At 39.5% G+C, this 536,090-nt stretch overlaps 3 protein-coding genes across 17 annotated transcripts; 2 read left to right on the top strand and 1 right to left on the bottom strand.

Annotated features, from left to right (window-relative positions):
- Positions 1-136,095: 136,095 nt before the first annotated feature.
- CTBP1 (C-terminal binding protein 1) lies at positions 136,096-387,715 on the bottom strand. Of its 10 annotated transcripts, XM_037386915.1 has the most exons (11): positions 387,633-387,711; positions 329,776-329,936; positions 179,844-180,060; positions 176,289-176,443; positions 163,245-163,389; positions 159,072-159,278; positions 153,030-153,244; positions 149,022-149,152; positions 146,717-146,844; positions 143,138-143,255; positions 136,096-137,569 (listed from the first exon to the last, which is right to left on the bottom strand). In XM_037386915.1, the coding sequence occupies exons 3-11, from the start codon at positions 179,848-179,850 to the stop codon at positions 137,383-137,385; spliced, it is 1,293 nt and encodes a 430-aa protein (XP_037242812.1). In that variant the 5' UTR covers positions 179,851-180,060; positions 329,776-329,936; positions 387,633-387,711; the 3' UTR covers positions 136,096-137,382. The 10 variants fall into 10 exon arrangements, with proteins under 10 accessions (XP_037242812.1, XP_037242752.1, XP_037242769.1 ...); XM_037386855.1 differs by lacking the exon at positions 179,844-180,060 and having other exon boundaries at positions 387,633-387,715; XM_037386872.1 differs by lacking the exon at positions 179,844-180,060 and having other exon boundaries at positions 136,096-137,566; positions 387,633-387,715.
- A 519-nt stretch (positions 387,716-388,234) lies between these two features.
- MAEA (macrophage erythroblast attacher, E3 ubiquitin ligase) lies at positions 388,235-442,559 on the top strand. Of its 5 annotated transcripts, XM_037386955.1 has the most exons (11): positions 388,486-388,566; positions 390,703-390,752; positions 405,549-405,731; positions 409,253-409,456; positions 426,290-426,412; positions 427,288-427,401; positions 429,312-429,388; positions 435,799-435,907; positions 439,964-440,097; positions 440,751-440,946; positions 441,340-442,559. In XM_037386955.1, the coding sequence occupies exons 2-11, from the start codon at positions 390,738-390,740 to the stop codon at positions 441,433-441,435; spliced, it is 1,251 nt and encodes a 416-aa protein (XP_037242852.1). In that variant the 5' UTR covers positions 388,486-388,566; positions 390,703-390,737; the 3' UTR covers positions 441,436-442,559. The 5 variants fall into 5 exon arrangements, with proteins under 5 accessions (XP_037242846.1, XP_037242866.1, XP_037242838.1 ...); XM_037386949.1 differs by lacking the exons at positions 388,486-388,566; positions 390,703-390,752 and adding an exon at positions 388,235-388,423; XM_037386941.1 differs by lacking the exon at positions 390,703-390,752 and having other exon boundaries at positions 388,440-388,566.
- A 26,917-nt stretch (positions 442,560-469,476) lies between these two features.
- On the top strand, positions 469,477-527,960 carry UVSSA (UV stimulated scaffold protein A). 2 transcript variants are annotated; one of them, XM_037386842.1, is made up of 13 exons: positions 469,477-469,693; positions 469,938-470,007; positions 474,571-474,691; positions 475,862-476,293; positions 477,480-477,589; positions 478,212-478,340; positions 493,871-493,982; positions 507,931-508,108; positions 509,291-509,443; positions 514,345-514,528; positions 515,337-515,448; positions 520,568-520,751; positions 524,764-527,960. In XM_037386842.1, exons 1-13 carry the CDS (start codon positions 469,596-469,598, stop codon positions 524,855-524,857), a joined length of 1,977 nt encoding a protein of 658 aa, XP_037242739.1. In that variant the 5' UTR covers positions 469,477-469,595; the 3' UTR covers positions 524,858-527,960. The 2 variants fall into 2 exon arrangements, with proteins under 2 accessions (XP_037242739.1, XP_037242730.1); XM_037386833.1 differs by having other exon boundaries at positions 469,938-470,268.
- The last annotated feature ends 8,130 nt before the right edge of the window (positions 527,961-536,090 follow it).

Here is a 536,090-nt window from a genome sequence, read left to right as displayed (position 1 = left end):
TTTTCATGGTATTGTGCACACACGCAATGTAAAAAAAAATTATTTAATTACCATGTTACTTCATTCTATTGTTCTTCAGTAGGTTTGAGTATACAGTCTATGTAGAACCCCCTGTGGTCATTTCAGCTTGGTAGTTTTCAAGTTTACTGTGCTTGTCTAACAGACCAGTTTTAGGGTTTTGTTCCACTATTTCCAATGTGAAGAGCTTTGGGGTTTTTTTGTTGGACTTCATTTTTCTCACATCCTTTTGTTGCTAATGGAATTGTTATTTCTAACCCTCACTTGTTAATAAATTCAAAGGTTTTATATTACATCATAGAGAATAACTAAGATAGCTGTCCATGCAGAAGTTTAAGAAGAAGAGAACTGAAAACTGGTTCAGGAAAATGAGGGATAAAACTACAGCAGGATAATTAAAAGAATAAAAATTTGATCTCTTTTTGTGGAAAATATGGATTGCATCTTCCAAAAAAAATTCCAATCTTCCTATTGCATCTTTCCCTTCATTTGTAAAGTGGAACGGACCTGTACCATTAATATTAGTACTTCTTGTTTGCCATTAAATTTCCACTGGAGAAATATTTAAATACTCAATAATTCTACTCATACCACTACAAAGGCTACTTTACAAAGTGTTGACTTTCTAAGACCAATTTGATGCTTTCGTTGCCTTGTAGAAATGTCAGTCTTTTTTCTCTGTGGCAACACTGTAGAAGACCACCAAATTTTATTTCTAAAGTAGTCACTATCAAGGCCACACTTTGTTTATATTACTTCCTGCTTCATAGTCAGATTTTGTCCATTTTTCTTGTATTTTTTCCAACGGTCTTAAATATATTAAATGATATCTGTGGAGTTATTAGAGTTACATCTCTAATTCATGTGAATAATGAGGTACTGTAAAAAATGAATTGATCTTTTCTGGGAAGTCACCCATATATCACAGTCTGCACATAGCTCTAATTCAGTAAAAGATCCATTATTTGCCACCATAACACAGTATCTTCTTCCCACCCCAGTACTGGTGAGGAGTCAATGCAGATTTAAGAGTAGTAGTGGAATGAGGAGTTGTGATCCACTGACAGAGTGGGACCACATTTTGGGGCCGAGGTATATTTTTTACCTTCCCCCATGGAAATAATATAGAAAAATCAGTACAATTTTCCTATTTACATATATAACTCTATCATCACTCCTTAGCTTGGTTATAAATATGATCTAATCACACTAAGAAAAATGACAAACTTCCAGTTTAATGACAGCTGATAAAAAAAAAAAGGTTATGCCATATGCCATATGCATCCGAAAATCTTAGACATAGTAAAGACCTCAGGGACCTGCAGTATTGTATTCAGCATTCACTAGACCTCATCTAGGATGTTGTATCCAGTACTGCAGCCCCCTTTAACTTCCATACAAGAAAGGCATAAATTTGAGTCAGTTCAGTGAAGAGCCACTAGATTTTATTCAGTCTGGAGAAGGGAAGGCTTTCAAGGGAACCTGATAGTAGCCTTTCAGTGCCTATAAGGAGGTCAGCAAGATGAAGCTAGACTCTTCGCAGTGGTGAACATTGGGAGAATGAGTGACAATGGCTATAAGAAGCAAGAGAGATTCAAACTGGATATAAAAGAAAAACCTTTTCACCACCATAATGGTCAAATGGTAGAGCAGTTGGCCCAAAGTTGCAGTGCAGTCTCCCTCCTTGGAGGCTTTAAAATGAGACTAGATAAAGCCCTGAGCAACCTAATCTAATCTCAAAGCTGACCTTGCTTTGAGTAGGAGATTGGACTAGAGACCTCCTGAGCTCCCTTATAAGCTGAAATATCCTGTGTTCTTATATTATGAACAAAATTTGTTCTGATCTTATTGCAGTGCTTCAGGTAAAGCAAAAACCTTTCACCTGTCATCAAGAACAAAAATCCATAGGATCTATACACCTGGGAATGTAATTGCAAAATTAAGGTTTGTAAAAGAGAGATATAGGGTTGATTTCTATGGATAACACGAATAAATGTCTGTACCGTGCAATGGAATTCAGTGCAGAATTCCCTAAGTCAGCACCAAACACTGTCTCTCCAAAACTCAAGACACAAAAGTTAAAAGAGCATGGTGAACATGGACTTGGGAATCTATAAATTCAGAAACAGAGTCATGCAGTTATGTTTCTTTTGAGTTCTGAGGCAATCTCCATGCAGCTACCTCAGTACATTGATCAATGACAGCAGCTTCCACACAGGTATTCATCTGCTTTTGGAGGATCTCTGGATGAAACATAAATAATACTGTAGAAAACTAAATGGATGCCCACAGAGTTTATTATGGGAAACCTCCTCCCAATAAGTTATTTATACCAGGCTTTTTTTACAGTCTTTTATAAATGTTGTGAAGTCAGCCCCTTATCAAATGGATATTCTTAACTAACAATACTTCTATCATTATGCTGAAGGAATCAAATATTCAGCCATTCTCATTTAAAACATTGTAAACTGGGAGGTTATCATAGAGACATTGTGCTGCATATATCAATAATTGTTTTATAACTTGGCTATAAATATGCCCCAATGCACAGAAAGAAACTTTCAACAGAATTACCAACTCTGACAGCAGAAAAAAAAGTAGCTTTCATGACATACATATCCAAGAGCACAAAAGGTCTTAAAAGTAGTATAAAGCAGAAGAAACAAGACTATTATATGTAAGGCATTATTGTTTCTGACCACAGGTCAGTTTTTTTTGTCTACAACAAAAAACTTGCTTTTCTCCAGAAATAATGAATGAAATAAAATGTTCCATTTGCCCTTTGGTTCCCAACAAAACTCAGGGGAATGCAAACAGTAAGAACGATTATTTTCTAAATCAGTATTTTTACCAGTATTGCAGAAAGTGAATTTGTAAAAAAAATAGTTTGCTAATTTGAAATTGAAGAAAGCTGCTGTTTAAATAATGGGTTATATAATCTCTTGTAATTGTTATTGCTGTTTCAGATCCTTGCATTATTAATAATTATAAGTGCCTGAGTGTGAATTTTATTTATCAATTATTACAGTGAAAAAGTGAACTTGACAAACAGATGAGAAATTTAAGTTTTCTACATTATATTCTACATTAACTACAAATTAAGGATGAATTGATATCAATTTATATTTCAGGAAGCAGTACTGCTCATTTACTTCTTTTATTTCAAAAACTAAATCAATGTCAAGTATCATGCTAGGAAGCACTGTGTTGCTAGCAATACTTGAATAGATTTTTAATTCTGAAGCACTGGTATAAATATAAATTATCATGAACAGAAATACTCTACAATTGTGCCAATGTGAACATAATAAGAATCTGACCTATTCTTTTAAAAGATATAAAGCTCATATTGTAATTTCTTTTGTCAATAGAAAAGCCATTGCTCAGACCACATTTTAATTAACCACCCTGAATTCTGTTTGCAGATTCAATTAAGAAAAGATATTATTCTTCACTTCTTGTCCTAACCTTTTCTTCAAAGTTACAGTGCGGTTTACTGAATATATGATCAGTTATGGGTTCTGAGAAACTGTTCTAGCAGTTGTTTGGACATTTTATAATTTTGAATAAGCTACAGGATTAGGAACAAAACAAAAAAAAATCAAAAAACAACCCCCCAAAAATAAAATTGCATTAAACCATTACAGTTACCCTTAAAACTAAGGGTAAATAAGCACAGAACTGGGGAAAGAATTCAGTGATCTTCTACATTCTTCTCTTTTCCAGTCCCCATATAGTTTGCTATATGAACACTAATTTCCCTATATGATCATTATAATATGACACATTTCTGTCTCTAGAATTGCTATAATAGAAAAAGCCAGGACAATCAAAACCAGAAATTTAAAAGCATTGATTTACTCATCTAAATAATGGACTCAATAGTCTCTAATGAATCAATTTATTCCTAAATGATTTGCGAACAGTATTTATTCAATTTATTTTATAGAATCATAGAAACACTAGTTGGGAGGGACTTCTGGAGCTCTCTTGTCCAACTTCACATTCAAAGCAGGGCTGTCACCTAACTAGGTGAGGCCAGCTCTGCCTTCGTCTGCGTGAGCATGAAAAGCACCAAGGGTAGAGATTTCTACCATCTCCATGGGTAACCAGTTCCAGTGCCGCACCACACTCCTTGTGGAAAAGTTTTTCCTCCTCAGCAATCTGAACTTCTCAAGGTGCAGTCTGTGGCTGTTGTCCCTTACTACATCATCTGTTATTACCAAGCAGAGTTTTGGCTTGGCTGTCTTTGACAGGAGCATGCTTTAAGTGACTGCAAGGCTGCTTGACCTCTTCGCTAGACTAAACCAGCTCACACCCCACAGCTTCTCTTCTTATGTCATGTGCTTTAGTCTAGCTTGTCTCGATAGCCCTCTACTGGACCCTCTCCAGTCTCTCAATATCCCTCTGATTTAGGAATCTCAGAACTTAATACAGTATTCAATGTGGCCTCACCAGTGGTGAGCACAGGGCATAAGCACTTCCCGCAGTCTGTTGGCCTTGCAGCTCCTGATGCAGCCCAGTATGCATTTTGCTTGACTCACAAAGAAAGCACACTGCTTGCTCTCATTCAACTTGGCATCCACAATAATCCCCAGGTTCTTTTCAGCTATTTAACCAGTCGGTTCCCATTCTAAGTTGATGCATGGTGTTGTTTTGCACCAGGGAAAAACTATGGGCTCCTTGTTGAAGTTTTTGATGTTGGTGGCTTCCTCAAGATTATGAAGGTCTGTTTGGAGACTAGATTCATTGTTTGTCTTGTTGGCCACTGCTGATTCAGTATTGTCATCAAATTTGCCAACAGAACTCTTTCATCAAGTGCTGTTTGTTTATTTGCACACTGTAGTATGATATAAAGAGAAGTCTTTACATCTTTTCTCGTGTGGATCCTCTGCTTTTTCTGGAAGTCCTGAAATCTTTCTCTGGGACTTCTCTTTTTAACAAGACTTTGATAGTTACCAGTACTCTGTTTAACACATTTCTGTGGCATCTTCTACTTTTCATGTTCGCTATTTTGAAAACTACATCAGCATTTGCTTTCCCTGGTGTTCTAATGCAGAAGCAGATGTCTTTATCTCAATAGTGATTTTGATTCTTCTCTTGGCTAAGTAACTTTTGGCAAATTAGATTGTGTAAGCAGCTTACTACTTGTGAGTAAAATAGTCACAGACAACGCGATGCTGACAGTGAAAGAATTCTCAGAAATATCACTGCCAAAATTTGGATTACCCCAGCAACAATATCAATATTTGTCCTTTAATAATTATCACAGTGTTATAAAAACTGATATAAATACAAGCAGTCATTTCATTGCATCTGCAGGTAAGATCTGCAGATCTTTCCTGATTCTTTGCATGAGAAGCTTGCTTTACAGATGCTTACAATGGTGACAGTAGTACCTGACCTGCCTTTTTCCCCATGATAATAAAATAACATATTTCTGAAAACAGCAGTTTGTAAAATCTCCTGTGAACTGCATAGTAATTTCTGAAGGTGAGTCTGCACATGTTGCATCATAAACCTCAGATCATTAACACAGGAATCCCATATTTCACAGTATCAAATTATTTATGTACTTTCTTTGTTGAATACCTCAACAAAGTCCCATCAAATATAGCAAATCAGACAATCAGAATTATACTTATTACCAACCATTGCTCTCATACACCAATCCATTGGCATCTCAGATAGCTAGTGTAATATAACAGATATTAACGAAGTTAAGTATGGTGCAGATTTGCTCAGTGAAGGCAATGCAGATAGGATTCAGGTTACAATGCTTTTACAAAGCATGTGGCATTTAGGTTTCAGTTCATGTTCAGTAACACTCTCAATTATCCCAAAACAGGAAGGGAATATGGGTAAAAAAATGCATAGTTCTTTATGCTCAGTTTACAGAGGGATCAATGTCTTTTGTTGATAGTTTAGTCCTGTAGCTTATACATTTATTTTTCTGGATTGCACTAGGATTGCTTGAGGATATAGGACAGCAGAGAACTTGGCTGACTGTATGGTGGCCCACACATCTGTGAACTTGTAAAGTTGAACCACAGATTTTATAAATAAATGATGTCTTAGAATAGGAAATATACTTTTTTTTTTATGTGTATTATAAGATAGGTGCTTTCTTGGAAAATGGAAATGTTTGATTTTAGCATCTAGAGATAGAAAAGCAGGCAAAAATTGAGGGAAACAGAAAACAGTATTAGAGTGTGCTCTTAAATCTCTTGTACTAACCAGAGACATCTTGTCATCACTGCTTAGATTAGCTCCAGGAGTTTAAACAGCAAGCTTATTTTTCCATGGTTTCTAGTCCATTATAGTAGCTATTTGTCTTCTTCTACCAGCAGGACTGGCCAAATAAATTACACCAGGGATAATTTACTAATATTTCTGTAGTCACTTCCAAATAGGGAAGAGGGGGGGCCCCATCCCAGAACGCTTATCTATAAACATTTCCCTTTATGAGGTTTTGAAGTGACTCTGAGGAGGTCTGAACCTTGAGGTAGCACTAGCCAATCTTATCTGTAGAATGAGCATACCCCAAAACATTCAAGTAGTTACAATCTGTATGTTTTCTTAGAGCACGGACAACCCCTTAAAACAGAGAAAATGCAGATCTGAATGATGCAGATAAATAAAAGTTTTGAAAACAAATCTTTCCCCTCTTTCCTATTTCCTTTAAGAATGAGCTCCTCCTTCCAGATGATCCGGAGTCCAGCAATTTGCACTGCTTTCTTGGGTTGCAGCAACCTTCACACAGTCTCCCTCTGGGTCTCGAGGAATGTATCCTCTCCTTGACCTCTGAGGCTTGGCTGTAGAGCTGCTCCTTCGCAACAGGCAAGCCATGTGCTTTGTCAGGAGTCTTTCAGTCTGCGTGCAGGCATTGTAACCTCCTCCTTTCTCTCCCCCTGTCCACCTGACATGACTGCCACAGCCAGGAAAAGTGGAGGCAGCCTTTCTTGCGGCTGTTCTGCCACACCCTTTTGAACCTAACACAGAAGGGGAAAAAACCCCAAGCACCATCATAAAATAGAAGTTAAACCATGAACAAAAAGCTCCAGTTTGTCATCTGCCATGAAGATAAAAGCAGTAAAAATAGGCTGTCATTTAAACAGCAAAGACTTTTGCAGTTTTCAGGCTGAGGCATGCACCCTGTTCGTTATTCTACCTCAGGTAAAACCTGAGATGAGACCTGGACTCGTCAGCTCTCCTTGGGCCCTGGTCTCTGGGGAGAGAAGATGCAGGTATATGAGCCAGAATGGTTCAGTCTTATGCTCATCTTTCAGTCTGGATTACACTAGCATAGTTCAGAATGAGCATGATATGCATATACTCGTATTAGGCAATATAGAAAAGAGCAGACAGATAGATCTTACAAAATAACTAAAAAGTATCCACCTCTTTGTCTGACCTCTCCAGTCACCTCTCAAAGATGTTGTCAAATAATTGGCTGTTCTAACACTGCTACCTGTGGTCGTGACATCTGACTACCTCTAAGATAATAAAATAGAAGAGTAGTTCCAATCTGTGCAGATGACAAACAAAGCATAATATTAGAAAGTTTCTATTTCAGTAAAACACAGTGAAAGAGGTGCCTATTACTGAATGTAGGCTTTTGTAGGAACATGGCATTATTATGAGCTCACCTGTTTATCATTATCTAATAATTATTATTATCAGTTCTCACCTGAAGCAGGAACAGTATCTGGGATGTGCCACTGCTGGATGCTAGGGGGAAAAATGAACAAGAAATAGGAAGTCAACCCTTTTGGTAATATGAATGGCTCTCCCATAACCGTACCTCACCTTTTTTGTAAGACCTTCTTTTCAGCAGCATTCATTGACTCCGCCAGATTTCAAAAGCTCTATCAGTTAGGATAACCTATACAAAACCGAGGAATTCCAAACCCTGTTTTCTGCAGTTTACCAGCTTCAAGTTTGCTTAATCATGAAAGACATTACCACTGCTGGGATTCGCTGTGGCCTGTGTGTATGTCAGTCCATACCCTACTGCTCACTGATTCATCTTACCATGTGTTTTTTGTTGTCCATAAACTCAACAGATAAATTAGATTCATCATGTCTTCACAGCATTTTCTTGTAGAAAGGCTTTTTTCTCACTGAAGTTTCTTTCAGATACATTGTAAATTCTTTTTGAAGCTATCTTAAAAATCCATTCCACTCGACTATATTTTATCCATGGTAGCAAATATCTTGGTAGACACCAGGTCATTCATGTTCATGCTCAAAATGTCAAGGATTGCTATATTTTTCTATAGAGACTTTCCACATCATTAAAAATGGTTTTTCATGGAAACCCACCACGGTACTGCTGTTATGAAGCCGTTGATAGCATTTAGGACATATGTCAGGTTGTATCAGCCTTTAATGAAGCAGATTTCCAACTCCAACTTTTGTGTTATAACAGCCATTTATAAGCTACATACATTTCTGAAGAGATACAGAGCTTTTATTAAAAAGAAAAATAAAATCAACATAAACAGGTGTTTGTAAGATCCATCGACATCTTCATTTCACTTCCCACTCCCCCCATTTCTCAAGGGAAATCCAAGACAGAGCCTTCAGAAATCAGACTGGAGAACAGAACATGTCCCACCTTTTATACCCACCTGTTAGTATTCAGAAAATGGAGACATTTCTAGAGAAACTACAACAGATGTCTGTGGCAGAAGAACACAAAAATTGTATGTGCTCTCCTAAATTTTAAAGTTTTAAATTGCATCCAAGATAATAAATATATAGACAAGCAGTGTAGGAAGCCTTTTTTTTATAAATAGCCTTCTATTTCTGAGATGTTTAGAGATCCTCTTTTCTGCATAGCAGAAGAGGCAGTATGGCTAACAAATCAAAGGACCACAATTAAAAATAAATTATTCTTGTCTCCAAATCTGGAAGCCTTCACAAAGTTAAAACTAGAGTGGAAGACACATCATGGGAATAATTTCTAGGAAATGTTATAAAGGTAACAGAGGTAAATTGTGAGTATTCTCACCAGTTATAAAGGAAAACTATATATAAATATTTTCTTAGACAGGAAAATGTGGAGGGTTAGGTCTGTACCTTGTAAATTACTTGGCAAGCTATACTAATAATGTAAATGGAAATATGTTATAAGCATGGTAGTACTCATACTAAACGGACAGCTGAGGTGTTCTGCCCATCCAGTACTGAGAGAAGAGTACTATACTTTTATAAACATATTTCCTACAATTTATCTATCAGACTGGCAGACTCTGAAGAATATCACAAATCCTTTTGGCAGTAACATCTGGAAAACCTCTAGAAGTAGCTTAATCATCTAGAATGAAAAAAGGCTCTCTTGAGTCATCCCTGGAAGTGTTCAAGGCCAGGTTGGATGGAGGTTTGAGCAACCTGGTCTAGTGGAAGATGTCCCTGCCCATGCCAGGAGGCTGGAACTAGGCAATATTTGAGGTCCCTTCCAACCCAACCATTCTACAATTATATGATACATAATGTTTGGTACAAGTCACCAAGGCTATATGTTTTCACTCAGACACAAAGATAAGGAAAAGATGTGAATTAAGACATCTTTTCATTCAGGAACATGGCAAGGAAATACTAGGAACTTACTGTTGTTACCTCATAACTGAGGTCCTAGAAAATAAATAAATGCATGCATAGATACATAAAATCCAGATACAAACAAGTAATTTTTTTGTCTAAAATCCATATAGATTTTTCATGCTGTGTTACTAACCTCTGACCCTATTCAATTCATTTGGGAATTTTCAATATCTGTTGTTTATATCATGTATTTTTAACTCTGATGTAATATTTCAGGGTATGAAAAGGCTATTAGAGTAACAACGAACCTTCTTTTTTTCCAGCATTCTTTTGCTGACCTCTCTTGAGTAATGCTCATGTGTATTTATTACTTAAGTATGTCAGCATTACCAAAGCACAGGAAAAAAAAGGGAGGAAATCTAGATAGCTTAGAAAAACTTGTGCATCTGCAGTTGTCACATGGACTGTTTTGCTTCAGGGTTTTTTTCATAAATACAGTGATGAGAGTTCATTTCATATTTTGGAAAAATTAAAATATTTCTGTTAGAAATACCAGTTCATGGAGTACCTCTCATGTCTGTAATATTTCTCTGGAAAATGTAAGAATGACAAAATTAGTTCAAAACAATGACACAGCAGTTAGTGGATTTAGTAATTCCAGGAGATCTTTGAAATATTTACCCGACTGAAACCCCTAATCATATTTGTTCAAAATTTTAATATCTCTTTCACCTTATTTTAAGGAAGTATATTTAATTTCATAAATGTTTTTCATTTTACCCACATAATTAATAACACTGAAATGACATATTTCTTCTTTCATTTTCTCATCATACGGAAAATCCATGAAAATGTGAAAGCAATGGAGTGGATGGGAAATTATTGCTTTCTCTCATAAACTTGGCCAAAATACATTCACAATATTTACTGAAATAATCCCAGAACACAGCAATATTTTCAAAGTTAGACAGGTGCTAAGTATTTTGTTTTGATAAGTTGGTTAACTTCCATAAATCATGTATAACCCTTCTCAAGTCAGTTTTGACCATTTCTGTCCAGCTTCTCAGTAAGCTACTTCAAAACAATCTTACCATACTTTTCAGGGGACCAAATCTGCTTACTACTACTGACTTTTCAAGCAAGGGCATCAATATTCTCTCCCTTTGCAGAGACAAATCCAATTACTTAGACACTTCTTAGATTGTTTTGGTCCAAAGAATCACAGAATGAGCCTGCATGATCATTTTAGCTCAGATGTCACCTTCTGAAGCAAATTTCCTGACCATTCCTGTTTAATAATGCTTTCATTCATTTTATGGACTGGTTTTGGATCCCCACACAAACTGGATTTTGGAATGAAAGTGAATAGAGTGAGGTTTGGCAAGCATTCCATCCACAGCATGACTAGGACTAACCCAGCATTAAAGCCTCATGAAATGTGTTAAAGCCATATCCTTAGTACAGACTCCTTCATTTTATTAAACTGCTTATACTGGTTCTGTGCTACTTGCTAATGTGGGCACAGTTTCCAACTGGACTTTGACTTCATAGACCCTCACAAGATGCAGAACCAAATTCTAAAGTGATTTAGGCACTTAAAATCTCATTAAAATGTATAGAGGACTTAAGGATGTGATCTTCTTTGGGACTTCAGAAAATTTCATTAATTGGTTATCTGCATCTTTAAATGCCTAAGTATCTTTGGAAATCAGAACCTTGTGTTTCTGTGCTGCAGTTCCACTTCCCTAAAATAAAGATAAATAGTAATACTCAGTTCGACAGGATCTGGTGAGGATAAATGTATTAAAAATTGTGAGCTGCTCAAATCATGGAATAAGAAGGTTTAATCAATCCATAACATACATTGCTTTCATATCACAGATCAAGGTTAAACAAAGGCTAAAGCTCTGCATGCATGATTTGCAAATGCAGTTATGCTAATACCATGATGATGTTAATTAGATGATCAGCTGCATATCTGACTTTCGATAATAAGTCCTAATGTGACTTGCTAATCAATGTCAGATATGGGAATAGAATGTAGAATTTCTGACTTGTGAATCCATGCACTAATTGCTAAACCAGACTGCCTCCCTAATGTCATCCTTCATTTCAAAATGTTCTCTCTTCTGCTTGTACTCATAGCATGTATTATTAGAACAGCTTTTTGTAGATTCACAGACTGTTAAGACCAGAAGAATCCACTGTAATAATATTATCCAACTGCTAAATAACAAGGACCAAAGAATTTCTTGCTACTTCATATCGGGAAATCATTATTTTTTTCTTTTTACATAATTTAATATTATCGGTCTTGATTTTTGACTAGGCTACAGAACATTTTTTTCAAAGACATGTAATTTTAATTTCAAGATTCAAAATTATGATGAATTTGTCGCTTTCCATGAGAGGAAATGTCAATTATTAATTGCCCTCAGTGTAGTGAGATGCTCAAAACCAAGGTCAGATGCATCCTGGTTTTAAAAGTTGCATTTAATTGCCAGCTTAAATGTTTCTGACTTCTGCTTTCAGCCACAGTAATATCTTGTTATGCCTTTAACTGCTAGATTAAAGGTTCCTACATCTCAGATCATAGATTACTGTATAAAGGAGACTATGAAAGAAATTAATCACTTTAATCACATAACTTAATTCACTATGGGAAGTAGTTCAGATAACTAAGAAAATTATTTTTACTTCAAATGTTTGGGTTGTTGTTTTTTTTTAATTTAGCAATATTACAGACTATTACAAAACTTAATTTTGAAGTGAAACTGAAAGATTTGCCTGGATTCATTCTTCTTTCCAATGCACAATTCCTGTACTCTGTATCTGAAGAGCAGGGAAAGAAAGGAAAGAAACCATTTTTATTCCTGAAACCAAAGTGTGTAGTTGTCAGCTGTTTCTTTGGGTTTTGTCGACACATCAGAAAATCATCTTAGCAACTGGGATTCCCATTAATTAACTCACTGGAATAAATACAGCTGTCAAAGCAAAATAGGGTATTGTGGAATTTCCACACACAATAATTCATCACCCCTTCAACGGACAAATGTTAGAATTTAAAAAAACTGAAGAAACATACGAAGCTGACATGACAGCACGTTGAAACAAAGCTTCGTTTATATAAAAGTATTACAAGAAATAGTACCAAAATTTTATATCAGGATGATTCTTGTGTATTAAATTGCAATCAATTGAAAATATTTCTATAAAACTGAAGAATAAGAACTTAACCTGAGAAAAGACAGAAGGTATTTTTTTTTCTGAATGCATAGTACTACATATAATGTTACATGTGTGATAATATGTGCAAAATCCAAAATCTATGAAGAAAACTGTTATACCTGTATTTAATTTTATCTCTACAAAATTAAATGCTAACTGTGGCGTCCTTGCAACACAATGTGTTATTTATCATCTTATGCAAAATGTTACTGCGGGGAAGGGGAAAACAGCAAGATGTTTTTCATTTAAAAGTGCATGTTTGCTGCTGCAGCTGCAGCTTTGGCTTCATTTCAGAGTCTGATCTCTCAAAGGGCACAGAAAGGAACAGTAACAGCCACTATGGCCCCAAACTTATCACCTCCTAAGTACAAATGGAAAATTTAGTCAGGAAGAAAATTAGACTTTCTTTTCTAGTAAAAATCTTTCACTAAAGAAAAAATAAATATTAAATTTTATAGTTAAACCATTGCTAGTGAACCAAATTCTAGAAAAGAAAATAACTTTTTGGTAATTTTGAAAATGTCCAATCTCCTTTTTCTCCCTTTGTAATGTGCTTTTAAGATCAGTCTCCTTTTCACCAGGAAAGCCTGTATGATAAAGAACTATACAAGCATAAGTTCAGCTCCCACAGAGGGAAAAATCAGCCATGTAATTCTTTTGAATATGTACGTATGTATACCAAAAGATTCCACCTAGATAGCAGTAATATCCACAGTATGAATTATGGAATAATCTAAGAACATTCATTTATCACAAACCTTCAACTCCTCACCTTTGCTCTGCTCATGAATTCATTCCTCCTGGGAGGAGTGGAACAGCACCAGACAGTCAGAAATCTGCCAAAAGTGGGAGTTCTGTGAGACTGAACCAAAAGTTGATTTGCAAAGTGAAAACAACTGGCAAAAAAAAATCTATAGGGAAGTTCTGAAAAGTAAGAGGAGGGAAGAATTCTGCCTTTCTTTTCTTAAATACAAGACTCACTTCTTAGCATTTTTTCCTAATTAAAATCCATGAAATAAAATAAATTTTAAAAGCCTGGCAGAAGAAAATACTACAAACACTGTGGTAGAAGATGGAAAAGAATGAACCACAGATCAACAGCCTTAATCACAGCTCTTTAACTTTACACTGGAAAGTGCTCAGTGTTACAAGGTTAGTTTATAAATTTGAATGGAATGGAATGAAATCATATATTAAAGAATAAATGAGCAACTGGAAAATAATAAATTCTGAAGACTCTGGAAACAAAAATTCTAACCGTTTAAATAATGAAAGGTCAGTAAGTTTTATTTAGATAGAGTAAAATCACTTTTTGTCCTGTATTAATATATCTTGCAATTCCAGTGATTAACATTCTAGAGAAGGACCATCTTTGTTAGTTTTATTATGCTACAGTGTGAAAACTAGCCACATGCATCCTATTACTATTATTCCAGTACACCCTCAGCCAAAACAGAGCTCTGAATTATGCTCCTAATATTTACAAGGTTAAAAAAGAGAAGATCTGAATTATGTTCCTAATATTTACAAGGTTAAAAAAGAAAGCATACTTCAAAATTTATATCTCCTGACAAAAGAAAAAAGATTACCAATTTTAAAATGCTACCTTCTAGAAAATCCCCCAAAGGCAGACACATTTCTGTAGGAATTAAACAGAATTATTTTTTATATAATTAAATCTCTGAAACCATTGCTTACTTACCAAATTTGACCTTGGTGCTTAGTGATAACAAAAGATGTAATATCTCCTTTGTCCACCCATTATAAACACACATCAAATATTGCAGAGGGAGCATCTGGTTTTAAGAGGCACTTACTTTGGAATGACAGACTCAGACATGTAATGTACTAAAGTGATACATTTTGATTTCTATTACTGGCCTCTCACAATTATCATCAGTATCTCCATAGTGTGTTTTTCCTATTCTGCCAAACAAACCATATTTCTGTTAATTATATGACTAAATTAGTCATTCCAAACTTAATACCTCCTAAAGCCATCAGCAGATGTTCCCTTTATAATCATTGATGTCATTCTATAAATGATTGAAAAGGAGATGTTAAATGGAGTGCTATGAGTAAATGCTAACTTTGGCGTTCTTCTTGTCTAACTTTAGCTGTCTAACAGCGTAGCATCTGGCCTGCCTCAGTCAAACGGGCTGTCTCAATAGATAGTGACACTTCCAAAAGGAAATGCATCCTGGTTAAAAACACGCAGAACCCTGTCACACTCTTCACTGTCTCTAGAGACACGCTGATTATTTAGGCCGGGAAAAATCACAATATCACAAAATGCAAGCTGGTGAGACTGATGTCATCTTTTAGTTGAATATGATGATAAACTGCAGGTCAGTTTCAGTTCTTAATTTCAGCTGATCTTGTTTGATGGTTCAGTATCATCAGAAACCTGCCCAATCTTGCAGGAGAAAAGGTGTCTCTGAATAGGAAGTAATACTTTTCTCAGCCACTTCCACAAGTGTCCTCCCAGTCAAATGCAACAGCCACAAGTCAGAGGTAAGTATTAGACTGTTGATGCTTATTTTGAAGTCAAAATCAACAGTAATAAAGTTATCTCGCTTATGAGATCAATATAAGATTTTAATGCAATATTTTCAAAACACAGAGGACACGGATGGAGCAAAGAGGCATTGGGAGGAGAAGAGATCTACTTAGATATTCAGTTGCATCCTTTAAGAACACGATGTCTTTTCTATTCTATTCCTTGCTGCTCTATCAGTCTGTACCACAATTTACTACTGAATGAGTCTGCAGGAGAAAAAAAATTACTGTTTTCCCTCTAAATAGCTATCAGCATGTTCTTTCTCTATAAATCCTAGTGAGATCCCTGGTGGTGGCATAACTGTTAACAAATACAGAAAGTGATATGGAACAGCTCCATTTCCCCAGCATATTAAAACTACAGTTGTCAGCATTTAATGTCTCTGATATCCTTAACCCCCTACAAGTTGTAGAATTAGCTAAAGCTTTGCCTCCAGGTATCCCATCAGGACGCTCCAATACAGAGATTTACATTCAGTGTAACTCTCTAGGAATAAAATATCTTTTTTGACATACTTAATGCGTCATAATAACTGCAAATTTATTGTATCAAGCATTAACCACTTTCTCCTTCATACATGCCTGGAGCAAGGAAGAAACATCACTATTACCATAAGTATGCTACACTGAATGAACAAATATGCAGAAGCCTTACTGCAGACTTCAATCATTTACATTATTTTTAAATGATATAATTTTAAAATATGTTCTTTTTAGAGTCATAAATGAGAATGGAACAGATGGTTAGAGCTTAATTTAGAGAAATTTGTCTATTAAAATACGCTGCATTGCCAGTGAGTCTTCATTATAACATTAACTCATTACAAGGGAGTTGTAAATTATGGAGTAGATGAAAAGGTATTGGACCTTTAGGAAAAGTTTACAATCTTAGAGGATTCACTAGGAGAGGTAAGTGAACATAGATGAGCATTTCAGAAAAGATTTTTGAGGAAAAAATAGGAAAAGCAAGAAAGACCTGAGTGAAGATTTATAGTCCTTTCAGACTTCCCAGTGTTCCTAGACAGAAAGGATATTCACATGCACAAACAAAAGGACCTTCTTTATAGAATTTATTCATGGATTTCTTAGTTTGCACTGACTTTTAACTGTTTATCAATGTAGAAGATTACAGTTTCACATTAAAACAATAAAGACACTTTTATAAGTAACTTCTTAGAAGTATTTTGAATAAACAAATGATACATATTGGAATTCAGACTTGTATTGTCCTCTATGTTAAAAACCTATTTTAAAGTTTAGCCCAATAAGGCTATTAGTGTTTTCAGTCTACATTAGAACTAATTTTATGATCATTATCTATCTTTAGGGAAAAGGAATGAGCAACAGGGCAGCAAAAAGCACACATTGGGTATAACAATCTGGGTTAATCAAAGCTAAAGGTAATGTGAGGGACTTTAAAGAGACATAGACTACAGAAAACATGACTTTTTTCACAGAAAATTCACTGCTGGTACAGTCAAACTGACATTAAGTGAAATAAATTTTCTGGGTTTTCATATATCTTCCCCATGTCTAAGTTATTTTTTATTCCAGGAAGAAAGTCCTTGTGTTACTGTGATCAGAGTACCAAAAATTTTTAATACTTAGTGGTTGTTCAAAAAATGGTGAGTAAACATGTAGTTACAAACAAAATTATGTAGAAACTAATACTAAATCTATTATGAAGCTTGTATTGCATAACTCTACACACATACATATATTTATATAAATATATGTATATATGTATGTATATAACTTCTTACATGGAAATGCAGTGTTCCTGTCTGATTGTGGACTAGCAGCAGTAAGAGAACACTGAAAATTATTAAATATATCAAGAAGTGCAGTATCATGTAAATCCTACAAATATTTAATTGCAACAAAATGTTAGAATAATGTATTAGGGATGGTTCTGGGGTGACAAGTTCACTTCATAGAATCAAAGAATGATTTGGGTTGGAAGGGACTTCACAGATCACCTAGCTCCAACCCCCCTGCCATGGGCAGGGGCACCTTCCACTAGATCAGGTTGCTCCAAGCCCCATCCAGCCTGGCCTTGAACACTGCCAGGGATGGGGCATCCACAGCTTCTCCGAGCAACCTGTTCCTGGCTCATCACCCTCACAGTAAAGAAATTCTTCCTATTATCTAATCTAAACCTACCCTCTTTGAGTTTAAAGCCATTCCCCCTTCTCCTATCACCACATGCCCTTGTAAAAAGTCCCTCTCCAGCTTTCCTGTAGGTCCCTTTAGGTACTGGAAGGCTGCTACAAGGTCTCCCTGGAGCCTTCTCTTCTCCAGGCTGAACAACCCTAGCTCTCTCAGCCGGTCTTCATAGGGGAAGATCATTTTCATGACCCTCTTTGGTCTCACTCTAACAGGTCCATGTCCTTCTTGTGTCAGGGGCCCCAGACCTAGATGCAGTACTCTAGGTGGGATCTCACAAGAGTGGAGTAGAGGAACAGAATCACCACCTGGTGGCCACACTTCTTTTGATGCAGCCCAGGATAGTGTTGGCTTTCTGAGCTGCAAGTGCATATTGCCAGGTCAGGTTAAGCCTTTCCTCAACCAGTTTCTCCCACAACCCTCAGAAAAAGAAAAACCAGAACTCCCACCTCCTAAATGAGTTCCACAATCACAAACTCGTGGCTGATTTAGTATTATCCATCTTTCTTGTTGAAAGATACTCAAACAATGCAAGACTCACTGGGACTAACACAGATATGGCTCTGTATGTACTGGTTAGATAATTAATTTGATGTGTCATTTAAATTTGATGTGTCATGCAAATTTACTTTATCAAGCATTAACCATTTTCTCTGTCACACATGCCTGGAGCAAGGACAAAACAGAAGTTTAGGACAGCAAAGTCCTACATTCTGGTTTGCTTCCAGCACCATATAAGTATTTTTTCCAGAATTGTATAATGCCTGAGAAATATCCACAAATCCAAAGGCAATTTCTGATTGAGATATTTTAGAATTAGGTTACTGATAGAGACCTACTGTGCAATGTCTAATTTTCTAGTCTTATATGAATGTGTTTTACTTGATATAAACAAAGTATTCTGCTTTCCATAATGGCTGTATAAATGATAGCTTTACTCCATTTAGAAGCTCATACACAAATAGTAGTAGCATGAAATTGAAAAAAATCAAATAAAAATACATCCTACAAGGCTTCAAGTTTGCTTTAAAACAAAACACTAACTAAATTTCACATAATGATAGTTTCAAAAGGTAACAAAAACCTCATCTCCTGGAGTGTATAAAACTAGAAAAGGGAAGGAACAAGATAACATTGGATGATTTCCTCTTCTGAAATTACTCTGAAGCCTGCCAAATATGTATCTTCTCAAGCCTGCTCCAAAAACATGAATAAGTGTCTAACATTCCCTATAGCTTCTATCTAATTTATAAAGCATATTTTATAAATCTTAGTAGATACGTTTTATCTGTTTGTCAAATAACCAACCTGTTACTGAAGTGTAAGACATGGGTGATGACATTTGATACTACAGGAAGAGAAACCATGTGCAAAGTGTTGTATGTAGTATGGGCTTCAATTTTTAAGTAGAAATGAGCAAACAGACTAGACACAAACAAATCCCAAACACCAGAACTTGATGAAATTTAAAAAAGGTAGTTTCAGATAGTTACGAATAAAATGTCAAGTCACTCTTTGATATGCATAACTATTTTAATAAGATTATGATAAGAACTAATTTTTGAAAGTGTATAAAAAGCAAAAAAGCCAGAAATCTAGTCATATACCCTAGTGTAATCATTTTAAAGTTAGCATCATAACTCCTAGCTGGTCACCAAAAGCACCCCTTCCACCCTGATTTTTTAGAGAAGCAAACTCTGTTTCTTTTTATTCCAAATTGGGCACATAAAAGCAAGTCTCTCTCACAGCCCAATTCTGTTTCTGCCTATTGACTACGAAGGGAGCTTAAGGTAACTGGATGAAACTTCAATACCTAACTTCTGTGTTTTCAAAGTTCTGTGAAAGCAATTCCACCCTAGCTATTTGTAAAATGTGATTGTGAGTATATCTGGTATATATATATGGTATAAATACTAGCTTTAAGGCATGAGGTCCAATGCAAAGTACTCCACTCTACCAGGAAACCATTGTGCTCACCTAGTCCCATCACTGCACACACAGGGCTCTGACTTTCTGCGTGGTGATGCCTATATGTGTTTCATGCTTACCTACAAAAGAATATCTTCCACCCTAAATGTGAACTTTACTGACCTTGGCTACCAGCTATTGGATATTGTATGTAGTCTTCCTTTAGATGAAATATGCATATATATAAATATTCTGGTACCACATAAGCTTCTGCAGGTACTTAAAGACTAAATTCAAGTAACACTTTCAAGCAGTAATGGTGCAATAAACTAAAGAGTTCAAGCTGCAAGGCAGACAATAAGCTGTAGTTGTAGCTATTTTAATATTCTCCAAGATTTTAACACCTATAAAATCTTTGTATGCTATTAATACCAAAATGAAACACAGTGTTCCTTTAATAGTCTAGTCAAATATCATTTCTTCCTTCTTAAGAAAATCCTTCTAGATCAAAGATCATGTTGGATGTTTGTCAAATATCACTTGTTCAGTTTCAATCAAGTGTATTCAACAATCTTTTTGGAGCCTGTTCTTTCTCACATTAAAGATCATTTTCTAGAAGGTCGTTCTATATATATATATGGAGAAATAATTAACATAAAGACTATTAGCCTACTTCCAGAAAGAATGAAAATATTATCAATACTGGTCAATACATTTCATGAGAAATATATTCTGTGAAACAAACTTGATATCATTCTATAAAAAGATTACGTCTAGACAAAAATTTGACTGTGTTGTTTAGATGCAATTAAGCTTATTTCAGATATACATCTGTCTTTAATTAACGTCTTCAAGGCACACTGAGATCCTCAGACGAAAAAGACTAAATTTCGTAAGTGCGAAAATACGTTGACACTATCTCAAACTTTGCAGAATTCCCAGAAGAAAACTATAATCCTCTGGCAGCCCACAATATGTTATGGGATTTATTACCTTGCCCGCCATAAAATTCCTGGCAGTGTGGCTTCAGGAAAGGTTGCAAGGACAGCCTTGGTCATCCCAATACTGAAGCCAACCACTGAAAGCCCACAGGGCTATGCAGATACAGGCTACATGCCTGGATCCACGCTCTTCAAGGATCCCCTCTAGACAGGTTGGACTTAGAATCAAAAAGTAACTTCAGGATGAACAAAGAAAGGATTAGTACCAGTCCTTACCACTAAAAATAAGGATGTTGTGAATGGACATAAAACCAAAGCTATTTGTTTACCTAATATATATTCCTCCCTTAAAAACAGCACCCTATGTATTCCTGCTTTCCAAAGCTACCTATAAATCCAAACATATCCTTTCTGAAGTATGGAAATGGAAATTCCCTTCTCTAATGTTTGGCCTCCCTGGATGATTCAGCGTTGCAGGGTTATTAATTGTGGAGTGCTCAGTACCCTTTCAATGGGTATTGAAAAGGCAGGGCTTCATTTGGTTCCAGGCTTGCAAGTAACTGTAAATAAAATGCTCTGCTCTTTCCTCTAAAGAGTAACAACACTCTAAAGAGTGATAATAATACAGAACTGCACCACAAATGGTTTCTGAAAGCAATAATAGATTTTTATAAGTTTAATGGAAATTCATTTTTCTGTATCTTGCTAGTAAAAATTATGGCTCTGGATGATTAAATGAAATATGTATAAATATTCAGAAAGGTTTTATAAACTGGAAACTTTTCATCTAGCCAAAGCAGAGATTTTTTGGTTTTTGGAATAGCAAATATACAATAAGATTTACTTTCAAAATCTCTTAGAAAATCATCAGGCTAATGTCTTATAGAAATCATTTGAATGTAAGACCAGTTAAAGCACTTATTTACTCAAGTATTACTTTCCAACTGCTAAGCAATTTCAACGCTACATTTTTCTTATCAAGCTACTCCGTAGTTTATATCTTAAAACATTCAGCATACAAAATCCTTCCTTACAGAGACAGACATTAAGCTGCATAGCAACACATAACTGTAATGGATGGGTGAATATTTGTTTGGACTACAGCTAAAATTAACATCTCCACCTCAGATTTTAGTTATGAAATAATGTATGCCAGGTGTAGTGGGACCAGCAGCCCCCTTGGGCTGAGCACTAAGAGCAGCCAAGAGTCCCCATGAGGTCCCACAGGGCAGGGGTCATCCCACTGCCAGGGAGCATGGCAGGCTTGGGGGCAGTTGGGGGCATCCCCAAGCCCAGTGCATCTCCCTGGGGACCAGGACAGGCTGGGACATCAGCCCACAGGCTCATTCCAGCTCAGTAGGACCCAAAGTGGTGAGGGCAGAGCTTTGGCAGAACTTAGAACCAGCATCCTGCAGCATCACTGGAGCAGGGACTGATGGCCCTCAGTTGAGCTGAAATAGGATCCTGGGCCCATGGATGGGCATGAGTGAGGGTCCCAGGTGAGGCTGCTCAGCGCCATTAACACCTACTGGTGTCCTCAGGGTCCTGACAATGCAGATTGATTCTTAAAAATTAATAAAGTTATAGAAGAATGGAAAAAGCAAAATCCTGTTAGTAAGAGGAAGGCTTTAAGTGTTGGAAGTCACCTGAGTGGAAACTTTACTTTGTCCTTGAAAATACTTCCTGTTCTTTTTCCTAGCCAGAGTTAAAAGTTTAAGTTCTAACCACAAAACCATGAACTGAAATTTTGACCTGAGAATCAAAAGTATCATTAGCTGCACAAATCTCTCCAAATAAAGCCACCTATTCTCTGTGTACTCAAAAAACCTGGTATAGTCCATTAATGAACTGATTTACATTGAACAGGTTAATAGCATCTGCTCCAGGATTTATAAGTAATATTTCAGTCACTTGAAATGAGACTCAGCACCATTGACTGCATCCAGTGACCTGAAAATACATCTTCCCCACAGCTTTTGCTAAAGCCTTAAAGCATCAACCTACACACTTTTCATGACAATTGATGTTTCTCTGTAATGTACATCACTCTAAAATATTTTACGGTGCCTTGTATCAGCCCTGAAGAACAAAGATAATTGAGAAAGCCAACATTAAAAGTACATAAATTCTCAAAATACTTCACATCTTCAATGACTGTGCCCAATACACAACCCGTACAAATTACTGTTAGAGATTATATTAATATTAAAATTTGCTGTTACAAGCAGCATCAAATACATCAAAAAACTTTGATTTATATATTTAATATTAGAAGTAAAATTTTTGAAGATTAACGTTTTTGCTTATATTTGGAAGAAATTCATTTGAATGACATCATTTAAAAGTCTTAATTCATTCCCCAGAAGAAGAGCTGCAGTCGTACTTCACTCACCTCAATACAAAGTGTGCACAGGTAATTAACTCTTAAATTCTTCTAAAGAAAAAAAGAAATGACAATGGATTTTCCTCTTCTGCTTAAGCTATAAGAACATTACTGAGATCCTGGCAACACAACAGCATAAAAATTTGTTCAAGTGTCAGAAAATGAAATGAAACACTTCTTAGCAGGTTTTGTGCATGCAATTTAGTACTTTCATAGCTGCCCTATCTGGCCAAGACATAACTGGAAGGAAGAACCTAGGAAAGGGAATAATTTAGGTCAAGAAACATGTAAATCCCATCACTGTGAGGTGATCTGACTCATGTACATTTTTCAGGCTTTAGCAGAATATACACAAGGTCAATGTGGGTACCTAGCAGCTTCTTTTTTTGTTTGTTTAAGTGTATTCTTGTTTTCTCCCTAGGAGCAGTGACATCCCCTAGACATCTCTGGTTTGTAATAGAATTCCAACTGCCAGGTTTGTGCTGAAATGCTCAGTATTTGAGAGAGCTGAGATGTCTCTGCACCTGCCTTATGTCTGTTAGTGTGGTGGGAGTGATGACTTAGATTCATCTTTTCTGTCAGGCAGCCCTAACAAAATACAAAACCTATACAAAAGTTGGCAAGCCTCTGGAGGGAAGAGTCTTTCTTTGAGGTGTACATCATACAGAACCAGATAGAGTATCAGCCTCCTTGCTACCAGTGCTCCCTAATCCAAATTCATTGACTAGATGAGAAATAACCCACCGGTTTCTGAGTCACCAAAATTAAAGATGTGTAATTTATCAGCCTGAGTCAGAAATGCTACTGATTAGTTTCTTTGGCCAGAGTTTTCTGTGTGTACAGTCTATGGTACACAGTATTAAAGAAATGGCTGAGCAGGGAGAGCACCTCTTTGTCTTATCCTGCCTATACGCACTGGATCAGAAAATGATCCCAGGAAGGAGAAGCAGATTTCTACTTCCATGAAGACAAATGACCCCACTGAGCCTGGAGAATATTTTAGAATGAAGGTAAGGACAGATAGATGCAGGAAACCCAGAGACTGTAGTCTTGAAGACTAAGGGGAACAGGAGGATCTTCCTGCAACTATGAGCAGACCCAAACTGCTCAGAGATAATGGAAAGAAGATTTTGCCTGAAACACATAAGTGTCTGGAGTATATGGTATTTAACCCACATTATTCTAACTTTTGGACCCACTGTATTCTCCCAGAACAACTACTTATCGAGTCCCCTAAAGAGGGTGGGCAGGATAAGTAGTCCCCACTACTCATTAATCATCTGGTACATAACAATGCATCCTCACCATAGCAAAAAAAGTGGAAGCTTTTCTGGTCTCATTCTGCTTCAAATTCTTTTTCAGAAGCATCAATACAAAAGAGACAAAAATAGTACAGACTGCTTAAATTTGTATCAAAAGAAAAAGGATCCAAAACCTCTGAATATCTTGAGCTGCAAGGTACATTATTCTACACATTAACATGTAGAGTGACTGAGTGCCCAACACTCCTGAAGATACTGTGTTTCAGATGGCGAAAAAAATTGCCTTAACACACAAACAGAGTTGAAAGAGAGATGCTGGCACTAGGAATAGAGGAAACCTCTGCTTGCAAAAAGTGATAAGGATATGAGCAAAGTTAGTGAAAGAAAAATGTCATCTGTGCAAATGTAAAAGGAAGAAGAACAGGTTAGGTAGCAGCTCTTGCAAAATAAAGCTTGAGAGTTATTATAGATTACAGATCATACTAAAGTCAATAGTATACAAATGTAAAATAATAGTGAATATCATGTTAGAACACATATAGAGACATAAAAATTATCCTGATGTGCATTACCCTGTGCATCCTGATGCCACACTACTTCTAATTCCTGACATAGCTGTTTGGCCTTAGTTTGGCTCTGGATACCGAGCTGCACCGATATACTTCTAGGGACTCAGTGCCCAAACCAAAGTGTAGCTATTCCACGTGCAAATTGCCTTCTAATCAGTTACCTACAGTGGACTACATGGAACAGAGGTAGAACAATATTTTCCTTAACAGTCTTCTTCAGTTCTTGACTTGCAAGATATCTGGACTCTGCAGCTCATCAAAATATTTGTCCTGCAGATAAGACCCTACCCTTGACAGCACACTGCCATTTGCTCTTCTCACAGAATCAGTGGTTTTTCCTCTGTACCTTGCAATACTAAGAGTTCATGAATAGCATCCAGATTTACACTAACGTCACCAAAATGTTATTCACGTAAAGATCATCATAACAACAGATTCAATTCAAGTATTTCTAAACCTCTTTGCTTTGCAAGGGCTCAAGGTCAAGAAACAAACACTGAACTGCACTATAAGTCTGGGAAGAAGAGCACTGAGGGACTGAAGGTCAGCAAGTGCTTATCTCCTGTGAGACTTAATCCAAAGAGCCACAAGCCTCTCTATTCAGATTCAATTCCATCTTTCTTGAATTCTTATAATCAAGCTCAAGCCTATCTTTTTTACATCCCCAGATACAATATTCTTGCCCATTGGCAAATTTCAGACATTATCTCAGCTTTTCAGATGAAATTTTCACAGATTATTATGCTGCAAAGCATTCAACTTCCAGTGTTCATGGTCTCTCATGTGGATATTGTCCAACAGTTAATCCCTTCTTACAGCCTCTGAGGAATTGGAAATATCAATAGAATAGCCTGGAGCAGGTTCTGGAAAATGTCTCAAGTCTCTGAAAATATGGCTTACAAAACAACAAAAAACCAAACAAACTTCCCTGTCCACATCGGCTGTTCATTGTGTTGGAATAAAGATATTTATCTCTAAAAAGGGAAGTGGGGAAAAAAATTCCAACCTAATTTATGGACCACAGGCTGATGAATATCATGCAAGGACTAATGATTGAAAACCTAAATAAATGCTGCATTTACAACAGGGTTACAACTTTAGCTATTAATCCAGTCACATAAAGATTGACTTCCAGCTGCCTCCTGCAGACTAAGACTTCTTGATGTACATTCAGGCTCCCTACAGTTTCTTTTATTGACTTTTAAATACTGCTTTTTCTATGTCTTTTATCAAGTGTTTGATGAGTTATTGGGACTGCAGGTTACTGGAAAGTAGATGATTTGAACCATATTTACATTGCATATACTTAACCAACGTAATCTTTCCAACCTGATAGTTTTCAAATGGTTTCATGTCTGTGATGTTATTAGCAGGAGTCACACAGTTCTTTATGTCTTCAGAGTGTTTGGTGGTGGTATCCTAATAGTTCTTAATATAAATTACCTTTTATATCTCTCCTGCACAAAGCCAAGTGATATCCAAGACTCTTCTTAGTTCTTTTTTGAGACCCTCTTGCTGGCTGGTGCTATTCTGCTGTGGTTTTCAGACTTGCAGAAACATTATACAGTATTGATAACATTATCTCATGTTCCATTGCACTCTCCATGTTCTAGCAAGTTTGCTCTACACCATATTTCCACCATTAAGTGGCTTTTGTGAGTAATTTTTATTCTAATCTCACAGCACAGAAGTTTCAAAAGCATATCTTGTAACTATTCAGGTACACTCGGCAGTGCTTTTTTATAGCCATTTTCTAATGACTCTGAGATAAGAATCTAATTCAAATTATGCAGTTATTCCAGATGCATTTTCTGAGCATATCAGGTATCTACTATCAACAGCTTGGCCGGATAGTTTTAGCTGAGTATTCTTCCTAATTTGCCTCTGAAAATTCCATTTTCACTCGGATCAGTCTGTAGGGTAGTAGCATTTTAGGGCTGTGGTCATGATAATGATTTCTTTTTTTATATAATATATGGGTTTTGAGTGCTTGACAATTTACTTGAAAGATTTCCCACCAGTTCTATAGACAGCTGCATTGAAAACATCAGGGGTTGAAATGACGCCTTTTTTGTAGGCAGCTACATCCATCTTTATTAGATACATTAAAGGCATTCTGCATTCTTGTAGTTTTACAGACTGTGTGAGGAGCTATTTCTAGCTTCATCTTGCCTCTAGGTGTACCATTTCATTGGTTTCCTTCTCTCTTGGTTCATGGGCTTCTTACCAAGAGTCTATTTATCCACTGTCTCCTGAATGAGTTTATTGTAGATGAACAACACTTGGCCTCACTTCCCCAGTCTAATGTTGCTGTTTACTCATGTTCTTGGCATTAAATTGCACCTGGATCCATAAACCAGTGGCAATTGAATTTAGTCATTGGTCTAATAGCATACTTCCAAACATAGAAATGGAATCATTTGCATTCTTCTGGAAAGCCTCACCCTCAGTGTCTCTTAGTCTTCTAAAGTCACACTGAAGTTGTCCTTCCCTTTACTAGAAAACTTTACAGCCTTGGTGACTGTGACTTTCTTTCTTGAGACAGCATGACTTCAGAGGATAAAGTGATTCTCTTTCCTACACATATGCTTTATTGCCTACAGACAGAGCATTTTCCTTTCTGCCTTTCTGCATGTGTTTTCTGCATAATGTGCACCATGACAAATATGCCTGTATTTCAGGTCACCTGTTTCCCTTCTTGATTCTCATGGTTTGAAACCATGTATTTTGAATTTATTATCCATGTAATTATGTTGGTATTATTTTTTCTTTTGCATTGATTCATTGCCTTGACCCTCTTACTGCAGCTTACTTAACAGTGTCATGTTGTCTGGAATGACATCTCTTGTGTACTAACCTATCCCTAGTTAAGCAATTTTAATATATTCAAAGTTACATGCGGATATTGGATTTCTTAGCAATGAGAAATCCTTTTTTAACTGCTTTGTTGTGGGTGTGAAGCCAGTATTCCTCTGTACTCTTATCAGTTGCATGTTGTTAAAATGGTATGATCTTAGATCCATTTCCAATAAAGATGAAGGAGCTTACCACCACTTGAGAACATTCCTTGCAGAGATACTCGTTACCTGATGCCGTATCAACACGGTATTAGATGACTGGTCCTGCTCTGCTGCATCCACACCAGGGGTCAAATTTGAAAATTCATTGATTTGGTCATGGAGTCTAGATTTGAGAGCAGCTTTGGAGAATCCCTTTAACTGCAATATAGATGTATGTAGATACAGATGCCTGAAATTAAAGTCCTATGTAAGTATCTCTCCCAGACTTTTGGGTATTCTTCCAGGTAATGACACATTGGTGACTTATTCATAATTTCCTTAATTTTCCTGCCTCTATCCCTCATTGTCTTTGTTCAGATGCCAGTCCTGCTTCCCCATTGCTTTCACACTTGCAGAAGTAGGATTTTATCTAGAACTTCATCCTTTCCTGTGAGATGAGACATGATCACTCTTAGCTTTGTTTCCAGTGCTGATTTGTTTCCATTTACTAAATTTTCCTGTTTGCTGATGCTTTTGCTAGATTGAGCACTGTCACAGTGCTTCATTTGCTGTTTACTAGCTAGTAACATGAACATACTTAAATCCTTATAAAACTAAAAATAAGCCTGACATATGTAGGTAGCTAAATATGAGTGAGATTAATTGCATCTAACCTATCAACTGAGCTGTAAGCTTCAACAAATGCTATCAGGACCACTTTTGCACAGGCTGTTGTATATTTTTTCCGGTTCTTATAATATATTGGTCCCAAAAATATTTTTTCTCCTGTTTCTACTGTAAGTGGAAGCAATGAAAACTTACAAAACACCTGTTTACCATCACCTTCTACGTCAAAGCCTTTTGTATCCTGGGCTGCATAAAAAGAAGCATGGCCAGCAGGTCATGGGAGGGAGGTGATTCTCCTCCTCTATTCTGCTGTTATGAGACCCCCATCTGGAATATTGTCTCCACTTCTGGGATCCCCAGTATAAAACAGACATGGATCTATTAGAGTGGGTCCAGAGGAGGGCCATGAGAATAGTCAGAGGGCTGGAACAGCTCTCCTATGAAGAAAGGCTGAGACAGCTGGAATTTTTTAGTCTGGAGAAGAGAAGACTCCAGGGAGATCTTATTCCAGCCTTTCAATATATAAAGGGGCTTAAAGAAGGGAGAAAAACTTTTTACCAGGGTCTGTAATGACAGGACAGAGGGCAATGGTTTTAAACTGACAGAGAGTAGGTTTGCCTTGGATAGAAGAAAGATATATTTTTTACATTGAGGCTGATGGGACACTGGAACAGGTGAATGTTGCAGATGTCCCATCATCAGAAATATTCAAAGTCAGATTGGATGGGGCTTTGAGCAACTGTGACCTAGTGAAACATGCCCCTGCTCAAGGCAGGGGGACTGGACTAATGATCTTTGAAAGTCCCTTCCAACCCAAACCGTTCTTTGATTCTGTGATTTTCTGTTGCTGTTTGAAGAGGTTAACAACTTGTCTGATCTTCTGAATGCTTACCATTGTCTTTTACACCTCTATTCAATCCAAACAGTTCACCAGGAATGCTTTGTCATTGTTTTGGGTTTCTTTACCATAAGATGTAGATTTGTTGAAAACAAAACTTTGTTGGTAATGTACAAGTTTAATTAATTATTTTTTTTATTAGAAGACATTTCTGGGGTCCAGAATGAAATTCATAATACGTAGATGAGTTGATGTAAAATGAGTAATTTAATTTGCGATACATCCAATGAAAGCTTAGCCTGATTTCAGTTAGGGGATGATTCAGGAGCTATGTGAAGTGGACATCCTACCACCAGAACCATGGTTGCTGTAAAGTAGGATTCTCATTTCCCCTGATTGCAGCTTTTTCACATTATGTAAACAAATTTTTATCAAAGTAACAAACTGGACAAGTGCCTGACACACCTAGTTCAAGTTTCTTAACCACTGCTCTTTTAAATAAAGTGAGAAGAATGTATCTTTCCTGGACTTAGAAGTTTCTGAGTTAAATTTCTCTATTCCCAAAACAATTTCTGTAAGTTGTTTCCAATTTACCACTGCCTCTTTTTCACAGTACTACACTGTCATTTCAAATTCAAAAATAGAAGAAATTTGGAGACTGAAAAAAATTCAGGAACAGTTGAGGCAACTGTAGAGGAAACAAGTATTATGCCTAGCAGAAGCACACTAAATCCCACTGATTTCTGCATCAAAGTTATGTACATAATAAATGTTTGCTGAATGTTTTTGAACCAACATTGATTCTTCACGGATATATCAGTAGTTTATTCCTCTGTATCCTAGTCTTAAGGAAATAGAGTAACACTTCTCTATTTTCAGTTTCAGCTGCCACAGACCAAGAAGGCTGAAGCTGAGCTAGAGATTATCCAGAGGATAGTAACAATAGCAACCAGAAATCTGGTGTAGCTGTTAGTCTTATTCTTGTTCTGTTCTACATTTAACCACTCAAAAAGTAGAGACGTTAATTCCAAACATCTAAATATTCATTGTAGACATTACTAAAATTCATATGCAAATCTTGCATGGTATTTGTGACAGGGCTACAAAACTTGTGTCACAGTCTTTCTTTTTTCTTGTCTTCCCAACCAAAACAAGAATACATCTTTTTCATCCTTTTATATGCCAAAGAGGCAACATCTTGTATTATTTAAGCTTGAGCTCTCTTTTTACAAAATAATAGTTTTAGTGGGCATAGGAAAAAGTTCTTGCTGGAATTATCTTGACTACAGTTTTTTATCTAAAATATGAGGCTATAAAAGTAGGAAATACAGAGACCTTGAGGGTCCATGTAATGACACACTAGGAGGTAACACAAAGGCAAAGGATATATAGCACTACTAAGAAATGCATTAAAATGACATTTTTCTTTATACATATTTGTTATTAGTGCTTAATATTTAATGCCATAAAAAACTCTTATTAATATGTTTGGCAAGAGCCTACAAGTTTCAATGGGTATTAAAGGATAATAGGAATTCAACAATATCACAGGGTTCCTTAAATCTAACAGAATTTCTGAAAGGGGTACCTTATGTAGTCTTGGCAGCTTCATACTTAGGTCAATTTTGTTTAAACATATATACTCCAAAATGCATATTACAAATCTTTAAAAATGTGTACATTTCATATTTCTCATGATATATAATTTGTAACATTATAACAGTGTTTTAAAGAGGCTGTAATCACAACAAAAGCAGCTCAAAGTTAAACATATAATCTAATCAGGATATATAATAGAAATATTACCTGTTAAAGACTTGAGGAAGAGGGGGGAAAGGCAAGGACATGAAATATTATGTGACGTCCAACACCCAAGCAGAAGAATTGAAAGAAGAGCTATTGCTTGAATTGTTCCATTTTGCAATCATTCCATTTTGGACTACAGAAATGCTTAGAGCAGTTACCATCAGTGATTCTGGTAAGGAAAATTTAGCACCAGCAGTCTCCAATCCAACATGTCAAATTTAACATCAATTGCAAAAGGCAGCCAATTTCATAAACTACTAGAGATGCTGGAATATCTAAGTCATACCATTACCATCAGTGGGTTAAGATTACTTAAAATCTGTTTGTATTTTTATTTTTAACTCTATTCTATTTTTTACAGCAAGCAATTTTAAAATGTTTTAAAACTTTGCCTGTTTTCAAAGTTGGCTTTTATTGATCTGACACATACTAAGCTTTTAATTTCTTCTAGTGTGGCACTCCCTAAAGCCAAGTTACCACAACACTCTTGTACAGTTCTGTATTTGATACACAATATATATATTTGATACAGAATATTCAGGAGATAAAGGAAGCTGACCTACTTCTCTGCATAAGATCTTCTGAGTCTGGTCATGGTCACTACCAGTTTGGAAGAGACATCTTCCTGTGAGTAACAGTCACAGACTAATTAGCAGGCAGTAACACATAAGACCCTGTAACAATCTAGCATCCATATTTTGTCTGAAGAAAAGACACATTTTTATGAAAAAGGAGGAAAAGTTACTATAAAATAGTTCTTTCATTTCCCCTACAGGGAAAATCTTTACTGAAGTCTGAGTTTTCTGTGATTTTGTCTATTTCATCCCTTCCTCCACTCAAAAAAATATTTGAACAATATCGTTAGGCTTAAGGATGGTTTTTTCAGCATTACTGACTGGATAATAATGGAAAAAGGTTTCAGGCTGTGCTATGAATAGAATGAATCAAAGATTCCTAATATTTCAAGATGGAAAAGACTTCTTAATTCATGTGCTCCATCCTTTTGATCAAGAGACAACTTTGCAAAGTGAGGTCAGAATCTTGGATATTTTATTGAAGTGTTTAAACTGTTGTACCTTCAAAAATTTTTCTCATGACTGAAATTAAAGAACCAAAGGTCTTTTATTTAATGTTATCTCCTAAAATCTTTATTTACCCAAAAGTAAATGGGAGTCTTACTATCAAAAATGACATTTATACAATGTCAATAAATAAAAACCAGAATGCTTCTGCTACTAAGAAAAACAAGGCATTTGTTTATCTACACATTATTTTTGTTATGCAAGTGTCACATTAAAAAAACAATGCAAAAAGTTTATGAGTAAAGCATTAAAACAAAGCACAGTTTTCTTCTTAGTTTTCTTTGGTGGAACAGAAAGGGAAGGTCTCAAACCCTTGTGCTTTCGGTTCTGTTAAGCAGATGTGTTCACTCATGATCTCCCACTTCAAAGATTTTTCCTACAATATTTATTTATATAAATTTCTGAAAGTTTTCTAACTGCCTTGTATTTAGAGCTACTGCAAAATACATTTTTAAACATCATAGGAAAGAGGAGATGAATCACTTTCATTTTTGCTAGTTCCAAAATATGTCATAATGACTTTAACAGTGTGCGAATCTCTGGATTACCTCTGGCAGGGGCAGGGGTTGAAGAAGGGAAGATCCTGGGTTTTTTTCTTTGTGTTAACATCAGTGGAATCATCTGGAGTTCATCAAGTATAGGTCTGTTTCTAGTATCAGTATTTTGAAACATGCTTTATATACGGTATGAGGCTACTCAGTTGGAGCTTTTTTTTTCCCCCAGCTCAACCTCATTAACTAAATAAGATAGACTGCTAAGACCTTCATAATGTTTTCCCTGTAGCTGTCATGTCCATATGACTTGTCCATCCACAGATTCTTTCTTATGGCATCTGTCACTATTAGTAGACAACAGCATTTCAGATTTAATGAGACAGTAATCTGCAGAGGAATGAAACAATATTGTCTGGTGAAAATTGACAAAATATGTTTGCCTCATAAAGCCACTCTGTTTTTCATATACATCAGCTCATCCAAGAGAAATGCTGGTATAAAATATTTTCAGCCAAACTGTAGCCCATTGTGTACAAAATAAAAATAAACTTGTGGTGGGACATAACTAGTACCATAGTACTTGGAATCAGGATTATTAAATATTCTTCTAATCAGTTTGTCCTGTTAAAATGGTTGTGTTGGAAAAATATCACAGCTAAATGAGGGATTTTCAAGGCTTTCTTGAAATCCTGCAAATTTCACTGTACTGGAAGAAAGCAGATACTTTGCAGTGGTAGCCAGGGCCTCTCCACAGTACTGACACAGTAACATGGATCATTCTGAAGCTATGCTTCTGTCCGCATTGCACACATCTGGCCTGAATTCTGGTTTAGAGAAAACATTAAAAACAAAGCAGAATCCTTACTCTCCACCACCCCATGAGGCTCAGAAGCCTTTTCTCCGTCCCTTTCCCATCCATCAACATCCAATATTCCTGTCAGTTTCTTTCAGCACAATGCCAGGTGATGTATTGAGGAAGTGTTTTATCACCTTCTCCAATTAAAAACATGAGCAATCTGCCCCAGAAATCTTATTTGTACATGTAGGTCCTGAAGAACTTCCATTAGCTGACTATAAACTATATTAAATTTTCCTGCCTTGAACACTAAGAAAGGTGTTTGGCTGCTATCATCAGTGTCATTTTCAGCAGGTGGGACTCACAAAATAGCTGAGGTGGGAAGAGACCTTTGGAGATCACTTAGTCCAACCTCCCTAGTCAAAGTAGGATCGGCTAAAGGAGATTGCTTGGAGCCATGTCCAGTTTGATTCTGAATTTCTCCAAGTTGGAGGCTCCACAGCCTCTCTGGGCAACCTTTTCCAGTGTTCAACCACCCCCAGATTTTTTTTTTAAAAAATAATACATTCTTACATTCAAACCAGAATTTCCATTATTTTCATTTGTGCCCATTGAGTCTTTTCCTTTCACTGTGCAGCACTGAAGAATCTGGTTCTGCCTTCTTTACATAGCCTATCAGGTACATATACTTATTGATAAGATCCCCCAGTGAGCTTTCTCTTCTCCAAGATGAACAAATCCAGCTGTCCTTGAGTGTCTGATGCTCCAAGCTCTCATAATTTTTGTTTACTTTTGTTGAACTCACTCCAGTGTGTACATGTGTCTCTTTACCAGGGAGTACAGAACTGGACTCTGAACTCCAGAAGTGTCTCACCAGTGCTGAGCAAAGAGGAAGGATCACCTTTCTCAACCTGCTGGCAATGATCTTCCTAATGCAGCTCTTATGAAGGTTCCTTTCTGCAAATCTGCTTTCCAGATGGGTAGTTGTCCAGTCGCGCTTGAAACAGACAGGATCTGCCCTGGTAGTGTCATTCGTGTCCCTGTAGAGGCACAGCAGGAGATAATAATCCAAGGGCCATTCAAGCCTAGGCAGCCTCTTTAAAATGTCCCAAATCTGAACTCCCAGCAACCAGGAAAACTCCCTAGGCAGCAGGTCTGGTCATGAGATGGGGCCTCCATACCCTAAAGTGAGGAGTTGCCTACTGCTGCCACTTGCTGTCTCCTCCTGGTGCTCCTGCATAACTCAGGCTCACTGTACAGAGCTCCTAGTCCCTCATCTTAAGCCAGGGCACTGAACACATTCTGTAGTTGCACATCTGCAAATGGAGCGTAAGCTGTCCTCCTGATGCCAGAAATCATCAGCTTCTAGCCTTTGCCATCACGGGAGTCTCCATTTCCCCATCTGACGAACACAGACTCTGCCTCTCCCTCCTTTGGCGTGGTGTAGCTGGGTGTTCAGGTTATTTTCCCTGCAGGATCTCTGAGAACATCTGAGCAATCCCTTTCTCATTGTGTTTGATGCTGTGCAGTCTGCTGACCTCCTCCCTTGGTTCTTTTACCTGGGGACAGAGCTCCTCCACCAGTGCACAGCTCCTGTAGGCAAGGGGACCATATGTCCCTGCCCCAGGAAGACTGGAACTTGTGATTTCTGCCTCTTACATCTTGCTTGAGGTAAAAAGGGTCATGTCAATAACATGTCAACTTCCAGACAGATATGTCCTGCAGAATACAAATTTGCTGATTGTAACAGGATCTCCATGGTGTGGCAATTTCAATTCATGGGCTCACTCACAAGAGCAGAATGGTTATTAAACTCAGCTTACCTAACAAGCAAGACTGTCTGAACACATCATCCCCAGTCACAAGCAGGCATCCCATGATCTAGTAAAAATTGCCAATCACATTTTTTTATTTTCATTTTTTTAAAACCAGCTGCCTTGATTGCCTGCAGCCTTCCTCACAGATGTAGCTGTCACCTTCTCTGACCTCTGCTCTGTGGTCTTTCTCTGTTTATAGAGTTTAGGCACTGTGAATATGAGCATCTTCTTAGATGTTGTTTCATATAACTTTATTGCATCCATGTTCTCTTTATTTTTATGTCTCATTGATCCCTGATCACATTTCTAACCTTAGATGAAATCACATGTCTTCTTAATTTCTATTTCCCCAGGCTATCAGTTAAATAGGGCTGGAGCGAGACTTTCTTCTGTGCTTTTAATTCTGTGAAGTATTTTAAGATATGTTTTGTGAGAAGGAAAAAAACCCAGTATGTGAAATACATCTGTTCTTTATCCTTTGCACTCAGACTTGTAGTTTGAATGTAATCTTATATTTTGCTGATTATAAAACCCCATGATTTTATTAGTCATTGTAGTGCTGCTAACCTCAAATACTCAAACACTGTGAGTAAAACCCCAAAAGTCCTACGGTGAAGCTTAAAACCATGAAATCTAAAAATATATACACGAGGACATTTCATTTCCTGGGTTAAAGCCTTTAGGGCATATTGAGGTCAAATTTTCAAACTTTTTGTTCCAAACAGGAAGAATATAAATAAAACTCTTTTAGCAAAAGTTTATCTATCTCCTTCCTTTCAGGAGCATGGACAATGAGAATCATACTAGTTACAGTACCATAATAAAAGCTGGCAATAGTGCCAATTTATTGCTAGTAGGGTAAACAGTTTGGTATTTCTGCTGCATGCTGATTTTTTTTTTTTTTTTTTTTTTTTTTTTGCCAAGCCAGGATCTGCAGATAATGTTGAACCAGGCTTTATTTACTTCAACTGCGATGGACATTAAGCTTATGTTCCAGAGGTGGGGAATAAACCCACAGACAAAAATTGCTTCAGGCAGAGGAGAAATTAAAAGAAATACCCTCTGTGGTGGTAGAGATTTTTATCTATGGAGATGAGGCTCAACAGTACTATGGTTCAAAAACTGAGACTGATAAGGCTTCTGGAGAAGCAACAGGGGGTAAAAAGGACAGGGAGGAGAAAAGCTAACATGAAGTAGTGGAATGTCATTTTAGAAGGTATTACTAGTAGAAAATTTGGTCTACATTTCATTTTCCACCATCTCAAGCTCTAGCCATCATCATTTGTTAATATAACTGGATAGTCGAGTTACATACTTGGATGTTTTTGGCAGTTTTGCTGTCTCAAATACAGCTTTCACGAGCTACATGGTTTCTATGTGCTTGAATGATGACTAACCAAATGGCTGCCATCCGATCAAGGAATGGAAATGATTATGAATAGTTTTGGGGTGTATACACACACATAATAATAGCTATGTGGCTTCTGTAAGGCCGGTCTCTCTTGAGTTACAGCAAGATCGTTATTTTTATAAAGGAGGAATAGTAATTAGGTATAATTCAGCTATTGTGATTCTGAACATACAGTGATTGTTATACTCTATCTACACCCAAGCGGACAAAGTGGGTAACAAAAAATACAGGGTCTTCAGCCCAAAGGCTTGAATATTTGATGAAGATCCAGATCTGCAGAAAGCAGCCAGAAAATATGCCATCCTTCCAGATACCTTGGGATTAATCTGAGTAATAACATATCTTAATTGCAAGATATAAAATACTCTTGGACACCTTTATTCCTTTCAAATGCTACCTTGATTGAATCTGTTTCTTAGTGGGTATCCTGCCCATGCTGCTTCTTTTAAATAACATCCAGCTCAAAGAATCACCAGGTATAAAGGAAAATAGTAGCCTCTTTGAGCTAGAGCCACAAAATGATTTACAAGCTGCAATGATGAAGCATTATAAATCTACTTTTTTTGGCCAAGCCACATTCACAACCCTGTATTAGGTGACCACACTCTCAAAGTGATGCCAGGGAAGTATTATACATCTCAAAAGTAGATTCAAAACAGTGAAGTCTCTGGGGAAGGAATCATCTAGAACCAAGCAAAAAGCAATACCCAAGAACACATCCTAAATCTTGCTTTTTTTAAAAACCTGCAGAAAAGTACCCCCTGAGTCAGGGACGGTTTCCTGAACATAGGTATCTACCACCTCTCTTTCCAAAAAAATGAGCAGAATTATTTTTTTCTTTTTATGCCCAAGGGAAGAAAATTACCCCACCATTACTCCTCCCTCCACCTCACACTGTCACCCTCAGCACAAATCTGATTAGTCCCCTCAACGAGGATATGAAAGAGACAGGCTCAGATTGTTTCCTCCAAACCACAACCTCCAGCTTCTCTGGAGGGCATCTTCAGCATGAGGCAGTTACGAACCAGTTACATTCTCCATTCCTCTGCTTGAAAATGCTCTATTGCACAAGAATAAACAAGCAAATCAAGATGCATTACAACAGCATAATCAAAAAGTAAGAGTGATTCTTCGTACTTGTGTTCAGGACTGACACAGGAAGGGAACGTTGTCAGGTTCCGGTTTCAGTCCCAGTGTCAAAGCCTGCATCTGCATTTTATCCAGCGCCTGATAATGGTAAAATGTATTTATCATTTTGAATTCACATCACATTTGCCATATAAACAAAGGATCCATTCACTTTTCATTCTTAACTCATTTTCTATATCAGGAAACAGGCACAAGTATAACAATATACCACTTCCTTGAAGAAACAGCGTGGAAAAAAACATAGATTTCATCTACCTCTAACTCACTCACTTTTGCTATCAGCAAGCCAATATTTGAAAACAGGCAATAAAAATACCGATTAACAACTGACAGAATATAGCTCAGTTCCTACAAGGAAGAACCCACCCTGGCCACACATGGTTTTAAGAGATTGTTCCCTTCTTTTTTAACCATCTCTTTGTAATACAAACCAAGCAACCATACAATGTAAAATTAAGATTAAATACAATGGTTAAGAACAAGGAATTTGCAAAACACTAAAATTCAAGCACACATTTTACCAAAGTGGTTTTATCTTTTTTCTTTTAGTATACTCAAGGATATTTTCATAAATGTAACCTAGCATCTTAAAAAACCTAGAGTGTACTGTGTTTTATATCTAATTCATATTTGGAATATGAAAAAATAAATCTAAGAACAAAATACTTATTAGATTTTTTCAGACTAAATAAAATCTTGAATTAGCTGATTAAAGCTGGGAACAGACATTCTGACCTCAACATAATTAAAACACCCTGCAAGTTATATAGTGAAAGACCTGGCTCTAGGTAGTGCTTGTTAAACATGTTCTGTTCTTTCCATAAAAACATAACTTAATTTTTCTGTATATGGTTTCAATTTGTTCAACTGTCTGTATAAATTACCAGTATTACATTTCATTTTTCCTGGGGAAAATATAGTTGAATTTCATGTCAAGAGAAGTTGACTTTTTTCATTCTTTTCAGTTCTTTACCCCACCCTGCTCAGTGGAACTGCAGTTTTTCCTTTTGTATTTCCAAGTCAATGCCATCCAAATACAGACGTCTTTTTGTTGCCATTTTTATGTGTAACAGTGTCTCCTAGGAGCAGTAATAATCCTCATTGGCCCTTGCACAACCCCTAATCAAAAGGAGCAAATTATTTAGGCTTATACTTCTTGGCTCTCACCCTCTTCTTCATAACATGTCAGAATCTCTCAAAGATCAGGAGATGAGCAGGTTTTTGTTCTTTAGTCTGCCCTTAGTTCCTCACATCCTAATCTCCTCCTTCAACAGGTCGCTCAGAATTCTGGCCCTAAACCCCCCAAATTCTTGAGTAAACCCATTGGCAAGAATGAGACTCCTGAGGTGCTGAAAGTCAAATATGTGCTTAAGTGTTTTCCTGGATAGTGGCTGAAACATTCAGCACTATACGGGACTAAGATCTGAGTAATTTCATACAGGTTTTGTACCTAAGGAAAATGTCCTAATTCCTTCATGTAACAACACAAGGATCAGCAGAAGGGTCTTCTGTCTGAACCAGGAAGCTTAGGAGGAAATGCATGAAGAAGGAAATATGATCAGCATTTTCCAAAAGTTAATAACTTAAAAATTAATAAAAACAAAGCACATTGCTATATTAAGTCTAGTTAGTAATAGGTCCAAATCAGAAACTTCTCATAATTTTAAGGCATGTTGTTCTAAACTGTATAAAAAAAAAAATAATGCTAACTCCAAAGGTTTGGATAGAAATACTTATGAAGTGAGAGGCTTAGTTTGGAACTTTTCCCATGTTACACTCTTTCATTAAATAAATAAACACCTTTGATTTAAAAATTTTGTGTTAGTCAGTCCTCCAACCATTTGTTTTCACAGAACTGGATGTGATGTGTCAGCCTGTGGTCACAGGATACATTAAAGAAAAAGTGCTGAAGATACAAATGTAAAGGCCTTCGATGGCTACCCACCAGTCAGAAAAAGCCCTTCAATCTGTGTTAAAGGACTGTCACTAGCATGAAACCAGAACCTTTAAATTCAGTTCATACTGGTATCGACCATCGGTATCTTTGACTCGGTTTGCTGCTTTGTCAGAGAGGTATAGTAGCCCTGATACCCATCTCTATTCAGGATGGGATTTCAGGGTGAAATCACTATAAAAAGGGGACAGGCGGGAAAAGGAACAAGGCTTCCCATAAACAAACTTAATTACCTGAGAAATATGGCAAGGAAAACCTGGTACATGAGGGAACAGCATCTAGAGGCCTGATCCTGCCAACACGGAGGACCTGCTTTTCCACTTCCTTATGCTTTACAATGTTGTGGTTAAGTGAAGAAATCAGAAATTGCTTTACTCATGCTGGTAGCATTTTGCACTCACTTTTCACAGGGGCGAATGACGGCTCCTGATTGAATGGAGAATGAGGTATGCATTGCTGGGCTTGTGCTTCTGGTCTGAAAAACAGGACATGTTTAAAAATTTCCCCATCCCACCAAAAGGCCAGGGCAATGACTAAATATCTGTTCTCTTAATCCTTTTTGCATAGATAGGTAGGTACATGTATGACTGTGTGTGTATATATTTATGGAGAGAGAAAAGACAGATTATTTCTGACCGAGGACTTGATCTTCTGTTAAATAGAAAAATACTCCTTGACCTCAGCAGTGAAGCACCAGGATCGAACTATCACATTTAGAATATATGTTTGTTAATAAATGAAAAATAATTTTACGCACACATACACATCTGCTTTTATAATACTGTTGTTGATTTTTTTTGTAGGTGCTGGTTTTTTGTTTGACTATCTTGCCCACCAACTTCTTTGATGTCGTAGGTACTCAGAAAGAATGTAAAGCTCGGTGACATTTTCCAAGATATTTCAGAGTCCTGCTCCTAAAAAAATATTAACATGCCATAGAAAAATAAAAAAGCTTCTTCTGTGACTGACTTTGCCTTTAGTAAACATGGAACATCCATGAAAAACAGAAGAATGGTCATTTCCAGTTGGTTTAAGGAAGCTGAAGCCATGTTCACAGCAATGCATTCACAGCACATTTTGCTAGGAAAGTACAGAAATATCTACAGAAATTTTCTGAAACAACCGAGAAATTCCAGGATGGTTTCTGCCTTGTACTTTGTGTAGCCACGGTACTGAGCAGGCTGAAATGCTACTTCTTTTGTGTAGTAGTGATTCAAAGCCAGGTTGCACCATGTATGACTTCTTAAGTTTTGAAATGCCTCTTCATAATGTCTCTACAACTTGAGTCTCCGAACTGTACCTTGCTCAGCTAACCATTCTGCTATGTATTTTACAAATAATTACCTGATCTGCAGATCCTTGCAGGTGAAAGGACTGAGACATTCACATCTGTGGGGATTAAGAAGTGAATTATAGAGGAAAAAGGAGATGTTTGAGTCACGTTGAAAATTGTTGTTAGTTGACCTCTTTAAATATTTGAAAATTCTCCCCTCTCATGGCATTTTTTTTCAATACAGAAGCAATTCAAAATATATTTGCAATAGTATGATTACAAAAAGTAAATGATTAAATGATGTCTAATGGCCACTGATGAAGCAATTCTTATCTGAACTGATTTACTTCTACCAATTCAGCTCCCCAGGTACTTTTATAAAATATTGGGTTTTCTTTAACCAGCTTCTGCCTCTGCACAGTAGTTCAGAAAGAATGTGTTATTACAGCACAGGGAAACATTACGCACTAATGGAGATTCTTTACCCATGAATTAAATATAATGAGCCAATTCCACCCCTGACACAAACCCCTGAATTCTAGGATTAATTCGATCACATGTTTATTTGTTGAGGAGTCTAGGCAATAAGACAAAAAGAGGGTAATGCCAAACTTGATGCCAATAGCATATCGGTTGTACAGAATACTTTCTACAGATTGTCCACCACAGTTTACTTTTAAGAAGTCATTACCCCAGCAACTCTGCCAAGCCGACCAGAGCGCAGATTATGTGCTACAGATGCATAAATTAAAGACTAGTAAGATTTATGTCCCTGGGGTGCTATTCTTATACCTACTAAGGTTATTGACTTTGGTGACAGCATAGGAAATACTCATGCTTTTACGAGAATGTACTTTGTGTCCTAGTCACAAACTGGCCTTGTGCTGTGGTTCCAGATGGCTCCTGTTCTCTCACCATCTAACTGTCCCCTTTCAGCCAGCTGCTACAGCCCTCAGCCTAGTGCTGGACAGGAGACCTTCAGTATGCTAAATTAACCCTCTGCCAATTACTGCCATGTTTTACACAAGTTGCACCAAGAAGGCATCGGACATTTCCCGTTCGGTTTATAACTTGTCAACATACAGATCATGTACAGGACTTGGTAAACACAGAAAGCAACTGCTGTTCACATCTGATGGATAACGACTTTCCAATCTGTTGGCTGGAAATCAAGGTCAGTTTGAACAGCACTTAGCACAGCGTGCAGAGATCACAACCACCACCCACAAACTGTCCCTGCTAACTTATCAAACAGTTTATCCACATACGCAGCTGTTTCAGAAACCCACATTCACAGGACACTGCCTATACCACTCATAGCTTTCTCTGTATACAAAAGCCTACGAGTCTTAAGTCTTAAAGAAATCTAAAGGAATGAGCACTCAAGGACTGTACAGAGTTTTCACGGCTCCCAGTTACCACTGAACTGGGTAACTTGTGAAACTCCCACAGCAAGTCAACTGACAGCAGATAAAACTGTGATTGTCAAATACTGAGCAAAAGATTGCACAAATCGAGGAAAATGTCACAGAGTTCAAGCCTGCAAAACACGTTCCACTCTTGTATCCATCTAGAAAACATATACTTAATGATAAAAAAGTTCAAGAAGTACCGCTGATGACTTCCTGCACTCATAAAAATTGTTGCAAGATGGAGCAAACTGACAAGAGTTCAACGTCATTGCAGGAAGCCAGAACCATTCACTGGCTTGGAGGTTACCGTAAAGCCATAACCAAGACCCAGATGACCTGGTGGTGAAGTTTCCTTTGCTTCTTTATCTATAAATACAAAATTTTGTGAACTGTCTGCTGTGCAAAGCAGATGCACATTTTCTCTTCATCTCTTTCTTCCAAAAGCATCAGACATGCTACAAGACATTTCAATTCTGTAGCTCTGTGTGAAATACCCATCTCCCAAAAAAACAAACAGTCTGCCCGGAAGAATTTGTTTTATTTTTAAAAGATACTGTGCTATTTTTTCCTGATGAGATTAACTTGTGCAATAAAGCAAACAGGAAGATGGTGAGCAAAGGGGTCAGAAAGGTAGAAGTTGTGCATGTTTGTTTCTAGCCAATGTTGTGAAACCATTCCTCATCCCCTCCAAACTACCAGGAATCAACTCTCAACAAGTAGCACAGTGGTGCTTGTTTTGAACTGGAAAGATCTCTTTCAGATGAGCAGAGAAAGATACCAGAAGATGTAAAACTAACCAAGTCAAACAGAAATGGAGTGATATGCATCTAAGCAACCACAACCAAAGCTCTCAGCCAGTGTGCCTGAAGCTAGTGCTTGTGACAGAAGCAAAGGAATGCAAAGACAGCTTCCATGTCATGCAGGGGTTTTGAGTATACACTACAAAAATTAGGGAATGTGCAAATCTTTAGATCAATCTTACAAAACACAGGTTATATTTAGAAAGTAGGTATGCAAATCTTAAGTTCAGAACCAGGAGTCGTGAGTGAAGGAGATAAATACAAACAAAAAAAAAGGTAAAAACAATTCCCAAGGAATCACTTTACAAGAAAAAACTGAAGAAAAATAAAAATATTCCAGTGTGCAAAAGATGAGTGAGTTCAGAATAAAACTCAGTTGTTTGCATATTGTATTCCAAAAGTTCTAGCTATCTCCACCCACGTACTAATGTGCTTTCCAGGTAAAGTATATCTGCACAACAATACCTCTAATAGACTTCATGGAGCCAGATGAACTCCCTTCCCTGTCACAGGCACCACCAAAATCAGAAATCTAGATGTGTAACATATGGCCAGACACTGCATTTTTCTGCATTTTGATGCCCAGGCAGATTAAGAGAAATAAAACAGGATATTAGATATTTTGATTTTCCATTTCAGCTAAATTATATTTATTTTTAAATAAGCTCCTTGGCTTCTTTCAGAGACTAGTGTCATCAAATAAGGTAAAACAATGTTAGGAGAGCATTAACCACAACATGACCACCAGCCCCACCCCCCCTCCCCCAGAAACACACCACAGGAATGACCATTTGCTGGTCCAGCCACATTGCCTAGACTCATTGCCAGGACAAGCTGCACTATCCTGACAACTCATCTTTACACAGTAAAGCCGCCACACAGCGATTTTCCCTCACTGTAGAACTTCCACTAAATGTGCACTATTATTCACCATCAGTTACAAAAGCAGAAGTATTCCTTTGCCCTTCCAATCTTCCAAATGAGGGTTGATTATCATAATATCTCAAAAGAAAATGACCAAAATCAGAGAAGACCAATAAACTCACTGGGTTGTCTCCTTCCTAATTTATTTGGAAGCAGACAAAGATATTTGGTTATACCTGTCCTTTTAGCTGTAAGGCGGTAGGTGTGAGGGCAGCCTCAAAGCAAGGATCAAGGCCAACTTCCTCCAACACCTGTATTATTTATGTATTTACAAGCATGTTCATGATGGTTTTTTTGCATGTTTATATATTGTTAAAGTGTCCTCAGGGCCTACTGTGAAAGAACCATCTAATGCACTCAGAAATTAAATTCAGACACCTGGTATTTTTTATCTATCCTGTCTGAGCTTACACCCACAACTCCTGCTTGCCTTTGCAGGAATGCCATTGGGAAGATCAGGGAGCCCAGCTTTAATCCAGGCTGCCTACAAGGACAAGGAGTATGTCTGCAACAGCATCCTATGGTGCCCTGTGTGAGCACAGTTACACCAGGTGTCACACCCTCCACCCAACCCTTTCCAGTCCACCTGCACACTCCTCTGACAACCCTCTGCACCCCTCTGAACCCAGCTGTGGAGTAGAAACACAGCTTTAAAATCGTAGATTTAAAATTATTCCCAGGCCAAATAAACTAAGATAAAGTGTAGTTGCTATATTTACTGCCACTTTGGAAATTCCCAGTTGAATAAAGTTTTCAGCAAAGAAAAATTCAATAGGCTTGATAAATTTGAGTGATAAAATCTGGTGTGTTAAAGCATCTTTGTATGCCATACTGTTAGATTGCACTTTGTTCCTTCTCCATTTCTGGTATCCTGTAAGAAAGTGTCCAAGTCCTTTTGTAACTCTTTTCTTTTGTTCCAAAAACTGTGACTAAAAATGAGGAAAATGAGGAAAAATTTACAATTTTTCTTACTTGAAGTAAGTATGACAATGGCAATGGACGGATCAGATGGACACAAATCGAATTTCTGTGGAGCACAGCTGGAAGAGTAGGCGTCTAAATGTATAGAAACAGTGCAACAGCAGCAGTAGTTTTTTTTAAATCTCAGACATGTAATGCAAGTTCATGGCAGGCAGCTAAGGTTCATATGACCCATTAGTCTTTGAATGATTTTATTTTCCTAGGCTTTTGAAGAGCTTCAATTCAACGCTGCCTCCGCAGCTAGTTTTGGTTGTTGTTACTGGGGGCTTTTTTTCTGTAAGAGCATCCCGTCGTGAGCTCTTTGCTCTTATTATTGAAGGGTATTTTTTTGAAGATCATCTCATGGAAAAACTCCATTTAATATGTTTAAACCATTCTTGGGAAGAATCTCTTTTGCCCTGAGGACACATCACTGGAGTTAGGAAAAAGAGCTCCAGAGTTACAGCTACATCCAGAGTCCCACACACTGCATTCTCCTATGGGGTCCACATTACAGAAACCACAGAACAGCCATTCACTAGTATGTTTTTAATTATGTATATTTTTTACGTTAGTTTGTGGTTTTCTTGTAGCTTTTACTTCTGTGACATCACTTCTTCTTTTTTACATTAAAGGCCAGGGACAGAAGGGGAAGCAGACACAATCTGCCAAAAATGTTGGGAAGGATTTTTCAGATTAAGACAAAAGTTTGCAACCTTTTTTTCTATATGGTTCCTAATGATGAAACATATCACTCCACCCCCCCTTCCAGACATTTGAGTTAAGTCTCTTTGGACTGTGCATCTGTACACTTTTCAGCACAGCCAGTTCTAATAGCTTTAGACACATAAACAAACAGAATAAATGATGTGTTGTCTTTAGGACCTGATTATTTGATGACTGGAAAAAAGGGGGTTTAGGCTGTTATGTTAAATTTTACTTACAGAGTAACCCAAACCGCAAATCCTGCTTGTGAACTTTCTATTACAGCATTTTTGCTGTGCAAAGGGAAGAAAATGCAGCATAGGTGGCATACGAAGTACTTTACCAGGAGACCTGCTCTTGCACTTACCCCTCCTTTTACCTGCATTCTTGCTGACAAAGAAGTTTGTCAGACATGTTTGATTCACATGTAATAAAAGCCTGAATAGTTGCGGTTGCAAGGAAATGTTAAAAGTCTGTAAATACCAAGTGTGGTTCCCATCACGCATAAAAGAAAACAAACTGAACTCTATCTGGAAAATATCTTTCTCGCTGTGCTCAAAAAAGGAACATCATGTCACAATGATTCACTGTTACATGTTAATTTCGAGTGAAGACATGGAGCATACACAAGCGAAACTCTATTATCTCCATACCCTAGCACTGGGAAGGCGAGGGGCAGGCTGTGCTATTCAGGCTGCGCTATTCAGGCTGCGCACGGTGCCCCAGGACCCACAAAGGCCGTTTCGGTCCACACGCTGACTGCATGCCTTCCATTACACTTAGTGTGGGGCCCAGCATGTCCCCCAGCTATTTCATCATATCTGCCATAACTGAGTTCTCCGAGCCAACAAACTCCGGGTTTTTTTCCTACTCTTTGTGATACAACATGAACTTTCCTTGTTTGGTTTAAGTTCCAAGAGACAAATGATGGGGAAAACATTTCTGAAGCTCTTTCATTTGTCAATGACAAATGCAGAGATTTATATGAAGCACCAGCAAAATGGAAATATTGACTCTGCTTCTTCAGTTCAGATGAAAAGTGCTACCCAGGTGAAAAGTGTCATTATTGTTATGAATCAACTGCACACACGTCACAGGCATAACAAAGTAATGTTTACTGCTGGTAACCTTTGTAATAATCATAGTTTCCAATGAGGGCTCTAGTTAACGATCAGATTCTACCGGTGAGATTTCAAGAATTGTTAAGTAAATTTGGTGCCAGCTCAGATGGAAAATTGCTGAGAAATGGGTGCCTAACTCCCACAGGGCCTTTGAAAAAAGGCTCATCTTGCATTAATTGGAAGTCGGGAGGAAACAGAAATTCAATATAGTATCATAACAAGAGCATGAAAAAGAAAATGGCATATTGAGCAACGCTGAACGAGTTCTGTGTCACTGAAGGACATATTATTGCAGAATCTTGTTATTTACTGGCATTGTACTTTACTTCACCGCCAGGAGACAGCAGAAATTAAAAAAGATGTCTTGCAACGTCTCGGATCCTTCCTCTCCGTTCTCCAGAGCCCTTAGTGGCAAACTCCATTCAACCACAATCCTATCTCCAGCATTATTCCACATCTGTACAAAGTAAAGAGGAGAGACAGACAGATACCACAGGGGTGGGACAGCAGTACAGGCTGCTGCTTGAGTTTCTCTCTGCCTCACATCACAATATCATTGCCTATATTTTTCAGTATATACCTGGAGGGAAAACAGCTAAAGCTGTTGGCTATGAAGATGATCAGGGTGATGTTGATGAGATACATTTCAAGCAAAACAAATACTTTCCACAGCATCACCTAATATTTAGGCATCCATTGTCAGGTTGTTAAGTATCTCTTCAGCCCTAGAGGTCTTCTGTGCTCTTTAGGCCTCTGGAAGTTCATTTAATGACAGCATAAAAACCACTGATTTGCATTTGAAATGGGATTGAATATCACGTGAGTCCACATACTGACCCACACCTAGTGAGGAAAGTTTTTTTACTTCCCCATAAGCTCTATCTCTGACAACTCTTACAGCTCGATCCCTAAAACCTGTTGTGGCTATATTTCTTTTTTAAACAGTTGTTGAGCCAGCACCAGAAGCCACCACAGGAGCCACACGAGGCTTTCATCCTCTACACTTGCTCACTGCACTGCAATGAACAGGCTGAACACTGTCTTGACACTCTTAAGTCCTCCCTGGATTTCACTCTAATTAGCAGTTCCTTCTCTCCCTACTAATGGCTGTCCAAGGTCATCTGCTTCACTGTGGAAACACCAGTGAATGGGGGCACTGCTTCCTAGGGAAGATTGGAAGCTGTTCAGGGCCCACACACAGCTGGGAACTTGCCCCAACAAGAACTCCAGCAGCAACACATGTACTAAAGCAACCACATTTCCTCTAGTATATGAAGGGTTAAGTGAGAGTATTACTGCTCTGTCTAGTTTTGAACACTTAGTGGGTCAGATACCACGATGAAAGTGGTTGCCCAAATAAGCAGACACTGGAGCAGAGACTTTAATTTGACTCACTTATACTTAATAAATGGGAATAAACAAAGGCAGCCATAAGCCCATGGACAAGGGTCTGCACTCAGACTGCTTATTTCTGACTCAAAAATTCAGCTATGACTATGAGATACAGGCCTTTTATTCAACTCCAAAGAACAGTTGCACTTCTGAGAAATGTGAAGGACTGACATATAGTGAAAATAAACCCTGTAGCAGCAATTCAGAGACCACTGCAACACTTCAGATCGTTTGAACTGATTTTACTAATTTTCACAAAAAGTCTGCAATAAAATGCATCCTGAGTGCTTGTTCTGCACCCATATGTTACAAGAATAAAAACTTATCACAAAAATTATTATTCTTATGATTCAGTTTTTTCATCTTGCTGAGTTGTTTCGTGACCCTCCAAATTAAATTTGTGGTAGAACAGTGAGCTAACAAGGATTGTGCCCAGTTTATGTCAGGAAACAGCTGGCTGCAAGACAAAATACTTCATGGGAACCTTTGTAACTCCGTAGGTGCCAACCCTTACAATGATTCTTAACCTTTCTCCTTCACACAGCTCCCCAGCACATTCTAGAAAATGCTGGAGCTTTGCACCAGAAAGCTGAAAAAGCTAATGATGACCAACAGGCTTTTGAGTGGTTTTTTTTCAGTAATTCTTTCATTTCATAATCATTTATTTCCTCCTATTTTAAGTTGTTCTTGAACTTCCAGTTTTCTCCCTTAGCAGGAGCCTGTCATGGAAGTGGTCTAGTGCCAGGGAGTGTAAACAGATGATGATGTGCAGCACCTTCCTGAGACCAGCAGACTGCAACTGAAAGAGAAAATCATTAGTTACCATAGTGCCCTGATCCTAGCATTTCAATTAGAGTAAAAAGGTTCTTCCATTGCTGAAATTCAACAAACAGGTAAACATTGATTTTTTTTTGCAACAGGCTCTATCTTGTCTTAAGAAAATAAACTGGGTTAAGTTGAAGGCAGGTACTAGTCAAAGAAAATTATCCTCCCTTCCAAGTTCAGTATTAGATTTTGACCTAGGTTTTGACTTACAGGTTACAGGAAGGTGACAGAAGCGCAGTGTGATGAAAGGGTGGCAGTGCTGCAAAACTGGAGTGCTGGCTTTGCTGTGACAACTACATGATTTCTATTTTTTTTATCCCTGCAGTGATGTAACGACACCAAGCTGGAAAATGCTAAGCTTGACCTTGTTCCGAGCATATGAATTCCCAGCACTCGTGGCCTGCCACCACCTTTAAAAAGGAGAATATTACAGGCTCACAAGGAGACTACAACCATGCCGGAGACCCCAGATGGCCTCACTTAGGGAAAGGCAAGCTTTCAGCTGGAAAATAAACCCTGCCAGTATGAACCTGGAGCATCTGTGAATTACCCTACACGTAGTGAATCTGGGACCATAAAGGGACATCCCCAATATTTGCAGTATGAAGGACTCTGGAAAGATCTTTGGTGTGAGTAAGACACAATTGGTCTGTGAGAAAGAAGTGGAAAAAAACAAAGCTAAGATTTTTTTCAGTAGGAATATTGGGAGTCTCAAGATACTCAAACCACCATCTCTGTTCTATTTTAGCTGCATCTCCTGATATATATTTGACTGTAGGAAACAATTTCTAAGCACTTTTCAGAAGTTTAACTGTCTATAGATTCATACACAATATACCAATATTCTGTAATAAGGAAAGATCGGCAGCTAAATTTGAAAGACTAAATCAAGGATTTGAGATCCAACGCATGCAACAATCTGACTGGGACATTTAAAAAAAAATATGTTTATTTTGCAAATAGTTCTTATTTCTAAAGCAGAAAATTATTATAAAAGAATTAGATTAGTAACCAGGAGTCCAAATAAGCTTGTTCAGCTTATTTTACTGCTTGTGCTGATGACACTGTCTTTTGTCTTCATCCAGTAGTGGGAAGCGCTTTATCATCTTCTGGTTTGGAAAAAGACCCAAGCAGCTAATGTAAAAAAAATATATTCTCCAGTAGCTGCAGCATGATTAATTTTCCACCCCACGAGATCACTGTGAGTTTGAAAGCACCCTAGAGCTTTATTTGCTACATTATAGTCATCAAGGATCATAAAGCATCTTCTTCCTTCCGCACCACTAGCACTTCAGAGAGCCAGTATGGTTGAGTGAAATGAGCAAAGGGCTGAAAACCAGGAAATTTTTATTATAAAACTAAAACAGCTTGTGACTTGCCTTTGGCCTTGGTTAAATAATGCTGAACTCATTTCTCTGAAGCAATACAGTCCTCTACTCCAGCTAAAGAAATCATAGACTATAGCCCATAAGACACTCAGACCTTGGCATCTGCAGTATAAAATGGGGATAATAATACCAATGTTTTTTGATCAGGCACCTTGGGATTTACTGGTGAAGAGCAGTAGGTAACAGCAAAACATTTTAATTAAGGCCTGTAAATCATTTCAAAAGAGAAATTACTCATGATATTTGTTCCGCATCATTCCCCCCGGATAAGCACAGGGAGGAAATCCTGCACGTTACATCTCCCTGTTACTACACAAAAAGTTGACATGGGGACTTCTCCCTTTTCCACATCATTACTACAGTCTAATCTCAGCAGTAGTGAATGAAAAATCTGGGATTCAGGTTGCCCCTCCAACAGCCTACAGCAGGAACCCTCCATACCTTTGGAGGTATGGTGGTGCCTTAGGGGTATGGTGGGACTTAGAGGTACCTAAACCCCCCAAAACAGTAACAGACATGATTACTGCAGAAGTGTATAAGCTTACCCAAAAGCAGTTCAAGTCTTCCATCAGTCTGCAATTCTTCATCTTCTAAGGGGTAAAGGCAGCTAGCCAAATGGAAACATGCCCTGAGACAGAGAGGGACAGACTGACGCAGGGCAGACAGGACCATGCATGTTACCTTTTCTGTTGCCGCCAATAAGCCAGAGAAAAAGGGTACGTGTCCGGATTGCATCGCGATGATGGTAGCCTTCTTAAGTGGCCTCCAAGGATGATCCTTAGAGAAACAGTTCCTACTGGGGAATGTGTAGAAGGAACATCAGGGAGATCAATGTACAACTTTCATAGGTATTTAGAGAGCTGCATGGTTAGGAGCAGGACAGCAGATTTACCGCCACCACCACTGTGGACAACCACACAGAAGCCGTCAGAACTACTCACAGAAGCAAAAATTAGACAAGACTTTTCAATATCAACATCCCAGTATTGACCGAGTCAGTTCTGCCCGCAGTTGTGCTAGAAAGAAACAAATATATTCAGGACATGACCTTCACTACTTTTAAGAAAATGTGTTTCCCCTTAGGACCTTCGGGTTCTGTGCCCATAAATTAATTACACTTTAGACATTCTGTCATGTGACACTTTGAAAAAAATTGTACAAATAATTATCTTCATGGTTTTTAGGGTGGTTTTGTTTAAATAATAATAATAAAAAGCATGTCATCTGAAGCTAAGGTTCATCTGCATCACTTTAAAAAGCCATTATACTGAATTTTTCCCCATTTATTTTTATTCACGTAATTTTTCCTATCCTATCCTTCCAGTTCCTTGTTTCTCCACATGAATCTTCTAGATGCCAGCAGAGATCTGTTTGGCTGCGTGACTTTCAGTCAATGCAAAACAAAAAACAGCAGTGTATGGAACGTAAAAGACAATTTTAGCAGTGAAAATTTCTGAGGTATATTTTCACCAGTGTAGTTTTATATAAAAAATATTTAATTGGGTTAAATGTAGCATTAATCTTTATTTCTCATATTGGATGCATCTTGCTGATGGCTTCTGGTGATGTAGCTCCCTGCTCTACAAAGTCGTCCCCTCAATTTACTTTTTGTTCACTTTGTTCGGTTTCTGAGCTGAAGAATTTAACACCTGGTACCACTTTCCTCTTGCTTTCTGTTGTTCTCTGGAGGATATCAATGCAAGCCACAATCCGTGAGTGTTTATGTTCGGTGTCACTCTGGCATTGCCAGCTGAAGAGAGCATTGCACCATTTGAATAGATTAATTTTCTGGAGATGGACCCTGCTACTACTCTCCTTTCCATCTGGACAGAATAACCAGGTTGTCTCACCCCAGCCAACAGGGATTTTAATCCTCAAGCCCTCAATCTTCCATAAATCTGTCTGCAGAGAGCCACTGCTAGAAATTCTTTGTCGTTTATGTCATATCTTGTAAAATCTGTTGAGCCTACTTCGAGTGTGTGTCTGTTTTGACTTTTCCTGAAGAACAGTCTCTCTCTGGAGAGAAAGTCTGAACCATAGCATTTATCTTTCTGTGCATTCAGATAAGCAGTTGTGAAAGTCTCTTTCTCATGAGGATATTTTCCAGTGAGTCAGCCTGGCTTTCTCTGGATTGACAAATTCTGACAGCAAAGTATTAATACTATCTTGTAATATTAGTCAACTGGACTCCAGTCGAGAGCTGAATAAAAAGACAGACCTCCATCCTGAAGCCGATTCCCAGGCAAGGCTCCCATTGAAGAAAAACAGGACCTTCTCCTGAGTAATCATGGGGGACTAAGAAAAGCAGACAGGATTTCAGATGTCTTTGAGTGCGTAGGAACTGACAGCTGGGCCCACAACATTTCTCCGTAAAATAACCTGAAAACTTATTTGTGTTTGAAATATATGACAAGACACAGCACAAATGTACTCTTTCTAATAATCCTGAGCAGTTGAAAATCAATAATGCATTCTGCTTCATAATCAAAGGCAGTTTACAACAAAAAGAGTTGGCAAAAAAAATTCCAAAACATCCTTTTCCTGATTTTTATCATTGCAGCACAACACGGATAAATGAAACAGCTGAGCTAAAAGCTATAAAAGCAGCATTTCCTTCAGACTAAAAATTGAAGAGGAAAAAACAAGAAATGATGTTAATTGCTACTCCCCATTCATGCTGGATCTTTACCAGGTCCATGCTAATGTCTTCTTGTTCTAAATCATTTCTGTATTTCCTGTCAAACTTCTTCCTTTCTGAGAACTTTTAGCATCTCGTTGTCATATGAACTTCTTCATTTCAGATTCAGTTCTGCTATTTAAATAGGAAAATATATTGTGGGATTATTCAAAAAAAGTAATTCTTAGAACCACAAAATCTCCATTAAATATTACAGCCTGTCTTTCTCACTAGAAGAACTGGAGCACCATTAAAGAGAATCAACAAATGGATTCTTCACATCCTCCAAAAGCAAGTTTACTCTTCTCAAAAGAAGGGGGGTGGGGGGGTGGGGTGGGGGGGTGGTAGAAAACAAAGAGAAAGAAAGAAGGAAAAAAGAGAGAAAATTAGCAAACCTGGCTGGAACAATCTAGTCACACCTGAGCTCATTTCTTTTGAGTCCACCTAAAAAATAGTCACATCAATTACACTGCCTTTTTATTTGGCATTGCTGCTGTAAGAGAATTATGCTTTCAGGTCCCGAGAGTGAGAACTGAAGTTCAAATACTCACCAGCCAGCGAAAACAGGTAGACTGCTCCAATGATTAGCTGCAAGAAGCATACCTCAGTGGCAGGACGTCAGGGGAACATGCCAGGGGAAAGGGCCACCCAGTGCCTGCTGCCATCCAGAAGCACCTTTCTGCCAGCTTCAGAGGGGCGCAGAGCAGATTCCAAATCCACGGTATGGATCAGCAGGCAGTCGTTATGTACTGTCCTGGAAAAACATTGAGAAAATTATTCCGAAAGCAAATGGATGGTTCAGCAGAGGGTTACAACAGCACAGAAGGGGCACTGGATTTCAGAGATTCCCAGCCAGAAGTATGATATGGAAGTGATCTTTCCTTTGCACAGTTACCAACCAACACTCACATCTATTTCATGTACTCGTGCATCCCCTTTGCCTCCTGCTCACGGACACCTCCCAGTCTTGTCATGTTTAACCTCACAGCATTCTACATATATTTTCTTCGGGCAACTGAGGCAGAGATTAAAGGTTGCAGGGGGAAGGCAGGGGAAGAACTGTTCAGTACCAAAGCATTATTATTGGGCCTTCAGAAGTGCCTATATGCATGAGAAAGTCAAGGAGCTGGGTGCAGAGGTGCTTTTAAATGCTCCCTGCATGCCTGTAACATCATGAAGTGCTTAACACAATCCCAAAATGGAGCTCAGAATTATTTCTTCTGCTTGGTGCAGAGAGTCAGAGCAAGAAATCATAAGTCTCGTACTGGCAGTGACCATCAGTTTCTTTCTTTCTTTCCTTTTTTCTCTCTCTCAATGACCTTAAAATAACATAGATAATCCAAGGAAAACAGAACCATATCTTTTGCTGGAAGAAGAGCAAAAGAATGGAAATTGAGTCAGTATGTTCTGTAACAACTCACAGTTGAGATTCATGGAAGTTGAAATCAGACAAATTCAGACCAAAAATAAAGTTATGCCGTTTTTTTCTTCCCCAGCAGTGAAGATGATTAATCACTGGCACAGCTTAAAGATGTCTGCAAGATTTTCCATCACTAGCAACTTATAAATCAGCCCTAGATGGCTTTAAAAAGAAATGTTCAAGTTCAAGTAGAAATTAATTCAGGGAAGACCTATGACCTCTGCTACATGGGATCAGATGGTCACAGTAGTCTCTTTCAGCTTTACAATCTATTAATTAGATCTTTCTATTCCCTTCTCTGGGATCACCCTTGCAATTCCACTCCTCAGCATCAGAGGTAATTATTTCTTGAGTTCCTGTAGATTTTTCTTCTCGGGCACCTAGACAGGAGGCAGGTCTATTAAAAATACCATTCACCCCTGCAAAGCTCATTTAGCTGCTACCATTTCTCATGCACAAAACACCTGCTCATCAGATGGCAGCGCAATGTCTGGAAGAAAAGCCCAAATCCTAGAGCAGCAAGGCACGTCCTGGAAAATCCTGGTAGGTATTGGGGCATCAACCACATTGTGACAATGACAACCAAACGTGGCTGTAGCCCATTCTCAAGCTCAAATACATCTTCCACCTATAAATCCGAGAACTATGTATGGTTTGAACTTCGAAGTGCTCTTGAGACAACCAGCCTGGGCATGGATGGTAATTTATTAATAGAGCCTACACAGGTTGGTCCCTAGCCAATGCATCAGTAGGTATATGAAGTTTAACTCTTCATAAGCCCAGTATGGTTATTTTCAAGACGTGCTATAAGCAACCCAACACTAACATGCATAAGAAACACTTCAGCCCAGTACGCTTGAATGTGACCCCCTGTTCTTCCCTTAAAGACAGAACTTTTGCATGATTCTCACTGGCTGTCCCCAGTGATCACAAATCTATTTGCTTGGGGGGGTTGCAAGAGGCTAGCTAAGAGCTGACTGTCATTAGCAAATAAGTTTTCCTTCCAATCAAGTTTTAATGGCTTGAGAATATTTACCTTCTGTTTTTTTTTCCTCAAGATGCAGTATTTTAATCTGCAAATACCAGCACTCAACATTTGTAGCCACTCCATAAAAAGTATACAAGAGACACCTTTCCCATTTGGGTACCCCCAAGTACCCCATTCTTTCTAGAGTGCCTCTACATTTCGTTACAGACATAACTAAGGGGTAGTACAGAAACACTCAAGCCAGCTCTAAACTAATGTCTTCAGACTCTGTTGGTACCCTAGGGCAACAGCATGGACTTGAGCTCTCACAGAATTTTTCGGCACATACCTGTAAAGTAAGAGCACATTCATCACCACTCAGCACACACCAAGATAAGACTAAACTGATAATTTTACATACATTACTCAGTCTCTGACACAGGCAAATGGTTTAAATGATGCGGGGGGTTGGTGAATAGGTTATTTAAAGATGCAGCAGCAATTGCTAGCTTTATCCTTATGTACATTTATATCCTTGTAGTGTTATACTTATTTAGAGGGATAATTTTTATAAATGAAGACCTAACAATACACTTTTTCTTATGACCTCAAAAATGCGCTTTTTTACAGTAAGAGAGATTTTACTGGGGACTCAAACCTACAGCAGGTCATAAGGCCAGAAAGTAAATTAAAATCTTCTCCCTGTATGACAAATATTAACCACAATATTCTACATAATATTACTGTGCTCCTGTTGGTTGCTTGGTTTTGAAGGAGATGCTAAGTGCTGCCAGGTCAAAATGCCTCCATCAGGGCAAGATTCATCACACTTAACTGTATGTATCCACAGTGGGAACACCTATATCAAAGCCAGTCACCTTCCATTTCTTTTATGTCACTAAACAATTTTAAGACTGGGTTCTGCCTTAATTTAGATGTCTACTGTAGGGTGAGATGAATCATGATGTAGAAGTGCCCATTTCTCCCCACTGGCTATAAAAACACCTCTACAACTGGCTTAGCTGTAGACATCTGCACTGCAAACCTTTCCTGTTGGTCAGCCTGTGTGGCTGCGGTCTCCAGCAATTGTCATCTTAATAGGTTTAGAGGACATGTGCCAAAATATCATTATGGAATAGCATTAATAAAATTATGTAGGCAGCTAGTGTCAGTCACACAGCAGATGCTTAAGTGCTGCAAAAATGCCGACTTTCTGAAGGATGTAGTCGTAAGTGACCTAGAAAATACTGAAGCTATTTTTAATGCAGATATCTATTTCCATGCATTGAAGTATGACAAGCACTGGCTTAAATGCTGAGCTTGGAAGAGCAACCAAACCTACAGTAGAACTGCAAAGAACTCCCAAACACAGTTGTCATGTTCACAGAGATGTGGATTGCACACTGGGTACATTTATGGAAAACAAGTCAATTTTAGAACTTGGACTAAATTGAGATTATAGAAGAGATATCACCATTCCTGTCAATTTCTATAATTGATTTATCCATTGATTACTAAACTATCAATTACTGAGAAAATTAGGAATCCAAAAAACTTCAAAGACTTGCCTTTGAATTTTTATGCCATATGAATATCTTTGAAAAGTTTCCTTGGAGTGTCTATTTAGTCACTGAAACTGCTGCTTTTGCACAGGTAGGAAACCAAAGACTTTCATTTAGTGCTGTTTTTACTGGGTAATTATCTTTTTGCCATGTTTCCTGAGCTTGTATCTATCTACTTCAATATAACAGTCTACCATGACAAACTCTTTTCCCAGCTTATAAAATGACCATTTTCGAAGTTGATAGCAGCTGTTTTGTAGCTGTCATACCACATAATATGGGTAAGGTCACTCCCTGTAGCAAATTTGCAAGCTAAATTACAGAATTTGATCCTGTGCCAAACTCTAAAAGCAGAGATACCATATTATGGTGAACTGTGGTATCCAGAGTTTAATGTATTTCTTATTAAAATCAATGGAAAGTTTATTTCAATGAGGGTTGGATTGAGTCCTAATGACATGTCGACAAATGCTTCCCGTATGCCAGTTCCAGTGTTAGAGCTGCCATTGATTAGATATCCTTATAATGTACTCCTCAGTCCTGTGGCCAGTGAAACAATTAATTTCTATTGTCAACATTAAATTTAATTAAAACTAATTTTACTATTGAACGCCAGATAATTCACTCTGATATTTAATTAGACAACAGCCTCACTTCCTTTTCTACCAGCACAATTTTCCACATGTTGTCAGAGTGTAAAAATACTGGTAGAATTTTATACCAACTGCACAACGAGTGTCTGTCAAATTGCTTTCAGACACAGCAAGGCTGTAGCAATCCTGATTACAGTTCTCTTGATTCAAGAAAAAGATACATTGCCTTTTTCTATACCATATTTCTTCCCTTGCCAATAATAGTAGAGGTTCTTTAAAATCTTGGACTGGACTGCAGGTACATAGTTATATTTCATGACCACTTGAAAATGTGAATCTGGATTCGCTTCTTACCAAAAGAAGCATGACTCTTCCTGTGGGTTTTTCTGTAAGACAGATGAAGACCTCAAAGAAATAAACATAGGAAATAATAAGGAAAATCAAGGATTCTAGATCATAATGAATCTCTGTTTGATGTTACTGTGGAAAAAGGGCCACCTAATAGCTGGACCTCATATTGGGCTGAAACTTTCTAAGAAGATATTTTTGTATATAGTCCCATGTATTGATCTGTGTGTGCATGCCTGCGTGTATGTCTGTGCTTCCCAGTCTTTTTTCTTACAGCTGCCTTTTGATGATTGATCTTCTTTTCCCCAATGAAACATTGTTCTCTCTTTTTCATTTTTGTCTTTCTGCATTTAATTTGTCTACTGAGTTGGGGGCCACTGCTGGCTGAGGATCTATCCTTCTTGTAACTGAGACACAGCTATTTCTGTTCCTTAGCCACTGCTGTGCCAGAGGATTTATTTGTGTGTGGCTATTTGTTTCTGGGCATTGAATTAGAGTGCTAAAGGAGTGGTTTGGGAGGTAAGGAATGGTGGGAACGGCTTTGTGTCAGCTCGGCTGAGCCCCAGAGCCTGGTTTTCAAAGTCTTCCTTTTACCTAACTCTCAGATTTGCCAAAGCTAGCTGTTGATGACATGAGACACCACTATTTTAGGAGATATCCTTGCTCTGCCCAGCTCGTAGTAATCTCTCAGGCACTTCCTCATGTGTGCCTGCCTCAGCTGTACACCGAGCAATAGTGAAGGTGTCCTCCACAAAATTTCATTCAAATGGTGTGAACAACAACATTGTGAAAAGGCAACAATCAACAGAATTATGGGCATTTACACCAGGCGAGGATCTGCCCCATGTTGCTTCCAAGTGTATGACAAAGAATTATGTTTGTTGACAATACAGTATGTGCACATGGAAATGGATAGGTTTTCATGAAAAGAATAAAAAGTAAGGCTACAAATTAAGACAATTTAATTTGAAAAGGAATTGGAATAATTTCAAAAGCAGCTGCTCAGGACTTTAAAATTATTTTGCCATCCATACTCTCCAGAGGAAATAAGGTGTAAATTCAACTACCATAAGGAACTGCAAGGTGAGCCCAGCAAGAATAAATCTTGTGAGGTTTGTAATGAATAATAAGATATTCAAATTAATCAGCAATTTTCACTTTGGCACAATAATCAAACATCAGATACACACAGCACCTGAGTGGCAGTCCCACTGAAAAAAAAACATAAATAACACCTTAATAAACTAAAGACCATGATGCAGACTATATTCAGTAGAGAATTTAAATTCTTTGGCACTCTTGGTAAATGAAACTAGAGTGTTGCTCCAAGTGTTTAATAAAGCCAGTTAGTACGCTCAAGTGTAAAATCTAAAACCTCCTTGTAGTTTTAAATCTTGTCTAGTTGGAAAATGAACAGTATGATCTAGCAACCCATCTCCTTCCTAGGGACAACGATCTGACATCACTAATGTCAGTGCGCTTCACAGTATATACATTTTGTTTCACAAAGAAATGAATATTTAGCTATTTTTCTGATGGTATTATCAACAGCATTGCAAGTATATCAAGTGAGCTGGAGTGAAGAATGACTGTAAGATAAGGCATGCATAGCATAAACTAAATTAAACAAAGAGAAAAGATTACATATGGTTCTAAGTAATGTTCTTCTTCTTAATCCTCAAATAGAGTCACTAAATTACACTTCCAGATTTAGTTATGATATTTACAAATGACTTAACTGTACATTTAAAGAAAGGGAAACTGGCTACAAATGGGGGCAAGCTCATCATTTAAGGTCACAGTGGTGCCAGCACAGAGTAAATGCTTATTACTGGGGTATTTTTGGTCATGGGGAATTCTCTTTCCCTAAGAACAAATCCCAGAGAAGCATATTTTTATTACATGTTCCAAATCCGGCATTCAGACTTTATGTAAATATACAAGACAGAGGACCTTTCTTTTTAAAATGCTAGGAACTAGAGGCATAGCTGAGATTTGCTGAAGAATATTTTCTTTTAAATCATTTCTATGAGCAACCCAAAACCTGAAATATATAAAAAAAAATATGAAAGCAGAATGAACAGGAAAGTATTGTATGAAAAACACAACATCATGCTGGAGGCTACATAAAATCACTTCTCTCTTCCTCCCCTAAACATAGCACCTCTAAGTATAAAAACAAAAAAAGTTCAATATAAGGTTACGAGTTTTGTTTCTTTATAACTGAAAACAGAAGGTGCATTTTTTTAAGATTGTATCATTCTTAAGTTCCATTGCCCAGTTGCTCTCAGAAATGCTCTCTCATCTCTTGATATCCATTGTCCTTAATTTTTTTTTTTCTCTAGAGCACCTTTCATCTAACATCTGTCTTCTTTTGCTTGGTAGAGAACCACAGTGCAGACTTTGGATAAGTGTAAAGAAACAGAGTCCCAAAAAAAATCAGATGTAGTACTGTGATTTACAGAAAATTAAACCGAGTTAATTTTGGCAGGAGCTAAATAGAGGCTATGTCGTACAGTGAACTGAGCTGGGCAACACTCATAATGACTTTGGAGAGCAGCTAGAGTCCGGAGGGCTCAGGTTAGCTTAATACAGGTTTTATTTCAGCAAGAATTTGGTGGGTAAGGAAAGCAAAACAGCAGCAGCAACTGTTGCTGAAAGCATAGGACTCTGCCGGTAAGAACTACAATGATTTGAAGCCACTCAGTTTTCGGGGGTCTCTCACTACCACATAGGCTTTGCCAAAGAGGCACTAGCTATCACCCACCGCAGGAAATTACACTCTTATATTTATATACTTAGAAAGATACACCATTACATTGTGGTACCTGAAATCAGCCCCAAAGAGATCCTTGCAGTTTAGTGGGAGATCGCCTAGATGTCAGCAAGGACAGAAGTTCCTGAAGGCTATATTCTTATAAATAATTTTATTTGCATTTATTACTCCCACAGGAAAAAAATAAATGTGTATTGTGCTTCTGAGATTCCTTTCCAATGATTCTTATTATCAGACAGCTTAAAGATTAAAAAGTTTCATCCCAGTGAAACAGCAGTGAAACACATGATGATAAAGTTGGAAACATCCCATAGAGAACCCAGAAACCAGTCTCCTCCCCTAACTGTCATTTAGGATTTCCCCTGGCACCCAACTGTGCAAGCTGAGAGCAAAATTCAGCAAAAGTTCACTTCCTGAGCATTACTGTTCAGGATCATCCTCCAAAACTAACTCGGTAAGCTGAGCCTGCCTTGCCTGTCTCAGAAACTCCACTCCGAACCATCTCCCTCCTCCATTTCCAAGAGGAAAAAGCTGTCTCCTCACCCTTTTTAATCTTTTTTATTCAGAATTCCACCACCACCATCCCGTTTCTTTTTTATGTGTTAATATTTCTATCAAGTATGGTTGTGATGATGCCCCCAGTCTCCCTTTCTGCATTCAGTGGGATGAGTCCAAACACAAACTCCAGCCACGCCAAGCGCAACTCACTGCTTTGCACATCTTTTGGAGGTCATAGTCTTATGTTCTGAGACTTAATCCTTCTAGAATGCATAGAAACTTCTGATAATTACATTTTTTAAAAGCCATAACAATTCAAAAGTCACATAACATGAGTATTCATCACTGTCTTTCACTTGCTTCTAGGTCTCCAGTGGAAGCGATGCATGACAGATTAATCACAGAGATCTGCCATTTGGGGAGCTTTGTCTAAAAGCTTTTCACATCTCTCTCTCCAGGTTGGGTTAGCGCTGGCTGCTCACACCTTGCCCAGATCTCAAGGTTGTCATTTCTTGCCTCCCACCACTATTTTTGCTTCCAGAGCAAGGTATGTGGTGTCCCAGCTGCCGCACCACAGAGTCTGTGGGTCTCTGGGAGCAGAAGATTTTTCTTGTCAGGCCAGCAAATAAAGTTTTGTAGCTAGTATGCAAGAACTCTACTTTAATGCCCCAAATGCAATAACCAGAAGCTTTTTTCCTTCTGTTCTATAGAAGGCATTGTCCTTGTTCAGCTAATTACAACCTAATGAAATCATAAATGCACGGAGGATAAGCCTCCCTGGATGTTTAGACTGACCTTAAGATCACCTTCAAGTCCAGACTTGCCTACTAGCTATTAACCAGCCCCACAGCATGCTGCCCAGGTGACCTCTCCAGCCATACCAGCAGCTCGGCATGCAGAGGAGCCATGTCCACCCTCCTCCAGCCATCCCTTTCTGCATTGCATCTGCATCTGGAGCATCGGCTGCCCCACAGAACAAGATTCCCTGTTCTTCACTTTGAAGACTTCCTTTCCCTTCTCTACCACCCACAAAAAGAGGAGAGACACAGTGTTATTTAGCAATCACTGGAAGAGGAAAGGACACGTTTTACAGCTGTATTCAAGAAACAAGAAGCTTATTCCATGGGTTACACAACACATAAGGAGATGGAAGGGTAGCTTGTGTTTCAGACCAGTCAAGGATACCAAATCAGTACTTCAATCTCAAATTCTTTTTTCTGAAACGTAAGCAAGATAAAAAGTTATAATAAAGGGTTCTATTCCCCAAAACTACTGTTTTAAAAAGAAGATTAAGAGGTCTGGGCTTCTCCTTAGCTAACTGTATTTTCCTATGTATTGAAAAAGTGAGTCACTAAACAAGCTATGCCAACCAAACACTGAGGTGTTTCTGGGATTGCATCATTTCTATGAAGAAGCTTGCAGTCCCAAAGCAGGCCAGAGAAAATCAGAAAGGCCAGTCTCCAGGCCTGCATGCATGCTTCATTTTTTGGTGGCTTTGTTGAGGAGGGAATTTCTCGGTGCATGACCTCCTGGCTCCCACACAGCAGCAATTCGTTTAGCTCATTGCATTACAGAGTGAAGTGAGTCAAACGCTTGAGGTCTTACCCAAAGGTACTGCATGACCTTGGGCAATTCCCTTCAAGACTACTTGAAGTACTGATATTAAACAGCAATGTCCACATTTAGTAAAATAAGTAAGATGCTTTTACACTAGCAGCTGGCGGGCATCCTCACCTTCCAACGAAAACCTGAAGACCTTTTTAATGAACTGTGCTGGAGCCACAAGCCCAATTCTGCTTCCAAAAAAAAAATAGAAAGCATGCCTTGTTAGATGCCAATATAACCTTTCAAGTGCCCAAATTCAGAATCATGAGGTTTCTTTCCTTGGTACTTCTGTTTTGCCATTTAAAATGGTGAGATTCCATTTAGTCATCAGACACAAGTTTTGAGGTTAAATTTACTGTTTGGAAACTTTTAAAACTTTCTGCTGAAGAGCCCCACCAAGGCTTACAGGTCTGCAATAAGAACAGCTATTAAAACACATATTTTGCTTGTGATTTTCATTGTATAGTGCTTCTATGAACAGCATTCACAAGCCATAAGCAGTCACAGTCAGTCATGCAGGAAGGACAAATGGAAATTTTCAAAATGGGCTTTTAGGGTGGGGGAAGGTTCAGGAAGGGGAATTTGTATCAGTGAAAAACAGACTCTGCAGGACCTACGCATGGAAAATTACCCCACAGAGACCTTAATAATTTCAATTCAGTTATGCAAACCTCTACACACAGCTATCACATAGGGAGAAACAGCTGTCCATACCTCATATGGTCCTCATAGCATTTTCAAGTCTTTATTTTCTATTGATTACTCTAATTAGGGAAGCCACTGATCTATAGGAAATGGTTCAGCTGCATAGTTCCTTGTCTATTAGCTCCTGAAGTGCTTAGTTTCTTAAGCAGAGAAGTTACAATGTCCTACAGACTGAGAGTCACCTTTCTCTGCCCACATGCCTGCAGCTATCACTTTTTAAGGATGCTCATTGCTAAGCCAATACAAACTGAAATGAAATTACAGACTGACAGAAATAAAATAAGAAATGCAAATACATCAGTTATGAGGAAACTAGAGCAGTCAAGACCATGTCATGGACAGTTGCAATCCAGAGAGAGTTTCACTCAAAAAAATATATACTTACTGCATTTCAAACTCCTAATTTCTGTTAATTCACACTGGAAAAATTTCTAGTCCTTACATTTTGTTGTGTGTATTATGCTTGGGAGGTTTTTGGTCTCAACTTATTAGTAATACCAGAAATATGCATTAGTGGTTTACTGTGCTGTTTCTGCCCGCAAAGGAGTCAGGTCTCCACCTTTTAATAGCTCCATGTTTTTATTTTTCTTTCTCAACAAACCTCTTGCAAACTCCGACTACATGCAGTTATGAAGGAATATGAAATCTAGTGGGAAATGGTCCATTTGTTCATCCATCTTGCAGTCTCACAGTCATCTACTTCAATATGAAACTATAGATACGTTTACATTATCTCTAGCAGTTGTACATTCATGCTAAACCAAGTCTCCTTAGGGTCCCTTTATCTTAATGTGTTTAATCCTAGTATTCTGAACTGCACTGTCAACAAAACAGGTTTTTTCCAATGAGAAAACTATTAATTTACATGTGACCAAAATTAATTAATATTTCCACAGAAAATTTTTGGAACTTAGTTCCTTCTCCTTGATGTAACCTTGAGTCTGTATTCCATGATTTATATTCAGTTTGGATATAACACCCCTATAATTTCTTTCCTGTTTAGTACTTGATATATGTCCTCAAAATTAATCCCATCTTAGGAAAGCTTCTTGTCTCAGAATGTCTGCAAATAAATAACTGTATTCTTGGATAATGGAAATTGTCAGTGATTAAATTCAATTTGATAGGGTATCAGTGAAATTTCTCTGACTAGTTATCAACAGTATCTTGATTTTAGGTTTGGCTTTATCATTATATCTCCTACATTTACAGCTGCCTGTACTTTCCTTCAGCAGTTCTCCATATTTCATTTTGCAGATTGTTTTCTGCAGGCTTGTGAATATATGGGCATTTGGCAGTGATTTTATAACCTATAATCTGAACCGAGAATTATAGTGATCCCATTAGTGTTATTATAGCTTAAGAATGTGTCAGACTTTCCATTTTAAACTTTTTACTGTAAAGAATCTACAACTGGTCTTTCTTTACTGCCAAATGTTTCTGCAAAATTTTCAGTAAGAATAGCGTTATTTATTAATTTGAAATTTTTCTTAGGACTTCTGGCAGTGAGTGTGAGGAGATAGCTTCTCCTGAAACTCAAAGAAAAAAAAATATCTCTAATTTCCTGCCTCTTTACTCAGTGACCACATTTCAGCCAAAAAAAGTTAGATGGGTCTCTTTTTAAGGACCTGTAGTATTAATGCAGTAGTGGATAGAGAGATTACTCGAGAATGACTGGAATTATTTCCTTTCACTGGAAACATAACATGTTTCTTCAAGAGAGTGCCAAGATTTTTCTGCCAGAGGAACGAGAGAATGAATAAGAAAATCAGCTCTCTGCTCTGATCACACAGCCTTATTTATTTTTAAACACGTTATCATCCAAAATAAAAAAGATCTTCTCACACCTCACATCTTCTAGATGAGGGGACTGTAGATGTGAAAATCAGAGAGTGCTCTGCTACAGTTGGCGATAGGAGAAGAAATCCAAGGTGAGACTGGCCAGGAGACACACTCATGCCAGCTGCTTCCTTGACATTTCCCACTGATCTGACCAAAAGCTAGGGTCCTCGCTCTGTGGCCCATTACAACATCTCCAAATGCTGCATGCAACATGTCCTGCCTTCTCTTTTTGCCTTCAGAAACTGTACAGTTGTAATAAAATTTGGTGAATTGGTAGAGAGTGCACACAAACCCATCCCAGAAAACAGGAGACTGGGTAACTGATAGTCTCTCTCACCTCATCACTTGAGTTTTAGCTATTCTCAACTTCTAGACCATTGTTCTGCCCGACGTAGAATAACCTGATTTCCTTTACGTTTCAGCTGCCTATTCTAGCGTCTGCTCCCATGGGACCTTGGGCAAAGGGCATAACGCAGATTCTCAGGGAAGCTGGGAAGTGACAGCACCCGTAGGGAGCTGTGGGACAGGTCAGCCTGCCCTGGGTTGCTGAGCTCACCCCTGGACCCTTTGGTCCCGACTATATCCAGGCGTGGAGGATATCGGAGGTGGTCGCAAACACGAAGAGGCAAGCAGCTGCCAAAAAGCTTTGCCACGGCTCCACTATCTCCATTGACAAAGGGGAAATTGCAACAGTTGGATTGCAAGGCCTCAGCACGATGGGAATTGGTTGTGCTGTGGGAAGAAAGAGTCCTGTAGAAAAAAAGTACTGCAGGAAGAAAAAGAGATTTCCAGCTTCATTCCAGTGGTGCAGACCTTTTGGGTCTGTAAATAAGTCAGAAATCTTTTAAGAACAGTCCTATTCTGAGGCTTTCTGTGCTTTCGTTTCCAGTAATGTATGGAATTCCTACAAAATGGGATTTTGTCTCCTGATATTTGGACACATCCAGCTGTGGTCCTGCTTAGTGGGAAAGATTTTTTGCTGAGCTGGGGGTTTTGCCGATTAGTTTGCATAAAATGCTGAGGATTAGAAAAACTCAGCTCTTCTCCTACTTCACTCCTATATTTTACATAACTTTTAAGAAGGAAATAATAATCATGAAGATTATGAGATATCACATGTCAGTTTTTCCACTACGGAATATGTCCTGTTGTCAGTGTTTCCATTCACTCTCATTGACTATAGCCAAAAGCAGTGAGCATAAACACTGGACACACAGTCTCTCCTTCGGTGGATTTTCTCCAAAGCTCAATACGGCACGTCTGTTGTGAAGGCATATGGAACATCTATTGCTTTTGAACTAAAACCTGCGGTGAGAGGTTCTTCAGAAATGCAGACAGTGAAGCTGCCAGCAATGTGAATGAGAGTTGGAAGTAAAGAATGAGAAAACTTTACAACCTCTCTCCTCTGCATTCCTGGGTGATTCCTGGGCTGTCGTGTTAGATCCTCAGCATCAAAGGTGGGTGGCAGAGGTTAGAAGCAACCTGAAGCATTTGTATAAAAAAACTGGACAAGGCAAAACCCCTGTCCTAAGGGGCACTGCCCTGTAAATTGTATTGCAGGTCTGCAATCCCTCTGCTGTCATTGGACGAGCTCACGTTGCCTAAAGCTCACCCACACAGCTAAGGGCCAGCTCTGCATCCTCTCCAAGAAGCAAGCCATACTTTAGACAGGGAAGAGGACTCGGTGGGTTGGCACCACAACACACTTGTCAAAAGTTGGCTGGCCAAGAAAGCCATGGCGGATCTTGCCTGGGGTGGGTAAAGGGCTGTTCTTCAGAAGTTGTATCCACTGTACAAAGTCAGCACTGGCTCATTGGTTTCCCCATGTATTGCACTCACTGAGCAGACTTGAGAGCCCTGAACCCAGCGCACAGACCCACAGGTGGCATCGCTTTCCCTCCCTGGGTAAAAAGCTTGCTCCTGGATAAAGCCTTGTAGTCACTTGCAAAATCAACGCAAACTTGACATTGGAAACCTTCATGAATGTGACCCAAGCTACACAGAGAGAGTTCATAAGCTTTTGGGGGTAGCATATTCCATATTTCCCCTGCAGTTTATTGGCAAATTAATTCTAATGCGTTCAAATTACATCATGAAGTGTAATGTAGAAATATTTCATGAAGGATACCTTAATAGAGTGTGAAAACTTGATGAACGGTAATTCAGAGGGAACTGCTTGGCCCATCTCCTATTTACTTGCAAACATTACTGCCTTAAAAACCCCTTAAATACATTACTTGTTTTTATGGCTCAAAAACCTTTAATTTGAAGAATTTTATGACTCCCTTACAATACACATCGATTTAAAAAATGTTTTAAACTAAAATGGATCATTTACTGCCAACTGTGCTTCAGGCATATCATTGATTAGTCCAAGTGTGATAAAACAACCTTGTTTTTATTCTTACTTTAAGAGAATAATAAAACCTGCATACTTGGAAATACTGAAGCAATATCTTGGCCCAGAGCTATTTAAGTATGAATTATTCACATATAGGGGTTTTTTTGCTTTTAAATTCATGAATCCCCAGAATGGTTTTGTAAAGTGTATCAGTGAAACCATGTTTCTAATTATTAAAGGGGGAGTGGACCAGAATACATCATATATGTAAAGGGGTCATTTTTATTTGTCTTCTTTTGCAAGCCACTGTAAATCTCTTTGGAAATCAGTTATTCAATATTTGCACTGTATTTTAGCTTGTAGCCCATTGAGAGAGAACACAGATAGAGTTACTTTGTTCAAATAACTTTTGCAAAAGAACTTATTTTTACATCTTGTGACACTGGAACTACTTACATATACCCATTTAGGAATTTCACAGACAATTGACTGGAAACCCATTGCTCAGAACTGGTCTGGAGTAATCAGAGGAAATTACAGAAATAGAAAGAATGGGTTTGTATCTTCAAGAGAAGAGGGTGATAGGGTGTCTATCTGGATACTACACTGCTGTGAGTGGGATATCTTCCTTAACTGCTGAAAAATGTCATAGACAGAAATATCTTTTGTAAGTGAAAAAACCCAAAGCATTCATACTACTTTTGCAATCCTTCCATCCTCTGTAACCTAACAATGCTTTCTGCATACACCATGGTCTGAACTGAGACAGTGGAAAGAATGAGACTGAGATAATTCTTTTTCTTTTTCCATCACTGAATTTTGGTAGGACCTCAGCAAATCACTTCACCTCAGTGCACCTCCAGTCCCTACACACACATATAAGGCTTTGTTTTATTTGGAGCATAAACTCTACAGTCTAGAAAACACTTTTCTATGTATTTATGTTGTACTCAGTGTAAACCTGTACTTGGTAAATACTGAATTAATAAAAATATTTTTTTTTCTTATACAGTCACAAAAAACTATATGGGTTGGACAGCACCCTGGAAATCATCTAGCCCAAAAAAAGCAGTTCAGAGCAGGTCCAGCTAGATCAGCCTACACAGGGACTTGCTGAGTTTTGCATAGCTCCAGAGATGGAGTTTCCAAAATCCTTCTGGGTCTGTGCTTCTGAGCAATAAACCTCGTGGTGAAAACCTTTATCCTTTTATCTATCAGAATTCCTTCTGTTTCAACTTGTGTCCATTGCCACAGGACTCTGCGAAGTGTCTTGGTTTGTCCTCTGTATACTCTGGATTAGGTTGCTGGACACAGCAATAAGATCTCCCTTTGCCTTCTCTGTTGCTGCTCACACTTCATATTCTCCAGCCCCTTGACCATCCTGGGGAGGCACTCCCCACTCACTCTGGTATGTCCATACCTTTCTTGTTCATACTGGAGATCTCAAAACTACACAAAACTCCAGATCCTACATCACATGTAAGACGATGTTCTCAAGAACTTCTGATGCTTTACCTGTAGGTTTTCCACTCCTTCAAAGATATTTGTAATTAGTCCCTCAAAACTGAGTACAACTACCACAGTTGTATGAAGGATGCTGTATATACGTGGCTACCAAACTCATAGACAGAATCTCAGGAATGCACCAAGTCCTCAACAGTAAGACAGAGAAAACCAATGACTAACAGTTATGGGAAGAAGGGAAAAGCAGCAGGTAGTAAGCAATGGCTTTAAATGCTGATAGTCTCTGCTAACTTGAAAGAAACTTCTCCAAACAGTCATATCAGATAAAATGTTTATGTAGGGTGGAAACCTAAAATTAAGGACGGTTGACTCAAAAAATGAAAATCTGCTATGTCACTGACCACAAAGTGCCCCCATATACTGTGCAGTCTTACAAATTATATTTCAGACAAAAATATAACATGGAATGACATTAGCAGACTGTGTGGAGCCTCAATTGGATTTATGCTGAGATTTGCAACACTCACAGTTCTTCCTAGGACTTACAGATTTATCTAAATATTTGTCACCGAACACACCTAATTTTATAAGTCTGAAAAATACCAAGCAACACAGCACAGAGCTTGCAACTGTAAGATCTGTGAAGAAGCCAATCCCTTAACTTGGCTTCAGGGCCACATGTGGTTGTACTCTCCAGATGTATCTGCCATGCTGGGCTTAGCACATAATTAGCCTGGAGGGATTGTGCCATTTTTCACTTTTACTCCATAGCCAGGTGGGTTAGGGGACTTGCCTGAGATGGAGGAAGCCCACGTTTAAGTGAGTTAAGTTTTTTTCACTGCATGGCTCTCTTTCTAGACTAAGGCGATTGCTCTGTACATGGCTACAAGCAAATATCTGGAAGCCTGTGAAATTTTCTGTATGAGAGATAAGTGTTACAGAAGTATGAATGAACAGCAAAATGGGTCTTCAAGGTGCTGAGATAGAAGCTGTAATGTGGTTTACGTTCTCCTGTGAATCTAGTGCCACATGTTAAACTTTAAATAGGCACTGCCATCTCTAATACAGAATTGCATGTTTTGAAAAATTCCCAGCTCCTGGTTCAACTCATGAAAATCTATTAACCTCATATTCTACATGGGTATAGTCCCATCACCACGATGGGACTTCTCTGCACAGTTTGAGGCAAACCAAGCCATATGTTTGAATATTTGCACCAAGGGAGTCAAACAACAGAGATATTCTCACCTCATTGACATTTTCCTAGTTTTATTTGGCTCATGAAACATAAAAATGCTGGAATCGGAAAGTAAAAAGTATTTTAATCTGCTGGACATGATGAAAAGCAATGCCTTTGAGTAGCAGTCTGGCTAATCTGTTGGGGAGTGATTAGGCATTAATAGCAGCTTCGTATACTTAATAAAGTTTGCACAGCCAATTTGCACTTTATAAAGTGTGGCATTGTTCTGGAGTGTGGCCCTGACGTGGGCTTTATGAAGCATGCAGGAGGCAATACAGACTTTATGAAGTCCACATTGAGGACAAGTATCAAGTTAAGTAGAAAAAGCACAACCAAGCCCTGATATGTGACTTGGAAACTCATGCCCATCTGTTCCCTAAAAGTTCCCATTTCATTGATGCCATAGGATTGGACTCAAAACACAAGTCTTGAGCATATTTTACTAGTTGATTAAATTATTCAATATTCAGTTGTCCAGAATGCGAAGTAAATTCTAGTTGTATTAGAAAAATAAAATCAAAGAAACTAGAAAACAACTATGAAATACACTAGTACAAAAAATTAATCAGCATAGTTGTATGTGGTTGCTTGTATAGATCTTTCCATAATAAGCTGTACAAGCTTATAGGGAAAAAGTATGGCTAGCAGGACTGTTATTCTGTGGGTTTCTCCTGCAGACCACCTTCTTCTGACAAAAATTATAACCTACTTTTGAAAACAAGGCACTCATTATGGGACAACTGATAATTTGCAGAAGGAAGGGTTATGGAGCACAGCAGAGGAAACCTTTCTCAGGTGTAAGCCCTGATCAGTGCAATAAAAAGCCATGGATCTTCTAGGTCTTTCTCTAATTGCTAAATTTCTTTCTTTATAGTGGCACAACTTCAGCAGGACAGAGGAAGAGGAAAAGTGAGAAGGAGGAGGTGTGAAGAACCCACTTCTCAAATCAGCCAAGAGCTCTCAGTTGCTGTCAGAGGAGGTAGAAGGTAGGTCTTTGAACCCTAGACAAAGAAGGAACTGAACTTTGTTGTCTTACTTCCCAGGCAAGTTTCTTCTGACCTCAATGTTATTTCATCATTAGAAAAAATAAATTTCACCTTCTGAATGAACACAGATCTGATCACTGGATGCAAATTTATCTTCAGAAGTACTGTGTCTGTTCTTGAGACAGGCACCTTGTAAAAAGCCTACACAGGGGCAGGCATCAACCACAAACGAACTGAAATATCCAAAACTCTTGGGCAGCGTGCCTATCTTCAGGTCCTGGAGAATGGATTAAGGCACCTTAGTTTCCTGCGGCAAGGCACCCGGGAGGTGGGATCCAAGGTGCAGCCTCTCAGGGTTTGTTCTCAGCTCTCAGCTTACCATGTTGGTTGTTGCTGAGGTCACCTTGAGGCATCCAAATCCCCACGAATTCCCACTGTAAAGGGAACTGAAGCATCCAAACATGATTTCTACCAAGGACATGTGAGAAGGCCAGGTACCTAACAGTGCATTCTCATGCCTAAATATTAGACAAGTCCATACCTGCCTGATGTCTTGACCCCTTTCGGTCAGCAGGGCCTGACCATCTTGTCTTTACCCTCAGTGAGGACACTCACTGGTTCTGAATGGCTGTGCTCCAAGTTTCAAACTGGGCAAAATTCCCTTTATCCAAAATAAAACCCTGCTTAATGAAGGGCTGCAGAAAATGGCTCTTATAAAAGACACATTAATAAGTCTGGTTGTCGGCTCTTCCTCCGCACATCCTTATGATCCACTGTGCAAATTGAACTTTAAGTTTGTGACTCTCCTTCAAAACATTACAAATGCTTTTGTATCTCATTGTAAATATAATCTGTATTGAGTATGGCTTAAGAGAGAATGAAGCTTCCTTTTTTTTTTTAATTTCTCAATGCATAGGTTGCCTATGAAATATAGAAAGTAGATGTTTATTAAAAAACAGACACAAAAAATTAACAGCTCTAAACATCGTATGGAATTTTTTTTCCCTACTTACATTATCTTAACTCACTTTTGAGGACAACTGACCATTCAGATCCATATTTTGCCATATTTTGATTAATTATGGCACAAAACCTATTAGTTTACAAATTGGTTGTTTCGGAATTACAGTTTTAGTTATCTTGCATGCAATAGTTTAGCAGGTTTTAGGTTACTGCATTGTGGACACTGGAAAGGATCTTTTCCTTTTTAATTCAAAAATTATTAAAGTATGTCATTACAATGTAGGTGACACAATCCTTCCAGCTACCAAATCTATGAGCTAACATGATTGATTTTATCTAGTTTAAATCAGTATGAAATTGATTAAATGACCTGGCAAATTCTGTCATTCAGCCTGAGACAGAAAAACCCAGCGCAATGTTTCAACAGCTGCTTCATTGCTTGCCCATTACTTAACAACTAAAATACAGCAGTTCATGTATGACTGGGCAATGTACAGATACTGGTTTAGAGCATCATTATGAATCTGGTAAATAGGTTTAGACCAGGGATATGAAAACAAACTCTGTAATCTTCTGTAGCAGTATTTAAAGGGCTTATGATTGGCAGCATAACAGATTGTATTGACCAAAAGAGCCGTGGACATCTGGCTTTCTAGACCTACAGATGAAAAACCATATGTTATAAAAAAATATAGTGTGAGAGGGGAAAAAATAGTTGTAGGCTGAATACATAAGCAAGGGTCAAAGCTAACAGAAATCCAATCCTGACACCAATATTGCTCCAACAACGGGTGAATCATGTAGGGCTGTTGGGCAATGCAGAAATATTGACTTGATGACCATCAAATAGTTGAGTGGACAGCTGAGTATCTCTGCAAAGCTCAGGGATCTCTCTGCTTCACCTTCCCTGATGAGAAGAATAATTTACATTGCATTACAAATGCCTACAGTTTACCAGAAGTGTCTTGTGTTCGTACCTTCAGACGTTTCACCAAGCTTCCAACTGTGTAACTTAAAAAGTGTAACTGTTTAAAATCAAATTAGGGCCTATTACAGTTTTCAACATCAGTCCCAGTTTTTCCATGCTTACAGTTCTGGAAACAACACATCCATTCAAAATCATTGCAAGTGAGTTATGAAGAGACTGAACCGTTCACTCCTAATTTACTGTTCGATGTCCTTTTTTTCAAATGTTAATGTCAAAGTTGAGGTCATAAGCTTACCATCATTTGTCTGTGCTGTTCCCTGTTGCAGCTCACAAAAAGGCATATGAATTTTATAGCCCCATCTTACAGTGTGGGCTATTAAAACAGCAACATTTCTATTGGTTTAGGGAAAAAAGAAATTATTTCTAAATGTAAAATAGGAAATAGAGATGTTGCTTTACATAACACCAAATGCTACACAGTGGCATACCTTTCATTTTTGTCAGTGGTCGATGAAAAAGAACATATATTAAAAATTATATATGTAAATTGTGCTCAAGAAATGAGGGGTAGAGATTAGAGAACTTTACTCTTCTTGAAGTCAGTATAATACATTTCAGAGACTAAATAAACAAAAATCACACCAATTTGGCTGGAATTTTGAAAGGTGCTAACTCAGCATACTGCTGCAAGTTTCTGCTGAATTGAGCACTTTTTATTCTTTGAAACAAACATCTGTGATTCAGTGTGATAGATTTTAATATAGTTAGACAATACAACAAGATGTGTTTTAGAGGAAAACATCAGTATAAATGAATGGTTCTTGCAAGCTCTATAATACCCACTTCTAAATTATGTTGAATAATAGATTTCCCTCCAGATTACTCCTATCAGCTAAGAATAATCTTTTGTGTTACTAACTGAAGTCAACAGAACAGATAAAAGGGTCTTTTCCCCAAAAACATGATATCAACCATTTTAAACTGGAATCTTTACATAGTATACTAAATTATAGCATTTGTGTATGTCAGTGATTTAAGGTGACTTAATGCACTGAATTAAAAGATGCCAAGGCACAATACGTAGTACAGCCAAGCACACTACAAATCACAGAATCATTCAGCTCTATTGTTTGTTTTCATGGTCTCACTAGGTGAAGTTACTCAAAGCCATTCTAAAAAAGGGCAAGGTGTGTGTGGGGGTGAGAAGTAAATTCATTCTGAGACTAGGAATAGGATGTTATTCCCCAACAATTAGCAAATAGGACCCCCAAGCCAGAGCCAGCTTCAGTCTGTTTTAGGCTTTTAAGATTTTCCTAGTCAATTTAATCCCAGCCTCAGCTAGGTGTGGCCTTTTACAATTCTAGCCCCAGGTTTCATAAAGAATATTATGCAATACAGGTCTCAAATGAGACAATTGCTTTGATTTCAAGGGGCATTTTTTCATTGATTTCAAGAGTCTTTAAGCAGACCATAAAGTCATTGCTCCTTACAATCCCAGATCTAGCATCCTCAAGAAAGCCTGAAAGTTCTCTAGATACTTGTAAAAGTCCATTGCATAACATTTTATTTCATGTTCAGTAATCATTTCATCACTGGGTTCGGATGATAAAGTGGATACAGATGTTCATTAGCAACAAAAACACTCACAAACAAGGAAGCATTCCAAGAAGCTGCTAGCAACTCAGAAGTCCAAGGCTGACCATAACATGTTGCAGTGTCACAAACATCTATCTTTAGACTAAAAAGGACATCTGTTCCCTCCACCATCTACTGGAGTCCCAAGCAGATTTTCTCTTCCTACCCATACTTCAAGGGTAAGGCTATTTTATACAGGTTATATTTAAGCCTCGGTTCCCTAAGCATGCAGAAGAGTTCGCAACTCTCCAGACAGCCGGGATTTGCTCCTACAAATCTTGCCATACCAACAGTCTTCCCTACCACACCTTTTCCCAAAAATCTCCACTGGCTGAGAGGCAGAGACTCACAGCCTGGCTTTGCTGATTTTATTTCTGGCAGTAACAATAGGTAGCAAGAAAGATTCCTCCAGGGGTCTTTTCCAGAGGTATTTTCTCTCCCAGATTCCCCATGGAGGACGAAAACACAAAGAAGATCATCTGCAGGGAGCGACAGCTTCTGTTTGTCATGTCAAAAATCCCAGACTCTATCCCTGTCCTCTGGAGGGAATCATTCACACAGAGAAGATTAGCCAAAAGGATTAGCATGCAGCCGGATTATCCACACACATGGCTCAGTCAACTAATAAACCGGCACCTTGATGCGTTTTCTGCCTTTAACCTCTCAGTTACCAGACTTGTGGTACTTTAAGCATCACCATATTTTAGGAGATGTTGAATACACGATTGATGAAGGGACATTTGTGGCTCATCTGGCATGTCTGAGTCATTTCTCATCAGCCACAAGATGTCAGTGTTGCTGAATGTTATTATTCTTACCTGCACAGAAGCATCTACAGATGTTGCTGAGGCTGGCTGTCCACACTGGGCTTTATTCAGTAAGCTTAGCAAAAAACCCGAGAAATAACACACGATCGAGGGCAATAAAAGCGACACACACTTTGGTGTTAACCATAATAAGTAAAATTTAAACTACACGGTTATCACTGTCACCTTTTCCTAACATGCAAGTCCTTGTGTCTTTTCACAAGTCCCAGCTCATGCAACACTTGAGCTTGGTAGATGGTTCCTGCACAGCAACATGACTCGGAAAGGGGCAACCAGAGCTGTTTCATCACGAAGAAGTTAGTGCATCCCACCAGGAATGAAGCTGTCCAGGAGCTCCGACTCCACCAACTCTCACTAAATATGTTATCTGAAATCAAAGGGCATGCTAATAGCTATCTCCCCGTTTTACTCCCGATATGTACTTCCACACCCTTCTGGCTTCAGCAGCAAACTCTGCCCACCTGGCTCCATCACAGAGATCTTTCTGTGCCCAGGCTCGTTTCCTCTCTGTACGAGCACGCGCTTTTGGAAGGCCAAACTACAAATCAGTTTAGTGGGCTATCTGGTTTTTAAAACACCATTTCCTCTTCCCAAGCCTTCCCAAAAGGCCAAGGTCAGGCAGAAAGGGAACTTTTGAACCTATATTGTTGTGGACTTAATGTATTGTGAAACTGCACCTCGGATTTCCTCTGCAGACTGACCAGCCCCTAAGTTGATTATTTTTCTGCTTCCTTCTTGGTTGCAGGAGATATGCTTCACCAAACACTGACTTGACTTCCACTTCTAAGTATAGCAGAGCATGGGTACAATTAGCATGAGAATTCCTGTTTACATTATTTGCTGCCATTCATGTTGTCTGTACTTGTTTACTTTTGAAATCGCAGGAAGCGTGACTTGGTGGGAGTAGAGACAGGACTGTTCACTGTGGAAAAAAAATAAGATTAATAGAGATAGATGAATTTAAACACCCTTGCAGTCATAAAAATACACAATGGAAACATGGTTATTTGAGTTGGGAACTTAAGTAGATGGTTTAATACATTTTATCCATCTATACATTCTTTTCAAAAATATGAATGTATCTCCCAATAGTAAATCCAGATATTTCAATTGTGGGGGACGTATTTTAGGGGGTAAAGAAGATTTTATCTAATTCTTATGACTTTTCCCCAGCTGCCTCCCCTGCCCCTCTTTCTCTCCCCAAAACACAAGCCATTCTTTGAAAAATACTGCCATAGGCAAAGCAACAAAAATAAACCTTGGAGAAAGTCTTTCCTGTTTCCAAATCTTCCCTCCACATGTGCTAAGCACCTCAACTAGGAAAATCCATTCCTAGTTTAATAAAAACCATTCTTCATAAAGACAACTTCTGACAGCTCCTCCCTGTTCCATTGAACAGTCTGGTTGTAAGGAACATAAATCCCTGTATTTACCTCCGTCCCATTTCTGCATTGTGTCGGAGGTACCGTCTTCTCTGACGGAGTCAGATTCTGTTTGCTTGACATGTTTCTGCCTCCCCTGTTAGTGACAGCCGGCACAAACGTGCCAGTATTCACAGGTCTGAGGCCGCTGGCGTGCCCGACCGTTGTGCAGAGGTGCGGGCTGGCTCCTTGCTGTGTGTACAGTGACCATTTGTCTGCACTTCTCAGCTGCCTGGAAATCTGGTAGATGAATGCCCAAAGTGGTAGAGTTGGCAGGAACACAGTGGAGAGATTCTCAGAAAAGTCTGATGGTTTCTGCTGAACTAGCTTGCCTCATTTAAAAGTTGCATTTGCAACAAAGTCATCTCAGGATGAGGATGGGGATTTGTCTTTTTTTTCCTGGGGTCCCACTCAGTTAAGGATGTTTTCACGTGAATTCTAAAATTTCCAAGCTATTTACCAAAATGATGTAGGCTTGCTGAGACTCTGCATTAAGCCCTCGGGGAGATGGATGTTAGTTTTTAATATAATTCCTGGAAAAGTTAAAGAGGTGACTGAAGCAGAGTTATTTGATCCAGCTCACACGTACATAGCAGGCTAGCTTAGCTAAACAAGGTATTGTGCTTCAAATAACTAGAGCAGTCTGAGAGGTAAAGGTTGGGACAGGACAGCATGGGAAAGGATTTCATCAGCCCAAAATTAATAAAGACAGGGATGGAAATACAAGACTTAGAAACTAGAGAGTGGAGGAGTATCTTATTTCAGGCACCCTAGTGTAAAGGTGAAACAGCCTCATTAATGTGCACTCTGGCATAAGCCAGTTCTGGCACCAGAGCTCTGCGTTAAGGGTATGCCTTTTTCACCTGCTTTTGTTTTTCCTCCCCCCCTAACAAACTTGGGATTTTGCTGGTAGGAGGTAGAGCAAGGCATAATTCTAGGGCACATATTCTTATTTTTGGCTTTTTTGAGTCAGGACTTACAGAAAGAAAACTACAGCTTTGATTTTCAATTATAAAAGGGGAAACTTCAGCTGTATTGTTTAATTCAGTTTCACATGCAATAACCTTTCAAATGGTGCTTGAAAGTCAAGTCAAATTTCAATATAAATGATATTGTCGGGTTAACATTAATGTATGAGACACTGCCCTTTATGTTTCGCTATCATCCCTTTGAATGTGTTGAACAGTAATTTTATTAGAATCATAAAAATCTTCAATTTCCTCTCTAGATTTAACCAGTGCCAAGAGCAGTAAGAGTTATGCTTCTGTCTCATTTGTAAGGTTTGCGATTATTTTAACATCTCAGTTTTTGCAGGTCTTGTGTACTTAGATCCCAGGCTTGTTACTTCTTTGCTTAGAAATACCTTCCCAGAAAGAATTGCTCAAACTATTTAGTCCTTACTTGCTTCTTCTAACAAGGACGTTAGAAGTGGAAGGATAAAAAAAAAAAAAAAGTATGGAAATATCCTGACACCAATGTGTTTCATGATTTGACTTCAGTGAGCATTCAGTGCTGTGAATTAAACAAGGGCACTGGAAAGTTATTTAAATATGTATCAGATGCTGATAAATAGTCGGGTTTTAACGTGAGAAATTTAAGCCCACAAAGTAATTTCTTGAGAAATATTCAGATGACAGAAAACAGTAGGGAGAGAAAAGATGCAATCTCAGCTTAAATTACAGCCTTTCAACACACGGCTCTGCTGCTGCAAGAAAGAAAACATGTGACCACAAGAACCACGGGGGCAAAGAGGGTGCAGGAAGGCTGCAGGAGAAGTGTCACCCTGCACCCACAGAGACCAACCTTGGTGGTCCCAGCACCCCAGCACCAATGCAGCCACCTCCCTCTGGTACAAACCACTGTGCAAAGGGATGGAAAATCAATCCCTGCCAGCTGGGAGCTGAGGATGCATCCATTTCTGTACTGGATGAACCAGCAGTGGTGGATCAGGTGTGAAGAGCCTGACTCATCCCTTCCCGCAATGCAGCAAACTTGGCCATGAGCAAGCGCTTTGTCTCCCCAGCCAAACACAACCCTTGCCCGGCACGGATGGGTGTCCAGGGGCTGTCATACACACCCCACCCACACCCACACCCCCCCCTTCCTATGCCCAGAGCTTCCCAGCCTCCCCACCCCATGAATAATCCTGTCCAGAGGTCGCTGTAGGTTTTGAGCAGCCACTTCATTCATGCTTTCCTCACCTGATTTGAAAGAGGAATCACTTGTACCGGCTGAATGCCTTTAGAAATGATAAATGCTGCACAAAGGAAAATAGATTTCCATTTTTTAATTATTCCACATTCAGACTGTGTGCAAGACGTGACTGCTTGGACAGAGGTAGCTTGTTTAACACTTCAAAATTCACAAATGGGTGGATTAACTTTAAAAAATTCTTGGTGGGTTTTTTGTCTTTTTTTTTTTTGCCTTGACATCTCTTGGAAAAAGTTTTCATCAAAAGCTGCTCTGCTGTTTCTTAAAGAAAAATAGTGTTCTGGCCTTGTGAAAAGGCAAAATGAAATATTCCAGCCCACCTCAATGCTTCTGGGGCTTGGAATATGACAGGACCATCATTTCAGGGATAGGAGAGGCATTTTGCTGCTGTTATGAATACTTCCCCAAACCTGGCCAAAACAACAGCTTCATCTTATGCAGTTTCAGTCAACTCATTAAGGTTTAAAAATGCGACTTCTAAAAACCTGCAAAGTGTAACTTCAGTCCCAGCATGCAGGCGCAGAACTGGTGTTCCTCGGGCTTCTTCTGCCAGGCTTGTGAGCTGCCCTCACAAAATGGGTTTATTAGGCATTAAGCCATAGATTTCACAAGTGTTACAGGGCAAGACTTTCATGGATGACCACTGGCAGGTCATCTTACTTTTTCAGACACCTTACTACAGACACCAGTTGTATGATGTCCACATATCTTTGCTGTGAACACATAAAGCACTATAAAACACTAAAGGCTCTGAAATAGACTATCATAATGATCTTATCCTGGTGCCTTTTTGACACAGAGGTGTCTGGCTCCATTCAGTATCTGTATGATAGCGTCTAACAATGGCTCTTTACAACGCCACTGTGAGCAGAAACATAGTAGTTGGTGGAATTGTTGAGCTCCTGTAACAATGAAAAGGACAGAAGGAAGCCTAGGATGAAACTAATAATCCCGTATTAGTCACTAAACAAAGCCAGAGGCCATACATAAGAACGGGACTAAAATACCTGTGATCACATCATTTGAGCGTTCAGCATGATGTGAAAGAATCAGTGTAAAGCTGGTATTTCAAAAAATCTTTAATTATGCTATTTTTTAACCTTAAGCATTTGATTTACCCTTTAACATTCACAGAATGTAGGATTTTTTACTCATGCATTAGCTATGCAATGCACCCTCTCTAAGTTCACAGCATTTTGATCTAAAACAGCCCAAATATTTGGAAATTATTTATTGTGTGCCCAAGGATTGACTTCTAATTATGTACTAATATTTTAATTTCTTCAGAATTTTCTTTAATGTTTTGCAAGGTAAGCAATGATTTTGTAGAACTGCATACCCTTATATTAGCTTCAGCGACATCCAGCCTTGCCCTGGGTTTATTTTTAGTGGAAAATATCCTGACACTTTACACTTTAAGCATCAGTCATGCCATGAAACTAACCTACAAGAACAATCTGGATCACCCTCCTTCTGAAGGTCACACGTATAATGTCAGTAGGACATAACACTTTGCGTCCAGAAAATGCTTAAGTGTGTTTCTGAATTAAGGCCTGTATAGCACATCAGTTATGGTTATTTGCAAGTTACATTTCAATATCCAGCTTTTCAGGCTCTGTGTTTGTGTAGTTGCAACTTTCCACCTCCCCCGCACTGATTTAAGTGATGTTATTCTTGGCTAATAGTAATTGTGAGAAAATTGAATTCCATCTGTTTTCACCAAAAGCAGAAAATAGAATGTGAGAATCAATAGAAGACTGCACTTGTTATACACATTTGTCACAATCAGTGACTTTGCTAAGGAAACATGTCCGCAGGTATGATTTGCAAAATAAATAGCAAGTCACAGCATCTGATCACCAGCTGGCTTATTTAAAAGCCAGAGCCCCTTCGACAGCTACGGATCATGAACTTTCAGACATTGCACGGCCCCTCCAGACTCGCTCAAGGGGAAAGACATCTTTCACCATACAAATGGATGGATGAGAATTTTAATACCAGTATAGAACTGGTTGTGCATTCATCATCAAAGTTTTGGTTTTACAACTGGTAGTTTCTCCATCTTAGATGATCACATTCATGCTGATTAGTCCATATCCCTTTTAATTTCAAACTTAGTTACTGTGCATCACCAGAGATTTCTATATGACTAATACCAGCATCATTTCAGGTTTTCTCCCTAGTTCATGTTGTCAGAATTGAAATCCCTGTGGCTCCCCTCGGCTGAGCTGTCTCAGTCATGGTCATGACTAAACCGCATAGAGGCAAATTCACAGCATGCTATTAAGCCCTAGCAAGCCTGTGCTTCACCTACAGGCACACCACTCATTCTTCGAATCTATATTCTAGCCACCTCGTAGGGACATAGCAGTGTCTTATCTGCCTGTTTTTATCACAACCATAAGCTGTGTGGACCATTTTGGGACTCCTTGAGCAAGAACTGCTAGATCCGTTCCCAGAGCACTGTGTGTTTAATGTGTGCTTTATCACAGTTTGCAACACCGTTGCCTAATTCTGCTACAGTCTCTGCGCAATACAGCATACTTTTGCAGATGGTGCTGTGACACAGTCAATGCCACCTCATGGTTTCCTGCTGTGTTAACAAAATCCAGTTTGGTAGTGGTAGCAAAACATCTCCTCCAGGCACCATCTCCCTACCCAAGTGGGCAACACACCCGCACAGCCTGGCCCATCCCCAGTTAAAGCACAGCTCCTGGGGTGCAGCAAGGCAGGACCCGTCCATCCACCAGACTGGTTGCTTTGTAGCTTGGAATCTCCTCTGCACCATGCAAACCTCACCTTCAGGTTGGTGGCACAAGATGAACCTGGGCTCACCTGCACCTGCTGCCACCAGAAGGAGGACCAAGGCCACCCCAGCTGTGTTAGCCAGGAGGTCTTCCCAGGAATAACAGGGCCGGGGCAGCGCCCATCCCCCTGCCCTGGGCACTGGTGGGGCCGCCCCGCGGGGCCTGGGCTCAGCGTTGGGCCCCTCACGGCCAGACAGACACTGAGGGGCTGGAGCGTGTCCAGAGCCGGGCAGGGGCTGGGGCAGGGACTGGGGCACCAGCCTGGGGGGGCGGGGGGGTCAGCCTGGAGAGAAGGGGGCTGGGGGGGACCTTATTGCTCTCTACAGCTGCCTGAAAGGAGGTTGTAGGCAGGTGGGGTCTGTCTCTTCTCCCAGATAACAAGCAACAGCACAAGAGGAAATGGCCTCAGGTTGCGCCAGGGGAGGGTTAGATTGGGTATTGGGAAACATTTCTTCACTGCAAGGGTGGTCAAGCATTGAACAGGCTGCCCAGGGAAGTAGTAGAGTTACCATCCCTGGAGATATTGAAAAGCCATGTAGGTGTGGTTCTTAGTGACATGGTTTAGTGATGGACCTGGCAGTGCTGCATTAACAGTTGGACTCAATGATCTTAAAGGTCTTTTCCAGTCTAAACAACTCTGTGATACTATGAATTTAAAAGGTCATTTGGGGGTTCTTCAGTCCTTATGAGACTTACAATCAGGTAACTAGAACAGTTTTCATGAAATGTGGACGCTCAACCTTAAAAGCTCAAGTGCCTTGAGCTTCAAAGTTAATGCCTGTTGTTTGCCAAAATGCACAGGAAAAAGGTGTGTTTGACTGCTGCACAGCAACAGTAAAAAGAAAAGTCATTAAAAAGGAGCATTGTTGGATGAATAATGCCATTATGTTAGTTAGCAATACGCCTTCATCTGGAACTCTGTTTGCCATACACGGGCTTGAATTTTAGCAGAGCGTACACGCAGTAAAACCTGGAAAGTCCAAAGTGGTTAATTACAATGTTCAGCAGCCTAAAAAGACTCCCATAGGTAGAAAGATTTAAGGCAGTATAACAGCCTTCAATTTAGAGGGAAGCAAGTAAAAGGTGACAGAACAGAGGTGTGTAACAGAAAAAACAACTTGGGAAAAATAGGGTAAATTGGGTGTTTAGTTTTTCCTAGAGGCTTCCTTATAGGTCAATGCAGTTATAACATAAAAATTCTTAAATGAGTCACAGAAATACTTTCTACAGTGCCTAACTGCTATGAAAATGTTGGAGGAAACAAGGAGTCAACAGCTTTAAAAGAGGGCAGATACTTAAATTTATATCTGCAATTATCCTAACTGAAATAAAACATATGGAGATCGATCTGTAGCAGGGTACAGAACAAAAGCCCGTTTGCTGAACTCCAAGCTCCGTATGATACAGTTTTATTGTATCAGCTGACAGTAAAGTGAAGCTCTTATGCCATAATAATAAGCCATAGTTCCATGGTACAGTGAGTGCCATATGCAAACACGTTTTCCCAAATCTTACTTTTGAAAATTCTGAGGGTTTACGAATGTCAGCAACACACACAGCAGTGTAATATTCACAGAAGTTGCAGAGAGAACTGCAGGTATTATTTCTCTCCCAGCCAATGCAGAATCTCTCCCTGCCTTTTCCAGCAGGAAATGGCCAGCTTAGGAATGGGGACAGCATGTGGCTCCAGTCAAACTGAACGTAATGGGAAATGGAAAACACTGAATGGGGCAAAAGTTCATGAGTTTGGTGCCAGTAATTGGATACCTCTAAGCTTGTTTGGGTTCTGCTGGTGATTTTGTTTTTTGGTGGTGTTTTGGGGGGGGGGGGGGTTAAGAAAAAAAAAACCACCACCCAGTGAAATAAATCTTATCTGGGAGGAAAATTAAGCTCTCTGAGGGTGAAAGCAAGAGTCAACTGAAGAGCCAAGATCTGAAGGTAAAAGCTGTGGCAGACCCATATCCTTCATTAATCAAGCAGATACAGAGAGATGTACTGTACTGACCAGCTGGTTATCTGCTTCCTGACTACAGAGGCAAGATGTTCTGACCACATGTGCCCTAGCACAGGCTGAACTCTAAACCAAACCCCACAAAAATTATAGCCAACATCTGTCTTCAGAACAACTCAACCCAGGACTTCTCAAGCTGAATGTGTGAGCCTCTACCCCCAGACGGAAAGGTAAATGTCACAGCAGGGCTGAAACAAAGCCACATCCTCTGTGTATTAGGCACAGAAGAAAGGAAACTTAATAGATACATATATATAGCTATATGCATGTACATAGATGCTGAGCAGTGAATAGTGCCCACAACATTATGAGCCCAAGAATAGTAAAGTTTGAAAGGGTCATCATCTTCTCAGATGACATTTCATTGCCTGCCAGTTACCTGTATGTAAATATTCTTCCTTTAAACAATTACCATAGATTCATATTAATGCAGGGGGGTTTAATACTATAAAAGATAGAACATTTCCACCCTTTGTTTAAAAGGCGGTGTGAGGGGTTTTTTGAAACATTCTGATTTAAAAGATTTGGTGTCTATTCTTCCTACTTGACTTTCTGAGTTTGGAATCTTGTAGGTGTACCCAGCTCTGATTTCCAGGTCACTTCTCATGACTGGAAGGAGAAGAAGCCAACCTAATTTTTGGAAACTAATGTTTTCATTAAATGAGCTGCTCGCAGGACCTGAAGTTTCAAGAATGGTCATTAAATAATGCAAGATTCATAACTAGAATAATTTCTTAACAGTACTTCATCAAGGTTATTTTAATCACCTCCATACTGTCAAACACAGCTTTCAGTGCAGCTTGCTGTAGACCCAGTCTGTGCATACAACCCCATCACCCTACCTGTTAGACTTGCTGTTATTTCCCCAAAAACACAAACAATTTCACTCACTGAAGGTCTAACAAGGCTGTGTCTTCTTTTTAATTTCTGTGCTAGCCCAAAAGAAGACAATCACAGGAAAGAAATTAATCTGTTCATCATCCCTGTCTTTCACATGTATCTTTCCATCCAGAAGAAAAAAAATCACACATGCATCTTTCCATTCAGAAGAAAAAAAACATCACACATGCATCTTTCCATTCAGAAGAAAAAACAGGTTCTCCTGCTCTGTGCAGCTAAAGCTTGATTCTTTCTTTAAGTCTAGTTTGTAGAGATATTTCTGACTGCAGGCAGGTAAGTTCCCAACATCTGCTGCAGCAAAGCTCTGATGGTCTAACTGTGAATTGTGGGGGACTGTGTCATTAGGATACTGCTGGGACTGCCCCGCCAGTGAAAAAAAAAAAAGACTTATATTGACCCAAGAAACATCCAGAGGAGCCACCATATAAATGGATGGATGGATAGATGGATGGATGGACAGATAAGTAATGAGAGACTAAAGTATACATATATAACTAAATGATGTATATATATTGATATTAAAAACACCTTGAAAAGGAAGTGTTCACAAGGTACTCTGAAACAGTTTTATTCTGGCCCAGTAAAGATGAATACTGACTTGGCACCCATGACTGCCAAGTTCCAGTCTCTCAATCTGAATACATTAAAAAGCCACACTCTAGAAATTTTAAAGGTAAAAATATTATCACCACCAAACCAGAGCAGTGGGATGGTTGATAGACCACACCACTACATTAAACAGGATCAATAAAGAAAAGTGATCCAAGAGGCTGGATACTCTTAACTATTACGGACAGGCTGTGGCATAGATAGGTGAGGGTTTGGCACTTGGCATCTTTCAAAAGCTTCATGCAACTGTAAACTGTTGTCAGTGGTGCTGCCCACCATGCCACAAGCTGAGCAGACTTTGTGTGATGTGAATCTCCTTGCACAAGAAGCCCTGCTTGCTCTGGGAAATCACCTCTCAAGAGGCAGTCTGCTCCTTCTCTCTTCTTCAGCAAATATAACAGAAACAATTCACAAAGCTAACACCAACACTAAATTTCAGATGTACATAAACAAGATATCAATAATGTTTAGCACATCTCTGAAAGTTCATGCTGCAATGTGTGGGCAAGTGTCCTGAGCAAAGCAGCTCCATCTTTGAGTAATTTGTGAAGAACAAAGCTGGTTCCAGCTCATTCTTGCAAGAGCATCTCAGCACACAGCTTAGCCACAAAACAACATTTCCTGTACTGTGCTATTTATCAACCAAGCAATCTGCAGAAATCCCTGAATTTCAAGGGAAAAATGGGGCAGATTGTTTCTTAAATGCAAGTCACTAGAAGTGGTAAATTACTTTTTTTTTTTACTACCTCTCCCTGATACATGCAGCTGAACACACAAATCACTGAGTTCACTGGAAGTCTGGAAAACCTCACAGTTCCGGAGTTAATCATTAATATTGTGGGGTTACAAGGAGGTATTTTTAAGATTGCCACAGCATGTGGGAAATTCCCATGTGCATTCCCTGCAGGTTTTCAAGAAATAGCCTTTTCTTTTTGGCTCAGATGCTTTTGTAATTGTTTACATAAATTGAATATGAAGTATCAAGGTCAGAAATTTTCCAGAAAGCCAAGGAAAACAATTTACCATTCTGTTGTATAAGAAAACACCAGAACAATCCCAGCATTAGCCAACTTCCTTTTCTTTCTCTTCCTTTATGTGGTATTAAACTATATGGCAGAAAACACTGAAACTCTGCTTACTTAAAAGAGTGTGAAATCTGTTGGATGCAGAAATCCCAAAGTGAGAGAGGCAGCAACAAGTTTAACCTCACACACTCAGAGCAAGGCTATTTCTCTTCATTTTATTTCCCAGATACCCAGCACAAGCTGCAGTATCAGCTCAGTCCCCTGCAAAAGCTCTAGAAACCTACATATTTATGTTTATGCAATTATAATTGCTTATGTTTGAACGGATCCCTATCTCCCAGTTAACATTGTCAGCGGAGAGGATAGCCAACAACAACCCTTTTTTTCCCCCCCCCCTCTCAAATTAATTCAATTCCTACCAAATCAAACTATTATCTGCTGACATTTTTTTCCAAAAATCACTTCACTTAGATGGTGATGTTTGGAGTCCCTAACCTGAAGGGATTTGGAGGCTTTTTTGACAGCCACGTAACTGTAAAAGTCATCTAGTCCTTCAGCTGCTTTGGGAAGACAAAGCTTTTTCCATCCTAAACTTACTCAACTGGGATAGAAGCCTACTATAAAACACCCTGGCCATGACCCTTAGTGGGTGTTTTGCCACCGCCAAAGGAGGTTTCAGGATCAAAGTAGCATAATACAAGCCAAAAATGCCTGTGTTTCTTCCAGGAGGAGAGAATCCTCTTGACCAGCCCCCATAATACATACAACATGAATTTTTCAGGGTTGTTTAGCTGAAGTTTGCATCATGGCTGGCTCTCCTGACCCACTCTCACGCTCAGAGGCTCACATGGAGAGTCACTTCTATAGATGTATTGCTTGAGAAGTTGCAGGGGACAGACAGTTGGAGGCTAACACAGATCAGTAAAAAGTATTTCTAAGAATTAGACATCTTTGAGAATGGTGCCACTATGTGTTTTTACCATCTTCCTTTCATGTCCTCTTCCCATTTAAAATTTAGGACTCCTTAGGGTACCGGAGATCAGCTAAGATGTTGAGGCTCCTCTAGTCTGTACTGCCTACTCAAACACCATATCGGGTCCAGGACTGGGCACTTACCAAAGACTGCTTTAACAAAGGCTCCTGAAAACCCTTGCTGTGATGAGCAAAGCACCCCTTGCAAAATAATTATCAGGAAGAGAAACTGCAGCCACTGAAATGTAGGTTTGGGCCAACATTTTCAGAAAGGGCATAGATCATTTAGTTCGAGTCCAGAAGAAAACAATATAAATGAGAGAAGGTTTAAACCCCATGCATTACGAGGAAACATTAAAAGCATAGGATTAATTTAATTTAGAAAGAAGAACACTAAGAAGAATCATAGCAGTATCCAAACAGATGGACTTGTAGCTGTAGAAGAAGGGAAGTGACCATCCCCTGTGCTCCCTGGCAGCCTGGCAAAAGGCAAAAGGTATCACACTGGCCTCAAGAGGGACAAGAGGCAACAGTATGACGCTGACCTCGAGAGGGACGTGAGCAAGGCAGTAGGAAAGATGTTTCTAATGTTAAGCAGCAATAAGCCCTGACAGAATTTCCTAGGGAGGTTGCAGGATCTCTGTCACTGGAGGTTTTTGAAAACATGTGAGGCAAACATATGCCAGGAGTAGTTAGTGTGAAGCCAATCCCACCTGGCTGGGGAGATGGACTGGGTGACCTCCCGAGAGCTCTCCCAGCCCTATTTTCAATTATTCTGTTCTTCCTCTCTTAAGATGTGCAATTGCTTGTCACAACACATTTATAAAAAGCAATTGTCTTACAAAATTCCAATAGGATACCTTGAGACAGCACATTAGAAGAAAACACTGAAACTTACCTCATTGCTTTACACAACTGCCTTGATACAACCAGTCTCCATCATCCAGTCCTGTTTTTCTTCTGGCTGTCACAGGTTGGCTCCAAGATTTTTAAAAGCACATTCAGAAACTCCGGTAAAAAGTAAGTCTCTGTCTCAATGAATAGTTAAAAAAAAAAAAAAGCAACCAACCCTCCAGATGTATTTAGAAACAGAAAACATGGGTAACTAATGCTGTAATTGATGGTAAGACATTAAGAAGGAAAGGCACACAGACTGAGGTATATCTTCCAGCCATGTACTGCACTCTAAGATAAGCAAGTATACAAATGAATTCAGCAATTTGGTTTTTATGTGCCAAAACATTGGAAAGAATATGAGTATACTGCTCATACATACTCCCCTTCCAGCACTGTCAATAATTCAGGTCCAAAAATACTGAAGTATTTAAGTTTTTAACTTGATTCCATTGGGAACCAGGTAGCCCAGCATCACTGCAGAGCCAAGCCATGATTTATACATCAAGTTAAATGTTAGCCTGAAGAGCCTTCCCAGGGTTGGCTGGCCATGGCAGGGCCCACCTAAGGACTCCAAGTGTTGTTTACCCACAGTTGTGATCATAAATGTTTTCTGAGCGTGCTTTACCTAAGAATAAACAAACCCACCTCATAGCTCAATATTTCATGCAGGCCTGGAGCACTTGGTAAAAGGTCAGAAAACCACAACAAAAACATTTCAGAATGTTTTTCATTACTTCCTCCCACCTAAAAATGTTCCCCTGTTTTTGAGGCTGTGATCTTTTCAGAAACTTGCACAGACTAAAATCTTTCTTATTCCAAGTCCACAATTATTTAACTACCACCTCCCTCCTTTTTCAAGAATTCAGCTGACAATTCAAACAGTTTATTTTTGAGTTAATAAGTTATTGTACAATGTCTACTAAAAACATCTGAGACAACCATGCTGTTGTTTAGGCTGACTGTCTGAATTATGTCCCTTTTCCTTTCATTTTTTACGGGTTTTGCTGCTTCAAAACTCCATTCAGATTTCTTGCCATTGTTTGAACACGTGTTGTGTCCTGCAGACACTGCTCTCATTTACAGGCTTTGGAAGATCAAAGAATGGTTTCTAGCCTTTGACGCTCACCATTTTAAAATCTACCTTCCAAATTACTGGAAGAGTTTTTTTCAGCATCCTGCATTGCTATGCTACCTTTATAAGCCTCACTCCCTGACACACACGAGCCCCATACCTACCTTAATCTCACCAGAGATTAAACGCAGTTGATGAAATATGATGCCCATCCCTCTGCTCTGATGCAGAAACCATCCTCCTGGAGCCCTGCAGTGCAAAGACAGCTGGGGAAAAGTAGAGTTTCTCCAGACTGTAGCACACAACATTCTCCAGCACCATCTCTATATGCCATGGTGCCTCCATAACCTCTTCATCCAGTAGAAAACTTTGAATGGTGCCACAGAGGTTTCTGAAGGAGACCTTTTTCATTTCAGGGAAATGGAGCCAAAAAGGTGAAAACATAGAAAACATAGTTCATCACACTGATTGCCCGCTCAGTGCCAACTCCAAGTGGAAGTCTCTTGTGAAGCATGGTCTCAGATGTCCTACATGATAACTGATTTTACGGTGTACTTTTTTACCTTGGTGGAACTCATCAGGGTGGGACTCTCTGTTAGGCTGAGTGGCTCATGTTTAGCCATCCACAGGTGTAATGTAGCCTGGGAAGCCATGTGTGTTTCTGCTGGTTTAAGTGGACTGCTATTTAAACTTTTTATTATTAATCACGATATCAGAATAACATTGGGAATATTTTAAACTAATGAAAGGATATGTTCTAATCATAACTCATTAACTCTAGAGTGAAAAGTGCTACTATCCAATAATCCTAATTACCAGTAATAACTTCTTTCTCCTTGGAACATAGAATTTCAATTCACTGCAAATTCAAAGCAATTTAACAATAAGACTGACAGTGGGAACAAGAGAAAAGCCACATCTATTTAGACAACATAAAGCAGCGCTTGCTTTACAACAGTGTTTTGTGACTGACTGAACAACTGGGAAAACTCGGCAGGGCTGCTTTTTGAAGGAAAAGACAGATATATGTAAATTCATTTGGGCATGACAAGCCCGTAGTGAACACAACAGCAACACAATTATCTGCCTTCAAAAGGCAATATGGAAGGCAAATTTCTTTATTCGTGCGATGCCATTAAAAAGAAATAAACAAAGTGAAAAAGGCACATGGGCTGCAGTATTACCCCACCGTGAAACTTCACTTCTAGAGAGACCTTCTGCAAGGGCAGGAGGCCCCCAGGCTCTGCTACAGAGGACACAGGCCCATGCTGCCGGGAAAAGCTCTTCTGCAGAATAATTAGACAACAAAACCAACTGTGAAAAGCTTTGGGAGTCTGAGTCCCCTGTCCTCATCCTTCACAGTAAATAAAGGGTAAGTGATTGCCTTCGTATGAAAACAACCTTCCCCTCCACGTTGCAAATGCACGTTTACCATTGCAAAGGGAATTACTGAAACCTCCAGATTCGCACAGATCTCATGGCACAGCGCTGTGGCAAGGCAAGCCTGGAGGATTACGGGAGTAATTACTCTCCACAGTAGTTTCTCTTTGTGTTGCTTTGCTCTAAGGATGCTGTACAGATTGCTCTCTTCTCAGTTGCCAGAGCAAATTACCTCCCGCAGCCTGTGAGCCATCTCCTCAGATGGTTTTGGGATACCCTGGAACAAAGCGACTCAAGGCTGAGGTCTGCTAGGAACCTGGAGACGTGCAACGAGGGGTGTGTGCAAGGCTTGACATGCATATCACAGAACAAATGCCCAAGAGTTTTCTGTATTCACAAACAGAACAGCCATAATAATAATAACATTAAAAAAAAAAAAAAAAAAAAGTGAAGAAATGCTTTACAGCTGCTTCTCAATCACAGTGAGAGGTAAGGGCTCTTCGTATCCCTGCTGATACATCAAGGTTCCCCACTTTTCCTTGCTCTCACTTTAATGCTGCACTCCACCCACCTCCCCATCTTGCTTCGACCCAAGGAGGACCAGCTCATGTTTCCTCCGAGACCACAAATATGATATTAAGCACAGCAAGCAGACTCACAGACCATTATAGAACCAGATTTTGCAATCCTTTTTGCTCCACTTCCTCCCTTGAAATTAAAGCCTCATGTGTCAGTGTCACACCACTGCAGCCAGAAGCCCTCTCTCTCCAGCCCAGTTTCCTCCACTCCGAGCCGACACCACGGCTCATTGCCATCAAGGACACCGCTCCCTACAGCATCAGATCTGAACACTGGAATGGGACGTTGCTTTTTTTCCTCCATATCCCCAGTGCTAGACAGCAGAGTGAATTCAAACCATAATACAGCAGGCTCTTCCCACAGCTTTTCCTGGGAATATGGCAGTTACTGATTTCCTCTGTTTCCTGTAAGGTTTGTTTCCTGTAATGAGTTTGAAAGCAAATATAGAAAATACAGTTGGCTGTATATTTTGTTGTAGAAAACACGGAATAGTCTCGTGCTTGAGGATGTGAGCTGAGGGGGGTTTGAGGCAGGTTTCAGCCTAAGCAATGTTAATCTTTGCAAAAAACTTAAATTACACTGTCCACAGTAGTTGGGATTAATTAGTTTTATTTTCTCAGGCTTTTCCCTTAGATTAATGGACTGCCAAGAGGCAAGAGCACAAAGGTGCTCACACCCCCTCATTTCATGGCATTTAAACATCCTTGATATTTAGTCTTCCTAGAGCCCTTCCTGCAGCCAAGGGAGACAAAAGGGCAGCGCAGAGCCCGCCACTACGAATGAGCACCCAGCGGTCCCTGGGCACTGCAGGAGAAGCTTGCATCACCTTTTGAGATGCTTGACAAGAGATTTTGCTTTTGGAACGCTAATGTTAGACAAGAGGAGAGTAAAGAGACATTTTTACTGCAGGCTTAGCCTGAGCTCCTACCCAAGTGCTTTTACTACTCTCATCCTCTCCTGTTAGACACAAAACACCTTGTACCTAGTCCTGCTGTGCTTTCAGCCCCTCCTGTCTGGCTTCCTGGGGTGAGAAGGACCCCAGGTTCTGCTGGAACATAAGCTGGAAACCAAGGCTGGGAAAAAATTGCTGTCCTAGACAACTCTCAGAATATATATATTTTTTTTATTATTTTTTTTTTTAAAGCCAAACAAACTTGTTCCACAAAGACAAAAATGTTGCAATGTGGAAAGAGCTAGCAAACCAAAACCACACAAAACTCAGGCTGGTCAGTCACAGCTTCATCTCCATGTTTTTGGTAAGTTTCAGTGAAATGCCAACCTTTAATTTCTTTTTGTTTCCAGAAGGCATGTGGCAATTTCAGAATATCAGTTTTGAAATGTCACTGTCTTTCAAACAGAGCAGCCTGTTGAAGCTTAGCCTTTCCTGCCAGCGCTTTCCATTTCAAACAATTGGCAGGTCCTGATGAAATAATATTTAGGTAAAAACACCCCAACATTTCCAACCAGTTCTGATAACCTGGCAGCACACAGTGCAGCATGGACATAAGCTACATCAGTCAAGTGCAAACGTTTCTTTGGTTCCTTCCCACAGCTTCCCAAACACATATCAAATAGCTGTTGGTCCATCCAGCCAGCTGGGAAAGCGAGCAGATGACTTTAGGGCCCTTGCACCCCTGGTGAGTTCAAATACACACACACACACTAAAATAACAAAGCTGCTTATGTTTCAATTTACTCTTTCTCAAAATATTGAGCATGCAGCAAGCTGGTGCTCAAGACGGTGGCTTGAGAGGACAAGTGAATCTTCTTTAATCATGGTTTAGATTCTTTTTTGAAAGGCAGAGGCACTGATAGATATTAATCTAGGGTATTTTAACTGTCCTTCCTTTGGGTTACAAGATTTTCTTAAAAAGAGTCAGCCTCAAAAAACAAGCATTCATAGTTGTATTCACTCTTCTGCATGCTCCACCTCACCCTTCCCCAGACCCCTCTGGCAACACTGCCCCCTCCCAGTCACTAGCGTGTAGCTGAGCATGTTTCTGCTTTGGAGGGAGAGACATCATCCCTCGCTGCTACAAAACTAAAAGCAGTTCCTGATACTAATTCAAGTTCTTGAAAGAGTGTATTATTCCCATTTGCAGCTAATTGTCAGGTTAGAGACTCATGATGGAAATTGATTCCAAAATAATACAAGAGGCACAGACGTACACAGACCTCTTCAGCAAGTCTATTTATATGGCGAAAACCCTGTCCTGCCTCCAGGCTACCAATGGGTAGGAGCTGATGTCCTGAAATCCTTCTCACAAATGTTAAGGGTGCAAGGTAACATCCCAGTCTGGGTGGCAAAAAGTTCAGAGATGTGTAAGCACCTGAGACCATCTCCCAGGGATGGATGCTCCCCCGCGCCTGTGCAGAATAGACCCGGCAGCTGGGCTTTCTGCTCTCCCACCTTCAGCTTGCATATACATGTGTGTTTATCTTCAGGCATAAAGATTTTTAAAGGGCTTTCATTGGCTTGCACTGGGAGGTAGACGGCAGGATTAATGGCTGTTCTTCAAAGCTATAAACTGCATGGTGTGTTTGCTCAGACTTTGAGCCATGAGTTACTGCTGTAATTAAATCCAGAAGGAGAGACCATAATAACATTCTGACTTGATTTCCAGTGGCAGAGCATTGATTAAGAGAGCTACATAATAAATGAGAGGCGTTTCAGAATCACACTGTTGATGTTATCTGAAATATTTTTATAATTAGAAAAGCCTAAAGAAAATTGTATATTATAATTACATGCATTATTAATCCTACTCTGTTATAATACAAATTCTTCTATGATTACAGGTTGCAGCAAGCTTTTTGTAAATTTTTGTGAGAGGTCCTGTGATTTGGTTTACAAAAACCCTTGTAAACCATGGACCATATTATTTCAAACTCATGCAAAAACAGAGAAAGTTCGAGTTGATGACCCAAAAATCCAAAAGGGAACAAACAGTTTAGGTGCAATGGTTTTGCGGTTTAAAATCTGTAGCACAATGAAAAGAACATTCATACAGCTATCTTTTATGTAGTCCTTTGCACAGGAGTCTTGAATATTTGAATGTGAAAGGAGGTAAACAGGATGATTAAAATCCAACAATTTGTAGTTCATTCAGCTCCTTTTGAGTAAAGTCACCTGACCACAGGGTTTTGCTCTTGAATAAAATTGTATTCTACCATCCTCTATGACTATTTAGTGTATTATATATCTTTTCAGCTCTCATCACTTAAATAAGAAGGCAGTTTAGCAGAAGATACACAGAAATTCTTAATTCACCGAGAAAAGTGACCACGGCATACATAAAGGTCTGTATTTCCAAAGAAAGCAGAAACTCTCCAAAGTCACATCAGTTAAGGCACTCTCTCAGTCATATTGATAACCGGTTACCCTTACAAACAGCCCCACCAGATTCAGAGGGATTGATTCCTCATTTGAGCAGCTGGTCAGCAGAGTGAGTAAGGGTTTAATCATACGGACTAAATTTCTTCAGGTCAGAAGGCCCAGGCACCACTATTCTCCGTGCCAACATTTGAGAGAGACATTTGAGGACTCATTTTTGGAGATGCCAAAAAGCATTGCAACATGGAAATTAACTGTAGATTAATAACTAAGTTGTGCTTCTCATTAACCACAGGCACAAAACCAACATGATAAATGGTAAGATGCATCGAAAGGCCTGTAAGCGCTCAAGGGTTAGCACAGCATCCCTAAGGCTCCGTGCACTCACACCAGGCAGCAGGCACACCTCATATGGTACTCGAGCTGAATCCTTTAATGCATGTTTGGGTCAACTTCAACATATCTGCTAACATCTGATTCACATTTTAACCAATCTGATGGACAAACTCCATATCCAAAAGGTAGCAAGAAAGGTTTTACCAAATAGTAAAGCCAAAGCAAAGTACCTTCATCACCCTCATGAAGATAGAGGTAACAGGAGCCACTTGTAGTGAACCACGGATGTATCCGGAGATATCAACAATGAGAATGTGAAGCTGCCAGAGCATGGACGTTGGAAATTACAAACACAAATAGGCAGTTCTCTCGTTTCTTAACTCACCACATCAGTAATCACCCAACCTCAACAAGAAGAGCCATCAAGCAGAATGGATCCCAAGATCACTGCTTCCCAGAACTGAAATCCATGTGCCAAGACCACCAACATCACAGGACCACCCAACACCAGCCTTTACCAGCCAGAACCATACAACTCCCATTTGGCTTATGGAAACAAGGCTACATTAATGCCTGGTAAAGACTATTTGGAGAATTGTTAAAAGGAGGTTCTGAACATGTTCCAGTCACTGAGTGTTGATTCTGGCAGGCACAAACTGAGTGATGCTTGGTCCCACACTGAGCTGCTGCACTGCAGTCTGGGGCTCCCTCCAGATGGTTACAGATGCCTCAGAATGGGGACCAGCTGGTTAATGTTTTCTTGCCTTGGTTACATGCAGATAAAACCATTTGCGTCATGGTTACTTCTGATGGAAAGTGGTTTTGCTTAATTCACTCTGGGCTCAATAAAAGGCGTTTTTTAGCTGGAGACAAAAGGGTTATTCTAGCTGGTTATGGAAATGTTTTGCAGGTTTGCCTGTGATTTAAATGCTTGATCCAATCTTGACTGAACTTTCTTAAGACAGATGTAAATGCCCCAAGTGGTGCTGTCACATTAAATGCGTTGGTTGTCTTGTTCACTTATTACTCGTGTTTTGCCATAACCCACACTGACTGGCAACGAGCTTTGATTTCAAGACTTCTGGAGAGATTCCAACCAAGCAAAGCATTAGTCACCATCTGAATTTTGTCTCGTGGTATTTTAAGATGTTTACCTTGAAGAACAGATTCTTCTAGCCATAATTCTTGTAGTCAAGAGATTTTCTTCTTTCATTTTTGTAATTATTAATAATTAACAGAGATGAAGAAGCAATATGAAGGACAAATCTTCTTGCTCCCTAGATGCCCAGGATTTTATCAGAACAGAGGTTCACCTAGCTGAAACAACACTGATTAGACTGAAAAACTGTACTGTATCTGATCTTACCTTGGAAGTTTTGTGGCCAGATCTCCTCCCCAGAATAGATTTGATTTTTTTCTTTATTACAAAGAAAATATTTATTTTTACTATAAAGCAAAGATCCCTTCCACCAAGGATGATCTTCCCGTTTTTCCCTCTCTTGTAAGAAGAACTTACTTTTGTCTGACCTGCCAAATCCCACTGTATCAAACCTCCCTTTGCATACAATTCCTCCATGCAAGAATTGTGAAGCACAGGAGTTCTTCATTATGCATTAACTGGAGTAACCCAAATCACCTGGCCAGATTTAAATGCCAACTGATGACCAGTTTTCTTTCTTAACTCATAGGTTTTCTTAATATTGCTATTATAAAATTATTGTTTCCTTAATACATTATTTAAAATGTTAAATATTAATATTTTCACTGTTCACCCACAAACAGATCAGCTATTTCATGCCCTAAAGTACCTCTCATTTCTCTTTGACAATGAGGTCAAGACACACAGCATCAGGGGTGCAAGATCTTTAATTCTGGTCAGATTAATCCTTTTGGTGAATCTGGATTTGCATATTTGAATCTTGAGACTTATAAAAACAGGCCAGTTATGAGCATGTATAGGTGCCACAGTAACAAACAGTTCATTTCAACAGGAAGAAATTATTTCTTTTGAAGTGTTGTCATTTACAATGATATAAAAATAAGCACAGATTACCTTACCTGTGCTGGGAAATGGTATCCTAAACCTGTGCTGGCTTTTCTGGTATCCTAAACATGGAAATGCAATATAAATTGTGTACATTTTCTTTTTCGACTAACTGCTTTCTCTGCCATAAAAGAGTCTCTGACTGCTAAAGTAAATTGATTCCATGTGCCAACACCACCACAAAATTAGTGACTCTACTAGTAGATGCACTGCCCCTTTATGGAAACCCATATCACTTACTGTTCTGAGAATAAATCTGATGGAGTGATTCAAGACCATCTTATACAGTGCACAAGCAATTATTGCTGGAACAAGAACTCATTTCATACAAAGCTGTATTTATCCTTAGTTTGAAATGACACTGCTTCAAATTATCTGAGTGACTCTACAGAGACTATGTTCAGGCAGTTAACTCATTAACATTGTAGTCTCCAGATGGGCAAAGACAGATCACACGGATTTGTATGTTTAATGAACAGCCAAATAAGGCAGCTCCTCTAAAATTTTATCTAAATATTTTCTAACATAGCTAAGAGGTCACTGATATATTTTAGTGTACTTCTTACAAAATCTATACTGCCTTTGATAACAGTTCATGGGCTGGTTTGTTTTTAAAGGTGCTGTAATACTTGCTGAGTAGAGTTGGCCACATACTTGCCAAATGATGGCAAAAACTGACATCCATGACTTTGAATAAACTTTGCTTCATGTGTTTAAACTTCAAATGTGGCTAATACCTATGGTTCATTTACATGTGGTTGTATTTCAGCTGCCGGCCTGAGTGTTCAGACCTAAATCAAGTCTGACAGACTGAGACATGACAGTATATCCCTACTTAAGAGACTGTGGAGCTCCACATAAGAAAAAGGTGAATACAGAATTTAACTGAGCCCTTTTGTAGCCATTTGCTATTAAAAAATATATATGTATATATTAAAGATAAATCAGAATAGCAATGTTAAAACACTTATAAATGCTGGAATTTTCATTCTTTGGAGGACCAGAACATGGTACAAACCTACTATCTTGAGCTTCCCAACTCCTGCATCAAGTTCTTACACCAATTAAACACTACGATGCAGGAAGGTACTGTGCCTGTAAACAGACTGTTGTATCATGCAAGGCCACCACTTGTCAAGCTGTATTCTCAGGTGATGTCCCATTGTCTTCATTTAAGCTTTTTCCCAGAGGAAAGTACACAAAATTTGGCCTGCAATTTGCTATAGTACCCTACATTGCTTCAGCAGAGGTACAACTTCTAAACACCTATAGGGCTAGAACTAGAGCAGCTTTTCACTGCAACATAGAAAGATTCACTCCTCAGAAGCCAAAGACAAGGCAAATCAAAATAACTATCCTCATTATAAACATGTGTCTTCAAACAGCTGGAACAAGTTTTCCAGGGGTGGTAAACTCTGTCTCCTCCAGCACCCTAGTGAAGACAGATATTGGTCAGAAATCAAACAGAAGTTAGGGAGAAAGGATTGATGGGGTGAGGGTCAGTGACCAGGATTGTAATTTTTAATAATTTGTTGATATGTGGTTTTGGACTGAAAATCCATGAATCTACATCTTTTCAAGTGTCATGATTTTGATTCATTCATCCTTCTCCTCTCTTTATGGCACTTGTAAGCAATTCTCAGGGCTCTTGCTTCATCCTTTTATCTCCCCTGAGAAAGTCTGCTGTTTTACAGAGAGAAATGCATGAGGTAATTTACTCATGTGTTACTAAAGCTTCTCTGCTTGTAGACCGATGCATGCTCATGTTGCCATGTTAACCGGAGTGATATGAAACATGGTCTCATTACTCATTAGAAGCTCCTGGAATAAAAAGATTACTTCAGCCACACAATACTGATTTTTTGTGATCACTGTACATCCCATCTGATTGCTTTCTGACTCCAACAGTCCTATTGTGAATGTGAAGATCAGAGAGAAAAGGAAAAGTAGTGCCTTGTTTAACTTTCAGCCTGATGCCAATGCTCTTCTTGCTGCAAGACAGAATAATCAAGGACCCAAAGTACATTAATTCTCTATTCAAACATTCCTATCAGAAATTATGTATGGCAGAGTTCCCTGAAAATCACCAGCATATGGAGAATTTCTTCAGATATTTACAGCTCCCCAGGCTCTCTCAGATAAAGACAACATATTTAGAGAAGGAAATAGCAAGTAAGAGTTAGAGTGAAAAACAGCAGCATGTTGCCTTAACGAAATGTGTACCATCCAAATGGTAGTATCTTTGATCTGTCGGAGCTAAGCCCTCCCATAATGGTGTCTGACAACTGCCCTCTCCCTGCTCACCTCAAGTGCTTAATTACACATAAGTGAATAGCAATAAACGAACCAAATTATGCAAAGCGGTACCCTCTCAGGAAGGAGGTAATGACACAGCCACAAGAATTTCTCCCAGTAAGTCACTTACATCTTTAGATTTGTGCAGAGTCATCAAAAAATAGCCCTGGAAGGAATCAAAGATGCCTTTACTTGAAGGCAGTATTGGCATATGTCATTCGTGACAGATGTTTGTTCAATCTGTTCCTGAAGACCCTACAATCATAGGAACTTCACAACCCTTCCAAGCAACCTATTCCAGTGCTTTATTACCCTTTTCCTTAGAGAGGTTTTCCTAAGGCTCAATTTAAATTTCCCTTATGTTAATTTACGAGTGTCATTGTTTGTCCTAACCATCATGAGCACAGATAACCTTCTTGTCCTCTTTGAAATGGCCTTTTATATACCTGAAGGCACCCATCAGGCCTTGCTTCAGCCTTTTGGTTATTTTGGTGCCACCACGTGACTCCAGGTCTTTCAATTTTTACTCACAGATCAGAGCTTAAAAAAAATATATATAAAAAAAAATAAGGTAAAAAACCCACAACCTTTTCCAGAAGAGGACATCGAACTCTGTCCTGTCCATCCATTCCAATCTGTCCATCCAATCCACCCTGTCGAATGAATTAAAAATTCATTGATCAAAACTGGCCACAGCGTTCCCACGCTGAGCAGAGCAGAGCGCACTTGTGTCTGAACCTGATAGTGGGATGTTCATCTCTCACAGCAGCATGCCACTGTCCCCTTGTAGCTAATTTTCTACCTGCTATAACGAAAGATACTTTTCTGGAGAACTGCTTGCCAGACAGTTGTTTCCCAGCCTCTTTGCTTAGCAAAGTGTGCCTGGCTAAGAGTACTTTGCATTTGTCCCCTGCTGAATTTAAAGCCCTGTGTTTTCAGACACTTCATTGATTTATCACACAAATAGTACCCCTTCCTCCAACATGCTTGCAGTCATTCTCAGTTTCATTACTGTTGCAAAGTTACCAAGCAAACTTTACATGTTTTTAAATTAAGCTATGTGACCTTTGTTCCTCCCCAGTCCCATCTGCAAAGGTTGTTTTGCAGTAAAGGAAATTAAAATGGTTTAACACAACCTATTTTTGACCAGCCTATGTTGACTGCTATTCATCTTCAAATTATTTTCCTTTAGACTTGTTGTTAATCTGACTGGACTATAATTCCCAAACTATTCTGGGAAAAAAAATATTTTCTCTCCTTCTCCAGTATTCTTCAAGATTATTGTAATTATCTGCAGACAGCTTTCATTCTCCATCGAGCAGCAGACTGATCTTCTCTTTGATCTTCCTCATTCTATTAATGTTTCTTACAGAATTATTTCTGGTTATCTTTGAGATCTCATTTTGTGCTTTGGCCTTTCTGGTTTTATCCCTGAATGCTTGTGCTGTTCTTTCAGATTTATTCTTAGAAATCTGACCTCTTCTTTTTTGCTGTGTTTTTTTGTCTGGTGTTAAAGAAAAACTCTTCATCATCTACCCAGCTTGGCACCTACTGAATTTCCTATGCTTGCATTTGGACAGTCTGAATTCAGTCCTTAGCTTACTCTGAAGAACTGACAACTTAATCTTCCATTAGCTTTACCTCTTAGGAGGTCTTATTTACCAAACATGAGTCTGTCTATGTCCGTTTTCTTGAAACCCACTGCTTTTATCATGATGTCTCCCACCTTCCCCTTCTGATACAGAAATCCCGAAGCAATTTAAAAAAACCTGAACAAACAACAATTTAGAAATCATCCAGTATGAATAATAGTCCCCCATTATTTAATGATAGTAAGGTTGAATATACAGAGGAACAAAATGTAGCATGTCCGTTGCCAAGTAGGAAAAAATGAGGAATCTATCAGTATGTGCTCAGGTAGTGTCAAAGCTTTGGAGGGCCTTGGAGATTGTTTCCACCCAAAATAATGAGAAATTTTCTGATCCTTGATTCAGTGAGCCATGCTCTCTCAATCATAAAGTTCTGTTCTTCTGATTACCCTCAAAAATCAAAGTAATAATCCTGATGGTGCAACCAATGCCGGAAGCACGAGCATGATGCTTTTCCTTGAGCAGTGGCACCGTATTTCAATACACTCTCACTGCCTGTTTGTATCAGCAGCTTTCAATTTCTTCTGTGGACAAAGCATAAGTTTTTAACCTTGAGCTTCTTAAGATTCATTTATGCAACAAAGCACTTCTCTGTGCCCCAACACAGAGAGGGAGCTCATCTCGATCTCTTTTGAGGAGCCATTCACAAATATGCATGTAAGATTTTAAGCACTTGCTTAAAGACAGTTTCCCCTGCCGGGCCATTTAACCCCAAACGGAATAATTTCAGAAAACATGAAATTAGTCCAAATCAGCCTTTGACTCGCAGGCATTTATCCACCACCCAGAAGTAGATATTTTAACAACTGTGATTTTGGAACAGCATCCCCCTGCACTTAAAATAACCCAGCAAGACCTCTCATTACAGGAATCAGCATTACACCAGCCCTTGCTTCTGCACTACTTAGTCCATACCAGCTTCCCTTCCTGGACCTGCTGCCAATTTTCCATGGATGGAAAGCAATAGAGGTTCATCATCTTTGCAAGGGAGTGGGACCTGTGATCTGCCTGTCAGCTAAGCACTTCTTTGTTGAGGTTCCATCTCTAAAAAGAAAAAGCCCAGGTGTATAACAACCCTCTGGCTATCCTGCATATCCCCCTTTGCCTGTGGGACTGGTCCCATCTGTGGAGGAATGAAGGGAGTGGGTTGTTTGGCATTGATGGTGTGCAGCTGTAGCTCATTCCTGCTAAGTAGTTAAATAGCCCTGAGGAGGGGAGCAGGTGGGTGTTGGATGGAGAAGAAACAGTGTGGTCTGATCTCTGGAGGAAGACAGAACAGCATGGACAGTAGAATCTGACCAATGGTAAAAGCCTTGTTGCAGCCTACTGCAACAATTGGTGCCCCCTGTGAGGCTGACTGAGTTGGACTCTGACTACAGCAACTGGTGCCCAATGTAGCTGAGGCAAGTGAGTGAACCTGCAACCCACAACAGACACTGTGAGAGGTGAGCTGTTGACAACTAATTGATATGGGTGTATTTGCAGTATTTGTTGTCCATCTTAACTCAAATTGCAACTCCCATCCACTTGCATGTAGCTATCTCAGCTCCTGATGCTGCCAGGAGAGAACCAAGAGCTCCTTTTGGCTGGTGGGGAAGGGACATACCTTTTGGAGGCTGTCAAGGACTGGCCATAGAGTGCAGCAGCTGATGCCCATGAAGGTGGTGTCAGCAGAGCTGACTGCAGCATGCAGCGTTTTCCAGCAATGCATTGCACATAGGTGGAGATGTTTCTTTGGGTGCCCCCAACACTGGGAGATAGATGCCTACTTCAGGCCTTCCCCTCATACCATAAGGCTTATGACAATTGAGAAAGAGGGGAAAATAGGGGTGTTCTGAATGCCTATAAAATAATAAACATAATTAAGTTGGGAAGAAAGTAATAGCATTAGCCTTTCTCTTCAATATGCCTAAAAACACATTAAGAGAGAATCTCTCTTTTGGCTTTTTAGTGCAGTCAGACATTTTACTCTCTGGCCTGTGGAAACAGAGGCAACAGCTGCCCTTTTGGCTGGACAGATGAGCCCCAAAACACTGTAGGCACACCAATGGCCAGTTATTTCTGGGCAGGAGTCCAGGCGCTGATCTCAGTCCCCAGCCTTCTGCAGGTCTTGGGAGCAGGCTCTGTAGGAAAGCACATACTTTTTTGTCTCTCCTTTTGGGGTGATTATCAGCAAGAGCCATTCTCATAATGCATCTTTCTCAACATTTGAAGAGGAAGCAGAATACCCTCAATGGAAAATCCCCACATCTGAAAGATCCTGAACCTGGAAGCTGGCCAGGGCTTGCTGGCCTGCAGACCAGATTGCGAGACTCAGCTTTGCAGCCAAGAATTTTTCCCCACTGGACTGAAGAAATGCAGGATTCCATTTCCAAGCAGCAGCAAGTAGAAAAAAAAGTGCATGGGGTTGAGAAGAGTCCTGGCAGCCCACAGCAGGCAAATGTAAGCTGATATTTTGCATCTATAGCCCCTGCCTGCTGTGTGGTCCAGCAGCATCGGTGCGCCTATGTACGTTTCCCAGGAAAGGGATGGTAAGAAACAGCAGATGTTGAGAAGACAACAATCCTGAGCCCTCCCAGGGCGAGCTGCCTTCACTGACCACAGGAAAATGTCATGGGAAGAAATGAGTTAAACCCCTCTTCCTCCTTCCCAGCAATGTGACCATCTCTGTCCCAGCACCTACACACTAAATGGTCTGCTCTTGAGCAAAGTCCAGGCAGGGGAGATGGCGATTACCTTGACTCAGCCATCTTTGGACAAATTGCTCATTTGAGACTTGGGTATAAATCCTAATTAACCTGAGATAGCTCAAGCCCCATCTTCTTGCTGGTGGGACTCTGTTATATCCCTGAAAAACAGCGTAAGCAGAAACTACTTGGAAGCAACTTTCCCTATCCCACGCCCTTTTCTTAATGTGCTTGTCAACAGCACAGTCCTGTGTAATGCAAGGGGATTAGGTCTTGTAGGCATCTGTTGCAGAGATCCTGTCAAATAACCACCTGTTTACAGTACCAACATCCAGCCCAGCCTGCAGGATCAGTGCACAGCCTTGGCAGGGCTGAGGGATCGCTGCTCAAGCAAAATTTCCTTCTTGTTACCACTTGCTCCTCACAGCAGCTCTCATTCCAGCTGGGGAAGGAGCATGCTGAAAAATTAATGAGGAGTTTTAAATATCTGATTAAAAGATAGGTAGACAGGGGGAGGGTAAGGGAAAAGGAAGATATGGTTTAAGGGGAGAACAGGTTTACAGATGCCTCTGGTTCTGCCACCTGGTAGGTGTAACTTCTCTCTTCAGTAAAGATAGATCCAAACATCTCTGCTTTAGAGGTGGCCATATTCCATCCTCTATTTTCACAAGAGGTCAAAACTGCTCTTACTGGCAGTCCACAATGGGCTCTGCTGCTACAGCTTCTGTTTAATATTTTCTACCACTTATTTGTGACACATTGTAGTGGTCAATACCAAGGGAAATTAGGTTTCCTTTGCTTTCCGTATCAGTGTCTCCCACAGTTTACTGGTCCAGACCAGATGTAAGTTTTCATTAGCAATTAAACCAGTTTCATCACTGCTTTAGGGGAACAAATCGATTGACCAGATTTGCAGGTACAACTTTGTGTGCCTGCAGGCTTGAATCGGTCACCGCATTGACTGTGCTCTGCTCAGAAAACTTCTCAGCCATTAAAGCTGATCATATCTTTTCCCCTCGTTGGCTGAGAAAAGCAAGGGTAATTAAAATATATATATATTAGTAGTAGTCTGAAATAAATTAATGCTACAATAATGAAATAAAATTGTATTAAAGGCAAAGTCTCATGCAGAAGGGCATGAGAACTGAGTGTTGAGAGTGCCACACCATTCCCAGCGGGCCCCCCCAGCTGGGTAGGCTCTAATCAATGACACATGCCATTTCTGCAAAAGACAGCCCAAAGGCATGCTGGGGTGAATTAGAGAGACAATTTCAACCCTATCCTGATTTTCCTGCTTTTATGAGTTTAAATTTGATCTTTAACTTTGTTTGAAAACAATTTTTGTGGTTTAATTAGATATAGTGACAATAAGTCAATAGCCAGCCTAACATTTTCTGGTCTCCAGCCTGGAAACAGTGAAGTACTGAGTCCGTGGCAGAGCTAGGAGTCTATCTACACATCTTAAAAGCCTTTCAAGCCTGCAGTTTAGCTCACTCTTCCATGTGTACCAATCTGCTAAATGTCCCTATACGTGGTAATATTTTCAGATACCACCTTCTGAAGCTTGAAATAACATATATATGTTTTTGTTCTAAACCCATGTCTAACAGTCTGTGGTTTGATAGTTTAAAGCTTCTCTTCCATTTGTCAAGCCTGCATTAATTTACAGGGGAGGCATGATTCAATCTGAACCTTGTTGATAAAACCAACTAATGGTTGGAATTTACATAGAAATAATACAGGCATCAAAAGCTATCCAGGAGTTTGAAGCATCAGAAATAATCACAGTGCATTGAATAAGAGCATATGAATAATTCAAGAGCTTCAGAATCACAGTTTTGGAATCCTGTAAGATCACTGTTCTTTTTTCCTGAATTGTAAGCTTAAAAAAAAAAAAAGGGAAAAAAAAATCACATTAAGCTTTGTACTTATATTTAGCTCATCTTAAAAAAATACTATGCCCTCAATAGCTCCTTGTGACTGATATGAAATAATGTAGGTGTGTCAGATCAAAATCAGTGCTTTTTTAAGGTAAAGTTTTCTAAAATAACTACTAACCACAAGGCAGCAAAACTTCTGATGAGAGATAAAAAATAGTTGTCAACCTTATTTTTTTTTATTTTTTTATTACTATTTTTAACAATTTTCCCTAAATATTTCTGTCCTGCTCTACCATTAACCACTGCCATTAATGTGGGACAAGGGCAGAATGCTGGGCTAGCCCAGGGCACTTTGGCTACTATAAATACCTTTCTTTCAAACCATCTCAGGCAATTCCTTCTCGAAGGCAGCCTGCTTGGGAGATGTGCCAAGATCCTTCTTGCAGTGACTGTGCCCGGGGCTCCTCACTGCCCCTGCGTTGGCTGGCACTGTCACAAGCTGCTCGGTCATGTCCTCTCCCCTGGCCCATTTGCTAAAGGCATCTGGGCATCTTTCTTGCACCTGAATTTCTGCACAGCTCTACCAGCCATCTTTATTCTCTATTGCCTCTTCCTCCATGCTTCAGCCCCCATCCTCTCAGCGCTCAGCAAGCGGCTTTAGCCCTGGCATCACCTGGAAAGGGTGACCCAGACTGGGTGAATTAGGTGCCCTTGGAGAGGGGCAGAGGGCAGGCCCAGGTTTCAGCCCCGTCTCTAAAGGTATTTATTATAAGAGATACAGCAGGAGCTTGTCTGAATGGACAATAGACAGGAAATTAACAGTTAAGACTGAAACTCTAGTCCTTCATTCCTGTGATTAAAAGAAAACAGATACCATGCTGAAAGAGAAAGACAATTTCAGCTTTCATGTAGCACTGTCCTTCAAACGGTGCTTCACATCAGGCATTATTTCTCTGCAGAATCTAGCCATTAATTTTCGTTTAAAGTAAAAAAAAAAAAAAAAGTCCATAGAAGATTATAAAAAGCTATGTATTCCCAAACAGGCAGATCATGATGGCTCGTTCTGACTATGCCATTCTGTCCCTCCACACAGATATTAAATGGCTGAGATAAATTGTGGCTTAGAGGTTTACAGAGGCATCATGCCAGCGATAGCAATGGGTTACAAACTTCCTCCTTTAGACAGCAAACACCCAATTACCAGCATCATCTTCCTTCACGCTTTGAATAGTGAAGGAGGGGCTGGCATCCATAGTTTTTCATTTCTCAGTAGATGGAGGCTGATAGGGTAATGTATGTTGCAATGGAACACATTGATAGCCAGTCGTTCTTAAACAAAATGCCACATTGTGCAACCTGTGGGGACATTGCGGTGAGCGCATGGAGCCTGCTCCATCTTTGCACCCCTGTGTAGTGTAGGCATGCATGGGTAGGCATGAGGGCACTCTGGGCGTGCTTGTGCCATGAGCAAATAAGTTTGTGATTAAAAACACATTCTTCAACACAGCACATACAATAACCTGGTCTGATCTCATAGCTGACCCTGTTTTGTGCAGAAGATTGGACTAGAGACTTCCTGAGGCCCTTTGCAACCTGAATTACCTGATAAAATGGAAGGGAATGGCTTATATCATGCACCTGAAATCAACTGGGTCTTTAACGTTTGTTCTCTCCACAGCCCAGGTAAATAGAGAGTTCAGAAAAGGTGATTATACTGAGTAATAATAATGAAATGCTAATTACTGAATGAGAAATTAAATGCTTTTTAGCAAATAGGGGGGATGCAAAAAAGTTCTGTGAGGCCATGGTGTTTCCTTTTGGCCACATGCAATAGCAGGGGTCTTTGAACAGTGACCCTGGTGAACACTCCTCTTCCAGGACAACAGAAAGGCAATGCATGCCTTAACATCTGGAGACAAGTGCCACCCTGAGGCTCTTGCCACAGCAAAGCTCATCAGCTCCTTGACCCCATTTCTTTCAGGGAAGGGTGCTGGAGGACCCAAGTCTTTACTTCCCTATGTGTTTTTTAAGCCAGACCCATTACACTAAGCAGCACATGCTGCATTCTACCATCGACCTTGCTTGGCCTGTTCTCTGCACACCCTCATGAACTTCACACCACCACCAAACTGAATTAAATGGTTGTCGCGTTGGAGGAGAGGGCTCTGTTCAGGACTTGGACAGGCTGGAGAAACAGGCTGATAGGAACCTTGTGGAGCTCAATGCAGCAAATACCAAGTCCTGCATCTGGGGTGGGATAACCCTATACAGCAATACAGCACGGGGACCAACTGGTGCTGTAAGTAAGGCTGTGGAATCTTCTTATTTGGAAATAACCAAAATTTGACTGGGCAAGGCTTGAGCAGCCTCAGCCTACTTTACATGGCCCAGCTGTAAGCAGAAGTCAGACCAGGCATCTTCCAACCAAAATAATACAGTGAATTTAACCCTTGACCTGCCTAGGAGCTCCAAGCATGGGAGAAGTCTCCTACTTGAAGTGTTATAAGCTCTTTCTTGCTGGGTGGTATTGGGCTTTTCAGCTCAAGCTTAAAAAATGTTCTTTGGAAACTTGCTAGCAATAAAACGCAAGACCACTAGCTGGAAACAATAATTAAACATAAATGATTAAAAAAAGATTGATCCCACTTGCAAGCATTTAAATATGCCAGCTGCTAAATTACAACATTGGCACAGACCTGGATGCCTGTGCCCATTTTAAACAGTGCTCGATGAGATCTGTGCAGATAGCAGGCTGCCTGTGCTGGCCCTCGTCCTGGCAGCAGATCTGCGTGCTTGAACCCTCGATAACCAGAAGAACATTGAAGCAAAACCCCTATGACTTCACAGGGACTCCAGGGTGAGAAAAGTATGCATCAGTATGGCCTGGACCGTGGGATCACAACTTAAAATGGCCTGGTATGGTTGCAGGGATTCGCAAACTCTTTTTAAAGTTTCTGTTTTGGAAAGGCACACAAAACTTAGAAAGAAGGGAATACAGAGCAAGTGGCGTCTGAAAGAGGATGGTTAGCAGGTGGGCACATCTCTAATGCTGCAGTTGTAACCTAGGCGCATCAGGCATTCATAACTATTGGAAGAAAATCCCACACTCAACTCCAGCAGCATCTATGCTACCTCTCCCAGCATAAATTAGTAACAGCCTCAGTCCCATTTTTTGCTGCCCAGCAGAAGTCTTCATTTTGTTAAGTATAAAGTATAAAGGCACAGCACTGGACCCTTCACAGGCACACATTCCCAAGAACAAACATAGGATAAAGCTGCAGGTAGAAAGGAAGCGATCACATACATATATTAGCCCCTGTGAATAGGGACCACAGATATAGGTTGATTTGACCCCTTACTCTACCGGCTCCATTTGCAGGCTGAACCATTCCAGCATAAACAAGAGCACTAGAAAGGGTATGGGGCCTCATATGAGGGGGCTCCACTTCCAGTTGGGGCTTAAGGCACGCACGGTTTAGTAGCTGAGAACGTAACATGAGATTTCTGTACACCAGCACTGCCAGCTGGAAGCAAGGGAATGACAGGCACATACATCCCATCCTTGGGAATCATCTCAGGTCCCTTTCACCATCACTTCTGCTCACAGGCGTGTACCAGGCTGTACGTCATGTGCTTCTCCTGCTTTTGTTAGTCATTTAATTTGTAGGCAAGGGATCACGTCTGTTGCTCCCTTAATTATGGAAAAGTTGCCTGTGCACAATTTCAACAAGCCCCCGTTCTGCTCTTTATCAATATTGAACATGCTGCCTGTCTTTTCAATGCTCCAGCTCGCAGTCACACAACATTTGTTCATAGCTGCAGGCTATGTCAGTGAGACTTTGATAGAGCAACAAAGGAGTTCCTCCTTCAAACAAACAGCACGAGCGAAGAGCAAATCCACCGGAGTGTTGCAAAGGCTGTCAGGATTGCAGCTGGCTGGAGCTGCACCGGCTCGTGGCTGGAAATGGCACTTTTCAACATGTAGAGTGAATATTGCTACAGCACCTGCACCTCCCCTGGGAGGTGTTGCCGTCTAACCCAGCCTTTCTACTGTGAGAGAAACAGCCTTTCTACTGTGAGAGTACTTTCTACTACCCCTGTACTTCGGGAGGCGGGGATGCTGCTCTTCTAGGCATCACATGGATACACAGGAAAAGAAAATCATCCTTGCCACCAAGGGACACACACACCAACTACCTTGAGGGCCCTGCAAGTCCTTCCCACCCTCCACAGAGAAATCAAGCTTGGATCTTGGGTGTCTAATGTAGATATGTGCAGTGCTCACTGGTGTAAATACCCGCAGGCAGCATTCACAGCCCTGCAGGACAGGGCACAAGCAGTGACAAAACACAGCCCGGGAATGAAACATCACATCTTTGTGTTTGCCAGAGGTTCCATCTGACCTTCTCCAGACCTGTGGGTGCCACCAACGGTGACCACCAAGAAGAAACCCTGAGGACACCAAGCTAGCTGGCTCCTGAGCAGCAACGGATGTAGTATCTAGGGGTACTTCTAGATCACAAGGGATGTATACTGTTCTAAGTTGTTGTAGTGTGGCACTAGGGAAGAAAGTTGTCTGCTGACCTTGTCCTTGCAGCTCTGGTATGGGCGATGTAGAAATACTGGTGTGAACGGGAGAGTTATGTCTGCCCCAAGAGCAGGCAACCTTGCTCAACAGGGTCTGCTACAGAGGCGATGGGTGGTTTTGCTTGCAAATCTTTGCCTCCTCCTCCCCATCCCTGGGAAAGCTGAGCTCTCTAGTTCTGGTTCACAGCCAGGGCAGATCTCGCTTTAGAGATTTATTTGCTGGGTGCTTGCTGGGATGCGCAGGCAGCCACACCTCCAGGCCAGGCTCTGTCCCACAGAGGTGGGGGCAGAGGCACAAAGGAGCCCAGGATAGATGTGGCTGGCCAGGTCCTGGCACTACCAGCAGAGCACGGCAGTGGGTGGCAGCATCGCGAGCAAGAAGGAAAGATGGCAAACGGAGGGGGTCGTGCCCTGGAGCCCCTGATACACACCTCACCTTCCACCTCTCTGCACAACACGCACCGTCTGGAAGCCCAACCCAGGCAGCTACAGCTGAATATGCTATCTCAGTGGTCACAGCAGAACTGAAACTCCACTTAGCCCATCTTCAATGACAATCGTGTAAAGTTCATGATAAGTTTTCTTATTTTACTTCTCTCCAATTGGAACACTTAAACCCATGAACTATGCACCAGCATCATTACGCACATCGAGAAACGCTGTGTCTGTGCCCTGAGTAACTCACCACAGAGGCAAAATCAGGCCTTTGCTGATTGCCAAATGCCGGGAAACTTTAATGAATCAGGTTTTTTATACAGAATAAATGACACCAAATCTATCACACCGTGAGAGAGAGCTTAGCTTTCATTTGTATAGCAATTAAAGCAAACATGCAAATAATATGATAATAATTGTCTGCAGTTTTTATGTGAGGGTTGAATTATTTCTGGTAGCTTCAGTGCAAGTTTTTCAATTGATTGGTGATTTCGGACCCTTCTGTTCAGAGCTGTCCAGCCTGACCTAATCTTCAAAAGGCTTCAAAGGTCAGCACTTTCTGAAATTGAAGCTTCACTGAAGTTATCCTCTTGTGCATACAGAAAATCACTACTTGCTTTTTCAAACCCCAGCTGTCCCTGCTCAGTCTCATGACCATATATGAGCAAGAATCAAGGAAATAGAAGATCTGTGGGCCACAAAAATGCTAGCAGGGTGTGACTGGTTTGCTACAGGAACAATACTAGGGTGTACAACTCAATATACAGAAGAAAAATTACACTAACCAAGACAATCCAAACAAATGTCACATCCCTGACAAGTGCTGGCACTTGAATTTTAACTTACGTCACTGGAACTTGCTGCCACGTAAACTCCAAGTGTTGGAGCCTGAACATTAGTCAGAGCAAAGGTCCATCCAGAGCCCAGCGTCTTGTGGCTTGCATGGGGAAGGAGAGGATGTAACTCTTGGCCAAACCCCCAAGCTTCTGGAAAACCAGGAGTTTAGTAACAGCTTGAGGCAGGAGGTTGCGTCTGGACCCTTGGTCTCTTTGGTTGCCACCTCCTCACAATTTGTCAAAGCCCTTTCTGAATCCACCTTTGCTTTTGCAACAGCCTGTGACAAGAAGGTCAGTGACTTCAGTTATATTCTGGGTAAAAACTACTCTAATCAGATTGTTTCATTGCGCCACCAGTTTTTGTTTTGTGTAAAACAAGATCATCACACTCAGCTGAGCAAACCCTAACCCCAGAGAGGGATCTCCTCTGAAGCTCATTCTCCCATAGCCATTACCAGCCCTCGGACCTTTTCCAGTTCTGCTTGGTGCTAATGAGACAGTGTGCCCAGATCTGCAGGAAGTGTTTAGGCTGAGACCAAAATGTGGCTTTATGCAATAGTGAAGCGAAGTTTATTTTACCTTGCCTGGAGGTGTTCAGATGCACCTGCAGACCCCTTCATATCAAGCACTTGAGGCCACAGATGAGTCTACAGATGTGAAAGCTACAGATTTATGTGGACTTTCAGAAATTATGACTCCAGGTCTCCATCGCACCTCAAAGTATAGTGCCAGGGACCAAGAGGGACACAATCCTAACATTTAAAAAGCACACTCAGCATGTCAGAGCCCATGTGCTTCCTTCCCACTGCTGGCTGTTATCTCAGTTCAGCACATCCAGTGCTGCACCTTGGGGAAAACAAGCTTGAATTATCTGTTGGTGGAGGGGCTGTCATGCACCGATGTGGCCAGAGCACATGAATGAAACCTCGGGTCCAGCAAAAACAGGCCAACAGATGATGTGTGCTTCCCTTCTGGAGCTTGAACCGAGGTCGCCTTCTGGCTTAGTTTTGAGGTTTTACAATATGACTGATCAAGTGCTTAACTCAAAGCTCCCTCCCCATGCTCTGCCTGGCTTCGGTACAAGCTAAAGCCAGAACGTGCAGTTTTAATTTATACCACTAGAATAACATGCTCAGTTGTTCCACCAGAGAAACACACGTCTCAGAATTGTCTTTTGCCAAAGTCTCCCTTTTTTTTGCAACAAGCCTGCTGGCTGATCCATCAGCCCAGAGTCCCCTTTGTCATGTGCAGCAGACCCCCAGCTCCCCTCTGGCACTGCAGCTCCAGCAGAAAAGGCCAGGGAGGGTCACCCAGGCACAGCAACAACACAGCTGCCCCCTCCTATTATCCCACCAGACACACATCCTCCCTCTACCAGGGCCGAGGGAGGAAAGGGGGAGATTCCTGCAACTCCAAAGGCTACTTGTAGGCAGTTTTCTCTTTCAGGATGCCTGGGGCTGCTAAAAAAAACTAACCATATGAGAAATGAGTCGTCAGAGCCATTTTCCACCAGACTGGGTCGGCAAGAAGCATGTACACACTAGTGCCAGCAACTTAGCCACAGCTTCAGGTCCCTGTACCCCCAGAGCTGGGGCAGGCACTGCTGATGATCCCATGGGGAAAAGACTACAGCAAGCTCTCCGCCAAGGGCTGATGTGAGCACAGCAAACTCTGTGTGTACACAGCCCCAACTCCGCAAGCACAAAAAGCACAGGTAGAATAATAAAATTGTTTAAGGGTGTAAGTAACCACATGAATATGCAGGAAGCCTATAAATTCTTTCCAGGCTGCTTTGGTGCACGCACGCTTGCAGATTTCTCACACAGGAAAGGTGAAGCAGAGAATAGATTGCTTTATAAGTTGCAGATAAGGACTTGACTGGGAAGTTTATTGATGGAAATGTGATAGGCAAGAATGAATGGCAGCACTGAAAAGATGGTCCCGCTTCCAAAGAGTGAACAGAAAAGAGTGTTTAGCTGCCTTTGTGATCCTGTGGCTTTCATTTCTTGCTGCAGTTAGAGATCACCTGGTGTCTCTCTCAGCTATGCAGAAATTGAGACTAATACAATAAGAGGCCCTTTCCCATGTGCAGTTTTCAAGTTGTGTTGCTTAGGTGATAGCTAACACTTCCAAAGGCTTGTAAATCAAGGAAGTCAGGTAATACCATGCATTCCTTTTCAGCTAGGACTTGGATCTCAATCTGCAGGGTAATTGGGCGGTTAACTTCTGGTAAGGCATTCAACTTTCACCAATGTTTGTGAAAATCAAAGTGGGGTTAGATAGGAAAAAAATATCAAGAATCTTTCTGTAGCAGGATTTTAGGAGTCTAAGTCCCAATGCTCTTCAGCTTGAAAAGGGCTCTGAAGAGCCAAAACTGATTGCCAAAAATGGAGCCACAAACCACCACCATGGGCTCTGAAGACTCACCTTCCCATTTCTACCACGGCAGCCAGGACTTTCTAACAGCCCCTCAGGATCCACATCGCAGTACCTTGAAGCTCTACGATGGCACTTCAAGCAGGACTGTGGGGCCACAGGACATCTTGTCTCTTGGTTGGTTCAGCAGTACTGGGACCTGCAGCTGTATGCTTCATTATCCTCCCCCTGCATCCAAATGCTTGTTAATGACACAAGTAAGAATCAAGCAGAACTGAACTACCCCTGGTGTTTAAACACCTTTGTTTTACACTATTTATCCATGCAGAAAAGTGTTTGAGGAGTGGGTTTCTCTTTTCCCGAGATATCTTAAGATGTTTTTTTCCACAGGAGTTCAGGTTCTCTCTAAGACCACTTAGAAGATGACCTTTCAGCACAAAAGTGTGTGTAGGAACACACGGGCAATCTTTATCTTGGCATGATGGTGAGGTTAGAGAAGGTCGCTCCCAAACCAGGTCACTGCTGCTGCACACCTGCTACCCAGCTGGAGCTGCTCTCGCTGGACACAGCGCAGCTCCGCGGTGCAGAAGGGGCCATCCCATGCACAGGGGACCACTGTGGATGATTTACAAAACCCCAGACCGCTTCTACCTCCCATTTCCCATCCACTCAGCTTCTCAATGCCTGCTTAATTCAACTAACCACTCTGAAATTTAGGCTTGGAGTTTAGCTGGATGGGAACTTGCACCATAGATGTCAATAACACAAAGGACAGATTTTAGTGTTTAGCATTTCTGGTTCAGCTTGGAAGTCCATGGAAATGCTAGAGCATTTCATTACTCCTATAAATCCCAGTGGGCAGAGAGGGCTGCAGCTGTATGAAATACTGACACCACTCTGAAATTATATATCCCTGCAGTACCGCCCCTGCTCTGCAAACTGGAGTATCAGCCCCACAGCTGAATCTTTCTAAAATGGTCATGGGATGATTCATGCGAGTTTTTTCTTCAGGAAAATAACAGATGGGGTGGGTAAATGCAGTAAAGGCCAAAAAACCCACAGCAGACACGTTTTCTATAAAGCCTTGCAAATACAGCCTAGCCCTAATAGATTGTGGCAATGCACCTGCCAATATAACACTCTTACACCATCTCTTGGGGCCTAATATAGATCATGGCTTAAAGTGTTATGTGCACTGAATGAGGTCATATGCTCTTGGGGTTCTGGTGATACTGATGACTTGAGAAAACAGAATTCATATCTCTAGATGACCCTGCAGAAAGTCATTTAGACTCATTCAGGGAGCAGCAATTCCCTGACTCACAAAGGTGCTGTAGGCTGAGCAGTTATTGTATGGTCCAGCCACCTTGGCTCCACTTCTACAGCGTAGCTGCATCTCAGACCACAAACAGGCTACATGAAGCACAGTGTGTCCCTGTGCTACCAGTACCCCTCAGGCACTTGTGCCTCTGTTGCAGAGATACTTGCTGTGCTCACCGTGTTGAAGCCTTCAGGAAGGAGCCAAGGCAGTTTTGTTTACATGATGCTATGGGATATACAGCAGCCGATGTAAGTCCTTCTCCTGACTTATCCCAGAAGTTGGAACACACTTGGGCAGCACAAAGAGACACTCTGGACCCAGGCTTCTGTCCCTGCTGTGTACAGCTCCTGCATACCAGTTCTGACCTGTACTTAAAATAGCAACTAGATACGGTCTCTGGTGTTAACAGTCATAAAAGCACTTGAGGTTAAACAGACATCACAGGGTTTTTTCCTACTTAAAGGCATCTTATTTTATCAGCAATCTGCATACTTGACTTGCTTCTATCAGAGACACTAAAAAAAACCCAGATCCCAACATCTGGAAACACCACTATCAAGAGCAGTAAAATAAGTTTAAAGTACAGGGTAAGAGCAAGGCACTATTGGCAATGCAAGAGGTGTACTGGCACTGCGTACTTACCTGATGTGAAACATAGCACTGTGCAACCCTCTGCAAACTCAACCGAGCGGTGAAGGCTGGCCTTAGACCGTAGGTAGATGAGCCAGCCCCAAGGACAGGCTGCCCAGGCTTTACCACCTTCATTAATATTTCTGATGTGGTGGCTTGGAGGAGAGAAAGTGGAACCTTTGTTTTCTATCCTGCTGGTCTTTCTGCCCCAGAAGGCGGGCCAAGAATGGGTCCTTCCTGCTAGGGCTGCTCAGTGAACCACCAGCAGGACTCTGCTCTGGGCCATGCCTCTGATCTCCAGGGCAGCCCACAAAGCCCTGAGCAGATCCAGCCTGGTGCGAGACGTGATGGACCAAGTTCCTATTCAGGGGCAGCCCAAATGTTCCCAGCCAGCCTGGATTCACCCTTAACAAATCTGTTCTTCCCAGCTGGTCGAATCTGCAAAGCAGAGCTCTGCAAGAGGTTTGCGGAGATCCTTAAAGACTGGGTTTGATGCAACTTTTATATCACTTGTAATCTCAGAATCACAGAATGGTCAGGGCTGGAAGGGACCTCTTGAGATCATCCAGTCCAACCCCTTGCCAAAGCAGGTTCACCTCAAGCAGGTAATCACAACCATCCATGCAGCAGATCACTGATGTAGTCACTGTTTGGTTTCCAACACCACTGTCAAGTTACTGTCTACTGTTTTATTGAATTAATTGCATTTACCTGCTTTTGAGATGCACCTGGGGACTGGTAGAATAAGTCCTTTATGCATAACAAATACTATGCATAATTTAAGTAGAAACCATTCAAATAAAACTTGGTGTTATTGCAAAAAAAAGCAACCCAAAAAGAGAGAAATTCTGAAAATGCCATCAACTGGAATTTACCTCTTAAGTAGATTTTCACCAAATTCAGAGGATCAATTCCATATTACTTTCTAAGGCCAGTTATAACTTCCCCACAAGTCCTGGTGTGTGATTCCAGATGGAAAAAAAATTGAGGACTCCACTGAGTGTCCGACTGTGCTTTTCGATGCCACAAAAAATCTAGAGAAAAGCCAAAGTGGATGGATTCCAAAATATTTTGAACAGGCAAACTCTTCCAATCCAGACAGCTGAGAAAGTCATTGATACATGAATAGAGCATGAATGACAACCTCAAAAACTGTTATCAACACACCTGGGAGTCTGTGACAACTTAATTAAGAGGGTAATAATTGCTTTACAAGAAAAAAAGGCAAGAAAGTGTTATGAAATTTGTAACTTTACAGACTAATTTTTGGGTAGGTAATTTAAAAGACCTGTTCAATCCTCTTGTAATTAGCTATAGCTGGGATAAATAGACAGCCATGGAGCAGAGTGTCTTCATGGCATCAGACATCAACATCTGCCCTGTAGGTGTCTCACCAACCAGGACACTCTCAGGTGCCCAGTAAGGAAGAGATGAAGGGCGGTGACATGATGTGCTTTCATCTCCATTGATCATAAAGGGACTTCCCATGGCTGGGAGCTAGAGCTACCACAAGTGTGAGCACCTTCAGATTATGGCAGGAGAAAGGTAGGTGGGAGGTAAGTGGATTCAAACACATTGCAACTGCAACCTTTGGAATACTGTTTTCATGTATTAAATTGCTTCAATATTACCTGAAGAAAGCAAGGAAGAGAAACTTGCCTTGTGGTCAACAGGATTTGCTGATTTGAGCCATTCCTTCATTTAAAAGTAGCCTCTCCATCCTGTAGGAGTATCTTGTATCTTTTTCATCTAAACTTTGACAGAAGTCTTCCCATTGGAAGGGGTGCTTCGCATCTCCAGTTGTGTCTGCTGGCCAGGGTCTTTGTGTGGACTGTGCAGCACTGGCAGATTTCTCCCAGGTGGAGGAATAACTTTGGGATATCCTGGGACTCCTGTAACGATCTTTCATCCAGGGAGGCAATCAAACTAATCAAACTAACTCAACACCCTGACAATTCAAAGGGATATAAATGAATGTGGAATCAAGTAGGGAAAAGACCTCAAGATCTCAAAGACGGATGTTCTGAGCAATGCTGAGGCGCACACATTCTCATTGCTGGGCGTCCTCTGCACAACCATACCTGGGTTCAGGTTGGAAAACTTGCTGTGGAATGCAAAACCTTACCTGCATGTAAGCAGCTGGTTGTGCTTGGAGAACATCACCCCTTCCTTGCTTCTCCCTTCCAGTGGGAAGACATAGGACTCCCTTTTTTCCCCCAAGAGCCCTGCCACAATGGAAAGCACAGACACTGACTGCTCAGGTGTTTCTGTCAGGCACTGGTTGATGAATAGCAAATCCCTTCCCCACGTCTGCCATTCACACAGCTAGCTGAGAGCTCCTGAGAGTGCCAGATTAGAGATGTAAGGAAAAAGCAGTGGGAAGGAGAGTTTCCGGGACTGTCCACATGTTGTTGGCATACCCCATTTATAACTGGCATTGATCCACAGCTAACAGGAGAGAACTACGGCACAAAAGCCTAAACAAGAGGCAGCCACCCCTGAAAGTGTTTGGATTCATTTTTAAACTGAGATTATTTTTTTATTATTATTCTGGTAGATCCAAACCAGAGTGAAGGATTTTGTTTCAATTTTACAATCAAAGCTGGAATATAATTTTTTTTTATTTCGTTATATTTTGCAGAAACTGCATTTTCCATCAAAGAAATTTTCAATTGAACATTTCTGGTTGGTTTTAAAATTGTTTTTAATGTCCCCTGTCTGTATCAGGATTGGTTTCTGGATATACTGTGTTTATTTTACTCTCTCCCTTAGAAGATATAAAATCTGCAGGCTGAAACTTCAGTAGTATTTTTGTTGAATGCTGGGACTATAGCATTCAATAAATGCTATTAAAAAAACCCTCCCTTATAGCTGCCAAAGACTAAATGGTTTAAACAAACTTTGCAAGTTCCCAGTGAATGTATCTCCAGGAGTGGATTGAGATGTCAGGAGAGAAAAAGCTACTTGCTTTTGTAATTCAAGTATTATTTTCTACTCATATAAACTTAACATAGCCCAGACAAACTAACAAAGCATTTAAACCATGCAACAGTTTAAATATTCCATTTCATAATCTAGTTGGTGTTACCTGCAACGTCTGGAAATGCAGTATTATATCTGGAAAGCCAACGTGGAATACCAAATCACCATGCCCTTCTTTTGCTCTTTTGAGGCAGTTAGGGAGGTTCAAAAAAGATCACACTCTGTAAAAACACATATTTTTTGTTCTGGTGTTTCTTATACCGTTCCACATGGTTTCAAATATGAAAACATATTATAATAAATGCATATGTAATGTCTTAGATTTGACTCTTCTAGTTGTAAAGTTGGATTATGTTGTTGGATTAAAACTTGAATATTTTCAGACAAGCCTAAGAATAACTCACCAGGCATATTTGTAGGCCAGATCTGTGTTTTCACATGATGGGACACTGATTAGACCTTGTCTTCTCACACGACCAAAACTTGAGCAAGGTCTTTCTGTCACACTGAGGTCACCAAGCGAATCAATCTCAAAGGAGGAATTACTGTGGAGGAATTTGGTACCAGCCTTGGACACTGAGGTGATACATGCTAAAAATAAAAAAAAATATTTTAAAAATAAAAAATAAAAAAAATCATAAATAAATAAATAAATTTGAAGAATTTTTACCCCCAATCATTTCAGCAATCCTGTTACAGGATACACCACCAGCTGTCTTGGCACGAATGAAAGGTCAGGAAAAAGCGTTTGGAGGGGGGAAGGTATTTCTTAAACCAACTTTGCCACCAAAGCCAGCACGCTGTGGACCAACCCCCGTCTTTACTCTCCAGGTGGTTTACAAGCACACCTTGAGCTGACCTCAGGTACCGGCTTCCAGACACTCCTGCGGAGAGCAATTCATTAGTGACCCACCGTGCAGCTGGCAGGCAGCACAGCGGGATGTGAGCTTGATTAAAGACACTGGCACACCGGGTAGATTTAGATCAGTGTTAGCGTGATAAGGCACCAACCACCACTTGCTCCCCCCAGCCACCACTGTCCCATCAAAACACGTCCCTGCTGGCACCAGGCTTCCTCACGTTCCTGTGGCTGCTGCTGCACCCAGAGTCACAGCATTACCACAAGATCGAGTCCAGCATGGTAGAAGATCACTTGTTTTCCCCACTGCCCAGTCAAGATGTTTGGGACTTTCCAAGGGACCGCATGCCATCTCGGCATGTTTACCTTTCCCCATTGCGGTTTGCATACCTTGCTGGTATCACCCCGCAGTAAATGAGGAAAACAGCTGTTCACTACACCACTCCCTGCATGCTTTTTTGTTTGACACTTTTACACCGCTAACAAGTTCGAACAGCATCCTGCAGCAGGGCTTGTGGGTGTATGATCCCACCAGGCTTGCTGCTCAGTGTGTCCATCCTGCCCATGTGCTGCTGGAGGTTTCTCTTGGAGGCCTTGGGGACTCATCACACCTCTCTGCCACGTACATTTGCTGTGCTTTGCTGCACAGGACGGGCAAGCCCAAACCCCTGCTGCTCCAAATCCAGGTTCAGCCTCAGATTGAGAGTTCTTCACCTGAAATCTCCTGGATGCCAGACCCTTGCTGGCCTGAGTCTCCTTGAACAGCACTTCCAGCAGTACCACCACATCTACAGATTGGTCAGAGTGAATTTAAATTATCTTCTTTTTTTTTTTTTTTTTTATATATAAACAAGAAGCAGTGAAATGACTGACTGCAACAACCTCAGCCTCACGCTCCACACAGACAATCTGCTGTCACGTACCAGACCCTTGCACAGAGAGGCAAGCGGGAGCAGGGCCAAGCAAGTTACCTCGGCTGCGTCCCAAGCGAGAAGGCATTTGGGGTCTGCAGCAAGAGCCCCTAGTAGTAGGGGGACGCAGTGAAGCGATTCCCCAGTGCAAGGCTCTAATCTCACAAGCAGAGCGTTGAACACACAGCATAAATCAGATTTCTGAGTGCTTCTCATCCTTTACTTTTCTCAAATCCTGCCGGAGTGGTACATAAAGCTCAAGTTACAGAGAACTAGAGCTGCTGATCCACAGCAGAAATGAGCAACGACAAGAGACTGAGCCCACTCACCCACAGCCGCCCCCCCCACCCCCCCCACCCTGTGACCGCTTGCTGTGACCCTCTGCAGAGGGCCAGGACTGGGGAAACCACAGATTTGGCGGGGGGGTGGAAAGTCCAACCCAGCTGATGTCTCGCTGTAGCGTGAAGGTGGAAGAAAGCTTTTCTCCTCCTTGTGCCATGCCTCAGCACCTCAGAAATTCGGTGTGGCTGCAGGGGGCTGTGCAGAGACTCACAGGCGAAGCTGCTACTGGAGCAAAGTCACAGCATTTTACCCTGGTGATGAACTTTTTCTCTCATTTCCATTTTCATTGAAATATCAATTTGCATTTATTAAAAAGCCCTTACCCTCCTCTCCAGAAAAAAAACAACCACCCTGATCTAAAGAAAGATTGGTTTACATAAAATCCTATTAGTTTAGCTGATTGCTTCCAAAACATTTCTGAGAAAGCCTTCCATTACCATACAAATGGTGCTGGGCCTTTTTGCAGGCTAACTGCTAGATAGTGTAATGATTTGGGCAAATATTCATCAAGACAGCTGCTGCTGCGAGCGCGGTTACGCGCCTGCTGCACACCATCGAAGAAAAGAGCAAGAAATAGTCCATCTCCTCCGTGAAGGCAAGAGCTAAACCAGCCCCTCTCCCCTCAGCCCCCCAAACATGTGGGGAGCCCATGGGTGGGGGAGCCTGCGAGGCTGTGAAAAAGGAGGAGGGAGGCAGAGGTGATGGGGGAATGTGGGGTGAGGAGAAGGAGGTTCACACGGCGTGAGCACATGTGGGGATCACGTGCCGGAGAGGAACAGCGAGGGACCGTGCCCGCCACCTTGGCTGAGAGCCGCATTCCTCCTCGGTGTCATCATTTTCTCCTCCTCGCTGGAATAACCACGAGATCCCACAAGCTTTTCCTGGCTGATGAAGCCAAGAGAGCTAACAACGCTCTAAGTTTATAGACCTCTATGTAAACAGCTCCTGGACGTGTCTGCACCAGGTCTGTCCCTGAGGAACAGCTCGCTTGGTCGCCTCTTTGGGGCTGCAGGGTCCAGGCTGGGTGATGGGACAGCGGTCCGGAGTGAGGAGATGGCCTTGGTGGCCGGGCATTGGGGTGGGCAGGAGATTCCCTGGGTTTGTAACCGGGAAACTCACCACTGAAGGTCTTGCAAACTCTGCAAAGACTTTGCCAAGTCAGGGCTTTTGAGTCACTGGATAAATATGGTCTTGTGCAGCCGTGCGGGTGCTGCCTGCCCCTTTCCTGTAAACACAGAGCGTTTCTTAAATACTCCCTGGAGGTACTTTCGTGAATCAGACAGCCATGTGAATAAGGCAAGGATCCAGATCTAAAGCACCACCAAAAATTTGGTGAAGATCCCAAATCTGGGAAAAGAGTGTGCACAGAGCTTGTATTTTTTTCACTTTAACAACAACCCTTGCAATCACCTTCAAGAGAACAAACATCTCATTAATAGCAGTCACGGGGTACAACGGGATGCTGTAACAACCGCTGCAGCTACTGTAATGCAGAAAGCCACAATCAGCCTCAACGGCCTTTAAGATGAAGAAGGGGGAGGGGGGGAGAAAAACCAGTGACAACTAAAGATGCAGCATGAGAGAGCAGTAAAAATTCAAGCATTCAGCAGCTATTCCACATAACATTTACATGTAATTTTCTCTTCTAATAAGCCGAAATGGGGAAAAAGAAAACAAAAGAGCTATGGCACCAAGGAGATTTCATCAGCCATTGCCAAAAATAAAATAAAACATCAAATCACTGGGACCTTTCATCAGTGGGGTAAGTGAAGGGAACATGGGGGTCCTTAGACTGTGTCTTGACTTATTTCCCTGCTAGCACCTGGCAATCTCACACCACCAGCTCCAGGTGAATGAGCCGAATTATCTTATCTGGGTCTGACCAGCACCGGTAACTAGTGGATCCTCACTCCTGACCTGTTTTAGGAATGCTGCATGGAAGCCAAACACACAGAGGAATTGCAAGGTACTCTTCCATCTCAAGCATTTCAGTGACCAGTACGCACCAGTGACACAACACAGGCTAGACTGTTGATGAAAGCCACCCAACATGCAGTAGAGGTATATGTTTTCAAAGAGGCACCCAGTCAATTCAGCAGCTTTGTCCCCATTCCAGTAGAACTTTCCCAAAGGCACCTCTTTGTTTGTAATTTTCTGGAGACCTAACACATCATTTGGGGGTCAAAACTGCACCAGAGCTGAGCAGTCACCCTCCTGCTTTTTTGATGGAGGTGACAAAGCACAGAGGGACCATCCAACAGAAGGGACTCCATCACATCTCGCCTTAATCCCACGGTGCAGAGGAGGCTGGAAGGACAGATGCACTGAGGGACAGCCTTCCAAAGCGGTGTGCTCATGACCAGTGCCTGCCCTTGTGTTTATGCCGTGTGAATTAATCAGTTCAGCACAGCGCTGTCAACACCAGCAGCAACTCCATGTGCGCTCGCAGCCGTGCCTGCCATGCGGGACAGCCCAATACCTATTTGCAAGTCCATTTGCAGTTCTTCTAACAACTGACCTGAGAATGTGGGACTTGGACTAACCAGCCAGGCTGAGCTCAGGGGCAAGTCTCAGACCTGATGCTGAAGCTCAGCAGATGCAGGAGGCGCTACCAAAAAAACCAGTTCCCTGTGCCTGCCCGCTCCCAGCCTGGCTGGCTGTGCAGCCGGGGTGTGGGAACAAGGAGCAGCAGACAGGCAGCAGACAAAATAACTTTCTCCTTCCCCTTCAAACACTTCAAACCCTGTCCATGATTTTCCAGCTGCAGCCTGTCCCCGATGCCATGAGAGAAGTAGAGGGGAGCCAAAAGAAAAAATAAAAAAGCCCTTTCTGAAGGCATCAGGCCAGTTGTACACTGGGAGGGAAAACCCTTGCTGATTCGAGCCCCCTTCCCATCTGCTCCGTGGAGGTGACTGGCCGAGGCAGCGGAGCATGAGATTTGATTATAATTATTGTCTTAACTCAGAGCTGAAATAGTTCCGAGCACACGGAGCTTCTGGGAATAGGCAAGCATCCAAAATAATCTTTGGACTGCAAACTCGGTGATGAAGGGATGGCATAAACCAACAGACATCGCAAAACCCTTTCGAGCCTACTTCCCATTGAGCAGAGTTGTCCCCGTCAGGCTGCAATTTCCCCTCCCGACAGCTCCCGCTTTCCTTCTGGCCTTGGCAGACACATTGTTTTTCAACAAGGAAAAAAATGTGTATAGTGAGGAACCATAAACCAGCTCAACCCAATTAAATCAGAGTCAGTGGCTGCCGGGCCGTGCTTCTCTCCACAGCCAAATCCGATCTGGTGCCTGCCATGCAAAACTGGTGATGTTATGGACTGCAGCTACACAGTTAGGACCTAAGCCCAAATCCATAAAGGTATTTAGATGCTTAAGTGGCAGTCAGACATCTAAATACCTTTGCAGAGTGACAAGGAGTTCTTGGGGCAGGAATGAGTTTTCTTGCAGAGAAGAAACCGGCTCTGTCACCACATCTGCTCCTGAGAACTCCTACACCGCTCTTTGTGCCGAGCAGCACCTGTAGCTCAAGTTGTGGGAAGCCAGATGCATGGGGGCACACCACCTTCCCTGGCCACTCCTTTTGCTCTTAAACTCCAAAAGTTGGAAGCATTTACTGCTCCCCTGCTTGTCATTAAATAAGCCCAACTTCCTGGAGGCTGTGCAAAGCTTGTAGTAGTTAGCAGCACACGGTAAATTAGAAGTAACGGGTTTGCTGGCTGGAATGGATCGTGCTGTACATCCTAGGGAAATGCCTTTGCAGCAGTCCATGTCATGAGCGGATGCTTTTTCTCTAGTTGGCGGTTCCTGGTGGTATAGCAGAACGTGGTGAGCACCGGGGGGATTTTACATGATAATTGGCCAGTGTGCACAAGGCTTAGGAGTTCGGCTGCTGGCATCAGCGAGGCAGGATTTGGTCTCTCCCCTGAGCCTGGCTAATACCCAGATACTGCAAAGGAATCTACCCAGCTTATGCTATTCCAGGTGGGCAAAGCACTGTGTAGGGTAGGAGCTCACATAAAGTCAATCCAGGGGAATTAGTATTTCTTCTGTCTATCCTGCCTAATTCTAACTCCTCTAGGAGTTATTTCACCATAGCATGTGTACAACGAGCTATGAAATTCCTATTGTGCTGACTTGGCTATGGGTATCCCTGCAAAGGAAATTCACTTAAAACACCCTTCAGAGTAATTCAGACTTGGAATGGACACGGATAATCTGCAAGCAGGTTGCATGGGTACTGCTCTGAGTTTTGAATGAAAGTCCCCCTCAGTGCTTTTATGTTAAAGGTTTATTTTTGTGACTCTCAACTAATGCATACCCATACTTACCTCTTCCAGCACGCTGCTTCTGAATCACATTTTTTCCGGTATTTGAAAGAGCAAATGGCAATAAGAAGTGTGAAACCTCTGTGGCCTTGCCAAGCATGAACCAGTCTCCCCGCTGGGAAAGGTTCTAGGAAAGCACATTTTGGACAATAGAAGCAGGCGCTGCCAATATTCAGCTCTAATCTTTTTGTCAAGTGCAACATGTTTTTGTTAATTTTCCTGCTGCATCAGACCTGTGAGCCTTGCCTGCTGTGCTTGGGCTCCTCTCGCAGCAGTCCCACGCCATGCTGATCTGCTCAACCTCTGGTTTGTTGCACACTTCCATTACTCTGAGCAGTCAGAGAAAGCCCTGCCCATTGATTATAAATGTTGAACATCTTAAAGGTATTTTATATCTGATTAAGCACTCTGTAAGTCTGTTCATGCAAGTATCAGGCTGGATTTCCTCATTCTGTAGGCATAATAAAATATTTTTTGCTCAGTTCAATAAAACCATTTGTATTCATCTTTACTGATTCCACTATTGTTTTCCCTTGCTCAGCAAGATGTATATTACAGTCTGTTTAATTGTGTGTTTGATCTTTACTACTTAACCAGATCTATTTATCATTACAATGCATCAGTACATTATAAAGCTTTCAGGCACATTTATCAACATAACAAAGCTCCCACTACAGAAGAGTCCTCCAGGGAAATAAAGCAACAACAAATACTTTAATGCAATTCACTTAACAGCACAAATATTTGTAATTACAAAAATCTTTAAGCGTTCTTCTTCCATAAATGGCATGTTTTACTTAAAATTGCTTTCATAATGTGATAGTGTCTCCTATTTATGCAGCTGATGGTTTCCTCAAATTAAAGAAAGCAAGACCAAGTTAATCACTTTCTTGTATCTTCCCTTTTGCTAATGTGGAGAGAGAACTCAAGTTCACTGATATGCTATTGAAAATTTGGTTACACCTAATAAAGTGAGAACATTTAAAAAACACTAGCGCGTGATTAATAACTGCTATAAATACATTACAGCATGAATGCAATGTTACAGATAGCTGCAAGCCATGTGTGAACTAAGTCTACAACAATCAATTAACCATTAATTGTAATGTCTGTTAATCATTGATTAACCCTTTACAAATAACAAAGACATTACCTTTGCTGTAAACTGGGACCACCAGGTTATATTCCACAGCTATTCATGTCTCTCATGTCTGTCAAAGACAAATAAGTGTTGTCTATCTGTTGTAATTCCAGCACCATTTTTATATATTTAACATGCTTGGAAAATATGTTGTCTCTTCATTAACAGGTGGGGTTTTTTGCTTTTGCCTCGTAGCAAATTATTGCAAACAGGAAGTCAGCTTTTGCAGCTGAGAACTGTCCTGTCACAAGAAAGACCTGGGGATATTTGTTTTTTCTTACCATGCAGTGAGTCATACTCAGACTATCTATGGAAACTGCCTGACCCAGGCATTGCAGCTGCAGCTCCCTGCTATGGCATGTGGAAGCAGGACCCAGTAGCCCTGGGCCTGACCTGAGCAGGCACCCAAGGGACCATGGCGGGCAGCCTAAACCAAGCTCTGGGCACCCTGTGCTTTTCGTCCAGAATTCATAGTGCCCAGCAGCACTTTTCAGACCCATGGCTACCCTTCCACCTGCAACGATGAAGTTGCCTGCCTCCAGAGAGTGGCAACAGGAGACTCACCTTCACCAGATCCACCGCACAGTAAAAAAAGCCAGAACTCCTCAAAGCCACAAGAACTAAATGAAATTATGAATACAAATATTAGACCAGGGGTCCTCAAACTACAGCCTGTGGGCCGGACACTGCCCCCCAGGGTCCTTAATCCGGCCCCCGGTATTTACAGACCCCCCCGCCCCCCCCTGCCGGGGGTTGGGGGGGGAAACCAAGCAGCCGCAGATGACGTCCTGCCACTGCATCCGCGCGCCGGCCCCCTGGTTAAAAAGTTTGAGGACCCCTGAGCTAGACTATCAGCACTAAGATTCTCAAGGCAAGTACTTGAAAATGCAAAATCCAGACTTCTGGTATTTTGTGAAACCTCATTGTGGCCATGTGAACATTATAATGCTTAAGTGACCAGTATCATGCTGTATTTTCCATAACATTATATACAGCCTTCCATTCAGAAGACCAATGCTCCATTACTAAACGACTGGGTCAAAAACCTGCTTTGCATCCACTGTTTCTGCTCAGATCTGATCTATTGCCATTATTATTGTGCCTAATTGTAACACTTTGACTTTAACATCCCGCCTGCCAGAGACACAGAGAAGCAGAGGAAATCTCATGTTTCTCACCATTCCAGAATAGGAGATTCCCACCACATTCCGAAACATGATATTTCGGATCATCGTTCTGGGGCAAAAGTAATTCTCTGCTCTTCCGAGTGAAACCTCTGCCGAGGGAGAGGGAGTGAACATGCCGCCGAAGGTTGTGGGAGGACCTAGGTGAGTGGTGGAGGACTTTCGTGTCCCAGCATCTATGAAAAAGAGGTACCACTACCCAAAAAAGACAGGCTCGGCAGGGCAGTGCGGTGTGTGGCTGCAAGCGGTGCTGTGGGGGAAAGGGACCAGGGCAGGAGAGGCTCGGATGTGTGAAAGCTGTCTGAAAGGAGCCAGCCAACAGCGCTGCCGTCACCGTACAGAAGGAACTGGAAACTTCCCTGTGAGGGCCCCTGAACACTATTGAGAAAACAACAAAAAAACAGACCGTGATGGAAATCTGTAACTTGAGACATCTCCAGTAGGCAAAAGAACAAGGACAGATTCCGCAGGGGACAAAATCTCAGGGGGTCAGAATAACCAGCAGCGTAACCTATGCCCAGCCTTTAGAAAATGCCTAGGGTCCCCTCCGCTTTTTAACGAGCCTTCATATTTGTGCCTGTAAAATACATTGGGCAGGAACTATCTTCAAATATTCATTTACATGTTTATAAACACAAGAAAGCATTTACAGAGCCTCTGCCCTGAACAGGTCCCAGGTCTTTGAGCTGCCTGTAATTGAAGAAAGGAAGCGACACTTGAACTGTGATTAACAGGTGAGCCAGGACTGATGCAGCTTCATTAAGTCTCCCCAGGCTGTTGTATACGTTAATCCTCTTCAAACTCCGGGATAAGATGGCAAACCCTGCCGCTGAAATGCTCTGGGCAGGCTCAAACTCGGAACGACCTATACGTACTTAAGAATGGGACCACTTATGGACTGTTAAAGTGAAGGTTCTCCATGTGCAGTATCTAAATATGCCATAACAACTTATGGATATAGATACAGATATATATCTATCTCATACGGTTTAATTCAGGCGCGGGGAAAGCAGCGGCCGCCGCCGTCGCGGGGCTCGCCGCCCGGCCGGGATGCGCAGAGGGTGTTTTGCCACCTAGTGGCTACTGCGGGGGGATCCTCGGTAGCCGTGTGCCCGGGGCATCCACAGTGCCGGTCGGCTCTCCAGGTCTTGGAGGAAAAATAGCAGGAGATAGTAGCAATAATAATAATAATTAAAAAAACCCCAAGCAACCACACACCCCCCCCAAAATAAAACCAACACCCCCCCCACACACACACACAACCCTAAACAACAAAACCACAAAACCCCATAAAAAAATATATACACATATATATAGGATATATAACAATCACAAACCAGATCACCTCCAGTTCTTAAATTTCGCAGAGAAATCAGTAGAAAAGCTCATGTATTCCAGCCTGGGTGCTCCAGAGCCAGGATACGGCCCTGGCTTAAAGCAGCGAGCAGCAAGGGGTTTCTAAGAAGGGAACTGGAGAAAACAACAGCTCAGCATCAGACTCTGTTCCTATTGTAAAATGCAGAAGTGCGCTTCGATCATCCGTCTCCCTGCAGCCAAAGGTTTGGCTTGGTACCACAGCAGCTGCCACTCGGCACCTCCACAGACTCAGGCTTGTCAGATGGGAAAGCACACTGTGACATTACACTCTTCCATCACATCTTCACACATTTAACTTACCACGAGGGTCAGACTGTGATTTCCATCCCCTGACATGTTCAACCAGGCAAAGGCCAACTTCCCCCCCCCGCCGCCCCCCGGAGTGAGCAGACACTGCATTTCTGAAAGTTCAGACCCCTGGAATGGGCATACAAAAAAAAAAAAAAAAAATTAAAAAATTAACATACCACAAAAAACAAAACATTGCCCTCACTCCCCAGGAATCTACCTCTCCAAAGGGATTACAGGGGCTGATGGAGCTGAGCCTATAAACAGATGCTCTGTTTAAGAGTGCTTCCAACATTTGGAGTTTTAAACCTCACAATAATAGATATTGGGAGGGAATTATCAGATGTGGATTATCAAAGTAGTTTTTCAAAAACGGCACCACAGGCTGGAAAAGTTTCACCCTTCTCTGTCTTCTGGGGATGGATTTCCAGTGGGCTGTGCGTACCTGGGGAGAGAGGGGATAAGAGGCAGTACAGAGGGGTACCTCTGCCGGGTGGCATTTCATTTCTATAGGGTGCATTTCCTAAGTAAAGAAGCCACTTTGAAACTAGAAAATTAGATTTATTGCCATGAGATGGTTACACCAGACACACTTGTACCTGCAGAGACTGTCCCTGGTTTATTTCACTGTAACCTCAGGCACCTAATTAAACTATATACATGAGGAGCTATTCCTTTTAAGCTTTCACTTAGGTCATCCAAGACAAGCAGAAGAGAGAGCTCAGGCACATGGAGCTAGATTTAAGAACAGCCACCATCTCACAGCTAGCCAACAACCTTTCCAAAGGAAAACCAGTGGTGTCTGCTCAGATCTGAACACACAGCTGCCTTTCACAAATACATCACCAACTACGGGGAGTCACTGGCAGCTCCACTGACAATTAATTGCAGACGAAAACTAAAATGCCTTGAGGATCACAGCAACATCAGAAACCTTATCCTGCTTCCAGCAATGCTGGACATCACACATGAAGAGAGTTCTCCAAATAGTGAGGTTTGTGTCCCAGAGCCTGTGTCGTTGGGAAACACAGGCACTGGAATGACACATTTTGCTCTGGGATGCATACAAAAATTCAAGTGGCATGTGTGCCACAGTCCAAGGGGCCACAATTCAATATTGCTCTTTCAACAGACTTCAGACTTCCATTCTTCTGTAAAATGGGATCAGATCTCAGACACTAGTTGCATGATGTACAACCCTGCCTTTATCCTTTGAATTTACAGAGGCTGAAAACCTCTAAAAATGAGCTTTGTGTCACGGTGGAGATTCGCCATCTCTTACCTTCTTGCAACACGACGGCTGCATCCTGTGGTTAAAATGGCTGGTCTGCAGGAGGAAAAGAAAAAAAAAAAAAAAAGACAGCTGTTCAGAATGAATTCTTGAAAACCTCCAGTTTTAGCAGTCCATTTCAAAAGACAGGCTTTCCACGTCATGCTTGGAATGGAAAGCGATGGCCTTGAAGCCAATTACAAATGGCTATAACTTAAGAGATAAAAATAAATCTACCACCGTAACTTCATAATATGATAAACACAATTCACATACATCAGGCCTTTAAAAAAAAAATAACGGGCAAGCAAACAGCAACATGACTGAAAACCCATCGCAAAAAGAAGCTGGAAGTGCCCATACCCAATTTTAATGTGAAAATTACTGATGCTGATAACATTAAATATGTTACTGGGAAACACCAAAAGCAGATTCTCTTTCCGTTGTGGTTTAAGAGTAGTAAAATACAGCGCAGACTTAACTTTACACAAGGGCTTAACCGAAATCCTACTAAACAGCAACGGAGACTTAAATGGGATTTCCTCTGATGCTTTTAGGTGTGCTGGAGAGCACGTGCCACTGCTTTGCTGCCTTCCCGGGAAGGGGAAGATGCTGTGAAGCTGACAGCTGTGGTGGAGGCAACTGGCTTGAGAATTCAATCCATTGCGTTGGATGGAACATTTTGAAAATGGCTGGAGGCATTTGGAAACACAAGTCTGAGATGTCAGCTCTGCAGGAGACCTAATTTTAGCTGTCGATTTGCTGCCCTAACTCTCAGGGTTTATCCAGGGAGGACCAGTGCCTTAAGCTCTTCCCAAACTACACAAGGACTGTTTTCACAGCGCAGATGAAGAAACATTGATGCATAATTGTCTACTTCTAATACATCAAACTTGCCATGTAAAAAAGGTTCTTGTGGCAATTTAAGTTAATAATTTTGTTCGGTTATATTACTTTAAATCTTTTGCAACCTAAACATACTCAGCTATTTAAATGCATTTTTAAAAATACTTCCTTACTTTATTTCTTGAGCAGATCATCAACGCTTCCAACCAGCAACCGCTCATCCTTTTTAGGCAGCACATGAAAGGGGGATAAATATGTAATTAAAGACTGTGCAAGTAGCAAATGTCTTCAACGGATTGGCATGCTCAGGGAATGATCCACATCGTCTTGGCAATGTCTCAAATGCCTCTAAACATCCCAAGGACATACTTTAGCCTGTTTATGGCAGCCTTGACACAGTGTCACAACACCCCCAACCACCCCCCAAAACAAATGATGTTCCTTCAAGAAAACACTCCGCTATGGCTGAGCAGAGATGTAAAGGCAAAGAAAAGTGCTGGGACTAGTTCTGAAGAGCCATAATTGGTATTCTAGAACAGAAAGTGTAGGAAGGAAACTCCAGATGAGGAACTGCATAAAGAAAACCTGTGTGACCAAGTGATCCCAAGCCCAAAAGGGGACATAAACCACAGAATATTGGACATGTGTTTAGCAAGGTAGCGTGCATGGAGGGCAGCCAAAGAGAGAGCTGAAGTGGTCTGTGTCAAGCTGGAACTCGCAGGTTACAAGTAGAACTGACCAAAGGACATTTCTTCTAAAAAAGGGAAGAATTCTAAAAGTAATGTTCCAAGCCTTCTGAACTCTAGAAGGAAACAAAGAAGAGCAGGAGGCGGATGCTGAGGGACAAACAGCCTGATACGATGTACGAGACCCAGATAAGGTCCAGACACACCATGGGTGCAGGTGGTGGGATGAAAGCAAGCACTTGCACTATCAAAGTGAGCCCACGGCCTTGAGCATCTACTCAATGTGAAGCTTTTGCTACTAATGAGGGCTACCTAGGCAAATGGGATTTAGAAGACTGAGGATTAATCAAGTTCTTCGAGCACTTGTGACTTCGCAGGAAAACAGTTTACCAAGGAAATTAAAAAGTCAATGGAGGCAAGAAGACAACAGCTGAAAGTCTCAGAGAAGATCAGAAATCCTGTAATTTCATCTGTAGAAGACAACCGTATTGGACGGTCATTCAAAAAATTCATACAGAGCCACAAAGGAAAGGGTGTAGGGTATAATGAAAGAAACTGGAAAAGAAAACGGATGAATAACACTGTTTCATCTTCCTGGAAGATGTGTCACTGACCTCAGCGCAAAGGCAAATTGGCTAAAATGTGACATGCTCACCAAATTCAAGTCAGCCTACATGACCTCATGTTCAACATGAAACAGTAACTGGAATTTAGAGACAAAGAAAGCCAAAGTAAATAAAGCAGTTTAAAAATTATAGTGACAGTTATTCCCCCATTTAAACAAACTATCAAAGGAAATAGCAAAAATACCATCACTTGACATTTTAATATAGACTAGAAATCTTTCTGAAAGATTTACTTAAGTCAAAACATGGTATCAGGATTAATGAAGAAGCACATCACATTTAACGGCTTTACTAAGCGGTCAGACAAAATGATCCAATAGAGCTCTCTGCCCTTAAAACCAAGGGCTTTATTTTTTCTTCCCGTTTCCTTTTTTTCCCCCCCCGATTTACAAAAAGTAGAAAGGTTGGAGTGAGCTGAATAAAGGAAATACTAGCAGCGCTGCCTTCTCCTTCAAGCAGAACCACCAACACTATTGAAGCGCCCACTGAGACCAAACAAGAGGAGAAGAAACCCCATCGGTCCGAGGCGAGGAGTAAGCTGGTAACAGCTACACTGCAGGAGTCACGGTCATTTGGAAAAGCCCTCATCATCTGAGGTAGAAGGCTGGGCAAGCAAATAGTAAGGCATTTTCTCAAATAAACACACTGAAGGAAAAAGCCTCGAGGCTCATTATGAAGGAAGCTGAAGTGGTTTACCCTGAATGGAAAGGGCCTCTAGCTGTTGCTTTGGTAGCAACCTTGTATGACCTTTAAACAATGTTCTCACATTTTGGATTGCAAAAACAAAGAAAAAAAATAAACCCCCAACAAAACCCCAAGCACAAAACCAAAACAAAAAGCCCCAGCCCAAGCTACAGGGAGGTCAGGGCTGACTCCCAGTAACTCCAACTGGAAACTGGTCCCAGGACCTCCCTGCTAACACAGATCTTTTCCTAACCCCCATTTATGCTTGCTTGTTGATACACCAGCGTTTCTTTAACACTTCTCCTCCCTCCTCAGCATTTGCTATTTATAGTAATTTCCCAAACTCAGCCTATGCTTTTAGCTGAACAAGTAAAGTTAATCTATTCATCTCACACGATAAGCCCAACACGCCTTCAGTCATTCTGAGATCCAGTCTTTGCTATCACTTCAGCTCCAGCTCACCCTGTTGAAAATGCATGACCAAAACTATGCATCGCATGCTTCGGGTCCCCGTGTAGCATCTCTGATCCATTCACATCCCTACCAAAAATACTGTGCCAGATGCATCTGCCACCACGCTGCTCCTTCCCACTGCTGCCCCACAGTAGCAATCAACCAGTCTCACCGTGGGAAAACATGGCTCCCTTCTCTGGCAAGTTTTTGTTTTGACTTGCAACTCCTTGACTTTGCATTTGCACAACTGGTATCTTTCTGCTTCTAACAGCCCATTCTTTGATACCATCAGATTCTTGTGCAGGCTCCAGAGCCTCCTGCGCAGCACTGGTAATGCCTACAGCCTTTGAGCCAGCAGCAGTTTCAGGATGGCTGGCCTCCTTCTTGGCCAAGACCTGCAATTCAGTTCAAAACACCAAAACACAAACCCAACACCCAAAACCAAAAACCAAAGCCTGTTTGAGGCAGGCACTTTTATTGCCTCCTTCACCTTTCAACAGTGTCTCAAGCCACCTGTGGCCCTCTGCTATCATTGCCTTCCCAAGTCCCTATTTTTCCACTAACTGCACCCTCCCTTCATCTAAACTTTATTTAGCACACCCTTTACCAAGCAGAAGAAATCTAATCATACTTCCACTACCCAACAGAAACAGTTATAAAAGATGTAAGATTAGCCTGGCATAACAGCTTTTGTTTATTACAGTACGCTTTTCCAATTACTCTTTTAATCCAAGCCTGCTTCTCCCCCTCCCCCCCCCCCCCCTCAATTCAGCTTTTCAGACCATAACCCACCGTCAGTACCTATCAGTCTTGTCACTGCATGGACAAGTTTTCCCTTCTGCTCCAACAGAAGCACAAAACTGCATTACTCTCCACTGCTCAGACCAACAGATATATTTCAAGCACTAGCAGAAAAATATCGACTATGCTATCACTGCAGTGGCAATGCCTTTTGGCACCCATTAGTGCGGTATTTCAGGCTGAAATCCTGAAAAAATGTGTGCCTGAGCAAGCATGGATGACAGAATACACAGCTGAAGGACAGCAAGCTTCCAGAACAGAGCCTGAGAAATGCATGCAATAAATACTGGCGCCTTCATTTCTAGTTCATCAATTTATTGATTCACTGGAAACAGAGCTTACTTACATAAGCCACGTCAAAACTGATGCAAGAGAAGGAAAAAGGAAAGAAAAAAACACCTCTCCGTTTTCCTCAGGAAATTTGTTTGCAAATGAGACTTGTCAGTGATTCTTTACAGCCAGATGTTAAATGTTTGTTTTACATATGTTAAAGAAGCATCCTCAGCCTGACAAAGCATCATCTTAAATAATGAATTACTGATGAAATATGAAATCCTACTTCAACTGCAGGAGAACGCGTTTGGTTTCTTGCAAGTGTCCGGGCGCAAAGCTGTTAAAGTGCCTTCGCTGGGAGAACTTGCAGCATTACGGCTACATTCTGTTTTGTTTCACGGAGGGAACAGGAATAGTTTTACCAAATGAATTGTGATGGATGGCATTTTGGCTCTAAACGTTCACGGCAAAAACCTTACACCCTTCCACAGAGACAAAATTTCACTTTATATAGTGCTCCTTGGCTACAGACCCACAAGTTTCAGTCTTTCTTGATTTGCAGCCTCCTATAACTTTCCTAACAGAAGCTGAGGCTGTTTGCTAGGCTGGCAGGAATGGGGGACAGTAACTTTTCACAGAGCCCATAAAACCAGCTCACTAACCTTAGGTGCACGGTTACTAGTTCAGATCAATAGTGAACAGACAGACAAGAGACCACCAAGGAGGTTTATATCCAGGTTCACTTTTGCCTATCCTGAATTTCCTTCTTGCAGCAGCTAAACTTTTGTCTTGTTGATTGTTTGTTTTCCACACAGTGCAGGGATGAAGGACATCTTACCCAGGAGCACAGGAAAGGCCACAACAGCTTCCAGCTGGGATCTAACCTGCCTTGAAAACACTTCTGCCTGTGCTCAAAGAAACAAACTCCTTCAATATAGCAAATACAATTACATCCTGCTGCATGCTTCCATCATCACAAAAGCAAATAAAACAATGGACACTTCTCATGTTGGACTTCGGCAAAAGACATTTATTATTATTATTATTATTGTTGTGTTGCTGTTGTACCTCCTCTGCTCTGCCCACAGTGGTGGCATTAATGCTGTTACCATATTGTAGCTGATGATGCCGGTGTACAAATCAAAAATCCATCTTAATTTCAAACTCCATTAGAAACACAGGAAAAAAGATCAACATTTACTAAATGTAAAGGGAAAAATGGTATGGAAAGAATTATTTTTTTTTTTTATTTTTCAAGCTTCCAAGACAGTATTACAAACAACAGAGAGCAAAGTAAAGCTAGAAATGAAATACTTGACAGCATCTGTTTAAAGATTACAGCTAAGAAACCTAATAAAAGTTGAATAAACAGTTACTAGAAATAAAAATTTTTACACATATGATATTTGTCTGGGATTTTTATTTCTTTAAAATAATTCATACAAATGGTTACAGTCACAAACATGATTTTAACCAAAAATATTGCTAGCCTACCACATTACCAGGAAGGAATCAATGTAGGCAATGAAATGCTGCTACTTTTCAGTAGTCTAGTGCCTTTTTCGCATACCACCAATAATATATACTTTAACTGGTGACAAAAAGCACAATGCTCGTTTATACAAAACCTTTTTTTTTTTTCCTCAAAATCTCTTTGTAAGGTTGTCTTCATTTTGAAATAAGGGAATTCATGCCAAAATCAGGAGAAACTGTATTTCTTTTGTTTACTAAATTATTCTAAAAAATAAGACAAGCAGGTAGAAAAAACAATGCACTGTGTGGCGTAGAAAGAAAAATGGGAAAAATTCATTGTCCTGAGAAGTTTGCCAACTGCCTCATTTTTGGGCATGTTTTAAAATATAAAAGAAAGGATTTTTAATCTCAAAATCGGTTTGTTGAATGCCTCCCTTATGTTTTTCCTTGTTGACAGCTAAGCAAACAAACCCTTTTTAATGTTCTAAAAACTGTACACAGACAAGTACATTCATGATATAATTAACTACTAACTTCTCTTGCTTAACAAAGAACCCATAGGACACAGAAACAGTGAATCAGTCCACTGGACAGGGACAAACTACAATTTATACGGAGGAAAAAATGTTTCCAAATCTTCTTTTTGTCTCCCACCTTTTCCTTTTATACTGTATATTGGACCAGTTTCTAAAACAATAATCGTCTCCTCCTGTAAGTTCATGGTTTTGCCTTTAATCAAAATCCAGGGTTTTGTTTTGTTTTGTTTGTTTTCCACACGCTGAAGTTGAAATCTCCGATGTTGGGAATGCTGTTTTCGTAGGCTACAATTGGTCGCTTGGGTGGTCTCTATCAGCTTCTGGTTTGACAGTTTGGCCAGGGGAAGGAGCATGGGGCGGGTGGGCTACAGCAGGGAGGCCGTGTGATAAAGACATAGGGTTGGGGACTATTCCTTCTACTGCTGCAGGTATGCCAGTGGAAGCCACACTTACAACGCCTGGGGGATACCTGCTGAGAGAAGAAAATGAGAACATACATGAACACCAAGAGATGACTGACCAGCAAGCCCACCTTGCCTCCTTCTAGAGCTACAGAGGTGCTTCTTTTGTTTTGAGACCAGTGAGAAAGACAGCTGGGTAAACTCCAGATGAGATACAATACACAGAGGCTGCTAAATAAAGCAAAAGATGCTGTGATTTACCCAAACGAGAAGTAACAGTTTGCTAGATTGTTTCTTTGGATTTCAGGTTTCATAGCATGAGTGACAGCACAGCAAAGGAAACAACCTGGAAGTATTGCTCCTCTCAAAGTATACCTCAACAAGAAGTCATTCAGGCTAGGTCTGTGCAATACATATCTGCTTCTCCATGACTTTCCCTCAAAATGACCTTTGAGGATTTTTTTTCTCTGTCATTCTTACACAAAATTTTATAATTTCATTGTTGTGGTTTAAAAAAGTATTTCTTTAAACTAATCTTGCAGTCCTTCTGATAGCTCCCCAACAGAGCAATCATACCGACACACTCTTAAGATGACAAAATCAAGCCTACTGCAGCTGATTAACTTTTTCAGCATCAAACTTGCCACTGTACTTGTCTGAAAGAGAACCGGTACTAGTCAGACAGAAGACAAGTGCTTTAGGCAGACTGCAAGAAAGAGATGCAACCACAAAAGCTAGAGGTGATTTTAAAGATTTCTTACTCTATCTGGACAAGCATCTAGGCCTAAATATTTTACAAATTCAATAAAAAAAAAATCACCCTCTGATTCAGTTTGATTTTATGATGGCTCTGATGTAATCAGGCTAAAAAGAAAAATCTTGCAGATCTACTGCTTCAATCCTGAGTTTCAGATGTAATTGATAAAACACTGGTATTTCACAGTGCTGTATATGAACAACAGCTACACAGGAACACTTTTAACAACAATATGTTTTCCTTTTTTTGGCCAGGTACCTCAATATCCATATGCAAGTTATCTCATGCTGGCCACTTAACACCGGCCCTTTGCCTCCTCTCCCCATCGTAAAGCCACACACTCATCCCTTGTTCTCTCCAGCTATATTCTGCTCACCCAAGCACCGTAGCAAGAGCGTTATGCATTTAAAAGCCGGAACACAGTTTGTGTGATTAGGCCCTTACTCACTGTGGCATTTGCTACCCTAGTATTTACTTAGAACTGAATGGGAGAAAAGGCACTTGGAGTCTTGTCAAGCTTTTTCAAATATCACATTATTCTGCCGGTGTATTCTCAGAGTGCAACACTGAAAGCGTTGAGTTCAGGGAATTTCACCCCTCATCAGTGGTATCTTTTAAAGTAATGCATGTTTGTGCTACTCATCCTAAACTCCCTCAAACTGATAGAAAATTAGGGCAGAACTTAGGCAAAACTCAGAGGAGGAAAAAAGCTGGGTGAAAGCATGTTTACTTGTTCTTCTTCCACCACAGAAACATCATGGGAACTGTTTTTTGCAAACAGTGTGTCAGAGGGGCTCAGCATGGCTATCTGACAAGGCGTGGGGATGACGAAGACACCATACACTGGCCTGGTCATCCTGGGAAAGCATCCTACAGATCAGAACACTGACTGTTGTCTGGGATAGATAACAAGCATGTGAAAGATCACAGCACCTGCAGGCCAGATAACTTCGTTCCCAATTGTATACATATTTACAGGGCTTCCTATGCTAATTCCTGCTCCAGAGAGGCTCCTTAGAATTAATTTGCAGCTGCTAATGGAATTAGTTGCTTGTTTCAGTACCTCAATTTGAATCTTATTAATCAAATTTGCTTCAATTCCTATGAAAACTGTCAGACTGGGTATTGTTTTACTTATTCAAATCGAATTTTGAAACAACTTATCTGTTACTCTAGGTGCTTCACAAAGAAGTCAGCATGACTGACACAACAAAAACTTCCATTTAAAAGCCCAACACAGCAACAGTTTCCAACACAGAATCTCTATTTTCTAACAACATGTTCCCTGAGCATCAACACAGCGGAGCCGGGAGAAATCAAGGAGGGAGCAAATTCAGTAACTGCATTTCCCTCAGGAAGAAAAATCAGAGCCTCCCCTCGTGAAAACAGACAGTGCTGAATCAGAAGCATTAACAGGTACCTTATCAGCACATTATGCTCTTTAAGTTCTCCTTTGACTCCAAATATTCTTTCTGTATATAAAAAAATTCCCTCTGGACACCAAGTTATAATAATTGGGATTCTACCCACCAGCACCTCTCCTCAGATAAAGGCTGCCTACACTGTTAGTAACACCCAAAAGTCCTACAATTCCTAAAGCTACACAATGGCAGTAGCCAAGTACAGATAATATATCCCTCTACAGAAACTCTATTTTGCTTGACAATTCCTAACCCTATTTTGCCATTCTCCTTTGATAATTTTTGTTACCTTAAAATTTAATCAGTGTTGTTCAAATTGTATCTCTGAAAGGAGGGCACATAAACGGAACAGCTTCTACACATGGGCATTTCTATCCTACATAACCTCTTAAGTTGCTATTTATTACTTTTCTATTCTTAATCAGCAAATACATTCCCTCCAGCACTTCATAAAGTTGCTCCCAATCTTCCTCCTCTGGCAGCAATAAGTTGAAATGTTTTCCAGGTAAAATGTCCACTGAATTAAATTCTTGTGAAGGCAGAAGAGAGCAATCAGTTAGTTATACCTCCTCTGCTACTTCATAGTCTTCCAACCCCTTCCCCCACGGTCTTAAATTTACAAAGAAAAATACAGTAGCCCTCTTAATTAGAACAGAAAGGCAACTTTAATTTCTATGTTAATCTCCTGTATTTTTTAAACATACAAGCACCTTGAATACACTATGTTGAGCTGTTCAAGAAACTGCTTCTGTCCAGAAAGAGCTTAAACATTTAAGTGCATGCTGTAATCTTACATTAGAGTCTGAAAATCACCAGTCAAATACCTCAACATGAAATAACTCCTGAACTGCCAACATTTAGCTATTCTCATCCAAGCACCTCTCTGGTACCTAGATACTCTCATCTTCCACCTGCTACAAGGCAGAAAAATGTATCAACATGTCTATAAATCGCACAACCCCTGTTCACTGGCTGTCAGATTTCCCTTTGCCTACAACCTGCATGCTCTGCGACACAGGAGATGGCAGGGGGTTATTATATACAGGCAGCTCAGTAACAAACACACAGTAGTAACACAAAAACAGGGCATATTATGCTGCTTCACCGAGACTACAACAAACAGTTCCTTCTCAGGAATATCGTTAATCTTTACTCATGGGATAGGTTCCATTTGCTTGACCTTTTGCGTTGATAGGGCATCTTGCATTTCACACAGTAAATTATTTTGTTTTCCACAGAATATGATGATATTCAGATGATCAAGGTTACATTCTGCTGATGAATGCTCAATGGTCTTTGCTTGTGATAATATCTGATAATTTAAAGAGTTCTGTCCTACATCAAAATACAAGTAAATGATATGTCCAGAATAAAACAGCCTCATTAGTTTTAGTTCACCGAAAGAGCTATTTGCATTTTTTAACATATAAATTATTATCCCAGGTCTTATCTTCTAATGCAATTACATGACTATGATACAGTTATTAGCACATCTGAAACACCACACTGCCTGTGAAAGACTCCAGAACTCATTTAGTTGAACATAATTTTGGACTGCAAAGAAAAGAAAAATCTGTTTCGAAGAATCAATTCAAATTCTGTACTTAATCCAGGTAGGAATTAAGTATCAGCAAACACTGCTACTGAAACCAATTTCTTCATAAAGCCTTCAAGTTCCACGTATTTTATACTGTACAAAATAATAACTGCCTTCACCCCCACACAAACACTACTCTTATCAACCCTCCAAAATGAGGCTTTTAGTATTTGTTGTATGACTCTCAACTTATCCCTCAAAATTCCCAAAATTATTTTTTATTTTGCATTTGAAAATAATTGAGAAGTCAGAATTTATTTACAATGAATTTTCGTTATGGAAAAAACTGACTGAAACAATGTCTTAAAAAGGCATTCAGTTTGGCGTTTATCCTGCTTAAATTAAATACATACGGTCTTTACCTTGTAAATCATTAACTCCCCAAACATTCCTAAGTTAAAATCCATTTCTAGCTGCGAAGCCTGCTTCTGCTGGACTTGTGACCCCCCAAATGAGAACAAACAACTGTGTTTTAATTTGGGCATGCAGCTCTGTTCTTAACTGCCATGACAGGGTTGGAGTTACCACCCCCAGCTCAGCAACACCTGCCTTCCAGCCTTTGTTGCATCCCGCTATACCCTAAGTGCTCCAAACTAAAGCCAATGAAACCACATGCTGTGTGGAGCAGAACACAGGGGCTTGAACTTCTTTTTTAGGCAAACAGAAACACCCTTCTTCTGGTATTTAGGGCGACAGTACTTTTTCCCAAAATAACATCTGGACGTGATGCGAGATACATGCATGTTCAAAGATACTCTTTTCCTTTGCTGCCCTTAGGGCTACTGATAAGGAGATTATGGCAGAGGGTGGTGATGCTCCCCCCTGCCATCCCTCCATCACCTCCCGATGAGTCTGTCAGAAGTCATTGACACATGAGAACTTTGCTTCACTTCCCAACAGTGCACAGCTGGGTTGTCACAGTGGTGTAACACACACAGAAAAATCCTCTATCTATTAAAAGTATGGGGTAGCCCTCCTAAAGAAGGACAAAGGTAAGAGAAACATACGAAGAAGGACAAAGAGGTTAAAAAAGAATAGTGAAATGACTGCACTGTCCCTCCCCTTAAGGCACTGAGGGGAAGCAGCTTGTTTGTACCTTTCTCAGCCACTTTCACCCTACTTATGAGGAAATGCCATACTGGAAGATAAAAAATTGAAGACATTTTTCGTAATTAAAATTTGTGCGAAGCTGGCTACTAGGAAAAAACCTGTTGCTAGAACAGCTGTAGGAATAAAGGGACAGAGAAAGACTCGCAGACAAAGTAACTAAGGAATGTACATATTAGATATAAAAAAATTGCCCTTTTTATTAAGATCTACTTTCACAATTGATTGAGAATACACGTATCAACTCCCTCAAATGCTTCTGCTTAAAAATTAAATGTATAATTTAGAAAACAATATTTTAATCATCTTCTCATAATCACCACAGGCAATTCCACTGTATTCAATACAGAGTTATTTGTTCTCTCATGTGTCTGGAAGCCACAAAGCCACGTAACAATAGTGTACTACTGAAAGTCCTTCTGCTACCTACTGCTGCATCATTACCTTCAGCAAAAGGAACATAAACTTCCACTGCACCCACTGGAGATGACCAGAATTGTTTTATTTGAATATTCAAAAAGATGTGAGTTGTTCAGATATTACTAACCACACAAAAAAAGGAAACATACTTACATACTGCATGACTTCATCTAGCAAAACAAAATTATTCTCCTGAATGCAACAATTACGAAAACAATACAGCTGGGGCCTAATGCAAAACCACTTCATTAATTAATAGGAAGGTCTTTTATTTATTCTTGAATGCCTATTCTGATGAATGAAGGAGGTTTTCCTTTTACACCTGCAGCATGCTTACCTGTACGCAGCACCATTAAGCTCTGGATGAACAACTCCGGGATCCATGCTGGCCCAATGTGTAGCTGCAGTCAAATGATCTTTGTTAACACAGTTTTTCAGACTGTCTGGAATACGACCTAGGATGAAGCAAGGGAGAGGAAATTAAAAAAAAATAAATGTATGCCTTATGCTCTTAATGTGTCTCTGTTAAAAATAGTTATAAATATTTGCATATTGAAATCAACACATAAAATCACACTAAGAGCTTATTTTTGATCCTAACTGTTCCCTTTTTGACTGAGACTTGGTTAATAATGGTTAAAATGCACTGTGTAATTTTTATTTCTCTGTCTCTCTCTAACTTTTGTATACAGGGTCTCAATAAAACCATAATCAACAAGATTCATGCTTTCCAAGAAGCCAAAACCTGAGTATCGAGCATGGGTGCCACTCAAAATCAGTAATGTAGCCTCCTGCTCTCTGTCTTTAATGTCACTTTCCTCCTTTTCCCTCCATGTGTAATAGCAATAAAAACACTGATTGAAGAATGTAGGGCTCTGAATGGAATTTCACCACAAACCTGAATACGACTGACATTTTTTTTCTGTCCTCCTGATCTTCCCCTTCTTCACCTCAACTGCTCTTCACATTTATTTACTATAATGTTTTAACCCTCAGCCAGCTCTTTCATTCCTACAAAAAATGAAAATACACCAGGAAACTCCCTTTTTCATTTCTTCAAAACTTCTGCTTAACCTCTGAAGTATAACTGAAGTTTTAAGACACTGATACTGGAAGATCTGTCAGCCTGATTCAGCACATACTGGACAAGCCTCTGTCTTCTGCAGAACCATCTCCAGCCCTGCAAAAAATGGCATCCACAGATACGACACACATTTTCTTCATGGCAACAGGAATATCTCCACCTATTTCAACAAGAGATCAAATGCAGCCTGTGTTTTTTCTAGCAACTGTTTAAATTTATCTTTTCTGAAGTCTAATGTTACTGTGCATTTGCACACAAAGAGGCAGAAAGAGGTAAATTTGAGTCTACCCTTAATACTGTTGGCAATAATACTGCAAAAAAACTTTCCAAAAACCTGACCGTGCTCCACCATTAAAGTGTTCAGGGTTTTTGCCTCCAGCTCCCTACTGGAAATTTGATTAAGTACTTCACTACTCTTTGCCTGCTTTTTCTATCCATCAGCCTGGCCACAACAGGGCTGTAAAAAAGCCTTTCCACAGAATTGCTTTTTGTCTAGTGGATACCATCAAGTATTTGTTACTCCATGGCTTGCACTTATGTCACTAAAACTTCCCACGTCTCCTAAGCACAAGTCAAAAGGGCTCCTTAGCTCAGCATCAAACAAGATATATGCCCCATTATGGGTGAATTCCTACCGTTCTCCTGATTAGAAATCATCTTCTAAATTTAGCTGAAATATACATCCACCTAAACTTCTGCCAAAATTGCCCACAAATTTAAACAGTATCTTTCTTTTCTGATGTTGATCCTTCTGAAGTATTTTTAAACTGCAATCATGTCTTCATCCTTGCCCCTCCCATTCTTCATTTTGCTAACTTCTGTAGGTGTGTTCTACTAGCTTCCCCTTACAAACCAGTATTTATTTATTCAAAACATCTAACATCATTTTCACTTGCCATGCTCACCCTCACATTTCTTCCATTACTGTTTTCAGTGGTCCTCCTTATTTAATATTTTGAATGTTTCCATCTTCGAAAATATATTTAAAGATATTTCATCTCTGCTTATTACTTTTATTTTATACAACACAACATCATTGACTTTCTGGTAACAGCAGACCCACTTGACATCTTTATTGTCAGATGCTAGCGATAGCTTGCATTCCTTTATTGTACACCTTTTTCCAATTAGTTTCTCCCTCTGCTTCCTCCCTCCTCCGTGCTCCCCTATGACTTTCGCATATCCAGCTTTATCCCGCCCTTCCTGTATCTTTCCTACATTTGTTTTAGTGCAATTCAATGTCATTCTCACCTCCCTAATGCTGGCCTCAGTCTGGTCTTACTACAAACCACGTGCAAACACTGAAGTGCTGACAGCTTCAACACAAATCAGTGACACAGATCGCTGATAGCACAATCACACACTTTAAGAAAATATAGGTCTGTCTTCCTAGGCACATATGTTTAGGTTGTTGCACGACACTTAACATAAAACTAGCTCGATATAGCTGACTCTTCTTCAGTTTTCAAATCTCAGCCTACTAATGCTTACTTGCACATCAATCATCCCCCAAACAGGTATCATACGCTGGTTTGTGCAATCTCTCTCAGAGCTATCTGGGAGCAGGCAATAGTTATATAAAAACTTAATGAAGGTATTGTTAGAGTTCTGCTGGAGTATAAGCACAAGGACCAATTCCAGCAAAGGCACGGTTGGAGTCTTTAGGTTACCTCTAAAACAGAGAGAAATAGTCCTGTAAAAGGCCATTCAGATCAGGAGTTTGAGGTGCCTTTAATCACCATGCAGAGGAGAATCTTCGCTCTGCGCAGGCTATAAATGAAACTAAATTGCCCAGCCTCTCTAGGCACAAGACACAGGAAAGGCTATTGCTAGCGCTTTTTGTACAGCAGAGCAATGTGTTGGCACTGAACTACTCTCAAGGTGACACAGATGGCCCTTCATGTCTGCAGAGCATTGCCTATATTGCCAAGGGGGAAACAGCAAAGTCCTACTAAAGAGAGAACATTAGTGCTTAATGAATCATTTTCCAGTATGAAAATCCTTCCTTTTATTTTAGGCTACAAGGGATTCAAACCAATGCCAAATGGCTCACCCTTCTCATTTTCTTTATTAGCAGTGCATGTTGAAGACTAACTGTTTTCTCTTATGTGAACAGTTCACAATTACATGGTAGTTATATAACAAAGAGACTGTGTCCTTTAAAATGCCAGGCTTCTTTAGCAGTGCTTTAAAGAGAGGAACATCTAAAATAAGAGTACCCTCCCAATAAAATACTGAAAACTTTGTTTTGATGTAGTGTACAAGTCGTTAGATATTAGCATTACTAGGAACAGCATGAAAGTTTAGATGCTTTATCTCTCAACATTACAGCGTTAAAGACACTGAAACTCCAGACCATCCTCTAAGACAAATTCGGAAAATAACCAAGGAGACAAAGAGAAAATAATGAAGAGAACAGAACTGCTCATGACAAGTACAAGGGGGCATCCAGGAAAACCTATGAAAGATACCAGCAATATCTGGATGACTTGCAGTCAAACCCATCAAATGGATAATATTTACATGCAATGACAAAAAGCAAACAAAAAAGAAACTGAATTTTTCAGATACAAGTACATTTCTGTTATATGGAAAAAGCACTTATTTTGCAGTGCCTGCCTTCTCCTTGCAATTGCAATGAACCTCCAAAATCATCTCCTCCAGTTCTGAGAATAGACTCAGCGGGTTATTTGCTCATTTCTGTCTCCCAAATACTAGAAGCAGTAAACAAAACCTAAGGCTGGTTCTTTCCAGCATCTTTCAAGACTGAAGAATGAAAAAGTTTGTTAAAAAGAAATATGCAGTGAAGGAGCTAGTAAGGGGAGTTAGTACCTGTGATCGCCCTTCGGATCTCTCGTGCTGCTTCCTCCCGCATCTCAATTGAGGCTTGTTCACTATACCAGGCTGCATGTGGGGTACAGATCAGGTTTGGTGCATCCTTCAAGGGGCCCTGACTAAAGCTAAATGAAGATTTAAAACAAGATCAAATGACAAAAAATACTGGGGGGGGGGGGGGGGGGGGGGGGGCGGGGAGAAGGGGGAGGAGAGAGGTTCCAATGTATTTGTACATACACAGACTAATTTCTACAACAGAAAAGAATCGCATTTTTATTCCTTCTTGGGTTTGTTTTAATTCTGTCAGTTAATTTAATACACTATTCATGGTATAAACAAGCAACAATCACCTCTCATAGACTCAAAGGGTAGAACTTGAGTATAGCAGCAACATCAGCTTCTGTCCAATGCACTTATTGCTAACTACAGCCACTGCCACTGCAGTTCTGGTGCAAAAATGCATAAAGCAAGACACAAATCAATTCAGGATGCCATTCCATTTCTCCATTTCATCACAGTTTTACTTTTACTGCATTAGCCAACAAAGCTCTGTTCTCTCAACAGTCACTGTCAACGTGACAGTCATTTAAAGAAAAAAATCTTAAAATTACTTCCAAGTAAGATGTGTGTCCATCAGCAGCCTCAACTTTTTTTTTTTTTTTTGATAATTTGGGGGGGTGTGGGGTGTTATTTTTAACTACTTTTTCTTTCCTGTTCCTTTATAGAAACTCCACAGAAAGAAGGAAATTTACAGATTGATTTTCAGAGTAAGTAACGAATCTGTGCAAAAGTGCTATCACAGATATAGAGTGAAGAACCTGAAAATAATGGAAGCTTGCTCCTCCTACTTACTTCCAGTTTTAATAAACTTACAGTCAACAACAGGAGCACAAATATTTTAAGACAAAAGCGTGCTTTCAGAGTTGGTCATAATTCATGAAATGATAGAATTCATCTGTAGTTCAATAAACATCAGAGTATCTGGCAAAACTCTTGAATACAGAGTTGCATGCTGCGATCAGATAGACATGCAGCACTGAAGCCAAAGGAAATTGTGGCTGTAATCCTGCAACTGAATCTCTGCAGATGGCATCTCCATGCAGCAAATGGGGCTTCCTATAGGTGCAATGGTCTGCTTCTACAGATCTGAGATGTGAATTGGGAAGAATGTATGTAGCTGAAAGACCCTTGAGCTGTTAAGACTCTGGCTTTGCACAGCACTACTGCACTGTAATGACTACATTTAGAGGTAAATGAATGCAGGATATGCATAAATAAAATTAAATATTTGTGATGTGGCATTGTGTCTTGGTAGATATAAAAATTCACCTAAAAGGATACTACTTTTTTTTTTTAAAGCTTCTATCTCCCCACTCCTCAAGCTGCTATGAGAGATTCTATCCTCTTGCCTGTCTTTACAACCTGCCCTCAAGTCCTGAATCTGTTCCTTTTCAAAAACTTACGTACATTGTTCCAGTTAAAATTAACATTTCTCCCTGCCCAGACTGAACCGAAAAAGGCTTGTTAGATACAAGCACTAAGCTACAGCAGTCTGTTCTCATAACTAACTCAGAAGCCGGACTCAAGAACATATCAAATAGGCTCGTTTCTGATCAGGAGAGCTGATATCTTAACACCAATGCCACTTTGGGGAGTGGTACATTTCTGCCTAAAACACTGGACTTCTCAGTGTCATTCAAAAACTAAGGCTTGTGCTACTGGCTCTGCTAAGGACAGCAGAGCTACTACTATCCTGATAAAGGGCAAGACAATATGAAACCTGCACTCCGACCACCTTCCTTAACTTTTTTTGCAACTGTTACATTTATGGCTTTCCTGCAGAGGTGACCTGGACAAAAGTATGCCTTTTCCTCCAGAAAGGTGTCATAAAGTAGTTATTCCAACTCTTTGCCTTCTGAAAGAGTCTGTTCAAGCATTGCCATTAGATGCCTCCAGAGTTGCATCAATGACAAAGGAGCACTCCCCTCAAAGCCATGACACAAAGCCACTCCCAGGGTTTCAACCCAAGTCCCTGCTATTTTTACTAAATAAACCCACTGGCTATTTTTTTTAAAGGAATCAAATGAGGGATGTCGCTTTTTTCACTTCTGACCACATACACAAGCTCCATCTACATTTGCATTAGTCCAGTGCTGCACAGATTCATGTTGCTTTACTACGGAATATTTAGCTATCAAATGAAGGGCAAACTCAATTTACTTGTTGCTGTTGATTGTATCATGCACTAAGACTTAAAAATAAGAAAGTGAACAAAATAAAAAGAAAAGAAAAGGAAAAGCACCTGAATGGTTCTGACTCATGTACATCTAAGGCTGCCCCTCGTATCCTTCCTTCCTTCAGGGCCTGTGCAAGTGCTTTTTCGTCTACTAACCCACCTCGAGCTGTGTTGACCAGGAAAGCCCCTTGTCTCATCTAGGGAAAGTTAAAAACAAGAATGATGAAATAAAAATAAATGAAATAAAATCGTTGTGGCATTATTTTTTACTCAAAAGAAGCATCCATTACAACAAAGGCTATTGAGCTGGTTTAACCTGTAACAGTTGTCTTCCCTTTCCATTGGAAAGTACCACAAAATGTGATGCTTCTAACAAAATGCTATTTCACAGCACTTAATAACCTTGTTTCTTGTAAGCAGTGTCTTTTAATAGAAGCGTTGTTTCAGATATTGTGCAGTAACATGATCAAAAGATACAACTGTGCATATGAAAGTGACAGATCATTTTATGCCTTTTTATTTCACTGTGAAATTGCATGAGACAAACTACAGCACGTTCTTAAACAAATTCATATTTTGTGGTTTTCAAGTTTCACACAAATAAAAGCCTACATGAATTTTTCACAGAAATAAATGCTTTTGGATTTTCAAACACTTTTCCCGTTAGTTGCCAAAACACAGCAGATCTGGTTTATTTATGTTACTTCAGCTTCCTCCTCCCTGTGAGATTTTTCAAATAAAGGTCTAAAGAATTCTTGTATTATTCAATTAAAAGGCATGAAAATGAATTTGGTTGAGAACGCTGTGTGCCCAGGAGAAAAGCTGTGCTGTGCATTGTGCAGATTAGCATTGTAGATGACACTGTGTACAGAGAACTACAAGAATTTACACCATAATATATCCACAACTTGAAAACAAAGTGGCGGTTCAAATAAGAGAGATGGTACTGAAAAAAAATAAATCACTACATCCTGCTTCCAGCCACCCTAATACTTCATCTTCTACCAGATGTCTCAAACACAGCTTCTGATCTCAGCAGCATTTCTGTGCATGAAGGTAAGCATATGAAGAGGAGGAATCATGGTGATGAATGATAAAAATCTCATTTTGTACTGACTCCATCTCTCACCATAAGAACAAGAAAACCCCAACATTTTGACACCAAGTCAACTACATGAAACCTACGCATCAAACTAAAGCTTATGTAAATGGATGCTCTAAAAGTCTGATTGAAAATGCCAAATTCATGAACAGCAAGGAGGTTTGGATGAAAGTCAGCTACTAATTTTTTTTTTTGTTGTTACATCAGATTATAGGAAACATTAAACAATTAACATGCAAATGCTTGCAGTAAGATTATAAGAAAAAAACCCCACCATATTTCACTGGCCAACTCACTAGGTTTAGTGTGGCCCAGTCTCTCTCCATTTGCAGACTCCTGTGCTTACAGCAGAAAATAGACATTGGTCTGTATAGCAAAACCAAAGTCCACTTACACGAGTAAAACTAAGGGATACTCCTTCCAGTTTTGTGTCATTAACTTGGGAATTCAAACAGTGAAGAAGCAAGGCCCATGATCTTGTCTAGTAAGAACAAGACATTCCTGATGGGAACCATCACTGCATCTCCATTACTTAAATCAGCTGTGAGAACTAGATCAAAACTAGCACAGAAGGGCTCACCTAGGTGACAATCACACCTGCTGCACAGACATCATATAGGCTCACAGGAGCTCATCCATCCTTCCTATGTCTGTGCTCTCGCAAATAAATAACTGAGTTTTAAGTACAGCTTGGTGTAGTTATATGTACTTTGAAGGATGTGAAAATTTTAATCAAAGTGAACCCTGCTAAAATTTTCTGTCTAATCTTAATAACCTTGCTTGAGTTTTCATTTTAGGCCTATTTACAAAACTCTAAAGACAAGCCCAAACCAAACAGAACATGGCTGCATAAATGCACTCCGGTGGGAATGAACTACATGACTCATGATAAACTATAAGGGTGGATGCAGCTGGAGATGACCCTTAACAATAGGTGGAAGCTTGAAGGAGCTTTACAGCTAGAACTGCTGACAGCTGTTGAATTCACCTACATTAACCTGCAGAGCTGCTTTAAAAATGTCTTGCATTTAAATTGCAGCATCTTTTTCTCGAATCTGTAAAACTAAAGATGACCTCAGCTTCTCTTAAGAGCACTTGATTACTGTGGGTTCAACACACACAAGCTTGGAACGTTTCTCTGAGCTGCTCTGGGATTGCAAGGCCAAGCACGATGGCTAGGCAGAATGCTGACGAATTAAAGGGAAAAGCTACTAGAAGAGAAGATTGACACCAACTTTCAAGGACATTTTAAAGTTATGCAATTTCAGATTGTAAACAAAATTCAGGGTGAAACTTCAGTGAAATGAGATGCACCATACTTCTCTGTACTTTCCTTAAAAACTGATTTTACATGAGCATGCAATACTGGTCAACAGTGGCATGCAACAATAAAAATTTTAGGCCAACTCTAACATCTGTCAGCCTAAAAAAGCTATTCTGCTCTTTTTGACTTAGAAGATCTGCTCTACAGAAACTAAGCAGCCAGAAGTGTTACAATTTCATGGTTTTCACAACAGTGGTTACAATACAGACTGCTTCATCCAAATGTTTATCTAAAGCAAGAACTATCTCCTAACATTTTAATCCTTGCTTTAATCATGAAGGGTAACAAATGGCAGCATAAATGCTTATGACATCCTTTCCAGTACAGACTTTATTATATGTATTTAATTTCAGATGGTATCACTCACTTCTCTGACTAATGCACTAAGCCCTCTCCAAAGCTCACTGCATTTATCCACCTCCACTCAAAAACTTCCTGAGATACACTGGCCCAAGTTTCAGTCTGTTATACAAGGGACCACTGCTCAGCCAGCTTTCAGACAGTCCCACTGAATTCAGCATGATTCTCTTTGGGTCTAGATGTTGGCTTGCAAAGACATCTAACCACGTAATAACCATGAAATGTACCTGAGCACACAACAAAAGATCATGTTCAAGAGCAGGGTGACAGAGCTCTGTTCTCCGAAGAGATCTGCACTTCAAACTTCTTATTTTTTTGGAGTTTTAAATCCCAGTATTTATATTGGGGTGGATCTCCAAAATCCCTAACCTCTCAAAATCAAGAAGCAATTATGTTGTCAGTTTTCTGCCACAATCCTACATGACTATGGAACCCATGCAGTGATTACTTCCTTTCTTCTGAAGTTCAAGAGCAGTAGGTGCAAACTGTTTCTTAGAAGCCAAGTAGTAATTTTACTGCAAAAGAGTGCTACTGGTATTTTTTACTAACACATACAAACACTACTATATAAAGAACAGCAAAACCAACTATAATATCTTAGAGATTCTTTCCTGCACACTATCTAGATTCTTAGATCTCAACATTCTATTTCTGGCTGTTAACCACGCTGAGGCTGGAGTCAGAAGCTAGCCATTTAAATGAAAAAGCTTACACTGAATTAGTCAATAACGGAACAGTTACTAAACCTAGATTTTGAAGTTATCTGAATATTATGTAAAACTTTTGGGAGAGATCAGTACTAATTGCAAGAAACATTATTTTTCCAAATAATACAATGCTGTAAATGTGATCCATCCATGAAGTGCTCTGCAAGCATCAGGGCTGAGCACAGGGGGGAGCCATTTAGTCACAATCCTTCAACTGCAGCTAAATAACTCAAACTGAGGAACAAGAGTGAAAGGCAGAATCACTACCTGAACACACACAGGTAAACGAAGCAGCTACTAGAAGACATAGAAAGGGTACTTTTACATAACTGTAACTTTTATTTAATCTGAGCAACGTTAAGAAGAATAAATTATTTTCACAAATGCAAAAAAGACAATAAAAGCAACAATACGTAAACTACAGCTATTTCCTAATCGGTTACAAACTTACTTATTCTCAAAGCAGCAAAAGGGAAAAAAATCTCGTTCAAATGAGAATCTGCCTGTTTACACAAATAAACGCTATACAGTGTCAGCAACCACTACCAACTGGTGTAGAGTGCACCCTCAGAGATTATTACCTGCTTTATGGTGAAGTCATTAATAAGATGATGATTGTGTTCATTCAAGTTGCAGTGCAGGGTAACACAGTCACTGTGGAACAGCAAGTCCTGCAAAGTGCTCACCCGCTGCAGTCCCAGAGCACGCTCCATGCCATCTGAGAGGTATGGGTCATAGAAAATCACACTGAAGCCAAAGGCTTTGGCACGTAGTGCTACTGCTTGCCCAACACGCCCTACAAGATAAGCAACGAGAACACATGTGAAGCAGCTGGTGTAAGTAGCCTTCTCCTTCCTATTGCAAATGCTTGTATCAAACCATACTCTCTGTACAGCAACTGGAAGAGGATTAAGAAAAAAAAGGCAGCTCCCATGCCACTTGAAATCATCCCTAAGATCAGGAAAGTTACGTCTGGGCTGTTTCACGCTGCCTTGTTCAAAACAAAGCAGGAGGTTTGCACCTTCTGCAACCGGAGATCTGAAATGCCAGAAGATGTCACGTAATCTGCAATAATCTGTGTAATACAAGGGTTCGCCTGCTGGGCCTGTTTACGGTAAAACACTACCGCCTGTAAACACACCCTGCCAAGGACTTACTCTTACCCATGTCAGACCAGCTGGATTTAATAAAAAGCTATAAAATTAATCCTAAAAAATGCATGCAATAGAAGATAATTTGTTTAATCTGAAGCTCAACTATTCTCAATGCATGGAATCTCCTTTCTGACCTAGTATTTTCTTTCATTTTCTTTCAGCATTAAAATGCCTACAAGAATCCTGTCATCTAAGGCTTTAAAAAAATTTGTATCCATCTACCTAAATGATTAATAAATACAGTCCATCATATGGCACCTAGTTAAGAAGAGTGCAGTACCATTTGGTTTTCACATTGACCTTAGCTTTTCTCTGTTCCACTTTCCTTACTGTCGTATTTCCGAGTTATGCCTGGAATTGCTCTATGGGCATGACTCCGTGGCACATATATCAGGAGGTGTGTATTTCCCTTTGACACACTACCAGTAAAATAGAAAGTAAGTGGTAAGTGAGCGCAGAGTAAGTGTATTTCGAAGAACCAGGAAGAACAGACTTTTCAGGTTAGAAGATTCTCATGTTAGAGACACTAGATTCTCATGTTAGAGTTATCACAAATGTTAAATAAAGACACTTCAAAAGCATCACTAGACCCACCATAACAATCGTTTGAGGGGGGGAAAAAAAGTCAACAAGTTTTCTTTTTCAACATCTGAGTTAGTTCAAAAAAGCATCAAATTAACACAGGGAAATCCCATTTCTTTCCAACTGTGCTTGAAGGTATTTCCCTCTGCTTTTCAGTTTTTCTTTGAATAAAGTTAAGCCGCCACAGGAAGAAAGGTTTTTTGTTGATCATTTAACATGAACACTGCAATTCCACAGTGCTTAGTAACAGATGTGCTTGGAATATTAAACAGTATGTCCATCTGATGGGGACTGTTGCTTTTATTTGGGGACACGAAGTTAAAATACTCCTCAAACTTTTCTTTCAGTACTTGCATACATGTTATTCAATTTCGAAGCTGTTTTTTATAAACTTGAATTGGGACAATTTTCTAACCCTATTATTTTCAAGCTTTGGCATGTTCACAGCTCAAGGAACCAAGTCACACAACTGTGACACTATTTTTTGTTTGTTTGTTTTTTGTTAAACGAAGCATACAGCTTTTACTCCAGCTCCATTCATTTTCACATGCAACATTCTGTCATCTGTTCTTTTTTTCACTCTTTACAACATTAATACCTGAGGGGATTCATGACAGTGAAATCTCTTACAACAGACTCTCCAGTTCAGCTGTACTTTCTATTCATTGCAACCAGGCTAATAAACCAAAGCCGCCTTCAATGCGTGCTAAGTTTCCTTCTGAATCATATGCGTGTACCTCTAGCCAGAACTGTCCTATTACAATTATTTTATGGGATAAAACTCTTCCACAATTGAAAATTCATATTTAGTCTTAGTCATTAGACAAATACATGGGTGGACTGATGTAATTTGCCAATTCCTTTCTCAACTACTGCCCAACAATACAATACAACCACAAACCTACGATGTTTTTTTTCCCCTTCCTGAAAAACTTTTATTATACACGACTCTCCTGGGCATGAGGGAGGGCTCAAAACCTACCTCAGCACATCAAGAACAACAGAACAGCATACGAAGCATCCTACCTTCAGGATAACTCTCTCAAAATCATAATACAATTGCTATGAATATTCCTAGCTGCTTCCAGGCAAGGAAAATTCTGAAGTTCAAAATATTAAATGAACTTCTTGGCCTGTAGTGTGGGAAGAATGCAGAAAATGTATGTTGTATACAACTGCAAAAAAAGCAGAAAGCCAAAAAAAGTCTATTTTATAAATTAGAGATTTACATGGAGCTCTAGCAAAGCCCATGCATCTTTTCAGTGACACCAGAAGTGTGGAGAGGCTCATTAAAAACACCTGGGTCTCCTGTTATAGTCTGACCCATCCACTCCCGGTAAGCCTCCGAGCTCCTCGGTCCGTGGGTGTCTCTGACCTTGCCCTTGCCAATGACTTCATTTGAGTGTGACAGTATAGTAGCTGCAGTTGTCAATGACGCCCATTCAGCCCTTGGGCAAAGAAAGCACATCCTATGCCAGTATTACAAAGATTTATAAAATGCCCTTGATACTGTGGAAATGTTGATGACCTGCCTGCAGACTTCCACGGAAAGAAAAAGTGCTTTCACTTAGCAGCTCCTTCCTGCCTATGCAACAGTAATGGAGAATCTGGGTAATTTTTCCTCCCTCTTGGAAAACTCTGCAATGTGCAGAGTACAATTTCGTTACATTTCCTGCTGAGCACGTAAGAGAACAAGTAGGACTGCTAAGTGCACACCATTTATTGCACAGTAATACCATCCAACTCTTAAGCCTTAATATTGTCTGATAATGCAGATCAGAACTTCGGGCCATATCTAGTCAGGACTGTGGGACTGTTGGGAGAATATAGCAGGTGAGGAAAGACAAACTGAGTGATGACATTTATTACGATGTGGAGACAGATGTATTTGGAGGAATTTCACCTCTCGAGTGAGGAAATGCATTAGCTATGAGTCATCAGCATTTGTAACTGGGAAGGAAGGGGAAGGGAGTGTGACTTCACTGCTGTAAAATCATCATTACAGCAGAACCAGGTCCAGCTATCTATTCACCCAAGTACTTACATGCTGCTGCTCATAAATACTCTCCTATAAAAAAACCCTACATGTCTAGATACAAGGTGCAAAGGTAGGTTGCTGGGTTTTTTTTTAATGTAGAGCTTACTATCCACGCTTGTGATGCATCACTTGAAATATAGGACACTGGATAGTAATAAAGATTAAAAGTGACAAAGACAGCTGTTTAATGAGGTGATATTATTTATGTAAAGCTCAAAGAATCACACACTTCATACAGACAGAAAGAAACACAGGCTCTGCCCTAAGGAGCTCAGAGGCTAACCAAACAACACAACAATGATGGATGGTACCCAACGAGCAAACGAAGGAGGCATTTTATGCTCTTGACTCTCTGCTTATCTTTACAAGCTCAATACAAGCCAAGGCTAAGAGATAGGGTTAACTTTAAAGGAAAAGCATGGAGTAATAGGATTAAGCAGGATAGACCAAGTGTCAAAACAGGAATATGCATGAGAGAAGGCAAAGAAAAGAGTGGGTGATGGAAAGAAGGCAGGTGAGTCATGAAACTTGGCTAGACCAGTGGATAAGGAAGAGAGTAGCTGAAGCTTTGGAGTCATTCCCTTGCACAGAGATATGCAAGAGCTAGGGTGTTTCTCTTTGGCAAAACAAGAGAAAAGCCCAGGAACAGATGTGATGAAGGTTCAGAGTTAGCTGTTGCAGCAGCAAAGTGATAAATTTAAGCAACCCACTGCTGAAGAGACAATTTTTAGACATGAGTAGAGGAACGTAACTGTGGTTGAGATACACGATGATCTCAGACACATTAATGAGAAACGACAGAAATAACGACACTACATAGAACTAGAGACAAGAAGGACTTAGTAACAGATGATGGGAATCGTTTTGTGTGCAGTGCATTTACTGCATAGTCTCTTAGTGGTTCATCACTTCTGACACTGACATCTCTAAACAGTAAAATAATAAACTGAGGCAAAACTACAGATGTGGGAAGACGCCACTAGTAGACAAACACAACCTAAGGGCAACAGTCTTCTGAAGGTGGTTGTAAATACACGTTTCAGTATGAAACTAGAGACAGGTAGCCTCTTGCAGTAATCTGTAACAGAAAAGAGTGCATGCCACAGCCTAAGTGCCTGAAGTGCTCGAATGTGAAGTCTAGTACAGCCCTATTTCCCTATCTTCTAAGACCACATCTTTATTTTTCGTTAATACATAGCTACATAGAAGTTTGTTAGGACAGGCTGGAATCAAAATGTTCTGCTTATTCATGTACAAGCACAAAAAAACCATGGAAGTTTTCATAACTGACTTTAAAAGTTAGTTTTCCTTGGAATTGTGATTATTCTATTGTAGGAAAAGAAATAGGAACAACAGAAGTCTGGAGAAAATGACTGGTTAATAACTGTAACTGGTGTCTACCTTTAAAATCAGATTGTACTAGCCTTTTACTATACTATGCACACAAAAGGCTTGCTTTTTGAAACTAAAACCAGAAACTAGCATTCTACGTAGCTTCACATATTTGCCATCTGATTATCCACGTTTCTTTATACTTTCCAGTCACTCACAACAGAAATAACACACACAAAATTCACTTAAGGAATCCAATAATCAATTACTTTTTTTTCTAATCTCAGTCTGGAATTTGCTCAACACAAAAAATGCAATGCCAATATGACAGGTATCTCCAGCAAATATGAACACAGCATATGAGCCAAGGCTTCAGTTTCCAATACTAGGTATGCTTTTCCATTTTTAAAACACTGCAAGTGACTGTATAATTCACGTACAGACACTGTGAGCATAATAATCGTGTGTTTAAATGAGGTACATAATTACATGGGTATAGATTTGAGAAAGCAACTTCATGACTAACTTCTTGAAAGTCATATTTTAAAGGCAATTCTCTGACTGTGAAGATGTTTTTGGTGTGTTGCATACTCATTTAAATGAGCACTACGAAACGCCAGGCTATTTTCAGCTTCCAAAAGTAAGATTTTGTGGTTTGAATTATTTGACAGCAATGTGTAACTGGAACAGTCATTTAAGTATGATGCCTTGTTGTCAAAATCATATTATTAATTCCTGTGGATGAATACCACAGCAATTACATCCACAATCTATCAGATCTTTGATAAGACAAGCACATGACTGAATAATTTTTATATAGAAACTGACTTGCTTGTTTTTCTTCTCTACTTCTGTAACAGACAGTAATTAATTCATCTCAAGCAAGCCTGTCCATCTGTTAGATGCTGAAACGTTTAGGGCCATTCCAAGAGGTAAAGTAGGTGATTTTATTAGGTCTGGAAACATTTCAAACTTTCTTGCATATATTTTTCCTCTCATTTGAGCTGAAATACCATTTCAGATGCAGCTCAACCAAATGCACAATATAACTGCTCTGCAGGCTGTTACTGCAGCAAAGGCTTTTCAGGGATGTTAAAAACAGCAAAAGGAAAAAAGCACAAACAGGGCCAAATATGACAACAGATAAGAAATACAACGTATACATGTGACACTGGGCTGAAGTAGCAGGAGCCTTGTCCTGGAAAAGGGAAGTGATGGCATCTCCTTCTCTTACCACCAGTGTGCCTGAGAGCAGGCAATATAGCAACAGAAAGATGTATGGAATTTCAAAGAACTGAGACAGTATCAGCAAAGAAGTGAGTTTTCTGAGGGAAATGATGATGTATAAGGGGAAAAGATCTGAGACATATAAACACCAGGAATTAAATGGTATTAGACAGAATGCTGGACATGGAAAAGACTGAATTAAGTGTTCCATTTTTATAGCTCAAATCTTCATAATGTTTTCAAAGCAACGGAAGGTGAGGAGTATTAAACCACCTCTCAAGCCAACATACCTAATCCAATAATGCCCAAAGTCTCCCCTCTGATCCTGGCAGCTCCAGAAGCCACTTCCCGGATCTGTTCAACACTCTGTACCCTTGTGCCTTCCCGCAAAGCCTGGTGAAGCCAGGTGGTTCGCCTGTACAGGTTCAGAATGTGGCACATGGTAGAATCTGCCGTTTCTTCTACCGAGGCAGCTGGCACGTTACACACTGCGATCCCTGCAAAGAACCGGGGGAAAAGATACCAGTTGCCAAACATTTCTTACTTTTTCCCATTTAACAGAAACTCACGAGTATGATGTTTAAATTTACAGATATTTCAACACCTGTTCTGCAGAAATACTAAGTTTCTGACTGTAATGGCAGACAGACTACTTGACATAATGGTTGATAAATATGCGCAAATATTTTTTTCTTATTTTTTATTGCTTTTTATTCTGTTTGCAAACTAAGGCAAACAGTAAACAAATAACAGAAACCACAAAAGGAAAGTACTGAAGATGTCAGCTTAGAACACAAGTCTTGGTAAGCATTTTAGATGCACACTGAGTTAGGTGTTCTGAATAGCAAAGAGAAATCTGCCCTGGTCTCAACAGTGCAGTTAATTATAATTGTTTAGATTGAACTGTGTGAGTTAGTTTTCCACCAGTGAGCAGATACCCTCCAAAAAGCTATCTATACAAGTTATAAAAAAAAATTAAATAATTTATAATGACAGAAACCCTTATAGAGCCTTCACAGGATGACTATTGGTATTTCCAATTCACGTATAGGTAATTGCAACACAGAGAGCGACAATTTGCTTCGTGTTGCACATAGGTTTGTAGATTTATGACAAACAGAATCCAAGTCCTTTCCTGGTCCCTCAAATTAAAGAGATAAACCATCTAACTGTCAATAGGGAAATATAAAATCTGCTTCTGCATAGCATGTAAAGATAATGCAAAATTAAGTCCATGTTCCCAATTGCTGAAAAGTTCCAGTTGAAAAGAGCATAACATCAAGCAGCTAAAGACCATTACAGATTTCCACAGACAATTGTGGAAGACAGATTAATTCAAGACTCAAAATACTCCTTTTTACTTCAAAAAACAGCTCAGGCAACAGGTGATTGTAATTGCATGCAAGTTAACCCATCCTGCTTTTTACCTTCCAGTACTCAATATACAGCAGTTAAGCAAATGTTCACTTGTAAGAGTTTGTCTCCCTTCTGACTTGTCTCTCTTCATTCTATTTACTACATTACCTGGTCTCTCTAATCATCAGTTCCCACAAACGTTTGTGTCTCAGTTCTGCTGACTGAGATCACAGTGTACAATGCAATTTCACAGCAGAGAAAAAAATGTGTTCTGTATCCTAAAAAACACCCTAATACTGTTTTCACTATCTAGTTGTTCGGGTTTTTACATAAATAAATATTCAATGAGTCCTCAGCAAATGCCAGTATATCTTATGAAGCAAGGAAGAAAAAAACATTTTCAATAACAGTAATATAAGTAATCTGACAAATAATAAGGTTATATCATATTTATCAATGTTCTACAGTCAAATGCCTTCATTCTGCTGCCCAGTACTTCTTTACAGCTCTCTTTTGATCAGTAAAAACCAACACCAGGAACCTGCAGAACTATTTTTCCTTCCTCTGCTGTGGACATATAGTATCTGCTGCGTCACTGCTCTTAGACTTACAAAAAGATGAAACAGCATCATTTGCTGGAGAATTAATCTTGGCATCCTGCTAACATCAATGGTAGTATGAAACTCAATTTTCTGAAGATCGAAAAAAAAATCAGTGGGGGAAAAAGTACAAAAACTGAAAAATAACATCCCTTTAAGTGCATCACATTAAACAGTTGTATTGTTTATACAAAAAAACCCCTTTTTAATGGAGCAAAAATGCAGGTTTTAGATGGTAAAACAGATTCAATATGCAAGTCTCCATATAGCTGGCATCAACAAAATAATGCTTTAAAAGAAGCTTAAAGAGTTGTATTACATACTTGGGAAGAGGAATAAGGAATAAACTCGATTTACACCTTCCTCCCTAATAGGCTTCCCTAGGAAATTTGGGGAAAAAGAAAATTTCTCTTCTAAACTGTAGGAATTTCTTTTTCCCTGTTTCCCCCCAACTTTAAAAATGGCTACTGAAAGGCAGAGACATGGTGAACCACAAAAAGCAACAAGAGAAGCAAGGATATGAAGAGACATTTCACATAGCAAAACATAGCACACACTCATCTCACATCCATTGCTTCTATGCTTCCTTCCCTTTCTCCTTTTCCCAACACTCTCAGCGATTTTGTGCATGGGTTCAATGCAGAAAACTGCAGGAGTCAACGGGCATCACCTTGACTCTCACTTCACTTGCATGCAGCTACACTCACGTGTATGTATTTTCTAGTCAACAATTAATAAAGTGGAGAAAAAGCAGATCAGATCTTAAAAGATTTTATCAACACAACATATGTTTTCATGCATTTTAAGGAACTGCTAATGTGAAAACACTTTTTAGGAAAAGCTAGTAATAACCCCCTGAGACAGCTCTATGAAAAATATCAGAAAGTTACTATGGAAGTTCAGGAATATTTCAGATTTATGGTCTAACTCTATGCTGTATTTCTAAAGTGAATCAAAGCTTTTTACAAAAGCAATTAACACTCATATTAACTGATTGAGATGCGTATGATTTGCACTAGTTCAACAAATGGAACATTTGCCTCATCAGTGGTAAGTTAGTATTTAATTCCAATCATTTCACCCTAGCTATTAAAATCTGAGATTTTACACCATAAACCCTCCAGGACTTATTAATAGGCTTTTGACAGAGTGGACAATTTTATTTCGTAAATATGGGAATGTACAAACAGGATGGATCACTGTGTAACAGTTTAACCACAACACAGGAACTGAATGATGAAGAATGTGGCCATTTAGCATTTCATAGAAGTGAGAATTTCCTAAATCTGCTGTACACCAGCTTGAAGAATTATCTGGATGCATTTAAATTATAAGCTTCGGTTGCGGTTACAATCCAGCATGAAGACTGAAAGAAATAGTCAACAAACTTGTAAAAAATCTTCCTCTTATCAGGATTCTCTGCACAAATTGGACTGCTGACTGTTCGGGCTTTTTGATCTGTACCTAGGGTTTGGCTTTTGATCTAGGATTTGGCTTTTGATCTAGGATTTTACCCCAGGCCAATCTCTACAAATATACTTCTTTTCTGGGGCTCACAGTAGATGCGCCGAACTGTGGGACTACTTACAATATGTAGGAGCACAGCTTTGCATGCTTTCAGACCTGATCTCTTCTTTATAGAAGCTCACAAAGAAGTTGTTAGCCTCTGTCTGCTGTGCAAACTACACTGCCATTAGAAACAGGTGATTATTTTACTATCATTTACTGATAAACAGACCATATTACACCACCTTCTTACATCAATGGGATTATTACTAGGACTAAGCACTGTAACATTGCAATAAACATTTCCAAGATCTTCCCAGAGCATAATGGGAAACATACTTGGTCACCTCAAATCCTTAGAAAAGGAACGAAGAAAACGTAAGACATTTATTTGAGTGGTGGTTTGACCTTTACGTTACAGGTAAGAGATGGTTTATCCTAAGGTAAGAAACGTACAAATCGGACTGCTGCTTTTTTGCAGTGGAACTATTGCACTAAGCACCATCCTTTCATAGTTCCAGTATCTGAATTTATTCTGAAGCAGCAACAACTGGTTCCTCTACGAAATCGGTATTTCTGTTTTATGGAGTGGTTTATTACTAAATCTCACGCAACATAAATAAGTCTCAGATAGTTGATAATGTTCTCATTTTTTATTCAAACAGAAGTAGTATGCCATGCTGATGGAATTATATTTCGTGATTGGATTACAGCAGTAGTAGTTAAAATATACAATTGGGGTAAAAAAGAAAGAGATGAAAAATTATGGCTTAACTCCTTGGGTTTATATTGAACAGGCGAATTGTTATCCTGTCACAAAGCTGTTAATATTATCACTTAATTAACTAATGCTAGTATCTCCATAATGATTTTTAAACACTTTGATGAGAAAATTATACAGCCTACATACAATATACAGAAAACATTAATGCAAAGATTTAGATGCTATCAGATTTCTGGAGGCAAGTATAAGATGTAAAATAATGTCTTTAATAGTCATACCTAAATCTCCAGCAGATTTGATGTCAATATTATCAAAACCGCTGCCAATTCGGACAATTATTCGAAGTGCTTTAAATTTCTCCAGGTCTTCTCGTGTTAAAGTGATAGTGTGATACATCAGTGCACCCACTGCTTCATTTAGTACCTATAAATAAAATAGAAGACATTTTTTTTCTTTCATAGGATCTCCACTTAATCCTGTATACATATTTTCAGATATAAGACTGTAAAAGCATTAAATCCAGGTCTTTTGTTTTAAAGTTATTTCTCAAAGCATATTCCAGCCTCGTTACTCTCTTTCATCTCATGTATCCATTCTAGCATTCAGAAGAACTAAGTGACCTGCATTTGTGTTCTTTTTAAGAGGGAAAACTCTCCTCATTTCACAGGAGAGGCTCTGCAATATCAAACGCTAAGTACAAGCATCACTGGATTGCATCTGCACATGCAGATGAAACACAACATGGGAGCAAGCATGTAAACAGTAAGGATTTTTATGCTTAGGCAGCTGACACTCAGTTTTGAATGCAGTCACAGAGCAGTATCTCTTCACCATACACACAGTGGTACAAGCATTCACTGCGCTATTAAGACCGCTTCATACCTGAATAGAAAACATTCAGTTATCATTGCAAAACCCTTAGACAACAGAGACTGAAATCTGCCAATTCATTCAGAAGAACAAAGTGTCTGTCCCTTAGTTTACTGATCCTGCAACTAAGCTCTCACCGATAAAAAACTGGATGTCATATAAATTGGTCTGGAATGCCAAACTAGACGTTATCCATAAAATACAGCACCAAGGACTAAGAAACCGTACCAAAGCAAAAATTTTGCAAAAGAAAAGCAAACATAAATTTAGAGGATCTGACAGATCTGAGAATCTTTCAAATTATGCTAGGGTGCACCCAACCTAATCAAGAAAGGTTAAGAAAAAGTGGTGTGGAGAAAAGACAACCAACACTTTCCTTTTTATATGCAAACTGGATTATTTCACTTGTTCAAAACCCCTGTGTTTCTACCTTCAATGTACTACCTAACTTCCTAATCATTCTACAAGACACAAAACACACACAAAAACTTCAGTATCTAAGCTAGCTGTAATGACTTCAAGAGGTTCTTATGACACACACTTCACGAAGTTCTGTAGAGGCTCTACATGTCTTATTGAATAGACTTTTGGGTCTGGTACACGTACAGATTCTGTCATCTGAGTTATTTCTGCTCATATAAGCATTTTCTAGGGTACTGCAAGATGAGTAAGAATAATCAACATAAATCATTTTAAAAAAAACTATTGCAGCAAAACACAGTCTGGCACACAGAGGATTACAACTGTTGGAACCCAAGAACTGCAGCAGCAATTTTTAAAATTAAAAATACACAAAGAAAAATTTTAGAACAAAACCAAACTCCATAAAAATGATAGCAAACCACCTCTTACTGAATACTTTATAAAATGATTTATGCTATTTCAGCAGGTGTTTCTGGATTGGTAACCCCAGTTCTAAATCAGATAAAGATCAAAATTCTTCGAGCAGAATTTGGATTTACTTTTAAGAGTAAGAACTGAAAAAAAAAAATCAGAAATTACACATCCTTAAAGAATGCAGCTACAACATAATTCAAAGAACAGCTGTAGGCTCTGATCTTATAAACCATTATACACACAAAACTCTATGATTTAAATGGTACAAACAAGTCCTTTGGAAATTACATTTAGCAGTCACCAGTAGAAAGACTGCACTCATCAGAACGTGTTTCTTTGGGTTTTTTTAACTGTATGTAACAGCTCAAACAAAACAGTTTATTGGTTTTACTTCTACAGCGACATTACAGTTGGTACAGACAAGCCAAAGCCGGTGCCTGGGGCAGTCTGCACAAGAAAACGCCCCTCTTACAACCTGAGTGCCCACCTAAAATGTCCTTAGGGTGGGGAGGTTTTTTTCATTCCATCAATTCCTAGAAGAAAACTGTTGCAAAATTTCACAGCTACAATGATATGGAAATTTCTTCAAGTTTCCGGTTTCAATCTATTCACAGCCCAGCTTCCACCCATTTGTCCTGGCACCAGTACTGGCCATTTGCTTTAACTGTACTTTCTCTCTTCGGTGCTTAGAATCCAAATATATTTATAGACAACGATCATATCCCCTCTCAGCATTCATTTGGCTGGACTTCACAAGCCTAGTCCTTCTAGTCGCATCTAGGATGATGCCCTTCTACCCCCCTGATCAAGTCTAACACTTCGCCACCATGCTCATACAAGTCTCAGCAATTCTGCAGGTGACCACAACTACAACCGCACCAGTGTGCTACTGGAAGTCTCCCTCCACATGGCGTTACACCAACACTAGCACTGTCAGCAGCAGTGGATGTACTGGAAATCTCTCCTAATGAAGTCTCATACAACATGCAACATTTCTGCATGGCCATTGTCACACTCCCAGCTGGTCCTTTGACCAACGCATAAAGCTGAATCCTTCTCTTGAAGTACACGTTTATGTCACACTCCCAAGTTTATAGCAGGACTTCTTTCTCCAAGTCATAGCACTTCTAACTTCAAGCCTCAAGGTCCTCAAGTCCTTTGTGATATCCCGGTTCTCTCCAATTAGCCACGTCCTCCAGTGTTTTATCACATGCATTTCCTCCCATCCCTCCAAGGTTGTTCTAGGCAGCTGTGACGCAGGAGAAAACATCCCCTGTGTAGTTTTCAGAACAGCAAAACCTGAAGTAGCTGAGATTACAAGGACCCACCTAAGGCTTGTATGACAGCCAGACCTTCCTCTCCCAGGCTGGAAAAGGCCCATGGTGTGCGTGTGGTTTTGTGTGTGCAGACAGAGAGCTGCCACGACTTTAAGTAGTGCGTTAAACAGGCATTAAAACACACCTGAAGTGGCTCTGAAATTTGTGTTTTAAAATCAGTGTTTCATTTGGGAAGCAGCTTTTCACTTCATAATCATGCATATTTTATTAACTCAGCCAGTCAAGAATGTAATATGGACTCTTAAGAGCACCAGTCTGGACCAATTTCACTACATTTTTGGACCCATCTAGGTTATGGTCTGGCACCAGAAGGAGATGGGTAAGTATTGGGAAGGTTAGGAATGTGTTCAATAAAAGGAAAAATATTTCTCAGCTATGGCTTAATGCTGACACTAGCCATTTCCACAGGCAGTTATTTACCCATCATATAGGATATGGAACAAACAGATACAAACGACAAATCTGTTAAAATTTCTTTGTAGTGTTTGAGCCTCTCATAGCATTACAGACCAGTTAGCAAGGAAATCCATTGCCAGCAATATAATACTCTGCAATTGTGTGTTATTTCACATGAATTTAACAATTTAACTATGTTACTTTTTGCAACAGGCCACGTGATTGAAGTATGCCAAAACTGCAGAAAATAGCAGCGGAAAACCTGAAGTTAGAAATATTCAGCACTGATTAATGTTAATGATACCACTTAAGAGAGCCAAAAAATTAATAGTGGAAGTTTCTATATTTTGGAATTATTTGTATTCTCAGTCATTACATATAATAAATGCACACTCGGAAGTTTGACAAGCTTGTCAACGAGTAAAATCAAAACTTGAACTAAATCCGAGTAGAAAATGAGACTGAAATCCAATATAAACATGAACAGTTCTGGAAAATTAAATAATCTTTAGAAAAAATAACTGTGCATAGGAGTACACTGAACACTTACAGAAGCACACCCAGCGGTGGAAGCATGAGAGAAACAGGGAGTATATGTGGGTTTTTTCATCATTTTCCATAATGAACTTGATTGATACAAGATTCACCAAATTCTAGTACAATTTTATTACAAAGATATCAACTTATGTCAATTTGAGTGAGATACCATTATTTAACAAGTTAGCTAGAAATTTCAGAGTAGCCTAGGTACGTGGCAGTCAGACAATACTCTTCCATGATCTCTTGCAAGGAAAGGTAACGGGCAAAATTTGATAGAGCACAAGCAGAGTTAGCTGTGTACCTTCAACAATCATTCCTGCCCTCATCAGCCTACTTTTGGGGAAGAAAGGATCCCAGACAAAAGTTGAAATGCAGGACAGGAGCTGGCTTCCTTCTGTTACCAAATGATTATGTAGCCCAATAATATCTACACCTTCAGACTTACTTCCAGGTGAAGCTATAGCACACTGCTTGTTGAAAGCCTTTTTCATACCCTCTTTAACGAGCTGACATCCTTTCCAACCACAACCGCTCGGACAGGTCTTTCTGCTGTTCTTCAACCTCAGAATGACTACTCTGCTTTCACAACGTGCCAGGTCTCCACAACTCTTAGAGAACAGATGACACGATAGTAGGAGACATGTCTATTTCAAAGAATTTAACAAATCTCGAGTACCAAATACTGAAGGTTTAAATCCTTTCAAGACCTCTTCCTATTTTTTCACCTTATTTCAGCACAAGACTATTTTAGCCATCATGTCAAACATGGCATAGGCACCACTGAGACACACATGCCTTGTACTATCTGGGGAATAACTTCTAGCATCTTGTGTATTTTTACAATGAAGTATATACATATTGTAACATGCTAAGAAAAGAACAGCGAGGCCTTCTCTTTGGTCATCTAAAGATGATGCTAGATTTTACTATGAGAGATTGATCTCAGAGGTTTGTGGATCAAATCTGGACCACAGAAACATAACACAGTATGTAAAATGCCAAACTATTTCAATGCAGAGACAGAACACATTTATAAATTACATACTGAATATGAAAAAAAAATCGTATTTTTTAATGAAATATTTACTAATAACACTTCTAGAAAATCATCACCAGAAAGTGCTATAGTATATTTCATCTGGTTCTAGAAACTACAGGGTATTGCGTTTCTTGGACTTGGAGTTTGATGTGTCATCTCCAAACCCCCCCTATGTTCCAGCATCAGCAGACTTGAGATATTTTGCACGTTTGGGTGGAAAAAATGTACTTTACCTAAACTGAGTAGGCCTTGCACTCTTTGACGTGCAAACTGTAGCTGCATGTCAAATTTGTAATCAACAGTCTGCCACATAGGGGAAGGCTGCAGCACACTTGTAGCTGCTCTCAAAGCCTTACTAGAACGTCACAAAGGGTTCAAGTGAAACTAATGCCGTTAAAACTAAAAAGAAACGCCAGTGTGCTCAAACGGTACTTAGGCAGTCTCCAAAACTGCTGGTCTGTGCTCCTTTTTACAAGTTCCTGTTTCTCTTTATGAGACCATCAGCTTGATGTTCAGTTCCTATGATCTATGGTACTGTCAGTAACCTACGCACTTCATGATACGCGCTCTATTCAGCCAGGAGACTGTCTAGCATAGACCCTAAATATTAATACTTAAGTTTATACTATACATAAATACAAGTAAGTATAAATATTTTATACAAACATAAACAAAACTTACTTCCAGGCTCCTGAAAACACCCTCTAAAAACCTATACATCCACACATTGTATGAACTGCATATATACACACACAAAGTATGCAAGAGCCCGTTTCTCAACTTTTTTGAAATTTACTATTGAAAAATAGATACACATACAAATACACACACAAAACTTTATAAACAGCATGCACAGCCTACAGCAAACTTCCTTTTAAAACCTATATTGAAGCAAGCCTTTCAAACCCAGGATTTACTGACAGTTATATGCAGTTTAACGACAGAAGTCACTTTGAGAATACAGACTCTGAAAACACTTCTACTAAATAAAAGGCTTTAATGAAAAAACTTTAACAGGAGTTCTGTGTATTAACTCACATGTTCTATTAATAAGGCTGAACTGTGCTCTATTTCAGTTCAAGTCTATCAGACACTACGACGAATTGAACATCTATACCAAATGATCACTGTGTCATGAAAGTCACCAATGACAATGCATCAATCCACACAACTCTGTCTCAAAAAACCTGTTAATAATCACCAGCAATTTTCAAGCCCCAATGACCCTTAGTAAAACCTAGTACTGGGAAATGAAAGAAAAAGTTACTTGATAACCAACTATGTTAGACTCTAATCTGTCTGTAGGATTGATCTATGCTGCTTCCTGGGTACAGAAGCACTTCCATTCTGGTTTTTAAAGGACATTAGTTCAGAGACGACACTGACAGCCTGCCCTTTCCTATAATGCTGCACTTGACCTGTAATATCACCACTGGCAAATCCAAAGATGTTGGCAGAAGGGCTTTGAATACAAACATTGCTTTTGTATACATGCTTACTGTGATAGTTTTATGTTTACTACTTTGTGGTATAATGAGGTATAATGAAGTTTTTAGGATTTCCTTTTGTTATTTTTTTTTCAAACTCTTTCATAAGGAGTCTGATCCAAGGCTCATTCCAGTTCAGTAAATTTATAAGGTTCTGGATCAGCTCCGAGGTGACAACTTCTTCCCTATATTCATACTGTTTAGAACAAGGAGGCTTCCTTTCAGTCCATATTCTTTGAGAATTTAATTTTGATGGAAAACTAAAATGCTGTGACTGCATCTTGAATATAAACAGCACTGATTGTACAAATGCAAGAATGCAGCTTTACTGCTAAACAAAGAAGAATCTGAAGCTGTAAAAATTATCTTAACCATTCATACAGAACAAATCAGACTCATCTGAAGAGCACCATTCTTGATTTGCTTGTATCAGTTTCAAAACATTTGCTGCATTGTGAAAGCTCTTCAGCTCTTCTTTGAAACAGTCTTACGATAAAACTGTAATGACTGAAACTGTTTCTACATTTAATTCCCATGTAAAAGTGCAATTGAAAGACTGTGAGTCCTACATGATTGAATAGGCAGTTCAGCTTTTAATTTTTTTTCTACTTAAAGTATGGAAAAGTAATATCCCTGTGAAGATGATTCTATTTTGTGCTTTTTAAACAGAAGTCAAGGGATCTGATACATCCTAACTTAACTCGATCATTTGTAAGGCTGAGCAGAGGTTTACCAGACAATTTTGCCACTTCCAACCAAGTAGCTTACTCTCTTTAATGTTCTGGTGAACTAGGTATTTCCATGAAGCCATAAATTGAGTCAAAAAACCACTCCCGGTTTTTTTCTTCTAACTGATCTGAGGCAAGATGTAGAAAACCACATAATTACAGGAAAAGAGAATGACAAAACGTACACAGCTTCACACTCACTCTTGACTTCTTTCCAGCCTATATGATTTGCTTTAAAGATCGTTCTTAACCAGCTGTGCTTCATGTCTTTCTCATTTGGGTTTGCAAGGATCACCGTATTTTCCTCTCAGCTTGATTGAGCTGTATACTACCAGATCCTGCATATTATGTTTACATTTAGCCCTTTGGAGCTAAACAGTGCATTCCATGTTACAGAATATACAGCATAATTCAGGAAGCCTAAAGAGTAAATAATTTGAACTCCAAAAACCTTGGGCAACACATAGACCTCAAGGGTGTGCTTGAGTCTGTGATGCTTTCAAAGGTACAGAAGTAGAAAGGAGGAGAAATACTGCAGAAATCAGAAGTGCTGGGTAGGCTGCCAGGGAGCTAGGTAAAGCAATAAACGTGAATGGTGTTGAAAGGAAAAGGGACTGGGGAAAAAAAGAGGGGGAGAGACAACAGAGCATGAGACAGTAAAGAAGCAAGTTGACCTGGAATAAGGATGGGAGCAAGCTAATTATTTTTATGTATTTTTGGATGAGGACCTGCATTTTTGGCAGAACCAAAACACCATGTACATTTGGAATCAGTCTCAGATGGTTACTGTGAAAACTGATTCACATATGATTAATTGTAAAATAAAAATTTTAAATATAGCGAGGAACTCTTACTGACAGAATGCAATCTCTATTAAGAAAGAAATTCAACCACCAAAATCTGAAAATAGTTTTTGCCCTAAATGATAAATTTTCCTGATAGGATCCAGTGTATCCAGTTCCCAGTTATGCCATGATACAGCTTGACAAACATAATGCTCAACTTCACATAGCCACATGCAACATCTACAATAAAACAGAACTTGGGGAGTCAAAGTACAAACATGTCTATTGCAGCCTTTCGGACTGGTTTGAAAACAAACTGCTTTTTCTATGGCAGATGGGAGGGTGGACAGGGGGGAAGAAAAATCAATAAAAACTTTACACAAGTAATTTCTGAAGAAGTGTAATAAACATCTATAACTGCAAAGTTATTTCAAAACCTTGGGTCACACTCAGTGAAGGTCAGTGTTCACTTAAGCACTGGCAGCCTGATTTTCAAGAGGATGGGAACATATCTTCACCATCCAACTTGCCTTCCAAAGAGCAACATGGGGAATGAATGCTTTGACCTGAGATGAAGCCAAGTTCTAATACATATTATGATTTACTTGTGACCTTAAACAAGTTACTTATTTTCCATACTTTAATTGCCTCAGCCATAAAAAAAGAGAATGACAAGTGAACTCTTTGGCATTAGGGAATTGCTGCAGAACTGAAACTCGGGCATTACCCAATCTGGAGAAAACTTTCTTTAATTAGCACATAGTAAGGTATAATAGTATTTGGCTAACGTCCTGCTTTTGACCCTGTATACAAATGGCATTCAAACCCTCACTTCTTTTCCTCCTTTTTGTGTGTGTGTTAAAATCTTTCAGCCTCCTTGTTCCTCTATGGAAAAATGTCTAGCTTGCACTTTGCTGGATCACAAACTACTACAAATTCCCCTTTACCACTTCATTTCCTTTGCTGTCCAGCTACCTTAAAAGACAGTATCTTAAACCATCATCCTGTCCTTGAAACATTCTCATGACCAGCAGAAATCCCTTCTTCATGTTTACTCCTCAAACCCCTGTGATACAGGCTCCCCAACTGCGCAAGCTGGGTTTATACTGGTTATTTTCCTAGCCATCCTTTTGTAGTCTTTCATTCCTTTCCTTTTCATCCATTTCCCTGTTTGTGTCTTCTTTTTTTTTTTTCATTACATTCCATCTATGCATAGCAAACAGTGTCAATCACCTCTTATATCCCATTCTGAATTTCCCCGTCTCTGGCCTGCTTCCTGCAACTTCAGACAATCTAAATGTATCTGTACCTGCTACACTATTAGATTCAGTATCTCTTCTTAAAGACAAGAAACATATGAAAGAAAAACCAAATTTCACCTTCTGCTTCCAGCAAGCTCTTCTCAACACTAAACCTTTTCCTGATTTTCAGTCATTTCTTCTTTCACAAGGGTGAACAACAGCCTTTTACAATTTAACATCCATAATCAAAATCTGTATTTTAATTAACAGCACAACATCATTTAGTATGGCCAGGAATGTGCATTCATAAATACATGAACATTTTCGATACTGCCTTAAATATACACCTTCTAATTCTAAAACTTTTCCTGAAAACAATTTTATATTTAGAAAAGCACCATTCCCAAACAATGTATTATATAAGCAGTACTAAAATACAGATATCTCTAAAGATGCGTGGAAAACAGTTATTTTTCACTGCAGATGAACAGTGAACACATTTCACATGGAAGTGAATGGTACTCAACACCGCATAGAACTGATCTCTTAGTCTATGTTAGTGTAATACAACAATATGATAATGGTTTGTGATCTGTTGCAGAAATTTATGACCTGGCAGAACAATGGTACTTTGCAAACCCCAGTGTTTTAGGACTGCATCATCCTTTGGACTACTGAGAATTTGTACTATGGCGATGTACTGGTAGCTAGTGAAAAATACAATTTTCTAGACATAATACTGAGTTCACTAAGAATTCATTATTTTGGTATAATAAGCAGCAAAGGATGCAAGCTTCAGTATAATCCACTAAATGCAACACTCTTCTGAAGATCAACAATAGATCACTTGTGTTACACATTAGTTATTTAAATGCTTTTCCAAATCTACCGTTTGAGAAACACACACTTACTTTCAGTCTGAAGATTTGTAAAGTTAATTTACTACATCCCACTGATAACAGAAAATACTGAGTGTTTCTAAGGCAAGGCATTCATGTCACACAAGAATTCCCCTGTCTCAGAAGTAAACAATGTTGATTTCAGTATGCAAAGAATAAAACTATACAGGTGGTGCAGCTGCCAATGTTACAGTGTTGATCTGAAGAGCAGACTGCTATTATCTACTAAAAAAAAAGTGCAACACATCCTCCACATGTTATTTAGTCCTTGTTAATGGAACCAGCTATTTATGAAACTTCTGACAGTGGTGTAAAACAGGAAAACAGAAAGATGAATGCAACTTTTCAACATGATTAAAAAGAAATACAGAGAAATAAGGCATTATATCACATTTTAATTCTTGATTTATATAAAGGAGCTGAGGGGAAAAAAGCTTGGGTTAAATATTTCTCCAAATTAAAAAATAAAGCATTATACTTATTGACTTCAAACCTTACAAATTAAGTGCTTTTTTTTTTTAATTAAAAAAAAAACCCAAACAAAACAGTATCCATTTCTATGCATCTCAAATTACCAGTGAAGACAGAGAAGTTTTCACTTCTTTGCATTTATTTGTTCTCATGCTAGTTACTTCTAGGTTCTCATTCACTGCCACAATATTGAATAGTCTTAGTTGTATGCACAGTAAAAACACTAGTCTTTTTCCAAAGATGTTAAAGAGAAGGCTGAAATTAACACTACGTTTTGGTAAAACCTTGCTGTTTTGAAATACAATGTAAGAACAAAATAGAAGTTCATGTTTTTATGCTATCCCATGAACCATCCACTGTAAAGATGGTCTTCTATACGACAGTATAAATGTTTTCAAAAAAGACATGAGAACAGAACTATAATATTGCCAGCTCTGAATCTAGCTTATTATTTCAAGAACCATCTAAAAAGAATAGTTTTAATTATCCTGTCAGAAACAACTAATGAACTGAGAAAAAGAGTGTTTGCAGATTACTTCCTGGTAGGAACATGTTTGTATTTTTTTTCCATTCTCCTGTTCACATTAGAAAAGGCAGCTGAACAAAACAAGGTAGTGACATTAAGCCAGTACTGATGCAGCAGAAAACAACTTTAAACATCATTCCTGACTACCGTTCTGACAACAGCCTATTCCTGTGAGGGGACGGGGGCAGAAGGGTAAGAGATGGAAACCTAAATGTCTGCAGAGATATCCGCCAAGGAACTAGCATCACAGATATCCACCAAGAAACTACATGCAGGGCTTCAGGAAAGAGGAGTCATCTCTTGTGTTTGCCTGGACAATGAGAATTAGTAGTTCTAGTCTGCTGTGTTGATACAGCATAAAACTCTTCCGTCTTTATTGTTTAAAAAAGAAAAAAACAAAAAACCAAGAAAAATCTATCACCTACCCTTGCAAATTTTGGAAGTTTTAACAATGAGAAATGTTTTTCAGAATAAAAATAGTTTCCTTAAGAAATAACAAACTAAGTATTTGGTTGATGGGTTCTCACCAGGAAGATACTAACATGAAATGGGCTACAGAAAATGAGATTTATTCACCTGGTAAGAGAAGGGAAATTAGTTTGGTATTATTTTCAAGTAGCAGACTTTGTAAAAAAGTCATCAAAGAAAAGATCAAATCTTTCATCAGATACAGAGACTTTAAAATGTTTAACAATGCTATATATTACAAGAACATGAAAAGTAAATAAACAATTAAACCAGTTATGAATTCAAAATAGTGAAAAGCATCTGAAAACCTGTCACAAACCCAAGGGCTGCTATAATTAGCGCAGGACAAGTCTAACAAGGTACCTCTAGAGAAACAAAAATACTGGTGCAACTTGGTTCAGTTGACACAACTCCTTAACACATGAATCACAGGCAGCACCACACACAGAGAAGTGGATGCAGACACCTACCTAGCCTTTAAGACTTGGATCTGTACTTGTCTATCATGGATCTTTGCTGGAGAAGAAAATCAGTTCCTGTAGAAGGACCCCCTGGTTGCCCTCCTCTGCTGTCGTATTTATAACATTTTTTGCCTCCACTGAAGCTGTAAGGCCTGGTTTCATCCTTTATCAGGTGAACGAGTATTGGGCATTTGAGGCATACTCTGCTAGCCAGAAACTTCACCAAAATTAATTCTACCTCTACAGAAGTATGGATTTGAAAAGGTTCTATTGCTGTCTAGACGGCAGCAAGGATTTGGGCAAGACTTGAGGACTTCATGCTGAAAGAAGTCTCTGGAAAGAAACATGTAGGTGTACAGGCCAGCTGGCTCCTTTGGCTGTCATCACAAAAAATGGGTATCCCTCTAAGACAGGGGTCCTCAAACTTTTTAAACCCGGGGCCGGCACGCGGATGCAGTGGCAGGACGTCATCTGCGGCTGCTTGGTTTCCCCCCCAACCCCCGGCAGGGGGGGGCAGGGGGTTCTGTAAATACCGGGGGCCGGATTGAGGACCCTGGGGGGCCGTATCCGGCCCTCAGGCTGTAGTTTGAGGACCCCTGATCTAAGACAATGAGAAAACCTTTGACAACATTAATATTCACTAGTTGTTTTACAGCTGCCAAACCACATGCAAGGGTGTGAACTTCTGAAATAACATACAGTGAGAATACATTACTAAATTCATTTTTTAAATGCATTTTGGGTTAGCATTTGCTTTGAAACTCTCCTGCAGTGTCAATTCTCAGTGCACAAGACCTTCTAACCCAATTTGCACAGTTCCTTAGCTAAACAAAGAAGTCTGAAAGTTCCTCACTCAGCCAATCTGGTACTGAGATTTGGCTTTCCAGCTTAAGGCAAAACGTTTCGAAGAAGCATTTGAAAATATCATGTAATACTGTAATTTCCCCAGAGGTAACTCTCTCCATGAATCTAATTCAGTAGGTAAGCATATGGACAACATCCAGCCAAAGATACTACACAAAAGCATGCTTCAACACAGACATTTTCATCATTGTTTCGTCATCGTGTTTCATACTTACTGGAAACGATCAGTAACTCACTCACTAAGATAATCAGCCATTAACTACAATGCAATAGTGAAACACTTTGTCATAGCTAAGAACAATACTGTATCTGTTAATAATCATTAAAATATTTGCATTTTCTAAACCATCTCAATTATACCTCTAAATATTACCTTTTCATGAATTTCTTGTGTAGACTGAGCATCACAAAATGCCACTGTGGCTACATCCTTCAGAATAGGCATTTCTACTGTACAATCCCTGCCATCCAGCAACGCTACCAAAGGGCGTGGGTGCATGGGCCCATTCATGATCGGAGGTCGAATGCCTACAAAGAAACAGAGAAGACCTGTTATTCAAGCCATGCAAATGTAATTTAAAAAAATTGGTTATAGCTAGTCTGCTTATTCTGATGGCAGAAAAATATTTCAGGGACTGAAGCTAGTAAAACAGGAACAAGTTTACAGTCAGCAATCAACAAAACACAAAAGACCTAAGAAAAAAAATGCCATAGATGTTCAGAAGGCTGAACAATAGAAGATGGATAAAACCACTAAGGGAGTGGTATACTCATTTTTTGAAGATACATCCTCACTGCTCTATTAAGAAGTGTCTGTGTGATCTTATCCAAGCTTTATGTTTTGATTAGATTCCACACCTTTGTGAGCTCTAGACAAGAGTGAGAAACATCTTGTCCAGGCTTGTAAGAGTATAGCTTATGGAATACTATAAGCAACTCAGTGAAGATTTGAGTATTCAATTTACATATATGACGATGATCTGCTGAGTCTAAAATTTAACTGAAAAAAAGCCTACAACAGCAAAATTTTGAATTTACAAAGATCCAACATCCAAGTGTACAGGCTAGCTGCTGATCTAAGTAGGTCTACTTCGGCTTAGAAGTTTTACAAAACAATTCTGTATAGCTTAGTGAAACAAACACATCATGCTTAATCCACCACTGAAAAGTCTTAAAAATACAAACAGAATGTTCCTCCCTAAATCAACATCACACTTGGAACACTGCAGACTGAAAAAGAAATACATGTTAAATATCCAAGGGAAGGAAATTCACTTCAAAGTGAAGACGTCATTTATATCCTCTTTATGGAGTCTTAAAAGTAATCCTTACAACAAGATATTTAGAGAGCATCTTTTTAACAGTATAGATGCTATAAATATACAAAAGTACTCAAGGGAATAATACTAAACCATTACATGTACACAAAAGTAGTTAAGTGTGGGTGGAAAAAAAAAAAAAGGGACTTCCTGAAGAGATAAGGAAAAGTAAAAACAAGAATGAAGTACATGGAGCTTTTTTTTTCTCTTTTAAAATAAGTAGTTTTAAAGACTGCACAGTGAAGCAGGCTAGACATTTCTTGCATGCAAATTTCAACAACGTATTTTTGGTGCAGTGTGAATTTAAAAACATTGCTTATGGCTTAATAATACAAGTTAGTCCAAAATTAATGCAAAAGACTGAGGTTCCCCAGCTACCTTCTACAAGCAATCCCTGCGTCTTAAGTCCCAGCCTGTGTCAAAAAGCAAGCCCTGAAAGACCATCATCTGCATTTTAAGTGGATAGAAAATCAGTAGAATCCCAGCTGTACAAGGTACCTGGTGAAGAAAAACAGCTGCTGGGAAAAGAGATTTCCACAAGTCAACAGAAACAGCATACTACTTCCCCACTGGGGCCAAGCTCAGGTCTGGGGCTGAAGGAGTACAGCTAAGGAGATTGTTACCCTCATAGTCCCAATTGTCCAGCCCTAACCAAGTCAGGATGATAGGCCAGCCCGACTACAATCTGGCATTTAAGTTCTTTACCTATTCAAGCAGTTTTTATACTTGAGGGAGACCGAACAACCGTCATTACATTTGGCTCCTTTCTGTTCTAGTACCAGCATCTCTCAACGACTGATGATGCCAATAACCTGACTCTGCAGTACTCTCACCATAGCAGACAGGCATTCAGGTGTGAAAAGTATTCACTGAAGTTCTCCAGGGGTACAACACCCACGAAACTATTCTCTGTTGTAAAACCACTAATTCCTAACCTCTACTGTCATAGTCTACAGTGACAGACACGCTAACAAATACTTCTGGTACACAGACTCTTCCAGTAATATCCAGCCACCAACATTAAATGAAAGCCTTTTAAATATATCTATTTTTTAATTGTGCATCTTGTTAACCTACCATTGTTACCTGTTTGAATCGGAAATGGCCACATAACCTTCGTAGTCATTTTTACTAAATAAACCACACACTAAATGTGGTTCAGGACAGAAACGCTACATGAATACACAATTCAAAACTACATAGTTTGCCAGAGAATAATTACTATCCTTTAATGGGAACTTAATTATAAACCCCCACATTACATTTACTTAGAAACACACTAAAATAAAGCATGTTACAGACTTACGCTATTTTGGAAGAAACATGAACATGTAGTAGCATTATTAAAATGCAATTATGTCTTGAAAGAAAATGTAAAAATGACATTGCAAGTCCTATTCATACTGCACAGAAACCTATGCTTATTTTGCAACTGAAATGTTATGGCCATCATCTCAATTGTTGGTCCAGCAAAGCCAAGATTTCAACGACAAGTCTGAATGTTAACTAAAATAAAAAAAGAAAACTGAACTTTGTTACTGAAGTTGCTGAAGATGAATGAGGAAAATATGGCACAGATGATTCCCTCAGTTACATATAACTAAAGCACCTCTGTCAACATAACAGTGCATATAGTCCAAACAGATAACAGAAGATGAGATGAAAAACTGTCAATTCTAAGAAATGCTTTTCTGACTAGAGCTATCTCAGAAAATTATGAAATATAGCATCACAAAACACAACCCTTTAAAATAATGATTTCTCTATATACATAAAGGTGTAGGCTGGCTGTCCCCTCACACCAGTGTATCTATCGATTTCAACCAAGTTACTTGTCCATATCGGTGCCAAGTGGCATACCAGCCAGACCAAACCCTAAAGCATAGAAACAAAAGCCAGAAAAATAACTAAAAGGATAAACCCTCCCTGAGAGAAACTCAGACTTTTAGAGTCCCCAGAACTCAAATACATCCAGTGACCTTGACCACAAAAACCCTACCAACCTTTGCTTGCCAAAATCCTTTCTGAACTTCAGCATAGACTTCCTGTTGCACAACCTTTCTGCCTAAATACCGTATCACTGAATTGCAGACAATAACTCAACACTTAAGTAAACTTACAGTAACTTAATCACAGCGGCAGCCACTATTTAAAGTTTACATTTGGAAAGTCACAGTTTCACTATGAATCAGAACCCTTTGAACAAAAAAATACTTCTTCCACTATAGATACTTTCTGCCCATTTCTTATCTAGAAATGTCATACTGCACCATGTGTTTGGCTTTGCAGCAGACCCTTCGAGTGGCAGGATAAAGCAATGTGTATTTAAGAGCAGTATTTTCCATGCCTGCATTAACAGTAAATCATGCAACTTGGTGCCAGAAAGAAATAACTGTAAACTGTTCAAAAGTGACGTTCAACACCACAAATTTGAAACTAATTAAAAAAAACATAATTTCACTTAGCTGGCTTATTTAAGTATTAGTACAGCATTTCATATAACACAGATAACATAAATTATACCATCCACCCCCACATCCTAGAACCTTCGTTACGGGAAAAGAATCTCGGTTTATCCTAACTTGAGACTTTCAGGAACCCCTACCAACCTGACATTTCTTAATCTGAGCTTGATTTCCAGGGTCATGAATTCGATTTCTCAATGCTTTACAATCTTCAGTATTCTGAGGCAAAATAGCAGCCTGTCATTCCATCCTCATTTCCATGTCTTTAATTTTTCTTGCAGCCTCCTGTAATCTTGAACCAAAGCTTTTAAACTTCTTATCCACTGCAACCTCTGTAGCCTGGATGGTGTTCAAATTTTTACTAAAAATTAAACACAAACAATACATTAAAACAACATTAAGGGTCTGACTTGTGCTCACAGAAGCCAGGAAACTCAAAGTTAAAGCTTCTCACTGCATCTGCACCCTTCCCCCTTTCACTGCTGGCTTTTCCACCACACCTGCTGTGCTGCCACCAGCCGTTAACATACCAGGGAAACCAGCGGAACCTTGAGCAGGACAGCAGGTGTATTGTAAACAGACATACCTGGAACAGTCGGCACCACTGAGGCAGCAAACGCTTTGCCTAGGTGAGCAGGGATCTGAGGATAGCCTGTGATCTCCAATACCACCCGTGCTGGAGAGCCAAGCGCTCCAGTGAGTACCAGAGATGGAGTGAGAAGCCTTAACTCTGAACTTGCTGGTTTGCTTGGGTATAAGTCAGGCCCTTAAGGTTATCTAAATGTATTTAAGACAAAAACATTTCCAACAGGTCTAATCCAGCTATTAGCCTGGGGTTCCCCTCCCACCCACCCCCAATATAGAAATAATCTGCTGGTGAAGCTTTTGCCCCAGTAACAACTACTGTGCCAGTGACTGCTGGAATTTTTCTAAAATAATACCAGGTATAAGCACGGACAGACAGAGCAGTTGTCTGTATGCAGCAGCTATTCACCGTCTGGCCAACAGAAGAGTGGCTTTTCAGGGCTGCAATTTGGACTAGCTGATCTAGTATCAAAACGTTATTATTAGTCCAGCTTCTATGGAAAAAAATCTTGGAATTTGAAAAAGCAGTTTTCAGCTGCAGAACCTGACAGGATGCCAGCCCCATGCACAAGCATTTCAACTGACTGTGGGTCTCACAAACAAGAAGATTAATGAATTTATCATCCAGCTTTATAACCAAAACAGGGGAGGTTATGAATTACTCCATACCTCGGTAGCATAGGGGACTTACAAATGATCAGACCAACCTTAGCACGTAATGTAGTTTTTTAAACTGGAAAGAAAAACCAGCTAGCTAAGTGGGCTACTTTCCTCCCCTCTCCCAAATCCTACCTGCACCTCCTGTCACTCCCAAAACAAAGGTATGTCTTTGTGTGCTAAGCTCCAAGAGGGGAGAGGTGAAGCCAGCACCATCAGGCATACTCAGAACTGGAGGGTAAGGAAACTCTCTCTGACATACTCTAGGTGTTATAATGCATTTCAAAGCCATCGTAAAACAACCTTTTATGTTACGAACAGACAGTAACAGAAATGGTCACACTGCACAAACAACAGAGATCTCAAAGTAGGCTGTCACCAGTTGCTGACATCAGGACACATACCAAAATGCAACAAGGTAAGCTATTATGATTAATGATGATTAATGATGTCATTTCCACATTTTTATGCCACTGATTAATAAAACATCATTAGGATCAGGAACGTCTCAAATAAAGCATACATGTTAAAAGTACAGGACACTGTCAGGTTTGTAGGCCCAAAATTTGACCTACCTTTCATTTTCTTAAATCTGTTTGCAAAGTCCATGTAATTCTTTAAATGTGTTTTTCTTTTTTCAAAACAAATGCTTCAATTCTTTTTTCTGAAAAATACATCAATGCCAAAAAGCACAACACTTATCAGTAACCCTATAATGACAAACCAATAGGCACATGAAATGGAGGACAGCAGCCTGGCAAAGGAGAGTTTTCATTTTCACGTTTCTGGGGATTCTTACAAGTGCAAAGATTAAATAAGCAGAAAAACTCCCTCGACAATGTCCTTTTAAAAGAATTTGTTGTATAAAACTTCCTTTATGCACTGCAAAACATCAAAGTGATTTAAGTTTTTAACAAAATGCAAGCTACTGAAAAAATCTAATCAATATTTAAAAAACAACATCCGAAAATGACAGGTTGGACATTCAACTAATTTACAATTTTGCACATGTAAAATGAGACTAATCCCCCGTGGCATTTAGTTTTACTTTATATTCTCACCTAAGCTGTAAATTCGGTCAGAGCTGTCACTTATTTAACGTAAGCTCTCAAGAAAATTTACATGTTTTTTTAGAAATAAACGCTAATATTAATTCAAGTAAAGAACAGGATGTCAAATTAAAAATACCCCACTCATAACATGAACACAGAAACTGTTATGAATTAGATTTGCCAATATGCACTATTAAAATTCCTAGAAATGCCGTATTTGAGGGTTCCTGACACATCGTGCATTTTTAAATTTTGGACTTTCTTTTGGTAGCGTCTTTCTTTTCGTGCACCATGACCTCAAGCAACATTTAGCTTCAAGGTAGAGCAGAACCCTAAAAGCAATCAAGTAGAAACAAACTTTAAAATACAATGCAGGTACACGGATCAGTAACATGGATTCAAGGGGGGGGGGGGGGGGGGGGGGGAAGAGTGCTTAGCAGCCTTAAGTATTTTGATATTCAGCATATTTAGATGCTGAATAGGCAACGCAAAAATCTCCTGATTCCACCAGAATCAGAGCCAACACCTTTTACCACCACCTTCAACATGAGGAGGATGCAATATCCCATGACTTGGGATGTGGGACTGGGGAGGGGGGGCAGATGAAAGAGTATTTTTAAATACAGAATGCCAACAAAGGGCACATACAGAAACATGAGAGCTACTGCTGGAAGTCTGAATTACTTTGCAGATTAAATTTAATTTCTTTCTTTTCCCATTTAGTATTTCTAACTATGCTTCTTCCTAAGATTTTAGGAACCTGCTGCAAGTTTTATTGAAAGTTGTAGGAACAATCCCAAATTGATTTTCAAAAGAACAAGATCTGGACTCACAATACACGTACAACAGAAAACTAAGCATAAAGCATATGTGCAGTCTCAACTGAAATCAGGCTCTATTGAAAACAGGGCTCAGAGGTTAATGCTAAGCACACTGAAACTTCACTGGAAGCACACAGCTGATACATATACTGTTGCAGTCTATGCTTTTTATTTACTCAAACTCAGTAAAAACAAGTCATCTTCCTTCTTTTCTTTTTAACTTGCAAGAGACCAAGAAAAATAAAAGTGGTTTCCGGTGCTGTGCGGAGCCAATGATGTGCAGAGCAGTCACACCCACTTATATCCTCTCGCTAATTGCAAGGATTGAAATACACCCAGCCACTCTCCAGGACATTCACAGCTCATTCCCTTACACAAAATACATAACCAACACCACTACCATGTAATTACCACCCTGGTCCACAGACTCCCATGGTACTTAGATTCATGCACACATCACATCATTATTTTCCCACCTGTGAAGAAGGAGCCTGGGTATGCAAGCAATTGCTACAGCATACAGCACAAAGGCCTCAACACAGGGAATTTTGAGACAACTGTCTTAGGACTTTCCCTTTTGGTACAACTGAAATTAAACAAGCCAATGACTTCCATTTAGAAAACCACGTATTTCCCTGCTGTTACTGGAACCAGACAGCCACCAGTCCTCATTACCATATTCACATAGCAAGTAAACTTGCCATTCTCAGATATTAGTCTGGTAACCGCAAGAATATGGGGTTCTGCTGTGTTTTTTAAACAGTGATCCCTAACCAGTCTTTGTTAAACATCCAGTAATTTTGCTGTTATTTGTCTAACATCTGTCAGTATGCATACAAAATCCTAAATGCTTGTCAGGATACAAAAAACAAAGGTCCCACAAGGCACATCTTGAAAGCCTGTGATCAGAAATAAAGTTCTGTTAAGGGGAAACGAAATCATCTGGCAACATTTTCTATTACTACACATGTACTTCAAACATCCACATGAAAACTGGAGGTATTTCACATCTGTCAAAATATTACTCAAATTACATATTCAGAGCATACTATAACGATATGCCTAATCTTAACCAATACTTTTCAAAATAAAACTGAAAACAATATGAATCACACCTATTTAATGTCAAATAAACAAGCAGTAATAGGGTAATGCATTACTGTAAAATGTTTTGTCTATCACCATTTAAAAAGCAAGCCAAATGGCAATATTCAGTAACAACTACATCAAGTACTAAAATGAGAAAGCATATCAGCAATAAAACATACACAAAAAACATTACAGGAGCGCTGTTTTCAAATAACAGATACATTAAAGCAAACTCCCAAGAAAGGCAAAACATTTTAAAGGACTGAACTTTCCCTGGATACGCAGCATTTCAGTGTCTGTCCACAGTAAATACTTCACTGTTTCAAGTATTTTTAGCTTTATTAAGTAATAAGGGAGCGATAAATAAATCAGTGATGGTGGAACTGCCCTAGCTGAGTACACTCCCATTAATCCCAGCTTCAGAGAAATCCTGGCTACGGCTGCCAACTTTTGTTACTTATCCCACCAATTTTATGGTGACTGTGAAATGCCACTGCCCATGCATGCTGTGGCAAAAGCCACAAACTACTTCAGAACATACAGGAATTGCAGTAGTGACGCTCAGGACAGTACCTACAAATTAAGAATCAAAAAACTTGAGAATTACAACAACTCCAGCAGCCACATTTGCTCGTAACTATGGACATGGATTTCCCAGTTACTGACGGGTTTATCTCTAAAATAGAGAATTGAATGCAGAAATCAAGTCTGCATCAAAGATGTTCCCACAATGCACCAAATGCTTGGTAACTATGAGGGTATATATCCACTTTCATCTCCCAGGACAGTGACCACGAAGTAGGCTGACAATGGTAACTGGGAGGGGCGCCTACCCTAACACATACCCAAGCTCTAGCTTAAAATACAACTGAACTTATAGTTCAGCCCATAAAATGTATACATTCATGGGTGTGACTTAAAAAAAAAAAAAAAAGCAAGCCAGAAAACTCCTGCTGACAGGAACTGGAAAAACAATCTGCTTCAACAATTGTAATAGGAGCGGAATGATTAACTCCCCAAGCCATTCCAGTAATAATATAGATCATGCCAAGACTTACTAAAACACTTTCCACAGAGGAAGCAGTCATGGAGATTTTGCAGACAATACTTAGGATACAGAACACAAGTCTAAAAGGTGTTGGTTAAACAGCTGCACTACCACATGAAGTACATCAGTGGCCCTTATCCTCACCCTTTTACCCATGTATTCAATATAAAGAAGCATGCAAGCATTGCTTTTTCTTTTTTAAATCACGTTATCAGAACTGGAATCTCAGCTGTGATTTTGATAAAAGCGGAACAGTCACATAACATTAATTTAAAATGTAATACCCTCAAGGAACAACTCTTGATTTGCCTGTAGAATATTATGTATTTGAGCTATGAAGGAAAAAAAGAGAAGAAAACAGTAATTTGTTTTCTCTCCTCCAGAAATGTTTCTCCTACAGCAAGTTATTTGATTCCACCAAGTAAGTTTGGCGGGTTTTTTTCTTTTGTTTTAAACCACGGCCCGAGATGTAAGTATGCTTTGGGAAAAAAATACCACTTTTCAGCATTCTCAGTACAACCGCTTTTGGAGTATTAATTTCACATTATGTTTTAAAGACAAAAGATTATTACAGAATATAATTTCTGATTGTAGCCTTTTCTAATGGCTACTCTGCTTCTTTTCTCATATTTTAGATGTCATACAGGATGCTGTCTCAGAGAAAGCAAGCAATAACCCGAGCAGAGCCAACATCAAAGGCTTCTTTTATTCTGATCCCAAACACTGAAAGTAATTTCTCTAACAGCACACCTGTACTTTGACCCAAGAACGTTAAACTATTACCTGGGGCACTCCTTATTTTCCTTATCAAAAAGTCTAAAGATAAGCAAGTGTGGGGCCTTGGATAATCAAATTAGTTTCACAAAGTTTAATTTTTTTTTTTTTTGAGATCAGCAGAACACACTCAAATGACACCAAAAATAACAGTATAGAAGTATTTTCCATACTGAACACAGACCTCTCAATTTTCTTCATAACTTCTTAACTTTTTTTATTATCACCACCATTTTGGGAAAGCCTCTAACGTGATTCACCATCTTCTCTCAGCTGAACATCACACTGCTATATGTGTCAGCAATCCTTATAGTGAAAAAATTATGACTCTCCTGTTTAGGGATGGGAAGAAGGGAGGAGAGTTAGAAACTTCCTCTAAGATATACAGCTAAGCCACTTTAAAATATGCATACAGCCCAGACTTAAGACCAGCATTAATTTAAAAGGGTCAGTTCAACACAGAATTAAAGTTTCTGGTAAACGAGGATAATAAACAACTTCTTGAATTACAGTCTGTTATGTTCTTCTGAAAATCAAAGCAACTCTGACTAACACTGAACCAGTGCAAAGGGCTCCTTAAAGCTTTTTTCTCTCTCCCCCTTTTCGGTTCCTCCCACAGCCACTGACCTCTGCTGTTCTCTGTCAATATTAAGAAAATAGTTTGTAATCATCATCAACCAGAGAACAGTTTTGTTGTAGAAATGAGAAAACGAGAAAGTCTGGAGCATAGTGAAATCAAAGTCCTGCACCTCCCATCCAGGCTCTGCAGCCGAACCAAGCTTAAATGAAGAGGATTTTCTGAAAAGATGTTCATTTTGAAGGTAAGCAAACAGGATGTATAAAAATGACAAGCTCACTGAGAACAGGCCAGTAACAACAGTCAAAGTGCCAAATAAAACAGGGAGTTTAAGGCAAAAGCTGGGTTTATAATATTATGATTAAATGTAACATGATAAAATAAAAGCGTATGATGTAAGAGAGCTGTTCTACTGAGCTTTTCTGCAAGTACAGTTTTGGGTTTCAGTTACAAAGGTTCTGGTCCCAATATCACAGTTAAAGCTGTACTGAAAAACAGAGTTAAAATTGGGAGTTATTCCCATGACTTGATGAGAGAAGCAAAATTCTTCTTCCCACACATACCACATACTAAAGGGGTTTAGAGAAGGTTTTTTGAACACTTTAAGTTGTTTCCACTGAACTGGTGAAAAGTCAGAAGTGTTTAAAAATGACCCATATTTGCATTTTTTCACTGGGCTTTCTAGTGTTTCTTTTAGTCTCTGCAATTTAACTATTTTCAGCTTGAAAAGGGTCTATTCACATATAATTATCTGCAGGCAAAGCATTTTTATGTAAGTTTTTCAGGGCACAAATAATGTTCTATCTGTAAATGGCATAAAACATTTATCAGTGCTAAAACCATCAGTTGCAAGCAAGCATTAGAAAAGAAATTCTTGATTCCATTATTAAGAGTTAAAAAAGCTTAAGGCAAAAGGCTACCCTTCATTCTTAGCACAGGGAAGATTTCTGAACAGGTTCTCTCTCCAGCCATATATTCTCAGTTTGATCAAGCACTGTATTTTGGAAAATTAATTCACTATTCCATTTCCCAGTAAATGAAGTTAAGATGTCAGTTTGTAATTTTCTTCTAGCCTTTTCCATGTATGCTTTAGCTTAAAAAAAAATAAACTTGTTACAGCTCCTGTGTCCCCCAATCTGCAGGCAGAGACATTTACAAAATCTGCCCACAGCACATATGTGCGTCACATAAATGTCATCTCCCCCTCTCACAGTGACAGCCTTAGACTTCTGCAGCATTATAGTTTGTGAAAAACGGACAGTTAGGAAAAACGGACCCCAGCAACTTCCTTTCAAAATAAAATATAGATTGACAACAGATTGAGAAGCAATTTGAATGGAAACCAGACCAATATATTAGATGCAATAAAGAATTTACAAAGTAAGAAACCTTACTCCATAGTTTTTTCTACATTTTCTGAAGTTATAAATAGGAGGGATGTCAGCAGCAGGATAAACAGCAGCGTGCTGAAAGGCAGGCAGGAGCATTCTATTTCTAAAAGCTGACAGTCACAGGAAACACTTAAATGATTTGGAATTTTATAATCCAAAGATAATCAAAGGATCACCGACTTTATGCAACTGAACTCAAAGCAGATCTTGAAAGTCATTCCATTGTTCAGAAATGGACACAGCACAGAGAAAGATACTGGAAAACAAGTACAACTCTTTCCTGCTGGCTGTAATTTCTGAAAAAATGGGAGGGAATGACAGCCTAGTGCTTGCCCAGTACAAGACAACTGCTATCAGATAATTCCCAGAAACCAAGAAAGCATTATGACTGTTTTCCAGAATATCATGGGAGAACCTGAAGCTAATCCTTGCTCTCGAGATCAAGAAACAACAGAGCAACAGGTCTTCATAACACATTATTCCCCCTATTTTCCTGGACCTAAAGCAAACCAAATCAGTGCAGGCTGATTGCTGCAAAAGTAAAAAACCACAAGTGATTACTTCTGCTCCCTGACTTTCCTTACTACCACTCTCTTTTTGCTTATTAGGTACTTGAATAGCACAACTGTTATTTCAGAGGAAATTGTAGCTTTTGAAAGTATTTTCTTCAGGTCAATCTTTTCATTCTTTCTGCCCCTCCTGGGTCAGGATTGTCATCCCAGTTACAAAAGAAAGAACTGAGAATAGCAGATGAAATCCAGAAAGTAAGTCTCTGTAGTGAAAATTCTACATCCACGAGTAGCCCAGATGAGGTTCATTTATTAGGTCTGAACTGTAAACCAGATTATGCACACAAATAGTGAATAAGCTGGTGCTGGTCAAAGAGCTAGACACTTTAGGCGGCACCTCCACCTGCATGTTCTCACATTTTTGGAAAATTAATTTATAGGCGTTATTCTTACAAAGCCTACACCACCACAATACATTGTGAAATACCACCCTTGGGGGCTTGTCTGAGCTGCTGCTCAGAAGTCAAGAATACTGACAGCATCCAAGCTTCCCACCAGCATTTTCATCTGAAAACTTATTCCTGAGTTTTGAATGCTAGCGACTACAAATATACTGCAGCACGCTGCAAATTATCAACTTCTTAACAAAATATCACTAAGACATTTTTTATTGCATTATTACCTTGCAGACAACTGTGCCTATCACAACCTATCACAAGCAACCAAATGACTTGCAAAGTGAATGGAGTTACTGAAAAATGCACAGCTAATAAAAGTTCTAGCAATTTTTCTCCTTTAAGGATATAAACATCTTCTAGTGACACTCTGACACCTGTCTGCGTTTTGAGAAATTTCTTTTCATATGTGTTCTATAGGTACTTGCCAGAATGCTTCAGTAAAATACTTACCTTAAGCAGGACTATACGTTCCTTAAAGCATGTTAACTACTGCATATAAAGATAGTTAAACTTTTATGTCCACAATATTTGAAGGACAACGCAATTAGTAGCTTAATTCTCTGGGAGGTCTGGCAAGCACCCACAGCAGAATATGGGAGAGCTTCTCAATAGAAAGGAAGCCTTTGATTTCCACAAATACTGTACCCAACCTGTGGATAAATGAATTTGAGAAAGATGCTCTCTTCCAACACGGTAGGAGGGCAGGGATCATGCAACAGCAAGTACATTTAACTTACTTGCTTTGTCCTGAATTTTGGGGGCCACCTCATCACAGAACAAAACTGGCAAGTGCTGCCTGAACTTACATTTACCATCAGTCAGAACTAATGAATCACGAGTGCTGCAGGACACCAACAACAAACAACAATTTGGTTAAGGAATTAAAAATATGTAGAAAGAAGTTTAGTTCCAGAGAGAACATGAAAGAAGAAATCAATCTAAGACAGAGAAGTTGCAATTCAGTATGAGGATTAAAGCAATTAATAGCGGGGGGGGGGGGGGGGGGGGCTGTCCCCCCAGTGTGGTTCTCACTGCTGCCCTTCCTGGCCCAGGAGTGGTTAGACACTTAGGGAAGGAGGGGGGGGGGGGGGAAGCAGTTTAGAACAGAAGGGCATCTTTTCTCCAGTTCCTAGGACAAGTACACGGAGATGATAAAAAGGTGGGACCCATTTATTTTTCACTCTTCTCTGTTAACCAATGGAGGGGAAGGGGGCAGGTGGGGAGAGGAGAAATGGTTTTATTCTGTGTGGATGATGAGACACTGTCACACAGGAAGCAGCACGGCCTAACTTCTTTTCACAGCTGTGTCACGGTTGGTGAAAATCTGATCTGTAAACTGCTGAAAGCAAAATAAAAAGCCCTCATCTTCTGTACTAAACTCTCTCAACCTCTGAGAAAATCACCTGCAAGTAACTACAAGAAGGCTCGGAACAGTTCTGGTATGCAGCAAACAACTACTTTTTCCACAGAAATTATTTAAAGAATATATTACATGTAAAAACATAGGGTTTACACCTGTAGGGTTTTGTTTGGTTTGTTTTCTGAATATTTTTTTTTAACTGTGCAGAAGTAGTGAGCCATATGGTTGCTGAGTAATACCATGAAATTCATGAAACAGGACTAGTGGCATGAACAATGTATTCCTAATCTGCAGATCTGTAGCTCTTCTACTGAAATTTGTCAAATCCTGCATAGACTTACGCTTTTTAAATTGAACTGCGCATACTTTAACTTAGGGAATACAGAAAAAGCAGTACAGCAACACAACCAAACAGGCCAGATGAACTGACTGTTTATCAAATAATTTAAATCGAGTTAGGAGCAGCATCAATTAAACGTGTTTGGTTTTGCATGCTCCCTATGAAATGGTTAGTGCAACAAAATGTTTGAAGCCTGGAACAGGATGGAGAAGTATGAGCCAAAAGTAAATTAATTCAAATCTTATTTTTATTCTGCATACCCAATCTGTGTGAAGCTCTTCAGACAATGGTCTGTAGCTATTAGAAACTGGAATGAGACTAAATCTCACCTTAAAAAAACTTGAAAGCAACTGCACCCAAAGCAGACAGTCTGCACCTGCTTGTCAGCAGGTCTTAAATTAGCTATTTAGTTATCTATACTTAAAAGAGTATGTATTCTGAGACTTTCAGATTTCTATACATGTGAACAAAGAGTAATACTGATAGTCTTCACGACGAAGATGTGTGATAGTGCTATTGTTTTTCTCTAAGCAGCAGCCACTACAGCATACCATTGTACCACACTGCTGCAGTAATTATAGAAAAGCCTACAAGTTCACTTTTGCCAGTACTGAGGTATTTCAAAAACTGCAGAGTCCACTAAAAGTCACAAAATATCAGTGAAAGTATTCCCCCGCTTTCATCAGTACTGATCAAAGAAAATCAACCTTTTCCAAGTGAATTTCAGCAAACCCCTACAAGAAAACAGGGCACTCTTCAAATAAAAATAGGAAGACTATCAACAAGAAATACATTAATAAAGAAAGAAACTGAGTGGTGTGACTTTGCATTATTGAAAACTATTACATACTTCCTGGGCTTAAACTAACATTTGGTGTTAGTCTTTCGTTTCACTGATTCTCTTGAGTTAAGAGTTACATGTCTAAAAATAATTTTCATACAAAGTACTTTCTTAATACAGTGTACATGATGCAGCAGTGTTTGGAGTTCTTTTCCTCTTCAAAAAAAGTACATTTTCCCTCTAAGACAGAAGGAAAGATAATTTATGTTGCATTGGAAAGCATGCAAGTATTAATGATGGGGAATGATGAAGCACACAAATGGCTTCCATTTTCACATTCAAAAACAAGTACCTGCAAATTAACACTAAAAGCAACTGGCCTATAAAGGAGCCACGTTTCCATGCCAACTGATCACAGAAATGCATATAATTCAACAAAAAATGAGTAACTTACAAAACAAGAAAATAAAGAAGAAAGCAGAAGTGCTGGAAATCAAGATCCTGACCATACCCAACTATTTTACAAGAATAGCAAAGAACACAACAGAAGATGCAATTTAAGATGTGAATGGTGTACAGCTAATGGCACTTCATCATTACAATACTTCTAAAAGCTGTCATTCTCTAGTCAACAAGAAAAACAGGATACAGAACACCTCTATTAAGGAGGGAACAATACAATAGTAGCAATTCTTAGGGAGGTTTCACAGTTGGTAGACATAAAAGCACAAGTTACCATTCAGTGCACATCGTCTCTTAAGATTTTATTTTTTGTCTTTATCTAAGAAGGTCTAGCTTCGTTCCTTATTGACGCTGACTTGTACTTGTGCAATCAGTCTGCAGAGCTGCTTGCAGAGTAAGGCAGTCCGCTATTTAAGTGTTAGTTGCAAAATCAAGTGCATTAGAAATGAGCAGATACATCTGCACACAAGTGGCTCACATAATGTGCACACACATATCTGACATAATTGAAATTTTGTACATGTATGAGTGACTTCACAACTGATAAAAAAATGCTACCACTTTCTGCACTACAGCAAAAAATAAGTTTTGAAGTTCATACATAAAATCATGATATACGTGGTCCACACATGTATGCACTTGCACATGGAAAAAACAAGACTTATTTTAAGCAAGGAAGCTTAGAAATATTGAATACAAAAGAATGCTACAGATCTAAACATTGCAGGTTCCAAGATACTGACATTTACATGCAATAAAATCATCAGTTTGAGTATTTGTTTCTTTAAAACCTAGAGAAATAAATAACCTCCAACTAAAAGGTCCATCAAAACTTGCGTTCTAAATGAATACAAACTGAAGAGAGGACAACAGAATTCTGTTTCTTGATATGTCTGTATTATATCAAGTAAGGAGGCAAAGCACTGTTCCTATTTAGTTCTTAAAAAGGTATTAAATCATTAGAAGTTTAAAAAGGATGAAAAATTATGGTCACAGAACTGGAAGAATCCCACCATTAACGCATTTTGGTGTATTTAAATTTTACTGGTTTTCTGCATGAACAGAGAACAGAAAGTTACAAGTGCTTGTACACATACCTACTGACTTCATACTTCCGTGAACATACAAATCATGTGACAACAGGCCTAGACACTGTATGGAAAAATGCAAAGTTTACATAAAATAACTTTTAGGTTCATTTACTAGCTTCAGTTTCTGTAGGAACCTCAGTGAAATCAGTGGATGAAAGGGAGTAATTAATTATATGGCCATGTTCCAGCTTACCCAGATAGCATGAAAGATTATGGGTTTCACCAGACTTTCTTCCTCTGTCAAATCAGAATTCACTATGAATTTAATTTTTAGATGTGACAGTTACTTGCTGCCCTTTTTAACAAGCATTGGTAATAAAACCCCATGCATTTTCTAGGAAAAGCTTTGCCATTTAAAGGCAAAAAAAAAAAAAAAAAAAAAAAAATCTGGTAGAAAAGACCTAAACTGAAAAGCTCTTGAATCACCAAGGTTATTTTTCATTGTTTATATCACAGCCACAGAAAACTGTAAACATTTAGCGTCCCTGAAGTTCTTTATGTTTCTGACTACCTTTCCCCAACTTTTACCTAAGGCTGTCCACAGCTAACTGACCCAGCATCGCTGTAGTTTTTGTAGAAGCTGAAAAATGGCGATTCATCTGGGTGAAGACGCCAGGATTTCTGCACGGTTTTTCATGTATAAACTGTTACTTTGAGACTGGCTGTACAGATACTAAAGTCCTGTCTGGGTTCCTCAAAAAAAAAATATTAAAAAAATCTACACATATGCTTAAGACACACTGAAGATTCCTAACTGATAAAACACTATAGGCAAAGTTATGTACTTCACAATAACCTTCGCAGTATGTAAACTGTTCAGCAACTCTGATAGCACAAAGATATGAATGCTGACAAGGAAAAATTTGTTTTAATAAATTTCTAAAGAACTTTATTATTATAGAAGTTACCCCTACTCAAAACAGCAGTAGCAACTGAAAGCTGTCAAGCCAGCCACAGAGCAGACAGTACCTGCACACCTGGCTCCACGCTTCCCTGAGTTTATTTCTGGTATGTTTTGGAAGGACCAGGGGTGGCAAACCTGAGTAAGATGAGAGGTCAATTCAGCTCCTTCACCTCTTCATCTATCATCAAAGAGACTCTGCTGTTCTACACACACCTGTCAACTTTTCGGAAGCTTCTGAACGTTAGTACTGTAGTCACTACATTGTTTCACCACCATGTATGAAATCAGCGTTATGAAATGCCCAGCCGCATTGATTTTTCACACAGCACTGCCTTGGGCAAGATCCTAAATGGTAACAGAGCAGAAGATTCCATGTTAATTTAAATATAAACAGGAGAACAATAATCAAATAAAAAAAAATCATTGTCAACGGCACAACAGCTGGGAGGGTTAACAGCAACAATTTCATGTTCAGTAACACATCTCCAATAGCCTTGGCCAGCACAGTCTGTTTATATAAATGGAAGAAAGAATGCTGCCCTGAACTTGCCCATTATCCCACAGAAAAGGTATTGTGGGAATGTTAACTTTCACCTGGCTGACTTCCAGATGCCGGCAGGAAAAAACACCCTTTTAAAATTTTAGCCAACTGAAGAATACTCCACATTTTTCACATTTTCCAATTATTTTAAGTTATGTATAAACTAACACAGGCCTTGAACTAAACCCATATAAAATTCACATAGTAAGATGGTAAGACTACTCTGCAAGAGAATGAGTCCAGGGGTCTAGGGTCCAAACCAAACAGCCAGTATCATATTTCAGAAACCACGACAGCTTTTTGGAAAGCCAGCGCATTTCTAGAACGGCAGAAACATTTGCAATGTCCATAAGAGCTCTTACCCGACAATGCCAACAGAACCTAAAAAAAGTGCCATCCCAATTTCAGCAACACAGCCCAATGCTGTGATGCAGACCTGGTACCACGTGACAAAGATGTTTGAAGCCTGCACTGTCACACAATTAGAATCACAGAATCATTAAGGTTGGAAAAGACCTTTGAGATCATCAAGTCCAACCGTTAACCCAGGACTGCCAAGCCCATCACTAAACCATGTCCCTAAACACCACATCGATGCATTTAAATTAACAAGAGAGAACTGCACCTTGCTATACAACTAATATCCAAATGGACCGCATGATGGAAACCACAACAGAAGAATCACAGGACAGAATCACAACACTGTTTAGGTCGAAAAGACCTTTAAGATTATCAAGTCCAACCATTAATCCAGCACTGCCAAGTCTACCACTACACCACGTCCCTAAGCGCCACATCTACAGAGATTCCACCACCTCCCTGGGCAGCCTGTTCTAGTGCTTGACCACCCTTGCAGTGAAGACATTTTTTCCCCAATACCCAACCTAAACCTCCTCTGGCGCAGCTTAAGGCCGTTTCCTCTTGTGCTGTTGCCTGTTATCTGGGAGAAGAGACCAACCCCACCTGGCTATAACCTCTGTTCAGGCCGTTGCAGAGCCACCGGGTCCCCCCCAGCCCCCTTCTCTCCAGGCTGACCCCCCCGCCCCCCCCAGGCTGGTGCCCCAGCCCCTGCCCCAGCCCCTGCCCGGCTCTGGACACGCTCCAGCCCCTCAGTGTCTGTCTGGCCGTGAGGGGCCCAACGCTGAGCCCAGGCCCCGCGGGGCGGCCCCACCAGTGCCCAGGGCAGGGGGACGGGCGCTGCCCCGGCCCTGCCGGCCACACCGTTTCGGACACCGGCCGGGACGCTGCTGGCCTCCTGGGCCACCTGGGCACGCTGGGGGCTCATGCCCAGCCGCTGCCGCCCAGCCCCCCCGGGCCCTGTCCCGCCGGGCAGTTCCCAGCCCCCTGCCCCCAGCCCGCAGCTGCCGGGGGCTGGTGTGACCCAGGGGCAGGGCCCGGCGCTCAGCCCTGGGGACCCCCACACCACCGGCCCCGGCCCCTCGGCCCGGCCTGCCCGGAGCCCCCCGCAGAGCCCCCTGCCCCCGGCACAGCCACGCTCCCCCCGGCTTGGTGCCATCTGCAAACTGGCCGCGGGTGCACTCGATCCCCTCGCCCACATCATCCATAAAGGCATTAGACAGGACTGGAGAGAGCCAAGCACAGCAACTGTGTGGACTGCAGAAGACCCCAAACCAAAATGAGCAAAAGTCCCCTTTCTGTTTTAAACAGAAGGCATTTTCCTTGCTCATTCCCATCTGGCACTTCAAGACAACTTTTAAGTAAAGACAGCTACTTGAGGTTTGTAATAGTTGTACAATGTGCAAACTCAAATTTAAAGAAATTATCCCTTACTATTTCTCTTCCCAAGTTCAACTGTTAAGTAAAAATAGCTTCCCATCATGTCTCTGCTCCAAGCCTTCCTACCTTAGCAGGAGCTGAGTACTCAGTGCTATAGCATAACATCCCCATATTTCAGTGCACTGCACATGGAGCTGCAGCCTCATCACTTACCCGTGTTTTGTTGGTCGGTTTGCACACATGCCCTGTCAAGCTAACTGGTGAAATACAACTTTCCAATTCAACTATGCAGGAGGGGTTTTTTGTTGTTTAAAGAGGAAGAGCTTTAATGGTGGAAAGTACATTTTTCATTTGAAAAAAAGTAAGCCTTTCAGTCACAGGAGAACGTTGTACAGCACTGTGTTCAGTCAAGTCATAGGCTGTGTTTTTATTAAGTGCATTTACCTTATTTCAGTACACAACTGAAAGCACACGCCTCCCAAATCACTTCCCTGTGATAAAACAAGACACGAACAGAGACACCAAGCACCTACTCAGAGCACAATTAACAAGAGAATCCTAGTCTGGTCGGTGCCATTTCCAACACATCCCAGAGTTCTTTCCCAGGTAACTTCACCATCCCTATCTGCACTGAATGCATGGTGGGACTGAGCACAGAAAAATGAAGTGAATTATCCAATTATCCCAGGTCACTCCTGCAGGTAATCACAAGCGTGAAAAGACCACCAAGATAGTCTGGACCATTCCACACTGCCACTTAGGACATCTGCTACCACTGCTGTCTCTGCTCCCCTCTCCTCCAAGTCTCCTATCAATAATTAGAACAAACTTGCCTTGGAAGTCAGCTACCCTGCCTTCATTTTACTTCAGTGCTTACCTAAGATTTTTAGAAATGAGAAACTTATAGTGTAACAACAAAAAAAACCCCAACCAACAAAAAAAACCAAAAACCAAACCCTTCAAAGATGTGATTCAGTTCTTCTGTAGGACATCCATTTCCTAACACAGATGCTTAGGTGCTTCAGTAGTTACTTTATAGAGAGTTATGAATCCCACACAAAGAAGTTTTATTTTGTACAACAGAACACGAACGCCCAATATAAAGTCACCACAAAGTACCACATTCTGATTTTGTTTTGCTGATTCCTAACTATATTAATGCAAATGTGAAATAAGTCTAGTTTACACTTACATAAAAGTTTAAATGGGCTTGCACTAGCTCAACTAACTTGATTTAAAATTCTACTTAATTAAATGTCAGCAATTTCCCAGGTATCACATGGCTTATTCATGGACTGGTTCTTTCACTATGCACTTTTGTGATCACAGAAATCTTAACAGACATGGTTATTCACTATTTGTAATAATAATAATCACTGTTTAATGTTTTTTTTTAGAGTTAGTCCTTTAAAATGAAAAGTACGTTTTACTAATTCTCTTCAAAAATCTGAGAAAGTTTGATTATTTTCAAGATACTTTTTTCCTGCACAAAAAAAATAATACTCTCCTGCCAACAGATCTTTAGGGCATTTCAACAGCTGCTGGAACTGTGTAAGCCATACTTTGAAAAATACGTAATTTCTATAAGACAGTATCCCCTTTTCTTGTGTTTCCTGGGGGTGGGGTGTTCCCCTTTGACTCCTTGAGTGTATACAAAAATATTTTCTATTTATGTATTTGTTAGCACCTTTTTTAATGTATTTTTTTGAAAAAGCCACACAGCTCAGAAAAAAATCACTAACGGTTGAGCAGGCTTGAAAACAAGTCCAGAGGGAAGATGCTAGCAAAGTTAAGAAAACAAATGCAAAATCGGAACATTTACACAGTACTTCAGGATCTAGATTACCAACTCAATACAATATACCATTTTGTACTTTATTCACAGGACTAAGAAAATAAGATTCATGATTTTGGAGAGTCCTTATAATGCCACTGCTCTCAGCTGAGTGACAAAACTTGTTCCTCAGCTGCAGGTACTGAGCCAAACCAATCTCTGGACAACATTTTAACAGAAGGGTTATCCTGTAATAACTTGAACTTAGTATGTAGGATACAGCCAGGATCCCATGGATTTGTAAACCCACTCCAATTCTCCTTGATATCAACTCAAAGCTGAGTAACTTGACATCCTGGAGGATCAAAATCTGCTAGGAAAGGAAAAGTTGTGCCTGCAGCTTACTGTTCTCCAAATTCCTACTTAAAATCTTTTTTTTATTGCTTGCTCTAAGGAGATCATTCTCGCTGCTGAATACATAATGCTAGATTTAAATTTTAGACGGCTGCAGGGTTGTCATGAGATAAATACCAACCGCATTTGTATGCCTCTGTATTTACAGTAAGGAGGAAAGTCAGCTGGATTCAAGGATTCAAAACATGCAACCTTTCAAACAAAGACATGGTAAGAGAAAGCTTTAAACAGAGGACTGCCAAATACAAACAACATACACAACCAAACCCAAAAGGCAACATATGGTGAAACCCTTTCAAAACCATACAATACTAGGGGAATTAAGTAAATTTCAAACTCCCCTGCAATACTCTCGTCATAGCTAATTTGTGACTTCCTGTACGTTCAGTACTAACAGTACAATGGAGCCTCTATTGTGAGCCTCCTCCCACAAGCTTTTAAAAAATGCAAGACATGATTTTTATCTAGACTGGCGTGGCTAAAATACATCCCGCTCTGCACAGATAAAAGGTTATTTTCTTAGATACTGCTTTTGCTTGTAAAAATAAAAAATAAAAATCTACTTTGGTTGTGCTGAGTCCAAAGTTCACAAAGGAGTAGTGCCTTGGTAGCTGAAGTGATGACCATGGATCTCAGGCATGGCAGATGCAGGAAGCCGCTTTAGTTTTAGGATAACAAGATTGTGCATTAAGAACTATCCGCAAATTCAACACAATTCAAATAGGTTTTGACAGTCTCGCAGAAGCAAAATTGACGGAAATTTGACAGAACCAAGGAATAAAGTGACTGCAGTATTAACTACAAATCTTGATTGAGGGTGAAGGTAGTAAGTCCTTCAGGTGCAAGTAACTGGTTCACAGAGGTACCAAAAACTGATACTGCATTTTTTTTCCATATTAAAAGGGTCCTGAAAGCTAATGCAACAAAACCAGAATGAACAAGACTTTCCACACCAAAACCTGGTAGCAGAAGTGAAAGACCACAATCCCGGCACAAGGCAGTCTAGGAAAGGAGAACAAGTAGCAGAGGCTGACTTTTAGCATGCAGGACAGAATTTGGCGAGGACACAAAATGAAACCTAAAATTCTGCAGTGGCTTCAGTCAGTGCCTTAACGACCTTTCTTAGTCAAGACAGTGTATTAAGATAAAGACTTAACAAGCCAGTTCCAGTCAGCATGGGAATGTACACATGCAACACTGAATTACTGAAGATCACTTCTCAGTAATGCTGATTATGTGAACGGGAAAATCAAGAGCATGAGAAAGGTTGATACACATTAATGCTGTTCACTGAAGCACTAGACATGCATTAAGATGGTTGGTAGACCACAAATGTGAAAACGCTCATTATCTGGTTGAAAATAAACAGTTTAATACATCTGGTACAACACATTAAAGAGAAAAAATATTTAAGGATCAGTTTAAGAGTTTGGAGACTGTCTTGTGGTTATCTCTGTTTTGTCCTGCATGACTATGCAAAGACTAAAGCTAGATGCTCCACAAGAGACAAACCGGCTGCAACCATTTAATGAAATCTGACTCATCTGGGAATTTTGATCAAGTGCTTCACACCACTGTTTCTGCTAAACCATACATTTTCTTTATGGGATTGAGAGTAGCATGCTGCAAATACACAAGAAGCAACGGTAATTTTGGACAGCTCACCTTACAACAGAGGGCTAATTCTGAAAATCCAAATTCAAGTAAAAGTCTCACAGAAGCCAACAGGAATTCTGCAACTACAAATTAAAGATACTGCGATCTGCACCAATGGCAAAGATATTACTGTCTGTCAGCCCCTAGCAGCACCTCTCGCTGACTGTAGGTATGACTAACAGCTGCCTGGGGCAGCACTCCCTTCCTGCAAATCCTCCTGCGGATCACCTCAATCTGACTGGAAAGCATGCATCTCAGTACAGCTTCTTTCTGGCTCATTCTCCCAACTTCTGACTCACCCAGGGGTTACAATGACATTCTGCAGAATGAAAAAATGTAAGCGTAGTAGATGATGATGAAAATAACTTGCAGTGCTGCTTCCTTCCTGGCTTTCTTCTGAGCTCTGACTTGCCACTGCGCTAGCTGAGTATGATGCAGGACAGCACACTGGCCACTGCTCTACTTGGCCAGGTACAAGACTTTATGGTGCACAGTGTATGCTCCCTGCCATAACAAAGGAACATAAACAGCAGTGCAGCAAGAAGAGCCTTGGAGAGTTGGATTTGCTATTCCTGCTGTCACCAGACAGCAGCCATAGGCTAATTCCTACTGACTGTTTGGAGGGTGGGAGAGAGGAACAATCCGCCACATGGCAGCAGCAACAACAGTCAGCTTGGCTTTCAGTCTTCAACATGAGCAAAACAAAAAGCAGGACCACTCTCTTTTGCTGCCCCTAGAACTCACCTTTCCGAACCACTGTCTACTTTACCTGTGGTTAGACGCTGCTCTGTCCCAGACAAGACGAGGGCCTACATTCCTTTTGCACAAGACCAGACACACATACATAAATGCACATAACATTGGGCTGCCCATCATGGTTTCCCAACTACAGGCATTTCTTGATTCTGAACATCATGTGTCAACTGAGCACTGAAGGTGGCAAAAGCAATGCTTGCTTTAAAAAGGCGGCGAAACAGTTACGCTCTTGTTATGTTTCGTGTGGCAGTGTGAGAATTAGTTGCAAAGCTTCCAGCATGACCCACTGGGACAGACCTCTCGGCAGTCATCACAGGGTGTGTCCATGTACGACAGCAGAAAGTGGAATCTACCAAAAAATACTGAGGCTGTTCAGGAAGACCGTTAGTGCACATCCAACAGTAAGAAATCTGGACTGCATACAGGAGTTTGGAATTGCGACTCAAGTAAGAAATGTTTCTCTGCCTCCTTTTTTCTTTTTTTTTTCCTCCTGTGAGTTGGCATCAGAGCTCCCCTAAAAAGACTAAAAAGAGAGGAGGGGTAATGTGGCGAGTACAGGCATACATACAGAGTCAGAAACCGTGAACAACTTTCACTGCAGACTTATGTAACTTTGCCGGTGGTGACACAACTCATTGAAAGTGATTTGGTGGTGGATAAGGGATATCTACTGACCTGTAAATAGAACTATTAATATGCCTTAAAATACCTCATGTAAAGCAAAATTATATAATCACATTACCTCGTGTTTTAATACTGAAGCTACAAAGGCTACAACACATGTAACAGAAATAAAAGCTTTCTATTAAAACCTCAACTTTACAGTTACTCTGAGCATCAGTCCCAGCCCTGAAGCCAGCTGTTTCTGGTTTTTGTAGAGCATTCCTTCTGCCTGACTACCCTGGCAGGTACACTGCAAGAAGTTCCTTGAAAAAAGCAGGTATCATAAAAGATGAAAATGCAGACATGAGCAATAGTCATCCAAAATAAATACCAACATGAAACATGCTATAGCATTAGCAACATTTAGTTCAAAGAAAAAAAAAAATCAAACAATGTCAATTTTCAATTATGTTGATTAGACTCAAACTGGATAATTAGTACATGGAATAATAACACAGGAAACATGATACGTTTGAGATGAAATGACAAAAATATTTCATAAAAGAGACAAGTTAATTTATAATAATCTCCCTCAAAAATTAAATTCTTGCTCTGCTATAGCAAACATAAACGTGTTATGTTTCACACATCAAAAAATAATTAACCTATTTATCTAATACATATTTTTCAGGAGACATTTCTTTTGAGTGATGTCTTTTTATTTGGAATTTAATTTTACCTTGTGAGCTTTCTGCACCTCCCCCCCCCCCCCCCCCCCTTATTATTTCATTAATTTTACTTCTGCGGCACCCACAGAGGTAAAGACCTTGGTTGGGGTGGCTGTCCCTCTGCCAGCTAAGCGAGCAGTGGTGCCAGCTCCTGCCCAGGCTCTGGTGCTCCTGGCAGGCAAAGCCTGAGGGTGCAGCTGAGGCACCCTGTGCTCCAGATACTCCCCGGCCCCAAAGTGGCCACAGATAGCAGCTACGAGGCGGCACAAATTAGATGAGCCCCGGGACTTTCTCATATTCCTTTGAGGAACCGGATAGGTCTCTGGTCAGGTCCAAAAAGAATTTGAAGTTTTTATTAATTTCAACCACCAAACCAAAGCTGAATATCAAAGGATAGGGCCTCACAAGCACCTAAAAAAGTCCAATCCAGGGACTCACAGCACCCGTTTTCACATCATAAACAACATCAGACACTTAACTCTGCTTCCCCCTCCCTGCAATACCGCCCCGTAAGGTCGTGCATCAATTTCAGCCAGCCAACACTTTGATGCTGCCAGATTCCCAAAACACTTCTGAGCACGTCAATCATTTCGGGAGATGGGCTAAGGATCACAGTGCATTGGAAAAGATCTTATCGTAATCACAGCTCAGAGAACCTAAAACGCCCACCACAAGTGGAAGCGCTGCTGCACTCCTCCAGTTCTCCCAGAGGAATAACCAGTGAGGGAGCAAAGGGTTATATTCTAGCAGGAAATGTTAATTTTAGATTTATCTGTAATGCATGTTTGCTATCTTTTTCCTGATCGATACAAAGATTAAAACGCATCATCACCTTTGCTCTCATGGCAGTAGGGTAGAAAGAGACCTAAAACCACAGCTGGGAACTTGTCTTCCCTAACTGTAAATCCATTGCTACACTGTCTGGGAGTGAGAAAGCACGTGCAGCACAGGAACTAAGGCTAAAGGGCCATGTACTACAACTTTTATCCTCACCTTAAATTTCAGGACACATATTAAAAGTGTAACTCCATCTCTACTCTCACACTAAATAAATAATTATGGGGCCAGAAGGTTAGGGAGCCTCAGACGAGGCTGCTATGTTGCTATACTGCCAACTGCTATGGGATTTGAAAGCTTGACACATGCTGGAGTGTATCACCTCATCAATGTTCCCAGCTGGCTTGGGAGACGAAAACCTAAATACTACTCCTAAAGGCAGGTCTCTAACACACAAGTAGCCAACCTCTCCAGTTAAGATCCCAAAACCATAGTTATTACAAATGCATAGTAAGTAAGGAAAGAAAATGGCAACAAGAGACCATAGGCCGAAGTAGTTGCATGGTTTCCCCTAAGTGTTACATTTCACGTAAGCAAATTAACAATCATGTTGCTTCTCCACGTCTTTACTTAAAAGATATTTAAATCTGTGCTTTTCCATACACTTACTGCTGTCCAAACTATTTTCTTGTAAAATAAGCTTGTGGGTTTGGTTTTCTTCTTCATTTTTATGGTATTCAGGTAAACAGTTACTTTGGGATAACATCAGTTTTCTCTCCAAAAGAGACTACCCAGCCTAGTCGCCGATCTGCAGTAGATGTTCTTGCTTGATAAGGAGGGATTGACTTTGTGTTTCAAAACCACGCTGCCAAGTGCACTACTGTATCTGTACGATAACGCTTCACAGTATCCAGCCCAATCCTAATCTCTTGGATCACACCTTCGGCTAAGAACTGCAACCGCTCTGTTTACATTGTAAACAAAACAATAACTCTTAGAACCTAAGAGATTAGTAAATTGAAGCATTGCACATTTTTAACAAATTTATCTTTACGATACAGAAGGACAAGTCAAGAGCTAACCAAACTGACAAACGTAACGGCACTTGTAATTTGTTTTGTCACGCTACCAGGAACTCCACAGTATGACAAAGTATCATCGCGTATGCAATATGTACGATGATCAGCTTTTTACACGTAGTATATACTGTATGATCAAAAGCTGCATGCTCCAGCTACTCCTTAACTACATATGCCAACAGTGGACTGAAAAATTCACAAAGGTGACTGTAGTAGTTTCATTTAAAAATAGTTGTTTCATTGACTAAACTTTTCTACTAAGCATGACTACCGCAATTCTCAGGATTATTACTACTTTATCTGCCAATTCAGTAATTAAATAACACATCCCTTGATGGAGAAACGCTGGATCTATGTTATTTGGGGGTGGGTGGGGGTAGTGTGTGCGATTACAGGACAGAGAAACTACCACTGACTCTGCACCAATTTATGCCTTCTATGCCATCAAACAAATGCAGCGAAACTCCCTTCACGTCCCAAGTATTATTTTACATTAACAATGACAAAAATGAGGGAACAGTTTAACTCTCTCAGTTTCTCCCATCTGTTTACAGATTGCAGCCACCCCATAAACATCTATTTCTTGTTCAGACTGGAAAACTGTGGCAGGCTGAGGGCAGAGGGTTGTTTGTTTCATTCCGGTTTGAAATAACACTTGTGAATTGCGAGTGGACAAAATATTTTGTCCCTAGCTTACCCTCAGGATGGCTGACATAATAATAAACAACCAAAAGGATATTATTTGTCAAACCTTAAGGAATTCCAATATCAAAATCTTGCTGCCTTTGGGGGTCAATAAAGAGCAACCTTATAAAATATACTAAAGTTAGCAGTTTGGGCTGCTAATTTTATGTGCCTGCTTCACCAACGCACAGCTAAAAATAGATAAAACAGATAAGAACATAGAACAAAGAGATGCACTGGACAATTATCTTTCTACTAGCATAGTCAACACTGAGCTTTTAAAACCCTTTTATTTATAAAAGGGATAGATTTTTAAAGTGTTACTCAATGGGATTTCAATCTACAACTGAAATAATTTAAATATATTTTATTTTTCTCAGTATTTTCTTGTTCCCCTCCTAGTGGGATACAATAATGAGATTTAAAATATTTTAATAAGGGCATCAGGCTACTTGCCAAGGGGCTCGAATACTAAATAAGAATATTTACATCCTCTAAGACCCAGGAGGAGGAATCAGCATGATGCACTTGAAACATGTATGTACATCACAAATATGATAGTTAATTTTAATTCACTGGGAAAAAATACACATTCACTTCAGTTTATTAGGCCTCATTATTTTCAATGAGGCTAAAGGGATGATTATCTTTAGCTGCTCCATCATGGCCTAAAAGCAAACATTCTTCCTGATAAGGACAACAATTATTAAAATATAAGGCAATGTTAAATTGTTTAATTGAAGTTACAACAGGTGAAATTTTGAAAACCACCGCTCGTAACAGTGTTTTCTACCACTGCTGTGTCCAGATTGGTACTACGACTGAAATCCTGACTTTTGAATTTATTTTTTTTTAGAGGAAAACAAAGCAGCATAACTGACTGACTCATATCTACACAGTAAATGGGTTTATTCTCTGCTTTGTAGCCTTCTTCTGGTATCATTTGCTTACAAAATGATAGTGTTTATAAACAGAATCGACATTCTGTCTCCTTATGTCTGGGGAAGAAAAAAAAAAAATCATCTTCAGATTAACATGACAATTTATGCCAAGCAGTTCTTGGAGGCATATCTGTTAACATCATGCCATGCATATTATTCATGTTACCTTAAAAACCAGCAGCAATCCATAAATGATTTGCTAGCCCATGTTTAAAAAAAAAGGGAAGAGGAAAGAAAGAAAAAGATAAATTCAGATTTACGGAGATAAGCCTTACCTCTCAGACACATAACCCGTCCGCAGATTTAGCAAAATCATTTCAAGAGCCAGGCCTTAAGCACTTTTTACAGAAATAAAACGCCGCTTTTAAACTTCCTGTTTATTGAAATATTAGCACAGCTTTTTTTCCTCCACGGCACTTTCCCAGCGTTTCTCTGCAGTTAGAAGCCAGGGCACCGCTCACCCCCGAGCGAAAGGGACCGGGCCGGGGGGCGGCGGGGGGGGGGACACGGGACACAAACCCCCCCAGATTAACATTCCGTATGCAGTTTCAGCGCCGTTTGACTTTTTTATTTTAAGGACGAATTGCACCCGCAGCCGACTTCCAGCCCCCTGCCTGCGCCTCCCCGCCTCCCCGCGTTTGATTTTTATTTCTCTTTATGTGTTTACTCACACTCCCCAGGTACCGCCCGCAGCCAGCAGGCAAAGTTGCGGCGGCGCTGCGGCCGTCAGGGCAGCCCCGCTCCCCGCGGCGGCCGGGGGTGCGCGGCGGGGCCGGCAGCAGCGGGGCCGGGCACACAAAGCGCGGCGGCGACGGGGGCCGATGGCGCACACCCCCACCCCCACCCCTCGCCCTCCTCCTCTCCCACCGCCGGTCCCCACCGCCGCGGACCAGGCCGGCGCGACGCGACGCGAGGCCGGAGCTCGTTACCTAGAGGCAAGCCCTTGTTTAGTAAGTGAGAACTTCCCATTGAAACGCTACGTCCGCGCTCGCCGCGGGGAGGAGGCCGGGGGGGCACCGCCGCTCCGCAACGGCGAGGCTGGCAATAAAAATACAAGCCGCCGCGGCATATGGCGGCTACTCCGTGGGCGCCCCTGAAGTGAGGCGCCGAGGCGCGCGCCCGCGCGCATGCCCTCCCGCGCGCCCCCGCCGCGCGCACGCGCGCCGCCCGCCGCTGCGCGGGGGTGGGGAAGTGGCCGCTGCCTCCTCTGCCGCCGCTGCCGCGGGCGGGGCTTCCGCGCCCCGGCTCGATCTCCTGGTTCGAGGCAAACGGAGAAGATCGAAAGACGGCGGGGCGGGAGCAAGCGGGCCTACAGCCTCACGCTGCCGTTCGCCGGCGTCTGGTTCGTGGGTGAGACGAGAGAGCACCGACACCTCCAACTGCTTTTGGGAGCCGGTGCTGCCACTTTATCCTTTTGGTTTGGTTAAACTTTAACAAAGTTAACACTAGCCACATTCGATGGCCTCCCTGGCATCCCAAAACACTGGCACTTCTGATGCTTCATTATTTTCTGCAATTCGCTTAAGGCTCTTCTCCCTTATAAATTAACAAGGATGGGAAAAATAACCCAAAACCAAAACCCTAGAACACTCTAGTTATACCTAGTGAGTATAAGCGAGGTTTTCTGCTTCATGCATCACCAATCCACCCTTGGAGCCCCTGGCCCAGAACTATCCCCGGTCCCACTGGGGAAGCAGCAGGGCTGGGGCCAGCACCACCATGAATGCGGATGGCTTTGGAGCCAAGTTGGCCAAATGCTGGTGGTGTTTCTCATCGGGGACATCCCTGCACATTTCCATCCAGTCCAAAGCACTGGGTGATGGGCGCCAGGCCCTCTTCAATCCTCACCCTGGGTCCCTGAATGAGAAAGCATCGCTTTATTGTCAACGGACCAGCCCTTGCTCCAGGTGAAGCGCCCCGGTAACGGGGTCCCAGCCTGCAACTCCCACACGGGGGTCCCCAAAACGAAGGCCCAGGCCTGCTCCCCTGGAAAGCCTCACAGGCTACAACAAGGGCCAGTTCTACGCTACTGTCTGGCGGCACCAAATTAATCACAACGTATAACCTATTTATGCTACTCGCACCACCCTGCATGGGGGTCAATGCCCAGAAAAGGCTGTTGGAGCCAACAGGCGCCTTTTTGGGGAAGGAAAGGCCCAGCCCCAGCGCAGGTCAGCCCCGGGTGCCAGTGCCTCCGCTGCGTGCCCTGGCCACCTACACCCACCGCCCAGCTCCACTCGCCCCTCGGCGCGGAAGGCCCGCCCCCACTGACGAGGGATGTAAGCAGAAATGTAGTATTTTGCCTCTGCGCTGCCCCAAGCGGAACCAAGACAGAGATGTGGGTCGAAAACAGGCGTCACCGCCGCCAGCTCCCAACGCGCGGCAGCCCCTCTCCCCCACTCCCTGCCTGCACCCGGGGAGACCCCCGAGAGCCCGCCATTCGCCTGCCCACCGAAACAGCGGTGGCGGCGGCGGACGAAAACCAAAGTCGGCGAGGCGCCCCCGCGGCCGGCTGGGTCAGCTGACAGCGGCCCCGCCCCGCCCCGCCCGGGTGAGGGAAGGGGGGAGGGTGGCGGCGGCCCGGAGCGCCGCCATGGGCCGGCGCTGCCGCCTTTTTCCCGGTACCGGGCGCTCTGGGTCCGGCCGTCTGAGAAAGTTTTGCGCCTCTCGCAGAGCCGCCCCCCTCCTCCTTATTCTTGGCTAGGAAGTGGAGCCGCGGCCGGGAGCGGGCAGGGCGCTCGCTTGTTCCGTCCCCTCCCCACAGGCCAGCCCGGGGAGCGCAAACCCCATCTTTTGCATTTTCCAGAAATAAAACGCTTGTTTCTGCCAGCGGTGACGCCGCAAACGGCCCCGAAGCCCGCGGTGCCCCAGCAGCACTTCGGGGGTGCCGGGGGACCCCTCGGATACCGACCGGGAGACATACACACACACACACACACACACACACAGGCGCGACAGGTTAACCGCTGATAAAATTAAGCTATTGAGGCTGCTCTGTGCCGAGCCGGGCGGCAAACCCGCCCCGGTTCCCCTCTGGCGGGGGCAAGTGGCACAGCTCGTACCGGCGGGGGGCGGGGGGATGTCGGCCCGCGCCCCCTCCGCGTCCCCGGCTCCCCCGCCCGGCTCCCGCACCTCTCACACGTTTTTTAATCGTTTTGCGGGATGACCTAAGAGTTAATTATGCTGACTGCACCGCTGAACGCCGGGACCGTGGGTGATTTTTTGATTTTTTTTTTTTGTTATTATTACAAACTAGCGCGCGGGAAGGGAGGGGGTAGACACGACGATTTTTAGAGCTTTTTCTGGATTCTGCGGGATTGGTCTGCGATAATTACAGTACCCGCGGTGATAGGTGCGTTAGAGGTAGCTACTACTAATAGTCACAGGGCAGCAAACATTGGTAATTCTCTTTGGTAAAGACATGCCTGATATTGGGCACAGATCATCTTCTCTGTGCTTGTATAGGCACAGGCTGTAGATTTTCCTGTGGTTTTGGGGGTGGGTTGGTTATTTGAGAGGGGAATATTTGAACTCAAATGTTACAAAAGGTGGTTTCAGCCTCCAAGCTGAGTGCGTTTCACAAATCCATTCCAGGCACAAATAAAGGAGTTTAGCTTATAGACACCCTTTAGCAACTTGGCTCCAGCTCCCTAATAACTTGTTTTCCCCCATCATTCTCCAGGTAGTGTCCATTTCACGGGGTTAACCAGCAGGATTGGGAGGTAACGCCCAGGACAAGTTTATGCAGCCTCTGACTTATCTTCATTTTCCTCCTGTATTCATGGAAAAGCCTTCTGTGGCTCACTACAGATGTCTCAAGACATCCCTCAAACAACATAGTTTCTCTAGATTCTCACTGTGCATCACTAGGGCAGCATCTAGCTGAGCGCCTCATGTGGGGTTTGTATAAATAAACAAATTTGGTTTTAATCACTTTAAAGTGGTTAACCACTTTATTGCCATTTATAGATGTTAGCAAATATAAAAATATATACATATCAAAGCTGTAAGAAGAAAATCATGTTGGGGGGGGGGATTGGTTGGTTGTTTTGTTGGGTTTGGTTTTTTTTTTTGCACTACTTAAGTTGCCATGTGGCAAAGTATTAGCAGGAACGAACATTAGGGGTAAAACAGGCTTAAACCGCAAGTGAAATATCTGTGAATACCAACATGGGTATGGAGTTATCTCTGGGAAAAATTAAGATAGTGGAAAATGAAAATTCAGAAAAGAAATTAAGGAATCAGTTACATTTTTTTGTAGAGAAACATAAACAGATACAGACAATGAGACCATGTCCTTGGTGGGGTTACATGACTGGGCAAATGTTTAGTTCTAAACTGGAACTGCTGCTTCGAGTAGGGAGGGGAGTGTGGTACAAAATATTATGACAAGGGGAGTGCTCTAAGTGAGGATAAGTTGGCATGATGAACAGATGGAGTATTCAATAACAGGAGGTTATTAATACTGCAGTTTGGTATTCTCTACACTACTTCATGAAGGGATTCATATGCTTGCTCTTTTTCCTTTCTGATTGTACACTGACTTAAATACACACACTGTAGGTAATGCCGGACTTGGTTCCCTCCCAGCACACACAGGCATACATCACAAATTGCTGTTTCCTGAGAAAACAACAAGGGCTGGATCCTCAGCTGATTGTAACCCAGCCAACTGTGTTCTTTTCAACAGCAGAAAGTTGACTTGCACCTGCTGAAGGAGAGAGGTTATCTGACCCTGTCTCCGCAGTCAAAAGGTCTCTCCACCCTGCTCCTTCACAGCTGCAACGAGGCACCTGCTTTACAGAATAAACTGTAAGGACTCTCTGGATGGAAAAGAAAACAAAATAACCCAAGAGGAACTGAAGTTTTCCTTCAGAACACAATGCAATGATCTTTTCTGTTTAAGAAAATCAATCTCACCTTCACCCAGAGTTCAGCCCTGCTCCCCTATATGGCTTTCTGTGACCTAGTTTTAGCCCAGACATGAGAAAATCCAGGAGCACACCAGCTGACTCCAGTCACGCCTTCTGCTGCACCCATCCGTTCCACTTCCTATGTTCTCCAGCTTGCCTCTGCATCACCAAACATTCAGTCACCCTTTGCATCTTTTAGACTGTGGCTTATACAGCTACAATATAAGTAAATCTTCCACAAAGCGTAACAACCCCCATCCTCCTATCACATTTTGGCACTCCTGTCACCACAGCTATTTTATTTTTTGAACAGTAACGTTACACAGCTGAGTGTCTTCTGTGTTTTGCACTAAGATTTATGGCATTTTTTTAAAGCCCCCAAACTGTTTCTTGGCTTAAGACTCAGCTGGAGAAGCGCATGTGCTGAAGAGTAAATACATTGTTTCAAGTGTATCTGTTAACAGCCATATGTATAATTTAAGTACAAGTTTTATTCCCCTCAGAATGTCTAATCAGAAGGGCATGACCTTGGGCTTTCACAGATTAGATACATTAGGGTATGATATCTTTAGCAGATGTGACTTTAAAGATACTGAAAGAGGAAGTTCTACTGTTGTATCGCCTAAGCAACGAGCCGAGATACATGTTGAAGGCTTTCTAAAGGGAATAATGAGGTCTGACAATATTCTTCATCTACTCAGATTGTGTACTTACGGATTTTCTTTAGTTTGTCATAGCTGTGCATGATGGTTCCTTCATGCATGTTTTTGCTTCATTATCAAACACGCATCATTCATTGTAACAGTTTTTAAAGCAGTCATTTTAAAACCTGCATTTTAATCAAAATGTAAGATTATATTTCAATGGGGTATCTTGACTTTTGTCAACAGTAAATCTTGGAGATGCTATTAGGAGATCCTAAAAGGGATTTATGGCAGAAGAAAAAAATGGTTGGATAAAGTAGGCCCAACACTTAAACTTTATGCTGAAAATAGATCTTTAAAATGTGTAATCAAAATAAGTCAATTCAATTTATTTAAAATCTGGAAAGAAAACTTGGTTTGCATTTAAATATTGCCTTAATTCCTTCGCTCAGATCCTAAAAAGCCTTTGTTTATAAAACACACACGTAGAGATCAGTCTACTTTCATTTTGCAATTGCATATTTTAATTACAGCTGCTTTTTTTTTTTTTTTTTTCATAAAACATCCTCTGTGTGAAACTTCCTGCTGTAGGAAGTTAATGCTCTTTGGCTGATGTGAAAGAAAAAGCCATTTTGGAGAAACATTTTCAGCAGGTTCTGAGGGGAAAATGGAAAAAAAGAGTAATTGACAAAAGGGAAATACTTCATCTTTAAGAAATGGTGGTCATCACAAGCATGAAATAGAATACAGGACCTTCATCTACTGTTAAAAAGAAGGTTTGCTGAAGGATCAAAGTTGTAGATTAAAGTTCCACTTAATGAACAAGAAGTTCAGCTGTGTCAAACATTCAAAGTCATTTTTTAAATGCCAAATGTGCATTGTTCCTTTCTCAAAATGGAATAGCTATACTCACTCTGTGCTGGAAATACCAGCTGTACAAAAGTGAAAAAAGCTTGCAGCGTGCTGAATACATAGAGGAATAAATTCAAACCAGTGAACACAAAAAGCCTCTCTCCTCTGATGTTATCTGTATTAAGTGACTAAGGGATTTTCTTCTTGATCTCACCCTCTTCATACAAGTGCTAAAAACACAAGAACCAGGGCGGAATTAAATCCTCTGCATTTTCTGGTTATCGTGAAATGAGAGGTATCATTTTCCATCTAGTCAGGAGGAGTTAACAGACCATTTCCAGGAAGGTCTGTGTTCTGGCTGAAGAGAAAAAGAAGATGGAGATGAACAGCAGAAGAAACCTATCGAGAACCATTAGTGGATGTCAGCCACTGTCCATCTGTTCACAGTGGAATAAATCCAGACCTGAAGGAACAACTGCAACCTGCCCCATATGGCTTGCTCCCTTCCTCGCTGGCAGGGCTTCTTTGGGGATTTGACATTGGATGAGGTAAAGGAGAAGCAGCACAATCTGTGTTCCCAGGAATGAACGGCCAATTAACAAGAAAGAACAAAAAGTGGGTTAGTAACCCAGGGGAAGGTTTTCTCCTTCTCACCTGTTTGAAATCCTGGAGCTCACTCAAACTGCAAGTTGCAGAGATACTACGCTGAGGCTCCTACTACTAATGAAGTCCTTAAAAATTTAACTTTAGCTGCTAACAAAACTGTGTGGGCCAGGGACAGCCCCTCAACAGGCGAGTGAGACCATTGATCCAGCTGTCTCCCAAGGTGTTAAAGAAGGCATTTGGAATATATTACACTAAAAAGTCCATTAAAAATTATAATGCAATATACTCTCAACATAATGAACAAGCATAACAACATTCTGCATTTACTTTTATAGAACTGGATTGTAGCAGATTACTATTGAGTAGTAATTTACTTTTCAAGTTTTAAATCAGTCTGGGCCTGGTCATGAAGGGAAGTATTATTTTTTAGATGATTAAGGGCAGCAGGCTCAGACCCATACAGAGCAGTTATGACATCTCATTGTCTCTTTAAAATTATAATGAAAACCAGATACTCTGTGATACTGCATCCTGTATTCAAAGAAAAATATATACATAATAAAGCCAACTGAAGGGATCAAAAACTCCAAGCCTATATAGATTCAATAACATGTTTAGTGGTAGTAATTTTGCAGGTAAAACAGAGAATAATTAACCATCGAGTGACCTAAGGAGAACTCTGGATTGTGGAATGTGGATGTCCTGAGTGAACTCGCTATTGTGGGTATATGTTCAGTCTTAGGACAGTCTGCTGAGACACTCAACAGATGCAGAAAATCAAATTCAGAAGCAGTGTGCAAGCAGTACTTTCACCTACATGGATTCAAGGCCAGGCTGCTGCCTCCACCACTTCCAGAGGAAAGGAGGGAGATGATTAGGCTGGAGGCTTGATCTCTGCTCTAGATCTGAAGCCATAAACAGTTCGGATTTGCCAGTGTCATTCCAAACGTGAGGTGATTATCTGTTCAGAAGTGGGATTAATTATTTTGGGCCTGGCACCATGCTAAAGCAGCAGCAGGGGCATCTCCAGGAGATGCTGTATGTTCATACCAATTTGGACTGACAGTGAGTTAGTTGTCCCTGTGCTGCAATGTAATTTGCACTCTATTATCCTCTTTAGTTCCCTGTAACACACTTGGCATCTTATTTTTTGTCAAAGCTGCAGAACGAGTAGCCAGGAAAAAAGCTATAGTTGTATCAAAAATAATTTTAAAGTTCACAAACAATTATATTTGTGCTTATAAATGTCATTCATTCACAAGTTGGCACAGAGAACATCACACTTCCTTGTGTAAAACACATAAGACTGAGGACCCCCTCAGGAAAAATAAGGAAAGGTATGAAATCAAAGCAACATCTCACCAAGTGTTTATCCTAAAGACTTTTCTCTCAAACTAACCACGAGGCTTACCAAGCAGAAAAACCAGCAAGGATACTAAAGGATGCAAAAAGCAAAACCATGTCTCTCACATGAAAATGTCCATTTGCTGTCAAGGACCTTGAGCCCAACCACACACTGGGATTATATACATTTATGACACTAAAATGAACTTTCTCGCTTTGTCAGATTTACTTGGGATGTTTATAAGTTATCAGTCTTGAATTTAATCTTCTTTCAAACTTAACACTGATTTGTACCCTGGTGAAATACTGCACTACCAACACTCAACTACTACCTAGTGCTAAGGTAAGAGAATGGTTCATTAAGGAGCAAAAAGTGACCTCTAGTGAATCATCACACCAGCTCCTGAGACACACAATGCCTCCCTGGCAGCACCCTGCCTTTCACTGGCTGATCACATCCACACACAATTAAAATCTGATAATGCTACACCATAACACCAGTCAGCAGCTGTGCACCATCGGTCAAGCACTTCAGATACCTTCAGTAACTTGCGCTTTGCATAGCAGCTGTAACAAATGACAGAAAACATTTGCACATCAAAAAAACTGAACACATTTGTTTGAACGTAGTAAAATCTGCCTACAAATAACCAGTAGAGAATTTAATGGACTATAATAAAAAATGTAAGCACTAACTGGATTTTTTAACTTGTTTTCATTTCATTTTAGAACCAGTATATCCAGAAATTTGAACACAAAATAAGAAAAACATCCTATTAAATATGTAATAATAATAACAATAATCTCAATGATCAGCCCTTTGTACTCAGAGAACACAGGAAAATTAGGGTGGAGAAAACCAGTACCAAAGAGACCGGTAGTGAAAATCAATTCCATAGTTACAGCATATGGAGCACTATACACGTGAAGCAATCCATAACAGTGAATTGTCAATGATTTTAGAGCAGTAAAAAGAAACTAGCAAGGTTTGATGCATAAAACACATACTCCATTTGCCACAGAAACACATTTCATGTTCTCTGCCTCCATGTTATCTAGCAATATACTAATATTTTTATACACTTCCTAATATGTATGTATTTTTCTAACAAACATTTTATAGGCAGTTATTTGGAGGTACACCTTTTTTTCTTTTACTGAACCAAAATAAAGACTCTTGTGCAACTTTTTTACACCCAATTCTCGAGATTTAAAACTCAATAGCTGAGAAGTAGACTGCAAGAAACCCTTATCCTTACATATGACTACAAAGATGCAATTGAAATCCTAAAGGACATCAGTTTATGTAACAACTCACACAGTGATCTGGGAGAAAAAAACCCAACCTGAAATAGATTTTTAAAGCTCCTTTTGTATTGCTGTAAAATGTCAAGAGAGAAGTGGACTGTTACCCTAGCAAAAAGACTGCCTGATCATACTACTTATATTCATATAAAACAATCTCACCACAGAAGAAAAGTCAATTCAAATAGGTGATCATCAGTATCAACAGATTTACTGCTACTTGAGTTGGTATTTATTGCCAAATACCCTGACTTACAGACTAAGGCAGCACTGTGCATTACGATAGCATGGTATTATTTAAAGATTGTTGGATAAACTTTCCAAAGGTCTTACCATGTTACTGGAAGAAAATGCTGCAGAGAGAACAAATCTCATGAAAATGTTTGCTAAAATTATTGTCTTTGGAATGGTTCAACTCCTCTACGCAGGAAAACACAAGCTGACAGAGATGTTTTGTTGAAATGTATCACCTACAAGTGTCTCTTGGGAACTCCACTACCCCACCATGACCATTACTCTCAACAGCAGAGATATTGGTGCAATTTTAAAGACAGTTACTGTTGTGACATGCAGGTGTTGGCTAGGTGACTGGGCTGCTACATCTGCAGTATTTGTGATTCATGACATTGTGGAAAGTCCACAAAAGAGTTCATCATGAGCTGTAATCATAGAATTGTTTAGGTCAAAAAGACCTTTAAGATTATCAAGTCCAACCATTAATCCAGCACTGCCAAGTCCACCACTACACCACGTCCCTAAGCGCCACATCTACAGAGCTTTTAAATACCCCCAGGGATGGTGATTCCACCACCTCCCTGGGCAGCCTGTTCTAGTGCTTGACCACCCTTGCAGTGAAGACATTTTTTCCCCAATACCCAACCTAAACCTCCTCTGGCGCAGCTTGAGGCCGTTTCCTCTTGTGCTGTTGCCTGTTATCTGGGAGAAGAGACCAACCCCACCTGGCTATAACCTCTGTTCAGGCTGTTGCAGAGCCACCGGGTCCCCCCCAGCCCCCTTCTCTCCAGGCTGACCCCCCCGCCCCCCCAGGCTGGTGCCCCAGCCCCTGCCCCAGCCCCTGCCCGGCTCTGGACACGCTCCAGCCCCTCAGTGTCTGTCTGGCCGTGAGGGGCCCAACGCTGAGCCCAGGCCCCGCGGGGCGGCCCCACCAGTGCCCAGGGCAGGGGGACGGGCGCTGCCCCGGCCCTGCCGGCCACACCGTTTCGGACACCGGCCGGGACGCTGCTGGCCTCCTGGGCCACCTGGGCACGCTGGGGGCTCATGCCCAGCTGCTGCCGCCCAGCCCCCCCGGGCCCTGTCCCGCCGGGCAGTTCCCAGCCCCCTGCCCCCAGCCCGCAGCTGCCGGGGGCTGGTGTGACCCAGGGGCAGGGCCCGGCGCTCAGCCCTGGGGACCCCCACACCACCGGCCCCGGCCCCTCGGCCCGGCCTGCCCGGAGCCCCCCGCAGAGCCCCCTGCCCCCGGCACAGCCACGCTCCCCCCGGCTTGGTGCCATCTGCAAACTGGCCGCGGGTGCACTCGATCCCCTCGCCCACATCATCCATAAAGGCATGAGACAGGACTGGCCCCGGCGCTGGGCCCTGGGGACACCCCTGTGACCGGCCACCGGCGGGAGGTAACTCCATTCCCCACCGCGCTTTGGGCTCGGCCACCCGGCCAGCTCCTAACCCAGCACAGAGCACGGCACCCAAGCCATGAGCAGCCAGTTTCTCCAGGAGATGCTGTGGGAGATGGTGTCAAAGGCTTTAGTAAGGTCCAGATAGACACCACCCATGGCCTTTCCCTCAGCTACTAGGTGGATCACCTTGTCATAGAAGATCACATTCGTCAAGCATGACCTGCCTTTCATGAGCCCGTGCTGGCTGGGCCTGATCCCCTGGCTGTCCTGCATGTGCCACACGATGGCACTCAGGCTGACCTGCTCCGTAACCTTCCCTGGCACCAAGGTCAGGCTGACAGGCCTGTAGTTCCCCTGATCTTCCTTCCTGCCCCCTTCTTGTAGATGGTGTCACCCTGGCTGAGCTCCCGTCTGCTGGGACCTCCCTGGTGAGCCAGGGCTGCTGCTAAATGATGGGCAGCTGCTCAGTGAGCAAGACAAAAGGCAATAAAATAAACAACTTTCTATGATGGTTTTGAAAGGTAAATTTCCTAAAACACGGTACTGAACAGAAGAGGATTTGGAACATTATGTCAGCTTCTGAAACCATTTCAGTTAATGCACCATGTATCTTAATCTTTTCAGTTTCTTTCATTTATTTCATCAAGACAATTATTTGGTCTCGTAACACATGCTCTCTTTTTATGAAGCAGGGTATCTGATACTGCTTTTGTGTAATGACCTATTATTTTTCCCTACACTCATGTGCCATTTGAACTATAGGGTCACAAGAAGCACAATAAACAATTACAAATCTGCAACACGGATGCAATGAAAAATTCTAAAGTTTTCATTTTTATCACATAATTCCAGGGAACATCTTAGGGCATACAAAACCTATTTTTTTCCTTGCTTCAAATTCTTATGTTGTATTTCGGCTCTATTTATTCCTTTGACCAGCAGAAGAGTCATTGGAATTAGAATAATCTTGTATTAATTTGTATTATTTTATGTATCTGAAAGAATGATCACAATACAGGCTTGTACATCACCACAGGAAGAGTAAAGTTCAGCAGACACACAGAAAAAAGGAAATACTTCCATGCAAACAGACGGGGTTCTTAATTAAAATGATTTGATACGCCTTATAAACTGTACAAGTTATATCAGAGATGATGAAGTAACCTTAGGAAAAATGTACTTTAAATTAACCAGTGGAGGCTAAAGAAAAGTGAGCTATAACAATAAGTAAATGTATATAGATAATGTATAAATAATTAATTAGCCTTTCCTGAAAGACGTGGAAACAAATGAGAATACTTTGTGTATCGTTGTACTGTGCTGATCTCCAACTAAAGTGGCTTCTGAGACCTATGACCCAGAAAGGTTAAAGTTTGTGTCTTTCCCAGAGGCTGTACCTATATGATTAACATTACAGAGAAACCCACATCAGAAAGAACTATCACAAGACAGGAATGAACAATAATTCATGTAGATAACAAATAGTCTAAGGAGAATAAAAACCCACACTACCTTGGTTCAATAAGAGTCTTTTGAATGCTTTTCCTTTTAAGCATCACAACTGTAACTTCTACTAAATACCAACTAATGAGAGGGAAGGGATGATTCTTTTTGTTTCTCAAGGTTTTACAATCACAATCATAGTTAAGTGTTCTCAGTCTATTCCTGGATCTTTCCTGACAAGAGATTTCCAATTGTGGTAAAATCTATATGTGTTTAGAGACGTAGACAGATGTCTGCGAGGCCATAGGCTGAGGTCATCAAACTCATCTCATTTGCGACCTAACCCTCATCTCTTGGCTCTCTTAAAAAAAAGGGGGAGGTGGGGATGAAGGGGGATAAAAGCACTAGAAAGGAATAGAAAGGACACAAAAAAAAATTGTTTGCTAACTTGTGGTAGTTGATTTTTAATCTAATAGCACGCGCAGATTTCAGTAACATACAGCCAGCATGATGCACATTCAGAAGATACATATTTGGTCATCTATCATTACTGCTCCTCACAGTGTATTTATTGTTCCTGGCATTACTACTGAGCAACTGTCTGTTCTTTCCTGAACATCTAACCAACCAAGTTTTCAAGAACTCATGTTTAAATCTCATTTCAAAGGCAGTTCTACTGCATTAAGTAAGTGAAATTGCCTAAATTTATACATATTTTACATATATCTTTATTTATCAATGAATGGTTCAATTCCTCCGTTCTTGAAACAGCCAAAGAAAAAAGTACCACGCTGATGCTGACATCATTTCTGCTGCTTAAGGGAAGATAAAACTGGGTCTTTCAAAGCTGCAGGCAAAATACTACAATGGATAACAAATATTCCTTGTGTATACATGATTGGAACGGCTGTCTCCGTTGGGTGCTGACTGTACATTGTGGGGCACAGAATGGGTTCAGAGAAGGTTTTTTTGTTAGAATCAGTTCATGTGTACATGCAGTATTCAAACAGTTTATTTGACAATCACTGCTACCTGCTCCCTGACCCCAGAGATGCCTTCTCGCTTAAAAAAACCACTGAACTTCCAAAACACTACAAAAACACACAATGCAAATAAATAAATACACTCATTGCACAGGTGTGTCTATTTTTTAAAAAATAACAAAGATACATTGATAGTGAATTTTCTGAATTCCTTCCCTTTGATGACTGCAGGGTAGTCTAAATTTTTACATATAATTAGCTGTTAAGATCACAGTTTCAATTCTGCTCTTAAAAAAAAGAGAAAAGGAGAAAAAGGTTTTGTACAGGAGCATTAATAGTTCCACTTGCCCTGTGGCAAATGAGGAAAATATGTCAATGTGAATTATTGTACTGTCTCCATGGATCAAGATTTCTCTTAGTGCTTTCAAAATTCCACTAACAGAAACAATTGCTAAGAGCATTTGCTACTTAGCCTGCTATGCTGGAATCAAATAAGACCCTAGGATCAACTAATGCTAAAATATTATCTTTTATATTCATTTTCTCCTCCTACATTAACTGAGGAAAGGAACAGCTAAATAATTTTAGCCGGAAAGAACAGTGTATCACTTCTCAAGAAGACATTCAAAGAATTTAAATAATCAAGATAATTACAAAATAGAATTTTGAGCAGCTTACACTACCAGAAATGTAAGAATATCACAGTATAATTTTAGTATGACTTGTTTGGGTCAGAATGAAGTACATATTCTACTTATGACACATAGAGTTACAGTGGGGAATGTAACATCTCTTCTCTACAGAAACCAAGAACACCCACACAGATGCATTAGAAAAAATAATTCTAATTTTGTGCAGTTGTGCATGTACATTCATATTCAAAGGAGCGAGCCAAATACTAATAAAGAGATTCCAAGTCCATTTTCTCCACTGGAAGGCTATTTTATGGGTATTTATTAAATTCTTTTTTTATCTCTCTTTCCTAGTACCAGATTATGGTCTCAATTAATTAATAAAGTACAACTGCAGAAATTCATGGGCCATTGGGCAGATCTAGTATGAAAATTTATTTCTAAGCTTCTTGATCTGACCAACAAGAATGAACAACTAATGAAATCCAGACACTGTGTACTTACACATTATTGATTATTTCTACCAAAGCGCAAATTATTTTCACTAGAAAATAATCATCTTGATTCTTATACGACATTCATCACCAAGATTCATAAACATCTAACAAATTCATCTAAGGCAACCATGGAGATGCAATAAATTAGAGCTTTGCAGGGTATCTGAGTTAGCACTACTGTCATTCTGGTTTAAAAAGTTAGTGCTACATAGAACTGACAAAAACAAACACACATTAAAAGGATTATGAATCAGTTAGCTTAGAACACACGTGTCAATGAAAAACACCCTCAGCAGAGATGGTTCTAATGGGTATCTGTCATCATCTTCACCAACGATGTGCCCATAGATAGAAAATCTTTGCCAAAATGACTGTGAACATCACAAAAACAATAACAACTGTCTGTAAAAAATAATAGCAACAGCGCAATCACACAGTCATTTTGGATCACAGATAAATGAAGATCACAGAAACAAAACATGCTTTAATAAAACCAAGATGGAAAGCTTTGCCGTTGGAAAAGACTACTGTCACACTGACAGGGTAGGGAACTAGAACCTTAAAAGCGATGTGCAACTCTGTGTGAGCTCCAAGAATCACACCTTGACAAGAGCAGGTAACATTTTCCTTGAAGAAATAGCTAAATTCAAGCATGGAAGGAATTTTTGCCATTGTGGATAGTATTCCTCGGATTTTAAAGAGTTTACTAGTGCTGCCAGCTCTGGTGTCCAGATTCTGTATGTTTCAAAGGGTGCAAAAAGAAAACCTCAATGCTGGAGAAAAAAGCCTGGAAGAATACAATGTATTCAGATTGCCAACAAAAAATTGAGAGATAACACGATTATGCTGTGTAGGGAGAAACACCAGACACTAAAAGACAGCCTGATCTTAAGAGGAGCACATAGTAAGAATGAACAGCTTTGAAGCTCATTCAAAATATGTATTTTCTAGCTTTTTTCTTTCTTTTTTTTTTTTTTTTTTTTTTTAAGTGGATGGTATTGATTGTACTATCAGGGGTTATGGTGGGGGTCTGCATCTCCTGAATACTTAAAAAGCCTTCCTGAAAGATCAGTCTGGTAAAACATTTGGGGCTGAACTGTATCAGGCATATATGTGATACAAAGAGGTTCAAGGTAACCTGGAAATTCCCTCCTGATCCTACACTCTGGGGAGTTACAGCTCCAAAAACTTAAAAGATGACTAATTGTTGGTCATTGCTCTGCTCCCTATAGGGATGAATAGAAAAGATGATGTGTCTTTCACCGAGCGTCATCTACTGATATAAATCTTTCCCTGCTCATGACATCCATTAACAGGAAGCAATTACTACTGAGAAGCTGAGATGAAGAGGGATGTCTTATCATAAAACAGCTAAATTCCAGGAGAGAGCTCGTGGTGATCCCACTGAGAGCACCACAGACAGAACAGATAGATTTCAACTGAACTTCAGCAGGAAGCCCCACATAGCATGTGAAACACTGAACTCAAGGACTTTTAGTACTAAAACAATAACAGGTTGGTTTTACTGCCATTAAATAACTGAAAGACTCTGGGTTTCATGCACTTGTCTACCCAAGTGCACCAAGGTGGGGACGTTTGGAGACTAGCAACAAAAAATGAAACAGATCATTGTGCCAGGTGCTAGAGGCATGGTCTGCAATGAGATGAAGCTTCTGTAGCACCTCCATCACACTACGCAGGGTATGTTGCTGGCAGAAGTGTCTGGAGTAAGAGACAATGAGATTGGCAATGTGTACTCTTAAGTACCAATGTTACTGCCACCTTGCTTGGGTTTAGCTCTGCTAGTGCTTCTTTAAGCACATTCTCTGTTGTGCACTGCAAGACTATTCTTGTATCTGACAAGTAGAACTGGATGCTGCCCATCAATATTTGGTATTTGAGCTGCTGACATCTTTCTTCATCGATGACACAGCACAGTCTTTTCCATTCAGTTTGCAAAAAAGTTGTGCAACATGGAGCTTAGAGGAATTCTGCTGGCAAGTGCTTTTGTAAGGGAACTGAGGCATCTCGTAACCGGGAAAAATTAGGATTAAGGTGCTAGCCAAAATTTGGGTAAAGTACAATCAGTTCCTGATTCTGTCACTAGCCTCCTACCATCCTCGCCATCGTAAACCACTTCCCTCCTATGTATCCAGGTTTCTCATCTTTAAAATATGTATAGTATTCGCTTATTAAACACTCATGTTTGCTGTCAGAGCAAACCCATAAAAAGTAAGAGTCACTCTCAGTATGTCTAATGAGACCAAGGACAGGTACACATCCATCTGTAGTATAGATCTTAGTTGTGTCAGCAGTATGTCATCATTCTAGTTACAAAGTGGATACATAAAGATTAGATTGTGCTACCCTATAAAGAAATAGCTTAAAATAGTCTGCTGGAAGCTGACTATCTCACCTGTAGTTTGTACTCCCCACCGATCATCTCATGCACCAGTAGGCCTCCCTGTGTTCAATTAACTGAAGTTCCTCTTGCTAGCAAAGAAATAAAATATAAATCTGCAGGCCTGTAAAATTAATTTGTTTTATTAAAACAACTGTGTTTTGGAAATATTACCCGGAGCAGCCTCACACTGAATCTATGTGCATATTTTAAGATACTTTTTGGTGTCTTCTACTAGAGCTGAACATTTTACTCTCACATGAAGAATAGAGTTGAGGAGAGAGGAGTTCTCCTTTGGCAGTTAGATAAACCTGGCAGGTCCCGATTAGGGAAAAAACCTTACTCTCATTCTAACATAGGGAGCCAACTGGGAAGCTAAACTGTAAAAATGATGATAGAATTCTGTCAGGCAAACCCTGGAAGGATCACCAAAACAGTAACGAATTAATCACCTGGAGACATGGAGTATGGAAAGGAGAAATTAAGATCAATAAAAATTGTATTCATCTGTTAACGAAACATTTCCACCACCGAAAAAACTACTGTTGTTAGATCAAGAAAAGACCGCCAGCCCTAGTCTGGTTTATACATTTATTTTTTAATGATAAGTACACCTATGTTGTATATGAGAATTAAACACAGCGGGTGTAAGACAATACTGCTTTCCTGTGAGACGGCTATCTCAGCTCCTCGCTTTTAGCAATCTGTGTAACTGTACTCCAATCACATCCGTACTCATTAATAATACATGTCAGTGCCTCCATCTGCCTGCATGCTCTTCTCATCCTTAATTTTGGCTTTATCCAGCAAAGGCGTGTGTGTGTGCTTAACTTAACGTGCACTAGGGGTGGTGCCGCAGACGTCCCACCAGTCAGATCCTCTGAATCCTGCTTAAACCAGTCTGCCACAAAGTTGACGCCTCATCACTCCCCCATAGCGCTACTATTAACTGCATAAAACACTTCTTGGGGAGAAAAAAAAAATTAATCTTTTTCTGGGACCTGAGAAGCTCAACATACACTAATCATTCCTGCATAAATTATGGCACATGAAGTAAGTGTGAACTATGTCTTGGTCTGCAGTTTCCACAATCAATTTAGCTTGAAAACAGCATTTTTCTGTTTTCCAATTTACGGGGATGACTAAGAAGTAATTTTTTTTTTCCTTTATGGACCAAGCCTTGATGTTCCTGAAATCAATGAATGTTTGCCATTCAAGTATACAAGACCCCAACATGACTGCAAGACTGAATTTTCAAGTTAAATTTGTAACTATTTACTAAGCAAAATAACAATTAACACAAGCTAATTTCTGCTTCCCAGAGCTCTGAAATAATTATGAACATGAAACAAAGATCACTGTTATTCAGAGAGTAGTTTTCAGGTGGTTAAACTGAAAGACCAGAGGGATTCAATTAAACATTTAATAACTGTAGAGGACAGTACAGGTTCAGTGTGCCAACATAAAATTCCGTTCACAGCTGTATTAAAAACTTGAAAGATTTTCAGTAAAATAAATCCATATTTTATTAACATGCTTGCTACAGCTGAAGGAATAACATATGCCATCATAAAATAAATGTTTAAATCAGTACTGTACACTTCCTTGGATATTGCCCGCCCTAAAATCAAGTATCTCTGTAACTCATTCTGATTTTTAGAAAACTACAGGTAATAAGAACAATCTTTTACCACACACGGTCTCTCAGCTGAACTCTCTCCCATTACAAACTAGCCATAGGCAAGATGGTAGGAAAACCAAACACCAGCTATAAACAGGTACTTGTGGGATGAGAAGTTGGCATCTTTGCTGACATCAGGCAGGGCAGCATGTACAAGTCTCAGAAAGCAGAAGAGGATGGGATTTGCGATGCAGTAATCCTTTCCAGGAAAGCCCTCTGAGCTCCAGAGCTTGTTGCTCCTGCAGCCGACCTGCCACTGGGATTTACTCTCTGCCCACCATCAGGTGAGGGTAGCGAAGCTGTGTGCACTTGTCGCATCTTTTTGCAAGGGCCAAGCAGAACCTGACACCTTGCTCGTATTTCATACTTTAACTGATGATGGATGCGCTAATATTAGCTAGCAAATTCCCTGGGTGTTGAAAGAGCTTCCAAGAGCGTTAATAAGTTTACTGAGGGGAATAAAATCTTCACTGGCTTTGTCCTACGCTCCTGACTCTCCTTGAGCAGAGGCGATGCTAACCTCTTCTCAGTGAAGGCCTATTACAAAACTAAATGAGTAAGGCTCAGGAATGCATACAAGTTTTGAAATCTGAAGGTACTGGTTATTGTCAAAAGCCGCAATGCAACTCTAATCATGGGGTCCCTTCATTATTACAGTCAAATGAGCAGGATCTTCTAACATGATAGATCCCTGCGATCCCCCACTTGCTGCCATCTCCAGGTAGAGCAGACCCCCTAGACATGACCTCTGAGCCCCATCATCCAACCAGAGCTTTACCCCTCTGGTTGCCCACCAGACCACAACCATCCCACAACCTCCCAACTCGAATAACACTGTGGGAGCAAGTACCGACAGCCTCGTTAAAACCCAGGGAAGAAATGGCCACTGCTCTCCCCTCATCCCCAAATGCAGCCAGGTTTTCACCAAAGTGAATCTGCTTGACCAGGCAGGATTTATCCATGCTAAATCCATGCTGACTGTTCCCAGTCACCTCCTTTGGCTTCATGTCCCCAGAAACACTTTCTCAGTCACACTACCAATGTAGTGCTAGAAATTTTTTCTTGCCCCTGACATTCAAGTCTCAACTTGTGCTTTGATTTTCCTAACACCATCCCTGCATGCCAGGGCAGTATTTCCAAATTCCTCCTTTGTAGCCTCTCCCTCCTTCCACCCATAAGATGGCCTTAGACTCCCAAGTTTACTGGAGGCTGTGTAACAACTCCACCAACCCAATTTACACATATCATTTCCTGAGCAATTTAATCTAATGGTTTGCTTCTACTTTCATTCAAAAAAGGATTTTTCCTTTTAAACAAAGCCTAACTTAAGAAGCATTGACACCTATAATGGGACTTGGATGGCAGCATGTGAGCAGCATTTAAAAGCCTACTGGGAACAAAATTACAGCTCTTAAGAACAGTGTGGCTTCTAAAATGTAATTTAACTGTTGCCTAGGCCTCTTCTTAAGTTCTTATCCATGCTGAATAACACAAATGACAAGGTGACTATTCAGAAAAAAATACCCATTTTTATTTTTTAGGTGCAATTTGGGCAATTAAAAAATCCAACCACACAGATGAAGCAATATTTCCTAGAGTCTTCTCTTCCAGCAGCCACAGAAATACCATCCTTTGGTACATTCCTGTAAATGTGATTATAGGTCCATTTATACAGATGACATTTTAGTAGTAATTGTACAAGCACAGCTAAGTAATTGTACTTGAAAATTTGATGATGGAAACAACTTTTTCTTTTGTGCATTCATCACTACTGAAAAGAGAATGCAGTGGGTTTTTTTAATAAATAATAACCTAATTTCTGGATATTCTAGGTACAAACCTTGTGATTCAAATATAGTCCAGTCTGCTAAATGTTCCAATGAAAGAAAGATAATTTAAAACTCCATCAAGTATAACTGGTGACAAAACGATTTTTGTTTTAGTAAGAAATTTGCTTGGGTTAAAATTATATTTTTTTTTAACATTTTGTCTTATTTAATGGCAGATAAACTGCCCGAGATATGAAAAATTTGGCCAGATTATCAAATATTTGTTCATAAATAATGCATAAAAATATTATTAGCCTGATGACAGTTGTTAAACTGATGGCCTCTTCATTCCTAATCACCAATTTCAGATAATTTTTTAGAAGTACGTTTCACATAAATGATTTTGATTTTCATCATGTCAAATGGCATGGACCAAATCACAGGAGTTCAGCCCAAAAGGAGGAGATTTCTGGTATAAATCACTGAATTGAGTAGGGAAATGTAGTAGGGCACTATGCCAAGGTGATGTTTGTACCTGGAATTGCTACACCTGTAAGTTGTAACAGCATTGATTTATTTAAATTTCTCTTCAGAGGAAAATGTTTGAAGGAGGACTTCGCCCCCTTGCCTTTTAGCTCAGGGTCGGGCAGGGTGTTACTGGCTGCTTTGCAAGAGAACACAGCGAGCTCGGCCGCCCTCACCATGCAACCTCGCCTGGGCTGCCCTTATCTTCACACTCCTCCTCAGTGTTTTCCATGTTGAAATCCTAATGATTTGCTCCTCTTAACTTCCATGGTTAAGGTGACCTAATTGCAAATTTTGACATCTACATGAGATGGGGGGGGGGGGGAACATCCTGCAGAAAGTAACATTTCTACATCCTACTTCTGATGCAAGAGATCTCTTGAATCCTGATATGTTACCGAGTTGACTTCATTTGTACTGATCTCCTATAGTACCAGACTGAAAGACTAATCTGAAAATTCTCCTGACAGTTTCTCAAAACATAGACAGATTTATGCTTTCTACTTATTCTGCAATGTGATCACGATTTAAAAAAAAATAAATTAAAAAAGTGTTAATTTATATAACAAATGCATGAGTTACAATCATAGACATCACAGTAACTCTGGAAAACCCACACAGATTTCCTTATCCTCACCATAATAATGAAGAAAACACCACAGTCCTCTCCTAGAAACACCTTCAAGCTTTGAAGTGTATCCTAAGGATAACAAATCTGGACTTTAACCAGAAAACGAGCAAGGTCCAGAGCTCAGGACCATGTCCTCCTGCTAAGACTTTTCTCTTCCATCCTTTGGCAGCTGCAGGTATCACTGGGGATTGCTTACACCAATCTGTTGCAAACCACAACTTCTACATTTCAAACTGAATGTCATCCAGAGAATTCAACTTCAAACTTTTCTCTCCTCCCACCTCCTGCTTTTTAAATGTAGCCTTAACTTTGTAACGTTGCTCTTGAGAAAATCGAGCAGAAAAGGCTTTCTGCATAGAAAAATGTTCCCTAGGTGTCTTGCATGCAAAACTGCACAGCTAATGGGGTTTCCTGACCCTAAACCCCTTACTGGCGCATCGCAGCCCACCGCTTAGTTCCAAGACTGATGCAGGGAGGGTCATGCAGGCCACTACCTGCACTAGTGGGATGTCTCCATCAACCCAGTTGAGAATAACCAAGTTACAAAGGGATATTTGTATGCTTCCCCACAGAAACCACACAGTGAGGCAAACCCGCATGCGTGGTAACCTGAGCATCTCTTGACCAAGTCCCAGACAGGCAAGGAGAAGCTGATGGTCCTGAAGACTCACTACATTTTGGGTTTGTATGACCATATTTTAGCCCATGTAACTGAACTTTACTCATCTCCTAGAAAATAATAACATACATTTCCATTCTTGTATTTACCATATGTACTTTTGTCATTTCTGCCTTCACTTTAACAGCACAAATATTTTGATACCAAAGGTTGCAAAGATGAACAGATTTCACGTCAACACTGACCAGTATGAAAACACTCTATCCTTAGGTCATCAGATTTACTTGAATTTTCTGTCTGGTTTTGAACAGGAGATTTCTTCCTGTGAATGGCCACTTCATGTTCAAACTAAAGAGAAGGGCAATACAGCTTTGTCATTTGATTAAAAACATCTCCAGGAAGTAAGTATTTGTTCTCTGCTGAATAACTGGCATGTTCGCAGCTTAAAAGGGATTTAAAGAGGGAGTGATCTTAGAAGGTATAACCAGGCATGTAACAATAATATATATAGTGACTTATTCTTTTTCAACAGGCACAGAACACAACACTCCCAAAAAACAGACCAAAAAAACATTGTGTTCAATATTGAATGAAGGCAACGGGGAAAGGATAGGACCTCTAAAAGCTTTGCAATTTAAGTATGAAGCAAAATAAAAAGTGCTCCTTGTGCTTCAGACATTAAATAAATATCAAACAGTAATGGCCAAATGGTACCTCTCAAATCCTCATTGGGGGAAGCAGTTTCTCCTATGGAAAAAGAAATATTGGGCTAGATGAGACACTACAGGCCACATCCAGTATCTAATGCCACACAGCAGATGAAGTTAAATAGACTACCAAAAAAAAATATATATATGAATATATTTGTGTCTGTGACATGTCAAAAAACAAACTCAGTGTTTGGGTACCAAAACACAAATTCAATGGATGCAGCTGGGCCATCTCAAGGATGTTTAAATTCATGTTTATCATTGTTGTATGAGACAGGAGCATTACATTTTAATTGTTAGCCCTTATATCCACGTCACAAAATATTTCTAATAACTGAGAGCACAAATGTAATGATTAAAATGTACTCAATCTTACTAAGTTGTCCTCTAATCAAATGCAGGGAAGTCATTCTTTTCCTAAATTATTTACTAAAGTCAATTGTAAAAGGCAATGTGCCTGAGCAATCACCACTTCAATCTTTGTTTCCTTTCTTAACTTAACCAAGGGAAAATCAAGAAGCTACACTGACAACGCATACAAAAGGAAGAAAATACTGTTTGCAAAATAAATATTACACTTCTCCTTTCTGGAATCTTATTGGGTATTAGTACCGTGTCATATGGAAAAATATAAATCAACAGACCTTCCAACACATTTTTTGCTAGCTTCTGGAAATACATCGCTTTGGTGAGCATTGTGTGTGCTGACGCAATACAAAATGTAGGTAGAAAATAAAAATGCAATTAATCTGTCAAACAATACAATTAAATATTTAAATACCTATCCAAAACATCCAGGCCCTGAATCTCTACTGGCCAAGATGTCAGTTTTTTCTGGACTTGGGAACATGAGAGGCATGCAAGGTGCTAGAATATTATTTTCATCTGCAACATGGTAACAGACTGAGTAACACTGAGTAATATTCAAATGATAAGAGTTCAGCTGGAAGCAAGCAGAGGGGGGTGTGTGGTGGTGGTGGTGGTAAGTACTGACCTAGATACGTAGAACTAAGTACCTTTTCTTAAAAGAAATAGAGGTAATTCCTCACTACACATCCTACCCAAAGGTACCAAATACTTGTGTTTCACCTAATTACGTCTTTATTGCTACTCCTACTATTTGAGTTTTTACTTCTTCTAATGGTCTACAATGGTCCGTCAATGCAAAAATTCAATAAATGATAATAAAAAGTATTTCAAGAAAAGTAGCATTGACAGCATCAGAGAGGAAATTCATTCTATTAAATAAAAAAGATGAGGGAGGGTCAACAAAAATTTTACAAAATTAGAAACAGATAGGATAAATAGCATCAACAGAATGTGAATAAATAATGTATTTTAAAATACTAATGAGAAATTAGAAATTAAATATTGAATATGAATTTGATTAAATTATTTTTAAATGGTATTTTGCATGTTATATAGAAAATAAAATATAATCACTTAAGTTTGTACATATTCCAAACAATTAACTACTTTGACACAAAGTATCTATGTGAAAAGAAACTAATTCAATAATAAAAAGATTATCAATGGTTTCCTTGCTGGAGATAAAAGTTGTAAAGGTACAAATTGTAATGAATTTTCTTTTCTTGTATCTGCAAGAGCAAGGTATGAAAACCAGAACTTGTCATACACTGCCTGGCTGCCTGCACTGTGCTCCCCAGATGGGCTGCCCCAACAGGACTGCCAAACTGATCGACTGGACCTGACCTGGGTCAGTTTTTATGAGAAGAACCAAATACTTCGGCTATCAAGACATGAAAATGGATCTGGAGTTTGAGGCTGACTGTAAAAGTACAACATAAGATCCAGAAAACTGATCCATCAAGACTTTGGTACTTACAAAGTGAAGAACGTTGTAACCCCAATACACAAATACCAAAAAGAATCAAAACCAAAAAAACCAGAAACACCAATCTTAAGATCTTGAGGGAAGAAAGAAGAAGGGAAGGGAAACAAACGTTCTGCTGCTGTGGGAACACTGCCTTGAAAATGTAGGGAGAAAAGGATCAGTGATGAAGGCATCTCTTTGCTTTAATTACCATTAAACAAGTGTTCAAGGCCAGGCTGGATGGAGCTTTGAGCAACCTGCTCTAGTGAAAGATGCCCCTGCCTATGGCAGGAGGGGTGGACTTGACAGTCTTTGAAGGTCCCTTCCAACCCAAACCATTCTGCGATTGTAAGAACAGCCACAAGCATGGCTTCTGATCCACTGTAAATGAAAGACGGCTCTGCCTAAGGCTGAGATGCCACAATAGAGAATGACCTGTAAAGTAATCAAAGAACTTTATAAAACTATTCTGGATGCATTCTGCAAACAGTGCAGTCTGTCCCCAGCACTAGTGGAAACATCAGCCTCCCTCCAAAAGCCACTTCTCTTGCCCTTGGTGCCCGGTTTTCCACACTGCCAATAGTCAGCATGACTCTGAACATAATCTTTAAAATAAAAACTTGGCAAGACAACAATATTTTCAACTGGTCACATATGAAAGTGTGTTTCTTCAGGTGCTTCATCAGCCCTTTGACACAAAGAGGGTTATTACACTTTTGCAATGTAACAGAAGCATGTTTGAAGAGGAGTGGTGGTTGTTTTTCATAGAATCATAAAATGGTTTGGGTTAGAAGGGATGTTATAGAACATCTAGTTTCAAGCCTCCTGCCATGGGCAGGGACACCTTCTACTAGACATCCTTTTTTGTAATTTATTTTTTTTTTTAATAATGGCAGAGAGCTGCAATTGTCCTTCTTTCTTTTGGGAAAAAAGAAAAAAAAAAACCAGACTGAAAATTGGCACTTTAGGTAGCGTCTGCTCCAAGTGGAATAAACAAAACCCATTTTATTTTTTTACTGAGTCAGCAGCTGCAAGAAACCAGATGACCACTGGAACAAACCCCAATATGTACTTACAAGTAACAAGCTTTCACAGGGTTTTCTTTTACTTGTGTAATTCCTACTATCACTTTACCATCTGTCTGTAACAAGGTTTTCTTCTGACCAACTGAGTAGTTAATATGCAGTGGACAGGTTGACTTATTTGAGGTGGGTGATGACAAACAACTTGGACATCCTGACAAATGAGCTAAATGTCCTGGCACTCATATCTTATTTGATTATAGGGAAAGTTACAGTAAAAAAATAAAATATTGGGACTATTCCACATTTCTCCTCTTATTTTTCCTTGTAAGAAGAGTCTCCCTTAAAAGCAGATGCTATTCTACTTTATTTATTTAATAAGAAAAATGGAAAATTTGTATGTTGAAACTGCTATAAGTGTGCACAAATACATGTACTGCATTTTCAATCACATTTCATTATTAACGTTACTCTTGAGTCATGGTGTTGATCCGTTATGTTTAGAGTGATATAACATTAGTACGTGGTTACTCCCAAACTAGCTTTATACCATTTTTCCATGGTTTTATACTAGTTTTACATCAGTTTTACATGATGCTTTTACAGCAACAGTTTCAAGATTCACAACTGTATATCTGTAAATCACGTTTTTCTCTCTGTCAATGATTCTTTAAAGAATTAGGAGAAATTTTGTACATAAAGTAATGAAACCTATTTTAGAAGTCACATTAAGGAGTTCTACTTTCAAGCCAGTATTAAGGTACAAGTAAAACTTACTTGCTTTTCATTGAGAGTATAAAATACCAAACACGACTAAAACCAACCTTCCTTTTTGTTAAATATATTGAACAGTACTAAAGAGAGTGAGTACTATACTTAGTAATGGTAAAATTCAACAGCTTCTAGAATTTCTTGCAGTGAATGCATGCAAGACTCAACTACTACCCTGCCAACAGAGAAAAAAGATACAGGTAAACTACAGACTTTGCAGTTGAAAAGACAGCAAAGGTGAACAGGCTCCAAATGAGATGCATAATTTTTCAGTTTCATAAATACATTACATCACACATGCACACAATGATGGCATGATTCCACCGTTGAGCCAAAGCTCATCCAATAAAAATGTGCACATGCACGGTTCTGGAAGGTATATATATGTACAGATTCTATATTTGAGAGAACTCGAGCTTCTGCATGTAGTGGAAGGCACTTACACTGCAATGGAACCAAAATTAACTTGGAAACCTGCATTTATTGCCGGAAAATCAATGGAGCTGAGAAACAGGGCATCTTAAAGAATTTCCAAACACTCTATTATTATCCCCGTTCTAGTAACATCTAAACGTGCCAGATGAAATCATAGCCCCATGGCGTGAACTCAGAATGAGCAAATGTCTCTCCTTAGATGAAGTAGATAAGACAAAGGGAAAAAAAGGCACAGGCAGCTGTAGTGACTTGGTTGATGTCAACAAATCAATCACTGGCCAAACCAATAGTACAATACCAGTCAGCTTCCTACCACCAGCATTGTTAGAGATTTGACTCCTCAAATTGGTTTTTAAAAACTGTGTGTCTAGACATCCCACTTGCTTGTGCATGAAACTCCTCCTCTTTCACCACCCGTGACCCTGAGAACACTTGTGCAAAAACCAAGGAGCAAAACACTTGATTTGGGCTTTTGAAAATCAATGATAAGACTATTTTTTGTTCTTCTTCAAACCTTTCCCCGCTCATCTGAAAATAAAAAGTACTTTTGTGAAAACAAACAGCAGTAACATATATTTTGCATTTCTTACCCCTAACCCTGTAATCTCCCATGGCACTGCTCACACAATAATTAACAGAGGCAACTGGATTGTCAACCACACCAGTCCAAGAGAAAAAGGTAGCAAAAAGAAATTTTAAAAGTTCTTCTGGTTCAGCTAATTTTCATTTATTTCTGGGTGAGCAGTCAGTACTAGGTAGCCCTCTTATGAAACACAGCGATTCTTTTGACCTCAGTCACATGCAGCCCAGAGCCCCAAAGATGCTGGGTCTTAACAGCATCTTTGGACCTCTACAAGGCACTTCACTGCAAAGAGCTCAAGAGAGAACACAATGCTGGTTAAGGCCCTGCTGTTCCTAATACCAGCTTGAGAAGTGGAGGACTGGAAAAGCATTGGCACAAGAAGCCAGCTGAGTTGGCTTCCAAGTGATCTCCATACAAGCACGCATCAGAAACACGCCTGCATAGCTGAGAACTATTCCAGAAATTCAAGCCTCCTCCTTCCAACTTGGTAAACCAAGAGCAGTGGTTCTCGCCTGTCATCCCAGACCTGTGCATAATTTGGAGAGGGGGAAAAGCACAAAATTAGCTGCTAAAATATAATTTACATCAACAAAAAAGAAAAATAAGAGGAAAAAATAGCCTCTATTTTATTAAACACAAATGTATCTGCAGCCTTAACAAAGCAAATAAAAAAGGATGGCAATGTATAAAGATGCACATTAAAGATTTAGGAAGTGTCTTTTATGCACAAATTGCCTGAAAATGAGACTCGAAGCATGCCAGGGCTACTGCCTACTTAGCAGCCTAACAAGAAAGAAAAGCAGAACTGCATGTTAGAAGCCTAAACCTCCTGTTTCACCTTTTGTGATTGATGAAAGCACACTTCAGCTGATGGGAAACGATAATGTCTCTGAAAAGCAGCATTAGGAAGGACTAAGTGAATCAGTCTTTCGTATAGCTGAAGAGGAAACCAGAGTATGTTACACTTCCAGCTCCAAATGAAGAAAATCTACTGACTTTGGGTATGATAAAAATATTACTATACACTGTCCCTTTTTTCATTGCCTTCAATTAATTTTTCTCTCTGTCACATCCAGATAAATGCTGGCAATCTTTACTCCTCAAGCCTATAAGCTATTTTTCTTTTTTTTATATTACAGTCTATATAATATGTGTGTGAGAAAGAGTATGATTTAAGAGTAGTGTAATACTTTAAAAATGTATTAATATATAATAACGCCTCCTATTTAATCCGAGACATTTTTAAAAATAAATATATATTAAAAATATATATATATGGGATTCTTGTCTAAAATTACTCAAACCACACAATAAATACATCACAAATCTTCTTTGTATGACAGAGTCATGAAATGACTGTCACATGCATATATAACTGTACATTTCAACCTTTTGAAGAACAGTGAAATACGTGGAAAACAAACTTACTACATAATTTTGAGAAGCTGTGGTTCTGTAAGTCTAAACAGAAAGTGTAGCAAAATACTTGTAACTAAATATATTCAAATTAAGCATCAAGCCATTAAGTACAGAAATTAAAAGTAAAGCTGTGAAGGCATCTAAGATGAAGATAAATTATTTGTTAAAAACCCAACAGCATAAAGGTATACTTCAAAATATTTTCCAGTTGTGCTTCTTGACCTGCATTTGAACACTCTGTTGCTTGTCTGCCTCAGTTCCTGGGAATCCTCCTTTCCTACAGCTGTCCAATATCTAGTCTGGTTAAAACTAGACCAATTCTTGTCCTAGGTCAGTTCAAAAACTCAGACAGCCCAGCATGCTGTCATTGGCCACAGCCAAAAATGAATGCCTCAAAAATGCATTAAGATTGGAGTATCTGTATAGTAATAATTTCCCAAATGGGCAGTAACTTGGTGCTCAGAGACCTCCAAAGCAAGAGCTGATGGCTGGGTTTTTACCGATACACTTTTACTTGCCCAAATCATTCCAGAATAGTCCAGAGCTCCATGTCACCACCAAGATGCATCTTTCCTCTACCTCATGCCCCACCACAGATCTTTGGTCACAATTTACACTCTTCTCTTCGAGGTAAAAGAAGGGCAAGAAAGCTGAGCACTCTTGGTACCCCAATGGTACCACGGAAGCAGGAGGAGAAAACGCAGCATCAATTAACTTCACTTTAAACCCAAAAAGTCACAGAGATTCTTCAAGCAGAGCACTTTTTAAGCAAGTGTCATATTTCAGTAAAAAGAAAGTATCTTGACTAGTAAGAACTGATTAGTTTTGGAAACATGTATAGTTAGGCCAGAAATAAAAAGTTGAAATGTTATCTGGGAACCAGGAGGACAGGCTGGGAGGTGTTTTAATTGCACAGATTAAGCACATATGAGGCCAAAAATATCAATTTAGAACTGATTTTTAGAAGTTGAATTATTTACCTCTTACAAGCCTCTCACTAAAGCCTGCATTTTCTTTTCATTATCACACATGTGAACAAGAGGTGAAATAATGGTGAAATTAATTGAATTTATAACAACTTTCTGGAGCAGGACTGTATGTAGATAAAAATCATATAGCCTGAAAGGCTGACTTTAATAACTTTCTACTCTAGAGCTTAAAAGAGCCACAGCACAAGACAACAATCTCTTCACCTGGCAGTAATGTGCATATAAAAAGATTAAGACAATTCTCTTCCAAAATTTCCTGGCTACACCACACTAAATACCCAAAGAGAAAGAAGGTCTGCCTAGAGATGTCTCTGTAGATTGCATAGTTGCTCGTTTGATTTACAAAGTGTTTGAAGAGGCTTAACACTTCACAACAGCTAGACGTAAGTATGGTTGAAAGGTGACTTTTTAACACTGACAGAGGTTTTTACTCCTTTTTACTTCCAGACCTGAGCCCATCCTTCATGTCAGGCTTTGCCTGCCCACCCTGCACTCACAGAGCCAAGAAGGTATCAGAGAAAGGCTGTCCACCTCCCAGGAGGATGAATACTGGATGTAAAAAGCCTAAAAACCCAGTGTTAATGTCACAGGCGGTGTTAGAGCAAGCTATTCATGTCAAAGATGATTGAAAGAGAACGGTTTAGAGACTGAGGTACTGAGACGTATTTCTTATATTTCTGAAGGATCACATCAGCGGTATCAGAAAACTTGCATATACACAGCACTGAAAAACGTTAGTTTGTCCGAGAGCGCTGGACATTAGATGCCCGCCCAAAACATAGCTTGCTGCAGCCCACTGCCCTGACTTTCCACCACCCATAGCTCCTGGTTTTGGGGGTACTAGTGGGTACCTCCCCACCTACTGCTCTTAACGTCCATGGACCAGATGTCCAAGAGCTTGTTCTGTCCATTTTTCAGTCTGTCTGGCAAATATGATCCACCTCCATGATTTCTCAAGGCAGCAAGGTCTAGATGTTCACCACTTGCTGTGTAACTCATTTATTTCATCTGGTTTATGCTGGCCTCCCATTAGATTCATTAAATTGCCCCCCTGCTTCTAGTATGGAAGGATTTGATGGAACAACACCTCTGCTCAGGAATGTATTTACTGAGACTTGTAAAGAGTCTCTATAAAAATGGCAGATTAAAAGCCAAAGTTCATATCTTAGAAATTAACGCTTTTAAGACGGGCTGTTGTACATGTGGGACTCACAAAGCTAAACACACCAAAATAACTACAGCTTGCTTTCTTTAAACAAAAAGTATCCATCTCTGGAGAATCACACAGTATTTTCTCCAAGTAAAACTGTACACTTGCACATTACACTGCAATTCAATGACAATTCAAACAATAACACATTTTTTTCTCACCAAGTGTGGGATGGATGTGCACGTACATTGCTTTTCCCCCAAGTATTTTCTGGTATACTGCAGCTTGAAATGCTCTTTTAGAAGGAACATGGCTTAGAAATTTTCATACCAGTTAGCGATGGCTAACTGTAGAAATGCATATAAATTTAACAAGAATACAACACAGTCTGCTATTTTTAAAGCTGGAATATTTTATACTGGGGGTCTTTTACCACATTAAAACACAATGAAAGCTAGACAGCTAATTACCTGAGAGGTAACAAAACTTTTAAACTACACACAGATGTTGAGCTGCACTAAAAGGACAATTATTTGCCAAAATCACTGCCAAATTAAAGTTCCTATTTGGAAACTTTCACACACTTGTGTTTGGTGCAGCTGCAGCTGTTTAATTGCACATAAATCTTGTTTTTCCCTTTCCAATTGTTATTCAAATGACATTAAAGAGCAATTACAGCAGAATGACAATAACTAGTCCGTTAAAAGTTCAAATTGTAGAATATCTGTTTTAATTTAAATTCAATAAAGTACGAGAATAGTAAAATAAATGGATTTCTCTGTATGCACATAAATGTTCTTTTCCTTTATACACGCAGATACGTATATTCAATATACGTATCTATTGTATGAGCATTGGGTGTAACTGTCAGCCCTGGATGCTGTAATTGTAAGCCTTGTGGTTGGTGCTTATCTGCAGATGGGCTCGCTGTGCGGAGACAACTGGGCGTTTTGGGGGAACAATTTATTTCACCAGTGACTTCCAGATCAAATGAGTCAAGCAGTGGCCATGGTGCCACTTGCACAGACTACACGGGCATTTAGGGCAGCTGCATCAGATATACACATTCCAAACACCTGTAGGTGGCCAGGTAAGTCCCACACAATTTTGGACGCTGGTTTTGCCAGGGTCTGACCTCAGGGGGTGTACACCTGGTACAGATGCTGAGCCCTACACATCTGATTACCAGGCATTTCATTTAGCTGACTGCACAAATCTCCACACCACAAAACTCCACAACTTTGTCATTTCAGTATTTATACAGCGCCTAAATACTCCCAATGAACCTGAGTGCCTCTTATACAAACACCCTTCTTAAAATTTGGCTGTGGAAACAGGTCTGAAAGATATAAATCAGCATGACTGAACCAAGAACGGACACCACCAAAACAGGCGCCAGTGCAGCACTCATTATTTCCCTAAGGGTTCTCCTTACCAAACTGGGCAGATAAGACAGCACTGCATATTGCAAACCTAACAGATTTACGGGATTTTCAGCTGCACACCGACATTGGAGTGAGAATTTCTAACACCGAGATGGCAATATATTCAACACGCAAAAAATTGCTGTGTATTATTCTTTAACCTTGGTAACTGGAAATGAGGTACTCGTGTATCAATGTTTAAAATTTTCATGACAAATTATGTTTTGAAAGTGCAATTTCCTATTGTATATAACTATAAAATCAAGATAAGTAAGTAGCTACATTCTTAAATTTATGAAACAAACTAACGCTTCAAAGATAAGATTTTTTTTTAGGATAACACTTATAAACCACTTATACACAAGCTGGGAGAAGATGTAACTACGTATTTCTCTACAGAGCCATCTAAAGTCAAAACTGTTATTTATAACAAAAGTATGTTAAATACTCTGAAGATAGTGTTGAAATGGGAGGCTACAGGCTTTTTAGGAAAGACAGGCAGAGGAGACGAGGAGGGGGTGTGCCCCTCTATGTCAGTGCCCAGCTGGAGAGCACGATTTGGAAGATTTTTTCCAACCTAAATGATTCTGTGATTCTAGGTAATAGTATTTCACAATATAAAAGAGCTGATGCTTGCTTTGTTCTTTGAGGGATGTGCTTATAATGAAAGAGGTGACTTGTTTTGGTTGGGACTTTTAAAAGCTTATTGGTATATTGCTCACATTTCTGGAATCTCAAAAGAGAAAGTAATTTAGGTATTAATCTTGGTTCAGTTCTTTACTTGGAGAATGCCTAGAAAGGGAGGTTTGCGCAGGAGAACATTTTCCTTGCTTTGACTCTTCCTCTGACAATCTCAAGGGCACATACAGGATTCCTAGAGTTGAGAGAAATAAGATATTCTCGTCTTTCCCCAATTCTTTTCATGCTGCCCTTCTGCATCCCCTCACAAGAAGAAACTAAATACTTTTTAGCTTTAGAAATGGAGAAGTGGTGCTTTTGAGCGATGTTATATCCTTTACTGGCTTCCCAGGGAAAATAACAATTGGTGCCCAATTTCTTCATGGTAAACTCAAGATCAGACAGTACTATAAGACATGGTTGGTTGGTATTTTGTTTTTTGGTTTTTTTTAATGAAGCTCAGGACTTGCAGGTAATTCTTGCTTTTCTGAATACCTGCTTCCATGTAGCTGTCTGCTCTGCTTGTAGGGAAGTTTGTATCTCCTGAAGGACAGTCCCTCTAAGTCCAGGTATCTGATATTTATCTGTGAACAACACAGCACAGAGTTGGCAGCCCTGATGATGAAAGATTCTGTAGTGGTTGGGAAAAAATATATCCCAATTTGGTTGGTCTAAGTGCTTACTTACTAAGGGATGGAAGGCCTTGAGCTGGTTAGTTATTAGCATTGCTAAAAATGTTGATGCCAAGTCTTGGAAATGATTCTACTTAAAATGGAACTGCTTTATGGGTGCCCATTTAAAATAGAACAACTAGAATTTATAATTAAATAACTAAATAATTAAACTGTGTATGCAAATGAAAATTTTAGGAATGATAAAACCCTCTGATTTCATTACATGAGCAGGACTGAAAATGCAAGTCAGAAATAAATATATTTTTTCCTTACTTGCAAAAAATTTGCTTTTCAAACGTCAGGTGCTTGGACAACTTCCAGAGTCAGGATGTGGACTAGATTGACCAATATTCAGCTGATAAATCTTCTGATTCCATTTTCACTGAGTCTTCAAAATTTTAATGATTGGCTATCTGCAGGCTTCAGACTAGTTCTTAGGGACTGGAATACTGCCTAACTTATGCCAAGTCTGAAAAAAATATTCTTAAAGCATTTAAATTTTAAAAATGATAATTCATCTGAATATGAGCTGGGAATGTAGACCATAGCATACTGCAGACGAGAGCTTGTAGCTGTGCTGCTGAGGGATCAATCTCCTTTAGCCACGAAGAAATAAGAAATTTCTCCTTAAGGGTTCAGCATGAGTAGTGGAGATGACTTAAGGAGTTGGGAGACTGAGACATTTGATTTGGTACATACTTGATGTGTAGTTTTCACCCATGCAGATGTGATTAATCCAGTCATTTTAATGATGCCACTTGTAAGTATTTGCATGTCAATCTCTAGGTTAGAGATTTACAGGTAAAATGGGAATGAGTTCGTATTGCTAAGGCACAGTTTTGTTTTCCAGGCAACATTACTAAAAATAGCTAATCTGCCTAGATTGAAGAGGCCAAACATTTGGGTATGCTTTTTTTTTCCTTAATTGTATAAACAGCAAATGACAAATACCACATTTTTCATAAATGTGCTGGATTACACAGGTAATGCTGCTTTACGTCTTTGCTATCTGATACAAAGTTGTCCTTCCTTCATCTTTTACAATTGGCAGTCATTTTTGCGTTTCGTGATGGGAGAAGTAAAAGGTGAAAGACTGAAAGGAGAAGTGGCCGAGTCTGACGTAAAGAAAATACAGATTTCCTTCTTTTTCAGAAAGCATAGTTTTCTAAAAAAATAGAAAAAATATTTGAAAAAAAAATTTATACAGACTTTACTTAAAATTCAATGTTAGGGTTTTTTTCTACCTAAATAACCAATTATGTATAGATGATATTTTCACTGACTAAATTACTTCTAGAAATTTTATATTTGTCAGATATTTAAATAATGTCTTTTTGGGTTTGGGTTTGGGTTCTTAGAACCTTCATAGAAGAGTGGAAAAGATCGTCCAGTTCCAATCCCCTGCCATGGGCAGACACCTTCCACCAGCCCAGGTTGCTCCAAGCCCCATCCAGCCTGGCCCTGAACACTGCCAGGGATGGGGCATCCACAGCTTCTCTGGGCAGCCTGGGCCAGTGTCTCACCACCCTCACAGTATAAAACTTCTTCCTAAGATCTAATATAAATCTACCCTCTTTCAGTTTAAAGCCATTCTCCCTTCCCCTATCACCACATGCCCTTGTAAAAAGTCCCTCTCCAGCTTTCCTGTAGGCCCCTTTAGGTACTGGAAGGCTGCTACAAGGTGTCCCTGCAGCCTTCTCTTCTCCAGGCTGACCCCCCCGCCCCCCCAGGCTGGTGCCCCAGCCCCTGCCCCAGCCCCTGCCCGGCTCTGGACACGCTCCAGCCCCTCAGTGTCTGTCTGGCCGTGAGGGGCCCAACGCTGAGCCCAGGCCCCGCGGGGCGGCCCCACCAGTGCCCAGGGCAGGGGGACGGGCGCTGCCCCGGCCCTGCCGGCCACACCGTTTCGGACACCGGCCGGGACGCTGCTGGCCTCCTGGGCCACCTGGGCACGCTGGGGGCTCATGCCCAGCCGCTGCCGCCCAGCCCCCCCGGGCCCTGTCCCGCCGGGCAGTTCCCAGCCCCCTGCCCCCAGCCCGCAGCTGCCGGGGGCTGGTGTGACCCAGGGGCAGGGCCCGGCGCTCAGCCCTGGGGACCCCCACACCACCGGCCCCGGCCCCTCGGCCCGGCCTGCCCGGAGCCCCCCGCAGAGCCCCCTGCCCCCGGCACAGCCACGCTCCCCCCGGCTTGGTGCCATCTGCAAACTGGCCGCGGGTGCACTCGATCCCCTCGCCCACATCATCCATAAAGGCATGAGACAGGACTGGCCCCGGCGCTGGGCCCTGGGGACACCCCTGTGACCGGCCACCGGCGGGAGGTAACTCCATTCCCCACCGCGCTTTGGGCTCGGCCACCCGGCCAGCTCCTAGCCCAGCACAGAGCACGGCACCCAAGCCATGAGCAGCCAGTTAAAGACCCTTTTGTGAGCACCAGCACAGACATCTTCCTTTGCTGTTTGCTCCTCTGTTTCAGAGTTTGAAGAGACACACATCACTCCCTTTCTCTCATAAATCAGAGACGCCAAATTTTATATCTCTGTACAACAAATTTATCTATACATTTAGCAGCACTGCTCCAGGGGAAAAAAATATCTAATTTTACTAATGAAGTGTGGTCATTAACAACTGTAATTTGTGAGCTAGCTCTATAACATGTCTGTGAAGATGCAAGTAGAGAAGAGACTCCACAATACGTAAAGGACTGATTTCACAGGCAGCTTAAGTTTGTCCCCCCCAAGAGGTCCAGCAACTCTCGACAGACCAGTGGCCATCAGATGTTACTGGAGGAGCACACCGGGTCAGAGATAGGATGAGAAATACTGCACTCTGTATACTTCTTTGTGCCACCAGCTAAAAAAAAAGGAACTGTTTTGAAGCATAATCCCCCAAAATAATGGTGGAAGAACTTCCTTTACTGTAAAGGAGGAAGAAATGCTGAGGTTTTACAACTGTTACTGGATCTGACTAAAAGAGGACAGCTCACTCTCTACCAGAATTAATTTTCTACTCACTTCCCTCATTTTCCCAGGGTTATCACAGAGGTGACTTCTAAATGGAAATATGCCTTACATAATGACTTACTAAATATCTCATATATCCATCGCCAGCAAAGTTATCATCTAAAGCAGAGTTATCATCTAATCTAATAAACAGGAAAGCATCACAGAGAAAATAAGGAAAATAATATGAAACCAGAAAGTATGAAAAAATATACTTTGATGAACAACTAACCAGCTCTCTGAAGTTACTTACAGGATTTACATATGAAAAGAGGATCGCACACAGTTTCAGAAGTTCATACATTGTAAGCAATGATGTTATATCCATCTCCCATAAGAACTTATTGAAGGATGGATGCATTTGCCCTGAGGTATTGAATGGGAGATAAAAGCATAGTCAAAATACAGATGGGGCTACAATGGTTACAGCTAGTGAAAATAATGCCATGTCCAGCAGACAAGTACACCCACTAGGAAGACTCAATTATACAGAGCAGCTTTCAGTACCAGGGCATGAAGGCACCACACCCTAGGAAGAGAAAGTTGATTTTATAGAGACTGTTTATTTTAAAAATTAAATAAATGGGTTTGGTGAAATGCTGGAAGGCAAACAGAATGGCCATTCAAAACCTTTGCGATCAATGAACCATTCTTCAGGCATCTGTTGCTTTAAAGTGGCAAATTTTTCTGAAATAAATGCCAGACTAACTAAGACAGGTTTGGGTAACTGATGGTTTAGACCTCCAGGATTTCTTCAGAAAATCTCAGACAACCACCAAAAAAACAACAACTGTTCTTTGTGTGCCTCCTGACATAAAAAATACACTTTCTGCTAAAAAGGCTCAGCTTACATTAGCATTTGTTTCCACTCCATTTTATCATGCTCTCTGCCACACTGTTTGGAGAATGATATAGAACATTTTTCACAAACTGTCATACACTTGCAGATCAGTGGGTTAATGTATCAGCCTTTCAGCTTTGGAAACCACAGTTCAACAGCCTGAATTACTTTGGTAATAAATGTAGTTATTGTCTTAGTTCAATACAGACTTGTGTTTGAAGAACTGTAACTAAATATTTTTATAACCTTGTGGAAAAGATAAGAGGTTGGCAATTCTCTTTTATGCCATAGATTTCCTCTGTAATCTCAAGAAAGCTAATTAAACCCAGCCTTTGAAAATAATTAGGTATCTCACACTTTTGATTTTAGTAAGTCTGGTTTAAATAAAACTACTTACTTTGATAAACTAAGCTATGATATGAAATAACTACGAATCATTTCCATAAATAGGTTCACAGCAGGTAAAACAGATTAGAGGCCAATAAAAATAAAAATAAAATGTACATCTAGCTCAGGTAAAAGCTTATTCTTTTAAGAATAGAAAAAGACATTGTTAAAAATCAGTTCTAGCTTGAAATCAGTCCTCATCTTTCAATAATAAAGCTGTGGAAAATGAAGCTTGTTAAAAATCATAATAAAAAAATCACACTGGGATACCTTACAATTAGTAAAGAGTGAGTTAGTAACCCTGTAACAGCCCTATTTAGCCATCATTTTGCTCACTGACACGTATCACCATGGATTTTAACATCAGATTCACCCATCACTATATATACCGTAAAGCACAGTAGTCAATGTAATCTTTATAAGCAGTATGTTTAAGGGATTTACAATATCTTAACATCCATCCTTCCCCAAAAGTGGATGGATTTCTAACTTAATATTGATATTTTTAAGACCTCAGAGCCCTAGGCAGGTTATATTGTTCCTGAAAAGAAAGGCAAAGCCTTCTAAAACCAAGTACACCGCAAACAAGCACACAACCAGATAATTTCCTGCTTTCAATACAACTAACGGGCATGTTAATTCTTTTACTGTAATAGGGATTATAAAAAAACCCTATTCTATTGATTTTAATGGTGCTGTCACTGTAGCAGAATAATACTTTTCCAGTATCGCTTTGCATTACTGCTTCAACCTCTGATGACAGATGAAAAGTACTGAATCTTAGCCAAAAGCTGAATACGCCATTATCTCTTCTTGCACAGCTGCACAGACATACCCTAATACAGAATGGTGCTTTCTACCATTTTGTTTAGGGCTTAATAAAAAAATATTAACAAAAAAAAAAAACCAACCCACACCATATCCTAAGGCAAAGACAACCTGAAACTTTGTTCAAAGAAGCATGAAAGCACAATTCCTTTGCAAAATGTATGACTACCTTATAATGTCACATTACCATACTTGGAGTTAGTAATGGACAGCTGAATGCCGCAACGTTGTTTGGGTTTTACTCTTCATTTGCTCCAGTCAGTTTAGCAAATTCAAGAAAAGGGACAAATAAATGCATAAAGATTTATATTAACTCCATCCAAGTTATGTTATTCAGATACTATTGAGGACAGAGGTACATAAGCCTGAAAGGGTGCTTTTGAGTCACTGATTCCGCTTTTCAACTACTATTCACACTTAGCTCATGTAAGCCCTTTTGAAGAACAGATCACACTCCACTTTGAAGCCAGCTCGGTGGCCAGACCCACCATGTCTTTCAGAGCAATCACTCATGGCCAGAAGCCTTGCCACATCAAGCCTAAAAGCAGTTACTGTCAGTTTACATCAACGTATTTCTTATGCTAATGCTGGCATTCAGGTGAAGTAACTCCTCGCATTCCCTACTTCTTTAATTTTCTGACATTCTTACAGACAGCAAACACACACGTGCCCTCTGCCCACATTTTGCTGTGCTGCCAGCCACTCTGCCTGACCACAGGATGCTCATGTCCGTGGTTTCCTCCACAGATCTTCCCTGATCGTCCCAGTATGAATTCTTCATTTGTGAATGTGATGACAAGAGTAACACGCAGGGTCTGAGATGAGAGAAAAGCCTTATGCAATGACATGATGATTTCCCTCTCTTTAGCGGAAGTTTCTTAAATGGTGCATCACACTTGACCTCTCTCATGGCTACGTTTCACTAGTGGCTTGCAGTTAACCTGCAGTCAGTAACCATAAACAGTATTTTCTCTTCCTTTGTAATTTTGAACTGTAGAATAATATGAACTGGGAAGCTTATTGTTAAAAAAACCCAACTGTTAGTAGTCTTTCAGTGCATATCCTTGCAGTTCATGGTATGAAATCTGATACAATTTGTATTTCACCCATCCTCATTATCTTCCTCCCAGATATTCTGATCATTTACTACACATTGGGAATTTCTGTCCTACTTCACATTCTCAGCATATTGCATTCAACCAATCTTCCTGCAAGATCACTAACAAAAATATTAAATAAAATTCAGAGCAACTCACACATCACTAACAATCCTCTTTCTGCTTTACTTTTCTTTACATCAAGTCTTCTGTCACACTCTCCATTCTTTAAATAATTCTCATCATCTCCAGTTTCACTAAAAATTTCCTGAAGTGATGCTTATTAAGCACTTAACTGAAGTACAGTCTGAGTAAAAGGATCAGTTACTTATTTTTAGTAAATTCAGACTATACTTTATGCCACTTCTATCTACTACATCAGAAACTATTTCCTTGAAACACTTTACAAAGGATGTAAGTGAGGTGTGACTAACAGGTTGGCAGTCCTTTTAATAAGCTTCACTTCTCTTAAAATTCTGTCTGTACACAAACTATTTTCCAATTAGTAATTGCTGTTTCTCCTTTCTCATTGCCATTAACCATCTTCTCCATCATTATTCTTTTGAGAAAGGAAAGAGGTAACTGGGGTATAACCAGTTGCATTTAACCTCAACTTCATCCATCCTTAAGGCAGTCCCACTTCTGCTTTACTGATTTTCTTTTATTAACCTCTAGCTATAATTTAAATTTTCTTTTGCAAGATGAAGTCAGCTTGACTTAACTTTTGGTTACTCTCTCTTAATCGCTACACCTCTAAGATGCCACTTTTTCTTGTCTTGCTCTTGATTTCCCTGCTCAGTCTGGTTTTGGTTTCCCTTGGAAGCTGCTCATTCCCAATACCCTTCTACAAGTTGCTTTTCATCTCTGCCAGGCCAGAACACCTCCAATTTGGTTAAGAACATAAGATACTAGTAGTGTTTATAGCTTTGACCTCCAGATATTCTACATCTCCAAATTCAAGTCCTCAAACAGCTTGGCCCAGTTGACATGACCAGGTTGCTCTTTTAAAGTTTCTGAGCTGAAAACATCACACTTTTTTTTTTTTTTTTTTAAAATTATCCTCAGGACCAGGAACAAGACAGCACGGACATGCACCCATGCCTGCATGGACAGCGAGGGTGCATCCATCCATCTCCTGCCATGCTGCTGACTGCGGTCTGGCAGGGTGGTAACCCTACTTCCAGCAGTACAAAGGCCGTAACTCCATCAACCAACTTCAGTCTTCTGCTTTCAGCCCTCTGCCCAAATATTTTCCAAAAGAGGAAACGTAGCAGAGGATGCTGTGTAAACTCAGTGTGACACAGTCAGAAGTTAATATGTGCTTCAACTATCATTTCTTCACATTGGTTTTATTGCAGATACCAATATGAGGTCTACTCCCAAAAACAACACAAAAATTGAGCACTTAAAGCACTGGCTTCTATTCCCAACACTGCTTCTATCTCACAGAGGATGCAACTAAATTAGTCTACTTTACCTGCAAAAGCAGGTAGTTATAGGTACCTGTGTGGCTCCCAATGTACTACTAAATTCCATACAAACATTATACAGTGGTATCAGAAAGACCAGAAGAAATTAAAGCATTGTGGGAGACCCTCATGTAAGTCAAGGGTATATGACCGCTATTATAAATTGCAAGGGAATGGCCATCTCATCTTACTAACGAGGAAAAAACAAGAACATTAACTTGAAGGTGGGATGTATCTTCTTACACAGCAGTATTTTGCACTGCTGTAGCACAGCTGCTTTTGTAGAGGACTGCTATGGCACTTTGCTAAGACAGCAAAAAATATTTTCCACAAAACCCACGTGTAACCTGAGTAACTGTTTTCCCTTTTTAGGTAGGGAGGGAGACTGCTGCCTCAGTATCAAATAGCGCACAGAATGAGGGGAAGCATTTCATATAAAAAAAAAAAAGCCCCCAAAATGCAAATACAAATTAACAGGACTGGAGAATGTAAAGGAGAAAGCCTGAAAAGCAAGACTGACAATTTCCCAGTCTCCAGATCATCTTTGTTAAATTCTAACTCAGCTTCCTAGAATTTGCTGTTGGTACTAAAAAGCACCAATGGCAACCCAACAGTCCTCTGCGATATTGCAGCTGGGTTTGACTAAGAGGTCTCATACCAGCTCATCAAGACTGTGAAACTTTTGGTAAGGCTGTATATCCATATATAACTGATCAGTGTCACAAAATAAATACGTTAATACTGTGACTAAAAGACAACAGTCTCATTTCAACAGTTGTTTCAATAATTTCCTTCTGTGCTGAGTACCAAGAGGATAAGAACTAAATTCACAGCCACAGACAAAAGTACGGTGTTTGTCATGGTTTATGGATGGGAAGTCCTCCACCTACCCATGTTCCACCACCTGCCTTCAGCAAATTATAGTACAAAATAGGTGTATCCACACAGAACTGCTCCCAGGTTAGTAACAATAAAATACAACCCAGTGATGTTGTCTCTGAAGCAGTTTAAGCACATAGATCATTAAACTAAGTTTGAACAACAGGCTTAAATTACATTAAAAAAACCCAACAAGCCTCCCATTCTTTACTTTTATGTTCAAGGACAGATAGCTTCCATTTCCATATGCACAAATATACATTTTTTTTAGTCACACCATTTTATCCCACTGGAAATGGTATCAATATTTCAGTTAAATAGTTTTTTTCCTTACACAACGAATAGTTGTAGAGCTGAAAAGCTATCAAGAAAACCCAAATGTTTACCACTGACCTAGTCGAACAGACTTAAAATTTAACCTTCTCCTTAGAATAAAAATTCATTTTTCCTACTAAAAAAAGTTTTCATGTTGGTGCTACTCCTCTGGCAGAGCACGCAGTGAGGATCCCCAGCTACAGGGGGCTGGGGGTGGGAAAGCTCTCCCCCTCCGCAGCCTCCCCAAGCCCCAAAGCAGCTTTACCAAGATGCCACTTTCAAGTGGTGTGACGGTTTTCCCAGAGCATGCACAAGCAGGAAAGATTCATAGCTCTGTGTAGAAGCTCACGCTGGCCTCACCGTGGCAAGTCTTCTTGCAGTGTAATTAAAAAACCCAAAACAACAAAGCCACCATGCTGAATTCATCAGCTGAGACATTCGCAGGACAGTATTTGTACTCCAAATTATCTGAAAGCCAAACTCTTCTCGAAGAAAAAACCTGAATCGGTTCTTTCCCACAGGCATTTTTATACATAAGTCAAGCTGGTCTACGCCAAAAAGTGAAGTCAGGCTGGGATATTTGGGGGTGAAATGGTCACTACGTGAGAAGTTAAAGCAAGTGATGCACAGCACTACAGGCTGGAATGGGAGCTAGATTAGACAGATGGGAAACCATGGCACTGGTCAAATACTGAGCAAAAAAACGGTTGAAGACACTTCCCCTCCCCCAGCACTGAACCAGTACATTCAGAATATTTTTATCCAACTATTTATCACGCTCTTCTGCTCCATCTGCTGGCTCCACAACAGCAGGCAATGCATGCTACACCTACTATAATCACAATACCAATAAACACTGAAGATAAAAATAAGAGTGAAAAAAATATTTATCAGGGTACCTCATGAACCTTTACTCATATGTTGTCTCTGCATTTATAGATAGATGTCTAGCTGTCTCGTCTTTTACATAAATGAGCTTATGCTAGCTTTTTGGTTCATTTCCCCCTACTACACACCGTAAGCCTAAAAACCTGTTTTGTCACCTACACATTCAAGCAACAGAAAAATCTTATTATGAATATAAATAGTTTTCAGAGTTCAAATTCCTTTATTTCTCAATGGTATAATGAAAAATAAGAAGCGGAAGGATTTTCTTACACCTTAAAATCGTGGTAAGTCTGTGTACAAATAGATTATCCATATCTAGACTTACACGGATACAGGCACTTACTTAATTAATCAAATTCTATTAAAGAAAAGGGTCTTTCCAGGGTGATTTTATTACTCCCCTAGAGGGAGCCGTACTCCAGCACAGAATCAAAAACTGGGACTGGATGGGATCTAAAGAGGTCCTTAGTCCATCTGCTACCTATAGTAACCCCAAAGTTAACCCTTCACAAAACCTCCAGATGCCACCAGCTCCTAAAGCAACTTACTCCACAGTAATACCAGCACTGAAACAAATTTGCTGAACAACTTAATCATTTCAAAGCATTAAAAACCATTCTACACAATGTCCCACATGCCGTGTTGTTTAGTGGCTGATGGTACAGCATCTCTGGGCTTGCAGCAAAGCAGAAGCACCCGATGAGGACCCTAGCGGAGCAGCCCGCAGCCCTGGGGAGCAGGGGGCCAGTGTGCCGTACCCACCTGCCACCTGGAGCACATGGCACGGGTTTAGGTAGGTTAAGATGCACAGTGGAAATGTATACGTTCTTTAAATACTATTCACTTGGGTGCGAGGGAAGAAATAAATCAATTGCTGTGCTGCTAACTTCTTAGCTCTTCGAAGTTAAAGCACATTCATAGCTAGGAAGTAGAGGATTTTTGCTTTTTACTTACACCTTGCAGTTTCATTTTTCAATTCTCAAAAGCACATACAAATCTGACTAGAAAGAAGCCTGATAAGGGTTGAAAATTCTTATATTCCTGTGATTGAGAGGCATAGGGAGAATGTTCCAGTAATGCTCAAATTTTCTTCTTTTTATAGTAAGGATAAAGAAAAATATAAGAAAAAAGACATAATTTGAAATCCATTTTTCAATAGGAACTTAATTCACATCGTAAAAGTTTTATGATATCAAGCTCAATATTATTGCAAAGTTAGTTCTCCTTGAAATTTGGGGCTTGCGGAATAAATGACTACAGGCTTGCTCTGCTCAGAAATTCCTCCCTTAGTATCTGATCCTTCACAAGAGACAAAAGCCAGATTACTCAGCACTTTGGTTTGAAATGGTGCTGCCATTCATAACATCTTTACGTTCAAATATGGCAAAAAAAATGAAGCTTCTAATTTTGTATTCAAATCGTATTAGTCGAAGCCTTTCTCAATGGCAGGGGAACGTCTCTCGCATCCTCTGATAGAGCAATTGAAATGAGGAGTTGCCAAACAATGTGTAAAGAACAGCAATGACATTTTTTGGAAAGCAAAAACAAACACTGAATATTTCAAATTACACTCTTAGATGGTTGCAAAACTCAAAGTATATGCAGACCATGTAAGTACCATGTATCTATCTATATGGCAACTGAATAGTAATGAGGGATGTAAATGTAAAGAAATCAGAACTGTGTATGTATTGTTGCTTAATGTGATCTCTAAAGAGCCAAAAATCCCTTAAATTTTATCTTTTAAAAGCTAGTGCAGAGTTAAATACTACCTGACCTTACTAAATTTTTCTTCTGCAGATTTTTTTTTTTATAATGTGCTTAATTTTACCCTTTGACAGCTCCCACATTATTCATTTTATGTCACACAAGAACACTGCAAACAGAACAATATTCCAGAGGGGTTTATTGAATAACAGTCAAACCCGAGTTGTTTAGTGAGATAACGGAGCACAGATGTGACAGCACAACAGCAGAATTTGTCTCTTTCTGCTGCCCGATGTTAAGGAACAAAATCCGCTCCATCCAGACAAGCCAATTTCTCATAGCACCTCACTGTGCAGCTACAGGTGTTTACAACACTAGATGTAAAATACATAACAAGTACTTGGGGGGGGGGGGGGAGGAATAATAAGAAGTACGGGTTTGTTTCCATCTTTAGAGTCCAGACCTCCAGTATTTCTGCACAGGCAGAGGGAGGTCAGTGAGGAAAGGATGACCGATGCCAACTTTAAAAATATATATATCAGATCTAAGAGTTAAATTCCAGTCTTCATTAAGCTGTTTCATGTCTGTCTCTTGGTTTCTCATGTGGTAAAAGAAAGCTCACAGTACTTGTTATATGTTTAGAATAATATACTATACATGCGCTGCTTGACAATTAATCAGTACTTTTATTTATGCACATCCCTAAAATACTTCTCTAGAGTTTCAGCTGATGGTATTACAGATGTCTGTCTGTGAGAAGTCAGTGAAACAGCAATTAGCCTGCAGCTTTAATGAAGAGTAATGCATACAGATTCTATATTAATTAGTGACAAGCCATTTCTACATGTAAAGGTTTTTTTCCTCTTCCCTGCAAGTATTTATGCACTCATTTAAAACCTGAGTGCAACTGTGTAATACAACCAGCTTAAAACAATAAGACTGGGCTTGCTCAGAATGCAAAACAATAAGAAATTAATTTCTGCTGTTCTGAAACCTAACACACATTTCAAGGGAAACAAAGTAAAGCCATGAAGCACGACTCTTTCTCCTGGGCTTCAGTACTAATTGCTTGTGGACTTTGCAAGGCGTTAGGAACAGCAGAAAACCACAGAGTCTTTTCTCAGTGGAAATCATGAGAAAAATACCGTTTCTTCTGACCACAACAATAAATGCTTTTAAACACACAAAGTCGTCAAAAGACTTTCTAAGCAACTCAGAAGAAATCACTTCAGACAGGATTACTACTTTATATGTATATCCAACCCCCTGCAGGCGTACTAGAGTCGTATTTGTTAATTCTGCACTAGTCTGCTTTGACTTTACCATGGGGCTTTTGAAACATTAAAAAAATGCTTGAAAACATGAAGCTTAAAGAAAACTCAAATTGCCTTATACTCTAAATATCCTATATCAGGAACCGGGGATGCTTGAAGTCCTTCCCTTTTTGTTTAGCAATGCTCAACCTGAACAATTTTTCTCCTTTTTTTCTTTAACCCACTTCCAACTGCAGAACAGCTCACTGGAGAAGACTCACCGAAACGATGGAAAATCACTCTGTGCCACAACCCTGGACCCTGCACATGATTGCACATGTACATAAAGCTGTTCTTATGAAGATGATCAAATATGGATGTGTCGCATTTAGAAAATCCAGCTCTTTAGTTATTTAAGGGAATAAGCACGGCCAATACACCCAGTGAAACTCTATTTTCCACTACAAAAGCCCAACCCTTTCTCTTCATCTCTTTAATGTCTGGACTACGGAAGAAACGTTGCCACCCGTAAAGCCAGAGTAATGAAAGAGTCAAGACTGGATATACCACTTACGTTGGCATCACCCCCTCCCTGCCCTGGCTCTCGACCCTTCCCACCCTCCAGGCACGGCTGCAGCACAGATGGTAGTTTTTAGTGCAAACAAGGTCTGAAATTCTCTCATCCCAGATACAACTCAAGTAACCCTCATCTGGAGTTGGTTTGTCCCACAAAAAATATTCATGTTCTCCTATGTTCATACAACAGCACTAATTGGCAGTCTTGAAAGACTCATCATCCACTGCCTCTACGGATGAGGCCAGCCCTGCCTTCCCTGACCAACCTCACCACGTCTAACACCTCACTCCCAAGAGCAGGCACCGGCTTCTGAAGATCTAGGTAATTTGCAGAAAATATCAGTAACACCATGGATTGACTCCTATCAAAAGCACACGAGGGTTTACGTTCTTTCTTCTCCTATAGCCCAGTCCAAATATGAATGAGAAATAAAATCAAGGATCATAATGATGATTTAAATCAGTCATTCTTGGTTTTATCTAACAACAAGTAGGCTTTTCCAACAAGGATTAGCAGTTTATTTACAAATAGACATCTTTGTTTCTTTGAATAAAACATACCTCGCAGCCTACCTTTAAAAGTATGTAGATGCATCCATCCATAAACACAGTTCATTTTTATCCATATATTCAGTGCATTTGTCCATGTGCAAAGGATGTGACCAAACAGCATTACTAGTCACACGCTTAACTAATGCATAAAGTAGCTTAAGTAAAATAAATTTCTGGAAGGTTCTTATCAGTAATTTTTTATAGAAGAGAGGAAACAATCCTGGGAAGGCAGTAAGGAAAGTTTTCTCAAGTCTGGCTGTAAAGCTGAAGGCTGTGAATGTCACCTTGCAAAATTGGCAAAAAACTTCTCCCGTATTGGTACATTCAGTGCAGGAACGCAATCACTTTTAAGAAAATGGCTTGGTATCCTTAGAAACAATGACTGTATTTTTCAAAAGTGACTGCTGCTTGGGCCTGAAAGCGATGATAATCCATCCCCTGAAAAATCAGATACTTTCATGTTCTCACACAAACGCAAAAGGTACTGAAATTTTCCAGTTGATTTTTAAAGCATTGGCCCAGAGGTACACTTTGGAGCTATGAATATACCTGAAAGTCTGTTTAATTGAGTTAATAAGTAGTCTAATTCTCAAATAATTTTAAAGCAAAATATACTTTTCTGTACTTTTCAGGATTTCCAGGTTTTCTAATGAACAGTGTTTTAACAAAGCATTTTCATACCCTAATGCTTTCTCCCTTGATTTCACTGCACATCAGAGGTCCCACCATTCCAGTCCATCTGACAATATACCTGTTGTTCCCAGGACAGCCACTGGTGTGACTAACAAGGCGGTGCTCTTCACATTAGTTAAAAATGCCACATTCTGTATATCCTGAAATGAAATAGTTTGCTCTGATTTCAGAAGAAAACCACGTAATTCAGGACATACTGCAAACAGAAATCATCATAGCATTATAAGCACCAATTTTCTCTCAAAAAACCAATGTTCTCATTCTCATCTATGTACAGAGATACCCACTTACAAAAGTTCTGTAAATTTAGAAAGTCAACAGGAAAATAAGCTTCAAAATCTATACTTTACTAGCACCCAATTGCTTTTGCCACAATAATTTGCATACAACAAAATATACTCAGACAGTCTCCATGCAAATGAGAAGTTCACCTGGGCAATGAAGCTTAAACGACACCTAAACATACACCGATGAAGCACATAGTGATTTAAACATCAGCAGCAGTGGAAGTATGGAGCTAAATTAACAGGCTTCCCTTTGAAAATTGAACTCATTACCAAACCTCAGTTAGAGAACAACTTGACTGCAGCCTACCTGACCATATCTCAACTCTTTTGTGTAAGTGTAAGCGGAATAGATAAATCCTGGTATATGTAGAATAATACCCTGATTATTTATTAGAATGTGCTTCTCCCTATACAAATGAGTTAGATCCATATTAGGTTTGTTCCCATTAGGTAAAACTAATTTATTTGGTATAAGGCAAATGGAAAAAAAACGAGACCATTTTAAAATTGCCTAAGGTCACTTCATGGGCAAAACAATGTATTTAAACTGCAGAGATGACAACATGCTTAATATGACTACACAGAAATTGCTTCCTTGATGACAATACATTAAAATCCTCATTGAATATTCATAGAATTTTTGACAAGATTGAGTGACACGTAATCCCAGCCCTAGTGAGCACTGACTTGATAGTCTCACTGTGTGAGGATGGATGCCACACCAGCCAGGTCATCTTTGTTCCTCCCAAAGCCAGGAATGGCTGCACAAACCATCCCAGTTCCCAGTTTTTAATATCATGTCAGGCTGACACAAATAGAAGGAAATCAAACATCCAAAGCTCCTCTGTGTATCGGACGCCAGGGTGAGGAAGAGCCTTTATCACAACTGTACAGCAAGGGAGTGGAAGAGCTCTAATTTCCTTATAGCAACAGAAAACTAGAGAAATAGCAAAGAAAAATCCTTCGAGTGACTTTCACTTACTAAGTTATGACCTCTGCATGATAAATAGGTAAGCAGAGTTTAAATGATGTGAAATATGTCAATTCAGAACACATTAGGATGCCATTAAGAGACAGTAGCTTAGACATTGGGAAAATATTAAGATGGATAGATCACTTAGCAACAATAGGACAAAGAAGGTTTTAATAAAGGCGATACGAGACAATGCAATACTAATACCACCAATGATCCAGAGTGCTTTTTATTTTTTTCTGTCAGATGTGTACCAATGTGATAAAAAAAAAGATTATTGTTGAGACAAACAAGGGCAGACAAGTGAAAAACATTCAAGCCAAAGCCTTGTTTATTAATCAAGTAAGAAATTTGACTGCTAAATTATGTACCAGTAATGGAATTAAATTAATATTGTATTTCAATCCCATAAAAAAAAAAACCTGTTCCATAATTTCGTAACTGCAAAAGTGATACATAACATATTCCTTATGCCATCGCTCCTGTGTCAGGCAATGTTTATGACAACTTAATCTGCTAAGATTTTCAGATGACCTAAAGCCACAGTGGCAAAGCATTTGTTTGCATCATGACAGTTCCCTGCTACCTTTATCCCGCTGGATGGTGTATCACGCCATGAAGCGATCCATGAAAGAGAAGCGACAAACTTGTGATACTGTACTACTCCTCTTTGGAGCAGCAGGATCTGACAGACGTTTACAAAAGACTATTAAATATATATAACTGCCTCACAGGGTAACTTTAAAGTGATGCACTATTGTTGGGGTTTTAAGCTTGGAAATAAATGAAATTTTAACATACTTGCAGAAATATCAGCCTGGCATGGAAGAGCGCAAGGAAGACATACGTGCATAATACTGCACATTAACAAAAAATTAAAAATAAAATTCAGATAATTAATTTTATCTTGTTATTTTCTCATAAGCCCCAGGCTGACACCTTTGCAACAGCTCCAGCCATGCAGTTATACCTGGCACACAAAAGACTCTGTTTTATTGTCATTCCAGATCAATACTGCTTACCTTTGATTTTTCTACTATTGACTGCTCACATGAGCTTCTCATCAAAACATCTTCTCTACAGCCAATATGGGAGGTGTCTGCACTAATCCAAAGATATAGGGGTGCCCAGCAATGCCCCTTAAACCTGTCACTTCTACTAAGTACACGGACAGGACACACAACAGTTCAGAGACTACTTCTGAACCTGTCTTCCCAATCTGCCGGCTCCTTTCACAGTCAGTCAGCCTGATGATGTTGAGTATGTAAGTAATGTTTGAGGATAATTCCTCCAGTGTGAACACTTTAAAACACAACAACAACAAAAAAAACCCAACCAAAAAAAACCCCAAACCCCTTTCTGCCTGGAAAATTTTAACATTCATAGCAAAAAAAAGTCATTTGTGACACAGGGGGTTTTGTGAGGCCAAGGCTCTGTGAATAGGCAATAACATCAGCAAAACAATTAGGGCAAACATTTTGGACGTGGAACTGTACAGCACGGCTGGCTGCAGCTGCAGCACCGAAGGCCGCTGCATACCCCACATGGAGTGGGGCAGCGGGGACAGAGAGAGGGCAAAGCCTCAGGGGCCACAGCCCCTCTGACAAATCCACTTCCTCATTTTCAATTATACTGTTTTAAGTAACTTTTTCAGTTAAGAAAAACATTTCTGCCAAACCCTCAGCTACAAGTGGCAGGCAGAGCCCAAATACAGCAGCTTTTTTTTTTTTTTCAAACCACTTACATGACAACTCTAAGTGCAGACACCCGATAGTACAGATAATGACAGCAACATGCTGCTCTAAGCCATGTACCTTTCACAGACAAGCTTTTGCTTTCATTTGCTACACAGTCCTCAATGCCTCACATAGCTGCAAATAAATAACACATTTTACCAAAATAGCTCTGTGATAAAGGTAAGGAAGGGACTGCTGTGCTCCTGTAGTCTGCAGAGCTCGTTCCTCTGTTGCCATCTTCCTTTTAATAATTCACCTCTTGCATCCCAGTCTCAATTCCCACAGACAGCATCCTTCTGGAGAGAGACGTATATTGCACCCCACCTGCATCGCTGAAGGTAGCAGCGGATGGGAGCAGAGGTTTTCCATCAGCCTTTGTTCCTTGTAGACTTTGGAAGCAGAAATAGGTTCATTGGTTTAGGAAAATAACAGATTTTGAACTGCAAGAGGATGTATTTTAGTCAAAAATGATAACCTCACCCACAGCACAGCACCCTGGACCACTGCTGGGACCTGCCCTGGGGCAGGCTCACCTGCAAGCAGCCCCACCACAACTCATCACTGAAATCCCGCTGAAGTCCCCATTGCTCTCAGTGGGGAGAATCCGTTTACAGGTGGGCATGGAGAGCCCCCCTTTGGGCTTGCAGCAGTTTAACTTTGATTACCTTCAGAATTTAAAATCCTCCCTGATTAAAAGAAAAAGAGCCGTTCTATTGCAGTTTTGATTTACAATACGCCAGCACAATTCTATTTGGTAGATGTAAGAAAACAGAGAAGGTCCCAGGTCCTCGAGCCACTACCACACAAGCAGTTAAGTCCTGCTGGGTATCACATAACATTAACTTTGAGATGTACACAAACAGCAATTACAAGCTTAGCTAGAAGGCTGTACCTTATTTTTGTGCAAAAGCTAGGTATTAAACAAGATACAACTTTGCAACTGTTTTGATGAAATTATTTCTTGCAGTATTTGTAAATTGGCCTCTTGGAAAAAACTGTTGTACCTAATATTGGTTCGTTTTCACTGTCCTTCATCCTGCTAGGAGCAGAAGAGGTACATACACTTAATAATATTGCCCTGCACTCCTACTGCAGAAGATGCTCTCAAGATTGTGGTTTCTTCTGCAGCATGGGATGGAGCTCCCACCACCATCATCCACCCAACCCCTCCTGCGGTGCACCCCCCGGGCCTACGGACAGAGATGCTCTGTGCACTACGAGGACAAACCGCTTCATGTGAAGCAAACACTTTGAAAACTGAGTAAAATCAGCCCAACCACTTCCTAGTTAGTTCCGCTCACCACAGATAAAATGCAACATTGCAACTGGAACTGCTTATGGGATTAAAAAGTTGCTCTCTGAACAAAAAAACCACAAAACCCCAACAAACATCCCATTTGGTTTGTTTCACAGAACTTGATAAAAAAGGATGACTGCCGGTATCTTTAGACAATTGGCCTGATTACACTTAAAAGTTCAAAACAGCTTTAGCATAGTATTTCATGGTGCTTTGAACAAAAAGCCACTTGCAATATAAGCAGACACAGAAACCTTTGCCAGGTCCTTCCTTCATTAAACTATTGTTTATGTTTCACACTTCTTACAGGCGCTTTTTTTTTTTTTTTTTTTAATTTTCATTTCCCCTTTTTTTAATGCAGACAGAACTAAAGATTAAAATGCATTCAGGAAAGAGGTGTTGAAAGTTGGAAATAAACCCAGGGAAACTCTGCAGCAGCAAAGGAAATGAAAAATTTCTAATCACAAGTACTTAAGCGAAGCCCACTGCAGCACATACTGATGGGCTCAGTTGCACAATAACAACTACTAATTTTCTTGTAATTACATCCCATGTGCATTTGTATACTCTAAATCACCTTTACAGAAGAAAGAGGATACACTGGAAAAAAAAATGTAAAAGTTTATCAATTGCATGCTTCCAAAAAGCAATATATGAAATGCAAACCCCACCGGGCAAGGGACTCTCAGACCAAGATTAACTCCATCTCATTTCACATATGCAGTGTTTTCAGCAATATTTTTTGCATTCATTAAATTTTAACACACTATATTTACTTCTAAATAAACACTAACTAGTCATGCTAATGGTTTTAGTTAATGTAGCATTAGATGCCACAAGTTTTAATCTGTTTCATTTCTCAACCTTAATTTAGCACTGGCATTCAGGTTTTTTGCATTTAATAAATACACTGTTTTACTTCATTAGCCAAGTTTGTTCTTTACACAACGTGGAAGCATATCCCCAGGAATCACCTGAAGCCAACGTTAACATCTGTGCAAAAATTTACTCTTCTTTAGAATGTAATTTAGAAATTTTCCTCAGAAAATGTTCCTTTCCCCACTCCTGAATATGCCACTGACTCCCTCCCTTCCCCAACACAGCCCAGCATCATTGGCACGGATTGACTATTGATTCAGTTGGAAGTTGCTTCTCTGGAGAAAACATTTTCATCAGTGTTAGCTTCAGTGCTTGCTCAGTAAAAGGTTTTTGATGTATGCAGTAATACATCTGATGCATAATAAGAAGTTAAAACAAGTTGGAAATTTATGTATCATCAAAAAAAAAATCAAGTATATCACTATTATATGCATAAAGTACCAAAAAAAGATGAAGTCATCAAGCCAAGAAAGCATCTAATGCCTGGCTGGTGCTTACAGAGCCGAAGTCTGTTATTTATTACTGGGTTTCATTGCAACAGCAAAGCTGTAGGTCTAAAAAGACCGATGCAACCGCAGTCATCCCACCCAGCTCCCAGAAATGGCTGGACCAGCTCACAGGGTACACATGATGTTTGTAAGCCTGAGGATCTTTCCCAAAATGGCATGTTTGGAAGAACGGTCTTGCAAAGAGAGATCCAAACTATATTTTAGAGACTTCACTTCAGAACAAGAATGTGAAAAAGAGTCTCATTTTATATCATTAAAACCACCTTTCAGCAGCAAGGGTGACAAGGCTGATGTCCCATCATGCTGCCAGCCAACTACAAGCACAAGGCACAGCCAATAGGGCTCCCCAACTCCCCCCTCCCTAGGTCAACTGAGCACTGCCTGCACAGGCTTCTGGCACAGCGTCAAGATGTCAAGAAGCTTTTTCTATCAAAAATGTCAGCAATAAAAATCACAGAAACTCAAAACATTCTTCCAAACCTCGCTCCAAAAGCACATAAAACCCCATTCATCACCCCTCACTTCACAAGCACCGATGCTGACCGACGCAAAGGCTCCAGCTATATTTAAAAAAGCCTAAAGTTACTTGATTCAGTAGCTGCACGAGCTTTATGCTATTTATCCAGCTGCAGGGCAACTGGGAGAGATTTTTTTTTAAATACCTGACTCTTTTGTAACAGCAGTTGTTAATTGCTTGGTAAAATAACATGACACAGGAGCTGATGAACTCACTGCGCATCTCTGAATTGGCCACCTCACTCGTTATCTAAAGCTTTCTCTCTGATTCTGGCCATCAAACCCATCCATAAAATAAACCGCAGATCTCGACAGATAACTCACTCGATAGTTACCTGTGACACATAAGCAATACAATTCCAGCAAGGGAGAAAGGTTGATAGCAGCCTTTACAGTCCAGCAACTGTATTATTACCAACACATTATTAAACAGCAATTATTGATTTGCCTCTTATGTTCTAGTTGGAGCCTGAAGAAGTTAATAACAGAGCACAGCTGATGGGAAAAGGGGCTGGTTTCTGGTTTGTGTTTTGCTTGGTTTTAAAAAGAATCTTAAATACTTGGTAATTCACAATTCAATGCTTCAAAACCTTTAACTTTCACTACATAGAACAGTGACTTCCCCATAACAAAACAAAACCAAAGATGGGATTTAAAAATTAAATCCCTAGAAGAAAAGTAGCATAAAGCCAAGCAAGTATGATTTCCAATGATTGCAACGTGTGAGTTACAAATGCTCCATCAGCTTTCCCTCTCTATAAAAGCTCATGGGTCCACCTCAAATAAACAGAAGCTAACCAATGAAAAAAACTCCTTCAGATAAATAGGAGATAGGACTTTTATGCATTAACTTTTCTTTCAGGATTTGCAGTCAGGCCCATTACAAGAGCAGCTCTCCAAATAAACCAGAACATCTTCACTGCAGTGTTTGACATCTGGCCAAAACTTTACACTTTCAGAAAGTTTCCCTTATTTTGGAAGGGTACACAACCTGCACAGATCCATAAAGAGCACACATGGACACCGAGGATGATTAACTTACAAGACATATGTACGGTGTCCAAAATACCCAACCCATTTCACAGATGTATAGGTGGAGTCTTTCACTTCTGAAGCTTCTCAACCATATACGCAGGAAAGAAAACTTCTGCAGATGCGATGTTTTTATGCTGGTGAGATTCAACCCCAGGTTGTTCTTACACCACTGGAACTTGCATATGCCCACTGAGGTTTCCTGAATGGTATACATATACATTATGGCTACCTCCTTCTGCAAAATCTCGTTCTCTCTCAGTTGATAAATAACATTCAGACTTTAATTGGAGAAAACTAATGCCTTGGCACAGATGACTAACAAAAAAGTTTAGCAACAAAGAAAGACAAATGACTACTTTTTGCCCCAGTTTCCTTGAGCAGAAGTAAGAAGCAATACATCTCCAAAAGAAAAAAAAAACCAGGTATTAAGCCACAAGTAATGACAATCTGCTGACCTGTGTGCATGAAATGCAGAGATGTGACATGAACCTTTCAGTCTCCACTGGCTTTGTAAGTCATGGATGGAGAAAGTGTAAGTCCTTTCACCCATTCCACAAAATTCCACCAATTTTTTCAATCGTCAGTTAAAAGCATCATTCAACACCCTTCTTTTAGCATTTTCTGAGACATCATGATCTCTGCAATTCTCTGCATCTTTCATTTAAAATTACTTTCCAAGCAGCAGAAGAAACTGAAATTAACTGAATGAATTTAAATTTATTACCAATTAAGTGTCATTTAATTCACGATTCTTTCAACTTTCTTATGAGAATTGCGAGCTGCAGGAAGGATGCATACCTGACTGATGGAGCTTGATTTACTGCTGCTGGTCCCCCAGGAAATCACATACAACTATAAATAGCTATCAGGAACCTCTTGGCCAAAAAAAAAAAAAAAAAATGTTTACAAAAATAGATTTTAAGAACAACATCTGCGTAAGAACTGAGCATGTGTTTCTAAAAAGGTAACAGCGTGCTGGTTTTTAGCAAGATAATTAAACCCCCAAAGTTAGCATCCAGGATGGTTAATCAGAGGCTCCAGCTCACACGCCAGAGTGTGGAACCTAAATGCTTATGGACACAAAAAAAGCCAGAAACAGCTAATAAACCAGATGAAATCCTGATTAACCAGACCTCAGAGGTTATAGGTGTCAAAAATGTTAATTACAGGTAAGTAAAATGCTTTTTCCTGATTTCCTGAGCCAGTCAAGGTCTTGGCTTAACCAGGAAACAACACAAGCAGATGTGTACGAACTGCAGCCCTATAAATGGAGACGGTACCCATAACCCAAGAGAAGTCTGCAGCTCAGCTCCTGCGTTTTTCACTTGCTTCCCACAGCACCATTGCCAGCGTTATACCTATATTCCCACTGTGCACTGGGAACGGCCAACAACCACCAAACACTGTCGATGCTGGAAAACCAGACACACTGGAAAACAAGAACAATTATTTCTCCCACACCAGCTGACAAATACATCGTTAATGATATTTGGCACAACTGTTTATTCCTCTGGCCTGCCTGCTTGCTTGTTTCTGGTGTGAGATATTCAGCAACTTTTATCACTACCACCCTCCTCCACCTTGCACCCAGGTATGCGCCATCCCAGTACTGAGAAACATCTGATCATCTTGAGTTAAAATTTAACTTTTAGTTTGCATTTTTTAATACCAATTTAATAAATATTAAAAACAACAAAATAGGGGGTTTACTAAACAAATTAATATAAGCAACTTCAGTGATTTGTTCCTGGCCAGCAAAAGAAAATGATATGGTCTTGACCCAAGCTCTTGAGGAGTTACCTATAATAATACATAATACAGGATAATGCCTAAATTAGCTATAACACACGGAATTGGCAAGTACTTGTTGGATTACAGGAAAATACCCAAGTACTTGTCTGAGACGACCAGTAGAAAAGATGCCAGCACCCCACAAGAAAAAAAGAATCCCAGCAGAAAAGGCTTTGCCCAGCTAACTCAGCTGCCAAGCTTCGGCAGTGGCACGCTGGTCTTGTGGCAGAGAGTGGTGTAAGGAGAGCTGGGGAAAAAACTGCTTTTCTTCATTCTTTCTGCATCCTTCTGAGGAATCTTAATTCTGTTTGCAAGGGCTGCGATGACTGAAGAGGGTGGCATATATAAAATAGATTGCTCTCCACGGATTTAAAAGGAAAGCTGTTGGTATGGGTATGAAGAATCTCATCAGGAATTAAGTCTGACAGAGAATTTCAGAAATAACAAGATAGCGTATATGAAATTCTGAAGACTCAAAAAAAGTCTTCAACAAGAAACGGATTTTTCTTCCTTTCATTTTTTAAAATGTTTTTATTTTTTCAAGCAAAGAATCCTTTCCCCTAGCCCGCCTTTATTCAAGGTACAGGAGAAGAGGTTCCACATGTGCAAATGTTAAGTTTAAAACAAGTTTTCCTAAAATATACTAAAGAATTTTACTACTGCAACTGGTCCCTTACAAAACACAAGAATATAAAAAAAGAGTTTTTCAGCATCTGGAACTGCTCCACTCGGCCCCTGGGGGTTGCTCAGATATTCTTCTGCTACTGACTCCCCACTCAGGTCTAGTATTTCAGAAGAAAAAACAATGAAGTTGGGAAAACTTGCCAATATTCAACTGTAAACCTTGCAATAAGAAGAACAGACTTTTCCTATTATCTAAGCTGTTATTCCTTTAAATTAGATGACTAATTACATGACTATACCTTTAAATTAGATGACTAGGATCAAGAGCACTTTTACTTGTAATGAAAAAAATCTCTTGAAAATGCTTCAAACTCGGGTAACTGAAAATCCCACCTTTAAAACCTGGTATCACACAGCCTTATTGTAAGTTACAAGTAACTTAATAAAAGCATTGATTAATCAAGTTTATGTTCCACATCAAGCAGCAATCAAAGCAGCAGTTTAGCTGCAGAGGACTATTTTACCTGCAATAATTCATGCTCTGGGGACAGAATAAATTCTTGTTTCCTATACTAAAATGGTGCTATATATATGTGTGTGTGTATATATATAATGGTTATATATACTCATATATTTAATTTTATATACGTGTGCACATGTTTTATATATACATATACATGTATATAAGTTCAGTATCTTTTCCTTTTTTCCATGATGCCCATTTTACATGAACAACTGACACGCTAATGTTAACAGGATACTGGTATTTATAAATCAAGAATGACATCCTTCTTTCACATATGTGTGACATGCATGAATTAGGCGGGGTATGTGTAACAGCATTGCCAGGGCCGGCAGCGGTAACTGCGGAAGCCACCCAAGAAGCCAGGTTAATGCAGAAGCAGCTCATTCAGACTGAACTCAGCACCGCCCTTGGAAGGGCTGCAGCATTTAAACTGTTTTACTTATTTACATACTCATCTATGTTATACTTAAGCTCAGTAGGTTTATGGGAGCTGCAAAATACACCCAATAAATATGACGCAGAGATACCCACCATAACTCTCCTGCGCTGGTGCCAACACCAGTTACCTAGCACCGTGTCTTCTGCTGCTCTGGGGATCCCCAGCTAACCAAGACACTGCTCTGCACCCAGACTTTCTGCGAGAGACCTTTTTACAAACAGCTCAGGCAAACTTCAGCTACATCAGGGCTTGCTTCACTATACTACGTGGGGTCCCCTTCAGCCACACGTTTTTATTACCCTACAGCTCACGCTTTCACAGCTTCAGGTTTTCGGATGGAATGGCTGGCAGAAAATTCAGACAAAACTGCAAGTAAAAACTGTTAGTTTCCCAATACTGAAGAGAAGCGTACAAAATCCAAAAACTTTGTCAAAAGACATTTTAAGTAAATTCCACACTCCCAACATTCGTAAAGTTGTAGAATAACAAACTGTAAAAAAACCACCTGTAATATGCTGGAAAGGAACATGGTTGAGAAAGTACTTGCAATGTCTCAGAGGATTATTTAAGAGTTTTAATGAAGTATTTAAGAGTCTCTTGCCTATTTGCTTAACAAAGACTACTTTTACTTAATAACGCGTAGAACAAAAAAGTATTTGGAAGTCTCCCTCTTTGAATTCAATGGCAGGAATTGGCATTGTAGAGTCACATTTCTATTACCAGCTGTTTAATTTCAAATCCTTGCATTCATAAAGTATTTACTGCCACAGCACACAAGGCATAAGTGCACATTTCCGAATATAATCCCCCATCTGATCTATAATTCATTTTTTATAAACTCCGTAAGTGCTGTAGTAATGCCATTCAACAACCTTGTTTTCAAATTGAATCAAACTATCAACTATCATCCAGAAATAGTTTTGTGATCTCCACTGCCTTGCCCTCAACAGACCGCTGCGTGAGTTCATCTGAGCTGAGATACAATGTCATGAGCTTAGGAGAAAAATGACTTAATGTGTCTTCCAGGTGCTTTCTCCATACAGAAGCCAGGATGGATGATTTCTTTCCTTGTGCGAACAGCTATATACAAGTCATACGAGATTCCCTAGACAGAAGTCAGGTCAATGAAAAGCCTTATTTGTTTCTCCATATCCATCCCCTTGATGAGTCCATCACCAGCGTCTTTACCAATATCCAGTGGCAAAGCTAACAAACTCTGGTTTCTTTTGCTGAACTGCTCTCCCAAAAGTGCTAACGGGTAACAAAGCAGAGACTAATTGAAATTTATTTTTGCCGAAGCTACTTTAACATCTATACTTTTTTCTGTGAAGAAAACAAAGCAGCCATTGGCAAACAGCTCTTGAGCAGCAGTCAGAGATGGTTAGGAATTCACATGTGTAAGAAGAAAAAATGTTTTTATGTTTTCAATGAATTATCATTTCTTAAAAAGCAACAAGCTGGAAATTAATAGTGTTAAATCAAACAGTGGCAACCAGTCAAAAATGTCTGCCAAGTCAAGGTGGTCTAAATGCCACTACCATGGTGGCAGTGCTTGTCACCCAGCCTGGTGCTCAGGTCCCCGAGGAGGGGACCGGCACCCACGTGCCAAGCAGCTCTCCCCTCACAGACCCAGCCACCAGCACAGCCATGGCATGTCCAGCTGGGATGCTGAAGCTGGCAGCTCATGCCACGTGGCGCTTGCTGAATGCCAACAGCTCGAGTGGTCTCAGAGATGCTCCCTGTGCCCATGGAAGAGCCACTCTTTTGGAGCAACGTGCAAAATTAGAAAATGAATGTTATTCTAAGTACATCCCAAAAATAAATTATTACCTACTCAACTATTAAATAATACGCCAAATAGGTCTCGCTCTTGGGAATGATAATGAGCAAAGGGAAATGTCAAGCGTAGAAGCAACAGGTGACAACTCACGCTGACCATGAGGGCTGGTGGAAAATACACTCAAAGGGATGTTCAAACAGCACATTTCTACAGTTCATCCTTATTCAGCAATTTCAGTCCACACTTAATCATACTGACGCATATGCCTAAGCACTTGTCTTAAAAAATACATTTCCTTGTGTGGTTGCTGTGCTTTTTATTAACACAACTGAAGTATCTTGTATTATGAGTCCAGTTAACAGTATCACAGCGTGCTGTACAGGCTAAAGCTTTGCAGTTTAACTCTCCAGCTGGCTTTCCTCCTGAAAATGTCCCCGATCTATACATTGCCTCATCCGCCTTGCAACTACAAGGAATTAATGGCACAAAAATGAAAACCAAGTGCCTGCAACAACTATTTTTGGTTTGCATTTAGCTGCTGCTGGTTCCTGATGCCCACGGAGAGTGACAAGTGTAACTTTAAAATCGTAAGAGAACAAACAGAAAATCTTTTCCTAGCAAGTTATCAAAAAAACACAAACACTACTGTACTTAGTTTTCTTCTGGGTGGGCCCTGGATACAAGCATAGAGAAACTGAAGAAATATCAGTTCTAAAGATACCTAACAGAACCAGAACATCATTTAATGGAAAAGAACTGGGAGAAGAAAAAGAAGAAAAATGCCTCTTGACAGTTCAGAATTTCTTTATAATAATTTGGAATTTTTGCTGTAACATATTTAAAAAAAAAACCAACCAAAAAAAACCCAACCCCAAAAAAAACACCAAACTGCTATATAACCAGGTCTGATGATGCTACTGGCCATATCTTTTGAGTAAGTCATTAGCACACATTCAGCTAATGACTGGCAGTTAGGTCTAAGACCAACAGGCACCACTGGAAGTTACCACCACCCAGAGCTGGAGGTTTTTTTTAAAAAAATCTGTTCTTCCATTCACTGACCAAAGGGTCAACTATTGCCTCAGAAACTCTATTATTAACCCCACTTCAACGGAGAGATTCTGCATCAGTAATAAAAAGCAAAGGTCCTGCCACGGCACAGTTCAGAGCGAGCACTGCAGCAAACGCAGCCCAGACCCCACGTCTCTCTTAAGGTAAGGAGATGTGTTTTCCCACCCTTGTGCATTTTTAGAATATAAAAAATATGAAATACAGTTCCATGATGTGAATATTAACATGCTTATTACTCAACCAGTTTTTTGGCAGACTTTTAGACAACTCAAATTTGTGCAGACTGCAGACAATATAGCTTTTAAACAAAAAGAAGGCACTAAATATTAAAGTGAGAGATGAATCAACTCCACACGTCACTACCCAAGTCTTGCTCCACCTGCACCAAAACCAAGGAGGTATTACCAAAAAGTACTACACATCCAACTAAAACACCAGGTTTTTAAGTGATTTCCAAATGAAATAACAACAAAAAGCATTAATTGGCTTAGCGTGACCCTCATTTTTCCTTTTGCAGGAAGTTAAAAGTTTTTGTAACTTAAGTCAACTACATTTTTTAAAAAAAAACTCCAAAGGAACTAAGTTACACTGCGCCTCCGTGATTCTCTGTTCTCAGAAGATTTAAAGCCCAGATAGGTAAAATCAAAGTTACTAAGCACATCTGCTTTGTATTAAAACTCTCATCTAATGACAGAGTCGAAACACCTCTACACCTGGAGTGGAGGTGCGGTGCAGGCAGTAAGAGGTGGCTGGCACTCCTTGGCAGCTCTACATCTACATCAGCGGCTGTATTAACCAGCGACCTGTGAAACAACAGACACAACTGGTTATGGATCCATTGCAGTTGATGTTCCACCCTTATTCATTAATTACAGTTACCACAGTCTGTATTTAGTTACCTTTTATGAGCATGAGGCTCAATGAGATGAGTAAGGCTGCTATACAATAACGCTCCATTTATGCGGATTCTATTATTATAAATCATAAAATTAAAAAACAGAGATAGTGCTTATGATTCCCAATTAATGTTTCGTAACAAATAACAGCCATTCCTTTTCAGTCTCAATCCCCATGTAGCTCATTACCAAGACCCTCACAGTCAGGCCCCCAATCCTGCGTGGGTCAATACTAGCACAGCAGTACACCAGCAGCCATTCCCGGTGACCCAAAAGGGATCTGCACCCAGATGAAAGGGCTAATTCAATGACAGCCCATGTGAACGCCAGAGAACATGCCGACAGAAGCAACCAGCTCATCCTCTGCTGAAGTGCTGCTGCCATCGTGGTCCAAGCCCAAACCTCACCCTCCTCCGTGCTGCAACCCAACGAGATCCAGAAAACTCTGGTTCTGTACTTCCCTCAGCCACAAAGCAAATAGGCAGAGATGTAAAAGATGGAGAAGTGTCGGGGAAATCCCTTTTTTTCCTTCACCTGCATCAAGTTGAATCCTTTTAAAAAATGCACTTCCCTGTATTTCACATTTAATGTTTTTAAGGTCTGCCTAAATTCAGATATTTTTTTTTTTTTGATCAAAAGTTTCACCGTTGCTTGACTTGCTTTGCTCTGTGTCTGCCATGTTACCACTACTATGCACACTCTTACTACTCCAAGTTTAAGGAAACAAAGTCCTTTTTTTTCCTAAAGTGGAAAACCAAAGAACATTTACCATATGATGGTATTGAATGCAGGGAGGAAAAAAAAGGGGAAAAAAAAAAAAAGAGGCATTGATTCCATTTTTGGGAAATTAGGCAAGAAGCACAGAGGAAAACAAGTCTTTCCCCAAAAGGCAGCAACTGGGATGTACCCAAGGTCAGGGTTACAAAACCCCAGCAAACGGTGATTGATTTTCCTTCCAGCCGGGAGGGCTGAGCAGAGCGCAGTGCCAGGCACGCCTCCATCCCCGCTGGGTGCTTCTCACCTTCCCAAGCTAAAGCCTCAGGGAACGGCAGAAGGTTTTCAGGTTAGCAATGAATGGTGCTACTGTTTGGGTTTTCATTGGTGGGAAAAGCCTTCTTCTTCTTTTTTTTTTTTTTTTTTTTTTTTTTTTTTGGTTTTCAGCTGCAAGTACCACTGGCAACTAAAAAAAAAAAAATATCTCATGACTTGACATTCTTTAAGACAGCTCTAGTTAAAAGTAAGACACTGCAACCAGTGCTATGATACAGAATATACTTGCTCGTTCAAGCACTGGGCTCAATGGGCACTTTGCAATTCCAAACTGGACTTGCAGATTATTCATAAAAAAAAACCTGTATCTGTAAAGATATTTGTAATTTTATTTTGAATTTAAAAAAAAAACAAAACACCTAGAACTGTTTTCACCCCGCGTTGTAAAGAAAGCATCCACATCTGAACCAAGTTATTTTCCACCCACGTAGCAATTCCACCTATAATAAAAGGTCACGTACTACCCCACTTTACAAACACAAAAGAAACCTCCAGCTGAATGGGGTCTCCACTGAGGGGAACAGATGGGCCAAGCGTATAACATAGCACTGCTGTATTGACTGGTGATGGAACCGAAATCGCATCGCCATGGCAACTCCTTTACTGCCTCCTCCCTCAAGACAACAAGAAATAGCTCATGAGAGGTATTTTAGGAAATCCATAAAAAGAGAAAAATTGTGTTTCTTGCGTTCCAATTATTTAAAACATACCTACAAAAGGCTCTTTCAGGAAAAGAGTGGATGGCATTTGATTCCAGAGTGAAAAATAATCTTTGCCTGTGCCGTAAAGACTTGCAATGAATACCAAGTATAGATCATCCTTCTAAAATGTTAACTGCAAACTTTACGGTGATTCCACTAAAAATACTAACACTGATTTCCTGATGTATCTGCCTGGGTTTTTCATTCTCCTAATTAGATATAGAGAGCTATCTGAAGCAAGGTCTAACAAAAACCTGCCTATTCCTTCTCTGCAAATGATCTGAACTTATCCAGAGGTTACCTGCAACGCTCATGTCATTTATTGTATCACTATTGCATTTAATCAATACAAATGCCCAGGACTGCTTTTACTTTGCAAAAATCCCTTAGAAACAGAAAGGCAATAAGACTGCACCGTAAACAAGACCAAACTCCGCAGCACAAAGGAGGGAACGGAAAGCTGGTGTGTGCCAGCAAACTCCAACTTCTTTAAAGCAGGATATCCCCAAGCTTTTAAAAAATAATAAACACCTCATTCTCAAAATACAGTTCTCTGAAGTGCCTGTTTCCTTCCAATTGAAATTAATTGGGTTTTAATTTTCAGTAGAAGATTCCATCTCTAATTTCAAACTTGTTTACAGCGATATATGTCATACAGACATCAAAACTGCGATAGACATTATTTACAAAAGGATAGATGATCTCTGAATGCAAACTGCTTATAAAATAATCCTAGTGAAATTCTTGCAGAAAGCTTAAGAAACTAATAAACATATTTGATTTTTATAGCATTACCTTCAAAACACCAGGAACATAACCCAAAGCAGTTCCAGCTGTTTCATGTATACTTGAATAATTTTGGAAACTTTCATTTCTGACGCACCCCTGAAGGGCCCCACTTACATTGTAAATGTTTTTGTTTTGGTTGGCAGAAGCCCCTGTACAATCTCTGATTTAATATCAGCTTTAAAGCAATAACAAAAATAATAATCTCACTTGCATGCCAAACCACCCATACTGCTACGGACCCCAGGGGAGGGACCGGCTGTGGGAATCCAGCTCATCAGTCCCCATCGTGTTTTCTTAACTCTCTGCAAATTTGAAGATGCCGTAACAGAGCTTTCCTCGCCCCGATCCCTGGGCAGCTGAATTCAGTCGCTTTCCATAATTAAGCAGTCCCAGCCCTAGCACAGCAGGCGGCATTCAGCTGTTGCAATTCAGGGTAAGAACAGCCAAAGTACACATGATTTCTGAAGATTAAGGATTTTCAGGGAATGGTCTCAAAGCTTCCCGAAGTTAGGTGCAGCAGGCAACAGAAACACAACGCATGTTGCCTGGCCACTCATTTTTCTCTTGTCATATTCTGAAACTTTTACCCACCACATGTAGGACGTATGTGACTTCTCCTGGTTTCTGCTTGTGTCTTTTTTCTTAAGGCATTATTGCTTTCTCCTTCAAAAAAAAGTCAGAAAATGGCAAAAGATCTCCCCGCAGCCCTCCTCTCCCGCTTGCCACTGCACAGCTCACCCTCACTCACCTTTTCTGTTTCCATTTTACAACACACACTCCATGTTAAAGCATTTCCACTCCTTTCCATGCAGAACGCCCTGGATGATGCTCCTGTAACTGACAGCTCCTGCCCAGGGAGCTGTGGATGCTGGGACCTTTGCTTTCTGCTGCTCAGAGACACCTGGCTCCACCCCCAAACTCTTGCACGCTCATCCCATTGCTCTCTCAGCTGTGTTAGTCATCCTCTGCACACCCACTGATAAACTGAGGGTTTATTCGTGGGGTTAAAAACAACCACTTTATATCTAGCTTGAACTTGTCTAGCTTATGATACCTTGAACTTTTATTTTTTCCTCTTGGAGAATCAAAGTACCTCTCTTCTGCCTCAGATAACAGGTTTCCCAAGCCTTGAAATTATTCCTCAGCATCTTCCCCAAAACTTTTCCCACCTGATGGAAGGACCCACCTGCCTCAGCCCTGCTCAGTCCCACTGCAGAAGCAATTCCCTGTGCCTGAACAGAAGCAATACCTACCTCACTTTGGCCAGAGCTCTGTAACGCAAGCTGTGGAAACTCACGCTCATCTGCCAACTCATCCTAATTCGGAGTCATTGCTTATTGAGATAACCCACCGCTGTATGACATGTACCTTTTACTTCTGCGCATCAGACTTCATCTTTCAATGTATTAAATCATAAATTAACCCCATTAAACCAGGTGATCCAGAGCCATCCGTGCCTATGACGACTCCTCTTCAGTAACTGCCATCATTGTCTCAACTACAAACATAATCAAAGATGTTTTTACAGGTTTTTTCCGTACCATGGACAAAAATGGCTATAAGGATTAAGACAAAAAATTATTCTCTACGGGACTCCAGCACGAACTCCCCATTTTTAATCCACTTAATCTTTACCATGTTCATTTTGTATCATTCTAGTTTCCTAATTAAAATGTTGCATGGCATCAAGTCAAATGTCATAGGGAAACCTACATTGTTAAATCAACACTATCATCCTCATTAAAAATAATCCTACAAAAAGACCCTGCAGTTTGATAATTTATACACTACAAATCTGTGTAGACTACTGTTAAATTTATTTTTAGTTTCAACCTGCACCATTATTTTTTTAACATGTGGCAAGCAAACAAGTAGTAGAGGCAAAAAAAAAAGTTGTAATCAGCAGAAAGTAATTCACACAACAGAGAAAAATTACTCAAAAGCTTTTGAAGCTAAATCTGAGAGTTAAACTGTGCACCACTGAAAACAGGTGTCAGAGTTGCAGCTGTAACATCATTTTAAGGGCATCTACCACAACCAGTGACTTCCTTGATGCACCATTCATGCTCCTGCAGCTAAACCAGTTGTTCCAAATAGAAGGAAGACTCCTCATCTTCAAGAAATATCTTTTGGCCTCTTTATTACCCAGATACCACCTCACTAATTAAAAAACAAAAACAAAACAAAAAAAACAGCAAGGGAGTTTGGACTTAGTGGAGGAAGAGAAAGGCACAATTATATTCACACAGCTTCAGTGACATAAAGATATCAGTACATTAGAAAACTTGTCATTATATCATACTGTGTAAATAGAAAACATAATTAATAAGGACAGGCACATTAATTTTGGTTCCTTTCAAAACCTGAAGGCACAGGGAGGAGAAGGGGGAATGACAATATTTGGCAATAGGAAGAAAAACAGTTGCGAATGAGACATTTTTCAACCCCCTTAACCAGCTCTAGTAACAACTGAGAATAAAAATAAACTTATAAACACTTCTGTGTCCTTTAGAGTGCTCAATTTAAACAGCATATTTAATCTAAGTCATATGTAACATTGTAACAGTGCTCTTTTTGCCCTCAATATGAATTAAGAATATTAAATATGTATGTGAAATGGTAGCCCATGCTGGAATGTCTCCAGAATGAAATTCTTGATACGAGGTTTTTTCCTCTCTTTTTCTTTTTTTTTTTTCCCATTTCTTTTTTTTTACTGCAAGCTGCAAAGATATTGAAAACTAGGTCAAGCTCACAAAACCCAACAAAAGTAAAGGATCTGCAATTTCTTGGATTAGTTTTTTTTTTTCAAGTATCTTCCTTTAAAATTTACCATAAAAAGATTTTCCATATCCTTCATGAAAAGGACAGACACAGATATGGATTCCTCTACCTCCCTGGAAACAAGCATACACAAAATTAAGGTAACTACTAAAGCACAGCATTCTTCCTATCCTTGGTAGGCATTACTGCCCTGAAATTACATCTACTATCAAGTCAAGTCATTCAAACTCTAGGCCCTCCAGAGACTAACCCACTGTGCAAATGATACAGAATTTTGAAGAAATTAAGAGACCAAGTATCCAGTTTTTAGGAATAAATGTGTTTAAAAATAAATGTGAGTCTCTGGTCTGACACGCGTATGACTAAAGGGACATACACAGCAACCTTAAATTGCCAGCAACTGCCTCTATTTGCATTTTATCACTTCCTAAATTCTAATAGATGCCAAAGTCAACTTCTAATTATTTTTTTCGGTCTTCCCCTCTGCTTTCTGTCCCACATGCCCCTGATGCTCCAAGAGACCCTACCCATTTTCCGCACCCAAGAGGCAAATCATCCAGCCACACACTGTTGTACAGATGATGGGACACATCTTCTGCCAGCAAGATTGAGGCACAAACCCTTCCTAGCCACTCTTCCCTCCGCCCAGCTTCACACACTGGGTAGACAATGCAGTGCTTCCCAACCATGCCATGGACCTCCCCCCTTATTAAAAGACACGTTTTTCATCTTTCTGCATAGTGTTCATCATCATTCTTGCAAAAACCTGCTTGCCATCAGATTGGCATCAGTGGCTCGCATATTCCCTGCATTACAACCTTCAGTGGAAAAGTGATTTAGCTACCTAAAAATGCATTTAACAAGTATAAATTCAAATTTCAAATTTCATCTCTCTGAAAAAATGCTACACCCAGGTAAAAAAAAAAACCAAAATCATACCGGCTGGGTTGCTGCAACGCTTGAAAAACACCAACTGCTAGAGCTGTGGAAGTGAAGAGGTGGGACGCTCGAGAGAGGGACTGACAGCACCAAGAAGATGCAAAACCTGACAAGGAGCATACCTGTAATCCCCCAAAAACTAACTCCAGCCTCTGCAGTAGATATTGTAAGGATCTCATACAACGAGGGCATGCAGCTAAGGAAATACAGTATCAGATTTATGGAGCCTGAGCAGAGCAACCTCTGTGGTGGACCTAGTTTTCAGTCAATTCTATGATAAATGAACAAAAGATGACCACTGGTTATGTTGGTAATGGGGCAAAGTAAGTATTAGTAGTGATTAATAAATAAATAAATACTGGTCTACTAAACATTCCTGAACACCCAGGAATGGCATTAGATCCACACACCACCACTGACAACCAGAGGAACAGCAACTGCCAAAGGATTAAGAAAAAAAAAAACTTTGCATAAAATCTTCTAATGACTTCAGTTGAAAAGAGCACAGGAGATCATCTGGTCCAACCCAATCATCTTCTTAAAACAGGGCTCTAAAATGCAATTAGCTTACCGCTCTTTACTGACGATTTGTGGTCAAGAAGCCCAGGCAATGCCACGAAGCTATAGTACCACTGGTGACAGACAGACGCTGCAACACAAATCACTAGAAGACCAAATCTAAGTTGTGGTCAAGGTTTATTAACAGCTAGTGATCAAAACAGCCAAGAGATGTAAAGCCATTTACAATGCTTAAATAAATCAGCATGGATTAGTGCCTCATTAGCACAGTAGGTTTTATCAACAGGATGAACCTTCCCTGAGGCACCTGCGAAGTGCTGGGGTTAGGTAGGATGAAGATAGTACGAAATTGCTGACAGACCATCAAGTGATCTAATTGGATCAAGACAAAAACAGATTTGTAAAAAGACCTAATAAATGAAATTAGGACCTGGGCAAAAAATGCTGGATTCCTCTATAGGGCTTGACATCCTCCCCCCCAAAAAAATAAACTAGTACTGTAACAAAGCTAACCGAAGAAAACGTGTATTGACTTAATGGTAGTTGTCTTGAGCTGTGTATTTCTGGTGTTAAAAAAGGTGGAATGGTACCATGGAGAGCCTGTATCCGTTCTTTTCTCTTACCTGGTCTACTAAGAGTTAAAATGAAAATCAAAATTCATTTTTCCTAAGGGAGCAGGGGATCAGCAATGCCAAAGCTGCTGGATGAGTGCAAAGGGTTAGCACTGGACCAGGTGGGAAGGAAGTCAACTGGAGTTTCCAAATTTAAACAGTAACTTCGGAAGAGTGGATCTACATCCAATAAAGTGCTCAATAAACTGGGTTCAAAGGCTCCTGTGAGATTGTTTCCACCATGAGCAGGTGGGAATTTGGTGCATCGGTCTGCTCCTGCAGCCTGATGGACCAGCAGCAGGAGACTCCTACCACCACCAGCCAAAAAGCCTTTCATATTAGGACAACCTTCTGTCAGACCCTTTTGTGACAATGACAGATAATCACGCTAAATTATGAATAAAAGAGGCAATGACTTCTTTCTGGAAAAGCACCAAAACTGAGGGGAAAAGGCTCATGAAAATATTTCTAATACATCTCTGAAAAATTATTTGTCTACAGCTTATCAGTGAACACTTCTTGCATTTGTTATCCTGACCTAATTTATATATATATGTAAAACCAATTGATATAATATAAATTTACGTAAAGCCAATATTTAATTAGAAAGACACAGAGCCAAATTAAAAGGGAACAACATGTAAGATTTAAAACACAGCTGCTATTCCCTTGCCTCTTGTAGGGGTTTTCATGACTCATGAGGGAAGTATAAAGAATTCCCCATCGTTTATTCACCAAAATATATTGCTGATAAACTGCAGCAACTTTCCAAAGCATTTTCACAACTCCTCCAGTCACTAGGAGCTTTAACTAATATCCCCTCTCACTGCGTCCCGGTTTGCTTGAAAAAAATTACATTGCAGTTACGCAAGGCTTCTTTAAGCCATGGAAACCCAGGCAAAATTTTGTTTATTGCTCTCTGAATCCCCATATAACATGACGACGTTCAGATACTTCCTCACAACCAGCCCCAATTGACAAGCCCCCTCCACTTTAGAAATATATAGGGCAAGATATCTATTGCAACGCATCCAAAGTTTCTCGACTGTTGAGCCAGTATCTGCTTCCCATAGTCCTGCTGAACATTTACGTAAGATGGCTGCTTTTAATCTTTATATATTTGCTTTAGACATGCCCTGACAACCACCTAGAAAAGTGGCATTTTCCTGATAAAATGAATCATTTGCCTTCTACCACCAAGTTGCAGATCTTTGTTACCAAAATAGAAAGGCTAGAACATGCCCTAGGAAGTCTCTTTCTCTGCTTTGAAATCATAGTGAGCAGATATACTCTATTTGAAAATCCTGTGATGAAAAAAAAAAAAAAATTATATATAAAAAATATATATAAAAAAAGGATTTCCAGAAGCATGGGCTTATAATGGGAACAACATATTGTGACGAGTGGATTGCAAGTCAAGGAAAAATACAGCATGGAATTGTACAATTCCTTTCTAAGTCAAAGTTCTGACACCATGTTCTGCTGAGAAAACATTTTTGTCCCTCAGATTTAATGATAAATTTCAAGTGACTTTTCTTGGTTGGAGGAATGGAACAGAAACAAAACCAAAACACTGTCCTGACGTGTTAGCATTAAACATCTCCTTATCTCCTTTAAGAAATAAACTTCATCTCTCTTATTGTTACATAAAGTTCTATTTTCAGCTTGAATGGGGCGTTCGGGGTGTGTGCAAAAAAGAAAATAACCACAATCATTCTCAAACAACGAATCCATTAGAGGTCTGAAAACATAGAGAAAAATTATTTTTAAGGAAGAACAGGCTTCGATTTCCAGCCCTATATTCCAGTTTCTACCTATCTTTTTTTTTTTTTTTTTTTTTTTTTTTTTAATAAAAATATCTATCTATCTCAAAGTTTCTATCTTTGTTTGGTAGTCAAGGCTAAATGGTCTCACCCTCCTCAAACTCCTCATTAACCACTTCTGTTTTTTTCAGCCTTGACCTTCCCAAGGCTATCCCTTCCTACTTCTATTTTATTTCCGACAACCCTCCCTTCCCAGAAATGAGTCCTCCTCTTCCAACATCAACTGAGGCTCAGAAGTTATGTCCTGCTTTTTCCTCTATCCATTCTGATCTGAGCAAACTCCATCATCTTCATGCTGACAGCTCAAACTCTGTGTTTCTCCAAGATGAAACTAATTTTAAATTTTGCGGAGGTACAGAATGTGCATTCAATAAGATCACAGTAGAACTATCACTTCACTCTCTATCCTCCCCTGAGACTTCAGCAGCCTCCAATTACTCCGCTCAGCAGATAATGCCATCAGGCCATTGCTTCACAGCAAAGCATCATCAGAAATTTGTCCCCCAGTCTTCCTGGGCCTTTTTGGCTAGATGTAAGTTGTGCTACTGCTACTTTGCAAATTTAAAAACCGATGAGGAACAAAATTCTTTCTTATGACCTTGAAGTCACGTACTACACGTTTTCCCAGTGGCCTCTATGAGAGCCACGTTCCCCCATCAAGCCTCTGCCAAACACTGCTACTTGGCTATTTTCTTCCCTTTCTGTTTTCATCATCTCTCTTTAAGCCCTTCCATTTCACTAGTTTTAGTGACTCAGGCACAACTCAAGATTTTTTTTCCCCATTGCACGCAAAATATGTAATTGGAGTTACTCACCTACATTTTCTGCCTACTAAGGATCCACAAGGAACCATTTACTGGCTTGCTGTATTTGCCCTCAAGCTTTTTGGTTTTTATAGACAGCATTATGTCTAAATATGTAATCTTTTTTCCTCTTAACAAAAAAACCCATGCCAATGTCTCTTCATTACAATACCACCAATCATTGTTATTAGTCTACGGCATATATGTCCATCAAGTGACAAATGCACTTCTGGGTCTTCTGCTGAAAAACCATTTGCTTTAGCATCGTTTCCTACTCCTAGCCTATTTCATCTGCAAGTTGAAATACAGAGTGACCTCTCCATATGGCACTTTCAACATATGGAAAAAAATACAGATGCACAAATGTTTTGTATAAACCAGAGAGAAACTGAAAAGCATCCTTCAGCTCCAATTTATCTCCTTTGTACTGATACCACAATTTAGAAAAATTAAAATGTTCTGAAGTTTGTCTTTGATAACTAACGTTTCTAAAGCACTTTTCAGATGTTATTTTTGAAAGAATGGACTATATAGGTCTTCAGTAGTAAGCAAGAAGGTCTTTTGTGAAGGAAAATACCAGTTACTGATGCCTATCAGACAATCAAATGTGCCCCTGTGCGGGCATGTACACTTGTTGTCCGAACAGACCTGCCGATGACTGAGCCACTGCTTTCAAAGAAATTAATTTTTGCCTTCAAAATCCTTCAGAAAGTTGGGAGGCTTTTTTAACAGTAATCCCAAAATATTCCAAAACACATCAATAAAGATATTTTGGTTAAACGGTTTGAGATATCATCACATGAGTACAGCCACAGAGTGAATTGTCTTTTTTATTTTCCATGAAAAGGACAAAGGTTCAATCCCATAACATTAGACCCATATGGAGAAGTGGCAGGATGAAGTTTACTAATATGTCCTAAAATGTGAAAACCAGACTTGATCTAAAAAAAAAAAAAAAATCCCAGCCCCTCAGACTCTTCTACCTGATCCTCTGCATTCAACAGCTTAAAGCAAGAGATGCAAGTAGCCAGCTACTCTGCACTGTTAGCACCCACAGGCAGAGTTACAGATCTAAAAGCATGAATTTACTGTTTTCCTGGAGGCAACCAAAACATCATGTTCCCAAGGTGTCGCCCTCCCGCTCTGCATCAGGGAATGGCCATCTCATACACTGCCTTTCCTCCGCAAGCACAACGTCCACACCAACAATCCACTTCCAGCAAGGGATGCAGTTCGGTGGTCTCCGAACAGCCAGCCCCGAAAGGTCCCAGCTGCACGAAGTAAATCTTTATGAGCCTCTGCTGCAGTAACCAGGACATGCTGCTCTCACCGACCAAATTCTCAAGGTGGCCAAGTTGGATGTGTCATGGGGATGTAAAAAGCTCCTGCTCAGGCATTTCCTTTTCAACAAGATAAATGCTTTTCTTGCGGTATGCTCTCCAGCTGAAAAAAAAAACCAAAAAGGCACTGGTGGTACCACAAGCAGGTGATGTCGGGGGCATAGGATCCAAGCACAGAGGCTGTTGGGATATTAATCCAATAGGCTCGACCTGATTAAGAGAAGACAGCATGCCAGAACTCAAAGAACGGTGGGGACTTCAGCAGCGTTCGAAAACATGGCACTATTCCCTGACCATGATGCAGTACAGCTGTTCCACAGTAACCTTGCTCCATCAGGAAAAGAAGAGCAAAAGCAAGTAAAATTTAAGCTTCACAGAAAGCCGATTCAAACAATGCAAGTAGTGTGTCCTTCCATCGTCTATGACAGCAATGTCACTATATGGTTTATAGCTCACTTTTTTGGAAGAAGTTCTTCTGCAGTGGCATCCTCAAGCTGTAACTTGCCGCATGTGTTACCTCCCTCTCCTTATCTTCAGATGTTAAAATTGAGTTAATCTCTCAGCAGACATGCACAGATCGCTGTCCTTGTGACATGTGCACTACATCCCACACAAGCCTCACTGATGCTACGTGACAAGCAACCGGAGGAAACAAAGCACTGCAGAATAATAAAAAGTGGAGGCACATGTGGGCCAGAAGAAATACGCCTTACTAAAAACTCAGAATCACTGCCATAAAATACTATGTCCCATTTTCTAATGTCCCTCGTCAGGGTACCTGAGTAGTTGTTTCGCCATGGTTTGGTTCAAAGGGTTGATCCACCCTTTCCCCAACTGCTCCCACAAATACATACTGTCCCATACTAAATTCGGTAAGTCTCGATGTGCCACACTTCACCATCTGCTCTATTTCCACTTTAATCCAGCTCCCACCTGGCTGGCACAGCCCAACGTCTTGTGGCAGAAGGTGGGCACGGCAACCTGGGGCTCAGCTGGGAGCTTCCCGTTGAGAAACTGCCAACAGTTCCTTGAATCCACCCTTCTTACTATGCTCTCCCATACCCACAGCAACTGTGCAACCGCTATCAATTATGCCCTTTCACCTGACCCACTTATCTTAAAATAGCAGTATCTGGGACGGGCTAAAAGCAGGGGAAAAAAGAGGAGGGAAGCTGCATGTTTTGCTTCCTGGATAACTCCTCTTAGGAAAGCCAACTCTGTTCTGATTTTCTCCACTATTTTTTCTCTTTCTTTCCTTTCTTCTTCAACTTCTCTTCTGTATCTTCCTTTTGTTTCTCTCTGCAAGAAGAGGAATTAGGTTAGGAAAAAGGAACGATGGAGAATGCTGATCTAAATTGCTTCACATCTTCAAAAATGTGGAGAGAAAATGATGGGGCGTGGGAAGGGAATGGAGCCCTGTGGGTTTTCTTTTCCAAAGATGACTTCCTTTTTCCTTCTGGCTCGTGACTGAAGGAGATATGAGAGAATAAGAACTGCTGGAGATTTTGGCAAATATTGAGAAAGGAGAAACATGCAACTACAATTATTTGAAGAATAAGAAGAAAATAGGGAAAAAAAAACCCCAAAAACCCCACAAATATAGACTATGGTCTCTTTCCAGAGGAAAAAGGCTTTATTCAGTCTCAATCAAATGTGTTTATTTTTCATATTAATTCAAGTGTGATATAAAATTCACCAGTACGTATGTCAAATACAGTAGTGCATACCAGTTTAGATGCATCAGAAAACATTCTTTCATTGTAAGAGGAAATACACATCGTTCTGTTCCCTGAAGGATGACAAGGAACCAGAAAAATGACCTTAATATAGTGAGTAACAATGTTAAAATGTTCTTGTCTACAGATTCTGAGGAACCATGATGCACTTCTTGTTTACACTGATTTTTGCAAGGGCAATATTACAGATTAAAACTGACCCTGGCATTCTGCTGCTGGAACAAGGTTAACTTCTAGTTCAGAAGAAAGGACCCTCATAATAAAAACAGGCTACACAAACACACCTGGGATCTGAAACACAGATTTTGTTCCCACAGCACATGAGCCATTTTCCAGGTACCCAAGCAGAAGGCACCACGCTAGAGCTGCCAACAGAGATGCTCATTTCTCTCTAAAATAGCTAGCAAGTCTTTCCTTGTCACCCTTGCAAAAAGCAACATGGGAATGAGAGCTGTTAACCTACTGACACTGAACCAAGTACAGAAAGTGGGTATTTATTTAAACATAAGCTGTTCTTGGGGCATCGTTTTGTGATTTTTGCCTTCTTATGCATGACCTTCAGGAAGGGACATGTTCAAAACCTCAGTCACTGTTTGTTTGCAGAGGTAATACCATTCATGCAATAAACCTAGCACAAGCACCTGATGCTTTGCCCTCACCAACCAAATGCATCAGTGAAAGCATTTTCTATTTGGTTTTAACTCATTTAAATTAGAGATACCTTTCACTGAGATAAAAGTTTTCCAGAGGAACAAGGTTTGCACTTACTGACATTTTCGGGAAGACACAAGCAATGATACAAGATAACTACCATTTCTGCCTCCTGACAGGCTTGTTGGAGTATTTTAAAACAGCTTTCTAAAATAAACCAACTTTTTTTCCTGCACAGATTTGCCATCAGGGAACCAAATTCTGTCCTTATAAGGTTACAACAAAACAAAGGTCCTGAAAAGAAGTACAAAACTGAATCCATTTTTTAACTCAAGGAACAGGGATACTAAGATGCAATGAAGTGTAAGATCAGTTTCTTCAGAATTAGCAATAGTCAGATGATTAATAAAATAATCTTCCCAATGATCACGCTCTTGTCCTCCACCCCAAATCAGTCCTTTCCATCTAGTAAGATCTTAAGCTATCAGAGCTACAAAGCTAAAGCAGAGATTTTATAGCTACAGGCAGTAATCTGGCTTTATGCACCGAAATATTTTTATACACACAGACATGGTTACTTTTACCATTAAAGAATTCAAACTTCTATGCCAAGGCAGAAATTACTTAAACAACTTGGGCTACAAGCACCGATATCAGATCTGTATTAAAACCACAATATACACAAAAAGAACGGAAAAAACCTTTGTGTTAAACATTGGAGAAAGATCTTAAGAACAATGGACTCTAGAACATTTCACAAGAATCTAAAATAATGTCTGTGCTAAGCTAACACTGAAATCTAACTATTGGAAAAGAAATCATTAGGATTAATGTTCTAGTTCTCTTCAAAGCAGGACAAAACGCAGGGGGAAAATTTTGAAAAGCCAAGGTTTTCTTTTCAATTTTATCAAATTTTGCTGTGGAACTTATTCTATTCTTTGGAGCAAATTTCTCCGAAGCTGAGCTGAACTTCACCCAAGGTGAACTGCAACACCAAACCTAAGCCATTTCCTTCAGTTTCTTTTTATAAAAAGAAAATCTTACCAAAATACAAAGAAACAAAGGATGCTGCTATGGCGGCTCATATAAGCATGTTACGTTTCTGATGTCTGCAGTATTCAAAGTCTGTGTAAGTAAACTTTAAAGGATATTGAGAGAAGAAGTTATTTTCATCCTCTTTTTCATTATCCGACACTCCAAGTTGAATCGTATAAAAGATTTAACTGTACTACATACAAAAGCAGCGGCACACCAGTGAGCACTTCATTAATTAAAAGCCAGAAAAGGAAGTTTGCTAAACGAAGCAAATGTTCTTATCACTCCTATCTATATTCATTAAAACTGACAGGAAACCAAATATCACCATCTGTCTACTTGCAATAAAGACACTAAAAACAGCTCCAGGGTAGAAGAATAATATAAAGTATAAAACTGTTTTTCAAGTTTCAGTTTTAAATGGACAGGAGAGAAACTGATGTCAGATGGGGGAGAATAAAGGATGACAAGGAGCTGGTACATGAGCCTGGAAAAAAATGACATGTTTTAGAATATGAACTGAAGCCTCTTTGAAATCTCACGAAACAAACGACAAACCCAAGTTTGCTCCCTATTTCTTATTCAGATCAATGGGTCTGCAAAAAGCCAAGTATTGCAGTGGCAGCTCGTTTGCCTAGTTTGAAATAACTGCTACCCACAACATTCGGAAAATTATATTACACTACATAAACCACAAAGTTTTAATGCTCAAGCAAGTCCCAGGAAATGCTTCTCTAGCTTTATTATGTACCAATGCATTGTCTTTATATTTACAAGAGATAATTTTTTAATGATTCTTCTATTTGGATTTTGCTTGCAAGTCAGTGACTCAGTATAAAAGTTGGGTAAGATCTGATGAAAGAAAAAGGATCACAGGGGTACTAAGTTAGCTCTGAAAAAAATACCAGGGCTCACACCAGCGGTTGCAGAGGTCAACCGAAGGTCACTGATTTAAGGTGCTTTCCAGCAGCTGTACAATTCCTACCTTCTAGTAATCGCCCTTTTTTGTACTGCAAGAGAGAAGAAAGAAAAAACAAATAGAAGGTAATAAGATATTTAATGACAGAAATGAAAATAAACTACTGCTTGCATTTTCAACAGCACAGCTCCATGTTGTTAATTCTGCACCATACCCCAGCTGCATTTTGCATAGCAATGAAAAGCACTTCCAGTTCCTCTCAATGCTGCAAAAAATATTAGCTCTATAGTCACAGTTTTTAAGACTAAATAAGGTTAAAGTAATTTAAGGCTGAGATAAACAGAAAAAGAAAATTCATTGTTAAAACTGCCACCCGACTCCCAGCCCCCTGTCGTGCCTAGGTACCGGAGCACATATGGTGCTGAGCAGATTTCTGCAATACCTACAGAAAGCGTAAATGGGGTTAGGGGAGGAGGACTTAAAAGACTAAATCGAAGGCTTATTGATTTTTATTATTATGTTCCTCCAGAATGGTAATTTTGGGTTTGGTTGGGTTTTGGTTTTTTTTTATTTTCTGTCCTAAGAAAATAATTCATACTTCTAAAAACGCTCTCATTAATATTCTATGAGAAAGCTTTTTTAGACTTGAAACAATTACAACACAGCAATTATTATTTTTCTGTTAATACTTCACAGTACAAACAGACCCATTAACAACTCAGCACAAGTATGAGAAGCGTTCATGAAACAGAAGTGTAGGACGGACTATTTCTGTTTGCTGAAAAAAACCCAACAAAATTAGAGAAGTTAAAAGTCTGAGTATAAAAAAGTTACTGATGTAAAAAGATGCCATCAGACTCCTCTTCGATGCTGAGGAAACTTCTTTTGAAAGTTGCGTCAGTCTATGAAGACATAGGAAAAGTAAAATTTTTTAAGTGAAGGTTGAAATTCAAGGGTAAATTCTCTTTTGTGTTAAATATATAACGGAGAGGCACAGCACATCCATTATCTGTCCATGCCACTGAAATCACTGGGATGTTTAGAAAGGACTTTGGAAAGCTGGTAGGCAAATGTGGAGGTATCTATCAGAAGAGAAAGTGCAAATCCGTCCATAAAAAGATTCCTCTGTGTGGTTTAAAAAGTCATCTAGACTGCAGCTGGAGAATGCTTGTTTATTCTAAGGTGGCTGCAGGAAATCTATAAACAACAAGAAGAAACACTGTTGCAATGGGGCAGAAAAAGGCAAAACATTGGCATGTTAGTTTTATAAACATTTTAATAAAAAGCTACATAGTAAATAATCTGGGATGTGCTTGTTATTTTGAAAAAAATTGTATTTTATATATATTTACACCTTATTAGAGCTCCTATCTTCCTACTGAGAGTAGAAACTGTGTAAGTTGCATTTTATGTTATTTACCAATACAAAAGTGTATAAAGACTCAGGTTCTTCAGGAGGATGGATGATCCGCGGAAAAGGTACACTTCTCCGGCAGAAAGAGCCAGCACAATTCACTCCTTTACTCCAGCCCACAGCTGCCACTGTAACAGGGTGTAAATCAAAGCACCTTCCACAGCACATACTTGAAAAAACCTGCCCCAGACCCCAGGGATCCCTTGGGATTGAGAATGCCAGGCTGGGAAAAGCCTTCTGGGGAACAGAGAAAGGATCCATTTCCTATAATCCTCTTAAAAAGGTAAATGAAGCTCAATCCTGAAATGCATGGTGTTTCTTAGTTCTTCCCACTCCTACACTGTGAGGCTGTTTCTGAATTGTTTTCCTTTGATTACAGGAAACTTTGCTCAAATATTACCTATACGCAATACTATCAATACTGTTAATTTGTGTTTATTTATATACACATATATCAAAATACCAATTTATTAATGACCACTGTATATGTTTTTTATTTTGTACCTACCCTGTCTATGAGTTAAAAAATTTCCTTTGCCTGGTCTTTACCTACAGATGAAGCTATCCTTTCTATAAGATCACCACAAAACAGCCCCTTTTTTTCCAGTTGTACCAAACCCCTTGCTCATAGGATTCCATAAACTGTTTTTAAATTCCAGATGGTTTTTGCCCTTCTGTACTCAAATGCATCATCTTCTCTTCATCCTGATACACACAATAAAACTCCAATTTGTCAAGTTTGATACTAGCTTGCAATATGACTTATTTTGGTGAGCAGATCGCTGTGACACCTCCTTATCCGCTGTACCACCTACCTCCTCATCAGTATTATCCTTAAATTCACTGTAGACAGTCAATAGCAGTTTTCCGTACACCTTTGTAAAAGCTCTTTTTTTCAGAAAAATCTACTTTTAAGAAGTGAATGCTAAAGCAACAATATCCTAGTCACAACGCCTTCATGTCTGTTATTTAAAGTACAGCACCATTACATCTGTATGCCTGTAATGTAAGGCTCATCATGCTTTTGCTCAATAGCAGTAAAAAAACTGACCCAAGAACAAGTCCACCCTAGGTGTGTACCTTTTAATCCACACAAACACAAAATAATTTATTACTATTTACATTGTTGTAAGTATTTTTGAGTTGCTGTTTAGATGGGCTTAGTAGCAATGGCTGCAGCAAGCTGGAACAGGTTTGCCATAAAGCAGAACCCAGGGCAGCACTAAAAATAAAATCTGGGTGCCTTGAAGCCTGGGAGAAGTACAGCAATGCTAAGAGGGATTCAGTGCAAACCTACAGAAGATATTTCCTACACCGACAACACTTCTTAATTCATTAATTTGAATGGAGATATATTTACAGGCAGAGAATAATCTAGAGCTTCTGCAGGTTTCTGTGATGCTCCCATCACCGCCGTTCCCCTTTCCCATGTGTTTCTTCTCTCACACTTCATTCTCCTGCCCTCTACCTTCTTGCCTTGAACCAGGCCCAGATCAACTATTTCTCCACGTCCTGGTTATGCCCCATTCTTCCCCATGTCCAAATGATGTGACACATGTGATGGCTAAAAACCCATCAGAACAAGGTCTCAGCAAGCTCAGTGTGGGAGGCCCTCACTTTTTGGGTAACAAAGCAACCTTTTTCTGCCATTTCTTTATACTGTGCAGTAATTACAGCCTCCTTTTCTCTTTTTCCCAGACCATCCCATTACTTCCCTCTATTTCATGTATTATCCATCAGGGTTTTCTTCCTCTTTTATCCTCCTATCGCTATCGTGATCTTTAAGAAAAAGCCGAGGCTGTTAAGCACCGCACATCTGTCATTTCAGCATGATGATTAGGTAGTAGATTCTGAAAATCCCGATACCACCCTAAAACTGGTAAACTAAGGAATCTCACCTTCGAGTTTATCACTTTATCACTGTTCCTGTATCCTTCCCTAGATACCTGCTGCTGATCACCATCGGAGACAGGATATTGAATTAGACAAGCTTGATCTGAATCAATACAGCTGTTCTTACAGATTTACTGCTACTAGAAGCATTTCCACCAGACCTAAGAAAATCTGCAAGAAACGAAGTTACAGACTCTTGCATTTCAGTACAAGTAGCTTTGTTGTGTGGAAGTCCCCCATTTCATCATCTATGTTCCTTAGACTACTGTACAAAGAGAGTTAATTCTGATGATGAACAGCACATACATAAACTACTTGGGTATTTTCCTCGATAATGGTAGGAAATGCTAAGCACAGGAAATTTAGCACAAAATATTTTTCACGTGCTGAGAAATATGGGTGAAAATGTTTTGAGCATGATTTTGTTAAAAGCATCAGCCTTATTAACATAAGAAAGAAAAATGGTTTGTTGGGAAGCATCCACCATTTAAGATATTCCATGTTGTTTTCCTATGTTAATTTTCCCGGAGACACCAAAAATGGTTATGTTTTGTGGTTTGGGTGGGGTGGGGGAGAAGGCTGTTGATGTTTTGGGAAAATGTACCAAAACTTGCTTTGCTTGCTTGCTCCTGATCCTCAGCTACAGCACGAAGTGGCTGCAGGAAGACCAGACTTCAAAGGCCAGCTGCAGGAGAAACCGTCATTATTTGATCCACTAAATCTAGGATTTTAAAACTTTTTTTAAAAAAAAGAAGTTTTAAAACCTTCAAAAAATTATTTTAAGGGAAATGCCAAGGTTTCCTCAACAGCAAAGTCCCAAGTCCCATCGGCCAAACCCTTCCAAGCATACACCCACTCCTGGGTTCCACATCCAAGTAAAACTCCACTTCTCACCACCAGCCTTATCTTGCCAAATGGAGATCAGGAGGAGAACACACAGAGGACCAGCATCTGACGGACTCCACCGCAGGCTCGCAGGCAGAGCACTGACAGACGTGGCAGCGCTCCCAGGAGCCGGCTCCCGCAGTTGGTTTTTATTAAGGAACGCACACACTTCTGCTCTCCAGTCAGAAATATTCAGGGGCTCTAGCACATGAAGAATAACTCAATAATCACATTTCGTTCTCTGTATAATAAAATAAACACAGTCTCTCAGATTGACTCCTTGGATTTATGTCTTTTCAAAAGAATTTAGTAATTGGAGGGGAAAAAAAAATAAAACCACAAGTAGAGTGCACGGGTTCAAAATGTGCAGTAAATACTTTTGAAAGCAATGTTCTCATCTGGGAGTATTGCAACAGATGTTTATCATGAGCTACTGCAACAGTTAATCTAACTCTGAGCCAGATTAACTCTTTGCCACTGGAAACAAGCCTTTTTTCCACAGGCAGCTTACAGAAAACAAGGGGATGTGCCAGAACTACTGACAACAAGCAGTTAACTGAAGGGGGGGGGGAGGGGGGTGCATAAAGCCCAACCAAATAAACAGTGCCTGGCCCAAAAGACTTAGATGAACAGGTGTATGTGTGGGTGGGAGTGGAGGGAACAAAAATAAAGAAAAAACATTCAAACAAAGCCTCCACTAATGTTCTGGTCACTGAAGTGGATACACACAAAACAGGGAAACAACATTTTTGAAAAATTCAGCAAATAATGGAACTTTTTTTATTTTTGGAGTGGATAGGAAATACGATTATTGATCTTGGTTGTCAAAGTGTGGTACCACTATATCATAGTAACGACTCTTAGGTTATTCTATTTAAAGATATTCTGGGTAAGAATGAAAATAGGAAGGTAGAAAACTACAATTAAAATAGGGATCATTCAAACAGCAATTCAACAGTTCAGAAACACCACAATAATTCAAAATACTAAATTTTAATGGTGTGGGTTTAATTTTTATGTAACTAGTTATAGTACCTACATATGCAAGCCAGTATTTATTCCTTAAAGGTACGAATGCAAATCACAATTTAAAGCATAGCTACTTAATGCTAAAATCACCATTTCTTAACAGATGCCAATCACATCCCGGTTTGCAACCTCTCCTGAAGGCAAGCAAAGGGCTATTAAGTCCCTGCCCAGAGCCATTCCTCTGCTTCTAATTTCACAGGCATTTAATTCCAGGAAATCCTTGAGCATATACAGGTCCCATGAAAAGAGCAAGCAGTCCACCCCCTTTCACCACCCAAAAGAGATCAAGCTGAAGAGGGAAGCGCACCCATGTTCTCAATGTGCTTGCCTGAGCATCACCTACGGCTCCCACATCCCTGGGACCACGGAGCACCGTGGGTGCACCTGGAGTTGTGTAAAACTGCTGGGAAGCAGAGCTGGTTTGGAGATTTACAGCCTTGCACAGCTTGCAGGGCTACACACTATTTCCATCTGAGGCACACACCTTCCCCTTCATGTTCCCAGCTGCAGTAACACAAGAATAAGAGTCAAAAATTCTGGAAACTTCAGTCCAAACTTCCTTCCTGACTGAAGGAAATCTCAGCCTGTTGGTTGTTCAGTTTTTTTTAAACAGAAAGAAAAACAAATGCCAACCTGTCAAGTGTAAAGACAATCTAAAGAGGTTTTGTTTATCTAATTGCTGGGCAGAACAATAAATGAATAAAAAGCTGTAGGAAGTCCTTTTGACTCCGCATTATTTACCAGTATTTCTGCTGGTAATGCAGAACAAGTTTCTTCCTTGGTAATACTTCTAATCAACAAAAGCAATGGCAAACATTATCAGTCCTTTTATATTTGATGAAGACATTGATGTTATTTATTCAAGGAAATAATTTTATAAGTATACCTTCGACTCCAAAAAGACTGGTGACCACAAAGCCAGGTGCTGGCAGTCTCCCTGCCCAGCCCTTCCATTGCTGTATCAAGGCCACTGAAAGGGCCACCCGTTAGTCTGTTGACTGAAATACAATTGTTTGCCGCTTGTTTTGGTTTTCTCCCACAGATATCAAACATCATAACTAAGAGGAAGGTTTTGTTTTCTAAATTTTTAGTATTCCAGAGAAATATACTGACATTACATTCTGCAAGTCTTGCCAAGAACATCTTTTGTGTTCACAGCTTCAGTGTTGATGATAAATTTTGAACATTAACAATACAAAGTATGATTTAAATCAAAGCCTAAATCATAAATGTAAAAGTAATTTAAACTAGTGAACTGGAAACCTTGATTTAAATAATTTCATTTTGGAAATACAGTTCTCCTAAAGAACTACTTGCGTTCAATGGTTGTTAGTTCTGAGTGGGTAAATAAACCACATGCATTTATTTAAATGATTATGAAGCCTAATATACTCTAGATCTTTTATTTTTTACATTTTATTAAGTAGACAATTTACTAGGCAATTATTTTTTTAAAACTATGATTCCCAAGCGCTCCAAAAATATTTAATAGGTCCGAAAGCACCTTTGATGATGATGATGATGATTATGATTCCCATTTTACAGAAGGATAACCCAAAGAAGAGATAATTAACCAGTTTGGACTCCTTCCTTCACCAGATTAAACTAGCTCAATCAACATGATTGATCTCCGCTGTAACAACTACCTGTTGCCCATAATTTTTCACTCTGACTAAGCAACCATAATAATTTGCAGATATCAGTAAGAACAATTAGCAGTAAAGCCTCAGGAGGCAGCCATGGTAAGGCTGGACTAAATACCTGTACAAGAATGAGGAGGTTTTGCTGGATGGTTTCACCACGATATAACACTTGGTATTATTTTTACCTCATTCTCTAAAATTCAGATGTAAAGGTAACACATGGCACAGTCTGCTGCTGTTCTTCATGGCAACACAGCCTGCTTTATGAACGGCCTCAATTATTTTGCCATGAACAATGATGGCAAAAATAGCAGTAAGCACTTAAGATTGCTTTCACGGCCAAACGAACCGTCACACCAGGCTTTCCAATTTCTAGAGTACTAATTTCTTAACACTGTGCCTCAAAATCTGCAGGATGCTGTGACAACAGCACTTACTGTGAATGTTTCAGAACAATTTTCATGTACTGAATATTGCATATCCCAATGCGCCTGCTAGGTTGAGACCTTACACATTACAGTTTCTGCCCTGAGCGACAGTGCCAGATCTGAAACACTGGTCAAGATAGGTGACGTATGAAAAGTGGAAGAAGCAGTTCATAATTATTTTTAAGGTTTCTCTGAGTCTCTTGCTATCATGCCCATTTTGCACTGGTATGAAAAGCTATTTGTGCCTCAAGTTGGTCCACAACACGAAACTGCATCTTTCTTAAACCACCTCCTGGATGCAGTTTCCTAAACCTCCTCTTCCCACCCAAGCCACCCCTTAACGAGGAAGGAAGCATCAATGTCTCTTAAGCTACTTTCTCCTCCTGTAAACTTGCCTTTGATGTAATGCTTACAAAAATTTTACCAGTTAAGTATTAATGACCAACTATGAGCTTTGCCAGGAGGGGCGAGAGGCAGCACCGAATGCTAGAGGAAAATAAAACAGTAAAAGACACCGTAGTCCATGCCAAGACAAATTTGGTGGGTGTAACCATACCAAATGACAGCTCTTCCCTTGTGCCTGAAGCCTGAGCCTCCCTTCAGAGGGTGGCCACTAACTGGCATGTAGAAGAGGAAGGTCTAGAGAAGACAACCCATTGCTTTGATGATGAACTCCACATCTTGCAAGGTCTGGCTGGATTCACCCATCTCACTCTATGTGAGCTTCAGGAAATAGAGTGCTGTTCTCTCTAAAATATGTTGTAACGGTGCGTGCTAGACCCCAGATCCCACCCCACGGGTGTACTACACGTGCCACCCTTTTTGCCTGTGCACTAGCTCAGGAATTTGGGGGACGAGGAGAGACCACAGGGAACAAGGACAGGATGAGCTAGTTACAGGTCAGGGTCCTTGTTGTGCCTAAGCAAGTCACCCTCCTGAAATGAAACCAAAAGAAGGTTTAAGTACTTAAAACCAGCTGCATCTCCTGCACAACTTTCCCAACAATATGTATCAAGTGAATCAGTTTCACTGCCCTGATGGCCACTCCACCACACATGCTCCAGTCCGTCCTGCCCTGCCACGATGCTTTAGACACGACACTGCTGGTTTGCAAAGCGAGTGGGCTCTGATGGGAATGTCAGCCCCGAAAGGCAGATGTTGTGTAAATTCATATTTCATAAACACAGCTAATTGTGACAAGAGGGCTATAAAAATCCTTGTACCGCTTAAATTATTTCTCCACTTAGAGCAACTCTACCACCAGAAGATGTTGCACATTGCACTTTATACTGAACTGGCAGTGCTGGGTGGTAACATTACAGCTCTATTAAATAACAGATATAAAAATTGCAGATCTTTAAAAATTACAAATTAATCTTCTGCCATCATTCAACACAACCACTTAAAAACAAACACACCATGCAACTGTCACTAAAAGTTTTCCCATCTAAGGCTGCGTGTGTTTAAATATGGAAACTATACTTCTGAAATAAACATAGCTGCTATCAGTGAAAAGTGCTACTACAAGTCGTGTTGCTATTAGACAGAAACTACCACCTTAGTGTCATATATCCCTCACACTTTACCAAGGAAATATCCTCTCTTCATCCAACAAAGTCACAATAACGGCAAAAAATGCAAAAACCAGCAATAAACCCACAAAACAATACCTGCTAAAACTTTGATATGTTGATTCACAGACGTAGGGAGGTAAAAGACTGTTAATCCAGAGACTGTTTTTTAATAAAGTTATGTTTTATGCATTTACTGATGCTGATCCTTCAGTAATCAATGTTTAGCAGATCCACTGTATCCATATGTATACTGCCGTCTAAATTGTTATCCAATTCATATAATTAGGAAAAAAGAAAAAACCAAACCTATTAGTTAAGTTTTAGCTTTTCTAGCCTATTTTTGCTTTTACATTTGGTTATTTAGAAAACTAGTTATTATATTTGGGGAAAAAATTTATTTACATGCATGTCCTTCAGGTAACAGTCTACACTTACTAACATTTATTAATTTAAGTGCAAGAGTAAGAAAAAACAAGGTTTTCTTCAGCTCTGTGTGGCCACAGGATCTGTACGTGGTAACAGATAAGCGATCTGGTACTGTGCAAAAGGGAAAGAAAAGACTTCATTCACTCCCTCTCACCTGTCTGGGTGAGAAAACAAGCAGGAGGTGTGGAGGGGTAATTCAGTTCTGCAGTACTCACGTCATCTTTCATATTTCTGTTCCCACCAGAAGCAGGCAATGCCTGCCAGCCTGGCTGCAGTTTATTTACACACTACTGGAAATCAGAATTTACTATTTAGACTAAAGACCCCTCAGCAGGTATCAACTAGGCACAGACATTATTTTGTCAGTTTTCTCAGGATGCTCTGAAAAAGTTTACATAAACCACAAAAACTATGCATGTCACTACGTAATGAAATCAAAATACAATAAATAAAATATACATGTGAATATTTCTACTTTTAAACAGTAGTTACTGAACTGCAGCTAACTTCATTTTAGAAGTACATATTGCTTGTATAAAAAGCATTTATGTCATAATGGAAAAAATACTTTATATATAGCTAGCTATGTTTCTCATATACTCAAGTATTCCAATCATTTGAATATTTTCATTTCACTTAAATCATTTGAATACATTATTAAATTCAATTTAAACTCCCTAGGTATCCATCATTTTAGACTATCTAAGTGATTTGAGTAGATGATCATGAAACCACAGGTATGCAGTTTTTTTCTAGGAGCTGACAAATCACCAATGGTGCAACAGGTGCTGTTTCCATTCATCGTTATTTTTTACAAAAAGAATGATGCTGGAATAGTCCCTCTCAGCGCTCAGGCTACCTGGGCACCCATGGGTACACGGGCAAGAGGCAAGGACCCACAAATCTGTGGCAGCACAGCTGCTCCGGCTGGTTCCCAACCCCAAGAGATACAGGGGCAGCTCCTGCTTGATGAGGCCTGACTGAAATTCTTCCAGCGCTCTCTGGAAAAACCTTTACAGCATCCTATGGCTTCGGGCTGGCAACAAAAATCTGAAGTTTTTAGGCCTAGCAATAGACTGGATCCATGAGCATCCTTCTGCCTTTACAACACACAGCAAGGGGTTAACAGCATCATGAGCAAACTCAGTGTAGATCACTCTGACTTCACTGACAGCACCACTGATTTTAACCCAAATTTCTATAAAAGGCACCTTAAAGGTTCTATGGCAATTTTATTCACAAGAAATATACGGGCAGCGATTTTTAATCTGCTCAGATAAGGCATTTGTATTGAAAATCTCTGCTGTTCACAGAAATGATCATGCAAATACGCTACAATTTCAAGTACTATCTCCAACTGGGGATGCCACACAGTATATTTAAATTTCTACCTCACTACTAGATGGCACAGAAAGCGCACGGCCCAATCGTAACTGCAATGCCACTCAGAGAGCATGCCACAGAGAAAAGTTGTGAAACCTGTCAAAAGATTTTTCTGTCTTAAGGCACATCTCTGTCAAGAATAACTTTTACCAGGAAAACCACCAGGAAACTCAGAACTTAAAAAGAAGGATGCAGTTTTAATATGAGATTAATTATATGGCAAAAACATAACAGAGTTGACCATAGAACGACTTGTGAAAAAGAGATGCGATTAGATACAGTGCAAAATAACACAGAGCCAAGTGTGTCCCTGGACCGCCTAACAGATTGACAAGACAAGGTAAAAACAGAGGATACTTAACTTCCTATTTGTTATTTTAAATGTAAACCGCACAAAATACGTTCGGACAAGAACACATAGCTACCAGTTTTCGGTCTGAGGGCACAGCAAGGGAAACGGGCATTTGATCAGCCCACAGAAGTCACGGGTGGGACGGCTGGAGGTCTCCCGCAGGACACAGCAGCCCCAGCCCCACTGACTTTCTGCAATTCAGGCCTCGCACACCGCAATTTTCAACGGAGCGATGCTGACCGCGCAAACTCCGCCCGCCGACGGCCGGCTGCGGCGCAGGGCCAGCCGTACCTGCGCGGCGCCAGGGCTGGCCGGGGGTGCGCAGCCCCTGGAACCCCCCGCCCGCCCCCCGTCACCCAGCGCCGGGCTCTCCCCGGCAGCGCCGGCAGCCACAGCGCCCTGCAATAAACCGGTGCCCCGGGCCCGGGCCGCGGGCGCCGCCTCCGCAGCCCCTCCCGCTGCCGCCGGCCGGGCAAACTTCTGCGGGGCGCCACCGCCACCGCGCCAGGGACCCCCGCGCCAGGCGGGGCCGGGCGCTGCCCCCCGCGGCGCAGGAGGCGGCGTCCCCCGCGGCCGCCCCGGCCCCGCTGCGCGCTGGCGCAGCCCGGGGAGCGCAGGCACCCCGCCCAGCGCGCCGCCGGAGGAGGAGAGATCATGATAAAATCGTTATTAAAAAAATAACATACTTAACAACAAATCACGCGATTCGGCCGCGGGCCGGCGGGCAGGGAGGGCCCGCCGCACCCGGGCGCGGACCCGCGCACCCACCTTGCATCCCCGCCGCCGCCTCCCCACCGGAATATGCCGCCGCCGCCGCCGCCGCTGCTGAAAATACGGGGCAGGCGGGCGCGACCAATCGGGGCGGAGAGGCGCCCGCCCGCAGCCAATGGCGGCCGCCCGCCGCCGGCCCTCCGCCAACCGCGGCGCAGCTCATTACCCGGCCGCCGGCGGGGGCGGGGAGCGGAGCGGAGCTGAGCGCAGCGCCGCCGCGGTGGGGAACGTGCCCCGGGCGCCCGGCGCCGGTCGGGACCCGGCGCCCCCAGCCGCCGCCTCCTTTTCTTTTCCCCTCTATTAATTTTTTTTTACCCTTTTTTCTTAAAAAAAAACACCCTTCCCTTTTTGTTTCCTTTTTCCCCTCTTTTTTTTTTCATTTTTTCCCCCTCTCCTCCTCCTCCCCCCCCGCCCCCCCCCCTTTTTTTTTTTTCCTCTTTCCCTCTCCTTTTTCAGGACCGGACTTTTTCTTCCATATTTTTTTCATACCCCACCCCGTACATCATACAGACCAAAAACTTCAGGACTCCCCCCTAGGAACTGGTTCTGCCAAGTGTGAAAGGATGCCTCCGCATCGCCCAGCACCCGCTGCTCCGAGCTCCGCAGCGCGGTATTTTCGAGAACCCAGAAAGGTGAGAGGTTGGAAATCCCTCCAGCCGCCTCCCGCCTCAGCCCCAGGCTCGGGAGAGCGCCTGTTCAGCCAATGGTTTTTAATCGGGCTACGCACACACTCAGCACATGAACAGGAGCAGCCCGGCGGGCGCAGAGCCCAGCCTTTAAAAATACCCAAACGAAACCAGCAGATGTTTCGGCCACACCAGCTCAGCACGCAACGCTTCACACTGTATCACCACAGCGAAATTATTAGCAAAGTAAACTTTCTTACGAAGTCCAACAAGTGTGGAAATAAATATCTGCTTTACTTAAAAAAATGTGGACTGCATAGTCTTATTTAAAAAAAAATAAATTTAAATTCACAAACATTTGTTCATAAAAATAAACTTTTCCATCAACAAAACTCATGAGCTGCTGTATATTACAGCAGAAAACTATCAACTGTAGAAGAGGGGATAAAAAACCTCAGAATTTTCTTTTGTTTTTCCAGTCTAGCATGACCCTAATAATTCCTGAGTTGGGAGTGAACTAAAAAAAGTGAGAAAATCGGCGCCTCCCGTTTCTGATGTCACACTCCTTCTGACCTTACCCCCGGCATTTAAAATCACTAAATCGTATTTGCTGAAAACTCTTGCCCAAACAGGCCACGTTATTAACACGTTCACGGTGTTTGGCTGATACGGAATAATATGTGCCGTGAAGTGATAAACCCGATACCAACGCAAGTCTTGATGATAATTTACAGGAGAAAGCTTTTCTTTTGCAGATCAAGAAAGGGCTTATTTGTAAGGTGCCCCAAGAGCCAAGAACTCTGTGGTGCTACGAACTGCTGACAGGCAACCAATAACTGTGACGAATTATACATTCATGGCATCTGCAACAATCGATAAACTGACTCACCAAATTAATAAAATATAGATCACAAAGCATACATTTTTATTAAAGAATAATTTCATGATAACCAAGTAATGTGGATGCTTCCAAGCATAAGATTAAATTACATGCTGAGCAAATCTGGCATTTTGTGATAAACTGCGAAAATAGTCTTTGCAACAGCAACTGAGGAAGAACACTGCTGACATAGTCTATAAACATGTTTTATAAAGCATAACCGAAAGTAACAAAAAAAAAAAAAAATCATTGAAGTGGTGGTTAGAGAATCCACTACCATATCCACAATAATTACTTCCTAGACTTCTCCTTGCTTTGTAATTTATTCCTTCAAATATGTTGCTGATTTTTGTTAAAAGTAATAAAAACAGATTACCTACATGGGAGAATATCTACACCAAATTAAATCCTTAACTAGTCAGACTCCAGCAGTAATAATTATTGGAGCCCACAAAGATTTCTAGCACATTTAGGATGACGGAAAATTCACTTGGATGCACAAGGCAAGTGTCTTACCTGCTAGACCAACACTGCTTATCCCATTTGTGTGCCTGCTGAATAACTTTTAAGTTTTTGCTTGAATTTAGGAATATGATGAATCCCATTGGACTTGAAGGTCTGAAGCTATACACATGGTCAAGTATTTTCCTGCACAGATATTTTCCACTACTGATAAATGCATCAGGAAGAGCATGTAACCTCATGTAAAGGTATCAGAGAAGTCATTCCTTCCCCAGGAAGGAAGACGGCGCATCTCTTATGGCAACAACTTTACTTCTGGGAAGAACGCACTTAGGCACATCCTCAGTCTCCCTTAGCCTGCTAAGGTTATTGCTATACAGCCTCAAAACATGTCATAAATGAAGAATTTAAAATACTGAGATCCTGTTTATTAACATTTACAATTACAGTTTTAAATTTAAATTTACAGTTTATATTTGTATAAAGTTTACAATTCCTGAAACTCCTTAGTACGCAGTCTCTGCAGGCTATGACATACCGACAGCATTAGAAGGCTGTCCTAAAATTAGTTTTTATCCTCTATAATGCCAGATATGTGGTGCTCTTGGGCAGTCATCCCATGATTGAAGTCTTGTCAGATCTTCCAAATATTTGTTTTATCGTAAAACATCCAGCATTTCCTGGAAGCTGGTGCTTTCATACTTGCAGTGAGTATTTTACATCCATAATGTTTAGCCACTTTCTGAACTTCCATAGATCTCCTAGCTACACACATATAGTATGAGGTCTTTCCCATCCCTTCTTTCTAGCTAATAAATAATGGAATCTTAAATCTGAAATGCTGTCATGAAACAAAAAACAAATAGAGGATAAGTAATATAAAAACAATATTTGTTTATACTAGAACCATTATGAATTGAATTCTGTTTTTAAACAAATGACATTTAATAATACATTAAACACATAAACTAGAACATATTTGAAGTTATCATTCCATCAGCTCTTTCTCATGACATTCATCTTCTCAAAGGCCATATCCACAATTCAATCTAATCATTTACAGAATGTTAAGTTAATAAACAGACATGGCTCCTCAAAAATGCCTTACTACTTAGATATGCCTCCATTCTCCCTAACTATGGCAACCTAGATCAGTTTCTGGTGGTGATTTTTTTTAAAAAAAAAAAAAACCACAAACCATAATATTTGCTAGCATATTATTAGCAACTGGAAAATTATTATCAAATGTTATTTTCTTTCAGAATGAATTATCTTTATTTGGAAAATATACCCAAATATTTCCACTAACAAACTGCCATTCATTTAAATATTTCACAAATTTTCTGCATGGTGATTGTTTCATTTACTAAGAAAATACCCACATCTCTATGAATCTTTTCAGTCACCAAAACGTGACTACAGATAGCAGGAATGCATATTTTAGAGAAGCAGCAAACAGGACCAGCTTCAGAATTACACCCACTACCCTCAAGATAAGATGAGGCGAGAGCATTTTCTCTTGCCATAAATTACCACTCCCTCCTATCTGCAATTATTTAACTTTCAAAAATAGCTGCAACGCAGACAAATTATGAGCTATAATTATGCAAATTTATCCCTGATATTAAGACTGCATACATGCATATATGTATACCTACTTAGCCTATTCTAAAATGTATCTGCATGCATAATGTTAAATATTATCATCAAATATACCAGGATTTCTTTACCTTATCACCCAGAGTGACAACGTTTCCATCCTAAATATCTGTAAGACATTCCAGTGGTCAAAAATGCCCACTACTGCTTTTTATCTGTATGGTACCAGTCATTTGTTCCTGGTACATCTTCATCTAATAAACCTTCCCCCTTTGTAGATAAGAGTGCAGAGCCCTAAGCTCACAGTAGTCAAAAGGAGCATCAGCCAGGCTCCAGGGGAAAGGGAAAAACAAAAATGATTTTTTTTTTTGGTGTGTCTGTATATCACACAGAAGCTGCACCAAGGTCAGAAGTCCATACTCTAAAAACACCTGAAAGCTGGAAGTATTAGAAATAGCGTACACAGTTAGCCTCCGCTTGGCTGCTGTTGGCTACAGGACATTTGGTCAGACGGTGCTTATGGTCTGAACCAGTTCAATGATCATTTTACAAAGTACTTCAACTTGCATCATTCTTTTCTTGGAAACTGACATTATTCAATATCCTATGTCCCTCAGTGAAAAGCAAGTTAAAATTTCGCTACTCCTGCACTACTCTTCTGACTCAAAGCAAGCACCACCCACTTTGTCAAGGGTCTTGGTAGTCCACCAACTCCCCAACAAATTAACACTTCTGCTAGATCTCCACCATGCTGCAAAGTGCTGCCTCTCAGACAGACAGCTGCATTTCTCTTGCTCATCCATCCAATTATCCAGATACTCATCTCAGGCATGGGGTAACACTGCAGATCTTTAACAGCAGCACTGCTTCAAGGGCATTGTTGGAACTCCCATAGCTTTTCCGAGCCTCTGGTCCTGCCTGTGTGGCTTTACATCCAGCCATTTCCACAACCACAGCCCGTGGGGTGAGGGAAGGGAGGTTATACGGGAGGTAGCACCATGGGGAGGGTTGGGGCAGGGGCTAGGCAATCTCTGTATTCCCAGTGACCGGAACATTTCTTTTACTTATTAATATGTCAAATTTACAGCATTCATTATGCAGTGAACATTATACAGCAATGAATTCAGATTTTGGGGTTGTTTTTATATATATGTAGATGTATTATTATTTTTAAGAATTTAATATTGTTCTTTGCACTGTTATAGGGCTTAAAAATCCTGGATTCCCAGAGATCTAGGTTCCACTCAGAAACGTCACAAAAAGATGGCAACCCAATACAGCTGTCTCTTTCCATGCTTGTTTTCAATGGTGATAGAATATATTGCTACAATCAAAAGCCTCAATACTTTCTGATCTAAGGCACAAGAAAAAATGCTATTTTTAAAGTCAAAATCTGTTATAATGATAGGGTTGGGGTTTGGGGTGGGTTTTTTTTTTTTTTTTGGAAGAGTAAACATTTATTATTTTTTTTTACTTACAGGGAAAATTCTGAATATTGTACATGCACATTCACATCATTTTGCAAAACTGTCAACACCAGATATACACTTCCTTCCTTGAACTATCTCCCTGTGTTGCAACCCTCATCTAAATTTGAAAATATTTTGGTAAACATAGCTGATGTTTCATGGGTGTAATTTTGAGACCATAAGGAATTTAAGAAAACAGTTGATACTGTACTAAAATCTAAAATAGGCTTTTAAGAATTTATCAGCTTACTCAAATCAGCAAATAATATGATAACTATACAGAAATGAGCATCTGTAGCCCACCTAGTTCCCCTTAAATTTTCCTCCCTGCAGTTTTGTTTTGGAACTTTTGAGGTCCTTTTAAAGGATATTCATACATTCTATTGTGGTAAAATATTTAATACACTAGTTAAATATATCCTTCTCTTAACACCTATATATCAAGATACTTGTATCACAATATTTATCACAATGGGTTTTTACTCCAGGAATAGATTGCCTCAAGTATAGTTGTGAACAGCCACATTTTTCGCAGATAAAGAAAATAGTTTGAATAGCATTGAGAGTGCTCCTGTTGTAACACATTTCTTAGGAGGTCTGAGAAGGATTTCCCTGGGGATGTTATAGGAGCTATGCAAAATAATTCCTTTTATGAATTGGCTCTATTATGGAAATCCCTGCATTTTTTTGCCACCCATCTCCTTGGAATGCTGCAATGGACTTAAGTGGTGCTCTGCCCACCAGGAATCCTCTTCCAGCAGCCTCAATTCATTCAGCATTTGTTGGTACTGCTTTTTTTCTTTCTGAAGCCATTTGCTTTCAGTTCTTTTAACTTTTGTTCCATACCATGTATCTTTAAGGATGAATACTCTACACTGCTCACATCTCCCTCTTACATGATAGTCTCTTCATCTCGCTCATTAAACTGTTCTGAAATTATGAACTCACACCAATAGAGCAGAAAATTCTCTTCCCTTGTTTTTATGCATATCACTGGGACTGCTAAAGCACACCCCATGATCATCCAAGTACTATTTACCTATAATGAGGATCTTGTTGCAAGTTCCTCTTTCACAAAACTCTGCTGTTACTCAGAAGATATGACCTTTGATTTTGCATTTTGAATTTGATTCCACTTCTATTAGCCCAGTTTTGAATGTCATCTCAGTTATTTCTGTACAATATCCTGACTCTCTTCTATATTTAGGATGTCTTCCAATTTTGTCATTAGCACAGCCCCTCTATTGATGCCAGGTGATCCATATTGAGCAAGTCAGGCTCAGTACTCCACTGGTGACTTCTCTTGCACACACCTTTTAGAAAAATATTATTTTGAGTAGCACCTGCCAGTGAATTTATGCAGGAAGAAATAGCTCTTCTTAGCTGAGTCTTCCAGCTGCAACCACTCTGCTTGCTTTCTGGCTCATCTTTAGGCTGAGTTAAGATATATAGCATGAAATTATGCCTACAGTTGCTTACACAAGGACCACATCTGGCCTCCACAACATCATTATTCAGCAGATGGTCGTGAGTAATATGTCCTGGCTCAAGGTCTTTAAGAATACTGGGCGCATACTGGGGAATCGGCCTCTGTGGTTGGAGCTGGACACACACACTCACGCTTTGTGGGATGCTTTCCTCCAACACCAAGGTCTCACTGACCTTCACAAGGCAGACAAAACTCAAACCTCAGCTTGTTTCTTCAATTCTGAGGCTCAGAAGCTTATAATTCTTAGTAGCAGTAAATGCTAATTTTTATGAGTCTTGAATTAATTCACAATAAGCTCCTCAGTATTCTATAAAATACACAACACTTGTAAGCGCTGAGGGCTGAGATGAAGGTGGCTTTTGGGGGGGTTGAGTTTATTGGGGTTTTTTTGGAACAAGAGATAATGTCTGAATTTCAAAACACTGTGGCGGTTTAGAAACGAAGAGTGAAGACTCCTCCAGGGAGGTGCAAGAGGCTGCTCCGTGCCACTGGCAGGCCAGAGTCTTTTAGAACCTCTAAAAAAATGGTTCTGGAAAAAAAAAAAAGTAGGTTTAACCATTTTTAGGAGCACTGCCAATACCAAGGCATCAAACCAGAGTCTTTGCCTGTACCTGTCTTCCCATCCCTACAAGGATCAAACAGTATCATTAAATCACACCGTATTGTTAAAGCGGTTCAAGACCGCCCCGGAGGCGCTGGACCAAGAGGCGCAGCTCTACAGGCAGTGATGGTGTGACAAACCCACTGCCTCTCCCAACGGGAAGATCCTCAGCTTGAAGCCAGCACGTATACGTACCTATTGCCAAAAGGATGGGATTTCTGCAGAGAGATGTCGGGTAGCTGTAGGACCTCTGCTAAGGCGTGTTCACCAAAATGCTGTATTTTAATTACACAATTACACAGAACTCAAAGCCCCAGTTCTGAAGTTTTGCAGACACAACCCTTCTTTCTGGCACAACCTACTTCGGCGGTTAAATTCTGAAGCCATGTGCAGAGCGAGAAGACTTTTCTTAAACCCTTCCAACATCAATAACACACTCCTAGTTATGAACTTCAGTTAGCTTTGTGCTCATTAAATCACAGCTGTTTCCCTTTGATGTAGTATTAGATCAGACCACTAAAAACACTCTGTGTGTGTGTATGTATACAAATACATTTTCCCCTTTGTTCTGCAAAACAAACTCTTAACAGAAAAGTGTTTATATTAAAACTAAGTAGAATTAAATGTCAATTAAGAGTTAATAATAGTCTTAAGATAACATTTCAGATCTATCATAATCCCATAATAAACTGACTGCAGAGCTGACCTTGTTTTGGTTTCAGCTATTGTTTTGACTCAGAAAGAAACTACCAGTTGATTTTAAAACCTGAATGATCTTAAACATTAACATCTCAACTGAAAATGCTCCTGGATCTTTCCTATTGCTCACAGGAGATCAACACACCTCATTTCACTTGCCTACCTGCTCATCACAGCTCTGAATACATGAGGAAGGTTTTTGGGGTTGTTTTGCCTTTTTTTTTTGAGAGTGATATATATATTAGTTAGTGCTTCTTTAACAAAAGCAGATGGACTTTGTTCCTACTCCTCTAGTCCTTCATAAGCTCTTTAGATCACAGATAACACAGAACTTATTTAGTGTATCTGGAATGAAAATCAGTTTGGATAATATAAACCTATTTTTCAATGCAAGGGATATGTTTGCTTTCAAAGCTGTCTGAAAGACAGAAAACAATCCACCAACTGAAGATATAAAACTAGGTAAAATATGCAATAATTAGCATTCTTCATTGCATTTTGCATTGAGAAAGAGTTCTTCATGCAGCCCATTTTGCAACACAAGTAAGAATAGAGCAGTTTTGATTGGTGAATCAGAAACAACAGCTTAAAATTTATTTTTAAGATTGTCTGTTCATATGTGCCTTTTCAGAAGAGTATATTAGCCTTCAGAAGCTCTAAAAATGGTTCTGCCAAAAAAATAAACAGGCTTAACCATTTTTAGAATCACTGGCAATACTAAGGCTTCAAACCAGAGTGTTTGCCTGAACTTGATGCTTCTTTCTGTGAAGGCAAGACCTCTGCAATTTGATAAAAGCAGCAACTGATACTGTAACAAAGACTGAACTCTACCACAATCCAAAGCATCCAATCTCATTTGCTAAAATCTATTGAAACACAAATACATTTCAGTTTACCAACATGCTTCAGGCCCGAGTTCATTTCTACATGAATTTACCTTTAGCTTGTAGGAGCATTTAATCACGTACCACATCACCTAAATTCTATGCACTACACAATAAGCTTTTTACTACCTTTGGAAAAGGAGATAAAGCTCAACAGCTAGCCATATTCATCTTTTTCTACCATTAATCTAATGAGAAGGTGGCAGATGAAGCTAGATTGGGGTATAAACGCTCTCTGGACTTTTATGCAGTATGTCACGCTTGGTTCAGGTCACTTGCTATAACACAAGTCTGCATCTTTATTCCTTCTCCAAAAGACAACGCTGCTAGAATCAGCTGTGTACCAAGTACCCACTATGTAATTTACAGTGCAGTAACAGTTACAGGGGCCAGAGTGACTCCCAGCGAACCCATACGTATGCTACATGGTGAACCCATATGTATTTTACATGGAGTGCGCATGGCCTATATATTGCCCCACGTCAGGCTTAAACACCTTATTTTAAAGTCATCAGCTAAAGTGCGTTTTGTACACTCTTTTGGGGCAATGGAAAAATAGGAGTGTTTTAACATAGTCCTGGCTGTAAATCCCCGCTTCTGGCACACATCTCTCCTCCTCAACCACCTGAATGAACCTATGATTGATGGATGAGGAAGAACAGCTTCCATTGTGTCTCAAAGACTTACACAGGACTTAAAACAGATTATTTGAACAAGGTTACTTTTTATTTAATCACAGAAGAAAAACTCTACTGAGTTTAAAAAAAAAAGAAAAACTGGGAGTAATTTAACAAGGTAGAAAAGATCACTAGCAGTCCTTGGCAGGAACAGCACTTAATAAGGTTGAAAAGCAACAGCCATTTAAAAAGAAACTAGTTTCATCTTGTTTGAACTAGGAACTCCCTACACAAACTAAGCAAATATTCTTATTCTTTTAATAACCCAAACACTTGAAGCCAAAGTAACAAAGCAAACAAATACGTTCAACAGTATTTTGTCACTTTGTAGCATCCCATATCTGGGGCACCCAGAAATTTCTGGGTAATACTAGGAAGTACTTTTATTGTTTTGCACCAATGAAGAAACTAGAAGAAATATTTTAGTCCCATGAGAGGGTCCATGTCACTTGCCTCAGTCTCCACACATATAAATTTCACAGGGCATACATAACTAAATGCCCTACACAGCCATTTAATCACATTAAGCGTCAAATGTTAGAATAAGAAAGCAGGAGTCATTTAAAAAAAACCAACAACCCATGTTAACAAAACAGGCACAAAATTAAAAAGGTAAAGGACTGATTAATGACAAGCAGCAAGATGATGATGTAAGAATAAAAATTAATCTTCATTGAAATTACTTCATTTTATGCAGAAAAATCTTTGCAAGCCACCATACAGTACAGAGACCTTCCAAGACTGACGTCTACAGTACCTTGATAGGAAATTCAGTCTTATCCCTTCTCTTACGTCGAGCACTGGCTAACATACTTCTTACTATAAATACTTTAAGTCTGTAAGTAATAGCAGTATTGACATCTGTGATTATAGTATGGCATTAATATATAAAAAAGGATATTTTTTTCTATTAAGAAATACTATTAATATTGTGCCTAAACAATTTCCAAATTGTGTCTACAAAGACTGGACTTAAATCTTCTTTTTTAAAAGGTGCAATGGGTACAATAACAGAAGAAAAAATTGCCATATCACAATATCTCAGATACAAAATATCATTATAACGACATGTCATTTGATTATATAAAATCAAATAAAATTGAGACACTAAAAACCATCAGAAGTTATACTATCCCCTTCATTTTCCTTGAACTATTTTTAATCAAGTTCTCATGTGACCATTGATCTTTTATTCCATTTGCTGAGCACAATATAATTTGAATCTGACATTCCCTCCCTCCACCCCCACCCCCCCCACCCCCCACCAAGAGGAAATCCCACCAAAGTGGTAAACTTGTTCTTTAACAGTAGCTGTATTTGAAAAGCCCTTTTGGTCCACTGGGCTTTTGGGGGGAGGAAAAGTAAAATCTCTTAAATTTAGAGCATTAGCAAATAAAAGCAAGAGAAATCTAAATTAAATGGCTCACTAGAGCATGTAACACTTCACAGAAATGAGATTTTACAAGGATATTGAAGAGCAGATTTTCTATATTTGAGGTCAACCAAAAGGGATGGGAGAAAAGAAAAAAAAGATATACTATGAGGCAATAGGGATGTAACATGAAAAGATTTGAGCTTTAATATACTTATTTATAAGTTATTTAAATGAATTAGCTAGGTATTGTTACAACGGAGATATCTGCTTAGAAATTTCTTTAGCGCATCTGACTAGGGGAATTAAAAAAAATGTAGAATCACTTCTCATTTGGGATGAAAAGGATCTACACACATTCATACAGCTGGTACCTTAGCAAGTGATAAGGCAAAAAAGAAAAATGTGTTTAAGCTTCCTTTATACTTTTTTTAATGTAAAAGTGGATCAACAAAACTATTTATGATAACTTCTTAAAGAAGTGTCAAAACTGACATTCAGCTTCAGAGGATATACAGGATCAGCAAGCAGCAAGATCCAAAGCAGATAGCCTAGCAGCAGAGCTCCTGCCTAGAGCTACAGGGTGTAAGGAATGGAGCCAAGAACCCCCAAGATACCAAAAACTAACCTTGCGCAACAATTTGTAACACTTCCTTCTAATCTCTGCAGTAATTACAGAGTTCAGGACCATCTAGTGCAAGCCAATGTATATTTTTTCCATTAAATGTTTTGTTTCTTTCATTTCCCCCCCCACTGATTTTAGACCATGTTACAGTTCAGCTCAAAAAAAAAGAAAAAAAAAAAGAAAAAGAGGGAGGACGGGAGAATTGTATGTCAAAAGGAGAATTAGGAATACAGAGTCTCTGTTTAAGAAAACATCTATGGTCTCAATAAAATACATAAATCGACTAACCAACTTGTTACGGCTTATTGTGATCTAGCCATGACAAAGCCATTGTCTTTGAAGGGACTGACTGTCAGCAGAGAAAAAAAAAAACTTAATGATTTAATAAAAATACTTATTTACCTAAAATGTTCTGGTCCTACTAGAGCTGAAGAGCAGAAACAGATCCACAATTGCTATTACAGAAACCCAAAAAACGCTACTGCTCAAATAGAAAAGTAGAAGTAAACAGAGATTGCTTTAAAATAGTGATATTTTGGGGTTCTCCTATTTCCTGCTCATTGATGTCTGTAGCAAGAACAGAAATGTGTGTCTGCAAGGAACTTAGGACCTCAAGCACGAAGGGAGATGAGGGTAAAAGTATAACTAACCGTGCATTCTGAAAGCCAACTTAGTCTCAATGCGTTAAGGTTTCTGACATTCAAGAAAACCAGAAACCAGAGCTACTTAAGGATGTAAAATACTACGCATGTGGAAGCATTTTTTCATTCTGTTTTCTTAAGCTTCTCAAAGTTTTATTGATTTCCTCTCGATCTGAACAGACACATTTCTTTTGATATTAGTCAACCAACGGGTATCAAAACTACATAACTGAAGGTGTTGCATATGAATGTAAAATCTGCCGTGATAGAAAGAACTATAAGGTTCATTGGCTCTTGGATTATACAAATTGCTATAGTTAAACCTTGACTGTTTTCTTCACTAATGTTAGTGGAAGCACATAACTGGCATCAGTGCAACAATGAAAGTATTGAGTGGGAATAATAAATCATAGAATCACAGAATAATTTAGGTCTGAAAAGATCTTTAAGATCATCAAGTCCAACCATTAACCCAGCACAGCCAAGTCCACAATCAACTCATGCCCCTAAGCACCACTTTTACATGTTTTTTTAATACCTCCAGGGATGGTGGCTCAACCACTTCCCTGGGCAGCCTGTTCCAGTGCTTGACAACCCTTGCAGTGAAGACATTTTTCCTAATATCCAATCTAAACCTCGCCTGGCACAACCTGAGGCCATTTTCTCTTGTCTTACTGCTTCTTACCTGGGAGAAAAGACCACCACCATCCTTGCTCCCTCTGTTCAGGCAGTTGTAAGGGAGCAATAAGGTCCCCCCCAAGGCTCCAGATCATCCATAAAGGCATTAGACAGGACTGGTCCCAGCGCTGGGCCCTGGGGACACCCGCTGTGACTGGCCACCAGCGGGAGGTAACTCCATTTCCCACTGTGCTTTGGGCTCAGCCAACCAGCCAGTTAGTTGTTCCCCAGTGAACAGCTAACATTGCTGACATCAATTTTTCCTTGAGACTAGAACAGATATCCAATTACCTAAGGAGACCACACCGTTGCGGGGGGCGGGGGCCACATAGTTGATGAGTCTATAGCGGGTCACAAAAAGTTATATCAGCCATTATGGAATATAGAATGACCAGAATTGTCACCAGCATCTATATAACCCCCCTTACATAAAGGGGAAGTTTGAAAGGTCTTGAATTTCATTACATGCATTAGGTGGCACTGAGATTAGGTCTCCTTTAAGAAAAGATTTGAAGACAACACTTCTGAGGTAAAGAAGAAATTGCTGTTAGAAAAATGGATGTACTGTCCAGTCCTGAGTAGAACCACAGTGCATTATCCTACAGAATACAGCATCTCACAGAGTCCAGAAATCTAGCCTCATTCAAAGAAGTCCAGTGTCCATTAATCAATAAATTTAAAAGTATTTTTAAGGTTTTTTTAATCTTAGTTGATACGATCTAAAAAAAAATAAATCACTTGGCATACTAACATAGAGAAACTACTCTAAGAACTGAACTGCAATCAGGCTGAAAGAATCATTAATAAAATCTTGCCTTTAGTACTGCATAAACACACATTCCCATCTACGACCTCCAAAAACCCTACAGGGCAGCTGAATCATTGAAACTTTCCCCTCTGCATTTCTGATGTGACAGGATACACAGCAGAGATACCGATGTACCCAGGGCTCTTATCCCATACAGGCTACCAAAGACAACCTGTGTCGTCTCCATTTCAGCTGAAAGTAGTTTACAGATTTATCAACTTTTATCATCTCAAATACCTTGCCAGAAGTTCTATCATCTGAAGCTCAGAAAATATGTTACACATGTCTTGAATACACAGCATATCTAACAGACCTACACGATTTACATGTATTGGCAAATTTCAGATTATTTTAAACATTAATTGGTAATTCATGAAAATGGGTTTTGTTGAAAACCATGTAGATGTGCAGTTTTGCCTTCTAATAATATTACTTCCTTTAGTCTTAAACATTATGTTTGTTATAATGCTCACAAAACAGTGGATTTGCTGTTTCTAGAAAAACATGTAACTGCATCTCCCTTCATTTCACGACAGTACGTTGTGATATACTGTCCCTGTGCAAGCGCTTGTCTACATCGAAAAAAACCCCGCGCCCTACTACAAGTTTTTAATGTAAAGGTTAAGATGCATTTGCTCTCAAGCTCATTCTATTAAACTTTTTTCCCCTGATTAATGGTTAACCGGCAATAAGTTTGCACTTTTTTAGTGATATTTATTGCACATTACAAGCATCGTGCTGAGAAGCACATATGTAATAAGGTTTATTTCTATTTTCATGCTACTCCTTGCCAAAAAAGCACGGTGAAACCCATCTGTTGTATTTCCTGGCTGAGGTCAGACAAGAAAAGGAGACTCTACACAGCACTCTATCACTGCAAACGATATTGATTAAAGCAGAGTTTGGAGATGGAATCCAAAGTGCTTACTCAGAGCAGTCATTCAGCCTCATTGATATACTCAGATGAAAATATACATCAAATAGAACACAGAAGAAATAATGACCAGGAGACATGCAGCTCTGGAATCTGGTCAGGCAGGTCCCTGAGATAAGGACCTAAGTTGAGGCTGAAGCCTCAGAGAATTGTTTCTGTACATTTGTCCACATGTACCTTCAAACATGCAAATTTTTTGTACCAATGTTTTTCATTTAGTGCCAGTTATATAAACCAAGTATCCACCTGAAATATTGAAGCATATTTGGGTTGCCTTTTTTTGTACCTTGGACAAGTGATGCAAGTGCTTTGATAGGGCATGAGGATTTTTTCACTTTCTCAAGGAAAACAGATAGTCTTTCTTTGCAGGTGGCATGCCTTTACAACGTTCTAACTGTACTAACTTCCTCATTCAAAACGTGAAAAATGTTCTTCCTATTATCTGTCAAGCAAACTGATGTAACACAACGTTACTTTAATGTGTGAAGGAGTGTAAGTAATCAGGATGTTGGTTAAATCAGTTGAGATGATGCACTGGATTCTGATAAAAGAAGAAAGGCAGGCCACTAAAATATCAGACTTCAAGGAAAACAAAAATACCTGATATACCACTTATTTTGAAGGGAAAAGGGGTAGGCAGAACACCCAAGGATGGCTGTATGTTGACTACACGGGGAAATATTTCAGAATTGGAAACATTTCTGTATTTAGGAAAGCAAGGGTATATAAAAAACCATAACTGAAACACGCAGTTGCCAACCACACACACACAAAAAAGACAGTGCTCAAAACAAAAATTAAAGTACAGAGTCACTGTAGGCAGTACCATCACAACATACAAGGTTTTAAATGAAAATATAAAGAAATTCAACTGGATAACGCCAAATTTTGAAAAATCATTTGCAGTGCGGATACAAATATTGACATGATTGCAATATTTAGGTTTCAGCATAAGCACACAACATTTTTTCCTCACCCTCCTTTGAAAATTAGGTGCACATACTGCTTTTAAGGAGTGTTGCTTTCAGAGCTCCAGAAAGTAATGTTCTCAATATTAAAAATACAGCACAGCCAAGAGCCTAAGATATGCCTGGGCTCCTTGATGCACTCCAATGCAGGAATAAGAAAGTTACCTTTATCGTGAAGGTACAGTAACACAGCCAGCCTGGTAGCTTTCAAGAATAACTGCTCTCCCATCTAAAACTTCAGATCCAAAGAAGTTCACCTGGGCCCTTCTTAAGCCCAGATCCTTCCTATCACCTAAAGAACCTAAACGAGGTACTTTACTCAAGATACAAGTTCCTTGACATGACCTGGAAGTTTCTATCACTTCCAGTCAAATGTAATCTCAAGTAAAATCCTAGTCCCTTTATAGACTACCTTTCTTCTTCCACTCATTAGCAAGCTAGCTTAACTGTGGCTCACCACATCATCGATAAATGCAGGTGCAATATTTTGAATTCAAACCAGAAATAAAAAGTTCATACAGCATATCTCCACAGAATTTGTAAAACCTCCTGTGGATTACAGTCAAAAGGTACTTCTACACCCATTGTTGCTAAACTAGTGTCTCCTCATTGAAATTGCCAGTGTTATGAATAACTGACATCAATGGCAATGAAAATAGTAATGCATTTTTGGTAAAATAGGCTTTAAATAGCATCTTGTCAAAATCCAAAATTTTGTATTACTGTTAATTATATTCCAACAACTTGAGAGATTACATTTCAATAAGCCAGAAAGTTACCCTTTAGCTGAGGATGAGGTTCTTATGTAGACATGCTTGTTTTGATTTCTTTGATTCTTATATTCAACAAAAAGTCTCCTTTTATCATGTAGATGTTTGGGGGAAGGCCAAAGCAAACAGTTATACCAGCTCCATTCCATGCATCCTCATATCTCTCTGTAGCTCTATTACTTCTTGGACTGACATTAAAGGTTCAATCAGGAATGCCACAAGTTTACCGGATATTTCTCCATTCTTCCCTTGACTTTATCAGTGCAGTAGAAAGAAAACCGCAAGTTAACACAATACTGCATTGTGCAGCCCATAGACCTATCATGCAGATTTTACATGCTTAGGAATATAAAGAATGCTTGGCACAGTTGTAATTGAGACCATCTCTGAGACTGATAAACTGTTCTAGAAATGACACATCACCCCCTTTTTCTGTAGATGCCCAGTAGTATTTGCATCACAGTCCTTATTTTAGGGTATGGTCCTCAGTTTGACGCAATTTACTGGTAATTACATTTTTTGTTTTTTTCCAGAGATAAATCTCATCCAAATGAAACCATACCTCCCTTATCTAGTACCGACATCTCTGGACTGTTTAGAAAGATTACTTTCATGAAGTACTGGATACAGTCCGAACCTGAGAAATTATTTCTATGTACTGATTCTCAAACACATTACTAAACTTCTCGAAGATGTTGAAAGTGGTTCTTGTAACTGCATTACTACAACAATAAAATCAAAATAAAAAATAAAATTAAAGTCTTTACTATTTGTTTAGTAATAGCATTTGACAACTATAGAGCACTGTAACAGTAAACTAAAATCCACTTAAATTTTTATTACTCCTGCTTCAAAAAAAGAAATAAAAGATATCACTTGTAAAATTCTTGTAAGAAGTAGTCAGAAGTTTCCTCATGTTATTGATGTAGTTTATAACTGCTGTTAGATACTTGATGTGGCAATATTTACATAAAAGGATAAAATCCCTGTCGTAATAGAACCAAATTGTTTTTAAGAACTTTTTGGATTACTGTACACTGCTAGCATATATGAAATCAGTCAGAAATGTAAGAGTGGTTTCCATTTAAAATTTCCCAAGTATGAAAGAATCTGTCCTTTACGCATGATAAAATCTAGTGACACAGCAAAATATTACTGCTGCAGTGTCCTCAAGGTATGCCCTTCGGAGAGTCCTGTGCTGCTTGCTCAGAAGTGCTGCAATAATCCATTAAGTGAAAATCATTTACATGCACAAAACTAGCTCAGCTGCTGAATCATGAAGTATATAATAATTGTGTCATAGCTTTTTAGCTTGATAATGCTATTTTCTTTCAAATTTTCTCTGTAAATATGTTTCAATTATTCCTTAATAAAGACAGTTACTTGGATAGGCAAATTATTAAATACTAAGTAGGATTATTCTATAATAGTTCGTTGGTTTTTTTTAAATCTATATAGACTTTGTACCTTGTTATAAAACTCATAATGGGTTAAGCCTCAGAGAGTGTAAGTATTATCATCATTTCACAGGTAAGGAAACAAACTACAGAGGGAAATTGCTTCCACAAGAACTCCGAGCACAGCTGGTTAAGCCTTGTTCTGATCTCTTATATCTTTAATCACACACCACACCACTTCTACAGATCTTATCATAGATTTGTTACACACATCATCCACATAGTGTGCATTACCACAGGTACCTAATACACAGAGGGCTAACTTTTTATTTTTCTTTAGTTTTAGGTATCATGCTTCTCTTCAAACACTTCAGCCATTAGACAAAAAAAGCATACTTAAAAGTGGTCTCTAAAGTTAACATTTCTTCCAATACCTATAAAATAGGTTTCTGAAGACCTGAAAAGAATTATTATTTATTGCACTACGAGACCTAATGGGTAAATATTAGCAATGCACAGCAACATGTACCTGAGATCCTAGGTGTTAATATGCTGGGTTTGGATACTGATACACTGCAAGTGGGCAGTGTTACCTTAATTTTTTACTCTAAATAATGAGGCTGGAAGCCTCAAAGAATGGGAGAGGGACCCTCCAAAGTTTGGGCAAGGAAAATAGAAGCCTTCCACAACCAAGGTGGAAGAAGACCTCGTGGATGGTTCAGACTAAAGTTCCATCTTGCTCAATAGCGTTTTTTTCCTGCTACGAGATTCAGAACACAGAAAACTGCACGACAGTAATTCATCTCCAGAACTTCTCCCTGCCACAGCAATTTGCAATTCAGGAGCTGTGTGAATCAGACATGTTTCAGCAAACCCAGTGGATTTTTCCTTTCACAAACATACCTATTCACTTCAACCTTCATGAAACCTTAGTAACCTATGATATCCTGCAGTAAGGAGTTTCATAACTTACCTGATATGTGAAGAAACACTTTCTACACCTACACACAGCAGTTTCACTTGATGCCCGCTGGTTATCACACTGAGAATGGAAACAGATATGCAAAGGTAATAGGCAAGGGGGTTTGGACACATTCGTGGGAAGCTGGAGTGCTGCTTTCTAACCTAGGGCTGAGGAGAGTATTTTAACTGCGACACTTTAATGAAAGTAGGTCAAAATCTTGCTTATTCCCAGAAAGGGATTTGATGTTCCGACTATCAATAGTGTAGAGTGCAATGCTGAGTCAGGTACTTTTTCAAGCATAGCTCATCAAGACGTCTGCAATGAAAAACGTTACTGCTCGCTACACCCACTTGCAGTTGGGTCCACATTACAGTCCACTGAGAACATCAGCAACTCCAGGCAAGTGCTGAACTGCTCCCTAAAAGCACGTGCTTTCAACTACAACAGCCCTCAGCCAGCCTCCCTGGTCTTTACAGGATGCCACACATAGTTTGGATATCAGAAGTACGCAACCTTCAAATTAAATCAGAAAACGTAAGGATGCACAACTTAATTTTGTTAAAAGTTCTCATCTCCAAACCACGCTAGCTTTTTTAATTCTTGTTTCCCTCATCTGGCTGGTAGCAAACTCTGAAACAGTCAGAACACAGACAGGCCAGTCTCAATTTAGGCTCCAGCTACAAGACCAATAATCAATAAACTGTCAGCAATTTATAATTTAATTAAAATACCATGGACATTGCTGTGTCCCTGAAACATTAAGTTAGTATATTTTCTCCTTATTTTGAGACACAGTAAAAAAACATATGAAAATGAGAACCAGAAGAAAATAAAATGGCCAAAGAAAGTACCTAAAAGGAGATTTAAGAGTTTCCGCATGACCTGATCTGGCCGACAGCTAGCCATGCTTGTGTCAATTGCTACATAAAACATTTACAGTATTTTGTGGATACCGTGGTGTAGGTACAGGTATCTTATTAAAACTCCTGTAACTCTAATAAACATGTTTTCTACTATCACTTCTCAATTGCCTAATGCTGAATTCAGTGAATGACAACCTGGTTAATCATGCAATCATTAATTTTCTTCCACTTTATTTTCAACCAGTTAAATGCTTTTAGAGAAGATGTATTGTCATGTCATTTGGGAAAAAAAAAAAAAAAAACCAAACCACACAACCAAACTGAGGCAGATTATACCTCAGCTTCACAGAGACCGAGTTCTGAAAACATCCCATCTAGCACACAGTAAGTGCTTCTATCAAATTTTCTGCCATTTCAAAAAAATATGTTAATCTTAAACATTAACGGAACATCTTCAAATGGTGATTGTATCATAAAATAACCTTACTAACTGCTGAAGCCTCAAGTCTAGATATATTTTTCTCTTAGTAGCAATTATGCTGACTCTCTACTTTCTGATAAAATCATATGATTAACTATTAAATAAACCTAGAATAAGAAAGCTCTAGCTTACCATTACCTTTTGGGAAGACCAAACGAAAAACATTATAGCAAGTAAAATAAAACTAGATTGGTGTCTCTGATATGAGCTAAATATTAAAAAGCATTTGTTAACACTTTGCAGACAACATATTTAAAAACAAAAATTAGCATCACAGGTCATGACTGACAATGGAACAGGTCCAGCAGAACACTAAACCTATGCTTGAAAGTACCTGGTGCAAAGTCCTGGGTTTGGGTGCCATAAAAGACAAAATATTGACAATAATGTCAGCGTTTCTCTTGTTTCTTGAATGGTCATCAGTAGATGAACACTGCTTTTTTGGGGAAACTAACTCTCTTCTTCAAACTTATACTTTTGTATGAAAGAAGTTTTTATTGTCTCACCCCATGATCCTTTAATGCTATTAGAAGGACATCATGTATTTAAAGTGTAATTGATGAAAAGGAAATGCATGATTAATAGAAAACACAAAAAATATTATGCACGTATCAATAGGGAGAACAGCGTCATCCAGTTTTGGATGATTAGGCAAAATAGCTAGGCATTACTGCCAGTCTACAATACAGATTATAGCAGTAATGTCAAGGATATGACAATAGCTTGAACTTGCTTTTATCTATAACTTCAGCTTTTTCTCCCTCCCCCTGCTCTGTCCTTCAGAGCCAAGGAATGTCTGCACAGAATTACTTCTCTACAAGTTTCAAGTTTTCAATATGTTTAATTAAAATCTGGAAGTTTTAGCAAGTTTTTTCAAGCTAAATTGGTTTAAATCAATTTAGTCTTTCATATAGTAAAGTAGCCCAGCTAAATTAGACATGAATTTATGGACTTTCTGTAAGTCACGAACTCTGCTTCTACTGTTTTATAAAGTGTATACTTAAAAGACAATTTAAGGTTTACAAAAGCAACGGCATCTGTAAACCTGGCAACCTAAGTCAGGATCTGTCCCATTCTTCAGCTACATTTGAAAACTCCTAAAAAGACACAAAAAAGTGCACTCATACTGCAGAAGGAAGGGGGAAGTATCCAGCAGCCTTTTCAATTAACTGCTACTAACAAATCAACCTCCTATTATGCCAGATGTTAAGTATAGTTCAATTATAACATCAAATTAGTGTAAATAAGATGTTCAACAGAAAATATACCTCTATGCTCCTATAAAGAAATGCTGATGAAACTCTGATTTCCGTACTTCATGGCAGTTCTGATTTACAGAAATGTTGTAAACAGGAGATGCATTCCAGGAACCAGAGTGCCAGCTTTGATAAAACAAGCTCTGCGGTACGCAGGCATGAAAGAAAAACAGAAAGGGGAACAGGTACAAACTGCATCCAGACCAGAAAACTGCACAGGGACAAAAAAACCTGAACAGAAACAAACTCAGAGCAAATTAGAGGTTGTAGTATCTCCAAGACTAAGGAGAAAGGTGTCAGGAATACCATAACTACATATTTAAACTTTTTTTTTTTCCCCATAAAATACCTAATGTTACAAATATATACAAATATAGATAAAAAATATTAGGTTGCATTTTCAAGTGATCTTTACTGTGCATGCATACTCACATATTCTTCAAAACTCCTTAAAGTAACTGTAAAGTTACTACAAACAAGTACTCTAAAATTGGCTCGTCTGTGCTAACTGGGTTCAATTATCACAGTTATTAGTACAAACTTTTCCTGTTAAATCAAGCATTCATAAGTGACTTGTATAGAATGAGGCTAAAGAAAGTACTTTTCCTTCTATGAACTCCGTCTTCCTACCTGAAAATCTTCTGTCAAATTTTATCAACACAGAAGCATAAACTTGCCTGTAAAACATTTAAAAGCAGTTTTAGAATTGCATACAATATAAAGCTTTTACCTGGAACAATCCAACAATCTTTGTTTAGGAAATATGTTTTCCAATTAGATGACTCCAGTTAGACTTACTATGAGGGTGGTGAGACACTGGCACAGGCTGCCCAGAGAAGCTGTAGATGCCCCATCCCTGGCAGTGTTGAAGGCCAGGCTGGATGGGGCTTGGTCTAGTGGAAGGGTTGGAACCAGATGGTCTTTAAGGTCCCTTCTAACCCAAGCCATTCTATGATTCCATCATGTCAAAGAGGTGCAAGTCAGTCATGCTTCTGGAGCACTTCATGACTCAGGGAAGATCACAGCTTGTATCCAACCAGCCTCCACCACAACCAGTGGAGCTGACATGGAAACCCCACTGGTATTCATTTTGCAAAAGAGGAATCCACAACTTAGGGGAAGGAGTGCTTTCCACATGGAACTCCAAAGTAGAGGGTGAAATATATAGCCTGTAGCATGGGTTTCCTCCAGTTAATCATGCACAAACAGAATGGGAGATGGTACAATCTACTCAATTTGACATACAAGTCTCGAGACTTGCTAGCTTTTGGAGACAAAAGCCAATGTCAGTAGAGATGGTTGGTTTAGAACACTTACTGTCTTCCCCGCTAAATCATGTCAATACCACAGTTTGCAAAAAGCTTTAAAACTTCTTCATCTAAAAGGACTATAATTGATCACTTGGTAAACAGCTAAATATTTTTAAACTGTTGTGGAAAACTATGATTTTAGGAATGTATTTGCAGGTGCTGCTATTCATAAAGGACTGATGCAATAAAAATCAAAGCAAATGAAATAGAGTTGAACATTAAAAATTTAACATTTATTGTTAATTGATTTCCAGTGGAAATCTGCTTGCATATCACTAAGCAAAATGAATGTATCACAAAGAATATTTTAAGATACATTAGAAAACAAGGAATGAAATAGAAATTATTTTATTTCCTCATTAGAAAGGATAACCTGAAAAACAAGGAAAAGGAGACTCATAACTGCAGAAAAAAGGCCACTAAAGACCACATTTGACTGCAAGACCACACTCTCCTCTTGCTTATATCACCAGATGCGCTAGTGTTATTACCTCGGTAATAACAAAGCCTTTAAGGAGTTGCTCTAAAGTTTCTTTCATCTATTCCAGGATGCAGCCATACATTTGTTGATTACTGTAATCACAAGGAACCTATAAAGTAACTACTGATTTATGGTTAATAGATAAAAGGAAGCAACTGATTAAAAAAAATTATTCATTGGATGTTTTCAGCTCTGGGATGAACTCCCTTTTGCTTTCATGCATCAACATCCTGGACAAGGGGCAAAACATCTAATCATCTGACATTTTGGGAAATTCCACAGACTAACACCCAAAAATTAAAAAGGAAAGGATTTTGGAAACTTTAAGATCTTATTAACAACCACTTCAGAATTCCAGTGAAGGATTAGGACCCAAGAAAAGTTCAAACCAAGCTAGTGTATTTCAAAAACACTGCAATATAATTTCATTAAGATACAGCTAAGAGATAAGGGAAAAATGAAGAAAACATGGGTCCAGAGGCATGATACACTGGTCTTAGAAATACTTTATCAGGGCAAGTTTCTTATGAGACTAGAGGGGAGGAGGCAGGGACAAGAATAGTCCAGGCAGGGGCCCCACCTTGAAGAAACAGTTTTAAGTCTTCATCCACAAAATTATATACACAAAACTACTGGAAACAGGGCAAAAAAACCAGCTCGAGTTTCCCTTCCTGAGTTAAGGCACTCATTACTGACCGCAGTTATCCCTTTTCTTTGTGGCTAAATGAATTGATCTTGCATTACCTGGAACACAGATAGCAGCAAACCACACAGAAAGGGTAACAAACCTCCCTTCAAAAAACTAAGCATCTGTGGACTGACAATGATCTAGAAGACAAAGTTTCCGGGTTCCCAGGCAGGCACTCTTAACTACTGAGGAGCCACCATTAAAACCAGTGCTGCTTTGCAGAAACAACTTTAAGACTCTCTGGGCTAGGGAGGGAATATGATTTGAGTTAGGTGATGGAAGGCACTTCTCTGGCCAAGGAATGTCCAGGTGGCACTTCTTGTTTCTGTGTGTAATATCTGAGAACCTTTTGGACAGATTTTCAAAGGAAACCAGGCTTATGTAATTGTGTCTGTTCATCTACCCGTTGGGCCCTCCTTAATTAAATCCTTAACTCACTAACAAATTTCAAGCAAAAGCTGCCAGTAGTCTCAAAAAGAATTAAGTTCCTGCAAGTTTTATTAAGCAGGGGGGGTGGGGGGAAGGCATCCAGATGAGAAGACAGACACAAATTAGAGGTCCTGCTTTGTGAAAGGCTGTAGTAGCACATTAGCAGCCATCCCTTCCATGACACCAGCCGGTCCCCAGACATGTCCTGACTTGCCAGCACACAGGCATCTCAGACCCAGCCACCTGTTGTCTTGTGAGAGCTGCTGGGACAGGAGGCACAGCGCATGAATTTCTCCAATAAAGCACCATCGTGCCTGCTATCTTTCTGCAAAATGGGGTCCAGCTGATTGATGCGTGTTGTATGTGATCACAGAAGGCCTGCTTGCTGTGCATGTGCCTCCAAAAGGGCTAATTCTGTTAGAGGATCCTGCCTTGTCCTAAGCGCAAATTGCACACTAAACTGCTCAAATCTGCCAGAGGAAAGAAAATGAGGATGATCTTAAGTTGTGTAAGGTACTTAAATTTCATCCGTAAAGTACAAAGGGATTTCAAGATGCTGATGATTTCAGATGGGCATTGAAGTAGTGAGACACCTACCTTCCGCGTAACTCCTGACTTCGGGTGTCTGTATCCCCTGCAGATCCAGACTGAGGCATGTTGCTAGGCTGCCAACAACTGCCAGGCAACAAATCACAGCGTGCAGATTGAAGTCACGCTCACCATGCAACATATTGACCATGTTTTATTGTTAAGAAATCAATAATCTGCGTTGCCATAATCAAACGTAAGATACGGTCATATTTTTCCCGGGGGAAAAAAAAATAAGAATAAGACAAACTGTAAATCATTCTTATTGCCCTTCCAAAGTAAAATGTATATACCCATTCTTCAACCTGTTATAAAATCAAATTAATTTCAATATTAATGAACAAAGGCACTCACGTTGCACAAGATGTAATTAAGATTCCTACTACTTCTTTCTGAGCTACTTCTATTCGTTGCCCCACCAAATTATTAAAACAAAGCAGTTACTATGGTAACTAATTCATTCTCTGCATTATTATATTGTTTCTAAACATCAGCATCTAGTCATTCTGACTTACATGCCCTAAATTCCAGCTTGAAATTCTAAACTTTTGTCTTGTTTGTCAGAAAAGGCCTTTACAATCTATGCATTCATGCAGATAAGGATAGCCACAGTGCAGCTGCTTTTGTTTATTGCAAGAAGTAGTAACTGTTACTAAATTCTTTGAGTTTGATAAATTGATGTGCCTGCATGCAAGCGCAGAGCAGCACTCAGGGAACAAGAATGGGAGTTTGTGGAGTGCTACACAAAGAGGCAAACATGACCATCTGCAGGTTAGATAAACTAACAACAACAACAACAAAACATGGCTGGCAGATGTTGCGGAAACTAAGCAACACCTGCCTAAGTCATATCAGATACCCAGAAAAAAACCACATGGGTATGACTGATGCAATCTTCAAGAAAGAAAGGAACAGCCGGAAACAAGACACAGTGATAAAATTGCCTGGGAAAAAGTTATATTAGCATTTATTAAAACTATTGCTTCAAATGTACACTCCTTGACAAAAAAAGACATTTATCAAGTGTTTAATTAACACTTAAATTATTTTTAATTACCTATTAACAGGAGTCATAGTCTAATTGTATTGGAGTGTCATGTAACACATGAGGAAACTTTCTGAAAAATACAAGTAGGATCAAAAGAATAAAGACTCTTTCCTCTTCATCTTTTGCTGTCCTGCTACCATTGCCTGTAATTTTTACTGGGTTTTTTGGTGTGTCTCCATTTAATTGGCAAAATTAGATGTTTGAATATTTAGTGGATAGGATGATACTTTGAAAAATAAGCATCAGGAAAAGGAAACATCAGTAATTTTGAGCAGCTAATTTCTGGTTTAAAAAAAAAAACCAAACACATCTACTCAAAGTCATAAGCAATTTAAATTTAATCTTCAAAGGAATGGAAGAAAGAAGGAACCTTCTTTCTTAAGCACCTGAGCAAGGTCACAAACCACTGCAGAGTTCTGGATCTACAGCGGTACCAATGGACACGCTTTTACCTGCTGCAAATTCCAGTTAGCATTTCACAGTTAGCAAAGCCTTGGTTTTTAAAGGGATTCCAAGAGTACTACAACAGCCCGCTGTTATTTATATCACAGTAACTCTGAAAGTCTCCCACTGACTGTTTTCTGTCAAAGGAAAATAAAAGGCACAAAGGCAGAGAAGCAACTTTTGTTTCCTAACCTACTATCTGACTTCAGAAGAGCTAAAAGATAAAACAGGTTTCTTGACTCCAAATGGCCTGTCCATCAGATCATGATGACTTTTCTGAGGAGGAGAGATCTCTCTGCAAGATACTTTTCCCCGGCAAAGCCTCCACGCAATTCCTCCTGTTTAAGGAGAGGCACCCTTCAAGTTCAGTACTGACCTCGTGGAACAAGGACACAAGGACGGAGCAGCAGATGCCTTCAGCACTGGAAGGCTGTCTCCTCTTTTATTTTCTTGTTTCCACTTGCATAATCACGCTCCCATCCTGACTGCGCTAAGGGAGGAAACAAAATAAAATCCTTTTTTGCATCTCGGGCTGCACTTCCCTAAGGATGGGAACTGCTGCTATGAAAGCTGAACATGTCTGCTTTAATTAGATGACTACTTAAATTTTTCAGTATGTTTACCTAGACACTTAATCTTCGTACACTTCGGTTTTCCAGAGCACAGTTTAAAGCAATGTATAAATTTAGGGCTTCCAGAGCATCTTCCCTGACCCCAGGCAGAAATAAGTATATATTACCACCAAGTACTTAAACTTCTAAAGCTTTTAAAGGTTTTGCCAGGTACTCATCTGCACTGTATAAAAGCTAAATATCTAGTCTGAAAAGTTTTTTAAGTTCTCTGAAGATTATTCAGGAATTAGTGATGAGGTGTGGTTAAGTACTGGATTCTGATTCAAATATATATGATAATACAAATACAATGATTAACACCCTGTAAACCCAGTGTCAGGCTATATTGTTTACTGTATTTAACACTGTCTTTGACACTAACATTAAATAAAACTCTTCTGACTTCATTATTATAGCAGTCAGAAGTAGTATACTGGATATATCACAGCTGAATGTAGTGGCTGTCACAAGCAAGCAGTGTATTTTACTTCAAAATATCAATGAAAATGTATATACAGATAAAGTATATAATGCTGGAAACCACAAAAATCACAGCTTCTCTTTAAAACATTTGAAACTTACATCAGTGGCCTGAAGATTTCAGCAAAATTTAAAAATCTCATTGAGTCTTTCCTCTGTAGGGCTTTGCCCCCACCACCCCCCAGTTTTCTTGTTAAAATAATGCTTTTAATTAGCAGCTACTGTTCAGCATCATTTAGGGCAAAATGGGCTTTTAAGCTCATTTTCTTTTTATACAGTTTGCATTGTTAGTAGTGATACCTCTGGAACATTGTAGTAGCTTAAGTGCATGCAAATTCAAAAGCTGTTTAGGTAGCTCATAATGAAGATTCAAATTGCAAAAGCAGGTTTCTGCAGCAATTCAAAAGAAAGCCAAAACCACCTTGCACCATAAATACTGAATAAAATATTAAGGATAAAAACAAAACCCAAGCATAAGCATGTGCATAAGCATTTCAACTATAACTGTAATGAGATAAAGAATGGTTTTGCATTGGGGTAAACATACCTCAAATACACAGATAACTTTCACTAATGTGCGGGAAGTGACAAATGATCTTGTTGTGACAATTCACAGTAGTATTGTTTTCATTTTATTATTTCAAAGTCAACTTATCTTAGTCCTTAGAATAACCTCCCTGTTCTTTGAAGACAAGTCTTATATAACAGATTCAATATTTTACCTAATTCTTTATATTTCAAGCTCATACAAATATTTTCAAAGTACTTACAGGCAATACAAAAATAGTGTTAACTTGTTAAAACACCCTTGTACATCACACAAGAACTCACGCATTTTTATTTTAAGATACTTGTATCTTCAGGTAACTTTGTTTACTTCTAGGCTTTTCTGCTGGGGTTATTCATAGAAAACTCTGCTTGCTTAAACAGTTTCATTAGTTACAGTTGAAAGATTTGATGGCTGTTCCTCCAGAAAGGTTTTGGTATCTTTTACTACCTGGTTCCTAATTTATTTTATACTGGATTGCTAGGGAGAAAAGGAGTTTTCTCCAGGTCAAAATCCTTATTTATTTGCTGAAGGCACACTTCAGGTTAGAAAATCACATTTTTGTGAAGGTTAATTGTTACTTTATGAAGGAGCAACATTCACTTACGAAACAACAAATGATAAAATATTAGGAATCTTTTAGCTCCCTCTGCTGCCCTAATCCTTCAATAAGCCTTCTAAAGTCTGTCAAAAAGACACCAAGCAACTAGGCAGCCCATTAATCTCCTTTATAAAAAGACTTGGTATATTTAGCATGTCAAGCATTAAGATCAGCACGCAAAAAGAAAAGTCTATAAAGTACTAGGTGATTTACAATTGTCTGCATGTTTTATTATTTCCTTTCTTCCTTTGAGATCTGCAACAAGTGAGACAACCATGGATATTTTCAAATTTGGATGTCAGTTAACTGATAGCTTATTTTCCAAACAACTGGACATCTGCAATTCCCCTTTACATAAGAAAGAGATAAGTGTACTCACTGCCTGGAAACGTTTATTCCTCCTTTCTTTTATTTACACATCAACTTACATAGTACATACCGAGACAGTAAAAATTTCTTTTTAAATTCAGGGGAAACCCAAACATTGCCAAAGTAGGCCATCTCCCTCATTAATATGCAGAAAACTTGTCTAACTGCCTAATTTCACAACTGCAATGGGTCAAATCACAGTTTAAGCAAGCCAGATAGACCCCATCAGTGGTCATGAAATAACACTTGGTATTTGTCAGTTTGGTACTTTCCACTTGTTAAGAAGCCAAGCTCTCTATTACATGCACAAGCAGGTGGGGGGAAGAATCAGAAATGTATTTTTTAAACTAAGTCACTCTGCATTTCAAGATTTCTTCATACATTTGGAAAGAAGAAAACCAAATTCAATTCATAGCTGCATTCCTCCTGGAACCATCAGTGTAATACATCAGCTGTGAACTGGGGATTCATCTTATTAAATCACATGCGATGTAGCACCACAAGCAGAAAAAAGAAGTTTTAAAAAAACACAGATGTTTTCTTACAGGCAAAGAAATCCTAGACCATATTATTGAAAAGAAACTATTCTTTTTTCTTTTTTTTTCCTTTTGCATTTTTACTGTCCTTCAAAGAGCATAACACTTGGGTATTTGCCAGTATTCAGACCTTCCCAAAGAAAGGCTGCCCTTCATAAAAGCAAAAGATGAGAGATTTTATCTGAAATTTTAGAAATTCATCCCATTAATATGCACTTTTCCAATTTATGATCTTGACCGACTCTTCTTAGGTAATAAAGCAGCACTGTTAAAATAGCTAAAATACAATTCAAGGTTTTTTCTGAGCACTTTTAAAAAGAAAGAGGCAACCTGTGCATAAATAACAACCTTAAGATGTATACCAGTGCTGCATAAAAAGGAAAAAAAACTTGAAATGATTGTCGAGAAGCTCTAAGGTGTGCCAAGAAGCTTTTTGCTTCCTCAAAACCAGAACTAGAAAAACATAAGATCTGTCTGGAGGCATACAGGGTCTTCAGAGACTTCTTATACTTGCATACACTAGTCTTTGCTATAAATACCACATATGAGGTGCTCTGGAAAGAAATTTCTGCTTTCAAGCAATCATCAAACTGGAAAAGTCACTCTCACAATTTCGTAGTTACATTTCCAGTATTGTGCTGTAGTTCAATCCCTAATACCTGTGTAAACAAGCAAGAAGAACTGTAAGAGGAAACACCCTTTTCCTCCTCCCAGTTTCACCAATGTCCCTAAGCTCTCCCCTTTAAATAGTTTTCTACATCTTGGCAACCCACTAAAAGCAGTGGCTGACTGAGCACTATATATTATACGATGTAATGTATTTAGAGAAAATTCACTGTGTTCATCGAGCCCGATTACAGATGATTCAAACAAAGTAAAATTTTCTTTGGACTGCAGCCACCTTCTGTTGCCTTCCTAGTTCATTTATTAGCTCCCAGCAAATTCGACAGAGGTCAGAAACCCCCAAGGTAACTTCCAAGCTATGGTCAGTAAAACATACACACATCTAATTAAAGATTCCTAGAATATAAGCAAATACACAGCATTGTTTACAGTTTTGTTACAATATAAAGTACAATAATACCTTAATTAGAGATAACAACTTTTCAAAATGCCAAAAACATTTAGAATTTTTCAAATTACCCACAAAATGAACACGTTTTATTTTTGCACTGTGACACTTCCAACTGTTCTGCCAAATGTATACTATTATAATTACGCTTTGCAATCACCAGCATCAGTAGAGAGGGGGACAAAGAACAATATAATCAGTAACTAATTAATGTTTCACATGCCTTGATACTATTTATCTTCAAGGGGAAAATGCTAAATGTTATTTTATAAATTTGTGAAGTGAATTTAATGTCAGCATCTCAGAGTGCCTAGAATCATGCCTTTATGCCTACAGCTACTGGTGGAAGTTAGAAATCAGCATTTAATATCTGGCTTCTTCAACGGACAGTCTTCAATGGGAAACCTCTGAAATGTGCACGAAAACATAACTGCAAGCTTTAGGATTAGCAGCAAATACTGTTTCATATTATAGAAATCACTGAAGGGAATCATAGGTACCTCAGACAAAATTACTTACTCAGCTACATTAAAAGACAACTAATTGCTCCCAAAGTAATAGAATCTGGATTTTTTTCTGCATTGAGTATCAACTGAAATTTAGTACTACTACTACCGCACTATTGTTAACTCACAAGGTAATAGTAAATCCAATGATGCCTGTTCAATTTGTTGCTTAATTTGCATGATTAGTTACTATAAGGAAGTGTGCAAACTACCTGAAGCCACAGGAAAGCAGTTCAACTCAAATAATATTGTACATGCAGTTATCTAACTTACAAGGGCATTTGTGGTAATCCATTAAACACAGAAAAAGCTGTGTGCAGCCTGCTCACAGGCTCCCAACACAAGCATCTTGTGAATCAGGCCCATACCACTAATTTTTCAGAAACTGAATTTCAACTCATTATCATCCCCTCCTCAAACAGGAATACAAACAGTAACAAAATGCTGTATGTGACCACCACACCACCAGTGTCTCTTTATGGATATAACAACGTATTAATGTCTGCCCATCACAAGTTTTTATGTTAAACAATTTATGAAAAAACATTTAGTTAGTAATAGTAAATCACTGTATCCTGTTTTTAAGTGGAACATGCAATAAAAGGAAACTTATCTTAAAAATAATTCTTTTGTGAGGGAAAAGGTTAAGAGAAGCTATACACAAACTGATGAACAAAAAAGCTGACTGAGAAGATAAACCACCTTTAATAGCTATACAGCTCAATACACTTCCTGAGCTTTGTAAAACATTACGCATAGTTCAAAAATATGAAATACTTAGGTTGTGTTATGGAAGGCACATATATCACAGAACAACTCTGTACATTTATATTCAAACCTGAACAGGACCATATGTAAGGAAAAGCCTTTTCAAAACAAACCACTCCCCTAATTTTTATCCAGCTTGACACAGTTGCAGCGAGAGTGATTTAAAAATATCAGCCAGAGTTGTGTTTACAAACCTCAAAGAACATTTGAGCATACAGACACTCAAAGAGCAGAATACAGCTTGGACACTAAAGAGCCAAATTAGATTTCTGTAACCATAAAATTTCAAGCGTTTTTCCATATCCATTGTTTCACCGCCTCTCCTCTTGATCATCTTCTGTCTGGTCTTCCCACTATATTTTTCCAACATGGCCATTTGTCTAGCATATCGAAAATAGGATTAGGAAGCAGAGGTGACTAAAAAAACTTTTCTCCTACATTATTTTTCAACTGGATCAATTCCCTATACTGCATGGCTGCACAGATTTTACCATATGATGCAGTGAATTGTGCAGGGCTGGGAAAAATAAGCCAGACAAAAGGCGTTGACTAAACAGCATCACCAGATGTGAACACGGAGCCTGGGGGAAGCTATTTTAAACCATCACAGTGGCTAATGGTCTGTCACCTCTCTCCCCAGCAACATTCCTTGCCACATCATCACAGACTGTTTTCTTCTTAAGTTGTCCTGTTGATCAATATAACAAACCCCAAAGGAGGCTGCAGTTCCACAAAGTGGGTTGAGCAGATCTAACTGCTGGCTGCCATCAAAAGGGACAGGTTTCTCCGTCCTCCTCACAATTTGCCAATTTGGGTGACTAACACAGGCAAAAAAAAAAAAAAAAAAAAAAAAGGCAGCTAACATTCTGCATTTTTTATTGAGGCATCAGATCCAGAGACCCAAAGATGAGGACCTGAGACTGGCAGCACTCCACCAGGAGGGCTCCTAGGACATTTCCATCTGATCTGACTGCAGTGCCGCCCAAAAAGAGGGGCAGCCTTCCCAAATTCCCCATCCTCGGCTGCCAGATCCCCATTTCTCTGAGCTGGAATTAGTCTCCAGTGAGCCAACCAAACTGACCACTTGGCCAACCAGTCTAGGTGGGACACAATATCAGTTTGGACCTGACAATCATGAGCAGGCTTGGCTGGTTTTAGAAGAGACTAACAAGGAGATTAATCATCTAAACCAAATGTGGAACTGCACCCTTTGATGCTTTGAAGAAATGCCTTTCTCTGGCTATGTCAGGGTAAGTGGTCCCAGCACCCCTCGTTGATCCTTTCCAACTGCCTCCCTTTAATGCAACTGCTTTGTCAGCTGAACGGTGACCTGGACTGAGGAATTTACCTAAATGGAAAATATTCCAACAAAATGTTTATTTATAGTATGAGTCATCTTCTTAATCTAGCTCGTTATATGGTTACACTCATATTGGCACAAAGAAAGGGGAAAACACAAGGACAGAAATCAGCTGCCAGGGACTGCTTACACCAACACAGCTGCTAGGAAAAAAAAGTCTCAAGACCAATGCATGGAAGAGCAAATGTTACAGCTGCAGTTCACTGCTTCAGTATTAGGCATGCTGTAGAGACCATGTGCCCAGGAGTCTGTACACTTTCTCCCAACACATCAAAATGGGTTAGTAAAGAAATTAACTATTCCCTTGCCTTTTAAGGAGAAGCTAACATTCCAATATAAAAATTAATTTAGCCCAAGTAATGCAAGTATACTCTTAAAAATAGAGTTCCCTATTCCCTCAAACTGCTTTCACACCAACCCTAAAAGCAAATCAACAAAGAATACCTGGAACATACAACTTGGTCATTTGTGTCTTAAGGTAAAATGACTAACCAAACTGATTACAGTCCTTTCACTACAATTCAGACTATTTTTACTAATAATCATTAAAGTTTGGGGGTCTTTGGGACTTTTTTTGTGTTTTCTTTTAATTTGATTTTCTACTGCCTTCCTAGGACTAGATACAGGCTGTTAAATCAATCTATATTAAGTAAGCCTGTAGAGAAAGACCCTTGAGAACACTATGTGGTCATCTTATCCTTTCACTATTATTATTTTATATAAAACCACAATCTTTCACAGTGTTTGGGTAGAGTGTTATAAAATGCAACGATGAAAGCAAACTTAACTGTAGAACAGTATGGAGTTCACATACTAATTGCTTTTATCTGTCTAGGTCTCTTTTCACCCCAAAAAAGCCTTTGTGCAGAGTTAATATCAACTCAACAGGAACTGCAACTGAACTAAAATACACTGAATGACCAAAAGAGAAGAGTTCCAGTCTTCAGAAATATTAGCAATCCATGAAATTAACAAAGTTAACATTACAAATTGAAATGTCTAACCTTCAAATATGCGATCCAGACGTTGCCGCTTCACTTTGTGTTTGTCCATTAGAGACATAAGAGTGGAAGCTCAAAGAACGTCTCCACACAGCTTGGTGATGGTCTTCTCAAGCCAGCCACAAATCAGAAATGCTTACTGTCTTTTATAAACTTACTTTCACCTGTGAACAGAAAGATAAACTTCTTAAACTTTAAAAATATGGAAAATTTTTTCACCTCTTTCCAGAAAAATGATCTATAAATAATTCAGATAATTAAAGACATGAAGTTCTTAAATCCTATTAGGTAGGTGATATTTCACAACAAACTGCCTTCTAAAAACGTTGAGATGCAAAGCACACAGCACAGCTCAAACAAGCCAGTATAAGAAATGCTCCAGGACAGCTTGTTTTCTTTTGACTTTCAAATACTCTTTTCACCCTTTCACTAAACACATCACCAGCTGAAGAAGGTATCTCAGGCAGGCACAGGTACAGGATTTCCATAGAACAACAGAAATGCGTCCACCCCGAATGAAACTGGAAAGCCACACTTCCGCATCATAACATTCACAGCAAGAGACAAAACCTCTTTTCATTCTTAACTTTTAAGCTTTCTATGATAAATAAACCAGAGTTTGATACCTGAAAGTTGAAGGAAACTATTCAAGGAGCACAAACCGGAGGAAATGCATCACGGTGACAACACAGAATGCCAACATCTATATCAACCAAATGGCATTTAAAGCAGGTTTATGCATGACTAGGCAAGCTCTTTGGCAGCAAATACCACTAAGCACTTTTCAGATACCATGTAGCTGGGCAAGACAGCGTAAGGGTATTGCAACAAGCAGTCTGCATTTTAAGCCAAACCACTGAGAAGCAGGAAGGGGGGATGGGGAAAGAGAAGAAAAAATCCCCCAACAATAATCTAATCGTAGTGGTAAAAATGCACAAAAGCAAGTGGATGGGGTAAAACTAAGAGTACAGATCGTCTAAAAAAGCAGAATCAGAGCACCGCTGCCTTTAAATATCTCAGTAGACTTTAAGAAAGAAACTCAGAGAATGCTGTATTACAAGCACAGCGCACATGAAAACAAGCCAAATAATCCACTTCCCTGTTCCTTTTTATTCCTGCCCAACAGCTTTCAACATCAGCGGAGAGCATTAAATGTCCTTACAAGTGACTGAACCTGGAAATCTGCTTGTATCTTTTTAGAGGCTAAACTTTTCTACAACCATAAGCAAATTGCATCAACATATTATGAAGATTCATGCACTCCAGGTGAAATGATAAAAATATTTCTAATATTAAGAACTGCATATTTGCATTAAAATAGGTATCTTTACCATCACTACCCTGCTTGGCACATTTGGACTTTTATCAAAGTTCCTTTCTTTGTGTTAATTTTCATTTAAAAATGGAGTGAATGTGCAACACTCATCATGCTTTTAACACTTTATTCAGCCTTATCCTGTGCGTCACTTTCCCTCCATACTTTTTATCCTCAAATTCAAGATTCTTCTCCTGTTTTCCATGTCTGTTCCCAGCTGAATATAACCTCCGATCATGAATAGGAAAAAAAAAATTGATGAAGAATGCAGAAGCCCAGTATTTTCTCTTTAAAAAAACAAAAAGAATGTTACCATTTTAGAAATTTTCTATTACTTTTTCCAACATTATTTATATAATACAACATTCTTCAGTGTTGAATATGGCTCTAAGATTGCACAAGCATTGCATCAAACCTAATGTGCATTTTAAAACCTTAGAAACCAGCTATATAGCCACCTGCCTTTGCTTAAGCCAACACCCCAAACTTGTGTAGAGGATGAGTCCTAAACCAGTCTTTAATTCCCTTATCACTTCTGGTTTATAATCTACTCCCTTCAGTTATCACATAGAAAGATCTAGAGGATAAGAAAAACTACAGTACAATGAACATTTTAAATACCAGTCATGGTTTAAATTTTTATAGCTTATTTAATTTCCCATGTTGTAGAAACATATATGCCTGCTAGCATCCTTGTGCTGCTTTGTTTATTCATTCAGCAAAAGATTTTTCCAGTGTAGTCATTCTACGTACAAAGCTGGATGACAGCTGTAAAAAACCAAACATCTGTAACTATTGACCTACCACTGAAAGTGTCACCAGATGTTTTCTATCTGTCTACAGTAGCTTCAAAGTGTACCAGATAAATCAAGTAGTTTTCTTTTAAACATTGTCATAAATTTCAAAATAAAACATTTTTGAGCAAAAAATTAAATTAACATGTTAGCACAGTTCTAAATTTAACCCCCATACAGTTTTATTATACTTCATATTCTAACACAAAGAGAAGATGATGATATGGGAAGTATTTCCCAGCAAAACAAAAGCCTTATAATTATGGGAGCATTAGTTACTGCAATTACTAAACCACAACATGAATAATTGTATTTGAGAAATTCACTAAAAATACAAGCACACTGCCTAATGAATTAAAAATCAGAACACAAAATACCAAATGGTATTTAAGATCAGACTTCTGTAGTTCAATACTTATGATAAAGTGAGAATCCAAGTGATTTAAGAATACATACTGCTTATCATGTATGTCAAGTATTAGCTACAAAGCCATCCGAGATACACTCAATGTAAACAACTCTTTTAAGCAGTATAAATTTTAGATGAAAATATACACTGCTGAAAACCATTAGATTTTTTTCCTCAGTTAAGCAGATGATTCCAGTGTTTAAAAATATTTTTAAAGAAACTGCCTCTGTGTATTGCAATCTGAGGCATTTAGCTCTTTCTTGAGAAAGGAAGACCTTCACACTTCCTGAGACTTCAAGATAAAAGGAAAAGGGAATCAGGAATCTCCAACATTTTTACAGGAGTGTGAGAAAATCCTACAGGCTAAAACAGGAATGATAAGTAAAATAAATCAACTCTGATTTCAGTTTTCAAAACAGGTAACAATGGTAATGGAGTAAAGGATAAACATCAGCTGCAAGGGAGAAGATTTGAAGGAAGGCCCATTCAAAACCTACAATCTTCTCTCCAGAGAGAGAGAGGAGGAAAAGGAAGCAGACTGAGAAATTAATTCTTTTTAACGAGGCAAACCAGTAGATTATACACATGCTTGTAGGTTGAGACAAACCTTAAATTATTAGGGAAGAACTCCCCTCAAACCCAAAAGGTTGCAACATGCAGTGCAGAACCATTTCCTTTGCATCAGTCTAACAGGAGAAGTTTGTGTGGACCAGATGATGTTTCCACTGAATCTGAACAGGTGGGGAAAGCCCACCAGAAAAACTGTGAAGCGTATCATGCATCACCTCAGATTAGTTAGCCCACTAGCAAAAAGATTCAAACTATAAACTCTGAGCACAGACTTTTACCTATACAGCTAGGAACAGCAAAAGAAAAGGCTGATTTCTACCTTTGCCTCGCTGTCAGGCAAATAAAATCAAATGACGACCCAAATCAAATGATGAAGCATAAGAAAATCAAAACAGAAATGAAATTCACAGAACAAACTGCTAGATCACTAATACATCGAGAATAAGGTCATGAGGTTTCATGTTACCCTTGGGAATCTCAACCTTCATTTAATTTACTCATTCTAATATATGCTCTTTGGTCTGAAACTATACTGAGTTACTGAAATATTTTTTTCTTTCTACCATCAACTTTCAAAAAGTATAATATAAAGCTACCATAAGAAAAATTATAAGTTTATATTCCATATTCTATTGCCATCAGGTTTTGAGGACTTCAAAAATTAGATTTCCAAGAAAATCCAGACTAATACTTTGCTTCTCTTTCCCTCCCACCCAAATAGATAAGATTTGTATTTTCCATGACACCTCACAAGCGTTGAAATGGCCATTCTGCTCAGCCCTGGCAGAAGTAAGTAATTATAATGAAAATGTTGTTTTCCTTGTTATAAACATTTTAATTATCCTAAATAATTACATATTTTGCAGTAACTTTGTTTCAGATGGTAAACAGATTATCTAGTCCAATTCCCCTGCCATGGGCAGGGACACCTTCCACTAGCCCAGGTTGCTCCAAGCCCCACCCAGTTGGGCCTTGGACACTGCCAGCGACAAGCCATCCACAGCTTCTCTGGGCAGCCTGTTCCAGTGTCTCACCACCCTCATCATGAAAAATTTCTTTCTTATGTTCAAGTCAACCATACCTAAGATTTCATGGTAAAACAGCCAGAGTCATTGATGAGTTGGATGGGGTGCTCAAGGCAACTGGGGCTGCTCACCAGGCAGAAGGATGCCTTCTGCAATGACTACTGTTGCAACCATATGATCACCAATGTAAATACCTTACCTCACATTTGTTTACCTGAACAGGCGAGAAACAAAAGAGTTTGGGGTTTTTTTGTCTCTCTTCCCTTCTCCCATTGATGTTTGAATACCTCTTCAGCGAAATGACCACAAGGACTGACAGGATGCATGCCAGTTTCATGGCTGGATGTCAGATATTCCTAGCATCTGAGATATTCTGTGCCACAACTGGTCCCCCAGCTTGTGCAGCTAACAGACCAGCACCAGACTACAATTTTAAACCATACACTCTAGAATAACGGACTTTGCTCTTCCCAAAGCATGACATAGGAAGCTTTTCTGCAAATGTAACTCAATGCACAACCCAGAAATAAGAATTACTCGCTCTACAACAATTATTGATGTTCCCTAAAAGTTAAGTTTCAGATTTTTCCCTTTTTTAGGAAAAGGGCGGGCTACAACCTATACTGAACACAACTTAGACCACAAGAAAGCTATTACTGAGAAATGCAAATTTATGTGAATTTCAAAGTATTTCTGAGGTACAAAACAAAGTATCTTGTGTTTAGCAAAAGAGAGGATAGTATCAAGTTGATAAACAGCAGAAAGCAAAATGACATGTAAAAATGCTAAGTCAGAGAAATCATCTTAGTGTTCAAATAAAAGCAACAATACATTAACATAGCAAAAAGTCAACTTACTGAAGCAATGGCAAAAGACGGGCTCTAATTCCGAGAAAGGGAAAAAGAAACCTGATTATGTAGAAGAAACAGTGTACTTGAAAAAGGTCTACAACTTATACTTGAACATTTCTAATGTCAGCAGCAGCATTGGTTCTGTATAAAATAAAAATTTTGGATCAGAGGACAGGTGGTTCATAATGGAAATTAGGTGATAGTTACATCTCGCTGAAGTTAGTGTACTACACCTAAACATAGAATATAAATTTAAGATTAATATCTGAGTATTTTTTTTTCTTTTTAAAGTCTGAACGGATTGTTCAACAGTACTTCTCATTAGGACTTTGAAAAATGCCCGATTAAAAATACAGAGGAACCTCAAATAGGAGGATGAGAAAAAGAGAATAAAGACTTTTGTTTGCATGTTTCTTCAAAATGCAGCAATAATAAGTCTGCTACAACAACACCAGAACATTCTATTCTAAAATTTTGCAGGACTGCATTTGTTCTTACATTTTATTTCATGCTGCTCTCCTTTTCTGAAGATACTGTGAATTATACTTAAAACTTCTGCATTATAAAACCATCACATCATCTTCACCATACTCAAAATGACTCTTGCAAAGTTTTAAATTACATTTAAAAATAAGTGTGGCCCAAAGAGCAGAACAAAAAGATTAATTGCCAGAAGAAAAAGTATTAGGTCAGATTTTCTGTGCAGAAGTTGAAGTTATTCCATCTTGTATTACAAAAGCTAATACTGAATTAAAAAGAAAATATATAATTGTATTTGCCTGTCAGACAATTTATCTTGCCATTAAGCGTGGTTAAGCCACTTTGCCTTACCATTAGATGTCAGTACAGTCTAAGAGAAACTGTACAGGGAGCTTCAAGATCAATAAATTAATCACAAAAGTGAAGTAATTACTGAATTAGACGCCAAAAAGAATCTTAAATACTGTTCAAAAAAAGGACTAAACCCCAAGCATTATAATGGCATTACCTAAATCTAAGATGCATCTATCTCAAAAAAGATGGGAGAACTCTAAAAAGAGCTAGGACAGGCAATAAGTACGGTCCAAGGCATAGAACAGCTTGCTGAAAAAGGGCAAAAAGAAATGCACTGGTACTCCCCAGCCTGAAGACAACACGACTGTGGGGAATACAACAAATACATATAAAATATGCACCATGTCTCAATTCAACATCTAGGTAGCACACAGTGAAATAGTAACCCAGCATATTAGAAACAATAGAAAGCTTTGTCACGGAGTATGTAATTAAACTGTAAAATCTGGTGTCACAGGTCTTGTGGATGCCAAAACTTTAAGTGGTTCTTAAAAGGAATTAGACAAGTTTATGGAAAACCCATCAGTGGTCACTGACAATAATGGCCACAATGCAAACCCAGGTCAGAAATCCATAAGCTGGTAAATACCAAAGGCAAGAAAAATGTCACGGCATGCTTGCTTTGTTCCCATATACAGCAACCGCTGCACTACTGTTACACTGACCAAATGTCTGTTTACCTCAGCATCCAACAGTTGCAATGAAATGAGATGCCTCATGAAGAGCGGGAGCACAGCAAAGCTGATACTTTCCTTAAGCGTCTGCTATTGTCCACTCCTGGAGACAGGACAGGACGGATGCGCCTGAAGTCCCTTCCAACACACAGGCACACCTCACATTCTTAGGAAACTACATCTTAGGATATACTACAACACATACTGACCCAGCCATGCAGGAGGTGAGGTCCACAGCTCTCAGGGATGCACAAAAACCATCCTAACACAAAATAAAACTGAAACGACTTAGTACCATTATGCCTAAAAGATACTGCTGCAATCAGGTTTGACAGTCTCTCCAATATAGATCTTAAGAGACTACTAGAAAATCATCCTAAGTAAAAACTGCTAGTGCCATAGACTTCACCACAGCACACAGTAAGCTCTTCTAGCAACAAGTGTCCTTTATTATGGCTGGTTTTGCTTAATTGTAAGCTTAGCTTAGAATTCCAGTCATCAGATTCTCTTAAAGCTTTGCCTGGCAGATGGAAGAACTTTATGTTCTTTACACAGGTACCTCTTAGGCATCCCCTGATCTACCTGCAGAAGAGACCAAGCTCCTTGACACCCCTAGAACATCATGTTTCTGCTCCTAAATTGTGTCAGACTTTTGCATCCATAAATTCAGCAGCAAGTCACTGAAGTACTGGTCTGCAAGTGCTAGAACAAGACAAAGCCTTGCAGGAGCAGTTATATCAATGTCCAAGGCAGAAGAACCTCTACTGCTCTCTCTCACAGTCCTCAGATACATTCTGGGACTGTACCAAAGATGAAAAGACTTTACACTTGCTTCAGCAGTTTATTCGTCACCACTGCAAAGTCACTTCTTTTTAGGATGGCGTTCTCTGCCCTGTGAGTACAGCCAACAGTCTCTCATTCTGTATTTATGATCTAAAATTTGAACACAGTCTGATAGAGTACAGCTTATCAATGCAAGCTTGATTGCTCTGCAGCATTTCCATCTTTTTTTTTATTCATATCAGCAGTTTTTACTATATTATCAGTGAAGGGTTTTTTCCCCTGTTGATAAAAATGTTCAAAATAAGGCCGAGAATGCCCCTTATCAGCATGTGATTAGAAACAAAGCATACAGGTTTTTGACCTACTGTTCACTATTTTTTAATATTGTGAAAAAATATTTTGTACTATTCAATGTTTTTAATCAAATTACTTTAGTACCAAGTAAAAGATCTTCCAAAATGTAATGCAGTAATTTGATCATCATAAACACTTATTTTTATGGCACAAGATTATAAAAATGACGTTTTTGACAGGGAACATGGAGAAAACAGTAGAAGTTGCAATAGTAATTCTGTCATTATAAGCTTTTTATGAGATATTTGTCTTTACCATAAGGGTTTTTTTCCCAAGGCTTTTTTTTTTCCTTAGTAGCATTCTCTCTCCATTATACATCTGTCCACAAGCCAAAAATTACTCACTACTGAAAATGTATTACTGCAGATGTGTACAACTACAGACAGATGGGAAGCATCTCTGCTAACTCAGATTTCTAGGTCACGAATAAAGCTTTGCTCAGAAGCTCAAACTATGATTAGAAAATTATTAATGGCTACCTACCTGACACACCTCCATTTTAAGTAAAATTAAAAATAAATCCTTTCTGTCAGAAAACACTGGCTCACTGAGCAACATTACTGCTATGCTTCTCAAACAGTATTTCTAAAAACTTCATTTCAGGTATTCAGCACAAGCTTCTTCAGAAAGACTGGCATGGTGACAAGCCTCAGTCTTACCCATGAACAGGTTTAAAGGAAATGAAAATGAAGAGACTGGTGTGGTCTTTCTGAGATTATGAATCTGATTCACTCACATGTTGAATGCCCAGCTTTGCCTCTTCCTCTCAGACGTGAGACACACAACCCAGTGGGTGCGTTCCATATTTGATCCACCATCAGTTTGGTTTGTAAAGCAACACACACATACAGAGTACAGAGATACTGCGGTACCTACTGTTTCACAAAGCACTTTAAAACTCCCAAATGAAAAGCATTTAAAAATTACAAATAAGTGGGTTGTTAGATCAGTGTCGAAGTAATCACTTCCGTATTTTTTGAAGTCTGAAATGAAAGAAAATTAAATTGAACGAAGGTCTATCTCCACTCAACTTTTTCTGAAAAGGCTGAACAGCTGAAAGCCTCCCTCCCTCTTGGAGAGTTGGATATAAGAGACAGTAACTGTGTAAATGAATGAAACCAAATCTGAGGAATTTTGAGAATCAACAGTAGTGAAACTGAACTGCCCCTACAGAAAATAATTCAAAACACAAGGTTTTCATCATTTGAATCAGAAACTCAAGATTAATAATATGTATTTAATATATTAATGCACCTGAGAGAGCATAACAGGATGCAAAATATTAGTCATCACTCATGACAATAGAAAAGGCTAATGCCTCCGTTAATGAATTCTCTAGGAAAGGAAACAATTACTGGTACATTTCATGAATCTCCATTGCTAGCAAGGATTCAAATCAGCAGGGAGAAAAGATTACTTTTAACCTTTTATTGATTTATTGACGCTTTTTTTTTTTCTCTAAGACAGACACAAACCCACATTAAAATGCCAGGCACATGGACTGTGTGTGTACTCCACATGTGAAACTAGCTCGCCTGTCACAGATCTCCTACTGTTGGAAGTATCCCATGGATGTCCAAAAAACCGTGCTCTACAGATTAAAACTACTGATTTAATATATCCTTGTTCAGTGGAAAAGGAAGGGTGCGGAAAAAAGAAAGAAGCTATATGCTGAAAATGAGTAAGAAATCAAGTCTGAAGACATTTAGACTAGAAAGTTAGTAAAGGCTGATTAAGTTTAGAAAATGAACTGTGGGACCTGCATTAGTTTTACCTCTGCCCCAAAAAGCCTAGTATGTTGTATATGAGCACACATGCAACTGTAAGAAAGCATGTTAAGTACTGGGAAAACATTTTTTGAGATTGTATACTTTCCACTTGAACAGTAAACTCAGATATTTAAATGTTATGATTGCACCTCATTTCTTCAAAATCACTTTTATACTTAATTATTTCAGTGAAATAACTTTATTCCTAGGGCAAATAAGATTCTTGGCCACATTTTTAGTTTCCCATATTAGTACCCTGTGGCAGCAATGTACCACCAGCAGTATCAGTAGTAACTTTTTCATGCAAAAAGCTAGTATCTCATATTTTCAAGATGTGCAGTACTACAGCCCTAGGTTGGAAACACCTGACATCCTTCATGTAAGGCATTTTTAAGACAAGTATAAATTCATCTTGTAATACTTCATGTTAATTAGAATACACACTATAGAGCTTAAGAATGGAATTTTAACTGTTTAACCAATTAACTACTGCGGATATTATAATTTTTCCTCAATTACTAGAAGAAGAAAGAAAAAAAGAAAAAAGACACTTGGACTGATTAAACTTCCAGAAATTGTTTCCATTTATGCTCTGGTCAAAGACAGAAAATATCAAGGATAAAGTTTTGCTGCTATAGCTCCTACTCTTCAGATTATGGCAACTCATTCCAGTCAGAATAAAAGATATCTGGTCTGGGTATTCATCTATTGCTTACTTAGGTGTCCTGGTAAAACTACATTTTTTAGTAGCACATAAATTACAAATGTATTTTTAAAAATTTGTACATAGACATATATAAATTACATGTGTTTGGGTGGGGTTTTTTTTAGTGCTGTAAAAATGCTGGACCATTGCTTTCTCCCAGTTTAATGAGAAGACAACTTCCACCACCTAAAAATAGTAAACCAGTAAGTATCAAGTGCATTTACTCCGCATTTCCAGACATCAATGTTAAAAAGATACTTAAAAATAATCAAGTGTAACATAGATCCTGGCAACATGATTTCCCTCCTTACTAAGCAATCAAAACTTGGAAATAAGGTAATATAAAACAAGAGAGCAAACAAGTGACAATTTCCATTAACTTTAGAAGTATTACCCTTTGTGTTTTTATTAAAGCCATCTCTGTCAAGCTTTGCACTTTACCTACAGTACTATAAACTACAGAATGTTTTAGGTTGGACGGGATCTTTAAAGACCATCTCATCCAAAACCCCATTGTGGGCAGGGACACCTTCCACCACATCGGATCACTCAAAGCCCCATCCAGCCTGGCCTTGATGCTTCCAATGATGGGGCATCCATGGCTGCAGAACCACACCACAGTGTTAAATTTTACATATCAAAACCAGTTTGCAAGTGCTGTAAACTGAAGCTATAAAGAACACAACTATTAGAATACCTACTTGGCAAACCAGAAAAATACTACTGAACCCTACAAAAAATACCTAAAAGTGTAACTACCAGATTATTTTCCACTGTGCCTCCTTCACCCTTGGTCTCCTGGAAACAGCTATCTAGCCTTCAAGGCATCACTGACTGTCTTCCTGCAACCAACTTTCATACTTGACTAAAGAAATTGTTTAATTGGTAATTCTTTCCCCCTCGCTTTGGTGTCAATCGACATTTCCTGACATGACATTTCATTAAGAAATTGCCAGCCAACTACACTCCCATCTCACTCACAGTAGTACGGAGCATTTTCACACCTTGCTAAATTCTGTAAGCAATCTCCATCGCAATTACAGGAATTGCTTATGTAGAAGATTAATGCTGGTGACTAGGATACAGTTAACACATTTAAGTGTGGGGAAACAAAGAATTGAAAGTACAATTAGTCTCTGACTGACAATTGCGTATGATATAATATATTGTAAGCAACACTAGCATATGCTACACATTTTCCAAACTGATTGTTTTGTCTCTATCCAGCATACAAGCTCATCTGCTCTTTCTTTTATTCAGAAGCTGGAAGGCAGAGTCGAAAACTAGAGTCATTACAGACTGCTTCACTATGGAGTTCTGCAAAATTCACTTTTCAGACTTAAATACAGGAGGTATAGTTTTTAAACTGGATTTTGCCCTCTTCTATTTACACTGTGGTGAGATGTAGTCTCTCTCAAGAGAAAGGACCTTAAAAATCTCAGAATTGTGTTCTTTATCTCTACATTCAAAAGTCACATTCAAGAGCTCTCCAATGTCACAGAGCAGCAGCTTGCTTGGTTTTCAAGATGCACTTCAATGTAAAACTATTCTGAAATTTGCAAGAGGGGACCAACTGGCAATTTTATTTTCATGCACTGAAATCATTAGGTAAGAGTTCGAAATCTTAGAAAGCTTCTTCATGCTCATGTCAGGATGCAATATCCCCTACATTATGTATGCCAAAAACCCTGGCATAATAAGTCCGTCCAAATGCAACAAGCTATTTTGTTTTATTCCAAAAAGGTTTTAGTGCAACTACATTCATCATCGTATCTCAGCATCTTTCTGCAATATAACTAGTGCAACTATAAATTTTCACAGTTTATCTCTCTCATATCTGGGAAGAGATCTGTACATGCAGCCTGCTATATTTAGTTTCCTTATTTGAACATATATGTTGTTTTGTATCTTGTTACAGAAGAAAGATCAAGCAAGAAGTGCACTTGGCAGCAGGTCTGGAAAGTGATAAGACCATAATAGTCTTTAATGGAAATTCATTTCAGTCCTACGCTACACTAGCAAATAAAATTTCCAGCCCATATCAACTTGAAGGTTAACTCTTCTTGATTAATTAGAATGCTCCTGTTACTGAAGAGGGCAGGTTTTATCTAAAAGTTTTAAACTATCTGAAGTGCATAACATTTTACATCTTGAAGATAAGGCCAAAGCTGTGAATATAATATTCTCTCAAAAAACTAAGTAGAGACTTAAAAAAAAAAATATGTAAAAAGACTGAAAGCTAGACATGGACAAAGTAGTTTGCATTTCTCAAGAAATGTGTTCCTTAATTCTGGATGAAAGTTGAAGATATGAGACAAGAAAAGCAGCATTGCACATTACATCCAGCACCCAAGCCACAAGTTCACATCCTCAAACCTTTTAACCAGTCATCAGGCAGATGACTACAACTGAAATAAGAATTATTCCTCATAGGACTCCTGGGGGAATAGGTGTGGTGGTGGCACACTGTGTCTGTCACTATATACTGAATATGCTTTATCAAGAAACTCTTGAACCATTTTAGTGTATTGATCTTCTGTCAGACAGAAGCATGACAATCCTCGCCTATGAGACTGCCACACTATCACCAAGAGTGAGGAACATCTGCCCACCACCCATCAGCAGGTCCCTCAGTAGTGCCCTGTGCGGCTTTCCAAGGCACATTCTGCCATCCTGTTGACTTTTAAAAAGGGTTATACAAAAATTTACATAAATTAGATGAACTTCCTATTGATTTCTGCTTGACTATGAGCTCCTCCAGTAATGTCAAACGTATGATAGTTAGCTGGAATCAGAGTACCTGGGGAAAAAAGCAGAGTTTTGCAGTACTGCATCCAGGCGGAAAAAGAGATTTCTTCCATGAAAGACTCACTGTGCTACTTTTGATTGTCAGCAGTCCAAGTTGTTCATAGCTCTTCCGCAGGCCAACTACGCCAAAAATAGTACTCATAAAGGGTACTCATCAGAAGATCTGCAGGAGTCACACTGTGCAAAAAAACTGGTTTTGGAATCTGCTTTTCATAGCTGGGAAACCCTAGCGTTTCACATTCTCCTTATTTTTGGAGCTCCACAATACTTGCTGTCCTCTCTTCTCCTCACTACAACTTCCTCACCTCCTCCTCCAGATGACTCCTGAACTCTCCATCGACTATCGCTTACTCCTGCTTGCTCCTTTGTGGTTTTCAGGCACACTGCTAGGAAAACAAAGCTCCTAAGCCCAGCAGACTGCCTGGATCATCAACTCAGTTCTCTGTAAGGAGACATAAGAATGGAATGAAACTCTGGTTCCCCTTTTAAATATGGGAACCTGTATGGAAGTGATTCAGAACTGGTTACCATTTGCCTCTTCTCCCTCACTTTCATAGCATTAGTATCTCCACTAAAACACTCAAAACTGTTTCAAGGCTTAATATTAGAACCTAAATAGCCAGATGATATTGTCCTGTCTTTAGAAAACAAAGCAGACAAAAAACAAAAGCAGCTTTTCTAAGTAGCAAAATCAAAACAATCTTCAGAAGAGACAATCCCAATCCTCCTTCCAAAAGAAATACTAGGAGATGCTAGTATTACACTTCCATTAAGAAACAAAATAATTTAATTACTATGCAGGCTGGAGAGGAATTGTAATACTCTACAGGAAGTAGGAAAAAAATTACTTTCAAACTCTGAGAATATATTCTACATTGTGTGCTGACCCATTCTATGTGGGAAAGAATATCTGCTATCCCTTTACAGAGATCTCCAGGTTGCCTAACCCCAACTTCCATGAACTGTCACTTGAGCCAAAATAATATGAGCAACTCAAATACACAAGAGGTCAACAGCCACCAGACCAAACGCAAAGAGCATTGTAACAGGAATCCATGGCTGAAAGAAGGTTGTGGCAACCTTACTAAACTGTATCTGAAGTATGGTTAAAACTGCAGTGATGCCAAAAAAATCCTGTAAGAGATCTTATGACTCAAGAAAACAACTTTAAATAGAACAAAACCATCAGAATAGAAGCTTAGTCCTCAAAGCTCTTTGCTGAAATATTCTGGTTTTACCTATTAAAAGCAAGAAGTAGTGAAATAACTTCAATAAATTCTACAGAGTCAAGAATAGCAATACCACCAAAATTTGAATTTTTTCATCTCTTTTCAAAGACACCCCGTACATTAAGAGCTGTTTCATTATTAAAGCAACAGTAGACAGATTGCCTCACTAACTTTATCATCGTAACGAAGTATACATAACTGTAAGCAACAAACAAAAGTTTTATAAATATATGCAGCTACAACTTTATTTTTCAGTCGAGCTGCTGAAAACTGACACACTTCCGTCTTTGCCTCCCCAAAAGTAAGAAAGTAAGGAATAAATGATGTCTTTTTCTATGACTCAACTGGATTTAGTTTGCAAAATTGTTGAGGACTATTTCAGCATATCTATGCAAATTTTATGAAATAATTTCAAACAATAACACGATTCTCACCACTGATATTGTTAAGCTTCTTATTTCCAATCCATTTTCAGTATGCTCACACACCTCTGACACCTTTTATTCACATGATCGCAACTTTATCTGTATTTTAATCAATATTTTTCACTGAGTGAGACAACAAAGAAGTAGCCAACAAAGTAAGTCTTTGTTTTCAAAACCCTCTTAAAACAAATAGGCTTAAACCAAAAGCAGTGGTCTGCAGCATGACCATCGGATTTTCATATGTAAAGAACCAAGAATGCAGAGTACATCTTACGGTCTCATGATAAACACTGACCTTCCATTTTCATTTATTGTACATAAAGGAATTTTGAACCAGGTAAAACTATATTAAACTCAGTTGAGGTAAGAAATCTATGGAAAAACATGCAAACTGGGGCACTAATTTCTATCAAGGATAGATAAATGCTAACCTTGCTTTGACTACTGGTATTATTTCTCCAGTATTTCAAAGACTGCCCACAAAAGATAAAGACCCTGCAATCTTTTCCTGATTATTTTCAATATAATTGAAGAATAGCTTTCCCAATGCATAATTAGATTTGAAAACATAAATGTCTCTTGCTTGAATGAATAACATCAGGAGCTCAACACTCCAAGACAAGTGTATTTGCAATTATATTACAGTTCAAAAACAAATGAAAAACTGTCCTCTGAAAAATCAAGTCTTAAAATAGACCAAAAGTACATGTGCTTTTGTTTTATCTGACAGGGTTGCATATCTGGATTGAGTTTGTTAGCTTCTCTGTGTCAAGATCTAGACAAAAATCATCTGTATAGAGGGAGTAAAATGTCAAATTCTGAATTATCTGACAATTCTACAACAGATGGCCTAAAATATTAGTGATTCAGTTGCTGCTGGCATCGGGTCAGTTCTTTACTTGTTAATTAAGGACCTTAATTTTGAACTATTATTTTGCTATAAAATGCCCATCAGGCAAAAAGTTACAAAACGTATGTCTAAAGATTTTAAAGCTTGTTCTTCATTTATGGAAGAATTTCTATTCTGGCTAATCAATAAAATTCCAGGTTGAAAAAAACCCACTCCACTCCCACTTGTTCTAATAAGATCCAGATCTTACCTTTAGTAAATGTTGGCAGTATGCAAGTCTAGAAATGCCCAGCCCTATCCATTTCACCTCACATGCTGGTATATTTTATACTTTAAGATGCTCAGCCTCTTTTTCCAGAGGGCACACTGTGGGTTTGGAAAGCAAGTCAGAGGAAAGGTGACAAGAGGCAGCATCTTCTGCTTTACAGAAGACATATCCAGAGTCAGTCTTTCTCTACCACAGACTGGAGCTTGTTGGGGGTTCTCTCATTTGTATTGCAAACCTGATTTTGTCCTCCTTCAGATAGGGCCCAACTCCCTGCGTGCCAGCACTGGATCTCCGTATTTCCTCTTCCCTCTTGCAGCAGCAAAAAGAACATCTGATCTTCTCTTTACTCCAAGTCCATCACAAATTGCCCCAATCTGCCCAGAGCAGCTCTAGGCCACCTTGAGAAAAGTCCCTGGTGCACTCTCTCACATGCTGACTTGGGAACTGTCCCAACATGAAGTTGAAGGATTGCCACGCCACAGACTTCAAAAATAAGTAACACTTAAATGGGCTATACACGAACACATTATTGCACTGGAATCAACTAAGGAAAAATTAAATGCTTGAAAGAGTTAAAATTCACTGCACTTGATCATTAAATCCAAGATCATCCTAAACTATATCCAAGGTAACTGACGAAAATCAAATGTGAAATAGTTGCTACACACAAAAAAGTATCCCTCTCAAACCACGTCCTCAGTATTTTCTTCCCATTGCTATGTCCTCAGTGTGGAAACACGTTCCCCCAGATCACTTCCTCTCAACTAGTCTACATCTGCACTGGTGATGAGAACATTTCACCATCACTTACTGCTGGGAGCAATTCCTCAAGCAACTTGAAGCTAAAGTTTGCTCCCTCCAGAAGCACCAGTTTGTTATCTGATGCTTTGAAATCTATATGTAAGAACCCATAAGGGCTAGCAAATACATGATTGGGTATTTATAAACTCTACAAATATTAACATATTTTAGAAAGCAAAAAGAAGCGTACCACTACAACTTTCACTTTCCATTAGATATGCATTGCCTGAGAAAAACCCAACTAGGCAGTAATCAACATGGATAATACATCTTTAAATGTAACATATAATTATATTTTAATAGAAAGAAATGAAATTTGACAGAAGTATGGGATTTTCAACTACTACTATGCAATGATAGATTTAACAATAGCCAGAAGATGCATTTGAAGGAAATTGAAATTTTAAGCTTGGAAATCTATCAATTTGTATAATTTTCTTACTTTACAAAAACTAATGACACAACCACCACCCTGAAACGCTGTGGACTACTGCTTTACTTTTAAATATCAGGGATATCTTTGACTTCTGTATAAGGCAAACACAGCAGCCCTAGACCTCTTAAACTAAGCCTCAACAAGTATTTCACTTCATTTAGAAGTTACATTTATTAGCAGCTTAAATAAAACATTCTTATAAATACAGCAATCAACTTTTTAAAATGTGCCCTTTTAAAATAAATCCTTGACACATTTCATTTTGATTTCTGCCTATGTACAAGCAGTTGTCTAATGTTAAAATATAAACTATCTATGCACATGCAGCAGTTATGTTGGTCAGACTTGGTAATGGATAAAATTGTTGTTTCTTTGACTTTTGTTTGACAGAAGATGCCATGTGTAACAGCTGTTTGCCCCGGTTCCTTAAGGTGTAGTGGTGCACAGCAGAAACACAACAGCAAAGCACCTGCCACTGTTCTGAAAGCAAATGACTCACTCTATTCTAGTTCTCAATTTTCTATTGCTTATTAAAGATAGCAAATTTGATAACATAGAAATAAGCAACAGAAAATTAAGAATCTATAGAACAACCCATCATTCTGAAAACAAATGGGTGCCTATAGATCCAGCATGCAATTTTTGATCACAAGAGTTAGGATACTTTTCACTGCATATCCCAAGGACTGAAACAGCTATGGCATAAATTAATAATAGTGAGTCCATAAAGGTTGAATTGATACTGACATCTTGGATATTATTGCTGTAAATGAAAGATTAATGGACAAAGGCACAAGATCCCAAAAGTCATCCAAGATATTTAATTATTAGGAAGCAACCAATAATCATATTAATTAGCACTGTTAAAAAATCCCATAGAGCAGTAAATGATTTCAAAGGAAATTTTGGCTATGACAATGACAAGTTAAGTAATAACTTACACCGGTGCCAGCACAGAATAAATGATTTAATGATCTCCACAGAAAGTTTTATTTTACTGAGATCAATATCTGACCCCTATTATACACTAAAAGCCATGCCTGAAACCAATTATAAGAACTATTGTTGGGTATCTCAATTACAAAGAAACTTCCTTCTCGATTGTCATTCCATCAAAATTAAATAGATTAACATTAAACTAAATGCATCTTTTCAGCATCTCAAGAGCAACAGCAACTATCAATATTTTAACATTTTCTTTAAAAAATTAACTCTTTGGTACTCAGCTTCCTGTATGATTAAAAAAACAAAGCATTTTGCAGCAGTATTTATTTCTATACGCAACATACTATCATCATAGCTAAGTGAACGTCCATAGCAATAATTATTTAATACTGCACGAGAAAGCTAAATAAAATTGTGAACTTAAGATTTTAGATTATTAAAAGTGTATTTTCAAAAAGTAATCCCTTTCAAACTAGACTTCTGTCAAATGTAACACTATCCAAAAAAAAAAAAAAAAGAAAAAAGGGGAGTTGTGAGGAAGTAAAACTTTCCAAACTAACACTATATAGCTAGTCTTTACATTTACGTAGTATTTTTAGAAGTAATACTCTTTGTACTTAAGTTTTGCAGAAACAGAAGTTAGCGGAAGATAATGGAAGGATGGAATAGTAATTATCACTTTAACTGTAAAAAAATTATGCCCACATGACAAAATTTATCATTTATAACAATTAGTAACTTCTTTAAATCCTATTTTCCAATAAAACTGGATAAGACTCATAAAGGTAACATACACAAAGATGATATACGTTTCATTGCATCATAAAATACTCCTACTCCAACTCTGCACGCTGCCTTTGGTCCTGCTTGTGCACAAATACTGTTTATGGATGATACCAGGCAATAATAAGGGTAATCGTCACATGTCAATCAAACATCACTTAAAAACGCAGTTAAATTGACAAGTATGACCTGAATGATGGAATACTCTATTAAAAACTGAGAAATAGTGGAAATAAGGCTCTCTATTAACTCACCTTACCTTATGTTTGCCATGACCTAAAAGCAGGCTGAAGATCCTTATTACTGATTAGCAGTTAACATGTTAATCTAAAATAACCTACTTTTATATTTATTTATATAGGTCCATAAAGGGACCAAATCTTCAAATATCTTAATTAGAAATTTCCTACCAGGTTTACACAATAGGTACTTTTACAAAACTTACTGGTTATTTAAATCCAGAGACATTCTAATTTTGACCAGTTGATTCATACACTGATTCAAACATATCATTGTTTCTAGATTTATACCTGCTACTCAAAGATGGGACAGTAACGAAAGTATCTAAAAACAAAAGCAAAGAACCTATATGCCTGCTTTTCATGTGAATATTCAATTTTTATTACTTACAGTATTGCCTTCCTTCTATGAGCAATTCCCCTAAAAGCTTAATTTTTCAACCAAATTTCTTTTCAGGAACAGAAATAAAGCTTCCAGATATGTATCATAGAATCACAGAATTAAAGAATGGCTTGGGTTGGAAGTGACCTTAAAATCATTTAGTTCCAACCCCCCTGCCATGGGCAGGGACACCTTCCACCAGCCCAGGTTGCTCCAAGCCCCATCCAGCCTGGCCCTGAACACTGCCAGGGATGGGGCACCCACAGCTGCTCTGGGCAGCCTGGGCCAGTGTCTCACCACCCTCACAGTAAACAACTTCTTCCTAAGATCTAATATAAAACTATCCTCTTTCAGTTCAAAGCCACCTTCTCCTACCACTACATGCCCTTGTAAGAAGTCCCTCTCCAGCTTTCCTGTAGACTGCAACAGAAAAAAAATTATTGATCTCTGGTACTAGGCAGTGTAGTTAGAAGCTAGACATTAACCTTTAAACACACCTGGACAACTATTAGGGAAATATGTGAACATCTGAGGTACCGCATACCTTAATAGACAGACTTAAATAATGAATACAGAATTAATTGGTAATTTCTCAAGTTTCATCGCAAAATTGAAATTTTAACCAAAGGCAAACTCATGATGAATTTCAGAAAAAGACTTTCCTACAGTAAGAGCATTAATTGGTTCCAAATTTTTTAAATGGACAAAAGATAAGAATAAAACATCTGTATAAAGAAACTGCAACTGTAAAACTCCTATGTTATTAGAAGAAACGTGCAGCAATTAATCTAGACAGTTCTCACTCTACTGCTACTTTATGATTATGAAGTTAAAAAATGGGATCATTAAATAGTGAAGTTAAAGATTAATTTCTCAGAAGTTTCTACAGCTGAACGTGGATGTCTATAGATTAACTACAGGGACAAGAAACCTAGACACTACAAGGATGAGAAATTTAGACCACCTGTATTATATCAAGTATTAGTTTGTGCATTATGTCTGGCTTTCCATCAAACTCTGGCCCTTATGAAACCCTTTTTATTTAAAGCTTTAAAGACTACAGCTGTTCGCATTGCTGGTTTTAGAAATCACTACCCAAAACCTTCTTTAAAATATACCTGAAAAGACTCAGCAAAAATGTTACTTCTAAAAAAAGCTGACATGTAAAGTCATCTTTCAACATTCAGAAGATTAAAACAGGAAAAGAAAATAATCAGGATAAGCACAACTGGTTTAGAAAGAAATCAGGAAGAAACTAATAAATATGGGAAAATTATTTAAACAATTAATAATTTAAGGAATTAAAGGGGATACTGAATATTGGTTATTACTAAATATTGGAATATAAAGCATAGAAAGCTTTTTCTCCTCTGAAAATATTTGCTTAAAAGAAGGAACTGTATATTGGATTTGAACTTATCCTACCTGCTGCTCACTCTGAAAGTTAAATTAGAATGAACAATTCAAGACTTCAAAATAACTGGGAACAACCAGTTACAAAATTACAATAAGAAAATGCTTTTATTTCATTCATCTGCTCCAACTTTTTTACTAAGTAAAACAAAGTTCATACAAAGGTCCGTTGTTCTAAAACCAGCAAGAAAATACATCATATAGAATCTAAATAAGTACACATATCAGAAAACAAAAGGATTTTCTGTAGCTACAAACTAGCAGCCACCCCTCCTCCACACACACTATTTTTTATTTTAATTCTCAAAAATGTAACAACAGGTGTACAAGAAAGCATCTCTCATGGTTTTAAGACCAAAATTAAGCTTGGCAATGAATGTATCTGAAGCAGTCTTATTACAATTCTTACAGTAAAAATTATACCGAACAGAAGCAGAGAAGCTTTATTGTTCTGAGGTTGCACCCGAGATAACCAGGGAGGAGGTGTGAGAATTAATTGGCAGATAAGCATAAGGTGAAATTGCTCAAAAACCCTGCCCTAAGACACATTCTTCTTTCCAACAAAACAGAATGAAGTTTTTAGCTATTAAACAATTGCCTATTTATTGCTACAGGTAAGCAAAAGGACTGCTGGTTGACCAGAAATTGCAGGACTCCTATTGCAGAGCCCAGACTAATGTAACTCAGTATAATCTACAATTTGCTTAGACAGCATCTAGAATTAAGCTGACTATACCCTCGTCATTTTGGCAAACACCAGGAAAACTCTGGATGTAAAAAATTACATTTAAGTAATTTGCTTTTACATCATAAAATAACCTATGGAGTTTTGTATACCCAAAGTGAACTATTAATTCAGATCTGCTCTGTCTTCCAAAGAGGCATGGACCAGTTTCAGAATTCTTCATTTTTTGACATTGTGACAACATTCATATGGCCTTCATATCTCAAATACATTTGCACAGCTCCAACTACAGTTTAACCAAGGTCCTTTAGGCTAATCCTCTGGGAATGTCTCCATGACATTCAGAAGTCTATTGTCATGGACCACCTTTTAGTTCAGAGCAGACACTGATAATCCCAAGATCTACCAAGGGAAGCTTTTTACACCTTTAAAGAGGTTGCACCATTTTTTCCAAAAAAATTATATGAAAGCTATCTTAATTGTTCTTAGATGTTTGAACAATCAGGACATTAGAGACAGTACGGGCAGACCTGTATGACAACATCTTATGTGTGTTGACCCATTTATTACTGATAAGACAACAAATATGGTTTAATATAGCTTTTCTGTGTATAAAATGCAATAGTATGGTGCATGAACATTACACGTAGAAAATAAAGTCTGCAGGCAGTGGAATCATTATTGCTAGACTAGTAGAGACCTAGAGCCTATATGTAAGACCATTGAAAGAAGGTTCATTAGAAAACTGGGACAATCAGAAAACTGAAAAATATTCTTAACAGAAGAGAGAAAAAAAAAAGCAGCTCAATCTGTCTAACTAATCAAAGGGAAGGTTATGATTTGGCTTGTTCAGAGTCAACTTGTTCAGAGTTTTTCTAAGTATTTATGACAGATTTCCTTCCAGCATCTGCCGTCTCAACAATACGCACACCTTACATACCCACATCACATTCCTTGCAAGAGGTTAATTAAAAGGCAAGATCTGCCCGTTTCTAAAACTGTAATACATAGAAGTCTAAGACACATTCATATGCTTTTAGGAAATAAGAGCTTTAATAAAAATATTCAAGTAATACAACTTCTTAGAAAATTTTTGTAACATCTACTGCCAAAAAATTAAGGAATTGCTTAATGCCAGCTATGCTAGAGCCTTGCCAAAGGACAGTTCAAGCAAGTGAGGCAGCTGAGGTCTCCACAGGACTAAACAAAGCCAAATTCAAAGAAAGCGAGGGGGTGGAATTAAAAAATAGTGTACACCTTAATACAGACCTCCTTGGAAACCAGTCAAGGAACAGAGATGCTTTAGGAATAAGTAGGAAAGCCACAGATAGGCAATGCAGCCCTTTCTGTGCAAAGCATATAGGCTTGAGAGGATGGAGCTTTGCTAGGCAATGGGGAAGAAGCTCTGTTGAGAGCTCAAGGGTGAAGATCAGAGGAAAGGCAAAGAAAGTGGATGTCATGATGCTATTCTGCATACAGCAAACTTCCTGTGGCCATGCTGAAACAATCATCTTCAGTCCACTGAACGCAGTGATGCCTTGCCTCCCCAAAAATACCCTGCCATAATGCTGCTGAACAGCAGCCTCAAAGTCAAGGTGCAAAAGTCAACAAGTCACTGGGAAAACTGCAGATTTCTCCAGAAAAACTACAAAGACTTATTTTGTTGGGATCCAAAATTGTAACCAATGAAAATCAAGTATTCCCCCCTTTGGAAAATAAAAACCCCAAAACCAAACCGCAAACCTCAAATTACTTGCACTGCTTCTAGTTTTCAGTATTGAAATCTACATGAAACCTCACAAAGTAAAATCTCAGAAGAAAACCAACTTTACTCATTTATGAAATATCACCACTTTGAGAGCAACTTCCCTCCTTTTTCTACCAGCAATGAGGCGGACTTTCACTCTAGTATGCCTCGTATAACAGATTTTTCAGGTGATCTCACATTTATTATACAAGCTTAAAATAGAGCACCATACCTAACAAAATTACATATAAGTGATTCTGCCTGTATGCCTCTGATTTAGAAGAATTTACAGTCAAATTACGATCCAACTGTTTTAAAGTTTTTAATCTGGAAAAGTAAAAATCAAAAAAGTCGTGAGTACAGGCACCTCAGGACTCCCTAGTTTTATATCATCCAGTAAAAAGAGCTCTGAGGAATGTGAAAGCTACTCTTCCTCTAAATCTCTGATACTTTAATGTCTCTTCCTAACCCATTTACTCCAGTTTGACAGCAACAAGCTGAAGATGATACCTTTTCCCAGCTCTTGAGTCAGATGCTAAAGTACCTAAAGAGACTAAGACAAATGAAAATAAAATTAAGTCCCTTTATGAAGGCCTAAGATGTCAAATATGTAATAAAAAATACAAGCATTTTATCAGTGCCTATCTACTAGGATTGATATAAGCTCATTTGAACACAGCAAAGCCAAATGAAGTTTCTACTTTCTTTTAAAGAAAGTATGCTACTCACATAAGAGTAGCAAAGATATTTTATTCAGATGTAACTATCTCTAGAGAGATATTTCAAATATTTTTTTAAGATGGTGATACTTTGAACTTCATATGCCTATATATGACACATTAAAAAACCTTTAAAGAAATATTTATATTAAAATATTAGTCTGATAATACTCACACTGCCGACAAGGGAAATTGAATCTTCAAGTCATGAAAATACTTGGAGGCCACCAGTTTAAAATCTCAGTTTGCTACTTCTGCAATTATTAGAACTTTGCTCTCACAGTAGAAATTCTCTCAGTGTACAAAAAAAAAAGTGAGGAAAGCAGTAAAAAAAGGCTCTTACTGTTCAATATCGATTCTCTTACAGTTGTTCCAAAGGACACTGTTTCTTTTTGAAGATAAAATACGTACTCTCTTCTCTTCTAGTGACAGCCATACTAACTCAGCTGTCTTCTATTGACAAACGTGTCATAGACTTGTGCCTTCTAGAGCAGTTTTTTTTCAGAAAAGACCTCAGAAATGTACTTGAAATATTTTTAGTGGTTTTTTTCCTCCCTTTCAGAAAAAAGTTAACCACATTTCATTTTTACCTTTTGTTATATCTTCCTTCCCATCCGTTCTGTCCCTCTCAGCTACAAACAACTGAAAGCATCAGTTGTAACACTGAAACACTAAAATGGTATTTTCTTCATTACTTCCCACCATAAACAACGGTGTAATAATGCTGAATATTGTTCACAACTGCATTGTGCTCCAGAAATCTCTGTGGTACTTCCCTTTTTGGCAAACTAAACTATCTCCACATGGACAGATGCATTTTTCTTAATAAAAAAAAAAATAAAATCCCAGTTATAACAGTTACTGATTCAAGTATTTATAGCACATATTTATCTTGTCCTCCTTGTCCAAATATAATTTATATTTGCTATGTGCTGCAAGAAAACAAAGCATTGCAAGGCTAATCTAAAACTAAGGCCTTTAAGAGCGATTTCTAACTTCTGTGTCCTGTTCAATCAACTCCAATTAAATTGCTTTGTGAGGATGGATTACTCCTGTGAGGAAATAATGCAGATAATAGGTTATTACACTTTTGGGGGGTAATTGAGGTATTCATGTATTCAGGAAAATTATAGATCAGTACAATTAAGAGGCCCACAAAAAAACTGATTATAGCCACATATAATTGATAAAAAACTTAATGGATTAACAGTACCCATTTCAAACAAACACAATTTTTGATGCATGAGCACAAAAAGCTCAGTTCTGGAGTCACGGAGTTCTATATACACACCTAATAATCTACTACCAATTTTAAGATAGAACTAATTTAATCCACATGCTCCTGTTACAAGCATCAATTTTGTAAGTGGTTTTTAGAATAATTCCAAATATTTTTCTCTCTGTCACAACACACTAAATCGTTAGATTCAAGAGAAAAAAGTTACCAAAGACATTCCAGACACCCTCTGCATCCAGAAATTCCACCCAAGATGACTTTAGACTTGCTCTTATTGTACAACCCGGAGACGTGAAAGACCTGCTAAGTCATCTTAATAGAGAACTTGTCCCTAGGGTGTCTTCTGCAAGCGATTCATTTCATTGACTGTGATAGTAAAAGGGTCATAAGCAGAAGCAACAAATATGCAATACAGCACTGAATGTACATTCTGGATTTATTAGAGAAAATGGAAAGTATTGCAGCACCAAAACCTAATTCAGCATTAAATACAGCATAAAACACAACAAATACCTCTCTATACTCACTTTATTATATATTTTAGGAATATTAAGTCACAGTGGATTAAGCTATTTTACTTTCTGCATAGGGCTTTGGAGATGATACACGAGAGCTACACCTTACTTCTCCATTTTAAAATGTTCTTATTTATATGTCATATGCAGTTTATCACATATTTAATTTAAATACCTCTTAAACAACTTAATCCACACACTATCTGTTCTCAACCCATCATATGCTTTTGCACTGCATGAGATGTGCAGTACTTCCAGTATCTACATTGTTTTCCTGTATACATACCTAAAAATATACAAGCCTGTGAAAGACAGCAGTCAGTACACATCATTGCAACATGTAGTAGCAACATGTAATAACATGACATTTGTAGAAAGCATAAGATTCAGTTTTCAGTGTGAAGAACAAAGATGGATGTTGAAATATGTTTTGTAAGTTGATAGGACAAACACAACCCTAGAACATTCAGTCCATGGCAAGAGAGAAAAAAAAATAAATTGCAAAATAAGGTGTTCAATGCTGACAAAGTCAGTAGAACTTAGGCCCAAAATAACCTGACATCTATTAGGAAAATTGAGTCAAAACCCAAGCTTAGTAGTACTACACTTTCTTTGTAAAGAATGCACCTCAATCTTCTACAGATAAACTCTATTTGTTAAAAAAAAAAAAATATCAGAAACTCAAACACTGTGATGGACAAATGGAGCCATCTTTAAATGTAACTGTAGAACCAAACGCAACTGTGGAAACATGGTATATGAAAGGTCACCAAGAAGGAAACGTGCAAATCCTAACGTGTGTTCGTCTGAAACCTCTTCAGAGTTTTCTGAGTAAAATGAACAAGAACTTTTAATGTCTGTTTAAGCACTGGCTTTTCCCATATTCAATAGTTGACAAAAGGCTCAGGATTCACAAATTTAATTTCTAGCAGCAAATAAGCAGAATGAATACAAGCACAATTTTACCATGCTGCATCATCACACAGGGTCAGATGATACAAACTGAAAAAAAAGAAAAAACAACCAAAACTTAAGCTGCTCTGGGACTGTTGTACCTTTTTTTTGTCTTCTCAAAGATACTAGATTATATCATGACAAAGTAGTGCAGCTTTATTGAGTTTAAAATAGCAGGCAAAGATTAATGCAGTACAACAGCTTTTATGAACTTAGACTTAGCAGTAGCGTAAAGGCTGGAACTGGAAATTCAAGAGACATATATAACCACAAGGACACCCATGCATCCGCTACAGTGCCCAGGAGTTTTTCACACTTTCATTTGTTGGTGGTGGTTTTTTGGTGTGTGTGTTTTGGGGTTTTTTTATACTAGATGTGCTTTTAGATAAACTTCAGCATTTTATATGGTTCAAAGAAATAGACTTACTCCATTCAGTTTATTTAATTTTTCTGTGCTGATTTTGAAGCACAGCCATAACCATATCTAGCCAGTGCTTCAGCACTGAACATGTGAATTATAAAAAACTTTAGATCCTTGCTTGTGATTTAGCTTTTTGCTGATGGCATTTTTATAAGATAGGCACAACAGTCAAATCATGCAGAAAAAAGCAGAGGTTTTAAAAAAAATTATAAAACCGCAAATCAGTAAACTTTAAATCAGTGACACCTCACCTTCTATCCTGTAAGACAAAAAAAGTCACTAAAATAAGATAAAACATGCAAATGCCCCCAAAAGGTAAGTGTCTGCCTATGACACACCAAAAAAAATACAAACTTTCTTCCCCATAACTATGTTGGAAATACCATGCCAATTACTTTTGTTAGCTATTGCTACATTTCATTCTTGAAAAGCATTCATAAACTAATCAAAACGCCTCAACTGGGAAAATGTAGCTGTTTATCAGAACATTAACACTAGGTTCCTATACATCTTAGTCAATTGATTTGATTCTTTACCAGCTATACCGATAAAAAAAATAAACTATTTTATGAACATCCTGCAGTTTCTCTGACAGCAGCTGATACTGTACACATTTCGCTAGAGGCAAATTCTGTTCTTTCTCTTTTCATGTAATTCCTGCTTTCCTCTAATTTCCAAGGTTGCTTTAGCAGGAATAAGACAATGGGCAGCCAAGCCAGACAGCACTGTCATTTAAGTTTTACAATGTTTTACCACACAGTAATATGTATTTTATACATCCAAATCTCCTTTCATGAAATCATGAGAATGCATATTTTGAGTCAATTCTTTGGTTTGTTGTGGGTTTTTTCAGGGAAAACTTTTACAAACCATCACAAGCAACAATAGTATAGTACTAACATGCAGGTTTCCGCATAAGATTTTGACTTAATATATGAATTCTGATAATTTCACTCAGTTTACTTTGTATAAGCATTTTGCTTTATTTAAAAAAAACAAAAAACAAAAAACAAAAAATAAATATGTTCCAGGTGATTTTTCTAAATTCCTCTAAAAATCCAAGCAAAAACCTGCTTCATTGTACTGAAGGAGAACTGGTGCAGAAAGGGATTTAGTATTGCAGAGATCATACATACACGTACTGATTATTTTAGCATTTACTAATATGACAATCATCTCACAAAGTATAAAAAGACAGAAGCACAAAAAAGAAGTTATTTATGTACAGTCAACATGGATTCACCAAGGACAAATCACACTTGACCAACCCAAATGCCCTTCCGTGGCAAAAGACTGAGGTTTGGACTAAGCACCACATCTCACAGCAGTCTCATCTGGAAGCATGAGTGTAAAGTGGGAAAGCATGAGCTACATCAAGGGATTGGATCATTTTTAAACTGGCTGCACCACTAAGCCCAAAGAGATAAAATCAGTGGCTTGACTGGTGCCATGTAACAAGCCAAGCAATCCCAGGAGTTATTACTGTTTGATATCTTTATCAGTAAACTAGTTGGAGGAAGAGACGTAATGTACCTGCAGCAAATACAGTGACAATATCAAGCTTAGAAAGGGGGAGACTGATACACCATATGGTACAGAGTCAACTCAAAGGAACCCTGATAAACTACAGGACTAGGCCAACAGAAGGGTAGAAATAAGTAGAAATTTGCACACCTGAGCCAAAATGACCCCACAAATCAGTACAGACTGGGAACAGACCACAGCCTTGACGAAAAGGCCCTGCAGATTCCTATTGTGGGTGCAGGATGAATGTGAGTCAGCCTGGGGAACAACACCTATCATGGAGCCAAACTCTTCTCAGCAGACGTAAGAACAAGGGTCAAAAGAAAAGTTGCAGCTTGGGAGGTTCAAACTGGCCTCAGACTTCTTCCCCAGTGAGTAGGCAGCGCAGCAGTGGAATAAATTGTCCACAGAGAGATGGTAGAAGCTGTACCCCGCAGGTCTCCAAAATGAGGTAGATCAAGCCAGAGCTGGCATGACCTCATGCTGTCAACAGCTCTGCTTTGATGGGGAAGTTGGATGAGATACGTTACAGAGGTCCCTTACACACCACAGGTTTCTGATTCCAATCAACAAGAATCATTTGCAAGAATTTTTCCATGTGTTAAAAAGACATTTTCCTTCAGCAAAGTTTTCTGTATTATCCAAGAGAAGTCTATTTTCACATGAAATTTATCTACTGTAAGACACTTTCTCATGCAAGTACAATCAACATCTGCTAAACCTAGACTTGTTAACTGTTTCAAGTACTGTTACTGAGAAAAATGCCTCAAGATTTCAACTGTAAAGTAACTGGTACAGTACCATCTCCCTCTATCTAAAGCAATATTGCTGTTGGGTGAAAGGAATGTCTATGGTAGTTGCTAAGTCCAAGAAAGAGAAGGAACTGAAAATTTGCCTCCTTATCTTACCCCTAAGTTTCTGTCTGTGAGAAATGTTCAGCATTAATTGAAAGGTTGACCTTAGATCAATAATTTACTGGCTTGTGGCACAGCAAAATACCTGTCTCTTGAGGACAAACCTTGGCTGCAGGGTTTTTCTTTTATTTTAGTTGAATTATTAGTATGTATCTGTGTGGTAGGAAAGACAAAATTAAGTCTTGGTCACAGTAAACACCATCAACATCAGGTTTGTGACTTAGGCTTGTAACATTGCAGTTTATTGTAGATATGGGCTCTCCAGGTGCTCACATTTAAGCTAGGTTTAAAAACTACTGATTCACAGGACAGTCAGGGTTGGAAGGCACCTCTGGAGATCATCTACTCCAACCTCCCTACTAAAGCACGTTCTCCTAGAGCAAGTTGCAGAGTCATGTCCAGGCAGGTTATGAATGTCCCCAGAGAGGGACACTCCACAGGCTCTCTGGGCAACCTGTTCCAGCGCTCTGTCACCATCAAAGGAAAGACATTTTTCCTCATATTCAGATGAAGCTTCCTATGTTGCAGTTTGTGCCTGTTGCCCCTTGTCCTGTTGCTGGGCAGCACTAAAAAGAGCCTGGCCCCATCCTCTTGACACTTGCCCTTAAGGTATTTGTAGACATTGATAAGATCCCCTCTCAGTCTTCTCCAGGCTAAACAGCCCCAGCTCCCTCAGCCCTTCCTCATCAGGGAGATGCTCCAGTCCCCTCCCTGTCTGTCTTGAACTGAGGAGCCCAGAACTGGACACAGCACTTCAGTTGTGGCCTCACTGGGGCAAGGTAGAGGGGGAGGATAATCTCCTTGCACCTGCTGGCCATGGTCCTCCTAACGCACCCCAGGGTCCTCCTGGCTTTCTTGGCCACCAGGGCACACTGCTGGCTCATGGGCAACTTGTTATCCACCAGGACTCCCAGGTCCTTCTCCACAGAGCTGCCCTCCAGCAGGTCAGCCCCAGCCTGCACTGGTGCACAAGGACCTGACACTGGCCTTTGCTGAACTCCATGAGGTTCCTCTCTGCCCAGCTCTCCAGCCTGTCCAAGCCTCGCTGAATGGCAGCGCAGCCTCCAGGGAATCAGCCGCTCCTCCCAGTTCTGTATCACCAGCCAACTTGCTGAGGGTGCCTCAGCCCCTTCATCCAGGTCACTGACAGATAAGTTGAACAGGACTGGACCCAGTACTGACCCTGGGAACACCGCTCGCTACAGCCTCCAGCCAGACTCTGCGCCGCTGATCACAGCCCTGTGAGCTCTGCCTTTCAGCCAGTTCTCAATCCACCTCACTGTCCTCACCTGACCCACACTGCCTGAGCTTACCTGGGAGGGTGTTATGGGTGACAGAGTCAAAAGCCTTACTGAGTTCAAGGCAGACAACATCCGCCACTCTCCCCTCCATCCACTCAGCCAGTCATTCCACCATAGAAGGCTATCAGGTTGGTCAGGCATGATTTCAAAGGTTTATAACTCATATGTACCTGAAATTCTAGTCCAGCTTGTTACTAACAGACATTATTTCATTGTGTGGATTTTTCTCTGCCCTGAAAAAATACACATGACCTTCCCTTCTTATGGCTTCAAGCACGCTACTATAAAATTTACTTAGCTTACCTTTTGAATATTTCATCCCTTTTCTCCATGCCACCACTTTCCCATTAGGTTGAACTACTAGCCTGCACTCTGAAGATTTCTGTAGCACACCCCAATCACAATTACTGCCTTTCACTCAGTAAGAAGGAATTAACTTATGTTTTCCCAAACCTATGAAGCCAGACTCCACCAACACACCTGTGGCATTTTCAAACAAGCACCTCTGAACTTTCTGCTGTGAGATGTCTCCCTCACACTTCGGAAAAGCTCCCATACAAACATCAACAAATTCACTTAGCTATGGTGGTTCACAACCTTTTACCAAGCCAAACAAAATCTAGAGTACCTCAATACCTGAGCACCTAATAGGCATCCTCAGAGATAAACTGTAAAACCAGATGCCCCACAAGAAGAAGTAGAGGAAAAATTTAGCACCTTCTTAAATGCAGCGTCCCAAAACACTTTACTTCAGCTGAAGAAGAATTAAACCCCCCTCTCTCACCTACCAAAAGTGTTCTGGGCAAAGCAAGACTAGAATAGGGTATCTTCCACCCATCTGGTCACATCTGAGGCATGGCACAGGTAGGAATTCAAAGCTGAAATAGGTGGGAGAAAAAGTATAAGAGACTATTCTGTAAGAAAAAGGACACACAGCTGAGACAAGAGACCTCAGAATTAGTTATGTGCTTTTGAAATAATTTCAACATTTTGTATAAAGCACTCAGGATATTAAATAAGTAAATTTGTCAGTTCAACTTTCGAAGCAGGTTATTCAAGATGATTATACTGTTAAAGGTAAGGAGGCAGTGTTCATTTTCCAACTTCATGGCATACAGACAATTACTGTAAAGCCAGCATTCCTAGTGCCTTATTCTCAGGCTACAGAAACATTTCTCATGCAAGTATCCCACTAAACCAGTAAACAAATACATGTTGCCACCTGCTAGAAATAGGAAGCAACTGTTCACAGCACACTGTAGAAAGAGTAGCACAAATCTCTGCACCATGTGTAGTAGCTGTAAACTACTTGTCTAACTTGGCAAAGGGAACATTAGAGAAACTTTACAAGTCTTTGCACTTGTTTATGATGAGACATTAATTTATAACATTCCTGATTAGATCCATGGAAATACTTTTGATCTATAAATAAAACTCCCTGTTGAAGTGCATGAAGCTAATTCAAAGTAAGACATTCTTTTTCTGGAATGTGAGCAGCTGTGCAGAAAATAATTGGGATTGCTAGTCAAGGACTGCTATTTCAAAGTATGCCACATGTAAACATGTTTTCTGTCACTCTATTCTACTATTTTCTATTGTACTTCTATTTACACTATGATATTGTGTATCTTTGATATCTCTCTGATATCATTAGGGAAGCGTTAAAGCCAGAGAACCTTGTTTCTCTCAGCAAGAGAGCCACACCAGTGTCCCATCCCAAATGCTCTGTCTGTTATCAAAGCAAGGATCAGAGCACAAAGCAATACATTTTAATCTTACAGAAAACTATTACAGAATAATCATCATATGACTATAAAGAGTTTGAAAAAGCAAATTCTTAAATGTGCCCAATTGAGACCCTTGAAGCACTTCTATTTTCTCTCTCAGCAAATCTTTGGATGTACTTTATACCTAGTTTATAATCTCACTTTAATTTTCGTTTCATTCCTGAAACACTGCCATCTGTTACGCCTGAATTGCTGGATCAATCTCTCTGTTACGCTATCAATAAAAAAAAAAACCTTCTGTTTTTGTACAAGTTTCAGACATGAATTACGATCTTTCCAGCGAATAAAGTAACAATTGAGTTTAACCTCTTAGCATGATCAAACATACTCCAAGTGTTCAGATATCTTGGCTGGGAAAACACAGATTTGTCTTCAGAAGGTTTTTGAAAAAATCAGCATTTGTTTCCTCTGGCTGCAATCTTCTCTTTATTACTATGTCTCTTGGTAGTCTCCAGTTACAGTAGTAGTTACACACAGCAGCAAGTCAAGAGCTCAAATTAATTTTTCATTACACTTAATGTTTGCATTAGGAAATATGTTTAATCAATTCTAAGTAGGAAATTACAATTTTTAAACTATTTATTGATAGACATACACAGTTTGTCCAAAATAGTCCAGATGCAGTTTGGCCAAAAAAGTAGTGGGTTAGGATTACTTTTCAATGAAGCAGCTGGACTGGTAGCTTCCTGAAAACTTCTTCTCCAGAGAACATAACAGACAGAAGTTGACAAAACATCTGGTAAGCTGCAATAGCTCTGAGTATCACTGCCTTTCAGATTACTGGAAATCCAAGGCATGACACTCACACACCAGACACCAGTCATGAGACGAACACATCCCAGGCAGTTATTACAACTATGATCTTTCCTCAGTGCAAGTAACCCCAGAACATATCACGCAGAAGCACTGGGTTTCAGTGCATGGAAATCCAAAAAATCACAGTTAGGGAAGAGGAAACGAGGGCTAAAAGAATGAGATGGTGCACTAAAGCTGAGTGTGGTTTTACTCTCTCCTACTTGGTTTCAAATTTTATCATCAAGTACAAAATCTTGCAATAACTTCTTAAACTAATTTTTGTAAGCAACCAAGATATGACTCCCTGTAATGAAACTATTTGAAATTACTTTACCACTGGTTATAGCATAATCTTTTAGTTATTTTAATTCTAGTTTTATAGTGTTTCATTTTTTGTAAACTGTCATATTTAGCAACTATCTATTAAGGAGATAAGTGATTAAGGTGATTGAAGAATCAATAAAGACAAAACATTCAACCAAAGAACCAGCAGTATTTTGCATAGCTTATATTAAAGTGCACATTAAACTTACTATCAAAAATAACATTGTTCATACATGTATCCCAAATTCTGTTTTTAAGGCTTGTCCTTAGTGTGTCTTTTCAATTATGTTTTATTGCACAGAAAACTTACTTGACACAATTAAATTGGATTAAATTAACATGATTAAGGGTGCAAAATCAGGCATGCCAAAGTTAGGAAACCCTAAAATCAGAAAGTAACATGCTTTGCATTTTTCTAAGTGCAAAGAAACATTATGAGAGAGATCCTGCCTTATTCAGCAAGAATTTGTTTATCGTACACTATTCAAGTCCTGCTCTGAAGAAAGAAATTCCTAGCATGCTTTTCTTTGGCACTTTCCACTGCAATACCTGAATACTCCTACATCTATTTATTTACATAAGATGTGTATGGTGAAGGACGAGTATTTTTCAATCTGCAAAATAAGGAAACTAAGGCACAAGAAGACTAAGATCAAAGGTATTAAATGACTTCAAATAGCCAATATGAGATTCCTAAACCTGATTTCTCAAAGGACACAGTATTGAGCAGCAATTCAAAGTCAAATACTCAAGCCCTATGTTAATGTATACTGTACCATTCCAAAGGTGTGGTCAGTCACCTAGTAAGTCAACCTAATAGCTCACCACTGCTAAAAGAAGGTAATCTTCATTTCTCTCTCTTCCACTCTTCCAGACAAGAGATTTCACTCTTTGCTAACCTGTACAACTTGGCATTTGACTGTTCAGCAAATCAATACATCCCAGAGAACAAAAATAGAACTAAGATAACCACAAAAAATTATTAGCTTCTGCTGACTTAGTGACCTAAAGAGTTTGTCAAGGAGTCTGGCAAGCAGAAGTTCTGATGCAAAGGAAGAAAAGTGATACAGCCACAGGACAGGGAATGCGATTTCCCCTCCTGGAGGCAATCATCTGTTGGGTCAGGTCACACATCGCACCCAGCTGAGTGGCTGCTTCACAATTCAGACTGCAGTGGCTCAAGAACAGACTGCCAAAGCTGGCAACAGCCCCAGGAAAAAACAGCAGTCACAAACCTTTCTAGCATTGCATCAGGAAAAGGAAGAAAAATCCATCTCATTTCCCCAGGAAACAGATTTTCTGATTTTAACTCTAATACCCACTATTGCTGTATTCCTAAGGAACAAATCTATCCGTAAGGACCTACTTCTTGGAAAACTGTACACATCCCAGTTTTTGCAACACAAGGGAAACCAGCTCATAAGCAATAACTCCTTTTACCATAGTTTTGCACTGATGCTTCTACATACCAGGCTACTGGACTTCCACAAATAGGCTGCACAGAAATCAAGCACAAACAAGAAATGACACCTCCCACACACTGAATAAGGCAGAAATCCTGTTGACAACAGACTATATAGATAAATAATAAAAGATGTCATTATAGTGAACAACAGATCCAATTTATTTTATCAGAATTCTAACATTTACCAAGTTCTGAGGGTTTTACTTTGGAAACTTGGAAACTTATTTAAATACTTACTATGCACTTGTCAAGTCCTACAGCACGCTTTTTTTAAAATGAAGGAATAAAAATTCTGTCACATGGAATATTACTGATAGCGAAAAGTTTCATATTTGCCATAGTAGCTATGCCACATAGACAGTGACAGCCTTGAACTGAGACTACAAAACAAACAGATATAAATTGTCTCTGGGCAACAAGACCAGGCCTTAGGGCTTCACTCCATAAATACTCCCAGCTATGCTGATGCAACTGTTCACAGGAATGCATGGGAACACAACACTGAAATCTTGATGGTTTTTTTAATTTAAAAAAAACATCACCACCAACCAAAAAAACCAAAATAACCACCTTTTAAGCACAGTTTACTTCATTAACAGAGTTTTTACAGCTGAAAGGAATTAAGACTTCAGTGAAAGATAAGGAAGGAAGGAACATCAAATTGTATTTTCACATATGAAACATCAGAAGTGTTTCATTAATCCTGCCACCATGTATTTCATCTCCCCTGGTCTCAATTCAATACATGACTTTCTCATTGGGAATGGAAAGGGTTAAGAAACTGAAAGATTCAATAGTCCAAACATAATTGTTATTTTCCACTCCTTTGTTCTTATTTTGAGCGCAATGTTATTTTAATAAACTACAGGTTCATAGCCTGAACCTCTTTACTGACTTTTTGAAGTTTGTATTTGCATGCAATGTTTTTTCTCCAGTTTTTGATCAAAATACTTGTGCTCAGGGCAAACTCCAATAAACTAATAACCAGTTACAATTCCAAAAGCAATCATCCCACATTTCTCACAAGCATTGGAAAAATTGTACAATTCTCCTCCTTTTTCAACCATTCCTCATTTGCAGATACACTTCACTCTCCTTACCCCCTTCTGACACGTAGAAACAATTTCTCCACGGAATTCTTGAAAATATTCTTGAGATATTTCTAATTCCACATGCCTTTTGATTTTAAAGGAAACTTAAAAATTGGCATTATTTTTTAATTTTTGATTTTTTTTATTTGCAGCATCCCACACTACAATAAAATTAACACTTGACTAATACATTCATGATGGATTTGTTAGTCACAGACTGCTTGTTCCAACAATATTATGTATGATAATGACCAAGTTACAAAATTTCTTTTTAAATCAAATTGAGGCCTTTTCATTTTCATTTACATGGTTTTTAACATCAAAAACCCTGATAGGGCTATATTACAAACAAAAGATGTTTGTTTGAAGTACTGAAAAGAATTCTAGTCTGCTGTTTTCATCCCTTTTTCCAACCTTTGATATGGTAAATCAGATCAGCCCCTATGCTGATATGTGGCAATCAATAAACAGTATTCAAGCCTGTACAATTTTTGGCAGTTTATTGTCAATTTTACTGGCTGTAATTAAAATAACAAGCCATCAAACAGTCATCTAAGTATTGTAAATACTGAAACATACAACTTGTTAGCCAGCTTTTTACAGATCTAAGCATCCACATGCTTTTCATATACTTTAGGTACTTCCAGAAAGCAGCAAAGATATCACAGTTTCACAAGTTGGTTTTCATTCCTAATTGTGCTGAGTTGACTCTACCCATCTGTCTCACTAGTCACCAATGAAAGATCAATTCTCATTCTTCAGGGCTCCTATAATTCTATTTCCCAGAAGATTAAAAAAAGCATGAAAACATTTGACAGACATTTTAGAACACTTGAGTTTTATTTTCTGAATTCCTTTTTAGCAAAAAAATGTATAATCCTCATATGGAAGTGTTACCATTCTAAATATTTCAGAGCAAAAGAAAAAAAAAAGCAATTCTTTTAAATTCCTCCTTTCCTCTCCTCTTTAAAAACAACTAGTTCTTAAGGCTTCTTAGTGTCAAATACTTAAATACTACAAATGCTGAAACTACAAAAGGTTCTGGTATACTATTTAAAGTACTCTTCATTATTAAAAAAAATGAAAATATATTTATTAAAATATATGTTTAAACTTGAATTTAAAGCACTTGGGAATTAGACAAATTTTAATCACAGAAAGGAAAACTTTTAATAAACATTTCTGAGACTCAGCATACTTGGTCCTGCAATTTCCCTGTAGCGATGTACCCACTGAGAATGAAAAACAAGGAATGTAAATTTATGAGTAATTCTAGTAATACAATGAGATACTCATTATTTTAAATTACAACATGCAAGAACATTTACAAAACAGTCTGCAAATTCTCTTTTCCAGCTTCTCCAGAATAGGAGTGAAACAATATAAGCTATAATTTAAGATTTACTTACTACATATATATATTGGTTCGTTTTCAATATACTAAAGAGGTTCAGCTGCAACATAAAAAGTAACAAAAAAGACAAAGTGAACAAACTAATACCATCTACATATTATTTTGGTTATTTTATATCAATTCTTTCTACAGAAATCATTCTGAGTGCCTAGCATGATTTATTGGGGGTCAAGCCACTTCAAAAGTAGCACAAGAATTTCTGCATATCATTTTTTGTGTATTAGTTACCTATTTTGTTTTCTAGTTGATGTTAATGAACAACACAAATTTACTACTACAACACAGCGCCATTGTCTGGAACAAGCCAGAAAGGAATGCAAAACAGTGTAGTGGACTTAATGGGAACTCAATTTTCAAGCAACAGTACCACTTAGATTGATCTAGAGAATAGTCTGTATTAATGAGTGAGATCAACAGGACACACTAGCCCTCAACAGAATACAAGATTAAACAAAAACCAGATTCATTTCTGAATTGTAACAGACTGCTAAGAAAACAGACATGATTCTATGGGAAGATACCAGATATTTTACTGATTCGTCTTTAAAATTTCTTGGGTAAGTAGTTCCACCTGTTTGGATATCTAGAAACATGCTTTCTTCTATGGAAATTTCAAAGCAAAAGGGAGAAGAAAAGAGATCTTGGAAGCTCTAGTAGCCTCTGTGGGCATAAATCAGTTTTAATTTAGGAACAACCAACAAATCCCAGTCCCTGCCATGCTAACATAGCACATTCCACATAGCCTTGCCTTCGATTTCAGAACCACATGAAGTACTGCCATGTTTCCATGGGCTATTTCGGCAACAAAAAGCAGACAGCTCTTCAAATCATCCAAAAGGAAGTTTTCAAGAATTTGACCCCAAGAAAACAGACAAAAAGAATGAGGCTTGAGAGTACAAAACAATTTTCATTCCTATGGTAAAACTTAAGAAATTTGTTTTCAATGGCTGATTGGTAGCTGCTGGGAAACAGTCTTATTAAACCTTTGGATTAACGAAGAGTTCAAATTGCATAGTCTTTCCACATCAAAAGTTTGATTATTTTTTTAATAACAAGTGAACGCATTTCCATCCAGACACTTTTAAAGCAAATCTGCTTTAAAAAAAAAAAAGACAAAAAAGGTCCTTTGAGTACAAATTTGTAGTAGATAAAACCTTAAGTAAAAAAAAAAAAACAAAACACAGTCATTACTGGGTGCCTGCTTTAATTAAAAGTTCATTTGACCAATTTCATAAGACTATTTTTGCGGGTGGGCCTCTCAAGGTCCAGCTTAATTAGATCTCACTAAACACTCAGGCCATGAAGAACAAAAGAAAAATTACTGTTTATTCAGCATAACTTTGAATCACCTGTCCAGACACACCATGAGATTAACAATAATCAGCCCTAAAATTGTAGACAGAATTGTCCTTACGGACAAACCAATAAATCTAATAATCAAATTTTGGGGCATAGCTTTCAAGTGAAACAGTAAATACAGTCATTCTCCTCAAGAGTCTCACTTTGTTTACTAAATGAGACTAAAACTATGCTGGGAGGACACTACGATTTTCTCATTACATCTCTCATCTTTGGGGGGGGATGGGAGGGCAGAATTGCCCAAAAAAATAAAAAACCAAGTGACTCTCAAACGTTTCCAAAAGTGCACACCATGAAAGAGTGCAAACAGTGAGAATGGAACCTAGTCCATGCACCTGAATTCCCACCCACCTCTATGGAGATTCAGCCATCTAAACAGTGCACGCAGCCCAACAAGAAGGTATGCAAATGCTGAGCTTTCATTGCGTAAGTAGTAATTGCACAATTACATAACAGTAGGTCAACAGCTTTGGAAATCAAGAAGAAAATTCTTCAAAAACTCTACTTTCAGAGAAAACAACTTCATTCATGTGGAAGCATGAACATAATGAACTCCCAAATGCTTTAGCAATATAGTCACGAATAAACACGAGGGCTGAATAAGCATTTACACAAATGCACTTAGGGAGTTCATAAAATACCAGGCCACACCAGATTAAAAAACCCACAGGATGAAAACACTCCAGAGCTGCATCTCATATCTTTAAAGCCAAATTGCAGAATAGGAAAAGCTGGCATGCTAAAGAGAGATTTTTCAAAAGCGACAAAAAACGAAAAACAGATCACACCAACACATTGACTGGCACTCCTAAACAGCTGCATACTAATGTCCTTGCATACATTAGAAAGTATTAAAGAACACTTTTAAATGAACAGTGAACTGGAATCTTAGCAAACTAACTGATAGCATTTAGTACTTACAGCTTCATCCTGGAAACTAGTTAAACATGAGAGTTATTGCTGACAGTTAACTGCCCAAGAATACATGTGCCAAACCAACAACGTTGACTTGAAGTGATAGCCCTTTCACTAAAAACCACAATTTAAACGTGAGAGCTACTGAAACTTTTCATGGTTGTCCCATTCTATTCTTAGGTTCATAGAAAAAGAAACTGGAAGAGAGCTCAAAAGGTCATCTGGCCCGCTCCTTTCCCAAGCCCGGATCATCTATACTTCTCTCATTCCTGACAGAAGTTGTCTATACTAGAGCTTAAAGTCTCAGATAACAGAGACTGTGTAGGATTTCCAGGCAGCTGATCCCACAGTTTCTGTATCATTATGCTTAAAAAAAATCTGTTGGTTTGATTTTAATAAAGTTCAACCTGCCTGACTCTCTCTTGCTGTGATCTAAGTTCCTTATTTCTTGTACTCTCCACCATGACTCCACAAAAACTTCTTGCACACCTGAAAGTTGTTACATCTACCCTTAGTAACCTTCTCTTCAGATTACATTCTAATTAGTCCTTTTATTCCACCTTCCAAGTCAGGTTTTCCAAGACTTAGGTCTACAAGACAACTTAATACAACTTAATTTAAAATTTACTAAAATTTAACAGTTTTATATCTTGCTATTTGCAATTAAATCCAGAGTATAACGGAGTACCATGAAACAAAAAATAAAATCTTGAAGCAATTCCAGAACAACGCCACACCAAACAAACATTTAGAAAACCTGAATGTGAGAGATTAAAGGATTTATTTCATCTCAATACTTTAGCCAAACCTCAACGTTATCACAGACAAACTAATAATTACAATTTTATCAGGAACTTTTACTGATAAAATCATGAGCAAAGTGACAAGCCAGACGTTTTTATCATACAGCTATCACACTGGCAAGCACCCTCTTTCATTGCTCATCCTCCCTTATCCTGAAGTACTCATATTGGTGAAAAACAAATAACTATGAAGAGTTTGTCAGAAGTGACCAGCCACTTACACTGCTTCAGTTCCACAATTCACATCTGGTGTGGAGCTCACACATTCCTATCACTAGCTGTATTAGTCTATGTCACTTCACAGAAATACATTTCTTCAATTAAAGATTAATTCCCTTAATTTTGTCATAGCATTAAACATGCTATATTACAAAAACACCTGACCCAAATAAAAACTGAAAGCAGCTGTTATTTTTTAAGATAGTTCTTCCAGTAATCCATCATACAGAAATGGAAAAGCTACAAAGCTTCTTTAAAGAAAAAGTGAAAACTTTTTTGTAGCTAATTTCCAAACTTTAGGTCATCAAAACTGAAATTCAGTCCCTAAATAAAAGGTGTAATTATTGCCTGTTCTAGCAGAGAAACAGACTTTATGTCAGCCAGACTTTTATTAAAAACAACTTGCTTTAAAACCTCAGTTATTTTCTCACCAATATTCAGCTCTATATTTTTGGACACTAACAGACAATACCAGAAGGCAAAGTACACAAGTTATTCCTGGTTGTTTAAAAAAACGCACAATAATCTAGTAAAATTAAACTGAGAAAAAACATAAAGGAATCCTAAAAGCATTATCTTAATTTCGTCCTAGTAATCACTTGGCTGTACCATGACTTACAACGTAACATTTCTAGATCACTGAGATTACTCCCTACCAATTCCAATGGAAGTACACGGAAGAAATAATGTTCAGCTTTAAGAGGACTGAGCCATTACAGTACTGGTGATGTTAACAATGTTTTATATTGCTTGGTAGTGTTTTACTGTGCTGTAAAGCTGACTAATATGTAAGACTGAGGTGGCAGTTATTGCCTTAATTTTCAGGTCTATGTCATCTTTTTAGTTCATCAACTATAACCCAAATCCTTTAAAACCGTACAGAAATACACAGAAAGCTAGAAGCACCATATAAATGTGACTATCAAGTTAACCTATGACTTGATCCACATCAGATACAATAGTTTTATATGATAAATTGAACCTACAACAACAACAAAAAAAAACTTATGTTCTTTAAATCACACATTTTCTTACTGCTATCTTGAAGTACGAAGTATGGAGATTTATATCTCAAAAGCATCCACGGTTTCAGCCAGGATCATTCCTGAGTATCAGGGTCCTGCTTTAACACTAACTTTTGGAACATCTGAGGGTTCATCTGATTTTTTTCAGTGACCAAAGAAGAATCTAAGGATCTCCAGCATCAATTCTTCACTAAAGCATTGCTCCCCACAGAGGCATACATCTGTCTACAGTGCATGTCCACACTCCATCATCTTCCTAAATTTGATCTGGAGTTAGAACTAAATGTAATGATTGTTTCAGTGTTATAAAATCAAGCATGTATCTCATCCTCCAAAGCTAGGTGGGGAAGGGAACAAATTCCCTGTCTCCTCCTGTTTCAGAGTTCACTCAAACAGGGCAAAAAGTTTTGTTCCTTAATTTGAATATCACAGCATAATCCTTAACATAACTCATATAGATGCAATGGCTCACAATGAAGATTGTCTACATTTGAAATACGGAGAATTGAAAACCAACAGCATCCCCTTTTTGGGTTTGGTTGGGGTGGTTTTTTTGCTTTTACATGCATAGTATATTGTGGGGTTAAAGTTGGCTAAGTTCAGTCTTCTTTCTATCTGCTTCCCCCCCACAAATTAAGAATATTTTTTTTTAATGTTTGAGTCAACACCATATTTTTTTCTTTAGCGCATAACTGAGATGTCTGTCATAACATCTCATATTAAGCACAACAGCGTCCAAAATGCTTTATTACATTATTGATCTTATAACACATACAGCTCCAATCTATATCATAAAGTCTTCCTTTATAAGCCTGTGTTTAGAAAGCAAAAATAAGCAAATACAAATGATTAGTAGTTTATTTTAAATGTTCTTGCAATAGTAAATCCCCAGTCAAAAAGAACAGTAAAAGGGCATCATACCTAGTTTGACAATCAGCAGCCACAAATGAAGGAGGAGCACACTCCATCCTGCTCAATAATCTAAGCAACTCTATCATACTGTCCCCACGTAAGGGACTTCCAAATATCAAAGAACTAGCAGGAACTAAAGAAAAGTAATGCAACAAATGAACAGGGAATACTTCCCACTGGGGAGGACAAGTTGCACCAACTTTCACTATTTGAATGCATAATTGTATTTCCAGGCTCAGACAGTGAATTTTCTGCTCTGCTTAAATTAAAAAAAGCAAGCAATCCATCTACACACCACATGGAAGGGAGAAGATGAAGACTGTAAAGTGCAGAGCTTTAGCACTAAAGGCAGTTCATGAAAAGATGCCAGATGTTTTCTCTAGAGAAGAGGAAAGATAGTACAGATCATTAGGTGACGACACAACTTGCTACAGGCCACTTTTGGCTCTGAAGGAGCAGAAAAATCCATGGAAACGTTCTTCTCTAAGCCCCTATGGGGTACACAGACATTGACAAGGCTGAGCCTTCTTTCTTATAGTATGACAGAAAGGTAGATATTTTCTACCTTTCTACTCTACAGCCTACCATCATCTTATCTTTTAGTCCATCAGAGCGCCCATGAAAGTCAGCCTCTCACTACCAATCAGCTCAGCATATCCACTGCACATTTACGGTACTTCCAAAGCAAGCATCACTACAGTCCATCTGCACCATGTGCCAGGCTTGCAGAGAACTTTCTGTTAATTGTCAGTTACTTAACTACTGCTTGTGTGAATCCATTTTCTGTTTCCCATTTCATACTTTGACAGACTCATCAGTGATACACTTTTTTTTTTTCAGATTAACATAGCATCCAACAGAACAGAAAACCGGTTTATAACTAGGTCTCGTAAGGCACTACAACCAGGCTAAATATATATTCTGGATAGATTAATCTCACACAGGATTTAGCACACATTTCTGAAAACCAAAAACTCTCAAGACCCATTTTGGACTGTATCAGGATATCTGAAAACTCAAGCAGTAGAAGTTTCGGGCCTGTCAATTCAAATTCCAGATTCTTGTTGGATCTGAGTTTTACATTTGGCAATATGACAAAAGTTATGTGCATCAACACTTTTAAAGTTTCTATTTATTGCTTTCTCCAGCTCGCTGATTCCAAGATGCGTGTTGATGGATGCATAACAGGCAGTTCCTGTTAAGTTTTTATTTTCCCACACAAGAACTGTAGCAGGTTTTCCACCTGATGCTTACTTAGCATAACCTTCCTAATTAGTCAAAAGTCAATGCTGAAGAGGGAAACCTTCATCATAAAGTCTGCTTTGGGACATGAAAATGACAATTGCTGTGGCATGTTTGTCTTTGACAATGTGAGATATTTTTGGTTGAATGTAATATTATTTTGGTAGCAAGACTAAAGAGGGACAGGATGTTTGTTTATTCTGCTAACACGCTGCACCCATAAAATTTAAAGGATACACCACATCTGACAACAAAATATTGCTGGGAACCACCTTCTTTGATATATCACTTATTTGTTAAAACCCCATATATTACTCATTTTGTATATATACCAGTTTCACTACTTGTATTGGCTTTATGAAAGTATATTCTTCCTTAAAAGTACCAGCACACACATAATAAAAGACAATTTCTTCGTTACTGTAGAGTGATAGTTGATGTGCCAATATTTTATTTCATTTAAAGTTTAAACTGAATTTAGTTTTAATTTAATCTGAAGTTAACTGTCCTATGCAGAAGTATGTATCCATGTGTCGAACAACTAACAAAAATGGAATGCTGAATGATAATCTAGTGCCTTATCTTTCTCTTTTTATGAGACCTGTTTTTATTGTCAGTCTTGACATCAGTGTGAACACATTGATGTGACTTAGGCTGCAAACTGTGCAAAACTTTCACAGCAGTGAAACTAAATAATGCAGCCATTAGTATAAAGAGAAATGGAATATTTTGACAAGTAGCTAGTCATAACACTATTTCTAAATTAAAATTTTACTGCAATCCCAAGCTGATGAAATACATAGCATTTTTGTTATCAAAGTGCACAAAGTCTAAGCCAGAACTGTACAATTACCTCTTAAAAATCATATTAAAATAATCTGGTCTTTATAATACCTATTGTTTACATCATGCCTTTTATTTCAAGGTACTAAAGAACATGCAAAGACTGCTAATAGAAAAAAAGCTAATTTATGAGAAACACACATCACCAGATAGGTTTCCTACTGTAGGCTAACTTCTCAAGATGATAGGACAAATTAATATCTGCACTGCATATTTTTAGCCCCTTTTAGCAGTTAATAAGCTGCTTTGGATGTTTTTATTGCATATTCAATGGTTACTATTTGCAATGATAGTGACTGTCATTTTTAATTAGCATTGGGTAACAGCCTACTAACATAAAAGACTTTCTATACTTACAATAAATAATCATTGCCTCACTAAAAGCCTTCATAGCAACTTTAGGTACCTATTGGCTTCATGGAGTTCAACACATACACACAGTAACTCCTTCCAGAAGTAAACAAACTTGATTACTGCCAATTAAGACCAATTTTATACCAATTATTAATTTAGGAAAGAATACTGGAACTACAGCAGGCATACTCTTAGAAATTAATGCTTACACCTCTAAAAAAGCCCCCTGTGAATCCATTAAAAAAGATGGTATGTGGTAACATATTTTAGTAATTAAATTTTAAAGCCAAATGGTGAAATTAAGACAACACCTTTCAGGATACAAAGATATGTCAGTCTGAACTTTACAGTTAAGACTACACAAAAGCCCTCACTTTTTGTAACACTAAGATATTAAATGTATCATAAAGGAGACGTGCTCTAACGTCAAGGAGTTTAAAAATTGACATGGGATATGAAACAAGTTACAGTTACATATCCAGATCATTTCTTCAGAAGCATTAATTTCTAATCATGATATCATCAGAATTCAGAGTAAACCATGTTATGGAAACGGCTGTCACTCAGAGAAGTGGCTTCCTGAAAATGACACCAGTCCAACTGTACATAGCATGGTGCTCTGCACACTTGAGCCTTTACCTTTCAACAGTCAGAATGTCATTGCCTCTTGTCAAAACACTAGGAAAGATTTTGGATTTTATCCCCATCATTATAATCTGAGGATCTCCAGCTGACAATACTCCAATTCATCAATATTATGAAGATGGAAAAATTACTACAAAATCAAAGCACTGGGACAGAAAACAGCTGCCAAAGTTGCTTGAAACAAAAGATAACAAACACACTGAGGAACTTTCAAGACTGTAATCGAACTTTGTGCTAGAAATTAGCATTTTATCCTATATACCTCTACACATAAAAAACACCCACTTACATCTTCTCAGGCTTGCTAACATTCCCTTTCTCACAAGGTAGATCTGGACAAGCACGATCTATGAAGTACCTCAAGACTAGATTGTGCCTTTTCTTACCTGATTCAGACATTACTCCATCTAAAAACATATCTACAAACATAGGAGCAGAAAATCTTACTGGCATTTCTTGGAAACTTGTGACTAGCAGACAAAGCTATCACCAATGAGCTCTAAATCAGAAAAAAAATAACATTTAGATATATATATACACACAGACACATTTAGAACACACTAATGCAAGGCAAAACACTATCAACCAACTATAGACACTGAAAAAAATGAGGAAGAGGTAAAGATGGCATCACAGAACACAACAGCTTAAAATCAAATGCAAGCATCCAAAAGCTAGAATGACATTAAAGAATGCTAAAAATATGCACCACAGAAAACTACGTACTACTAATTTTGCTGTACAAGGCTAATTAGAGATCTGAAACTATCTATTCTTACAACTTGTGCACTCTACTGCTAATTTAATGTCCTCTATAGGTTTAGACTGCTTTCCCCCAGTCACAGGAGGAGTAGGCAATCTTTTCTGTACAAGTTTTTAGCACTTCCACACGTTAAGTCCTCCCTTAACTGGGCAAGCTGAGATGCTCAAGTTAAAAGCAATAGGAGCTAGATTTAATTAAGTCTTACTCAAAATAAGCATCAACAAGGTCCCAAAACCTTGATACACAATCAGGATGCAAGTATGTTTATTTTGATACAGTCCTATCAGGATCAGAAAAGTTAAATTTTTTATTGCCTCTGTGGGTATGAATACATTACCATGTTTTTGATATCTTCACCAGTATAACAGTGTAGGGCTCAAAGTAATACAGTATATCTTAAATAGATTAAAGGATTTTATCTGCTTAACTTTTATGGTGTAATCACTCTACCAAAATCTTCACTTTCTCCAAGCTGACTTCCCAGGGGGTAAAAGTGGGCAAAATCAATTTCCTATCCCACAGTTCTTGAGTAGATGGGGAAATGGCAATTCTTTTCTCCACAGAATCTTTCCCAGATACTTTGACCCTAAAAGTAAACAGCATTTTCTTTAATTTCTGTGCCAGCATTTCAGGAAACACATCGACCTGTGCACAACAACTAAGCTAACAAATCTCTTCGACCATGTCTTGCAGTCTGAACTCTGCTGGTCACCTTCTCTCTCTACTCACACTGAAGGACATCATGGACTTTCTTTTTTGTATCTCTTTGTTCCAGAGGGCCTGAGGTGTGATATACCAACTGCATTAGATCAAATTTGCACCACTTACATGGAAAAGTCAGAATTACTATGGCACTGATATCACTCAATGCAGAAATGGAAGGTGAATGACTGAATGTCCAAAACAAAGATTCTATGCTTGAAAGTACTTAAAATAATATATTCTTTAAACATCAACTTCTATCTCTATTTGTCTGTCACAGGGCAGCATAAATGAAGTACCAAAAAAGAAGGCGGCATACCCACACATTTTAAAATTTAAGAGGAGACAGAAGAAAATGTCATGCCACACTCTTTCTGGAGGCCTATCAGCAAGAAAAGCAGGGAAATGAAAGGTAGAAAAAAAGAGCATGCAAAAGCTTTCAAACTGTCATTATTTCCTTGCTAAATACTCCAATTTGCACAGGCGTTGCCAGTTTACACACTTCTCACTGGCTGACTGTCCTCTACAAAACTCAAACACAGTTATCTGAGAAAGGTAGAGAAATACATTAACAACACAGTATAAGTTACAATGATTTCCACAGACACCCCACCTAATCTCTACTGTTCTAACGGGAAACTGTCATGTAGTTGACGCTCTAAGATTTACCAAGCTAACAAATGACATAATTTACTAGATAGAGCATGCACTCTATTTCTCAAAGCTAGAATCCTTCTCCACATACATGCACTAACTGAGAAATATAAGCAGAAGCTGTTTGTATAAAAAAAACCCCACTTTTATTTATCCTATTATTTATGTGCTAAGACACATTCCAGACATTATGTAGACAGAAAATAGCTTTGTAAAAGCAAATTTTAGAAACTAAGCTATATTGACTTGTTCTCCAGATGAAGAAAAATATTCCTGTCAAATGGAAAACTGTTGGCAAAATTTGTTTTTAGGATTCTAAAGTTCTTTTTTGAATAAAATCTCATTCTTTGAACAACAAAATAAAAGTATATTTTTAAAAGTTTCACGTCATTTCAACTATATCCAAGAATAAAAAACAGCAAATGGTCATTTTCAGTAAACAAAGTACTGAAAGGTACAAGTAGATAACTGAAGCAGGTAACACAGGAAGGAAACTGGAAATTTAAGATGCCATTTGATCTTGAAACGATGATTTCTTGATTTTTACTATCAAATTTAATATTTAACTGCTCCTCTCTGGCAATTGATTAAACTGAACTGTCCTTGGCAAGTCACAAATGATAAGCCCTATTGTGAACTGCGATTAATACCCTGTACAGTCTGACAGTCCACTCTAATTCTTTCTCAACTTTGTTTCACACTTGATTTTCAGCATTAAGTTACCCTTATACCCTACATTGCACCTGAAACCAATTTACATAGCTTCATACAATGTGTAAATGGAGCGAGAAACATCTCTCAAAGACCTTAGAACACTTCAGACTTCACATTGCGTTGGAGAATTTCCATGACCATGCACAAAAAGAACAAGATTAATACTGTAAACTTTAATCCTGAAAACCTTTATTCACTTCAGTAGACCCAGTGACTTAAGTGAAATTATTCAGCTGTCTGAGATTAAGCACAAACATAACTGTTTGCACTGGAATTCTCAATCTTGCATTTCTTGATTTTGCAATCTACAAATTTATTCACGAAGGTCAGTGATTCTTTGATACTAATGTAATAAGCCTCATTGGGGAAATGGAGGGTTCTTCTTTATTTTTCAACATCCTAAAATGCTGCTAAAACTACACTTCTGGCTGAATCCCAACAGAACAGTTGAATAAATCAATGAAGGCCCAACTTTTGTCTGAAATTTTAAAACAGAGACTGAGAATCTGTTAATACTCAATATCAAGGTACTAACCAGTCAGCTGATACTCAGCTACCTAAAAAACACCTAAATTAGCAACAACAGTCTTGAAATGCCTTATCAGTGCTACCCCGAACTTTTTTTTCTGGAAACATTTTATTACCAAATCACTAGTGGTTTAATTTTTTTAATGTTTATGACTTTTGATGCAAATATGTGAGTATCCACCATCCATTGTCATGTCTGCTGCTGTAAGACAAAATATTGCTTCTCTCAAAATTTCATTAGTAGATACTGAAGTAGTTTAAAAAGGAATTACCATTATACCCCTTCTGTAGATGGAAAACAGAAAGCTGAATTGACTTGCCCTAATCCAATAGCAAAGCAAGGAAAACACTATTTGCTCCGATTCCACTATTCCTATCCATTATGTTGCACAGCATCCTGTGCCTGAAATATCAGGTATATCGCTCTTAAATATAGCATATCCTAATAAAGGAGGATGATAAAACAATTTCAAAATACATTGAACAATGAAATGAATTGACATGCATCAATAGCTATATCTGAATTTTGCTCTAGCTTATGGAAGCTTTCTGCTTCAATCTAAAATAGCAATCTTTATATACATAAAAATTTTCATCTGAAATAATAATCCATTATTAATGCAATAACAATGTACCATTCCATACAACTCCAGCAACAGGAAAAAAGCAAAACATTGTCCACTAACAGCAGCAATGGAATTCCCTTTCTTCCCCTTCCTCCCTATTTGGACAGAACACAGCTAGTGGGGTTTTTTAGTACTTTTCAAGACGTGAAAATTTAAAACCAAAAATCAGTAACTTTTGAGTTGATAATTTCTATTGTGAAAACAATTTGTAATGATGATGAGATACATTGCTGTTGGGTCTATTATCTATAAAATAATAAATGATATTTATAATTTTGCCTGAAGTCCAGAAGCGTCTATTCCATTCAACAGGTTCAACCCATATTGTTGTACCTTGTGGTGAATGCAGTCTCCTGATCAGGTATCTGATAACACACTCTTAGAACACTTAAGAAATTGTGGGATTAAGACATACAAAAAAAGCTAAAAGTGTTTCCTAGCAAATCTATAAACACCTTAAAACTTTTAACCCCAAGTGTCTAGACTATGCTGAACTACTGGTTCCCCTGTGGACTTCCCGTAAAACAAGTGGTTTTCAAGTACTATGTTGGGCAGGGGGAAAGGGAGAGAGAGGGGAAACTCAAAACTTTTAATTATTTTATTAAAGATTTTTCTAATACATTGCCAAAAGCCCGGTATGTTTTAACCTCCATTACTAGAAAGCTGAACATAGCGCGCATCCCCAAGATGTCTCTGGACTGTCACAGTGAATGCACTTTTCCTTATTATAGGGAAATGGTCCCTTTATACTGGCAATTAAACCTGACCTCTCCCTTTTCTGTTTCCTAAGTATTCCAAATAGCTAATCACTAATTAGTATCTCTGGTGGTTCTCTCAGAACATATGACTTCTATGTGCAAGCATGACAATCCTTCCCATATCCCTCTGAGCTGATCAGCATAATCTGAAGTTCTTCCTGGAAAAGCTCAGGGTAATGCTGAACCCTCTCAACTCAAGGAAAATCAGAAGCACGTTCAAAGTCTCTCTGGCTGCAGTTCAAACTCCCCCAATATTTACCAGCTAGAACACTAAGCTCTGATTGTATTTTCCACTTCATATGACCACCATTTTTAAGGTTTAAAAAAAATTTCCTAAATACATAGCATATGTATGCTTAAAAATAGGAATGCCATGCAATCCAAATGAATCAATATCACTTAATTCTGTAAGAACCTAAAATGAGTTAATTCAGAATATCAGACTTTGCCTGATTTTATGCTGTCACTTGGTAATGTAAAAATATTCTGGTTTTGTTTCATTGGAGTAGGAGGATTATTTTAATATGGAAAGGATTTATTTCATTCCTGTATGTATGAGCTACTGTTGATATTCCCAACCAGAAAGATTCCTTTCTAGAATTATCATCAATATATATTAAAAGAGAGGGTTTACTTCTACCCTGCCTCTGTTCTAAAAGCCTCCTCAGTGTTAAATCCCAGACCAAGGCTACAGGTCTCCTACTCAAAATTTCTCTTTAGATTTTCTAATCCTTTTCCCCTTAATCTCCATTATACAAAAAGAAATCCACACATGCACGGTCTGTGAGAAGCTAAGTAACTTTACCTCTCACCATAGTTACCACATCTGATTTAACCACTGGCTCCGGACATTGAATCATTGTCCTTTTATGATTTCAGATTTTATTTGTGTGTGTCTCAATACACTCAACAAGCATAAAAATCCTAAAACCAGAGCGATTTTAATATCATTAGTAGACAATTAAATTTCAATTTACGTGACTGTAAGATACCATACCATCCGCCTCTGCTATTTCTATACAGTGTGTTGTTTTCCAGGATCTCAGAAGCCAAAATGCTTAAATGTGTTACTATGACTGTTACTGTAAAGATTTTCTATCTAATTCAGTTCTTTTAATGATTCAGGAACAATTTTGCATTCAGATTTTCATTAGTGTGCTCAACTGTTCTATTAGACTTTTTTGTTTCTCATGGTAACCGATTTTATTTGACTTAACAGAAGCTGTTCAAATATTTAGAGGCACTCCGAGATGGCAGGAGTTTATCTAGGAGCATACATGTTGTGTCACAGATATTCTTTTCCTTGCCTTACTCGCGCCCCCCCCCCCTTTTTTTTTTTTTTTGTTCAAAAACAGTAGCAAACAAATGAGATCTCGACCAGCCACATTGTGCCGGGAACGTGCTCACTTCATCTGTTTATGTTAATATTCAAGTTACAATGGGCACATTTCGAAATTACAAGCTCGGCAGTTAAAACAGATGCTTCTTACGTTCCTTCATATGCACTGTATCCCTTTGCCAGTATCGTCAGGCGCAACGCAAGAACTAAAGTATAAACATCTGCAACACCTCTCTGTTTTGTTAACATTCTTTCACACGTTTTCTTGCTAACTCCAAAAAGGCTCAACGGTGCTAAAAAAAAAAAAAAACAACCCACAGTGAAATTGGAAACATCTGCGAGATAGCTACGGAAAACGGAATGAAACATGCATAAACAAAAACATGGCGAAAGTGGCCTGGGGTTGTTACACTGTCAGATCATTTTTCCAAGCCCAACATCAAGGCTTTTGTTACAACCAAAGCGGTCATTTGCATGGAGAACCAACAGGGTTTCTTCTTCTTCAGCGTTTCCCCGATCGTAACACACACTCGCTCTCCCCGATACACACAGAGGCAAACCTCTCCTCTCGCAAACAAACAACACGGCTAAACGCACACATATTCGCAACTACGGAATCTACAGATCGCCGACAACGCTCCGCATACTGAATAGTTTGCTACTAAGACGTAATTTAGGTATAAAAATAACAGACAAACCTTTGGAGCGCTGCCCCAGCCGGAGTTCCTCTCCCTCTGCTCTGCTGTTACTGACAAGATCAGGCTGAGATTAACAAGTCCATGCTACTCTGACAACCTTACTCCGCTGGCTTTTGCACACACGCCATGGGCTTTAAATAATATCAAACTTTCAGAAAGTTAAAAATGAAATTAATTAAAGGAACGTAAAGCACAATGGCAGGAAAGCAGAAAACACTGCCTTGGACAATTATTGCAGCAGCATGCAGGGCACTGCTCTGTAGTTAAGGCTGTGTCAGCACTTTCTTTCTAAACCCCCCCCCCCCCCCCCCCCCATTTTTCAGGGGGCTGTAACTCAAAAAGGAACAAAAAATATTGCTCATGGCTAAAATATTGCTCACAGGTAAGCCCCCTCCCCTCTGCATATTAAAACATCCATTTAGACCATTCAGAAAGTTACAGGAGGCTGTGTACTTTATCACCATGTCCCACATGCCATTTTTTATGCAAATGAAAGTCTTCTTTTTTTGAATGAGATTTCACAAGAATTTTATCTACACAGTGAATTTTTGCCCCCCTTCTTTTTTTCATAAAGCAAATTATTACTTTGACACCTGAAAACCGGTTTGCGTAAACATGGAATAATTTCTAAATAACTTCTACACGCATGCATTGCCTGGAAGGTGCCAGATTCGTAACAGAGATATTAAATTGTCTGCTCACACAGCTGATTCAGCACAGACAACGGACTCTACAGAGGGTCTCAACTCTAATCCATTATGGTAACTTTGTAACCTCAGTCGCTGAGTGCATCTGCATTTTCCCCTGATAAGGAAAGTGTTCTTACAATCATGCTAAAATAAGGAAACAAAGCCTCTGATCTGCAATTACTACTTCACAACAATGTTCTAAACTGTGGCACATCAGGGCAATCTCTCCTGCTGTTGTTAATCGCTGGGTTTTGTTTGTGGCAGCTTTTTTTGTTTGTTGCGTTTTCACACTCTTGGTAATTTCCTCTCAGATACAGAAATAAAGCCAACTTCTCCAGCCTATTTACATAAGCCAGATGCACTAATACACTTTTCGGTTATATGCTTAAAGTTACAATATGAAAAAACCACAACTATACAGTCATATTATTACTTTCTTTTAAAGCAAAAATATGCATTTCATGTAAAAAATGTGCAATGGCCTAAGTCTGCTGGGTGCGAAAACCAAAGCATTAAGTTTTGACCCTTTTGACTGATAGGGGCCAGCAAAAACAACAGGCAGCTCATTTGATCCTTACAAAACTCAGTATATCAACACTTGTTCAACAAAAGGTGTCCCTCTGCCCTCTACGAATTTCTGACAGTACTGTTGCATACGTATTACACAAAATCAAGTAGCGTCCATTAAAATGGAGCAATTCATTAAAAATGCTCCATTGCTGTGAATAACTTGGTAAAGCAACCATGTCCCCAGTAGTAACTGTCTCATCCTTGTTACCTTCTAAAAGTCTTAATACTTACTGAACACCTATCTTAAGGTATCTGATATTAGTACAGGTCATCTCACATTTCTGTCTTACAAAGACAGCTGCCTGGCATATTTTGAAGACAAGCTGCTTTCATATTAACACCTTATTCTGTCAACACTGTGCACAGTAGTTTTTAAAAAAAAACCAAAATTTATCTCGCTATTCAGAAGAAAAAAGTAATGTAGATTAAAGGTATGGTCCTAAATACTTCACAAACATCACAACTCACCAGAAGACTGTAGCAAAGGCTTCTACTTCTCCATTTTAAGACGGACAGTACAATCACCACCCATTTACTCAGAGGAAGAGTGGGGCAACCTGTGCTCCCACCTGATCCAACACAGGACTATATCACTGCCTCAGGCCAGTCTCATCTGCTAAAGTGAGAAAACGATGGTGATATACATTCACTTCTGCCACCCTAGCACAGAAGTTATAATGTGCACAAAGAGGAAAGAAAAGCAAGTGTAGTAAAATCTCAATACACTGCAGTTTTCTTCAGCACACAGAAGCAGAGCACTATGGTTGCTGCTTTGCTCCACCAAATAACATCCAGAGTATTTATGTTTCTGAAAGATACATAATCTGCATGCAATGCTTCATGGTATACGGATATTTTTTTTCTAATCATTGACCTGGAGCAAAGCGGAAGACTATTTAAATGCTTTTAAGACACTGTCAAATGAGTAGGGTCCTCCTAAAGGTCTGGAGTATTCTGTATGCACTGCCTGATTTTAACTAATTGCTAATTCACATTAATAAGACACTAAACAAGGACTAACTATTAGATTATGATTGAACAGGACAATGCCAAGAAATACAAAATGGAAGCTGATTTTTATTCTTCATTTTACAGCACTAGGGGACAAGGAAAAATAAACAAGATATGATACACAAACCTTCTTAGTAGTTCCAAATGTGTATTTCCTATTTAAGACTAAAGCAGTTGAATTTATACAAACTGTAAAAGCAAAGTTGTATTGGTAATTAAAATAAATATAACTAAATTAAGCCTCGGCTTTGTATAGTAGGTTAAACCAAAGACCAGAGGACATTAACCTTATATTAAAGAATATAGTACAACCTCTGTATATGAATACCCAGACCCAGGAATAACAATAACAATAAAAATTTTGTTAAATTCAGCAGGAAACTACAGATTTTTACCAGTTCAAAAGATCATTAGCTTCATTCTTATCTCCACATTGATCACTGCAACATTTATATTATAAATCAATGGCTGCAACCTGAAGTTGAAAACATGCCAGAAGTACACATAGGTTGTATCAATATTTGCACATGGAGCCTAGAACATAAATTAGTTGACACTCAACACTTGGAGCTTCCTCTCTGAAGTTGCAATATTTAAAGGTTAAAGATTAGACATGCTCCCTCTTGTGTTAAACTAAGAATACACGGAATACATGCTGTTTTCTCTGACATGATGGTTGCTTGGCCATCTGTTCCATTAAGCAAACCCTTTAACTTTGGCTACTAATGTCTGACAAACCTTCACCAATACTCCAGTTTAAAGACAGATACAGTCTGAGCACATAACCTGCATCCATAGAATATTTGTGCTACATTAGCTACTGTATCATCAGAGAGGACCATTAAGAGGTTACATATTAAAAAAAATAACTTGCAAATAAGTGTTTCAGACAAATACATATGTGACTTAGTAAATTACATGGCCAGTCACACTTCTTCAGTCCCTATAGGCGTCACAGACCTAAAGAGTTAAAGTGTGCCCACTTCAAGCTGTTCAGTAGCATCAATGATAGGGAATATTGAACAGCAAATTTCCTTCTAAATATAAGCTCACAGAATATTTAACACAGAAACAACAGGGAGAATTTATAATGCCACATAATTATGGTTGTAAATACAGCAACAACTAAGCTAGGTTTTCAGTCCTCCACTTGACAAGCTCAGGTGAACCATTCCCTGCACAGGCCTTAATGGAGCCAAAATCCTCCTTACACAAATCCTCTTGCAGAATCCAGCCCCAAGATCATGTCTAGACATGAATGTTAATCCCAGGTGTAACAAACACAAATGTTTTTTACTAATATACTTCTTAAACAAAGGCTTTGCAAATTACATTTAGGCACATGTCTGCTGATTATGGTCAGTACCAGACTGAATGCCAGGGCAGCTGAGAGTAAACACAAGTAAAATAGTTTGCAGTACAAAGCTGAAGATAATCTAACAGTCAGTTACATCACTTTGTAAGTCTTCTTTACCACCATCCTTCTGTGGTGGATAGATGCTCTCAGTTGCAAGGGGGCCTAGGCACATTGGAAAGAAACAACATTACTGAATTTTCTAAAGACAGACACTTATTAAATATGATTTGCTCTTTCAAACCATGAAAGTTAAACATGCTTCCTGGCAATACCTGTGTTTATTTTTCTACAGTCTTTTGCAGACAGAAATAATATAACCACAAAGTTTAGAAAAGATAGCAAAAACCACCACGATTATTAATGGGTATGTATTTTGGGGTCTCTTTCAAGCCTCAAACCACCACAGCACACTACCTGAAATACACCTGCTGATGGTAGCAAGCAACTGCATCAAGAAACAGAACTTTTGCCACCGACTTCAACAAGAAAAGAAAGTTTGTATCGCTGCGTGTACAGCTCCCGATAGGCACGTTTACACTTTCTCACTGTCTACTGCAGACCTAACAGCTTCAATGTCTGACAAAGTCTCTTCCGTCTCACTCACTAAGGTGCTCAAATCAGTGAGGAGCTTCATGTAGGGTAAGAGGGTACATGTTATGGCTGAATCGCAACACACTGTCCTCTACATATTATCCGGAAAGTAGCCTACTTATTATCAAGAAAGTAGCTTTTATGTCAACAGGCAGAAGATTAATACTCCAGGAGCGTCTTTATTCTCTCAGACACACAAGCAGAGGCAGTCTGCAGGACCAGTCCCTTTTTTCTGTATGGAAACGTTCACGTATGCTCAGCAGGGATTTACTGCTCATTTAAACCAGTGCTTTCACCTTAGGGCCCACCAGCTCCCGCAGACCACTCTCAGGGACCGAACAGAGGTCAGCGAGACAAGCAAGCCCTCCGAGACAGGTCTACAGCTGCCTCGAGATACAGCTGAGAGCCCGCAAACACACCCAACAAGGAAAGAAAAGGGGAGAATCCCCAGAGCTGTATAACCGCTGCTGCGGACTTGCAGCGCACGGCGGTGCAGGGGGCGGTCAGGCGGCGGGGGGCGGTAGCAGCTCCCTCCCACCGCGGCCGGGGCTTCACGGCTCCCCCCGTGTGAGAGAGCTGCAGGGCTGCGCCGCCCGCGCCCGCCCGCCCAGGGGAGGGGGGCGCCGGGCCGGCGGGAGAGCTGCGGGGCTGCCGGGCACGCTCCTCGGCTCCTCCCCACCCCCCTCCCCCGCGGGGAAGGCAAGACCGGCCCGGCTGCGAGGGAACTGCTCCCGCCCCGCGCCTCGCCTCACCAGAGAAACTTAGCACCGGCCCGCCCGGGAGCGGGGATCCGCCGCGGCCTCCCCGCCGTGGCTCGGGGCCGCCCCGCCTCCGCCCCTCAGCGGTGAGGGCAGGCAGCTTCGCGGCGGGCTGGGGAAGGGGAACGGCACCGGGCGCCTCTGCCTGCCCCGGCTAACGGAGAGCGGCAGCGAAGCACGGGAGGACGGCCCAGCGCGGGGAGAGGGAGCTGAGGGGAAGGGGACTCACGCTGTCTCCGCTATTTAAACCTCTTCCCGCCGCCTCCGCCTCACTGACTCTCACTCACTCTCTCCTCCCCACGGAACTTACTAGGGGCGGTCCCCACCCCGGCCAATATACACACCGCCACACGCCGGGCCGCCGCCGGGGCCCCGCCCGTTCTCCCCACAGGCGCCACCCATTCGCTCAACTCTCTGCCCGTCAGCAGGGCGGCGCGACGGCGTTGGCTAGGGACCTGCCCGTCAAAGCGCGCTCCGCACCGCGTCCTCCGGGCTCCGCCCCCCGCCCCGCCCCTCCTCTTCCCGGACACCTCAGGGGGTGTTACAACGGCCGTTTTAAGTCACCATCAAAATTTACTTTTAGGTTCCGCCTACTGAGCGCTAGAGGAGGTTCTGATTGGACGATGGGAAAGCCTTCTCTATCGCGACTGGGTGGCTGGATGTCCATAAACCCCCCAAAACCCGCCCAGCTCAATGCCGTAGTTCCATTTGATTTGTCCGCGCCTCCAGGCAGCCCCGCCCATTTCCACCGCGCTGCCCAATCAGGCGCTGCTTCTCAAGCTCTAAGGCGGTATCAACGCGCACAAACGGAACGTTCGAAAGGGCGGCCTTCATTGGTTGGCGCTGGTTGCCCAGCTGTTGCTCTTCCGCCACCACCGTCCCGTGGAGCGTACCACGCCGCCGCGGTGGTGGGGGGCTAGGGGTTGGGCCGCGATCAGCAGCGAGAGCCGTTGGTTCGGCCCGTCTCCATTAGAGATGGGGCGGAGGAAGGCCTTTATTGCCCGTCATGCCGCGCGCGCTGTAGGTAGCTCCCTCCGGTCCGGGCTGGGGGAGGGCGGGGGAGGAGGAGGGAGGAGGTTGGTGCCTAATCCAAGATGGCGGTGCAGGAATCAGCTGCTCAGCTCTCAATGACTTTGAAGGTGCAGGAGTATCCCACTCTCAAGGTGGGTGCTGAGCCTTTCCCTTCATCCCCCGACACGGAGGAGAGGGGTAAAGCCGCTAGTGTCCCGCCGGGGCAGCGCCGAGGGGTAGATGAGGGCTTGGGCCGCCGGGTGCCCCGGCCCCCCTTCCTGCCTGCTCCCCGCTTCAGGAGCCCCCAGGGCCCGTGGGGCGGCGGGGGGGCGCTTCCCACCACGCAGCTTCCCGCCCGTCCCCGTTCTCCTCCGCTTGACGCCTCGGCTGCTGCCGCTACGGCTTCTCCCCTCCCCCTCCGCCGAGGCTGAGGGACGTGCCTGGAATATGCCGCCCTCCCCGGGTGCCTCCGTGCCCCGTGGTGAAGGGTTGGCCCCCGGGCTGCGCTGGGGACACAAAAAGGGTCGCTGGGAGCTGGAGGACTCGGCCGGGGGGGGGGGGAGGGGTTAGGTCCTGGTGGCAGGGCGAAGATGTGGTGGCGGGGGGAGGCGAGGGGGGGAGAGGGCTGGGACCGAGGCAGGCAGGGGGAGAGGGCTCGGGGCGTGCGGATGGTGGCTCGGGAAGACCCCAGGGGCGCTTCACATGCTCGTCCCGGCTGATGAGCTGGCCCTGCGTGGCGTTGTTAGGAGATGCGTTAAAGGGGAGGGAGGGGAGGTGGTAGTAGAACATGGTTCCCTGGCTGCTTGGTGTGTGTCCCCCTCCCAAGGTGGAGATAAGCTTAAGATATAAAAAAGGGACAAACGTACTGGAAAAGGCTGGAGGCCTGCAGGGGCGAGTAAGCAAAATACTTACGGTTTGGTAAAAGCACGGAGTGGCGGTGAAGGTTCTGGGTCTAGCTGAAGGGTGGTAGTTTCCCAAGACTGCATAGTTGCTCTTAGGCTTTAACTAGGTATTGTAAAGCAAATGAAGGACTGGGTGCTGAGCGTTAAGGTCGTCGCCTCTGAGAACTGTTGAACTGGAAGGATGATGCTCATAGGAATCAATGGAAACCTTTGTTTGAAGTCTTGCGTTGTGTATTTACAGTAGGTCTGCCACATACATGGCGATAACTGTGGAAGGGAGCTGAGAGAAAAGAATCGTTATCGCAAAATACTGATTTAAACATCTCTCCTGTCAGTGTGTCAACATTTTTTCATCTGTAGAAGATGTTTATGCAAAGTAAACTTTGTGCTGAGATCATGCTGCGCTTTCACACACCAAGTACTGTATGCTCTTTGCAGTGTTTGTTTTGCAGGCCGCATAGCCATGTTCTTATGCGTGTCCTCCACTCTCCTAGCTTCATCCTACTTAGGTCCAGGAAGCAGAAGGATGAGGTGCTGATTTCCATTTTACATATGAGGGCTTCTTTCTGCTATCCTGAACCATTTTAAAGCTGACAGCATCAGGCATAAATTTTAAGATAGCTGTAAAAAGTGCTCTAGCACTTTCCACAGCCAGAACAATGTGAAGGCATTTAAAGTTAAGAAGATGATTTTTAGACTGCATTTTAGATGTATTCCAGTTGTTATCACAGCTTAGGTTGTTACTTTTCTGAAAAATTACTGGCAGTGAGGATCAGTGCGTTTTTGTTTTGCTGCTTATGTCTTAAGATGGATTGTCAAGGTGCCAACCATTTAAAAGGTAGAGAATATTTTGGACTAATTCTTTTATTTCCACAAACATTCTTTTTCCCTGAAAAACCTTAACAAAAATATACATAAGAGAATGGAATGTTGTTTGTAAAGCTGAGAAGCTAAATAGTAAGAGGGTGAGACACCCTTGCACTGAAACTCTTTAATTTCCTAGCAAAGATGATGTTTATTGATTCTTCCCAGCACCTGTTAAACTTCTGGATTGTTCTGTAATCTTTTAATAGCATTTTTCATTGTTGAAAAAACCTGCCAGAACAGTGCTCAAATCTTTTGAATGTATCCTCTTAAATGTCCTTAACTGTGAGTCATAGCTCAGAACTTTTTAGTGGTGCAAGTGAAAAAGCAGCTGGGAGAAGTGAACACTAAAGCTAAAGTCTACTGAAGTAAGTTGATAGGAAATCCAGTTTTGTTCCTTAGGAGGCAGATGCCTACAAGTTTCTGTGGGACTGAACCTCTGTGAATTTTTATTTCCAGTTTATTCAAACACTGTGTGAAATGAATGCATATTATTTTTTTAAATTTTGTTCACCCACACAGTAGCTCAGACATTTCTCTTGGAGCTCTGAACACTGATGGCTTTCCCTCATGTGAGTAAAATATAAAAGATTGTAGACTCATATTTATGTCCTTCCTGTTTCCTCCCTCTAGCTTCCTCATGCCAACATCACTAGATAATAGTTGTGTAATAGCTCTGCATTACAGTATGTTCCAACAGTGCCTTTCATGTGAAAGAGTGCTTAAAACTGCAAAGGGAAATCCCTTTTCCATAGCTAAATTGTGGTTGCTGCAGGAGTGGAAGTGCTTCAGCTGTTCTTCAACAGTTCAGCTCAGGGGAAGTAAATAGACTTATTCAGCTAAATCTAGGGAAGCTGGTTAGGTGTACAAAATAATACTTGAATATTCCCCCTACTCTGGTCCCTCCTTAAGGACAAGAAGGTTGCCAGCTATTCTTTCGACAAAGTGCTGTGGAATCTTTTTTGTGTTTTGTTTTTTTTAAAAAAAAAAAAACAACCTACTGATAGAGATTTATAGTAGTCTCATCTGAACATGTAACATGAAAGTTGTCAGTTTAAAAACAAATGAATGCAAACATTGTTGCCATAGTTCTTTGCTGAAACACTAATAAACAAGTGGTGACAGGGAGCTGGATAATTCATCTCTATCTTTAGAAGTGTGAATAATTAAATTGAACTAGCAAACTGATTGGAGTAAGACTCCAGAAGTGGAAGATGGAAGACCTGAAAGCAGGGATCATCGCTTGTCAAAATATTCTTTTCTTGGCTGTTCATTGTCAAACAGTTTAGGGTTAGCTGGACTGCAGCTGCCTCAAAAAAAATAGCTGATGAAAAGGAGAACTGTAGAAACACAGAATACTTGAGCACTTTCTCAGAGCTGCTGTTTGGCTTTTTTGTTGGCAGCTGTGGCAGGGGAAAATACTGGCAGCAGATTTAATAAGATACTCATTTTTCATGGAAATACCATGTTTACCTGATAAAAAGGAGAACAGATAGGAGAGTGGGATTATATGGAGTGTAGATTGTTTCTATCCTGAGTCTACAGAATCACAGAATAGCTGAGGTTCGAAAGAACCTCTGGAGGCAGTCTAGTCCCATATCCTCCCCTCAAAGCAGGGTCAACTAGAGCAGGTTGCTCGGGGCCACGTCCAGGCAGTTATTGATTATCTCCAAGATGGAGACTCCAGCCTCTCTAGGCAAATCTATTCCAGTGTTTGACTGCCTTATGGTATTTAAAAAAAACATCTTTTTCTAGATGGAATTTTCTGTATTTCACTTTCTGCCCATTTCCTGTTGTCCTTTTACTGCGCACTGCTGAGCGTAGTCTGGTTCCCATCTTTTTTACTCCACCCATCAGGTGTTTATATACATTGATAAGACTTCCCCTGAGCCTCCTCTTCATAAGGTTGAACAGTCTCATCTCTCAGCCTCTCTTCATATGTCAGATGCTCCAGTTTGTTAGTCATCTCTGTGGCCTTTGGCCATACTCACTCCACTATGTCCGTGTTTCTCTTGTACTGAAAGCCTAGAACTGGGCACAGCACTTTGGGTAAGTCTAACTCATGCGGAGTAGAGGGGAAGGATTACCTTCCCTGACCTACTGGCAATGTTTTTCCTAACACAGCCCAGTGTGATCTTGGCCACCTTTGCTGCAAGGGTGTGTTGCTGTCTCTCATGGGCAACTTGTCCACCAGGACCCCTCCCCACTTTTGTTCTGCAAAGCTGCTTTCCAGGCTGTTGCTGTCCAGCATGTACTGGTGGCTGTTCTTTCCCAAGTGTAAGACTTGGCATTTCCCTTTGTTGAACTTCATGAGTTTCTTGTCTGCCCATTTCTCCAGCATGCTGAGGTCTCTAATGGTGACACAACAATCTGGCATATTAACAACTCCTTCCAGTATCATTGCAGACTTTGGAGATGCACTCTGACCAGTGATCTGTATCACTAATGAAGAGGTCAAACAGTTCAGATTAATTTCTTTTCCCAGTGAAGCAGAAAAAGTGCAAGATTAATTTTCTTGTGTAATTGGTTGCACTACTTGATTTGTTTCCCTCCTGATAATAAGCTTCACTGTAAGTTGTTGTTCTTGAACATAGCTTTGTACCTTTGATATCATGAGCCACAGAGTGCTTTTAATGAAACTTTGAACATATAGCAGCAAAAATTGCTCAGTGAAAGTGGTTCAGGAAGATTTTGAGGAGGGGAGAGACAGAACCTATAACACCTAATGCACTATCAGTACATCAGTGTACAAAAAACAAGGGCACTTCTAGATCCTTACTTGATTTATAAAGTGCTTTTTAAGCAGAAGGTTGTCACGATAAGCTAAACATGGATATTGGTAACAATCAGCTCTGTACTAACTCAGTATGAACACTTGGATCTCACACTAAATCAGTTTTTGAACTGGGTGCTCTGACTCACTGGATGTCCATACTGAGCATGTGTGTTGCTGAATAATGCACTTCCTGTTTCGACACATCATGTGTGCATGTCAGCAAACAAGCGTGACATCTTTTGTACTGCTGCTGTTCTTCTGCACTGGACTCTACAGGCTGCTGTGTTTTACATAAAATCTGATACTCTGACACTTTAGGAGAAGTTTGACATTGGAAAGCAGCTGAAGTAGGAGTTGGCTCCTGTGGGAATTGGTTTCTTTTCCACTGCTGCCCAGTCACTATAGGACACATTCTAAAGTGATTAATGAAAGAAGAAGACCTATTAAAAGGCAGTAAGTAACAGTGTGGCCATGAGTTAGAGATGCTGCTTGATTATTAGTGCTCCATTGTCCCTGCAGGAAAATACTTCAAGAAAAATGCTCTCACGCATTTTACAGAAGACCTCCTGTTAGTGTCTTGGTATCTTCAAAATGAATACTTATCTGATGTTGTGATTCACAGTTGCAGCATACTTGCTTTTTAGTGTTTTCACACAACAGTGCCCTGTGATCTTCTGAGTTTGGTTTGTGTATGTTTTTTGGTATAGAAATGAGATGTCTGTATGGTAGCTAATATGTTGGGGTCTTTGACTGTTGACATAAAGCATGAGTATCTGAAATCTTTGATTCTTTACGTAGTGAATGTTTTTCAAGAGCTGGGAAACAGGGGTAAAGATGAGCTTCAAACATTTGCTAGGTAGCATGATAGGAAAATGTTTCACGAGTTAGTGTGGTAAGAGTGGAGGTCTTACTGGATGTTACAGATCACCCGCTGTCAGTTTTTCTTCTCTAAACTTCTTCCCATGGTCTTTCAGTTCAATAGTTCTTATATTAATCGGCATAATAGTATACCTTTTGGGCCCACAGATTTAGGAAAGAACTGGTTGGCAGATTGGTATTTGCTATAAGGGCATGCTGGCAAAATCCATCAGTCCTTGTAAACTTAAGAAACTGCTTTCATCGTACCTGTGGTCTCCAAGAGCTTACAGCCTGGAGATTTGCTAACCCAGAATGTGGAATATGCTATACTACTTGATTACTTACAATACCTTAACAAAATATTACTTGATTTGAAAAATCAACAGGGTATCTTCATTTTGGTAGCCAGTAATTTAGCTGCTTCACAACCTACTTTGGTTTCATCTTAGCTTTTTTTTTTTGTGCTCTGTGCATTACTTTGAGTTGTAAACTAGTGGGAACTAAAGTAAAACAGATAATATAGTGAGTAGAATTTCAGTCATTCATGTATTTTATATAGGTCTGCTGAATTAATAATCCTTAATTAATTTGTCTTGGGAGAAGTGCTGTCACTTCAGCTGGAATAAGTTATTTTGGGAGTAATCTGATTGGAAGTGGAATCTCTAGCCTAAAGTCTCTAGCCAGTATTTTGGTGTCTAAATTGTGCAAACACACAGGAGGATGATGACCTCTTTCATTTAAAGAGGTGATGCTGTGATTAAAATGAACAAATATTTGGAGAAGAAGGATCAAAAGAAATGAAGGGACTCACTCAGGACACAAACCTGCTGTGTGACCTTAGCTTAGCAACTTGACTGCTGCTTTGGTCAGGGAGAAATGCTAAGGTGTTTGTTAATACTCAGATATTTCTACCAAAAGGAGAAAAGTGAAGAAATCTCATTTGAGACATGAGTCCAAGATGGCAGCTATAAACAAGTGCATTGAAAATAAGTGGTCTCTGATGTCCCTAGTGTGGCTCTAGACAGGACTCTAAAATGGCTGTCAATTTGCTTATGTAAGGATGCAAGACAGTTTTATGTAACTGTAAAATGGCTTTGTAAACTACTTTATTTTGTTGTTGGAAGCCTTGTTCAGAGGTTCATAATGTATTCAGCAGTAAGTTCCTAGCAGTTTGTGTAAAAGGATAATATTTTGAAGAATTGTAATTGCTTCTGTTGAGTAAGTATGCATGTGGCAGATGGATAGTCCAAGAATTCTTAGTGCTAATTTGCTCCTGTATAACTAGCAGCTTTGAACGTTATAATGCTATTTTCTTTCTAGACACAGCTGATCTAGAATATGCAGTACTGTCTTCCTGAGTTGTAAAACTGACCTGTTTTTAACTAAGGAAAGCTACTGGGCTTTGTGTCAGATTTTTTAAAAAAAAAAAAACACACAATAGTCTCAAGGGCTTTGATTTTTTTTTTTAAATCCAGTTGATCTGCCACTGCATTTAGGCTTACGAAATTATTTTGTCTGTTTTGATCTGTATCTCTTCAAGACTGCTTACACCTAATTAAACCTAAATCTATCCATTATTTTAAGGCTCTCATTCCTGAAATATGCTACTTCCTGTTTCTTAACTTTCTTTTCCTTTTCTGATTTTGCCTAGAACAAGCAAAAATATTACTATTTCAAGGGATTGATAGGAGCTACACATCAGAAGAATTCATTCTTCTTTATATATATAATTTACATTTTGGATGATTTTAGTAACAAATAATGATGCTGACTCAGTTCTGAAATAATCCAAGAGTTAAAGGAAGAAATTAAATATATAAAAATACAGAATTTCAGTAATTCTGCATGGAAATGCTTAATCTGTGGTTTGAGGGAAAACTTGCACTAGTTTATTGTACCCTGCCTCATTTTTCAAATGGTGTCCTGTGTAATAAATGTCCTCTACTTTTCTGTTTTGTGGAAGGTGAGTGTGGTGATCTAAGTTTGTGTCAAGGAAACAATTTAAAGCCTAAAGGTGTTTATTGCTGGGTTTACCTTTTCTCTTAAAACATTATTAAAACTATTTAGGAAATCTTAGTCTGTCTTCCTTATTCCCATACCTCCTTTTTCCTCTTTCATAGAGTAGAGCTAAGTTGTCTTTGGTTCTATTTTTTTGAAAGGCAGTTTCATCACTGCACTTCTCACTTTCTTTTCCCTATCCATTTGTGGCTAGGCTTAATTTCATATAAGGGCACAACATACGGCATTTGAAAAAAATTATTTGTACCTCAGTCTCCAACTGAATTATCCCAGAGACCTGTAAATTCATACAAATCTCAGTGCTTTTCAGGTCTTCTAAGCTAACTCAGTTGAGGAGAGGAAGTACATCATTTTTCTGACCCTTGAAAGGAGAACATAGTTCTGTAATGGTTTCCTCCACCTAATCTGGTAGGACTCTTACTATTTTTCTTGAAACTTTTTTTTCTTCCCACTAGTTATCTGACCTCATGTATGCAAAAAGATTCTTTAAAATCCATTTCAAATTCCTTCCTGCCCATGATCCAGTTAATTTGGAAAGACGTAAAAAATGTATAGGTATTTGTGTTTAAAAAAAATAATAATTCACGCTTTATGTGGCAAGGAATTCCTTTCAGCTGGGAAACTGTAAAGTTAAAGAAGGATGATTCCCATTGACAGTAATGAAGTCAGGATACATAGTTAAAACTTCCCTGCCTATGAGTTGGTACTGCTGTCAGGTTAGACCTTGCTAACTGCTTTCTCCCAAACACAGGAGGAAAACAGATGTTCTTTTACAGAACTGCAAACCTATGTAAAAGATGCTTTTTTCTGTTCTCTATATTGTTTTCTGTGAAAATGAGTTTTTAGAAAATAAACCTTAGAAAATTCCTGTGAACAGGAGTCTGGGGAGTGGTCTTACTTTCACCACCAAAGAATTTTTCCTTCAAGCATGATGACTTTGAAGTATCGCTTTTGCTCTATAATTTCCAACAACCAAATGATAGCTATGCAAACTGGTTTTTGCTTTCTCTTTCTTTCTGCTTCATCTGAACTAGTTTGCTCTATGCAGTCACTGTGGGGTAGAAAGTCTTTTTGATTGATGTTGTGGTCTGACTGTTTAGGGTTTAGTTTCTTTTTTTTATTATTTGGAACTCTTTAGGCTTGAATCTGCATAAGTGCAGAAGGAAATCTAGCTGATACAGGATGTGACCAGGTCAGTTTGAGACCTGGTGTGCTAAAGGTCTAGTGTAAGGTTAAAGACATGTGGGAGAATAAAGGCTTACATTTTTCACAGAACTTTAATTATGAAAGAAACATGTGCAATTCAGTCATTCAGAAATTTTGGTATTACGGTGTACCAGTTAGAAAACATGTGGGCAGCATCAAGATAGTCTTCAAAGTTTCACACAGTAGCCATTACATTTTGGCCTAACGTTGTACACCTCTGAAGGAGCAGAAATGCAGTATGTAACAGTTCTTATAAATAAACTCATTTGGCTTAAGGAAGATCAATCTTTGGTGTACAGTTCTCCCCTTTATTCTCTGGAAGTTCTCTGATAAATGCTGAAGTAGTCTGAGGATTTTTTTGGGATGACTGTAGAAGAAAGAGTAAGTAGAAGGCTTTGTTTCAGTGCTTCTACTTTGGTAAAATTTTAGTGAGATTCTTAATACCTGTAATTGATTCTTCCCTTTCAACCAATGGTTTATTGATGCAGAAATACTATTCTGACTAATCAAGAATGGAATAATGTGCATCAGTTAATGTGACTTTAAAAAATGAAAGTCGTGCCATGCAAAGATATGGACTTCTATGTTAAAAAAAAAAGACATGGTACGGTGGTGGGTTTGGTTGATTGTTTGTATTACTATGTGATTTTTTTAAGATATCCCTTATCAGGAGCTTTTGAAAGAAAAAAGACAGAAGTCCTTATGCAGATAGGAAACTGTGCAAGATAAGAAACCAACATCAAGATGTAGTAACCAGCCTGTATAATGGAAGAGTCCTAGTATTGGCGTTCTGCTGGTGTCTCTGCCAGTACTGCTGATATTCAGCTGTTGGAACAGCATGGAAGAGAGCGAGTGCTGAGATGATCCGGTTTCATTGATGATACTGAAATAGTCAAGGTATTACAGATACAACCCAAGTGTGAAGCATCGGAGAAGAATGAGAGACCGAATGGGTATTAAAATAGGTGAAATTCAATATAGATAAGTGTAATGTGATACAGTTCTTGGGTACGGTGGAAAGAAAAAACAATCCCAGTCTTATACACATAACACCTGAGTCGGAAATGATTATCATTGCTCAGTGGGATCTTGGGGAGTGAATGTTTTCTGGGAATGATCAGGTTAATGTTGACAAACCTAGGACAAAACAGTTGGGAAAGGGGAGAATGGAGAACCTCATTACATAGCAATGGAAAGTCATGGTTTCTTCTTCCCACAAGTAATATGAGTTACTCTCATTTTGTCCCTTCCTTCATCCTGAAAAAGTATGTAGTAGAACTGGAAAATGTCTACAGAAGGGCAAGAGTGATTAGAGCTACAGAATGGCTGTCTTCAAAGAATGCTTTAGAAGGAGCCTCTTCAATCTCAAGAGACATAGGAGAGAGTGTATGTTGCCTTTTTTTTTTTCCAAAACAAGAACAAAAAGGGTTTTGAATTAGGCTAGCAGTTGACAAGTCAAAACCAAGGAGTATTTCCTCACAGAGGGCATGAGACTGTGAAATGTAATATATATTACAATAACTAGCAGAGTTCATGGATGAGAAACACCCTGTTACGTTTCTACAGTAAAACTCCCACCTCTGGTTCAGGAAGCCCAAAGAGACTGTTTGGGATTATAACTTTATGTTCTGGCATTTTTTCAATTGCCATATGCTTTCTAGATATTTTCAGAGAGAGGATAGTGATAGAGGAGAGGCTTTTGGTCTTACTGGTATGGCCATTCGTACCTTCATGTGGAGATGAATTTGGTGTCTATAGTAGCACTGGGGATCTATTATCCAGTCTCTTTCTAGATGAATTCATAAAAGGACCTCTGCAGACGGTGTAGTTCAGGCTTCTCCTTCAATCTGGACTAACTTCAGAGCTAGTTTTAGTTGCTCAGGGTCCTGCCTAGTTCTGAAACTTTCCAACGGTGGAGATTGCCCCACCTTTTTCAGCTGCTGTTGCAGGGCTTATCAACTATACTGCCTAAAATATTTTTTTCCTTGTGTCCAGCTGGAATGTTACTTGGTAACTGTCAACTCTACCTCCTTCCTTTTTTGCTCTAACTCTGAGAAAGTGGCTAGCTCTTATCTGTGACTGTCACCTTTAGGTAGTAGAAGACTTCTATCAGATTGTGCTGCTTCCAACTCCCCACAGCCTTCTCTTCTGCAAGCAAAACAAGCCTGCCCTTCTCAGCCTCTTAGGATTTTGTATCCTCCAACCAGTGAACCACTGTGGTGGCAGCCTTCTGTACTCTTTCCAGTTTGTCAACATCTTTTCTTTGGCAGGGGCAGGGAAGTAACCTGAAAACCAGACTCAGTATTCCAGATGAGCTTGCGTGAGTGCTGAGCATGAAGAACAATCACAACTCTCAACCCAATGCCTTTAATCTTCCTAATGCAGCCTGGTCTGTGGTTAACTTTCATTGCCACAAGAGCGTGTTGATTCACATCCAACCTGCTGTCCCTCAGAACCTCTACATCTATTTCTGTAGAAGTGGTCCTAGCCAGTTTTTCCACAGCCTGTGCTAATGGATGAGGTGGGTTTGTGCCAGGTGCAGGGCTCTGGTTTTTGCCTTGATTGCTAATCACAAAGTTCTTGGTGTGTTTCTCCAGCTTGTCATTTCTTGTGAATGGCAGCTTTGCCGCCCAGCATTATCAAGCACTCCACCAATTTATTGTCCTCTGAGCTTTCTGATTGTGTTCTGTTCCATAGTGCAGATGGTTGAAGATACGTATGTTGGAGCTGGTAATGTTCCTCAGGAGTCAAGCAGAGCCTGTAATTGGCCACCCCGTAGCTTTTGAACCACTGACCATTATTCTTTGAGCCTGGCTGTCCAGTCAGTCCCTAACCTGTGTTGTATTACAGCCACTCAGTCACCATCCATGAAAGACTGCCAGTGTATGCTGGTCACTCAGAGGGAGTGGTTTCATCACTGAAAGCAGTGTTGTCAATGGTGAATCTGGGCTGGCTGTTCCCAGTTACCTTTATGAACTTGGAAATTGCTTCTAGATGAATCTTTCTTTTAATAACTTTTCAAAGCTCTGAGATAAGGCAGATCAGCCTGTAGTTCCCATGATCTTCCAGGTTTTCTTTTTGGAAGAGGCAAGGAACTTGCCTGTTTCAGTCATTGAGAACTTCCATTGTTCACTGACATTTCTGAGATAGCAGCTTGACAGTGTCATTGGTGAGCGAGCGAGCTCCCATCTGGTCCCATGTACTTGTATATTTTCAGCTTGCTTTAGACTTCCTGTGCAAATAGTACCTCTCTTCCCAGACTCAGTTGTTCATACACGTTCAGGAAGGCTTAGGAGAAGACCTTAACGGTAAAGACGAAGCTGGCATTTAGAACTAAGACTTTCTCTTGTCCTTTGTTGCTGTGTCACAAACTCAATTTTGTAGATGCTTTTCTTCATCTTCCTGCCTATAAAGTCCTTCTTCATCTTCACTGCTCATCTGCCTATAAAGTCCTTGTAATTACAGTTGCTTATTAGTTTGAACTCTAGTTGAATAAAGTGGGTGTATTATGTTGGCCATGATGGTAACAAGTGCTGGATTTCTAGCTGAGACTCAGAATGCTTTTTCTCCATCATGGCTGGAAAACTGTAACACCTCTGCAATGATGATCTAGCCACAATTCATATTTCATTTGTTATTTCTTACTTTCTCCCAAGCAGAGCACCCTTCGGCAGCATACGTCTTCACTTTGTTTGAAAACCCTAGGTTCTTAATGAGTGACTGTGTCTGTCACTGAAGCTGAGTGTGTGACTTGCCACATTCTTGAGATGCCATCAAGGTGCTAAAACCAGTGTAAGAAGTCCAGTCTGTTGTTTGATTCCCACCAGCATAAATACTGTTGAGGTAGCGGAGCTTTTTAAGCTATAATTAACTTCTGTGAGGGGAAAATGATTTGCATTCTGTTCTCCCTTTCTGTATTGTTAAAGGCTATAGATGGTATGTTCTCATGGCATGTTTTTTAAAGACAATTTTCTGTGTCTGTAAAAGAAAGAAAAAGCCTGGGCTGAGGTAAGAGTACTTGTCAGCAGTCTGTTTCTATATATTTGATTTATGAGTGGAGTACTAAGTGTGTGCATGTAGATAAATCTTGAAAATGTTAGGAAAAATAAAGAATTTTATTAAAATGTTGATATTGAATGTAAAAACAAAAGTAGATACGCATTGTAGGATGCAGTAGAGGGTTCGCTGTTTAACTTGATACTACTTCAATGTCTTTATTCTTTTACAGACTGATAACACTTCAGAAGTAATACAGTTTGCTAACAATCAGGATACAATATAGGCAAGCATTTATTATTTGCTGGTTTTTTTCTAGATTTGGTATGTATTCAGAAAAATGAAAAGTATATCAATAAATCAATGCCTTATTGAAAAACTTAATTTGATGGAAATATTTAGTACTATCATTATTAAATTCACTATTTAAGGGTGTTTCAAGTTAAATTTGATGTGGTTTATTAAAATAAATATTACCTACAGTTGCACAATTTGAACAGTTTTAGCCATTTCATGATTTTAGAACTAGTCAGACTTCTCGTGATACCTTATTTACATTCATGCGATGGAAGAGGACGGTGTTTGGTTTTGAAGGGCAGATAGTTAACGTCACAGTTGAGTTCCTAAGTGTAAGCTTAAAAAGTGCCTCTGACATTCTTAGCTCTGCTGTTCTCCACTCAAGTGAATAAACAAGGTAAAGCTCTCATGGCAGTCCTTCCTCCTTTTCCACCAGGTCAAGCTTTTAGACCCAGAAGGATCCTCTCATAAGTCTTACGTCCAGACCTAGAGGTTGTTGGAGCATGTTCTGGGACAGTACATCAGTTTTCTGGCTTTGTAAAACCAGAGCAAAGTAACTTCTGAAATGAAGAAAATATGTGGACTGGGCTATTCAGTTGTCTCTACCTCTCTGTTAGCACTTAGCACCTGGAAATGGTTATGCTCCATTTGTTTGCCTGGAGGCTTCTGCAGACTTTCCTTCACAGTAGCAAAATTTTGATCTTGGAAAAACTTGCATTACTGTAATTTTACTTCTTGTGTTAGGCTGTTCTAGCTTAAGTCAAATTCCTTTTCTTTAGGTTTGTTTGAGGTGCTTTAGTACATGCTTAGGTTGAATAATGTGTCTGCAGCTGTGGAAGTTGAACAAAAGAAGCAGAATCTATTTAGTGACACTGGATTTAAATGTGCTGCCCACTAATATTTTACATTTCTCCTTTGTGTATCCTCTTGTATGTTGATGGTGTGAGCCAACTGAAGTGTTGTTTTCCAAGCTCTGAGTAGGACAAGTTGGTATTGTGCTTTTACAGAACACATTCTGGTTGGTTCTTGCTGCTTTATTTCAATTGTTTTCTATGTTTAGTAGTGGTTATCCTTTTTTTCATTAAGGTAACACTTCCCTAGGCTGACTTCTATAGGTCACTCTTGTCCTTAAAGAATAACTGTGTAATCTGGTCTTGGTCACAGAATGGTACTGGCAGTAAAAATTGACAGTCTCTGATAGGCTTGTGGCAGCTAATAATATGTATAAATATTGCAGCTGCCTTTTGGTCCAAAAAGTTTGGTATTCACTGTTTTATAACTAGAATTACATTTTCCAGAGCATTGTTTTGTTATGTTCTCCTTCCATTTACTTTCATTATTGGATTGAAAAAAAACAACTTATTGATACAGTGTCTGTAACTTTTGAAGAGTTCTGCAGTAAAGCAAACCAGTGCTAGGAAACAGTCTCTTTTGAGCATAGGAGCTCTACTAATAACAAAAGAATGAGCAGATCAGGATGCAGAGTCTAGATAAGATACTTGCTCAGTAAGGAGCATGGCAATTGCAATTTCTACATTTTGGCATTTGTAGAATCCAGTAAAGTAAGGTGTAAAAGCTGTACCTGGGTAGAGTTTACAAATATTCTCTAAAAATTGCTGGTTCTATAGTAAGAAACAAGCAAATTATGGGGAAAAAAACCCAAACAAACAAACAAAAAAAAAAAACCAAAAGGAAGAAACCTAACAAAACAAAAAAGCCACCCCAAACCTGTTAAAGACTATTTGCAGAGTTTCGGTTGTGCAAATAACTTCATTTGTCTTTAAAGTTATTTCCCTTGTTATGGTACACTCAAATTATGTTTACTGATGTATTTATTTGCATTTACTTTCAGAGCATATAGTGAAACATTTCAAGTCATAGCCTCTTCAACACAAGATATTCAAATTTTTGGGGGGGTAGGAAAAAAAGATAAGATTCAAAAACTTGTTGCACCTAGTCACATTATAAATTACATACCATGATGCCAGCTGAAGTGGAAAGTCCAATTGTTCTAAATGTCATATGAACACAGACTATGCCAGAAATTTGCACGCTTAAGAGACAGGGCAAGGGAAATGGGAACTCTTATTGCTTTTGTGTGCAGATAAGAAACAAAGGAAAAGGGATATTAAAGCTGATTTTTTTTTTCAAACTGACTAGATGTGTGTCAAGTTCAACTGACTGCTCAAAATTTAACGAAAACACTTTGTAGTCAAACAGATACTTAGATGAGTAGTAGCTTCTAAAAATTGATTGATGTAGCTTTTCAGTGTCCTGTAGAAAGCTGATTAGCAAAGTACTTGCACAAATTCAGTAGATGCAAGTAACTGAAGGAAGCCTGTTTTTCAATGAATAGTTAAAAAAATGCAGGGGGCAAAAGAAGTTGTCTTAATGCTGCCTGGCATCAAGTCTTAGTCAGAAACAAGTTTCCATGCTCAAAAGCATGAGATCTCAAAATAATGGCCCTCCAAAACACCTCTCTGTGGAGCTTTAAAACATTTAATCGCTTTTTGTGGAAATGGAGAAGGGAAATAAGAGCTAAAGATGGAAAAAAAGATTTTTACATAGACAATTAAGTAGGCATTGAAGGCTATTAATTGTGATGGTTTATGTAGTTTGAGTTTTGGAGGGGGTGATGCTGAGATTTTTAGGGGAATATGTATAAGGAAAACAGTTGTTTTAGCTTGATACTTCTGTGGTAAAGGCTTGTTCCATCATTTGCTTAGGTCTTGGTTTGAGATCATTAAGTAGATCAGTTTTTCTGAGAAGAGAAGCTCTTTGATGTCTTACCAGGAGTATCCTTCTACTACAAATAAGAACAACCTGTTGTGGGTTACACAAAGTCTTGGAAAGCAAGTGCTTTGGCTCATCATACTTACTCTGAACCTAAACTGTTTCTCAGTGCATCTCTTGTTGTGAACTGCAACAGTTATGCAGTCACTTCTCTCCTGATAAAAGTCAAAAGGAGAGTGGGTGCTGGGGGTGCTTCCTTGTGTGCAGATGATTAGAAGGAAGAAAATGGAAGCAAAGTTGATATAATTGATTAGAAGTGATACACTTGAAAGATTTGTAATTAAACATATGTGATATGTACCAAACAGAACACTGATTTGCGTTTCTGATTGCTAGCTAAATTATGCCTTTGATTAATGGAAAAGCAGTCAAGATTATCATAACTACTTGAAAGAACTTGTCATGGAGTTTTTCAAGATGAAAAGATATGGATGGATGAAGTGTACAGTACTGGAATCTTTTTAGTTTTAAAATTCCTGTTTCCATGAAGGAATAGAACTTCCAGTCTAAATTGCTTATGCTGTCACTGTAGTGGAAGCAATATGGTGAGAGTAGCTTAACAATAACTAAGTTTTCCCAAAGTCATTCAGTACCCTAAAATTTGACCAGGCTGTGGACTACTCATGTATGTCCTTAATGGCAGTCAGTAGCAGTGTTGATATGGCTGCCCCATAAAGTTGTGGGACAAGTAGGATAGGAGACCTCCAAGACTCATTAGCCTCTAAGCTAAGGAATGGAGCGGTACAGGAATTTAACAAACTTAGTCATACAGTGTAGGCTTTCTTTCACTAAAAAAAAAACCAAACTTACATGGAGTTTCTCTTGGCATTTGTTATAGTCCTACTGGAATTAGTAGTAAAAAGTGGTCCTTCCTGGGCAGAAGTAGGCAGGAGACTTATTGGATTTCCTGAATAATCACTGGTGCACTAAACAGAAAATTCCCAGTAGGTAATATGCATTATACGTGCTTTCTCAAAGGTGACTTTCTCTTCTTTCATGAACTCCTGAAGGAAAGAAATGTAAAGTTAAGCTGTATTCTGAAGGGCAGTATCTTAGCTGTAGTTAACTGGTAGCTGTTCTGTTTTACATACACACGTCTGCTGTCTGTTCTCCCTGAACTGTTTCCATCAGTGCCTGCTACAGTCAGAGCAGGATAGGTGAAAATGGTATCAGAAAAGAATCTACCAGCTTTTATTTCTGGTTGCTGGGTTTTTTTCATAAGTTTTGAAGTGTTATCTCCTTGCTGAGAGGGCTTAAATAAGGGCTTTGAAACGAGAACTCAAGTTCAATTAATGACCTCTAGTGTCCTGGAACCTAGGTGGTCTTCTGACTGCATCAGATAAAATCATCAGGCTTTTTAAACTCGAGAAGACCTGACTTTTTTTACTGTAGAAAGTCTAATGACTTGGTATTTCTCATTTAGGTGCCATATGAAACACTGAACAAACGGTTTCGAGCTGCACAGAAAAACATTGATAGAGAGACTAGCCACGTTACAATGGTTGTGGCAGAGCTGGAGAAGACGCTGAGCAGTTGTCCTGCTGTGGATTCTGTTGTTAGTCTCCTGGATGGAGTAGTTGAAAAACTCAGTGTACTGAAACGAAAGGTAAGTGATATTCTACTTTGATGGCTTTGTCTTTACAAACTTAACAGGAGTAGTTTTCTGCAATGCTCTTGGCTTGGATTTTTTTTCCAAGATACAGGTATTACTGGCACTGTAGTCAAAGGCCTTAGAATGCCCAGAAGAACACCAAAACATACTGTGTCTTGCTTCACTGCACTTATGAAACATGACTTGGTGTTCCATGACTAAGTGTAACAAATCTCTGTTGAGAGGCAAAATTATTATATATAGTCCTGAAGAGATATTTCTCTACACACAAAGAGAACAGAAATTGAATTTATTTGTATCAGTTCCTGCTTGTCTGATGGAAAGATTTGTGCAGTTGCATTAATTGATCATTTAAGAACAAAACAGGTAGAAGATGAGTCTGAAAAATGTTTAAACCCCAGTGGGGGGTTAGCTGTATGCAATGTCAAGGCTTCTTTGCAAAGAATGTGTGAGTTGTCCTGGATTTTATAAACACTGAATTTGCAGGTTTGAAGATCCCTAGGGAATATTGCTAAAAGCATTTTAAACAAAGTTTAGTAGGATAATGTGATTATAGCTGTTTAGCTTGAATGCTCGTATGAAATACAGCCAAGCTTTCATGCCTTCACCAGATCTTTCGAAGGAGAATGAGTCAAATACATGAACCACATAGTATAAGCCATCCTTATTTTGGATGGGAATATTACTCATCCTGAGACTCATCAGAACACTTACTTGAAAACAAATCTTGCAGAAAAATTGAAATAGTGCTGTTGCCTGGCTTTAAAGCAGTACTGTTCCAAAAATAAATAGATGAAACAAATGGTAGCAGAGTCATTTCATTAAAACTTAAATGAAATAACCAACAGATACAAATCTTGAGACTATATTAAGTGAAGCGTCGAAATACCTTGGAGGTTTGTAACATGAAAATAATACTGTCATGTATGTTGATTTGGGGTTTTCTGCTTGAACAGGTTAGCTAGGTGTTGAAAAGATGTTCTGCAAAAGACTTCATAAATCTAATTGCTGTTTTCATCTGGTTGGTGAGGCTTAGAGCTCTTGAAGGATATGTTTTCTTCACTTCTCTCTTACTTACAGAAAGAAATTGCTGCTGTTGCTGAAAGAGGTGTTGGATTTTGCTTGTAGGTGTGTAGTAATGATGTGGAGGAGTAAGTTATTTACTTGTTAAATCTTTGCTGACTGCGGGGGTGTGTCTGAAGGCATTGCTGAATGTTTTGGGTGTAAGATTCCATTTTAGTGTAATTGCTCATTTGTTTTCGACTGCCTGAAAGACTGTGGGGAATCTTATAGCAGCTCAGAAAGAACAAAAGGAGAGAAAAAAAAAATAATCCATTTAGCAGTAAAAGTCTTCCGCAATACAAAGGTCTTGTTTCTGCTCCAGACTCTCAACTCCAACTATCTTCTCTGTAATCTCTGCCCCGAGCAAAATGGTTGTTTTCTTTAGGGCCTTTGGATCCACATAGGATCTCTGTTTTCTCCTGTGTTTAGACAAGGATCTGATGAACTGCTGAGATGGCCATAATAGAATTAGATGGTTCCTTTATTTAACACCTTACTCGCTCTTAAAAAAGAGCTTTCCAGCACAGCAGGTTTCTTGGGTTCTGAAAATGATCCTGGAGAAACTAAGGCCTTTGTTTTCCCTTTTGTACCTTGTTTAATATGCTTGTTCCCTCAAGTTCTGTTAATGTACAGCAGAGCAAGTCCAGATAGGCTTTTGCTTCAGAGGGTTTTGGAAAGTAATCTGTAGCCTTTCTGAATGCTTTAGAGGGATTAAAAAAACAGCAAGAGATGTGTAAGTCCAGATAAAAAAACATGTAAGGAGAGCCCTTTGGAATAAGAAAGGGCCTCAACCTTTGTGCTTGGCTGCCGTGAATTCTCCTAGTTCTATTCAGAATAATAATTCTTGAGGTTGCCTTCACATCTGATAACACTGCACACATCTAACAAGTAAAAGTAAGATTTGGCTCGAGTTAGTTTGCTTGCTCAGTACGAAAAGGCTGTTTATAACTTAAACAAAATACTGATCTCCAAACCATATGCTAAAAAACAAAGCTACATTCAGTAATAGAAGTAACTCGGTATTCAGTAATAAAAATAACTCCTGTGATAGATGTTTACATGAATTTTAGTAAAATACTATTTTGTATAGAAACTGGGGGTTTAGATACTTGAATTTAGTATCAAGGGCCAGACCAGAGTCAAGCTTAATTGGGGTGAATGCTTAATAGGTTTTTCTTGGACACATTTTCATTAATTTCACTTTGCTTTTTAAATACTGATTCTTCCAGAAGTAGTCTGTAAATCAACGTGCATGGTAAAAGTGAATGGAACCAACCTGTGCTTCCAGAGGTGAAGCTGTTACCCAAGTATGATACTGTAGCCTGAATATCTTGGGTACTGGGAAGGCAGCAGTGCCAGCACGGAGTGCAAAGTAGGCTACTAGAAGCCAGCCACGTTGTTTGGTCTGTGCTTGGTGGGCAAACCTGCATGGCCTTCCCTGTTGCTATAGCTGAGCAGTTGTTCAAACACAAGCCAGTGAGTTCAGAGCCACCACGAGTGAGGCAACCCAACCTGAAACTGCATCACTAGTAATATATCGCGGATGATGGAGGCTTAGTACCTTTCCAGTCTTCTGGTTTGCTTTTACTTTAGCAAGCATATAAAAGTACAGCGAGCTTTCTTGTATTCTGTAGCCTGGCATAACCCATAATTGTCACATGCTGTATACTGAGTCAGCTACCTTTGGGTTACAATATATATATCTAATAAAATAGCCTGGTAAAATTTGCAGCATAACTAATCAGCTGTATAACTAAGGTTGAAGGAAAGTAAGTATGACCAGAATGTTTGTTTTTTAATTAAGAAAAAAGCTGTAGAGATATTCATGGGGCATGTAAATACATTGGTTTAAGAAGTCGTCATTCTGCAACTGATAATTTTTGAAAAACTACTCTTAAAATCCTTGAGTTAAAGGTGTCAAGAAGCCAAATATTTTATGTAATTTTCATTATTATATGCCTGATTAAAATGACTCCATTGTATTAGAAGTAATGTGGGTTCACTCTGCATCACTCCGCAGTAGAACTAATCCAGTAGGACAGCTGCTTCAGGAGGAAGCTATGCATAGGTTAGAGGTGGAAATTCATGATTTTCGACTGTTTGGACAAGATGACTGCAAACCTTCTCAAAGCTCTTTGCAGACTATTACAGCAGTTGCTGCTGTAGTTGATAAGTTGTTGATTTTGGACTAACTGCACGTTGGGCAGAAAAAATGCATATACTCATAATGTCAAATCAGTCAAAACTTCTTTGTATGTAAGAATATCTCAGAACTGGACCAGCCATGCTGAAGTGTACGTGCTGCCATAGGAAATGTCTAAATAAAAGAGATGCTATTTGGAGTAAATATACAAAGTTAAGAATGCTTACAAACAATTCTTACTGTATTTTGCTTCAAAAGCAAATTGAAAATCTATGGCTTTTACTTGTTGCTGTTAATTTTTACTTTTTAGGCAGTTGAGTCAATCCAGGCTGAAGATGAAAGTGCAAAACTCTGCAAACGTAGGATTGAACACCTGAAAGAACATAGTAGTGACCAGCCAGCTGCTGCAAACATGTGGAAGAAGAAACGTATGGATCGTATGATGGTGGAACATCTTTTACGCTGTGGCTACTACAATACAGCTGTAAAACTAGCGAGACAAAGTGGTATTGAGGTTAGTAGCAATGTGCACTAACTTATAAAACAGTAGTAAAGAGGAAGTTGGCAAATAAGAACAAGCTTATTTAGCCCTGTAGCAGCTATTTTTATGTATTAGTATGCCTTTATTACTAATCTTTATCTGCTAATCTTTTTAGGCCTGAGGTTTGTTCTCCTTACTTAGCATAAATTGTATTTTAATGTATTAAATAAGTAAAAATTGAAGGCATAACTTTTAGTCACAAATTAAATGCTTTTAGATAAACACCTTGCCCTATTAAATTTAGAATAATTCTGAAATGTCATACAGAATTTATTGCTAGAGGCTTTTAGGCTGCTGATTAAGCAGTTGGTGGAGCTTCCCTCTGTCTAGCCACACTTGGATTATATGTGTGACCAGACTGAGGAGAACAGCATATGCTGATTGCAGGAACAACTGTTGTTGTATTATCCTACTCTTTAATGCGTTGAGAGGAAATCTGGTTTATACTTTGGAAAATAAATCTTGATACAGTTTGGGGTTTTTATTAGCCAGTATAATCTTGCATGGTCCATAGAAACTTTTGTCTTATTTTGTCATTTACAATTCTGTGGTTGTTACTTTCCTTTTCACTGGTTATCTAGTTGGTTTTGCTTCCATAGCTTGTGAAGTGCTTGGAGTTTGTGCACCCTGGTGTAGCTGCTTTATGCAGAACAATGAATCCACGCTCTTGGAATTCAGAGGAAGAAATTTTTGTTACAGGGGTCAAGTTACAGCATATGTACCTGTTTGCCTTGTACAATGAGCGTATCTGTCATGTGTCTCTGTTACCTCTTGGCTGCTTTACCAGTCTGATCCTGTTCAACCAGCAGTGATTTCAGTAAATACCAAAAAGGAAACAGCAAACAGAGGTTGAATTGAAGGGAGAGGGGAAGTGGGTTACAGACTTTTGATAGGAAATAGTCCTGAAGAGGCTGCTGTGCCTCACTAAAGATAGCCCATGCATGTGAATAAAAACAAAAAGACAATTGTTCTGGGATAATTGCTGCTGAATGGTCAGCAGCTCTTCTACTTCTGGTAGACATCTCCCTCTGTTTTGAGCACAGCTCATCTCCTGCTGAATCATCATGTTAATGTACCTGCCAGGTCTGCTGAAAGACCTACTAGGTCTTTGCTTTCATAGCAAGTTCTATTATGCCTGATTGATTAATGCTCAGCTTTGGTTTAGACATGAGCATGGAAGTCTGTCATGATACACTGCAACACCGTGTGGTACAAAGCGTTGCACTTGTGAAGCCTTAAAGCTTTTCATTCTATTTGCCACACAGAAACTTTTGTCATTAAAAAAAGTTTTAAATAACCTTATTTAACTTTTGCCTTCAAGCCTAAGTATTTTTATTTGCATAATATCAAAGTACTTTGAATAACACAACTTATGGCCTCAGTGCATTCAACATGTGCAACTATTTCTTCTAGTTTGCTTAAATTATGCATTTTATTCAACATTAAAGTTTACATTTTGACTAAAGGAGGATAGACTTCCCTCAATCTCACCTTTGTACTCAGTCTTCTTCTACTGTATGGTGATACTCATTGTGAACAGCTTTTACAACAGTAAGATACTGAGACTTGATCGTCATGCAGAATTTGTGGTTTTGCTGGTTTAATAAATAACTTCTGGGTTTGTTACTTTTTTGCTGTAGGATATGAGCATTGAAATGTTCTCTGATGCTTAATAATGTAACTTTGCTGCAGAAATTACAAAATATCATGGTGTTCTTCCCTTACCCAAAGTAATCTTTGTTTACTGTAGTCTCAACTGTAACATTGATAAATACCTCTACCACTGCAGGGTTCAGAAAGCACACTGCTGTGGCCACGTCTGTTGCCTGATATATATATGACAATATTGTTACCATTGGGGGTAGGCACTATTACCCTAAGTAGGAACCTGAAAAAAACATGGGGTTTTTGCTCAACTTCTGTACCAGTGGGAGGTGAGGCTGGTGAACAAGTTGAGCATGACCCAGCAATGTGCTCTTGTGGCAAAGAATCAACAGTGCTGTAGGTTGCATTGGGATGAGCATCACCAGGAGCAGAAGGGTGGTGATCCCAGCTCCTTTGCTCAACAGTGGTTAGACCCATCTGAAGTGCTGTATTGAGTTCTGGGCTCCCCAGCAGACAAACTGTGCTGTGGAGTCTCCCTGCACTTGGAGGTATTCAAACCCAGATTGAACTGGGAGAGGTCCTAAGTAACCTGTTGTAGATGACTGCTTTCAGCAAGGGCACTACACAACCTCCAGAGGTCCAAATGTCGACTGTTCTGTGGTTCTGTTTCTATGATTGCAGGCCAAATGGCTAAAAGTGCCCTCTGATGCTGTTTGAAAGGGCTGAGGGAAACTGCTCTTTCAGCTGTAGCTTGTGGATCCTAGGTTAAGCATCTTTCAGTAGCTGTTAGACCAGTCTTGGGAGCAAGTCTCAACCTGCTTGTTTTAAGTTCCTTGCGTGGCTTCTGAATACCAAGAGACCTGCAGTGCTGCTAAGATACTTCATGGGTGGAAACAGTTTAGAAAGCTTCCAGTTTCAGTGACCAAAAGCAAACCCTTAAATCATTCATATCTTTGCCAGTAATACACAGCAGACAGTTTGCTCAAAGATCCAACTAGACACCATAGTGTCCAATTCTAATAGTTATTGATGGGCTGTGACAAATTCTAGTCTGCTTTCTAAATTAACTACCCTCATAGAAATTATATTCTTGCGAATTCTTGTCATGGAAGATTAGCACTTAAAAGCCATGGTTATAAACTAGGAAACAAACAGCTATGAAAAATGCTGGATGTGAAAAAATTATAGGGAAATTTTAATACCTGGGTTATGAACTAGCTCAAGTTAGGGATGTGGCATGTATAAAACAATGTTACATGGCAATATAAGAAATAAACTACAAACATGTAATGGGTGATATGTCTTTAAAGAAGAGCAATACTGCTTGAGAAAGGAAACCAAAATGTGAGTAATATTAAAATAAGAGCTGATAGTCAAGGACAGAAATTTCACGTTTGTGCTAAAGTAAATATGGGGTGGAGGGGATTCTATTGCGGACTTTTTTGCTTGATATTTTCTGACTTCCTAATGATATGAAAGTTTGTGTTGAAGATACGAACACGACGTTAAGTTTTTGTTACTGCATACAGAAGAAGCTCATCAATATTAGCTTGTTAAACTGCATAATGTTCTGAGACCTTGGAGTGCAACACTACTGATAACACACACTTTTGTTTCATCTGCAGGTTCATATATTCAGCTAGCTGGCAGGGTTGTCTGTTAACTTAAACTTAACGATTCCATCTTCTGCTACATTAAGTGCTATCTCATTTCTGTGCCATTAATTGATAGGCATATCTAGTTTTGGAAATGTGGTGTTCCAGTAGGAAGCTGGTTGCTGTTTGTAGATAAGTTCTATAATTAGGTATGTAGTGCTTTGTTTGCTGTTCCTAGGGGTGGTTGTTTTTTTAAATTGCATACTTTTTATAGCCCCTCTTTTAATAGGTTAGGAAGAAAAAAAAATTGCAAAGTGTCCTTATGTTCTTTGCTTAATTATGTAATAGCCATAGTGATTTTTGCCTATATGATTGAAAACAAACCCAGATTCTGAAGCTGCCGGTCTCTTATCATATGCTGTCAATCTGCTTTCTGTCTTTGCTTAATTTATTTTAGTAAAAGAATATATGTTCTTGGCTCAATGCTCATACTGTACAAAAGTTATACAATTGGCAATGTTTTTTCCTGTGAAAAATAGCATGAATTTAAGTGAAGTGTCTGTGTGTGAGGATAGGGAGCAAATAATTTAGACATCTATAAACCAGAGGGACAGAAGAACTACTGCACCTCAGGGGAGGGTGGGCAGTGGCACTGTAAGGCTGAAGTTACAAGAGAATGCTTGAGTTAAAATAACTCATTTAAATAGCTTAAAACTAGCTACCTAGACCTTGCATTGTGGATTATGCATGCCAATCAGAGTTTTGCAAATTAGTGTTCTTAGATCAGTAATTAATTAGGTGCATCATCCTTCAATGATACTTAACTAGCCATTTGCATTAATACCACAGCGTGCTTTTTGCTTTTGAGAATTGGCGGGGGCGGGGGGGGGGGGGTATTCTTTTGACTTCATAAGTTTTATTTAGATGTATGGTGGTTGTGAATATTGACCTGTTTTAGAAGGGCTTCTTGACACTTTGGGCAGTATTAAAGCAATTGACAGCAGTCTTCAAAACAGAACAGTTTTCTTGAAGTGGGAGTTCAGATATTTATGTTTTGTCAATGGTTTCCTTCCTGAGTAGAACTTTATAAATCTGTGGTAATGGCTATTCCCTGGAGAATATCAAAACAGGGTAGATACTGCAAAGCCATCCTGAAAATATATCATGTTCTTTCAAACTGGTATAGCAAATATATTTTTAAAAAATTAATTTTGATTAATATAAATGAAAACAATAGTGGTTCACTGAAAAAGCTGATTATCCTTAGTTCTCCGCTCTCCAGTTTGGTTCAGTTCTGCTGCTGCATAAACACAGCTTCAGCTTTCATAATTTGGCAACAATTTTGAATGGATTAACCCGAGTATTTGGAAAAATACCTACAACAAATTCAGGTATGTTCAATTGGGTTAATTTTGTTACAGGAAGTTACGAAACCATATTTGATGTCCTTTGGAATACAAAAATTTGGAATTCTCAAAGTCGGGCTTAATCCCTTCTTTGTAGTATTCTATGTCATTGTTCATTTTTTCAACCCCAGAACTAAAGGTTCTTGCCTTGCTTTATGAAAGTTCCTCGATGTTGAATTGATTACTTTGGCTGAGACCTCAGTAGAATACTGTTCAATGATTTCTGCATCTGTTTTGGGGCAAAATCTTACTGAAGCTACCACTTCGGAAGTCATCCTTTCCCTGACAATGCTCCTGCTTGATGACTTTCTTAAAAAATGGCAGATGTAAAATGACCTGCATGTTTGAGCATCACAAACAGGAACAGTATTAAGCCTTAACTCCAAGTGAATGGTATTAAGGTATTAAGCCATAACTCAAAGTGAATGAAAAATGCTCTCCAGGAGTACTATTCTACAAAATGTGATAGGCTTAGGTTTGCTTAGGTCTCTCCAAAGCCTAGTTCTTGGTTGTTGACAGAGGAGGGCAGATGGTATTGAACCCATAGCTGCTTGATTTTTAAGGAAAGTTCCATATTTATAGAAGCTGATTGTCTTTGCCCGTCCCACTGGGTGGGAAGTTTCGTATGACTGTGTAGCTGGTGTCCTTGCTCTGAGGAATATGCAGGATAAAGGCATTCTGTGGTCAGTGAACATGTGTAGCTGGAGGCAGATGTGCACATCAGGAGGAATGTGCAGGTAAGACATTGCTTCTGTGTTTCTGAAGACTGATCTGTGCTCCGCTGAGTCTTTTTAACACTGCTAGAGCTGTGTTCTGCTTTGAATGGACGATCACCATAGCAGACTGATAGCAGCATGTATACATGGAAGAAATCAGCATGTGCTTTGTTTGATACAGCACTGTTTTACCAGTCTGCTATCCAAAAGCCTGTAATGACTATTCAGATTTAACTGATATGGCTAGGTGAAGTAGGAGTGAAAACTTAAATCTAGAGTAAAACTTAAAAATCTAGGAGACTTTAAAAATACTAAAGACTGAAATTTAAATCTGGAGTTAAATTTAAAGGACTCATGACATATAAGCTACATAATAAAGTTCTAAAGCATTGGGTCAGTAAACTTTATACTTGAGCAGGATGGATGTCAGTAACATGTGATTGCTTCAGTAAGAAATTCATGTGAATGTTTAGAAAAACATAAGTTTGAGTTGAAGGAAGCCGTATGATCTTAAAAGCTGAATAAGTACTTCTCTTAACAATCATACCAGTGTACCCTTAGAAGTCTTCCTTGTTAAGACATGCAGTCCAAGAATGGCTTGTAGGCAAACACATAAGTATGTATTAAATTAATTCATCCAAACAAGTTTATATTCATAATGTTTCAATTTTAAAGTAATATTCAGCATAATGTTTAAATGTGTTCTTTGCTTCACTGTCACATAGAAAGTGGACAAGCTGACTTTCTAAATATGAGCTGAATGGCAAAAGGTGTCTTTTGTCTGGAGCTATTTGTCAGTCTCCTATGACTTGCTGTTCCCACACTAGCAATGTTCGAGAACTACGTATGAAGGAGCTCCTGAACTGGCATGACTTATTTAAAGGTGCCAGGATGTTAACTTGAGGTGCGTAGAGTTACTTTAGAGTACTAGGCTGTAGACAAGCAACTCGGACTCCTTTAACAGTGTTTTGGCTGTTCCTAGTGTAGGCATGGCAACTTTTGCTAGATTGGTATAATGAATGCCTGGGTGTGTTCATCTGAATTCCTAAGTGCTGTAATTCCTGAACAGCCTTACATCTGCAGTTTCTCTGGCATCTTTGGGCATTAGAATTATGTAAATGTGAAATAGTCAAGATCAATGCAGAATAACAAACTTTCTCATTACGAATCATTTGACACTTGAAATGCCAACAATCTAAAACTTGTCTTATTTTTTCACTTCTTTTAGACAAAATGGGTTGCCTGTAGTGTATCATAACAGAGTTAATTTATGACTAAATACTTAGTCTGGAAAGCTAGTGTCGTGTTAAGAAGGGGGGCTTCCTTGAACCCTTTATATTTGATCAGCCTGTCGGTTTCCCAAGAAAGACGAGAACCAGCCTGTCTGCTACCAGCATTTTGGGAGCCCACTGTATTGGAGGGTGATTAGACCAACCTATTTGCCGCTGGGTTAAATCACTTAAAACAGCTACTCAAATATCTCCACAAACTTATACAAAATGTACTTCAGCTGAAGATTTTTATTATACAAAATACATATTTGTGACAGTAAGGTTTGAAGATTGCTGGTTATAATATACTGACTGCAAAACAAGTTTAAAACAACACTTAATAACAGTTAGCATGAGTTAGTCATAAAGTTCTTGCCCAATAGGCATCCCTGTGGGGGAGAAGACGGGTTCAGCCTGTCAACTGATCCCAGAAGTTACGATGGACTCTTCCCTAACATCTCCCCTCGTTTGTATACTTTTATACTTTATAATACATTGCATACTCCATTATCATACACAGGATGGGTTACAAGTTTCTCATTTCCAGTGTAAATTAGTACACACGCTCAGATAGCGCTGCTGAAGTTTTTCACTAACTACACATGCTCTCCAAGCAGCGGTTTTCCCTTTTTTTTTTCTCTTTTTTTTTTGGGGGGGGGGGCGGGGGGGGGGGTCTCTGTCTTTGAACTGGAGGTTGTGGGCTCCCACTATCACAATTACCTACTTTCAACCAGCTTTCTGTCGATTGCAACACTTTATCAACTTGTCTGCTCTTGCAGCCAGAACATCCTCAGGTGGGGACTTCTTTCTGCATAACTTAAGACAATGTTCTTCTTGCCATCCATTGTTTCCCGTCCTTCCCAAGGCTGACTCCCTCAATTAAAGTCCCTTCATAACAGCTGGAGAGAAACACTGAGTCAATTTGTAGTAATTTGGGAGTCTAGACAACAATTCACTATCTTTGAACTTATTCCAGTCCAGGACTAGTCCATTTTCTTTATATTTAGGTGGAGTTTGAATGACTCTAGTCATACATATTGCTGTTACTAACTGGTAACACATGGCCAGTGAGGTGCAGTAGTACCTTGGAGGCAGGTAACTTTGAGATGGAGGTGTGCGTTAGTATTACACTGAGATTATTGCATCTGAGGAAAGTAGTTTTGCCACAATGGTCAGCTCAGCAGTAGACATCTTATATATCCTTCATGTGACAAATACTATACAGCTTATCAGCTGTGTGGTGCCATCAAGTTCCCATTCCTGTGGGGAGTACAACAGATCCTGGCTGTGGGGTCTCCATTCCACCCTCTGTTACTCCCATCAGCAGGTGCTGAGCTGGCAGGGTGTGTTGACGAGGGAGCTGTGGTAAAGTAGGTTCTGTGCATGCCAACCACCCTGAAAGCGATAGCTGTATTTTACCCTAAAAAGTTTTCTGTAACGCTATGCTTCTGTTAGGTCCCAGTTTTCTCCAATTCCTCCCCTGCCCCCAAAGTACTTTTCCCACAGCTAGTGATTCAAAAAAGATTTTTGAATTGAAAATTATCTGAAGGGAGAATGGTGTTGTCACCCTAGATACCTAGATATAGAAAAGGTTTGGTTTCAGTTATGCCTCTCAGATTTTGCCTACTGTAAATCCTTCCTGCCAGACGTTCCTTCAAAGTGTGAATGTTACTTTGCATTTAACATTTTCTCTTACTAAGTAACAGGAGTTAACTTTTTGTCGAAGAATGCGTGTAGCTGCTAAGACAGACTGATCCTGCTTGGACTAAAGCTGCAGGGCTCACGCTGAACTGGCAAAGGATTAGTTGTTGTTACTAGAAGAGGTTATGACAGAAAATGGCCATGGTGGAGCGGAGACTAGAGGCTTTTCTTTTTCTGCCCAATGATGCATCTTAAGCTCTAGAGGCTGTCACACTGCTCTAGCATAGTCATTTATTGCTGTACTTAGCATGGTATAATGTACTGCTGGATAAGGTGCAGCTATTTGCTGAGCTACAAAAACTGCTGAGGCAGGAGTAGAGGATGCATTCGGAAAACAGCTTGCTAATAACCAACTTAAGTGCTAGCTGCAACTGCTCTACCAAAATGGCTTATGTGCATGAGCAAAAGTAGGAGGATGAAGCATATCTTTTTATTTGGTTTCGGAGCAGTCAGTACCAGAATATATACATAAAGTTTCAGTGACCACACCTTAGGAAAGCTGTTAGAAAAACTGGAGGAGAAGATGACTGGGTGGGTGCTTTTGCTGAGTATGAGAGCAAAAGTCATATACCAAAGAACTTCATTATCCTTAGGGAGGAAACAGTCTGCAGAATCAAAGCGAGAAAAATTAGTTTCATATCAGACAAAATGGTTCTAGTGATTAAATCATGTTATAACAGTTGCCAAAAGAAATACCAGTATCTTCTAATGTTAGACAAAATGTTCTGACAGATAATCAGTCAATGTAAGTTACTGGGGGGCTTTTAAAAAAACAAGCTAAAATTAAAAGGTCTGTGCTACACAGAGGTCACAGAAGATACTCTTATGTGAAAGCTCAACTTTGTACACCGTGGGATGCTGTGTTTATTTGTAGACAAAAACTTTTCTGGCTCTTCTGTTGATGAATCTGTGGTTTGGCTGTCTGTCTCAGCTTTTTTCTAGCAACTAGCTCTGCAGCTGGCTTTTGAGTAGGACATTCTGTCAATTACTTTGTTTATTTTCTGTAATCCTGTTAATGTGTGTAGCATTGTAACACTTAATAGTAGCTTAATGAACTTCAGACAACATCATGAGCAGAGAGTAAGGAAGCCTTTTAATGTTAATTTGTCTCATTTTAACTGATTTTCAGTAACTGATGTTGCTCTATTGTCACCACCTATGCCACTGTTTTCCTAATAATTTATTTCCCTTTGATCTCAATGCAATTTATACATAGTCTGCATTGACTTTGAAGAAACCGTTGTCACCAGCAGCCTTTTGTTCCTGCCCATATATTAGGGGCAAAAGAATTGTGTGGTGGTCTCAATTCATGTTACTGCCACCAAAGCCTGTTGCACTGTCAGACTCATCACCTGCACCTCGTTGTTTCCTTCTGCACATGTTTTCAAGTAGGCAGTTTTACTGTGGTGCGTTCCAGCCTTCCTGCTCCTGCCAACTGATGTGTGTTTTGCTGTTTCCCCACTGCAGAAATACACTCACATCTTTCTTCGTCCCCAGTTAGTTCTGTTGTCTACCTTGTAGCTCCTGGTGTCTGCCTTCTTCCAGAGTTGTGTAACAATAATTATGGCATTTAGATGATCCCTGGATTTGCTCTGTATTATTCAGAGGAAATTTTAACAAATTAATATATTAATATAGAAGAGTAATTTGACCTTTTTGTTTGTAACTATTTATTACTGCATTTCTGTTTTACTCTATAGAACTAAATTACATTGAAGGTTATGTTGGAAGTTGAGGGTATGTAGTTCAGTATGCGAGTAGTCATTGAAAGCTTAACACAACTCTAAAACAACTTCTAAAAAGCTAAGTGATTACTGTATTTCATAAACAAGTAGTTCAAATGCTTACTGTACTACTGAATGCTAAAGTGCATCAGCAAAGCCTTTTTTAATATTAAGGTAGAGCTCTTATGCATGTAACATGTATAGATAGATAGTCTTATTAAAACTGTCACTGGTACATACCCTTGGCAATGAGCCACTGGTAGCCTGAGGCATCCTGGCCTGTTTTCAATTTCATTTTGATGCTAGTAAGCAATTAAAAATAAACAATTCGCATGTTCAAAAAATACATAAACAGCATCTTAGGCTATTTGTTGTATAAAATAAGTGATTCATAGTATCATATTTTGACCTTTTTTCCACCAAGGAAGCTTTCTTTACAAAATGCTGTATTTTCCACCTGAATCAAATCTTTATCTTAAGCCTAACTTTTTGATGAATTATCTTGTTTTGAGAAGAGCTCATGGGGGATTTGAAGTTATCAAGTATTGCGTGTTTTGGTACTTGCTTCTGTTTGGGTTTGAACCTTGATAAATGTTCATGTTTTATATGTGAAATATTCTAGGCTTTATTTTGATGCGTAAATGTTAATGTGAATTATAAGGGATTTTATTATGCATTCCTCCTGACAGCTTTCCAGACTTGTGGCTGGAGATGTCATAAAAGTACTTGAACTCACATACTGAGTGGAGACAATTTGAGAGGAATGACTTGACCCAACTGCTCCAAATTTTAAAATGTTACATAAATTAAACCCCTCACATGAACTACATAAATTTCGAGCAAAAGCTATATTGTTACTAGAGAAATTATGTTTTTGTTATTTTTAAGTCATTTTTCATGGTTTGGGTTGGAAGGGAAGTTTAAAGACCATCTAATTCCAACCCCCCCTGCCATGGGCAGGGACACCTTACATGAGACCGGGTTGCTCCAAGCCCCATCCAGCCTGGCCTTGAACCTGAACACTTCCAGGGATGGGGCATCCCCAGCTTCTCTGGGCAACCTGGGCCAGCATCTCGCTGTATTTTTGACGTAGGATCAAATGCCAAGTTGCTGGTTTGTTGTATCTGATACGGAAATGTGTGAGCAGTTTTCTTGGTAAATTGAGAGCCACACAGCTAAATCTGAAACTGTATATTGAAGAGTTTGCTTTTTATATTTAGGAATTAACTAATCAAAACAGTGGTTTATATATTAGAGACAAAATAATTACTGACTCTGAACTTCACTACAAAGTTTTTAAAAACTTTCACCTGCTGTGACAGACACTCTGCCTCTCATATTAATCTGCATATTGCATTTAGTTATGACCATGCAACTAATGAACGGTTGTAAGTTAAGTAAAAAATTTTGGTTTACTTGAGGTATAGTTACAATGCAAAGATGTTCCCCTTTAAAAGTTAGGTGAAAGCTTCTGCTTACATGCTGATGTCCAAATAGAAAGAGCTTATTAAGGGCATCGTGGGGCACTTTTAAATTGCCATGTGCAAAGAGGTCACTTCTAGTATGTGACTAAGACAAAAGTCTTGGGTGGAGTTACTGTTGGTGAACTTTGATATCTTACATTGACTACTGAGGTGCAGTCAGTTTGTAGTGAAGTGAATAGTTTGCTTGAGGTCCTCTGAAATAAGAGAATTCTGTGCAAATTCTTGAGCATATTACCAGTAGTTGCTCAAGTTCCACCAGAGAAGGCAGGCAAACAAGTCTGATAGTCATTCACTGTTTATAGCTAGACTTTGGTTTTTTGGGTTTGCTTAGCTCCTGTAAATGTGCGGAACTATTACTGGGGTTTTTTTCCCGTTCACTACTGATTTCTCTTAATTGTGCAGGACCTTAAAGTTACAAACTTTGTCTGGCTTTAAATTAAAGGTAGTTCACACTTTGATATATGGTTGCCAGTTTCTCAGTTGGTTCACAGCTTTAAAATAGACATAGCTGTGTTTAATTTCAAATTCATGTGAAGCTAAACTACCTATCAGTTAAAACCAAATTACCCTACCACCTTCGTATGCACAGCTGTTTTTCATATAACCTTCACTGTATTTTTGTGAACCACTCTTTCTTCCTTTTTGTTGCACAGCCATGTGAATTCATGAACTTCTGGGCAAGTCTTCATTTTCCTGAGTTTTGGTGTCTAAAACTAGCGTTTAAAGTAGTGACCATTTTCAGTACAAAGCAGGTATTCCATGGCTTCTAGAATTCATGAGCCTGGCTTCCTGCAGGTTTGTCCTGTAGCTGATGTAAGCTTTATTCTGAGTGTCCCCTCTGTGGAGAAAAAATTCAGATCTTTCCAGTGTTAACTCCAGTGAGGGCAGGTGTTAGAGTCTCCTGAAAACAAGATGCTGCTAAGGAGAGCAACCTGGCATGGGGTGGGATCACCTGAGAATTTGGCCCCCGACAACTCCTCACACTGACCAGAGAGTCTAAAAGCTGTTCGGAGGGGATGTGCATGTACATGCTTGAGATGTTCTCATTAAGAACCCTTCTTGGAAAATGGAGCTGCCATACAGGGATACAGCTTTTATGTTGGCCAGGAGTATGTATGTAGTAATAGTCATCTTAAAAGAATCCTTATTCTTCATAATATTTTATACCTTAATAATGGGAGTTCTGTGCAGATTCATAGGGTTGGTAACCTCCCTCCCTGGAGGCACTTGCAGCTTAAAAAGAAGCAGTGATATTTTAAAAGCTATATATATGTAAATCGGGCAGAGCACAGGGTGATGGATAGATGTATTCTTTGTTTAGTCTCTCTGATTCCACTTCAGTGTCCCCAGCCTTCATGTGCGCTTTTCTCTAATTGTAAATGTTTTTCTCTAAAGTTTTCACCGTTGTAATGGAATTACATAGTCTTTTTATGATAAAGTTCATCCCGTGCTTAAATAGTTAACTTTCTGGTATCTGGTTAGTGACTGTTGAATAGAAGGGAGGATTAGTTCACTTGTTAGTTCACTTTAGTCCCATAGTTTTTGAAGCAGAAGTTATAAACCTTGCCTTGTACTAGAAGGAAGAAGAATGCTTATGTTGTGTTCTCCCTCTTTAGTGTTCAGATAATTGTCAGTAATACTTAGAGTTCTCCTTGAACCATTTGAAACCTTTTCAGTACAATTGTAGAAGCCTAACTAAATGAAGGCTTGATGTTAACCAGTCTTCCTACCCAACATCAGGTATTCTGCATTTGTAAGCAAGTTGAGGCAGGGTAATCTAGGCAAAATCATTATGGTTACACACGGGAGGCTGGAAGGTCTGTGATGAGTTACGGTTTGATAACAACACTGAAATAATCTGTGCAGTGCAGGGTTCTCCTATGCTTCTGCAGTACTGGAAGTAAAATGTCAATTGCTTTTTACAATGTGAAAACTGAAATTGTGAAATGAAGGAAGACTTTACAGTGTTGCAAAAGATGGTAATTAAAGACTTTAGAATTGCTTTTTAATTTATGTACAAAGAAAACATTTACCATGATGCCCAATGCTGTGTCAGCTGGAGGGGAGGGTGTAAGGCAACAGATTTCTTGCTTCAGCTTTTTTCCATCTGCAAAACTGGTGGCAATATTTCTGTCAAATTGTGTGTTCACATTTCCTTGATTTTATATACAAACAAATTATGTAAGAGGGGCTCTTTGTAGCAGTATATTAAATCTTAATGCTGTTTTGGGAACCAAGAATGACAATGGTTCTGTACAACCTACTGCCTATGCAACTCTGAATTGCAGAATACCTTCAGAAAACTGTTCAGGATCAGGGTATTAATGGGGATTTTTCTGACTGGAACATGAGATACTTAAAACTGCTAATGCTGTTAACTGGTTTCCGTCCATGTAAGATGTGGCAGACAAGTAGTACTCAAGTACTGGCCTGTGTAGAAGAGCTGTGCTGGTTTTGGTTAAGCCAAATAATCCTCTGATACTCCATTTTTCTATTTCCTTAGTCCTAGCTAATGAAATACGCCATCAAGAGTAGGCACTGCTAAAAAAGGAAAATAAGAAAGCATGATTAGATTAAGAAAAAAAAAATCACCAAAAAAACCCCACAGACTTGGGTGACATGAGCACTACTTGTTTTTTTAAAGGTTTATTGCCTGATTGTTGTGTTATTTTTCTTTTAACCAATCTGCATGATTAAGCCTTCTAACTACTTTTTATCAAATGCAAAAGCTGTTTCTCTCCCTACGAATGGATTTCTTAATGCTCTTTTTATATTGTTCCCTAACTTTCTATCTAGTCAATGGAGAAGAAAATCCTATTGATTGGTGCAATTTAAATGTGATTGTTAGTTCTGAAAGAAACTCTTTTAACTGAAAACGTTCTCCTCTGTTTTCTGGATACCTACTGTCTATTTAACAGAGATGGCTGCCAAGCTTTGACTTCTTTTGGCAACTGCAAATCTGATTAGCATTTCTGTACCAAACAGAACCTTTCTTCTTTAAATTTTCAGAAGGAATGTAGGAATTCTCTTCTTATTTGAGATAATTGTCTGCCTCAGCAACGACTGCGATCTTTTTGCTCATAGTTGAGGGTTGCTGTACTAACACCTGACCGATAAATGCTTATAGTTGGAATTGTCTTACTAGCTTATTGACTTAAATGCCACTCTTATGCTTTTTTTTTGTGTGTGTGATGAAGCTTAAACTATGAAAAGCTAAAAAATTAGATTGAACCAGTGGTTTGTTTCTGCCTAGCATATCCAGTCTTTTATTTTTTTTTTATGTAGGAGAAAATGCTTTTGTTTTAGTTTGGTGTGAAAGCAAATGCTGTTTGTTAAGAGGACATATAGCTCAAATAAGCTTGAGGAGACCTATGAAGATACTATTTTTAACACAGATTGGATGGTCTTTCTATTCAGCAGCTGTATGGAAAAATATGCAAGCAAGATAATGACTATGGCTTTATTATATGTCAAATCACTTACACAGATGAGTTACATGGGCAGCAGGTATTTATATGGTCACCTTATCACACACAGGGGAATAATGCACTTCTTTTTTTTCCACTTGAGTATATCATCAGATGAACTTCAGGCTGCCAAAAAGGATTGCTCTCATGTTTTTATTAACAACAAAAAAATTGTTCTTGTGGAATAAGTTGACATTCTTTCAGTCTGTTTGCCAACACATTGATTAAATAGATTATTTTTTTATCCTTAAGGGAATGGGAGGACTCGGTGAAAGTCGAATCTTAGTTTTGTATTCTTTTGGTGGTATCATGGTTTTGTTGCTGTGATCTTACGATCTGTAAAATACAGTTACATGTCAACTGCTACCACTGTGTCAACTCACATTCAAGTCATAAGAGAAATCTTTAGTAAAGCTGAAGCTCGTGCTGCACTTCAGAAATACATGTGGCCTCTTCACATTTCTGTGAGTAGCCGTTCTGACAAACCTAACATGATCTGGTCCACTTCTCAGTATTGGACTACTTGTATTTATAAGGAAAAATTGGCAGTTGACATGCAAGATGGGAATGTGATATGCCTGATGCTGCTATTTTTTTTAGCTTTGTCTCCTGGAAGGTATGAAGTCTAAGACTAAGTATATTCAGCTGTTCTAACAGCAGGAAATGCCATCTGAGAGTGGTTTTGTTCACTAGAGCTACTGTAACATTTGTGATATTCAGCATTTCGGTTATATAACTTTCAGCATTTTGCTGTGAAGTCTACATAAAAATGAACTTCCTCAAAATTAGAGTGCATACTAAACAAATATTGTAGTATTGGATTTCTATTTGTGTATTGAATTATGGTTTCCCACAGCATATTTTCTTCAGCAAAGTATGAACTGTTGTAGTATGGCACATTTATGCACAGCTCTGAAATTACTTCTGGTGGTGCCAACTCGGAATGGATTCAGTTTCATATCATTTGGGAACATCTACCTAAGTCTTTTTCCAGTGGAAATATATTGGGGGAAAACAATTTTTTGATACCCTACTAGATCTTGGATTGTATTCAGTTGTGTTTGTCTTGACTGGTATGAATGTGTAAAGCTGCTAGTAATTACAAAGTAGCACAGCCATCTTACAGGCTTGCTCTGGGCAGATTTGGTACCAGATTGCCACTTTTTCTTCAAAAACATCTGCTTCTGATAGGCACTTGAGGAATCTCATGGCTCCACCCCTTGCCTAACTGTTTTTTAATGTAGATACTTTGTTTTATCACATCAGTGTTGGATGTAAACGGAATTCTTGTAAGCAGTTGAAGGTCTGGAGCTTTCTACATTAAGCCAGTGAGAGAAAATATATTGGACACTTCAGACCATTGTAGGACTTGGCTCAAAACTGAGTTACAGATGGCTATGTAAAGTAGGTTTAGATACTCTTTTACATAGTTCTTCCTCATTTCAGCAAATGTTATATTGTCATGATCCTGTTGACATAGTAGGCCAAGCTTTGAGGAAGCCAAATACTCCTTGGCTTGTATGAAGTGCACAAAGTGATTGTGGGATCTGGTTACTTTCTGTGCAGAGGTCCTAGGTTTGATCTTCACTCCTTTTTTTTCTAGTTATGTTGTGTAAATCATCTCAGAAAAATACTGTCACTATCAGAATATCTTAGTGCATGGAAAGGCAGTCTTTAGAATATACTGTAATCTCTTTTTGCAAAGTACTATCCTAAAAAATGAGAGGTCTCAAGAATGAAGTCTTTACCTCTGTATTCCAGTTCTGTTGAAGAGTGGGTTGCTGTGTGAAGTATCAGTACAATTTAACAAGACCTGCTTTCCTTTTTGTTTTTGAAGGACTTGGTAAATATTGAAATGTTTTTGACTGCTAAAGAAGTGGAAGAGTCATTGGAACGACAAGAGACTATGACTTGCTTGGCTTGGTGTCATGATAACAAATCCAGGCTCAGGAAAATGAAGGTATAAAGATGTAACATGTTCATGTTTTGCTTAAATTGCTTCCTCAGTGTTTTCTTGGATATTTGATGTGGTTAATTTGGCTTAAATTACAGTTCTTGAATGAGGACTTGTAAGGACAGTAAGTACAAAACTCTTCTTTTAAGAAGGCATAGGTAGTTGGAACTGAACTAGCTCATGCAAATGGCAAACCTGAAACTGGGTGATAGGTCATCTTATGGATGCAAGTGTTGTCTCAACAAATTGTACTCAAATATAATAATAATAATATTCAGTAGCTTGGAGTGTGATTTACAAATGTCTAAATGCAAAACTATGTAGCGTCTTGGTATATGTGAACTTATATCTGTAACTCTCTGTATCCTGAGAATCTAACTCAGTTTTATAGGAAGGTATCTTGAGAGATTAATTGGTATACCTATGTCCTCACATTTAACACTGAGAGGAATTTCAGAAATTTTTGTCGTGGTATTTTTTAAGTGTTGTATATAAGAAAATAAAACATGAGTCAAGAACTAACTTTCTGTGAGAAACTACTGTTGAAATGTTTTTTTTAAAGTAAAAGCAGAGTCTAATCAAGTAATAAACACAGTAAGTCTTTCTCTAGCCATTGAGTACCATGACCTGAACATGCTGTATACTTGTTCCTATGCAGTTAGCTGGTTTAAACTTCCTTGTCTCTTAAATTCTGCATTTCAAAACGCGCTGTAATCTTTTATAGGGCTTGCAGAAATCTGTTTTTAACTGATATTAACCAAAATCCCTGCCTCCCTCAAAGGTGTTTGTGTCTTATTTTTTTTAAGCTAAGCGCTTTCTTTAACCAAAAATGTTTGAGTGCACTTAATGATAAGCAAAGAGTGACGTTCTCTGTCACTCAGGGCCGCCAAAATGAGAATGAACCGAAGATGGGACGCATAACTAAATCGGCCAGTGATTACTCTAAAGAAAATGATGATCTTGTTATGGAAACCATTAAAGGAAAACCAGAATTGGTATGTAAACACTATTGCATAATTATACTGCTAAAAAATCCCCCTTGTGTAATCTTAACATGTTAAGTAATATAAGAAATAAAATATGAACGTCTTTTCATCACCAACTTTCAACAAAGAATAAATAAGGAAAATCTTCCCCATCCCTCTTTTTGGAAAACAACAATGAAAATCTTATTTCTGCAAGCCCTAATTTCTTTTTTTAAAAAAAAAAAAAAAAAAACAACAAAACCAAAACAAAACACCCAAACAGAAAATAAAGCTAAGGCTTTGAGAGATCAGAGTTGGAAGAAGAGAAATCACTATGCTTCTTTTTGAAACAAATAAACATCTCTTCTGTTTCTGTTTGTGTAGCTACTCATCGGTGCTAGTGTTCTAAAATCCCAGCCACCACCCTAATGCAAGCCTAATGTAAAAATTAGACTGTATGGTGGCCTGGGAAAGCACACAGTCCTGTAGTCTTCACAGATGTGAGCTCCTGTAAATAGCTGCTGCAGAGTTGCTTGAAGCTTACATTGTTCAAATGTGTGGATCATCTGATTGTCTAGGACTCTTCCAGTTACGCTTGTCTGCAGAACTCATGCAGCCATGGGCTTGCATCTTACTTGAAGATTCATTAAAAACAAATCACAAACTCCAAAGATTGTTTTGGGATGTGGGTTTTTCACCAGTGAAACATTTATATGAAATACTAAGCCCTAGGGTTTAGTATCTTTAACGATTAAAAAGCTTGATCAATTTTTTAGGAGGAACAAACTTAGCTGAAATTCTAAAGGGGGGGAGGGGTGGGTGGTGTCTGTAGATTTGAATAACAGGGTGTTTTAAAATAAGCCTATTTGAACAATTCAGAAAAAGCAGAAAAGAAATTTTTATTTTTTGCTACAGTTGTTGCAATGTGTGCATTAGTCACCTCAGGCAGTTAACTGATAGAAATATGGAGTTGTTCAAATTCCTATTGAAGTCACTGAGGAATTTTGATATTACTGTGCGGATGGACAATAAACAAAAGGCAACTATTCATTAGAAGCATGGGGGAAGGAAAAAAAAATTTGCCAAATGGAGCAGGGTAACTGAAGGAATCCAGTTCTTACCAAGATTCAGATGGCTTTGGATTTTTATTGTTTCTTTAAGGTAATAAAAGAGTTGACTGTGTCCCTATAAAGAAGCATAGTGACTCATTCTTTTATGGGGGGAGAATCTTTTTCCTTTTAATTCCACATATTCAAAGTTTTTTTATAGATTTTGTGAACTGGTGATGGAATTTGATTTAAAGGGACACTGTCAACTTCATTAGGCTTCAAATTTTACCTTTTTCCAAAAACAGGTAAATGCCACTTGGTTTTCTTGTTTGAGACTTGTTTCCAGCATGGCTTTTAGATGTTTGACAAGAAGAGCGGGATAGAAGTTTGAAGAAAGGGAGGGAGGGGAGGGGTTTGCAGCAACTTAAACTCTGTGCTGGTTTTTGTTAATAATGGGGACTTTCAAAATCATGTTCAAAGATCTCTTTCTTCCTTGCAGTCTTCTGGGTAGACCTCTCTTGTCTAAGTTACCACATAGTCCCAAACTTCTGTTGAATTTACAACTTTAAATTGTAAGAAAGTAAAAAGAAACCTGTTACTCTCACTTGCATCTCAGGTAACAATGCTTTCAGTCAGGGAAAAGTTCATCCCCGCTAAATACTGACATTTTGCAGAAGGCAAGAGGAGGTGGTTTTTGTTTGCTTTTAGGGAATTCTGTGCTGATGTCTTGTCCGTAGAGTCAGCATTTCAACTTTTTTTGCATGAATGCCTAAAAGCAAGCAAACAAGGTTGCATGTTATTAACACTTTTTTGTTGTGCACATGTGTACTTAACATACTGGGCAGTGCAGTTTTGGCACCATCTAAGACCCTGTCTTGTCTTTAATCTCAGAGCTGTCTGGAGTTCAGCCTAAGGATTCAGGAGTTCATTGAACTCATTCGACAGAACAAGAGACTGGATGCTGTGAGGTATGAAATTAGAGTGCTTACCAAACAATTTTCATAACATGATATTATGCTTCATTAGAAACATGTGACTATTATTGCAACACCCAGAAGTCCCACTACTGTAAAGGCTCTTACTAGTGTTGTGATCAGTGTTTGGATTTAAGCTGGGGTTTAATCTTTTTTAAAAGACAAGGTATCATTCCATGGATGTATCTTTGCATCTCTTCAAAAACCTAATGTTGTCGCTGAAACTCCACACCTTACTCTTCAAATTTAAGGTTTAGAAAATTAATGTGTTTCATAAAACAATTGTTTTTTTCTCGTGGCATACAATGTTATGAGCTTATTTACCCTTAACTAATTTTCAAGAGGTACAGCTAGCTTCTCATAGGAACTCATTGCAGTTTTAATCACAAAAAATACTAAAAGGTTAATGCTTCAATTTTGACTGAATTCTCTTCTGCTTTACTGCCTTTGTTAAGCTTCTTGTTCTACAAGTTATGCTTTAGGCTAGGTTCACCCTTTGTTTCGAATGCATAGTTTGGAATTCTGTATTGTTGCATATATGAGATGAACAAGCTTATTATGTTACCCCACACTCCCTTCCCCTGCCCCAAAATGAGGAAGCCAACTTAATATCCATTTTCACATCTTTCCAACTAGTTCACTGGGGCCTGCTTTGAGAAGAAAGTAAAACTGCCCACAGTGATGTGAATCAGTAACAGAATTGGTCAGCCCTAATGACTACCTGACTTCAGCTACAAGACAGTCTTTCTGGCAGTACTTATGGTATTGGCACATGAAGCAATTTATGCATTTGAGTGAGTGGTCCTGATTTAAGGTGTTGGAATAATGTTCCAGAATAACATAGGAAACTAATTCTGCTGAAATGAGTGGAATTTTGATACTGGGACTATAAAACGTGTTGATAAGCAGTGATCTTGCCAGCCCTGCAAAGTGTCGTGCAGGTGGCAGCGCTACTGGAGCTTACACATGGACAAGGGGGAGAGGAACTCAGGGCAGGTGCTGTTTTATAAGTATTTAAACCTAGGGAGAGATGACAAGTTTTATGGCCAGACTTGGAGCTTTGCCTCATACATTCATTCTGGTGATAACGCTGTTGCCATTTAAGTTCTGACAAGTTTTATGTTAAGGAAGTTGCAAGTCTACCTACCTTTAAAACCATACTAGGTATTGCAGAAATTGAATCCAGTGGGAGGCTTTTATTTGTGGCAGAGCTGCTTTTTGGTCAGAGGAGCACAGAACTATAGAAAACATACTAAGTATTATAACATAAGCACAGACTGAAAACATTTGAGTGCGTTCCCAAGTTTTAGATATAGAAATTCTTCTGTAGGGCAAACCATGTAACCTTTCTTGAATAGAACAGGTGAGACTTAGTTTAAAAACAAGAACAAGAAGAAAGTAGTATAAGTATGTGGAGAGGCCAGTCTAATACTAACAGCACCCTCAAAATTACTTACCTGAAGTTTTAGGGTTATTTCCAGCTGTTCTTTCTAATTTCATTCAAATGTGTTGCTTGCTTTGAGCTAGCTCATATCATTCCTATTTTGCCCTACTTATACCTGAATCATCTTTGTTTTGGTCCCAGCCAAATGTTCAGCCTGAAACTGCAGCTAATTTTAATGCTAATAATTAAAGAAAACAAAACACCTACATACTAGCATTTAGATATGTGCACTTACCCTTTGATAGAGTTCTCAAATCCGAAGGAATTGTCAGGTACTTACGAAAAGGATGAAAGACACTAAACTACATTATCTGTTATCTGAAGTCCATGGTACTCTTTATATCCAGCGAATACTGTGCCTTTGTGCCTTTAGCTTTATCCTCCATTGAGTTTGCTGCTTTGCCAAATGTGCAGTCATGCATCTTAGCAATGAGTAGTCCATGCCCTAAAAACTATTTTCTTTGAGCTGCAGCTTCCTTATGCGGCTTGGAAACCAGAGGGCAGGCATAGAGCTGAAATAAGGAGGTAGGCTGAGAACTGGGACAAAGCAGATAAAGTCATTCTGTATTTTATTGTTGTCACTGGGTATTTGTTTCCCTCTGATCCTTTTTCTACATCAGAACTGGTAAAAGTTGCAAGTTGTCAACCCTCAAGAAGACCCAGCACTCTTGATGTGGAATAACTCATACTGTCATAGCCTCTGAGGTTTAAAACTTGCAGCTTCTGTCTGCATTGCAAATAGGCATCCATATTGACTTTTGTTAGGGGTGAAGCATGCATATTCCATACAGCTATTAAAATTCAGAGTTGACGTATATTTTATACGCAATTATAATTTGCCTGTCATAACAATGCTGCTTTAACATCATAACTTCTTGTAAAATGAAAAGGAGCTACAGAAGTCCTCCTATATCTTAATTCTCTCCTCTTTAACAGGGTGAGTTTTGATAATTCTGTGCATCCAGAGTTCAGCATATCAATGCTTTCCTTAAATAACGTGGTTTAAATGTTAGTTTTTACCATTTCGTTCCACTTTGCTTCAAAATAAATATGTAATGAATAAGGGAATATATTTTTGGGAAGGTGTAGCATAATTTTCACTGCTTCTAGCAAACCGTTGCAACTGGTGTTTTTATTAGCTTGCTTCTGTTAAGTGCCTGCAGCAGGATTCTTTCAGCATTGTGTCCGTGGTGCAATAAATAGGTCAGGCATCCATTAGAAAGCAGAGAAAGAGGCTGTTTACCAAATAGTTTCCTGTACAAGTGGAACTCAGAGAACTGACATTTTGTTGAAACGCAGCTGGTGTTTAAATAAGTTTGAAAGCTTTGCTTACTGCCTGCTGAGAACCTCTGAAGTGACATACTGCTTTTAGGTTAAAATTTAGTGAGCTTTAAAATTATACATCTCACTTAATAAGTGAATTTCTGTAGCTTTTTAGAATGAGTACAAATGAACCGTTCTCTAAGGCAGCTTATCAGAGTAGTCTTGAAAGTGCAAGTTTCGGGAATGTATGAAAACTGTTTCTTGAATATGAAGAGTAAATATCTTAAGCTTAAGTACATCGCAGTGTTTTGCCTAGTATCATTAGCCTTTACCACAGTCTTTTCAGGTTTGTTTTTTTTTAAAGCTCATACCTATTACAGTAACAATGAATGACTGATGATGCTAATTTCACACTTTTGGGGCTCTCATTATTTTCATTCTGGGAAATCTGACAGCATTCTGACAGTGACACAAGACACTTTACTCTTGTGGGGTGCCAGAGATAAATAGAGTTCTTGGCTAAAACCTTAACTAAACACCCTGTGCAATTCTTATGCTTGGGATATAATGGACAAAATGAGTAAATAAAAATAACTGATGTGCAAAGTTAGGAGAAAGCGGGCACAGTATTCATTTTAGTAAACTTCTCTCCTACAAGGGTGAATAAACACAGTTCTGTGGGTTTTTTTTTATTGTGGGGTGGGGGTGGGGTGGAACAGGTACATAAAAAAAAGAACTTTTGAGCACTGAATATAAATTTTGCTGGTAGTCATAATGGTCTCCAAGATAAAGGCATTCAGGCGTTGGTCAGACTGAGCAGAAATAAGTCCTTGCGTGATAACACCTTATGGCTGTGTTCAGTTATTGCTACTTCCTGATAAATGTTTAGTCTTGTATTCAGGCACATGTAGATAAGCACATACATAGTATACAGTTTATATACATTAACAACTTAATGTACCCTTAGCAGACAGTAAACTGTAAATCTTCAAGTCTTCTTAAATATCCTTCCATTCGTGGATTTGTCAAGTGCAGTATGTCTGCTGTACCTGCATGGGCTAGAGGAACAGCTACTTCAAGCAAAAGACTTTGTCCCCACAGAGTTTACAGAATCATTCTGGCATTTGAAAAACAAAATTTTCTACTTATTACTTTGATTTGTCACAAGAACTTAGTGGTTTCAGTGATGGTCCAATGGTCATAATTGTAAAAAATTTTAGCCCCCTTCTCTAGTTATATTGACAAGTGTGTGCTAATGGTGGTAAAAACATTGTAAATAAGCATTGTAAGGTTCATAGATAGCTCCAAGACCATAACATTGGCACAAAGAGGTGGAAGTAGCTGAATGAAAAGGGAGGGGGTGAATAATGGCATGAGGGCAAATAAGGTGTTATTTAAATGTTGTGCATTTATGAGTACTCACATAGTACTGTTTCTTGCTTCCCAATCTAAACAAGACTTCAGAGTGCTATGAATTACTGAATATGCTTCTCTTTTAAAGGGTATCTTGCTTCATTTTAATTTGTTTGCTCTGAGGATGATGTTTAGACATTAATTAGCCTGGCAGGCTTTGTGCAAAAACTTCATTGATTTCTTAAGGGGCACAGGTGGAAGGGATGCCAGGAGATGGAAGACAAACAGAAGATCACTTTAGAAAACCTAATTCCTTCTGGCAGCACCCAAACCAAGAAAACCTAATTCCTTCTGGCTGCACCCAAACCAGCCATCACATCCCAGCATGTTCAGTACTTTGCAAATGATAAAGTGTTGGATTGCTGAGCACTTCTTTGAATGGCTAGCACACACACAGGGACTATATATTACATATGCACAGAACAAAGCGTTAACTCTGTTTTTTCTTGAACGCATACAGTAAGTGTGGCCAGTATTTACCCTGAGCTGCAACAGGCCTTGCTGTAAGCAAGGGGGATGTATTGTTGAAATGCTGTTTGTAAAAGCAAACTGTCAGGGCATGATGGGAATAGGACCACGGTGCTAGTGAGGCTGGCAGAAATCTGAAGTACCAGTTCTGTTTTAACATCACAGGACACAAGTGGACAATGATAGTTCTTAAGAGGAATTTTGTTTTCCTCTTCTTCCTACATGCGTACATAGTAATTTAGCTTAACTGGTAGGTCTGAATTTTTTTGCTTTGACTAAGTTTTCTTTTAAATAGCTATCACTTTTGACTGCACCTCTGCAGTAGTACTTCAGTTTTCTTTCAGTATGTCCAAGCTGCCTAGTCTCTTTTCTCAGGCCATGGGGTTTGTACTTCTGCTTTCAGAACAGTAATTACCTGGGGAATAATATTTACATTTCTGAATTGCTCACCCGAAATAGGAAGTTGGGTGGAAACAGTCTGTCCCACATAACTTCCATTGCTTCCTGGTTTGGGTGGGAGAGGAAGTAGGAGTACTGAAGCACTGCTAAAGAGACTGTTCTCATGTATTGATGACCTAAGTGTAATTACTAGGACACAGAATTGGGGGTGGGGGGGGTAAAACACCCTATCTAGATTTTTTTTCCTCTGGATTCAACCCATGAAATGGGCAATTGGAAAATACTGTGTATTCCTGAAAGTAACTTCTAACTGTAAATAGATTTTCAACAAGAGTTTTTAAAATTTAAAAAGAGCAAACACCAAGTCATCTCTGAAATACTCTGGTATCTTCCCCATAATACAAACTGTGGAGAAAATACAGCATAGGGAAGACTTTTCTACACTGAAGCAATGCCAGAAATTCAATATGGTGCTGATTCCGTACTCAGTCTACTATGCAACATCTGTGCACCACAAAATGGGAGCTTTTAGCAGAAATGCTGAACTAATCATCCAGCTTAGGCTGGAGGGTTTTCCAGCACACTTAAGCTCCACTTGAAAATTGATGGTCTTAGGAAGGCTGTATAGGGGAGGCTTTCATACAATGATGTGAAGCAATTGAATATCATTATAATCTGATCATAATTCTTTGATTTCTTAGTACTAATTTCCTGAAAAATAATGAAGTTTGTGGTTTTGTTTTTAATAAACTTCTGTTAATTCTGTCACTTCTTTGAAATATCCAAGTTTTCAGCCTGTGTGTATCTCTTAAAATCAGTATATGTTGAAGTACAAAAACTTGTACTGAAATTCTACTTAATTTTATTTCCCTAGCAAAAAAACCCTGCTCTTAAGGTGTTTTCTACTTAATTACCCTGCAATTTCTTGTAGTCTGCACAGACAGTGATACTGCCTTCTAGCCTATACAAAAAAAGTAATTCTCTCAAATATCAGTATAAACAAGGTAGATATTTGAACACCTTGGTTTGGAATAGCTGATTACCAGACTGCGTTTATCTCACTTGTGAGCGTATGCCAAAAGAGTAAGTGCGATACATTGAATGTGCATAAGCAGAGACGTTTCTTCTAATAATCATGGATCTGTCATTCTAGATGTAGGTGAGGTAAGAATTCATGCTTCTGTAGGAAGTTCTGGGGTCTAAGAAATTTAAGTGTAAACCTGCTAGTTCTTAAGGTTGTTCTTACATTCACATTTGCAGGGTGTATTTTTTTAAGCCCTTTAAATGTGTTACCTTTTGGAGTTAATGTTTTGAGAACAGGATATAGAGGGGTTTTTCAGAAAGCTTACATAATTATGTAAATTTACTTGATTTAGAAACAAGGCTATCTAATAAAGGTATGAATTCTATATTTCAGACATGCAAGAAAGCATTTCAGTCAGGCTGAGGGAAGCCAGCTGGACGAGGTTCGACAAGTGATGGGAATGTTGGCCTTTCCTTCAGATACTCATATCTCCCCCTATAAGGTAATGTTCTGCTTGAAATTCAGTGGTACAGTAGAACAATAAAATAACATGTTGAAGTTCTTTTTCCTTGCAGGAAAATGCACTGATAATCTGAATATGAAATGTTTTTCTGATCTTACTTTATAACATCCTCCTTTATAATAGTCCTTAATTTTAATAACCAGTCCTTGCCTCCATGTTAATCCAGGTAGTATTTGTATTGTTGTAGTTAGATCTTAATTATAACAGATCCACACTGAGCTAGGCTTACTAAAGATCTGTGGGACTAGAAGTCTGATAAGCAAATGCACAGCAAGAGGCAGAAGGTGGGGAGGTACAAAGGAAAATCTGAGATAGTTTTGTTCGGCATACTGGCTAAGCTGTGGCCTTAATACACTAACAGCATTTGTTAATTCTGCTTCTCAAATTGCTGTTTGTGTGGTGCTTGGGATGAAGAAAGGGAAGATTATTTGAATGATCCGAAAGCAGTGTTTTTGATGCTTAAAAATGTTTATTTGGAGTATACACATTAATGTAGATATTAGTGGTAATACCTACATCTAAACTTGAATCAAGCAAAATTCATTAGTTTTTCTACAGATTGAGTGCGTTCTGTGGTCATGTTCTAATTGCTTTTTTTTTTAAACTTGGCATTGGAAGCCAAAGGTAGACAAGAGCTGCGCTGGCAAAGCAAGACAAGAATCCTGTGAAATGCCAAGCCAGTATGTGGCAATGCCAGTATAAACATGTGTTTTTAAAACAATGAGTGATGAAATCAATGGTTTAACAAAACAAACACACAAAAACCACCAAACCAACAATCCACAGAATTAACGTGGATTTCTTTGGTAATCCTAGAGTCCTAGAAGGATCCTGGTATTTTTGAGTCCACATTTGATGGGAGTTAAGCGTAAACGATAGATGCGTTAGAAGACTATAGGTGTAAGACAGAACTTATCATCGTTCCAGTAGTTAGAAAGAAATAGGTAGGAAATAAAAATCCTGTGTTTTGTTCTAAGGGCCAGTTTGGACAGAATGTTTCAATGAGGGAGAGCAAGGGGAAAGGCTAGTGGTGTTTCATATACAAACCGACAGTTGAAACAATTTCCCTACTACATCTTATGGATCTTACTTAAAACATTCTATTTTATGGAAGTTACGGTTTTGGTCCTCTAATGATTACCTAGATCAACAGAATTATAGAGTGCACACTTGTTTGGCAGTACCTTTAATATGTTAACTAGGAGTTCTGTGCATAAATGACTTCTTAAAATTGCTTTAAGTAAAATTACTTTTAAATCTGTGAGAGTTTGTCAGATCATAATACCACTAATCAATTGATTTTCATTAATCCAAGGGAAGAAGCATCCTCTATAACCAATGAAGACAACTTTCTCCAGCTTGTTGTCCTATCTTTTGGGACTTTAAGGGAAACATATTTAATGTTCTGGCAAAATCATCTTGTTTTGTATATCCTTTGAACAAGCTTGTGTAGCTGTGGCTGGAATTATTCCAACTGGACACTTAGTAGCCTCTACTTTTTTGTCCCACCGCCTAGGCCCTTAATCATAGACTTTTCTTAATGATTAGTAATAGTTTGTTTTTATTATGGATCTGTTGTAGGCTGTGTCACATCTTCTCAAGGATTGCCTTAAGGTCAGAACAAAAGCTTCATCCTGGAACACCGGGAACATTCTGACCTTAGATGGGTCAGGTGATAGAGCAAACATATATGCAGTTGGGTGGCAGAAACAGTGCTTTTTGCATTAGTTAAGGCAAGATAAGTGTGTGTATTTATTTTTGTCCCCATCTGTATAGGTTCTCTGCCTCAGTTCTGCTTGTTGATTTGGAGCATTTTGAACTCAGACAAAGACTACTTATGTCCAGGATTCCTTCCTTTTCTGTGGATTTGCCTCTGAATCTTTTTACCTCTTCATGTGAATTCTTCTCTTTGCTGTTGTTTTCAGCTGCAGACTCACAGATGATCCAACTGTTTCTGCTGCCCAACTCCTCTCTCCCATCTTAATATTCCTGATGGATTTCAAGAGATTCCAAAAGCCATCACCTACAGTCCTCTTTTAGCTTTTGTGTAATTCTGCTTTCTAATTGCTTGTCTGAAGAACACCAGGGCTGCATTGTGAGCTGCATTTCTTCCGTCCCTCACCCAAAGATGTTCCTGGTTTAATGGGAGCTATTAAGTCTGTGTTCATGGAGACACGCAACTTCATAATCTCAGCTAAGATTTAGTACTTATACATAAACCACTTCACCATTGAAGCTGGCAGTTTCTGCTAGAGAGAAGGGATGGAGAAATAATTCTTCTCTCAGACAACTGCTGTCAAAATCCAGTTTAGCCCTTCATTGAGTGTTGGACTTCTACAAGATATTTCTCAAGTTTACCTGAAACACAGTTCTGTTAACATGTAATTTCAGGTTAACGGTGACAAACCTATTCATAAAACAGTAAAAATTACTTACTATCATCATCCAGATAAAAGTTCTCAGGCCAGTGTGATCATTTTGCCATGGGGGAGTTCCACAATACAGGCTACAAGAAAAGGTGGTGGTGGAGTCCCTCCTTCTCCAGTTCTTGATTTGGATGAGCAGGGAACTGAGGAGAAGACAAGTGGGCCAAGGTGGTACAGAGCAAAGCATAAACCCTGGTGTCTATGTCATGGTAAAATCACTGCTGAGCAATTTTGATATAATGTGTTTTGAATTCGATGCTGTTACTCAGTGTATTGTCTGTCACTGATTTTCTTTAAAAGCCTGTTTTATACACTAAACAATATACTAAAGCCACAAAATGGTTTGGGGTTGGAAGGGATGTTTAAAGACCATCTAGTTCCAACCCCCTGCCATGGGCAGGGACACTTTCCACTAGACGAGGTTGCTCCAAGCCCCATCCAGCCTGGCCTTGAACACTGCCAGGGATGGGGCATCCACAGCTGCTCTGGGCAGCCTGGGCCAGTGTCTTGCCACCTTCAACAGTGAAGAATTTCTTGCTATTATCTAATCTAAACCTACCTTCTTTCAGTTCAAAGCCATTCCCCCTTGTCATGTCTTTACATGCCCCTGTAAAAACTCCCTCTCCAGCTTTCCTTAGGCCCCCTTTAGGTATGGGAAAGCTGCTGCAAGGTCTCCCTGGATTATTTCTCTTAGTTGCCTCAAAGTGTAGCTTGCACAGTTGGTAGTATGAACTTATTTCTAAGATATGTAAACATTGCCATGTCTCTTGACCAAAATGCAGGTCATGGATGCAAAGGAGAAGGGGTGCTAGCAGAAGAGAGGATTATATCTTTGCCTGTATAGATAACAAATATATTTTCAAAGGGTCTTCACTTCTTACATGACTCTTTCTCAGCATTACTTTTAGGGTTCATATGCATTCTTGACCTGTGGGTTTAGTTCTATGGAAAAAAAAATGTTTACATACTATTCTCTGTATTTTTAGGTAATGCACAGCAGTACAATATATATTAAAGAATTTTGTCCTTAAATGCATAGCTTACCTAAGCTTTCTCGACCCTGGGGTTGTGCCAGCTCTTCAAATTAAAACCTTTTTACAAAACTCTGTAAACATTATATATTACAAAGAGGTATCAGTAGAATTAGCCTGACTTGTAAAAAGGTTTGGGGGGGGGGGGGGGGGGGGGGGGAAAAAAAAAAAAACCCGCAACATTTCTGGCTTACTGATGTTAATGGCTCAGACTATAGAGCAAACACTCAACAATACTAATGTTGCTTCACAAGTATTCTAGAAAACTAAATGCAAGGAATAGCCCTACCAGGATTTATGTACCTTAATTAGAACATTTGGTAGATGACAGAAGGAAGTTGAATATTGTTATGCCAGCTATTTTAAGTAATACTTGATTTAAGTCATATTTCTAGTAAAGTAGTGTTAAAAGATACTTTCTAAACAAGTACATTCACGCTATGCATTAGCATGTATACTTGTATTTTGTGCTGGATTCAGTCTAGTGAGTTTGCACAATGTACCACTCCCAGGCTTCCCCCCCCTGCCCGGCACAATTAGATTGAAAACAACTTATAGTTGTGTTGGTTTTCTAACAGGATCTCTTGGACCCTGCTCGATGGAGAATGCTGATCCAGCAGTTTAGATATGATAACTACAGACTACATCAGCTGGGAAACAATTCTGTTTTTACTATAACACTCCAGGCAGGCCTTTCAGCTATAAAAACACCGTATCCTTTAATGCAGATACTACTGTCGAATGCAAAACGACATTGTGGGTTTTTTATTCTGTGGATGCTTTTCAGAGAGCTCAAAGAGGATATGAGACACTTGCATACTTTTGCTCATGAGTTGTTTAAATGGAGTATGAATTGCTGTCCGTTACATGAAGGGGGGACTATAATAAATGGCATGATGTTAGAAAAATATTAAGGTGAGATCTACAGTGTGTTTGCATACTAAGCTATCTTTCCATGTGTCTTCAGTTAGTGAATATATCTGCAAAAATCGGTGAACTGGGTCAGAATTACCATTTTTTAAGCACTTGGACACAAATGTACCTTCTCTGTTTTTATGTGAATATTCAAATATATCCTGCATGTTTTGAAACTTAATTGGATTAGCTACACACTATGGTGATTAGAGGAGGACTGGTGCTACTAAAGGTTTCTACATCAGAAACTTTACCTGGAGAGGGTGCCAGATTCTTGTGGCTCACTCTTGTTCCTTGAAACAAGCACTTGATTCTTAGATGTGCACTTTAAACTTGAATTAAATGGTCTTGTATGTTCTGTAACCTAGCACTACCTTTTTTCCAATATATGTCATTAACTAATTGTTGTTGCGCTCTGCGGTGGCTGTTCCTTAACTTGCTGTTAAACAGACAGTGTTATAAAGAGGATGGGAGCTCAAAAAACCCAGACTGCCCTGTGTGTAGCAAATCCCTGAACAAGCTGGCTCAGCCTCTGCCTATGGCACATTGTGCCAACTCCCGACTAGTCTGCAAGATTTCGGGGGATGTAATGAACGAAAATAATCCTCCTATGATGTTACCAAATGGATATGTCTATGGATACAATGTGAGTGTTGAAATAAATGACTTGCTGAACTTAAAATAGCAGTGGTTGTAATAAATTTATCAAAAAAGAGCTTATAAATTCAATCAGAAAGAAGTATCTTCTGTATTATCAGAAGATAAACAATTTCTTGTAATTGCTGAAGGACTGTATATTTATGTGATTAATTGGTCTTTAAAGGAGCTACTACCTGATTTAGTAGGTGAATTTATAATGTGAAATCAAATTACGTAGGAACTGTTTCCTTCTGGAGAACAATAATGTAGAATAAGTAACTTGTGGGCAAAGATATTTTGATTTCAGATTATAATTTTCTTAAGTCTATTTACTAAATAGTTAAATAATACTTTTGAGTTATTATTGTGAATATTATCTTTTGATTTCACTCTTTTTCAGTCTCTGCTTTCTATTCGTCAAGATGACAAAGTAATTTGCCCAAGAACCAAAGAAGTCTTCAACTTCTCACAAGCTGAGAAAGTCTACATCATGTAGGTTCATAAAACACATGATGAAGTGCCGCTGGAATTTTGACACAGTGTATATTGGCATACCCTGTAAAGGGGGGGGCCTTAATGTGTGGCAAAGAAGCAAAACCTGCCACCCTGGGGATCAGACCTGTCGGTGGCATTATTGTTTCTTGCGACCAAAGATCAATGAGCAACAATAAACACTCTTTAAAAAAAAGAGAGGAATTTATGACTTAAGTTTGTACTTGAATAAAAACAAAAATAAAATTTTGATTGTTAAGGTTTTGTAATGTAAGGTCAAAAATTGGACTCTTCTCAAAAGTACTCTCATCTTCTAAAGGATAACTTTCTTCAAAGATGGACACTTGCACTGGGGGAAAAGTTACAACAGATTTGAAATTAAATCCATTTTTCTTCCCTCTTTTTCAAATTGTCCAAGACCCTTTTGTTATCAAAGATTTCAGTACTACCAATATGTTCTCCTTTAAGCTCCTCTTTGCCTTCTTTATGATCCTCTCGTGAAGTAATCCTGAACATGAATTCTGTAACTTATTTCCATGGGAAGATATTGATGTCTTTGACACGAGACTGGCTTCTCTGGAGGATCAACTAGGGACTGGTTTGAAGGAGTATGAAGTCTTTTTCCAAACCCAAATATTTTAAGGAGGTTGCATAAGTGTCAAGAGGAACCGAGAACATTTCAGGCAAAATCCAATGCTTGTTTAAATGTTCTTTTTCCAGTCTACCATAGTGTTAAAGTCCTTCTAAAGTTATTAGTTATGTGCATAGGGTTCAATATGAAATCATTAGTGCTACTGCCTTATTTCTTGCTTTGAGAATGTACTCACATGAAAATGAGCTGGTATTCTTAAGTGTTGGGCGAAGTTTCTGAAGATGCCTTGCAGGATGATTACATAATTTTAGGGTCTAAATAGTATTCATTACTGAAACTAATAGTCAATTTTAACAACTACAGAACACATCCTTATGACTTTTCAAAAGAATTAAACCATTGTAGTTTAAACAAAACCATATGTAGAGGTTTGTATTTAGCGCTTATTTTTGCATGTTGATGTTGATTAGCTAATAAAAGATTGTAAATGTAAAACATGTTAATAAAAATTGTTTTCCATTTCTTGATTATAAAAATCAGAAAGCTGCTTTGTATTTAAGTGCTAAAAAAATTAACTTTTATCAGGGTGTCTTTTAAAAGGAGTACAGCTTCCCCGTGTTGTGTTTCACTGTTCTGCAAGATTTAAAAAAAAAAAAAAGTCACCAAACAATGAAAAAAAACACCACCACAGCACAACCATAAATATTGTTAAGGCTCCCACATCAGAGCATCTCAGTCAAATAACTGGTTTTGGTTTAAACTTTCCATATGTGAACAGTACAGTCCATTCTACAATCCTGAAGCTTTTTTTCAGTTGCTTCCTAGCAGACTGCCTAATATCCTAGGGTGTTTCTTCTAGTACTGTTTTGTGGGAGATGTTAAGTGTGAGGTTTTGATGTATGACTGAGTGCTTTAAAGAATGCTAACAACTTCTGTTCATGCTCAATACTTAAAATCACAGTTCTATAAACTGATTGTATTGGCCATTCTGAAACCGTAAATACAGTGGCATTTCCAGGGAGGTGTGTCTGAAAAGGTTCCCTTTTCAGTATGCATATGTTGTTGGTGCTTCAGAACCGGTATATGTGGAACACTGAGCAGTGCCAGCTTGGCAGAGACCGGTGTTCCTGCCCTTACTGCTGGAAGAGTCTGTTTCCCTCCACATTTTTTTGAAGTAGCAGGCTTAGCAATTCCTTCGAACAAAAGCAATAAGCCAAGAGCAGGTGGAGGCAGATAACGAGAGAACTTGCAGCAGTAGCTGCTGTAATTGGCTATCAGTTAAGCAGTAACTGATTTTTTCTTTCTCATGGGGCAAGAGTTGAAGCATCATCAGCTCACAAGGAGAGAGGATGTTGCTGCTGGGGAGCAGCATTGCTGAAGCCCAAGTGGAACAACATCAGTTTTTCTTCACTGCATCATAGCGGAAGTGCAAGGATAACTTTGAGGATGGCAACCTCACTTTTTCCTACTTCACAGAATGCATAAAAGGCTAAAGCAGGGAGGAAGGGGTAGATTTCTTATCTGGCCCTGAGGAAATGTGTGGTAACTGCACAAGAATTGTAGGGCATGGAAATTGTTGCTTTTTGCTTCTGTAAGTACTAGTTAGCGCTGTGCTTTCCTCAGATTTCAGCCCTTTTTGCTTTCTGTAGTCTAAGCAGAGTGGTGGAGAAATTCACGCTCCCCAAAAAACTAGTTTGGGAAGGGAGGGGAGGAGAGCAGCTGTGCTACAACCAAAGGGCATCTGTTTATGGAAGGGGTAATTTTAGAGGGCTGCGTGCCAACATGAGGTCTGAGCCTCTGATGGTGTATTATAAAGGAAGATGTTCCAGAAGGAGGGTAGGGGAGCTTCAGCTGTTCATTAACTGTGATGGCTCACTCCCGAAATCTGCAATCCCAACAACCTATTCTGACTCTGGTGGGACCTGGTTGATACAGGCAGTTGCAGCCTCCTGGCTGACCCCAGTCGACTGCGTCCAGTACATGCACCCATAGCCTGGCTTTTGCTCGCAGGCTCGCCCTGGCATGGCGTTAGAAGCCTTCCAGCTTCACAAGGGTCAGAAACGATGGCAGGGATGGATTGTTTTGGTGCAGCTTGGAGTTCTGGTTTGCATTCCCCGACTACTTTCTTTAGCTTTGAGCTCAGAATCCCACAGAGGCATCACGTCGTAGTTCGTTATCATGGGTGGTTCAGACATCAAGCCAGGAGCGGTATGTGGCTCGTAGTAAGCTTCCTGCCCGTAAACGCTGTTTTAGTAACTGTTCTCTCACTGCATTGATTCCTGCCTGTGGGGGTGCTGAGAAGAGGACTTCACAAGTATGGTGGAGGTGGGGCAGGTTATGGAGGCTTTCCTCAGCAGTTCAGAGTTTGGGTAAAGATGTTGTTAAACCTGTCTCATTCTAGCAACATCTTGCGTAGCAGTAAGATTGTAAAACATAGGGTGGGAAAGCAGTTACACAGCCTGACTGTAACCAGATGTCAAAACTTCCAACAAGTACAGCCGTAACGTGCTCCATAGAATCCAAGCCTTTTCTGCCGGGTGTATGCATGTTACCAGCAATGCCTGTGTTTCATATCAATCAAAAAGTGGCCATCAGCTAGTTTAGATGAGATTTCTAGTCTTTTTATGGATAACCCACATCATCTAAATGCCTGGCAGTGTGCCGAGGTGGAAGTCAAAAGACAGTATTTATTTCCTGAAGGGTACAAGTTACTGCTTGTACAACGAAGGACATCTTTTTGAAATGGAAAAGGTTGATTAGTAAAGTGAAGACTATCTCTTCTCAAGATCTGGCTGGCTGGAAATGAGCAATATCATTTACCATGATGGTTTTTTTCAGTCTTGCCAAGCAATTTGACGGAATTGGACTTGAGGCTTTGGATTTTTGTTATGGTGTTCCTGTTGGAAGGCAACGGTTTGTCCCAGTTGTGGTCAGGATGGGTTTTTCTGATTTCCACAGTTACATGGAGGCTGAGAACTGCCTTTAACCTTTCCTTCTATTTGTCGTGGTGCAAACCCCTGGGCTAAACGCTGCAGATTCTCCAGTATTGCGAAAGGAGAGAGATGTACTGCTAACTTCTCCTGTTGGTAACTGTTCACAATGCTGTGGGTTTCTTCAATACCTGTTTCAGGTTGAAGCGTTCCATTACCTACAAGATGAGAAGGGTTCAAGATGCTGAGGTCAGAACATATTGTAGGTGGGAAGCAGTGAAGCTGATACCATGCTCAGGCAAAATATTTTGCAGGAAGCTTTGAAGACTGAGAGGCTGGTGTGGTTTGGGTTTTTTTTAATATAAGCCTGTCCTTTCCTCCTCATTAATAAGATTACTTCTTGGAGAAAATGATGATTTGGGAGAGGAAGCATGAGAAAATTATGTACAGCTGGTTATCTGCCAAAAGGAAGCCTTTGAATGTGCTTAATAGACCACTAATCAGAAGAAAAGTGGTGCTTTTTTTTTTTCTTTCTTCTTTCTTTTTTTTTTTTTCTCTTCGGGTAGCCTGAGCAGAGTGTGTTGGGAGACACGCCAAACACTTTTATCCAAGCATGCTTTGAGACCTGTGGCTAAACTGATCTTGTGCACTGGGTGTCTCTGTAGCACGTTACAGAGGTCACTGGATATACCAAAAGGAGTATTTAAATCTCTTCTCTCCTCGTTTTCCATGCTCCGTAATGAGGTACCAAGATTCTGCTCAGCACGTTGTTAATTCCTGCTGTGTCCTGGAGTCTGCGGCACAGTTCACACTGTCCCAGCGGCAGGCTCGCGGGCCTTCGGGCTTCCCAGTTTCAGTCCTGTACTCCTCAGGCCAGATTTTTTGGTTGTATTCTCCAGCACACTCCACCTTGAGGCTTCTTTTTTTGTTTTGTTTTGGTTTGTTGACCCAGCGGTGAAGAGTGATTCTTCTATGGTGTGACTTTCTGGCATTTGGTACAAATAATTTGCGTCTTTAAAGGCAAACCCAGGCGGTAGTGACAGCGTGCTGTGCCAGCTGCCTAGCTCCATGCCTTCTGAATCAGTGCACCAAATAAACCCTGATCAACGAGAGGGTTGATCAAGTCTGATCTTCACCTGATCCTTGAACAAATACACTGCAAGTAGTTTCTTCTGGGCACTGAATGCTGTAATAACTATTTCTTTCTATTTGATGAGGAGGGGCACCTGCAGGTTAGATATTCACCAGGACCTCCCCTGCCATTATACTTTTGCAAAGATTCAGTGTCTGGTTGGTTTTGCAATATGCACCAACCATGCTGATAGGCATTAAATTAAAACAAATTTAATTTATTCATTTATTTTAAAGAGTTGGCCCTGTTACCTAAGCTTTGAGAAATTTTCAGCAGCTCAATTTTCTCCTTGTTTTAGGAAGGGATCTAGGATGGGCAGAGGTGGACAGCAGAAGTTCTTCTTGCGTCTGTACTAATGTATCTTCTTGTAGCCATGTAGGTTCTGTAAGTAGCATGAAGTATCTGTGGCACACAGGGGAAGAAATTTACAGCCGACAAGAGGGAGCAAGAAGCTATAGCCCAGTTACTGCTGGGTGTGAGGGCTGAAGAGTTTTGGCACAACAGCTATAGAGCCCACACAAAGTAGTTCTGCATTATAGTTGCCTTTCGGGAGAAGTTCACCACGTATCTGAGCTAGTCATTGAAAAAAACTCAAGATATCTAGTCCTGATTTCAGTTTGAACTGAAGTTCTAAGACCCTGTAAACAGAAATTCTTCAACAATGAAACGAGTCCTTATCATTGCTAGCTAGCAACCAGTTAATTTCACTGAGGAGCTCAGTTTTGAATAAGATATTTCAGACTCTGACACAAAATCCTGCTATTTGCCCATGTTACAATTATCAGAGGTCTGTATTGTAAGCCAGAGGAAATCAGCTGTAGGATAATTATCACTGCAAGAACAACAATAGGAAATAGCAGAACAAAAAGAAATAGAAAAGTCTGCTGAGTGAAAAAAACTGTTTTGACTTATTAAAAATGAGAGTGAGTGTCAGTTAAGAAATGCTATCAGCCAGCTATCTTTCAAAGAGAGAAAAAAAACTGCAGAAGTTTTTAGAAGTGCAAGTAAGAAGAAAAAATCAACACGAAACTCCTGTGTGGTAGATTGATTACAGACTTGATTACAAAAGTAAACCCAGCACCTTGCTGCTTGCTCCTAATAAAGATGACCATGTTCAGCGTTGGTGGGTGGGGTGGAGGAGGTACACTGAGAAAAGCAGAAATAACAGCAACATGGAAGTGAAAAAAAGTGTGCACAAGTTGCAGAAAGCAAGCGATCGCTCTCCTGGAATTGTTACTTGTTCAGATCTAGTGGAGAGAAGCTGTTCCAGCATCCAGCCTGGGGGTGGTATCACATGAATGGAAAGCCTCTGATTTTTAAGTCACTGATTTTTAAGGAAAGGGGGGGAAAAAAAAGTCATCCTGAAGGGCAACTGTAAGTGAACGTGAAATGGAGATGTTTACTGAGGATAACTATGCCGTACCACCCTGACGACCACTGCTGTTAAGATGAATCTTCTCAAACAAAATCCTGCTGCAGTGCAGTATCACGTGATGACATTAGGTAACAACTGGAGAAGATGGGAGTTAGCCTGGGGATCTGGCTGGGGCAGATAGGATAACAGGTAATGTGAAGGGCAGGCAACTGGTGGGGCTCTGGCACTGGTTGTCATTACTGACATTCCACAATAAGCAGGAATGTGCTGGTGGGACAAAACCAGCAGCAGCCTCAGCCCAGAGGATGTGGCAATATGACGCAAGAGTTAAAACAGGTAGCCTTGAGGAGTGGACTAACCAATAAACAAGATGGTTTTACCGCTGGAATTCATTCAGCTGTTAATTAGGACCTCAATGGAAAGAGTCCTCTTTATACACCATGATTGTGGAGGGCTTTGAGCCTCCAATGTGTTGAACCTTAGAAACAGCGAGATGCAGCCCTGACATGGTGCTACCATCGGGCTGCAGGAGCAAGGGCTGCAAAGGGGTCTGGCGCTGCTTTGCTGGAAGCTGGAGTACAGTCCTGCTTGCTCATGGCCGTACGCCCTACACTGAAGCTGGAGCAAGGGAAGCGCTGAGCTGGTCAGTGGAGTGACCAGAAATCCCTTCCCAGCCCAGCTGGCTCAGGATACATTTCCTTTATTCCCAAATTAATGAAAAAAAATAAAGCTGGTTAAGTGGGGGATAACAGCCGGGGGCTTGGGACCTACATCTGTACCTACTCCTATTTCCTATCCCATAAGATTAACTTTTATGTTGCGCTTTTCTTAAGGAAATAGTTTTATCTACCCCACAGAGCAGAGGAACAGATTTTCCCAGGGAGCTCATCTGAATTCCCAGCCAGGACTTTTTCCTGACAGAGCCAGAGGGAAGAAAGAGGAGAGAACGATGATAAAGTCTATTCACTTCAGGACAAAAAGATCATTAACTAACTTAAATATTTTGTTCCCCACACATGGAGATTAAGCAGGATCATATAGACAAATTCCCCAAAAGGAAACAAACAGATAATAAAATCAGAAGACAATTTCCTTTTCCTTTGTAAAGCACAGCAAGACAAACTGCCCAGAAAAGCCAAGACCAGAGCTGTGGGAAGTTCTTCATGATGCACGTGCGTACCCCATATGGAGATGTCTCCTTTGTTTAAAGTAGCAGCTTTACGGACTCAAACCGTAGACGTAGCTTATTAAATATTGAAGCAGGTAAGGGGGGAACTGGTCTTAGGAAAGCTCAGGTCACCCTGGATGCAGTCATTAGGGAAAACATTGTGTAGAGCTCTATGTTACTTCTTGCCAGGTAGACGTCATCCTGGCACTGTGCCGTAATGCCCACCTAACTCCTCAGCGGGAACCAGGCCTGCTCGCCCAGCTCTGTCCCCTGTTGACAGAATGGCTGTGCAGGAGGGTGAAAACCCAACAGGAAGGTTTTGAACCACCATATGCTTGTTGCTGCCCCTCCTCGTTTTGGAAGACTGGGTGGTTCCTCAGTATAAGCTGTTCTGCTGAGTGCTGTAGGAGAAGAGGCTGTTTCTCCATGAAGACCGTGCCGTGATTTTCTATTTTGAACTGTGCACACTCAGGTCATCACCTTGTTCTCCTGATCGTCTGTGCGCAGGATCTCATGGCCACCAGAAATTACCTGCTCCTAATCATGGCCATAAGGAACATCAGGGTTGACTTCCACCATAGGAAATTGAGAAGAATTCAGGCCAGGTGGTGGGGCGATGTACCAGGACAGTGTCTCTTGGGGCAGCTGCTGGAGTGAGTGAAGAAGCAGCCCTGGCTCGTGCTGTCTCTCCGCCAGCTGCAGAGAGAATCCTGAGTAGTATGAGGATACGCATTATGAACGGTAACCCACAGCTCCCATCAGCTTAGTCTAGTGTAATGTTCCTATTTCAGAAGTATCACAGCCTGCTTCCCAGCTTCTCTGGAGTCAGCATAAGGCTTGAGCAGAACAGGCTTGAAGTCTATGGAGCCTGTAAATGGGTCTTGCCCTCAAAGTGTTTGCAGCTTGCCCGTCCTTTGGGTCCAGAGGTTGCCAAGAGCAGCTACACTGCTAAGCCACATGTGTGGAAACTGAGGCACAGCTAGGTCCAGGAGCAGCAGCCCTAGGATGGGATGAACACCATCAGGTCTGTGGTCTCATCTTGTTAGATGGTCAGATGTAGGTGGGAATTGTTACTGGTACAAATCTGCTGGGTTTTGACTTTTGCAGGAGAACTTTGTAAATGTTGATCTTGGATAGACACATGCCCTGATGATCCAGACTTTGGTGGTACCTGTTTACTCTGAATTTCACTTGCCAGCTTTCTAGCTTCAGTGATGCATTATCCTACTTCAAAAAACAGTGAATAAAAAGGGTACTGTTCTTATAGGAGAGTTAATTACTCGGTTTAACTACTAGGTATAGAAAACAGCACAGTAACTACAGCTGAATTGCTGTTTTGCTCCTTCGGTGAGTAACAGACCTTCTTTGACACATCTAATGTGTCTTCATTTTTAAAATAATTGGAAAGAATGTCACCTACCTTGTTAAGAGAGAAATTATCCTACCCTTGGCCAAAACACATTGCCTACATTTGGAGCCCTCCTCTGAGCAGGTAAAATTAAGAATTTCTCACTGAAGTAAGATTAGCAGTTGCCACATCCAGAAATACCTCTCTTATTCTAAACCAATTAGCAAAGGATGATGACTGGTTTCTTTGCATCAGGAAACCATAAATAACATAGGCTGCGATCTCTGTGTTTGCGGATGTGAGATGCAGATTAGATTTTGATCTGAATAAGGTATTTGCCTAAATTCTTTCCAAACCTCGTATTTCCAGGAACAGCATGAAAAGAAATCAGAGTGCTAGTACCAGTTTTGTCGTCTTGGCTGAAGAAGCCAAGAAGAACCTTTGGGCCAACAAACCTAGCACTGAACATTCAGGTCTATTTTAAAATTATTATTGCAAAATAATACCTCCATTTAGGATCTGACAAGTTTAAAATGAATCATAATTTTCATTATTTCACACCATTTAAAAAATCAAACCATCAAAATTGTTCTAGAAGCTTAGAATAAAAATTATGGCCTGATTGCATATTGGAAGCAGCAAACTAGAGCTTTGGGCTCCTCCAGAAAGTCTCACACTTGACTGAAGTGACAATAAAACATAATGTCTCTTAGAGCAACAGTTTCTTGAACGTTCTAAAACTTTGTGCAAATTCCATTAAATGCACTGCTATGGATCAATTCCGTTAAAATCCCAAAGATAAAAAATTCAGCCTCACAACACCTGCTCCAGGCAGTCCTCCCTGCTGTGGGCAGTGAGAGGGGCTACTTTTACAGTTTCCACATTATCTCTCCTTAGGTAACTGAGTCTTGAAATTGGGAATATTCTCAGAAACTTACAGTAGTTTCTTTTAACTTGAGGGCTCTTCAAAGTGCCATGTTATCCTTTTTCTTGGAAGTCTATTTGCAAAATACTCTCCCTCTGTCCTGTCTTCTCTCCAGGGTCCACTGACAACTTCGCAGCAGGAGTGGTCACGGCTCCTGCTCTGATAGTTACTTTCTAAGTCACACAGTTTTTCATGTCCTGCCACCTCTGTTTTGTGTAAAAAGTCTTCTCTGTAATGTAATGTCTTCCAAAAAAGCCAGGACTGATAGATCTCCTGTGTCCTGATTTTAGCTGTTGAGTTTCAGAACTATTTACAATCCAGAGTTGTTTGGTTAGAGCACATCTGTCAGAAAAACATCATCATGAGACAGAGAATCTGTTTCCTCACTGGTAAAATATGTGCCTGGTTTCCAGTTTGAATTCATCTTTTGTTTCTTCTGTTTTTCACTGCTGTACTCAAGATCATCTAATATGCAATACTTTTCTCTGAAGATCCTTTTATTTTATGAACAAGTTATCTCTCAGTAATCAAAATGATTTAAGTCTTTACTTATCGGCACTATTGCAACTATTTCTTTTCTGCAGTTTGTTCTTGTATACTTCCTATATATCACTGATATTTTTTTGAAGAACTTTGGAAAAATTGTGTACTTCAGTATTGGCTGTGCTATTTACACATTTTACAGAGGTAAATGTTCACTACTTACAGCTTTTCATTATTGCTCTGAAACTGTTTAACCCTGCTGTTGCCACACTATGATTCAAAATAATATAGACATATTTGAAAGAAGCTGCTCTGAAATAGCAAGAACTGCTGCTTTTCTAAGCAGTAAATCCGGAACACTGCTAAAGTATTCCTGTGCAATTCAAAGCCAGTCACCTATGATACTTTTGAAGAGATCATACAGTGTGTTTTTGCAACATATGCATTTGTTTTCCTAAACACTCCAAATAGGTTTTTATTGCACCATTGAAAACAGACTAAGCAGTGATATAAGCATATGGAAACTGTAAATAATTTGGATTACTTGTTTGTAGTAAGCAATATCATGCTGTGTTTGCACACATATAAGTGGACTTCTCGGCATTTCCATCATTTGTTCTGGAGTCACTTTAACCAGCCTGTGGTTATGGTGCCCATGGCAGCGTTTTGGCAACTCAGTTGTGATTTCAGTTCACCATCATTGGCCTTTTGAGTAAGAGCCATGTCTCTGCCAGGTGCAGTTATTTCAGTTTTAATACAATGGGAAAAAGAAGCTTTTTCACCAGGTTTTTGGTGCAGTCAAGATTTTTCATTAATTTTTTAACAAGGCCAAATATCTTCCATGCTTTTTTTATCGCCTTAAGAGTTTGGGGGTGTGTGTGGGGTGGGGTGGGGTGGGTGGGGGTGGGGTGGGGGGTGTGGGGGTGGGGGTGTGGGGGGGTGTGTGTGGGTGGGGGTGTGTGTATGTGTATATGTGTTTGATTTTGATTTTTGTTTTGTTTTTGGGGGTGGTTTTGTTTGCTTTAGGGTGGGGGGTTTTTTTGGTGGGTGTGTGTTTAGAAAAAAGGCAAAGTGTGCCACTAGAGACTTTCAATGCTTCTTTATATTTCTGAAAGTTTTTCTACATCCATTTTCCCCTACAAGCACAGGGAAAGGCACTGAGTCATTCTGTTTGGAAAATACCTCCAGTTTCAGTGCTTTCTCAGAGTGAAGTTGTCATTAAAAGTGGTTTCCTTGATGTGATACTCAGGAATGTTTTCTTAAAATAAAAGCTCTTCTTTGGCTACATTATTGCAAGACTGATCATGTTAAAGACTCTGATTGTTTAAAGACTTATTCCTGGCATGGAAGCAGTGTGGCCTTGCTCACAGAAGATGCTACAAGAGAGTATGTTGTGAGTGGAGTTCTTAAGTGACATTTTCTATATATATTATGTGTGTGTGTGTGTACAGATAAATATAACATGCCAGATTTATATTTATATGGCATATGCATCTATATATTTATGTCTGTGTGTGTAATTTCCAACTTTGATTGCCGAAAACCCCTGGCAGTTGGCTATCTTTTGGAGACAAGGAGGCTGAAGGGAGACCGTATCGTTCTTTACAACTACCTGCAAGGAGGCTGTAGCAAGGTGAGTTTCTGTGTTTTCTCCCAGATAACTAGTGATAGGACAAGAAGAAATGGCCTCAGGTTGCACCAGGGGAGGTTTAAATGGGATATTAGGAAAAATGTCTTCACTACAAGGGTGGTCAAGCATTGGAACAGGCTGCCCAGGGAAGTGGTGGAGCCACCATCCCTGGAGGTGTTTGAAAGCCTTGTAGGTGTGGTGCTTAGGGACATGGTTTAGTGGTGGCCTTGGCAATGCTGGGTTAACAGTTGGACTCAGTGATCTTAAAGGTCCTTTCCAACCTAAAAGATTCTGTGATCTTCACAGCTGACCCCTAAGATTTTGGATCTAGGACATCAAACCTATTGCTACAGCTCAATGCTGCAAGCCTGTAAATTCAAATCCTACACTTTAAAAACAAACAAACAAAGAAAAAACAAACAACAACACAAACAAACAAACAAGAAAAAAAACCCAAACAAAAACCCCAAACCCTTGCTGATAGTGAAAACTATTTGCTGCCTTGCAGAAAACGTTAAAAATGCCGAGGAGGGTTTCTGAGGCGGTGCTTTTTCTCCCGAGGAGAGAGGTCTCAACCCCAGCTCCTGCGGGGCTGGGCCGCTACCGGCTTTCCTGCATTGCCATCTGCTGGGGGCTGCGCCCAAACGCAGCCCCGGCCCCCGGCCCCGGCGGCAAGCGGCCGGGGGACACGGGGGGTGCACCTCGCAGCCCCCCTCAGCCAGCCCTGTCGCCAGCGGTCCTCCTGCGTGTGGTTTAGAAATTTAGAAATGCCGCGGGGTTCTTAGGTAGGGCAAAATAAATACAATTTGTGCGTATAATAATAGATGCATGGTGTCCCAGCCCGTGGCGGGGGGGTGGAACTAGATGATCTTTAAGGTCCTTGCAACCCCAACCGTTCTGTGATTCGATGATAATTAACTAGCCACACTTTTGCTGAAGGGCAGGGAAGTTCAGAGCTTTGTAAAGTTCATTTTTACTCTTACCTGAAAATGTAAAGTACTTTATATTTCCCATAGTTCTGTGAGTTCAGATAGATCATAGATATATATTTTCCTAAAAAAGATATACCTTTAGGTATCTTTTTTACATCAAATAAACAAGATAATTTCTAATTAAATTTAGAAAACATTTTTCCTAAACAATCAGGAAGCTGTGGCTCTCCGTGGCTGTGCCACTTTTGCAGCCATGTAGGAGTGCAAGCGACAAGGGCAATGACAGAGTATTTTCTGTGATTTAAGATGAAAGGAGGCTGTCACCCAGCTCAGACTGCTGTTGCTAGCACAGTTCTCTCTCCAATCCCCATAAATATATCTTGTCCATTTGAAATTACTGAGTGCCAGTTTTCTGCAGATTTTTTTAAACCCAACAGTTTCCTAGAATTCAAGTTATGTGACCTGGAGCAGAACTGGATGTTGGGAGCTCTGCAAGCCCATGCTGGAGGCTGTTGAAGTGGTCGCTCCAGAGGAGACTCATGTAAATTCATAGATGACAGATTCTGCCAGAAAAAAAGTCTCACCCTGGCTACCTTTTACTGATGTATTAATAACTGACCCAGTTTTTATGGAGAAATTATTAAGGAAGAAAAAAGGTTGGTCTTTCATCTACAGTCCCTCTTGGAGAGCTTGACGGTTGACCTTCACGTCAATCTGCATAGGAAGTCAAGCAAATGTTGTGTACAGTTTACTGAGGCATATTCACCAACCCTGCTTTTTCAGAATTTGGTATAATTTTAACATTATGACTCGTGCAAAGAGGAAAAGTAGCAATGATTCATTTAAGAGGCCTTTGAATGCTTGCATGAAACAAGCTGAAACACAAAACACAGGTGGCTGCATGAGTCACGCCGCTGAGCTCACACTGGGGCAGGGACGTGTTGCTGGGGGTGCTGCAGCTCAGGGGATGGAGTCAGTGCCCCAAATTCTGCACTTAGCTTTTCTAGGAGGCTATTGCAATGTCTTCTTAAAATCAACTTATTCTTTATATGTGTTGACTGTACCTACAAGTCTTGTTCCACGCTGCATTGAGGTTCAATTGCCTGAAATTTTGTGAAATACTTTGGGATGTAGTAGTGCACAATATCAAAGAATAGCTGTATGTTGGTCAGTGGGACTGGCATGATGCTCTTGCTGCAGAAACTGAGGACACACAAAGGGATCCTAGTACATAAAACGTGAATAAATATTTTCCCATTCTGCTCCCACTTACATATTGATTCATGAAAGTGGAAAACACCCCCTTAAAAGCATAAATTAATGTATGGCTCCAGACAGTTCAGAAGACTTGCTGCTGCCTTCTTATCAAGACACTTCCATCTTAGTTATACCTCAATATTTCCTTCTTTCTCAAATTGTGGTCTTTGCACTCAGGTTTTGTCCCAACTATCTTGTGACCTCCTCAAGCCAGGGACTTTCCTTCTGCCTGCAAAAGCTGACCTGTATAAAAAACCTCTTCACAAAGACAAAAAGTTCTTTTATCATAACAGTAAATGAAATCTCCTAGAAAAGCTTATTTTGATCCATGTGGCTTTCTTGGTTGCTGCTCGTAAAAGGTGATAGAAATACCAAAACGGCCTGAAGGCTGAGAACATGCTTGTTTGGGCACTCCCCTGGTGCTGAAGGAATACAGTGGATTTTGACGGATGATTGAGGACTCCCTCCTGTGAATGAGTGATTACAACATCACTGTGTGTTCAAGCTACCCGCTGCACCAACAGGCCAGAGAAATCTGAAACGGAAAACTGGTCAGATGGTGTTTGTGCAATGGCTGTATGACATATGTTGACCCACTACTTGTCTGTGTTAGATAGTGATGACAACAGTTTCACATCGGGAGTGGATTTCATCACTCCCATTTTACCTGGAGGCAGCGCTACAGCTATTAGTAGCTTCAGAGCAGTTTTCTCCTTTTCCACATCCTTGGGAAAAGAAGAAAAAACAGTTCCTCTGGGTATCTGAAGCCACAGCTCTGTGCGGTCTCTCATTTGGAGAAACCAGCTCAAGAAACCACAGTTCTATCACAGGCTCTGGCTTTCCAGGGATGGAACAGCTCAGATGTCAGGCAGAAAGGACTTCGGAAGTCTACCATCAATGAGTCAATGTGACACCCAAACCAGTCTCTGTAAGTTAAGAAACTTCTGCTAACATCATATGTTTCAAAGCAGTTCTATTTGCATACACCTGAGTGGCATTTTGGTCTCTGTATGATTTAGCATCAGAGGGTCTTCAGGCAGAATTTGGTCTGGATTTGCTCTTATTGGAAGCTTGGCATTCTTCTCTTCCTCTGCACTCTCCTTTTCTACATGCTAACAAGTTTCAAGCTCCTTCTTTTCTGAACCGTCTGATCCAAGTTCTGCCTTAAAGGCTGGTACCCCCAGACCCCCAAAGACACCTGCTTGCAGTGTAATGGGATGTGCCTTGATCTTCTGTGGGTGCACTCATATAGAAATATGAACTTTTGATGTGGATATATATTGTCTAATACAGAAAAATGCTCGTTAAATCCCAGTCAGAGTCTGCATAGATCTTTCCATGGAGGAAAAAGCAATTTACCCTCATTGATACTAGTCAAGTGTGTCAATGTTGGTGTGCAGTTTCAGGAAATGCTATAGGATCATTTGTAAAAAATTATTCTAGACAAGAGTATAAGCTACATGCAGGAAGATGCTTCTTGATTTGTGATGGCTCTCCCACAGCTATTCCTGCTTCCTCCAACTTACAAATGGTTATTTAATTAGTGATCTAGACCATACTGAGCATGTTCATTCATCTCCTATGACAGAATTATAAAACGTTACTGTAGGCTGGTGTTGTCACAGTCAATATTTCACATAATTAGAGGAGGTCGCCAAGTATCTTTGGCCTTGCATTATTGATGGTTTAATGAATAGACTGTTTCTCCTTTGAGAACCTGTTTAAGTATAGTCCTTACCCCTTATGAGGTAGTTCAGAGCTTTCAAATAACTGTCATCCTTCTGCTCGAATCAAACCGGTGGTTAAGCATCTGTTCATCTCACATAGAAGGTCAGTATTTTCTTTGCAACCCAACTGGCACAAACTCTGTGACAATTTAATATCAGTGTTTATCATGTTTCTGCATCTTCAGGCCTGAAACCAGAGTTATTTTAACTCCAATTTATTTGTAAGGAAGTTTTTTGCCCAAGTTCCAATTTGGCAGGAAAAGAAACCCTCCTTTTTAATTTCATATCATTAAGCTGAATACAGCTATCTCAAAAGTTCAATGGGGTTTCTTTCTGCCTGACATGCTCTTTTATTGCAAAGTTGGAAAAGAATCCCAGGCAAAGAGTCATCTAGTAAAGACACCAGAAAATTTAGTTTTACACAGAAGTCTGAAGCAATCCATCCTAGAGCCATCAGTCTGACCTTTTAAATTTGTGATGGAACAAATGGCTCTTCTTTACTGTAATAAGCCCCAGAACCAAATAATTGGTGTCAGCGTACAAAATTCTGGGGCTATTTTTGCCTATGTGTTTGGCCAAAGATACTGGACCAATTGGAGATGATCTCTGGATGGACCAGCTGGTCATGCCTGAAGATTCCTTGTAGGACAATATTCCCATTGCAAGTACCTCTTGCCAATGATGATAGTGTTGGGTATTCTGGAGAGATGGTGAAGGGGACAGTGTTTCTGCAACAGACTCTGCTCCTGCAAGGTGCCAAACACTGTGGAGAACTCGTAGACTGTAACTGTTGCTCCTGCTGATCTTTGAGTACAGAGGTAAGAAATGCAACTTCATGAATCAACAACCTGTCACAATCCACATAACGCAAAGCAGCAGGCTCAGGCTTTGCTGAAACCAGGTGTAAACTGATAGTAATGTTCAACCTTGAGGCTCTGAAGGGATAGCAGGTGATGCTGCGTTCTGCCTCAGCACTCCACAGTGTCCTGCACTCCCCTGTGCTGAACAGCCCAGAAAAATCGTGTCAGGGGAAAATCAATGCAGGTGCAGAGTGGTTGTGACTTTTGCACCTAAATTAATTCTTCAGTGTTATGGCTCTCTTCAGCCTTTTATCAGGTTGGTCCAGGTGAAGAGAGTATGGAAATATTTAAATGGTGGATATTTACTGTGTTCATTAAAAAGGTGAAGGGGAGGGAAACTCAGCAACTTGAGCAAACACAATTTTGTCCTTGGTTTAAAAACAGAAACAATTAAATAGCCTACCTCTCACTGGGGCTTGCCTAAGGGACTACCATGAATGAGCTACACAACTCAGCATTCATTCATCAACTGATTCTTTGCAAAACCATATGGGTCTTCACAGGGATTTCTTTAAACATTATGCACAGATATGAAACTGGTGCCTTTGTAGATGTTAAGCCTGTTGCTTGAGGCTCATTTTGAAATACTGTTTCTAGATAGTACAACAGTGCTAATTTTGCAAGCAATAAGCTAATAGAAAACAGTTGTTCAGGTACTTTCAAGCAAATGAAGAGAAATAGAAAAATAAATACTGAAAGAGTAAACTCATCTCAACTTTAAAGATGAGCTGTGGCATTCTGTGTGGCTTTCACATGGAAATCCATTTTACTCAATGGAAGGCAATAAGGAAAGGCAAAACATTATGAAAAAGTAAGATGTCATTGGTTTCACATATCAAATCAGAAAAAATAGAACCACTGCAAAATGTATGTATTCATTTTGTGAGAACTAGAGATTGGCTTTTCGCTAAGTGCTGTGCTAGACCGATAACAAGCTGCCCTCCTCGGGTCTAAAGTTCACCACGAGGAAGATATCTGACTTCATCCCTGCATGACTACCAGAGGACCCCAACAACTGAAAAGCGCAAGTGCAGAGTGCGAGTGGAGTTATTCAAATCATTTCAAGGAATATGTATATGCCTGATGCAACCACAGTGGTATAAGTAGATCATATTTGAACTTGTTTGGCGCGCCTCTGACTAGAGTCATATGCCCAGCACTGTGGTTTTTGCCCTTTGACGTTGCCTCACCATAAGATTTCCAAACCTACTTTTGGCGGGTCAGGTATTTATAATGAATTTGGGGGCTCGTCTGGGATAACTAGTTCGCCCGGTCCCAGGATCTTTGGTGACCATCAGATAGGAAGTGCGCCTCACTGATTTCAGTGAACTCTCTGACAGCATGCCTCTGACCACTGGGACTGTTGGCCGAATGCCCGGGAGAGAGAGAGAGAGGCTTTTAGAGCAAAAACGCTTGGAGCTCCCTGGGAAGTAAAACTGCGGTTGCCTGTAATTCACGTGCCCAAAGACCCGAGTAAGAAGAAGGACTGTAAGTATTACTCGGTTGGGCTGAAAATGGAGGCTTGACCACATGACTGAGTGAGACCTGATGGGGTAACCCCATTCCAGGAAGCAAGTGTGGAGTCTTTCTAACCGCAGTTCCAATATCCCGTGAGGGACTGGGCCTGTGAAGAGACAAAGCGAGTGGAAAGCCATATGAAAGACAGCCCCAGGGAAAATATGGGTCAGGGAAGTGGTAAAATGAGTCCTGGGAAAAAGGGGAGCCAGAGAATACTGAATGAAATACCCCAGACAGTCCACTGGGGTTGATGTTAGCAAATTGGGAAAGTACTGAGAGAACTAAGGATAAAGATAAAATGAAAATTATAAAATATTGTATGTTAGAGTGGACCAAGGAAGAGATTAGACCAGATCATGTGTATTGGCCGTGTTATGGGTCATTTGAGGGTTGGCTTTGTCAAGCATTAAACCTCTATGTGAATGCCCGAGAATCTCCTAATCCAGAGGAGAATGAATATGCTGCTTGCTGGAAAGGGAAAATTTAGCTGGGATCAGTGGGAGTGTTCAGAGCAAAGGAGGTAGAGGAATCACCTCGTAAATGGGACCCCCTTGAGCCCTTGCTCCCTCCATACCTGGTAGTTCCTAATGCTCCTCCAAGTGAGAACACAGGAGGGCCTGATGAAAGAGGAAGTATACTGCAACCCAACAGGACTCCCAGAACAAGATGGAGACAAACTGTTAAAGTGATAGCACCAGGCGAAGAGCCGGAAATCGGAGTTTTTCCACTTAGAGAAGTACCATTGGGAGGGGCACAGCGAGGTATTGCGTTTGTGAACACCCCTTTGACTTCTACCTTAGTGAGAAACTTTAAGAAGGAGATTAAGGGATTATTAGAGGATCCTCTGGGGCTTGCTGAACAATTTGATCAGTTTCTGGGGCCCAGTATCTACACGTGGGAAGAAATGCAGTCCATACTGAGCATTATCTTTTCCCCAGAAGAAAGGCAAATGATTAGGGTAGCAGGCGTGAGAGTCTGGGAAAGGGAAAATCAACAAGGACCATCTGGAGATCAGAAGATGCCCCTAACAAATCCCAACTGGGATCATAATAATATAGCTAACAGGAGAAATATGTCAGATTACCACAGCCTGATCATTGAAGGTATTAAGGAGGCTACTCCCCAGGGACAGAATGTTGCAAAGGCTTTCGATGGGTGACAGGATAAGGACGAAACTCCTACCAAATGGTTAACCAGGCTCCAGAAAAACATGCAACAATATTCGGGAGTGGATCCCGAGACTACAGCTGAGCAGACCCTTTTGAAAGTATACTTTGTTACCCATGCCTGGCCAGACATCCCTAGTAAGCTGGAAAAGTTAGATGGAAAAGTTAGAAGATTGGCAAGAAAAAGGACTAAATGAGCTACTAAGGGAAGCACAAAAAGTGTATATGAGATGGGATGAGGGAAAAGTTAAAGTTAAAGCAAAGATAATGATTGCCACCATGAGGAACAAGGATCTTCAGAGAAATAGAGGGATTCCCCAAAAAGGGGGGGAGGGGGGGGGGGAGGGGAGAGGAGCAGCTGCTTTTACTGTGGGAAAGAAGGACATTTTAAAAGAGAATGTCCAAAACAAAATAAAGATCTTAAGGTCTTTAAAACGACCTAGGAAGAAATTGCGGAGGGCTAGGTATGTCAGGGGCTCTTCCTCCTGGGGGAAGGATCCCACCTAGAGCCCTTGATAAATCTACAAGTAGGACCCCAGGAGGAAACATTAGAATTTGTAGTGGACATTGGAGTGGAACGAACATGTGTGTGTCAAGTACCTCTGGGGTGAGAAGTAAGCAAAGATACCATAAAAATAATCAGAGCAAAAGGGGAGGGGTTTAGAGCTCCAATAATTAGAGACATAGAAATGAAAGGGAATAACCGAAGGGGGAAAGGAGACATTTTATTTGTCCCAGGGGCAGGATGCAGTTTACTGGAGACCTAGAAGTTCAACTAGGGATAGGAGTTGTTCCTGACAAAGGAAGGATGGTGGTAAAAATTTGGAGGTTGTCAGGAGGATGAGTTGAGAATAGACCCTAGAGTGTGTGCTGGGGATGGAAACTGAGGAAGCCTGGGTATAGAACCCATCATCATTTCTATCCAGGATGAAGGGTGTCCAATAAGGGTTCGGCAATATGCCATATCACTAGAAGGACGAAAAGGGCTCCAACCAATAATTGATGCTCTGGTAAAAGAGGGCACTCTAGAACCCTGTATGTCTCCTCATAATACTCCCATCCTGCCTCTTAAGAAATCCGACAGGACATACTGGCTGATCCAGGACCTTCAAGAAGTAAATAAAAGAACCATAACTCGATATCCTGTAGTACCCAACCCATATACCCTTTTAAGCAAATTATCACCCCAACATAAGTGTTTTAGTGTAATTGATCTCAAGGATGCGTTTTAGGCTTGCCCACTGGATGAGAAGAGCAGAGATGTCTTCGCCTTTGAATGGGAAAATCCCTACAACAGACGTAGGCAACAATATAGATGGACAAAATTACCCCAGGGGTTTATTGAATCCCCGAACTTATTTGGACAAGCATTGGAGCAAGTCCTCCAGCAATTCCAAACCCATGAAGGAATGCAGCTAATACAATATGTTTGAGACTTATTAGTCTCAGGGGTGGAAGAGGGAAAAGTACGGAAAATGACCATATGATTGTTGAACTTTTTAGGACAGGAGGGACTGAGAGTATCCAAGCAGAAACTTCAGTTTGTGGAACCTAAGGTCAAATATTTAGGGCACACCATTAGTCAGGGAAGCCATAGACTGAACCCAGAAAGAATAACTGGCATACTTTCCCTGCACTACCCCCCCCTACGTCCCCCTTCCCCAAAATAAGATTGAGATAAGGAAACTTTTGGGGTTATTTGGATATTGTAGGTTGTGGACTGAGGGATACACACAGGTAGGAAGATTCTTGTATGACAAACTCATTGAGGAAAATCCTACATGGACAAAGGAAGACAAGACTAGTTTGGAACAACTAAAGACCAAATTGGCACAAGTACCTGTGTTGAGCCTCCCTTCCTTGGATAAGCCTTTCTATTTATATGTAAATGTGGAAGGTGGCATGGCACGTGGGGTACTGGCTCAGGATGGGGGAGGGATTAAAAAGCCTATGGCCTTCTTATCCAAAATGTTGGATCCCATCAGTAGAGGTTGGCTGATATGCATTCAAGCAGTAGCTGCCACCTCAGTTTTAGTAGAGGAAAGTCGAAAACTTAAATTTGGGGGAAAATTAATGGTACATATCCCACATTCTATCAGAAATATACTTAATCAAAAGGTGGGAAAATGGCTTACTGATAGTAGGATGTTAAAATATGAAGCCACCTTACTCAATCAGGAGGATTTGACATTGGTGACCAGTAATATTTTAAACCCTGCTCCATTCTTACGTGGGGAACCAAAGGAGGAGTTAATACATGACTGTATGGAACTGATTAACTATCAAACTAGAGTCTGAGAGGACTTAGCAGATTATGCACTCCCTGAGGGAGAGCAAATATACATATCTTCTCAATGTATCCAGGGAAAAAGGTTACAGGATATGCCATAGTCGATGGGAAATTGATGAGAACAATGGAAAAAGGAAAACTCCCCAGACCCTGGTCCACTCAGTGTTGTGAACTTTATGCTCTAAACCAAGCACTTAGGCTCTTGACCGAAAAAATAGGAACAATATATACTGATTCTTGTTACGCTTATGGGATGGTACACACATTTGGGAAAATTTGGGAAGAAAGAAGATTATTAAATTCAAAAGGAAAAGAGCTTGATTTTAGAAATATTAGAAGCTCTAAAGTTACCTGCCGAAATTTCAGTAGTCCACATTAAGGGACACCAAAAGCGACATACTCCTGAGATAAAGGGGAATAATCTAGCTGACCAGGAAGCTAGGGATGCTGCTGATCATGAGAATATCAAAGTGCTTGCAATAACCCATGAACCTACCCAACTCACCCAAATTCCTGGGTTCAGAGAGCAGGAAGAAAAGGAGTTGATAAAAATTGTGGGAGCAAAGGACCCCTGCGGAAAGTGGTTCCTTCCTGATGGAAGACAGATACTAAACAAAGAAATAACTTGAGATATTACAAAGGAATTACACCAACAAATTCACTGGGGAACTCAAGCCTTATGTGATCACTTTTAAAGATATTTTGGGTGTATAGGGGTTTTCATGATAGCCAGATAACTGAAGGATGTATAACCTGCCAAAAAATCAGTAAGAAGGCCATGAGGAGAACCCCAACAGGGGGAAGAAGTTTGGCATTATGTCCCTTTAAAAGTATCCAAGTAGATTTTATTGAGCTTCCCCAAGTCCAGAGGTGGAAGTATTTGTTAGTGATAGTGTGCCATTTAACCCATCGGGTGGAAGCAGTTCCAAGTGCAAGGGCCACTGCAAATGCAGTATCAAAAATTTTATTAGAACAAATAGTTAGTTCCTAGATATGGGATAATACAGTGAATTGATTCAGACAGGGGAACATACTTTACTTCCAAGATAATCTTACAAGTGACTCAGGCCTTAGGCATCAAGTGGGAACTGCACACCCCATGGCATCCTCAAAGTTCAGAACAAGTAGAGAGAATGAACCAGACATTAAACCAAGCACTTACTAAATTAACGTAACCATTATATATATGAAACACAACTATCTTGGGTGAAATGTTTACCCTTGGCTTTGCTGAGGGTCAGAACGCAGCCCAGGAATGAATTAGGGATCTCCCCTTATAAAATGACATTTGGACTTCCCTTCCTCATCTCACAGCAAGAGATGGCCAGTTATGAAGGAGGAAGTTTAGAAATTCACAAATATATTGGAAGCATATAAAAGAATCTGGAAAACTTGAGGGAAAAGAGGCTGATATCTCAATCCACACCGCTAGATTTTAAAATCCACAAAATAAATTTGGGGGACTGGGTATTGGTCAAAACTTGGAAAAAACATTCATTAACCCCTCAATGGGAGGGTCCTTTCCAGGTTCTACTGACCACTGAATTTGCAGTACAAACAAGAGAAAAAGGATGGACGCACGTTAGTCGGATAAAAGGACCGGTGGCTGCACTCAGTCACTGGATTGTGACGTCCCCACGTGGTGACACCAAAGTGACCCTCAAATGAAGGATCAATTGATGAATCAAAACAATCCGGGAAACTTACAGATTGAAGAACCCAGTGAAATAGAGTTTCAAATTTGCCACTGGTTTCAAAAAGAAGTGGGACAGCTTTCCAGGCTGCAACATTCCCCATGGCGGGGGAGGATACCTTTACAGTCGGTGGAGTCTGGATTATATGCAGTAGGAAATCAAATGTTTGCACTTGCTTGTGACTTGTATAAGGTGGATCACCCACTGTATCCTGATTTGCCAGAAGAACTAGCCCCTTTTCTGCATCCTGCTTTTATACCCTGCCTGTTACATCCAAACACGGGGCATGGACAAGATGTATCTGTATAGATTGTAGTCAGTGCTTCTAGAGGAATGAAGCTGGGTTAATTATCATTGATAATATACAACTGTGGGCTGGCTTCAGGGGCAGCGGGCTGGCTGATGTAGATAAGGTGCAGGTGTGGCTGGTTAAGAGGTTGGGCAGCCAATGAAGAGAGAGCAGCCAAGGAAGAAAGAGGACGAAGAAGCAGAGAGAAGAAGTGTGTGTGCCCTGGGTGAGAAGAGACTAGGAGAAGGCAGCAGAGGGACTGGTATGAAGAATATGTTGGTATGTGGTGGTAAAAGACCTTATTGCAGCTTGATAGTTTGGAGACTGCTGTGACAAACACTGGTATTGCCATGCTACCAAAAGAAGTCATTTCTGACCTAGGTGCTGGTGCTTTAACTACCGACTTGAATTAGAAGGGGCGGGGTGGGACCACTGTAGAATAGAGCCTCTCCTTTGCAGGTGGGAATTGCTGATTCCTCAGTTATGGGAGGTGCCTGAGGAACACTAGAATGCAGTAATAAGCAAGCGGTGTCAGCATTTTGCTCAAAAATCACAAGGACGAAACAAGTGAAAAACAGAAATTTAAGCAATCACCTTACTTGCTGCCATGAAGACACTGCATACTGGCTGTGAGAAGCAATCTCACAAGCCAGGGAAAGTGGGTGGAGGTAAGTTTCACTTCAAATTTCTAATAGTGATTCTTCTCACAAATATACTTGTGCTCAGAGAAAGTTCATGTAGTCAATGTATGCAAAATGTGTTTCTCTGTGGGAGAAGACAGCTGGTTCTTGCAACTCATACCTTTGTAAATGCTGCATGTTACAAGTCGAACCAGGCTGACACCTGTATGGTAGGGAACCAGCAATATTGAGTCGCTAAGAATTTGGGAAGATTAAGATACAAAAATGGGTTAACATGCCCAAAAGAGAAGGAATGGATATGTTTTTCCAAGGCTGGACATTGGGACATATCAGATGGAGGAGGGCTTCAAGACAAGGTAAAGAGGGAGTTAGTGCAGAACAGAATTAAGACGCTAATGAAACCTGCCCTGGTATCAAAATTTCAGCCAGGGCAATTGTATGAGAATCTCATAAAACATCTAGAGAATGTAACAGAGTTATCAAAATCTGGAAAGAACTTATTTGTAGACCTAGGAGAGTGGATAAGTCAGGAGTTGAATGTGACCAGTTGTTGGGTTTGTGGAGGGCCGTTAACAACAGAGGAGTAGCCATGGAAAGGGAGTTTCTTAGGACCTGAGATATTGTAATTCCGGAATTGTTCTAAAGTAACCAAGGCAGATAGACCAGAAGGATGGATATTAAGTGCCGAAACCATCGGGGATGAATGTGGTGAAAAGGAAAACAGTGGAAGAGTGGGTGATTCACCTTGCACAAGATATAATGTCCATAATGGAACTCATGAATGGTGGTTCCCAGATATAAGCCTATGTAGTACTGGAATAAAACAGGTGACTCATGTGAAAATAGTAATTTCACCAAATTGTATAATTGCACAGGAGAGGAAGGTCCCTATAAAGGGATACCAGAGATCTCCCAATATTGGGAAAACTTAAATAATACAGCATAGGAGTTCTGCAAGGCCCCTAAAGGATTATTTTGGATATGTGGAAAAGGGTATATTCAGGATTGCCTCCTGACTGGAAGGGTAGTTGTTTGTTGGGAATAATACGACCTGAGTTCTTTTTATACCTGATAAAAAGGGAGAAGAACTTGGAGCCCCAGTATATGATGAACTGAGACGACAAAAAAGAAATTATATAGGGGGAACTCAACGATGGGGTGAGGACAAATGGCCCCCTGAAAGGATTATACAGATCTATGGGCCAGCCACTTGGGCACAAGATGGAAGCTGGGGATATCAGACCCCTGTATATATGTTAAACCAGATTATCAGACTACAGGCTGTAGTAGAAGTAATAACTAAAAAAACTTCAGCCGCTTTAGAATTGATTGTTAGACAACAAAAACAAACCAGGGCTGCTTTGTACCAGAATAGATTGGCCCTGGATTATCTATTAGCTGAAGGAGGAGGAGTATGGGAAATTGGAATATATCAGATTGCTGTCTAAAAATTGATGATAACAGGGAGTCCAGGATATAGCCCAAGAAATAAGGAAAATAGCATGTGTCCCTGTACAGAAATGGAAATCCATGTTAGATGCGAACTGGTGGGACAATTTGATGGGAACGGCTTGGTGGAAGAAGGTGGTTTTCTTCTTGCTGTGTGCAGTTACCAGGTTGCTCTTTCTCCCTTGTCTAATACCTTGTTTTATCCAACTAATAACCAGTGTTGTGCAAGGCATGTATGTAGTAGCCACGCCTACAGATCCAAAATCAGCAATATCCGGGACTACCTCTAAGGTGATGGTATTGAGAAAAATGATTCAAGATGAGAATCTGGAGAAAGCAAAGCTCATTTATGAACAAAACAACAGACTGTATAGAATAGCTCAAGCCAAATAAACTATAAAAAAAAAAAAAATCAAAAGGGAGGGATTGTGAGAAACAAACAAGCAGAGATTGTCTTTTCGCTAAGTGCTGTGCTAGACCGATAACAAGCTGCCCTCCTCGGGTCTAAAGTTCACCACGAGGAAGATATCTGACTTCATTCCTGCATGACTACCAGAGGACCCCAACAACTGAAAAGCGCAAGTGCAGTGCGAGTGGAGTTATTTAAATCATTTCAAGGAATATGTATATGCCTGATGCAACCTCAGTGGTATAAGTAGATCATATTTGAACTTGTTTGGCGCGCCTCTGACTAGACTCACACACCCAGTGCTGCGGTTTTTGCTCTTTGACTTTGCCCCACAATAAAAGATTTCCAAACCTACTTTTGGCGGGTCAGGTATTTATAACAATTTACTGCAGTAAATTTGGTTGAAAATTAGTTCATTTCTTTTAAAATGCATTTAATGTTTTCCCCTACCACAGAAGCCAGCAGAGACAGCTGCAACACCAATTCACATATATTACTTCCAGCACATGTCTTAACTGTGGATTAACAAAAACACCTTTGAATTATATGACAACATTTTCAAATGGGAATATTTTAGATGTCTCCCTTCTTTAGGATGTTTAAAGCAGGCACCTTCAAGGGTTTGATTTCTCCCACTGGTTAACCAGCACTTTCAGAGATGGAGGTCTGCACAACATTTCTAATTCAGCACCCAAAACTGAAAGCAGGCCAGGTGCTGACATGAGCAAATTCAGGGCAGCCTCACCATCTCCAGTAACAGAACCACATTTGTGTGGCTGATGCAAAGGGAGACCAGACTACAGACAAATATTTAACCTCTCTCACCATAGGTGATCCTAAGGGCAGCAGGACACGTGCCAGGGAGATGCCTTTAGAGCACGGCTGCAAGCACAGTAAAATGCTTGGATGTTTTTCTGCATGTGGGAAAAAAGCTGGATGCTTTCCTGCATGTGGGAAAAGACAAGGGTGCACTTTGGTTAACCAACCACATTATCCGACCCCAACAAAGTATATACTATGCTTTAAGGATGGGACCCAGGTAGGTAACACCCCCTTGCTATGCTCAGTAGTTTGGCTTCTCTTCACCTTCTCTCTCTCTATATGCTGACAGGTTACTATAACATTCATCAAGTGCTCCGAGGTTCTCAAGTGGAAGGTATTGTATAAACACAGTTATACTGTAAGACTCTCCTTGAAAGTCCTGACAACAGGGCTTCATTCACAGTTGTGCTTCCTTCCAGTTTTTTATACATAAAGTACTATTTTGCTAGGGCCACACAGTAACAATACCTTCAGTTTTCCAAAGCCAACATAATTTCCAAGTGCTGCAAAGTGGAGGACCTTTCCCAAAGAGAAAAGCCATAGTTTACACCACTGGAAGCCAAACATCGCAAAGCACTGGGCAAAAAGCAGCAGTTTCAGCTAGCCGGGACTGGGCTGTGCTTGCATATTTGCTCATCCCACCATACGCTTGCATCTTCCATGACAAGAAGCTCAAATTGTATTTCACGTGGCGTACGTAGAGCCCGTGTGAGAATGGCACTCAGGCTGTCGTGAAAAAGTCTAGAGACCCTCCAGGCTCGGGAGAGCAGCCGTTACTCAAGAAAATTCACTTCCCAGAGCTGAGGGGAGCCGCGCGCCTGAGGGGAGGGTGCTGCTTCCCGCCGCCCCCGCCCCGCCGCTCGCCTTGCGCTGCCTTCCGCAGAGCGGGCGGCGGGCTGAGGGAGCCCGGAGCTCGGCTCCCCTCACAGCGCTGGGAAGCCCGGCTGAGAGGCGGGAGAGCGGGGGGCTCGGCTCCCCACGCCGAGCCTGTCACAGCCGGAGGGGCTCCGCGGGATCGTGCCTGCCACCGCCTCAGCGGCCTCCCCCTCCCCACAGCCCCGGCTGCTGCCCCCACCCCCGGCGCGCCGGGCCGGGCTGGGGCTGCGACTTGCGGTCAAAACCACCTGGTGCAGCGCCGCCCCTCAGCTCGGCCCCTGCGGGCAGCAAGGAGTTAACACACACACAGAGCCCCCCCTCAAGTGAGGCGCGGTTCCTTTAAGAGTTTCCCCCACCCGCGCTTCCGGGTGACGTGCCGCCACCGCGCGGAAGCGGGGGGCAGCGCGCCCTTAAAGAGACAGCGGCGGCGAGGGGGTGGAAGGTACCACCCGCTGAGGGGCGGGGGATGGTGCCGCTTGCCGCGGGGCGGGGGGAGCGGCCCGCGGGGCGGGGCTTCCTCTCAGGGGCGGGACAAGGGCGCCGCGGAGGCCCGGCCAGGCCCGGGCTGAGGCTTCCCACCCAGGGCTCCCGGGCCTGGGGGGCTCGGCGGGGCGGCTGTTCTCTCAGCTCGGCGTCTCGCTGCCGGCAGAGATGGACCGGCGGCTCGCCGAGCTGGTGGAAGAGCTGACCACTTCGGGGGAGCCGCGGCTGGAGCCGGGCAGGATGAAGGAGCTGAAGAAGATCTGCAGGTACGGCCGCCCCGAGCCCCCGGGGCGGGTGGGCAGGGGGGGGGCCGAGCGCCGCCGCCTCCGTCGGAGGCCCTCCTGTGGCCTGCTCGAGCTGGGCGCACCTTGCGGTCAGCGCAAAAACTGCTGGTTCAAAATTTCGACTAAATTTTTTTAAAGCTGTATGTTTTACGTGCTACGCCTCTTTTTAAATACCTCCCCCTCCTTTTTTTTTTTTTTTTTTTTTTTTCTGTTTTGTCTTCCTCAGGTCTTCAGAGGAACATATCAGCCATGCCTATCACCTGCTGGTGACGCGCCTCAACGAGGAGCATGCCGAGGTGCGCTTCTCTGCCTTCCAGATCGTGCAGGAGTTGTTTGCCCGATCCCATCAATTCCGGACGCTAATTATTTCCAACTTCCAAGAGTTCTTGGAGCTCACGGTGGGGATAGACCTTGAGCAACCTCTTCCCCCACCCAAACAGGTGGCACAGAAACTGAGGAAAGCAGCCATTAAGTCAGTGCAGGACTGGCATGAGAAATACGGAGAGGCCTACAAGCAGCTTTCTCTGGGATACCATTTCTTAAAGAACAATAAGAAGGTACCCTGCATTTTTACTTCTGTGTGTGATCTTAGGTGATAATCGCTAGATGTTTCAAGTGAGGAAACCAATAAATATAAAAGAAAAGCTGTTGGAAACGACATTGTCTTTAGGAGACATCCTGTTGAGCATGATCTTTGAAAAACCAACCCTGAACTTTTTGTGCATTTTGCAGTATTTTAAAGTTTTAAAAATCCCAGGTTTGTGTACTCAGAGCTGGGCTCAACTAGCCTTTGCTCTGGGTGCAAAAACTGTTTACTCACCAATAGGCTTTTACCCATGGAATCCTACCTGAAGCCCTGAAGTCTGGCCCCTTTTTAGAAGGGAAATAATGGTTATACCTTAAACTGAGGATAATAAGCTATTGAGTCTTTCTGTGCTAGTTTAAACTAGCCTGATTTCTGTACTGAGCTGATCTAGTTCTAGCATCCTTTTGCTGTACAGCAGAGACAGAAAGTGCAGGTGCTAGCCCCGCTCAGCTGCAGTGTTAGTGCGTCATACAAGAAGCTTCATTACAGAGAAGTTTCTTGTATGCAAACACTTGCTTTTAGATCTCCTTTCTAGGCTTCAAGTTACTGTGTTTGGGACATTCTTCTGCTTTAGTATCTCTTCTGAGGCACAGACAATGAAGTTGGGAACACAATTCTAGCGTTCACAGTCTACAGTGATCATACCAGGCTTTCAATAAATGTATTGATTCTCTTTCTCTTCAGAAAAACAAATGTTCAGCGTTCCTAACAGCAGATCAAAAAGCATTAGTGATACATGATATATTTCTGTTGTTCTGTTCTGTGCTAAGCTGTAGTGTACCCTACGTTATTTATTGTACTTAGTTCTTTTTCTATGCAAGTTTTGGCATCTGCTCATAAAAGGTGATAGTTTTTGAATTCTCCTTTGTCTTGTTCAATAACGAACGCTAAATGAAAGTGACAAGGAGATACGCAAGACTGAGAAGAGGGGACTTTAACACAATACAGTCTTACCAAACTGAACATGCAAGTGTACAGCAGTTCTGGTGAAGTTTAGCATGTCTGTCTGTGCTCCAGTGGTTAATGGCTGCTCCCCGGTTACAACTGGTAACTGATCACTTGGTATTTTTGTGATACCGAGCTACCCAGCAAGGTTGGCTGTACTATTTTCTAGAGCAGCTGAATTTGAGTACTTCAGGAAATATTAGTACCAATAGAAACAATCCTATGTTGTTTGACAACTCATGTACTTAAAGAGTTGAGGCGAGCCAGCTGACCCAAGTGGCCTTTTGCCAGGTTAATAGTTGAAGTGTGAGAAACAACCAAAAGATTTGATGAGATATTTGTACTTTCTAGTAGTAAAGTACATCTGCTGGTTCTGTATTACAAGTTTGGCACTCTAGGATAGGGCAACTTGAGAGGAGTGTTGGCTGTGTGTGTAGTTTGTGCTTGTTGGGTTTTGGGCTTTGTTGTCTTTTTTTTTATTATCACCAAAATAACATTACAAACAGTTTGTCAGAAGATGACAACTGCTGAACTTCTAGGGTGTAAACCTGGAGAGCTACCCATTGCTTTAATGTTAGTAGTTCCATATTAGTAGGTACAAAGCGTGTACCAGTGTGAACGTTTGACTTTAAGAACAAGTTATATGTTATTACATCTGAAAACAGTTCTCTTTGAACTCCTGTCTCAAAGTTTAAAAAAAGAAGAAAGAAAAAAGATTTCACATATTTCCAAATGTTTGTGTAATTTGGGAAACTGAGTCATATTGTAGTATCTTTGTCTGAAGAATGCAGAGATGGAATTATAGAGTGAACTGGAACTGGAGTGAACAGGATTTTAAACAGATCAATGTAGAGTATTACTGCTGTATTCCAGTATTTTTGCTAAAGTTACAGTAATTTCCTAGGCCTGCTGCTTACACCCTTTAAATCAAGAACAATTGTTTGCACCTCAAAACATCCAGTTCCGTAACTACAGACCAATGGTAAAAGGCTCATACAGCCTGCACCCATACAAAAGCAGAACAGCAATGCTGGTCCCAATCCATATCACCTAAATGAGGTTAGGTGTTTTCTGACCAAGTTTGTGAGTTAGTGCTGACACCAGATGGCAAATGAATCCATGCAGACATGTATAACTCAGGCCCTGAGACTCTTGACTTTGTGAGGCTTCTATGGGAGGCCAGTGTGCCCTGTTTTGGACAATTTGTGCTTTGTGCATGCTGTAGATTTGATTTGTGATAGATATCTACCTCTCCTTATCCAATGCAAACCATGATGATTTCATAAATGTAAGAAGGGCACCTGGACAAGTGCTGAGGCATGAAACAATGCAGCAGAGCAGCACATGGCTGGTCCCTTTTGGGACAGAGAAGGGGAAAGAATGGGCAAATAAATCTGCTGTAGGTATTCTGGTATGTGGCAGAAGTTGTGATTTAGGAAGCTCTAGCTATCTCTAGTTTTTTGTGCAAGTCCAGTCTGACTGCCTAGAAACAGCAGCTGTGGTTCCTGAGTTCTGAATCTTTGTTCTGTTTTTGTGGGTGATATTGCTCTTTAGGAGGATCTTTTTCTTTTGCTACTGTGCAGACAGCTGTGCGAACTTCTTAAAAAAAAAAATAAAAATAAATCGGATCCTGAAGAGCAAAGAAGCTCACTATGGTGATCTGCGTGCTGCTATAGGTTGTGAAACTAGTTCTGTGTCCTACCTTCCTTCTGCCCACCCTTTTCCCCACTAAAAAGAAAAAGCACAGTGAGTGTGGTGTGCCTCTTCCTAAAAAAAGATGGAGACTCTCCATGCCAGTTTTCTGTGAGAGGAGAAGTGTCATTTTGCTCCTAGAGGCTTTTATATAAAAAACCATTTGTCTTTAAAGTGTTTGCATAAATAATGCTTGTAAAATCCTTAACACTTATTGCATACTGTAGGGATTATTCTGCAGTCAGAGCATTTATACAGCAAGAAGTTTAACTTCAGCATGTGGTTAAGCCCAAGTCAAGCATTTGTTTTTTAACTTCCATAGCGTTTAATGGAGTTCCCTAATTGCTTAATGCAGAACAAGTATGAAAAAGTTCCTGCAACTTTGAGATAAGACTAACAAAATTCTTGATTGTGCAGAAAATATGCAAACTTCAGTTGTAGGATGCACTTGGTTTGCTTGACCCATAGGTAAGTCTGTGTACGTATTACGGGAGAGATCTAGGACTAGCTAGAAAGTGAAACTTATTTGTCCTGTGTAGAGTGATCTTAATGTTGTGAGAGCTTCTGCCTCATAAGTGAGACTGAACTTCATTGTTTTACTTGTGTGTAGCTCCAGAACATTGGTGTAGGATGTCAGTATCTCGGAACTGTTACTGTATGTTGACAAGCTTGATCATCTAGTAGTGGCAATAATGACAAGCATCCAATGGGTGCTTGTAATGCAGACATACACGGAGAGTCTGTGGACTTTATTAGCAGCAAATTACAGGCTTGCTCAGCACTCCGTGTATTCTGTATTGAAGTTACTGGACTGTATGTGGTAACAATCAAAAGGAAATACTGGTTTTTTTCTTCTTTGAAGGCGTTTCTTTATGCAATAACATAATCAAGTCTCCTTTCCTTAAAATAAAAGTGAAAAATATTTACCTTTTCAAGCCCTTCTAAGAACAAACTAAAAATAACCCTATTGCAAATATTTTAAGAAACAGCTTTTTGAATCACTCATTTATGTTTATATTTTAGTCATAAGAAGGTGAGGCTGAATGATAACCTTTCTATCAATCCCCAAATCTAACAAATGTAACTGTAAAAGTCAGTATTTGGACTTTTTAAATGACTTTGAATGTCTTCTTTTCCACTTTCCTTGCTTACAAAGTTCTTCAGTAAGTGATATGTATGCTTGTGGTAACAGTGCTTACAGATGTTCCTCAATTTCCTTTAATAATAGTGGGCCTAGTGTGATTTCATGTAATCTGAATACTTACCCTGTGTAGTCTCCTCCTGCCCATTCCCCCAGCCCTGAGTCTCAAATGCTGTGATAGAGGCCTCCCAAAGCCTAGTTTATTCCTGCAATTTAGATGTGGAAATCTAAGCGTTTTGTTTTTCTACCTTACGATTCCTTTCTGAAAGCCATTGATTCTCAGCAGCCCCTTATTAGTAGAAGTAAAAACTCTGTTCAGAATTACTGTAGTTATTGATTCTAGGAGGAGAAGAGATAAAAGGAAGTACTGCTGAGCTTCTGGCTGATCGCTGATGTTAGAGGATTTTTTCACCACAGATAAGGATCTTGGGAAATGGATTTTCTATATATTTCTTACAAGGAATGCTACACTTTTTTTCTTCACTTCCTCCTTAGGTCGATTTTCAAGATGTGCATGCCAGAACTGTGGCTGAAAGGAGGAGGGAAGAAGAGAAGCAAAAACGATTGGATAACATTTACAAAGAAAAAGCCAAAAGAGCTGAAAAAGAAATGGAAGGTAAGTTGCTTTAGTTTTCTTAGTGTTTTTTGTTGTTGTTTTGTATTGAAAGCAAGGGGTTTTAAGGTTATATAAAACAAATTCTAAGAGAACAGATATCTAAATAATAGCTGACCGCAGAGGGTGGTACATTTGTTAGAGCTTGACCCTCTGTCTTGGTCTCCCCTGACATTCTTCAGGTGAAAAGCAACAGTCCTGTGAGCTCACATAGTATGGAGAGATTAAAAAAAAAAAAAATGCTAGCAAGTAAAGGTCTGGTCTGTAATTCAGTAAAGTATGAAGCATAGCCTCAAGCAAGCATATCATAAGACTTTTTAGAGCCATGGCTTAATTTCTGTGTCATTGACTAGGTACAGACTTCTCAATACATTGCTGGCTGATGACCTTAATTGTATAGTGTATACAGTTACAGTGTTCCAGAACTATAGGGACTGGTCTGCACAGGAATCCTGGCTGCATTGTAGGATACCTATGAAAAGTATCATACTGCTGCTAAAAAGTATGTTTAACTGGAGACTGAATCCCTAAGCAATATGTACACAGCAAACATTTCTGTAACACGAAAGAACAACAGAGATAGTAAGTATATATTATGTTGCAGCTACAAAGGGTTATTTAATTACTTTGGTATACGCAATGTGTTCAATTGTGTTTGCATTTATTCTACATGCTGGAAATGTTTTCATGTGTGAGGATGGAATTTTAAAGAGATTTAACCTTCTTAAAGTCACTTACTGGTAGCATCTCTTTGAGCAATAGCATGTATTCACAGCTACACCTATAAGCAACTATAACATTCATGGCTGTAGATTGAATACCCACCAACACCGCTAAGAATATTCTCATTGAAACTTGTTCTCCTTCAAATTCCATGAAATACTCGTGTCATCTTTGTATAATGAAATTTTAGAGAGGATGGGGAAAGGAGGAACACTGGTTCTAAATTCCTTACTCAAGAAATTCTAGACTTCCTGCTTAATAAAAATATTTTCACTTTTACAAGGACAGTTTCTGTAGCAGAGAGATCTGTGTGGCTAGATTATCACTGATGACTGGATAAATGGATTACCACTTTGCCAGTCATATTTGTTTTGTAAATCTGTGTCTACTTTGGAGACATTAGCATTTTAAAGTACTTAACAATACTCTAAAATAATTGTGTCTTGATAGAAATGTCCCAAGAGATTGCTGACACACTGACAGAGATGGAAAATTCTTTCTGCCTTCTGATGCCAGATCCTTTCGACTTCACTGTGAATGATGTGGAACTGGAACCCAGCAAACAGATTTCTGCTAATGAGGATAGACCTGCATCCCCCTTGTCCTCTCAGATGGAAATTAACCAGTCCTGTTTTGAATATATGGATGATGAACAGCCATGCTGCAGCAAGGATGTTCTTTCTGTTTCTCAGTGTGTTAGAACTGATAAAAAACAGTTAGATGAGAAACAGGAGAAGCCTGAGCAAAAAGAATTAGATGGAGACACATGCTCAAAAGCTCAGTCTGGTGTCCCTGCTCTCAATGATGATGATTACGAGACTTTTGTCAGGAACCATGGGCTTATTTCACATAAGTATACTCTAGACCTTGAAATCTCCACAGGTATCTGGAAAAACTTTTCACATATAGCTACCTGGAGTCAGCCTTTGTCTGAAATGCTTTGTAGTTGTGGGTTTTTTTTCTATAACTTAAATGCTGCTGTTTCTGGACACCATTTTGATTTGGGATTCCTGGACACCACTTTGATTTATTTTGGAGTTCTGTTCTATTATTCTATATGTTCTAGTAACCATTCTGACGTTTGGGTGTCCTTGTGTGATTAGCAGATTTTATTGATTACCTTTTTAAGACTGAACTTTTGTATTAGTTGTCATAACCATATTATAGCACTGCATAGTACCTACAAGATAAACTTCCTGTGTTTAAAAAAAAAAACAAGTTTACCATATGTAACTTTCTTTCATATGCTTTGCCACTTGCCTCTTTCTTTCTGTCTATAGCTAGGGTATAAGCTGCTAATTTAAAAATCTTACAACTGAGTTTGCCTTAAACTTTATTTCTTTGCTACTGACAACTTGCAAGAAGCAGTAAGTAGTTTTGCTAGGAAGTCTTAAGGATTATGATTATAGCTTTATACTTGAATTTGCAAATGTGAGTTACCTCTAGAAAAATTAGGATGGTTTGTGTTTTGGTAGTCTGTCTCTTACATAACTGTCCTAATGGAATTTCATGTGCAAACAGCCAGTAAGGCAGGTATCTACTTCCATGCTTGCAGGCAACAGAACTGGAAATGTATCAGTGGGGCTTATGAATGACAAACAGGTGAAAAGTACCATTTTTACTTGGGTATTGGCATACTTGGCTTTGACAATCAAGTCCCTAGTGCCACTGGGGCAGAGATTGTTTTATATTGAGTATATGGAAACCATTACAAGTAAGGCCCACATCATTTGAACTTAGGACAACATGTAATGTAAATAGTAAGACTGCACTAGTCTGTGGTTTGTTTGGCAATTCCTTAGTAGTGATGGCCTAATAACTCCTCCTGTCATCACTGGACAGAAAGCTTTTTGTCTCTGATTTTTTTGAATATGTGGATAATGGTAGAATAATTAACACTGAACGACAAATATACTGATGTTTGTAACTTTCCCTGAAGAGTTCAAATATTTTAGAAAGGTTTATGTCTACTTTTTCCGCTTGTTGTCTTTAGTTCCTGAAGTAAAGATGCTATAAACATTGTGCACTAACTCTTCCCTCCTCCCCCCACCCCCCCTGTTTTGAGCAGAAGTAAAAGTGCATGAGAATGAAGATAATACTGCCATAATAAACAATGTCATGGATGCTCACAAACTTGTCAGAAATAAGTTCTTGCCTTCTGTGCAGTCCTGGATTCAGGTGGGATAGATGATTTTTTGATTATTATTTTTTTAAAAAAGATGGAGAAGCAAGGACTGGGGTACAATAAGTATTGAGGGAGATGAAAAAGGAAACTAAGGTTGAAGAAACATTGGTGCAAGCAGAAAAAATTTCTGTTTTGATAGAGATGGACAAAAGGAGGCTACAGGAGCTATGTAACTTGTTTTGCTCTTAGATTTAGGTATGCTACCTACAGTCATACCTCTTTTTTTTTTTTTTTTTTTTTTAGATGCAGTAAACCAGGGTGTATTTGCAAAGGATAAAAGTGAAACAGCTGGGTTTTGTCAGACATGTCTATATCAGAAAAACTGTGTGTCCTTTCTGTCAGTTGATACTACTGCTCAGGAGCCTTGTGAATGGAATTTGGCTTATAGAAGGACACTCTCAGGAGATGTTTATACCAGTTGTTCATCCTTTGTCTTCAGTAGTTGCTATTAGCTTTTATATTCTAGATGAGAAAATAAGTGGTTTCATTGATTGTTACTTGTAAAATAAAGGAATTTGTGACAATGTTGTTCCATTGATTATGAAAGAAAACTGAAATTTTTTTGGCTCAGATGTCTAGAAAAAAGAATAAGAATGTTGGTTTCTTGCTTTGCAGTTATTTACCAGAGCAGGAATAAATGATGATCGACTAAGATGTGCCATTGATCTCAAGAATAAATTGGAGACTGCTATGAAGAAATACAAGGAAATGAACATTTCCTTTAAAGCAAGAAAAAGAAAAGTGGTGAGTTTGTTAAAATTCTGTTTTACTAGAGGGTACCATAACTAATGCTTAGCTTGTATACGAAAAATACACTTTCTCTTAATTAATCTGGGAAAGTTGTGGGGTTTTTTTATAGAAGTTTTATTGAAAAAGATACCAACTCAGCTGGTTGTAGCTTCACTCAAGGAAGTTGCACTAAACAATTGCAGAGTATGCCAGGGGGCTGGCTATTAGACAAACTCATGAGAGGCAGCACTGTTGTTGTCTAGGCTGGAGAAGTGGTGAAGCTGAGATTCTGTTTACTCTGAAGTTTCTTCATCTGTAACACTGTAACGTCCTCAGCTTCAGTAAACATGGTATTTACTCATGTTCTTTTACGACTTTGTCTTTTACGACACTATGCTAGTGTCTCAATTCAGGAAAGTAGTGTCTCTGCTTTGGAGCACTTACTCTCTACACTAAGCATGTCATGTGATTGAGGATATTTTAAGAGAGTTAATTGTTATATAGAACTTCAAAGTGTCGAAGTATTTCACAAATATTAGCTGCCAAAGACAGTTTTTCTAAAATATGTAAAACTTGTGAATAAACAGAGGCTGAAAGATCAAATACTTTATTCAGATCCAAAAAGGAGTCTATGGCTTGTTTATGTAGCTAAAAAGCAGAGCTGCATAATACTCATTTCTGTTGGCTGTGATCAAATGAAATTACTGTATAGTTTGACATGAAAATAAGTGGTTTGGGTCAGGGTCCAGACTAGAGTCTGGCTTAAGACTGGATTGGAAGAATTTGGTAAGGACATTATACCTTGGTCTAAATTGTGGTAGCCTTGTTTAGCCATGACTGAGTGTTGTAGACTTTGCTTTCATTGTGCAAATGAAGCTGTATCAAGATTAATTTGGTTCATCATCTTAATACCTACTGATGTACCACACCAGTCAAAAATGCCAACTCTGAATGAAAAGTACTGAAAGACTGTCTTGTCAGAGGTTTTTTTTCTCCAGTGAAATATGTGCACTACCTTTATGCAACCAACTATGAAGGAATCCAGACATCTGCTGTCATTCCTGCCATTTGCTTGACAGGACTTCATTTGCTGCACCTCTGCATGGAATATTGGTTGCTATATTTCTTGCAAGATATAAAGGACATTCCAGCCTTGGTTTGTTTTTTTTTTGTGTGTGTGCATGTGTTTAAAGTGCTATTGTTACCACTTCTGGAGATTGATCAATGCTATCTATATAAGGTTTGAAAGCTAATAAATTCCATTGTTGGGGGAAGGGGGGGGGGAAGGAAAACACGTAACAGTGCTCACAAAGAATACATTCAGAATGCAGCAATGCAGACTGAAGTATGAACTTAAGCATTGAAAACAATATATAATTATTCCTAAGGGTTTTCTCCAGTGGAAAATACCCAAATTTAGTGTTACTGCTGAGTTACTTTAAATTTATAACCTGAACATGGAGAGCTTTGGATACTGTATATATTACCTTTTATTTGCCGGCCAAATGACTTTGTTGAAACATAAAAACACAGTAAAATGAGTCTGATGGAACAAAATAAACAGCATCTTAGACTGTGATTATTAAATCCCCGTCTGTCAAATATTTGCATGTCAGCATATGAAACACTACACACAAACAGCAATGCTGAATTAAAGAAGAGCTGTATTATGTATTGTTGCTTTTGTATGTACATCCTTGTGTCATTGGAGCTATAGTTCTTGCCATGCCAAAGTTTTGCTATCTTCTGTACCATTAAATCCAAGTGAAGAAGTACTGGTAGTCTGTCCTTCAAAGCGCTGGCTCAGAGCCATCCTGTCCCGACAGGATACTATTTGTTAGCACATGGAGTCAGTGAGTGCTGTACCTGCTTATGTGTAGAGATGAGCACGCTTAAAAATGAAGGGGAGCATTTAGTAAGTACAGAGAGAGAATGTAGATAAAATTGTCTGAGTGCAGAGGGTCCTGCGTAAATTGTTTGATTTGTCATTGGTCTGTGACATCTATGCATTTGGATATGATAGCAGTTTTCCTGGCAGCTAGTGACTGCAGTACGAGGCAGCTATATTGTTAGGTGGAGAACGGGAAGGTGAATTGTTTGTGTACTTACTCATTTGGGGTGTAGTTATGATCCTGCACCATGGGCAAGCCTTACATTCAGGGAGAAAGCGGTTTTATTTTCTCAGCAAATATGAAACAGAATGATAGGGGCTTGGAAACTTGGCTTGGGGACTTGGGCTTGCCCATTCTCCTCAGGCTTTCTGATTTTTCTTTGTGCTCATTTTCTATGCTTCTGTGGTCGCTAATTTCCCCCCTTTTCATCCGTTCTATCCTGTGCTTTGTTTCTGTTCCACCTGAGGCTGGGGGGAGTAAAGGCTTTACCCATTCTCAAGCTGTGATCAAGAAAGCTGATCAAGGGAAGGGTTTAGTGAGAGACAGGGAAACTGGAGATTTATTACTATGAACACTACTATCCCCTCAATTCCGTAGAGATTTAAATTGCCACTTAAGAGGGGGAAGGTCCTGGAGTTCCTTACTGTTGCCACGTGTCATTGGTACTCTTGTTTAGCTGAGCAGTTATATGTGCACATGCTGAGATGCAAATAAGTTGTATGCATTTGGAGTAATTCTTGATGCCGTGGTTCAATGTGTCTATACCAGCAATGTAGCTGGATGTGAATTACATTGAGAAGAAGTTGGTGGTTACCTGGTCTGCTTTCACAGAAGAATCATTTGGTTGCTGCAGGAAGGTGTCTGGGTTTGGCAATCCTCGCTATTACCTCCATGCTTTCAATTGTGTTTTTGCTTAATTTTCAAGATCACAGAGCACTGGTCTGCAAGGCAGCATCCTTAGGCAATCAGAGTATGTTAGAAAATTTGCACAAATTATTTCCTGTGAAGCTTTTTTGCCTTTATCTTTGCTGAAAAATGGAACAGCTCCACTGCTTTGCAAACTACGGGAGAACTTTTTGTAGGTTTATGGAACTTCTCTTTTACAAAGTCACTTGAAGGAAAGCACAACTTTATACAGTGGAACACTTTGCCTTAAAATGGTTTATAGTGACATGAGATACAACCACCTCTTTCTTTTTGCCTCCTTGATGGTGAAGAACTCAAACCACGAGAAAGCCTTAATTACAAGGAAGGCCATCATTTTTATGTAACACTTAAACCCTGCCAACACAAGTAGGCTATGGCACTATTCTGCACTTGCCTCTCGGGAGATGTGGGAGGAGAGGGAAAAGAACAACAAAGGTTATCCTTTGTCTAGAAACAAATCCCTTGCAGCAAATGTTATAACTTAATACATCCCAGCTGCTGAAACTGTGTATTCCTTCTTCCTGTTCCTGTGCCCCCAAACAGATCAGAAATCACAAAGACATTTCTTCCTGAGCAGTTATTTTTTTCAAAGGGGAGGGGGATTGGCAAAAAATGGCAGTCTTACTTGCATTGGTCAAAGGCAATGAGTTTTTGTGTGCTTATGCAAGTTGTGTTCACTGTAGTCCAGTACTTGTTTGGGATGTGAATTGGGTGTCAGTTTTCTATAGGGAATGTATTTTGAGAGTATAGACAAGAGTTTAGAAATCCATTTTTCTGTGAATCTGAGTCTTAGCTGAATCCAGGAGAAGAGGACAGAAGCTGTAAAAAGGCTTTTAGTTCACAGTACCTGGATGCTTGGACATACCTCTGTCTCTGAATGCCTGCTGAGGATAATTTCAGTGCCCAGTAGAGGGAGTACATACTGCATGCTCAACATTTTTTTGCTGTGCCACCTTTATCCAAAACCAGCCATCATTTCGGTCTGTTTCCAGGTAAACTTACTACAACAGCAATACACCAGACACTTCGAGTTAATTCTTGACTCTGTGAGTTATTATGGAAGTACAGTTGTAATTATTGGCAGAGATTGGTGTTTAAATAGAAATTCCTGTTTCCAGAGGTTTAATTCTTCTGTAGGAATAATTTACAGCTACAATGTTCCTTTAATTATTTTTTTCTGTTTAGAAATAGTTTTGTTGATGTTTATTTTCTATTTTTAAAATACCAGATTTTGTTTCTTGTTTAGTGTTAGATTTGTAGCGGATTAGATGCAAATGATCTTGCTGTGAGAGGGCAAATGTGTACTATATTTTAAATCATGTGTGCTATCTTTGATTTACATCATTTCCCTGAAGGATTATCCATTAGGATAATACTTTGTCCTCACATTTTTAATAGAAATGTAGACCACTAGCTATATTTTGTACACTGAAAGTATATTTATCTCTTATATATATTATCTCTTATGTTATTGCCTTTGGGAAGCCATAAAAGGCTTACTACTCAGGCAGGCTAAAACTTGAACAGATAGGAGCTAGTAGGCAATATGATATGAGAAACATGCCTCTCATTTGTCTGTCAGCAGAGTGATTGTTTAACAGGCCTATTAGATTTTGAATTTTTAATTTGAAGTTGTATTAACAGCCAGGGTTATATAGTTTTTCATTAACTGTCTTCATTACGTTTTGTTTCACCTTTCCTTATCTTCTGTCAAATCTAAGCATGCACTTGGATCTTGATTTCTTCGTGTACTTAATTTTATCCATGTGAAACATCTGGTTGAATTCAATAATGCCATTAATAATTAGATTTGGAGAAGGCTGTTCTTGTGTTGTCCAGATTCTGATCTGGTCCCCAAACCTTACTGCAATACAGGTCTGATATTTTCTGAAAGAATAATGTCAGAAAATTGTTACAAATGTATATTTACAAGTTAAATATTTTCTGGTCATAATTTGGTCTTAAAATATTTTAATACATAAAAATATTAAAATTTTAATATGTAATAAATTAAGCTAAAAGCTCTACCAATTACTTGGCTGCAAGACTACTGCTGATTTCCACCAACCCCCTACCTCCCACCCCGCCCCCGTATCTTCAACTGCAGCTTGGCATTTTATTACTGGTAATGAGTTATTTCTACCTAATCATTTTGTAGCTTTATAACCAGCTCTTTTAAAAGTCTGTGTTTTAGTTAAATTAGTATCTGCTTACAAAAGTCTCACTTGGCTTCTTATTAAAAAAAAAATATCAAGGCTGTATATTTTTTTTCCTTTCTGTAGCTATAGAGAATCCAGTCCAGCTGACTGCTTTCTTGTACTCACATCCTCATTTTTTCCCCTCTTTTCCTCATTTTAGAGGAGCTTTTTCTGGGGGGTAAGTAATTGTCCTTGGTGATCTGTCACCATGCCTGAACTCACATCTGCCAAAACATACTCATACCAAAGAGCAAAAGAAACCTTTGTAAAAGAAATCTTTTCCTCAGGTGATGCTTTTAACTTGCACACAAATGAAAACTGTAACTTTTAATAAGTTGCCCTTTGAAAACCAGAAGCGTTTAATGTTGAGATTTGAATAGTAACTTGATGTTGATTGTATGTTTTCTAAAACTTAAGAGAAATATAGGAATATTTGATAATGAAATCAGCATTACACCTGAAGATGTCCTTTCTCAGATTGTATATTCAATGTATTGTGTTCATATTAAATAAGGTTTAATAACATTTGTATCATCAAAGTAGTAGCCCAGACAGCATTTAATATTTTTTTTTTTTGTCTGGATAATATTTATGAAAAAAGCTAAGTCAGCCATAACTGTAAAAGTAAACACAAAATATTTAATGTCAGACAGGTGCTTATGTTCCCTCCTTTTTAATTGTAACCATCATGTGATAATGATTTCTATTTGTGAAATGTCTCTTTTGTAATCGTTTTTCAGCTAAAAGAGCTTTCCAGGTTTTTTAAGGCTTACTAGGATGTGAGACTGATATAAAACAAAACACTGTAAAACTAACTCTCAAAACAGTACTCTTGTTAAAAGTATCTAATCAGCTAGTGTGTTTTGGGATGGGGTTTGTTTGGTTTTGTTGTTTTTCTCTTTTCTAGTGGTGAATGTTGCTGTGGTATATTGTATGCTTTGCACTGCCTATGCAGCCTGCTGCTGTTAGTTATTAAAAATATCTTGTTATGCAGATCTAGCTATGAATTCTTAAAGTTGTCACTGTGACGACCTCTGATCCCTATCTGATTCGCAGGTCGCACAATGCAATTTGGAGCTCTTCTAATAGAGTGTAAAATAAAGTAGAATGTCTCTGTCATCAAGTTAACCCTTATGTTAAGTATTTAAGTTTTTCAGGCCAAAGGGTCATCTCCCTTGATTCATCTATGAATACTTAGCAGTGCTTAATCAGTAGGTAGTAGATACAAATTTCCTTCCTGTTTTTTTTATCCATCCTACCTTACAAGGGGAAACAGTGTATTGAATACATTTGTGAAGTTCATAAATGTACATTGCAAAATGTGTATTTATAAAAATGGAAAAGAACAACATTTTTACTCCTGGAATGCATGCTAGCACATTTAAATTTAGTTGATGCAGTAATGTTAAAGTAAATATATTCACATCTAAAGATATTTGTACCTAAAATCCAGAGTCGGGAATATACGTAGGGTTATGTGTATCTTGCACAGAATATTTTGTTGACTTGTCTGTAATAAATTAGGTTTGTTTAATTGAGGTGCATATTGATCTGTTACAAGTTACTTCAGATGCTGTATTTTTAGCAAATGTGCAGTTCAGATTCATTCAAAAATATGATCATTGAAGTAAGTGGCAATTTAGTTACTGACTTTATAGTGTATGTGTGTACAGACTATATCATGAGACAGGAGCATACACGCATTGGTGGTAAATACAAAGTTTTAATAGCATTAGTTTGATCTGCTCTGAGCATTAGGTGGTAACTCATCTAATGAAGTAGGACTTTTTTGCATGAATGAGTGCTAAAGGACATCTTGTTGTATCATGGTTTAGGTAAAAATCCAATTTCCTAAAATTTCATAAAGAAAATTACTAGTAATAAGAATTTCCCCTCCTCAGCTGTAAAATTTAGCTTTTAACATGTATAGGCCCCTCAATCACAACAAAATTAAATCAGTCAAAATGTTGCCTAAAATATTTCAAGGTGTCATAGGAATGCTGTTCATAATCTCCTGGATGACTTGGACTAGCTGAAAAGTACTGGAAAACCTAAAGACGACTTGGAGGGTGAGAGGAAAAAGAGGTATCAGTGATTGACATTTGAGTTATAAGGCCATGAAAAAACTTTCTGGTCCTGAAAGGAATATAGCCTGTCCTGGACCTCTCTACAGCCTCAGAAATGGCTTTAAACAATTTCATCTGGACCAGAGTGCAGAGAACACTGTAGAGAAAAACAGTCTGGAAAGAAGGGAGGGGTAGTTCAGGTAGAATGGCTGTTCAGGGTAATACTTGTAACCTTGACAGTGACTGTACAACATCTGCTTTTTTCTTCAATAAAAAAAGAGGATTTTTCTACTGCTTTTAGGAATGGAAAACATCTCTGCTCTGGGTACATTCCTATCTGAGCATGGACTCTAACCATGAGTTCCTGTCACTTGGCTTGTAGCTTTGCTGGCTTCATCACACCTCAGTCTTTGAACTGCAAACCTTTCCTTTTACGTTAAGATAAATGAAGAACTGACTAGACACTTTACAGAGTTTCCTTACTCACAGTTATCCATGAGTTAAGAAGAAACCAGGTTTGGTTTTCAAGGCACAGGTAATGTGGGCAACGCTATTTTATGCTTGCCTTTTTGGTTAAAATTTCCTCCATTCTACAGTTCCTGAAATGATAATTTAATTCTACCAGGTATTTCTTACTGTGTGATGTAGTTACTAAATTTACTTCTTAGCAGACGGGGGGGTTGTACAAGTTACTGATGTACTACTTGTGGGAGCAGAACAGGGAAGCAGCTTATATATTTCAGTAGTGATTTTACAGTTGGCTTAAAGGTGATCTAAACACAAGCTACAATCAAGACGGGTAGTCCTCTCTCTGTTTCCTCCCCGATGATTCCCAGTGCTTGCCTTGTACCCACTCCTGTCGCAGCAGGGACCTGAACTGACTGGAACCGAATCCAGAGATTTCTGCAGCAGCATTAAGCTCAGATAGCGAGACTGTCCCTTTCAGTAACTGGGTAAACCTGGGTAATGCAGATCCACTTATGAAGGTCAGCCTTTACTTAGAGGATCCAAACTGATGGAGTGATATGAATCGCTCATCTCCCAGTGTAAACGAAAAATGGGATGAAAAAGCCATACCAGATAGTACTGTTAAAATACATTCCTTTTTGCTGTGTAATAAGGTGTGCCTGAAGTATGTACAGTAACTGCATGGGAGAAGTACATTCCTGTACTTCTAACAGTAAGATGTAACCTTTGGTTTTGTATAAATATTACACAAAGACATCAGAGGACTAATGCTGCAGTCACTCTTGATAAATCAAATTAAATATACATATCAAATGTAGGGATCAGCATAAATTTCGTAAGAGTATTTTTTTTTTATGCTGGGGAACTTTATTAGCTTTAATAATGAAGGGTAGCAGACTTCTGTTTTAGCTCTCTGGGATGTATGGAAGGGAAAAGCATTGTTAGACTTAGATCTTTGGTAGTTTAAATAGCTGTTACACCTCCCCTTAATGTGGTGGTTATTTTATGAAAAATTAGAATAATGCAAGAGAGCTTTGCCTTCTTAATCCACTTTCTTAAGGTTTAAGAATATTTATGCAACCAAGTACTGTTGATTTTGGTGGATGATAGGAGTCCAGGTAGCGAAGTATGAAAATACATCTGAGGATACACCTTGAATGGTTACTGCTAAAGAAGTACCAAACTTGCCTTGCAAACTATTACCTTCCTGAGGTAATTGTTTGTTAAATGCACCAGTTTTCCAGATTACCTTTATTTGCAGTCCTCTATGAAACTGTAAAGGCATATGCTAGTCCATTGGACATACTGGATGTACTAATATCTTCTGAACAATGATTCGTTAAGATCCAAGGGTTTTTGAACTGTCTTGCACCTTAAGACCTGCTAGTTTTTTTGAGTAAATTTTTGCTCCTTTTTATTAAAATCCTTCTTAAACTTACCTGGGACCTTAAGCCTGCTAGGGTCCATAGCTGCAATAGCTAGTAACAGAATGATGCAGGTTTTGCGTAACGTGCCCCACCACTGTTGACCTCCCAATGTACATATCCAAGTGTCTGGGTGGGATGGAGAGGGCTTTGGCATGAGTCTTGAGGAAGCCTCAAGCTTGCATCTCCGGGACTATGACAATACTCACAGACCCTGAATAGTGTACGTTGCTTTAAAGAAAAACTGGTTCATTGGGTAGTTTATATTTGCAAAACAATTTGGAGCAAGGTATGCTGGTTCTCCAGCATTGTACTTAGGCTAACTGTTGGGCTGGAATCCTTTAAGCATTTTTGCTAACTTTTGAAAATATGAAATAGTGTGAAAAGTACATTCCTAAATAAAAGTCAGCCTGGCCAAATAGCCTATGTGCTCTTGAGCAACTACAGATAGAATGAATGGTTATACTTTTACTGGTTAACATAAAATGTGGTTTCCCTGGATCACATATCTAATTTGCAGTCATCTAGGTCTGAATTTATGCTCAAATCACAGAGCAAAGGGGAAGGAGTGTATGTGGGAGGTCCCTATAAATATAACTCTCTTAGTAGTTTATGTTTTCCTTGTGTGGCACACAGCAAAACTCAGGCATGGTTCTGAAACCTGTCAAAATGCCAGCATTTATTTCCACATCACCCTGTGCTGGATAATATAAACGGATGGAAAAGGAGAAACTCATGAAAGTCCTTACATGTAAGATATGCTGTTTGACTATTCAGTTTCTATTACTGGTGCCAAAGAAATTATTTTTATCCTGTCACGTTTACACAGAATATCCCCAAATTTCAAGATGGCTGAAGTATGTTTTGTGCTGAGGTTGAATAAAAACTGTATTTGCTTAAGGTTGCCCCTTTAACTACATTCTATGGTGATAAATATTCTTGTTCCCTAACCAAAGTCTTCTGCCTCTAGAAAAATATTTAGTTGGCTTTGAGTAGATGCACATGAGATATTGGCATGGTGGAATAATTTGCAAGATCTTCCAGTGAGGGTATTAGCATATAAATAGCAGATGCAATGACGACCATCACAGCTGAGTACATTTAATTTTTAGTTTATAAGATAGAATGGATTTTTAAATGCATAGCCATCAAGCCTGCTGAAAGACAAATGAAGTTTAGAGTTCACTTGTCTGAGGATGCCTTACATCATTTTTTTTTTTTTAAAAAGGGAAACAGACACACATAAAACTGAATAAAAGTGATTTCTTGGGTGAAAAGTAATTGAGATTGCAAACCAAGTTAATTAGACCATGCAAAATTTATTTAATGATCCCAGCTGTAGTTTGCGAGTGGTGTTTTAGTAAGTGGATATGACTTCTTCATGTGCTATCTTTTCTCTTCCTTTTTCTAAAATAATTAGTAAATGCTGTGCATCTAGTCCTATAAACTGATTGCACTGTATATTTCAGTCATTTTATAACTTTAATTATGATTGCAGAGGCACAGGTTTTTAAATCCTCTTAACAGAATGTAGCAATCAATTTGTATAAAACTGGGAAAAGAACCAAAGGCTTTTCTTTACATCTTTCTAAGTGTGGTGCGGTGGGTGGAGGGGTTTTTTGCATTTGTTTCTGGTTGGGATGGATAAGCAAGGCATTTAACTGGAGCTGTGGTTGCACTGAGCTACGCTAACAGCTGGAGGCTCTTGTAGCAGTGACTCCAAAGTAGAAGGTAAGATTGCCTTTCTATGGGCATCCAATGTTTGTTTTCAGTATTTATAATAAGATGAAAAAACCCAGATGTTTCCATATTACTTTCCAAGTTTAATGAGTTAGAGAATGATTTGGTGGCACTTGTCTAGCTGAAAGAGTCGGCACTATTTTAAGTTTTTAAATGAAAATCAGGAGAATTGAGGAGACATTCTGATTACTATGAAAAAATTGTGCCAGTCTCTTTTTTTTAACTGTATTCACATATGGAAATAAATTAGGCGCAAGAATCTGGAAACTGTCTAGCTAAATCCCATTTCCTCTCACAGAGAGAGATCTAGTCAGGAATATGGTAATGTTAAAAAAAAAAACCAACCCAAACACAAACAAACATAAAAACAAAAACCCAAACCAACAGGTAGTTTAGGAAATGCATGATTAATTTAGATAAATGAATAAATAAATATCAGCATTATAGAACAGGTTGATGCTGAGCGGAAAAGCTTCCCTTCTCCTTACAACTTGAGCAGCAGTGATGGTGTAAGTAGCCTGTGATGTCTGGGAATCTGGCCTCGCTTCAGTTGGACCATCCTCTAGTGACAGAGGGACGGTAGTTCACCTTGTCTCTGATAAGCCTGCCAAACTATGTTAGTGACTTTCCTTATATCACCTGATAATTAGAAGGGATTTGAGAACAGGACTTTTTTTCCATGTTGACAGGTTATTGAGAAACAAGCAGTTGCATGACTACTTATCTTAGACATATTTAATTCTGTACGTTACAAGAAAAGCCTTACGTTGTGGTATTTATCACTTGAGCTTGCACTTTACTTCCCTTCAGATATGGCACACTAGAGATGGCATATTGCTTGTTCTATCTTGGTCTCATTTTTCTTGTTTGGAAGTTACCTAACCACTCATTCATAAAAGATTATAATTTACCAATTCTGCCACTCAAAATGTTGCCTTAAATATTAATTTCTTCTGATTTAATTTTGGTTTGATTTTTATTTTTTTTAATTGATGGGAAAAGTTTGCCTGTGATGGAAACATAGATAATAAGTAGCTGAGCTTTTGTACTGTGTCTGTAGAGCTTGCTTTGGAGGTCTTTTCATGTTGGAAAAGTGGAGTCAAAAAAAAAAAACTTTTCTGGCTAATAACATTGCCCATGAACTCTCCTCCTTGCTATAGAAAGGGAATGAAACAAAACAGCACAAATGGGATGGTTCTGAAGAAGTACCACTGGAACGAAGTAAACTGAGATGTAACTACCCACTACCACTGTGCAACTTCTTGAATTTCCACCAGTAAATGACTTTAACATTTTAAAGTAAAAAGATAACTTATTTATCTTGTTAAAGATTATATCAAAATAAAGACTTTATGTCTATTTGAAGGGAAAAGGGGACTTAATTCCTGATAGTTAGCTAAGCAGTTAATTTTTTTTACACGAAATCTAAATTTAATAGAATACCCCAGGGAAATTCAAGGGTGTGAACAATAAGCATAATATTTTATGAAAATGACCCCCATATTTAAAATCTGGCATTATATGTTATGCATTGTAGCACCAAGTCCACATCTACCTTTTAGAAAATTAAAACACATAAATTCTGTTTAGTGTTTGATATGTGCTGCACTAGCTGAAAGCCATAATGCCCCTAAAACCTTGGGTTGCTTTTCACCTTTCATAAATTCCTGGGTAGATTCTATACAAAAAATAATTTTCAGCTCCGTGGCTCATTGTTATTCAAACTTGATTGATTGTCATCATTTACTCAGTGAGGAAGTTAAGTGCTCCTGTCATTTCCGAAGAGTATAATTGGGACGTTTCACAGGTCAGCGGTAGTGACAGGTTTCCCTTTTGATTAGTGTTAGACTGATAACAAAAATTACAGTTTCCTATGATTAATGTTTTCTATAGTACTTGAATGCACAGTTCATGGATTGTCCCTAAACAAAGTGAATTTGCATCTGATTATGCCTTTTCTCCGTCAGGCTTTTCACATGCTTTGAAGTTTTAGACGATGCAGGTAACACAGCAAAGTTGCTTCTAATGCAGTTTTGAAGCTGAGGGTTAGTGTAGCCCACTGAATTTTAGTATGTTAATGTACAGAAAGCTACATGCCTCCAGCGACCTGTGAGCAAATTAGGAGAAATTAAAGATAGTTCTCTTTTGCTTTCTTTTTTAATCCTCTGAGATATGCCTTGCACATAAGTACTTGTATTATACGCGCTGATATTTCAGGTATAATCTGGCTGTTTAAGTTAAATGATCAGTCTTAACTGAGTTTTCTTTCTCTTACTAGTTTGATGTTATTTCTCGATTCCTTAAACCTGTTGCTGTGTATTTGTTTGCAGACTTATTTTGAGTGAAAACTCAGAAATACACTCACGTTATAGAACAGGGAAAATAATTACAAAGTTAGCTTCTACATTATGGCACAAAGTTGGAGACTAAGATCATCCATGACAAGTTTTAGCTTGGTGAAATCTTTTTTTAATAGCTAAATGAGAAATGAAACTGTAGTATGGAAAATACGATGTTGCCCTCCTTCTAGCTGGAGAAATAAGAGTGGATGTTTTTTTTCTGAATGTAAGCTGCCCCTAATAAATAAAAAGGGGATGGCAACACCAGCAGGATTTCGAAACCAAAATACAAACAAACTTCTCTTCAATCTCTGGCCGCCTTCTGTTGTGCAGAGTATAAAATCTGATGATGTTTTTCTTTCTAAAGGCCATTGGGAAGGTCTTTCAAAAGTTGCCGTTTAACACAGATGTTCTTATTTCATGTCTAGTGCCATGGTGAGTTTGTGATTAGTGATAGCAGCAGATTCTTTGCATTGGAACTCTGGTTTCTGCTGTGGAGGTCAGATTCAGCATGCATCTGTCCTGGCCATACCAGGTAGGGCCTGAATTGCTTCTTTCTTTTGGATGAGGAAAAAATATTGCAGTGGGGAAACAAAAAGTAAACTAGGGTGTAGGATACTTCAGCATAGCCTGAAGGCTGGCGGCTTGTGAGATAGTGATAACTGGGCTGAAGAGACTACATTGTCGTTGTTACCTGTCTTTGGCAGCAGTGTACTTATAAGCATGGTTGTGCTGAGACTTTATTTTAAAATGAAGACTAAATCAGTGTTTTCTGGTAAGAATGCAGTAGTGATTCTCTCTGTTTCTCAGGACAGTATGGGTTTTTCTCTTCCTCTTTCTCATTATAACTGCAGCTTTCTTAAATCAGTCACTTTTAAACAAAGGGGAAATAGTACTTCTAACTTGCACGATCCACTCATTATATGTTAAAGTATATTGATATGTGTATTAATATTAATTAATGTTCTTTATTAGAAATTAGTTCCATCCAGCTTGCAAGTAACACTTGACAAAAAATAAATGCTGATATTTTTAAAATTTATTATTAATTTTAAATTTTTAACTAGGTTCAATAAACCAAGATAGGTTTCTAGTTTTTTTGGCTTCAGAGTATATGTATGATTTAAAGGAACTCAGCTGTGACATGAGATTAGAGTAGTGAATTAAATTGGCAAAATTCTGCTGCAGGCAAAACCTGCAGTATCCTCTGGTGCTTGTAACAATGAGTAGTTGATATAAATATCAATGTAAGTCAGTTGTAGTAAGAGAAGTAAAGAACAAGAACATGGCTGAAAACAGTAAAAATTATGCCATTCCTTATCTATTGCTTTGGCTTGCTGCAGTGAAGTTGAAAAAAGTGATAGCCTGTGGTAAGGTTGGTCGTAGTGGATATTCCTTATTTCCTAGACTTGTAAAGTGCATGGCAAACATACAGTAACGTGCTAATTACGTTGTTGTTAAGACTGGGTAGCTCTCAAGATGGGCAAAGGAAATAAAGTATAGAACCTCCGTCATAGCTGCCTTTTTAGAGTAGTTGGCATTTGTTATTTTAAAGTTCTGATAGTACAGGCCGTGTCTAACGTGGCACAAATTCTTCTGGCTTATGCATAGATGAAAAATTAATTTTCATTATGGAACAAGCTTAGAAAAAAATGTAGAGACTGGCTGGCACATATACAGTAGTAGCTAGCTGAAATGATATATAGGAAGCCACATATGCGGATGAATTACACAGGTTAGTTGGTAGGAACTCCATTTTTATTTTTCAGCTAGTCATAAGTACTCAATTTCAGACTGCAATATAGACCAAGTGCACACTTTATAAAAGAAAGCATTTTGTTGGTCTTGAGCATTGTAATGTGTACAGTCTAATGGTATGAAAGGTTAAGGTGTACTGAATTAGTTAAATTAATGTAATAAATTATTTTCAGTGCTGTTGTGAAGAAACAGTAAACACTGTAGTACACAGATCTGAATATTCTTACTGTGGTCAGTGTGGCTTGCCAGTTCCGTCACCTTCTCCTCCTGTTTGCCTGCTCTGGTTTTGAGCTTTTAAACAATTTGTGATGCTATTTAAAATGTCACAGACTATTTGGGTGCAGCTAAATGAGTGAAGTCAACTAAAGGAGAAGAGATAAGGCTATAATTTGCTCAAAGTCAAAATCTTAATGTTATGTTAGAGATATTTGTTTTGGCCTTATTGTGTAGCTTCACACTTTCTCAGACTTCACCAGCTGCATGTGTTCTAATGGATAAAAGGGCTTTGAACAAGCCCTTAGGATACAGTATGGCTTTAGAGATAAAATGTTAAGCAAAGGCCTAATCTTAAATAAAGATTAAATATGTAATTAGGAAAATACTCTTGACACAGAGCGGTGTCGGTAGGGCTATCAAGACATCTGTGAAATACTTTCAATGTGAAGGGAAATGGGAAATGAAAAGCAGTCTTCATATTTAAAATAAAATAAAAACAACTGAAATATCTCTGTAGATGAAAGCCTTGGATGATGATGATGACAGTGAGGACGACGATGAATTTGTGGAGGTCCCCGAGAAGGAAGGTTATGAGCCTCACATTCCAGACCACCTGCGTAAGGAATATGGTGAGTTTGCCCAGCTGTGACAAGCTTTATCCCTGCATGTTACTGCTGCACTAAAGTAAATAAACAGCCATTCTGAAGTAATAAAGTGATCAGCGGTGTGGGTAATCTCTGACTGCTATGAGGAAGTCATTACATAGATATGGGAACAGCGATTGGCTGTAGATAAACAAATACTTTCTAGGAGCAAAAGCAACTGAGATGAGAAGCTTATTTCATTCCATCATGTTCCACTGTACTTTAGAGCTCGAAACAACCCTGTGTGTGTTTATAAGTGTGCTAAATGCATACTCCGAGCCAAGGGATTGCAAAGTAAAGCTGTAAATGAGCCTGAATATTAGAAATACTGGTAACAGTCTGGTGAGATGGGATAAGGTTTTCTATCACCTGCATTAATAGCCGTTGGAGATCCACAGCGACTTCCTCCCATAGGGTGGCCAACTCACGGCTCAGAAAGAAGGCTTTTTTTTGTTTGGGTATTGCTATCAGAAGATATTAAATGAAGCTCAGACTTCAAGTGCAGAATTACAGCCACTGAACACATACCAGATGACAAGATACGATCTTGCCTTCTTTTAATGCATTCTAAAGATTATTTTTTTTAAATAAAGATATACTTATAACATGTTTTTGTGAAATTGAGAGGGGAGTTGCTGAGGAAAGTTCAACTTAAGTAATTAAATTTCAGTGCACTATTCCTTGCCCTTTGCACATCTAGCTTATTAAGTGTCTGTGGCTTTGCCTCTGTGTAGCACTTTGTATTGTAAGATTCAAAAGATTTCAGTACATTTTAGAGGAGAGGGTAGCTGCCATCGCATGGAAGTTAATCTTGGACACTGTAATAAGTTTCTTACTCCTACATTTCTCCATGAGTATTTATGTAAGACTGGGGCTGTGTTATGCCTTTTTCAATCCTGTTCATGCTTATTTTTAACTTATCTGTGGTTTCCATCGTAAAAGTCAGGCTGCAGCTATTACCTGTGTAAGCCAAATGTCTCTTTTTGCTGAAGAGGTGTGTACCTGTGTAAACCCAAGATGATGTAGCTCAATTACTTTTTTACTGTCTTCTGCCAACAAATTTGGCTACAGACAGTGAAAGGTGATCAGTAGTGATAACCTGTAGTGGCTGGGGTCAGCTCAAGGATTTGTCCAGGTGTGAAGTCCTGCTAGTGCCTCTGTCTATCCCACCTAAACTTAACCTACCAGGACAACCTGGGAAGTAAGGCCTGCATTGGTTATCTGTGTTCCTTACCTAATGACTTGGCAGCAAGTCCAAGTGGCTAGTTCCAGTTTGTTTGAAGGAGCTATATGTCTTCATTCCTCCATGCCTTTAAAGTCAGTGGAAATTAGTGACTCTGTAGAGGACTGAGATTAGTGCCCTAGTGAGCAGGTAGCTGCAATGTGGTTTGGCATGACTCTGAGCATATGTGTTGCTTGGAACAGTCTGTAGGCACTTACTTTGTCCAACCAAGAGTTGGGGAAGGTGAAGTGGAACGGGCAGTGTTGAGATAGGGAAATGGGAAGTGGAAGTGTGTGTTAAACAAGAACACAGAACAGTGATGAAGGGCTGCAGGACACAAATGCAGGAATGGGACAGTTTTTTATTTTTTCTTGTTTGTGGTAAAAAATGTATTGTGATAAAACTATACCAGTATATGTTGGCTATCCCGACTACCTCAGTCTTGCAATAAATACTGGATAAATTCTAATTGTTGCTAACAGTGGGACTTTCGGAATACAGTGAGAGGGGTGGCAGTCACCCCAGACAGTTGAGAAAAGCTTCTCATGCTTATGTGGCTAATGGAGTCCAAAAACATTGGTAGTGTAGTAAATGAATGAGCAAATGAGGTTAGTTATTAACATAGCTATGGTTGTTCTTTGGATATTTTTTTTCCTTGCTTTGTTGGTATTTGTTGTACCAAAACTGGTATTTTCTTAATACTTCCAGGTGCTGGAACTTGTTTTCCTTATCTCTAACAGCAGCCTGATGAATCCTAACATGCAAAAGTTCTGTTTGTACTTGCTAACTTCCACCGGAAGTGAAATGTATGCGTATCTTCACTTTCCTTCCCTGTCTTCCTCGTGGACACACATATTTTTTAAAATAAAGCAGCTTACCACCCTTTGTACTACATTAACACAGTACTTTGCTCCCATTTGAATTCCTTTTCATGGAAAAGGACAAAAGAAGAAGCCTACTATCTACTCAAGGATACTTTAAGAAAAAAATCTGTATAAAATGGATTAAGAAATTTCTAATTAGTATTTAAACTATTGCTGATAGGAAAATACATTATAGTGAAGAAGCCAATCAATCAGAAAACAAAACCTCTTATTTTGTATACATCTAGTTATGTGGGAGATAATGGTCATGCTTGGCTGTTCTTTATCTAATGTGTTTGTTTAAAATAGCGTTTTGAAAGAAGTGCACCATTCTTAAAGTTTCTGAAGTCATTCAGCTGTTCTTGCAGCCATTTAGAATTACTATGTAAGCTCCCAGTGCAGGACAATCTGAAAACAATTCAGAATTGCTGAAAAGAATTCAAGCAGTCTTGGAGTCATAGAACGGTTTGGGTTGGAAGGGACCTTTAAGATCATCTAGTTGCAACCCCTGGTCTTTTTAGCATGTGCTTTCTTGTCTTCTCTGTACTTAGATGTGTTTCTGGACCAACTGGTTGGTTACTAGTTCAAAATCTATCTGAGAAGCTGATATGTAACTATTGCATAAGCCAGCTGATTTATGTGTAAGTACTTCACGTCTGCATGAGGAAAATGGAGAACTCTATTTGCTCTGCTGGATTCTGTTCTGCATGTGTTTTTAATACACAAAACAAAATAAGCATCCCTTTGGCACATTTTGTTTAGAAAAGTGAATTATCATATTAAAATACACAAGAATATATTGACCTCATAGTAGCACATTATCATTGAGAGCTGGCTGTGTTTAGACAGCCACCTGTCTAATTAAATATGGTACTTTGTTCCATGTGCAAATGCAGGTATCATAGCAGTGACTTAAGCTTTATCTTAATATCATTCAGGTAGGATTTTGCTACATTTCTTTAGTTCATGAGGACTCCAAGCTAAGAAAATAAACCTCTGTGAATGTGAAATGTTCTAACTGGAACATTAAGCCTTCCATGTAAAATAAAATCTGTTATGTGGAAGGCATGAACAGTTTAAAACTTTTTCCCTGTGTTGTTACTTTTCCTGAACAAACTAGGAAAAGTGAACAGCTCCTCAGATTAACATTTTATAGCAAACGGGAGAAACAAAGTTGTAAAACATGACTATGGAAATGAATTGAAATGTGACTTTTAAATTATTGATTTAAAAGTCACTTTATTCCCTTTCACTTCTCTTAGGAAAATGGAAGTATCCAACCAACAAAGTAAATTTCAAGCTGAGATGCTATTTCTGATGATGCATACATTTATTTGGTTCTCCTGAGATCTGAAAAGTTTGGGAAAAAAAAATTAGACAGGAAGTCTTGTATGCATAAGTATAGACATGTGCAGTTGTATTTGTATATATGTAGTTGATGATATCAAAATTGATGATGATATTTAATATATAAATGAACTGAGCATAGGTACAGTTTGGGTGGAGGGAGAATTGAACAAGTCAATTTAAATCTCCATGTAGAAGATGAAATGTAAATTTGTTAAAAGAATTTAGGTGATTAGATAACTGAAGTGTGAAGATATAACCCATTAGGGGTGTCATGCCAAATTAGCATTACCAGACTTTTAACGACTTCCCATTTGTATAATCCTTATTTACACTTGCACCTGGTGTCTGCAACAGACAAGAGACTGGCCATCCTGTGGTACCACAGGGCCATTTAAAATACATTGCGTGGCTAAAGAGAAATACTGGGCTGAAAAAGAAACAACACTGTAAAAATAATTTCCATAGGATTACTCTGGTTCTCAGCACTCTTCACCTATGTTGCTTATAGACATTGAAGAGGAACGTGCCCTTGTATGGCTAGTATTGCTAACCTCCTAAAAATTGAGGCATTATTCATTTAAAAGAAAGCTTTATGGGGAGATAAAATACTGTTTGCACTTGAGATTTCCCATATTGCAGACTTCGCTGGTCAGCTGTCGGTTGCATTGGCTTAAAGCCTTAAGATGGATAAGGTAAGGGGTGGAACTGTGCAGTTTCTGATGTTGTTCTTGTGCTATGGACAGAATTTGGTGCTGGTGCCAGGATGAGATTCCTTCCGGCCCTTTGGGTGGTCTTGACATAGCTTGTAGCTGAGCTCTGAACTGCATAGGAAGTGATCAGTTTTGAGATAGGCTTTTCCACATAAAACCAGAACAATTCTAGGATCTAGTTCAAAGCAGCCACCTCCAGCAACTGTTGTCTACTAACGGGTTTTATTAATGCATAATTTTTGTCTGTGTCTCAATGCATGCATTCATGAACATACTTATACGATACTACATTGAGGTACAGGGAAGATCTATTGCCGTTTTACAAGTCATGACATGAGGAAGTCATCTGACTTGAGAATATTAGCATGGAAGCAGTCTACTGGTTATCAGGTTTCAGCCTTATCCAAAATTATATAAAAAGTTACTGTACAATCAAGAGCACAAACCATTATTTCAAATCTGGTTAATCAGATTTTGTCTTGTATTTGAGCCTTAAGCCAAAATGTTTTTAGGTCCCTGACAGCTACTTCAGCCATTCACATTGCATCTTAAATCCTGCCTGGGATTTCTTTCATATTGGGATCAAAGCTGCATTTCTGAAATCCCAAGGGCTAGTTCTGCCCATTTCAGAAATTCTTCCCTCTTCCCATCAGAGTGATGTGCCTTTGTGGCTTAGATGTCCCCACACTGCTTTTCCTAATCTGATGGTATCTGGGCCATGTCTTTTCTATGTGTTAAGTAGCTGCTTTTTTTTTTAGTATGAAATGTCATAGCAACATGGGAAAGAAGGCTTATACCCTGGTTGAACAAATAAGGTGTAAAACTAAGACTGTTTCCATAGGAGAGAAGTTGCCACCTGTTTTTTTACATAGAATTGGGAGTGCTTCAGACTACACAAGCTATTCTAGTGCAGCTATTACTGAGCATTTTAGAAACAAGAATAAGATTGCTCTTGAGACCATTAAAGGTGTGGGGGTTTTATAGCTTTTGCATCTTCTTTGAAGCCTGTGTTAGAAATAACAATAAAATACTGCATAGACTAATGCATGATGCCGTCTTCAGATTTGAAGCAATAAAAATCGTGTTTTGGGGCATTTATTCAGACAATTGCACTTGTTTGTATTGACTAGGTACATGCTACTCTGCACCTAAGCAGCAGACTTCTCTGTATATTGTTTTTGAAAGTTTTGTTCTCTCGACTGGTGTCCATCAAGACATGCAGAGGACACACCGATTACAAGCAAAGTTGCCTCAGAAATGTGGAATATAATAAAATCATCATTGCAGATTAAAAAATAGGAAAAATAATCACCAGTTTATTGGAATCGGATTCTTTTATTTGCTACAGATAAGATTTTCTAAATACTTTTAAACGTTTTCATTTGTGTGGTCAAGTATTAATGTTTCATCTGTGCCACACTGAGAACAATTACCCTAAATTTGAAGCCTTGCATGTTATCTAACGACATGTGTTGATGTGTAGCTTCACTATGCCAACTCTTTCTTAGCTCTATCTACTTCATTTTTGATGCAGGAAGTAGAAAAAGTGTTTTCAGTTACTATGTACGACACTAATGTGCTCTTTTATCCTCCATCTAAATGAAGTTTCTCCCATAAAGACTGTTTTGCTGTTTTATACAACAGATTTAAAGCTAAACATGGCAATGCATAGGGCATGTATGCAGATGTTAACAAGGTGAAGTAGAAACCACTTGTTTTGACCTGTGGCAAAATGATGGCTTTCATACTGGTCTTTTTTCCTCCAAAGAAGACTAACAGAGATTTGGTTAATACAGAATGATTAGCTGTTGATTTTACAGTTAGGTTTTCCTCTATTCTGTGGGAGTTTTTTTAATAGTACGCATTAAAATCTTCTGGAAGTAATGGGGGAAAAGCAGAGATCTTTGGTGTTGACTTCACATCCTGAACTATAGAATCTAAACACCTGTGAAATGCTCGGTGAAAGTTTTTGTTTTCAGTGCTTATTACTCTTTTAGGAAAATACTTCTAGTTTTCTGTTGGTAGGATTGATTAGGGTTCCCTGGTGTGAGGCATACTTTGAAAAACTTACTAAAAGTAATTTTGTAATAGCTTTTGAAATGGTAGGGTGTTGATCAAGTCTAGGCTTCTACAGGAGAGAGGGAGATTATTACGGCAATGACCATGAAGTAGACTTGACTCAAGGATGACTCAATGCAAATAAGAGAGCAGAATTGTGTGATTGATACAGCAGTTTCTGTTGCTAATGCGTAGCTGTATTTCATACATAATGTAAGGTGGGTTTATTTGGGGCGAGATTGTCTGAAGAACAGTTTGGCCAATTGTTTTCATCAGCTATAGGCCATAAGCATGTGCATCACCATCATTAAACAAATAGCTAGTACTTTCTTAGCATATACAAGTAAAGTATTTAATTATGGGTTTATAAGTGATATTGCCTCATTACATTGGCATGCGTTGAATATATCTGTATATGGACAAACACATAGAATCATAGAATTGTTTAGGTTGGAAAAGACCTTTAACATTGAGTCTAGCTGTTAACCCAGCACTGCCAAGTCCACCACTAAACCGTGTCTCTGAGCACTACATCTACACGTCTGTTGGGCAGAACTTTACCCAAACAAGCATTAAATCCTCATCCCACCTCCTAAGACTTTTCCCTGCTGTCTTGGCAAGCCACTGAATTTTTGTGAGTCAGAAATAATGATACCTCTTCACTTAGCAGCATGAGAGTGCGGAAAGGAGAATATTGCTTGGCAACACTAAAACCCTACCAAGCTTCTATTAATCATGGATTTCTGAACCTGCTTCTCCTTTGTGTGCTTTATCATCATGTTCACAGTTGTTCTATATAGCTACACTTAGGTCAATAATTTAGTAAAACTTATTATAATGCAGTATTTGGAATGAAGATAACTTTGCACACTTACAAAAAACCCCATGATTAACACTTCCAATAAAATACTGCTGCATCCGCGTGGAAGTATTGACTGTAGATATTTCTTCTGATGCATCCTAATCAGTTGATCGTGCAAACTCTCCTTACTTTCAGGCAGGATCCTTCTATGTAAGTAAGGAACCCAGAAAATCTGACAGGATGTGGGATATATATTGGATTGGTACTAAAATTCTTAGAAATTAATAGCCATTGCACAGGATGTCGATACACTTCCGAGTAGTTTGCAGCAGTAGTATACCTCATAGGAACTATGCAATGGCCAGGGACTGCTAAATAAGCAAGAAGTTTAAAAGATCAGGCAGTAAAGTGTAGAAAGGTTTTAACCCAAACTCTGCTGCTTTAATTTATTCTGATTCTTAACTATGATAGTAGAACAACAATAAATAGTGTTAATTAATGAGAGTTAACATTATAACAAATTAACATATTCTGTAATTCCAGTAAGCCAAACAAAGTTTTTATGTAATGTTAATGAACTCTTCTAGTTAACTAACATAGTTATCTTTTTTTCTTTAATTTGAATTTCCCAAGTAGAACTCTAAAATTTTAGATCAACATTAATGAGCATAGCTGCATTCAAAGGCTCTGGGGACTCCTTATTTTGATTGTTTAAAATACTTGATTATAAAATACCCTTTGACAACTCTTAAAGTAGTGTCATTTATACAGAAGTATTAATATGTACAGTTGTCCATGTGATAAGTTGCTTTGAATGCACACACAGCTTGTGTGCTGTGAGTATATTTGCTAAAGCCACCTCTGGCATTTCAGCATCCTCCCCCAGCAGCTGCAGACAGCGATTTGTGTGGTGGCGTTCAAGGGTGAGATAAGAAACTGTGTCTATCTAAAATTAAAGAGGAAGTTTTCTACCACAATAAAAGGTAAGACTTTTAGTCAGTATTGTCCCTGTATGAATGCTTCTAAGGTTTTGTTCATAACAGATATTTTTTTATTAATTTTTCCCCTCACTTTAGAGTTCTGTGTAGATGAAGTGACACTAATAAGAAAAAAGATATTTTTTTTTCAAGTTAGAGACAGATTAAATTTGATCCTAATAAAAAAAAAAAACCACAACAATCAAAACTGACTATTAATTCGTGATGTCTTCATAAAGATCAGTTATCTGTTAGGGCTGACATACAATTCAAAACTCTATTCCTTATGAGCAGCAAAACCTTTAGAGATAATGAAATCTTCCTCTTATATGAACACCTACGTTAATTTTGTTCACACACACATTTGTGCACGGAGGAGTATAGCAAAACTGATTCTGAAATGCTGAAGCTGTTCAGAAGCATTGCCCCACACATTGACTTGAACCCCCTGGTCTGCAAGTCTATGTGAAGCAAGTTTTGCAAAATTCTGTTCCCTTAGCAGTAAAGCTTACTGCACTTACTGAGTTAAAATACATGCAGGTTTTTTTCATTGCAAGCACAGTAGAGGGTAAGTGCGGAAATACTGTACCTGAACTGCTGGGTTTTTCTGGCTGTCTTGGAGAATGTCTGTACTAATATAAATGGCATATATTTGGCTTGACTAAGATTCAGCAAATGGGAAACCGAAACTATTATCATTTTTTCAGGAAAGTTGAAGTCCATAATACTTGTTTATATTCTATCTCTGTTTTTTCTATTAAACTTAAGTGAATCTGAAGTAGCTAGATTTCGTCTAAATCCACACAGCTGAGGAAACCTGTGCTTGCTCTTTCTCTGAGGGGCTTTTATCTCCCCCTAATCCCACCATTTCTGTCAGGACATAATCTCTTTCTCAAATTTACATTTTAATTACAAGGCCAGCTGAACTAGCTAAAATCAATAATGTCAGCATTCAGCAACCTAACTTCAGCTGAAACCCCAGCCTCTCTCTTTCCTTCTATCGATTTATCTTGTGAACACGGTCTACTTTATTGCTTCAGGCAAATAGGTGCCATTTGGTCAATTTAAACAAAAAAGGGGATTTGAACATTTTTATGATTCTTTCTAAAAGCTGCTATCGGAACAATTTGAACCCAGGTACTGTAGCTGTGTTAAATAAGACACACAGAACAGAATTCTGAGGAGGAATTTGACTTCTAAAATGGTGCTTAATGTCATCTGTCTTAAAAAACAAAACAAAACAAACAAACAAAAAAACCAAAAAAACCCCACAACCCACCCTGATATTGGATACCATTCAGCTAGGGCTGTCTGCATGGTGACTCTTGTCTATATCTTGTTAGGAAAAACTAATTTTATAAACAAGTATTCTTTAAAAAAGTGCACAGTAGAGGTGGTGTTACTGATGTCGTAGTGTATTTACTTTCAGCCATTTTTCTGTTAATGGTTTAAAATAAGAAATCAATGGGAAAATATTTTGTTCTTGTAACTTAAGAATTCCTGTATTGATCTTTTAGATGTGATTTTATCTATCTAAATGTCACATTGTCTGTTTATCTCTCTTGCCGTTTTGGTGTGTTGCTGACTGCTTGTCTCTGCTGTTCCTCTCCTCCCCCTGCCCTTAACCCCCCCACCCCCAAATCAGTGTAGTGAATGAGCAATCATGCTTTCTGTAAACAAAATAGGAAAAAATTAGAAAAAAACCCCTAGGATTCTCTGAGAACTTTTAATACATATGGACATATCTCTCTGAAGAGGAAAAAAGGTAGCACATTCCTGCTATCTTCTGACTTTGAGACAATTTATAAATAGTACCCATACAAGTGCTCTCAAAACCATTGCTTTAAACAATGCTTTTCAGAAAGGTATTCTTTAAAAAAAAAAAAGGCAATTTAACATGCTGAATACATGTAGGCAATTCCTCATTACAGATACAGTCTATCACATATTTTTGTCAGCTGACATTGTTCATGCCAAATAGCCTGTTTATAACTGTTTCTGTCATAGAAGGAAATTTACTTTTCCAGAACTTGGTAATTCTAAGGTGTGGTTATAACAGTCTTTTGGGTTAATTCTGTTTGATACAAAGCACCCGAGAAGAGCTTTTTCCCTTTCTAGCCTATGACAGGAGCTGAGATTAAGTCCTATCCTGCCCCCTTTCTAGATATATAAATTCAAGATTGCTCCCTCAATGTTTTATTGAAGTGCCGTTAAAAAAACATTTTTGTGGAGGCACTATTATCCCTCTTGAATGGCAAGTCCACAGCCTTATAAGTGTCATGAGATAAATACCTAGGCTAAATAGTGAAATAATTTATCTGCTTAGTTCCATCTATTATTCTTAATTGTCATCTCATATGGTTTGGGTTGGAAGGGACCTTAAAGATCACCTAGCTCCAACCCCCTGCCATGGGCAGGGACACCTTCCACTAGATCAGGTTGCTCCAAGCCCCACCCAGCCTGGCCTTGAACACTGCCAGGGATGGGGCATCCACAGCTTCTCCAGGCAGCCTGTGGCAGTGTCTCACCACCCTCACAGTGAAAAATTTCTTCCTGTTAACCTAATGTAAATCTACCCTTTCAGTTTAAGTCGTTACCCTTGTCCTATCACTACATATGCTTTCCTTGTCCTATCAATACATGCCTTTTCCCTTGTTGCTGGTCCTTCTGCTAATTTTGAGACCCTTTTCCAATGCACAGATTAGTCCTTTAAATTTATTTATTTTTTAGCCATGTTCTTTAAAGCCTTGTTGACTTAGGGAAGGGAAGTTAGATGACAAGGTGAATGTGGCATGTTCATCGCTTTTGTTAGAGTATGTGACATGGGAGTAGTAGTGTCAGGCATGTGCAGCAGCAGCAGCACCAGCCAACAGCAAGATGGCCTGTGTCTGTCTACAGCTGGTGGGCAGGTTCTAACCTCCAAGCTGAGAGCATAAAAATTAAAAGGGGTGATCCTTCTTTGCATCACAGTCCATGCTAACTTCAGTCCCCAGGAAGCATTGGACAGCTTGAGCAGCATTGTCTTTTCCAGATGCACAGCCTTAGGAATGTGGGCTTGGGTTTTGAGGTGTTTTCCAGAGAATAGAACAAGGAGTCAAGGAAGATCTGGGTTGGACACTGGCTTCAGACTGCGGTGTGTGTCTTTTTGTCCACTCTGCAGTGCTTGCTGCCTGTGAACGTTTGGATGGTTAGGTACTTGCTGAAGCATTTCTGGGACTGCCACTGGACTGGCATTACTGAAATACCCACTCACAGATGTGCGTTCACTCCTGTGGGGTATCTACATGATACTCAAGTAGCCTTTTCTTACAAAAGGTGGAATGTGTCTGCCTGCCAGAGCTGGGTCTGGTCTCTCTATGGACATGGGCAAATACTAGCATGTACATGTTGCATCACAGATATACTTGCCTCAACCATCTTGTTAAAGTGGTCCATATTTTTCTTTGTCATACACTGGATAAGCAGAAGGAGTATATTAAGCAGAGAGGTCTCTATGAATGCTTATTTACTGCTGATGGCTAGTGCTCTCATCCTCTTCCCTTCTACATAGCTGGTTACCTTCCCCCTTGTTTTGAGAGGAGCAGGCGTACCATCTGCCACAGTTGTCATTACTGGCCTCTGCCCTGAATTGCCTTGCCCTTAAAACATTTTTCTTCATTGTTAGCAGTATAAGCCATACTAGAGAGAGACATGGGATTTAGATGGTCTTAGAGTCCTCATCCTTGAGAGTATTCTGGGGTGTTCTGTCTTCTCTGGAGTCAGTTGTATTCAGAAGATCTAGGAATAACTGAAGTGACCGCTCACTGTATGCAGCAAAATTTAAAGGCTACACGTGCACATGAGCCAGATCCAACAGGATTTCTGCTTTCATTTTCCTCCCCTTCTGAGGGGCTCCAACTTTTTGGATTTTGAATTGGAATTGTCAGCTCTCTCTGGGGAGCGGATATCCAGGAACTAGGTTAAGCAGGGGGGGTTGACAGGACATCCTTCTCGGTGCCCTAAGCTTGGAGCCTTGGAAAGCAAGGAGAGGCCATTCCCTGCACAAGGACTCAGCCTCTGATCTAGGTACTTGGAAGATGTAGACCCATACGTACCTGGGGGTGGATCTAGAAGGTTACTACCTCAGCAGCTTAACCTGTGGCTTGAGTCAGGCAATGCATTCTGTGTTCATACCCTGTAGGTTTGGTGCAAATGAATCAAGGACAGGATGAATTGCTGGAAGGCCTTACAAGGTAGGAGAGGTCAGGGCAAGTTTCTGTAATGTTGTTTGTGAAAAATATGTTTTTCTCTGAAATGAAAACATATTGTGTATCAAAGCTACCTGCCACTATGGATCCTGCAATTTCCCACTTAAAGGGCAGGTCATAGATGCCGTGTTAGCTTTTCCCTTTGTAGTTGATACCTTTTGATCCATTTAATGACTAGCAAACAAATTAGCAAAGCAAGAATACTTCTGGTTACAGCTTCAGGGCTGGCTAGAAGTGGGCAAGAGACTAGAAGTTCCAAATAAATAATGGCTAAAACATTTTAGGTAAATTCTGATTGCTTTTCATAATAAGGCTGAGATAACTTGCTGAAAACTTCGGCTTTGTGAAATCATGAGGTTTTGTGTTAATTTAGGGGGATTTTGAGGGTTGGGGTCTTGCATTTCAATCAATTCTGTTACAAAAAGGCTTTCCGATGTGGCGGGTGTAGTCTATTACATTAGCATGAGGGATCATAGCTTTCCATTTTTAGCTGTTGTTGGCTGAAAAGTTCGTTACTACTGCCAGCTAATAGAGTTGCTTCTGTAGCTCAGTGGGTAGAGGCATGTGCTGTCTAACTGCTTAGTCTATCTAATTGCATCATTACAGTCTGTGTTGACTGTCTAATCTAGCTGTATGAAGTAATTAAGATGCCCCACCACTGAGCTGCTGGTGCTGAACATCAACGCCTGGTACTGCCTTGCAGTGGGCTTGTTCCTTAGGTGTAGCTTAGGCATTTACTGTCTTTTAATCTTACGCTGTGGGTATACTCATTGCTTATGCCAGCACTTTAGATATTTATCTTGGCAGATTGTGTGGTTTAGCAGCTGTGAAAGAAGAATGTTCTCTAGATAATTCTGTTTGCAGATATATTTAGGAATCAAAACTCAGCTATTCTCAGTGGTGCTGCCTCTTAACAAATCAGGAAGAGAAAAAAAAGCTGTTTTGTTTTATGTTCTCAGCTCTAAAAGGTCAATGTGGTAGCTGAGAATCACTAAAGAACAGGGAAGTGCCTCATAGACACTGTTTTTTCACTGGGTGTGCTTCCCCCACCAGCCTTGCTGGGTAACGGTGGTTCCTGTTCTTGTCAGTCATGTTGCAGTGAATCCCCCACCCAGGATGGTTTCTCCTTGCCAAGCTGTAGGAGTTTTAGCAGGACTTTTTTTGCTGAGACACCATGAAGAATTAATCTTAGCACACAGGAGGATATGGATGTATGCCTTTCCTTTTGCTTTTTACTGCTTTTAGACATCTTTTGGGACTCCAAGTATTAAACAGCAGTGCCAATAGTTCCTTTATTCTATTTTACCTTGATATAACCTTCAGTATAGAAATGATGTTCCAGCAAGCAGATGTTACCCTAGAAATTTGTATATAAACAGCAGTATTGCAGTTTAGGCAAAGATGTATTGTTAAAATCCTTCTTTCTAAGATGAAGTAACATCATAACATCATTCTTTGTCATACCACGTCATACAAATTTAAAAGTTGCTTTGCTGTACTTAGTTGCTCAATCTGTTTCTGCTCCAAAATAAGAAAAATTTCACAGGCAGAAATATCACTCTGAGTGGGATTGATGTCTAACACAAACTGAAAGTAGTAAGACATGTGAATCAGCATCCTGAGCTGTTTGGCCCCACTGTGAAACACTGAGGGTGGGAGAGGTGAATTGCTGCTAAGCGTCAGTTGGTTTGGTTTTTTTTGCAGGGCTAGAACCCCAGTCACCTCCTAAAACACTGGTGGGGAAGACATCAATAGGACCAGCTCCAACGAGCTCCAGTGCCCATCTGAAAAGGGATGAAGATGAACTTGATCCAACCTGTGCAGCTGCTACACTGAAACTTATTAGAGACAAGTTACCGAAATTACCACGTCTATGTGCCAGGTTATCTTTGTTTTAGTTCTTGTAGAAACCTCTTGCTCTTACTTGTATGTATTAGTCAGAAAAGCACTCATGAACTAGGCAAACTGCTAAGGCTGTCTTTTGTAAGTGATTGCACCAGGACCTTAAGGAAACTTTTATTACTTACTTGATTTAGGTTTTATGTGGTGTAAATACCCTCTATGAAAACATGAAGTGTTCCCTTCTCTCCTAATCAAAAAACTTAGGCCCATTTATTGGGATTTATTTTTGGTTTGCAACTAAACAGAACACATCCTAACACTGAATTACCAAGAGATGGCTGAAACTACTTTCTTCCTAGTGAGTTATGCTGTCAGTGCTGCTTGGAGACATGTTACACTGATTCCAAAGACATGTTTGTTGTCAATCCTGTTCAAAGCTTGGTGAAACTCCAGTCTTTTCTAGCATTTATCTGTGATTTGGGGATAAGACTGGAATAAGCTACTTAGTGGTGTGTTCCTGAAAAGGTATTTCTACATTGCCCAGGAAAGCCCCCAAACCCTAGCAAACCGGAATGTAATCTGAGAAAAGTTTGCTTCATTGGAACTCCAGAGTTTGGGGTATTCAGGTGTATATTTTTACTAATAATCTTTAAAAAATTTAATGTTTCAGTAAGGTGACTAAGACCATTTGAAGCTCTGTCAGTGACTACCCAAGGTCTCCATAGTAGTACTGTTTTTTGAAGACTAAGGAATTCTGCAGTGGTGCTGCACAATGAGTATTCTAAGTCTGCAAGATGGAATTTTGTCAACAAAAGAAAGACTTTGCAATCTGTGTGACTGCCATGCAAACATGGGCATGAGTTTACAGAAGCAAGACCTTCCTAAAAATGGTTTGCAATATCATGTCTGTAGCTCCTGTTAAGAGCACAGCATGCGTGATCCACTGCTGCCCCCATTAGATCTCTAGGCTTCTCACCCACGGTGTAATATTGGTTGGCTAGTTCTCACTGAATGTGCAGTTGAGCTCCATGGTGCTGTATGCAGAGTCTGTGGTGGTGTGCTCTGTATGCTTAAAAAAAACAAAACAGACAACCCTGTAAAGGTGGTTGTAGTCCTAGATTTAAGGTAATATTAGTGTTGCTTTGAAAATCTGATGAAAACAGAGAAAAAGTTGGGATCATTGCTGTTCTGTATTGACTTTTATCATATTTTTTTTCTCCAGTGAATCTGTAGCTACTGAGCCAGCAGCCTTGGAAGAGCCTGACTGTAGGAGAAAAAAACTAGAAGAGGAAAGAGCTAAGGCTCCCTTCATGCCTTTTGGATTAGATCTTCACTACTGGGGACAGAATCAGCCAAGTGCTGGGAAGATTCTCAAGTAATGCTTCTCTTCTTCTAAGACAAATTAAACAAATATATAGATTTACTTGTAGTCAGAGGTCATGCAGTGGGGTGACTGCTATTTCTTTTGATAATTACTTTTCTGCTTTCCCTTGTGTTGTAGAACCCATAAACAAAGTCAGAAATTCTACCTTTAAATGTTATTTGTTTTGAGAAGATGTGATACTAATTAAATATCCTTTGATGCTTCAAAGCACTTTTTTTTTTTTCCTGCTCTTTTCATGTTTATGTATTATTTGCAGCATGGCATCACTTACTCCAGTTTAAATTGGTACCTCATTATGCAAAGTGCTATGCAAGTGCAAGATAGACGTTCTCTCTGCTGGAGAGTTTACAGTCCAAATAAATATCAGGCGAGGTAGGAGAAAGGCTGGGGAGGTGTTGGGGGTGTTTTTCCTGACTTTACAGAGTGGGAACTGAGGAAATTGCTATGCTTGTTCAGTCACACAAGAAATTACAGGATTTCTTGTTATAGGGTCAAATCGTGTAACCGACAGTTACGGGATTTGAATTTGGATCTTTTGCTTTCCATTCTTGCCTGGGAAGGCTTTGTGTTTCTTGGACATGAAACGTTGCTGACTTAGGGAAAGATTTATCAATGCTGGGTAGAAGAGATAGTAGGTCTACATCAGAACTTATTTCTAGCAGTCAGTTCTTAAACCCCCTTTTTAGCACTAGTATTTCTATATGAAAGTTGGGGTGCAAAGTCCTCCCTCTATGTAGAAATTTCATTTAGGTCCACCAGAACTTTAGTATCAGTATGTGCAATACTTGGCTTGGAAAAGGCAAAAATCGTAGACTGGGTGGGTTGCAAATCATACTGCTGAGAACAAGATTTTTACTTTTAAGCTTTTCTTACCAAAACAAACAAAAAACCCCAACCCATAATCATAGTCTTAAGACGGTGTTTGCAGAAAGAAACAAGAGGAAAGCTTTGCCCCTGTATCTGATTGCATAAAATGCTGAATATCTTTTAAATTATTGAAAGCCAGTGACATTTGATACATAATATGCTTTAACACAGTCACTCCAAGCTTTGGGTTCTGTCTCATGTGGTGTAAGCTCTTCAAAGCCTATAAAATGGTTAAGATTTTCAGCAGGGCTTTAAGAAGCATTTGTCTGCAATAACGTCAAAAAGGTAGTAAGGCTTTATTTTACATTGCAAATGAGTTATTCAAGTCATAAGTGAAATCAGAAGCATATTTCACTGCCTGTCTGCCTTGTGCTGTACTGTTTTATTTTTATGCTTTCCAATAAAATAGAGGGCACACTTTTGAACCTTATAGTCTATAACTACAGATATGACAATCTAACTAAAGATAATTTAAGTAACTTTGCACACACAATACCATTGACCCCTGAGTGTATTTATTGAAAAATTAAGGTGGTAGTTAGCCAACTCCTTTAACTTTTCTATATGCATGCATACTGTCTCTATAAGGTGCCTAGGAGAAAAAAGCAAACCCAAAACCCAGACAACACATACAGAATGTGTATGGAATTTGAATTTTTAGAATCTGAATTGGAAAAGCTTTCCCCTTCACCTATTTAACGCTATACTTAATTACAGCATTTACAATGAATTAAGATTTTGATAGTGAGACTGCAGCTACCAGGGAGATTATTTTCTAAAGGAGTTTTATTTAGCTGGTCAGTGGTGAACTGCCATCTTTTCTAGAAGTGACAGTAACTGTAGGCTTAACAAAAAGTTTGGACTGATCAGTTTCCCCTAGTTCCACCTTCACTCACAGAACTCATTCAACTAGTTTAAGAGCTCTTAAAATGAGTTTATAAAGCTGTACTTTTTTTATTGTTGTGGTTGGAGGGGTGTATGCTATGCCAGTTTAATCAGCTATTTTGGATAGCATGGGCTGGCCAAACTCATCTACTCTCCTCATTGAATTAAATTAGCTTACTCTTAGGATCAGAGTAAATTAGCTAGTGCAGCACTTCTTATGACTCTGACTAGGATATTTGAATTAGCTCATTTAATGCTTGCCCTGAGATCTCTGTATGCATCGTACTGGTTTTAGAATTTATATTTATTCAAGTTTTTTATAAGCTTCCTATCATCTTAGGAAATAGATATAAATTTGTTGAAAGGATGCAACATTTTTCCAGGAGCTGGACGTTCTTCTAAATTTCAGTTAACCATTACTTGTCTTTTATTTCTCCTAATACAAAGCTATATAATTTCCATTAAAGCCTCTTATTTGTCTAGATCAGTAACACTCTTTGTGAGGTGTTGATCTTCTAGCTGATGATCTGTTCCCCTTCTGATCTTACAAAACTGTTTTACTTGTCACGTGCATCATTATTATTTTTTTTCAAAGATCTCATGTTCTGTCTTTTTAAAATGTTGCTTAAAATACAACAGCAGGAAATCAGAAAACTTTGGGAATTAGCACTGCTTTGTTCTTTTCTCACCTGTTTGTAAGTTGTGCTGGGAGAAAATGAGTTAAATGATTGTAGTAAACAATAATATCTATGAATATCTGTGTAGGAATCAGGCTATTTAAAGTCCAGTTCCTAAATACTGATTAATGATACATAGAGTAAACCATAATTTTCGTTTCCTTGAAATCTGTTGGATGCAGGTTTGGAGGGGTACAGGGACAGAAAAAATAGAACTTTTTTCTAATTGGAAACATTGGCATAGACAACTGTTAAATGCTTCTTCATTCTCATGTAACTGTAATTTGATAATTTAGAGGGGGAGGGGAGTTCAGACCACCAAAGAACAATAGAATTTTACTGAGATTCCGCAAGGCTACCTTGCGTATAGACGTCCTGTGTGGTGTCTTTCTAGCAATGCTTTTCCCTCCTTGTGTCTCTAAGGTTAGTAGCACAGAGCTAGCATTCAGTCTTGTTTTAAGGATTGTATTAAAACTAAGCAAATAAGAAATATATTTAATTCTTCTATTTACTGTCTATTTTATGGTCTTGCTGCATAGTTTCTGAAGCTGAAATACTTGACCATTCAAACATTTGACTGAAGTCATGTTGGTATATTATAAAGAATCTTAGAGGTTTTTTATTTAGGCTATAGTTTGCAGAATTGTGTGATTGAAAACTTTCTTTTTTTAACCAGAAATTGTGGAAACATATTACTATGTCTCATGTTGAACTAGTCTCCACTCTTTTGTCTTTATCCCCTAATTTACCAGAAGAAAGTTATTTGTACTTTATCACAGGTTAGAATTTTTCTGGCACAAGCGAGGTATATTTGATGAAGAAATTATTGGATAGCATGAATCCCTTTTTAAGAAGGATTTTACTTGCTGAACATTTTTCTGATGATTTGGCAAACCATGGAAGGTCTTCAAGAATTCCTTAATCCTTTTTTGATCTAGTTCTTAATCTCTTTATATAGTTTTAAATGGTAAACTATTGCAGAAAAACCAGCAGCTATATATGTTGTAGGTTGCTAAGGTCAGATAATTTCCTCCACTTTTTTTTTTTCTATTGTCATCTGCTGAAAACTTCCTTAGATAAAATTCATCAAAATTTCAGGCCCACCAAAGTAATTCCTTTGGCTTATGTGCTTTGTTGAGTCGAGGTCACTGTGATTAGTGAAGCCAGTGTCGTGTATATATGACTCTGCAGCCTACAGAAGGCAAAGTCTCAGAAGGAGGAATGGCATCCAATGATATTAATGAGTGAAAGGAATTGCGTATGGATAGAGAAAATCCTCTCAGATCAGACTGGGACTGATTGGTGGAAGAATGATGTGGAATACAGGGTTGTAAAGTGTCCTTTGTGAATTTTAAGTCCTTATCAATACATCTGTCATCTAGATATCTCCATTTTGCTTGTAATAAGTAGCAGACATGCAGGCTCGAAGTTTTTTTGCTTAGTTTAGCTGTATGGTTTTTTTTTTATTCCCTTACATTTGGGATTGGATTGTTGTTGTTTAACTTGAGATGTCTTAAAGTTAGATATCTAACTTAAGCTGGTGACCCTAATTTCTTTTCATGATTAGGAGAAAGAAACATTTACCATCAGAGGGACAGTCATTGCATCCCAATTAGCATCTAGTCAGGTAATTACTCTTTGAGGTTGCCTGTTTCTCATTATAGACTATTGGCAGCCTAGGGTGGTTAAAATGGAATTATATGAATACTATTGAGAAAATTTGAAAATACTGCATCATTGAAGGGTCCTTGTTCCCCTTCTGTCCCACTTCCCATGTCCACTGACATGGTACTAATCTTCTTTGTATATTTGCCTAATATGTCTGTAACTATAGGTAAGATCTCTAACTTTAAAATAGATTTTTCAATGGATTAGCTTAATTTCTTGGAGGAACATCCTACAAGTTTTCAGACTTATGGACACTGTATGGGAGAACCTGGAAGAAAGAATCTCTACAAGGCTTAGCTGATAATTTGCTTTCTTCATTGGTCTCATACATTGCAACATTCTCTGATTTCAGCTTCTGCTTCTCTGCTGCTGCAGGAGTACAGCTGCTAGGAATAAGATCGGACAAGTTAAGACCAAACCATTTCCTCACTGATCTATCGTCTGTGTTTTAATCGTAGAAGTATTTTGTTATGAAGAATGTTAACTACAGAATCATGAAATTATTTACTGAAACTGGATATCAGATAACTGATTCAGAATGTCAGATCATGAACTAGAGCTAAGACTTGTAATAGGTTAGCAGGTTAAACAAGAAATCAATACTAGACAGGCGTTGGAGATATTTCAAAAACACCTTCATAATATAGGAGTCATAAGAAAGAAGGGTAGATTCAAACGTTTTTCTAATTCACTAGTAAAACATCCTTTTACATGTAAGTTTAACATAGGGTGTACTGGCATCAATGTGTGCTTTCTTACAACTTCATGAATAATTCTCATTTATTGTTTTCCCAGATTTGCTTCTGAGCATCGATTTTGGGCACCCAGTGAAGTAGAGGAAGAGGTGGAAAATACAGAAATAACTGAAATGTTAAAAACTAGATACATAACGTTTGCTGGCAAGTTTGAACCAGTGAAACATAAATGTCGAGCACCAATGCCTGATGGAAGTCTGTGTGAAAGACAGGATCGGATTAAGGTGGGCACTGAGTTACATGACTTCAGGATATGTGCTATATGGAGGAGATATTGTTAAAACATGTCCATAAAAGTTTATTTCACATGGTAAATATAGCTCAAGGGAGTGGAAGAACATTGTGTCTGCAGAAGTTTGCTGTTAATATGTGCTTCATATGGGAAGCATTGTTTTGGTAAGGAAGCTGTAAACATTTAAGGAACTCACAAGTATTTCTGGCATTCATCATAGGTGTTTCTATTTTATTTACTACTGTGATATGGTTGCCGAAAAGTTTTCCTCATTGAGAGGCAGATTTGATATTGACTGTTTTTAGAAATTTGGGTGTTTGAGGGGCAAAGAGGTTTTACTTACAAATTAGGTTTTATGGAAACTAAATCCTACACAGCCTCAAATTTTGGGCACTATTGAGCAGAAATACTTTGCTTAAATACTTGTTCTAATATTCCTGTTCTTCCTGTATTATCTGAGCTTGAAGGATCTGCGTGCACTCAAACATTGTAAATGGGATTGTTATGGGATAGGGGTGTAGCATAAACAACAACATAGGACTCGGCATTGGTGCCCTTGTTCCAGACTTGATGGGATGTGCTGGCCTCTTGACACTGGATATTTGTGTCACAAAGAGATTATTTCTTGGAGATTCTGAGTGTATTAAACACATGATGCCTATGGCATCCTGATGCTTTCTAAGGGGGACTGAAAATCAAGTGTAGACCTTTGTTGCTCGATTCCAGTGTCTGGCTTTAAGCTATGTTGAATTTCATTCAGAAGTTTTGAGATTATTTTTTTTCTTTCTTTCATACTGAAGTGCCCTTTCCATGGAAAGATAGTTCCTCGAGATGATTCTGGGATTCCCATTAACGCAGAGGACAGAGCCAGAGAAGAAAAGATGCGGTTTGAGAAGCAAGCAGCTCAGCCAGGTTTGTGTCTTAAAAAGAAAAACAAAACAACAACAACAAAAAACCAACAAAAAATTAAAAATGTTAGGCAGAGGTAGGAGATAAGCTTTAAATGTAAGCACAGTGTCTTTATTGTGTATGTGTTTGTGTATATATATTGTATACTATATTTACAATATCGACAATGAAGTTACAATATGGACAATAATTGTATATATTTTATCCACATTGTATATATATTTCATATATTGTATCTATATGTTCTATATACACTGTATCTGTATTTAGATACAAGTTGGACAAATCTCAGTATACAATTGGACAGCAACAGTGACAGGCTCTATGGAGAAAGAAAGCTGACTCTTTTGTTACTAAAGACATAGGTTGAGATCCACAGGACTGGATCATATTTCTGGTTTGCTCCTAACCGCATTCCCTCATTTAAATTCCCGTTGGTTTTAATTTGTAGATCATTTGCAGTGATTCTTGCTGATGTGGTGTACACAGAGTGAGGTTAACATTTTGTTTGTTCTTTATTTCCAGTAGTTGTCATGATGTTCCTAACGCTTCTCAAACAAATGAATTACAGCTTTTATCTAAGGAACATGTTTATTAAGGACAATTAAACCTATTTCCTGGGAAATGCTTGACAGTAACTGTTGCCATGCTTCTGAAAAGAAGTCGTCTAATCTTGCTGGTCTCTAACAATTGTGATTTACGTAATGTAATTATATTATTAGGATCACTGTGTTACCACAAATATTGGCAGAGTGCATTTTTTTTGTCACAATGTGGGAACTTGTTTTTCCATTATCTATTAATATCTATTGTATTTTTTATTTCCCATATCTACTCGCTTACTACTTGTGTTTTGGAAGGAGAATTCCTGGCTTTGTTATGCTGTGCATCAGTGCAGCATCACTAGAAAATACTCTGAATTAGGAGAGCCCTCACCGTAAGCCTTACTTTATTGGCATTATAACTAGTCTGAATGTTCTGATAGGCATGATGGCTTGACAAAGGGAGCAAGCAGAGCTGTGCTGTTTAATTGTTTACATGTTACTGTGCAATAATCTGGATTTTGTTTTTAAAGGGTGGGGACGGGCAACAAAACTAATGGCTTTCTTGCATCCTGGCTGCTGATTGCAGGTGTGGAGGGAAGGCTTGTCCTTCCTCAAGATTATTTGAGCATTTTTAGCCAGGATGACGCTCTGGACTGCTAAGTAAGGAATGCAGGTAATGAGAAAGACAGCAAGCAATGATACACAGGCAGGAAGATTTCCAAGTGGGATAAGACACTTATTTGCAATAGTGCAGCTAAACCTCATTAGTGATGGACAGAAGGTAGATTTTCATAGAGCACTGTGGGGATTGCAACCAGGAAGCTCCTGAAAGTTGACGGACTGCAAAGGAAGATGGAAGAGAGAGATCTATCCAGCAAAGACATAGTATATAATTGGAGGGGACAGATTTGTTTTCAAAGCTTTTATTTAATCTGCCTTCCTCCACCAGGTCTTAGTTTTCTCTGGTTTAAGCTATTTATTCTAGGTGAGCATTCTGCATTCTAATTTAACTTATCTATAGGCATTATCATTTTGATATCTTGTAGTGTACTCCCATTAAGGAGTTTGTTCTCTCTTAAGCTCTGACCGGCTCAGTATTTCATCAGTTTCACAGTTATATTATTAATGAGGCTACTGAACCTTCCACAAAACATCTTCAGAGCATAAGTTGTTGATCTGTTGTTCAAAAAGGTCTATGTCAAATGAGCCTTCATTTAAATATAAAACTGGTCCACCCAGTTTCCTTTAATTCTGATTTGGCTGTCTTTGAGTGGCTGTGCTTGGCGATTACCAGCACCACACCGATGCAGCAGTTACTGAATGCATTCTGTTTTTTCATGTGTCAAAAGTGCTGTGCTTGCAGGTAGTTTCCATCCTTATCCACGTGGAGCTAAGCGCTCTAAACTGGCATCCAGCCAACAGCATGAGTCCAGTTGGGCTCTCACAGCAAAGCCAGGGCAGGGGTGTGGATGGTTTGCTAAAAAGGAGAGTTCCCAACTTAGTTATGACAAACTAAAACTAACAAATTATAGTAGTAGGTGTTCTTGAGGGACTAGTTTCAAACTAGAAACTAATACTCTGGTATAAAAATCACTTGCACTAAAAAATATTGATTATTTTTTTTCCCTGTGAAATTGCCGCTGCTTGAGGCTAAACGTAATATTTATTTTTATTACAGTGTCAGTTCAGTGTTGTTAGAGGCTTCTCACCTCTGGCCCACAAGGATGTGTATGTTAGTCCCAAACCAGTGTTGACATTGCTGTGTTGCATTATTGAGTGTGGTTGTTAAGCTGAGATGTCATACAAAGGTCCATCCTGTCTGTCCAGGGAGATACTACACAAACTATGGCACTTAATTTATTAGACAAAACCTTACAGGTTTCTAAACCTGTACATATACCAGATGTCACTAAATACTTCTTCACTGTTTTTTGTTGCTTTCTTCATTTCTGTGCCTCACTTCTTATATTTGTTTCGTAATATTTTCATCAGCCTTTTAAAATGGTCTTGTTTGTTTGGCGGGTGTCTGGTTGGTTTGCATTAGGGTTTGCTTTTTGGTTTTTGCTTAGTTGTTTTTTTTGGTTTTTTTTACAAAGGACTTGCAGCAAGTCTGAGCAGTGCTGCTATGGAAAATATACAAGCCCCGTGCAGTAAGAGCTTTGGTCTTACAATTGGCAACATCATTTGCTGATGACAACAGTTTGAAAAATTTCTAAATAGAATTAAAATGTGGGGATCGGCTGCATGTTTAAATTGCACCAAAATCCTTTTGCCTTTTGGATGGTAGGTTTATTTTCATCCTTGTGTGATTGAAGGGGAAAATAATTATGTGGAAGTAATACAGTTCATGTGATAATGATTGTTTTAACAACACTGTCATTGTTATTATGGAGCATTTTTCAACTTAGTATAAAATTTTGAACTCTAGCTGATGTCCACAAAACGGTGCTTTGGGCTCTTCAGTCCAGATGGTGGACTCAGGTGGGATTACACTGACCTGCTAATCTGCAGTGTTCATCCTTTTCCAATAGTTCGCACACAGGAGCAAATTAAGTGCCTATTTTTTGTGTCAGCCCTGAAGAGTATCTGGTTTTTCAGCCCTTAGTGACTTGTTAACAAACAGGTATCAGGACAGGCTGGTGAAGGCAGGCCGCTGGCCAGTCAGATGTGAAATAGCATCTCTTTACTAACTACAGTATTGATTCCCGCCTACCCTTGCAAACTGTGTAATTTTCTTTTCCCTGCTGCTAAACTCAGTAACAATGTATGAAGAGCTTTAGGGGCCCATCAATGCTCAAAAAGGCTGCTCTTCCCTGGCATTCTATTGATTTTTCTCAAAGGCTTTTAAATTGCTCCTTCATTTTACTCAAATGCTCATTTCATCTCTACTGGATGCCAGCATTTTTTCGTTGTGTTTAAACAATTGCTCCATTCACTGGGTTCCTAAACTGTGACGCCTTCTTATTACTGGGAGATAAACTGTTTAGACAGTTTTCCTTAATCTTGGATTAATCGTTCCTGTATCTGAATTGTGCTGTTCTGTATTCCTTCACTTAAAAAAAAAAAAAAAAAACCAAAAAAACACAACACACCAAACAGCTCTGTGAGGTCTTATAATCTATCAAATATTTATGTTCTATTTTCTCCCTCTATACTTCCCCTGCTCATTTCTTACACAGCTTCATTTTCCTCATGCTTTTTGGTATGTTGGATTTTAATCAGTCCTCGCTTCCCTGTATCAAAGTAAGTTAGATCTAACCTTTCCTTGGAAAATTGCTCTGGTATTCCTAAACACAGTGTTCTTAAGTGAGGACATTGCCTCTGACCTTCCTGATATGTTGTTAGCAATGTTTGTCACACTCAGTGACCATATTGGTGTATAAGTGACATTGTATAGTCATTTAGGACTGTTTATTTTTCTGTATCTACACAGATGTTAAATAAGGGTAGTAGGCATTTGGTGTTACAATTTCTGCAGGCAAGAAAGGCTGAACGACATACAGGAAACTATATGAAAAATGACTGGCAATTACTGGTTGTTAAAATATAGAATTCTGACATTTATGCTGAGTTTGGACCATGTTACTCTTTGAAGTGGTGCTTGCTACATTTTTTTCCAACCCATATGGTCAAAATTTTTGTAATGCAATGCCACTCTTCTGAATTTCCCCTTGAAGATATCCATCCTCTAGCCACATCTTTACTTCCTGCTTTCCACTATATTACCTTGTTCTGATATGCAAGACTAGACATTAAAGGTGAAAGACCATGGCTTCCTCAGAGTTTACAGTCTAAATTGTTCATGCTTTTTCCTGTGGTGGCATCTATGATCAGAATCCATTTACAGTGTGTGGTTGGATTCTGAAGCATTAAGGTTTTGATAAAACTGTAAAACAAGTTTTTGATGAGATAAATCAACTCTTGTTCTATTATCAGGAGAAGAAACTTGATTTAGATAATTAAACCGAGGAAATGTGGGATATTTAAAAAGTAGTATTTTTTTCAGATGCAAGATTGGGTTCATGGCAACAGAGTCAAGTTGTCTTATTCAAGAACGCTATTTAAGTGTCAGATACCAGTTAATGTTTTGAAGCAAATATGATTGATGCAGAAAAGTTACAAAGTTCTCACCCCTACTCTCCTCAAAAGATAACATATTCCATTTTTTTAAGTTTACTTTTAAGCTTATTCAGAATTTATTTCTGGAGACAAGTTCCTCAGCTACATTGTTGGCATTTTATTCAATTTCTAAATGATGATCACTGTGTTTATGTCACCTTTCCTACATGGAATAGTTTCTTTGGAATGTTGCTACTGTGCTACTGCAAAAACTTAAGTTTTACTGCAGAACAGCTTTATCTACAGCAGCTAATAATAGATACTGATCCCAGACTAGCAGGGTTTTTTTCATCAAGATCTGTTGTTTTGGCTAACTGCTTTATCATCTCCTTCCTTTGTGTATGCAACTTACAGCGCAGCGACTCTGCCCTCGCCTAGCGGTGGCAAGAACCTGCATCTTAGCAGACTGCAAATTCAGGGTTTGGAGTTTCAAAGTGCATGCTTCTTCTTTTAAACAGAATGGCGAGATCCAGAATTCATGAGAGAAGTTGAAGCAGCTACAGGAGTGGATCTTGGTTCCTCTAAAAGTAATGGAAAAGGAGGGAAAAAGAAAGGGAAGAAGAAAAAATATCCAAATTTGACAGACCTGAAGCAGCAAGCTAACACTTCTCGTTCTCGGCTTGAGAAGAAAGTCTTCAATAAGTAAGATGCTTACATGCTCTAAAACCTGTTAAATTGCTGTTTCCCTTTGTCTCAGTGGTGCTTTCTGTTTCTGCTTTAACATGCACTTACCGAACAACTTTCTTTGCTAGCTACAGAGCAGGAATGCCTTCCATATCTCTGGATGGTACAGAGTAACAGATACTGACAACCAAGATTATTTCTTTGTGAATGATTTTCAGCAAATTTTGCAAAATTTCCCTATGAAAGTTGGTGGGTTTTTTTAATCCTTCTTAATTTTGTTCTTAATCCTTTAATTGCTGTAGTGGCTTCTCTGGATGATCATTTATTAAGTGGGTGCCACGTTATGTGTGCAAGTAGCACTGATCTGGAAAGATGATGTGTTCGGAGTGACACAACTTAAAACATCAGACACGCTGCAGTAGCGTAGATGGAGTGAAAAATGAAGTTTTTCCTTTTGAAAGCCTTAGATGGGCTGTGCTGAGCAGAACTTCAGTTATTAAAAGGATCTGTCAAAACCCCTTGGCTTTTGGCATTTAGCGGTGTCTTAACGGTTGCCCTTTAACCTCTGATGTATGCTCAGAGACCTTCCCAAACTTTTGACTGCTGCCTGGGCTTCCTGTGTATTTTCTCTCACTCTTGGGTGTACCCAGTTGCTAGCTGGGCCTGATGGAACGCCATCCAATCCAGTATGTACACACAGTGATCCCTTCCTGTGTATTATCCAGTGACATGCTGCCATTGCATTTTTCTCCTCCTTTGCTGAGAATGCATTTAATTGGTTCAGAAAAACATGTGGATCCTTGTGTTACTGTCCTTGTTCACTTACCTCCTGCTGTCGTTTGTAAGTATCAAGGACTGGAACCTGCTGCATGTCTCTCTTCAGTGTAAGAGTATGGAGATGATAATTCCCAGACCAGAGACATGTGGACACAGTATTCTTCCCACGATGGTGCAGTTTGTGTTCATCTTCCTTTCCTCCCCGCACATGACAGTAGCTCTTGGCCTACATTTGGCTTGAGAAGAAACTGTTTGGATGACATGGGCATTTAGACACATTGAACAAACGTGTCTGTGACTTATGTAGACATATGCGAGTTAACTTTAAAGCAGGCATGCTAGCTCAGGTGGAAGTGGGAGCCTACCAACCCACCAAGCTGAATGGGTTTTAGAATGTATAGTAGCTCCATATGTCCACTCTGTTATGCCATTTCTGATATCTAGTCTTGGTTAGACGTGGCTGCAGCATAGATTTGCCTAAGCATGCTCTGGTCTTTATCAAATGACAATCAGCTGGAGCTATTTAAAGCGTTTCATATGTCAAAATGAAACCAAAGGAAAGTGAAAAGTGTAAAGCTGTCAAATCATAAAAGCAAAATTATTATTATAAAAATCATTAATGGTGGGTTATTCCTTAAACATACTGGACAAGTTGAACAGCATCCAAGGCACAATATTTGTTTACTCTTGTTTTCCCTTTTCTGATGTAATGGTTATAATAACAAAACCAGATCCACATTGCTTTTAGTTATAGAAATTTCACATTTTCTGTGAAATTCACATCACCTGATCTTAGTTAGAAGTCAGAGACATACAGTTCTAATGATCAGAATTTCATATCAGCTTTAACAAAATAAGTTTTAAAAGCTGGTTTTGGTTTACTGTGGTTTGTGCTAATGATTTTGCGCGTGTGTTAGTGCCAGGCATAGCGAATCAAACCTGTCATGTTTTTAATGGGTTTCATGCTTTGCAGCACTAAACAAGATGATAACCTTGGCTCCTTGTAACAACCCCAAATTACTTGAAATGTATAGGTGATAAACCCAGGCTCTAGTCTGCCAATAAAGTTAAGTGAAATTGCACACAGATCATCAAAGTGGGATCTCATTTCATTTACAGTATCGCACAATCCAGTGGTGCTAATGTAAAACCTACATGACATGAAAGTGTCAAGGCCACTCTGCACTGCTAAAGACTCACTTTTCTCCTACCAATTAGGCAATATTTGAAGTACAAAACCATGACCACATTTTCCTTACTCTAGTAACTTAATTGGCAGAATTTTGTTGAAAGTATACCTATTCCAAGGTGTTATTTCAGAATGTTGGTTTTCGTTACAGTTGCTGCTGAGAAAATCTTTAATCCCACCATTTAGAAGTGTTATTAAGAAGTATCCTCTGTTTTCAGATGTTTCAAAATGGCTTTTGAAATGAAGCTGTTACAGAGAGCAGTTAGATAAAACAGAAGCCAACTTGCCTCTTGTCTCTGAGATAACCACAGGAGCACAGCTGGAACAGTATGTAGGACCTGAATCCTGAAAAAGGCTGGTGCATACTACCAGGATGTCTTGTCTTCATTCTACTGCACAGCCTGCAGCATCCTTAGAAGTGATAAAAGGCAGGCTGTAACAACGTAAAGTCTAACAGCAGTAGACTTGAAACCATCCACTTTGTGCGATGCAACTTGGGAACCTCATTTCTGATGTAGAAATCAAAAACATCAGTCAGTGCCATGTTCTTAAATGAGAGATAGTCCCTCAAACCAAGCCCTTAGCTGGCGTACCTCCTGCCTTGGCAGAGCGTCCAGGTTCTTTACAGAGCAGTGTTAGGAGGTATCTTCCCTCTTCATAAATAGAGGCAGGGTGACATACGAGCACACCTGCAAATACCAGCCACAGATTTCTGAGCTTTTTGGCTAGAGGCATCTAGAGTAACCAGTAAAAATGGGAACCCTACAATTCAGTAAAGAACAAAATTCCCTAGGCAAGATGCACTCAGCTGTACACAGCAGCCACTGTAAGTTTCTGTAGGGCAGATGTACACAGCAGAGCATTCTTTTGACTTCTACTACTGCCTTTCTTCTGTTTCCTTACCCCTCTGCAATCATGAACCCATTCTTCTGCCTTACCAGTTAAAGAGTACATATGCCTGCACTCTGTGCCTTTTATGAGAATCTCCTGCTCCTCTTCATGCTGTCTAGGAATAATTTTCTTCACCCTCAAAACCTCAGCTGTGTGATCTCCACTCAAAAGATTGTGAAGGGGAAAATAATGCAGTTCAAAAGCATAGCAGTCACTCCCAAAAGGAGAGAAATCCCTGGGCACCATCTTTACTAGGAGGCAACAATGGCAGCAAATAAAGAGCAGCAACATGAGGGCTAACCCTCATCAGATCCAGAAGCACCAGAAAGCTTGAGAGCTCCAAAGTTAGTACCTTTATTTCCTTTCTGAATCTGAAGAACACACCAGAACCTTCTTGAAGCACAGCGGGCACTGCAGAGGGCTGGAATGCTTGCCCATCATGAGGTAGCAGAGATCCCATTCCACTTGATGTAAGAGTGAGGTATTGGACATACTGTCCTGACTATGCTAAACTCTAAGCACTTAGCTGTTCTGCAGCAGTAATCTATCTCTCTGCACAGAGATACATGGAAATCTCTGGCATCTTCCCAAACTAGTGTTGTGCTTGTGGATTAAATAGCTGCTGCTCAGGAATGGGGCTGCTGCTGCTGTGAGCAAGTGTCTTACTCTGCCCGCAGCCAATGAAGTGGGTTTTTAGCAACCTGTGAAAGGAAAGTTGCTACATGAGTTAGTTATGTGAATGGAACAGCAAGACCTTCTCTCACAAAAGCACGCTAGATTCTGCAGGTTGGATTTTGTAAGGCTTTTAGGCCCTGTTAGATACTTCTAGTTATTTTTTTTTCCCCAAGAGCAGTTAAGTGCTTTTGAAAATCAAACTTGCTATGTGTGACTAACAGAAATAATGCTAGGAGGGTGGAATGCACAGCCATTAAACTGAAAGATTTTAATTTGTTTACTCCTGTTAATAAAATCATTGCTGAATTAAACTATTTGTATTGCTGCAGCTAATTTAGTTAACAAGACAAATTTGTTCAGCCTCATCAGTGCAGGGTTCAGAAGCCTGGTAGTGATTAATCATAGTTCGTTTTTCCCCCCCAACACTCATAAACATTCTCTGAGATGATTGTGCAGAATCAACATAATCGTTTTTATTATTTTTTGTTTCTCTTTCAGAGGTGCTGTGAAACGGGTGGTGAAAGCAATGAACCGAATGGATCAAAGAAAGCATGAGAAGTTTGCCAACCAGTTTAACTATGCACTGAATTAAATTGCTAAACAAATTTGCCCTTCATTTTATTAGAAGAGTGCAACTGCACAAAACCTTTCTCGCAGATCTTCATATTTATACTAAAATAGTGCACTAGATGCATTTTTAGTGGAGCAGTTTTCTGAATTATTTTCATCTTTTAACTTATTGGATAATGAACAGTAATTTTGGCAAAGATGTGATACAGAATGGAATGCATATAACAAGTTGATATTTATTTGTAATGTACATAAAATAGAGCATGTTTTATGACTTGTACATACTCCGGGCAAAACATTCAGATTTTGTTTTTGTTTTCCTTCCAAAGGGACTCATGTAATTTATACCTCCTTTTCCAACATGTGTGTTGTAATTTGCCTCCACTTTCATGCCTTCAGAAAGAAGATGCCTTAGAAACAATTGGATTTCTACCAGAGATGGCAACACGCAGAGTATTTGCTCAGCCTACTATTCTAGAAAGTGTACCACATCAAGTAGCACAGTGGTTCCTGCAGTACTATTAAAGACCTGTTGTGTGCACACTCAAGAAAATAATCCAAATCAACAGATGCCTTCAGATAATGAATGGAGTGCAGCTGGATTTTAGCAAACTGAAATCCAGGAGTTATTTCAAACCTGGTAGCTGTGGCACCAATAGAGAAGCTGAAATGACAAAGGTCATCCTGGTCTGCTTCTAGTCTTCCCAAGGTGGTATCCCAGTATCTTTCAGAATTATATCTGGAAAGCATTTTGTGGAAGTTTGTAGAGATACTCAGCATGTGCTGCTGTTTAGCTGACACCAAAAAGCTCCAGTACAGAGTGAAAGTATGAAGTTTTAAAAATTGTTCAAGTGGCATACTGTACTAGTGAACTGTCTGGCTTGAATTGGTTAAAATTACATCAGACTTAAGCCTGAGGGTGGATCTAAGGATCCAGATATAAACACAAGCATCTAGACTCTTCTGACTCCAGAGAGTTAAAGTGCATGCTGAGATCAAGCAGCTGGATGTAGTGAGGTTTGTTCTTGGTTGAGTGCTTACCCAGCTCTCCCAAACCTGTTTTGTTGGCTATAGTCATGTCTTAAGCAGAGCGAACCAAATGTTGACTAGTTGTGCTTTTGCAAGGTTTCATACAGCTTTGTGGGTGAAGGAAATCCAGACTATCAAGGAGGACAGAGCATTTGAAAAGCAGTTTCAAAGTGAACTGCAGAAGTCTTCAATAAAACACTGAATACAAATTAAATGGATTCTCTACAGCACTGGCTTAGTCACCTGTTGGAGGTGTTTCCTTATGCATCAAGGGACTATAAGAATTAAAAAAGGAGAAAATTCAAATCCTCCATGTAGCTTTTGATCACCTCAGACAAAAGCTAATTTAAAGTTCTGCCAAGTACCTTTTGACTTGCACAAGCATTGCTTAGAAAACCAATTAATGCTGAATCTTGATAGCTTATCTTGCAAGAGCTCTGCAGTTTGGAAGACAGTTTCCTTCTCAAACACAGACATTTAGAAGATACACTTCTAAGCTACCACAAATAAAATAATAGACAGAACTTCAGAAGATATCTACTGCACTGGAAAGCAAAGCCACTTCTACTGTCAGTCTAGCTAACTTGTCAGTGAAGGCTTTAAGTGAAAATGTAGACAAGACAAACCAAGTTCACCATCAGGTCAGTTGATGATTTTTAAACTGATTTTATTTCTTATGAAGGATAAAGACCCAAAACCAAAAAACAGCCAACAAACAAAACCCCTCACGTTTGAATGTAATACAGGTCATTGGTTGCTGGGATCCCAGAACAGCCTAAATGAAACTGTTTGATCTTGGAGATTAGCATTCAAAAGAGCCACAAAGGTCACTGTACCACTAATCCAGAGATTCTTGAGCCTGCACAGGCTAAAGGTGTTCATTGAAGGCATGTTTTCTCTTCCCCCCCATCCCCTGTAAAAAGAGTTGTAAAATGATGCTTAACCCCACTTTGCTGTGGACATAAGATGTCAGCACTAAAAAGTTTCTGGCAAACAGTAGGCACACTTTACCCATAGAGTTCCCTTTTTGGGCCTTCAGTAAAATAAAATAAACACAAAGACTGAGATTGTAAAGGGAAATGATAGAAAACTGTAAGAAAGAAGTGTGCTTAGTAAGTAATGCTTCATTAATGATGCTACTTAGTCACATCAGTTCTAGAATTGTTGGGTAAAACTTCTCTGGACTAGTGTGTCCAATCTACCAGTTAAACCCGATCCTACCATGTGATCTATATGCTCTCCCCCTTTCTTTATTAAACACACACATTCAAAAAGGTGTTTAGAAAAACCTCTGTCATGCAGAAAGAGAATTTGCAGAATTGAGGTTTCCCAGCAAGTGACTTGGAGATAGCTGACTGACACAGGTGCATGGACTTTGGGCCAGGTTAGTGATGACTTTTTTTTTTTTAAAGCTCTTCAATTATTGTTTTGGTTTTGTTGTAAGAACTTTCCATGTCAGGTGGGGAATATATCCACTTGGATGCAACTTTTTTTTCCTCCTCTTTCTGCCTTGAAGCAAGAAAGACCATTGACCCTCCATAGGAGAAGGTGTTGAACGCATCTTCTGTAGCACTGCCTTTAGGATAGCTCTTATCAGCATGTATCCAGTGTTTGAGAAACCCATGCTTCCTCTGCTGTGTTAATTATGGCCTCATTTAAACAAATTATTTCTCTACAGGGGCAATTCAGCATATATACACACCGCAGGTCTTGAATTTTGCCACTTCAGCATTCTCATTAGATCTGGTCAGATAAAGTTCCAAGGATTTTGGGAACTTTCTCCTTTTCCTGGGTTCATCTGTAGCTCGCTGGAAGAAAATTTTTAAAAAGGCATCTATCTCTAAAGGTCCAGCATGCCTTCATTAAATAAGTCTTTTTAACTTCAAAATAAATCAAGCTACCTTTTATATACACCACACCGCTTTGTGCATCGCTTTACTTGTGGCAATTGACAAATTTGAGGTCTCTGAGCTCACCAGCTTTTCAGTCATCTTAGCTGTTAAACTTTCTGTCTGACATTTCTGCTAGCACTTTTCTACTCTTGTCCTCAGGGCTTCTGGGGAAAAAAAAATAAAATACAAGTTTCATTCATGTAATCTCTGCTTGTGTTTTAGTCTTTATAACTTGCTCAAATGCTTTTGCAATTGTACTGTAACATACTTCTGCTCATTGGGGATATCGCATGTGATTCCTGGGTACCTAAACACCTTGGATGATTTGACCTCTAGAGTGTTAAGGTGAATAGTTGTAATACAGGTTGAATATTCTGTACTTCTAAAAGGACATGGTAACTCTGAGCTGAAGCGAGCTGTGCTAACGCATCCGGGTCATCCTTTTATAACTAGTGCTGAGTGGTAAGACAAGAACTGAAAGTAAAGACTTATCTGGTTGTTCTTACCTGAGCACACGGTTGCATCTGGGAAGTAAAAGCCTGGAAGGAAGAGACTGTAGTATGTATGAATGTAGTGCCCTTTGGAGTGAGGGGTCTGGCCTTCTGATACAAAGCACTTGGTGACATAAATGACCTTGGTATGGAGTATGTGAGCAGGGCTTCTAAACAAAAATCCTTCAGCACATCCCCTCTGAAGTTACTGAGGCAGGATGATAAGTCCATACTCCTCTTTTTCACAGTATCTTGCAATGTCATTTTCTCTAAACTTACTTGAGGCTTGGCTTTAGCAATCCAGATCTGGCTGAAGAATTCTATTAGAAAACTGTAACTCTCCAAAGCTCTCATAAATTGTTTGAAAGGTTTATTTGGAGGGGAATTGGGGGTTTTGGAAGCAAGACAAAGAGGCAGGATTTGTAAGCAGTTCTGCATGGATGGTGCATCATGCCATGTAAACAGTTTGCAGGCTGGGGAGGACATCAGTGAGTTTCAAAGTGGACATTGTTTAAAAAAAAAAATATTTCTTTTGTGGAAAGCAAAAAATAATAAACCTTTTCCACTTAAAGTGGCTGTGGAAATGGATGATAAGTATGTTCCTAATTATAAGGAGCTAACTAGCCCCAAGCAAGAAGTAGTATGGAATCTCAGGAACCCAGCCAGCAAACCCCTCAACTCAGCATGTATCAAAATAGTTGGGCCAAGGTAGCCATCTGGTGGTCTCTAACACTCAACACTGCAAATACCTGATTGTTACCTCAACTGTGTTTGTAGCTTGTCCAGTGTTGTTAAACGCATTAATGGTTTTAATAATTAAATGTCTTGGTAGGTTATGCATCAGAAAAGGTAAGGACATCTGGATATTACAGCAGTATGTAAGTGATGAAAATTGGTCATTTAAAACCACGCCTTTTGAAATGATAATACCATATAGGAAACCATCCTGCCTGTACAGTGTAGTCTGACCATGGATCATAGCAAATAGGATGGAAAGGGACCTTCTGCAAACTGGCCTAAAGAAGGTCTAGGTGCCCAAATCCAAGGTATGGTTTAAGTTTCCTGGGCCCCTAAGGGTCTGTACTTGCCATGAGCTGCATTGGCTCAGAGCTCTTGCTTGAGCCTAATGAGACCCAGGGAAAGAATTGTACAAGCACTTGGTAAGACTTGGCGTGGCATGTGTTTTCACACCTTGCCTAACACCCACCAACCATATACCTTTAACAAAATCACTGGTTTTAAACAGGCAGTGATGATCATAGTACACAGAATAGCTGTCATGCTGGAGCAGACATTCAGGTGAGGTGGAGTTCCAGGTCCCTTCTCAGCCTAAGAGGTGACAACCTCAAGAAGTCACCCAAGCCACAGTGACTTAAGTGCAAGAGCACTGAGAGGAAACAGTTTCTATCACCCATTCTTCTGTGGGAACTGAAACTGAACCACAGTGGAGCTAGAAACACTTCATGTAGGAGACTGGACAGAAGGTAAAAAAAACCCCAAAAAAACCAGCTTCCAGATTACAGTGCCCAGAGTGGGGCAAGGGAGGGCTGTATCTGGGTCTTCATCCCCTAGACACCTACCATTGAAAACACCACTGACTTTCATGGAAAGAGCTCCCTCACCAGCTAAAGGAGCTTAGGACCTTAGGACCTCTTAGACACCAAAGCCTAAGAAGGGTGTTATTCTGATAACTACTATAGATCAGTTTCTCTGTATATCCCAGTTTTGGGGTGCACTGGGACAGCTACATTTAAATAAAACCAAAACAATTAACATCCTGTTCCTGGATGAAAATAACACTGGAATTTGTGTCCGGAATTATGAAAGGGAGTTCTGCCCCAAGCAGTGCCCAAGGAAAACCCCACAGTGCCAGGAGTGTGGAGTGAGTCAAGTCTATAGCAAGGTGAGAAAGCAAAAACAGGGTAGAGACTCTGGATGTCAGGGAGGGGTGAGCCAGGAGCAAAAAGGTGAGAACAGAAAGGACAGTGGCCTTCCTGACAAGGGGCACCATCCCACAGCACCCAAACAAAAAAACTGAGCTTGGTAATAGTAACAGAGCCAGCCAGCAGTCCACAAGTTACCTGGAAGTCCGCCAAGATAACAGGCAAGTCTGGAGCCAAGTCAGTAAGGAAGGATCAGGGGGAGGGTTGGTAAGGGACAAAGCTGAGTGCAGCACCTACACCGCAGCTCAGGCATGGGATTCCAGCTAAATGCCATTCCCCTGCAGCCAGCTGGAGGGCTCAGGCCGGAGAACCTAGTTAGTTCTCTCATAGTTTAGCTGGTTTCACAGCAGCCTGGCCCAAGGCGGTGCAACTGTGCCCTATCGGTGCAGCCCTTGAACGCCCGGCGGGGTGTGGGATGAGGGTACAGAGGAAGGCTACAGAGAAAGATGGTGAAAGGCTAGTGAGAGATGTTGGAGCCTGTTTGTACATGCAGAGCCCTAGGAGCATCCCTCTTAAATGGATGTGGTGATGGACCTTTCCATTACACAATCCTCTACAGAAATTGGAGGAATTAAGCAAAAGGCTGGGAACCCTGACAGAGGCTAAGGCCTCAGAGCAGCAGCCTAGATCGAGACCAGTCTGGACCCTCCCCATCCAGCACCACTGGTGACCCCTTCAGCTGGGAGAGATGCTAAAGATCCCAGAACTTGGCACATCCTCTAAAAAATACATGTGGAGCTGGGTCTGCCTGTCAGCTGGACAAATGGTGACCCGTGGGACAAAGCTACTGCCTTTCCAGCTGCAGGAGTCAGATGCTGCCCCTGAAGGAAAAGAAGGGCGAGTGCTATTAATTACTCATGCTTCTGAGTTGATGCTTTCCCTCTTCTTTATCTCCTTCAAAGCTGATCGAGTGAAGAAAGAAATTAATCCATGTCCTTGTTGAGCCTTTCCTATTAGCTCAGTCCGGGAAGTACAGAGTCTAAATGCAGTACCAGCTCAGGAGAGCCATCTGGGAGCGGGCTCTGCCGTGCAGGGAGTGGGGCATGGTGGTGCGTGTGTGGTGATGGGCTGCACCACAGCCTGGGCAAACTACACTGGGCTTCACTCCACTGCAATCTGTTTCTTCATCCTTAAATGTCTGTCACTTGAATATTGTCATTGGGCTTTTTGGGTAGACTTCCCCTTGCTTTTCTGCCTGTCAGCGCCCTGAGCAAAACCCCGGCTCTTCTGCACCAAGTGCTTGTATGTTTTTGCATTAGCATCAGGAATCCCCTCTGTCAAGGGGTTAAGGAAAAAGCTTATTAAAATCGTTTAAATGTGGTGCTAATTAGTTTAGATGTAATGAGCAGCATTAGGCGTCTGGTTGCTTTGAAAGGGATTGTTGAATAACCATTTCTGCCGACATTCCAATTTGCATAATGACAAGGTGTTGGCATTGCATCCACCATTAATTTGCTATATTTATAATGCCATTATGGAGCCACTCTTATCCTCGCGCACTATAAAAGGTATATGGAAATACAATATATGATTCTGCTTGTTTGGAAATTGCTTTTGGATATCTTTGCATTTTTGTAATAGTATTTTTGGCAGTTGACGGCTAGCAGCACCGGGAGGAGAGTCTGCCACACGTTTTTACTAGGGCTGAAATTAGATGTTGCCTCCACGTGTGCCTGAGTGTTTATTTTCACCAGTACTGAAGCAGAAGCAGCAAATGGGAGAGTGATCGGGTATGCTGCAGAGCGTGCTCAAAGCAAACACAGTTTTTCACTCTGAATCATCACTACAAGGTATAGTGCTGGTGCTTTAAGGCCCAACGAGCATTCTTAATTGCAAATCTCAAAATATTTAGCAGGTCATAGAGAGTGCAGCTTGCTGCTACAAATTCTTGGTCAACAGAAGGAGCTGAAGAAGCCCTAGCAGCAGCTCATCCGAGTGCTTTCTTCCCACGCTTCTCTTCCCCTTATGCAGTCTCTGGGGATGGAGGCATAGGAAATAAAGCTTGTCACCCTACCTAGGTTAAGCGTGGAAAGGCAGGAAAGAGTCCCTTTACGTCCAGGGCAAGTTCTTGTAATGTATGTATGTGGTTATGGGCAAAAAGAAAGAAAGAGGGGGAAAAAAAAGAAAGAAAATGAGCAGCATTCAAGATACTTGTACTAAGGTTAGTAGATTTATTTTCCTTCTCTTGAAAAAGCAGAAGTTTACCAAAGAGGGTGAATCTTTACTGTGTCAATCATCATCCCACAATAATATTTCTGTGACTTGCAGTTCTTTGCTGTGGTGTCATCCCTCCTTTATTATCGTTGTAAAATGTTTCTGATTTGTAACATTACAGAGAAGAAAGTATAAAAAGTGTATTTTAAAATAAAAAGCCTAGTGCTTTGGGTGGAGCTAGCTACTTTCAGCTAGCTGAAGATTTGTCATGTAATGAGATTAACTTAGTAAATCATATACAGATACTGCCTGACCCTGAATGTCCAGACTTTTGGGCCCTGACCATGATTCGCCCTCTGTGTCCTTGTGTTTCTCTGTTGATACAGGTTGCATCCACAGGATTTCCAGCATCCACAGGATTTCTCCTGATTGGGCACTGCAGACTTAGCAGCTCTAGTTTTCTGAGGCTGTGATAACCTCCCGAGCTGCTTTGAAGCTTATTCTGTAAGATGAATTCACATCTCTGCCAGACAGCATCAGGAAAGTAGAAAGAGCTCTTACTGTCAGGGTTATTTTCACTGTGACAACCATCATTCTGTCCACCTGAGACATCTGTGTAATGTGAGCGTGTGCTTCAGAACAGTATGGGGGCGGGGGGAGGGGAAGCACCAGTCAAAGAATGTGGTTTATGTATGTAAACTGTTAAGGTAAATCCACTTTGTGAGACAAACTGATTAGGATCCCGTGCGTTTACATGCCTGGCCCCTTCATCTTCAGCGTCTGCTCTGACCTGTGCCTTGGTTTACCTCCCAGAATCTGACAAATCTTCCAATTTCATAGAAAATCTTTTTTTTACTTGCTCTTAAAAAAGGCTCTATGACAACCATATTTGCTTACTCTTTAAGGCAGAACCTGAAGATCTGCCCAGACATTGTAAAATCGTGTTCTGTTGAGTATTTTAATACATCTGCATTTGAGCAATACATTTTTATACGTGTAATACAGGAGTTCATGGTTATTTGCCAATACAGCAGACTACAAGCAGACACCATGGTGTATTTTGGGGAAATCAATTTAAATTCATACAGTCAAGACTGTATTTTTGATATTTTGCTTATGTAATATAAGAATAGAAACACAAAACATGACTGAGTTCAGTCTGAAACAGAAGGCCTCCAATACATGTGAAAAAAACTGAAGAATTCATCTAAAAAAGTGGCTCACTAAACCCACATTCCCTGCTCAACTGGAAATAATACCAAGAAATTTTGGGGGGTTGATGATATAGGGCACTGGTTTCCAATGATTTGGTATAGCATCAATGACGGTTGTATGTAAGCAATGACACAAAATATTTTGAAATATTTTCAGCTATCTCCCAATCATTTGGAATGTATCCATCTGTATTTCTGTGCTTTTTCCTGTTATTTCAATTATAAGACATTTTAGTGCTGTTTATTCAGTGAATGTGAACAACCGGAACTTGTGCGCTGTACGTTAAATAATTGAAGTAAAATAGATGTAGTTTCCTCTTCTTTTAACTCTTTCATTCATATAGAGAACAATGGCAAGATGCATTTAATGGCTGAATCATTTCTCCCTAATGCAGGCTTGCACCCTTGGATTTAACATTGACTTCATGGGAATTAGTACAAAAATATGCTGATGCTCCAGATCATCTTTGGTACGTGCCAAAAACGTCTACTTGAAAATATTGACTCAGACTCCAAATGTGTGGCTGGGTGTATCTGAGATGAGAATTTGTCCTCTGGCAAATGCTTTGCTAAATGTTCTCTTGAATGTGTTCCGCAGTTTGAATCCCCCAAGACTGAATTTTATGAATGAATAATAAAGTAATTAGAAAAAATTAACTCACAGAATGAACCAGAGCAAACACCTCCTGCTTGTGTCATAATCGTCTTTCCCTCTGTCAGTAGATTCTACTTACACTGCACCGGGGTCTCTGTTCCTCACTGATGACTCACTGAAAACGAGCTGCAATGCCTCCAACAAGCTCGGTGCAGGAGCGCAGAGCATTGCCTGCAGTGCGCAGCGTCAGGTAGGAGCCATATGGGGTCAGTGTGGGGGCTTTGGGGGCTTTTTATGGCTATCTAGTATGACAACCTCAAATTGCTGCATCAAGCCCTGTCTCAGTCTCTTAGAGAGCCAGAGTACCAATGGGCAGGAACACAGATGACAGAGTTAGGACGTTCAGGGAGGTGAGAGCATCCAGCTTTAGCACATGGGGTGTGGAGCATTCAGACCAGGGATGCTCCCAAGAGCTGCCCTGTGCTGACACCACCAGGCCTCTCCCCGGCCAGTCTGTGACCGTGCAGCCTGACCCAACACCACAAACCAGCTGCAGAGCCGTGGTCCAGGGAGCATCGTCTGAATTAGCTCTTTGGTTCTGATACTTAAACAGCCTCTGCATACAGACCGTATCTTGTGACCAACGGGACTGTAGCGTGTCCTAGGCTGCCGCATGGCCTGCGCACCACAAGAGACAGGCGCTGTGGCTGAGGCTCTGCAGTTTTGCTCTTGACTTCTGTGAGCCCAGACATCCAGACGAGGTATTCGAGCAAGGATTATCAATAACTTCCTAAACTCTGCTGAGAAAGATACCTGTGGCTCTGTTTTCAGCACTGCTATAAAATGTGAGAAGCCTTGTTAAATCGAGTTTAATGACTAGGAATCTCAGGCTAACTGACTCCTTCATCCAACAGCTGTGAGTAATAATACTCACATGAACAGGTTTCACTGGCAGGATGCTAACTGACCTGGAGTAGGAAAATCATCTACTCAGAAGCTCTGAGCAGCTCCCTGTTGGAGCTGAATTATTTTCCGCCTGGGGGAATCGTTTGCAGCTCCCGGTGTGCGGGCAGGGTTTGAATTATCTCTTAATTAAGCTGGGTCATGTCCCATCTGAGCTAACCGTTCAGCTGCTACTAGCACCTGCTCAATCCTGGTCAGCAAAGGGTTAGTTTTAGTGTGGAAGAGTCTCCCGAGTATCTGTTTCCCAGTTGAGCTGGTCTTCTCCTGCCAGTAAAAGCCGCGCAGAGCTGTGCTCCAAGCACTACTTATAATGCTTGCCCTGAAATTTCTCTTCAGAGCATCTTCTATCGTAAAGGTTCTTATTTTCACAAATGCGAATGAGTCTGGTTCCAGACTCCTGGCACTTGCAAGCTTCTAAACGAGGTGGGAAGAGCACCCGAAGCGGAGCCCGCAGCATCCCTGCTCTGTTCCCGCACCCACCCGCACCCTGGAAACCGCTGTCCCTGCGTGGGACTGCGCATCCGCTGTCCATGCGTGGGTCTGCGCATCTGTAGCACTAGCCATCCCTGCAGATTTTCTTTCCACAACAGCTGAGTTCTTCCTACAGCGGGTGTGCGGGAGCGGGAGGCGGCTGCGGAGCGCCGGGCCGGGCGCGGTGCCTCTGCCCCAGGCCGGGGGCAGCTGGGGAAGCCGGGGGAGCCGGGGCAGCCGAGCCCGGGTACCTTGGCCGTCGGGCAGCGGGGGACGGGTGCGCAGCCTTCATCCCCTCTCTGCTCCCCAAAATCGCTCCGGAAAACACTGGTTTCTTAAGATTACCCCTGGGAAGGGGGACGTTAAAATTCTACGGGAAAAAAAAATAAAAAAAAAGGGGGAGAGGGACACAAAAACCAAAACCTAGTGGGAAGCGAGAGCTGTTCCCTGGGCCCACGCAGGGAGTGCAGAACCGGGAGAAACGCGTCCCCGCAGCGTCCCCG

The sequence above is a fragment of the Falco rusticolus genome, chromosome 1, assembly GCF_015220075.1.
Source record: "Falco rusticolus isolate bFalRus1 chromosome 1, bFalRus1.pri, whole genome shotgun sequence".
NCBI lineage: Eukaryota > Metazoa > Chordata > Aves > Falconiformes > Falconidae > Falco > Falco rusticolus.
The sequence above is the reverse complement of the archived record's forward strand: the minus strand, read 5'-3'. Positions and strand labels throughout refer to the sequence as shown.

Bases quoted from the DNA above. Each gene is read 5' to 3' on its own strand.
- CTBP1 (XM_037386855.1), bottom strand. From the start codon at position 329,833: ATGTCTCTAATGGACAAACACAAAGTGAAGCGGCAACGTCTGGATCGC. The intron at 153,245-159,071 runs GTATGTTGGCTT...CTTATCTTGTAG, and splicing joins TTTGGGCATTATTGGATTAG to GGCGTGTTGGGCAAGCAGTA. The intron at 146,845-149,021 runs GTGCTTTTCCTT...ATCTTCATTTAG, and splicing joins CATGAGTCAGAACCATTCAG to CTTTAGTCAGGGCCCCTTGA.
- MAEA (XM_037386941.1), top strand. From the start codon at position 388,498: ATGGCGGTGCAGGAATCAGCTGCTCAGCTCTCAATGACTTTGAAGGTG. The intron at 388,567-405,548 runs GTGGGTGCTGAG...TTTCTCATTTAG, and splicing joins AGGAGTATCCCACTCTCAAG to GTGCCATATGAAACACTGAA. The intron at 405,732-409,252 runs GTAAGTGATATT...TTTACTTTTTAG, and splicing joins TCAGTGTACTGAAACGAAAG to GCAGTTGAGTCAATCCAGGC.
- UVSSA (XM_037386833.1), top strand. From the start codon at position 469,596: ATGGACCGGCGGCTCGCCGAGCTGGTGGAAGAGCTGACCACTTCGGGG. The intron at 470,269-474,570 runs GTACCCTGCATT...CTTCCTCCTTAG, and splicing joins TCTTAAAGAACAATAAGAAG to GTCGATTTTCAAGATGTGCA. The intron at 478,341-493,870 runs GTGAGTTTGTTA...ATATCTCTGTAG, and splicing joins AAGCAAGAAAAAGAAAAGTG to ATGAAAGCCTTGGATGATGA.